Source organism: Amblyraja radiata, chromosome 16 (assembly GCF_010909765.2).
Source record: "Amblyraja radiata isolate CabotCenter1 chromosome 16, sAmbRad1.1.pri, whole genome shotgun sequence".
Classification (NCBI taxonomy): domain Eukaryota; kingdom Metazoa; phylum Chordata; class Chondrichthyes; order Rajiformes; family Rajidae; genus Amblyraja; species Amblyraja radiata.
Window position 1 is genome coordinate 10,633,971 of NC_045971.1, and position 576,716 is coordinate 11,210,686.

The window sequence follows — 576,716 nt, forward strand, 5'->3', positions numbered from 1 at the left end:
AACCATTACACAAGATAGAATAAAACAATTCAGAAGATAATTTAAAAACAATGATTAGAGTGTGAAGTACCAGTTAACTCAGCCCGTCCCTGGAGAAAGAGGATAGGTGATGTTTCGGGTCGGGACCCTTCCTCAGACTGAAAGTAGGGGGTGGGGGATGGGGGACTTGAAGAGCTGGAGGCAAAACATGACTAGGAGCAATCAGGGCCAGCCACAAATGACCTCAGGTAGGTCGTTCCATTGTTGTCCAGGGAAGGTGTGATCTCAAGAGATACAGTGTGGAGTACAGTGGAACCGGTAAAATGACTAGGGTGGAGATTCTAGAGTGGAATTCTCTGCATCAGAGGGCGGTGGAGGCCGGTTCTCTGGATACTTTCAAGAGAGAGCTGGATAGGGCTCTTAAAGATAGGGGATATGGGGAGAAGGCAGAAAAGGGGGTACTGATTGGGGATGCACAAAAATGCTGGAGAAGCTCAGCGGGTGCAGCAGCATCTATGGAGCGAAGGAAATAGGCAACTTTTCAGGACGAGTCTGAAGAAGGGTTTCAGCCCGAAACGTTGCCTATTTCCTTCGCTCCATAGATGCTGCTGCACCCGCTGAGTTTCTCCAGCATTTTTGTGTACCTTCGATTTTCCAGCCTCTGCAGTTCCTTCTTAAACACTGATTGGGGATGATCTGCCATGGTCACATTGAATGGCGGTGCTGGCTCAAAGGGCCGAATGGCCTACTCCTGCACCTATTGTCTATTGTCTATTGAGAGGAGTGGTGTGGGACAGGGAGGGGTGGGGGAAGGGAGTAGAAGATGAAGTTACTTAAAATTAGAGAATTCAATGTTCATACTACTGGGTTGTAAGCAGCATATCTGGAGAACACGGACAGGTGATGTTTCGGATCAGGCCTTTTTGAGGCAGAGATTCTTGTAGATCTCTCCGGTGATGGGGAGGTCAGTACTCCTGATGGACTGGGCAGTGTTCACTACTTTTTGCAATCTTCTTCGTTCCTGTGCCTTTGGGTTGCCGAACCAGGCCGCGATGCAACCAGTCGATATGCCCTCCACTGTTCACCTGGTGAAGTTGAAGAGAGTATTTGTCGACATACCACAGCCTCAATGCTCTAAGGAAGTAGAGGCACTGATGGCCCTTCTTTATGATCACCTCAATGTGCTGAGTCCAGGTCAGATCTTCCAGGAAATGCACGCCTAGAAATTTGAGGCTTATGACTCTCTCCACCCCCGTCCCGTCGATGAAGACAGGTTTGTGAATCCTCAGCCTTCCTCTTCCAAAGTCAACTATCAGTCCCTTGGTTTTCCTGACGTTGAGAGCAAGGTTGTTGTTTTGGGCACCATTTGGTCAGTCGAGCGATCTCCCTCCAATACTCTTACTCATCCACAACGTAACTTGCCCAACAACGTTGACAAATTTGAAGAAGGGTTTCAGCCCGAAACGTTGCCTATTTCCTTCGCTCCATAGATGCTGCTGCACCCGCTGAGTTTCTCCAGCATTTTTGTGTACCGTGGCAAATTTAAAGATGGAGTTGGAACTGAGTCATTGGCATAGAGTGAGTAGAACAGGGGGGTGAACACACAGCCTTGAGGTGCTCCTGTGCTGAAGGTTGTCGAGGAGGTAGGGTTGCTGCTTGTGCAGTCAGATTATAAATAAAGTACCAAGCAACGTATTTACTTTTGAAGAGTAAAAGATTGTATTGTTTACAGTGTACTATGTTTACATATTGTGTTGTGCTGCAGCAAGTAAGAATTTCATTGTTCTATCTGGGACATAAGACAATAAAACACTCTTGACTCTTGACGACTCGATACGATACGATAGAACTTTATTTATCCCAGGAGGGATATTGATCTGCCAACAGTCAAAAACCACAACATACATGAAACATGATATTAAAATGAGGTGGGAAGGATTGGGAATGTGCAAAGATTGGGGAGGGGTGAGCGGAATCTGACCTCAGCCCAAGGACTTCGAATCTTTTTGATATCGTGTCCCACCGAGCTCAAAATATTTGGAGCTCTTGACCTCGGGATAGGAAATCGGACTCCAATTCAAAGTGCGACTTGTTATTTTGTACCACAGATTGTTGTTAGATCTATGCAGCCAATGGTTAATCCATCCCACCATTACCACATTAATTGTCAGACACCGTTGTGACTTCTTCTTCTTCTTCCTCTTCTTCTTCTTGCGTGTGGCGTGCACAGCCTTAAGTTGTAAGACAACTTGTTCTGTTTGACCTTCTGTTTGTGCACGCCAGGTTGGTTGCATTCGTCGAAACAGGATGGACCACGTGAAGGTTGCAGTCTCCCACCCCCACCTTTGTGGCTGGTTCCTTCATTTAGAATAGGGATGAGATGTTATGAGTTTGGCCGGCATGGTGGCGCAATGGTAGAGTTGCTGCCTTACATCGGCAGAGACCTGAGTTCGATCCCAACTACTGGTCCTGTCTGTACAGAATTTGTATGTTCTCCCCATGACCTGCATGGGTTTTCTCCGGGTGCTCCGGTTTCCTCCCACACTCTAAAGACGTCCAGGTTTGTAGATTAATTGGCTTTGGTAAAATTGTAAATTGTCCCTAGTGTGTGTAGGATAGTGTTAGTGTGCGGGGATTGCTGGTTGGCGCAGACTCGGTGGGCTGAAGGGCCTGTTTTCGCTCTGTATGTCTAAACTAAACTAAACTAAACATTTTGTTTTGCTAAATTCCTCCATACCAAAAGGGCTGGACAAAATGGAGTATGGACATGTTGCTCTGGTGTATTTGTATGTTGAGAGAATGACATTGAGAGATTTGGTTGGAATGAGAAATAGACGGAGAAAATCAAAGACATCGCCCACGGTGTCACTGGCATTATAACAAACTTTTGTAAAACATTCGTAAATCGAGGAACATCTGCCTCAACATCATACACTATTTTTTTGACATGTTTATGGTTCAATGCATCATAGCAGGCATTAAACGAGGCCAATAAGGAAAGTCAGGCAGCAGTCATGAGGTGATCCGGGATAGAGTTTTATAAAGTGCGTAATCAGGATCTATTACATTGAAATCAATAAAAGTTTAATGAGTGTCTGACCGTCAATTTTTCAGTCCTTTTTATCTTTTTTTACTGGAAACATAACTGATTATGAGAGGCCTTGATAAAACAGTACACAAGTATATTTTCTGCGTTGGGATTTGTGTGCGGTAGGTTTTCTGCAATATGAATACGCTGCGAGGTCCTGCTGTGCTAATTTCCAAATGACAGTGCCAGCCCGACACTAGGCCAAGGGCACACAATGTCATCAATGCAGAGAGACACCAAGTGCAGTAATCTGCTGGCAGGTGCCTGGTGTCCTTGACAGTCCCCACCAGTGTGAAATCCGGTGACCCGAGCTGGAAAGGTATGGAGTCACTGGAAGCTGCGTTGAAACGCTGAGAAACACTGCACTCCGTTGTCACATCCGATCATTGCGGCACTTCTGATTCCCCCCCCCCCCCGATAATAACTCAAAGGAAACTGGTCGTTGATGTAGAAATAGAAGATTGTGGAAAGAACCAGCAGGCCGGCGAGCATCCATGCGAAGGGAAACGGTCAGTGTGGCAGGTCTGGAAGCTATTCTTGGAACTGGGAATTTCCACGTTTTTTCCCATTTACGTAGTCTCTGAACTATATGTTGAGGTCGGAGTTGGAGTCGGGACTTTTTTTACCGACTCCGACTCCAGCAGCACCAAAATTGCTCCCACTCCAACTCCTGCTCCAACTCCGCCTCCAACTCCGACTCCAAAGCCCTGGGAAAGAGATAAATTCATTGGTTTAGGTAGAAGAGAAGTTGAGGAAGAGAATGGATGAGACAAGGAGAATATCTGTGTTAGGGTGAGACTGGATGACCTAATGTGGCTGTGTTGGGGTGTTTAGCTTTATATTAGAGGTACAGCTCAGAAACAGCCCCTTGGGCCCACCTTTCTCTCCAGCGATGCTGACTGAACCGCTGAGTTGCTCCAGCACTTTATGTCTATCTTCAGTAAAAAAACAGATAAACCTGCAACTCCTCCCTACACAAAACAAATCTCATCCCCGGAATCAATCATTTAAAAACTATAATATCAAACTACACTCAAAATCTACCATTGACGGCAGACATTACAATCTAAAGTTCTCCCTCCGTTCATCTCATTGACTCACCTCCACCACCTCCAGTGGAGATGCTTCATCTGTTCTATCAGCGCCACAAACAGGCTGTCACAGCTCTCCGATCAGCACGCTGTCTTTTCCGTGAGTGGGGAGATTAGCTCGAAGGTCATGTCTATTATAATGTCGGAGCCCAGCTGGTTTTGTGACACATTTAATACTATTTAATCAAGGGAGGTCAATAAGAGTCAAGATGCTGATCTAATTGAATGAGAGAGCAGGTCCTAAACCTAAGTCTAAACCATTTGGCTAGAATGTCCTCTCGTGCCCCAGCCCCGAGTGTATGGGAACATGATAGTTAAAGCAAGAGATCACCATCCTGGCGTCTGAGAAACAATCTGAAAATGTAAATCCAAGTCATCATATAAACATCCATTTCAGCTGCCCTCTTATGTAGAGTCATAGTCTTACAGCGTGGAAACTTGCCCGCACAGGCCAATATGTCCCATCTACACTAGACCCACCTGCCTGCATTTGGCCCATAACCCTCCAAACTTGTCCTATCCATGCACCTGTCTAATTGTTTCTTAAACGTCATGTTTGAATGTCATACCAGAATTGTACTCCTAAAATTGGTGTTGGTCAGGTCTTGGAATAATATACCTGTCCTAGTCATGTACCTGCCTCAACCACCTCCTCCGGCAGCTCATTCCAGACACCTATCCCCCTTTGCGTGAAAAAATGATCCCTCAGGTTCCTATTAAATCTTCCCCCCTTCAACTTAAACCGTTGTCCTCTGGTTCTTGATTCCCCTCCTTTGGGCAAGAGACTCTGTGTATCATGTCATACCTGTCACCAATATCATGTGGATGGACACATTAGATTTAAACATCTGCCGTAGATGGCAGATTATGAGTGTGGTTCTACATTATAGTTTTAAATGATTGATACTGGGGATGAGATTATATCTGCTGGCTTGCACCAAGCACATACAAGATGACAGACCTCCAATATCATCAACTAACTTTTGGATCTATTGACTTCAGTGTTTGCTCATTGTTGTTTAATCGTTTTCTCTACTGGTGACAGTGCCCACAGCTACCAGCACTCCTAGGCTTTGGATCCTCCTCACCAATATACTCCCCCCCCCCCCCCCCCCCCCCCCCCCCCCCCCCCTTCCTGCCTACCTGCCAACCACCTCCTATTTCCAGCTTTCCAAAAATACAAGTTGTACTGAAGGTCCCACTTGGTGCCCACAGACTAATGGATGCCTCAGAATGATGATCAAACTCTGAGGCTATGTGTAGGAAGGAACTGCAGATGCTGGTTTATACCAAAGACAGATGCAAAGTGCTGGAGTAACTCAGCGGTTCGGGCAGCATCTCTGGAGGAAAAGGATGGGTGACGTTTCGGGTTGGGATCCTTCTTCAGACAGCAAGTAGAGGGGAGGGAACTGGAGGTAAGAAAAGGCCAGAACAAAGCAGAGCTGCCAACAGATGACCAAGGAAGGGTGGAGCCCATAATGGCCCATTGGTGGCTGGGGGATGGGGAAGAGGTGATACTGTTCACATCCTTGTATCTCTTCATTATCACTTCTTCTCCAGCCAACAGTTGGTCTGCCTAAACTTTGGATTTTGCTTTGGCTGCCGCTGCTCTCTCTTCACATTGTGTTTTTGATTTTCTATTTTTGGACTGAATTCTGTTTTTAGTTTGTGTCTCTGTGATGTCTTTATTATTTACTTTACTCTGATTATATGTTTATATCCCTGTTAATCTATGTAAGGTGTCCTTGAGATGGCTGAAAGGCGCCCAACAAATAAAATTTATTATTATTATTATTATTAAACTATCTAAAGTATCTGCCTAAACTATCTCTTTTGATAGCTCATTCCATATACCCACCACCTTCTGAGTGAAAAAGTTGTCCTTCAGGTTCCTATTGAATCTTCCCTCTCTTACTTTAAACCTATGTCCTCTGGTGTTTGATTCCCCTACCCTGGGTAAAACACTCTATGCATTCACCCTTCCATTCCCCTAATATATTTATACTCTATAGAATTACCCCTCAGAATCTTATAACTAGGAATAGACTCCTAGCCACTCCAACCTATCCCTAAAGTTCAGGCTATTCAGTCCTGGCAAAATCCTCGTAAATCGAGCCGGGTCCTGTCTGTACAGAGTTTGTACGTTCTCCCCGTGACCTGCGTGGGTTTTCTTCGAGATCTTCAGTTTCCTCCCACACTCCAGAGACGTACGGGTTTGTAGGTTTAAGAAGGAACTGCAGATGCTGGAAAATCGGAGGTAGACAAAAATGCTGGAGAAACTCAGCGGGTGAGACAGCATCTATGGAGCGAAGGAAATAGGCAACGTTTCGGGCCGAAACCCTTCTTCAGACCCGAAACGTTGCCTATTTCCTTCGCCCATAGATGCTGCGGCACCCGCTGAGTTTCTCCAGCTTTTTTGTGTACCTTCGATTTTCCAGCATCTGCAGTAGGCTAATTGGCTTGGTAAATGTAAAAATTGTCCCTAGTGAGGGTAGGATAGTGTTAATATGCGAGGATCGCTGCTCGGCGCGGGCCCGGTGGGCCGAAAGGGCCTGTTCCCGCACTGTATCTCGAAACTAAACTGAACTAAACTAAATCTTCTTTGCCTCTTCTTCTTTCCTGCTTAAAATGATCTCTCACATTACTTGCGAGACTCTGTTGAGAGAGTGAAAACTGTCTTTTATGTTCATTTCCTTGGTCATCTGTGTCAGATCTGATTTGTTCTGAACCGTTTTGTTCCTCTGGTTTCCCTTTCCCCTGGCTCTGTCTGAAGAAGTGTCTCGACCCGAAATGTAACCTATTCCTTTTCTCCAGAGATGCTGCCTGACCCGCTGGGTTACTCCAGCATTTTGTGTCTATCTTCCGTGTAAACCGGCATCTGCAGTTCCTTCCTACACAGTGATAACTCTATTTGGTGTTATAATAATGTGGTCCAGGTAATGTCTGGTATCATAGCCATGTTATCTGTGATCAGCATCGTGGTGGTTTGTAGGAGGAGGCTCGGTAAATGATCCTCACAGAGAAGCTCGAGACAGCTTTCCCTTCATGTTTTTCATCCCTTGTGGCAATCAAAGGCCCAGTAAAAATGGTTACACGTGATGTTTACCACTGTGTCAGCTATACGAACTGGCACAAGGTACAAGTTTAGGGAGATTTTGTCTTGGTGCATATAAGAAAACATTTTTTTCTTTCTCACTGTTTATTTAAATAAAGCTGAATATTGATCCTTTCAGCAAACTGCTGAGCTCAGCCATTTGTTGCCCTGTTAATTCTAAGCTGGCGTAATCCCTTTGTACCTGGACTGGCAGCCCTCCCGCTGTAAAACTACTCAGCAAGAGCAACTTCCAGGCACCGACGGTCTTTGCAACCGCTCAATGGACCAAGCCTGACAGAGAGGGCAGAAAGTGCAGATGCTGGTTTAAACCAAAGACAGACACAAAATGTTGGAGTAACTCAGCGGGACAGGCAGCATCTCTGGAGAGAAGGAATGGGTGATGTTCTCTTCAGACCGACAGAGACAGAGAACTGGGTTTGAGTTTTCGACACCTGAATTTTCACCATTCCTTGAGAAAAATTAAAGTGGTCTGTTTTTTGATGGGAACACTGCCACTTAAATTTCCATTTTGTAAATAAAGATTCCATTTTTGTAATATGACCCTAATGATAAAAGCCTGCACAATGTTGCCAACAGTGCGATCATAACAGAGGTCGAAAACAGCTTGATCTTGAATCTAAACGACAGAATGATCACATTTAGATAATGACTCTCTTACTATTATTGCACACTGAGGGACTTACTTATCTGGAGCGTAGCCATGATAGAGTGCATGCTATGCCTTGCTAAAACTTAACACACTGGCCTGCGAGCTCGGCAGATGTTTAGAGTGTTTGGTGTGTCTTGCTAAGTCTGGGGAGAATCGGTATAGGGTTCACTTCAATCAAGTGAAATAATGCAAGAGAACATTATTGGAACCAAGAAATTATAATGCAAGGCTTCAAGGTGAAGGTGAAACTGTGGTAGGAATTCATCAAGAGACACATCGTTCATCGAACATGGAACAGCACAGGAACAGTCCATTCGACCCACAATGTCTGTGCTGAACTGATGCAAGTTGAACTAATCTGCTCTGCCTGCACATAATCCATATTCACGTGCCCATCGTGCCACTATCGTACTGCCTCCACCACTACCCCGGGCAGCACTTTCCAGGCACCCAACATACTCTGCTTTAAATTCTCCTCCTCTCCTTTTCGAGGTATGATCTCTAGTCCTTGACATTTCCACCCTGGGAGAAAGGTTCTGACTGTAACGCCCCTGTCCCACTTAGGAAACCTGAACGGAAACCTCTGGAGACTTTGCGCCCCACCCAAGGTTTCCGTGCGGTTCCCGGAGGTTCCCGGATGTTTTGTCAGTCTCCCTAATGGTCGAAAGTGGTTTCCGCTTCTTCTATGTTCCGGCGATTATTTCAAAAAATTCAAAACTGGCGGCGACTTAAACTAGGTTGCCGTTTTAAAAATCGGTAATTTTTTAGTCGAAGCCGGTTGCGATGTTAGTTGAAGGTGGTTGCCGGAGGTTGAAGGTGGTTGCCGGAGGTTGCAGGTGGTTGCCGGAGGTTGCAGGTGGTTGCCGGAGGTTGCAGGTAGTGGAAGGTCTTACCTTCCACTACCTGCAACCTCCGGCAACCACCTTCAACTAGCATCACAACTGGCTTCGACTAAAAAATCACCGATTTTTAAAACGGCAACCTATTTTTAGTCGGGGCCGGTTTTGAATTTTTTGAAATAATCGCCGGAACATAGAAGAAGCGGAAACCACTTTCGACCATTAGGGAGACTGACAAAAACCTCCGGGAACCGCACGGAAACCTTGGGCGGGGCGCAAAGTCTCCAGAGGTTTCCGTTCAGGTTTCCTAAGTGGGACAGGGTCATTACCCTGTCTGAGCCTCATCATTTCATGTACTTCTATCAGGCCTCCCCTCAACCACCGATGTTCCCGAGAACACAATCCAAGTTTATCCAACCTCTCATTATGTCTGAAGAAGGGTCTTGACCCGAAATGTTGCCAATTCCTTCTCTCCCGCTGAGTTTCTCCAGCATTTTTTGTCTACCCTCTCATTATAAGGTAACACCCAGACAGCCGTCTAGTAAAGTGTTCAAGAAGGAACTGCAGATGCTGGAAAATCGAAGGTACATAAAAATGCTGGAGAAACTCAGCGGGTGCAGCAGCATCTATGGAGCGAAGGAAATAGGTGACGTTTCGGGCCGAAACCCTTCTTCAGACTGAGTGAATCTCTGTTGCACCATCTCCAAAGCCTCCACATCCTTCCTGTAATGGGGCGACCAGAACTACATGCAATACTCCAAATGTGGCGTAACCAAGATTTCATTACTTCCGGCTCTCTGCCCTCTAAAGCCTCCAACCTTATCGTTCCCCAGTCCAGCCCGGCCCAATTTTATCTTTTCGCCAAAATCCACAAACAGAACTGTCCTGTCAGACCCATTGCTTCTGCTTGTTCATGTCCCACTGAATTAATTTCCACATACCTCGACTCCATCCTATCCTCCACCGGTCCAATCCCTCCCTACTTATGTCCAAGACATCTCACACGCTCTTCGTCTCTTCAATTACTTCCGTTTTCCAGGCCCCCACTCCCTCATCTTTACTACGGATGTCCAGTCACTCGACACCTTCATCCCCCACCAGGAAGGTCTTAAAGCCCTCCTTTTCTTCCTCGGCCGCAGAACCAGCCAATTTCCGTCTACTAATACTCTCCTCCGCCTAGCGGAGCTGGTCCTTACCCTCAACAACATCTCCATCGACTCCTCCCACTTCCTCCAGATCCAAGGCGTAGCTATGGGCACTCACACGGGCCCTAGCTATGCCTGCCTCTTTGTAGGGTACGTCGAACAATCCCTGTTCCAGGCGTACACTGGCCCTATCCCCGAACTCTAACTCCGCTAGCTACATTGACGACTGCATCGGTGCTACCTCCTGCACACATGCAGAACTCACTGACTTTTATCAACTTCACCACTAATTTCCAACCTGCACTCAAATTTACGGACCATCTCCGACATCTTCCTCCCGTTTCCAGATCCCACGGTCTCCATCACAGGAGACAGGCTATTGACCGACATCTATTACAAACCCACTGACTCCCATAGATATCTAGACTACACTTCTTCCCACCCTGCTTCCTGTAAAGACTCTATCCCTTACTCCCAATTCCTCCGTCTATGCCGCATCTACGCCCAGGATGAGGTTTGCCATACCAGGTCATCGGAGATGTCCTCATCCTTTAGGGAACGGAGCTTCCCCTCTTCAATTATAGATGAGGCTCTCACTATAGTCTCCTCGATATCCCGCAACTCCGCTCTTACTCCCCCTCCCCCCATTCGTAACAAGGACAGAGTCCCCCTTGTCCTCACCTTCCACTCCATCAGCTGTCGCATACAACATACAATCCTCTGACATTTTCGCCACTTCAACGAGGATCCCACTACTGGCCACATCTTCCCATCTCCACCACTTTCTGCTTTCCGCAGAGACCGTTCCCTCCGTAATTCCCTGATCAACTCGTCCCTTCCCGCCCAAACCACCCCCTCCCCAGGTACTTTCCCCTGCAACTGCGGGAAATGCAACACCTCCTGTTCCATTACCTCCCTCCTCGACTCCATCCAAGGACCCCGGCAGTCGTTCCAGATGAGGCAGAGGTCCACTTGCACCTCCTCCAACCTCATCTACTGTATCCACTGTTCCAGGTGTCAACTCCTGTATATCGGCAATACCAAGCGCAGGCTCGGCGATCGTTTCACTGAACACCTCCGCTCAGTCCGCCTTAACCTACCTGATCTCCCGGTGGCTCAGCACTTTAACTCCCCCCCCCATTCCCAATCTGAACTTACTGTCCTGGGCCTCCTCCATTGTCAGAGTGAGGCCCAACGCAAATTGGAGGAACAGCACCTCTATTTTGGCTTGGGTAGCTTACACCTCAGCGGTATGAACATTGAATTCTCTAACTTCAATTAGCCCTTGTTTTCCCCCCCTCCCTCTTCCCAGTTCTCCCACTAGTCTCTGCCTACATTCTATTTCTGTCCCGCCCACTCCCCTGACATCGGTCTGAAGAAGGGCCTCGACCATTCCTTCTCTCCAGAGATGCTGCCTGTCCCGCTGAGTTACTCCAGCATTTTGTGTCTACCTTTGCGTAACCAAAGTCCTATAACGCTGCAACATGACTTCCTGACTCCTCCTGCTGACCGATGAAGGGAAGTATTCTTTACCACTCAAAGACATTGCAGAAGCTGGAACCTTGAGCCAAAGTCAAATGCTGGAGGAACTCAGCGGGTCAGGCAGTGGAGAGATGGTGTTTCAGGTCGTGATACTTTTTCAGACTGATCTGGAGGGGCCAGACTCAAAACATCGCCTGTCCATTTCCCCCAATGGATTCTGCCTGACCTGACGAATTCCTCGAGCAGTTTGTGTGTTGCATAGCTGAATTCATCTCCTGTTTTAGGTGCAAAATACACAAAGTGGTAACACATGCAAATAAACTCCACTCCTGAAATTCATGTTGCAGTGTCGTCAATGAAATTAAATGTAACTAACTCCACTCATCTGCTAATCAGCCTCCGACCCCCCCCTTAGCTGTATCCACCTATCACTTCCCAGGTTTAGCTTGATTGCAGTCTCACTTTTCCAGCTTTCACCCACCATACAATCGTCCTGAAGAAGGATCCAGATCAAAGATCCTATAGCGGAGCAAGATAGACCACTCCTTCTAAATGCAATGGGCTGACATGTAGTACGCAACGGAGCGGAACGTGGGCCTTTTATTCATCCATTTCAGTAACCCGACCCGACCCGACTCGCAGTGTAATCAACGTTGCGGGGGAACAGTTTGTGTTAATAAATTATAATTCTGAAAATGAGGAAAAGATTTTTTACCAAAGAACTTTTATTTTTACGAGGATGTTTCTGTAACCGGCTTCCGTCTCCGCACTAGTATCTTTGCTCCGCTACGGGATCTTTGGTGCGGAGACGGAATCCGGTTACGGAAATGGGGCCGAAAATTACCCATGAATCTGCCCATGACCGTACTACGTCTTTTTCGTCGAGTGATCTATCTTGCTCGCTGTAGGATCTTTGATCCAGATGTGGCTGAATGCTGGAAACTTCAAACCACCAGCACTCTGGCGACACTCCACCAAAAGGACTTCAGCAAGTTAACAACGTATCCTTCCACTTTCTCGAGGGCAATGAAGGAGGTGCAGTGAATGCTGGCATTGCCTGTCATACCGGATCCTGCAAAAGAATAAGGAATAAAAGCTCCAACGAGGATTCCCCTTTGGGGAATACCAGACAAAATGTGTTGAGAGGAACTGCTGGTTTAAACCGAAGATGGACACAAAATGCTGGAGTAGCTCAGTGGGACAGGCAGCATCTCTGGAGAAAAGTAATCGGGTCGAGATCCTTCTTCATACTGAGAGTCAGGGGAGAGGGAAATGAGAGATATAGATGATGAGAGAGATATAGATCAAATGAATGAAAGACAAAAAAGTCTGCTCCCTTTTTAATCGTTACTTTTTTGCATATCTTTCATTCAATTTGTTTTCTATCTCTCCACTTCATCGTTTATATTTCTTGTGTCCCTTTCACCTGACAGTCTGAAGGAGGGTCTCGATCTGAAACGTCAACTATTCCTTTTCTCCAGAGATGCTGCCTGACCCGCAGAGTTACTCCAGCATTTTTTGTCTATTTGAGTTTAGTTTGGTTTAGAGATCCAGCATGGAAACTGGCCCTGCGGCCCACCGATTCAGCGCCGACCAGCAATCCCCGCACATTAACGCTATCCTACACACACCAGGGACAATTTACATTTTAGACAATAGACAATAGGTGTAGGAGTAGGCCATTCGGCCCTTCGAGCCAGCACCGCCATTCAATGTGATCATGGCTGATCATCCTCAAACAGTACCCCGTTCCTGCCTTCTCCCCATATCCCCTATTTTAATACCAAGCCAATTAACCTACAAACCTGTACGTCCTTGGAGAGTGGGAGGAAACCGAATATCTCGGAGAAAACCCACGCAGGTCACGGGTAGAACGTACAGACTCCGTACAGACAAGCACCCATAGACGGGATCGAACCCGGGTCTCTGGCGCTGTAAGGCAGCAACTCTACCGCAGCGCCACCGTGCCACTGAGCCAACTTCCAGCCCAATAAATCCCTCTCTGCTACAACTAGGCTGAAAGGACACCCTCCTTTCCAGAGGAGATTTGGAACCCTTCCTCCCCCCCTGCGTCACATCACAATGTGGTCAGAGTCAAACCCCCAAACTTTGGGGGGGGCTCAACATTGCAAAGGAAAAGTGACCATTCTCAGCCCAGTCTTATTCTGCGGATAAAAACAAAGCTGACATTTGTGGAAGACCAGCATTTGATTTATTAAACTTGAAATATTACAGTTTCATCCAGGTGTTCACTCATCTGGATTCTGCAGTCGATTGATGGATTGGTGGAATCTGGCACTGGCAGAAAAATAGCTATTACCAAAATACCTTTCAACAGTTACTCGATCTTCAAGCATCAGATAAGTGACGGCCCATCGTAAATAACGCGAGAATTGTTCTCAAACCAAATGGAGGTATGTGGTCACATAACTTTGCACAGTTAACAACATTCAGACACAAGGACTTGGCCTCAGCGACTAGTAACATATTGATGATGGAGGCCAGTTACATGATATTCACAGAGGGCAATCTGCGACCACAAAGATGGTATTCACAGTGTTTATTTCAATTTCACATTGAGGAGATTGCAGGTATATCTGTGATTGTAGAAGGACATTTCCTGACGCACATTTGAAGAAAGAAAAAGGTGAGAACCGAAGGGTCAGGACTTTGTCCACGTTTAAGACATCCTGTTCCTTTTGTATATTTCATACAAGGGCAACATTAAACTGATGATTTGTTCATAAATCCAATTACCTTTTATATGAAACTAATAATCAGTTCATTTCTTGCAATATATTTACACAGAGGCTGAATAATGCCCCTTGCTAAATGCCAACCGTTGCCCAAGCGAACATCTTTCCAAGGTCAAAATTCTCAGCTGGTGAATGATAAAACATTAGAAGCTGCTTGCTAATGAAGTATAAAGAAATAACGTTCTCACTCAAGTTTTGCCTTCAACCAAAGATAACTGGGAAGGCAATAGGCAGGTAGCTTTCTTTATGACACTTGATGCCTGCGTATTCTTGAGATAATTTCATATGGTTTAGGAAGGCAATGTAGCAGCTGTTCCCAGCAAGTCCACGCTCTTCCGTACAGAAAACCAGGCAAGTGGAAACTCTTAAACGTTATCAAACTGGTAACAGCTGGAAGACCGAACTGCACAACTAAAATTGGAAAGCAAAAAAAAAAAAAAAAAGCTACATGTGCTGAGCATCTGAAATAAGAGTGAAAAATGCTGGAGGTACTCGGGAGTTCAGGCAGCACCTGTGGGGACAGAAGTGGAGCTAACGTTTCAGGTCACTGATCTTTCAGCACTGAGATGTGAGCTTCTTCTCTTCCATTGCCAGGCTTCTGAACGGTCCTTCCACAAGCTCGGGTACTGTCCGATTCACCTCTACCCCATTGTGGACATTGGACCTTGTTCTCGTTCATAAGTTATAGGAGCATTCGGCCCATCAAGTCTACTCCGCCATTCGATCATGGCTGATCTATCTTCCTCTCTCAACCCCATTCTCCTGCCTTCTCCCCAGAACCCCTGACACACATTATCTCTCGAACTGATGCACGACAAAACTGTGAACTATATTCTGCACTCTGTATCTTCCAAATTGCCCTATCTATTGTGCTTGAGTTTGGCTTGTTTGTATTTAGGAATAGCATTATCTGATCTGTTTGGATAGCATGCAAAACAAAGCTTTTCACTGTACCTCGGTACACTTTACAATATTAAACCTAAACCTAAGACCAATGTTTTGTAAGATTGAAAGATAATTGAAACAGGCCCTTCAGTCCATGCCGACCAATGATAACCCATTCACATGAGTTTTATATCATCCCACATTTTATTCCACTCCCTAATGTTTAATGTTTTATGTGTAATTCCTAACTGTCACTGTATGTCATGTTGTCACTTGCGGGCGGAGCACCAAGGCAAATTCCTTGTATGTGAATACTTGGCCAATAAACTTATTCATTCATTCTAGGGGTAATTTACAGAAGCCAATTAACCTTTGGGTCGTGAGAAGAAACTGAGCACCGGGAGGAAACAGGACCCTAGGTCAGAATCGAACCCGCGTCTCTGGCACTGTGAGGCAGTTGGCCTACCGGCTGTGCCACTGTGTCGGCCTTGTCTCTGTTGCAGAGAAAAAGAGGCGTCGAGAGAACAAACGGAATATCTGCGATAGAGTGGAGACCGAGAGAAACAAACGGCCACAAATTGCTGACGGTTCTGTTTGAGAGAGGGCAATGCATCCCTTTCCATAGCTCACCAGCTTGGGAAAGTGTAAATAGTGGAGATAAATGTGTGGAAGAGAGAGAGAGAGGAGGTAAATGTAGAACACAGCAGTTGGCGGAAGTCTGAACGAAGAGAGAGTGGTTGAGGTGCTCTCTCTTGGTCAAACCCAACTGCATGCTGTTTGTGTCATCTGGTCAACTTGGTGTCCACTCTACCACAGTCGTTCCACCTGTCACTCCGCCCTCTCCTGCTCTACAATATATATCATGCACGTTTTCTAGTAACTGATGGAAGATCATTGACCTGAAACAAGTATCTGCCCCTCGCCCTGCAGATGTTGCCTGACCTGCAGAATAAGAGATGACGTGCTGGAAGAACTCAGCAGGCCAGGCAGCATCTGTGGAAGGAATGGACGGACAATATTTCAGGTCGGGACTCTTCTTCAGACCCTTCCGTGGCGTAACTCCAGCATTTTCTGTGTGTTTTCTTAATTGTACAAATAAAATGTTCTTTTGACATATTACATCTTTGATAATCTCTTTACTGACTTGGAAAAGATAGACTGCAGTCCAAACCTTAACCTTTGACTTCAAACCATGTCCACAAAATAATAACGCATGACATTTTTTCAGATTCAACGTTGATGTGGCTCCACAATATCTATTGCTGCACGTACAATACAAATGATTATCTAAAGACTTTTGCAAAATAAATGTGTATGTCCCTTTCAAATAAGCAGACATTCTGAAAGTATTTACGTTCAGTTTTGGGGTAAGGGGAACCAATGGTGAGACTAGCAATCATAGTCTAATATCTCTGGATCCATGCATCTGGATTTGAGCTCAATTTATCACCATTCTACCGATACAAATGTGCCTCCACGAGGCAGGGTTTCCGAAAATATTTAACATTGAAACATAAGCTCTAAAATTTGCACAAAAACTAAAAGGCATGATTGACACAAAACATAAACCAATGTCTTAAGTAAAGAATTCGCTTGGATTATTATTAGGATCTTTTAAATAGAATTTATTAAAAACAGCGGTAATCTAGTAATCTCCCTGGTCGGAACATATTTGATGGCACCTTTCTCCGTTATTTCCTTGTTACGTCTCTGTGAGAGCAGGCATCACAAACCCGGTACATGTGGACAGTGTGCTTTTTAAAATTCCAAAATACATGAAACCCCTGAAATCTCTCAGGCGATAAATCCGTGCTTTCCACTTCCAGTCTTTGCAATTGAGCTTGGTGACTCTGGAGCTCCCCGGATGAGGGGTGATCATAAGTGATCGATGAAGGTCCAGCAGAGAGAAAAGTCAGCTAGAACACGAGGCTTCAGGGTATCGCCATCAAGCCACTAGACTTCTTGGTGTTGCCACCCCCTGAAATCTGTGTCACGAACGAATTCCAATGGGGCTGAGATTTCATATCCTCAATGTTATCGACCCAAACGGGGGGGGGTTGAACCAGGAGCCATGCTCGTTCTACGAATAGAATACATCTTTATTCCTTTGATTGCTGCAAGCCTGATGCCGCTGATTTTTCGTCAACCATTTTGATTTCAGAGAGTTCTTTTTTCATATTTTTCTTTCTTTTTTTCCCCTATAAAAAAAACCCCGCCCTCGCACAGAATACCTTTTGCTAACGACTGACATCTTAAAGAACTCACAAAAATATTGTGCAAAAAAGGCTGGTAAACCATGGTTCTACCAGGACTCTACACACATCTACATCAGCTCTGTAATAGTCTTTTGTTACTGAAACCATATTCTCTTAATATGACGTTCATCTAAATATATTTGCAGTATAAAACTGCCGATTCTAGATGTTAAAGCAAGGAGGCAGAACTCTGCCATGCATAACATAATGTTCACATTTACGACTGCATAGTTCCCTTTTATTCTCCGAAATGTCTGTACTGTTTTGAACCCTGAAGTCAATACGGTGCAAAAAGAAAAGGTGTATGTGTTGCCCTCAGAGGGCCTGGGGTCGCTCTGAAAAAGGCTGGTCCGAGAAATGGTGTCTGGAAGAGTGTGGTCGGTCGAAAACTGAGATTTGGCATAGCGCAGACAGCGGCTGCTGTTAAAGGATTAGGTAAGAAACCGGTTGCTATTGGTTTTGTGAGATGCTTCTGAAAAGCCAGCTTTGTCTGAGGAAACAAAAAAAACATTAAAAAATGATTATGATGTTCCAACCACACTGGATCATAATTATTGCTCACCATTACCAGTCCTCACCTTTGAACGAAAAGCAAAATGTAGTTTTGTTTCGAGATACAGCTCGGAAACAGGCCCTTCGGCCCACTAAGTCCATGCTGACCATTGATCACCTGCTTACACTAGTTCGATCTTATCCCACATTATCATCCATTTCCTGCACTTGAGGGACCAACCCTCACATCCTTGGGATGTGGAAGGAAACGGCGGCACTCAGAGGAAACCCACGCAGTCACAGGGGGAACGTGCAAACTCCACACAGGCAGCACCCGAGGTCAGGATCGAACCCGGGTCTCTGGCGCTGTGAGGCAGCAGCAGCTCTAGCTGCTACATTCTGTGCTGCCCCTGAAAACTATGCAAGGGCATAGAAACACATCCAAAGATGCTGGAAAGACTCAGAGTGGGAAACAGAGTAAATATATCAGGTCAGTGATCTTTCATTTGATCTGTACACAAATATAAAAGATCACTGAGCTGGAATGGTATTTCAATGTCTTGCTCTACAGATGCTGACTGACCTGCTGAGTATTCCAAGCATTTTCTGTTTTATTACCGTTGCACTATATTACTACAATCTTTTGGAAATGATTATTTATAAATTAATCAGTCCTGGTTATGGCATTTCAGATGTAGGTAATAATATTTTTGTACACTGGGCAAAAGTATAGGGAAGTGGAGATAAGACAAATGATCAACTATTATCTTGGCGAAACAAGGATATGCAGGTGCTGGAATCTTGAGCAAAACGCCAAAGTACTGGAGTAACTCAGCAGGTCAGGCAGCATCCCAGGAGAACTTGGATAGGTGACGTTTCAGACTGAAGAAAGGCCCCGACCCAAACGTTGCCTACCCATGTCTTTATTCAATTTAGACATTAGCGATACAATGTGGAAACAGGCCCTTCGGCGTACCGAGTCCGCATGGACCTGCGATCGCCCCCATACACTAACACTATCCTGCACAGTAGGGACAAGTTACAATTTTACCAAAGCCAATTAACTTACAAACCTGTATGTCTTTGGAGTGTGGGAGGAAACAGGAACGCCCGGAAAAAAATCCACGCAGTCACGGGGAGAACGTACAAACTTTATACTGACAGTGCCCGTAGTCAGGATTAAACTCGGGTAAACTCTGCCGTTGCGCCACTTTGCTGCATCAATATCCTCCAGAGATACTGCCTGACCTGCTGAGTTACTCCAGCACTTTGATCAGCTATGATCTTACTGGAATGCACAGCAGTGTGAGAGGGCCGAATGGACTAGGCCCTGCTTGCCATTCCCTGAACAACACAATTCTTGAATTAAAAATACCTGGACCAGTGAAGGATATTATGTTCTTTAACATATGGGATTTCAGTAATTTAACTATAATCTTATAACGCACTTTCAAATCAGATGTATCTGTATTTATTTTTATTGTTCTTTGTATTCAGATTTTGTTTTACCATCTCCTCTGAAGGATTAGCATCTTTGCTCTGCATCAAGCAACCTTCTATTGTATTTTTGAAGTGCATTTTTGAAGGTTATTAGCACATCCTAACATCAAAGACTGAGTCCGAATCATAGATTTGTGTGATGGTGCCCAATTGTGAGTGGAACAGAATCCCCCAGTAAAGGTCTGGATAGAATGGAAGTGGAGAGGACTAGTGGGAGAGCCTGGGATCAGAGGCCACAGCCTCAGAATAAAAGGACGTACTTTTAGAAAAGAGACGAGGAGGAATTTCTTTGGTCAGAAGGTGGTGAATCTGTGGAATACATTGCCAAAGAAGGCTGCGGAGGCCAAGTCAATGGATATTTTTAAGGCAGAGAGAGATAGATTCTTGATTAGTACGGTTGTCAGGAGCTATGGCGAGAAGGCAGGAGAAGGAAAAGACAGATCAGTCACGATTGAATGGCGGAGTAGATCTGATGGGCCGAATGGCCTATTTCGCCTCCCATGACTTCTGAACTTATACTTGGGGATATCGATCCCAACAGCAGGGTGGTGTAACTTAGGTGGAAGAGGGAAAAAAAAGTCAACTGTAATTCATCTGTTAGGCCTCTCCCAGGAGCAGCAGTGATGGGGGTAGTGAACCTTACGGCCGTCCCAGGCCTTCAGAGATGCGAGTGGTCAGAGGCTGGTACTCACCGCCAACACAGCAGTCTGTTGCAGCTTGGCATAAGGGCTGTATTTGGGCTTGGACGTTTTTCCTGTCAGCCTCTCCTTGTGTCTTCTGCTGGTCATATGCTGCATTGGAAGGCAAATAGATTTACAGATAAACAGAGTGCTTGAAAGACAGAAACACTTCATTCAGTTATTTTAGTAATACAGTCACTGACAAGCCTCCGTAAGGAAAATAGACACAATGTGCTGGAGTAACTCAGCGGGTCAGACAGCATCTCTGGAGAAAAAGGATGAGTGACATTTTAGGTCGGAATCCTTCTTCAGACTGGAGTTCTTCAGTTCTGACCTAGAATACATAGAAAATAGGTGCAGGAGGAGGCAATTCGGCCCTTCAAGCCAGCACCGCCATTCATTGTGATCATGGCTGATCGTCCCGTATCAACCTGACCTGAAACATCACCCATTCTTTTTCTCCAGAGATAGACAATAGACAATAGGTGCAGGAGTAGGCCATTCGGCCCTTCGAGCCAGCATCGCCATTCAATGTGATCATAGCTGATCATCCCCAATCAGTACCCCGCTCCGTCTTCTCCCCATATCCCCCGACTCCGCCATTTTTAAGAGCCCTATCTAGCTCTCTTGAAAGCATCCAGAGAACCTGCCTCCGCTGCCATCTGAGGCAGAGAGTTCCACAGACTCACCACTCTCTGTGAGAAAAAGTGTTTCCTCGTCTCCGTTCTAAATGGCTTACTCCTTGATCTTAAACTGTGGCCCCTGGTTCTGGACTCCCCCAACATCGGGAACATGTTTCCTGCCTCTAGCGTGTCCAAGCCCTTAACAATCTTATATGTCTCAATGAGATGCCCTCTCATCCTTCTAAACTCCAGAGTGTACAAGCCCAGCTGCTCCATTCTCTCAGCATATGACAGTCCCGCCGTCCCGGGAATTAACCTTGTAAACCTACGCTGCACTCCCTCAATAGCAAGAATGTCCTTCCTCAAATGTTGCCTGTCCCGCTGAATTACTCCAGCACTTTGTGTCTATCTCCGGCATAAACCAGCATCTGCAGTTCCTTCCTACACCATAGGAAATGATGGTTCTGCTTACTGGATGATGAGTGCAACCTCACTTCACTCTGTAATCTCATGCAGAGTTGTTGCCAGCTCTCAGCCTAAGATCTTGCATTGTTGGCCCAGTGTCTGTCAGTGGGATTGCTGCAGTCAATTTCCCGAGTGGGTTTACAGTCTTTATCTCTCTGCTTCTATCTCTTCACTTGTTCCCCACAGGTTCTCTCATGCAGAACTTCCATTGTCACTACTTTTTAAAGAACAAATCTATTTTATTCGGAAGACCCCCTTCGACACTTCTGTCTGTGTGCAGCTGAAAATGCAGAAGAATACATTCATTTTCTTTCCAGAAATCCTACTACAAAGAACATATGAAGCAGGGGCAGGAGTGAGCCACTTCTTATATGTCCCTTCATTCAAGACGATCATGGCTGCTCTTTCCCCTTCTCTATCATTTTCCCGCACTAGCCCTTTATCCAACAATTCCCTTATCATCTAAACATCTATCTATGTCGGGGAAGTCCAGAACAAGGGGTCACAGTTTAAGGATAAGGGGGAAATCTTTTAGGACCGAGATGAGAAAAACATTTTTCACACAGAGAGTGGTGAGTCTCTGGAATTCTCTGCCACAGAAGGTAGTTGAGGCCAGTTCATTGGCTATATTTAAGAGGGAGTTGGATGTGGCCCTTGTGGCTAAAGGGATCAGGGGGTATGGAGAGAAGGCAGATACAGGATACTGAGTTGGATGATCAGCCATGATCATATTGAATGGCGGTGCAGGCTCGAAGGGCCGAATGGCCTACTCCTGCACCTATTTTCTATGTTTCTATGTTTCTATGTCCATCTAAAGTTGTTGGAAATCCTGGGACCTCGTGGGACCACTTGGGGCATTGTGGAAATTGTCCATGCAGGTTCTCCGTAGCTCCTTCCAGAACAGGTGGCCTTCAATATATTACAAATGCCTTCGTGAATGGCCTGATCTCAGCTGAACTCTTGTCTGTTCAGTTATGGACGAGCAGAATTGGGCGAAGAGTGTCGAGGTGGTAGAGTTGCTGCCTTACAACGCCAGAGACCCATATTCAATCCTGACTACGGGTGCTGACTGCACAGAGTTTGCACGTTCTCCTCGTGACCTGCACGGGTTTTCTCTGGATGCTCCAGTTTCCTCCCACACCCCAAAGCTTTACAGGTTTGTTGGTTCATTCATTTGGTCAAATTGTAACATTCTCCCGCGTGGGTATTGGAAGAATCATCTTCCCTGAGATGTGTAGGAAGGAACTGCAGATGCTGGTTTACACCGAAGATAAGACACAAATTGCTGGAGTAACTCCATGGGACAGGCAGCATCTCTGGATAGATGCAATGGGTGATGTTTCGGGTCGAGATCCTTTTTCAGACTCTGAAATGTCGCCCATTCCTTCTCTCCAGAGATGCTGCCTGTCCCGCTGAGTTACTCCAGCATTTTGGGTCTACCTTCGGTTTAAACCAGCATCTGCAGTTCCTTCCTACACATGAGAACAAATTACCTCTGTGGCACAAGGTCACAATGTGTGACAAATGAGCTAATGTGTAACCAAATCACCTCATCCCCATAATGGAAACAGAGCCTCATAGCACTGCTAAGTCTTTTAGAAAACCAAATGTATTTAGTCTTTGTGGGTGGATGACAATCTTAGGGTTTGAAAAAATACAGAAAAGTGGTTGTCAGGTGAAGATGCCTGGCTAAAGCAGTTTAGCGCCATGTCAGCCTCTATAAATTATGTCTGAAGCATGAGGATAAGCTGCCACGGTACTCACCATGTATCATCCTGTTTATGCTGTGGTTTCTAGGCACATTTATACTGTATATATAGGACCTGTTATTGAAGCTGTGTGCAGTTGGGTTCGAGACACTGAGCAAATGAACGATGGCAGAGAGGAGTAATAGGCAGCTGGGGAGAAGAGTCAGCGGGTTGCAGAGCTTCGCGACTTGACTTAAAAGAATCAGTAGTAAGGAAGGCAAATAATGGATGGGATTTATATAGCGCCTTTCTAATACTCAAGGCGCTTTACATCGTATTATTCATTCACTCCTCAGTCACACTCGGTGGTGGTAAGCTACTTCTGTAGCCACAGCTGCCCTGGGGCAGACTGACGGAAGCGTGGCTGCCAATCTGCGCCTACGGCCCCTCCGACCACCACCAATCACTCACACACATTCACACACAGGCAAAGGTGGGTGAAGTGTCTTGCCCAAGGACACAACGACAGTATGCACTCCAAGCGGGATTCGAACCGGCTACCTTCCGGTTGCCAGCCGAACACTTAGCCCATTGTGCCATCTGTCGTCCCAAATGCAGTGTCAGCATTTATTTCAAGAGGACCAGAATATAATAACAGGGATGTGATGCTGAGGTTTTATATAGCACTGGTCAGACTACATTAGGAGAATTGTGAGCAGTTTTGGGCCCCATATCTGAGGAGGGATGAACTGTTGTCGAGGAGGGTCCCTGGGAGGTTTACAAGAATGATCACGAGGATGGTAGACACAAAATGCTGGAGTAACTCAGCGGGATAGGCAGCATCTCTGGAGAGAAGGAATAGGTGGCGATTCGGGTCGAGACCCTTCTTCAGACTGAAGGATGATTGGGTTCAGGCACGATGAGCGTTTGACGGCATTGGGCCTGTACTCGCTGGAGTTTAGAAGGATGAGGGGGGGCCTCATTGAAACTTACCGACCAGTGAAAGGCCAGGATAGAGTGGATGTGGAGAGGATGTTTCCACTAGTTGGGTGAGTCTCGGACCAGAGGGCACAGCCTCAGAATGAAAGGACGTAACTTTAGAAAGGAGATGAGGAGGAATTTCTTTAGGCAGAGGGTGGTGAATCTGTGGGATTCATTGCCACGGACGGCTGTGGAGGCCAAGTCAATGGATATTTTTAAGGCTGAGATTGACAGATTGTTGGTTAGTACGGGTGTCAGGGGTTGTGGGGAGACGGCAGGAGAATGGTGTTGAGAGGGGAAGATAGATCAGCCGTGATTGAATGATCGATGGGCTGAATGGCCTAATCCTTCTCCTGTGACGGATGAACATAACAGAGAGCATGCAATGGGAGGTTTTGTAAAGATTACCAGTGGCTCGCAATTTTCTGCCCCTTTTCTGCAGAGAGTGGCACGGTGGTGCAGCGGTAGAGTCGCTGCCTTACAGCGCCAGAGACCCCGGGTTCGATCCTGGCCACAGGTGCTGTCTTTAAGATAGGGCTCTTAAAGATAGTGGAGTCAGAGGATGTGGGGAGAAGGCAGGAACGGGGTACTGATTGTGGATGATCACATTGAATGGCGGTGCTGGCTTGAAGGGCCGAATGGCCTATTCCTGCACCCACTGTCTATTATCTATTGTACGGAGTTTGCATGTTCTCACCGGGACCTGCGTGGGTTTTTTTCCGGGCTTCCAGTTTCCTCCCACACTCCAAAAACGTCCACGTTTGTAGGTTAATTGGCTTCTGCAAATTGTAAATTGTCCCTAGTGTCCGTACGGACAATAGTGCTAGTGTGTGGGGTGATCGCTGGTCGGTCTGTTTCCACGCTGTATCTCTAAAGGTTAAGGTGTAAAGACTCACCTGCTTGAGTTGGGTTTCGGAGTTGACGTAGATTTCACAGATGTTACAGTGGAAAGCCTTGCTCTGGATGCCGATGCTCCCCTTGTTGCCAATGCGTTTGGTTTTGTACAATGTCCGTGGGAACAGTCTCAGCCTGCTCCTCCTGTTGTGGCTGTTCTGCCCTTGTAGCACTGATTTATGCTTGGACCCTAAAAAATGCAGCAAAATAATGTGTCATCCATAATTACAATGTCGTCCACAAGGTTTTGGCGATATTCGTGGAGAAACAAAACCAGCAAACAGAAAACAACGCACGGACTAGAGATAGACGCAAAGTGTCAGAGTAACTCAGCGGGTCAAGCAGCAACTCTGGAGAAAACGGATGAGTAACATTTTGGGGATGGGACCCTTCAGAAGAATGGTCCCGACCCGAAACGTCACCCATCCTGTTATGTTGCCTGAATTACTCCAGCACTATGTGTCTGACTTTGGTATAAACCAGCATCTGCCGTTTTTGTTTGTACATAACTCATGGACTAGGCTTACTAACTGGGGTTGCCAACCGTCTCATATTACAGAAGATGCCCTGTATTTAAACAGGAAAGACACAAAGTGCTGGAGTAACTCAACGGGTCAGTCAGCATCAGTGGAGAACATGGATAGATGACGTTTTGGGTTGGGACCCTGAATGCCCACTGGAGATCAGTGCAGGACATCTTGCTGTAATTCCCCAAGCCTGGTTTCCATCCCACTAATGATCGAGTTCTGGGCTTGGTTGGGGTACCCCTGAGACACACTTTTCTTTGGATTTGTCTGACAGATTTGATGCCTCAGAGTTTTACACTCAGGTGCCATAGGACATAGGGTGCAGGAGCAAGTCAGTTTTTTCTCGCTCTTTGCATCTCCTCTGAACTTCTGCCTCAGTATTGGTCTCAATTCCTCGATTGCCTTAATGTCTGAAAATATCTTTGAATGCACTCAGCAACTAAATCTCCATCAGCAAAGAAAAGTTCTCATCTTGTTCTTGAAACATAGAAACATAGAAAATAGGTGCAGGAGTAGGCCATTCGGCCATTGAGCCAGCTCCACTATTCAATATGATCATGGCTGATCATCCAGAATCAGTACCCCGTTCCTGCTTTCTCTCCATATCCCTTGATTCCTTTAGCCCTAAGAGCTAAATCTAACTCTCTTGTTATACATTCAGTGAATGGGCCTCCACTGTCTTTTGTGGCAGAGTATTCCACAGATTCACAACTCTCTGGCTGAACAAGTTTTTCCTCATCTCAGTCCTAACTGACCTACCCCTTATTCTTAAACTTAGATTCTTGATTAGTACGGGTGTCAGGGGTTATGTGGAGAAGGCAGGAGAATGGGATTGAGAGAGAAAGATGGCTCAGCCATGATTGAATGGCAGAGTAGACTTGATGCGTGAGTGGCCTAATTCTGCTCCTATCACTTATGAACATGTGAGAAACATACAATTCACAGAGCGATGCGTGATTAATGACTTTGTGGCAAGAAGAAACACTTGGAGTTCTCTATAGGATGATGAAGCTGAACTAGAACCTCAGGGGTTCTTGCAAAGGTTGGTGGGTGTATGGAACGAGCTGCCAGTTGAGGCAGGAACTATCGCAACATCTAAGAAACATTTAGACAGGTACGTGGATAGGACAGGTTTGGAGGGATACGGCCTAAAGCAGGTAGGTGGAACTAGTGTAGATGGGGCATGTTGGCTGGTGTTGGCAAGTCGGGACAAAGGGCCTGTTTCCACACTGTAAAACTCTAGACTCTAGAAGGTAGACGTTAATGAGAGGGTTTGCCTGGTCCGTGTCCCGGCCCCGAGTTTGTGGTCGTGTTTCCTACGTTGCAACAGTAACACTTCAAAGCACTTCCATGGTTTTAAGTGGCTTTGGCATTTTAACAGAGAGGATGAAAGGTGGTGACATATATTTCTCATCCCACATTTTAAGGAAGTGAGGGGAGGTTTTCAAATACAAAGTGTAAAATGAATGGATTTTGCTCAGGGCCATCACAGGACTGTCTCGTTTAGTTTAGTTGTGATATACAGTGCAGAAACAGGCCCTTCGGCCCATCAAGTCCGCACCGACCAGCGACCCCCACACATTAACACTGTCCTACACACACTAGGGACAATTTGTATTCATACCAAGCCAATTAATCTACAAACCTCCGTGTCTTTGGAGTGAGCGATGAAGATCTCGGAGAAAACCCATGCGGTCACGGGGAGAACGTACAAACTCTGGATAGACAGCACCCGTGGTCAGGATTGAATCTGTGTCTCTGGCACTGTAGGCACTGCAAGGCAGCAACTCTACCGCTGCGCCACTATCAGAGGAAGGCAGAGGGTTTGAGAGATGGGAGTTGAAGACTGTGCTTAAGGTAGCTTAGATAAGCAATGGCCACCTATATTTAATCCAAGTCTGAAGAAGGGTCTCGATCCGAAACGTCATCCATTCCTTCTCTCCAGAGATGCTGCCTGTCCTGCTGAGTTACTCAAGCTTTTTGTGTCTATCTTCGGTGTAAACCAACATTTGTGTCTATCTTATATTTGATCCAACATGGGTGCACAAAGGTCAGGCAAGCCAGGGGGCCACTCACCATTGTTGTGTGCCTCGAGTTGTGATGTGGAGTTCACAGTCACTTTGCAACATGTACAGTACAGTTGCTGCTTCACCTTCTCCCCCTCCTTCTCGCTCTCGGGGACGGAGCTGACGCTGCTGGTGCCCCCGCTCCTGACGATCTCCGCGGCGGGCACCAGCGAGGAGGTGTCCACGCCATTCTCCGAGCTGCCGTTGGTGGCCTCCGGGCAGGGGAGCGTGGCTGAGGTCTTGTTACCAGCCGTCTCCACCACAAACATCTTGGAAACGTGGACCAGTGAGGTAGAGTTGTTTTCAGTTTTCTCCACGCTGGGTGCTGGAGTTAAATCTCCTACGAATCAAACACAATAGGTTGACAAAATATATCACCTAATTATCTTTCTTCAGTTTAGTTTAGAGATACAGCGCGGAAACAGGCGCTTCGGCCCACCGAGTCTGTACCGACCAGAGGTTCCTTGCACATTAACACTATCCCGCGCACACTAGGGACAATTTACACATACACCAGGCCAATTAACCTACAAACCTGTACGTCTTTGGAATGTGGGAGGAAACCGAAGATCTCGGAGAAAACTCAAACTGTCACGGGCAGAACGTACAAACTCCGTACAGACAGCACCAGTAGTCGGGATCGAACCCGGGTCTCCGGCGCTGCAAGCGCTGTAAGGCAGCAACTCTACCGCTGCGCCACCGTGCCGCCTATAACTTTTTCGTCAGAGACCGTCTAATGAAATTAATTAAAATGTAACTGAATTCTTTTGAATTATTCAGTAGATTAACACAAATCGGCTCAGCTTAAGTCAGTTTTAGATTCCTGAGGGATAGATACAGAGGGTCTGTTTACCTTGGAGCCGAGGGCAGCACGGTGGCACAGCGGTAGAGTCGCTGCCTTACAGCGCCAGAGACCCCGGTTCAATCCTGACTACGGGCGCTGTGTGCACCAGGGGCTGCGATTTCCTCCCACACTCCAAAGACATACAGGTTTGTAGGTTAATTGGCTTTGGTAAAATTGTAAATTGTGCCTAGTGTGCAGGATAGTTCTCGTGTACAAGGTGATCGCTGGTCGGTGCAGACTCGCCGACGATTCTGTTCCCGTGCTGTATCTCTAAAGTCCAAAGTCTAAATAAGTAGCTTTTGGAGGAGGTGATATAGTTTTTTTTAGTTTGGCTTAGTTTAGTTTAGTGATACAGCGTGGAAACAGGCCCTTCGGCCCACCGAGCCTGCGCTAACCAGCGATCCGCACACTAGTTCTCTCCTACACACCAGAGTTAATCTACAGAATCCAATTAACCTGCACACCTGCATGTCTTTGGGATGTGGGAGGAAACCGGAGCACACAGAGAAAACCCACGCGGTCACAGTGAGAAGGCACAAACTCTGTCGGGATCAAACCCGGGTCCCTTGCACTCTACTGCTGCGCCACTGTGCTGCCATGTCTGACTATGTCTGAAGATCCTTCAGAACTGCGCAGTGAAATCCATTTTGCATATTTACACATGCAGGCGCTGCCATATCTTGGCGTCATTTCCAAAGTCCGGTCTGCCTGTCTGCTCGGTCTTCTGAATCGGGGACCGTGCCTAAAGGGCCACAGAGCCTAATCTTGCCTTCAGACAGCTCATGCCACAGATTCATCTACCAGCGCTCTCCAATGGCCACGAGGTGTAAACTTCCTTTTGGTCAGGAGCGTTAAACAAAATCTACTCTAAATGAACAAGTAATATTCTTGATCTGATGATCTGACGATTCTTGGTCTGCCTCAGAGGGCGGTGGAGGCCGGTTCTCTGGATACTTTCAAGAGAGAGCTAAATAGGGCTCTTAAAGATAGCGGAGTCAGGGGATATGGGGAGAAGGCAGGAACGGGGGTACTAATTGGGAATGATCAGCCATGATCACATTGAATGGCGGTGCTGGCTCGAAGGGCCGAATGACCTACTCCTGCACCTATTGTCTATTGTCTATTGACGTAGATTCTCGACCCGAAACGTCACCTATTCCTTTTCTGTCTGACCCGTTGAGCTACTCCAGCATTTTGTGTCTATCTTCAGTGTAAACCAGTGTCTGCAGTTCCAGTGCCTCTAATTTTAAATCCACTGACAATACTTGTTTTAGCTTATTGAAAATACCTGAATGCAGAGAAATAAAACGTGAAAGAAAAAAAAATCGAGTGAAAAACACTTAAAGAGAATCACGCTGCGTTTTATAGGTGATAGTCTTCACTGTTTGGCTGAGGATTGAAAATCTACTAGAATACCTAAGTGGTGTAATAACTGTCAACTTGTTATTTTGTATTTCTGACATGAAATGTAAACTTCATTTTCAATTTGCTTGCGAACTGCAAGTTCAATTTGGTACCAGGCGTGGTGTTATATATCATTCCACGCAGATAAACCCTCTGTACAATTATGTGCGACTGATCTGATGTACTTTGATGCGCAATAGAATTATTAAATATCTTACATCCGGAGGTGTGATTGTCATGTTTCATCTCCAAGGGACCAGCTTACAGCTGGCTGCATGAAATATGGCGGCTTCAGGAAATAAGCGTTCTGAGGTTAAAACGACTGCTTTTCCCAACCAATTGCAAAACACACTCCACATCTGAATGCAGATTCTGCGGAGTTTGATGGCGTTTTAAATGACTAAACACATCAAATAGACTACTTAGTACTTCAGGGGTTTTCAAGTAGATTTGGCAGACACTGAACAAGCACAAAGTCTGTTTCTAAGCAAATGGAGAGGAGTTTTAAACATTCGCCCCATGATGGGCCTGGCAGGAGCTGTAAGTGGTACAGTGATCAGCCTGGCATGATAATCAGGCTGCTGCACGTGGGCAGGGTCCTAGTGCCCACCCTCCACTGCGTTACCAGGCCTTGCTCTTTAGAATGTTGGACTTTAGAGATACAGCGCGGAAACAGGTCCTTCGGCACTCAGAATCCACGCCGACCAGCAATCACCCCGCACACTAGCACTGTAGTGCACACTAGGGAACAATTTACCATTTTATACCGAAGCCAATTGACCACAGAGTTCCCACCCACTCAGTTGCCGGTTCGATTAATAGGGTGATGTGGAGTATGTTCAAGAGACCACCAGAAGAGATGAGGGGAGGGGGGACCTCATCGAAACTCACCGAATAGTGAAAGGCCTGGATAGAGTGGGTGCGGAGAGAATGTTCCCAGCAGTGGGAGAGGCTGGGACCCGAAGGCCACAGTCTCAGAATAAAAGACGCACTTTGAGAAAGGAGATTTTTTTTTAGTCAGAGGGTGGTGAATCTGTGGAATTCAATGCCACGGACGGCAGCGGAGGCCAAGTCACCAGGTATTTTTAAGGCGGAGATTGACAGATTCTAGATTAGTAAGGGTGTCAATGGCAGGAGAATGGGGTTGAGAGGGAAATATAGGCCAGCCATGATTGAAAGGTGGAGTAGACTCAATGGGCCGAATGGCCTACTATTGCTCATGTGACTTATGAACTTATGTGTGCCAGACAAAGGGAATTAGACAGGGAAAGATAACCGACACAGGGCGGATGATGGCCCGAATGCAACTTGAAGCATTTTGAAGAATTTGGTGCAAGTCCTTGTTAAGTTTGTTGGGTGGAGGTGAGGGATGTCATTTCATTGCCATATGTACCGACAATGGAACTATGACATTCTTACTTGCAGCAGCACAACCGGCTGCAAACGCAGATTTTTTTTTTTTGGTGAGAATATCTTACCCAAATCCCTCTCCAAGGCTGCACAGACCAGGTTTGGAGATGCAATCTATCTGTACTTCATTTTCGCAAAGCAATATCTTCAGCAATTCCTGACCCAACATCACACGAATCCACTCGGGACTCAACGGGCTCATCATTGGAAAAGCCACTCTGTTGCAGCCCCGTGCAGTCGTCACCAGAATGCAATGTTTGCCGTCCGCTCATGTTAGCCGAGGTCAACGTTCACAACAGTCTTGACATTAGACCAGGCCACCAGAGGGAACATTACAAGTACAAAAGAGAAGTGTACCTGAGGCTTCTCTTTAAACCTCACCGTGGTGTCAGGCTTGCTCGATCAATATTTGGTTTCATTCTATATCAACACATTTCTTTCCCTTAATTCCGCCCCTGACATCGCGGCTTATCTCTGGTTATTTTGCTTTACTCAGGATTTATTTATGTTTTTATGGCCCATCATTTTGCAACACACAGTATTACCCTGGCACTGATACTCTGCACTATTTCTGTCAGCGGTTTGCTATTTATTCTTGATTCAGAACGAATAAAGATAGACAGAGGGAAATATATTGCTGCAGCTGAACATGATGCAGCCAATAAATAGAGCCCTTTCATGAGCCTACAGCCGTTTTGAGTATCGCATCAGCTTCTCTCCAAATATAACTATCAGGATCAAAATTTCAATCACTAGAGCCATAGAAATTCTTTCTTAAAATAATAATCATAATGCACCATAAATCCAAGTCTGCTTCAATTTATTTTATCTAAAGCTGACAGAAATTGAATTTGGGCGTGGGGGCTAGAGTCTGGAGTGAAGTTCCCTCCTGATAACTCACTGGGATATTACCCGTTCAGTGCCCATGCACGTCACATTTTACTTGGGATCCTTCACTAGAATTGAGAAGGAAAGATAAATAGTTTGTGTGGGAAGGAACTGCACTTGCTGGTTTAAACCGAAGATAGACACAAAATGCTGGAGTAACTCAGCGGGACAGGCAGCATCCCTGGATGGAAGGAATGGGTGACGTTTCGGGTCGAGACCCTTCTTCAGACGAGTCAGGTGAAAGGGAAACGGGAGATAGAGACGGTGATGTGGAGAGATATAGAACAATGAATGAAAGATATGCAAAAACGTAACAATGATAAAGGAAGCAGGCCATTGCTAGGTGAGAACGGGAACCTGGTGCGACTTGGGTGGGAGGAGGGATGGAGAGAGAGGGAGCGCACAGGTTAGAGAAATCAACATTCATACCAGTGTGTTGTAAGCAGCCCAATAACCTGCCCAAACAAAACACCAATTTGAGTTGCAAGGGAGGGGAGTGAGTGGAATAAAAGGAATATCTCCTGAAGCATGAAGCCAGATACTGGTTTGACATTGTTAAAATAGGTTACGCTTCTGATTTTAATGCTCCCCCGAAAGGCCACATTAGGCAATCCAGTCTCATCCTAACACAGATTTTTTAGTTTAGTTTCAAGAAACAGGCCCTTCGGCCCACCATGTCCGCACCGACCACTGATCCCTGCACATTAACACTATCCGACACACACGCTAGGGACAATTCTTTTACATTTATACCAAGCCAATTGACCTACAAATCTGCACGTCTTTGGAGTGTGGGAGGAAACTGAAGATCTCAGAAAAAAACCACGAGGTCGCGGGGAGAACATGCAAACTCTGTTCAGTAGTCGGGATCGAACCAGGGTCTCTGGCGCTGTAAGTGCTAATGGGGAGAGGAGAGGGGAGGGTGGGGGTTAAGGGAATATGCGGAGAATAATCTAAAGGAAAATCACTGAAGAATGGGATCGGCCAGTGACCAGCATAGCTTTGAAGAACGGTCTCGACCCGAAACGTCGCCCATTCCTTCGCTTCAGATATGTGGCTTGTCCCACTGACTTACTCCAGCTTTTTGCGTCCATCGCCAGTTTTCATTTGTGGGTTGGAGTTAGCAGCTTCAGGTTGTTGGCCGTTAACATCTCGGGTGCAAGACAAAGGTGTGACCATGAGAAAGGTGCAGAAATGCCTCTAATTTTTCAGAAGTTTAAATAGATTAGGCACGTCACTGTAAATGTTATCAAACTTCCACAGATGTGCTGTAGAAAGTATCCTGACTGGTTGCGTCATGACCTTGTACAGGAATTTCAACAATCAGGAATGCAAGAGGATGCTTTCCTCCCTCTCCATCACCCTTGCTTTCCCTCTCTCTCCATCCCTCCCCCGTCCTAGTTCTCCGACTAGTTCCACTGCCCTCCTGATAACATTTTACATTGTATGCCTCGTTGTCACCTTCCCCTCGCGAGCAATGATCCATTCTACATTTTCCTTAAACTTTGATCTCTCGTTTTCACACCATACCCTTCCATATCTCTGTGGCTCCCTCTCCCCTGACCCTCAGTCTGAAGAAGGGTCCTGACTCAAAACATCACCCATTCCTTCTCTCCAGAGATGCTGCCGGTCCCGCTGAGTTACTCCAGCATTTTGTGTCTATCCTCAGCTGTAGAGAGTGGTGGACTTAGGCTGGTTCATCACTGCCGAAACCCTTCCCACTAACAAAAGCAAGATTTACATTGTACCTCACCGCATGTGCATATGAAAATAAACTTAACAAAGTGACTCAACTTTCTACGTCATAAGGAAACATATCTGTAATAATAATAATAATGGATGGGATTTATATAGCGCCTTTCTAATACTCAAGGCGCTTTACATCGCATTATTCATTCACTCGTCAGTCACACTCGGTGGTGGTAAGCTACTTCTGTAGCCACAGCTGCCCTGACGGAAGCGTGGCTGCCATTCTGCGCCTACGGCCCCTCCGACCACCACCAATCACTCACACACATTCACACACATTCACACACAGGCAAAGGTGGGTGAAGTGTCTTGCCCAAGGACACAACGACAGTATGCACTCCAAGCGGGATTCGAACCGGCCACCTTCCGGTCGCCAGCCGAACACTTAGCCCATTGTGCCATCTGTCGTCCCCATCTGTAGGCAAATTGTCGTTCTTCTTTCATACATTGCGAAGTTAACTACATTTCCAGAATAGTTTACCAGCTGTGAATCTGTGTTGGATTGACCCAAAGCTGTGAAAGATGCACGAGAAAGTCCATCTTTGTTTGGAGTGCAAATATTTGAAGTTTACACCATCTCAACTACTTTAAATAAAACTCCTCAAACTATTTTTGATTGCGCAACACTTTGAGAAAATAGCCCGCTGGATACCACCAGCTGGAACACCAATCCTCCTCCAAAATGCTGGCGAACGCAGCGATCACTCCCAATTACGTTTCCCAAAGTTGCGTTTTTCACGCTACTCTGCCGCCACACACAACCTAGTCAATGGGTACATTCCGGTAAGGGACGACAATGATCAGGTGCCGATAGTCAGCCTTATCTAGGAAAACGGGCGAGGTTAACCTGGTTTCTCTGGCTCGCTGATGGTGTCGTCAAGGTTGTGAAGGGGCTGCGTCACGTTGTTCTCCTTGGCGGCGGCGGCGGCTTTCTGCTTATTTTTCAGCGCTTCGAGTGCTTTCAGCTTCCGAGCGTGTTTGTGACCCTTGTAGTGAGCCTCGGCTTGGTTCTGCAAAGAGTAACGAGCCATTCAGTCAAGTACAACATTCCTCGCGCACGCAATCTTTGCACGAAGATGAGCAAAAAAAAATAATGGCACAACTCCAAGGTCATAAACGCGATTAGGTAAATCTCCGCGCTGCTGTTAAACGCTGGAGGAAGAACCCAGATCAGATAAAATTCAATGCACTCTTGTGAGAAGAATGTCCCCTTATCTGCAGCTGTGACACAAATGTTACCAACAGATTCGCAGCGTTTCATTCACATTCAAATTGTCTCCGTAGAATTCAACAAGAGATCAGGAGGGTTAGCAAAGCTTCTGTTATTTTTACAGGATAGCCTAAGAAAGAAGACATAACATGAATGTCATGACCTTTTCTTATGAGGCATTTCACAAATGGCTGGGAGAAGAGCGTAAACGTGGGTAGAGCAGCTGCCTCTCAGCACCAGAGAACCTGGTTCGATTCTAACCCCTGGTGCTGTCTGTGTCGGGTTTGCACGTTCTCCTTGCAACGGCATGGATTTCCTCCGAGTGCGCCATTTTCCTCCCAGATCTCAAAGACACGTGGGCTTGTCGGATATTTGCCCTCTGTGTGTAGGGAGTGGATGCGAAAGTGGGCGAACATAAAACTAGTGTGGAGAGATGATCACCAGTCAGTGGTGATCACCAGTGGTCTTGGTGAGCAGAATGGCCTCTTTCCATGCTGTATCTTTCAATCAACCCACACACCTCTGACAGTGGCAAGGTGGTGGGAATGTGGCAGGGCCATTACTGAGTCCGAGGCGATGGGTGAGAGTGTGGTGGGAACGCAGCCAGGAGTGCTAAACATACAGCGTGCCAACAGGCCCTTCAGCCCAACTTGCCCACACCGACCAACATGTCCCTTCTACACAAGTCCCACTTGCCGGAGTTTGGCCCATTATATCTCTAAACCTGTCCTATCCATGTACTTGTCTAATTGCTTCTTAAACATTGTGATAGTCCCTGCCTGAACTACCTCCTCCGACAGCTCGATCCAGACACCTACCACCCTTTGCATGAAAAAGTTACCCCTCAGATTCCTATAAAATCTTTCTCCCTTCGTCTTAAACCTCTGCTCTGCGGTTCCCGATTTCCCCTTCTCTAAGCAAGAGACTCTGTGCGTCCACCCGATCTAATCCCCTCATGATTTTATACACCTCCATAAGATCACTCCTCATCCCTTTGCGCCCCAGGGAATAGAGTCCCAGCCTGTGCAAACTCTCCCTATAGCTCAGACCCTCGAGCCCTGGCAGCATCCTCGCAAATCTTCTCTGCACCCTTTCCAACTTGACAACATCTTTCCTCTAACATGGTGCCCAGAACTGAACACAATACTCTAAATGACGGCCCCATTGTCAACTGTTGGTGATTACAGAATCTTGACAAGACGAACAAAAAGACCACCGCGTCTGAACTATGGATGACTCGTATTCTCTTCCAGTTACTAGGGAACAGGCAAAATTTGTGGTTTACTTCTTCAAAGCACAAAACATCTGACTTGCAACATGAATTTCTTCAACTGATCATGAAAAATCATCCCAGTGAAAAGTTTATTGGACTTTTCGCCGGCAACGGCAAGATAAATGAGTTGGAAAATACCCAATGCGTGCTGAAAATTGCAGGTCAGACTGAGATTGGGGAAGAGATATTTGTATTGGTTTTGGTTCTCACATTTTTCATAATGTCCACAAACAACAGCCGACTGCTTTCCGCTTGACTTGAAGTGCCTTGCTGTGAAAGTTTATAAAAACTTTCGCATTTCGACTGTTTGTGCCGAAGACTTCTGCTGATTTATGACCCTTGAATATTCGAAATCGTTAGAACAAGGCAGCACACAGTTCCTTTCTCGGGGACCAGCAATAGACAGAATTTTGTTGCGTATAGTGGAGCCAAAGGCACTTTATCTCCAGCACGAAAAGTGTCTGACACAGTTGAAAAACATCTTTAATAGCTCTTGCTCCAAACTGTGACTTACTTCTGCCAGTAAACAAATAGCAGCTTTTCAGAAGACTGTTGAGAAAAAATAATTGTCTAAGGTTGCATAAAATTGTCCGACTAAGGCTGCACTACAAGTTACTCACAGTCTTCGAGGAAACACGGTTGGGGAAGCTCGGAGAAAGGTTCATCACGTCCAACACACGGATACATTATGGAAACAGGCCCTTTGGCCCATCGAGTCCGCACTGATCACCCGTTGACACTAGTTTGATGCCTTCCCACTTTCTCATCCACTCCCTGCACACCAGGGCCAATTTACGGAGGCCAATCCGCCAACAAACCCGCACGTCTTTGGGATGCGGGAGGAAACCGGAGCGTTTGGAGGAAAACCGTGCGGCCACAGGGGGAACATGCAAACTACACGCGGACAGAAGTGGAGGTCAGGTTCGAACCCAGGTCTCTGGTGCTTTCGCGGCAGCAGCTCTACCTGCCGTGCCACTGTGCCGTCCCCCCATCAGTAGTTGATAATTCTTTGTCAACAGCATTGAGGTACCTGGATCAATAGGTGCCAGCCTTTGAATGCACAAATCAGCTTGAGTAGCCTTATTAATAAAATCACTGCAATTAAATGATATACAAAGAAGAATCGCACATTCTGCATTTAGTGGATGGAAGTTTAGTGCACTCTGAAAATTGAAGGTCAAAATTGGAGAAGAGATATTTGTATTGGCTGCGATTCACATATTTTTTATGACATCTACAAACGGCAGCTGACTGGAGAAATAGATGCTGGTTAACACACAAAAGGACACAAAGTGCTGGAGTAACTCACTGGGTCAGGCCAGCATCTCTGGAGGACATGGATAGGTGACATTTCGGGTCGGGACTCATCTTCAAATTTCTCCCTCTAATATAATCACCCTGAAGAAGGGTCCTGATCCAAACCGTCGCCTATCCATGTCTTCCAGAGATGCTGCATGACCCGCTGAGTTACTCCAGCACTGGGCTCTATGCAGGAATCCAGTACCTGCAGATCCTTTTGTCTCCACTTTAATGGCTAAAAATAGTTTTATTTTTTGAGTTTTTAGAGCTACACCGCAGAAACAGCCCACCGAGTCTGCCCCGACCAGCAATCCCATACACTAGCACTATCCTACACACTAGGGACAACTAACTATCTTTTACCAAAGCCAATATACCTACAAACCTGTGTACATCTTTGCAGTGTGGGAGGAAACCGGAGCACCTGGGGTAAACCCACGTGGTCACGGGGAGAACATACATACAGACAGCACCTATATCAGGATCGAACCTCGGTTTGTGGCGCTGCAAGGCAGCAACTCCACCACTGTGCCACTGTGCCATCCCAAGTGTCTTTTTGTTGAATGAGCAAATGCAAAACGAACAATCTCCCCGCTGATTCCCGATTGGAACGCAGAGAACGTCGATGCAGTGTATCTTCCCTGGGTTTGACTGGCAACTGAGGCACAAGTGAGTTGATATTGTGTCTATGAAGCATCAGTGTTGTCAGTGACCAAGTCCTTTCAATAATGAACACAGTCAGGCCACGTCTCACCGCTTCCACCATTGAAGGCTACTTTGTATATACGGGCACATTTTGACTAGGACTGCACAGCCTTCTCTGATAAACTGTTGAATGACAAACAGGCTTTACAAAAGATTGCTTCAAGGAGAAAGACACAACCCACAGGAAGCATGGAACAGCAGACGGCACAATGACAAGAGGTTGGGGCCTTCTCAAGGGTAAGAGCTACGTAATTATAAGTGTTGACGGAAGGAACTGCAGGTGCTGGAATCTTGTGTGGAACACAGAGTGCTGGAGTAACTCCGCGGGCCAGCCAGCCTCCCTGAAGAACATGGATAGGCAACGTTTTGGGTCAGGACCCTTCTTCAGCCTAATTGTGGTGGGGGGGGGGGGGGGGCGGGAGAAAGCTGGAAAAGAGGTGGAGATGGGGCAAAGCCTGTCAAGTGATAGGTGGATACAGGTGAGGGGTGGTTAGGGTTAGGGTTTTGGGATGAGTGGACAAAGGCCAGAGATTAAAAGGAGATAAAAGGAGATAAGGAGACAAAAAAGTGACAGACAAGGAAAGAAGAAGTATGAAATGCAAAGCCAGAGGGAGGGGTATTGGTGTAACGGTACGGGTGATGAGAAAGTGGGGAGGGGGGGCAAGATAGTGGGAGGAATGGTTGTGCACAAGCCTGGCGGTGGGGGGAGGGGGGGTTATCACTCTGTCAATAGGGGAGGCCCAGAACAGAAGGTAACTGTTGTTGTATTGTACTTTACATATTACTAATGTTGTATTTGTAAATACGTGTCTATTTTTTTCAGTATTAATAATAAATAATAATGGATGGGATTTATATAGCGCCTTTCTAATACTCAAGGCGCTTTACATCGCATTATTCATTCACTCCTCAGTCACACTCGGTGGTGGTAAGCTACTTCTGTAGCCACAGCTGCCCTGGGGCAGACTGACGGAAGCGTGGCTGCCATTCTGCGCCTACAGCCCCTCCGACCACCACCAATCACTCACACACATTCACACACATTCACACACAGGCAAAGGTGGGTGAAGTGTCTTGCCCAAGGACACAACGACAGTCTGCACTCCAAGCGGGATTCGAACCGGCCACCTTCCGGTTGCCAGCCGAACACTTAGCCCATTGTGCTATCTGTCGTCCCAGTATTGTGGTGTAGATGGGAACGTTGGTGATTCACTACAATATTATTCAGTAATTTCACATTGTGGAGATGTGATCTTTGGGTTATTGGGTGATGGGCTGGAGTGCAGGTTACTAAAGGTCATGTTGCAGAATTAGGATGATGAAAAGTGGTGTGTCTAAAGATCCCCCACAACCTTGCTGAATAGCACAGCTGGAATGAGGGGCTGGGTGACCCTGCTTTCATTTCTTATGTCCTTTCAAATCAACACTCGAGGTGATTCATAGAGTTTGTTCCCGAAAAATGGTTACACCTGGCAGCGGCGGTAGAGTCGCTGCCACACAGGTTCGATCATGACTATTGATGCTATCTGTACGGAGTTTGATAGATAGAGATTATGGATAGAGAACTGGCTGGCAAACAGGAAGCAAAGAGTAGGAGTAAACGGGTCCTTTTCACAATGGCAGGCAGTGACTAGTGGGGTACCGCAAGGCTCAGTGCTGGGACCCCAGCTATTTACAATATATATTAATGATCTGGATGAGGGAATTGAAGGCAATATCTCCAAGTTTGCGGATGACACTAAGCTGGGGGGCAGTGTTAGCTGTGAGGAGGATGCTAGGAGGCTGCAAGGTGACTTGGATAGGCTGGGTGAGTGGGCAAATGTTTGGCAGATGCAGTATAATGTGGATAAATGTGAGGTTATCCATTTTAGTGGCAAAAACAGGAAAGCAGACTATTATCTAAATGGTGGCCGATTAGGAAAAGGGGAGATGCAGCGAGACCTGGGTGTCATGGTACACCAGTCATTGAAAGTAGGCATGCAGGTGCAGCAGGCAGTGAAGATAGCAAATGGTATGTTAGCTTTCATAGCAAAAGGATTTGAGTATAGGAGCAGGGAGGTTCTACTGCAGTTGTACAGGGTCTTGGTGAGACCACACCTGGAGTATTGCATACAGTTTTCGTCTCCAAATCTGAGGAAGGACATTATTGCCATAGAGGGAGTGCAGAGAAGGTTCACCAGACTGATTCCTGGGATGTCAGGACTATCTTATGAAGAAAGACTGGATAGACTTGGTTTATACTCTCTAGAATTTAGGAGATTGACACTCCTGCACCTAATTTCTATGTTTCTATGTTTCTATGTTTGTACGTTCTCCCTGTGAATCGCGAGTTTTCTCTGGGTGCTCCGGTTTTCTCCCACACTCCAAAGACGTGCAGGTTTGTAGGTTGATTGGCTTGGTATAAATGCAAATTGTTCCTAGTGTGTGTAGGATAGTGTTAGTGTGCGGGGATCGCTAGTTGGTGCGGATTCGTTGGGCCGAAGGGCCTGCTTCCGCCCTGTATCCCTAAATTAGGCCGCCTCTTCCATGGAGAGGCGATTTTTTTTTCAGGTCGCCTCCCCCGTGGCCTAACAGCAAGGCTCGGCGCGGACTTTCCCGGAGACGCGCCCGGAGCTTCAGCGGCGGGCGCAGCGTGGACTCTCGGCGCGGAGTGGGTGAGACCTCGCTGGAGGGGAGCGCTCCGTTACGTTGGCCCGCGGCAGCCGGCAGCCTGAAGCCGCGGTCTGCAGAACTCCAGCTGGTGCGGCGTCTACAGCCCGGGATCCCTCGTGGAGGACCCGGGGGGAAGAAGAAGCTTCCACCGCCGGCCCGCGGCCGTCTTCTACCGCGGGTGCGGCATGGACTTACCATCTCCCCTGGAGGGGAGCTTCGACCGCCGGCCCTGCAGACTGCGGTGCTTCCGGCTGCGGCACGGCAGGTACTTTAAAACTTTGACCGCCGGCCTGCGGCCTTCACCAGCCTGAAGCCGCGGTCTCTGGTTGGGAAGAGCTGATCCTGGACTCACCTTGACTTTGACTTTGTCCCTTACCATCTGGACTCCCGCAGCAACGGCTGTGGAGGGTGGTGGTCCCGGCCACGGGGGAAAATGGAGGAGGACTGGCCAAGCTCTGTGCCTTCCACCACAGTGATGAATGCTGTGGTGGATGTTTGTGTAAAATTTTTATTGTGGTTGTGTTCTTTATTACTGTACCGCTGCTGGCAACCCAAATACCACCGACCTTGGTTGTGTGGCAATTAAATTATTCTATTCTATTCTATTCTATTAGACTAAACTCTGAACTGTCTGACTCTATTACAGTAGTCCATAGGATATGTGCCGGAAACAGGACTTCTGCGCGAGCAGGCATGCACAAAGCTGTCCTGTGTATGGACTGAGGGGAGGGGTGCACACTACAGATGTTATTGCCAATGTGGCAGAGACCAGCTGAGGGTCTCAGCTTGTGGCCGGGCAGGTTGTCTCAGTGCGGAGATGAGTTATTGTGAATGAGAGATATACTGGAGCAACAGCGAGTGGGAAATTCAACGAGCTAACGCCAGCAACATATTGTTATAATAAATGTTTCTCTATGGTTCGGCCTCCTTTAAAATGTTGTGATTCCTGACTAAAATAATTTAGTTTAGTTTATTGTCACGGGAACCGAGGTACAGTGAAAAGCTTTTGTTGCGAGTTGTGAAGAAGTTGAATTAATTTACTAGACTATATTGTCAATGAGTCTTTACAACTTACTTTTCATAATCCATTTGCTTCAAGGAGTTTGGCTAACTTTTCTTTTCTCATGAGTTCAGATAATTCACTTGATTTTAATCTGATTTGCTGCATCTCAGATCTCATCACTTACAAATGTTTAAACTGAGAATCTCTGTGTGGTGTGGAGTTCCCATTCCATGTACTCAAGGAGGCCAATCAGCCCATTGAGTCCATGCTAACTCGAAGCATTTCCATTAATGTCCCTATGGTCAGTTCTCCTTCACATGCCCATTTCCTGGTTCACCTCCCATCTAATCACTCTCGGGGTAATCTACAATTAACCCAACTACCACCCTCTTCTCTGAAATATGAGGAGGAAACAAGAGTAATGAGGGCAAACACACTGGATCACAGGGAGAATGTGCCAAGTCCACACTGAATGTGTGGAGGTCAGGATCGATCCAGGTTCTCTGCCAAAACCATACTGCCTACTTTATCCCTTCTGCTTAAAGTTAATAATTGATTTCCTCCCATCATTATATTTTACTCCGCGATGAAGGATCCCGACTTGAAACGTTGCCTATCCATGTCCTCCAGAGATGCTGCCTGACCTGCTGAGTTACTCCATCACCTTGTGTCTTTTTTAGTGAATCTGCAGTTCCTGGCATCTACATTTTATTTGACTTATTATGCAGTATTGATTGGTACGTGTTTAATGAATAATAAAGGGCTGGCCATTGAACAAAAAAATCTCAGCTTCATCTTGCCAATAAATCTTGTTGTTTAAGAATTCAGGATACACAAAACATGACTGATACTGTCATTATAAACACAGCACACTGTGAATGGTGATAAGGACATCTGTTAAAAAAAACTGACCAGTGGTGTTCTTGAAAATTGCTTTCAAAGGCAGCACTGAATATTAACGGAACTCACACAATGGGCAGATGATTCATAAGTAATATCTTGAATGACATGTTTTATCACGTTATGTATTTGAATGCATAACTCTGCCTCATATGAGTGTAAGCATAAAATGTAGTGATCCAAAAATGATTGTGCTCTTAAACACAATCTTTTAAACACAGATATTCAACTACAATTTGGCAAGGACCCATCAACATTTTAACTTGCAATTTGGGGTTTTTAAAGACGACGGAGGTACAGAGACAGGAACTCCACAATAGGATCACTGACTTGGTTTGTGCAACAAAAAAAAAATCAACGCAGACCCCACTGTGAAACCATCGGGTTTTGACCTCCATCGCAAGCAAGGGCCGACCCTGTGCAGAATCCGCACCCTCCATGCAAGAATAGCCCATCACCTACATAAATGGGGGATGACAGACTGTATGCGACTGCGGACATCCAGACTAGACCATCCCACACATCGTGAATGACTGCCCACTGAGGCTTTTCCCTGGGGGCATCAAAGCCATCCACCCAGTAACTGATGCTGTCCTAGCCTGGATGTCTACCCTTGATCTACGCTGCGCACGCCATACTCGAGAAGAAGAAGGTCGCGGTGCTGGCTCGAAGGGCCGAATGGCCTCCTCCTGCACCTATTTTCTATGTTTCTAAGTGTCTTAGTACAGTTTAGAGATAGGGTGCGGAAACAGGTCTATCGTCCACCGATCCCCTTACACTAACACACACACACATACTAGGGACAATTCACAATTTTACGAAGCCAATTAGCGTACAAACCCGTACGTCTTTGGAGTGTGGGAGGAAACCGAGACATCCGGGGATAACCCACGCAGGTCACGGGGAGAACGTACAAACTCCGTACAGACAGACAGGCAGCACCTGTAGTCAGGATTGAACCCTGTCTCTGGCGCTGTGAGGCAGCAACTCTACCACTGCACCACCCTATCCTGTGTCCAAGCTCAGTCCTGTCCTTAACATGGTGTTTATTTTCGTTCATTAATATATTTGACTTAGTTTCAACAACTAAGTTACAGAGATAGGTTGAATAAGTTAGGTCTTTATTCTCTGGAGCGCAGAAGGTTAAGGGGGGACTTGATAGAGGTCTTTAAAATGATGAGAGGGATAGACAGAGTTGATGTGATCAAGCTTTTCCCTTTGAGAATAGGGAAGATTCAAACAAGAGGACATGACTTCAGAATTAAGGGACAGAAGTTTAGGGGTAACATGAGGGGGAACTTCTTTACTCAGAGAGTGGTAGCGGTGTGGAATGAGCTTCCAGTGGAAGTGGTGGCGGCAGGTTCGTTGGTATCATTTAAGAATAAATTGGATAGGCATATGGATGAGAAGGGAATGGAGGGTTATGGTATGAGTGCAGGCAGGTGGGACTAAGGGAAAAAAATTGTTCGGCACGGACTTGTAGGGCCGAGATGGCCTGTTTCCGTGCTGCAATTGTTATATGTTATATGGTTATATTTATTTTATGCTACTGTCGAGAACAACCGATAAAGATCAAAAGGAAAAATGAACTCTCTGGGGATGAATATGGTGTGTGGTGTTACTAGCTGTGTTTTATTTGATCAGCCACTGATTTATCAGCTGGTCTTCACTGTGGTAGCTTGGCTATCAGTGGGTGAGAATTCTAAATGTAATCCATGTGGTGTTGAATGATAGCTGATAGATCTACAGTCCATAGTACCAGCGTCAGATTCAGACTTGTTTCCCTGACTTGCTATCAGCCAAGTGGCCAATCCTTGATGTTCAACATTTCTAGGAGCAGAATGAGGCCATTCACCCCATCAAGTCTCTTCTGGCATTCAATCATGGCTGATCTATCTTTCTTTCTCAACCCCATTCTGCTGCCTTCGCCCCATAACCCCTGACGCCCACACTAATCAAGAATCAGTCAATCTCTGCCTGAAAAATATCCATTGACTAAAGGAATTTCTTCAGCCAGAGTGTGGTGAATCTGTGGAGTTCATTGCCACAGACAGCTGTGGAGGCCAAGACATTGAGTATTTTTAAAGTTGAGATTGATATGCTCTCGATTAGTAGGGGTGACCAAGGTTACGGGGAGAAGGCAGGAGACTGGGGTTGAGGTGGAAAAAAGGATCCGCCATGATTGAATGGCAGAGTAATCATGAGAGGCTAAATGGGCTATTTCTGCTCCTACATCCTATGTCCTAGGCATGATTTGATTTTACCAAATAACCCATGCCACCAAATTGTCAGGCTGTGGCCACAGGTGGCAAAGTGGCACAGCTGGTAGAGCTGCTATCTCACAGCGCCAGCGACCCTACTCGATCCTGACCTCAGGTGCTGTCTGTGTGGAGTTTGCACGTTCTCCCTGTGATAGGATTGCTCCAGTTCCCCCCCCCCCCCGCATCCAAAAGACATGTGGGTTTATAGGTTAATTGGCTTCTATGAATTGCCCCTAGTGTGTAGGGAGTGGATGCGAGAGTGGGATAACATCGAACTAGTGTGAAGGGAATAGCAGAAATAGGCCATTTGGCCTCTCATGATTAATCTGCCATTCAATCATGGCGGATCCATTAAAGCTGAAGCTAAATGACATAATTGGGGAAATGGGAATAATGGGAATGGAAAGGCCTCCTTCCATGTTATTTGGGAATGTGAGAAATCAATCAACAGTTTTCATTCACAGTCTGTGCTGTGATTTAACAGATGGTACAAGGGCACAGGCTGCTCAAACTGCAAATAACTGAAGTGAGTGCCCACCACTGAGTCAGATAGCAATGGCTGGTGTGCGGCATTTCTGCATTACAATCGTGCGGAGATCCAAGCTGTGCAATAGGACCATGACCTACAAGCGCACATGAGGCAAGTCAACCATCCCATGCTATGTTGACCTGAACTACAGCAGCAGGAATAAAGTGGTGAGACTTTAGACTAACTCACCGACCTAAACCGCAATCACCTGGTTTCTTGTGAAGTAGCAGCATGAAGTCTTTACCAGTGGTGACTGTAACCACTAGATTCAATCAGTACTCAATGTTACACTGTTAGATCCATTTCATTAGACTGAGGACATTCCAGCCTTATCAATTATCGATATTCAATTACATGTTTTATAAATACATATATATCCGTGTGTAATAGATGATAATGAGATATCCAATCTTCAGCAATTAGCGATAAATACTTGCTCCAAGGCAGTTGACATGGAATCCAATAAAATAATTAAGGATGAATTTGTGCCTGGTTGCATTGAGTTGGCCAATTAGGGACCAATTAAGGGCCAGATTGATTGAGGATAATAAATGGTTTCCTTGACCCAGTTAAGATCCTAAACCATCAATCTGTAGTTTTCTGACAGTGATTAACCATTCTGATCGATACCTGGTATTAGATCTTAATACGAGCAGATCTGTGGAAACCAAGTGGGTGGCATTTAAATGTGAACATGTTACTTAATCAGTCATTTCCTAATCATTTCTAATTGCTTGCAATTTTAACCCACAGGCATATGAGATTGATCGATTGAAGGATACAGCATGGAAACAGGCCCTTTGGCCCACCAAGTCCACACTGACCACCGATCATCCATTCACACCAGTTCCATGTTATCTCACTTCTACACACTCAGGGCAATTTCACAGATGCCAAATAACACAGATCTTGGGAGTGTGGGAGGAAACCGGAGCACCTGGAGGAAACTCATGTGGTCACACGGAGAACGTTGAAATTCCACACAGATAGCACCCGAGGTCAGGATCAAACCTGGGTCTCGGATGCTGTGAGGCAGCAACTCTACCTGCTGCGCCACTATGCTGCCTGGTGATGTTCAGCTAAAGCAGGGAAGGTCACGTATCTTGATGCCATCCAGAGCCCTGTCGTGCCGATGAGTAGTTGATGCAGTTTTAACTGGAGCTTAGATTTGCAATGGAAGGCTAACTTGACACAAAGCAGGTCATCACTCGGCCTGATGTCCAGAGATGATCTTGTGGAGCCCTGAGTCTCGGCATTCTCTGCCCACGCTTGCCCTGTGTGTCCTCATACAAGATCTTGCCAAAGGTCCCTCATTTAACCAAGAACCTTCCGCCCACAATATTTAATATTTAAAAGAATATGTGATTCTGTTCCATTCTGTTTGTAGTTTGTCTGTTTGTTTGTTTGTTTGTCTTTTTGCACAAAGTCCGCGAGCGTTGCCACTTTTCATTTCACTGCACATCTCGTATGTGTATGTAACGAATAAACTTGACTTGACTTGACATCACCAGAAAGTTGCTCCGAATGATATGTCACCTTGTTGTATCACTAACCTATGATAAAGCAGACTACATTTTCCAACATATTCCCAACTAAATCCCTGCTTTCTCTTTAATAATAGCTCTTTAGACTTTAGAGATACAGCATGTGTGGATGGAAACCGGAGCACCCGTGGAAAACCCACACGGTCACAGGGAGAACGTGCAAACTTCATACAGACAGCACCCATAATGAGGGTGGAACCCAGGTCTCTGGCACTGTAAGGCAGCAGCTTTACTGTTGCGCTGCCCCACAGCTCTAGATATTATTCTGAGCGACAGAGGATTGAAACAAATTCCAGTACCTCGGTGTTTATTACTAGGGTAGGTTAATAATTTGAAAAGCTATGCAAGTGTTGGTGGTTCTTTTTTATATAACAGAAGCAAGAAAAAGAGAGAAAAGAGAAGATTAAGGAAAGTAGTGATGTGTAAACCCGTGGAGTACCACTCCAGGATAGTTTGTGGAAGGATAGAGAGAAAGGACCCATAAATATGTAAAAAAAAGAGGAAAGAGAGGTAAAAAAAAAAATAAAAAAAAAAATAGAACAGAAAAGAAAAGGGAGATACCTGCTTCATATCTTTCCACACCCCTCACCCAGTTCTGAAACAGTTAATTTCCAGAGTTATGGTGCACCATGTTATACTTGTAATAAATCGATGAAAGCAGACCATATCTTTAAGAATTGCTTTAAGTGTTGGTGGTTCTTTCTCCACAGGTGCTGCCTGACCCACTGGGCAATTCCAGAAGTCTTTAGCTCTTTGGCCCCTCCGCACAGCTTGCCCGCATGTCTCTCCATTATTGAAATGACAGCTCGGAGTTCAGCCCGAGTGCACCGATGCTCAGCGGCGCTGGGAAACTCCACAAGGTCAGGATGAAGAGCTCAACAAACGTCTCACAGGCACACGGGATGATAAACGGCGTAAAAAATATTTATTTAATGTAAATGCTGCGCCATGTTTCTACAATTTAGCTCAGGCTCATCATGTTGCCAAACCCTGCCGACCAAAGCAAAAGAAACCTGCATTGAGAAATGTTGGATAACAGGGACTGCTTATCATAGTTTTCCCATTGGTTTTTATATTCAGAAGCCTGATCATGTCGTGCAATAGTTAAGATGGGTTTTGATTTTAGACGAACTGTAACATTTAAGGTGAAAGGATCAATTCATTCCCAAAATAACCATGTCGTGGTTTCTCTAAGATGCTACAAGATTGCAAAGCGTATACATCATTTTACAAATAAAATTACACGTATAATATACCAGAGGGTATGAGCCCTTCAACAGTTATCTTAACATCTCGTGTGCCCGTGGGTCAAAATTGCAAGACGTTAGAAATGATTAGGAAATGAGCGTGGTGGGTATATGGAACGAGCTGCCAGGTGCACCTTTGCCTGTGTGTGAATGTGTGTGAGTGATTGGTGGTGGCCGGAGGGGCCGTAGGCGCAGATTGGCAGCCACGCTTCCGTCAGTCTGCCCCAGGGCAGCTATGGCTACAGAAGTAGCTTACCACCACCGAGTGTGACTGAGCAGTGAATGAATAATGCGATGTAAAGCGCCTTGAGTATTAGAAAGGCGCTATATAAATCCCATCCATCATTATTATTATTACTATAGGAAGTGCTACAACAACATTTAAAAGAAGATAAGGTCGGTATATGGATAGGAAGGGTAGAGAGGGAAATGTGCCGAATGCGGTCAAATGGAACTCACTTAGATGGGGCATCTTGGTTGGCGTGGACAAGTTGGGCTGACGGGCCTGTTCCCATGCTGGATGACTTTAAGTTGATAAGTGGGCATGTGCTTGCGCTTGCTGACCTCATTTGTCCTTTGATTTACACCACCCTGACTTTGAAGTGCTTTAACGTGGCTTAGTGGCGGAGCTGCTGCCTTACAATGCCAGAGACTCCACCTCTCCAGAGTTGAGTCTCTCCTCAAGACCTGTCTGTGTTTAACTGAGCTTCGTGTCCCCCAGCCACCTGCAGCTTGACATTAAACTATGTTCAGCACAATGTCGCACAACGTGGGCCCCACACCCTGCCACAGGTGGAGTACTCAAGGTGGTTACTGACAGGATGGTGAGAGGGTGGTTTGGATTCCTTCCACTATTTCTTCCACTAAGCTGAGGGTTAAGTGTCATAAGGTCATAGGTAATAGGAGTAGAATCATGGCTGATCTATCTCTCCCTCCTAACCCCATTCTCCTGCCTTCTCCCCATAACCCCTGACACCCGTACTAGTCAAAAATCTATCTATCTCTGCCGTAAAAAATATCCATTGACATGGCCTCCACAGCCTTCTGGCAAAGACTTCCACAAGTGTGATCTGAACATTGTGCAGGGAATGTTGTCCTGGGAGAGGATGCTCTCATTAAATTGTTTATCCTGCCAATGCATTGGAAGGATTTTGCCAGGAGAGCGTTGGTGGGGGTCTTCAGTGCTCCAGGATGCCTGCTGTAGGCTGTCACGACTTCTATGTCTAGCAGGAAACTCAAAGAAAGAATAAACACACGTCTCGTGTCCTGGGATGGTTGGGAACGCAGCTTTTGTGTTTGTTAAGGGCCTGTCCCACGAGCATGCGACTCCATGCGGCAAGCGTGACCTAAAGGGCCGGTCCCACCAGCATGCGCCTGCATGCGGCAAGCGCGACCAAACCAGAAGCGGGGGCCGCCCGGAGGTCGAGTGAGTGACATGAAGTTCGAGCGAAGTCCGCGGTAAGTTCGCGATTGACGTACGGCGTCGAGGCGGCTGCGGGCCGGCAGGCCGTTGCCGCGTGGAATTTTTGAACACGGTCAGTTTTTCAGAGCCCCGCGCAATGTCAGCACCAGCTCCTCACAACTCCATACGGCTCCGGCGATCGAAGTGGGACCGGCCCCGCGAGGCCGTACGGCTCAAGCGACCATGTTAGGTCGCGCTTGCCGCATGCAGGCGCATGATGGTGGGACCGGCCCTTTAGGTCGTGCTTGCCGCATGGAGTCGCATGCTCGTGGGACAGGCCCTTAACTTTGTCTTGGATTTGATGGGTCAGAGGAACTCTAAGATTGCTTCTTAATCTCTGCACTTTGATGGAGAAGTTGAAATTTTTTCAATCTTAGCTAGGCCTGGTTTCAATCAGGCTGGCAGCCAAAGATTCATCGCTCTGAGAAGTAACACTGTTCAGTGGAATTTCATTTAGAAGGAGAGAGTGTTTACTAATCTCGATGAGGCACCTTTTAGACGTCACTTAATACTCAGGAAGGTACTGCAATCCCAATATAACCACGGCAGGCTGACTGACATGCACGGTTGGCTAATATAGTGACTAGCCTACTCCTGCACCTATTTTCTATGTCTCTATGTTTCTATGACTGAACCAAATTCACTCAAGATGGGGGAAAGCCCCAGAAGTGCAGGGATTAGGAGATTATCTGAAAAGTTAAAAGGTCAGACATAAACTATGAAATGACCCTGAACCATAGATATTGAAGAAGGGTCTCGAACACGAAAGGCCGCCTATCCACGTTCTCCAGAGATGCTGCCTGACCCGCTGAGTTACTGCAGCACTTTGCGTTTTTTTACTTCGATGTTGGAAATAAAACTCTTACAAAGACACTGAGAAACAAGTAGACTGTATCACAGTGGGAAGTAAAAGGAGAAAATAATCTCATACTTCTATGGCTCAAAGAAACCTCAGCACAAAAATAAAGTGGTGAGAAGAAATGACCTGCAGCTTCTTTGAGAGGTAGGATCAGCTGCTGCACTGTGATCAGCGGAAGGTATTTTAATTTAAAGCATAAGTGATGAATGTTTTTATTCCACAAAATATTACTGGTTTAGGCTTATTATTGTCACATACACTGACGTACAGTGAAAAGTTTTGTCTTGCATTTACACCATATATAAATGCAATCAAATCAAACTCAAATGTAATAGATAGAGCAAAGGGGAAGACACAGAGTGCAGAATACAGTGCTCAGCATTGTAGCCCTTCAGTTCCATAGACAAAGGGCAATATCCTCAATCGGGTAGAGGTGAATTGGATAGGACTCTAGTTTATGGGAGGACCTTTGGATGCAAGGAACTGCAGATGCTGCTTTACAGAAAAAGACACTTAGTGCTAGAGTAACTCAGTGGACCAGGCAGCATCTCCGGAGAATGTTTTGTGAAGCGTCACCTATCCATATTCTCCAGAGATGCTGCCTAACCTGCTAAGTTACTCCAGCACTCTGTGTCTTTTTTGTTGTTGTAAAGCAGCATCTGCAGTTTCTAGTGTCCACACTTCAATTGAAGTTGTAATGCTCTCGTTGTGAACTCAATCCGGTGGGAGATGCTTGAAGGGGAGTTGCTGCCTTTTTGTGCATCCACACTATTCCCTAAGTTGCAGGGTTTGAAGTTCTGTTGCATTATTCCTTGGTGCCTGCTAGGAATGCATGCTGCCAACTTGATTTTATATCAATCTGAGGTGACAGCTTAATTATGCACCAGCTAGATTTTTGGCAAGTTAAACTGGGAAAGTGGAAGCAGCTCCAAGGAAATGCAGAGACTTATTCTTATAGAAAGTGTAAGGAAGAACTGCAGATGCTGGTTAAAATTGAAGGTAGACACAAAATGCTGGAGTCACTCAGCGGGTGAGGCAGCGTCTCAGGAGAGAAGGAAAGATCGGCGTTTCGGGTCAAGACGTCTCGACCCGAAACATCGGCCGTTCCTTGTCCCCTGAGATGCTGCCTCACCCGCTGAGTTACTCCAGCATTTTGTGTCTACCTTCCTATTCTTATAGAAACATCGCGGCTGCTTTTGAGAGACTGGACTGGTCTGTGGTCACAGGGAGAACATGCACCGATAAGTATATATAAGGGGACAAGAGGCACGGATAGGGTAGACAATCAGAACCTTTTTCCCCATGGTGGAACTGTCAAAGACTAGTGTGCAAAGCCTTTAGGTGAGAGGGCCAAAGTTTACACCAGACGGGTGAGGGAAACTTTATTTACACATTTGGTGATGGGTTCCTGCCACGAGCCCAGAGGTGGTGGTGGAGGCAGATTCGAGAGTGGCATTTAAGAGGCTTTTAGATGAGCATTCGCACATGAAGAAAATGGATTGATCTGGATCACGTGCAGGCAGATGAGGTTAGATTTTCTGGGCAACATGTTCGGCACAGACATTGTGGGCTGCAGAGCCAGTTCCTTTGCTGTACTGCTGTTCCGTGTTCTATCGGAGATTTTTTAATAAGCCCTTTCCAGAAAGTCCATACTTTGGATTATGGACCCTGTACACAGTTTATCAACATTGCTCCAGCCATACGCTTACAGTGACAGCAGCTTATTATACTCTCCAAGGAACTACATTCTGGAGACAGATTGAATGCGTTGTTGCAAATATAATACGCATTTGATGCTAGTGACCGGGAATGAACTTCAACCTCAGGTTCACTGAACTGGTATGCATTAGATAACCTTTGTGCTGCAATAGGGGACCCCATGTCACATACAACACCTCGTGTGGTGGCTTTAGCAGCTTGGTTTCAGAGCCCCAGTCTGTCTGTGAAGTTCATATACACAGTGGACAGCACTGAATCCCTACCTCTCTGCCACATTCACAACCTCATTTCTCTTGCATAGTTAAGCCAATTTACTGTCAATTCAACAATCTTGCCTTCTAGTCAACGCTTGCCTGGCAGGCTGAGGAACCTAACGGGTCAGGCGGCATCTGTCGGGGGAAAGGACAGAGGACCTTTTGGGTCAGGACCTTTCATAGAAACATAGAAAATAGATGCAGGAGTAGGCCATTCGGCCCTTTGAGCCAGCACCGCCATTCAATATGATCATGACTGATCATCCAAAATCAGTACCCCGTTCTTGCTTTCTCCCCTAATCCCTCGATTCCATTAGCCCTAAGAGCTAAATCTAACTCTCGAAAACATCCAGTGAATCGGCCTCCACTGCCTTCTGTTGCAGAGAATTCCACAGATTCACAACTCTCTGGGTAAAAAAGTTTTTCCTCATCTCAGTCCTAAATGGCCTATCCCTTATTCTTAAACTGTGGCCCCTGGTTCTTGGTTCTTGGTTACTTGATCCTCCAAAATATTCCAACTGGAATTTAAACTGGAGGTTCTGGACTCCCCCAACATCGAGAACATTTTTCCTGCATCTTCCCTGTCCAATCCTTTAAGAATTTTATATGTTTCTATAAGATATCCTCTCATCCTTCTAAATTCCAGTGCATACAAGCCCAGTCGACCCATTCTTTCATCATACGTCAGTCCCGCCATCCTAATAAATTAAGCTGGTGAACCTACGCTGCACTCCCTCAATAGCAATCTTTCTTCAGATTGTTAGTAGGAGGGAGAAAACAGAATAAGGGAGGGGGGTGGTGGGGGGGCAGGTGGGTCAAAGCCTGACAAGTGATAGGTGGATACAAGTGAGGGTACAGGTCAGTGTCAAACCTTTACTAAAACCTTCTTTAATTAATCTGTAGATCATCGGTTAGAAAGATCTTTCCAAAAAGCTTGATACAACAAGCTTTCCTTCAGTGGCTATTTGTCCTCCAGTGCCAGACCTATCTAAGTGATCATTATCTTCTCTCTGTGGGATCCTGCTAATAATCTCACAACTGTTGTTAGTCTCAATTGTTTTTAATTGCCGTGCTGCACAAGTTCCTTTTCAAAATTTGGTGCAATATTCCAATCCTCAGATGCGGTTCCACTTTCTAAAGATAGACACAAAAAGCTGGAGTAACTCAGCGGGTCAAGCAGCATCTCTGGAGAGAAGGAATAGGTGACATTTCGGGTCGGGACCCTTCTTCAGATTCTTTCTTTTCTCATTAGATGCTGCCTGAGATGCTGCTAAGTTACACCAGCTTTTTTGTCTATCTTCAGTCTAAACCAGCAATTGCAGTTCCTTCTGACATATATTCACTTTCTAACAGATCTCTGAAGAATATTATAAACTGTAGATTAACCCTTATTAATCCTTGCCATTTATAATCTCCACTACACATTTCTGCATGCCACCCTTTACATGGTATTACGGTACTACACAGCTTTACCCTAGTCAAGGTCAGTCGGCTCTCACAAGACATGCCGAGCTGGAAGTGAATGGCTGGCAGTACAAATGTTCCTGATTGCTTATGGAATAAAGATTAATCTTTCACTATGTGTGTTGTGTGGATCATTCATGAACATAAACTATTTCACAAGTCGCATATAGAAATTTCCATATAAGAAGTCTGTTGACTGTTAGCGTACCCTTTAGGAAATGGGCCAAATGCAGGCAAATGGGACATCATACATATGGCACCTGGATCAGCATTGATGAGTTGGGCTGAACGGCCTGTTCCTGCAAGTAATGACTATAACTCGAAAACGGGATCTGTCATATGGTATAACTTTTGATACATTGTCTGAGCAACCACCGCCGTTAGTTGAGTGTTACCTGCCTTCAACAAACAATCGGGTTTCGGCCCGAAACGTTGCCTATCTCCTTCGCTCCATAGATGCTGCTGCACCCGCTGAGTTTCTCCAGCATTTTTGTGTACCTTCAACAAACAATGTTTGGTTGGGGAATTTGCCCTTGTTATGTTTGTTGATGATCAGCAAAACAGAAGAGCCTTGGACACGGTAGTCCATTAGGATTCATGGAGTCAAGGAAAGAGCGTTCCCTGTTTCCACCAATATTTCCACCACCACGCACAAGAAGCACAAGAAGCTACAAGCCAGACACCATTGTATGCAGATGCAGAGAAGTGTGTTCAGCTCTGGCTGAACAATTTCTAATCTTGATGTGGACTCGATAAGAAGAAGATTAGGATTCATTATCTCGTCTTCCTTAACTTTAATGAACGGATACTGCATCTGGACACCCTATTTCTTTGTTAATTCCTCCGTTTCCTCACACGAAAATGTAACTTCATCTTTGGAAGTCATCAAAAGTATTTCCGCCAAACACTGAGACTTTTACAATGTGTCCTCTCCTTGGCTGCCTGATATCACTTTAGTGATGCTATTAATATCTTTACCCTTCAATTTCGCTTTGCAGTGCATCGATTAATAGAAATCTTTGACCTATCTTTAAAAAGAAAAAAAAAATCCCTTGTTATTTCCGAATGCATTGTTTTGAACTTAGCTCCAGTGATCAACTTCTGAAAGTCCTTTACATTCTGGGTAAGAATGTTTCACCAGGGTACGTATAGTTTTATACTTAAAGGATGTGCTTTTTCTAGCCTTAGTTTAAATAATCTACTGTGCAAATATAAGATTTATAAATATGAAACAGGCATAAATAAATATGGACTTCTGCAGCTTGCAAATGTCAAACCAGCTTCTGCAAGAAGCCAGGCTATTTTCTTTCTCAGTGCAAAGACAGAATTCATTAATGATTCTCACATGACTATTTGTCATTAAATTTACTACAGTTCAGTGAAACAGATTTCAGACACTCTTTACCCCATCACCAGTTTATTCTTCTATCACTCCATTTCATCACACTTTATTAGAATTCCACAAAAAAATTCATTTGTGTCATTAAAATGCAAATGATACTGGCGAGTTTAACAGTGGAACCTCAATTTGACAAAAATGAATTGAGTCGTAAAAGCCATTCTCACCGCATCATTGCCCCTGAAGGATGCTGAAGGAAATGATGTGCGTGGGAAAAGGCTCAGGACGGCTCTGTGCTTCACCCACACGCCCTGCCCCCTCCAAAGACTGCGGCCTAACTGTGTATGGGGTTTTGGAGTGTGTCGGAGAGAGATTACACCGTTCAACTGCCACACAATAAAGGAAGACTTGCATTTATCTGTTATTGTACACGGCCCTTTCAAGATGTTTCACACCACTTTACAGCCAGTGAAATAATTTATAACTTTGTCTTCCACATGAACAATATTACAACAATCTGCACTTATACAGTAACAGGATAATCATTGGGCAATTTGATTCAGTGATATCAATTGGGGAATAAATTTAGAGTATCGGGTGCAGTTCTGGTCACCTCATTACTGGAAGGGTGTGGAGGCTTTGGAGAAGGGACAGACGAGGTTTGCTGTGTGGATGGGATGGTTTCAGCTACTAGGAGATAAACGTGGATTGATTTCTCTGGAACGTTGGAGGTTGAGGGGAGACTTGATCGAAGTATATCAATTTATGAGAGGGATAGATAGGGTAGACAGTCAGAACCTTTTTTTCCTTGGGTAGAAATGTCCAACACAAGAGGGCATAGCTGTAAGGTGAGAGGGGGAAAGGTAAATGGAAATGTATGGAGCAAGTTTTTTACACACAGAGTGGTGGAGGCCTGAACGCATTGCCGGGGGGGGGGGGGGGGGGGGGGGGGGGGGAGTTGGAGGCCGATACGATAGTGGCTTTTTACTAGACTTTTAGATAGGCACATGGAAGTGCTAGGAATGGAGGGATATGGATCATGTCCGGGCAAATGAGATCAGTTTTACTTGGCATCACGTTCAGTACAGACATTGTGGGCCGAAGGGCCCCGTTCCTGCACTGCTCTAATAAATGAAGACGGTTCTCGACCCGAAACGTCACCCATTCCTTCTATCCAGAGATGCTGCCTGTCCCGCTGAGTTACTCCAGCATTTTGAGTCTACCTTCGATTTAAACCAGCATTTTTTTAGTTCTTTCCCACACTGTTCTAATAAATATTGTTCTAATAAATAAAAAATAAATAATAAATATAATAATAATAATAATAATAAATTTTATTTAATGGGCGCCTTTCAAACATCTCAAGGACACCTTACATAGTATATCGGAATAACATATAATCGGAATATAACAATAAAGACATCACAGAGACACAAATTAAAAACAGGATTCAATCCAAAAACAGAAAATCAAAGACACAGTGTGAAGAGGGAGCAGCGGCAGCCAAAGCGCGCCAGCGTCCACTCTCTCTTCACGGCAGCCATCTTGGACACAGACCTACAAGACTACAAATAGACAAAAAAATCATCCCCCCACAGTGGACACCACTGTGGGGGAAGGCACAATGTCCAGTCCCCACCCCATGTTCACCCCAAAGTCAGGCCTATTGAGGCCACCGCAATTGCCTCTACGGAGGCCCGATATAAATATTGAATAACTTCTCTGCTCATTTCACAATGATGTGATTGTAGGATGTAATGTAGGATCCTGTGCGTGCACCTGAGAAATCAATGGTTTAGTTTATTTGAGTTTAGTTTAGGAAACAGGCCCTTCGACCCAACAAGTCTGCACCGCCCAGCAATCTCCACACAGCAACACGATCCTACACACATTAGGGACAATTTTACACAAACACCGTCAATTAACCTACATACCTGCACGTCTTTGGAGTGTGGGAGGAAGCCGAAGATCTTGGAGAAAACCCACAAGGTCACGGGGAGGACGTACAAACTCCATAGTCAGGATCGAACCCGGGTCTCCAGCGCTGTAAGCGCTGCAAGGCAGCAACTCTGCCGCTGCGCCACCGTGCCGGTGCGACTACACTGATATGTTAAATCGTATCTCGAATTTACAAACTAATAGAAATAAATTGATTGTAGTTTTGGTTGCAAGGGGAATAGAACATCACCTTGATGGATGAATCCAATGATTGGTATTCAGAAATAGTGCTACTGAAATGATTCTCCAAGGGAACGGGCTGAAAAGAAAGCCTTGATAGCTGATGGCTAGAGAGGTGATGGGGATAGTGGGCTCTGCTTGTGACTGATGATTCAAACAACATGGACAGTATCAAAGACAGACACATGGATCATCTAAGCTACACGATTCCACGAGATGGAATTAAATCATGCAAAATTCAACTACATTTGCAAATAGTTTGAATGGACATCATTAATCAGATTGCCTGCTTAACTATTTAATATATTTGGAATTTAGATTTGACAAAAACATATTTCCCCATGCAACCAAATCTTACTCTAAAATCTCATTCTAATGAAAGACAGCACCCCACAGTGTAGCAGCCCCACAAATCTCTGCTGGAATGTCAGGACAGACATTTCTGCTCAGGCCTTTGGAGTGGGTCATGAACTCACAAACGTTTGACTCAGATGCCAAGTGTCACAAACTGAGCCATTTTGTGTCAATGTTGTGCAGCTAAAAATATAAATCTTCAACATCTGGAGCAAGGGATAGATGGATGAGCTTTCGAAGTTCTCTTCTTCCAGCATTAAAATGGCCTTTTGCAACAAGGGGCCAAGCTTGGCTTACACCATTAACTCTTTGCTCTATTGTAAAAAATTATTGGACCAAAACTTGGGATTTGGGGGATTTTTATGAATTCCTCATTTACAATCCATAATATCTCGTGGGGTCTTTCATGGATGAATAAAACTTCTAATATCTGATTTGTTGTAACTGGACTTTATCTTGCACTAAATGTTATTCCGTTTATCCTGTATCTGTACCCTGTGGACGGGTTGATTGTAATCACGCACAGTCTTTCCGCTGACTGGATAACACGTAATAAAACAGCTTTTCACTGTACCTGGGTACACGTGACAATAAACTACACTAAACTAAACAATGTTTCACGGCGTGTGGAAGTTCATCTTGAGCTTGGCCCTCCATAACCCTAGCTAGATCCATAAATGAAGAACCAAATATGGTCTCAATCCTTAAACCTACTGAGCCAGCATGAACATAATGAGGAAAATAAATGAATTCTTCTTGAAAACCCAATGTAACCAACATATATTTTTCCTTGAGATATATGGGTGAAATCATTCTCAAATTGAATAATATAAATGGAACTGTTAACAACACTCTACGATGTCAACCACCAAGGCTTTCCAACACAAACGGACTTCAAACCCCCAGTGGCGTGGTGGGAACAGGGTGGACAAGGGGAATCCAGCAAGTGAAACAAGGCAGGTGCACCTCTGGAGAGCTGTAGAACGGAGCGTAGACAATGGAGACAGGTTCAACAAGGTTCCAATGAGTGCACTTTAGACTTTAGAAATACAGTGTGGAAAGAGGTTCTTCAGCCCACCCTGTCCATGCCGACCAGCGATCACTTCACACAGTCGCACTATCATACACACCAGGGAGAATTTACACATTTTTGTACCAAAGCCAATGAACCCACAAACCTGTACTTCTTTGTAGTGTGGGAGGAAACTGGAGAAAATTCACGCGGCCACAGGGAGAAGTAACAAACTCCGTACAGACAGCACCCGTAGTCAGGATCGAACCTGGGTCTCTGGCACTGTAATAGGCCTTTCTCACGGGGCGACTTGACGCAAGAGGTAACCAGAGTTGAACATCGTGGGAACCTCGTACGATAACCGTACGGCATTCGTGGACCACCGTGGACCACCGTGGCGCTAACGGCAGGTAATCGTGTAACTTGTTGACTCGGGAGAAAATTCAAGCAAGCTTGAATTTCTCCAAGAGTGACTTGTACACTTGTGGTTGAGCATTGCAACATTATATGCACATAGTGGCCAGTGCGATATCCGTAATAACTCTTGCGTTTACCGTGGGAACTCCTGCGAACGGTGAACCCGGAAGCTGGACAGAGAGGACAGAAGGTGAGTAATCTGGAATGAACATGCTGTTAGGCTGGGATCATTCTCTGCGAGATGATCTTAGTGCGGGAGACAAGTGTAGGAGAGGTGTACTGACTGTGTGGGCAGAACTTTGGAAGTGATTGCCCACCATTCTCAAAAGCCGCTGTGTCTCCCTGTCCCTCCAACTCCAGAGGAATCCGCTCCCCGAGGGCTGCTACGGCGACAAGTGGCAGTTCGCCCACAGCCCGAGCTGCGCCCCCTCATCCGCAACCCGGGTTCCTCTGGAGTTGGAGCGGGGCTGGGCTAGAGTTGCTGCTGGCTGTGAGTCTCTGGGATCTCCGTGCTTGCAGTCGGTGTCCCGTTGGTCCTAACGTCTCCGGCCACCCCCCTGGACAGGAGCTGAGACCGGGAACTGTACCGCCCTTGCCCCCTCCCTCTGCAACTGCAAACAACCCCACAGTTCCCAGTCTCAGCTCCTGTACAGGGGGGTGGCCGGAGACGTCACAGCCCGAGCTGCGCCCCCTCACCCGCAACCCCAAGAACAAGACGTACCTTGCACACCATCAGCTTCTGTCCCTACGGGGAGCGTGTTCCTCTGGAGTTGGAACGGGGCTGGGCTGCTGCTGGCTGTGGGTCTCTGGGATCTCAGTGCTTGCAGTGGGCCTGGGGGTCGGTGTCCCGTTGGTCCTGACGTCTCCGGTGACTGGCACTGACCTGCTGGCATCGCCGACGTGAAGACAGTGCAAAGCCCCCGCGCCGGTGCAATGGGCGGGGAGCTGAAGAGGGGAGGGAAGGGGTCACACACATGGCCGGGAAGCAGAGGGGTGTAGGTGGGGTGAAACTGAAGGGAGCAACAATCTGCTGCTGCCTGCCCGCTGAGTTAAAAAGTTCCCACGCAAGACTCATGATACACTGTATATCGTGAGTCTACCGTGGGAACTTTTTAACTCAGCGGGCAGGCAGCAGCAGATTGTCAATTATTAACCCTCCCGCGCAATTACCTTCTCTTTTATGAATGGGGATTTAGTTCCTCTTTCTTCGAGGACCGACCGGAGGTTCCGCTGTCACCTCTGCGGGCCGCCCTCGGTGAACGTCTTTATTTTCAAGCTTTGTCCATCTCTTTTGAACTCATTTGATTCGATACTATTTGATTTTGGAATGGTGGTTACTTATTATATAAATTATGTGACCTATTTTCTGTTCCTATGATTCTCTAAGTACTTTGTTTATAAATTCTGAACTCGTGAATTCGAGATTTCAGTGGTTTTCTGTATGCGGCTCACTCAGATACACTTGGCACAAACCGGCTTTTCCCATTTGGACCGTATAAAAAGCCGTTTACAGTCGCGCTGGACTCACTACATTTCTATGATCTGTAATCGTTTAACATTGAGTATAAACGATTATATTTAATACTCGGAATGCATATTGATTTTAGCGATGCCATATAACTTTCTCTGTATGTGAAGGGAACGAGAGCCATAACATAAATTATGCATGAGGGCAGGCAATTTTCACTTGCAATGCTTGTCTAAAAAAAAGTGACATCATTTGTGCCACGTGATGATTTAACAACACTTCACAGTTCACAATGTTCATTCAAGATTTAACGGGAAAGCTCGGGAGACGGACAAGTCACTCGCACAAATAACAGAAATGCCGAGTACCCGTGGGAACTCTTTATCTACCCCCCGTTATATCGTGTGATATCGTGCTAGACCACGACCACTTCACTCTGGTTACATCTTGCGTCAAGTCGCCCCATGAGAAAGCGCTATAAGGCAGCAACTCTGCTGCCCAACCCATCGGGGTTTTCAGAAGAGCATGGTACTGACACTTGGAAAATGATTTGTAGAGTTAAACCCCTGTCCCACTGTACGAGTTCATTCGAAGAGTTCTCCTGAGTTTGCACTGATTCTAACTCGGAGATTTACGGTAATGGCCACTCGTCGGTACTCGGGGCTCTCGTGGACATTGTTCAACGTGTTGAAAAATCTTCACGAGTCTTCCCGTGAGTAACTGCCATTAGCGAGTCTTCCCAAGTACTTGCCGTTACCGCTAAGAGACGTCCCCGAGCTCCAACGTACCCGCTACGTTCATTCTCCGTGCTTACCACAAGTTTGATATTTATTTAAACTCGGGAGAGCTCTTGGAATGAACTCGTACCGTGGGACAAGGCTATTACAAAGAAAGAGCAATGGAAGAAGGGGTAGCTAGATCATTGGGGTGGGGTCTGAAGAGGAGGTAATTTTATCCACTGAAAGGTCAGGGAGTTGAGGACTATGGGGAGCTGGGACAAAAAAGTTGAGGCCCAGGATAGATCAGCCATGATCATATTCAATGGTGGGGCAGGCATGAGGATCTATGTGAACTATTCTCGTTCCTATTTACTTCTGTTATCTGGTGTTCACTGAACAATGCTACAGAGGGCCAGTAACTCTTTGATGGGTTGATGGCATCCTTCTCTGCTGCAAAGATTCTATCATCCCACGAGACTCTAATTAATCTTTTAAACCTAAGCTGGCCAAGTCTTGGGCAACAGATGTGCGGCATCTGATACAGGGATTCTGTGCGGCAGAGAGAAGCAAAGGGGAAAGAGGAAAATAATCTTGAAATAGTCAGCAGAGGAAAGGAAAGTCAGCAAATAGTGAACAAATTGAAAACCAGAGGTTTAAAAAAGGATAGATACAAAACGCTGGAGTAACTCAGCGGGACAGGCAGCATCTCTGGAGAGAAGAGATCCAGACATCGAGACCAAGAAGAAGGGTCTTGACCCAAAACGTCACCCATTCCTTCTCTCCAGAGATGCTGCCTGTTCCGCTGAATTACTCCAGCATTTTGTGTCAATCTTCGGTGTAAACCAGCATCTGCAGTTCCTTCCTATGCGGTTTATAAAAAGGACTTTGGTTTGCAATTAATCGTAGGTAAAATAGTTAATGGGACATTCTATAATCCACTGAAGAATTTAGTCTCATACAACTTTGTTTAAATAACTGGAAAACAAAATGAAAAAAACCATCCGAAATTAAACTAAAAATTCTCATCAGGTCAGCAAGTGCCCGTGGAGAGAGAAACGGAGTCAATGCTTCAGGTCAATGACCCTTCCTTCATCAGGCCTGATGAAAAGTCGAAGGTACACAAGAATGCTGGAGAAACTCAGCGGGTGCAGCAGCATCTATGGAGCGAAGGAAATAGGCAATGTTTCAGGCCGAAACCCTTCTTCAGATGAAAAGTCAATGACCTGAGCAGTTCCTGAAGGTCCTTAAAATATTCAGCTTTTCTTTGGTAAAGTAACAACTGCAGGGATTTTACTCTGAATGAACAACTGGGACCACCTCCTTTATGACACAGAGTAATAGCATTTGAAATCAAATTCAACAAGTTGTTGGTTTTCATTGCACAATAATAAATGGAATGTAATTATGTTTGATGACTGCGCGGTACGTTTATTAGGAGTGCCGATCAACTCTGGATTCAAGTCCTACGCCTGAGAATTGAGCACAAAATCACGAGCTGTCACTTCAGGAGTGAGGGGAGTGCGCCAGTAAGAGATTTACTAGCCCTCACCGGAGACATTAAAGCATTTAACGCCATAGAAAGCATTTTATCGCCGGGCTTCACAGCATGGTTTGGGAACAGCACCATCCAAGCCAGCAAGAAATCGCAGAGTTGTGGACGCAGCCCAGAGCATCACGCAAACTAACCTCCCTCCTGTCGACTCCATCTACACTTCACGCTGCCTCGGCAAGGCCACCAGCATAATCAAGGACCAGCCTCTCTCCTCCCCGCTCCCATTAGGCAAGAGGTACAGAAGTTTGAAAACATGCATGCGGAAAAGATGAGACAGGAATTGTCTCCATTCCTGAAAATTATGCCCTTTCTCCAAGAAGCACCTATCTGCACACTCGATTGTGATCATGTGTTGCCTTTCTGCTGACTGGTTAGCACGCAACAAACACTTTTCACTGAACCTCGGTACAGGTGACTGTAAACTGAACTCAAACTCAACCTCAAACTCAGAAGTACCTGGTTAATGCTCCAAATGCAAGAGAGCGAATACACACAGTGGGGCAGATCACATTTCTGCCCGGTGTCATGACGACCCCTCCAATTTCTATTTCGTACATTTGGACCCTGATTAGAACCTGATCCATGGGAACATATCACATCAAAGAATCAGGGCATCCGTTACTTTTGGCTCTTGTACATTGCTGATTTTAATCACTCTGCCATTAAAAGGCATGCCTTCAGCTGCCAAGGATCGAAGCTCTAAAATTTCCTCCCAAAACCACTCTGCCTCTTAATTCCCTTTAAAACGGCTGCTTAAAATTGTTCTCCTCTCCAGGTTTTTGGCCCTCTCCTTGCACAGCCTGGCACCAATAGTCAGGCTCTTGTGAAGTGCCTTCTGAACCCATAGCTACGTGAAAGGTGCTGCAGAAACGGGAGGGTTTGTTGGTCACCACACATGTTACGAAACGAGATTAAGCAGAAGATTTATGCAATTTCTGAGGAAACCAGAATGCAGAATAAATTTTGATTGTGCTACAAAACAAATTCCACGTTTAACAAGAAGCCACGACGTGCCTGAAACATGCTGCAATTACTTTGTATGAGTTGCTAACCTTGTTGAAACTGCCGTACAAGGCCATGGAGTTGGTGAATATCGAAATGTTTGGCAAGGGTCTGTTTGGCGGGATGATTGAGCTTTTATCTTTCTTTGGGGCACATTTCTACATCAATGAGCTGTTATATCCAGAGCAACTACAATGAGTGGTCATACCAGGGTAAGAGATTGTTCGCAAGACTGACAATGCCTGCAGATTAAAGTGCCCCTGTTTATCGAACTTCATAGAGGTGTTGAAAACGCTTTTTACAAATACACTTTCTGCACACACTGTTTAACATTTTTTTAAATATCAAAACATATTGAACGTACTTAGAACTTGCGTATAACACACCTGTAAAATATGCAAGTACTCTTGTATCAATGCACAACGTGCTGGAGGAACTCAGCAGGTATCTGCGGGGGGAATAGATAGGTTTCTAGTCGGGACCCTTTTTCCAACATCTGCAGTTCCTCGTATTCCTATATTGTTGTTCATGATCATTTCTAGGGTTTTAACATCAAGTTACTCACATGTTACCCTTATTATTAGAACATAGAAGTTTTGAACTGGCCCTTCGGCCCACAATATCTGTGCTAAACATGATTCCAAGACAAACCAATGCCAGTAATATGCCTATTTAAGGGAGTCACGGTGGTGCAGCGGTAGAGTTGCTGCCTTACAGCACTTACAGCGCCGGAGATCCGGGTTCGATCCTGGCTACGGGCGCTTGTCTGTACGGAGTTTGTACGTTCTCCCCGTGACCTGCGTGGGTTTTCTCCGAGATCTTCGGTTTCCTCCCACAATCCAAAGATGTACAGGTTTGTAGGTCAATTGGCTTGGGTTTGTATACTTGGTATGAGTGTAAATTGTCCCTAATGTGTGTAGAGAGTGTTTGTGGAAAATTCCACAGACGCACAACTCTCTGTGTGAAAAAGTGTTTCCTCATCTCCGTTCTAAATGGCTTACCCCTTATTCTTAAACTGTGACCCCTGGTTCTGGACTTCCCCAACATCGGGATCGCTGGACGGTGTGGACTCGGTGGGCAGGAGGGCTTGTTTCCGTGCTGTATCTCTAAACTAAACTAAACTAAACTAAACTAATGTGATAAACACATTTTCAGCTGTGTTAATAGAGCACCACCAAGTTACCATTTTGTTCAGAACAAAAAATGTTAGGTGCCTTCATTGTGATAAGATGTTAAGACAAATGAGTCTGCAGAAACTTGAGCCAGAAATGTGTATTTTGCATTTAGTTATTTCACTCCCCATAATATTCCATCATGTCAGGAACTATTTGTTCCCAGAATTAAATGTATGTGCCATGTATGTTAAGTTCATAAGTTCATAAATGATAGGAGCAGAATTAGGCCATTTGGCCCATTGTCTACCCTATCATTCCATCATGGTTGATCTATCGAACCCCATTCTCCTGCCTTCTCCCCATAACCCCTGACACCCGTACTAGAATCTACCGATCTATCTCTGCCTTTTTAAGGCTTGAGCAGCAAGCTTGCTTGCCCGTGCCAGCAGGGAGGCTGTTAATCTGTACGATGTTACCAAGGGCAATGTTTCAACCAAGGCTTTTGTGGAGGGAAGCATCTCACCTCTGAGTTGAATCTCAGATGGCATACGTTGCAAGAGATGACGTGCTTCTTTTTCGGTGGCAGTGTTACGCCAAACGTGTGGTTTATTACAGCCTTTTGCACTGGATCCATCTGCAATTAAAATAACCACATTTAGAGCACAATTCGCCCCATTAAATGCCACAGAAATAAATGGCAAATTATTGCAAAATAGGAAAGCAAAATAAATTGTAAACAGAGAATCATTAACTTGAGAATCTCGTCTCATGATCAGGGGGACAAATATTTTTGAGGTTTGAGAAGAAGAAATCTCTCTTTTTTTAAATTATAAGCAAAAACAGAAAAATACTGGAAGAGCTCAGAGACCAGGCGGCATCTGTGGAGATAGATACTGGTTAATGTTTCAGATTCAAAGACCTTTTGTCAGAAGGATGACGGACCTGAAATTTTAACCCTGTACCTCTCTTAACCGATGCTGCCTGATGTTCTGAGTTTTTCCAGTATTTTCAGTTTTTATTTCAGATGTCTGGCACCTGCAGTAATTTATCTATCTATCTATCTATCTATCTATCTATCTATCTATCTATCTATCTATCTATCTATCTATCTATCTATCTATCTATCTATCTATCTATCTATCTATCTATCTATCTATCTATCTATCTATCTATCTATCTATCTATCTATCTATCTATCTATCTATCTATCTATCTATCTATCTATCTATCTATCTATCTATCTATCTATCTATCTATCTATCTATCTATCTATCTATCTATCTATCTATCTATCTATCTATCTATCTATCTATCTATCTATCTATCTATCTATCTATCTATCTATCTATCTATCTATCTATCTATCTATCTATCTATCTATCTATCTATCTATCTATCTATCTATCTATCTATCTATCTATCTATCTATCTATCTATCTATCTATCTATCTATCTATCTATCTATCTATCTATCTATCTATCTATCTATCTATCTATCTATCTATCTATCTATCTATCTATCTATCTATCTATCTATCTATCTATCTATCTATCTATCTATCTATCTATCTATCTATCTATCTATCTATCTATCTATCTATCTATCTATCTATCTATCTATCTATCTATCTATCTATCTATCTATCTATCTATCTATCTATCTATCTATCTATCTATCTATCGTCCTGCGTGTTACTAAAACCCAGAAAATTGAGTTAGACACAAAATGAGTAACTCAACGGGACAGGCAGCATCTCTGGAGAGAAGGAATGGGTAACATTTTGGTTCGAGATCCTTCTTCAGACTCCAGAAAATCGAGTAGCGGCAATGACTAAGTGGCAATGACTGAGTGGCAACTAGGTCAGCCAGCCAACTGGTCCAATCCACCCGCTAATACACCTCCTGTGAATGGTACTAATGACAGGCTAAAAGGGCGTCAGCTGCATTATACTTCAACTCATGCTATTGTTCGTCATGCCATTGTGTTTATTAAAGGTCTCCATTTCAACTGTATCTAGTTTATGCTCGGCCCTATCATGTGTTCATCACAGGGGAAATCTTACTAAGCCACAGGGTGAGACTGTATTGTTACTTTGATGTGCACGTTCATTAAGATTCATGTGCCTTCCCACCTTCACAAGAGAGGCTATCCTGAGAAACAGCACCAGGGGCCACAGGGCTAAAGTTCCTTTCTATTATCTAAACATGTCGGAAAGGAGAAGTGAGAAGCTGTAATGGAAACCCGTGTTAAGTACATTAAAACTTGATGGGAAACACCTCACAGTCTAAATACATTTTTGAAAACCTTTGTGGACCTTTTTTATATCAGCTTTGACTTAGTCTGACACTTCCACAATGGGCAATTGTTATTTGTTGGACACTTCCCAAATCTTTTGTCCAATTACAATGTCTTGTCTGCACCTTGACTTTGGTGTATTGCAGGTAAATAAATTGGAACAATAGATCCAATGGGGATATGGGTCATGTGCAGGCTGTGATGAGATTAGTTTATCTAGCACTCACACTATGGGCCGAAGGGCCTGTTTCTGTGCTGTAACTGTTCTATGTCCAATTTAGTTTGCGTGAAGGGGTTCTTCTGATTTTAAATATTTTTCATTTTAATCTTTCAAGGGTGTAAATCTCAATGGCACTACCTGTTTTGAATGGCTCGTTAGACGATTCATGAATGAGCCATCCTACCAGGAGATAAGAATCACCAAACAGACAGAACGTGTAACGGATCAATTATAAAGCTGAGATATCATATTGCAACTGTATAAGACATCGGTCGGACTGCTTTTGGCGTATCGTGTACAGTTCTGGTTGCCGCACTATTGAAGAGTGTGGCTGAAATAGATAGAGGGAGCAGAAGAGATTGACCAGGAGGTTGCCTGGTTTGAAGCCAAGGGCTGTCGTTATAAGGACGGAATGTGGAAACAAGGAACAGCAGATGCCGGTTTATACCAAAGATAGACACAAGGCACTGGAGTAACTCAGCGGGTCGGGCAGCAACTCTGGAGAAAAAGGATAGGTGACGTTTCGGGTCAGGACTCTTCTTCAGTCTGAATTAGAGTCCCGACCCGAAATGTCACCCATCTTTTTTGTTCAGAGATGCTGCCTGACCTGCTGAGTTACTCCAGCACCTTGTGCCTATCTTAGTTATAAGGAGAGTTTGGATGGGTTGGGTTTATTCGCAATGGAATGCAGGGAACTCAATGGGGAACGGTCTGGAGGTTTATAAGATTATGAAGGGCATAGATAGGATAGATAGTCAGAGTCCCCTTCCAATGACAAGGGAGTTTACAACTAGAGTCATAAGTTTAAGGCGATAGGAGAGAATTGCAAAGGCAATCTGAGTGGTAAAATGTTCATATGTGGGGGAGTGGTTGGCTGGATGGAGTTGTCAGAGAAGGTAGTAGAGGTGGATAATGTTTCATCATTTAGAAGGCATTAGATAGAAAAAATGGGTAGTTATAAAAATGAGTAGTGGAAAATTGCCCTAATGCAGGCTATGGGCTCAGCATAGATGTTGGATGACACAGTGATAAGAGGCCCTGTTTCTAACCTGCATGATTTCATGATTCTGTGATAGTGGAAAAGGCACAAGTGAACTAGTTGGGACTAGGCAATGACCATCAGGTACATGAATCCCTTTGTTGACTGGATTGGCTCGAACTCCTGATTTACTTCACCAGAAGCCTGAAAGTGCACACCACCGGACTCAGGAACAGCATCTTCCCCCCTGTTATCAAGCTTCTGAATGGGCCTTCCATAAGCTAGGGTGCTGTCCGATTCACCTCTACCTCAAGATTTAAGATTCAATTTGATTGTCACATGCACCAATTAAGGTACAGTGAAATTTGAGTTACCATACAACCAGACTAAGTAAAAAGCATAAAATACACACAGCACATAAAATAAAGTTTAACATAAACATCCACCACAGTGGAATCAACATTCCTCACTTTGATGGAAGGCAATAAAGTTCAGTCATCTTCCTCCTTTGTGGATATGTGATTACACAATTATCAATGTGGATATTGGAGTTTGTCTGTGGAACTGATGCTCTACAATGCTGAGAACTATATTCAGCACATTACATCTTCCCCTTTGCTCTACCTATTGTACTTGAGTTTGACTCTACTCAAGAGCCAAAAATCTGTAGCCTCCCTTTGATCTGGTATTTTGTTGGTTCACATGCTTGATCAATGGTGTTTTATCAGTAATGTTTTATTATTATTAATGTTTAGTGTTTTCTGAGTCATTCGTAACTGTCACTGTATGTCATGTTGTTACTTGTGGGCGGAGCACCAAGGCAAATTCATTGTATGTGAATACTTGGCCAATAAACTTACTTACTTACTTACTTATTGTATTTATGCATAGTATTATCTGATCAGATTGGCTAGCATGCAAGACAAAGCTTTTTGCTGTACATTGGTACACATGACAATAATAAACCAAAAACAAGCTTGAATCTTATGTATTTATTCCTGCACTCATTCACAGGTTGTGCTGCCATTCTTACTGGTCCTCCAGTGAGGGGGCAGTCAAGAGTCAACTCTCTTGTTGGGTCTGGGGATCACACACAGGGCAGGGTGGTCCACAATGAAGAAGGGTCTCGACCCGAAACGTCACCCATTCCTTCTCTCCAGAGATGCTGCCTGTCCCGCTGAGTTACTCCAGCATTTTGTGCCTATCCATGGTCCACAATGGTAGATGCCTCGGCACAGACACAATGAGGAACCAGAAGGGGTTCTGTGACAATTTTACACTTCTTTTGTTACCATTATCGAGACTGGCTTTTAATTTTGTTTTCTTAAATTCCAAGTTCATTTATTGACTTGGATTTAAATTCCCCAGGCGTTCTGGAGAGATTTGAAGTAATGCCCTTGAATCAATGGTTCAAAAGCTCTGGCTGCCAGTGAAATCATTCACAATCCCATTCCTCTTGCCATAACCCCGTTGTCATGGTGTCAGGTTTGGGTTCAGATCCCTAGGTTAATGGCCTAATTCTGCTCCTATAAGTTATGATCTTATGATAGACACAAAATGCTGGAGTAACTCAGCGGGACAAGCAGCATCTCGGGAGAGAACGAATGGGTGACGTTTCGGGTCGAGACCCTTTTTCAGACTCGATCCGAAATGTCACCCATCCGTTTTCTCCAGAGATGCTGCCTGTCCCGATGAGTTCCTCCAGCATTTGGTGTCTATCTCATCGGTGTAAACTAGCACCTGCGGTTCCTTCCTGCACATTATGAGCTCGCAAACTCTTGTTTCTTACCAGATGCAGCCTGACCTACTGTGTATTTCCAGCATGCCCTGTTATTTTCATGTCAGACATGTCGCTTGGTTGGGGAGAACAAAACCCTCTTCTTCCCAGTGGATGGGGTGGAGGAAGGGTTAAAGCCACTGCTACTGTTGCTGGATGCACATGGCCACACTCAATCTACGCTAACAATAGCAGGAATTCACTCACCGCGGTCAAAAAATGCCTTCAGCCGCTGGCCGCAATACAGTTACTGCTTTATGCTCTCAGGGAACACAGGGCGACCTGTGTGATTTTTCCTGTCAGCTCCTTTCCTCCCTCCCGACACAAACTCACGATCCTGGATTGCCTTTCAACGTATTTAATTACACAGGCAGGTGCGTCAGTCTCGGAGGCACACGCCTGCACAGTAAAGCCATTATCACCTCAATGAATTCCATTCCCGGAGCAAACAGACAGGTGATTACAGAATTATCAGCCCACAGACTGCCTACAGCTCACTGCCGCTTGTTCACAGGACTGTCTCTCCTCCTGGATACAATCCAAAAGCCGGCTTACGTCCTCACAACAAATATTGTCCAAAAAAGATTTTGTTGAAACAGAGCCCAACAGTAAATTAACCAGAGAACCACCTTCACTCAAAGAGCGCTCCAATCAGATGGAAATGCCGCAATGAACTAAATTTCTGCCTGACAAAGGAAAACAATTACAGTCCCTTTCTGAAATGTAACATCGCACATAAATATTCATGGCACGTTCCTCCCTGTACAAATTCTGCAAGTTTAACTAATAGTTTTTCAGTCAGTGAGATGTAATCTGTACCATGGAAATATACCATTTGCTTTTGTACTCTCACCTGGCTCCAAGATATATACATACAGTACACAAAAATGCTGGAGAAACTCAGCGGGTGCAGCAGCATCTATGGAGCGAAGGAAATAGGCAACGTTTTGGGCCAAAACCCTTCACCCTTCTCCAGACTGAAGAAGGGTTTCGGCCCGAAACGTTGCCTATTTCCTTCGTTCCGTAGATGCTGCTGCACCCGCTGAGTTTCTCCAGCATTTTTGTGTACCTTCGATTTTCCAGCATCTGCAGTTCCTTCTTAAACATATATATACAGTATGGTGGAGGAAGGAACTGCAGATGCTGGTTTAAACCAAAGGTAGACACAAAATGCTGGAGTAACTCAGCGGGACAGGCAGCATCTCAGGGTAGAAGGAATGGGTGACTTACCGGGTCGAGAACCTTCTTCAGACTGGAGAAGGGTCTCAACCCGAAACGTCACCCATTCCTTCTATCCAGAGTCTACATACAGTAAAGTGGCTGGATCAATGGTACCGTAAGGGTCTCGACCCGAAACGTCGCCTATTCCTTCTCTCCATAGATACTGCCTCACCGGCTGAGTTTCTCCAGCATTTTTTGTCTACCACAGAACTCGGATGGATAGGTGGCGTGGTATCAGTGTCCCGAAGGGGCTGTTTCCCTGCTGTAGCTTTCAATCAATCAAAGAAAGCAAGGAATTGCGAGGATCAGAGGAGTTGTTGCAAAGAGACGAGAGACACGTCACAAATAGAGAGGAGTGAGGCAAATCACTTGGTAATCCAATGTCTTTTCACTGAAGATTCCTCAAAATCTCTTACTGAATGCATTTCCTGTTTATCTGGAGACCAATGTCTGGTTTCACCCATTTACTTCCCCAGGGAAAATGCCTTCTTTTGTTGGTGGTCCCATCGCCTGTCTTTCTCAGTGCAAATGGCACTCAATGGGTCTGTATGGGAGGAAGTCTCAGGCATGTAGCCATGTTAATCCATCTATTGAAAGTAACCTGTAGTCTTTTCACAATAACACGCAGACACAAATTTCCCACAATACTCTTTGTAATTGGAACCAAAACACCTACGTTTGACCACATCAATCATTATTCCCCTTCAGTCATCTTAGCTCAGGTGAATACAGCCCCCCCCCCCCTTATATCTCAGTCATCTCTTATAACCTGTTGCCCTGATATTTGATGGGGTGGAAGATATGCGTACAACTAAAATTGTCAGGGGGTTTTAACAAATTTTCTCCTGAGAGATTTACTTTAACCAATTACTGAATAGAGGCTTGGGTAGTGTGGATGTGAAGAGGGTGTTTCCACTAGTGGGGGAAGTCTAGGACCAGAGGGCACAGCCTCAGAATAAAAGACATACCATTAGAAAAGAGATGAGAAGGAATTTCCTTAGCCTGAAGGTGGTGGATTAATTGCCACAGATGGCTGTGGAGGCCATGTCATTGGGTATTTTTGAAGCGGAGACTGACAGATTCTGGGTTGGTAAAAGTGTCAAAGGTTATGGTGAGAAGGCAGGAGAATGAGGTTGAGAGGGGAAGATAGATCAATAATGATTGAATGGCAGAGAATGGGCTGATTGGCCTAATTCTGCTCCTCTGACTTTTGAACATGAAATTATCTGCAGTCTCTTGTGTCTCTAACTTTGATTTTTGTTTCTTAATCAGAAAATCGGGGAAAAAAAATGTGCATATGTTGCATAGATATATATGCATGATATATATGTTGTATATCACACTGGCCTTCTAGGCATGCCAATGCTACATCTTAATACACATAAACAAGTAGGATCATAACTCTCACATTAACTCATCTGGTCTCACCCAATTGCAAATATTCCCTTTGTCGCTTCCATTCTTTTTTTCTATTGATAATGATCTAGGTTTCTCTCTTTCCCCGTTCTAACCAAGGATCTTGGAAACAAAACGTGTTCTTTTTCCAGAGATGCATCCTGATGCGCGCAGTATTTCCAGCATTTTCTCTTCTTAGTTCAAGAAAAGTCTGACCCATTTCAAAACCATGTTTCCAATCAAAAACTGATTTGATTCCTGTTAAGTCTAATATTAATTTCACACTTGGCATCCCCTTCAATTAGAAGTTAAAAAGAGTGCAGTATTTGCAGTATGCACAATATCATGGATTTGTGACATGGCATATATAGCATATGTATATAGCATATGTATATGGCATGCCACCGATCATTTGCAACTGTCTTTGAACAATGTAAAGCCATTCCCTTACAGTGAGCATAACTGTAGCAAGGCCACTCTTGGCCCCACTCTTAGTCACTCTTCAGCCCAACTCATCTAACCTGACTAAGATGAACAATGGGCGGCACGGTGGCGCAGCGGAAGAGCTACTGCGTTACAGCACCAGAGGCGACGGGCGCTGTCTGTATGGAATTTGTACATTCTCCCCGTGACCACGTGAGTTTTCTCCGAGATCTTTGGTTCCCTCCCACACTCCAAAGACTTACAGGTTTGTAGGTTAATTGGCTTGGTATAAATGTAAAAATTGTCCCTAGTGTGTGTAGGGTAGTGATAATGTGTGGCGATCGCTTGCTGGTGCAGACTCGGTGGGCTGAAGGGCCTGTTTCCACATTGTATCTCTAAACTATAAAACTAAAACATTGTTTTGGTTCAATGTAGCTTCGTGAATAGAAGACTGTTTTTTGCTGTGCTTTAATTTTAACAGAGCAAAACATTTATAAGCAGACTTTACAGACTTATTTATGAAGGGTGACTTAATAAACTCAATTAATATTAGATTAAAAATCTGCCTCAGACAAATGAGGTAAAAAAAAAGCAAAATTAAATTGACATATTTAATCATTTGTGTTGATGCGACAGAATATGTCGATCCTTGTGGATGTTGCAAATGACTTCTGGCGAGAATCAGTTCTGCGATTACGAAAGTTAATGAAGATCAAGTTCAAATTTATTGTTATATGTGTGAGTGCTATGAGTGCAACGAAAAATCTTGCTTGCAGCAGCATCACAGGGACATTGGCAAATCCCAAAACAAATTATACATAATTTATACATATATTACTCAAAATGCTACCAATCTGATATAAGAGCAGAGTGGGGGAAACACTGCTCCACATCGGTGAGACCAAGCGTAGGCTTGGCGATCGCTTCGCCCAACACCTCCGCTCGGTTCGCAATAACCAACCTGATCTCCCGGTGGCTCAGCACTTCAACTTCCCCTCCCATTCCAAATCCGACCTTTCTGTCCTGGGCCTCCTCCAAGGCCAGAGTGAGACCCACCGTAAATTGGAGGAGCTGCGGCATCAAACACACACACACACACACACACCAACCAAAACCTTATTCTTAGCAAAGACCATTTCACATCCACTCTTTCCAGCAGCATCCTTTTAGAATTACAAGGTGTCCACTTGTGGGTTGTGTTGCTGTCAACAGAGGATTTTACAAATGTGTGAAGTGTGTCATCATGTTAAACGATTTACCAGCGTGTACAACTGACATTCAGTGTCGTTAATGGGCCATCGACTCGTAATGCTTCAGTCAAGTGTTAGCTTTGCACCAAAGACAATTCTGAGTTAATGGCACTTTTCAATGACTTGTAAATGGCTCAAAGTTGAAAAGTTGCACTTGTGAACCTTACAGAAAGCTAAAAGATAATTAATATGGATGGAAGTCCTTTAAAAACTACAAGCAGCTTCTGAACAGGTGAACATGTTATTTACATTGAAACCGTGGTTAAATGCTTAATTCTTGGAAAGGATGGGAATATAAACTTTTTTTTTCTTGTTGTCTTATCCGCAGCGTTCTGGTGGCAAAGGTAACACTATATCAGCACCATAATGTTGCCTATTTACCTTTGCTCCATAGATGCTGCTGCACCCGCTGAGTTTCTCCAGCACTTTTGTCTACCTTCGATTTTCCAGCATCTGCCGTTCCTTCTTTAACACTAGATCAGTTTCCATGCCGATCAATGACACAATCTTGATCTCGCACCCACCTCCCATGGTGTTTTCACTCGCTCACTTTTCAGTATCCAATATTGGATGAGCTGAAACTTTCTCCAACCAAATATCGCAAGGAACGAAGGTATCGTCTGCAGTACTTGTAACAATCGTGGTTCTGTGGTCACCAACTTCATTGCTCTCATCTCCATTCTAAATGGCCTACCCCTTATTCTTAAACTGTGGCGCCTGGTTCTGGACCTCCCCAACATTGGGAACATGTTTCCTGTCTGTAGCGTGTCCAATCCCTTAATAATCTTACATGTTTCAATAAGATCCCCTCTCACCCTTCTAAATTCCAGTGTATACAAGCCCAGTCGTTCCATTCTTTCAACATATGACAGTCCCGCCATCCCGGGAATTAACCTCGCGAACCTACGCGAGACCAAAACTGTGCACAATAGTCCAGGTGTGGTCTCACCAGGGCCCTGTACAACTGCAGAAGGACCTCTTTGCTCCTATACTCAACTCCTCTTGTTATGAAGGTCAACATGCCATTAGCTGCCTTCACTGTCTGCTGTACCTGCATGCTTACTTTCAGTGACCTTGAAGGCGCTGGAGGCATTGGGGGTTTTAGGATTAGGTTTATTGTTGTCCGAGACACGGTGAAATGCTTTGTTTATCCTGCAGAATGTCATTGCTCCGTGATTGGCATATATGGCAAAAAAACACTCTTGACTATCCAATCTGAAACACTATCTACCTCCCAGGTGACCCTCGGACTATCTTTGATCGGACGTTACTGGCTTTACCTTGTATTAAACGTTATTCCCTCATCATTTATTCAGACATTGTAAATGGCTCGAATGTAATCATGTATTGTAATTATGTATTTTCATTCCGCTGACTGGTTAGCATGCAACAAAAGCTTTTCGTACCACATCGGTACACGTGACAATAAACTAAACTGAAACTGAACTGAACCAAATCAGATAATATTGTACATAAACACAATCAAGTCAAACTCAAGTCCAATAGGTAGAGTGAAGGGAAAGCTATAGAGTGTAGAATATATTTCTCAGCATTATAGCGCAACAGTTCCAGAGACAATGTCCAATGTTTGCAATGAAGCAAAGAGGAATTTACTTTACCCTAGTTTATGGAAGGACTGTTCATATAACCATATAACATATAACAATTACAGCACGGAAACAGGCCATCTCGGCCCTACAAGTCCGTGCCGAACAACTTTTTTCCCTTAGTCCCACCTGCCTGCACTCATACCATAACCCTCCATTCCCTTCTCATCCATATGCCTATCCAATTTCTTTTTAAATGATACCAACGAACCTGCCTCCACCACTTCCACTGGAAGCTCATTCCACACCGCTACCACTCTCTGAGTAAAGAAATTCCCCCTCATGTTAACCTTAAACTTCTGTCCCTTAATTCTGAAGTCATGTCCTCTTCAGAAGCCTAATAGCAGAGAGGAAGAAGCTCCTCCTCCTCCAACCTCATCTACTGTATCCATTGTTCAAGGTGTGGACTCTTCTACATCGGCGAGACCAATGGTAGACTGGGTGAACGTTTTGCTGAACACCTTTGCTTAGTCTGCCTGGGCCTACCAGATCTCCCGTTTGCCAAACACTTTAATTCCTCTTCCCATTCCCACACCGACCTTTCTGTCCTAGGCCTCCTCCATTGTCAGAGTGAGGCCAAATGCAAATTGGAGGAACAGCATCTCATATTTCACTTGGGCAGCTTACAACCCAGCGGTATGATATTGATTTCGCTAACCAAGTAACTCTTGCATCCCATCTCTCTCTGTCTAGTTGATGTACTAGTTTCAATGTCATCCTGGTGAGTTTCATTGTCTGCAACTCGTTTTCACCTAGCCCATAGCTAACAATGGCCTGCTTCCTTTATTGTCGTAACTTTTTTGCATGCGTTACATTCATTTGTTCTCTATCTCTCTATATCACCGTCTACATCTCTCATTTCCCTTTCCCCTGACTCTCAGTGTGAAGAAGGGTCTCGACCCGAAACATCACCTATTCCTTTCCTCCAGAGATGCTGCCTGACCCGCTGTGTTACACCTGCTTTTTGTGTCTATCTTCAGAAGAAGCTGTTTCTGAGTCTGGTGGCGCAAGCTCTCAAGTGTCTTCTGCTTGATGTGGAGTACTGAAGAAGGAAGGGTGGGAAAGGGCTTTCGTTATGTTGGCTGCTTTCCCGAGGCAGCGTGAAGTACAGATGGAGTCACTGGTGGGGAGTCTGGTCTGTGTGATGGACGGGGTTATGTCCACAACTCTCTGCGATTTCTTGCAGAGCTTGGCAGAGCTGTTCCCAAACCAGTCCGTGATGCTTTCTTCAAGAGAGAAACAGCCAAAGGAAAGGACCGCTGAGAGTTAAATTCATAGCTGAGAGAAAGAGGCACTTTTGAAACCCAAGATGCTAAATACCATTGTTAACTCTGTAATTGTTCAGGGGCCATCAAATGTCTTCAGGCCTAATCCAACTGGGAATCATTTGGGCCTTGTAACTTTATGCCAACAGTATCACCCGAAACGGCAAAACCACTGGATCTTGATACAATTCAATCTATTTCACATGCTGGTTCATGTATCACACTTGCAACAAAGTCAACTTGGCTCATTCCAGATCCAACCTTCTTACAGCTTTGTTATTCAGAGGGATTAATTCATAGGACATTGTGTTCCAACTCTTGAACTTGAATCAATATATGGCTCAAATACAACATGTTACACCATCCAGATTAGTCTGAACACCCAATAAATTAGAACTAAAAATAGCCTAATGGCACATCGAATCGATCGTCTTGGGGCAATGCTGATCTTTCTCCTCATCACTTCTGTTGAAAGCTAATTTTTTTTTTTTTTTCACAGAATGTAGGCATGGCCTGGATTTGATACCAATCCCTGATGTCCTTGCATTGAGCGACTTGTTCAATCATTGACCAGGGCTGGAGTCACGAGTATAATTGCACCTCATATTCCGCTTGGGGAGTCTGCATCCTGCGGGCATGAACATTGAATTCTCCCAATTTTGTTAGCCCTTGCTGTCTCCTCCCCTTCCTCAGCCCTCGGGCTGTCTCCTCCCCTCCCTCAGCCCTCGGGCTCCTCCTCCTCCTTTTTCCTTTCTTCTCCCCCCCCCCCATCAGTCTGAAGAAGGGTTTCGGCCCGAAACGTTGCCTATTTCCTTCGCTCCATAGATGCTGCTGCACCCGCTGAGTTTCTCCAGCATTTTTGTGTACCTTCGATTTTCCAGCATCTGCAGTTCCTTCTTAAGCAGTATAATTAGATAAGGACATTGATGAACCCCAGGATTTGTAAGGCACTCAACTAGTTTCACCACCACCGTCCCTTCTAGATCATTAAGTCCAGATTGATTTAATTAAGTATGTAGGAAGGAACGGCAGATGCTGGTTTATACCGAAGCTGGACACAAAATGCTGGTGTAACTCAGCGGGATAGGCTATATCTCTGGAGAATAGGAAGAGGTGACGTTTTGTGTCGAGACCCTTCTTCAGCCAGTCTGAGGAAGGATCTCGAGCTGAAACGTCACCTATTCCCATTTTCCGGGGATGCTGCCTGACCCGCTGAGTTACTCCAACATTTTGTGTCTGTCATGATTTAATTAAGTGTGCGTTCCATTGTGCTGTTGTTGTGGTGGGATCTGAATGTGTCCCCAGAATGTCGGTCCTATGTTCTGGATTATAATCACAACATTACCACGCCACTGCCTACATCCTCATAGAGTTCTATAAAAGAGCACCACAGTGGCACGGCGGGCAGAGCTGCTGCCTCACAACCCCAGAGTCCAGGGTTCGATCCTGACCTCAGGTGCTGTCTGTGTGGAGTTTGCCCGTTCTCCCTGTGACCGCGAGGGTTTCTTCCGCGTGGTCCGGTTTTCTCCCACATGTGTTTTGTGGGTTAATTGGCCTTCTGCAATGTGCCTCAAGTATATAGGAGAGAATGGGATGACATAGAATTCACATGAACCGGTGATTGGTGGTGGTTGGCATGGACTCAGTGGGCTGAAGGGCCTGTTTACATGCTGTAACTCTCAAAAGACGAACAAAACTAACAGATGCGGGGAGGATGACCCTAATGATCTGAGGGTTCATAATCAGAGGTCACGGCCTCAGTGTCTGGGGGAATGCCATTTGCAACTGAGAGACATTTCTTCACACAGAGGATGGTGAACCTGTGGAATTATCTACCACACAAGGCAGTGGGGGCAGTCCGTTACATGTGGTCAACATGGGATAGAGATGTATCTACCTATATGTAATGTTGAAAGGGTCAGAGATATGGGGAGAAGGCAAGATACTGAAGCAGTTGATTAGTCATAGGAGCAGAATTAGGCCATTCGGCCCATCGAGTCTATACCTGCCATTCAGACATGGCTGATCAATCTTTCCCACTCAACCCCATAACCACAATGGATATGAGCATAATGAAGGATGAAGAAGGGCCGAATGGCCTACTTTGATCCACGTTTTTCTGTTTTTACGTGCTTTGAGCAGTTTCTGTTTTCACTTCAAAACTCCTTGCTTCTCAACTTCTCCCTGGTTTCAGAAGTTTCCTTCCTTGTCTTTCAATGCCTCATGCTGCAAGCTAGACCCATGTGACTTGAAAGGTCAATGACCTCTTCCCGAGCTTCCGCATCGATGCTCTCGAGCTGGCAGCTTGAAGGTGCCCAAGAAAGTGCTCGAGGCAACGTACCTGCCAATTTGCCGCCAACCTTCAGTCAGCATGTTGGAACAACGAGCAGCTACCTTGCAGAGCCGTTGCAGGTTCAGTTTTATAAAAGGATTTTGCCTGCTAAAAGGTATACTCCTTCGCAAAGAAAAATCATAACCACTAATTGGTTGAGGGGAGAGTCCGGTCTTAAATTACATTAGCATCTGTTTCCGTGGGAACAGGATATAGGGCAGAAAACTGCAAAATGGAGCCTTTGACAGCTTACACGAAAGAATGATAAGTTAACAGGACGGAACCCCGAATGACTTTTTCAATAACACAAAAGAGATTTTACAATGTCCTTGTGCTATTTTCTGCTCCTGACAATAGGTGACAGTGGTTGGGACTGTGGTCTGAGTTTTCAAACCAAAAGTCTGCAAAGAGGTCTGCGTGAATTCTCTGCCACAGAAGGCAGTGGAGGCCAATTCACTGGATGTATTCAAGAGGGAGTTACATTTAATTTTGAGGGCTAATGGAATCAAGGGACATGGGGAGTAAGCAGGAACGGGGTACTGATATTGGATCAGCCATGATCATATTGAATGGCGGTGCTGGTTCGAAGGGCCGAATGGCCTATTCCTGCACCTATTTTCTATGTTTCTATGTGTGTGTTATTCTCTCTTTCCACGGTTCAGTTCCACTGATGTCAATGGAGCAACATTTCCAACGAGGAGTAAAACATGAAGCCTCCACTACGCTCTTCCTCAGAACATGTGGCCCAGGTTCAACTTCTACTCAGTTATACCACATCGTAAATGAAATAGATGTTGACTCTTCGAAGAAGACCACTGCTCATTAATGGTCGCGGTCTGTTGTCAGCGGCGGAGGGGGTGGTTGAAACACGAAGGCGTACTGGGCTTACGCACAATTCAAAGCTGATCGATGTGTTGGAGGTTGAGGGGAGGCCTGATGCAAGTAAATAATACAATGGGAGACATGGATAGTGTAGACAATCTGAATGCGTCGGAAGGAACTGCAGATGTTGGTTTACACCGAGGATAGACACAAAATGCTGGAGTAACTCAACGGGTCAGGCAGCATCTCTGGAGTAAAAAAAAAAACAGGTGAAGTTTTGGTACGCAACCCTTCTGCAGACTTGGTTGAGTCTGAAGAAGAATTCCGACCCAAAATGTCACCTATTCTTTTTCTCCAGTGATGCTGCCTGACCCGTTGAGTTACTCCAGCATTTTGTGTCTGTGGACAATCTGGATCTTTTTCCTCATGATGGAAATGTCAAATATTGGAGGGCACAGTTTTAAGACGAGAGGGGCAGTGTTGAAAAGAGATGATCATGTGCGGGGCAAGATCTTTACAGAGAGAGCAGGGAGTGCCTGGAACGTGCTGCCAAGGGGTGGTGGTAGAGGCAGATACGACAGTGGCATTTAAGAGGCCACTATCCTCCTCTCAAGAGATGCTGCCTCACCCGCTGAGTTACTCCAGCATTTTGTGTCTACCTTCGATTTTACCAGCATCTGCAGTTCTTCCTTACGCAGTTTAACTCGGCGTCATGTTTGGCGTAGCAGTTGTGGGCTGAAGGGCCAGTTCCTGTACTGTAGTACTGTACTGATCTATGCCCTTTGATGCCAGTGGAGCAAATAACATGGTAAGTATGCTCGAGTGGGTTTGACACTAAGTGCCTGTTCAAAAGGTTTTGGACTAGCCTCTTGTCATTTCCACCACAAGGAATTATAATCGGTCCTCTGTGAAACCAGCCATCCTTCTGCTTGTACAAGTTATCCGCTGCCGAGCTAGCCGACATTTCTCCTTCACCCTGCCACATTCGGTAGATACCAGCCTTAAGGGTGCTTGTGTGCATGTTATCTGGTCTATTTGTGACAGTGCCCATTTTATGCTTGTGCATGAAATACCTTCTTCAGAATAAGATGAAGAGAGTTTTGCCAAAGGGACAAGTGTCGGAAAATATTGTATTTAACCCAGCGTCTTTGACAGCACCATTCTAAAGCCCTGGTCTCTGCCACCTCAAGGGGCAAGAAGGGCAGGGCTTTAGACCTTGGACATACAGCGCGGAAGCAGGCCCTTCGGCCCACCGAGGCTGCGCTGACCAGCGATCACCCTGTACACTAATGCTATCCTACACACTTGGGAAAATCTTACACGAGCCAATTAACCTACAAAACCACACGCCTTTGGGATGTGGGGGGGGGGGAAACCGGAGCACCCGGAGAAAACCCACGCGGTCACAGGTAGCACGTAGAAACTGCGTACAGACAGCACCCGTGGTCAGGATCGAACTCGGGTCTCTGGCGCTGTGAGGCAGCAACTGGGATTTGAGTGGATAGCACACAAAGAAAGATTTTCACTGTATCTCAGTACACGTTACGCTAATACGCCAGTGGGTGGCACGGTGGCGCAGCGGTAGAGTTGCTGCCTTACAGTGCTTACAGCACAAGAGACCTGGGTTCGATCCTGGCTACGGGTGCTGTCTGTCCGGAGTTTGTACGTTCTCTCCGTGACTGTGTGGGTTTCCCTCTGCGATCTTCGGTTTCCTCCCACACTCCAAAGACGTACAGGTTTGTAGGTTAATTGACTTGGTATAAATGTACATTTCAATTGTCCCCAGCATGTGTGTGTGTGTGTGTGTGTGTGTGTGTGTGTGTGTGTGTGTGTGTGTGTGTGTGTGTGTGTGTAGGATACAGTTAATGTGCGGGGATCGCTGGTCGGAGCTGACTCGATGGGCCGTTGGGCTTGTTTCCGCTCTGTGTCTCTGAAGTAAACAGTACTGTTGGTGGACCGGGTGACTTGATGGTGTCAGCTACATACCTGTGTGTGGCTTCCAAAGGCATATGAGGTGGGGGTGGTAGGGGAGGAGGGGGGGGGAGCATCGCTAATGGTGTAGCTGGGGGCTGGGATGTTGCCAACCCCAGGCAGGTGTTTCATTCTGTGCTTGAATAAACCCGACACTTGCAGAAGCTTTTGACAGTTTCAAAAGACAGAGATTGAAGGGGATGAATGAGGAATTAGCTTAAGGGAAGGAAGCAGAGGGTTTTAGTTTCAACTAGTGAATTGGGAGAGTTTGGAGGATTAACAGTGGGTAACCAGAGGTCATAGCTGGGGGCGCTGACTAGTGGGGTTGTGGAGACCGATACACTGGCCTCGGCTTTTCCACAATGTGGCGTAATTGCCTGTAAACAGTCTGGGAGAACCGGGGGTCTTGGAAATCCTGTCACAATATTTTAACCTGCAATCTTATCATCAACTGGGGGGGTCCGCTGTGAACGAGGGGCGACCAGACGGGGGACCCTCACCCTCCCCTCGGCCAGCAACACTTTAATGCACATAGACACAAAATGCTGGAGTAACTCAACAGGACAGGCAGTATCTCTGGATAGAAGGAATGGGTGATATTTCAGGCCAAGACCCTTCTTCAGATTCTGTGTCTGAAGAAGGGTCTGGACCCCCGAAACGTCACCCATTCCTTCTCCCCAGAGATACTGCCTGTCCCGCTGAGTTACTCCAGCATTTTGTGTCTATCTTTGGATTGAACCAGCATCTGCAGTTGCTTCCTACACCACTTTCATGCATATGTCAAGTCAAGTCAAGTCAAGTCAGTTTTATTCGTCACGTGAAATTAATTTGCCGTGAAATTAATTTGCCAGCAGCGGTACAATAAAAAAGAACACACAATACACAATAAAAATTTAACACAAACATCCACCACAGCATACATCACTGTGGTGGAAGGCACAACATTTGTTCAGTCCTCCTCCATTTTCCCACAACCCTCCGCAGCCGTCCCTGCGGGCGTCCAGATGTGCAGACAAGGCAAGTCCATGTAAGTCCTGAATCGGTGAATGGCGTTTTACGTGGTGGGGGGGGGGGGTATTTCCAAGGCTTTCAGCTTGCACGTCACCTTCAAGCCCACACCTCTGATTTACACGTGCTCTTTCTGGACCAAAGCAAAGGTGGCCTAGCAGTCGCCACACCTCACATTGCAGCTGCCGGAGCCAAAATCCCCAGCAAATATACACAAGGCCCAGGTTCAATCCTGACCTCAAGTGTTGAACGTTCTCCCGATGGCCACCTGAGCATCCTACAGGGGCTCCAGTTTTATCCCACATCCCAAAGACATGCAGGTTGGTGGATTATTAATTGGCCATTTTAAATTGCCCCTGGCTGCAGATGAAGGGATAGAATCAGGGTGGAAGTTCATGAGAAAGTGAAGACAATTGCAAAAGAAAAATAAGATTCACTTAAGACGAGTGTAAATGGATGGTTGATAGTCAGCATGGAATCAATGGGCCGAAGGGTATTCCCTCAGTTTAAGAAGGAACTGCAGATGCTGGACAATCGAAGGTAGACAAAAGTGCTGGAGGAACAGCGGGTGAGGCAGCATCAACGGAGCGAAGGAATTAGGCGACATTTTGTGTCGAGACCCTTCTTCAGACAGATTGTATTCCCTCAGGATATTTACATTAGGTAAATGTTGCAACAGGTTTTCCTCCTCAAACATTTCATCAGGGTAAAGGGCCTGTCCCACCAGCATGCAATTGCATGCGTCTAGCGCGACCAAACGTGGTCGCTTGAGGCGTACGGTCGCGCGGGGCCGGTCCCAATTCGGGGGGATATGTTGGTCGGTGTGGGCAAGTTGGGCCGAAGGGCCTATTTCCACACTGTATGACTCTATGACACAATGGACAATGTGCAGCAATGAGGCCAGGCCCATCCTTTGCACTATCAGGTACAGGTAGAACCCTGGCACCAGTGACACTTGGTGTTTGGTTTATTGCTGTGATTGGGGACACTGATTCATGTAAAATAGCTGCATTGTCTGCCAACGCAACAGTCATTGTCGTTCCTCGCAGTTCAGTTCGTAGACCAGCCTCAGAGAGTGACCCCAGTCACAAAATGAGGACAAATATTTACACACAGCACTAATTCCCAATTCGTTCCAGTTTGCAAATCCCACAAGCATTGAGTTTCCTCGAAGCCGGGGCAGATTGAGAGCAAAAATGTACAGAATTTACTCTGACTGCACAGATTCCAGCATTAATCCAGCCCCCCCCCACGTTTGCTAATTTCAATGGGGCTGGTTGCAGCGAGTGAGCGGACAAGGCGAGCACTGTTCATTCGACTCAGAAACCTGTTCCGTTTGCAGAGAAACCGGCCTGCTTTCCCCCGGAGGCAGAATCCTCTACAGGGAGGGACCTCTATCAATGGCTCTCATCTGCACGTGAATTTATCGACTTGCATTCTTCCCCAGCCGGCTGGATATTGTTTTGTGCCTAATCAGTGGCTCAGAGAAGAGTTAATGGATTTTATGTGTCCCCGTGAAACTTTGATAACACATCAAAAGAATAATATATTCATGATAAATAGTAAGCCGTAAAACAAAAATCAAAGCACTATTTAAATAACCAAACACTTAGCAGTTTACAGCACTGGTGTATCACCACAAACACTTGGCCTGCCCTCAGTCTATTGTTCTCCAGATCGCATTGCACAAACCCATTCTACCCAATGCCACTCCTTCTGTATGTTTCTGCGAGCTTGCCCTCATCGGTCTGCGCAATGAATAAAACAACTATTCTGCCGGTTGCAATTTCTTTCCCAACCTCGTTGCTTATTCTCAGTCTGTCCCATTTTCCCTCGCCCGACTTTTCTTTCTTTCCAAAATAAACTTCATTCAAAAAAATATGTATGCAAAATCCCTTTGACTATGTACGAAAAAAAGTATATGGCTTTCAATACATTCATCTTGTCATTCCGACTGTCCATGGCTTTCAATATACCGTATTCAACAGCGTCATTCCGACAGTACATTAACAGTGTTCTACTTTGATAGAGAAACAAGGAACTGCAGATTCGGTTTACAAAAGAAAAGACACAAAATGCTGGAGTAACTCAGCGGGTCAGGCAGCATCTCTGGACGGCATTGGTTCGGTGAAGTTTCAGTACCCGAAACGTTACTTATCCACGTCCTCCAGACCTGCTGAGTTACTCCAGCATTTTGTGTCTTTTTGTAGACTTTGGAGATACAGGTTGGAAACAGGCCCTTTGGCCCACTGAGTCCACATCGACTAGCGATTACACCAGCACTATCCTACACACACAAGGGACAACTTACAATTTTTTACCGAAGCCAATTAAAGTCTTTGGAGTTTTGGAGGAAACGGAAGCACCCAGGGAAAACCCACGCAGGTCACGGGGAGAACGTACAAACTTTGTACAGACAGCGCCCAGAGTAAGGATCGAACTGGGGTCTCTGGTTCTCTGAGGCATCTGCTCTACCGCTGCGCCATTGTGCTGCCCCTTCTATACTTTGAAAGTATTTGCACTTTGTGTGTACAGAGCACCCTCACCATTCAGACAGTGTCATGAGATGATATAAACTTTGAGTGGCAATGGAGTAAAGAAAAAGCCAGGTGCTAACGCTACCGGGAATTACATGAGTAATATTGAATGTTTAGACACAAACTGTGTCTTAAGAGATTTGCACATTTTGATTTAGGAATATTTTTTCTCTACAGAAAATGTATTTGGGAAAAAAATTTCCCAAACTTCAAGTGTTTGAGAGGCTTCTGCACAGGGTTTATCCCCTTAATGTGTAGTGGGAGAAAGACCTTAGATTGCAGTCCAACTCCACAGAGCCTTTGCCTTGGTTGCACTGATCATTGCTGTGTGCCTCAGCGCGCCCTCCACGCTTGTCAGTTGGCAGCATTCTCATTCTCATACCAACGACCCGTTGTGCTGGGTCAACAAAGAACAAATCTCAACACATTTTGCATCAGGGCAAAGTGCGTCTCTTACCGAGTTGATGATCTTCCTGCTGCAGCCGAAGTTAGTCACGGTACGTGTGGCTGGGACCAGCCTGCAGTTCAGAGAGTCATCGCGTCAATGGTGATAGGAACAGAATTCATCCATTTGGTCCATCAAGACTACTCCGCCATTCAATCATGGCTGATCTATCTCTCCCTCCTAACCCCATTCTCCTGCCTTCTCCCCATAACCCCCCCCCACCCCGACTCCATAACCCATCTCCCCGTCACCCCAAAACAGGGTCCTCTGTTAAGCAGTCGCTTATAAACTATGACAAGTATCCTTGCATCCTTTTCCAAATGGACAGCCCGCAAAGCCAGGTGGATTATCTCACCCTTACCCCCGTAGCAGTCCCGCGGGCAGCGTGAAGCTCTGAGCAGGTGGGAAGGAATGATGGGGAGGGCCGCTCTCAGTCTCAGCCGAGCAAGGTCTTGGTGTTCTGGGTGAGTGATCGTTAAAACCAGAATGGTTTTAAAGATCTACTTGAGGAAGCATCCCACAGGATCCATCCATCCAGGGTAGTTAATCTGTGGAACTCATTGCCACAGAGGGTTGTGGAGGCCAAGTCAGTGGATATTTTTAAGGCAGAGATAGTCAAATTCTTGATTAGGTAGACACAAAATGCTGGGTAACTCAGCGGGTGAGGCAGCATCTATGGAGAGAAGGAATTGGCGACGTTTCGGGTCGAGACTCCTTCTACATAGAAACATAGAAATTAGGTGCAGGAGTAGGCCATTCGGCCCTTCGAGCCTGCACCGCCATTCAATATGATCATGGCTGATCATCCAACTCAGTATCCCGTACCTGCCTTCTCTCCATACCCTCTGATCCCCTTAGCCACAAGGGCCACATCTAACTCCCTCTTAAATATAGCCAATGAACTGGCCTCGACTACCCTCTGTGGCAGGGAGTTCCAGAGATTCACCACTCTCTGTGTGAAAAAAGTTCTTCTCATCTCGGTTTTAAAGGATTTCCCCCTTATCCTTAAGCTGTGACCCCTTGTCCTGGACTTCCCCAACATCGGGAGCAATCTTCCTGCATCTAGCCTGTCCAACCCCTTAAGAATTTTGTAAGTTTCTATAAGATCCCCTCTCAATCTCCTAAATTCTAGAGAGTATAAACCAAGTCTATCCAGTCTTTCTACATAAGACAGGCCTGACATCCCAGGAATCAGTCTGGTGAACCTTCTCTGCACTCCCTCTATGGCAATAATGTCCTTCCTCAGATTTGGAGACCAAAACTGCACGCAATACTCCAGATGTGGTCTCACCAAGACCCTGTACAACTGCAGTAGAACCTCCCTGCTCCTATACTCAAATCCTTTTGCTATGAAAGCTAACATACCATTCGCTTTCTTCACTGCCTGCTGCACCTGTCTTCTCTCCATAGATGCTGCCTCACCCGTTGAGTTACTCCAGTATCTGCGTCTACCTTCGATTTTATCAACACCTGCAATTCTTTCTAAAATATTCTTGATTAGACCAGGTGTCTCGGGTTCTGGGGAGATGGCTGGAAAATGGGATTAGGAGGCAGAGATCAGCCATGATTGAATGGCGGAGTGGACTCGATGGGCCGCAGGGCCTAAATCTACTCCCATAACCTGTGGACCTGTGTCCTTCTCCTGGTGACCTTGCAGGACCTTCCATGCTGACCACTCACTGCCTGATGGACACCACATCAAAGGTGCTTTTCTGATAAAGCTTTCCCAGAAGGACAAAAAGTGCAGTCATTTCAAAAATAAACTTTATTTGTTAAAAGATGCACACATCTTAAAAATTAAAAAAAAACAAAAAAACAATCTGAATGTACAGACTGAACAACACCACAAATACATAGAGTGGGAAGAAACTGCAGATACTCCGAAGTTGAAGTGTTTGAGAGGCGTTTACACCAGACTTAGCTCTTGAGTATCCAGTGGCAGAAGGACAGTAGACGTGATCCATCTCCACAAAGCCCTTAGTTTGGTCGCGTCGAGCTTCAGCAAGTTACAGCTGCTGCCTGCAATGTGCCAGTCTGCCTGAGGGTCAACCCATTGCACTGGGAATGGACAAGTTTCAGGTAACGCAGCAATGTTCAACTGGCTGGTCCATTCAACATCCACATCTACAGGACGCAGCACGGCTCGCGTTCACAAGTTATAGGAGTAGAACCAGGCCATTCGGCCCGTCGAGTCTACTCCGCCATTCAATCATGGCTGATCTATGCGTCCTAATCCCATTCTAATCAAGAATCAGTCTATCTCTGCCTTAAAATATATCCACTGACTTGGCCTCCACAGCCCTCTGTGGCAATGAGTTCCACAGATTAACTACCCTCTGACTGAAGAAGTTCCCCCTCACCTATTTTCTAAAAGAGCGCCCGGGATCCTCAGGGCACAAAACCCGTCACACACCTGGCGGGGACTTGGAAAGAAAACTCCAGACTTCACGTAAATTGCTGCAAGGACCCACATTTCCACCATGTCCGTCTTTTCACTGAAATGGAATCAAGTCGTGAATTGAAACTAGGTCGGTACAAAGCAATCCAGTTCCAGGCAAGTTTGTCGGCAATCTCCCTGCACTGGGTTTATTAAAGCTTGAGGTGTGAATAATCATTTGATAACAGTGAAAGAAAGCATCAACAATGTCACTGAGGCTGAAGGGGAAAAGATGGCACATGCTTCAAACAGCAAAGATCAAAACTATCTGCTTATAATTAACTCTGTGCATGTATGAAAGAATGGAAAGAGCTTTGAAGCAGAGTCTGGTTTAACCCTTTGGGTGACTTTAGACTTTCATCTTCTGAGGCGAGAAGTATGAAATCAGAAGATCAAAGGAACAATTATGATCCAACATGTAATAACATTCTCACCGCCACAGTTATAAGGAAGAGCTGTATTTTGAAGAGTTGCTGTGGTGATAAAGGATTTATTAAGTATTGTGCTGTCTGGATGTTACATTGACCCGAGTCCTGTTCTCCAGCATCTTTCACCAACAAGCTTACTCAATGATATTGGGTCTTGGCTTAGAATATATTTAAATTCGTGTCCCTATTCAGGGTCGGGCACTTTTCGGCGCCGCGGTTTCGGCGCCTCCGTTTATAATATCTGTACTCATCAGAACCAAAGGTTCAAAGGTTCAAAGGTTGATTTATTGTCACATACACCTAGATGTAGTGAAATTCTTTTTGCCAATGCAGCACATTAAAAAAGGAATACAAACATAACAATAATAAATAGCTTTAACATAAAAAACATCCCCCCACAATGGTTCCCATTATGGGGGAAGGCACAAAGTCCAGTTCCATCCCCAATGTCCACCCATAGTCGGGCCTATTGAGGCCTCCACAGTTGCCTCTACGGAGGCCCGATGTTCCAGGCCGTCCTCGCCGGGTGATGATGTTCCGGCGTCGAGAGAGTCCTCCCAGAGGCTTGGGAACCCTGGAACGGTCGCCTCCCTACTCGAGACCGTGGCTTCCGGAGCCGACAAGGCCGCGCCGAATGGAGCTCAACTGGCGATCTCGTCGCGAGATCCCAGGCTCCCGATGTAAAGTTTCAGCGCCGCCGCCCGCAGCTCCGCGATGTTTTTAACGCCGGTCCCAGCCCACCGGAGTTCCAGCGCGGTGACCCAGGCAAGGCACCGCCCGCCCTGCAATGGCGCTCCAGCGCTGCACCGCCGTCCTCAGAACCGCAGCTCCGCCGCCGCCGATGCCGGTGCCGTCGCCGCCGATGCCGCAGCTCCGGACGGCCCCGTCGCTCCTCGGACCCGCAGCTCCGCAACCGCCGCCGATGCCGATGCCGAGGCTCCGGGCGGTCCCCTCAGGAAATGCCGCTCCAGGCCCGCTGGTAGGCCGCGAGGACGGGTCGAAAGTGCAGCTCGGAGAAAAGCTGCATCTCCGACCAGGTAGGGACCCTGAAAATTAGTTTCCCCCTTCCCCCCCCCCTCCCCACACATAAAAAGCTAGAACTCCTTAAAAACAAAACACTAAACTAACTAAAAATAAGAAAAAAGAAATGAAAAACAGACAGCTGCAGGCTAGGCAGCCATACCCCCTACAGGTCGGCGCCTTTGCACCCTAACCCTAACCCTAACCCTAAGCCTAACCCTAACCCTGACCCTAACCCTAATACCCTGAAACCCTAACCCCAACACCCCGAAACCCTAACCTTAACACCCCGAAACCCTAACACCCCGAAAAGGCGAAACGGCGGTGCCTAAACAGCGCCGAATGGTACCATTCCGCCTATTTCATCTATTCCAGCCAGTATCTATGAGATATCTAGGAACACACGACATAGGTACAGAATTCGGCCATTCGGCCCATCGAGTCTGCTCTGTCATTCGGTGTGGCACGGTGGCACAGCAGCAGACTTGCTGTCTTACAGCGCCAGAGATCCAAGTTCGATCCTGACTACGGGTGTTGTCTTACGGAGTTTGTACCTTCTCCTCGTGACCACGTGGGTTTCCACCGGGTGCTCCGGTTTCCTCCCACGCTCCAAAGACGTACAGGTTTGTCGGTTAATTGGCTTTGGTAAAAATTGTAAATTGTCCCTAGTGTGAAAGGATAGAACTAGTGTACGGGGTTAACTGCTGGTCGGTGTGGACTCAGTGGACCAAAGTTTCCACACTGTATCTCTAAAATCTAAAGTCCAAATCATGGCTGATCTATTTTTCCCACTCAACCCCATTCATCTGCCTTCTTTCCATAACCTTCAATGCTACTTGTCTTCCACTAGAGCCTTTGTGATTAACCCTGAATTTATATGCTCTACATTTAGTGTCTGAGTCTTCAGCTGCCAATAGACTAAGGTTTAGAACTTACTACCAATCTGCATCTTCCTTTCTCCGTTAAGATATTTCTTTAATTTTACCTCTTTTGACCAAGTCTTGAGTTTCCTCCCCATACCATTTCTTGACGTAGCTCACTTTTCTTTTTAACAAGTTACCACAAAGTATGAGAGTCATTGTTCTTCGAGTTTAGAGACACAACATGAATTGAAATTGTTGTTTCTGTTGCTTTAGTTTAAAGCAATTTTAAGTATTTATTATTCTTTCACAGAAAGTAATTAAGGGCTGACAAATATTCAGTTGAAGATAGACACAAAATGCTGGAGTAACTCAGCGGGACAGGCAGCATCTCTGGAGAGAAGGAATGGGTGACGTTTCGGGTCGAGACCCTTTTTCAGACTTCTTCCCATTCCTTCTCTCCAGAGATGCTGCCTGTCCCGCTGAGTTACTCCAGCATTTTGTGTCTATCTTCGGTTTAAACCAGCATCTGCAGTTTCTTCCTCCAAATTGTGTAAGAAAGAACTGCAGATTCTTCCTACAATGTATTTAGTCGAGATTTCTTGATCTACCTTGTTTAATAATAAAATAATTAAAATAAACTCTCAGTCAAGGGTAATTTTGCACGAATGCTGCTCATCTCGTCCAAAACTCTCGAAAAGACCATTGGAATTATTAGCTTTGTAAAATACTCAGGTGGTTGCCAAGCCTTTTCCTTTTCCCCACACATCCCTCCTCTCGCGCTAACCTTCTTCCGTAAGAAACGCAATTAGTGTCTCTCGGATCCATTTGCATGGCTTCCACGGTACTCCTTGGTAAATTAGCATTAATTGATGCCTGGCACATCTGCCCACACTTGGCTTGTTAATCCACCTGTCACTTCTGAAGAACTCCAGGTTTGACAGGAGTTTCCACCACTTAGGCGAGATTACAAAAACGGCTTGCAAAGGCCGAATGAAATGGAGCTGTCATGACATCACTGCATTCGAAAATATAACTTCTCCAAATTGGGCAAGCAAAAAAGGGAATATTCTGCAAAGGAATTTGTCTGTAGCTGCTGGCATTGCATGCCTGTTGGAATCGTGGCCAAAAGCTGCATCTATTTGAGATCTTTGGCTGCCTTCATGATGAATTTTTCCTAATTTTGTCTTTCTTAGGTCCTTTACAATTTGGTTAAAGGTAGCGGACAGTGAAAATCTACCCGCAGTACTATTCACAGCAAAATGTGCCCGTATAATTAGTCACAGTGTGGAGTTTGCACGTTCTCCCTGTGACCAGGGGGATTAGTAAGGGTGTGAAAGGTTATGGGGAGAAGGCAGGAGAACAGGGTTGAGAGGGGAAGATAGATCAGCCACGGTTGAATGGCAGAGTAGGCTCGATAGGCCGAATGGCCTAATTCTGTTCTTGCGACTTATGAACTTATGACCACGTGCGTCTATTCTGGGTGCTCTGGATTCCCCCCCACATCCCAAAGGCTTGTGGGTGTACGTTTATTGGCCTTGTGTAGGGAGTGGATTAGACAATGGGATAACACCAGCGTTTACGGGTGATCGATGGCTAGCATGGACTCGGTGGGCTGAAGGACCTGTTTTCATGCTGTGTCTTTCGATCTATCAATCTGTGTTTTGAAGGAACTCAGTAACCGGGCCTCCATGCGGTGGAGAATTCCAAAGATTCACCACCTTCTGCAAGATGAAAATCAGAGCCACAGGGAATAGGTTTAAAGTGAGGGGTAAAAGATTGCATAGGAGGGGGTGAATTTTTCACGCAAAAGGTTGTGGGTGTATGGAACGAGCTGCTGAAGGAGGTCGTTGAGGCTATTTCAATGTTTAAAATGTAATTAGGCAATTACATGGATAGGACAGGTTTAGAGGGATATGGGCCAAACACAGGCAAGTGGGATTAGTGCAGATGGGACATGTTGGTCGTTGTAGGCAAGTTGGGCTGAAGGGCCTGTTTCCATGCTGTATGAGTCTATGATTCTGAGAAATGTCTCCCCATCTCAGTCGTTGATCGTAGTGCAGCGTAGTTTCACCAGGCTAGTTCCTGGGATGGCGGGACTGACACATGATGAAAGAATGGGTCAACTGGGCTTGTATTCACTGGAATTTAGAAGGAGGAGAGGGAATCTTGTAGAAACATATAACATTCTTATAGGATTGGCCAGGCTAGATGCAGGAAAAATGTTCCCGATGTTGGGGGAGTCCAGATCCAGGGGTCAGAGTTTAAGAATAAGGGATAGGCCATTTTGGACTGAGATGAGGAGAAACCTTTTCACCCAGAGAGTTGTGAATGTGGAATTCTCTGCCGAAGAAGGCAGTGGAGGCCAATTCACTGGATGTTTTCAAGAGAGAGTTAGATTTAGCTCTTAGGGCTAAATGAATCAAGAGATATGGGGAAAAAGCAGGAACAGGGTTCTGATTTTAGATGATCAGCCATGATCATATTGAATGGCGGAGCTGGCTCGTAGGGCCGAATGGCCTACTCATGCACCTATTCTCCATGTTTCTATGTTCTGTGATCGCTAGTTCCAGACTCCTCGGCCAGGGTAAACAGCTTCCCGGCATTCCCTCATGTTTCTTCTCCTTGTTGTAGAGAATGCAGAGCTGGTCAAGCCCATCTCTCCTCCTGTGCCATCCCTGACTCAGGCTCAAAGAATGTGGCCCCGGTTTATTTATTGTCATGTCTCATTCAGGACTCTGTGACGCACCCGGCTGCAATGAATAAAGATTGAGATCTCCACAATGTCACTGTGAGCAATGGTGCTTAGGCTGTAATTAAATGCCACATAAAATCCCGGCACTGGCAACATGCCAATAATTATACGAAGATACACGTAAATAAAGAAATAAAATTAAGACAAAGCCTTTTATTTCCCACAAGTGTGAATGAAATCTTCATTAAAATCCCCTGCTCAGCATTAGAACATTGCTCCTCCTAGCAATATGCATGGCGGCTTCTGGATATATAGGTGCACCAAAGTGGTAGCAATATATGAGCAGGAAAATACGGGCACAGTGACGCAGCGGTAGAGTTGCTACCTCACGGCGCCAGAGACCCAGGTTCGATCCTGACCACGGGTGCTGCCTGTATCGAGTTTGTACGTTCTCCCCGTGACCTGCGTGGGTTTTCTCTGGGAGCTCCGGTTTCCTCTCACACTCCAAAGACAGACAGGTATGTAGTCTAATTGGCTTTGGTAAAATTGTGAATTGTCCCGAGTGCTTGTCGGACAGTGTGAGTTTGTGGGGATCGCTGGTCGGTGCGGACTCGGTGGGCCGCCTCTCTAAACTAAACGAAAAATAAACCATTGGTTCAGGTTTAGCTTTATTTTTGTCATGTGGATCGAGGTACGGTGAAAAAGTTTGTTTTTCATGCTGTCCAATCAAACCAGAAAATACTACTGATAAATGCAATGAAGCCAAACTCCAGTACAATCAGTCGGGATCTTTTTCCTCGGATGGATCAGTCAAATGAATTTAAAGATGGCATCCAAGCTAAGTGATTCTCTACGTGCTGGTCTCAGAAGCAGATCCACACTCATTCAGAACAATCGCTCCACTCCTCTAAACCTCCACTCCAACAGCAGATCTGTACACTGTGGACGGCTCGATTGTAATCATGTATAGTCTTTCCGCTGACTGGTTAGCACGCAACAAGAAGCTTTTCACTGTACCTCAGTACACGTGACAACTAAACTAAACTAAATATACTAGAGGGCATAGCTGTAAGGTGAGAGGGGCGAAGTTTAAAGCAGGGCAAGTTTTTTACACAGAGGGTGGTACATGCCTGGAATGCTCTGCCAGCAGTGGTGGTTGAGGCAGGTATGTTCGTGACATTTAGTGGACTTGTATAGACACATGGATATGCAGGGGACGGAGGAATATGGTTTTGTGCAAGTAGATTTGGACACACCAGAGGCAGGAAACATGTTCCTGATGTTGGGGGAGTCCAGAACCAGGGGCCACAGTTTAAGAATAAGGGGTAAGCCAATTAGAACGGAGAACATTTTCACACAGAGAGTTTCACACAGATCTTTCCTGGTCCCAGCACACTGATGCAATCATAAAGAAAGCACATCAGCGCCTCTACTTCCTGAGAAGACTACGGAGAGTTGGTATGTTAAGGAGGACTCTCTCTAACTTCTAACTTCAGTAGAGAGCATGCTGACTGGTTGCATCGTGGCTTGGTTCGGCAACTTGAGCGTCCAGGAGCGGAAAAGGATGTAGAAAGTTGTGACCACTGCCCAGTCCATCATCGGCTCTGACCTCCCCACCACCGAAGGGATCTATTGCAGTCGCTGCATCAAAAAGACAGCCAACATCATCGAGGACCTACACCATCCGGGCCATACGCTCATCTCTCCGCTACCATCGGGCAGAAGGTACAGGAGCCTGAAATCTGTTAAATCCAGGTTCAGGAACAGCTTCTTCCCCACAGCCATCAGGCTATTAAACTCGCCAACAAACAGGCTCTGAACTGTAACAGCCTATTGCACGTAATCTGCTTATTTATGTGTACATTGAACTGATTTTTGCCTACAATATCCTGTTGTGCTGCAGCAAGCAAGAATTTAATTGTCCTATCTGGGACACATGATAATAAACTCTCTTGACTTGACTAGACCTGGCTTGACTTGAGTCTGAGGAATTCTCTGCCTCAGAGGGCGGTGGAGGCCGGTTCTCTGGATACTTTCAAGAGAGAGCTAGATAGGGCTCTTAAAGGTAGTGGAGTCAGGGGATATGGGGAGAAGGCAGGAACGGGGTACTGATTGGGGATGATCAGCCATGATCACATCGAATGGCGGTGCTGGCTCGAAGGGTCGAATGGCCTACTCCTGCACCTATTGTCTATTGTGTAGATAAGTATTAAGTTTGACACAGACATTGTGGGCTGTAGGGCCAGCCCTGTGCTGTACTGTCCTATGTTCTATGCACAATAGGCAGAGCAAAGGGAAAGTTAAGAGTGCGGAATATGGTTCCCATATAAAACTCTAATTTATTTGCATCATGAACATGTTTTTTTTACTACGGACATGGATCCAAAATCAAACACTGAAAAGGTAACACTCCTAGCCATAGATTAGGGTCGGAGTCAATACTGCATTGTTCACATTTCAATCACAGGGTAACTGTACACCTGCGCGCAGGTGGTCTTTGGAACAAGCCCCACAGTGTTGGACGCCACGCTGCTAATCGCCAGGGGGAGGAACCATTTGCAGAATGAAGTTGCAGCTCCAGAGTTAAAGATCGGTGACCCTGATGGTGGAGCCGAGGCCTCAGGGTTAATCTGCTTCTTTTACAAAGAGCAACGTGGGCTTTTGGCAGTTTTCCTTTGATGCTTCGTCTTCTGCAACCCCATCACACTACGTTCAGTTGCCTTCTCGCTGTCAAGGCTTGGCTGAAGAGGGCCGGGCGTGGAGAGGGACATCGTATCGCGGGACGAGCGGAATGGAAGCGACGGCTGCAACCGGGTCTTGTGGTCAGCTGCAGCTGGGACTGGGAAATGGCGCCGAAATGGTGCCTCTTGCATACGGACTCAGTGGCTTATTGTACGGAGCGGGATGATCGTGAATATGTACAGGGATAGTCTTGCTGAGCTGAATGCAAAAGATATATATTGCACGTACCTGGTACACGTGACAATAAAGAGACCATTGTAATAGGTCAGAAAGCAGAACGTCCAGAGCCAATGTTAGGCTTGCTGCCAGCATTTTCAATGGCCGCTGTACTGGGCATGTGGGTGACCTGGACCAATGATGGAGAGCAGCCGAGTGGGATCAGTGGGTCTGGACAGCTCTCGGACTTACTGTGACCTTAGGATGTCCATCAGACTGAATTCCAGGCGGGAATAATGAACAGTGGGCCCTGGAATTGGAATTGGAAATTCTGCAACATATTGGGAAAAATCCCATTTTCCAGTTGTCTCTCCCTAAACTCCATCCAATTGCCAAATTGTAAACCTGACCCATCAATAGTGGCACCATCGTTATATATACATGCAATAGAGGCCAGGAATAGGCCACTCGGCCCACAGCGCTTGTGCTGAATGTAATACCTTGCTGAACTGATCACATCTGCCTGTAAGTGGTCCACTATTACGACTGTATGTACGTATATATATTTATTGCTCATTATTCTATGTTCGCTCTTCTAGGGAGATGCTAACTGCATTTTCTTGTCTATGTACTGTACACTGCACAATGACAATAACATTTGAATCTGAATCTGAATCTGAATCATACCCCTCCCTTCCCTGTGCCTAGCTAAAAGCTTTTTGAATGCTACTTTTTTGTATCTGCCACCATCCCGGCAATGTGTTCCAGGCACCCACCTCTGTGTAAAACACTTGCCCCCATGTTTAAACTCTCCCCCTCTCACCTTATACTGTCGCTGTGCCTTCTAGTGTTGGACATTTCCACCCTGGGAAAATGGTTCTGACTGTCTATCCTATTTATGCCACTCATAATTTTATGTACCTCAATAAAATCTGCCCTCAACCTCCAATGTTGCAGCAGAAACAATCCAAGTCTATCCAACCTTTCCCTGCAACTGAAACCTTCCAATCCGTGCAGCATCCTGTTAAACTACATCTGCACCCTCTCCACAGCCACCACATCTTTCCTGTAATGGGGGCGACCAAAACTGTGTGCAATCCTCCAAATATACTTTGCAAATGTTGTGCTACAGAAATCTCCAGCTTGTCGCAAATCGTCTAACCCCACCAAGCCCCAACTTTATTCAGCTCGAAGCTTTGAGATTTCACCATTAGCCCCTTTCATTCTCTTTTCCTGTGTTGGCCCCAAATGTTACAGGTGTACAGTAGAGAGCATATTGACAGGTTGCATTGTGGCCTGGTTCGGCAACTTGAACGTCCAGGAGCGGAAAAGACTGCAAAAAGTTGTGACCACTGCCCGGTCCATCACCGGCTCTGACCTCAAGTCAAGTCAAGAGAGTTTATTGTCATGTGTCCCAGATAGGACAACCTCCCCACCATCGAAGGAATTTATTGGAATTGCTGCCTCAAAAAGGCAGCCAACATCATCAGAGACCCACACCACCCTGGCCACACACTCATTTCTCCGCTGCCATCGGGAAGAAGGTACAGGAGCCTGAAAACTGTAACGTCCAGGTTCAGGAACAGCTTCTTCCCTTCAGCCATCAGGCTATTAAACACGACAACAAATAAGCTTTGAACTACAATAGACTATTATTATTATATTGCACTATTATTGTTTGTTTTTTGAGTATGTGTATATATACACACTGAACTTTTTTTCCCTCTCGTTTATCTACTATGTTTATATATTATTCAGTTGTGCTGCAGCAAGTAAGAATTTCATTGTTCTATCTGGGACATATGACATAAAACACACTTGACTCTTGATCAATGAACATGAAATGCAGGACACATCTGAGGGCAAGGTCACCGACAAAATAGGATGGGTTACTGATGAGAAAAATAATAGCAGATGTGTTTATGAATCTCGCTCCTGGTTAAATGTTCATCCAGTGCCCTGCACAATGTAAATGCTTCAAACATCAAACAGGGGGGCCTTGGTTATTTTATACTTTACCGTAGCATGGAGATATACCTATGTGGGGCAAGGATTCATGTGGACGCCAAGCATGCCTAATTTGTTGGCAACGTCAGGCCAACGTCCCTGCTCCGAGGCTCTGATCATTGGTCAACCAGGTTTCAACAGCTGGGCTCCACCATCTGTGTGCCTGATATCTGACTCTCTCACTAGCACAAGGGCGGCACGGTGGCGCAGTGGTCGAGTTGCTGCCTTACAGCGGGCTCGACCCTGATCTCCGGTGCTGCCTGTACAGGGTTTGTACGTTCTCCCCGTGACCCGCGTTGGGTTTTCCCCTAATGCTCCGGTTTCCTCCCACACTCCAAAGACGTGCAGGTTTGTAAGCTAATTGACTTGGTAAAAATTGTAAATTGTCCCTCGTGTGTAGGGTAGCGTTAGTGTGCGGGGATCGCTGGTCGGCGCAGACTCGGTGGGCCGAAGGGCCTGTTTCTGCACTGTATTTCTAAACTAAACTAAACTTATAGCATTTCACTCTGAACTCTGTAACTGTAGGCAATTTCCTGCAGGACAGAGCAAACACTTCAAGCACATCCTCGTTCGACATTATTTAGGGGTTACACAATGATGTGGAAGCTCCAGAGACTAATTCAAAACAAGAACCAGTTTTCAGATTGAATAAGGGTCTGAAAAAGGGTCTCGACCCGAAACATCACCCATTCCGTCTATCCAGAGATGCTGCCTGTCCCACTGAGTTACTCCAGCATTTTGTGTCTACCAGTTTTCAGAATATCAGTACCAATGTACATTGCAAACAGACAGGTTGTCTGCCCCGCGTATATATCAGGGACTCAGAAAAGAACTCGCCAAGATCGAACTCTGTAGACACAAGGAACTGCAGATGCAAGAATCGGAACAGTGCATGTTACTGCTCCACTGCAAAGTCCTCAAGGAATGCCAAATTTTAAGCAATTCTCTTTCTCTCTCCATTGGGAGTTCTGTGAGACCCTCTCTTCCTGCCCGCAACCGCCCCCCCCCCCTTCCCCACCCAGCCCCCCCTCCCCGCCCACCCCCCTCTGCTGCTCCCCTGCTCTTTGACCAAGATCGAACCCTGGCTAGTTCATCAAGAGTGGGTCGCTCTGAAGAAGAGTCCTGATCCGAAATGTTGCTTGTCCATGTCATCTAGAGATGGTGTGTGATCTGCTGGGGACCTCCTGCACGTTGCATTCCACGCAAGAGTGGGTAATATCCGGGTGGCACGGTGGCGCAGCGGTTGAGATGCTGCCTCACGGCGCCAGAGAACCGGGTTCAATCCTGACTACAGATGCTGTCTGCAGGGAGCTTGCACCTTCTCCATGTGTAGGCTTTGTCCGGGTGCTCCGGTTTCTTCCCACATTCCAAAGTCATAGAGGTTTGTAGGTTGACACAAAATACTGGAGTAACTCAGCGGGTGAGGCAGCATCTACGGAGAGAAGCAATGGGTGGCGTCGCCTATTCCTTCTCTCCATAGCTGCTGCTTCACTTGCTGAGTTACTCCAGCATTTTGCGTCTACCTTCAATTTTAGTAGAATCTGCAGTTCCTTCTTACACACGAGGTTTGTAGGTTAACTGGTTTCTGTAAATCGTCCCTACTGTGCACGATTGTGCTGGTGGGAACGGACTTGGTAGGCCGAAGGGCCTGTTTCCACCCTGATTCCCTAAAGACTAAGCTGTAGCTGAAAGTGTCGTGAAACTAATGTGTTAAGTAATTGTGAGAAACTATGTAGAGATTCTTTGAATTGCTTGAACTAATTGTGATTAATAATGAAGAATAATTGTTAGGCAAAGTCATTGTCTGGTGCTTTTAATCCTGTGTTGCATTGAATTGGCAAGATGAGCAATTTTGCTGCACACTCTCGGAAGCATTGTGGGAGTCTAGGGTTCATGCATAGGACAAAGCATTCAAAAATTGGATACAAGTCACCTTCAAACCCTAGAGCTACCTATGAGGAGGCAGAAGCAACCTAATTTCAATCCAGAGGGTCAGAAATCAAACACAAGTTCTGGGCGCAGAATTAGGCCATTCGGCCCATCAAGTCTACTCTGCCATTCCATCACGGCTGATCTAACTTTCCCTCTCAACCCCATTGTCCCCATAACCACTGACACTCTCACTAATCCGTACATATGGATTGCTAGCTGTTGCTAGCTGCCTCCGCCTTCAGTCCGGTATCTTTTTGTTTTTTTGTTATGTTTGAAGAGCATTTTTTGTGGTTTTTTTAATGTCTTTATGTGGGGGAAGAGGGTACGGTAAGGGGGATACCGTCTTTCAGTCGCTTCCTGGAGAGGATGCGACTATTATTCGAGTCGCGTCCTCGCCCCCCCCCCCCCCCCCCCAGCGGCCTACCTACTGGATTGGCGCGGCCTTTCCTGCCGGGACCGACCAGAGCTCCAGCAGCAGCAGCAGCGCAGCGCTGGAAACATCGCAGGGCGGGCGATGCCTCACCGGGGATCGCCGTTTGGAGCCCCGGAGTGCTGGGCCTGCTGCACCGACATCGCGGAGCTGTGGTTCGCGGAGCTCCCAATGCGGGCGGCGCTGACCAACATCGGCCTGTGGACTTTGGGAGCCGCGGACTCCGGTGGGAGGCGGCTGATCTGGAGGTCCGGTCCGCTGAGGATGTTCTCCGTCGGGGTTCGGCGTTGGTGTTCCATCATCCCGGCGTGAGAGCCTGAGCATCGGGCCGCCCGTGGCGGCGACTGCGGGTGCTCGGGAGGCCCCGACCACGGGTGAACATCTGGGAAGATCGGCGGGGAGGCTGACTGGACTATGGTACCTTCCTCAACTTTGGTGCCACTGTGGGGTTATGTTGTGTCGTGGACTTCTGTGTTTGTGCTTTAAAAAAAAAATGTTTTATTTATTATTTATTTTAATGTTACTTGACTGTAAGGAAAATCCATTTCGTTGTCTCTTATCAGATAATGACAATAAATTGAATCCAATCCAATCCAATCCAATATTCCTTTCTCACACAGAACCAAAATCTTAAATTCCTCCATGTCATATGTTTAATCGACAATGTTTTATTATTAATGTTTAATGTTTGATGTGTCATTCCTAATTGTCACTGTATGTCATGTTGTCACTTGTGGGCGGAGCACCAAGGCAAATTCCTTGTATGTGAATACTTGGCCAATAAATCTATTCATTCATTCATTCATTCATGTCACCAAAGACTAGAATCCATCTCCTCCACAAGACCACAGGCTCATAGGAAAATGGACGTACCTTCTTTACTCAAAGTCACCAACAATGAATGACATCCAGGTTGGGGTAGTTAAGACTCAGAATGCCAACGACTTGGTTCACATCCATCAGATTATGGGGAAAACAGACACAAAATGCTGGAGTAACTCAGCGGGTCAGGTAGCATCTCTGGAGAGAAGGAATGGGTGGTGTTCCGGGTCGAGACCCTTCTTCAGACTGAGAGTCATGGGAGAGGAAGACATAGAGATATGGAAGGGTAAATTGTGAAAACACCGATCAAAGGGGCAATGACCAAGGAAATGTAGAATAGTACATTGTTACTAGAGCTGGTGAGCTGGAGGAACCACAGAGGGGGAGCAGCGAGAGAGGGTGTGGCAGAATCCTTGTCGGAGAGAGGACGAGAAGTTCTTCAAAGTAGGCATACCTTGAGGAGATTTCGCAGTGGATCAAACGAAACGTGTAGGAAACAACTGCAGATGCTGATTGACCGAAGAATGACACAAAATGCTGGAGTAACTCAGCGGGACAGGCAGCATCTCTGGAGGGAAGAAATGGGTGATGTTCCGGGACGAGACCCTTCTTCAGACCAAGAGCCAGGGGAGCGATGCAGTACCGAACGCCACAGGAGATCCTTCTTCCCTGTGGCTATCAAACTGTACAACTCCGCCCTCTCCTCAAGGTGGGACGACAGATGGCACAATGGGCTAAGTGTTCGGCTGGCAACCGGAAGGTAGCTGGTTCGAATCCCGCTTGGAGTGCATACTGTCATTGTGTCCTTGGGCAAGACACTTCACCCACCTTTGCCTGTGTGTGTCCTTGGGCAAGACACTTCACCCATCTTTGCCTGTGTGTGTGGATGTAATTATGTGAAGCACTTTGGGGTCAATGCAAGTTGACTAAAAATGTGCTATATAAATAAAGAAATTTAATTTTAATTTAATTCTTCTGTCGTGGGGTAGACTGACTCCCCTCCCACCCCCCCGCCCCGCCCCCACCCCCCCTGCCAACCCAGTCTGCACACCCCCAATCCTTTCCACTAGTCACTTTGATTTCATGTTTGACGTATTTTGGGTTTTATAACTGTTGGCAGATCAATTTCCCTCCTGGGATAAATAAAGTTCTATCGTATCGTATCATAGATGGAAGCTTACACGCCATCCAGAATTGTAACAAGTAGGCCAGCAATCTGCTACATTCCTATCAACCGTTAGAGAGTGAATCACCAAGTGTCTGGCCACACCCCCACCAAAGCTCCCAGATGCCCACGGTATTCCGAGCTGGAGTTTCAGGAAGTAACTTGCCTACAAATGCTGGCTGTATTTTTTTAAATGAATATAATGGCTCAATTATTTGTGAATTAAAATCCATAATTCAATTAGTCAAACTGAGAAACCACTGTATACTAAATTACTTAGGAAATGAAATGATCAATTAATAATGAGAGCATGGAAGTGATTTGTTTGATGAATATTATGATCCTCAAGCTTTTGCACTGGTAGAAGAACACTCTAATATTAATATCCATTGCCGTTCCTTTATTCAAAATACAGTTACCTCCTACCATTCAGTTTCATGGGAATAACTTTAAATCAGAGGGCGGTGAACCTGTGGAAAACTATTGATATGACACTTAAAGGTTTCATTTCCATTGCTACAGAACAATATATATAACAAGCTGGTATTTCATCATCATCATTGTTGAAAACATCAACGGGCACGGTGCCTTACAATGCCATGTACGACAGTGATCGCAACTTCTACTGAAGTGTGGATGGCCGTTGGCTCGCTAGGTCTTGTTTTTGGTCCTGCTGGGGGTCCACAGCCCCCTCCTCACCTGGCAAAACAGGTGGGGGAGACGGTTTAGTCGCCGACTATCCAACCATGGAGCGGGTAGCACGCGATTACATGGTACCCGTGGCGGGGGGACTGCCCCCCCCCCCCCCCCCCCTGACCTGACGATCAGGTCGGGGGGAGTTCTACATGTACAGTGAAATGGAAACATATGACAACCATTAAATGGTACTGTAATGATGTTTCAGGTACCCAGGGCTATAGGCTCCAATTGGAAGACCTTAGAACTAAAGGAGGTTGTCAATGGGGGTTGGCCCAGCTATCCCACCTCATACAGTGTGAAGACCGATTACGTAGAATACTAGTGGTGTAGGCCACTTACTGGTTGAACCTTCTGCTGCTCACCTGCTTTGACCTCCATTCATCTAAAATGTTAGGAATTTAACTCTTGCTAATTTTCCCACATCAGACACTTTCCATTTGAATGGACCCCTCGGATGGTCCGAAACAGAACAAATCCGTTATATCCATTGAAATGGAAAGATGCATTTTAAGATTATTCAAAGAAGGCTCCCTGCACATTTTGTGGAGAAAGGGGGGGGGGGGGGGGGACGACACAAAATATTGGAATGACTCAGTGGGCCAGGCAGAATCTCTGGGGAGAAGGAATAGGCGACGTTTCGGGTCGAGACCCTTCATCAGACTCCAAAGTGATATTATTCTACACTGATCTGGGGGAGAAATTAGTACTTTCTTATTTTAATGCCATGCATTAAAGATTGTTAGGGATTTGGACACACTAGAGGCAGGAAACATGTTCCCGCTGTTGGGGGAGTCCAGAACCAGGGGCCACAGTTTAAGAATAAGGAGTAAGCCATTTAGAACGGAGACTTTTTCTCACAGAGAGTGGTGAGTCTGTGGAATTCTCTGCCTCAGAGGGCAGTGGAGGCAGGTCCTCTGGATGCTTTCAAGAGAGAGCTAGATAGGGCTCTTAAAAATAGTGGAGTCAGGGGATATGGGGAGAAGGCAGGAACGGGGTACTGATTGGGGATGATCAGCCATGATCACATTGAATGGCGGTGCTGGCTCGAAGGGTCGAATGACCTACTCCTGCACCTATTGTCTATTGTCTATTGCACTTAAACAGATTGTTTCTCTCAAACCCAACATGCAGGAGAGGTCAAATTCATCTATCATCAGCCAGAGTTTATAAAATCACAAAGAAGGCAACAGTGGTGAGGATATCTCTTATTGAGTGACCTACCTTGAAGCCAACATCATCCATTATGTTCGGGAGCAGCAGAGAGGGAGAGAGATCTCTAACTCTCTCAGCAGGGTATGTGGTAAAATCTCAAAATGAACGGTGGTGGGTGTACAGTACGAGCTGCCAGAGGAGGTCGTTGAGGCAGGTGCTATCATAACATTTAGAAAGGTACATGGATAGAATAGGTTTAGAGGGATATGGGTCAAACGTAGGCAGGTGGGACTAGCGTAGATGGGACATGTTGGCAGGTGTGGGTAAGTTGCGCCGAATAACATGTTTCCACACTGTATGATTCTACAACTCTATAGACTAACATTTATTTCAGAAGCCAAATCAGAGAGCATTTTATTTTTATTTCTCTCGCAATCTCTACTTCTCCAAAAGCAAAAAGATACAAACGCTGAGAGCACTTACTGTGTTGAAGTTGGGGAATAGTCCGACAGGCGAGGGGGTGCTGAGACGAAAGGGTAGGAAGTGTTTGATGTCGAGGGCTGGCTGCATGGTTCTTCCCTGCAGCTGCAGAGAAGCTAAAAGACTATTGCTTTGGCCCGTGGAACCTGCAGAAACACAGAACGAAGGATGCGGTGAATAATTGCGAGCGCCTCGTCGCGAATTGTGCCAAGTTTCTAAAACACGTGCAGCGCATGAAACCTCCCTGCTGCAAACTGCTGGATAGAAAAAAATGTTTTCTGAGAGCGTAGCATTTTTTAGAGTCACGACTGCTGTCAATTCCAATGCCAAGTCAGCCTTTTCTCTTGAAGATGTGTCACGAGCTATTCCAAGAAAATGGCTCCAGCAAATGGAAGCGTCTTGTGGTACGAGCAAGCCGCTGCTTCCAGTCACGTCAGACTCCTGTACATGAACAGGCAAAGAATTGGAATAGTGTCCCATGTCTCTGGAAAGCTAGAAAGCAGCATCCGCGCTTGGGGCAGCTGTTATTGCAGCAGCAGTGGCTCGTGAGCAACAACAGAAGCCTCATACATGTGGTGCAAGCAGAGTTTACATACGCCCTTGAACAGAGATCATGCAAGTACCCATGCACCCATGCATGCACGCCCACAAACAGGGATGGAGAGCCGCAACCTTGTGCTTGCACCCAGATGCACACAAAGACGTGCAAATCATACTTCTACACACTGTCAGATCCGCGCACAAAGACAAGAGCGTGTAGATTGAGCGAGCTAACTGTACACAGATGTGTGGGAAGGAACTGCTGGTTTACACCGAGGATACACAAAATGCTGGCGTGACTCAGCGGGTCAGGCAGCGTCTCCGGAGAAAAGGAACAGGTGACATTTCGGGCCGAAACCCTATTTCAGACTGAGAGTCAGGAGGTAGGGAGTTTAGAGGTAGGAAGAAAAGTTTCAGAACAAATCAGAGCTGGCACTGATAACCAAGGGAAGGTGGAGCCTGCAATGGTGTATTGGTGGCTGTGGAAGAGGTGATAATGCTTTATTCCTTGGACAGGAGGCTGAGGAGTAATCTTATAGAGATGTCTGTGTTGGGTCCACTGTTGTTTGTCATGTACATCAATGATCTGGACGATGGTGTGGTAAATTGGATTAGTAAGTATGCAGATGATACTAAGATAGGTGGGGTTGTGGATAATGAAGTAGATTTTCAAAGTCTACAGAGAGATTTATGCCAGTTGGAAGAGTGGGCTGAAAGATGGCAGATGGAGTTTAATGCTGATAAGTGTGAGGTGCTACATCTTGGCAGGACAAATCAAAATAGGACGTACATGGTAAATGGTAGGGAATTGAAGAATGCAGGTGAACAGAGGGATCTGGGAATAACTGTGCACAGTTCCCTGAAAGTGGAATCTCATGTAGATAGGGTGGCAAAGAAAGCTTTTGGTGTGCTGGCCTTTATAAATCAGAGCATTGAGTATAGAAGTTGGGATGTAATGTTAAAATTGTACAAGGCATTGGTGAGGCCAATTCTGGAGTATGGTGTACAATTTTGGTTGCCTAATTATAGGAAGGATGTCAACAAAATAGAGAGTACAGAGGAGATTTACTAGAATGTTGCCTGGGTTTCAGCAACTGTTACAGAGAAAGGTTGAACAAGTTAGGACTTTATTCTTTGGAGCGCAGAAGGTTAAGGGGGGACTTGATAGAGGTCTTTAAAATGATGAGAGGGATAGACAGAGTTGACGTGGATAAGCTTTTCCCATTGAGAGTAGGGAAGATTCAAACAAGGGGACATGACTTGAGAATTAAGGGACAGAAGTTTAGGGGTAACATGAGGGGGAACTTCTTTACTCAGAGAGTGGTGGCTGTGTGGAATGAGCTTCCAGTGAAGGTGGTGGAGGCAGGTTCGTTTTTATCATTTAAAAATAAATTGGATAGTTATATGGACGGGAAAGGAATGGAGGGTTATGGTCTGAGCGCAGATATATGGGACTAGGGGAGAATACGTGTTCGGCACGGACTAGAAGGGTCGAGATGGCCTGTTTCCGTGCTGTAATTGTTATATGGTTATATGGTTATATATGTATAAAATCATGAGAAGAATAGATCGGGTGAAAGCACTGTCCTTTTCCCAGGCTTGGGGAATCAAGGACAAGATGGCATGGGTTTAAGGTGAGGGGGAAAAGATTTACAGGAGCCTAAGGGACACCGTTTTCACACAGGGGGCATTGGGTATATGGAAGAACCAGGCAGAGGAAGCAATAAGAGAAAACCATGGTTGATGAGAACGTTGGGAGATGGAATTAATGAGGGATGAGTGCAAATGGGTGGTTGATGGTCGGTGCAGATGGTCGGTGGACTGAAGGGCCTATTTCCATACTATCTCTCTGACTGATTTAAAATGGTGTAGGTCAGTCTGAATAGACTGTGTCTTCACACTGGGCCGCATGCAAATTCTATGAATTGTCAAAATCTAGAAGAGTCAGTGTTCAACTGCTGCAGTGTTTACACATCACTGCTCTGTAGCTCAGGGCACTGCCATGTTCAGCTGTTTCCTCAATGACCTTCCTTCATCATACGGCCACAAGTGGGGAGGTTCGCTGATGATCATTCAATTCTATTATCAATTCCTCAGCAAATCCCTGCATGTACTTAGCACGCAGAATAGTAAGTGTAGCACAGGAGCAAGCCCTTTGCCCCACTTGCTTACTAATGCAAGACCATGACACCTCCATGCAATCTCAGTATCTTTCAACTTTAGACTCTAGAGATACAGTACCGAAACAGGCCCTTCAGCCCATCGAGTCCGTGACGCCCAGCGATCACCCCGTACTATCCTACACACTGAAGACAATTTACAATCTCCAGAAGCCAATTAACTTACAAACCTGTCTTTGGAGTGTGGGAGGAAACCGGAGCACCCAGAGAAAGCCCATGCGTTCACAGGGAGAACGTACAAACTCTTTACAGACAGCACCCATATTCAAGATCGAACCGTGTAAGGCAGCAGTTGTACCGCTGTGCCTCCGTGCGGCCAAATATTTAGAATCAGTGTCCTGTTGCCTCCCGCCACAGTATGTTCGTTGGCTCCCAGTTCAGCAACGTCACAGTGTTAACGTTTCTAATCTTATTTCAAACCCTTCCGTGGTGTCACCGCCTCCAATCTCCGTGACTTCCTGCTGTCCTACAACCCTGAGATCTCTGTTATCCTGCCCTGGCCTTCATTTTAATCGTTCCATTATTAACCTCCATGCCTTCGGCTGCCAGCTTCCTAAGCTCGGGAATTCCCTTCCTCATCCTCTCTGCTTCTTCACTTTCATTTCTACCTTTCCAAGTTTTCTTAAACCCACCATCTTGAACAAAGTTTTTTGGTCAACTTTCCGAAGATCTCAGAGATCTTAAAGGACTGGAAACCGAATCTTCAAGTGAAGCGTCAGGGGACATTTTACATCATTGAAGGCATGGTGTCAATGCAAGGTGTGGGCTCAGCACGAAAGAGGGGAGCACACTCCGAATTATAGTTCAGGCCGCATTGAAAGTCTGTTGTAGGACTTGCCTGAACAATGCTGGCGGCTGGTCCAAACATTCCTTCCATGACAGAGACCCTGTCTTTGTTATTGAACCCTCCAACAATTTTATTTTAGTTCAGTTTATGCCCCTGTCCCACTTAGGAAACCTGAACGGAAACCTCTGGAGACTTTGCGCCCCACCCAAGGTTTCCGTGCGGTTCCCGGAGGTTTTTGTCAGTCTCCCTACCAGCTTCCACTACCTGCAACCTCCGGCAACCACCTGCAACCTCCGGGAACCGCACGGAAACCTTGGGTGGGGCGCAAAGTCTCCAGAGGTTTCCGTTCAGGTTTCCTAAGTGGGACAGGGGCATTAGTTTAGTCTAGAGATACAGTGTGGAAGCAGGTGCTTCGGCCCACCGAGTCCACGCCGATCAGTGATCCCTGTACACTATCCTAAATATTTACCAAAGCCACTTAACCCACGAACCTCCATGTCTTTGGGATGTGGGAGGAAACCAAGAGCATCTGGTGAATATTCACGCGGTCACAGGGAGAACGTGCAAACTCCACACAGACAGAACCCGAGGTCAGGATAAAACCTGGTTATCTGGCGCTGAAGGGCAGCGACTCTACCAACCGCTCGATTGTAATGCCTTCTGTGCCAACAACAATGGTGTTGTCTACTTTCTAGTAAACATTCAAAACTTTCGAAGAACATAATTACATTGCAATCAAAGATATTGGAACATTTATAAAGTGGCAGGGATGGAGACAGAGCACTGGGGGGGACTTGCACGAGCGGTGAGCTCTGAGCTGCAATTTAAACATCTCATGGGATTCAATTGCCACAATGCAAAATGAAGGCAGACTCCAACATTTGGGATGATATTTATCGACCACAGTCAAAATCCACATTGCATATTGCTTTTTGCATGACTGCTTCTCCCAACTGCTATGGAGAGTGTGGTGCCTGTGGTTCTCCCATGCATCGTTGCTCCACCACCCATGCAGTCCCTGCACCTGGGTATGATTATTGCATCAGTCATGTCACGACACATGGCTCCATTGAGCGTCTGAAACTGCTGCTCAGGTCCGACAGGAAAGGGTGGGTTTTTATTTATTTAACTGTCTCTGGCCTCTTGCCGGTGAAGTTGTTTCACTTCTGTGTGTATGTGCACATCCTGTCTCAGTCTGCAGTGCTGTCGTGTATGGTTGCATCGGCTGTGACATGAGCCCTACTCCAGGACCAGCATTTATTTCAAGAGGACTAGAATACAAAAACAGAGATGTAATACTGAGGCTCTATAAGGTTCTGGTCAGACCCAATTTGGAGAATTGTGAGCAATTTTGGGACCCATGTCTGAGGAAGGATGTGCTGACATTGGAGAGGGGCCAGAGAAGATTTATGAGAATGATCCCAGGCATGAGTGGGTTAACATATGACGAGCATCTGACGGCACTGGGGCTCAACTCACGGCAGTTTAGAAGGATGAGGGGACACCTCATTGAAACTTTCCGAATAGTGAAATAGCCTCAGAATTAACGGATTCAAGACGGAACTGCAGATGCTGGAAGATCGAAGGTACACAAAAATGCTGGAGAAACTCAACGGGTGCAGCAGCATCTATGGAGCGAAGGAAATAGGTGACGTTTCGGGCCGAAACCCTTCTTCAGACTGGGGCCGAAACCCTTCTTCAGTCTGAAGAAGGGTTTCGGCCCGAAACGTCACCTATTTCCTTCGCTCCATAGATGCTACTGCACCCGTTGAGTTTCTCCAGCATTTTTGTGTACCTTCAGAATTAAAGGATGCTCCTTTCGGAAGGAAATGAGGAGAAATGTCTTTAGTCACAGGGTAGTGAATCTGTAGAATTCCAAATCAATGGATGTTTTTAAGGCAGAGATAGATATATTCTTGCTTAGTACAGGTGTCAGGGGTTATGGGGAGAAGGCAGGAAAATGGGGTTGAGAGGGAAAGATAGATCAGCCATGATTGAATGATGGAGTAGGCTTGACGGGCTGAATGGCCTGTATCTGTTCCTGTCACTTATGAACTTACGACCTGAGTCCAAAACCTAGGCTGACGTTCCAGTGTTGAACTGGCAGGGAGCTACATTGCCGGAGATGTATGAAACATGAACTGAGGAGTCTTCAAATACCTTGAAGCACAGATATCGCAGGTCAGAGGAGGAGAATAGAATATGATGCATGACCTGACTAGTTACTTGTTCAAATATCACCAAAGTTATACAATGTCTCCATGGCCACAACCCTCACTGTCCCAGTAATCTGTGTGCAAGACAAACACTGGCCCTACACACCAACACCCCACTAATAATAATAATAATAATAATGGATGGGATTTATATAGCGCCTTTCTAATACTCAAGGCGCTTTACATCGCATTATTCATTCACTCCTCAGTCACACTCGGTGGTGGTAAGCTACTTCTGTAGCCACAGCTGCCCTGGGGCAGACTGACGGAAGCGTGGCTGCCAATCTGCGCCTATGGCCCCTCCGACCACCACCAATCACTCACACACATTCAAACACAGGCAAAGGTGGGTGAAGTGTCTTGCCCAAGGACACAACGACAGTATGCACTCCAAGCGGGATTCGAACCGGCTACCTTCCGGTTGCCAGCCGAACACTTAGCCCATTGTGCCATCTGTCGTCCCAAATGGTGGTCTCTTCCTCAATCTCAGTCGGGAGGGATTGGATCGGGGGGGGGATAGGATAGAGTCGGGCAACTTGATGGGAGGTCAAGACCGCAATCTAGCTGTTGGGAGGACGGTTCAGTTGCCAGATAACAGCTGGGAGGAAACTGATCCTAAACCTAGTGGTGTGCGGTTATCAAACTTCTGTATCTCCTGTCTGATGGGAGAGGGGAGAAGAGGGAGTGACTGGGGTGAGACAGGTCCTTGATTATGCTGGTGGCCTTGCCAATGGGAGCTGTTAGCTTCAAGAGATATGGAGTCCACCCAATGTTCTTGGATCCATTGGATCAAATGCAACACCTGTAGCTACAACTGAATCAGATGTGGAACCATCTTAACAAGCAGATTGAAAATCACTCCAGTAAACCCCTTCCTGATCAAAAAGAAATCACTGCGGAGTCTTAAATGGAGATCATTTGGCTTCGCTACCAGGTTGTCCACAGGGAGACGATATTGGGGATGTTGATACTCCAGCCTACAAATTTCCAGTCATTTCTTTCAGGATCTGAAATTCAGAGGCTGGAGGGCAATAACTCCTTCAATGGCTGCCCGTCAGAATGAACCATGAGTTACGAAGCAAATATTTCAGCATTGGGTTTATGAAGCACTTGAAAGAAATCGAGATCCACAAGTCGGTCAGTATGAGAACCCTGGTTCATATCATGCGGAATGTCTGGCCCTCTTCTTTCCCGCTGCAGCCCTCGACTAAACATCCCAAAAATCCGCAAATATTAAATCCTTTTATTCCCGCAGATTTAAGGTTGAAGCAATGAAAAGCAAATGTCTGATCCTTACCTTATTCTCCCTGATCTCTTGAAAGAGTTTCCAGTATTTCATATATATATGTGACCCAGATGGTTTAACATTCCACACATGCTTTTACATTTCTACCCTTTCAATTTAGTCTTGTCGATTGAGTGAAGAAATGAATACTGTACTGAGCGATGTGACTGATCGGGTGGAGGGGGCTGCGTTCACAAAAGGCATTTGTGCAAATAGTTATGTGTTGCTGCCAAAACCCAAATGGGAATGGCCTTATTCATAACCCATGACCTCCAGCAAACATTATTGGCGCCAGGGGAGAAGTTGATTAACTACACTTACCTGCGCACAGCTGCTTGCTTGTGCTACATGCTCTGTGTTTATTGTCGGCCTGAAGAAGCTGAAATTGTCTGTGAATGTGGCAGTTTTGCGCTTTAGTGTTACGGTAATGAATACGACCTTTTTTTTAACAGGGCTGTTAGTTTAAATTCATTAAATGAAGACTACCCCAGGGGGAAGGAAATAACTCGGAAGAGCCTGCCATCATGTGTAATATAAAGGCAGGGTTGATGATGATTTGGCCACATTCACTATATTATTTCATCTCATTCATAAACTCTATAATATCTATTAAACAGTTCTGAGCTTCACTTAATCCATAATTATTGACTGATTAGTTAGAAATTAAAAAAAGTATAATTGAATGATTAAAACTAGGAAGTGTTAGCTTGGTTCACTCAAAACTTCTGTGCTTTGAGTCAATCTGTAACTTAGACTGTGAGAGTAACATCACGGGCCAAATTGATGGAGGACTTCATTTGTATGAAGCTGTATCTACCAAATTATAGACGATTTTAAATCATAGAGTCATAGAGTGACACAGTGTGGAAACAGGCCCTTCAGCCCAACTTGTCCGCATTGGCCAACATGTTACATCGACACTAGCCCCACTTGCCTGAGTTTGGCCCATATCCCTCCTAACCTGTCCTATCCCTGTACCTGTCCAACTGCTTCTGAAACAACCTCGGCACACGTGACAATAATAAATCTGAACCAAAGCTCGACCAACACTGATTATTTAAACTAAATGTGCGATATTGGTGTATGGATCCCTCTAGTCTAGCTAGACTAAAATGCTGGAGAAACTCAGCGGGTGAGGCAGCATCTATGGAGCGAAGGAAATAGGCAAAGTTTCGGGTTGAAACCCTTCTTCAGACTAGTCTAGACTAGCTGTGCTTTTTGCTTGCTCATTGTTGCACTCTCTCTTCTGGTTTTGCAGTGCCTTTAATTGTATTACATTTTCATCTGTCTGTCCAGGCTGTTTTGCTGTTTGTTTTGACTGTCTCTGTCCACCCCACTGGTTTAGCACTGTCCATAAGTTGATACTAGAACAAAGTAAAGGAGGAACCCAGTGGGTGAGGCAGCAACTGGGGAGGGAATCAACAGGTGGTATTTCGTGTCGGGACCCTTCTTCAGACCCGTGTCGACCCGAATCGTCGCACATCCATTCCCTCCACAGATGCTGCCTGGTCTGCTGAGATCCTCCAGCACTTAGTGTTTTGCTCAGGATTCCAGCATCTGCAGTCCCTTGTGTCTCTGTAAATTGACACTGTCGTGCCTTGCTCAACAATATCATGTGCATTTAAATCTAAATCTAGAAATGACAATGAAGGGCAAAGTGCTGGCGAACGGAATGGAAAAGAGATGAGGAATTTAGGAAGTAAAGAGTGAAGACAAGTCTGGACTTTCTGGATCCATGGAAGGAAGGAAATGCTGAGGAAGGCAAAGCCCTTCCTATTTGCAATTCCCTTCTCCAGAGACACATTGGGACTGTGGGAAGAAAATACCAACGGTGTGAAGTAGCTTTTGGATGTCAAGGCCGTGCGAAGGAATGGCGGGGTAAAAGACACAGCAAAGTCGTAGACATAGACTCAGGTGAAATGTTGAGGTTTGAGTGTAGGTATCAAATAATTTAGCACATGGAAAGCCATTCATTCATCACATCCATGCCAGCCAAGAAAGAACTACCTTGCCTACTCCTGCCTTGCAGCATCATGATGTATAGGAAGGAACTACAGATGCTGCTTTACACAGAAGATAGACACGGTGGTGCAGCGGTAGAGTTGCTGGCTTACTGCGCTTTCAGCGCCAGAGACGCGGGTTCAATCACGACTACGGGTGCAGTCTGTGTGGAGTTTGTATGTTCTCCCCGTGACCGCGTGGGTTTTCTCCGAGATCTTCGGTTTCCTCCCACACTCCAAAGGCGTACAAGTTTGTATGTTAATTGGCTTGGTATGAATGTAAATTGTCCCTAGTGCGTGTAGGATAGCATTAATGTGCGGGGATCGCTGGTCGGCGCTGGTCGGCGCGGACTCGGTGGGCCGAAGGGTCTGTTTCCACCCTGTATCTCGAAACTAAATCGAATTTGAAAAAGTCAGTTTGGATTCATTCCCGCACAGCAGATGCTGCCTCCTTGACAGAGGGTGGTTAGTTCAATCCCAGCACCTGCAACTCCTGAAGCGTGAATGCTGGATGTCAGCTGCTGGCTGGGCCAACACAATCTTCCTCTCACCGCAACTTTTAACCACTTGACAGCTACGTTCATCCTGTGCATTAAAAATGCATGCGCTGTGGGCGTCTGGGCCCATTGCTCAGATTATTGGCTGTCAAAAGCACCAGCTTGGGGTGACGGCAATTACACCAGCATGGAATGCAAAGAAGCAATCCTCTATGTTGCGGACAAATTAGTTTAGTTTAGTTTGGAGATTCAGCGCGGAAACAGGCCCTTCGGCCCACCGAGCCCGCGCCGACCAGTGATCCCTGCACACCAACGCCATCCCACACACACTAGGAACAATTTATACAATTTTGCAGAAGCCAATTAACCTACAAACCTGTACGTCTTTGGAGTGTGGGAGGAATCCGGAGCTCTCAGAGAAAACCCACGCAGGTAACGGGGGGGGAACGTATAAACTCCACACCGACAGCACCCGTATTTAGAATTGAACCCAGACTCTGGCGCTGTTATGCCCCTGTCCCACTTTGGAAACCTGAACGGAAACCTCTGGAGACTTTGCGGCCCACCCAAGGTTCCCGGAGGTTTTTGTCAGTCTCCCTACCTGCTTCCACTACCTGCAACCTCCGGCAACCACCTGCAACCTCCGGGAACCGCACGGAAACCTTGGGTGGGGCGCAAAGTCTCCAGATGTTTCCGTTCAGGTTTCCTAAGTGGGACAGGGGCACTAGGCAGCACCTCTATCTGCTTATTTTGCTGTAGATTTACAGGAAAAGGTACAATAAACCCCAATCTGTTCTGCCATTCACTCAGATCATCTCTCTACTCTGTCCTAAACAATCTATCCTGCTTTATTTTGCAAGATACCCTTGTCTGACAAAAACTATCAACACTCCTTGATTTATTTGGCATCAAATGCCACAAAAATAGATGTAGTGAACAAGCTGTCAGAGGAGGTAGTTGAGGCAGGGACTATCCCAACATTTTAGAAACAGTTAGACAGGTACATGGATAGGACAGATTTGGAGGGATATGGACCAAGCACAGGCAGGTGGAACTTGTGTACCTGGGACATGTTGGCCGGTGTGGGCAAGTTGGGCCGAAGGGCCTGTTTCCACACTGTATCACTCTATGACTCCAAAAATGCTGACATGGGCGAAAATGAAATTGGAAATGATTGAATGATATTAGCTTGAAAGTGGCTGAAGAAGAGGCTGTCCGTAAAATTTTTTTTCCTAATTATCATGGTTTTGGGGAAACAGAGTGCCATTCTTTGCTTGAATTTACATGGCAGAGAAATTAAATCCTCTCTGTCTACATATCTCTGCCTTATGCAGTATTTATGATTGCCTCAACCTACATTTCTGACCCATCTCATAAGGGCTGCTCTATCTTTGTGTCTAAAGAAGGGCAGCGAGCCAAAGAATAACTTGAGGAAGAACATAAGGAATAAAACAATGTAACTTTAGAAAGGAGATGACGAGGAATTTCTTTAGTCAGAGGGTGGTGAATCTGTGGAATTCATTGCCACAAAGCCAATGGATATTTTTAAGGCGGAGATTGACAGATTCTTGGTTAGAAAGGGTATCTGGGGAGAAGGCAGGAGAATGGGGTTGAGAGGGAAAGATTGATCAGCCATGATTGAATGGCGCTGATGGGCCGAATGGCCTAATTCTGCTCCTAGAACTTATGAAATTATGAAGGACAATGATGACCAGGTAGCAAATAGAGTTACCGAACAGGAGTCTCAACATTTGGTTAACCTTGAGATGAAGTAAAATAAACTGTTTGGGGAGCAATGCAATCAATGTCCATAATGAAACATGATTTAGGAAGAACCAGACACAGTACGGTTAACAAAAGTGCTGGAGAAACTCAGCGGGTGCAGCAGCATCTATGTAATGAAGGAAATAGGCAACATTTTGGGCTAAAAACCCTTCTTCAGACAGTAGGGTTAATATGACTTGCCCCAGACAAATTAGAAATGAAAGATTGCTGCGTATAACATATTTAGAAAAGATAAAAGGGGAAAACGGGAAAGACAGAATATTGCACTCATTAGAAATAATGTAGTATTGGACCGATTATCATAATATTGGAAGATAAGAAATATGATATTTCTATCAAAGGGGAAAATAGAAGCGCACTTAGAAATGAAAAGTTTAGCAAAAAGCAAACTGAATGTATTTTAGAAAGGAACATTATGTGTGATAAACTCATTGAATTCCACAGAGAGGCAGCTTAAAGTAAAGATAATGGCAACGCAGTCAATGCAACCTGTCAGTTTTTTTTCTATCGGCTCTTGGGAAGGTGCCTCTAACAACTAATGGACAGGGGAAGATAAGGTGGAGTCAGGTTAAAAATAACAGAGTCAATTGCTCACCAACTTTCAGGCAAAGAAGGTGCGGGTTCAGGGCAGCTATTCACATTCACATTTTTTTTTTTGTCTAATTGTAGTCCTGTAGGTCTGTGTCCAAGGTGGCTGCCGTGAAGAGAGAGTGGACGCTGGCGCGCTTTGGCTGCCGCTGCTCTCTCTTCACACTGTTTTTGATTTTCTGTTTTTGGATTGAATTCTGTTTTTAATTTGTGTCTCTGTGATGTCTTTATTACTTGTTATATTCCGATTATATGTTATTCCGATTACTATGTAAGGTGTCCTTGAGATGTCTGAAAGGCGCCCATTAAATAAAATTTATTATTATTATTATTATTATGAAGGAAGTCACAGAGTCAGCACAGAAACAGGCCCTTCGGCCCAAACTGGCCATGCTGACCAAGATGTCCCATTGTTCCTTAACCTGCCCCGCTGAGTTCTTCCAGCACTTTCTGTTTTGTTCAAGACTAAAGCATCACGATTGTATCGATTGGCTCGATTGTAATCATGTATTGTCTTTCTGCCGAATGGTTAGCACGCAACAAAAGCTTTTCACCGCACCTTGGTACATGAGACAATAAACTCAACTAAACATCTGCTGTGTTTCGAAAGAAGGGTCTCGACCCGAAACGTCGCCTATTCCTTCTCTCCATAATGGAAAGAGAAGCAGCAACAACCAAAGTTCGATTTAGACAATAGACAATAGGTGCAGGAGTAGGTCATTCAGCCCTTCGAGCTAGCACCGCCATTCAATGTGATCATGGCTGATCATCCCCAATCAGTACCCCGTTCCTGCCTTCTCCCCATATCCCCTGACTCCGCTATTTTTAAGAGCCCTATCCAGCTCTCTCTTGAAAGCATCCAGAGAACCGGCCTCCACCGCCCTCTGAGGCAAAGAATTCCACAGACATCTGGAATTACCTGTCCTGAATGTCGAGGAACTTTCAAAGCCAGGATTGGACTCATAAGCCACCTGAGAGTCCATAAAACCAACAGAACGTAGACCACCATCCTCGATCTCGAGGGATAGCCACGACGAGATGCTGCCTCACCCGCTGAGTTTCTCCAGCATTTTTTGTCTACCTTCAATTGTTCCAGCATCTGCAGTTCTTTCTTAAACTAAACATCTGCAGTTCCTTGCGTCTCCTTTAAAATGTACTTCTTTGTCCAACCTCGTTGGTTCGATGAAGCTGAGGTGAGGCATGTATAAACCATGCTAAAGATAAATGTGTTGTTATTGTTGAATTCGGAATCTGACTGATTACTAATAATTCTTCTTTTGACATTTCCGGCACTACTGCAATTATGGAAAGAAAATCAGCAAATATGAATTTCCAACCAATGTGCAGTAGATTGCAGAAGATAACCAGATCACAGATAGACACAAAAAGCTGTAGTAACTCTGCGGGTCAGACAGCATCTCTGGAGGAAAGGAATAGGTGACGTTTCGGGTCGAGACCCTTCTTCAGACTGGAGAGTCAGGGGAAGGAGAAACACCAGATACAGACGGTGATATAGAGAGATATGGAACAAATGGATGAAAGATATGCAAAACAGTAACGACGAGAAAGGAAACAGGTCATTGTTAGATGTTTGACAGGCGAGAACGAGTTACAGGCAATGAGACTCGACAAGACGTCTTTGAAGCTGGTATGACGGGTGGGAGAGGGATGGAGGGAGAGGGAATGCAAGGGTTACTCACTCTCGAGGTTCGGATCACATTGCAGAGTCGTACAAATATAGCTAGAGTAGACTTGCAGTGTGTGTGCAAGACTCAACAAGGCAATACAGTTATTTACTGTTTAAGAAGGAACTGCAGATGCTGCAAATTCGAAGGGACACAAAAATGCTGGAGAAACTCAGCGGGTGCAGCAGCATCTATGGAGCGAAGGAAATGGGCAACGTTTCGGGCCCGAAACCCTTCTTCAGACCGAGTTACTTCAGACAAAGTTATTTACTGTTTTATTGCCATTTTCTATCCAATCTCTATGATGTTCGTTTATGCTGCATCTACAAATGGAATTCAGAAGCAACAGAGTTATCAACCCAAACTATGTTGAAAGTATTACATTTGTGAAAGCTGATGCAAAAATGAAGCTGAATGCTATTTTAATTTCAGTCATTCAATAGTACAATATGTTCAATGCAGCAGAGGTGAGTTAGATATAGAAAATAGGAGAGGGAGAGGGGGGAGATAGGGAGAGGGGAAAGAGGGAGGAGAGGGGGAGAGGGGAAAGAGGGAGGAGAGGGGGAGAGGGGGGAGAGGGGGAGAAAGGCGGAAAGAGAGAGCGAGGGGGAGAGATGGAGGGAGAGGGAGGGGGAGAGAGAGGGAGAGAAAGGGGGGAGACAGATAGAGGAAGAGAGATAGAGAGGAGAGAGAGGGGGGGAGATAGAGGGGGGAGAGAGAGAGAGAGGGGGAGAGAGGGGCAGAGAGAGAGGGGAGAGAGAGGGAGAGAGTGGAAGAGGGGGAGAGGGAGAGAGAGGAAGAGAGGGGGGAGAGGGAGGGGGGAGAGAGGGGGAGGAGAGAGGGGGAGAGGGGAGAGAGAAGGAGAGAGGGAGGAGAGGGAGGAAAGGGGGGAGAGGGAGGGGGAGAGGGGGGGAGAGGGAGAGAGAAGGGGAGAGGGGGGGAGAGAGGAGGGAGGGGGAGAGAGGGGGAGAGGGAGGGGGGAAGAGGGAGAGAGAGGGTTGTTGTATGTGAGGGGGGCTGGTCCTCACCGTGTCACAGTGGGTGTGAAGAAGGGGCATGTGCTCGGGAGTGATTCTGACCGAGCTTGCTCCCGCTCAGCCGGGATTGCTCACAGGGCCCAGGCCCCGGAATATTTCCCGGGAGCCGGCCCAGCGTGTCGTTTCGTGATGCGGAGAGATGTGTACCGTACAGGATGCTCCAGCGCACTCCTCCTCGCCTTTGTATTCCGTCCGTACACATGGAGGTCTCTCCACAAGGGAGTCCTCCCTCTCCCTTTACATCGGGGATCTGGGGTGGAGAGTGTTGTACAGAGCCCTGGTGTGTCATAAACCTTTGAGTCGGTTCTCGGACTCGTCAGCCGTCTACAACTTCTGCGGTGAGGACGAGATGGTGTTCCACGTGTATGTGGAGCGTGAGAGGTTGCTTCCCCTGGACGAATATCTGAAGGGGCGGCTCCTCAAGTATTGGTTGCATTTTAGTCCCACGATACTGGTGTTTGGGCACAGGGCGGGGAGTGGGGAGGGGGGGGGGGGCGATCGGGGAGGTGGGATCTCCCTGGGCCTGGCCAAGATGGCCATTGGCGGGACCAGGCAGCGGTCGGTCGATGGTCACACCAGAGTCGGCTGCCTGCCCCTCTTCCGGGCCTACGTCCGTGCTCGCGTGTCCCTGGAGATGGAACACGCGGTGTCCACGGGGACTCTGGAGGCCTTCCGTGAACGCTGGTCGCTGCAGGAGGTCGAGAGCATTGTAGATAAAGATTGTACTATCATGACTGCTTCATATTGTGTCCATTGAACGTTTATGTAGTTTTGGTACACTGTAATATACAATTGTTGAATAAAGTCCTTGGAATGGAAAAAAAGAGAGAGAGAGAGACAGAGCGTGAGAAAGAGAGGGAGAGAGGGAAAAAAATTAATTTAAAAAATGGGCAGTGATGTAGAGAACAGGGATACATTAAAGGGCCTGTCCCACTTATGCGACTTTTCAGCAAACTGCGACCTTCAAGCTCGGGGGCACTCGCCTGAAAAACCGCGGCTATCAGCGCGGAACACACACACACACACACACACACACACACACACACACACACACACACACACACACACACACACACACACACACACACACACACACACACACACACACGCGCACACGCGCACACATCGCAAAGGCGGGGGCCAGGGAAAGCGGGGAGCGCTGTCTGAAATTCACACGGTGCAAAGCCAAGGTAATAACCGCGATGAACAAGGAGAAGGAGTGGAGACAGGTACGCCAGAGATACACAGCTGTGAAGTTTAGCGGGTTTTCCTTGGTTCTGAAAACTCGTGCTTACGTTTTTTCCCCCCAATGAGCCGATTAAAATGCCTGGTCAGCACAGGAGATTACCTACGGTTACCTCGACAACCTACAACGACAAGGCGACCCCACTACCACTGCAATACGACTTAAAAAGTATCGATTTTCTCCATTCCAATCAACTTTTGCTCGCAGAACAATGTTCAACATGAGGCCGCGAGTATGCAGGAACCACTATGCAGGAACTCCTGTCGACCATGAAAGAGACTCACCAGTGACTACCTATGACCATGTGTCGACCAAGCTTGTGGTGAGTGCACTCTCCTAAACTCGCCAATAAGGTTGCCATAGTGGGACACGCCCTTTAGGAGTGCAGGTACTTAAGGGCCTGTCCCACCAGCATGCGATTGCATGCGTCTAACGCGACCAAACGTGGTGGCTTGAGGCGCACGGCCTCGCGGGGCCGGTCCCACTTCCAACCGCGGAGCCGTCTGGAGTTTTGCGCGGCTGGTCCCGACATCATACTCACCAATCAGCTGGGCAGGAGGCGGGCCGACTGAATTTGGACGTCGCACGGCGTCGGCGGTTACGTTATCATGCAACGGCACGGCGGGCAGTGACATCATCGCGTAACGCCACGCGCTAGGCGTACGCCGTCAAGACGCTGCATACGGTGTCGAGACGGTGTGTATGCCCGTCGAGGCGCTGCGTACGGCCTCAATGCGGCTGCGGTCCGAAAGGCCGTTGCCGCGCGGAATTTTTGGACAGTGTCAGTTTTTCGGAGCCCCGCGCGATGTCGGGACCAGCCCCGCACAACTCCATACGGCTCCGGCAATCGAAGTGGGACCGGCCCCGCGAGGCCGTACGGCTCAAGTGACCACGTTAAGTCGCGCTCGCCGCATGCAGTCGCATGCTGGTGGGACAGGCCCTTTCCTCTCCTGAAAGTTGTGTCACAGGTCACGAGGGCGGTCAAGAAAGCTTCCAGCACATTGGCCTTCATCATTCATGGTACTGAGTTTAGAAGTTGGGATGTTCTGTTGCTGGTATGTTGCACAGAAACATACCCTTCAGCCCACCACGTACATGCAGACTTCAACGCCCAATCTCATCTGTCCACTGTATCTTTCCATGTCTTACTTATTGAAGCACATGTCCAAATGCCTCTGAAACATAATAACTGTATCTGATTCCACCATCTCTTCTGGCAGCTCATTTTAGATATCAACTACTGTGTAAACAAACCCTCGGATTCCCTTTAAAACATCTTCCACTGTGTTTAACCTTGATACCCTGACCATTCCCTTGGGGTGCAGCTTGACAGTGAGCTGAACTGGAAGTGTCATATGGAGGCGGTGTACAGGAGGGGACAAAGCCGACTGTATTTTTTAAGGAGGCTGAGGTCTTTTAATATCTGCCAACCCCTACTGTGCAGTGTCTACCATTCAGTGGTGGCCAGTGCTCTGTTCTTTGCTGTGGCCTGTTGGGGAGATGGCGCCCGTATAGCGGATAAAAACAGATTGGACAAACTAATTAGGAAGGCCGGCTCAGTGGTCGGGGCTGAGCAACGAACGGTCCAGCAGGTGGCAGAGGCCAGAACTTTAAATAAACTAGGTTCCATAATGACAAACCCCACTCACCCACTCCATGCCCTGAAGGTGATCAAGAGCAGTATCTTCAGCAAGAGGCTGATTGCACCAATGTGCAAAACGGAGAGATACAGGAAGTCCTGTTTACCAGCTGCAATAAGACTTTTTAATGAGCACAAATAACTGCACTTTTTAAAAATTAATTGTATTTTAACTTGTATTTTAACGTATTTTAACTTGTTATGTATGAAAGCGTGGTGTTATGTTATGTTTGTCTTGAAGCTGTCGTGGCAAATAATTTCCTGAAAAGGATTATTAAAGGAATATTCTATTCTATGGGAAAAATGATTCAGACTAATTTACCCTGCATCAGGTCACCCCTCCGCCTTCCTCAATCCCGGGAAGACAAGTCTTCCCTGGAATTCAAACATTGCAGAAAATAGCCTTTGAGGTCAGGCATGTTCATGATTTATATATCATAACTGTGCATCTCCTTAACTAAGGCGTGTTTTGTTTAGGTCAAGCTGTACAGTTCACTGTGACATTGCCCACTTGCTTGCTTGCTGTTAATTACTGCGCTGCAGGTTTGAACATAAAATCAATATTGAGTTTCAATAGAACTAAACTATGTTTTTCTTTGTGTATCTAGACCAAGGGAAGCCATTGATACTGAATGATTTGAGAAAGGCCATTAAAGTCTTAAGTGCATGTTGGAACGAGTTCCTGCTTCATTCCAAGGTTCAAGGAGGAGCTAGAGATGATCTTACATGCATCTCGCTCGCGTGATGGGTGTTACATTCCCTTTTATTCTGAGGCTGTGCCCTCTGGTCCTAGACTCTCCCACTACTGGAAACTTTCATATTTCGCTTGGGCAGCTGACAGCCCAGTGGTATGAATATTGATTTCTCTCACTTCAGGTCGCCCTGACATTCTCCCTCTCTCTCTATCCCTCCTCCCCAAGTCGCACTAGCTTCTCCTTTTCACCCAACAAACAGCTAACAATGGCCTGTTTCCTTTATCATCATTACATTTTGCATATCTTTCATTCATTGTTCTTTATCTCTCCATATCACCATCTACATGTCTGGTTTCCCTTATCCCTAACCAGTCTGAAGAAGGGTCTCGACCCGAAACGTCATCCATTCCTTCTCTCCAGAGATGCTCCCTGTCCCGCTGAGTTACTCCAGCTTTTTGTGTCTATCTTCGGTTTAAGCCAGCATCTGCAGTTCCTTCTTAAACATACATCATAGGAGCAAGTGCAGGGTATCTAGGGGCTTGAGCTTGTTCTACCATTCAGGGAGATCATGTCTCATTGGGGATCTATCTCCCTGTATCTGTCAATAGACAAGAGGTGCAGGAGTAGGCCATTCGGTCCTTCGAGCCAGCACCGCCATTCAATGTGATCATGGCTGATCATCCACAATCAGTACCCCGTTCCTGCCTTCTCGCCATATCTCCTGACTCCGCTATCTTCAAGAGCTGCATCTAACTCTTTCTTGAAAGCATCCAGAGAATTGGCCTCCACTGCCTTCTGAGGCAAAGAATTCCACAGATTCACAACCCTCTGTGTGAAAAAGTTTTTTCTCATCTCCGTTCTAAATGGCTTACCCCTTATTCTTAAACTGTGGCCCCTGGTTCTGGCCTCCCCCCAACATCGGGAATACTCTTCCACTCACAATCCTTAAATCTTATGATTATTTAACATTTTACAAAAGAGGGTTGCAAATTTCTAACAACCCTTGATGCGTTTTCTACCTCATCCCATATAATCCCAGCTCGAGCCTCTAACTATGCTCCCTCTTCCCTGTACTAGAATTCCAAAGCAGTGAAAATAGTGTCTTCTATCTCCCTCTCCACATCTTAAAACCATTCATCAAATGTTCTATACTTCTCATGTTTGACACTCCAGGGAATACACACCAGACTCTCAACTTGCAATTTAAAGCTTTCCTCCAAAAATGCTCCACACTCCCTCCAAGGCCAATATATTCTTCTTGAAGTTCAGTGTCCAGAGATGCAGAAGGCTTTGTAAAGGTTCAGCAAAATTCCTGTATGTCTGTACTGCCCTCCTCAATATATAACGTGTAGAATCCGTTTAGTTTTAGTTTATTTTAGAGATTCAGCACGGAAACAGGCCCTTCGGCCCACCGACTCCACACCGACAAGCAATCCCCGTACACTTAGCACTATCCTACACACTAGGGACAATTTACAATTTTTACTGAAGCCAAATTAACCTACAAACCTGGACGTCTTTGGAATTTGGGAGGAATCCGGAGCACCCGGGGAAAGCCCACACAGTCACGGGAAGAATGTACAAACTCCGTACACACAGCACCAGTAGTCAGGATCAAACCCGGGTCTCTGGCGCTGTAAGGCAGCAACTCTACCGCTAGCCAACCTGTAATCATTCTGTAAGTTTATTTTGTTGTTATCTGTTGCTGCCAATGATATTTTAAATTATCTAGGTATGTGAATGCACAATCTGCCTGGACCTCCATCTCTTCCAGTTATTCACCATTTTGGAGTTACTCTGTTCTATGCTTCATAGGTCCAACATGGATCATAAGGTCATAGGTGATAGGAAGTAGAATTAAGCCATTCGGCCCATCAAGTCTACTCCGCCATTCAATCATGGCTGATCTGTCTCTCCCTCCTAACCCCATTCTCCTGCCTTCTCCCCATAACCTCTGACACCCGTACTAATCAAGAATCTATCTATCTCTGCCTTAAATATATCCACTGACTTTGTCTCCACAGCCTTCTGTGGCAAAGAATTCCATAGTTCACCATCCTCCGACTAAAGAAATTCCTCCTCATCTCCTTCCCAAAAGAACATCCTTTAATTCTGAGGCTATGACCTCTAGTCCTGGACTGTACAGTCACAGCATCCTGACAGAGATCAGTGATGTGAGCATCAGCCGGTCCATTAACCTGTCACTTTTTTTTTTTTTTTTTTTAATCAAAAAATTTATTCAATTATTAAAAATAATATTTACATTACAATAAAACAAGCCAGAACCCACCACCATAATACAATACAAACATGTAATAACCTACTATACAACTATGATACAATCCTTATTGAGGATACATTCAACACCCTGCGGAGCCCAGCGGTCCCGGAACTCCCTCAGGGTGCCCGTAGACAGGGCGTATTCCCTTTCTAATCCCACCCGGGCACGGACGTAACCCCGGAAAAGGGGCAGGCAGCTGGCTCGGATAGAGCCCTCCACCGTCTGGCGCCGTGACTCGCGGATGGCCAGCTTGGCCAGGCCCAGGAGCAACCCAACCAGGACATCTTCAGCCCTACCCTCTCCCCTACGCACAGGGTGTCCAAAGATGAGGATGGTGGATGAAAAATGCAGCCAGAAGGCAAGGAGCAGCCCCTTTAGATATTCAAACAGTGGCTGCAACCTCACGCACTCCATGTACACGTGGTACACAGACTCTTCCAGCCCGCAAAAGTGGCAGGCGGCTGGCGAGTCTGTGAACCGCGTTTAACCTGTCACCTTGGTGGGTTGGAGGCTCAATGCCAAACCAGGCAGCACATATATCAATTGTACCTGGAAGGAGCTGAGATCATGTCCGTCCTCAGCTGCAATAACTTTGGCCAAAGCACAAAGAAAATCTCCCAGCTAGTTCACAATGGACTGCTGCTGTACTCAATATTATTTGCAAGTCTCAATATCATTTAAACCTGGAAATATAACTATATCTAAGTATGACAAACACAATTTCTATTGAAGTAGTTAAAACTGCTCGATTAACAAGGGAGGTACATAGTCAGAGTATAAGCATGCCATCATGCTGGGTGGCACGGTGGTATAGCTGCTGCCTTACAGCACCAGAGATCCAGCTTCGATTGTGACTACAGGTGCTGTCCGTACGGAGTTTGTACATTCTCTCGGTGACCTGCGTGGGTTTTCTCCGTGTGCTCTGGTTTCCTCCCACACTCCAAAGATGCACAGGTCAGCAGACTAACAGTCTTGGTATAAATGTAAATTGTCCCTAGTGTGTAGGATAGTGTTAGTGTTTGGGAATTGTTGGTTGTTGCAGACTCTGTGGACTGACGGGCCTGTTACAGCGTTGTGTCACCAAACTAAACTAAAAACTAAAAGAACATCATCCAGTTAGTGGGCAGCTGCTGGACCCAAGATCATTTTGAGTCTCACAAATCATTTAAATCTGGAAATATAACTGTATCTAAGCAAGGTAAACGCATTTGGTATTAATTTGATTAAGTAGTGAACACTGCTGAAATAACGAGGGAGTTAGTCAGAGTATACGTATGCCATCGTGTAAGTCGAGGATGGTGGCTATTTAGAACATTGTGTATAGTTTTCAACTGGAGCTAACCATTCCTGTATCTTTTCACACCATTTTTCCACCAATTACTTTCCCAATTCCGTGCCAAATTACATTGTGGTCTTTGACTTCGAAATTTGAATGCACCCAGTCGCCTTTGGCCTGAAGAAAGGTTCCGACCTGAAACGTCACCTATTCCTTTGCTTCAGAGATACAGTACTTCCTGACCCTCCAAGTTGCTCCAGCCTTTTGTGTCTATCTTGGGTATAAACCAGTATAGAAACATAGAAAATAGGTGCAGAAGTAGGGCATTCGGCCCTTCGAGCATGCACCGCCATTCGATATGATCATGGCTGATCATCCAACTCAGTATCCCATCCCTGCCTTCTCTCTCTTTAGCCACAAGGGCCACACCTAACTCCCTCTTAAATATAGCCAATGAACTGGCCTCAACTACCTTCTGTGGCAGAGAATTCCACAGATTCACCACTCTCTGTGTAAAAAATGATTTTCTCATCTCGGTCCTAAAAGACTTCCCTCTTATCCTTAAACTGTGACCCCTAGTTCTGGACTTCCCCAACATCGGGAATAATCTTCCTGCATCTAGCCTGTCCAACCCCTTAAGAGTTTTGTAAGAATTGTGTAGCATCTGCAGTTCCTTCCTACACATTTTTCCTGCACCATTTTGAAAGCTCCTCAAGGCATGTCTACTTTGAAGAAGTTCTCCTCTTCTCTCCGACAGGAGTTCTGGAGTCTGAAGAAGGGTCTCGATCCGAAACTTCACCTATTCCTTTTCTCCAGAGGTGCTGCCTGACCCACTGAGTTACTCCAACATTTAGTGTCTATCTTGGATGTTGGTCGTGGATCCACAGCTGCAAATCTCACTCCTTCGAGGGCTTCCAAAACATTGTTTCACAGATTCGTTGGAAAATCACATCAAATGTAGCATTATAATGAATTATCTACGTTTTGCTTTAATTGGCATCTTACAAACACCATGCGATCATGCATTTGTGAAAAACAGACATTTATTTGATTATCCAAAGAATACAGTGGAACTGAATTTGCCTGGAAGGTAAATGTGACCTCTTTCTGAAAGGATGCAGAAATTCTTGCAGGAATAATCTTGGAGCAAGCCACAACCACAGGGTGAAATAAATTAACGCACGGTTCATCTAATGCATGACGACCACATTTATTTTGAATATGCCAGAAGGTACATTCAGAAACATGAAAATAGTGAAATCTTAATATAAATTGGAAATAATATATTAACCTTCTTAATGCTCAAGCCTTTTTTTTCCAAAGCTTCAGATCATTAAATATGACAATGTTACTGCAGCGAAGACTATTCAGCTCTCTAGGGACCAACATGCAAGACACAATTTGCAATTACAATCTTGTCATCATAAACTCGGTCTGTTGAAACAAGATAGAATCTATTTATTTGCCTGACTTTCAAAACATTGAGATTCTCATTGCAGCAGACACTGACCACGGCAGATTGCTGAGGGACCAATCTTGGCTTAGATTTTATCTTAAAATTCGTTGCCATTGAATTGAACCTTAAGAATAATCATGTCCTGCATTAATGCCGCAAGAATAAGACTGTGAATCGTAAAATTGGATGGCCTGGAAATCCAACCAGCGTTTTACAACATTCTTTTGCGGTCCTCAATAGCACTTCATTAAAACCTTTAGCCGGTTTAGTGCCAGATCATTCAGAATGAATTCCGTGCATCTTGCTGTCAGTGATCATACAATCACAGACATCAACAGCAAAGAAAGTCACTCATCCAAGATAGACAAAAAAGCTGGAGCAACTCAGCGGGTCAGGCAGCATCTCTGGAGGAAAGGAATCGGTGACGTCTCGGATCGAGGCCCTTCATCAGACTGAGAGATGGTCGGGCGGCACGGTGGCGCAGCGGTAGAGTTGCTGCCTTACAGCGCCAGAGACCCGGGTTCTTTCCTGACTAGGGGTGCTGTCTGTACGGAGTTTGCACGTTCTCCCCATGACCTGCATGGGTTTTCTCCGGGTGGTCCGGTTTCCTCCCACACTCCAAAGACGTACATGTTTGTAGGTTAATTGGCTTGGTAAAATTGTAAATTGTTGCTAGTGTGTAGGGTAGTGCTAAGTGTATGGGGATTGCGGGGATCGTTGGTCGGTTCGGACTCGGTGGGACAAAGTGCCTGTTTATGCGCTGTATCTTTAAACTAAACGAAACTAAACAGGGAGAGGGATACTAAAGGTATGAGAATGTGCAGGACAAAGCAGAGACTGCATCGGTGACTAAAGAAAGTCCCGCCTCTCCTGGACTCCATCATCATCCCACTTCTCAGCCCTGATCCACCTCCTTGCAGATTCTGGCTATTCAAATGTAGATGTGGCAACTCCACCAAGATTTAACACATTGAATTTAGTTTAGTTTAGAGATACTGTGTGGAAACAGGCCCTTCGGCCCGCCAAGTTTGCACTGACCAGCAATCCCTGCACATTAACACTATCCTACACGCACCAGGGACATTTTTTACATTTTATTCCAAGCCACTTAAGCTACAAACCTTTGGAGTGTGGGAGGAAACTGAAGATCTCAGAGAAAACCCACGCGGTCACGGGGAGAACGTGCAAACTCCGTACAGATAGCACCCGCAGTCAGGATCGAACCTGGGTCCCCGGCGCTGTGAGCGTTGTTAGGCAGCGGGTCTACCTCAGTGCCACCGTGCCATCTTAATAGAATTCTAGAATCCGATTGCCGATTGAAATCACCTGGAGATGGTCATTCATTTGGTGGATTTCCCCCCAACCTTTATATGTACACATGGCAATGTCACATCAAAAGGAAAGTACTTCAGAGTGAAGGACCTGTTTTAATGCCAACAACAGTCTTTCTGCCTCAGCATCTCCCGACAACTAGACGAATCAGAGGACATAGGTTTGAGATGAGGGAGGGAAAGATTTAATGGGAATCTGAGGAGCAGTTGAGGCAGGTACTATCGCAACGTTTAAGAAACATTTAGACAGCTACATGGATAGGACAGGTTTAGAGGTGATGTGGGCCAAACGCAGGCTAATGGGACTAACGTAGATGGGACATGTTGGCCGGTGTAGGCAAGTTGGGCCGAAGGGCCTGTTTCCATGCTGTAAGACTCTATGACTCTCATATTAAGGTTAATCTGCCTCCCTGGTTGGCATTTGCTCAGAGATGAATCTCGAAAGCTCACCATGAATCTCTATTAACAGACCATGGGATGTTTTAATATCCCAATGGGATCACATGCAAACTGGAGGAACAGCACCTCATATCCCACTTGAGCAGCATACAACCTTATGGTACAATCATTGAATTCTCCGATTTCAGGTAATTAACCTTCTTACAATCCTCTCCTTTTTTTCTTTTTCTTCCCCCCCCCCCTCCCCTCCCACCCCCCTTCCCTGTGCCCCACCTGGAATCCACGCCACTTCTCCCCTCCCACCTGTCCCCTTCCATCTATTCCTTCCTCTGGCTTCACAATTCTCACCTCTTCTATCCTTATCTCACACTTATCATCCCTTCGTCTCTGGCCTCAGTCCAACCATCTACCTATCAAAACACAAACACTCACCTGTATCAACCTATTGCACAAAGTGCTGGAGTAACTTTCTGGGTAACATGCAGCATCCCTGGTTCTCCAGAACATGTCTGGTGCTGCCTGACTCACCGAGTTACTTCAACAGCTTGCATAATTTTTTTGGTAAACCAGCATCTGCAGTTCCTTGTTTCCACCTATCACTCATCAGGCTTTGTTCTGCACCCCCCCCCTCCCCCCACCACCATAATCAGCCTGTAGAAGGGACTGACCCGAAATGTCACCTATCCATTTTCTCCAGAGATGCAGCCAGACCCACTCACTGAGCTACTCCAGCTCTTCGTGTTGTTTTATTCCAGGCAAATGGATCTTGGTTTAAGGCCTCATCAGATTAAATATAACTAAGAATGCGGTGTTCCATCTTGGCTTGTTTATCTAGTTGCCTCAGTAATTTTTCTCGTTTACAGGAAGGAATGTTTAGGGGATTATTCTGCAAATCCCAAAGATTCCTGCACAATCGTAGAGTGTTGGCAATTTACTCTCTGGGGTACACAGGGCGGCACATTGGCACAGAGCTGGAGCTGCTGCCCGACAGTGCCAGAGAACCGGGATCGATCCTGACTACGGGTGCTGTCTGTACGGAGTTTGCACGTGCTCCCTGTGACCGAGTGGTTTTCTCCGGGTGCTCCGGTTTCCCCCACAATCCAAAGATGCATAGGTTTGCACATTAATTGGCTTCGGTAAAACTGTAAATTGTCCCTAGTGTGTGTAGGATAGTGTTAGTGTATGGGGTGATCACTGGTCAGCACGGACTCGGTGGTCCGAAGGGCCAGTTTCGGCACTGTACATCTAAGTAAGAGTGACATTGAGCAGGTAGAATTTGAGCTGCTTCTGACGGACAAAAAATAATGAACAAACATTGATTTCCACATGTAATATTAGCATTAAATGTATCATGTGCAGTGCAAGCTGGAAGATGATCAATATTATCTATCTCGAGTCTGGAAAGCTATTATAAAATCATTTAGTTTCATTGGAAAAATTACCCTCTAATGAAGTCAAAATAAACTGAGCCAACAGAAGGATCTGGTGCTATGCTTAGGAGTGGAACAGGAACCATAAAAAAAACAATTTATAATGTTTAAAATAAACATTGCCCTGGGAGAGTTTAGCAGTTCCAAACAGGGAACTTGTTAATAAAAAGAAACTCTTTGAACAGGATCTTGACAAACATTACAATGTGGCCTTAACCTGCGGTGAACAGATGTAAATATAGCGCAAGGGAGACCGCGGCCAAATTGCTGGGCAATGTTCTCATCATATTGTTTCAATTGGCGATATAGGATGTGGAATCTGGCTGCAAGGGAGAAAAATATGCACTGGATAAAGAAGGCATGTGTGTTAAAGCATTGGATAATAATCCCTCTTCTCCGAGCTTACTGTGAACGTTGCATGCGACAAGTATACATGGGCTTTTATGTACACCATTGTTCATTATACCAAATGGCCAGACCTGCCAACGTTGCTGCTCCATCCCCAGTGATGTTGTCCTAATGATGTGGTAATAAGCCCTCACTATTCAGACCATGCAGGAAATCCGAATGCCAAGATTACTGTACACTTGATAGTCACAGAGGCACACAGCACGGAAACAGGCCCTCAGAGTCATAGAGTGATACAGTGTGGAAACAGGCCCTTCAGCTCAACTCGTCCATTTTGACCGGACTCCTCACTTGAGCAAGTCCCCATTGCCTATATTTGATATATTTTGGAGACACAAGGAACTGCTGATGCTGGAATATTGCTGAAGAAGGGACCCAATCCGAAATGTTGTGTGTACATGTCCTCCAGAGATGCTGCCTGAGCCGCCGAGTTACTCCTGCACTTTGTGTTCAAACCCCTAGCTCTTGATTCCCTTGCCCTGGGAAAAGATGATGTGCACTCATCCCGTGCCGTGATCTATGCACTGAGACGGTGCAGAGCAGACTGACCAGGATGGACTTAGTAATGTAGATGTGCAAACTGGGAAGTGGTGATCAGACTGGATGTGTTTGCTCTAGAGATAAGGGTGAGGGGTGGGGGGTGAGGGGTGAAGGGTGAGAGGTGAAGGGTGAGGGGTGAAGGGTAAGGGGCAAAGGGTGAGGGGTGAGTGGTGAGAGGGGTGAAGGATGAGGGGTGAAGGGTGAGTGGTGAAGGATGAGGGGTGAAGGGTGAGAGGTGAAGGGTGAGGGGTGAAGGATGAGGGTTGAAGGGTGAAGGATGAGGGGTGAAGGGTGAGGGGTGAGGGGCAAGAGCTAATGGAGACTTGATAAAGGTGGGGAGGAGATGCAACAATCTAATTCTGTCCAAACTCTCCCTGTAGCTTATACTCTCAAACCGAGGCATCTTTCTGGTAAACTCCTCTGTATCCAAGTACACCCTTCCTGTAACACGGCGACCAGAACTGCGTATAAAACTCCAAATGAAGCCTGACCAAAGACACACACAGTGCTGCATCATGACTCCCTGACTCTTCTGCTCAATGTCCCGGCCTCTGAACGCAAGTGTACCATACGCCTTCTTCCCAACTCGATCTACGTGTGTTGCCACTTTCAGGGAGTTGTAGACTTGGACCCCAAGATCCATCTGTACCGGACATAAACCCAAGAGCAACTCTTATCTGTCTGCACTTAATACGTATCCCTCGACCCTCTCCCCACTCCCCTGCTGAAGTCCTGCCTCCCCGTTCTCTGCCCCTACCTCACTAATCTCTTCAACTCCTCATTGTCCCAAGGAATTGTCCCCTCCGCTTTCAAAACTGCTGCTGTTACACCAATCTTAAAGAAACCTGGTCTTGATCCCTCCTCTCTCATTAACTACCGCCCAATCTCAAACCTCCCCTTTCTTTCAAAAACCCTGGAGCGTATCGTTGCGTCGCAACTTCATTCCCACCTCCTTGCGTATAACCTACTTGAACCCCTCCAATCTGGCTTTCGCCCCCTCCATAGCACAGACACTGCTCTCCTCAAAGTCCTCAATGACCTCCTCACCTCTGCTGACACTGGTTCCCTCAACATCCTCATCCTCCTCGACCTGAGCGCAGCCTTCGATACAGTGAACCATAACATCCTGCTCACCAGACTCAAAGACCTCGGCATTGAAGGCTCTGCACTCAGCTGGCTCCGTTCCTACCTTTCCAACAGATCCCACTTAATCTCTCTCCACAACCACACCTCTGCTACAGCCACAGTCACTCAAGGCGTTCCCCAAGGCTCCGTACTCGGCCCCCTCCTCTTCATCATCTACATCCTCCCCCTTGGTCAGATACTCCGCCACTTCAACCTGGACTTCCACTGTTACGCTGATGACATCCAGATCTACCTCGGCACCAAATTCCCCCACAACCCCCCCCCCTTCTCCCATATCAACTCCTGTTTGTCAGCTATAAAAACCTGGATGCAACATAACTTCCTCAAACTCAACAGCGATAAGACAGAATTCCTCCTCATAGGCTCCAAAGCCACACTCAGCAAAATCAATAACCCCACTCTCACCATCGACGGCACCACTGTCTCCCCATCTCCCCAGGCCCGCAACCTTGGCGTGATCTTTGATTCCACCCTCTCCCTTGAGCCTCACATGTCATTAAAACCTCCTTCTTTCATCTCCGCAACATCGCCAAACTCAGACCCTCTCTCACACCTCCCGCTACTGAAAGACTCATCCATGCCTTCATCTCCTCCCGACTGGACTATTGCAACTAACTTCTCTTTGGCATCAGCTCCACCTACATCAACCGACTCCAACTGGTCCAGAACGCAGCCGCCCGACTCATCACCCACACCAAATCCTGGCATCACATCACTCCAGTCCTCAAACAACTTCACTGGCTTCCCATCTCCCACCGGATCACCTACAAAATCCTTAGCCTCACCTACAAAGCCCTCCACCATCTGCCCCCCCCCCATATCTCACTGACCTCCTCTCCCCCTACCAACCCTCACGGTCCCTCAGATCCACATCAGCCGGTCTCCTCTCCATCCACAAGTCCAACCTCCGCAGTTTTGGGGACAGAGCCTTCTCCAGGGCAGCTCCCAGGCTCTGGAACTCCCTCCCCCAACTGATCCGCAATTCCGTGTCCCTCACCATCTTCCAGTCCCGCCTCAAGACCCATCTCTTCACCTCTGCCTATCCTTAGCCCCACGTCCCCCTCCCTTTTCATCTGTGCATTAATTGCCTCATATTGTGTTTTGAATTGAATTCTGTCTTTACTTTGTGTACTAGTCATGTCTCTACTATTTATTTCATTCCCCTTACATGTTTTTCCTCTACTTGCTAAATTTTTGTAAGGTGTCCTTGAGACTCTTGAAAGGCGCCCATAAATAAAATTTATTATTATTATTATTATTCCCTGAATATGATCATCCCTTCCCATGATGTTATGGCCCATTGCCGTGTTGCTAACACCATCCTTGCCAATCCTCTCTGCACCATCTCAGATGTATGTACTCGAAGTGGCCTGATGCGAAGTTCAACTCCTTTTGACCATCAAGTTCTAACTGACTCTGGGGGAAGTAACCAAACCATAGTAATCATGGTGGCACTGGAATATTAAGATAAAACACAGCTGACTGACTTCTTGGGTGAGAAGTGGAAGAACCAGGAATGAGTGGGTTAACCTATGGTGAGCATTTGTCGGCACCGGGCGTTTAGGAGAATGAGGGGGGACCTCATGAAACGTACAGAATAGGGGAAAGATTGGATAGAGTGGAGTGGATGTGGAGAGGGTTTTTCCACTAGTGGGAGAGTCTAGGACTTGAGGTCATAGCCTCAGAATTAAAGGACGTTCTTTTAGGAAGGAGATAAAGATAAATTTATCTAGTCAGATGGCGGTGAATCTGTGGAATTCTTTGCCACAGAAGGCTGTGGAGGCAAAGTCAGTGGATATTTTTAAGGCAGAGATGGATAGATTCTTGGTTATTACGGGAGTCAGAGGTTATGGGGAGAAGGCAGGGAAATGGGGTTAGGAGGGAGAGATAGATCAGCCATGATTGAATGGTGTAACAGACTTGATGGGCCGAATGGCCTAATTCTACTCCTATCACTTATGACCTTATGACCTCTATGAACAACAGGACAGGGGAAAAGTGAATCCACCACTGAAGACCAATTCGTACGATGATGTCACACATTGAAGAAGGGCTCCGACCCAAAACATCACCCATTCCATTTCTGCCTGACCCGCTGAGTTACTCCAGCATTTTGTGTTCTGCATTAGATTCCAGCATCTGCAGTTCCTTGTCTCCTGCACATTGCTGGTTAACGGATTGTGAATGGAGAAGGAATCTTAGAAACTCACTGCTGTACAGTCGTGGCAAAGGCAACACAGCTGACATTTTCCAGGAGGAAAGGCTGATCGAGTTACGGGAAGGGCACCATTTTCTGCTGAGCATTTACAATGGTACTTTCACTGGCTCCTCTATAGTTCAAGTTACACAGTTTAAGTGGAAGGCTATTTATCCCATCTGACTGCGCAAGCTTAATGCAAAGTAAATATACTTTCAAATACAGTGATTGCATATGTGTGTATATATATATAACATGCTCATTCATCCATCACCGGTCTCGAAATAGACAGATTAAAAATCAACACAACAGCCGCAAGCTGGTTCTTTTTGTTGCTGACAGTAATCGCCACTAAGTTCTCCCATTATCCTGCTCAGAGCAACGTGGAGCGTAGAACAAAGAACAGTGCAGAATCCTTCAGCCCCCAGGTTCTGTGCCGTACACTATGCCAAGTTAAACTAATCTCCTTTGCCAGGACTTGATCCACAACCCTCCATTCCCTGTGCCGATACGTTATTGTCACATGTACCTGGGTACAGTGAAGTGCTTTGTTTTTGCATTCAACCCGGTAAAATCACACAGCAGACCACACCGAGGCAGTAGGCAAGTGTCGCCACATTTTGACAATGTTACAGAAGGTCAGCGAACAGTCTTCTCTACAACCTGCTGGCACACGTGGCCACAGCCTCCACACCCCACTGACGTCGGCTCCACCTTCGTTTCGGCACCTCCCCTACCAACAGGGCCCCCTTTGTACTCGACGGGGCAGTCCCTCCTGTCGGGCCTCCCTTTGGTCTTGGCAGCCCACCCCCTGCCAGCTCTCCCTTCTTAAATGCCACCATCCTATCTGCCTTCACCACCATCACTGGGCAGTGCGTTCCAGGCACCAGGCACTCTCGGTGTTAAAAACTTGCCTCACCCATCTCCTTTAGGCTTAGCCACTCTCACCTCAAAGGATTCATTCTCTGCTTAATTTAGCAATGATTCACGCTTTCCCACTGTACCCCGTTCATTTTGGACACAGTGACAAGTTTGTGCGGGGGAGACTGAAGACTGGAGGCAGGATCATTCCTTGAAACCAACGCAGCAGTCTCGATAAACAAAGCGGCTGCTGGAAAGAGGAAGCAGCTTTCTGGCTTAATATGAGGGGAATAGATAAGGTGAATGCGCAGAATCTTACCCAGAGGTGGCAAATCAAGAGCCGGAAGACATAGGTTTAAGGTGAGAGGAGGAGGATTTAATAAGAACCTGAGGGGCAACCTTTTCACATAGAGGGAGTTTGGTGTATGGAACAAGCTGCCAGAGGAGGTGGTTGTGGCCGGTATACTATAATGACATTTAAAAATGGTACAGTCATGGAGCCAAGTTGAACACTTTTGGACTGGCACGTGGACAGGAAAGGTTTGGAGGGATATGGGCCAAGCGCGGGCAAGTGGGCCTAGTGTAGATGGGTTATCTTGGTCGGCATGGGCAAGTTGGGCCGAATGGCCTGTTTCCGTGCTGTATGACTCTATGACTCTCTACGTTAATGCGTTTTATCTTGCATGTTAAGTAAAAGATCTACATGTGGCGCCCTTTATTTGGCGACTCTTTGCATACCTTGGGTATCTCACTGTGACGTGTCACATGTGATAATAAAGTATCACTCACTCATTCACTCACTCATTCATTAATTCATTCATTCATTCATTCATTCACTCATTCATTCATTCATTCATTCATTCATCCATCCATTCATTCATTCATTCATTCATTCATTCATTCATTCATTCATTCATTCATTCATTCATTCATTCATTCATTCATAAAACTACACCCTTTCAAATAACACTTCAATGCCAGGAAGCTGGAGAATACAGATATGGATACAAGGAACTGCAGATGCTGGTTTACAGATAGGTGACATTTCGGGTCAGTACCCTTCTTCAGACTGAAGATGGGTTCCAACCCAAGTAGAGAATTTGGGTCCCGACAGAGAATTCCCGACGAAAGAACATTGTCCCTATCCTCTCCTATTATAATTGAGTAGATCCAACTTGCTTGGTTGCTAGTGACATGAAAGCCCTTCGAGGTCTAAAATGACACAGATAGTTGTTGGCAGGCTCCTTGCATTCGACCGCACGGACATGGGTTAATCAGGCATCTTAATCCCAGCGCCCGTTTCACTCACCCTGTAATCTAGAGGACTCTTATCTCTTGACGGGAGCATTGCCACCAATATTTTGCTTCCCGAAACGTTAACCAGGTTTTATACTTCCTGTTGGCTGCGTTAACCGACACACACTCAGTGCGTTTGTACGATGATTTGCTATTTTGTGGTGGATATACATTTCCTTTACAGGTGACACTGACTGCTTCAGTACAATCGAGGACAAAGAATTCCTCTGAAGTCATGTTAAGTATCTGCTCATTACCTTGCCAGCAGTAATTTGTAGGTTTTATTCACTTTCCAGTCTGTCTAGACGCAGTTTCATTATATGGTTCCAGGCAAAAAAAAAAATCGAGTGTTAGTCCGAAGTCTTTTTTGGAATCTGTTTCTCCCTCACTTTCCTGTAGTGGTTATTTTCCCAGAGATGTGTCAATAATGTGTATGATTCAGAGGGAAATTGTCTATCTGGACTAGACTAAAAATATTGACTTTACAACCATTAACTGCACCTTTTACATGAACTAGCTTGTGATTAATAGCTTCCCTTGTTGATTCTGTGAATAACTGCATTTCAAATAATTGTCCTGGGAAAAAAAGAATCGTTATTCACCATGCTTCTCGCCAGTATTGACAGGTCTCGTCCTGCACATAAATGATCCCCTTCTTCCCATTGATTTCTTATGAAACTCAGTGTCAAACAGTCGGTTATACAGCAAGAGACCGGCTCTCGGTCCTGGCCACTGCTTCCTGGAAGGTTATGATGCAAGTCACAGATGGCACTTGCCAGGGCTGGAGAACTTTGGTAGCGGGAAGGGGTGGCACATGCTGACGTTTTCTTATTTAGGAGGTGTGTAGGAAGAAACTGCAGATGCTGGTTTAAACCAAAAGTAGACACACAAAAAGCTGGAGTAACTCAGCGGGTTTCAGACAGCGTCTCTGGAGAAAAGGAATAGGTGACGTTTCGGGTCGAGACCCTTCTTCAGACTGAGAGTCAGGGGAGAGGGAGACGAGAGATATAGACGGTGATGTAGAGAGATATAGAACAAATGAATGAAAGATATGCAAAAAAGTAACGATGATAATTGAAACAGGCCATTGTTAGCTGTGTGCTAGGTTCATTTGTTCTATAATCTCACTACATCATCGTCTATTTCTCTCGTTTCCCTTTCCCCTGACACAGTCTGAAGATTTGTCACAGCCCGAAACGTCACCTATTCCTTTTCTCCACAGATGCTGTTGGACCCGCTGAGTTACTCCAGCTTTTTGTGTCTTTTCTCATTAAGGACAGACTAAGCTTGAGAGGTTAAAAATTGCTCTTTGCGTGATGATCAGCGATGCCCATTTCCTTTAGCTATGACAAGAGGTGTAGGTTTAGTGGAAGCTTGGGGGACTTATACTCCCCCGAGGGAAAAATGGGATGGATCTGGAGCTCAATGCTTGAAAGGATGGTGGAAGCAGAACCCTTCACACCACGTCTGAGAAACTGGATAAACATCTTGATTTAAAGATACAGCATGGAGACAGGCCCTTCGGCCCACCATCGAGTCTGCGTCAACCATCGATTACCCATTCACACTAGTTCTATGTTATCTCACCTCCACTCCCTAAACACGAGGGGCAAATTGCAGAAGTCAATTAACCTGCAAACCTGCACGTCTTTGGAATGTGGGACGATAATATCACTCAGAGGTTCTTCCAAACCTCTCTCTTCAATTGCTTTCTGAAGGTTTTAAATTGATTGCCTTCTTGGTACGGGCTCCCCAAGCAAAGAAAATAATTCCTTTATTTACCCTTTCAAATCTTCTACAATTTAAAAATGGTCTATTAAATATTTTAGCCTTCCTTGTTCCAATAGGTCATGTGTTGCGATGCTACCTTGCCGGAAGCGATGCCGTACCAGGGCACGTCTTGGTTCTCATCCAAGCGCCACTCAATTGTGCTTTTATTGCCTGAGAGAATTGATCGAAAGATACAGCATGGAAACAGTCCCTTCGGCCCACCGAGTCCGTGCCGACCACCGATCATCCATTCACACTAGTACTATCTCATCTCACTTTCGCATCCACTCCCTATGTACCAGGGGGCAATTTACAATTAACTTACAAACCTGCACGTCTTTGGGATGTGGGAGGAAATTTAAGTGCCAGGAGGAAACCCACGCGGTCACAGGGAGAATGTGCAAACTCCACACAGAAGAGCACCTGAGGTCAGGATTGAACCCGGATCACTGGCGCTGTGAGGTATTCGCTCCACTAGCAATGCCAGGGTGCTGCCTTATAGTGTGCAATAATACTGGGAAACGAGAGACAAAGTGAACATTCTGAAAGCATGAATTTGATGACCCTCTTGGCACCTGACTCACCAACCTAAGGCAAACGTTTCCTTATTCCCTCTGTCAAGTCTTCTGCAGTTTAGAAATGGTCTATTAAATATTTCAGCCCTCTCTGTTCCCAGGCTATTTTGACAGAAGCGACATCATGTAGCTTGACTCTCTTCCAATTGCCATTCAATTCTACTTCCAGCACAGGCTCACTGGATAACCAGGATTCAGACCCTGCCTGGTGTACTCTTGCCTGTTGCTGGGCACCAAGTTCAGTCGTAGCACATTTTACAATCAGCCTCCGCAGTCTCCAATTCTGTTTTGGTTCTCTGGTTTGGTTTCTTTACCCCTTGCGGGGATTGTAGTCCCACCTAGCCCCCCAAGCCTCCCAGTAACAATGTGTTCAAACGATCAAGGCTTCCCAGTAGCCAGTCCTCCGTAGCATAGTGATTAGCAACACCGACTATCGTGTGGGAGACCGGGGTTCAATTCTCTGCTGGGGAGGTAATATTGGTCTGGAACTACCTTCTACCTCATTGGAGACCCTTGGACTATCATTAGTAGTAGGACCCGACTGGACCTTATCGTGCCCTAAACATTATCTCCCTTATCCTGTATCTGTACATTGTGGACGGCTTGATTGAAATGATAGACACAACATGTTGGAGTAACTCAGCGGGACAGGCAGCATCTCTGGAGAGAAGGAATGGACTGTAATCATGTATAGTCTTTCCGCTGACTGGACAGCATGCAACCAAAAAATATTTGTTCACTGTACCTCGGTACAAATGACAATAAACTAAACTAAACTAAACTAGGCCGGGTAATGATTCAGACAGCTCAAACAAGTCAGCACACACACAAATTATTTTACAAAGAATATTTCTGGTATAATTCACACTAAACACAGAGAGTTGGAAGGAATGACATTTGCTGTAACATTCTGCTGACTTCATTATATGCAGGTAAAGGGCAGATATGTGGTTCAGCAATTTATTTTGTCAAAGAAACAAAAATGCACAACGTGCTGTGACTTGCATTCAACATCACAGAACAGTACAACATAGGACAAGAGCCTTTGCCCAGCGATGTTCTTATGTCTGTCTAAATGCCTGTTAAACATTGCTGTCTTATAGAGTCATACAGTGTGGAAACATGCCCTTCGGTCCAACTTACCAACCTCGACCATCTACACTAATCCCTCTAAACCTGTCGTATTCATGTTCCTAGGTACACAAAATTGCTGGGGAAACTCAGCGGGTGCAGCAGCATCTATGGAGCGAAGGAAATAGGCGACGTTTCAGGCACTGCGATATCTCCTCAGTATTCATGTTCCTGTCTGATTGCTTCTTAAATGTTGCGATAGTTCCTGCCTCAACTACCTCCTCCGCCAGCTCGTTCCATACACCCACCACCCTCCGTGTGAAAAGGTTCAGAAAAAATCTTCCCCCCTTCACCTTAAACCTATGTCGACTGCCTCGGCTCCTGGCCTGTGAGAGGCACCTGCCACTCTCTGTTTAAAAAAACTTGCCATGTCAATCTCTTGTAAATCCTGAGCCCTGGTGAGGAAACACGAGGCCAGACATAGATGACCTCCTGCCGCCGACAGCCAGGACTCTGCTCACTCACATCCATCCACATATGAATGAAGATTAAAAACACTGCCAACCTGAGATAGAAACAGAAAGCTGTGGAAACTCTGTGCAGGTCGGGCAGCATCTGCGGAAAGGGGAACGGTGATAACATTGCAGGCTCTCGATCCTTTGTTCTGATGACTGGGCATTGAAGGCAATTGGGAAATGATACATGAAATGAGGGTGAGCTGAGGTCTGGGTAGCTCAGCCATGACAACTGTGAATGGCGGGGCAGGGAGAGAGACCCTGTGTTCGTGTGTTGTTATACTTGGTCTGATGAATGCCTCCACTGTTTTCAGCTTTTAGTTCACTCTTCACTCTTTCTCTGAAGCATTGGGAGGCTGAAGGGAGACCTAATAGCAGCAGAAAAAATGACGGGAGGCGTAGATAAGGTAGACAGTCAGAACCTTTTGGTGACGTCAAAGACTAGAGGACAGAGCTTTAAAATGAAAGGTGCGAAGTTTAATGACGTGTGGGGCGTTTTGTTTTAAACATGGCCTCATATTTTGCTGAGGTACGGTGATATTAGACTTGCCATGCAGCGACCATACTAAGTGAGAAGCAACAAGACACACAACCACATATTGTAAAAGTTAACATAACGCCCACCACAGTGGATACAACACATTCCTCACTGTGATAGAAGGCAATAAAGTCCAAACTTCTTCCTCTTTGTTCTCCCGCAGTCGGAGCAGTCAATCCATCCACAGTCGGGGTGATCAAAGCCCCGACGATCGAAGCCCCCATCGGGGTGATCGAAACTCCCGCATTGGGGCGTTTGAAACTCTCTCCATGGTGAGCATGTTTGTTTGTTTTTTTCACATAATTGACTTTGGCACTAAACAGCATGGATATCACAGTGGTAATTTTCTCCTGCAGTCTCCTACAGGGAATCTCGCCACGCTATCAGGGCAAACTCAAGAGACTTCCCGCTGGTAATCTTCTGTTTTATCTGGCAACTTTTCGATTCAATTAACTTCGGTTAAGTGCCCTTTCATCTTTCTAAAGTTTCCTCCCTATCAGTGCCATACAGCCCTTGCATAACACATTCTGCAAGACACAGGTCTGGATGTGGAGTGTGAGTGATTCTTGAGCAAAAATACAGCATTAACACAAATTAAATCATACAAATTAACAACTGTAACATCATTTAAGCTTGAGAATAAATATAACGTTTTTTAAATTTTTTCACTTTTATCAATTTGAATACTGAGTTATGATCATTATGTTATGATCCTAAGGTCCTTCGACATGTTTTGGTTTATACTCTGTACTAGATATATATTTCCACGTAAGAACGCTTTCTGGGTTCTGATTATCAATATTAAAAATGCAGGAAATAGAAGCAGGCACAGATAACTCTGCCCTTCCAGCTTGTTCTGTCGTTCAGTCAGCCACAAGATTATCCTGTACCTAAAACCTAACACAAACTGCGTGGAAGGAAGCCATTCACATCCCAGCAAGAAGCTGAGGAGTATCATCTATTCAGCACAAAGCAAAATGTAGGAGGATCTCAGCGGGCCAGGCAGCATCTGTGGAGGGAATGGACAGACAACGTTCGGTGCCGGGACCCTTCCTCAGACTGACAGGAGAAGGGGGGGAGAAAGCTGGAAAAGAGATGTGTGGGCAGGAAATAGTGATTCCAGCACTAGCACTTTCCTGGGTTTTAATCAGCACCTCTGTCTGTACGTGGGATATGTTTTAGTATCCGTCACCCTTGTTTTTTGACATCTTCTGAATTCCTCATCATACCTGTGTGTAACATCTTCTGCAGCGCTGCCTACGTGATCCACTCCCAACTGAGTCGCGGATTGGTTTCATCCCCTCTGGACAATGATTTTACTGACAAGATGAAAGCCAGGCTGATATGAATTTTGGACCAAGAAAGGGAAAATTACTCAATTTCTTTACCTCTCACTCACCAGCAGCCTGTGTCTATGCTTAAAACAGGTGAAGGTGAAAGTCACAGCCACCTAATCAACTGATTATTATCACAGAACATAGAAAAGTACTGCACGGGAACATGTTCTTCAGCTAACAATGTCCGCGCTGAACATAATGCCAAGATATACTAAATCTGATTTGCCTGCACATGATTTATACCCCTTCATTCCCACGTTTATATCTGCCTATCCATAAGCCATTTACATGTCACTGTCTTATCTGCCTCCACCCACCACCTTCTGTGTAAAAAAAACCCCTCTGCCACCCCAGATCCCATTTAATCTTTGGCCTTCTCACCTTCAAGCTTTGACATTAGCACCCTGGGGAAAAGGTTCTCACGGTCCACCCTGGACCATCCCTTGGATCATGGACCACTGGACAAGTCGCCACAAATTAGCCACGACCATCACTCAAAGAAGGAGAAACTCAGCGGGACAGGCAGCATCTCTGGAGAACAGGAATAGGTGACGTTTCGGGTCGAGACCCTTCTTTCAGACTGGGAGTCAGGGGAGAGGGGAACCGAGACGCACATAGAACAAACAAATCTCTCAGTTCCCTCTCCCCTGACTCTCAGTCTAAAGAAGTGTCTCGACCCAAAACGTCACCTACGGTATTATACCTTTTCTCCAGGGATGTTGTCTGACCTGCTGAGTTACTCCAGCTTTTTGTGTCCATCTTCGGTGTAAACCACCATCTGCATTTTCATTCATACTCAAAGAAGGACCTTCATTCAGGAAGCATCAACCACAATGTATTTTCAGAACACTGCTGCATGCTTTACTGCCTTTACAGCGCAGCCACTGTTGCAACGTAGAAATCACAACGGCCAACATGCACACAGCAGGATCCCACTAGCGGCAATGTAACAGTCACCAGTTTTTAGCCACGTTTACTAAGGTCCGTTCACCAAGGATAACTCCATGACTTTAGCGAGGCAAGGTGGCGCAGCGGTAGAGTTGTTGCCTTACTGCACTTGCAGCGCCGGAGACCCGGGTTTGATCCTGACTCGGGTGCTGTCCGTACGGAGTTTATACACTCTCCCCGTGACCTGCGTGGGTTTTCTCCTAGATCTTCAGTTTCCTCCCACACTCCAAGGACGTACAGGTTAATCGGCTTGGTATGAGCGTAAAAAAATCGTCCCTTGTGTGTGTGTGTGTGTGTAGGGTAGTGTTAATGTGTGGGGTCGCTGGTCGGCGTGGACTTGGTGGGGTGAAAGGCCTGTTTCCAGGCTGTATCTCTAAACTAAACTAAACTTTACTTCGGAGTCCCGTGGAATCTGGGGCCACAGATAACCAAACAGCAGAGCCCAACATGCGACACTTCCTCGCTAATGCACGGGAGCACCGTCCTGGACCTTTGTGCTCAGGCTTTTGAACCAGGAACCTGAATCATCTTGGTCAGAAGACACAGGGAAGACGGAATGGAAAGCTGAGGTTTGAAAGAAATGCAGGTTTGTAGCAAACATGACAAGGAGTTCCTTCCACTATTACCACGCTGGCTTTCCGACAAATCGCTTGAGCCAAAAAAACTGGATAATCTGAACCGCACACAAAATATTTTCCAATGTTTCTGGCTAATATTGGATCTTGTGAAATTAGGGTCCCAGTCTGAAGAAGGGTCCCGACCTGAAACGTCACCCATCATTTTTCTCCAGATGCTGCCTGACCCGCTGAGTTACTCCAGCAATTTGTGTCTATCTTTCGATCTTACAAGTTCATTTTGTTTGACTTTTCATTTCAAAAACTTTTTATAGATGTTTTTCACGGAGTTTACACACCGCATTAAGCCGAGGATTTATTGACCTAGAATTTAGTTGCTGCATTAAACAGCTGCTGCTCACTGGCTCATGACTGTCCCTCTCCGCCTTGGCCCACGTGATCCACCGGTTGCCAAATATTTAAACTCTCCTTCCCATTCCCACAATGACCTTTCTGTCCCGGGCCTCCTCCGCTGTCAGAGTGAGGCAACACGCAAATTGGAGGAACGGAACCAAGTATTCACATACAAGGAATTTGCCTTGGGCAGCTTACAACCAATGAAGGTTGATTTCCCCAATTTCAAGTAACCCGTGCATTTCCCCTGTCCCACCCTGGGTATCCTACCAGTTCCACTGTTCACATCCCTGTATCCCTCTCATTGTCACCTCTTCCACAGCCAACAATGGGCCATTGTGGGCTCCACCCTTCCTTGCTCATCTGCTGCCGGCTCTGATTTGTTCTGGCTTTTTCCGTGTTGGCGGGGGAGGAGAATGGTTTCGGTCGGTTTGGTTGAGAGACATTTATGTCTTTGCTGGGGGCTATGGCAAGGTCTGGGGGGGAGGGGGGCAAAGAGGTTGCCAACTCATTGGAACTGAAGGTGAGCCAGGTAAAAAGGAATTACTTAAAGGGACGGAACAGAGACAGGTTAACCAGTGCCAGGCTCGGAGTAGCTAAGCTTACTGCCTGCAACTATACAAGTGACTCTGAGAGCTTGCGGGACACTCGATCACCACTGAAAACTGGTCCCGGCCCATTCCCACATTGGCCTCATCAGGACCTACCGAACTGGAGTGGAACCAATCTACCATCAACTGCAAGTAACTGCCCGAGCAGGACAGAAACTTATGGAAATGGCTTCCAGTGTGTGTCGCCCATCCTGTGGGCACTAACTCACGCCTGGGGAAGCAGAACGTTGAATAGTACAGTACAGAAACAGGCCCTTCAGCCCACAATGTCCGTGCTGAACATGATGCCAAGATAAACTAATCTCCTCTCCCTGCACATGATGCATTTCCCTCCATTCCCTGCTCATCCATGTGCCTCTTCAATGCCACTGGCATTATCTGCCTCCACCACCACCCCTCGGCAGCGTGTTTCAGACACCCACCACCCTCTGTGTTAAGGGTCTTCCCTGCGTTATCCCTCAGGCACACGCTCAACATTAGGAAATTCTTGATCTTTATTCAACGGAAGCCTTGTCACAGACTGCTGTGGAGGCCAAGTCAATGGATCATTTTAAGGAGGGGATTGGCAGATTGTTGATTAGTACGGGTGTCAGGGGTTATGGGGCGAAGGCGGGAGAATGGGGATGAGAGGGAAAGATAGATCAGCCATGATGGAACGGTGGAGTAGTCTTGATGGGCCGAATGGCCTAATTCTGCACCTAGAACTTATTAACATGAACTTCAAGCTGTAATTTGACTAGGTTTCTCTTTGCACAGATGCTGACCATTTACTGCCCTTTTTACTTTGATCGCCAGTTTTCAAGAGATGTTTCATTTTTCGTTGAAATTGGACACAGAACTCACTAACAAATGCAATCCAATCTCCTCTGTATCGGGACATGCAGCAAGTGATGAGATTCACATTGCACGGTGTGAGCCACTCTCCTACCCGCTGTCAATGCATCAGCTGGAGATAATGTATGGCCAGCATCCAACACCTCTCCTGATTAATTTGTACCTCCAAAGCATAGATAGATTTATCCGTGTACATGGAACGAGCTGCCAGAGAAAGCTGTAAGCGATGGCACCATTACAATGCTTCAATGACATTGAGAGAAGTACGTGGATAGTAAACGTTGAGAGGGATATGGACCAAACTAAGGCAAATGGGACTAGCTTAGATAGGCATGGACAGGTTGGAACCTCCCAACCATCGAAGGGATCTACAGGAGTCGTTGCCGCACAAAGGAAGCCAACATCATCAGAGACCCTCACCACCCTGGCCAAGCTCTCATTTCACTCCTGCCGTCGTGAAGAATGTATAGGAGCCTAAAAACTGTAACGTCCAGGAGCAGCTTCTTCCCAACAACCATCAGGCTATTAAACACTACAATCTCCGAATTAGGTCTGAACTACATAGACTTGAGAGGCACTTTTTTTTTTACTTTGCACTATTATTGCTTTTTTTTTTCTTGTACACTGAACTTATTTCTTGTTGTCTATAATTGTGTTTACGGAACACTATATTTACATACCTGCTGTGATGCTGAAAGTTAGAATTTCATTGTTCTGCATCGGGTCATATGACAATAAAACATTCTTGAGGCCCTGCCTCAATGTTGTGAAATGCTGTGACTTTATGAAGTTAGCTGCGTCTTAAAATTGTATCTTAGCTGTAAAACGATGGTTTAAGGTGAGAATGGAAGATTTAATGAGAACTTAGCAGCAACTTTTTCACTCAGAGGGTGGTGGGTTTATGGAACAGGCTGCCAGAGGAGGTACTACCACAACTATGATAGCAGGTGCATGACTGGAATGATTTGGAGGGATGTGGGCCAAACGCAGGAAAATGGGACTAGCTTAGATGGGGCATCTTGGTCGGCATGAACATGTTGGGCTGAAGGGTCTGTTTCTGTGCTCGATGACCCTATAAAGTCATTACACCTTGCCAGATGAATATATAAACTATATTTTAAAAAACTGAACCCAGTCCTCAGGTGCAGACAGGTAACCCAGGGCCTCAGGTGCAGACAGGTAACCCAGGGCCTCAGGTGTAAACCGGTAATGCAGGTTCAGACCGAAATAGGTAGCCTGGGGTTCAGGCCCAAACAGGTAGCCTGGGGTTCAGGCCCAATCAGATAACCAGTGCTCAGATGTAAACAGGTAACCCTGCGGCTCAGGCCCATACACGTAGCACAGGCCTCAGGTGTAAACAGGTAACACAGGCCTCAGGCACACTCACAAAACTCTTATGACTCAAGCCTAATTAAGCAACCAAGGCTGACAAGTCGTCTCAGGCCTTAAAATATTCAAATATCCCATCTGAAGCCACACGAACCTCTGAATTTGGGAATCTAACACCATTCCAAGCACCCAGCATTGGCCTGGTACAGATCTGACCACGTTTGGCAGTTTCAATATTGATTGGTGGTTTAAAACATAGAAACATAGAAACATAGAAAATAGGTGCAGGAGTAGGCCATTCGGCCTTTCGAGCCTGCACCGCCATTCAATATGATCATGGCTGATCATCCAACTCAGTATCCTGTACTTGCTTTCTCTCCATACCCCCTGATCCCTTTAGCCACAAGGGCCACATCTAACTCCCTCTTAAATATAGCCAATGAACTGGCCTGAACTACCTTCTGTGGCAGAAAATTCCAGAGATTCACCACTCTCTGTGTAAAAAATGTTTTTCTCTTCTTAGTCCTAAAAGATTTCCCCTTAATCCTTAAACTGTGACCCCTTGTTCTGGACTTCCCCAACATTGGGAACAATCTTCCTGCATCTAGCCTGTCCAACCCCTTAAGAATTTTGTAAGTTTCTATAAGATCCCCCCTCAATCTTCTAAATTCTTGCGAGTACAAGCCGAGTCAACTGGATAGTCTTTCTTCATATGAAAGTCCTGACATCCCAGGAATCAGTCTGGTGAACCTTCTGTGCACTCCCTCTATGGCAAGAATGTCATAAATCGAAGATAGGCACAAAAAGCTGGAGTAACTCAGTGGGCCAGACAGCATCTCTGGACAGCATCGCCTATTCCTTTTCTACGGAGATGCTGTCTGACCCGCTGAGTTGCTCCCGCTTTTTGTGTCTATCTTCAATATCGCTTGGTATCTCTTTAAAAATTGTATAATTCCCCATAAGAATGAAAGAACTGTGGTTCTTCACATTGTAGCAGCATTATATAAAACATAGAACAGTACAGCAATGGAGTGGATTTTTGGCCCACATTCTGTGCTGAACATGATGTCAAGATAAACTATTATCAGCCTGCACCAGATCCATATCCCTCTATTCCATCCCATCTATTTGCTTACCCAAAAATCTCTTAAATGCCACTTTCAAATCTGCCTTCAACAGCATCCCCAGAAGCATGTGCGAGGCATCCGCCACTCTCTGTGTAAGAACTTGCTCCGCACATTTCCTCTTCACCTTTGCCCCTCTCACCTAAAAGCTATGCCCTCTAGTATTTGATATTTCCACCCTGGAAAAAAAGGTTCTGACTGTCTACCCTATCTACACCTCTCCCAATGTTATATATATTTCTATCAGGTCTCCCTTCAATCCCCAGTGTTTAGGGAGACAATTATATAGTGTGGAACTTACCACAGAGTCAGTCTGTGGAGGTAGCGACAGTGAGGAAAATGCTGCCCTTTTATTTGTAAAGTTCCCTTGTCGTTCCCTTGAATTCCCAACTATTTCTCTGTCCCATAGGGAAAGACACTGCCTCGCAAATGACTGGAATGTATAAAACAATCCCATTTGCAATTTATTTCGATTCCCCAGCCTACGTTTGAACAGGCACAGCGAACACCTATTGCCACACGTGCTGAGAAATTCTGCAATTGATGGCAGTTGGCAGTGAATCAACTCCTTATCCAATTTTTCTATCCTGCCTGCGAGAGTTTTTATGGATTTAGTGAAGCTGGCAGATGAAAATCTATCCTAAGTACCTTAATTTTATAATTAATATATTATTCTGTGGGGAAGTGACTTCATTCTCTGCAGGGTTTCAGAGCTTGACGCTGGTGCACGGTACTGCTGAGTTGGCATTAGCTGCCGAAACTGTTCTTGCCCTGCTAGCGGTCAATGCAGATTGAAGTGCAGCCATGAGGACACGACAGTTCAAAGTTGCGTGGGCGATGAACATTGTTAGCTCGTTGGGTCTCTATTTTCTTGTCCCTGGGTTAGGCGGAAACAGTCAGAAAGATAGCTCCCTGCTACTGATCTGTACTGGATCTGAAGTATGCAGTGAACGATAACAGCTCTGGGTGAAACAATGATTCTCTTTGTGCTCCAACTATCTGCTAATTCTCAGTGTCCAAGCCCAACAAAGTGGAACGGCTGCTCGGTGGCAATGCTAGGGCACGTCTCATATTGGTGGAGAAGCAGAGGAGGCAGGAGAAAGGAAATATTGGGAAGTTTACAATTGAAAGGCTCTAACAATGGAAGAGAAGGAAGGACGATCATCAGATCCAGAAACACTGAAGATAGACACAAGAAGCTGGAGTAACTCAGCGGGTCTGCCAATCAATCAATCAATCAATCAATCAATCAATCAATCAATCAATCAATCAATCAATCAATCAATCAATCAATCAATCAATCAATCAATCAATCAATCAAAACTTTATTGTCATTTAGAAATACATCGATATATGCAATTCTAAACGATATTCCGTTGCATTTGGCTCCCCGTGCAACACAAAAATAAACAGAAGGATGAAATGGATAAAATGGATAAAAAGATAAAAGGGGTAAAAAGATAAAATAGATAATGGTGGCGGCCCATTTACATGGAGTTCATTCAAGAGTCTGATGGCTCGTGGGAAGAAGCTGTTGCAAAACCTTGACGTTCTGCTCCTTATGCTACGATATCTTTTGCCCGAGAGCAGCAGAGTGAACAGTCCATGATGGAGATGTGTGAGGTCCTCTATAATACTGCTGGCCTTAGACAAGCAACGTTTGCTCGCCCAGTGTTGAAATACTGTACTCCTCTTAAAGATAGCAGGGGTTTTTTTTCAATGAGCTGCAGTCAAGGGTAATTAAATGTGAAACAATCGGCCCCTTAGAGAAGACTTGGAAATACCTTAACAGGCACATGATAGTAACAGACAAGTGTTGTGGATCTGAATATTTGCACAGATTGTTGGAAAAACATCAATGAGACCCTGAGATGTTCCAAACGTTTCTGGAGTTCAGTTTAACATAGTTTAGCGACACAACATAGCAACACGCCCTTCGGCCCACTGATTCCATGCTGACCGTCGATCACCAGTTCACACTACTTCCTTGTCATCCCACTTTCTCAGCCTCTCTATGCACACGTGAGGCAATTTACAGAGGCCAGTTAACCTAAAATCCCGCAACTCTTTCGGATGCGGTAGGAAACTGGAGCACCCGGAGGAAACCCACGCGGTCAGAGGGAGAACATGCAAACTCCACTCGGACAGCACCCAGTCAGGATTGAACCCGGGTCTCTGGCCCTGTGAGGTAGCAAGTCAAGTCAAGTTCAAGTTCAATTGAATTTATTGTCATGTGTCCCTGTATAGGACAATGAAATTCTTGCTTTGCTTCAGCACACAGAACATAGTAGGCATTTACTACAGAACAGATCAGTGTGTCCATATACCATAATATAAATATATACACACATGAATAAATAAACTGATAAAGTGCAAATAACAGAAAATGGGTTATTAATAATCAGAGTTTTGTCCGAGCCAGGTTTAATAGCCTGATGGCTGTGGGGAAGTAGCTATTCCTGAACCTGGTTGTTGCAGTCTTCAGGCTCCTGTACCTTCTACCTGAAGGTAGCAGGGAGATGAGTGTGTGGCCAGGATGGTGTGGGTCTTTGATGATACTGCCAGCCTTTTTGGGGCAGCGACTGCGATAAATCCCCTCGATGGAAGGAAGGTCAGAGCCGATGATGGACTGGGCAGTGTTTACTACTTTTTGTAGTCTTTTCCTCTCCAGGGCGCTCAAATTGCCGAACCAAGCCACGATGCAACCGGTCAGCATGCTCTCTACTGTGCACCTGTAGAAGTTAGAGAGAGTCTTCCTTGACAAACCGACTCTCCGTAATCTTCTCAGGAAGTAGAGGCGCTGATGAGCTTTCTTGATAATTGCATTAGTGTTCTCGGACCAGGAGAGATCTTCAGAGATGTGCACGCCCAGCAGCTCCACCAGCTGCACCACTGTGCCGCCCCGACATTGTAAAAATGTAAGTGCCAGAATGTTTTACTCGACAAGGATGTAAGCTTTTAAAACAAAACACACTCTTTCTCTCAGTTCATGTCCATACCCGCAAAATTCAAGACATTCACGTTGGACTGTATTGCCGTGGTATCAACGTACGTACAAAAAGAATTAGACTGCAAACATAGGGCGATATTTCTACATGCAACTGCTTCTGAATTTCAGCCTGTATTTTAGCTTTTGATATTTATATTGGATCACAGAGTTAAGAATTCCCACAGCTCCATGTCTCCGATGAATCCAGCATATTCGAATAACGGACAACATAGAAACTTGATGTTGACTTCTACTTCAGGGATTTCAAAGATACCAAAGTCTTTTTTTTTTAAACGCTGGAAACTGTTCTCAGTGATCTAAATGCACAAAGGCTTCACCTACTCATTTTCCAATTCTTCCCTTGGCTATTTTAACTGATTAATTTAATTAGTTAAAGCAGTGGAGAGAGAGAAATAACATAAATGTGTTAAGCATACAGATAATTACATTGTGCACAGTAATTTCCAAGCTATTATCCGCAACGCTATATGCTTATGTTGAATTGACTCCGGTTGTACACAGTGCATCATTGCTAGCTGCTCAATCTGCCCTGTTGCTAATACTGAAGGCAGATTTCATAAACACCACTGTGGAGAGCCATCAATTTAGTACAAATGTTTTTGTTGGATGGAATTCATCTAGCTGCATTTTTCCATCAGAAGTGGATATCTTGCCAAAGTTTTCTTTCTCCTTATTTCATCTGTCCCGAAGGACCCCTTCTTCCTCCGATACAGTCCCCTGGAACAAAAATGACTTAGGCCCACTCTGACTTATTGCAGCCTGGGGTGGGTGGTGAGGGCAACGAGTGAGCGGCAGACCCGTCCGCAGATGGGGCAGGAGATGGCTGATGGCTGAGTGGGTGGGTAGTCTGTGAGGTGGTAGCTCCTGCTACTTCTCCAAAGCCTCTGTGTGCTCTCAATGCATGGACTCACGGTATTCAACACCATCATGAATGCTTCCACCCCTACTCTATGAGTGCTCATGGGCCAGACATTCCTGAAAGTCATGACATAAGGAATAGGAATAGAATTAGGCCATTCGGCCCATCAAGTCTACTCCACCATTCAATCATGGCTGATCTATCTCTCCATCCTAACCCCATTCTCCTGCCTTCTCCCCATAACCTCTGACACCTGTACTAATCAAGAATCTATCTATCTCTGCCTTAAAAATATCCACTGACTTGGCCTCCACAGCCTTCTGTGGCAAAGAATTGCTATATTTAAGTTAGATGTGGCCCTTGTGGCTAAAGTGATCAGGGGGTATGGAGAGAAGGCAGGTACAGGATACTGAGTTGGATGATCAGCCATGATCATATTGAATGGCGGTGCAGGCTCGAAGGGCCGAATGGCCTACTCCTGCGCCTAATTTCTATGTTTCTATGTTTCTAATTCCACAGATTCACCACCCTCTGACTAAAGAAATTTCTCTCATCTCCTTCCTAAAGGTATGTCCTTTAATTCTGAGGCTGTGACCTCTAGTCCAAGACTCCCCCACTAGCGGAAACATCCTCTCCACATCCGCTCTATTTGAAACCTACAGATGGCACAATGGGTTAAGTGTTCGGCTGGCAACCGGAAGGTAGTCGGTTCGAATCCCGCTTGGAGTGCATACTGTCGTTGTGTCCTTGGGCAAGACACTTCACCCACCTTTGCCTGTGTGTGAATGTGTGTGAATGTGTGTGAGTGATTGGTGGTGGTCGGATGGGCCATAGGCGCAGATTGGCAGCCACGCTTCCGTCAGTCTGCCCCAGGGCAGCTGTGGCTACAGAAGTAGCTTACCACCACCGAGTGTGACTGAGGAGTGAATGAATAATGCGATGTAAAGCGCCTTGAGTATTAGAAAGGCGCTATATAAATCCCATCCATTATTATTATTATTATTATCCAAGCCTTTCACTATTCTGTATGTTTCAATGAGGTCCCCCCCCATTTCAGAACATCAGAGCATCTTTCCCTTTGCGCACATGATGATCATTGTGACAAGCCAAGAAGGTGAGGTACGGTGCCAATATGGGGAATCCATCACCGGTTAGGCAAACCACATAGGCTGCCCTGACTGAGTACAACTAGAGCCACAACACGGGGCATTTTTGCCGTAGAGGATGCTGACATTGGTTTGTTTGTAATGGAGTCATGAAGAGATACAGACTGGAAACAGTTCCTTCCACATCCTTTGACCATACCTATTTTCTACAACATTCATTTTATTCCCACCTTAATCCCATTTTTATTCTCCCTACATTCTCATCAACTCTCCCTAGATTTTACCACTTGAGGCAACTTACTTAGGGGCCAAGCCACTTACCAACTTGTAGGCCGAGAGAGACAAGAATGTTTAATTGCCAGGCCTGGGTCTGAAGGAGGGTCTCGGCCCAAAACGTCACCTGTCCACAGATAGAAACAATATGCTCGAGTAACTCAGCGGGTCAGGCAGCATCTCTGGAGATGCCTATCCATCTTCACCTATCTGTGTTCCCCAGAGGTGCTGTCTGACCTGCTCAGTTACTCCAGCACTTGGCGTCCCTTTGGCCTGAAGTATCATATGCAGCATAAAAGGTCAGTAAACTCCGTATTCGGTAGGCAACATAATAAAACAAACAACAAAACAAATAAATGAACAAAAGCAATATTAGTGCAAAAAAAAAAAGCCCAAAGTCCCTCGTGCAAGCAAGGCAGTTCATAGTTTGAAGTTTAGTTGGTGTTCGTAGTCTTCAATAACCTGATGGTTGTTGGGAAGAAGCTGTTCTAGAATCTTATGTGGAATTCTCTGCCACAGAAGGCAGTGGAGGCCAATTCACTGGATGTTTTCAACAGAGAATCAGATTTAGGGCTAAAGGAATCAAGGGATATGGGGGGAAAGCAGGAACGGGGTACTGATTTTAGATGATCAGCCATGATCATATTGAATGGCGGTGCTGGCTTAAAGGGCTGAATGACCTACTCCTGCACCTATTTTCCATGTTTCTGTGATCATGATTTTCAGACTCCTATACCTTCTTCCTGAAGGGGGGGGGGGGTGAAACGAGAGCATGGGCAGGGTGGTGTGGTTCCTTGATGATGCTGAGGCAGTGATCCCTTCCACGGTGGGGAAAGGTTTGCACCCATGGGAAGTGCCCACCACTTTTTGTAATCCTTTGTTCCTGGCGACACAAGGAACTGCAGATGCCGAAATCCTGAGCAAAACACAAAGTGCTGGAGGAACTCAATGGGTCAGGAGAGAAAGTGCAGGCAATGTTTTGGGTTGGGGACCCTTTCCATTAGTCTGAATAGAGATCGCCTGTACATTCCTCCACAGATGCTGCCTGGCCTGCTGAGTTCCTCCAGCACTTTGTGTCTTGGGGGCGTGAGAGGAAACCAGAGCACTTGGAGGTAACCTACGTGGTTACAGGGAGAACGTGCAAACTCCACACGGACAGTACCCAAGGTCAGGATTGAACATGGGTCTCTGGCACTGTGGGGCAGTGGCTGTACTAACTACGCCACTAGCTGCAGCCCCTTTTGTCCAATCTTGCATCAACATGCTGATACAATTGATTCCTTAATAGTTCCTCTATTTCTCTCCCCCCAGCTCTGTCTAAAACTCCTCCTATGCTCATTGCTCTTTCAGTGAAGAAAAATCCCTTCCAGCAGCCTAACATTTGCCTTTTACTGATTTAATATATAATCCCTCTTCAGATTGTCAGAATTTAATTCAATTAAATTGTTTCAATTTAATCAAAGCGCTTTTCAGGAATTACCCTATCTGTTACATTAATATGTTGATTTCAGTTTTTTTTGTTCACACATAATTTATTCTCTTGTAGCAGGAATTACTGTGCAGGGAAGAGTGAGGGACGACTCGAAAAATTGTGTGCTGATAGACATATTTTAGAAATTATTATTCAGAAGTATCGGATTTTTCTGTACCATTTGTTTTAACATTTCTTGACTCCAAAAGCAGCTATTTATTATTGACAATGGTTGACAATGGTTTAGTGTTGTCAGTGCATTAAGAGACAGTGAAAGGCTTTGCTAAAGTACTATGCAGGCAGATTGAACCGTACATAAATACGTCAAGAATTGGAGTGCAGAATACAGTGTTATGGCTACGGAGAAAGTGCAGGTAAAAGAATAAGTGCAAGGGCCACAATGAGGTAGGTTGGGAGATTAGGAATTCAGCCTCAGTTCAAGAGTCCGATAACAGCAGGGAAGTAGCTGCTCTTCAATCTGTATCTTCTGCCCGATAGGCGAGGGGTAAGGAGAGAATGATTGGGGTGTGAGTGATCCTTGATTATGTTGACGGCTTTCCTGAGGCAGTGCGTAGTTGGAGTCGATTGGAGTGGGGTGGGGAGGGGGAAGGCTGGTTTCTGTGCTGGAATGGGCTGCATTCACAACCGCCTGCAAGTTTTCGGGGTCTTGGGCAGAGCAGATACCAAATCAAACTGCGTTGCATCCTGATAGGGTGCTCTCTAAGGTGCCTCTGCAGAATTTGGCTAGAGTAATTGGAAAACGCCAAATTTCCTTAGACCTCTGAGGGAGTAGAGGTGAGGGTATGCTTACTTGTGTCAATGTTGGTCAGGACAAATCGTTGGTAATTTTGAATACCAATGTTCCCCCAACTCTACGGAGACATGTCATTGAACTCTGTATTGAATTAGAGAGTGAGAGAGAACATCAGCTGGCCAGAGCTAGTGTGATTCAGCTCAATGAAACTCATTCAACTTCTTTCTCAATGGAGATGTGCGGGGCAAGTCTTTGTTACACAGAGGGTGGCGGGGGCCTGGAACACATTGCCAGGGGCGATGACTGAAGCCAGATACAATGGTGGTGCTTAAGAGGCCTTTGGTTAGGCAAGTGCAAGAAATAGAGGGATATGGATCAGGTAAAGACAGACAAGACTAGGCATCGCACTCGGCACGGACATTGTGGGCCGAAGGGCCCATCGCTGTGTGGTACTGTTCTATGTTCCATGTCACTTCTCCAAGAATTAAGGCCACGTGAAAATGTTGCTGGGATCACAGTTTGGAATGGAGATTGATGACACCAGAAGTCTTAGGTGTGAATAATATGCACTCTTGCCTTATAATGATCATATCTTAGTACACACGCTCCTCTCTTTTCTCACGTGTGACATTTCCATTGCTCATTTGTATTATTGCACATATGAGTGACTAAAGAGGCCACCTGCGGGGTATAATAGCATTATGATTGCATTATTGAGCTAATATTCTAAAAGCTAAGACTAATGATGCAAAGAAATGACTTCAAATCCCACTGATGGCATTTAAGGAAGTTAATTCAGTTGATTAAATGCAAACTCCGGAATCAGGAAGCTTGTGCCAGTTAAGCCCCTGTCCCACTTAGGAGACCTAAACAGCAACCTCTGGTGACCTTGCCCGCCACCCAAAAAAAAATCAAGGTCGAGGTGACCTGCAACCTCCTACCACCTCCCACGCATATGTTGAAAACCTTCCTCGACTATGAAGAAAACCGGCTTCGACTAGACCTGCGACTAAAAAATTATCGGTTTTTAAAACGGCAACCTATTTTTAGTCGAGGCCGGTTTTAATCATGATGAAAAAATAGCAGCAACCCAGGTGAAGTCTCGACCACGCGGAAACCACTTTCGACCATTAGAGAGAGTGACCAAAACCTCCGGTGACCTCATGGAAACCATGGGTGGTGGGCGAGGTCACCAGTGGTTGCTGTTTGGGTCAACTAAGTGGGACAGGAGCTTAACAATTACCATGAAATTTTGCTCTGTTGTTCAAACACCTTTCTGGTTCACAGTATCCTTCAGGGAGGGAAGGCTGCCCTCTTTGTACTTTTAGGCCTAAGTCCGAATCTGAGGAAGGGTCCCAACCCAAATCATCGCTGGTCCATTTCCTTCCACAGTTGGACACGACGTGCTGGAGTAACTCAGCGGGACTGGCAGCATCTCTGGAGAAGGAATGGTTGACGTTTCGGGTTGAGACCCTTCCACAGTTGTCGCCTGGCCTGTTGAGATACTCCAGCAGTGTGTTTTTTGCTCAGGATCTCAGCATCTGCAAACCCTCGTGTCTCTACTTCTCTTCCCCCCACATTGCAACACCAATTCCCAATGAAAAGCCAGAAGAAATGTCTTTGCTGAACAAAGACATGTAAGAATGTAAAACTCAGTGGCGCAGGGAATGATTGGTGCCACAAGGGGAGATTTGATAGGCAACAGAAAGGGAAGGGAATAGAGTGTTGTGCCGACATGTAGATGGGAGGAGGCTTGTGTGGAGGATAAACTAAATGTGTAGGAAGGTTACACCAAAGATAATACACTGAATGCTGGGGTAACTCAGCGGGTCAGGCAGCATCTCCGGAGAGGCAGTGATGCTGTCTGTCCCGCAGAATTACTCCAACATTTTGTGTCTATCTTTGGAGAATAAACTAGTTTGGTTTGGTTGATTGTCACGTGTACCGAGGTACAGTGAAAAGCTGTCTGGTCCGAATGGCTTGTGTATATATATATACGTATATCCTATGTCATCCAATGTAGTTGACTCCGAATTATCCTCTGATGTGGTCCGCCAATATGAAAGTTCAAAGGAGAAGAGTGGAGGGTAATAAATGCAGGCTAGATCAAGTACAGACGCAAATCCGGAACGAATCATGAAAAGACACAAAGTCTTGGAGTAGCTCAGCGGGTCAGGAAGCATCTCTGGAGAACATAGTCAGGTGACGTTTTGGGTCGGGGCCCTTCTTCAGAGTTCAAAGAAAGGTCCCAACCTGACACATCAGCCTGCAGAAGGGTCTCGACTGGAAATGTCCATGTTCCCCAGTGTTGTTGCCTGACCCACTGAGTGAAGTAAAAGTAAAGATTTTCACTTTACCTCTGTATGCGTGAAAATAAGCTAAGCTAAACTCAACTACTCCAGCATTTTGTGTCTATTTTTGTGAACCAGCATCTGCGGTTCATTGTTTCGACATGAATGAATCATGGATTATTTGTACCCGGGCCAGCAAAACTGGCTAGGGATTTTGCTGGAGAGACATAGAAGGAATATAAAGTGAAGATCAGATTGCTAGAGTCACTCAGCAGGTGAGGCAGCATCTATGGAGAGAAGGAATAGGCGACGTTTCGGGTCGAGACCCTTCTGGGCTATCTTCGATTTTTCCAGCATCTGCGGTTCTTTCTTAAAGATCGCTCGAGACAGTCAGTGGGTCAGGGAGGGAAATGGATGGACAATGGGTTTGCATCAAGGACCTTCCTCTGGCAGTGTAATGGGGGGAGGTGTGTCAACAGCAGGCACATGATAGGCAGATCCCAGTCACAGTGGTGGATGGTCAGGTGGGAGAGAGAAGGGTGTGGATCAAAGATCTTAGAGCAGAGCTCTGCTCTAAGATCTTTGGTGTGGATAACAACTCATGCCGGCATGTGATTGGTGCACTTCATAAGTTATAGGAGCAGAATTAGGCCATTCGGCCCACCAAGTCTACTCTGCCATTCAATCGTGCCTGATCTATCTTTCCCTCTCGTCCCCATTCTCCCGCCTTCTCCCCGTAACCCCTGACGCAAGAATCTGTCAATCTCTGCCTTTAAAACATCCATTGACTTGGCCTCCACCGCCGTCTGTGGCAATGAATTCCACAGATTCACCACCCTCTTGACTAAAGACATTGCTCCTCTTCTCCTTTCTGAAGGCACGTCAGGAGGTAACCAGGGGCTGCAGATGGAGGAAACTGATGGGAGAGGGAGGTTGAGTTTGGGATCAGGCAAAGGAGGTGGGTGGACAGCTGGGTGCAGTGATGGGTGGGTGAAGGAGAAGCTGGGTGATAGGAGGTGGGGTGTTGTGGGAAGGAAGGGTGTGAGTGGGACAATGTGGCTGCCTGACCCGTTGAATTACTCCAGCATTTCGTTCCTTTTTATGAAACCAGCATCTGCAGTTCCTTTTAATGACATTTACAACATGGGCAGAGGAATCTGTGCATGAGGACACACGGTGGACTGATGTAACAGAGTGAAGTTTACACAGGGTTTGATTATAATTAGATCCTGCAACCAGTTGTAGTGTGTAAGCTGGCATGTCTGTGATTTCCATGGTGCTGCTTAACATCAGAAGATTGTTGCAATTTTCAAAAACAAATATTTGTCATTCGTTGTCTTCACCGTGCAAATAAACTCCACTAGATCACTTTCAGCAAAGCCAATTGCAGCTAATGGGAAACGAGCAGTACAAGAGAGAAAAACGCACCCCCCCAGAAGACATGACATCGGGGAACCAGACCCAAATAAAACATACCGACATTATAACCCTTGATTCAATGTTTTTAATCTAATACCACTCGATCATATACACCGTGATGTAAAATATGATTCAGTTATATTTCACACAGATTGATTACACTCACCTTGATAAATGTGACACATGTGTATATGGCTGTGGTGGCATATTTATGGTATAGGCTATAATAGGTCGGCGTATTGAAGTATGCATCAGTGTACCGTTTCCATTTGAGACCAGTAGTTTACTGAGTGCAGTGTTGTATTTGATATTTGTCATGTGAGATTCTTACTGTAGCAGCTATTGGACTCTCCTCCCCCGGTGTAAGAGGACGTAAATACTTAACCTTTCCAAACCTCTGTTACTAATCATTTCGCTAGTGGTGTTAGGGCAGGAATTGGGGGATGCTATTACTGCACCATAAGCCAATAGAGTCTTGGAAAGAGATCCAGCACAGCAGTATCTATCCTCTCATCCCGCCGACCATCAAGCATCCAGTTTAACGCTACAATTCCTCCCCCACCCATTACCGGAGCGCCAGGGAGGAAACATCATACGATCACCGAGAGAATGTCAGACTCGGAGGTCAGGATTGAACCTGGGTCGCTGGAGTTGTGGAACAGCAGTTCCACTTGCTGCACCACCGTGCCACCTCATGAAGTTAGATAGAAAGGGGCAAAACATATTTCTTAACCTTTTTCCCTAACTCTTTGTTTAATGGCTTTTTCTTTTCGATCACTTTCACATTATCACGACTCTCTCTCACTTTCTTTACTTTCTTTATTTCTATCTCTCTTTAAAGCTTAAAAAATGAAAGGGTACCATAAATGTAATAAGATATATGTGGCTTGTACTACTGTAATGTGCTGTACTTCTAATAAATAAAATTATATTAAACATTTTTTTTTAAAAGGGGCAAAACCAAAATTCTCGGCATCTCTCTCCTTTTAGAATAAAATAATTGCCAGAAAGGAGTCGGTGGCAGCAATCTCCAGCCTGAGAAGTTTTTTTCTCGTACAGTGTAATAGGTGGGAAATTGGTTGGTATTAGCGGAGAATTCATGGTCCTTGTGTCTCTAAATCAGTGGGTAGAAATGTATGCATTCATTATACATCTGCCAATATAACAATCTATGCACTTCAAAAAGTTGTCCAAAACTGTGAGAGATTAATATGCAAAGCACTGTGAATATAGAAATATCATCCATCCCCCGGGCAACAGCATGTGATTTTGCTTGAGGAATAAATTCAATGCATGAAGACATTTCACGGCACATATCTTAACACATTTCATCTTTCGGTAACAAAATGGAGTGATGAAAAATTTTAAACACAACTCGTTTATAATTTGCAATAAATGGTCGCTGCAATGACACTGAGCAGTCAAAATACTGGACAGGTAGTCCAGAAACCAAGACTAATGTTCGGAAACAACTTTCAAATTTCATCGTGGTACTGGAGCTATGGAGTTTACGGACACGTGAAATTAGGAACATCAGGACACAACCCAGATCCTCATTCGACACAAAATGCTGGAGTAACTCAGTGGGACAGGCAGCATCTCTGGAGGGAAGGAAATGGTGACGTTTCGGGTTGAGACCCTTCTTCTGAAGTCTGAGTCTTAAGAAGGGTTTCGACCCAAAATGGAGTCTGGAAAAAGGTCTATACTCAAAACAGCACCTATTCCTTCCCTCCGGAGATGCTGCCTGTCCCGCAGAGTTACTCCTGCGTTTTTTGTCTATCTTCGGTGTAATCTAGCATCTGCAGTTCCTTCCTCCACAACAGCCCCACATTTCTGTTCAGCCATTTATAAGATCATGGCTGGTCATATAGTAACCTCAGCTCCACATCCCAACTACCCACAACGATCTTTCACACTTTTGCTTGCCCACCAAAGCTGCCTTAAAAAAAGATTGAATGGTTCCATTTTCAATATCCTTTGGGGAAATGAATTCCAAAGATTCATGCACCTCTAAGAGAAAAACATTTTGCCCCGTCTCTATCTTGACCATTTGACCATTTATTTTTTTCATCAATGAAGCTTGTTCCAGACTCCCTTCCAAGAGTAAACATCCTCCCCAAATCTATCCAGCTAAGAACCCTCAGGATTTTTGTTTGTTTCAATCAAATCCCATCAATTAATTGAATTATCCGTGGTGAAAAATGCAATATCACACACAGGAAAATATTATAATTGTAAAAACTCATCTTGGTTCACTGATGCTGTTTAGGGAAAGAATCCTGCCATTCCATTCCTTTAGACCAATATGAGATCCCAAATCCAGAGCAATGCAATCAACCCTTCACTGCCCCCTTCATGTCAAAGTACATGAATAAAACGGAATGGCTATATTGGTGTAGTGGGGTGGGAGATTGCAACCTTCACGTGGTCCACCCTGTTTCAACAAATGCAATCAACCAGGCGTGCACAAATAGAAGATCTAACAGAACAAGTTGTCTTACAACTTTAGGCTGTGCACGCCATACGCAAGACGAGAGATTGGTGTAGTAAGGAACTGCAGATGCTGGTTTATACCGAAGAGATAAAGAAAGTGCTGAAGTGAGTCAGCGGGACAGGTAGCTTCTCTGGAGAAAAAGAATGGGGGACATTTCGAACTGAACACTGCAGAAGGGTCTCGACCCGAAATATGACCCATCCTTTTTCTCCAGAGATACTGCCTGACCCGCTGAGTTACTCCAGCATTTTGTGTCTATCAATGGGCTATATTGGGTTGAGCTGGACAACGGGTTCAGAAATGACAAAGGAGATCAAACAACCCTGCAAGATTATCCTTGGGAACATCAGGGGGCCTTGCCTAAACTGGGAGAGGTCTCCTGCAGAGTAGACATGTTGTAGCCTGCCGAGGAATAGAATCATCCCTTTCTGCCAAAGTCCAAGGCTCCACTGGCACTATGGCCACCAGGACAGGCCCTTCAGAGATAGTGGCATGATGTATATAGTAAAGAGGAAATGGCTTTGTGAGACCTCAACCTCTAGGAAGTCTCATAGAATCAACTGAAACAAGGGGACGGAAATTCCTAATTACGACCAAGTCTCAGCTAGAGAACCAGTTCCTCAACACTGCCACTTGGAAAAACCTCTGCTATAGAGTGCACCCCATCGCCAAGTGTGGATCATTAGGACAACCAATGATGGAGCAGAACTGAAGGACTGCTGTAAGAGGGAGTTAATGGGCATGAAAGACAGTGAAAAGGTTACAGAGTAAATAAGGGGTGGGAAGAATATTCAGAGAACAGGGGTATATTGAATCGGCTGACTGGCCTCCATCTATGTGCTGAGGAAAAAAATAAGAATATGAAAAATATATGCCAGTCTCTGGGATTGCAGAGGTGGTGAGAAGCAACAGAAAGAAATACCTATTCTGGAGAAGGATCTCGACCCGAAACATCACCCATCCACGTTCTCCGGAGATGCAGCCTGACCCCCCGTGTTACTGCAGCACTCTGTGTCCCATTGTGTATTAATCAGCATCGGCAGTTCCTTGTCTCAATGAAAGGAATAGCCACTTGTCTCTGGCAAATGCATCTACCCATGAAACTACGGTGAGGAATGACTCCCCAGACTGGTTGTGGAGATTTGCACTGAGCGTTGTTCACTGGGCTAAATGGGACAGCTTCACCACAGAGCCAGCACTTCAAATTTGGTCACCCATGAGATGATATGGGATACTGCATTTCACCACAATCTATCACCTCCTGGCACGGCATGTCCCACACCTCACCGTTACTGCCAATACAGGGGACCAGTCAGAGTTGAATAATGAAAGCCAAAGTTCATGTTGAGAACAGCGTTGGGTGCCCTGATAAATGAAAGGCTAACATGGGGAGGTTACAGCACAGAAAGCAGATGTGTACAGTGGTAGATAGATAGACTTTGGGCATGGATCATTGGGCTGATGTGGTTTTATTCATTAAGGTTTTCTTATCAAATTGAGCTTGGAGTCAACAATAAAAATCGATATGAATGAAAAGTCCACATAAACACAAACAATTAGGACCAAGATGAAGAGTTGATGTTGATTTTATGCAGTAAATTCAGGCAGTGTTCAAATATGGAAATGCCCCGATAATGATTTCCTGCTGAATGCTAACGATATCTGTGGCTGCGTGTGGTGTGGGGTAAATGTTTGCTACGACTTTTTGGTGGGTATATTTAGATATAATAATTTGCAATAGAAATAATAATCGCAGTTGGAATCGACGGTGTGATAACTCTTTGACATCACTCAACTCCTGTTTACTGATCCAGTGAAATAATTTACCAGTTGACAGCATCCATTCATTTAGAAAAATGAAAACCCTGCTGCAGAGAGGAAAAAAAAAAAATCTATACAAATGTAGTGAGTTATTAATGCGGGGAGAATGAGTTATCATAAACAGCTAAGTCAAAGTTTGCAAGGTAGAAACCGAACAACACATACTTGTGTAGGACCTCTTCATACCTGCCGCCACTGCAGAGTAATTCACATGCAGTGAAGTGAAGCCAATATCATTACGCGGGCAATGCTATGAATGATTGTTTCCTGACCCAGAATCCTGGAACGAATCCTTCTGACATTTTACTTAGAAACATAGAAAATAGGTGCAAGAGTAAGCCATTTGGCCCTTCGAGCCGGCACCGCCATTCAATATGATCATGGCTGATCATCCAAAATCAGTACCTCGTTCCTGGTTTTTCCCCCCTATCCAAGTTCAAGTTCAAGTGAGTTTATTGTCATGTGTTCCTGATAGGACAATGACATTCTTGCTTTCCTTCAGCATACAGAACATAGTAGGCATTTACTACAAAACAAATCAGTGTGTCCATATACCATAATATAAATATATACACACATGAATAAATAAACTGATAAAGTGCAAATAACAGATAATGGGTTATTAATAATGATCAGAGTTTTGTCTGAGCCTGGTTTAATAGCCTGATGGCTGTGGGGAAGTAGCTATTCCTGAACCTGGTTGTTGCAGTCTTCAGGCTCCTGTACCTTCTACCTGAAGGTAGCAGGGAGATGAGTGTGTGGCCAGGATGGTGTGGGTCTTTGATGATACTGCCAGCCTTTTTGAGGCAGCGACTGCGACAAATCCCCTCGATGGAAGGAAGGTCAGAGCCTTCCTTTGATTCTGTTAGCCCTAAGAGCTAAATCTAACTCTCTTGAAAACATCCAGTGAATTGGCCTCCACTACCTTCTGTGGCAAAGAATTCCACAGATTCACAACTCACTGGGTGAAAAAGGTTTTCCCTCATCTCAGTCCTAAACGGCCTACCCCTTATTCTTAAACTGTGACCCCTGGTTCTGGACCCCCCCAACGTCGGTACCATTTATCCTGCATCTAGCCTGTCATTACATTTGTCTGCATTTTGCCTGTGGTGGTGATCTTGCAGAGCAGACACAAGGAGACAACCTGGAGCTGTCTCCGACCTGTCATTTATTTTTTGCGCCTATCTGGTTACAATTGCACGTGAAAAATTGTTGCCGACCTCTGTTCCACCGCTGACACTCGTCATCACACGGGCGTGGCATAAGCAGAAATTTGCCTTTTGGGTTTCTTCTTTAACGTTCTTAACTATTTCATCATCCCTTTTGTTAAACTGGCCATCTGCAAAGTGTCGCTCATGAACATGATATTAAGGGTAGATAGACACAAAATTCTAGAGTAACACAGCGGGACAGGCAGCATCTCTGGAGAGAAGGAATGGGTGACGTTTCGGGTCGAGATCCTTCTTCAGTCTTCAGTCTGACAAAGGGTCTCGACCCGAAACGTCACCCATTCCTTCTCTCCAGAGAAGCTGCCTGCCCCGCTGTGTTGCTCCAGCTTTTTGTGTCTATCTTCAGTTTCAACCAGCATCTGCAGTTCCTTCCTGCACACGATATTAAGGGTGATTGCTCAGATACCGTGTCAGGGTAAGAACAAAATAAGTTGCTGTTGATTGCAGCAAGATTGTAGTGGAGCGTACATTGCAAAGCAATCAGACAAGCCTTTATCATTATGCCGCTATTATTCGAGCTGTTATCTATAAACCTTATGGCTGTACGTAGCACAAACATCACATTGAGTGAACCACATCTTGATTTCTTTCAGAAAATCACATGTATACACATTTTAGTTCAAATAAACTTTCCTCATCGCTTGTGACTGGCTTTGAGAGGAGCAGTTCTGCTGGTGCCTGGAGTGTTTACAGTAACAAGTGAACACAAAGATGGCAGTTGAATAATGAAGTAGTTTGGACGATGGTGACATCTCCATCATTTAAAATCTCACAAAGCCCTGCGTGGATCATTAAAAAGATTCAGTGCATGGGGAAGGTTGTGTACGGCACTGGGCTGCTGGCCAAGAGAATAAGCATTAGAGCTTTACAAAATTACCCTAAATGTTCAGGTGGCAGAGAGGGTAATGGGATTGCTTCATAATGAAATGGCCAAAGGTACATTTCTTGGCAGCGTTAAACCTCCTGGCTGAAGTTGTGGATAATTTTTGCTGAACTGGCAGATGGAGGATACCAAGGGTGCATAAATACTAGCTTTGTATTAAACCCGTCATAGCTGTACAACATACCGACTCCTGCATTAATCCAACTCGATTCCCACCATTGCAGCCCTACTGCAGCACAAAAACATTTGCCGCAGTTCCCCTAGAACGTTTGACATGCAATGCTACCTCCCCTTTCTCCCTGTCAATGCAGATGACAGGCTTAGGCTTGTGGGCTGGAGGGAGTCACAGGGAGAGGTTGGGCCCATTTTATTTTTTGAACATAGGAGCCTGAGGTGTATAAGCAGCACCTCTCAGGTCAAAGCAAAATACAGCAGATGCCACAAACCCCAGGTAAAAACAGGAAATTATGCAATTGTACAACAGGCTGGACACTAAAGCTTTAAGTACAGTATATTTAAATTAAAGGCTAACTCACCAATATAGATCTTTTATGTTGATGGTGGATGGCTAGTTTGATCATTTAAAAGCATCAATGCTCAGTTACGAGAAAATATGTTGTTTTTACCTACTGTACATGGAACTAGATACTGTTATTTAGTTTTTCGGCAGCTTACCACCCAGCAGTATGAACGCTGATTCCTCCAATTTCAAGTAACTCCGGCATTCCCTCCCCTTCCTTCTCTACCCCCACCCCCCACCCCCCCCCCCCCCCCTCCCCTCCCCTCCCCCATCCTGGTCGTTCTAGCAGTTCCACTATTCACATGCTTGTATCCCTCTTGTTATCAAACCTTCCCAGCCAACAATGGCCCGTTGTGGGCTCCACCCTTCCTGAGGTCACCTGTTGCTGGCCCTGATTTGTTCTGACCTTTGTCTCGCACCCATCTTACTACCCCCCCCCCCCCCCCCACCTCTACTTTCCGTCTGAAGTAGATTCACGACCGGAAACGTCACCTATTCTTTTTCTCCAGAGATGCTGCCTGACCCGCATTCTCCAGCATTTTGCGTCGATTTTTGTTATTTTTCGACATGTTTTGAAGGGCTGGCTACTAATATTTATTAACAACCTAGTCCTGTTCAATTTGCTACCATATAACACCAATCCAGTAACATTTCCTGATTTAAAATGCATGAATTTATGATATGGTTTTGTGTGTATGGCAGCATAATTTGATCAAATTAATTTTTAGTCTTTCTTGGTTGTGGAGATTCAGTAGCAATCTGTGCCTATATCAAAGCAACACCCCATCTTTAATTTAAAAACACGGCTGCTTTACAAGTTAAATTAAAGTTATTAAGAATTATATCATATTTCGGTTCCTGCCATCCCTGTATTCAATGATGATTTTTTTTGTTCGCCACTTCAGACTCTGACCACAAAATTGCATGGTGTCTAATAATTTTAGGCGTTAGAGATACGGTAAGGAAACAGGCCGTTCGGCCCGCGTCCACCAGCGATCGCCCCCGTACAAGAGCACTCTCCGACACACTAGGGACAATTTACAGATTTTACCGAAACCAATTAACCTACGAACCTGTAGGTCTTTGGAGTGTGGGGGAAACCGGAGCAGCCGGGTCTCTGGCGCTGTAAGGCAGCAACTCTCCTGCCGTGCCACCGTGCTGCCCACACTGCCCACTGTTAACACCCACCATTCCCTATTCAAATCTCAGCCCCTGTCAACCGATGGGTTACAAGTTTGAAACATGGTCCACTGGAGCCGCTGATGGGTTAATTAATGTGTTCAGGGCTTCAAGCGAGTTGAACGGGTGCTTACTGTAGGAGGTGGCATTGTTTGAATGTTGTAAACTGAGGATCATTCTATTGTGCACAGGGTCCTATGGCACAGTTACAAAAAGGGATAGGAAAATTATAGATGCAAGAAACTGGTTTACAAAAAATATATAGAAAGTGCTGTTGATTGAAATAATTGAGGACATTTCCCACGATCTTGTTTGGGAATCTTTGGAACTTGACCCATAGGAGATGAATGGAGGCTGAGCTAGCTTGTTGAAGATCAGGATTGTTAGATTTAGGATTAATGGTGAATAGTTGCCCACATTGGCCACTATTGCTCATCTACACTAGTCCCACCTGCCTGCATTTGGCCCATATCCCTCACAACCTGTCCTATCTATGTACCTGTCGAAACGTTTCTTAAATGTTGCGATAGTCCCAGCCTCAACTACCTCCTCTGGCAGCTTGTTCCATACACCCACCACCTTCTGTGTGAAAAAATTACCCCTCAGGTTCCTATTAAATCTTTCCCCTCTCACCTTAAACCTATGTCCATTGGCTCGATTTCTCTACACTGGGCAAGAAACTCTGTGCGTCTAACCGGTCTAGACCTCTCATGATTTTGTACACCTCTATAAGATCACCCCTAATCCCCCTGCGCTCCAAGGAATAGAGTCCCAGTCTGCTCAAACCTCTCCCTATAGCTCAGACCCTCGAGTCCTGGCAACGACGTGTCTTGCTCTGATTTTGCCCACATTTATCAGGTTGCTTGCTTGTGCTCAAATTGACGACCACGTTCCTTACATTACAACTGTATGCTGCGCTTTGGAAGGGCTTCATTGGCTACAAAAATCTTCAGTGTGTACCAAAAGGAAGATGAGAGATACTCGATAATTGCAATCGACTTTTCCTTGCTTGTGGATGAACAGAAGGCAGGCATTTACTTAGCCCGACGGCTGCGGAGTTGATTTTTTAACTATTAAAGGCATTGCAATTCCCTGCAGCACATTATCTTTTTACAAGTGCTCTGGCTGAATGATTACTCTGTACGGTATTTTGAACAGAAATTTAACATCTCCAAATCAGTCAATCACCTCCGCATCTCCCATTGCTTTTAAGTGGAGCTGTGCGCCTTTGGTAATTAAATCAAACCATTATTAAATAGGACAGATCATTTGTCCCAATGGAGACAACATTAGACAACAACCATGCCAATACAATGAAGAGCCCAAGATGCGATTGTCAAAGTGACAAACGGAGAGAACTGGAGAAGCAGTAATCCCTCTACATCAGTCCGTGGATAGGGTGGAGTGGGAAGGGAGGGTTAAGATTCATCATTTTTAACCTGTTCACTGCCGGCTCCCCCCCCCCCCCCCCCCCCCCCCCCCCGCTATTGAGCATGACCCGATTATACTTGGGGGATGGCAATGAACAGGTTAAAGCTGAAGCAAAATCATTCACTTGGATGAAAACTCGTTGAAAAATGAACTCCGACTGCTTGCCACATTATAGCACCGGGCTTTGTTTTCAATTACTGACATGTTGAGCTGCTCCACTCCAACAAACGCTGCACTAGCAGAAACCTGGTCTGTTTCGAAGGACAAAATAATGCTCTCCGATGGAGACGAGGACAATTGGTCGCCGAATTGTTTCAAACCTCTAATAAAATTGATGCTTATCAAAACAAATTACTTAATGAAAAAACGATGGTAACATCATTGTTGTATCACCTAGATAATATTGATAGATTTGGATTCATGAACTGATAGCAATACTAGTAGTGGATCACTTATCATTTATTTAGATAACACATAAGGTTTGCAGCTATACATACACTGAGTCGTACAGCACTGAAATAACTCCTTCAGCACAACTTGTGCATGTTGACAAGGTTTTGTAACGGGGCGGGGGAGTCCCATTTGCCTGTGTTTAGCTCATACCCTTCGAAAGTTTTCCTATCCATGTACCTGACTAAATGTCTTTTAAACGTCACCACTATACCCCCCTCTACAGCTTCCCCTGACAGCCAGTTCCATGTACACACCACGCTCGGCATGAATAAATTATCCTTCAGTCCTCTTATAAATCCTCGCACCTTAAATCTATACCCTCGAGTTCTGGACTGCTTCACCCTGGGAAAAAGACTGTGACCATTCACCTTATAAGGTCTATAATGACAATCCTCAGTCTCATAGGCTACAGGGAATAAAAGTCCCAGCCTATAATGCATCTCCTCATAACGTAGGCCCCTTTAGTCTGAGTAACATTCGTTTTTCATGATCTCCTTACTATTTGTATAAATATCTATCTATTTATTTATGAATTATTTTCAATTTGTGTGAATAGCTTTCTGTTTATTTCAGCACAGTTTTAATAATGGGACAAAACTGCCCAATATGTACATGCCCACAGCACAGAAACAGGCCCTTCGGCCCACCATGCCCATGTCAACCATCCAGTACGCAGCTATACCAAACCCAGTTACCAGAACCTAGTCCGTAATCTTTTATATCTTGGCAAATTGAGTGTTCATCTAGATAATTAATGAGTGCCGTGAGAGTAACTTTCACCATCTCCCTCCCAGGCAGTGTGCTAACTTTTCTAACATTCTTCCTCAGTTCAGTTTAGAGATACAGTATGAAACCAGGCCCTTTGGCCCACCGTGCCCACGCCGACCATCGTTCAAACGTTCACACTAGTTCCAAGTCATCCCCCGCCCTTTCACAGCCATTCCCTGCACACCAGGAGCAAATTTACAGAGGCCAATTAACCTTTAGACCCGCATGTCGCCCATTGGGACGACAGATGGCACAATGGGCTAAGTGTTCGGCTGTCAACCGGAAGGTAGCCGGTTCGAATCCCGCTTGGAGTGCATACTGTCGTTGTGTCCTTGGGCAAGACACTTCACCCACCTTTGCCTGTGTGTGAATGTGTGTGAGTGATTGGTGGTGGTCGGAGGGGCCGTAGACGCAGATTGGCAGCCACGCTTCCGTCAGTCTGCCCCAGGGCAGCTGTGGCTACAGAAGTAGCTTACCACCACCGAGTGTGACTGAGGAGTGAATGAATAATGCGATGTAAAGCGCCTTGAGTATTAGAAAGGTGCTATATAAATCCCATCCATTATTATTATTATTATGTCTTTGGGATGTGGGAGGAAGCAGGAGCACACGGAGGAAACCCACGCGGTCACAGGGCGAACGGGCAAACTCCACACCGACAGCACCTGAGGTCAGGATCGAACCCTGGTCTCTGGCCCCGTGAGGCAGCTGCTCTACCAACTGCACCGCTGTACCACTCTTCCAAACCTCTCGACCCTTACGCTAAACCCATGCCCTCTAGATTCCTACCGTCTACCTTGTAAAGTTCATCTTCAACATGTTGTCAAGCAGACCATAATAATGTCAATCCTTGAGATTTGTGTCGAATACATGAAATATTTAGAGTTTAGCATATCTGATCATTCTGAGATGTGGTTTTAGTGACAGAGTTTCATTTATGTCGGCCTCCTGCCGTGCAATCAAAAAACATTATTTGCTGAGAGAAAAGGAATGCAGGTAGCAATTGTATTTTTTGCTACAGAAGAACTACTTCCAGCTGGGTAGAGACGGAATAACATTCAACAGATGATCATACATTCCCAAATCACAGAGGCAGCATGCCATCTGTCAGATTGATATTTCTTCACTTTCTCATCTCAGTGCTCTCCTTTATATAATTTCAGGTGATCTGCACTTGAGCAGATGAATCCTGATAACTTGTGCTAGATTCTGGACAATAAAAACATCTTGTTATAGATATTGCCTTTGACCTATCCATTCCCTTCCTTGCTTTCTCTGCAATTTAAAACTAACTTATTTTATCTTCCTTTTCCCAGTTCTGAAAACCCCTGAATATCTACGGGTAAATTGGAAAAGCTGCTGATGAAGCAATATATGGCACATCTTTTTTGGAGGAGATGGATAAAAGAGTATTTGTCTTTTATCCATGAATGACAACAATGGTTAAAGATTAAAAGGAACTTTGTTCCAGGTGACATTGTGTTGGTGGCGGACTGTACAGCATCAAGAGGTTCTTGGTTGATGGGACGAATACTAGAAATCATGTCTGACGTTCAGGGTTTGGTGCGTATGGTAATTAATTTCACCTTAATTTCTCTTTCCACAGATACAGCTTGGGTTTCCAAAAATGTTCTGTATTACATTTGAATCTTGCATTCGCACAAGCCAATCAAATTATCCACTGTAATCCCTCCATGTCCAATAGGAGATATAAGGAACTGCAAATGCAGGTTTATTAAAAAAAAAGACAAAGTGCTGGAATAACTTAGCGGGTCAGGCAACATCTCCGGGGAGCGTTGATTGGTGACTTTTCGAGTTGGGACCCTTCTTCAGACTGATGGTTGGGAAGGAGGGGGAGAAAGCTGGAAGAGAGGAAGTGCAGGACAAAGCCTAATGAGTGATGGGTGGATAGACACAAAATGCTGGAGTAATTCAGCAGGTCAGGCAGCTTCTCTGGAGAAAAGTAATAGGTGGCGTTTCTGATTGATATCCTTCTTCAGACTGGCAAGAGATAGGTGGATACAGGTGAGGGCTGGGGAGGCTAATTGGCTTTAGCAAAATTGTAAATGGTCCCTAGTGTGTAGGATAGTACCAGTGATCGCTGATCGTTGCGGACTTGGTGGGTCGGAGAGCCTGTTTTTGCTCTGTATCTCTAAAGTCCAAAAGCTCAATTTTACTTTGAGTTTGACCCCAAAAGTTGTCCATCTAGCTTTGTTCAACAGTCCAACTGGTACTTTTCCTGAACTAAGAAAGAGATACAATCACAGTCGTTAATTTACTAGACTAATATTTAGAGGCACAAATTTAAATTTCAGTACAATGATTGGTAATTTATTAATGATGAACATGGAATTACATTTTTTTTTAAATCCTCTCTGAAAGGAAGCTCATTGTTCTTATTCAGTTTGATCAACATGTGGAACCTGACCCTCAACCAGTTGGCCGACTGTTAACTGCTGTCTGGAATGGCCTGCAAGTCACAGAGTTGAAGGGACATTTAGCTCTGGGCAGTAGATGCACATCACCTCCACAACTATATGGAGAGGATGTCTCCACTAGTGGGAGAGTCTTGGACCAGAGGGCACAGCCTTAGAATAAAAGCATGTCCCTTTAAAAAGGAGATAGGAGGATTTTCTTTAGTCAGAGGGTGGTGAATCTGTGGAATTCATTGCCACAGAAAGATATGGAGGCCGTCAATGGATACTAGTATGCCCCTGTCCCAAATAAGAAACCTGAACAGAAACCTCTGGAGACTTTGCGCCCCACCCAAGGTTTCCGTGCGGTTCCCGGAGGTTTTTGTCAGTCTCCCTACCTGCTTCCACTACCTGCAACCTCCGACAACCACCTGCAACCTCCGGGCACCGCACGGAAACCTTGGGTGGGGCGCAAAGTCTCCATAGGTTTCCATTCAGGTTTCCTAAGTGGGACAGGGGCATTAAGGTGGAGATTAATAGATTCTTGATTAGTAAGGGTGTCAGGGGTTAACGTGGCAAGGCAGGAGAATGGGGTTGAGAGGCAAAGATAGGTCAGCCATGATTGAATGGCGGAATAGGCCTGATGGGCCGAAAGGCCTAATTCTGCTCCTAGAACCTATGAACATGAACTAAATCGCAACTCCGCTGGCGAAGCTGAGTTAATATGGCAGACTACTGCACAATTGATGAGCTCCTTCAATGAGATGTCCATTGACAGGAATGAGGAGATGCTTCACAAGTTGCAGGCCGAGCAGCGACACCAACGTGAGGAGCATCACCAATTGTGTGGCCATGGAAACAGCTTCCGGCTAATGAGGAAGAATGCGCCATGCCAAGGATATTTATATCTCATTTCTCACTTGCTGTGGGACAATTGAAGCACGCCACAAAGTTCACCAAAGTGGGTTACTGCTGTAAATCGCAATGACCAGCAGTTAAAGAAACAACTTTGTCTTTTGACTTTGCATGCCCCCTTTAGGTACATGGAAATAAAAATAGAAAATTAAGCCTAAAAAAAAGAGACTGCAGATGCTGGAATCTAGAACAAGAAACTAAACGCTGGAAGAAATCAGTGAGTCAAGCAGCATCAGTGGAGGCAAAAAGCTGAAAATCGGTGATTCAGATTATTAGGACTTCTCTTCGTCTACTTCTTGCGTATGGCGTGCACAGCCTAAAGTTGTAGGACAACTTGCTCTCTTTGATCTTATTTGATTGTGCACGCCACGTTGATTGCATTCGTGGAAACAGGGCAGACCACGTGAAGGTTACAATCTCCCACCCATTATTAAGACTGAGAGGGGAGGTCCTAAATGTCTACCTGACATTCACCTTCAGCCTCCACAGATGCTGCTTGACCCGCTAGATCTTCCACCGTTCTGTTTTTTGTTGTTGTTGTTCTTCTTCTTCTTTCGTGTGGCGTGCACAGCCTAAAGTTGTTGGACAACTTGTTCTATTTGATCTTCCGTTTGTGCACGTCGAGTTGATTGCATTAGTCGAAACAGGGCGGACCACGTGAAGGTTGCAATCTCCCACCCCCTGTTTTTTGTTAAAGCCGGGAGATGACAGATTTGTTTGACATTTCAAGTTTCCAGCATCTGCAATTTGTTGCTTTTTGATGACGTTGAAAGCCTAGGTACAATTTAAACAACAAAGCAAAATCCTTCCAACACAAATTTAAATTTCCGCTTCAGCGAGCACAGTTCTTAAAGTTGGAATGATGCTGCAGAGCAACCTCATCCTTGCTAAAGTGTATAGATATCATAATGCCAAAAATGTCATTCTGTGTTTACTGGAGAGACTTCACTGCATATCACCAAAACAATCTGTGAAGATTTGCAAAAGATTTGTAAAGCTCTCACGCCTTGGGCTCAGACAAGTCTATTGCATTTGCTCCACTTCATCGGTACTAAGCTGCAACAATCTTTGTCGCTACAGGTTGAAACAAAGTCCCCACCTCCTGCCTCTCCCTAAGTTCATTCCTTTATTTAAAAAGCTTTCTTCTTTAAAAAAAAACCTAGCTAATTGGTTCAAGTTGAAGCTGCCAAAAGGCTGGGAGATTTACTCCCACGTAGCCCTGACCACCCTCTCATTTCATGCTCCCCATCAGAGAGAAGGTGTAAGAGTCTGAAAACCATTTAAGAATAGCTTCTTCCTGACAACCAACAGGCTCTTGTGCACTACACAACACTGACCTCAATTGTGAACTTTTATTGCCTGTCTCTGGTTGCACTGGCGTTTTGCGCCAGTATTTTGGTTATTCATTTATTAATTTCTTTGTTTATTGTATATTATCGGTGCATATTGCATTTACAGACCTGTTATGAAACAAAAAAAGCTTCTCACTGTACCTCAGTACACGTGACATAAAGCTAAACTATGCTGCTGTGACCAAGAAATGCATTGTTCCATTGTTAGTACTATATGGCAGCTAAACACTCTTTCTCTCTTGACTTTGAAATTCCCGCCCAGGTTTCCAAGCCAACGTGTGTTGTTCAAATTGAAGGTAAAGTGATATTGTGTAGGGAGGAACTGCAGATGCTACTTTAAACCAAAGACAAACACAAAAAACTGGAGTAACTCAGTGGGTCAGGCAGCATCTCTGGAGAAAAGGAATAGGGGACGTTTCGGGTCGAGACCCTTCTTCTTGTTACTTTCAAACTTCACAGCCCCAGTCCTAGTCCACAGCCTCACCGTCAGAAGCACACGCCAGAAACTCAGGTATGGGCGTGCTGCAGCAAATCTTGACTGTTACTGGAGGAAAACCACCTGAGTTTTCATTTCACTACGCTCTGGGTCCATGCTCACTGCCAGGAAATGCCAAAACACAGCTCAGCCACGCGAGTCAAGGCACGTTCCCGATGTCAACACTCTAGAGTCGTACAGCAAGTATTGATATTGAATCAAAGCAAAAAAAAAACATCGGGCAGTGGAACAATGTTCAGAGAGTTGCAGGTTTAGTGAATGTGTGATGGTAAGATGGAAAGACATGACATTTTGGAACAAATAAACATACAGATCTAAGATGAGATTTCTGTATGACTAACGCAGCTCTAAACAATATGCAAGGTAATATTGCCGCAGTAGAATATGATGGAGTATAAATGAGGCATGTCAAATGTAATATTCATCTTAATTTAAAAAAATAAGTTTCAGCAGATTTAGTGGAAGGACATGCCAATACCTCATACACACTGGACATAAAGACAATGGACACAATGTCAGGCTATATCTATTCATATGATGTTTTCAAAAGGGAACTGCAGATGCTGGAATATCGAAGGTACACAAAATTGCTGGGGAAACTCAGCGGGTGCAGCAGCATCTATGGAGCGAAGGAAATGAAGAAGGGTTTCGGCCCGAAACGTCGCCCATTTCCTTCGCTCCATAGATGCTGCTGCACCCGCTGAGTTTCCCCAGCAATTTTGTGTGTCTATTCATATGATGTTTGGTGGTTTAAAGAATAAGTTTCAGATGGATTTGGAATAACATTTGAATAGTTCTCATCCTACCAGTATCAGAAGGTGTATAAGAAGGAAACTGCAGATGCTGGAAAATCGAGGTTCACAAAAATGCTGGAGAAACTCAGCGGGTGCAGCAGCATCTATGGAGCGAAGGAGATAGGCAACGTTTCGGCCCGAAACGTTGCCTATCTCCTTCGCTCCATAGATGCTGCTGCACCCGCTGAGTTTCTCCAGCATTTTTGTGAACCTCAGAAGGTGTATAAATGGAACAGAAGTTTTCATTTCATACCCATTATGAATACAAACCACCAAAAGTGGATACAGTTAATTTCATAAAATCCAATTTGCTTCTCGTTTTAGCATTTTTAATTAGTTTCTGTTGTCGGAGAAAATGTCTATAATAAGCAGACAAAGATGATGATTCTAGAAAATCAGGCAATTCACTTGAATTCACTTGATCATTTAATCTGCTTATCAATGTAAAAATTAATGGTCCCAACTTAATACAATTAAGCAAACCATATAATAAATAGTAATGGAATGGAAAAACACAATCAAAATACATGTCATGGCAGACAAATTTAGCTGGATTTAGGATCTAAGGTGAATATTTTTGTGGCGGAGTGCTCTCAAATTTCTATAGTCTCCACTAACTTGAAATACACTATTATTAAGAAGGATTATACTTGAAATCTAAAAGCATCACCTTCTTACAATTTATTAAAAAATGATGTGGCTAAAGACACTAAAGATTAGATTATTAAATTTGGTGATGACATCTAGATTCCCTAACAATTCCCTGGAACTCACAATTCGTGCAACTTTTCCCAACTAGGTTGACTCCCAGGAATGGTGGGACTGATATATCGAGAGAGGTTGGGTTAACTTGCCTCATGTTCACAAGATTTTCGAAGAAGGAGGAAACTCAAATAAAAGCTACATCATTCTGCAGGACTGGACAGATTAGATGCAGGAAAGAGGTTCCAAAGGGATAGAGATAGGTTCAGTGAAGGAGCAAAGGTCTGGCAAACGATGTATGATATGGGATAATATGAATGTGTACATTTTGGTTGGAAAGAAAAAAAGCTTACTATCTCAATGGTGGAAGGTCACTAAACTCTGGAATGCAATGGATCTGGGTGTCCTTGTGCAGATTTGCGGAAGGCTGGTATAAAGGCAAAGCCAGTAAATAGGAAAGATAAATGTGAGGTTATCCAATAAATGTGAGGATATCCACTTTGGTGGCAAAAACAGGAAAGCAGACTATTATCTAAATGGTGGCCGATTAGGAAAAGGGGAGATGCAGCGAGACCTGGGTGTCATGGTACACCAGTCATTGAAAGTAGGCATGCAGGTGCAGCAGGCAGTGAAGAAAGCGAATGGTATGTTAGCTTTCATAGCAAAAGGATTTGAGTATAGGAGCAGGGAGGTTCTATTGCAGTTGTACAGGGTCTTGGTGAGACCACACCTGGAGTATTGCATACAGTTTTGGTCTCCAAATCTGAGGAAGGACATTATAGCCATAGAGGGAGTGCAGAGAAGGTTCACCAGACTGATTCCTGGGATGTCAGGACTTTCATATGAAGAAAGACTGGATAGACTTGGCTTATACTCGCTAGAATTTAGGAGATTGAGAGGGGATCTTATAGAAACGTACAAAATTCTTATGGGGTTGGACAGGCTAGATGCAGGAAGATTGTTCCCGATGTTGGGGAAGTCCAGGACAAGGGGTCACAGCTTAAGGATAAGGGGGAAATCCTTTAGGACCGAGATGAGAAGAAACATTTTCACACAGAGAGTGGTGAATCTCTGGAATTCTCTGCCACAGAGGGTAGTTGAGGCCAGTTCATTGGCTATATTTAAGAGGGAGTTAGATGTGGCCCTTGTGGCTAAAGGGATCAGGGGGTATGGAGAGAAGGCAGGTACGGGATACTGAGTTGGATGATTAGCCATGATCATATTGAATGGCGGTGCAGGCTCGAAGGGCCGAATGGCCTACTCCTGCACCTATTTTCTATGTATCTATGTATCTAATGTAATTATTCTGTTTTTTAATGATATTGGCTGTTTTTCTTATCCTACTGTAGATGACTCACCTGCTGGAAAGGTCCCAATTCCTTATCATTAACAACACAATACAAAGGTCAAGAAGCTTAATGTACATAGAACACAAAACAGTACAACCCTTCGGCCCACAATCTTAATGCAATATATTGTGCCAAGTTAAACTGATCTCATCTGCCTGTACATGATACGTCTCCATCTATTCCTTGCACTTTTCATGTGCCTATCTAAAAGCCACTTGAATACCATTAGCGTATCTGCCTTCACCACCACCCCTGGCAATGCCTTTCAGGCCCACATCATACTTTGTGCAAAAAACTTGCCCCACACATCTCCAGTAACCTTTCCTCCCTCTCACCTCATACATATGCCCTCTAGTATTGGAGATTTCAGGACTATTTAATCTACCTATGCTTCTCATAATTTTATATACTTCTATTAAATCTCTCCGCAACCTCTGATGTTCCAGGGGAAACAATCCAAATATATCCAACCTGTCCTTGTTGCTGAACCCACTAATCCAGGTCTAGTACAGTCTGGAGAAGAGTCCTGACCCGAAACATCACCTATCTATATGTTCTCCAGAGATGCTGCTTTCCTTGTTCAGTTACTCCAACATTTTGTGTCTTTTTTACACCAAAAGCAGTGTGTTACATTGTTTAATACTATATCATTGCACAAGTATCAATAGAAGTGATTGTTTTCCGATTCCAATGGCCAAAGAAGCAGCAGTGTCATTAAAAGACAACGGTTTCCGATTACTGCGGGGCGGTTACATGGAAACAAATGTTCTTTTCCGCCACATTGTTTAAATCCAAGACAGCTTTTTTTTGCTTGTCAGTTTCCAAAGTAACTTTTAAGTGGTCCTCTTGTTCCATTCAAGTCTATCTCAGTTCTCACGAGTTCTCCCATCAGATCCATTCACCTAACCATTTCCCAGTAACCTTTTCTCTCTCCACAATTCATCAACTCCACCCAATTCTCCTGCCATGTACCAATCACCAACATTTGGTGGCCAACTAACTTACTAACCTGCACATCTTTCTGATATAGGGGGTGAAACTGAACACCCAAGGGAATTGGAGAGATTGTTCAAATTCCACACCGATTGCACCCGAGAACAGGATTGATCCTTGGTTATGGGAATTGTGTGGCAGCAGTACTGCCTGCTGCACCAGTGCATCACCTTTACATGCATTAATAGCATGTAGAATATTGCTCCAGTCTACAAAGTAATGAAAGGTTAACCCATGGAAATTGGTTTAGTTTATCTTATTCCATGCAAAAGTAGTTAATCGCCCAAAATATATATTAGTAAGTACAAACCCTTGGCTTGGCAATAAAATATCCTATGCTTTGAAATATAGAGCAGAACTTTAAGATCAGAGGTGGGGGGGAAGTTTAAAGGAGGTGTGCGGGGCAAGATTTTGCATTATGAAGGTGGTCGGTGCCTGGAACATGAGGCCAGGGGAGGTGGTGGAAGCGGACACAGAAGTGGCGTTTAAGAGGTTTTTAGATAAGCGCATGATGGATATGGATCATGTGCAGGCAATCGTTTTATTTTCCATCATATTCATGGGCTGATGGGCTTGTTCCTGTCCAGTAATATTTGATGTTCTATGGAATGAGGGACCAATAGTTTTTGACATTAAAAAAAAAATGAAAAAAAAAAAATGCGAGAGACATGTTTTGGCTAATCTGCAGCAAATAATTAATGGGTACATTGAAATTAAAATGCAATTGTGCTCTTTGCTTGATGTTGGTTGAAAATGGTCGGTCAACATGTATGACCTTCGTGTCAGTAGAGTGGTATAAAAGTGGCTGGCTAGACAGATACAATTGCATACTGCAATACATTACCCTGATTTATATTAGGATACGCATTCACACTCGCAGCGTGTATCTACATAGAATACAATCTTATTAGGAGGTTTATGACAGGTTTTCAATCTAATACAGTTAACCTCTTCGCTCAGTGTTGACAAATTTTGCTGAGGTGCCCATTAAATGTCATCAGGTCCTCATTAGCGTTTGCAAGGAGTTTGATACTTGTTTTAGTGCAGCAGTGGAGGGCACTGGGGAAGGCATCAGAAGTATCAGCCCTTGCGCTGCGAGATCTGTCCCTGAAAAATGTATGGGGTTGACCTCAGTTAATGTCCAGGAAATGACTACAATTTCAAACCCTTTTGCCTTTGACCGCCTTAAGTGCCCATCAGCTTCACATCATTACATTTGTCATCAAAATGGGAAACTAACAATAACACATTAGGACAAAAAAAATGTCATTCTCTCCCGTGTACGTTAAATAAGCAGTATAATAACATCTGTGCCTTGAACTCCGCTTTCCAAAATTCTGCTTCAATTTCCTCAAATCTTTGACCAATAAAACCAGCCTTGCTGGCTCACCTGGAAAATCGTTTCTATTCCACAAAAGGAAATGTCAGTGCTGGCCATAAACATTCGCCAAGCAGGGTTTACGTTCATTTTGTGTTAAGAATGTTGCATGTATCATTCAAAATGCTCACGCACATGGCTGGCTAATCCCATTTGTCTGTGAGATGCACTGTTCGGCAGGCTGAGAGCGTGATAAAGGCAAGTGGAATAAAAGCACAAGCTGGACTCCGGCAATAATGTCTCGCTGTCCGTGTTTACATAAAAGGAAATTATGCGCAAAGAAGCAATTTAACATAACAGCACAACTAGTAAGTGATGGTTAATAATATCGATTTCAACTTAAATCTTAATGAAGGCTGAACATTGATGCATCTCGAGTGCTTTCCAGTTTTTATTAAGAGACTGAAAGTTGGTACATGCTGAGTGCTTTTTTTAAACAACCAACTACATCTGATTTACCGAGCACTATTAACTAACGAAAAAAGCATTCCTGAATTGAACCAGGAATAATAAGCAGAAGAATCAAGCCCTAAATATACTTCATTGTGCATTTCCTGCATGCATCCAGCAGCTTACTTCTGGCACATTATCTTTCAAGCTATTATGTTTAGGAGCGAGCTTTTTTCCATTGTGTCGGGATCCCGAGGCTATACAAGAGGAAAGAAAAACGAACATTTCAAATCAATTTTAATTTCCCAGTAAAATCCATCTGTCCTAGACAAATGTTGTACTTCTGCCAAACAGCTGCCAAAATTGAATGCAGCAATGCTCACTTTATTGAACTGAAACCAGAATACATTATTCTAATCACACTCTCTATATCTTACTTCACTCTATAGTCCTATTAACATTAAGTGAATTTGGATTGATCCAGTGCCTAATGAACTCTGTTCACAGTGAAGCAACAACAGACGTAAACTTTTGCAATCAGCTATGACAAATAGTCAATAATATGGACAATGCACTGAGATTTGGATGAAATTTTGCTTTTAATCACAGTATTCCCGTAGAACTTTGTTCATTAATCCATCACCTCTGCTTTCATAATTCGTTAGTCAAAAGGACAAAATCTTCATTTCAATGGCCTCTTCTACCATCCAAGGCTTGAGCCCCATAATGGGTGTTTTTCACAATGTAACAATGAAGGCAGGTGGGCATATTTGCTTGTAGCATCGAATGCTATCACTACAGTGCAGTAAATGCAAGGGTTGCAGGCTGTATTGCCTGATTATAATGCCGCTGAAAGGCCTGTCCCACTTACGTGTCCTTGGCACGCAAATTACGCGACCTCGTGGTCGTGTTGAGCCGAGACAGTCGAGCGAAGGTTGGGCGCGATTACATGCGTACACACAGCCATCTGGAGCGCGTGACGTCATTTGAAGATGGACACAATGCTGGAGTAACTCAGCGGGACCGGCAGCATCTCTGAAGAGAAGCAATGGGCAATGTTTTGGGTCGAGACTCTTCTTCAGTCTGAAAAGAAGGGTCTTGTCCCGAAACGTTGCTTTTCTCCAGAGATTCTGTAAAAATAATTGCCACCGGGACTAAAATGGAAGCCGTCATCAACCTTGCCTGACCCGACAGTGTACGGTGAGAAAACACTGCAAGCTGTTGAATGAATTGTATGTTATAACGTCATTAGTGATAGGAGTAGAATTAGGCCATTTGGTCCATCAAGTCTACTCCGCCATTCAATCATGGCTGATCTATCTCTCCCTCCTAACCCCATTCTCCTACCTTCTCCCCATAGCCTCTGACACCTGCACTAATCAAGAATCTATCTATCCTGGCCTTAAAAATATCCACTGACGACCTCCACAGCCAAAGAATTCCACAGATTCACCAGCCTCCGACTAAAGAAATTTCTCCACATCTCCGTCCTCAAAGAACGTCCTTTAATTCTGAGACTATGACCTCTAGTCCTAGACTCTCCCACTGGTGGAAACATCCTCTCCACATCCACTCTATCCAAGCCTTTCATTATTCTGTACGTTTCAATGAGGTCCCCCCCACCGTTGCATGTGGCTGCCGCGTTGGACCACTAAGGAACGGACACTGGGAGCAGACACAGTGTTGCATACGTCTGAGGACGCAAGTCGCTGCCACACGCTGCTGCCTTTGTTCTATGTCTCTGTGACACACAATATCACAGGATCTCAGCACCTGGCAATGCTGATGTATTGCACTCACAGTGCATTAGCAACACCACAGTCACAGGCAATCTTTAAAGATTACTTTTTGTGTTAACCCCAGCACGCTGGGCAAAAATGGATATTGAATTTTTTCTCTCTCTCTCTGTATGCGAGGCAGGAAAGCCGAGAGCTCGATTCAATGGATTTCCATCAAACATCTTACTGTATGTCCCTGAAATATGACTTCATGCCATGGCTTAGAATTGCGAGCAATGACACTAAACCTGGCAAGTGCATGTCGAAAGTCTCACCTTCTTGCCCACAGGCTAAAGTCCACACATTGTGTCGGGCAGGAAGGGAAGCAATTTCTTTCCAACATCTACTGCATGAATCTTTCTTCAAAAGATCCCAGTGGACCTCGTGATACCAAATAAAAGCAGGAATAACCGCTCTTTTATGACCCAGCATGACTCTCTGTTAATGGGGCAGAAAGAACAGGCTGCAAATGCTGGACAGATGAATATTGTGGGCTATAAAACATTTCTGGACTGACTCTGCACAGGACTCAATGTACCTGAGATCATAACTTAACATGTCTTGAGATTATCTGTTAGTCTAGCACTTTTCAAAATCTGGTAGATAGACACAAAAGCTGGAGTAACTCAGCGGGTCAGACAGCATCTCTTGAAAAAAGGAATGGGCGTTGTTTCAGGTCGAGACCCTTCTTCAGACTGAGAGCCAGGGGAAAGGGAAATAGAGATATAGAGGGTGATTTTGAGAGATATAGAACAAATGAAAGAAACATATGCAAAAATGTAACAATGATAAAGGGAACAGGCCATTGTTAGCTGTGGCCTGGGTGAAAATGAGTTACAAACAATGAGACTCAACAAGACGGCTTTGAAGCTAGTTGGGGGAGAGACGGAGAGAGAGGGGTTTCAAGGGTTACTTGAAGTTAGAGAAATCAATAGCCAGCTGACAATGTATGCTGCCCAAGCACAATATGAGGTGCTGTTCCTCAAATTTGCGTTTGGCCTCTGTCTGATAAAGGAGGAGGCCCAGGACAGAAAGGTCAGTGTGGGAATGGGAAGAGGAATAAAGGGCTTGTCCCACTTACGCGACTTTTTCGGCGACTGCCGGCACCCGTCATAGGTCGTTATAGGTCACCAAACATTTTCTTCACCCTGCGACATGTCGCCAGGGTGTCGCATGTATGGCCGTGAGTAGTCTCCGAGTCACCCAAAGAGTCGTAGCGTCTTTCTGGTCGCCGCTGAATTTTCAACATGATGACCTATGACGGGTGCCGGCAGTCGCCGAAAAAGTCGCGTAAGTGGGACAGGCCCTTTAAAGTGCTGAATTTTCAAAGTAAACCTCTGTGAATCACTTAGAGGAAGAAGAATTTACATTTGATTTTTCTCAGCCTTGCTGAGCAAAGCCACATTTAATTCTCATCATGTGTATTGAATTTTTCAACCCTGCTGTAGTCAGAAAATATGTAATGGTTCCTCCCTCCCTAACTTGGAATAGCCACCAGAGATTTAAATTTAAGTTAATTGTAGGGGTGAAAGTATGAGGTAAACATTCTTAAAGTGCCAGATGTCTTTGGAGGCAGAAGGAACTGTAATTGCTGGAATCCTGAATGGGGTTGAGAGGGAAAAATAGATCAGCCATGATTGAATGGCAGAACAGACTTGATGGGCTGAATGGCCTAATTCTGTTCCTATGTCACCTGCAGATTTAGGGAGAGTTTCTTCCCAGCTGTTATCGTGCAACTGAATCATCCAACCACAACCAGAGAGCAATCCTGAACTACTATCTACCTCATAGGTGAACCCCGGAAAATCCTTGATGGGACTTTTGCAGGCTTTCCCTTGCACTAAATGTTATTCCCTTATCATGTATCTTTATAATTGTAATCATCCATTGTCTTTCCGCAGACTGGATAGCACGCAACAAAAGCTTTTCACTGTACTTCGGTACACGTGACAATAAACTAAACTGACTGACGGATAAACTTATGAATTTGAGCGAAATGCAAAATGCTGGCAGAAGTTAGCAAGAGAGGCAACACCTGTGGAGAGATTAGCCAGATGACGTTTTTGGTCAGGACCCTTCTTCAGACCAACGCCTCTCCTTCCTTCTATTACATTCTGAAACATAACAGGAAAATCTGGCAGACCTGGTAGGTCCTTGCCAACAACATCAGAACCTGCTCCTTTTTGCTTGGGGAGATTTTTATATTCAAGGATCTCCAATCACTCGCTGGGTGACTCTCTCTTTAGACTTAGACTTTGATACAGCGTGGAAACATGCCCTTCGGCCCACTGAGTCTGCACCGACCAGCGATCACTCCGTACACTAGTACCACCCTGCACATTAGGGACAAGTTACAATTTCACCGAAACCAATTAACCTACAAACCTGCACGTCTTTGGGATGTGGGAGGAAACTGGAGCACCTGGAGAAAACCCACGCGGTCACAGGGAAAATGTACAAACTCCATACAGGCAGCACCTACAGTCAGGATTGAACCCGGGTCTCTGCCGCTGTAAGGCAGCAACTCTACTGCTGTGCCATTCTAATTCTTCAATATTAAGAACATTTGGATGTGATCAGTTGGGTTAATTCCCTTCTTCTAAACTGGTTCCCCAATTTATCTTCTTTCCTCTGAGCTCTCGTAATAAAATAAGAATAAGAGGCCCCTTGTAATTGCTTGTACCAAATTGCTTTTAATTTGAACATTTGCAGTGAACTTTCTTATAGATTATTGCTGCAATTGATCTCCAGTAAACAAATACCATGTGGATATCTGAAAACTTAAATACTGTACATCCATTCATACTAAAAGATCAAATCCATCTGGGACGTTCACCTTGGGTATTCACTCCAGAAGGAAAAGAGGTTTATGGGTTCACAAAAGACCACATTGTAGGAAAGATGTTGTCAAGCTGGAAAGCATGCAGAGAGGTTTTGCGAGGATGTTGCCAGGACTCGAGGGCCTGAGCTATAGGGAGAGGTTGAGCAGGCTAGGACTTTATTCCTTGGAGCGCAGGAGAATGAGAGGTGTATAAAATCATGAGAGGACTAGGTCGGTTAAACACACAGAATCTTTGCGTTTCAGGGGAATCGAGAACTAGAGGATACAGGTTTGAGGTGAGAGAGGAAAGATTTAATAGGAACCTGAGAGGTAGTTTTTTTTTTTAACACAGTGGGTGGTGGGTGTATGGAATGAGCTGCCGGAGGAGGTAGGTGCGGCAGGTACTATTGCAATGTTTAAGACGCATTTAGGTACAGAACATGGATAAGACAGGTTTACAGGGATATGGCCCAAACACACCCAGCAGGTGGGACTATGTAGATGGGGCATGTTGGTCAGAGTGGGCAAGTTTGGCCAAAGGGCCTGCTTCCACGTTGTATGACTATGAAAAATAAGGCAATACATAGAACATAAAGCGGTACAGTAGAGAAAAAAGTCCTTTGGCTCATAATATTCGTGCCGAACATGAGCCAGTTAAATTAATCTCCTCTGCCTGCACGCAGTCCACAGCCCTTCATTCCTAGCATGTGCCTACCAACTAAAAGCCTCTTAAATATCAATATCATATCAACCGTATCAGCGGTGTCTACCAGCCATGATCATATTGAATGGCGGTGCAGGCTCGAAGGGCCGAATGGCCTACTCCTGCACGTATTTTCTATGTTTCTACCAGGCACCCACCCCTTTCCGTGCAAAAAAACTTGTCCCACGCATCTTCTTTAAACGTTGCCTCTCTCACCTTATGGTTATGCTTTCCTTGACATTCTTTGACAATTCCACTTCGGGGGAAAAAAGACTGTCTACCCCATCTAAGCCTCTCTTACTTTTATAACCTACTATCAGATCTCCCATCCACCTCAAACACGCCAGAAAAAACAATCCAGGTTTGCAGGGTATTGATGTTGTTAAGTGAGTCATTACGCTGCAAACTGGATTTTACAGTAAATTCTGCAACAGGGAGAGAGAGTAAGTTAGTCTCCTCTCTAGTGAGTACACACTGGCGCATATGCAACAGGGCAGCTGCCAGTAAGAATTTCAATAGAAGTCTTTAAGGATCATTAAGATTCATTAGAAGTCTGTTGTGCTGTTACAAGTAAGAATTTTATTATTCCGTTTCTGGACATTTGACAATAAAACACTCTTGACTCTTAACTCTTGAGAATCACCGTGTTCGGCCTCACCGGGCCTATTCCTGTGTAGATAGACACAAAAAGCTGGAGTATAACTCAACGGGTCAGGCAACATCTCTGGAGAAACATTGTGAACATTGGTTCCTGGTCATTTGGTCCACGTAAAAGTGGACTTGAGTTGGAATTACTGTGGCAGTGGTGCTCACCGCATACTACTGTGTCGGAGCAGCTGACAACAAGAGCAATAATTATCGGAAGGAATAGCTTGCATTCACCTGCAAATCTGGGATCCATGCTCTGAAAGCCCTGATTATATCATAGAGAGCCATACAGTGTGGAAACAGGCCCTTCGGCCCACTTTGCCCACACTGACCAACATGTCCCATCTGCACTTGTCCCACTTGCCTGCATTTGGCCCATAACCCTCTAAACCTGTCCTCTCCAAACACAAGGCGTAGCTATGGGCACACGCATGGGCCCCAGCTACGCCTGCCTCTTTGTCGGGTACGTTGAACAATCCTTGTTCGAGACGTACCAGGGCCCCATCCCCGACCTCTACCTCCGTTACATTGACGACTGCTTTGGGGCCACCTCCTGCACCTACACACAACTGACTGACTTCATCCACTTCACTACCAACTTCCATCCGGCACTCCAATACACCTGGACGATTTCCGACACTTCCCTACCATTCCTTGACCTCACCATCTCCATCGCAGGGGACAGACTCCTGACCGACATACATTACAAACCCACTGACTCACATGGCTATCTGGACTACACGTCTTCCCACCCTGCCCCCTGTAAAGACTCCATCCCCTACTCCCAATTCCTCCGCCTACGCCACATCTGTTCCCAGGATGAGACATTCCACACCAGGGCATTGGAAATGTCCTCGTTCTTCAGGGAACGGGGATTCCCCTCCGCCACCATAGATGAGGCTCACACCAGGGTCTCATCCATACCCCGTAATAATAATAATAATAATAATAAATTTTATTTTTATAGCGCTTTTCTAAGACTCAAAGTCGCTTTACAATAGTAACAGACAATAGCAAACGGAGAAGCGGCGAACAAACGGGAGAGTCCTTTCGGCGGCTGGGCCACTTGGAACGGCCGCTTTCTGGTTGGAGCCCGCAGCTGCCGAAGCCGACAAGGCCGCGCCGGTTTGGAGCTCCCAGGCTCCAGATGACAAAGTCGGCGCCGCCTCTCCGCAGCCCGCAGCCCGGAGTTGTTGCTCTCGGCGGTCCAGCTCGCCAGAGCTCCAGCGCGTCGCTCCAGCGCGGCGACCCAGGCAAGGCATCGCCCGCTCCGCTCCAGCGCTCCAATGCCGTGCCGCCGCCGAGGCCGAGGTGCTGGGCGTTTCCCGCCAGGAAACGGCGCTCCAAGCCCGCAGGTAGGCCACGAGGACGGATCGACGGGCAGCCCGGAGAAGAAGCTGCCACACCGACCAGGTAGGGACCTAGAAATTAGGTTTACACCTACCCCCCACATTAAAAAGACCATATCCCCTACAAACAAAAAACAGGACTCAGTAAAAACTATAAAAAAAACGGATTTAAAACGGACGGCTGCTGGCTAGCAGCCGTTCACCAAGATGGCTCCTCCCGTAACACTGCTCTCTCTCCCCATCCCCGCACTCGCAACAAGGGCAGAGTCCCTCTGGTCCTCACCTTTCACCCCACCAGCCGCCAAATACAACACATAATCCTCCGCCATTTCCGCCACCTCCAACGTGACCCCACCACTCGCCACATCTTCCCATCTCCCCCCATGTCTGCCTTCCGCAAAGACCGCTCCCTCCGCAACTCCCTCGTCAATTCTTCCCTTCCCTCCCGCACCACCCCCTCCCCGGGCACTTTCCGTTGCAACCGCTAGAAATGCAACACCTGTCCCTTCACCTCCCCCCTCGACTCCATTCAAGGACCCAAGCAGTCGTTCCAGGTGCGACAAAGGTTCACCTGTATCTCCTCCAACCTCATCTACTGCATCCGCTGCTCTAGATGTCAGCTGATTTACATCGGGGAGACCAAGCGTAGGTTGGGCGATCGTTTCGCCGAACACCTCCGGTCAGTCCGCAAAAACCTACCTGAACTCCCGGTGGCTCAGCACTTCAACTCCCCCTCCCATTCCCAATCCGACCTCTCTGTCCTGGGTCTCCTCCATTGCCAGAGTGAGCAACAGCGGAAATTGGAGGAACAGCACCTCATATTCCGTCTGGGGACCTTGCGTCCTTATGGCATTAACATTGAATTCTCCCAATTTTGCTAGCCCTTGCTGTCTCCTCCCCTTCCTTAACCCTCTAGCTGTCTCCTCCCGCCCTCGGACTCCTCCCCCTCCTCCCCTTTTCCTTCTTTCTCCCACCCCCCATCAGTCTGAAGAAGGGTTTCAGCCCGAAACGTCGCCTATTTCCTTTGCTCCATAGATGCTGCTGCACCCGCTGAGTTTCCCCAGCAATTTTGTGTACCTATCCATGTACCTGTCTAATTGCTTTTTTAAACGTATCAGAACAATCTATGCTGACTGAAGGATCTGCAAGGAAGAGTTGAGATTGGTCCTGTTAACTTGCAGCTCCTGAGTTGACTGTGGAAGAATCCACTGGTCCAATCTGTCCATGTGATCAATACATCTGTATTGATGTAATACAATGTATTCAATGATCAATACATCTGTAGAAATCTCCATCAACATCTCCAACAGCATGCCCAGTGTCGGCAGCCAAACCTGCCAGGGGCATCTTAGGGCACTGCTCCCTGGGTACTCAATGCCTTTCACTAGGTTTCCCTACATCACTCTGGGCATCACCACACCCATTGGTACAATGGATCTACTGGCTCCCTGGGGCAGGATGTGTGCCAAGCCAGCGGCCGGTCTGGGAACCTAGTTGCCAGAGGATGAGTTGCTGTTCCTTGTGCAGAGCATCATATCTGAAGGCTTCTGATGACGGTACATGAGGCAGTCAGAGAGAATCCACCTACCTCTAGCCAAGGGCAGCGTTTGGAACTCACTTCACACTGTCTAGTTTAGTTTAGTTTAGTTTAGAGATACAGCGTGGAAACAGTCCCACCGCGTCCACGCCAATAGGCGAACACCCCACACACTATTAATGCCCCTGTCCCACTTAGGAAACCTGAACGGAAACCTCTGGAAACTTTGCGCCCCACCCGAGGTTTCCGTGCGGTTCCCGGAGGTTTTTGTCAGTCTCCCTACCTGCTTCCACTACCTGCAACCTCCGGCAACCACCTGCAACCTCCGGGAACCGCACGGAAACCTTGGGTGGGGCGCAAAGTCTCCAGAGGTTTCCGTTCAGGTTTCCTAAGTGGGACACACAATTTACAGAAGCCAATTAACTTACACACCTGCATGTCTTTGGATTGTGAGAGGAAACCGGAGCACCCGGAGAAAACCCACGCGATCACAGGGAGAACGTACAAACTCCGTACAGACAACACCCGTAGTCAGGATCGAACCAGGGTCTCTGGCCTTCTAATGCAGCAACTCTACCGCTGCGCCACCGTGCCGCCCACTGCACTCAAATAAAAGATAGCATCTCCAGTAATGCAGCACCTGGCTTCAGCAGTCCCCCTGGAGGTTAGGAACATCAGAAATAGAAGCAGGTTCAGGCCATTCAGTTCCTCTCCCTGCTCCACCGTTCAATAAGATCAAGGGAGATCTTTCACCTCAATGTGAACTTTGCTGCATTAACTTCATATCCTTTAATATCCAAGCAACTACTGCTTTTGGAATATGTGCAGCAATTGCCCCTCTGTACTCTTTGACCACGGAATTTAAAAGATTTCTAAACCTCTGGAGAAGAAATTTCCTACCCCTTATTCTGAGTCTGTGACCCTGTTAACAGACATCCTGGTCAGGGAGTGCGTGATCTACCCTGTCAAGCTCATTACGATGTTTTAAATATTTTTCAATTAGATCATCTTTCATTCTTCTAAACTCAAGAGAGCACAGGCTTAGACTGCTTAATCCCTCCTCATATGAAAACACAATCATCTCAGGACTACCTGCTGAGCAAAACCAGCCATCTCAGGAAAACCTGCTGAGCTACTCCAGCAATTTGCTTTTTGCTCTAGATTCCAGCATCTGAAGCCTCTTGTGTCTCCGGAATACGCCTGATGAATGAAAGATTGTTCACAAGTGATAGGAGTAGAATTATGCTATTTGGCCCATCAAGTCCACTCCCCCATTCTCCTGCCTTCTCTCCATAACCTCTGACATCCAATCGAATGAAGAATCTGCCAATCTCCACCTTTTAATAATAATAATAATAATGTTTTGTTTATAGGGACAGTGCATATTAATGAACATTTGCATGTAAATATGCGAGATTGTAGCCAATCAGTAGCTAATTTCCGTCTCTAGTCCCAGGCAAAGGTAGGTGAAGTGTCTTGCCCAAGGACACAACGACAGTACACACTCCAAGCAGGATTCGAACCGGCCACCTTCAGGTTGCCAGCCGAACACTTAGCCCGTTGTGCCATCTGTCGCCTTATCTTATCCATTGACATCTCCTCCACAGCCTTCTGTGGCAAAGAATTCCACAGATTCACCACCCTCTGACTAAAGAAATTCCTCCTCATCTCCTTTCTAAAGGCACGTCCTTTTATTCTGAGGCTATGGGCTCTGGTCCTAGGCCCTCCCACTAGTGGAAACATCCTCTCCACCACTCTATCCAGGCCTTTCAATATTAGGTAGGTTTCAATGAGGACCTCCCTCATCCAAAACTCCAACGAGTACAGGCCCAATGCCGTCAAACGTTCATCATATGTTAACCCAATCATTCCTGGGATCATTCCTCGTAAACCTCCTCTGGACTCCTTCCTCACATGTGCGGCCCAAAACTGCTCACAGTACTCCAAATGCAGCCTGACCAGTGCCTTGTAAAACCTCAGCATTAAATCGCTGTTTCAATAGTCTAGTCCTTTCGAAATAAATGCCAGCATAGTCTTTGCCTTTCTGGGGTGGGAGATTGCAACCTTCACGTGGTCCTATCTGTTCCGACTAATGCAATCAACCCGACGTGCACAAATAAGATCAAATAGAACAAGTTGACCTACAACTTTGGGCTATGCACGCCATTCGCAAGAAGAAGATTTGCCTTTCTTACTTTGCAAATTAGCTTTATAAGAATCCCGCACCAGCCACTCCCAAGCCCCTTTGCTTCCCTGATTTATGAATTAATTACTCTGCAGAACTATATACTACAAGGAACCCACTAGAGAAACAAATGTCACAGCAGCATTAAAATCAAAGTGTGAATGTTTTACTTTGAATCCTAGTTGAGGGTGGGAGACTGGGACTCGTGCATTGTCGGGTGATTAAGAGGTTGTGGTCTTTACAATTAGCCGTGGAGAGGATGGACAGATCAGGCAAAGCATGGCATGAGTGAGTGGCAGAGTAACCAGGGTAACAAAACACAAGGCTCCATGATGAAACCAGCAGGAGGACATCGAACAAGAGTCAGCCACTTTATCACCACCGCCCTGGCTGGACATGAGTACTTCTTCAGTTTACTATATTGTCACGTATACCGAGGTACAGTGAAAAGCTTTTGATGCGTGCGATCCAGTCAGCGGAAAGACAATACATGATTACAATCGAGCCATTTACAGTGTATAGATACATGATAAGGGAATAACGTTTAGGGCAAGGTAAAGCCAGCAAAGCCCGATCAAGGATAATCCGAGGGTTGCCAATGAGGTAGATCAGGGGTGGGGAACCTTTTCATGTTGGAATGCCACATTAAGTTAGCTGTAATCTAATAAGGCCGCATCCAAGATACTTCAATTAGATATACTTCAAAATGTACATTATTTTGTTAAAATAGCCCTCATGACTTACTAATGTTTTAATTGTGGCCATCAGTCGGGGAGGATTATTTAGTTGAATCTTTTTTTACTCTTTAGTATTTTAAAATACGTTCATTTTAAGATTAAAATAAAAATAATAAAAGACAAACAAAAACATACTAATAAAAATAAAAGGATTTGTTCTACAAAATTTAGATTCATTCAAAAGGCCGCACATATTAATAGCCTAGAAGGACGCAGGTTCCCCACCCCTGAGGTAGATATTAGTTCAGGGCAGGTGCCAGAGGTTATGGGAAGAAGGCAGGAGAATGGGGTTAGAAGGGAGAGATAGATCAGCCATGATTGAATGGCGGAGTAGACTTGATGGGCTGAATGGCCTAATCCTGCTCCTATTGCTTATGGCCTCTGGTTGTGGTAGGATGATTCAGTTGCCTGATAGCAGCTGGGAAGAAACTGTCCCTGAATCCGGAGGTGTGCGTTCTGGAGTACTGCACCTACCACAGCATTAGGAGGAAGAGTGGAGGCGGGCGTCTTGTTCCTTGATTGAGGCTAATCCTCGTGTCGTCCCGCTGATTTGGAAAGTAAAGTCAGATGGAATATTTTCAAGCAATGCTGAATACTTCTTAAAACGCATTTCTGTCACAGTCAGGTAATTCTACCTTGCTGAATAAAAGGCACTAGTTAGTTGCCTTGGAGCAACATGACTCGAGATTACCATCAGGGACCTAACATCCTGCTTGGATGTTAATCAAAGGTTACTTAATGGTGAAAACGAGACACTCGCGAACAGATTGATTTCATATATTTTGTTCATAAAAATCAACCATCACATAGTTTTAATTGCATGTTTTATACATGACTTGGTGTTTCTTGAAAATAAGTATTTATGCGCCAACGTGCATTTACAGATAAACTGACCCAGTGATCCATGTCGTGCCCTTTAAGAGTTATTTAAGGGGCTGTTTCTGCTTTTGTTTTGGGGCATAACTTGCATAATTCAAATTTAAAGAACTATGTTAAATTCACCGATTAAACGAGTTTGATTTTGCGGCGCAGAGGAGAAGAGGAGAAGAGTCAACGAGCACACAGATGCTGGCTTTAACCCCCAGCACACTTCAATCAGGACACGATTTCCATTCATAGAGATTCCTCGGGGCTGCACTTTCAGATCAGACTTTCAAATCTTGGAGCAGAGTCCTTAATAAAACTGGCTAGTCTTTTACGGAGCACCGCTGGATTAGCGGTGGTTGAATATCTGCCTTATAGGTGTTTTGTCAAACATTGTACGCCTTGTAAACCAGGTCGACACAAGCGCCTGCTCCGTTATCAGGCTGGTCTGTCGCAGTAAAATCTTCACCGCAAATGCTCGCCTCTTGCAGCCAGCCTCCTGTTAATTGTGTTTGTGTGCGATGTGGAGCAATTTCTGATAAGAGGTGCCGTAAAATAAAAGGCGTTCCGGAGATATTGTGTAAAAAAACCCCCACCGTATCGTCGCGAGTAAACTGAGATTAAATCCTGTCTCAGCCTTTTGCCCGGCACTTGGAGAAAGGAATTCTCGACTTTTCTGCCGTGCTGCTATATCTGTACAATCGAGGGGGCTGAGCAATGCTTTGCTCTGTCAGTTGAAATAGAAATTCCACCATCCCGTCCCGTCTTTAAAGTTCCCCTTTCCTTCTTAAAATAAAAAAGTACTCACCAAGTAACATTGTCCCACAAGATGAAGTTGTTGGAGGGGCAGCTGTGAGTTCAAATGTTGGGAAGTCAGCCAAAACAAAGACCTCCTTGAGCGGAATATATCTCCCAGGCAACTTGAGTCCGAATGCTACAGTTACACCTTAAAACTCGGCGCTCCGGCGCTGCGATCGATGCCTTCGGGGCAGCTGGGTGTCTGTCTTCTGTTGTTACTGGTTTCATTTAACCCGATCACAGGGGGGTGGGGTGGGTGGAAAGATGGGAATCAATAGCCTTCTGGCCTCCCCCCCCCCCCACCCACCCCCACCAAAGGTCCCGCACACAAAAGAGGGGGGGAAATCAGCATGAGAATCAGAGGGGAGGGAAGGCGAGTGAGCGAAGTTCAAATCTGTGTAACACTCTGTCCCCGCCGCTGGCTCTGGGGAAACCGCAGAGCAGCCCAAAGGCACACAATCCAATCCTCCAGCACCAAGGTAGTTCGACTGCATCAATCACATCCCGCGAATCTCTCTCTCTCCCCCTCTCTCACTGTCTGCATTAACATTCAAGGCAGCACCGCCAAAACACCAGGAACTTAAATGGAGTTATTCACCGTTGCAGCCGCGGTCCACGCACGGCAGAGCGGCAGAGGATGCCTGGCTGACAGGACAGGCTGCGAGACACACGCGAGCTGCTCAATTTATTTTCCTTTTGCACAAGAATCGGAACATTCCTCCGAAATGAAAGGGCTTCTCTGTGCGACGCTCGGCGTACATACTTGCTGGCTTACCAGTCCTGGATGTGGGACTGCCTTGCTGATTTTAGTACCGAGGTGTAAACTGACATTCACTGCCTCTCATTGTGCGCTCTGTAATAGATTTTGCATTTTAACTTGTGAGCCCGTGTCTGAAGTTTCCTTCACGTTGCAATTATTATTTGTTCGATTCACTGCCCTGTTAACTCTCTAATTTTCAAGAGAGTCGAGTGTAGGAAGGAACTGCAGATGCTAAAATAGACACAGAATGCAGGAGTAACTCAGCGGGACAGGCAGCTTCTCTGGGGAGAAGGGATGGGTGACGTTTCGGGTCGAGACCCTTCTTCAAGCGCGTTTTATTGTCATATGTCCCAGATAGAACAATGGAATTCTTACTTGCAGCAGCACAACATGTAAACACAGCACTCTGTAAACAATATAGTAAACCAGAGGAAAAACAAGTTCAGTGTATATTTATTTTTTCATTTAGTCTCTGCTGTGCAGGTGTTACTTTAATAACACAAACAGCAGAGGCGCCACAAACATGGGTCTGCATCCTCTCGAACCTCCCATTTGAGGCGGGCACGGGGCATAACACAATTTCTCTGTGCCTCTAGCGACCGGGATAGCTACACCGCGATCCCAAGATTAATGAGGTGGCGGTGTGGAGCGCTCCATGACTCACACAAGTCAGTTTGATGTGTTTAAGAACGAACTGGAAAAATAGAAGGTAGACAAAAATGCTGGCGAAACTCAGCGGGTGAGGCAGCATCTTTGGAGGGAAGGGTCTCGACCCGAAACATCGCCTATTTCCTTCGCTCCATAGATGCTGCCTCACCCGCTGAGTTTCTCCAGCATTTTTGTCTACCTTCAAGTCAGTTTGATGGTCGGCCAGCAAACAAAGCCAATTTACCGTGAAGGCAGTAGTACATTTCCAGAGCTTGGGAGAGGGAAACTGCTGCAACCTCTCCCATTATAACTAAAGGAGACTTCTACAGGAAGGTACAATGAGCGAGTGGAGGATAGCTAGTTACATGTGCGTGCGAAATCAGTCTGTCACTTACAGCAATAGATAGAGACAACATGCTGGAGTAACTCAGCGGGCCAGCTGAACCATCAGATTCAACTCCTGAACACAACACAACACTAACCTCAACTCTGAATATCTTTGTGTGGGAAGGAACTGCAGATGCCGGTTTAAACCGAAGATAGACACAACAAAGCTGGAGTAACTCAGCGGGACAGGCAGCATCTCTGGAGAAAAGGAAAGGTGACGTTTCGGGTCGAGACCCTTTACTTCTTCAGACCGAGAGTCAGGGGAGAGGGAAACTAGAGGTGAGAAAAGGCACAGAACTCAGTGACAATACTCCGCTGCATAACCGTGACTGCCAGGGTTGTTGGCACTTTGCGCATTGTTGCAGTGGCCATCATCACTAGAGGGCACAGCGAGAAGGTCAGAGGGAGAAAGTTTAGAGGAGATGTGCGGGAGAAGATTTACATTTTACACGGGGAGCGGGGGGTGCCTGGAAACCGCTGCCAGATATGCACCCGGGGAAAACGGACTTGGCCACAGGGAGAACGTGCAAGCTCCACACAGACAGCACTCGAGGTCAGGATCGAACCTTGGTCCCCGGCCCTGTGAGGCAGTAGCTCTACCAGCTGTGTCAGTGTGCCGCCCTGTGATATGACCTTGCAGGCAGCCAGGTGCTCCATAGTTGATTCAAGTTACAGTAGTCAACAGAGAGAGAGGGAGTGAGTGACCTACAGGTGCTGAAGGATGCTACTGAACAAGCCAGTTGCTCCCAGACCTGGGAGAATGAGTGCAGGGGTACACATCAAGGGATAGACACAAAATGCTGGAGTAACTCAGCGGGACAGGCAGCATCTCTGGAGAGAAGGAGTGGGCGACGTTTTGGGTCAGGACCCTTTTTCAGACTTCAGTCAGACGTCATTCATTCATTCTTACATTTACTCCAGTATTTTGTGCCTATCTTCAGTTTTAGCAATTCCTTCCTACTCATCGAGGCAGACGGATGTGAGTGGAAGAGGGATGAAGGGCCGTTGGTTTGGAAGCCCTGTCTGCTCACAATGATCATACACACAGTGAAAGCTAGCCAACATAGAGACATGGAAAATAGATGCAGGATTAGGCCATTCGGCCCTTCGAGAGTCCATAAAAACAACGGTACGTAGACCATCATCCTCGACCTCTCGTGGGATAGCCACGGCGACACATAGATAAAAGATAATACACAAAATAAATTATAATTCAATAACCACCATATACTAGTGCAAAAAGAAACTATACCAGTGCAACCAAAGAAAATCTATAAAAGTTCATAGTTGAGGCGAGTGCTAAACAGTGTTTTATTGGGAGAAAGCTATTTGGTGGTTTATTGGGAGAAAGCTAGTTTTTAACCTGGTGGTCAGAGTTTTCAGATTCCAAAACTATGTTACCAATGGTGGGAATGAAATGAGCACATTATTACACACATGAAATGGACAGGAAAGTGAACCTTTCCCAGCTGGTGTTTACTTTGAGAAGAATTTCCAGTTTCCTCCCACATCCCAGAGACAAGCAGCATTTACAAACACTGTTTAACAGCAATCAATTATAAAAATAGAAAATGCTGGGAAAATTCAACTCGTGTTCCAATGAAAAGTTCTGGACCAGAAACGTTGATACTGTTTCTCTTTCCACAGATGAGCCGCTGAGTTTTCCCAGCAATTTTTGTTGTTGTTTCAGATTTCCAGCACGTGTGGATTTGCTGTAATGCACATTTTCTTAGAGCAGTTCAGTGCAGCACACGAACGGGCTCTTTGGCCCACCGTGTCCATGCCGAGCATGATCCAAGACATACTGATCTCCTCTATCTGCACGTGATCCACATCCCTCCGTATCCATGTGCATTTGACGTCGTACGCAGCGTCTTGACGTCGTACGCAGCGTCTTGACTGCGTACGCCTAGCGCGTGGCGTTGCGCGATGAAGTCAGGCCGTCCCCTCCCCTTGCAACCGCGCGTTGCGGGAACAGACCCAGCGGGTCTGCACTTGGTCTAGTCTCCTTTAAAGCTTGCCCCTCTCACCTTACAGCTATGCCCTTTCGACTTTGATATTTCCACCCTGGGGCAAAGTTCTGATCATCTTCCCTATCCAAGCTTTTTTCATAATTTTATGTATTTCTATCCTCTGGTGCACCAGAGAAAACAATCCAAGTTTGTCCTGATAGATAATATCTTCTAATCCAGGCAACGGTCTGGCAAACCTCTTCCGCACTCTCTCCAAAGCCTCTACATCCCCACCGTGATCAGGCAACCGGAACTTGAATCAAGAGGGGACGTATTTCAGGACGTGTTGATGTCAAGTTGTAGCGGCCATACAAAATTAAAATGGGTTAGTGTGCACACAATTCTACATCAGAAGCACAAAAAATACTTTGTATGTTAAGTGATAAAATTCTTCCATGACCTCAAAATACTGCAGCAACCAGTGAATAATGCCAAAAGCTGGAATTCAGCTCTTGATATTCACTTCATTCTTACTGAGACTTAAGCAAAACTGCATCGTGGCAAATGCATCGAAGTTATCATATGATCGACACAAAGCAAGGTGTCGTGAAATTCATCAACACTAAATAAGGTAAGAACCTTTGATATAATGTTTGCAATGCGATTTACAATTCATTTCAAATTCCAAGTCTTGCATAACCTCCAAGCTAAAGCTTGTTCATTCTGGTGTGAAATTAGAAAACTTTTTCTTCGCGGCAGAGTAATGGAATTTTGGGGACTCTCCCAATAACCTTTGGACATTTTGTTAATTTGAAATGTTCCAGAGTGAGAAAATATTTTGATAGGTTTGAGTATCAGGAGATGAGGAGCAAAGGCAAATACAAGCTCTGATCTGATAAACTGTGGAATTGCTCAAGGAGTTAGATGGAATACTCTTGACCATATGTCTAGTACACAATAATACTGTATAAACCCTCTCTCCGGTACAGAGTTTGTACGTTCTCACTGTGACTGAGTGGATTTTCTCTGGGTGCTGTGGTTTTCTCCCATGTTAACCCTGGCTAAATTGGACCAGCTAGGAGTTCAAAATGGGGTTAAGTTTAAGGGTTGCTGGGAGATTTGGTCAAATTGGAATTACTCTCAGAGCTGGGACAGGCTGTAAAGAGGAGCCAGAGTGTCTGGAGCTTAGATACAATTTGCAAGCAAAGAATGGAAAGCTCTGCAAACCCTGTCAATCTGGTGCAAAATGCATGGAATAGATTGGATGGCTGCAAACCAAACATACACCTTGTAAATGGTTGTAAATAATGTTGCAGAGTCTGACTTTGCCAAGTGTTGATTGGATGAGGTGTTGAGCCTTGTCTGGGTTTTCTGTAAATCAGGGTAAATGTTTCCAAGTTGACTTCATCTCAAAGTCCGTTGTGAATACAATGTATTGAACTGTTGTATCATTGGGTTAGGGAAATGCTGTTATGTATGGGGTTAATCGATATCTGCAATTGGGTTATTGAGAGGCCACCCCCATGTGGTTCGGCCCCTCAAGGTCCCGGGACATATAAAAGTTCGTGATCACGAGGCTCAGCGTCGATCTTCAGGAAGAGCGCTCAGGACCGTGTACCTTTCTGGAGTGCCTCTGCCTGCGCGAGGCCTAGAGGGCTTGAACAGGCAGATGCAAGGATTGAACCCGCAGTGGGATAGGTACAGTGTGTGGTCTGTGACGGGCTTTTGGTAAAATAAAATGTTGTTGTTTCAAGTGCGTTTACTGAAACTAGACTGGGGGGAAGCTTAGAAACGAGCAATTATCACCCACATTCCAAAGACATAGAGGTTTGTAAGTAAATTGGCTTCTGTAAATTGTAAAGGGCCCCTGGGGTGTGTAGGATAGTGCTAGTGTATGGGGTTATCGTTGGTTGGCGTAGACCCGGTGGTCCGAAGGGCCTGTTTCCATGCTGTATATCCAAAGTCTATAATGCAGGCTTGGAGGAAATTCTGGTACCATTCTGCTTAAGGAAGAAACTTGGAGATAACGAGGCCTTTATTGCCCCTCTCGACCAGTGGTCTACGTCTGCATGGTCATCCTGTTGTTCATGAGCAAACAATCAGAAATAACTATAACTGGGATGGCTGCGATAAAAGGCTCAGAGACTCAGAAACACTTGACAAAGATCAATTTCCTTTAACAATTAAAGACACAATTGGGCGACCACAACTCTTCCCAACATTAAACCTTCAGATGTAAAAGCATCTCAACCATAATAAATGGTGCCCACTGAAATGTCCAGCAGTATTTCTTGGCACCGACCTACTCTTTGATTCAGCAAATTCTGATAAGTCATCACATTTTCAAGTTTAAAATATTAATGACTTCTCTAAGCAGTGAAATGCAATTGTGAACTGCACTACTTGTCCAACCATATTTAATTAAAATATTTTGTCCTGTTTTATAATTCTTCTTGCAAAATGAAGAACAATGATTAAATAATTCAAACTTTAGTACAAATGCACTGTCATTTACTCCGTCGATTTTATATACACTGATAAGCTTGGAGTTATTTATCTTTAGACATGTTAAAAAAAAAAAGGAAAAGATTAGTGAAGACAAATGTAGGTCCCTTACAATCAGAGACAGGTGAATTTATAATGGGAAACAAAGAAATGGCAGAAGAGTTAAACTAAGGAACACACAAACAAGTGTCTAAGGAAGACACAAACAATCTACCAGATATACTAGGGGACCGAGGATCTAGTGGGAGGGAGGAACTGAAGGAAATGGTGTTAGGTAAACTGGTGGGACTAAAGGCAGATAAATCTCCAGGGCCTGATGGTCTGCATCCCAGAGTACTCAGGGAGGTGGCCCGAGAAATCGTGGATGCATTGGTGATCATTTTCCAATGTATTCTCGACTCTGGATCAGTTCCTGTGGACTGGAGGGTAGCCAATGTAACCCCACTTTTTAAGAAAGGAGGGAGAGACTAAACAGGGAATCATACACCAGTTAGCCTTAAATCGGCAGTGGGGAAGATGCTTGGGTCGATTAATAAAGATGTTATAGCAGTGCATTTGGAAAGCGGTGACAGGATCGGTCAAAACCAGCATGGATTTATGAAGGGGAAATCATGCTTGACTTATCTTCTGGAATTTTTTGAGGATATAACAAGTAGAATGGATAAGGGAGAGCCAGTGGATGTGGTGTATCTGGACTTTCAAAAAGCCTTTGACAAGGTCCCACACAAGAGATTAGTTTGGAAAATTAGAGCACATGGTATTGAGGCTAGGGTATTGACATGGATAGAGAGCTGGTTGGCAGACAGGAAGCAAAGACTAGGAATTAACGGGTCTTTTTCAGAATGGCAGGCGGTGATTCGTGGGGTGCCACAAGGCTTGGTGCTGGGACCCCAGTTATTTACAATATATATTAACGATTTAGACGAGGGAATTAAATGCAACATCTCTAAGTTTGCGGATGACACAAAGCTGGGTGGCAGTGTGAGCTGTGATGAGGATGCTATGAAGCTGCAGGGTGACTTGGATAGGTTGGGTGAGTGGGCAGATGCATGGCAGATGCAGTATAATGCGGATAAATATGAGTTTATCCGCTTTGGTGGCAAGAACAGGAAGGCAGATTATTATCTGAACGGTGTCAGATTAGGAAAAGGGGAGGTGCAACGAGATCTGGGTGTGCTTGTACACCAGTCACTGAAAATAAGCATGCAGGTAAAGCAGGCAGTGAAGAAAGCTAATGGCATGTTGGCCTTCATTGCGAGAGGATTTGAGTTTAGGAGCAAGGAGGTCCTCTGCCATAGTACAGGGCCCTGGTGAGACCGCACCTGGAGTATTGTGCGCAATTTTGTTCTCCTAATTTGAGGAAGGACATTATTGCTATTGAGGGAGTGCAGTGTAGGTTCACCAGATTAATTCCCAGGATGGCAGAACAGACATATGATGAAAGAATGGTCAATGGGCTTGTATTCACTGGAAATTAGAAGGATGAGAGGGGATCTTAGAGAAACATATAACATTCTTAAAGGATTGGACAGGCTAGATGCAGGAAAAATGTTCCCGATGTTGGGGGAGTCCAGAACCAGGGGTCGCAGTTTAAGAATAAGGGGTAGGCCATTTAGGACTGGTATGAGGAAAAATGTTTTCACTCAAAGAGTTGTGAATCTATGAAATTCTCTGCCACAAAGGCAGTGGAGGCCAATTCACTGGATGTTTTCAAGAGAGAGTTGGATTTAGCTCTTAGGGCTAAAGGAATCATGGGAAATGGAGGAAAAAGCAGAAATGGGGTACTGATTTTGGATGATCAGCCATGATCGTATTGAATGGTGGTGCTGGCTCGAAGGGCCTAATGGCCTATTCTTACACCTATTTTTCGATGTTTCTTTCTTATGGAATGAGGTTAAAGAGGCATAGAGATATACTATACAGAAACAGGCCCTTTGGCCCAACAGGAATACACCATTCATCAAATATTTAACTTTACGCAAATCTCATCATAATCATAGAATCATACAGCATGGAAACAGGTCCTTCAGCCCAACTTGCCCACACTGACCAACATGCCCCATCTACACTAGTCCCACCTGCCTGCGTTTGGCCCAAATCCCACTAAACCTATCCTATCCTTGTACCTGTTGATTTTTTTCTGAAAGTCCCTGCCTCAACTATCTCTTCCAGCAGCTTGTTCCATAAACCTACCACCGTTTGTGTAAAGAATTTGACCCTCAGGTTCCTATTAAATCTCCCCTCCTTACCTTAAACCGATGTCCTCTGGTTCTCAATTCCCCTACTCTGGGTTTGTACGTTCCCCTTGTGACCGTGTGCGTTTCCTCCGGATGCTCTGGGTTCCTCCCACATCCCAAAGACACGTGAGGTTGCAGGTTAATTGGCTAATAGGTTAATGTAAATTGCTCCCCAAGTGTGAAAGGAATGGATGCAAAAGTGGGATAACGTCGAACTAATGTGAATAGGTAATCGCTGGTCTGCATTGGCTCGGTGGGCCAAAGGGCTGGTTCTGTGCTGAACCCCTTCAGTAAACACCTCTCAAGCAGCAGGTATGAGAGTTGAATACTCTATGCCTTCTCCCGCTGGCCTACCCATGACAAGCAGTTAGCCACAGGCCTGTAGATGAAGGTACACCATGCCTTAGTGGAAAGTCACAAATGACTTCACGTTAAACGGTGGCAGCCATACTAGTCCAAGTGCTTCCCTGTCTTCCTCAGGATCACACTGGATGTTGTTGTGTAAGCTGTCAACACATTGCGTCTGCGTTCTCAATAATTGCATATCTACATCTGCAAAAGTTGTGGGGGCTGACTTGAGAATTAATTTATAATATTCCGAACTTTTTCATCTGTCTCAGAGACACCTTGGAAAAGAAACATAATGAGGGAATCGGATGTAAATCCGGGGATAACTTGCCTATGTCTGTGTGACGGCGGTTGTAGCATTTATCTGGGTGCTACAGAGTAAAACCCACACCTGGAAGTGAGCGGAATGACAGCATCTTGACATTCAGCAGCTTCCAGGACTCCTGGATACCCAACTGTGACACAAAATCATTACTGGGCTGCTTAGCTGTAGGAGTGGAAATTCAACAGAGGCACAATTTAGATCAATAATGTGGTCAGTTTTATAAACTCTGCAAATAACCAAAGAGACCCCGGAGCAGCAAATGGCTACAAAATGCAGCTGTTTACTGTCAGTTATTGAGGCACTTCAGGCGCTAACAGTGTGGAAAGGTGCCGCAGCTAATGGAGCTGCTGCTTCGGTGACTTGGGTTCTGACCTGTCCTCTGAGCCTCTGATGTTTCCTCCCACATCCCAATGTGCAGGATGTTAGGTTAATTGGCCAGTGTAAATTACCCCTAGTGCAGCCTAGTGTAAACGCTGGAGGCGTTGATAGGAATGTAGGGAGGATAGGTTACTGCGGGGGAATAGTATCGGTCCATGCGCTGGCACACACAAGACAGGTCTCCTTTCATATCGTAAGGAAATACAGAATGTGGACTACAGGCATTGTTGCAATCCAGAGAGCCCCTGAACACACACACACACAGTGTAAGTCAGACTGGAAGAAGGGTCCCGACCCGAAACGTCAACCAGTCTTTTTCTCCGGAGATGCTGCCTGATCCGCTGAGTTACTCCAAGAAGCCTATGTTGGAAGGATATTTGAGTGCATGGTACCAATGCCCATTAGATGGATGCCCATCACAGTGGGCAGATTGCAAAGCCTAGCAGTGAGATGATGTTCACCACGGCCACAATAAAACTCAGTTCTCCGGCTCTCTCCAATGTTAATGACATTACTGATTGCAAGAGCCTTCCATGATGCCATTGACTACACAACTGCATAGCACTTAGGGATGCGTAAGGTTTACAGAAATGCAATGCTTTTGTTTTAATTCAACCACATTAAAGGGTGTGAAGAAGCACTCAACACAAAGCAAGATGCTCCATCAGCACCATTTTACAGATTATCAATCCCCCTGTATGTCAGTTGTTGCTTCATTTCTAAAGATAGACACAACGTGCTGGTGTAACTCAACGGGTCAGGCAGCATGTCTGGAGAAAAAGAATGGGTGACTGTTCGGGTAGGAACCCTTCTTCAGACTCTGGGTAACGTATTGGGTCAAAATCCTTCTTCAGACAATTCAGGCAACCTCACCCATCCTTTTTCTCCACAGATGCTGCCAGACCCGCTGAGTTACTCCAGCACTTCGTGTCCACCTTTGGTGTAAACCAGCATCTGCAGTTCCTTCCTGCATGCTGATTAATATGGCGTTGCAAGTTGTGGAGGACCACTGTGAGGGGTCTGTGAGGGGCTGAGGGAGATGGTCTTACTGAATGGGTTGTGCCATAACTGGCTTCACCCAGACATGGGGACATTTGCACGCATGCGCTTGAAATGCAGTGTTGCGCGTGGAATGTGCATGTGTCATGCACGGCAGGATCGCTGCCGGGGGAGGGAGATGGCCACATACACACCGGGTGTCCAGGAAACAATTCTACCGGGCAGAGTAATGGATGGTCCTTTTTGAAAATTGCTGCTTGCCCCATCCACACACTTCAGGTTCAGGTTTACAGAGGTACAGTGAAAAGCTTTGTTTTGCAGACTCTCCAATCAGATCAGAGAATACCATACATAAATACATTCGTCAAACTCAAGTAGTTTGGGGGCGGCCACGGTGGCGCAGCGGTAGAGTTGCTGCCTTACAGCGCTGACACTGCTGGAGACCCGGGTTCGATCCCGACTACGGGTGCTGTCTGTACGGAGTTTGTACGTTTTCTCCCTGATCGCATGGGTTTTTTTCCGAGATCTTCGGTTTCCTCCCACACTCCAAAGACGTACATGTTTGCAGGCTAATTGGCTTGGTGTATGTATAAATTGTCCCAAGTATGTGTTGGATAGTGTTAATGTGTGGGGATCGCTGGTCAGCGCGGACCCGGTGGGCCGAAGGGCCTATTTCTGCGCTGTATCTCTAAAGTGAACCAAACCAAAAGTACAATAGGTGGAGCAAAGGGGAAGGTACTGTGCAGATTATTGTTCTCAGTGTTGTGGCGCATTAGTTCCATAGGCAAAGTCCACTGATTGCAGTGGGGTGGAGGTGAATCGGACAGTGCGCTAGCTTATGGAAGAACCTGATGACAGAGAGGAAGAAGCTGTTCCCGAGTCTGGTGGAGCGCGTTCAAGCTTCCTCATCATCTGCCTGACAGGAGTGGGGAGAAGACAGGGTGACTGGGGTGGGAGAAATCTTTGATTATGTTTGCTGCTTTTCCGAGTACCCTGATGTGCAGGTAGAGTCAATGGTGGGGGGTCTGGTCTGTGCGATGGACTGGGCTACATCCACAACTCACTGCAGTTTCCTGCAGTCTTGGGCAGAACTGTGGTAGATAAATCAAGCTGTAGATATTCTGCTATCTCCCGACACCAACCTCAGGTGCGTTGTTGAATAAAGTCGCTGAGGAATTTATGCCCAGTCAGTGAATCAGTCAGAGGGATTAATTTCGCAGGGAGATTACATGTACTGAAAACCACAAACAGAGGGATAAGTGCTACTGGGTAAGGCAGGGGTGTGTGTTCATTCTAACAGTTATCAGTGGGTCACAGTAAGAACAGAAACTGCAACCAATTTCATGGTGGGATTTGAACTCGAGCCTTTGGATTAGTGGTACAGAACGCCACATAGTGTAGGAGCAACCATGAGACCACTGTACCAAATATACCACTGTGCCCACTTAGTCATGAATATTTAATGCCTTATGGATCCAAGCATGGTGATGATTAGAAACCATTCAGCCAGAATTGGGCTAGAAAAATAATAACAAGTTGCACGTATATAGTGACTTTAAATGAGCAAAAACGATACTTTTGTGCTTCATATCGAGACACAAAAGGAAGTTCGGTCAAGTTAAAAAATACTTGGTCAAAGAGAAAGGTTTTACGTAGCATCGCAGAGGAGAAACGAGAGGTGAAGAGGCACTTTAGAGATACAGTGAAGAAGCAGGCCCTTCGGCCCACCGAGTCCACGGCGACTACCCCGTACACTAGCACTATCCTACACAATAAGGACAAAGACTCATGCGGTCACAGGGAGAACATACAAACTCTGTAGAGACAGCAGCCATGGTCAGGATCGAACCTGGTTCTCTGGCGCTGTGGGGCAGCAACTCTACCGCTACTGTGCCACCCTTATTTTTTAATAAAGTTCGGGCTGAGGTACAGTACTTGATGGCATGGCCATCAATGGTGGTGATCAAGAAATATGTAATGAGGAACTAATGGTATGGATATAAACCATGGATATGCCCTCGGAGAAACCTCGACTGGTCTTGAGAAAATTCTGGTCTGCAGATCGAAGGGTCACAAGCAGATTTTCTTGTGACTTCAATGCCATGGCACAATTCCCTACAAGCCTTGATTAGCAAGAAGGGAGCAGGAACAGCTAACTCTGATGGAATCTACCTCCTAATAAAATGCTTGGAGCATGCGTCTGTCATAACCAAGCCCTTGTTTTATCAGAGAGACCTGAAGAGGTGTCATTGCAACGATCCAGGAACTGGCACCAGGTATATCATTGCCTGACAAAGAGACTGGAAGGATGTCTACTTCAGCTGAACCAAGGTAACTGCTGATGATTGTTGGACTGACCCCAACCTGAACTGTTCCATTAAATGTATTAGCCTGGGTCAAAAACAAAATGCAATGTAACCTCTGCTCCAAGAAAACCAGTGTTGGAGAACTTAGTGTGTAGGAAGGAACTGCAGATGCTGGTTTATCGAAGATGCTGGAGAAAAAATCAGTGGGTCAGGCAGCATCTCTGGAGAAAAGGAATAGGTGACGTTTTGGGTCGAGACCCTTCATGAAGATCCGAAGCGTCACCTATCCATGTTCTCCAATGGTGCTGCCTGACCCACTGAGTTACTCCAGCATTTTGTATCTATCTTTAAAGAACTTAGCTCTCCAGCATTAGGGCAGTTCACAGGTCACCTGAGCACCCAGGCCAACAGGACTGTCCACTGTGCCTCTCTGTCCGGAAGTTGACTATAATTGGCATCAATAGAGAGGGCTTGGGATCTGGACCAGAAGATATCAGGTTGGATTGCTGAGAACAACCAGGAGGTCCAGCACTAATTCTCCACACACTGGAGGTGATCTCACCGAAACATCCAAAATCTTTACAAACCTCGACAGGGTAGATATGGAGTTAACATTTCCATGACTGTAATGTTTTAAACCAGAGGTCTCCGTCTCAAAATAAGAGGTGAGACATTTCAGATAAAAATAAAAATAAATGTCTTCATTAAAATCATTAAAATGCTCTAAGACACAAAATTCTAGAGTAACTCAACGGGTCATGCACCATCTTAGTGGAAAAGGAATGGGCGATGATTCGGGTCGAGACCCTTCTTCGGAAGAAATTCTCTTTCCAAGAGAGCATACATTCAAGAAATCTATAGATCTGAACATTTAATCAAAGCAGGGGATTTGAGTTTGGGCTGGAGCCTGTAGTTTAGTACAGAGACAATGGCCCTTCAATGTTATTTTGGTATTGTCTAAAGCAGTCATCATTAGGGTAGCAACGATGACCACAGGAGGTACTGCAAAGAACCATTAGACAGTTCAGAAGACCCATGCATCATATAGTGACATCACTTACACTCAGTAATAGGATACATAAATCACTGTGGTTTCAATTTTTGTTGACCAAATTGGAGAGAGAAATAATTACACCTTTAGAAAATGAGTGCTTTAAGTTATTGATTTACACTTTCTAATCTGAAATTCAGAGCCTTAAACTAAACTGTGATCACCGGCGAGAAATACAAATTAATATGCCACTGTGGGGTGAGACAGACTAATGTCACTGTATAATTTGTTCACATTCGCAGCTTGAGGTTACATAATGTTTTTATAACATGCAACCTTTCCGACCGCAGAGTATGGAGTGGAGTGTGTGATATAAATCAGGTCATGCCATGGAGAAGTGTGGAGATTTCCAACAAATGTCTCACCTGCTTCTATATTACTGGGGGATGAATATTTCAGCTGATAACAACTGTGGAACACTCTCAAAGATCAATTTTTTAAGGGATGAAAAACCTCGATAGCAGCAATAAATATCAACCAGGCATTTTTGTTCATTTTGCCTGTGGAACGACACTTGCTCAGAGTGTTCTCTGGCCACAGACCCATCACATTTGACCGTGAGGTTTACAGGTTATTGGTCAGGGAATGTTGTAAATGGCTGGAAAGGGAAAAGTGAAGATGCGGATGGAAGGTCCAAACGACAAAATTGTCATTACGTGAAAGAAAGATTATGCCATTAAAATAATTATAGCAACTCCCAAACTAATCCATGACTGACACGTTCAAGTTATAGGAGCAGAATTAGGCCATTCGGCCCATCAAGCCACTCCACCATTCAATCGTGGCTAATCTCTGCCTCCTAATTCCAATTTCCTTTCTTCTCCCCATAACCCTTGACACCGTTCTAATCAAGAATTTGTCTATCTCTGCCTTAAAAATATCCACTGACTTGGCCTCTACAGGCCTCTGTAGCAATGAGTTCCACAGATTAACTACCCTCTGACTAAAGAAGATCCTCCTCACCTCCTTTCTAAAATAGCGCCCTTTAATTCTGAGGCTATGACCTCTGGTTCCTGGTCTCTCCCACTAGTGTGAACATCCTTTCCACATCCACTCTATGCCTTTCATTATTCTGTAGGTTTCAATGGGGTCCCCCCTCAACCTCCTAAACTCCAGAGAGCACAGGCCCAGTGCTGTCATCATATGCTAACCCACTGATTACTGGAATCATTCTTGTAAACCTCCTCTGGACCCTCTCCAGAGATAGCAAATCCTTCCTCAGATATGAGGCCCAATATTTGCTGACAGACAGGGGATTTTGGTTCAGATACACTTTTGGACTGAGTTCATTTCTAGTTTTTCAATAATCTAACGCGACTGACTAATTAATTACTAATTAAGTTAAAACTTTTCAAACAAATTAAAAACCTGACAGTCAAGTCATGTCACATCGAGTCAAACGGAGTTTATTGCCATAGTTTGATGCACAATTACATATTGCACAAGGACGGTGCAGTGCATGTATTATGAAAATTTTGCTTGCAGCGGCATGAAAAGAACATAGACAATCATACAAAAACATACATTAATAGACAATAGGTGCAGGAGTAGGTTATTCGTCCCTTTGAGCCAGCACCGCCATTCACTGTGATCATGGCTGATCATCCACAATCAGTACCCTGTTCCTGCCTCCACCCCATATCCCTGACTCTGCTATCTTTAAGAGCTCTATCTAACTCTCTCTTGAAAGCATCCAGAGACTTGGCCTCCACTGCCTTCTGAAGCAGAGAATTCCACAGATTCACAACCATCTGTGTGAAAAAGTGTTTCCTCATCTCCGTTCTAAATGGCTTACCCCTTATTCTTAAACTGTAGCTCCCGGTTCTGGACTCCCCCAACATCGGGGACATGTTTCCTGCCTCTAACGTGTCCAAACTCTTAATAACCTTATATGTTTCAATAAGATCTCCTCTCATCCTTCTAAATTCCAGAGTATACAAGCCCAGCCACTCCATTCTATCAACATATGACAGTCCCGCCATCCCAGGAATTAACCTCGCTGCACTCCCTCAATAGCAAGAATGTCCTTCCTCAAATTTGGAGACCAAAACTGCACACAATACTCCAGGTGTGGTCTCACTAGGGCCCTGTACAACTGAAGAAGGACCTCTTTGCTCCTATACTCAACTCCTCCTTGTACATGAATTACACGTAAAATTCTGCAAGGCAGTAAAAAGAAAAGATTATGCAAAAAACCTCCTGCATAATATTTCAGTAATTGGGGATGGGCTTTGCACCAGTGAGACTGACAAGAATTTACCCAGGACCACCAAGAATGACGTTCAGGAGAGTTTTAAACGGTGATGTGGCACAAACTCTAGACTTCACAGTGGAAGCTTTGTTATTGCGCAAAGATCCCTCATTCCACATGTTCCCGTCAATTGGAGCATTATGCTTCTGCTGGAAGAGATATTTGACCTTGTGGTTTCGGGAGGGTGCGTGCTGTCTCCAGATTGGGCACCAAATTCATCAGCCAGAGGAGGATTGGAGATGGTCCCTATAATCAGGGATGGTCCGGCAACTGGGAGAAGCTCCTGACCGGGAGGGGAGGGATTTGGGGAAATACTTTGGTTCCTCTTTGCCCGTAGTTTAGTTTAGTTTTCTTTAGAGATACAGCGCAGCAACAGGCCCTTCGGCTCACTGAGTCCGTGCTGACCAGTGATCCCAGTGCACTCACACTATCCTACACACTCGGGACAATTTACAGTTTTTACCAAAGCCAAATTAATACACAAATCTGTACGTCTTTGGAGTGTGGGAGGAAACCCTAGCACCCGGAGAAAACCCACGCGGTTACAGGGAGAACGCCCAAACTCCGTACAGACAGCACCCGTAGTCAGGAGCAGTAAGACAGAGACAATTGACTACATGCTGTCAGCACCAGCCTCTTTCATTGTTGATCGGCTCCAATGCAGTAAACGTCACACACATTATACACATGGCTTGTTATAACTACAGCTCTCTGGATCACATCAGCATACTTGGAACTCTGCCTTTAACTTTTTACTGCCAGTAACCCCTCATCTCAAATGTGTTTGGACCTGGGGGATGAGGGAGGCAAGGGTGGTTAATGTAATACTATAGTTATTATGTTTTAAATCTTCTGTGATGTAAAGATAATATTATTTTCTTCAACTCGATGAAGGCAAGGTTTCTTCAATCCATTTTTCAGTCCAATCAGCAATTAGAATTGTTGCCATTGATAAAATGTTTGATCATTGATAATCCTAGCCTAATTCTGATCTCTTTTCATCAGTTCATAAGTTATAGGGACAGAATTAGGCCATTCGGCCCGTCAGTCTCCTCCGCCATTCAATCAAGGCTGATCTATCTTTCCCTCTCAACCCCATTCACCTGTCCTCTCCACATAACCCCTGACCCCTTACTAATCAAAAATCTGTCAATCTCCACCTTAAAAATGTCCATTGACTTGGCCTCCACATCCATCTGTGGCAATGAATTCCACAAATCCATCACCCTCTGCCTAAAGAAATTCCTGCTCATCTCCTTCCTCGAGCTATGTCCTTTTCTTCTGAGGCTATGGCCTCTGGTCCTGGACTCTCCCACTAGTGAAAACATCCTCTCCACGTCCACTCCATTGAGACCACTCTATCTCTTAGCTTCCCTATTCACAAAACAGTGCCGTGGAAGTTTGCTCTCCCTAACTTAGCGAAATCGTCTTCAACCTTCAGCTTTTCTAAACTCCCCATCAGAGTTTTGTTTCTGACACCAGTATTGCTTTCATATTTGGGAAGGCTTGTCTAACAACTGCTGAGCCAAGTGGAATATAAAAAATAAATTGTCATTATACGGAACACGGAGATTTCCAACAGGATTGGGAAATTAACATATCAGAGAAGTGTCACAAGAGAACATTGTGGGCGATGTTGGAATGAAACAAAATCCTTTGTACATTTACCTTTACGCAATTTCACACATGTCAAAAAAACCAACGGCTGAAAGACATCCCTAAAGTTAGGCCCATGATGAGGAACGTTAGCTTATGGAGCCACCTTTGATCGTTCAATCATTTAAATTCCACTTTTTGGAGACAGGGAATGGATGTTATAATACAGGTATATACAGTTTCAGTTTAGCTCAGGGGTTCCCAACCTTTTTCATCCCCATTACCCCTGGCAACTTTAATAGCACATAATAACAATGTTACTTCATTTATTTATGAACAACTAATGATGAACAGATACCGGCATACCAGAACCAAACACAGTCAGTTAATGAGGAAAAATATGTACAAATCCAGAATCGACTAATTTACCCCTGGTTGGGATTCCTCCGTTTTGCTTATTATCATGTGTGCAGAGGTACAGTGAAAAACTTTTGTTGGTTACTATCCAGTCAGCAAAAAGACAAGGCATGGTTACAATCGAGATGTTTACTGTGTATAAATACATGATAAGGGAATAATGTTTAGTGCAAGGTAAAGACAGCAAAGTCCGATCAAAGATAGTCCAAGGGTCACCAAAGGGATAGATAGTAGTTCAGCACTGCTCTCTGGTTGTGGTAGGATGATTCAGTTGCCTGATAACAGCTCACGCAACTGAATCATCCCACCACAACCATACACTCCTTGTTAGGTTGACAGAAAATGCCACAAACACTCAACGACTCAGGTGGCATCTGTGGAGACAGGGAGAGAGTTCATGTATCAGGTGAAAGACCCTTCAGGTTTGTGGTTTTGCTTTGGTTCTGATGTAGGGTCCCCAACCTGAGGCATTAATTCTCTTTCTCTTTCCGCAGATGCTGCCTGACCTGCCAACAATGGGCCATTGTGGGCTCCACCCTAGCTTGATCATCTGTTGCCAGCCCTGCTTTGTTCTGGCCTGTAGCAACCTCCAGTTCCCTCCCCTCTACTTTCAGCCTGAATAATGGTTCCGTCCCGAAACGCCACCCATCAACAATACACAGAAAAGTCGGCCTGGATTGCATGGTCACAACCCAGTCCTCTGTCTGATGTAAGAGTTCCTCAACAGAGTCATGGGGCAAATTTCTACTAGAAATAATCATGCCCATTTCTCTGATTTACAATTTGGGTTGGCACGGTTGCACAGCATTAGAGTTGCTGCCGTACTGTGCCAGAGACCCAAATTAGGTCTTGACTATGGGTACTGTCTATATGTGGTATGTACATTTTCCACCATGGCATTCACCCAGAGAGTTGTGAATCTGGGGAATTCTCTGCCTCAAAAGGCAGTGGAGGCCAATTCTCTGGATGCTTTCAAGAGAGAGTTAGATAGAGCTCTTAAAGATAGCAGAGTCAAGGGATATGGGGAGAAGGCAGGAATGGGGTACTGATTGTGGATGATCAGCCATGATCACAGTGAATGGCGGTGCTGGCTCGATGGGCTGAATAACCTACTCCCACACCTATTGTCTATTGTCTATTGATTGCGTTGGTTTTCTCTGGATGCTCCAGTTTTCGCTCGCACTCCAAAGACCTACAGGTTTGCAGGCTAATTGGCTTTGGTAAAAATTGTCAATTGTCCCTAGTGCGTAGTTAGTACTAGTGTAAGGGGGGGGGGGGGGGGGGGGGGGGGGTCGCTGCTCGGAGCGAACCCGGTGGGCCGGTTTCCACACTGTATCTCTAACTAAATCATCAGTCTCAAATACAGATTAGCAGACATTGGTCCAAAATGTGGTCTCCTTTTGTAAAAGATGCACAGCCATGTGAGCAGTTTGGGAACGGCAGTGAATTTGATGATGAAACATCATTAAGTCACAAATGGAAGAGGTGCTCCTCAAATGATACCAGGCTTCACTCATCTTTTCCTAGGGGTTGACATTCCTGCAATTTCTCTGCAAAATCCGTTCGGTGAGAAATGTTGTCAATGCTTGGGTTTTAGAAAGCAGTTCGTGTTGAATCTGTGAAACAAATGAGCCCTTTCACAGTCTGCTTGGTTGATATCTGGAAATGGATTGTTACTCATTCTGAAGGTCTTGATCCTTCAACTAAGCAACAAAAAAAAAAGACTTAGAATAAATGTGCCTGACCTATGCTGAATTGTTTTTTTTTAAGATTAATTATCTTTAGACTTCATTACATCTATGAGTTTTCAAAGTGCCTGTACTTCAGACTGTAAAATACAGCACTGAAATATTACTTTCCCTGCGTAGTTGATCTACTGTGCCAAAAAACCACACATTTTGGGTTTTTTTTGGGGTCATTCAGTCCTATGAATGATGCTGTCATCATCGACAAGTGACAAAGTCACTGTCTTACGGAAGGTTTCCATGGACAAGGAACAAGTATCGCGTTTCTACTGTGTAAGCCGAATACTAATTCAGTATTTCATCCCGGTGGGGTTTTATAAGCTTAGGGCTGATAAACAATTTCTGCGATGCATCTGTGAGTTAGTACAGATGGTCAGATTTACTCAGTGAGGCACAGAGACAAGTCATGCCTGTTGTAAAGGGAAGGCAGGCTAGGAATTGGCAGTCTTGTAGCTTCACCAGGGTGAAAAACCCCTTTGGGAATGTCAGACCATAAAAACATAGCAATGAGAGATAAAGTAATTGAATATGAAAGCCAAGTACGTATAAAATATGACAGGATACTCGCTTCTAAATAAAGTTAACAGGGTCATGATATCGGGGAGAAATAGGCAGCTTCAAATAGTCCAAACAAGACCAGGGTGACCTATAAAACACAAAATGCTGGAGTAACTCAGCGGGACAGGCAGCATCTCTGGAGAGAAGGAACGGGTTATATTTCAGGTCGGGACCCTTCTTCAGACTGACTGAAAAAGGGTCTCGACTCGAAACGCCACCCATTTCGTGTCTGTCGTTAAACCAGCATCTGCAGTTCCTTCCTAAACCTGCCAGGGTGACCTAAACATGGGGTGGTGAGTGTGGGAAGAGTTTGTTCAGAGGGCTTTATTTGTATTGGATGATGGTGAATAACATTCCAGTAATATAATTTATTTTCCAGGTATCAAGCATAATAAACTGTTTTATGTTAAGGTGGCTGGACTGGCTGCTTGCTTGCTCGCATTCATGGACAATCAGTGTGACAGATTGCAGATGTTGGGAATCTGGAATGGAAACAAGGAATCCTGGAAATACTCGTCAGGCATCTACGAGTCATCAGGTGGCGCCGCGCGTGGCAGCCTCGCCAGCAGTTTGTCCGTCCTTTCACCCTTTTTTTATATTTTGTCTGTCTAAAAGCATGTTTTTGGAGGTTTCTTAGTCTTTTTTATGTGGGGGTGGGAGGGGGGAAGAGGGGAAACTGTTTCCCAGTCACTATCTGGTCGAGGATGTGTCTTTTCTCCGAGTCGCATTTTCACCCCCCCCTCCCCGCTCTTGGCCTAGCATCTGGATTGGCGCGGCCTTTTCTTCTGGAGACCGGCCAGAGCTTCAGCAGCGGCGAAGCTCTGAATTCCATCGTGGAATGCCTTACTGGGGATCGCTGTGTTGGAGCTCCGGAGTGTTGGGCCTGCTGACTCGAACACCGTGGATCTGTGGTTTGCGGAGCTTCCAGCCATGGGTGGCACTGACTTTAACATCGCGGAACGACAGTGAACGATATCGTCGGGAGCTCGCAGGTCACAGGCTGGTGACCTGTTTTTATGGAGCTCCCGCGGCAACAGCTGCGTCCGCTGGACTGGAGGGCGGCAGCTTCGGCAGCTTCGACCACCACGGGCCGCGGAGCTTGAACCGGCCCGTTCGCGGAGCACAGTTGAGCCGCGGGACTGACTTACCATTGCCCGGTGGGGTAACAACATCGGAGGCCTGGATCGCGTCAGCGCAGAGGGAGAATAAGGAGAGAAGAGACAGTGACTTTAAGACTTTTGCCTCCATCACAGTGAGGAGGTGCCTGGTGAACTCACTGTGGTGGATGTTAATTCGTGTTTATTGTGTGTTTTGTTATTTATTATTATATGGATGACTGCTGGCAACGAAATTTTTGAATGACAAATAAAGGAATCTAATCTAATCTAATCTAAGGAATCCTGGGAACCTTTGCCGAGGGTCGCTAGTGTTGAATCTCTGCCTAGCTCGGCCTGTGGACTTTGGGAGCCGCGGTCTCCGGTAAGATGTGGCTGATTCGGAAACTCCGAGCCACTGAGTGTTCTTCCGTTCCGACGTTGGAGTTCCGATCATCCCGGCGAGAGGACCTGAACATCGGGCCGCCGTAGCGGCGACTGCGGAGGGCTCAATCGTGTATTGTCTTCTTTTTTATTTGTACGGCTGTAGGGTAATTCAAATCTCACTGTACCTATTGATGCATGTGACAATAAATGTAACTTGAACTTGTACCTCCCAGGGGAATTTATCTCCATCTATAGTCTACAGATCCTGCCTCAGGCACACATTCAGCTTGCCCTGGAGGAACTATACGTGCGGTGGTCAATCAACACCAGATGACATTTCCCGATGCCTTCTCCATCGTTGCCAGGGACCTCAACAAGAATAGCATGAAGAAGACCAATGTTTGCACATCTCTTGCAGCAGCAGAGGATCAAACACCCGTGATCACTGCTACTCCACTATCAGAGAAACCCAAGGTTTGTCTGTACTTTGGTAAATCTGACTACCTGGCTGACATCAGAGATTCCTTCATGAGGGGGAACCCTCAGAAAGCTTCCTGCCCTGATGGTGAACCTGGCCATGATCCCTAGACCTGCGTAGACCAACTGGTTTGAGTTTTCACGGACATAAGTTCATAAGTTATTGGAGCAGAATTGGGCCATTCGGCCCATTAAGCCTACTCCGCCATTCAATCATAGCTGATGTATCTTTCTCTCTCTGCTCCATTCTCCTGCCTTCTCCTCATAACTCCTGACATCCTCAACCTCTCACCAGTAGGGTCCGAGCTCCCTGTCTGCATTGAAAGGACAACCATAATATTGGTGCCCAAGAAGAGCAAGGTGACATGGCTCAATGTCTATTGACCGGTGGCACTCATGTCCATTGTGATGAGGTGCTTGGTTATGATGCAAATCAACTCCTGCCTCAATAATGCCCTGGGCCGGCCTCAATTTGCCCACCACCAAAAGGAGATCAACAGGGGGTGTGAACCTGGCAGCTCGACGCCATCCCCCCTGCATTGTATCTCTTGTGCAACGGGAACATACATGGCAGGCTGTGGTTTATTGACCACAGCTCGACATTCAACACCACCATTCATCCCTTCCAAACTCATTGTCCATCCCAGGGAACTGGGTCACTGCTCCTCCCCGAGTCCTCAACCACCTCATTGGCAGATCATAATCAGTATGGACCTGGCCATCAGCACAGGGGCACCTCAGGGCTGCGTGCTCAGTCCCCTGCTATATTCTCTCTTTATCCATTGACTGCGTAACTAGGCACAGCTCCAACGCCATCTTTAAATTAGCCGTCAATACAACTGTTGTTGGACGAATAACGAGTAATGATGAGTCAAGGTACAGGAGGGAGCTCGATATCCTGGTGGTCTGGTGTCAGAACAATAATCTTGCTCACTGCCTTATCAAGGGCCTGGAGATGAATGTTGAATTCAAGAAGGGAAAGCTGACGGATCATGAAGCTCTCTTCATTGGTGGGATGGCAGTGGAAAGACTCAATAGCTTCAATTTTCTCGGCTTGCTCATCTCTGATGATTTGTCCTGGGACCAGCATATTGCTGCAATCACAAGCCTAACTAACTAACTCTACTTCCTCCAAAGTTTGAGGAGATTCGGCATGCTTAGCTTAGTTTAGTTTAGTTTAGACCAACAGTGCAGAAACAGGCCCTTCAGCCCACCGAGTACACGCCGACCAACGATCCCCGTACGCTAATACTATCCTTTACACCAGGGACAATTTATAATTTTGATCAAAGCCAATTAACCTACTGCCCTGTATCTTTGACGTTTCCCCCAGTGCACCCGGGGAAAATCCACAGGGAGAACGTGCAAACTCCGCACAGGCAGCACCTGTGCTCAGGATTGAACCCGGGTATCTGGCGCTGTAAGGCAGCAACTCTCCCGCTGTGCCACCGTGCAGCCACTTGTAGCCGAATATTTATTGAACCGCCACAGCTGTCCTGTGGAGAGCAAATTGACTGGTTGCATTCGTGGCCTGGTTGGGAAATGCAAATGCTTAGGAACGAAGGAGGCTGCAGAAAGTGGTGGAGTTTGCCCAGTCCATCACAGGTACTGACCTCCCCACCATTGGAAGGGAACTTGCAGGAGGTGCTACTTCAAGGCAGCTAATATCATTAAAGGCTCACACCACGCTGGCCACACTCTCTTTGTGATGCTACCAAAAGGAAGGAGGGACATGTGCCTGTGAACCTCTGCGTTTCTTGATTAGTAAGGGTGTCAGGGGGAATGGGGGTGAAGACAGGAGAATGCATCAGGATTAGGTTTAGGAGAATGGAGTTGAAAGATAGATCAGCCGATCGGCCTAATTCTGTTCCTAGAACGTATGAACCACTAGGTTCAATAATAGCTTCTTCAACTATCGCCCCCCCCCCCCCCCCCCAATCTTTGCACATCCCCAATCCTTTCCACTCATCACTTTCATTTCATGTTTCATGTATTTTGTGTTTTTATGACTGTTGGCAGATCAATTTCCCTCCTTGGACAAATAAAGCTATTTTGTATTGCATCGTATTATAACAACCATCAAGTTGACCATTGAGTTTAAGAAGGAACTGCAGATGCTGGAAACTCGAAGGTACACAAAAATGCTGGAGAAACTCAGCGGGTGCAGCAGCATCTACGGAGCGAAGGAGATAGGCAACGTTTTCGGGCCCGAAACGTTGCCTATCTCCTTCGCTCCGTAGATGCTGCTGCACCCGCTGAGTTTCTCCAGCATTTTTGTGTACCCAAGTTGACCATTGACTTCACTGACTTCAGATAGCCCTTGCTGTCCCTCTCTCTCCATCCCCTCCCCCTTCCCAGTTCTTCCACCAGTCTTACTGTCTCCGACTACATTCTATCTCTGTCCTGCCCACTCCCCTGACACCAGTCTGAAGAAGGGTCTCGACCCGAAACGTCACCTATTCCTTCTCTCCCGAGACGCTGCCTGTCCCGCTGAGTTACTCCAGCATTTTGTGTCCACCTTCGATTTAAACCAGCATCTGCAGTTCTTTCCCACACATCCAGTTCTTGGTCAAGCCTGCACAACCCTCACCACATCCCTACCTCAACACTGAAGCACTAGAGTTGCTCTGCGTACCTTGGTTTTTTTCAATACTTTCATGGCCCAGTTCATTTAGAATAGCTGATAATTTACTCTCTAATTATTTGTTGTTTTCGTTACGTCTAATGTGCCTGAAAAGCTGCAGCAAGAAAGGCTTTTATCGTTCCAGATCATATCCAGTGCATGACAAATGAGCACTCTTCAAATTCCGTTCAGGCAAACGGTATTCATTTGCAGATGGATAAAACATTTCTGCTTCCCTAACCCCACCTCACTGGAAACCAAAGTCTAAAAATGGCAACAAGGAATGATAAAAAAATGAGGAAATCAGAAAGTCATGATTGGGTAATTGTAACATTGCCTTTTCAGCCTCGAAATCTCAGGATGAAAGAGCATTTGGAAAGGCAAGTAGTTCCTCGGGGAGCAGGAGTAAGTCGATGTAATTAAAGATCAGAAGAATCTTGACAGCAACACTGAACACTCTGTCTCGATAAATTAGGAAAATGTCTAGATAGGTTGGTCTGTGTGCACTTGCGTGTGTGTGTGTGTGTGTGAGAGAGAGAGGGAGAGGGAGAGAATGAGAGGACACAGAGAGAGGGAAAGGCACGATGAGAGAGAGGTAGAGAAAGAGAGAGGGAGAGAGAGGAGAGGGGGAGAGAGGGGATGAGACAGTGGGGAGAGAGATGGGGAGAGAGGGGTGAGAAGAGGAGTGAGAGAGGGGGAGAGAGGGGAGTGGAGAGGGAAGGGGAGTGAGAGGGGGGGGAGAGAGGGGTGAGATGAGTGAGAGAGGAGGAGTGAGAGAGGGGGAGAGAGGGGTGAGGAGGGGAGTGGGGAGAGAGAGGGGAAAGAGGGAGGGAGAGAGAGAGGGAGAAAATGTTTCAAAGAGATTTGACAAATCCTACAGCTTTAATAAAGTACAGGAATTGTATGATTTAAAGACATTGGAATGGCTGAAGGGCAGAGGAAAGGCTTGGAGACAAAAAAGGAAACCAAACTATTCATGAGCATAAATGGAGGTAGACATTTGCAAATTCAAACACTTCCCTTGATGAGAAGATGCATGCAAAGAAATAAAATAGAGGCAGTTTATTGTGGTCTAACATACCTCCACATTCTCAGTGATCTGAACATTAATGACCCCTAAGCAGAAAATCAAAACCCCTGAAATAATGACGAGGGAGGAGTGTGTTTGCATAAAGGAAAACGGGATAACATCTGGTCTTATGAAGAAAGACTGGATAGACTTGGTTTATACTCTCTAGAATTTAGGAGATTGAGAGGGGATCTTATAGAAACTTACAAAATTCTTAAGGGGTTGGACAGGCTAGATGCAGGAAGATTGCTCCCGATGTTGGGGAAGTCCAGGACAAGGGGTCACAGCTTAAGGATAAGGGGGAAATCCTTTAAAACCGAGATGAGAAGAACTTTTTTCACACAGAGAGTGGTGAATCTCTGGAACTCTCTGCCACAGAGGGTAGTCGAGGCCAGTTCATTGGCTATATTTAAGAGGGAGTTAGATGTGGCCCTTGTGGCTAAGGGGATCAGAGGGTATGGAGAGAAGGCAGGTATGGGATACTGAGTTGGATGATCAGCCATGATCATATTGAATGGCGGTGCAGGCTCGAAGGGCCGAATGGCCTACTCCTGCACCTAATTTCTATGTTTCTATGTTTGAGCTGGAAAGCAACTGAACATTGCCATCTCCAACACAAGTCAGTGTGACAATTTTTCCTATACATTCAGCATTATTTTGTTTCTGAACCCAATACTTGTAACTGGACCAACGATACAAATATAATGGCTGCAAGAACAGTTGAGAGACTGGGTGCCTGCAACAAGTGACTCATCTCTTGACTCCCTGGTGAAGTCCTTTCCACCATCTACAAAAATGCAAGTCGGGAGTATGATGGGATCATCTTCACATCCCTGAACGAGGGCGGCTCCAATTGTGTCGGTTCGAGCCATGACAATGCAAACCATCACGTACCCTTAGCATTCACTCCCTCCCCTACCAGTGCACAACCGCTGTGCTCTATGTATAAAATGCACTGTAGTTACTTCCTGGGACTTATTTGGCAGTGCCTCCCAAATCCACAACTTCTACAGGCAAGCAGGACAAGTGCAGAATGTGTGAGGTTACAGGTTCACCGTCTTCACCGCCTCCAAGTCACACCTCTTCCAGACTTAGACATTTCTCACAGGTCTTTCATTGTGGCTGCGTTTAAACCTTGGGACTTCCTTCCTAACGGAGCTGTGTGAGGAGGACCTTCCCCAGGCGGTCTGCTGCGCTTGGCCTGCAGCTCATCACCACATTCTTAAGATCAATAAGCAGAAGCAATCATGACGCGAGGAACTGGAAATGCCAGAAGTTTAAGCCAAACGCAGGAGCTGGTGGAACTCAATGGGTTAGGCAACATCAGTGGAGGAAATGGGCAGGCAACATTTTCATAGAGTGATACAGTGTGGAAACGGGCCCTTCGGCCCAACTTGCCCACACCGACCATCATGTCCCAGCTACACTTGTCCCACCTGCTCGCGTTTGGTCCATATCCTTCCAAACCTGTCCTATCCGTGTACCTGTCTAACTGTTTATTAAAATGTTGGGATAGTCTCTGCCTCAACTACCTCCTCTGGCAGCTTGTTCCACACACCCACCACCCTTTGTTTGAATTTTGGCTCGGGACCCTTCTTCAGAGCTATCAGCTCTAACCTTGTCAATGCTGCCTGTGGTTGATGAATAACTAAAATAATGTTATTCCAACCCATCCTTTCCTTCACCCTCGCTGTAACCTCCTTCATCTGATCTTCCAGCATTGAATGGGCTCCTCAAGAACGACATGGATTTAAGTGTAAAATCCCACTTGAGTCTTGTGCAGGCACAGGCGAGGCTCGGAGCATGCTTTTGCTACCCATTCCTGCCCCCTCACCCCCAAAGGCAGCCATCAATAGGAGTCGCCCTTGAGGGCATGGGGCCACTTTCCTTTTCCCCACCAAAGACCACTGTGCCTGATTCTAATGTCTTCACTATGACTAAGTTTAACTAACTCAGTGCAGGGCAGAAATTCAACCTGGCAGGCTCTCGGTTCATACCCTGAAGGATGTGCACATCCTTGTTGCTGTTTGAAACCAAATTCTTCCTGGAAGCATTTCAGGTTGGTGCTGCGGCTCTGAATGTTTTGGTGCTTTTGAGATGTCACACAGAAGTGCTGCTGAGCTCTGATACCACACTGAAGGTGGGGGTGGGCAGTAGATTAAAAACTATGGGCCGCCACGAAGATAATGCAGCAAAATTAACCTGTGCTAAATATATCCACTTCCCTCGCACATTGGGATATACCCTAGCAACGGGAACAAATTAAACAGAGATAGAGCAAGCAGCCTCAATGTTATTTATTACCTGAGAACAATTTCTCCTTGATCCCTCTTACACTGAATAAAACTGAAATGAAAGACCAAATAGCCACAAATCTGATTTAATATTGGACCAAGTATCACATTGACTGATAACAATTCTCAATGGATTCTTGCTTTCAGCATCCTCCAAGACCAACGGGGCACAGAGGGTGGTGGGTGCGTGGAATGAGCTATTAAGGGTCGTGGTGCTATTAAGGGTTGTGGTGAAGGCAGATATGATAGCGGATTTAACTAGTGAACTTTAGCTAGTGAACTTTAGTTGGCTGACAGAGAAATTGGTCAGGAAAGAAGTTATGAGAGGTACAGATTGGGTAGATAGTCATCATGGAAAATGTTAATGACTAGAGGGCACAGTTTAGAGATACAGCGTAGAAACAGGCTGTTGGGCCCACCGAGTCCGGGCCAACCAGCCATCACCCAAACACCAATTCTATCCCACACGTTCGGGACAATTTACAGAAGCCAATTATCCGACAAACCTGCATGTCTTCAGAATGCAGGAGGAAACCGGAACATCCAGGGGATACCCATACAATCACAGGGAGAACGTACAAACTCCATACAGACAGCACTCGTAGTCAGGGTCAAACCCGGATCTCTGGCGCTTTAAGGCAGCAACTCATTGTGTCACCCTCACAGCATGGTGGAGAGGGGCAAAGATTTCAAGCAGATGTGCGAGGCAAGTTTTTTTACACAGGTGGTGGGTGCTTGGAATGAGCTACTAAGGGCAGTGGCGAAGGCAGATACGAAAGTGGTATTTAAGAGGCTGTCAGATAGGCACAGGCACATGCTGGAAATGGAGGGATATGGATCATGTGTGAGCAGGTGCGATTAGTTAACTTGGCATCATGCTTGGCACGGATACTGTGGGCCGGAGGGTCTGTCCCCTTGCTGTGCTTTTCTATGTTCCATCTAAATTGGTGACGGAAGTAGCGATGCCCAGTAAAATACATCAATGCATGATAACATCTCCCTGGCAATGAGGCAAACACATCTTGAAAAGATGAGGTGCCATGCAATCTTTCAGCATTCTTTACTGAGGATGTGGCTGTGTGGCAAGGATGGTGGCAGTTCAGTTGTGTGTAGTTTGCGGACACTGTTAATGGGAAGGCTGCAATGCCTTGCTCACCTGTAACGGGAAGGTGACAGAGGTTGGGCAAACTAGTCCAAATGGTACCCACTGATAGCTGGCATCTTCAATGATGCTGCTACCACTGTGAAGAAGTAGGGATGCCGCCATGAACTCGGAGAAAGACATGACCCAAATGTATTGACTGTATGTGTTATGAATAAAGAATATATTTGAAAAAAAACAGGGATTTGCTAAGTGTACAAGGCTTTATTTTCGTTGTTGTCAGTATTTTAACAATTTTAATTAGATCATTTAAATATTGTTTTTTTATTATTATTATTATATTTTATGACACTTAAATCTATTTGATTTTGAACAGGTTCTTAACGTCTCCGCAATTAAAGTGATTAGAAGCAGTTGAGGCGGTGAGCCATGAGAGACCCCTGAGGGCCCTCTGGCAGCTGAGGCTCAGGGGACACACTCATGGCCTGCTTCTGCTTGCAACGCCCTCTGCCCTGCAGGATGAACCTTGTGTGTGGAGGATCAGATCGCTCAGCCTTTGTCCCAGGTCCGTCTGGACTTGGTGGGAGAGCGAGACAAAACCACCAGCAGTGAGATCAGGCAGTCGGCTGACCTCAGGATGAACCAAAGATCCTTTTAAGCCCCTGTCCCACTTAGGAAACCTGAACGGAAACCTCTGGAGACTTTGCGCCCCACCCAAGGTTTCCGTGCGGTTCCCGGAGGTTGCAGGAGGTTGCAGGTAGTGGAAGCAGGTAGGGAGACTGACAAAACCCTCCGGGAACCGCACGGAAACCTTGGGTGGGGCGCAAAGTCTCCAGAGGTTTCCGTTCAGGTTTCCTAAGTGGGACAGGGGCTTTTCAACACAGAAATAGGCCCCTCGGCAAACATGGGCAAATGGGACTAGTTTAGATGGGGTATGTTGGTTGGAATGGGGTTGGGCCCAATAATCTGTTTCCACATTGTTTGACTCATTGACTCTAAACAGCATTGGTTCAGTATTGTGCAGACAGCTAAAGATAAGAATAGTGCAACCAGATGTCCTGTATCTAAATTGGAGCAATAAAATGCACATGCTGGTAATAAAAACATAAACAGAAAACACTGGAAGCTCTCCCCGCTCCAGGTGGGCAACTGGTGTGGAAAGAAAGAAAACTATCATTTCAGGTCACGGATCTTCTGCTGAAGTTCTGCTGAAGAAGAGTCCTTGATCTGAAACATTGGCTCTAATTCTCTCCTTGGAGGTGGTGCGCGATCTGCTGAGTGTTTCCAGAATGTTCTCTGGTTGTCTTCTATTCGAACCCCAGCAAACAGGAGATGTGGGACAAGACTGGCCGAAGTTCTTCAATAAAGAGGAGCTCGATAGAAGATTTTAATTGGAAGAAATAAAGAGAGCTCAGCAATTAGGGGAAGAGCTGAAACGATTTCCAGATTGTTAATATGTTAATCTACGCAAACAATATTTTTGCAGATTACATCCTCGGGATATTTAATAATTGAACCATCAAATTGTTGATGTGCTTGTGGAGTCGCCAACAAAGTGGATGTTAACAGCTGTTCTTAACTTCTCAACATTAAAATAAAACTTCTTGATTAGTGCGGGTGTCGGGTTATGGGGAACAGGCAGGAAACTGTGGTTCTGAGGGACAGATAGATCAGCCATGATTGAATGGCGGACTAGACTTGATGGGCCGAATGGCTTAATTCTGCTCCTCTGACGTACAATCTTATAAAACATTAAACAATTTGAATGTACTTTTGATCCAGGAGATGGTTGTACACAAAATTATTTTATCCGTGGTAAAATACTGGATATGATCAGAGCAAAGAGAAGGGTTGTTGGAACTATATTCTTGGTTCTTCTTGGTTTCTTGGTCCTCCAAAATATTCCAAATGGAATTTAAACTGGAGGTGGTGAAGGGAGGGCTTAAGCCAGAAAGGGTTATTGGGAAGAAAGAGCTACTTTAAATTGAACTATAACTGAGATTTGCACATCTAAAATATGGTGAATTACTGTGATGCACATAATATTTTTAACCAGATTTTAAATACTGAACTAAGACATCAGACCCAAACCTACTCCGCTCATTTGTTGCTGAATATAATTAATTTAATTACAAGCGTATGTGCGTAGTTTATTTTCATTCTGGTTCAGTAGCAGCCACCGTGACTGCTAGCTATATGTGCGCTCCAAGCTCCTGATGAGAGTTGACATCCACACAAGAGCATTAACAATTTGGACATCATTAGCATGAGGAAATAACTTCCAGTTAACTGCAGAAAAATAACTTGTGCAACATATAGTGTCCATGTACAGTAGCTTTTAACCGGATATATAGGGTGCAGAGGTAACAAAGGTGAAAATGATGAAGAACTTTCAAACTATAAACTGCAATCTTTTATTTTGAAATATTTAACATAATGCATTAATTGTATTTTATCTTGGCTCGATTGGGTTGCTGTTCATCTCCAGTCATGCCACACATCATTCCCCAACTGAATGAGCCTCCAGCTGCCTGCCGATATTAACCAATGACTTGACAAACAAGAAGTGTGCAAATGTAACATCGACTGACTTGCCCTTTGATTTTATTTTCTGTCTTTCAGAACATGTCTCAATATCAGTCTGACAATTCCCCTGGGTCTCTCCATTGAACGTGTATGTGTGTGTGCGCGCGTATGTGAGTGATAGTGTGTGCGTGTGTGAGAGTGTGTGTGTATGTGAGAGAGTGTGTGTGTGTTGTCTGTGTGAGACTGTGAGAGAGTTTGTGTGTGTTGTCTGTGTGAGAGTGTATATGTGTGAGAGAGTGTGTGAGGAGATAGAGGTATGTGAGCGTATGTATGCACGTGCACACATGTAGAGTGCTATGCGTGTTATCTGTGTGTATACACACGTATGCATGCATGTAGCTGGAATCACTGTTTGTTGTTAACGTAAGCTGTTGTGTCATCTGTCTTGTTGCTCCAGTCTAGAATGCAGGCAAAAAATGCTAATATTGGTAAGGCTGATGCTGCTTTAAGATGGCAGGCTCAGCTAGTTTAGACTTGTTGGTGACATAGCAAATCTTCATAACTCTGCATTTTTACTCCCAGCCAAAAACAGATGAGATCATCGTTCCAAATCCAAAGTGTAGTAGAAAACTGTTGTTGTACCTTGAATCAGGTTGTGGCTTGGTCTTGCTGACTACTCATAGAAATACACCCTGGAGTGATTGTAACATACGTATAACCAGCAACATCTACTGAAGAACCATAATCGATCCTTTATGCTATTACTCCTTAATGGAGCATCAGGTGACAAACTGCCTGTTTGGTTAAAACAGGGGTTGGGGAGGAGATTTCGAGAAGGAAGCAGTCAGAAAGAATGCAACGATAATGATGCTGCCTGGTCCTAGAGGTTGTTTCACATGAAATGTATTCTCATTGATATATGATGCCATCCACTATGTCCAGTATCCGAGTGTATACGTGAGTTACTGACACAGTATGTGGAAACAAGGAACTGCAGATATGGGTAAGTACACAAAAGGGCACAAAACAGCTGGACTCTGACTCAGAGAAGGGTCTCGACCTGAAACGTCACCTGTCCACGTTCTCCAGAGATGCTGCCTGACCAGCTGAGTTACTCCAGCACTTAGAGTCCTCCAGAGACAATTACTGCGGTTTGGATGTTAACATATTTACAACCAATATAGTCAAGCAAGTTAGATATAAAGCACTCCCTCGTCCACTTTCACTAGTGATGTTGTGCTCTACAAAATCTAATCTACTATATTTTTCTGACTAATTTGAATATATTTATTGAACATTTATTTTAAAGGGAAAGCAACATTGCTATCAATTTATTTCAGTGACTAAAAACTATAAAATCCAAAATATTTTATTTTCTTCCATATATAATCTATAGATCAGGTGTTTACCGTTACGACTGTTCAGTGAAGATAAATTGGTTTCAAGGCTGACTATCTCTTCCGTCGACATTCACTCCGTCTCCAAGGAAGGAGGTTCATTGGCCTGAAGCTCTGCTGCCCTCTTCAGCCTGGATGGCGCCACTGACGTATTCAACGTGACCTCAACATATCTGGTCCGATTGAGCTGTATTCAGCCTCCTGCCCCAAACTCATCCCCTGTTGCACCAGCCCTCTCATTACGCAGCTGGTCTGGGTGCAGAGGGCCAATTGTTCTGCGTGTTGGAGCTATCTAGTGAGCAAGGCTACAATGGTGAGCAGGTCTTGAAGACAGGGTGAAAATGGGACCATGCCCCTCAGAGGTCCTGAATGAAGGCAAAGCTAGAGCTGGAGCTTCGTCTCTCAAAGTTGGGGCACTCTTTGAAAGCTTCAACTGCCTCTGATGTGCAAACCATCATGTTTGCTGTAAATAATCTAACAATTAAAAAAAAAAGAAAAATATATGAAATATGCATGAAGGTGCTTTGAAGTAATTAGGTTCATTAAGTGCTTCTCATTTCCAGGCTGGGCTCTTCATTTAGCGTTGATTGATACAGGATTGGAGAGATGATTCCCCTGTCTAATGTAGAGGTAAATCTTGGTTGTGCCATTGCACTTCCATGCCAGCTGTGCATTTCCCTCCACTGATGCTGCCTGACTTGCTGAATTCGTTTTTTTCCCCCTCAATAATTGTTGACCGAACTATGATTGTTGACCTGATTACAAGAAACAATATTGGCGTGTGGACCTGATTAAGAAATTCCATTCACTTGACCATTGATATTTAGTTTACATTTCGAACTCATATCCTTGCCCAGCCCCTTTGACTTGATCAAGAGAAATAACATCAATCTAATTGCATATAGTAACTTCTACAAATAATGCTGCATGCTAAAAATGAAACAAATATGATAAGGGACTGAAGAAGGGTCCTGACCCAAAATGTCACCCATGGTTTAGAGATACAGCATGGAAACAGGCCCTTCGACCCATTGAGGCCATGCTGACGATCGATCACCCGTTCACACTAGTTCTATGTTATCCCACTTTCTCATTCACTCCACACACATTTGGGGCAATTTACAGGGGCCAATTTGTCTTTGGGATGTGGATGGGAACCGAAGCACCCGGAGGAAACCCATCCAGTGCAAACTCCACACAGACAGCATCTGAGGGTCAGGATGGTATCCGGGTCTCTGGCGCTGCAAGGCAACAGCTCTAACAACTGTGCCACCATGCCATCCCACAGTTACCTATTCATGTTCTCCGCAGATACCGCCTGACCCATTGAGTTACTCCAGCACTTTGTGTCTTTCACAGAAGCCAGGAAAAGTTGTTGGCAGTTACAAAGAAGAACTTGTGGAATCTATTGAGTCTGAGAAGGATCTCTTTGAAAGGAGAAACTAGTTTGTCTGCAACCCAGTGGTATGTTTTTCTAATTTATAATAATTGAACTTGCGTTTTGAAAAATCCAATGCAAATTATAGGCTCTGTTAGAATTTTCCCTTCAGAATGAAAAATAATTTAGCTTGGTTTAATTTGCTTTGTTTGCTGGAAGCATCTCCTCATTGGGTGAGAGGAGGGACCCACCACTCTAAATGGTGATTACTGACCCTTTCAGAAAAGAGACAAAGGTAGTTGTGTGAATTAATCTTTGCAATTTAGATTGATACAGCAGAGTCTCGCTAGGGTGAGGGTCTTTGTGGACACTTATAACAGATAAGACTGAAGGCTTTGACTTAAGCTTAGCACTCTTGAAGGGGTACATGCAATATCATCGCACCTTCTCGCTGTGAATATGTGTCTCCAGGTTCCACTACTTTACTCCCACATTTTGTTGTTAGATTAACTGGCCACTGCAAATTGGCCCAGCTGTAGGTATGTGGGTAGGAGAATCAAGATGCTGTTAATGGCATGCGAGAAAGAATGTAATCCTAGGAAGTAATTAGGGGAATGGCATTGATTAGTTTAGTTTAGAGATAAAGCATGGAAAGAGGCCCTTTGGCCCACTGAGTCCCTGCCAACCAGCGATCACCCTTACACCAGAGCTACCCTGCACACTAGGGACAATTTACAGAAGTCAATTAACCTATAAACCTGCACGCCTTTGGAACGTGGATGTAAACCAGAGCACCCAGAAAAATACCATGCGATCACAGGGAGAATATACTGAGAGCACCCATGGTCAGGATCGAACACAGATCTCTCGCACTGTAAGACAGCAACTCCACCACTGTGCCACCGTGCCTCCCAAAGAATTGATGCAATGAGAGTCAGTTATTACTTCATGGGCCAAATGGCCTCCTTCTATGTCATAGAAAAATAGAAATGATATCGGTGACTATTCAGGACAGAGATGAGAAGAAAATATTTCACCTGCGGAGAAGTGAGTCTTTGGAATGATCTACCCAATACGTTGTGGAGCATCAGTTGTTGACAGGGCCGGCCTTAAGCCGATTGAACCGATTGCTCCCAATTGGGCCCCGCACCTCCTAAGGCCGGCCCTGGTTGTTGAGTATATGCAAGACAGACATTGGTGGAAGTTTAGATATTAAGGGAGTCAAGTGAAGTGGGTTAGGCGTGGTGATGTGGCACTGAGGTGGGAGATCATTCATGATCACATTAAATGGCAGAGTGGGCAAGGTGGGCTGAAGGGAGCCCTCCTGCTTCTCCTTATACTTGTGGGTGAGTGGCTGATTCCCAAAGTCAACACGTCCCAGCTTAATACACTCTGCCCTCGAGGAGCACGGCAGAAGATGACATCTCGTTCCACTTCCCATCCCACGATTACCTTAGGTTGAAAGATGAACAAGCAGGTAGCCTAGAATTCATTCGGCTGAAAGAAATGAGTATATGGACAAATAGTCTGAAACATGAACTCCTGGAAATCAGGAGTCAATCACTTGTTCCTGGACCGCCCTGGGCAAAGTGTATTTTGTTTGTACAGGAATAAGAAGAAACAGTGGAATGGAAACTATTTTAGATGTTTAGTTTACATGGAAACCACTCACCTTATTGATTGCTTGGGGCAATGGTTTACAGTGCTGAGGTGACGCCCAATGAAACTGTTCTTTAAACCCAAAGTTATCAAAGTAACAACCCTTAGGAGCTACTTAATTCGACTGCGCAAGACATTTATGTGTTTACCACAACTTTATGCATTATTTTCTCCATGAACTCTCTTGTTTCTATTTATCAATGTGATCTTTTCCACCTGAAGGCAGAGGTGATGAACTAATATGCAGCCCGTTTTTTATTGCTTCTGAAAACAGCTGCTAGATTTGAATGGTAGGTTGGATAAACATTTCAGATCATTCTTCTATCCGTCCATGAAAAAAATGTTCTGGTCCTTCATTGTGACGTTCAACTGTTTTCAAATGACGCCATGGGGCCACAATCCTCCCTCAAACTCCACTCCGTGTCACGGTGCCCACTGATTCTTCCACTATTCCTGACATTTGCCCTAAAGTTATCTCCTCCAGTTTTATGGGAACATATCCTCTCACTGCCATCAATTAAAATCAGACAATTTACTTAAGTGACTTAAAATTTGTTTTATCTCTGATGTCTTCCGTTCTGATTTTAGATCATTGACTTGTGACATTGCTTCTCCCTCTACAGTTGTTGACTGACCTGCTGAGTATTCCCTGCATTTTCTGAATTTATTTCTGATTTCCGGCATCTGCAGTATTCTATTATTGCGGTATTTTTCGATAGTTGGATGAACTTGAGACCAAATTTCCCGAATCAGCATTTTTGCTGTTGCCTACAACCACAACTACAACTTCCCCCTTCGTATCTGGCTGGGGAAAACAGCAAAGTGCTGGAGGAACAAGGCAGAAATGAAGAACTACAGCGGCTGGCTAATGCAGAAAAGGACACAAAATGCTAGAGTGACTCAGCGGGTCAGGCAGCATCTCTGGAGAACATGAATAGGTGAAGTTTCGAGTCAAGACCCTTCTTCAGACTGGAGGAAATCAGGCAGCATCTGTGGAAGGGGATGGGCAGATGTTGTTCTGGATGGTGGATAGAAAGGAAAGGGGAGATTGGAAGAAAAAAAAGGGGACCTGGGATAAGGAGGAGCAGGAGAACGGTAGATGGAGGAGGTGGAGGAGGGGTAAGGAACTGGGAGATGGTGTATGTGTGTTGTTGTGGGGTGGGAGGGAGCACTGGGTAGACGAGGGAAGGTATTGCCTGAAAATGATGAATTCACTGTTCCTGACCTTGGGTTGTAGGCTACCCAAGTGGAATATGAGGTTCTGTTCTTCCAGTCTGTGTGTGGTCTCACTCTGGCAGTGGAGGAGGCCAAGTACAAACTGGTCAGTCTGAGTATGGGAATGGGAAGGGGGATTAGGTAATGAGCCAAAATACTCTCCGTCCATGTCCTTTTACAGATGCTGCCTGACCTGCTCAGTTGCTCCAGCAGTTTGTTTCTTGCTCAGTATTGAGCATCTGCAGTCTTTCGCGTCTCGTTTCATGGCTGGGCTGGGCGCTTTAAGAGCCCCTTCCTCATTGGATAATTAGGGCTCTTCTGAACAAATCTTTGTGCCAGTCACTGTTCAAGTGGAGAAGGAACACACACACTGCAAAATCCAGGACTCCCTTTCCCTCAGCTTGCTGGCCTAAAGGTGACACCTTCTCTGGCCAATTAAATCCAAAGGGGTAAACATAGAAACATAGAAAATAGGTGCAGGAGTAGGCCATTCGGCCCTTCGAGCCTGCACCGCCATTCGATATGACCATGGCTGATCATCCAACTCAGTATCCCATCCCTGCCTTCTCTCCATACCCCCTGATCCATTTAGCCACAAGGGCCACATCTAACTCCCTCTTAAATATAGCCAATGAACTGGCCTCAACCACCTTCTGTGGCAGAGAATTCCACAGGGTAGAAATTAGCTCGCTAGTTAGTTTAGTTTAGAGATACAGCACGGAAACAGAGTGATCCCAGTACACTAGCACTACCCTACACACGCTAGGGATCATTTACAATTAATCTACAAACGTGTATGTCTTTGAAATGTGGGAGGAAACCGGAGCACCCGGGGAAAACCCGCCACGTGGTCACAGGGAGAACGTACAAACTCTGTACAGACAGCACCCGTAGTCAGACAATAGACAATAGGTGCAGGAGTAGGCCATTCGGCCCTTCGAGCCAGCACCGCCATTTAATGGGATCATGGCTGATCATCCCCAATCAGTACCCCGTTCCTGCCTTCTCCCCATATTCCCTGACTCTGCTACCTTTAAGAGCCCTATCTAGCTCTCTCTTGAAAGTATCCAGAGAACAGGATCGAGTCAGGATGGAAACCGGGTCTCTGGCGCTGTAAGGCAGCAACTCTACCGCTGCGCCACCGCTAATGAAACAATAAATGAGTGCTGCACTAATGTTTGACATGAGCTCCACTGCCAAGATTTGTTTCTACCGAATACAAAAAGAAACAGATTTCACAAGTAGCACCGATTGCCCATTTACGATAAACATTGAGCCTCCGACACACATATTCGCGCCAGGCTGCGGCCGTGATCCGAGGCTGCTCTTTCATAGCCGCTTGTTTTCTTTTTTATGGAGCCCGCTCTGAACAAAGGGGGATCGGGTTTGTTGCCCTGGATTTTAACAAATTCAGGCAATTGAGTTGCAGCGAACCTATTGTTTGGATGTTACCGTGACCGGCTGTCCGTAAAAATAAGTCATTTCCACGACTGAACGCTGACTTGCAGTGACAGTTTTACGCTTCACTACATCTTCCTTCGCATTAGTTAAATCATTTGCCCTTCCTCTCGTAACGACATGGGATGACTGTCACTCAGTTTACACGAGCGGAAAGCTGACAATGGACTGCGGGCTTTAGAATTTGGAACCCTCTTCTGGCAAAATTATAGTTTATTCCGTTAGATTATTTCCCCAAGTCTACTCAGCGAGAAACTGGCCGCGGTAGGGATCACACCGAGTTTCAAAACAGCATCTGTAACATGTGAGAACATTTCTGGAGCAAAATGTATTTGGGGGTCCTCGTATCAATAACTGGGTTATTGATTCATTCCATTCTTGTTTATGATATATTATTTATGGGCATTGTGCTTATTCTGCTGCTGCAAGTGAGAAGGCCCGGATAGAGTGGATGTGGAGAGGGTATTTCCACTAGTGGGAGAGTCTAGGACCAGAGGTCATAACCTCAGAATTAAAGGGCGCTATTTTAGAAAGGAGGTGAGGAGGATCTTCTTTAGTCAGAGGGTAGTTAATCTGTGGAACTCATTGCTACAGAGGCCTGTAGAGGCCAAGTCAGTGGATATTTTTAAGGCAGAGATAGACAAATTCTTGATTAGAACGGTGTCAAGGGTTATGGGGAGAAGAAAGGAAATTGGAATTAGGAGGCAGAGATTAGCCACGATTGAATGGTGGAGTGGCTTGATGGGCCGAATGGCCTAATTCTGCTCCTATAACTTGAACGTGTCAGTCATGGATTAGTTTGGGAGTTGCTATAATTATTTTAATGGCATAATTTTTCTTTCATGTAATGACAATTTTGTCGTTTGGACCTTCCATCCGCATCTTCACTTTTCCCTTTCCAGCCATTTACAACATTCCCTGACCAATAACCTGTAAACCTCACGGTCAAATGTGATGGGTCTGTGGCCAGAGAACACTTTGAGCAAGTGTCGTTCCACAGGCAAAATGAACAAAAATGCCTGGTTGATATTTATTGCTGCTACCGAGGTTTTTCATCCCTTAAAAAATTGATCTTTGAGAGTGTTCCACAGTTGTTATCAGCTGAAATATTCATCCCCCAGTAATATAGAAGCAGGTGAGACATATGTTGGAAATCTCTACACTTCTCCATGGCATGACCTGATTTATATCACACACTCCACTCCATACTCCGCGGTCGGAAAGGTTGCATGTTATAAAAACATTATGTAACCTCAAGCTGCGAATGTGAACAAATTATACAGTGACATTAGTCTGTCTCACCCCACACTGGCATATTAATTTGTATTTCTCGCCGGTGATCACAGTTTAGTTTAAGGCTCTGAATTTCAGATTAGAAAGTGTAAATCAATGATCCTTTAGGAAGGAGATGAGGAGGAATTTCTTTATTGAGAGGGTGGTGAATCTGTGGAATTCATTACCACAGAGGGCTGTGGAGGCGAAGTCAAAGGATATTTTTAAGGCAGAGATAGATAGATTCTTGATTAGTACGGGTATCAGAGGTTATGGGGCGAATTTTCGTTTTTTATTTCGGAAAGCCAGCATCTGCAGTTTTTTAAAATTTTCATTCACAGGGGAAATTTGACATTAGAGATACAGCGTGGAAACAGGCCCTTTGGCTTTTTGAGTGCACACCGACCAGCGATCATCCCGTATACTCGCATTGTCCTACACACTAGGGACAATTTATAGTTCACAGGCGCCAATTAACCTACAAACCTGTATTTCTTTGGCGTGTGGGAGAAAACCCACGCGGTCACAGGGAGAACGTGCAAACTCCGTTCAGGCAGCACCGTATTCAGGATCAAGCCCGGGCCTCTGGCACTGTAAGGCAGCAACTCTACCACAGCACCACCGTGCTGCTCTGGAGAACTCGCACAGAAGGGGAGACGAGACGAGAGTAGATGAGGCCATGATGGCGCTGAATAGTGTGGCCAGGTGACCTGCCCCTGGCTCCTATTTCCTTGCGTTCTAGTGACCTCCAGATTATCTGCTCCTCCTGCTTTCTCAGCCCACGTCCTACCGCCCCATGATAAGGACATCCCTCTCGCCTTCCAGCTCTCCACCAAAGCCTCCACCACTGTATTTCCTGAAGACCTGGAGCTGTCCAATGTGACATTCCTGCCTCCGTCCACACTTTCGGGCTTTAGGTCAAAGTTAGACAGTGCTTAAATGCGCGAATCTCCTCTGAGACACCTGAAGCTCTTCAGATATTCTGCTGTTCTAGAAATCTCAAATGGCTGCTACTGTACTCAATCTGCCTGAATTATCTCTGTAAAGATATTAAAACATTGTGTAGAAATTCATTGTAATGCATGTCATTTTTTGAAGCACTTGACATCCCCAACGGGAATATCAATTTGTCTCATTATTACACGTTGCCACTGAGCATTAGTCGTATCTCTCGGCTGAGTTAATTTTTGTTTCGGGTGATGGGAGCTAAATCGTTAATAGTTTATTTATAACTGCGAAGTAAAGAGCGTACATTGTTCCTTCTGTTTGTGATCCCCTGGTAAATGACTTGATAAAGACACAAGCTTTATTACAACACATTAATTTCAACGTGAAAGTGGATGTGGCATTTAATGAAAGCTATGCACTATATATTGTGCGTGTTTGCACGGTGCTTCTGTGAGCTTAAGATGTTTAAGATTGTGAGGTAGAGTATTTACCTGCGTCAGTAAAGATCTCTCAGGGGGATAAGGAAACATACTCTAGTTATTGAATTCAAGTATTCAAAATTGGGACAAAACCCAATTTGTTTGACTATAGGTAGGGTGAATGCTGGCAATCTTTGTTGTCATGTTCTATTTAGTTTAGTTTAGTTTAGAGATACAGCACAGAAACAGGCCCTTCAGCCCACCATGTCCGTGCCGACCGGCGATCGCCCCGTACACTAGCACTACCCTACACACAAGCGACAATTTACAATTTTACTGAAGCCAATGAACCTACAAACCTGTACGTCTGTGGAGTGTGGGAGGAAACTGGATCACCCGGAGAAAACCCACGTTGTCATGGGGGAGTGTACAAATTCTGTACGTACAGGACCCGTAGTCGGGATCGAAATCCGGGTTTCCGGCGCTGTAAGGTAGCAACTCTACCGATGCACCACCATGCCGCCCTTATGTTTGGTTAGCCTGAACTTCAATATGGAAAATGTGCTCAAACCCAACTCTGTGCAAACACTCATCTTCTATTCTACTTTAACGATCCAGGATGGCGAGCTGTCCCTTTACAAATCTGTAACACCACCACTGTGTGTGCCTTCAAGCAAGAAGCCAAGCATAGCAGAATAAGACGATAGAAAGGTCAATAGATATGGTAAAAATGAATGTGAAAGCATCAGACGAGAAAAATATATGCAGTGCTAGAGATGAGTGCTGCAATAATCATAGTAATCGTGAGGCGTGTCTGAAAACTGACTGCAGCAGGCTTCTGAGAACCAAAACATCAAATGGACAATGGTTCAGCTATGGTTTAAGACAACTGCAATAGTTGAAATCACACAACTAAATTCTTCACAGTTCTGAAAATCATTTTATTACGTGGGAATGGTTTGTTGCAAATATATTAGTGCATATTGCTTTTCCACCAGTTTGTAAACTTTGGTTAAAAAACAAAGTGTTGGAGTAGCTCAGTGGGTCAGGCAGCATCTGTGGAGGGCATGCATTGGTGACGTTTCGGGTCAGGACCTTTCTTCAGAGGTTGTCAGTCTCGATCCAAAATGTTGCCTGTCCATTCCCTCTACAGATGCTGCCTGACATAATAATAATAATAATAATAATAATAATAATAATAATAATAATAATAATAATAATAATAATAATAATAATAATAATAATAATAATATCTTTTATTGTCATTGCACATCAGTGCAACGAGATTTAGTATGCAACTTCCAACCGATGTAAAGAAAAGTAAAATAAATAAATAAGCTGTGTGACGTGACCATCCGAGGGAGACAGTCCAGGGGGGATGGGGGGCACTCAGCAGGGCCGGTTCAGAGCCGCTATAGCTCTGGGAATAAAGCTGTTTCTGAGTCTGGAGGTTCGGGCGTAGAAGGCCTTGTAACGTCTGCCGGAGGGAAGTAGTTCGAACAGTCCATTACAAGGGTGTGAGGAGTCTTTATGGATGCTGACGGCCTTCCTGAGGCACCTATTCCAGCACTTTGTGTTTTGCTCAAGTTTCCAGCAACTGCAGTTCCTTGTGCCTTCATTAAAGTGTGGTTGTTCTTTAACAACTGTGCGATTCATGAGTAGTGGGAGGAGCCTTGGGTATATAAACAAAATAATAATTTAAAGATGTTGACTCCTTAACCCGCACAGAACTTCCAATTCAGTGAATCATTCAGTGAAGCTAACTAAAATATCAGAAGCAAGCAACTTCACTTCATACTTATACTGATTTGCTGTCTGACCTGCTGAGCTACTCCAGCCTTTTATGTCCATCTTCGGTGTAAACCTGCATCTGCGGTTCCTTCCAACTACTTCACTTTATACATACTGTAGTCTGCATAGATTTTTACAACCGAAGCTGGTGTTGGAAGCTTTTTCTGTAATGAATCAGCTTTGTTTAAATGCATCGTAACGGCAATGCTTATGATTCTCAATGCGAATACTGTACAAAAACATATTTAACTATTTTAGGAAGGAGATGAGGAGAAGTTTCTTCAGTCAGAGGGTGGTGCATCTGTGGACTTCTTTGCCACAGAAGGCCGTGGAGGCCAAGTCAGTGGATATTGTTAAGGCAGAGATAGATAGATTCTTGATTAATACGGGTGTCAGGGGAGAAGGCAGGAGAATGGGGTTAGGAAGGAGAGATATGGCGGAGTAGACTTGATGGGCCGAATGGCCCAATTCTACTCCTATCCTTTATGACCTTATATTCTTTGGGAGCACATGATTGACTCCAAGTAATCTGCGTGGGATCCAAGCCGACAGTTTCAGCCGTTTACCGTTTGCACAGAACCGCTGATCCAGATACAACGTTTAAGTGTACGACCCCGATCTGAGCAGAAACGGTTCCTTAATTAATGACATCCTCATCACTCAGCTCTCCCAATATGTGGGTCCAGCATTATACGATCTTTGACAGGTTAACAACTTCCTGGTAACAGATTATATTCTGCACAACAGATTGTTTTAGTTCAATCTCATTTATAGATTAGGGGCAAGAGGGTCCCTAATGACAATTTTTTAAAAACAAACAATTTAGCAGCATCCTACAGAATTCGATTTCTGTTGAAGCCATGATCAATCTACGGTCAGTTGAATAACATGAACCAAAAGCAACAATGTTTATTGACCACAAAATTATAAATTACATCCACACGCTTATTTCAATAAGATCTTTTGTCCATGGTTCTCCCATATACCGATACCCAAGGCGTGAATACTATAACAATGAATACGATAATGAGATGCAAACCATATATGCTACTCTTTTGTCCACTTCATTACATTTGGAAATTACATATTTTATTAGGCAACATTTACAATACCACTGTGCTTTAAGGTAAAATATATTGATCTAAGCGCATAAAATCTGAGAGGCTTTTCAGATGAGGGAAAGCATAAAGGTTAACTAACATTTTACCTTATTATTGAAAATCTGTTTCTGTTTCACACTTTCAAGTGTTGCATTTCAATAAATATCCTTGAACTTTTAACTTGTACTCAAATTGATTTCTAATAATTATTCCAACTTTTTCATTCTAGAACTAATTTTATTTTAATAAATTGCAGCAACATTTTGAATTTTATTGGCTACCAAACTAAACGGAAATGAAACTAAATACTAATCCATATTCTCATATATCAATCAGCTGCAAGGTGCACTGTTTTTTTCACAATAACCTTAAAACATTTGATCAATACCTTTAGATGCAGTACTTTCTGTACAAAACTCCACTAAAGTAATCCACAAAAACCTTTCCTGTGCTGAAGACTGATATATTGATTCTAGGAAATCTCACTGCAAGTTTTTCTTGCAAAAAAATCCAGCAAGTGTAACAAAAAATCCAGCAAGTGTAACAATAGATCAATATAAAGTATGAACATACCTCGTCTCAGAAGTGCTGCCCACATTGTTGTAGATTCTTACTTCTGCTGCGGTCTAATCGTAAAAAGCATGGGGACACTTGTTCGCGTTGTGCTTGAGGTTCAGAAAATGAGAACGAACGTACAAGGTCTTGGATATCCATCGTACATCTTGCCAGAGTGTGTTATGTTCACGGAGCTACTCAGCTGTTCGGGGCAAATGAGGCCTGCCGGCGAAAACCAGCTGTGGCCTCCTCACACAATGGCAAACTAAAACAAGAAATCCCAAACCTCGACTACATGCTTATTTACTCAAGGAAATACTTCATCAATTAGCGTTTATCGATCTGGGGAGGAGAGGAGCACTTTACACTGTGATAAATTTATTATATCAGTCAGTGTCAGTTGGCCTTGATTAATAAAAACTCGTAATTCCAAAGCTAAGCAAAATTTTGAATGTGACAGCCTGGAATCAAATGCCTCCCTTAGAGGGGACAGCCTGCAGGACCTTGTGAAGTGATGTTTTCTTCTCATGCAGAATACTGTATAAAGTTCTTGTTCTTAACGAAGATAGACACAAAATGCTGGAGCAACTCAGCAGGACAGGCAGCATCTCTGGAGAGAAGGAATGGGTGATGTTTCGGGACGAGACCCTTCTTCTGAAGAGGGGTCATCTGAAGAATGGTCTCGACCCAAAACGTCACACATTGGTTCTCTCCAGAGATGCTGCCTGTCCTGATGAGTTACTCCAGCCTTTTGTGTCTATCTTCAGTATCAACCAGCATCTGCAGTTCCTTCCTACACATGCTGAGCTTAGCCACTATCAACAAAGGATCAGCTTTCAAGAACATCATTTTATTATTTGTTTAATCGTCCATTTATAATTGGATTTCTGAGAGCAGTAGAGCTTTGAGCAGGTCTGTTGCTGTGGCTGGCATTCCCGATTAGTTCAAAGTTGGGGACACACTGGGTCATGTGGATGCAGGCAGTGGAATCCTGCTACGATGACTTACAGTTCCTCATGGATTCCCTGCTTCCAGTAACTGATGGTACCACAGAACATGATGGTCTATGAGTAGGAAGGAACTGCAGGTGCTGGTTCATACCAAAGATTGACACAAAATGTTGGAATAACTCAGCAATGAAGGCAGCATCTAAGAGAAATATAGGTGACACTTTGGATCGTAACCCTTCTTCAGCCTAAACCGCTGAGTTACTCCAGCATTTTGTGTCCATCATAATGGATGATATCCTGTGAGAGAAACCCGACCAAAACCATTACCAAAGAAAGCTTCTGCTTTAGGTAGAATACTGTCGTCAGATTGAACTTAGGAGTATGTGGAGTCTCTTCCCACGTAAATCAGTGTAACAACCCCTCTTCAACGCTGCCCTAAGTTGTCCCTCGTGTGTGTAGGATAATGTTATTGTGCGGGGATCGCTGGACATCGTGGACTCGGAGGGCCTTCTCCCAGCTAACAATGACCTACTCTACATTTTCCATGATCTCTATTCCCTTTGTCCTGTTTTCACACCTTACACTTCCTTATCTATGTATCTTCCATCCCCCTGACATCAGTCTGAAGGAGGGTCTCGACCCGAAACATCACCCGTTCCCCCTGAGTTACTCCAGCATTTTGTGTCTATCTCCAGTTTAAACCAGCACCTGCAATTCCTTCCTACACAATGCGTGGTAAACAAGGTTCCTTGCATTTTCCTTAAATCTTCATTCAGACTAATATCAATGTTGAGCCTTCACAGAGATAGTAATGGAAGAGTCTAGGCCAGATGTTGTGATTGCACCCTTGCTATTTAGATATAGGGCCCCGTCTCTTCAGAGATGTTGCTTGTAATGTCAAGTGAAAGGGTATGTCTGGGCCAATGGTTACGTTTCCGATTTCTAATTTATAATTCTAATGCCCTAGAGGTTTACAACTTTACAGAACAATTCAGAAGCCTGTCCAAAGTCAATGGCATAGAGTTGAAGATGAGAAATCTCCTTTAAAGTAACATTGCTGACAGTCACCATTACTGACGTAGACTTTCAAATTTATTTAATGATGTTTAAATTCCTGCTCCACCGTGGTGGGATTTGAACCCATGTTCGGCGGGATCATTAGTCTAGGCCTGCAGCTTGCTAGCCCAGTGACATAACCACTGTGCTGCCACGGACGGTCCCCGAGGTTTGTTCAGATCACACAAATTAATGCAGACAAAAATCCCATGTGACGCGGGTTCAGAAACCCGGAATGAACAGGGGCAGCTGTTCAGGGACGATGAAGAATTCTTCCATCCGAGCCTAGTTGTTGCCCACATCGCATTGAAATAAAGTGAAGCAGAAGTGTGACTCACCCAGGAGCAGTCCTGTCCCATCATGACAATTTTAATAAATGTTCAGTTTTCAGTTGTTTTCCTCCAGCTTTAAAATGATTTATTAATTTTCCGGACATAACTCTATTTGTTTGTCAATCTAAGGTTACACAGTAATTTGTCTGTGACTATCCTTAACCATAGCCTGAGGGGAAGTTCTTTACAGAGAAATTGTTTTATTTGTTCAGCTTAAATTATGGCTCATTGCTCTTTTTCATTGAATTCAATCATTTTGCCTCAGAATACAGCGGGGAATTTACTGTGGTTTTGGAGACAGAAAAGACTATTTCATTTTCGCAGGCAGATTACCGCTTGGGAGGAGACCGTTCCGTCCATTGAGCTTGTGCATGTTCGAAATAAACCTGTTCCAAGGATGAATTCTATCCTTTCAGATACCTACTAAATTCTCTTTTGAACATTGGAGCTGAATCTACCATTAGAACATTGGCATCATCAGAGACCCACACCACCCTGGCCATATCCATTTTCTTCCAGAGAGTTGTGAATCTGTGGAATTCTCTGCCACAGGAGGCAGTGGAGGTCAATTCACTGGATGTTTTCAAGAGAGAATTAGATTTAGCTCTTTGGGCTAAAGGAATCAAGTGATATGGGGAAAAAAGAGGGAAGGGGGTACTAATTTTAGATGATCAGCCATGATCATATTGAATGGCGGTGCTGGTTTGAAGGGCAGAATGACATACTCCTGCACCTATTTTTCTATGTTTCACACACTTATTTCACCCCTGCCATCGGGAAGAAGGTACAGGAGCCTGAAAACTGTAACATCCAGCTACAGGAACAGCTTCTTTCCTGCAGCCATTATACACATACTCACATATACACATCTTTCTGTCCTTGGCCACCTCCATTGTCAGAGTGAGGCGAAATGCGAGGAACAGCATGTCATATTTTGCTTGGGCTGCTTACAGCCCAGTGGTATGAATCTTGATTTCTCTAACTTCAAATAGCCCCGGCATTCCCCCTCTCTCCACCCCCCCCCCCCCCCCCCCCCCCCCCCCCGTCAAACCAGCTTCTCGTTTTCATCCAACAAATGGCCATTTTCCTTTATCATCATTACGTTTTTGCATATCTTTCATTCATTGTTCTTGATCTCTCCACATCATAGTCTATATCTCTCGTTTCCCTTATTCTTAACTAGTCTGAAAATGGGTCTCGACCCGAAACGTCACCCATTCCTTCTCTCCAGAGACGCTGCCTGTCCCGCTGAGTTACTCCAGCTTTTTGTGTCTATCTTCGGTTTAAACCAGCATCTGCAGTTCCTTCCTACACATGTATATGTGGGTATGCATGTATGTCCACACCTGATTTTTTTTCTTGTTTATTATATTGTTTACAGGGTATTATGTTTAAATATTCTGTTGTGCTGCTGCAAGTCAGAATGTCATTGTTCTATCTGGGACATATGACAATAAAACACTCTTGACTTGACTTGCCTTGTGTATGGCTAGATTGTATTCAAGTATTACTGATATGATTGGGTATTATGCAAACAAAAGCTTTTCACTGTATCTCAGTACACATGACAATAAAAACCAATACCATAAGAACCTGTCTCCTCTCATATCCTCTGGCAGTGTATTCCACAACCTAATCACTCAGGGATTTTATTTTTATCCAACATATAATTTTCTTGTTTCCTTTCCGAAACATCCTCAATCTATTTCCGATTGTCCTTCAATCCCTCCAATGAGAACATCTTCTCTCTGTGCCCTTTACGACTATACATACATCTCTCTCAATATCCCCGGTTCCAGGAACAAACCCATCTTCCCCAGTATGTGTCGGCAGAACTATTTTCCTTCGTCCCAGGAATCATTTCAGCAGATCTTAGCATGTCCGAAGTTGCACATTTCCTGAAATGGACGCACATTATTCCAGAGCTAGACACAAAATGCTGGAGTAACTCAGCGGGACAGGCAGCATCACCGGATAAAAGGAATGGGTGATGTTTCAGGTCGAGACCCTTCAATGGTAATTTCACCAGACCATCTGTGTCTCCTTGTGCCCCTCCTTGTTCACTACATCTTCGCGTTTTAGAAACTGAGACCTGTACACTCTAGCCCAAGTAATCTAAACACAGAATATTTAGCAGGACAGCACAGGAACAAGCCTCCAACCCACAATGTCCATGCCAAAGTTAAACTAATCTCCTCTGCCCGCACGCGATACATATCCCTCCATTCCCTGCACATCCACGCGCTTATTTAAAAGTCTCTTAAACGCCCCTATCATATCTACTTCCACCACCATCCCTGGCAGCGTGTACCAGGCACTCATCACCCTCTGTGTGAAATTAAATTTACCCCACGCATCGCCTTTAAACTTTGCCCCTCTCAACTTAAAGCCAGGCCCTCTAGTCTGTGACATTTCCACCCTGGGGAAAAAAGGTTCTGACTGTCTACCCTATCTTTGCTAATTATAATTTTATGTTCTTTTATCAGGTCTTCCCTCTCAACCTCCGATGTTCCTGAGAAATCAATCCACATTTGAATTTATATTCTTAATACTTGTTATTCCTGTTACTAACCCCTAGGGAACCCTGTGGTACACAGATTTCCTATCTGAGAACCAACTTTCACTCCTGCTCTTTAAAAACAAGGAACTGCAGATGCTGGTTTACACAAAAGGACACAAAGTGCTGGAGCAACTCAGTGGGTCAACAGCATCAAGGGAGAACGTGGATAGGTGACATTTCAGATTGAGACACGTTGTTAGATTGTGGTGTGAAGAAGGGTCTCAACCAGAAACATCACCTATCTATATTCTCCAGAGATGCTGCTTAACCACTGAGTTACTCCAGCACTTTGTGTCCTTTCACTATTACTCTTTCCTCTCAGTTGTTCATGCCGCCCAGCACTTTCACTCCATGGCCTCAATCTTGATGAAAAGTCTTGCATGTGGCTCTTTGTCAAATGCATTTTGAAAGTCCAAAAAAACCCACATCAGCCATCAGTTAGACGTGATTTGCCTTTCACAAATCCACGCTGTTTTTCTTTAATCAATCCACACTTCCCCAAGTGGTTGCTAAGAGAGTCTCTGATGAGCACTTCTGTAACCAAAAAAGATAATTAGATGTAAAATATCATAATTTAACTGCAGCCTCTGAATGTTAACTCCAATTAGAACATACGGAATCAAAGTATTGGGAACATGGCTAACAGTAGTGGCTGACACCAGAGAGGGCTCTGAGAAGAGTTAGAATTATAGAATTGTTTGGCAAAATAACCCTTAAGGTCCCCAATTTCAGCTTTCCAGTTACTCTTTTGGGGGTGGGGAGATTGCAACCTTCAGGTGGTCCACCCTGTTTCGACTAATGCAATCAACTCGACGTGCACAAACAAGTTCAAATAGAACAAGTTGACTGGCAACTTTAGGCTGCGTACACCATACGCAAGAAGAAGAAGTTACTCTTTGGAAAGTTATCATCTTAGCAGTAGCATCAAGATATAACCCATGCCTTTTTACAGTGTTTGTTCACTAAGTGCTGGAGTAAATTTGAATGACCCCCCCCCCTGAGATGGCTTGCCAGCATACAGAGCAAGCACATCACCCATAATTGCCTGTAATGCATCTGTGATAACCAGCACTAGCACTGAGAATGAATAAAATGAGAAACCTTGATGCCACTTAGCATTAGCAACAAGGCGTTGCAATTTTAGAGCCCAGTTTTTCAATGCAGCTTGTGTTGCTGGTCAGTTCTCCATCGTGTCTGGAAGAGTTTCAATGGAAATCAAACAAAAATAGGGAATGTGTAATAAAAAGGAACCGCAGGTGCTAGTTTATACCAAAGATAGAGGAAAAATGCTGGAGTAACTTTGCGAGTTGGGCAGCATCTCTGGGAGATAGAAGATGTTTTGGGTCGGGTCTGAAGAAGAGAGTCTCGACCCAAAATGCCACCTATCCATTCATTTATCCAGAGATGCTGCCTGGCTCGCTGTGTTACTCCAGTATTTTGTATCTACCTTCTTGAAAATAGGGAATATTCGAATTGTAGGTGTCCGTGTCCTATTTTTAAACATGCATCATGGAAACTGGCACTTCAGTCCATTGATCCACGCCGACCATCGATCACCCATTATGTTCTCCTATTTTGTTCATTCACTCTCTAAACATTGGGGGTATATTAACCTAAGACATGCAAGTTTGCAAATCCTTGGGATGTGGGAGGAAATCTGGATGAAACATGCAGGCACAGGGAGAATGTGCAAACTCCACGCAGACAGCACCCGAGGTCAGCATTGAACTCTCTGGCGCTGTGAGGCAGCAGCTCAACCAGCTGGACTGTTAGTTATCCTTTTATATAACACACCCTTTATCAAACTAAAAACAAATTTACAAACAGTCTGGAGCAAAGAGAGGGAGAAATAAAGAAAGGTGACACAGCAGTACAGTTGCTGCCTTACAGCGCCAGAGACACAGGTTTGATCCCGACTGTGGGTGCTGCCTGTACGGAGTTTGTACGTTCTCCCCAAGACCGTGTGGGTTTTCCCCGGATGCTCCCTTTTCCTCCCACATTTCAAAGACGTACAGGTTTGTACGTTAATTGGCTTCAGTGAAAATTGTAAATTGTCCCTCGTGTGTAGGATAGTGCGAGTGTACGGGGATCGCTGGTCGGCGCAGACTCGGTGGGCCAAAGGGCCTGTTTCTCTAAACTATATGAAACAGAGGAAGGATTATTTATTGGATGAACATACGCGCATAATTCAATGCAAAGAAATTAACAATATCACAAAAGCTGGAGTAACTCCGTGGGTCTCTGGAGCATCAGAAGGCACCTCTAGAGAAAAGGAGTAGGTGAAGTTTTGGGTCAAGACCTTTCAACAGATTCGGCAGCTCCTTGCATTTGGCTGTGTATGTTCAAACTGCCCTGACATGGACACTGGATGAGCTAGCTGGCAGATAGCAAATCCAAGGGGAGCTTCCAGCATCCAACCTCCAGCGCATCGCGGACCTCTGCATTCACTGGCGTGCTCGAAGACGGCCAGAATATGCGGCACCTTCTGCTAATGTGCAACCATGCAGCAGAGGCAGCCGGTCGGTCAGCTGTTGCCTCACTGCACCCTGGGCACTACTGGCCAGTTCAGCCCGAGGAGGGAAAGGTGAGTGGGCGAGGGAGCACCGTGGGCATCAGGTCAGGTGCGATCTGCTTCATTAACCCCGAGGGCTGATACCTCAGTCATTATCTTCACCGTCACATCTGGGCCTATGTGCAGCTTCGTTGTATCAGTAAGTCAAAGGAGAAATCCGATTGAAAAAGGCAAAGCAAGTCCAAATAGTGTGCTGGATAGGGTCAGTGTCAAACTCATGGCAGACTGGAACAGTTCTATGAGGTGACACCAAGCTCCCCTTATTAATTTTTAAGATGGCAGATAATTTATGTGTTCAACGTGTTTACTCCAGTTGTAGATTTTTGTTTGCATACGCCATTTTCCTTTTGTTGTGTTCTTTACATGCTGTTTTGAGTGCTGTATGAGATACCGTCTTAGTAAAACCTACAAGACTCTGAGATGGATAGTACCTGAGGGGTGATGTCCCCATGGCCAGACAGGCAGATCTAGTCGCAGGACACGAGACTGAGATGGCGAGAAACCTCTTTACATATATGGTGTAAACTCTCAGAGGGGCCGTGGGCACTCAGATGTTGAGCATGTTCCAGGTTAACATTAATAATGTTTTGGACATGCACGAAATCTAAATGTTCAGGAAGAAAATGGGGACTTACAGAGCAGGATCAACAGTGATGAACCATTGATGAGTACGTGTGTCAGGGGCAGAGGGGAGAAGGCAGGTGAAAGGGGTTAGGAGGGAAAGATAGATCAGCCATGATTGAATAGCGGCATAGGCTTGATGGACCGAATGGCCTAATTCCACTCTTATCACATATGATCTTTCCTAACAGTGATTTTACTTAGACTTGAGGGCCTGAATGACCCACTTCTGCTTCTACTTCTTGTGTTCTTATCTGTTGCTCTGTTAGCAATTGGCAGAAGATTAATAAGCAGTATATTCTTTTTTTTTCCAAAGTCCATTACCTTAAAAGTGGATACATATTGAAAAATATTTTGCTGACTGCAAGTCACTTTGGGATTTCTTCAAATTATAAAAAGCCACTCTCTTTTGGCAAAATGTCTAATTATCATTTGGTATGACTGAAAGGATGTGCTGAGGAAGATAGTGGGATCAAGGAAATGCAGATACTGGTTAATACACAAAAGGACAGAAGTCTGAAGAAGTTATTGGACACACCGGGTGCATCCAGCATTTTCAGTTTTAAATTTTGATTTTCAATTTATTTATATTATAGACAATAGACAATAGGTGCAGGAGTAGGCCATTTGGCCCTTCGAGCCAGCACCCCCATTCAATGTGATCATGGCTGATCATCCCCAATCAGTCCCCCGTTCCTGCCTTCTCCCCATATCCCCTGACTCCGCTATTTTTAAGAGCCCTATCTAGCTCTCTTTTGAAAGCATCCAGAGAACCTGCCTCCACCGCCCTCTGAGGCAGAGAATTCCACAGACTCACCACTCTCTGTGAGAAAAAGTGTTTCCTCATCACCGTTCTAAATGGCTTACTCCTTATTCTTAAATTCTTTATGACACAGAATGAATCTGGTTACATATATCTCAGCACCTAGCAGACCAGAATTTGTAGCACATTATTTATCACTGATTCGACACAATTCATATGCAAGTTGCAGTAGATTCTGGTGGGTTTATGAATAACAAAGTATTAATTAAACCCATTTGCTCTAAATATCAAACAGAAAGTACTGATTGTACACTGATTTGCATCCATTGCAAATGGCAATCATCTTGATTGCATTATTAATTGAATGAGGTTCCATAGAAATAAATAAATAAAATCTGGCTTTAAAATAAAGCAAAGCAGATACAAGTTTCCAAGCACAAGTGTTGGTGCAGAATTAAAGAGGTGATAATGATTGAATTGGCTGGATTGGTTCATCAAATGTAATTGTTGGAATGTCATCATTTTGCACGTTTCGATGAAGCTGAGACTTACTTCCTTGGGTGGACAGAGAGGGCTCGATGCCATTGATGTCATGGTAATGTCGCCTGGTTTTCCAGCTGACATTTACTGTTCAACGAACAATACTAGAGACTTCAGCGGTTCTGGTGCAAAGTGATGGATCTGGAAACATTGGATGGGACAGGCTGACAAGCCGGCCCAGGGCGATGCTTCCGTGCCCATCACGGATCACCGCGCTGGAGTGAGGAAGCTGGCAATCAGCTGGAGACCAGATACCGCATGTACACCCGGCCCCTTATTCTGTTCCTGCATCGCCACAGAGTCCAGGACCATTCTGCAAGTTGCTGAGTTGAGGAATGGAGGGAGGCACAGAGCCTGGCTGTAACCTTTAGTCTGACCTTTTCTGTTGCTTCCAGCACAGCCCATTCATTGAATGGAGTCACTGACCTTTAGTTAAAACACATTCGGGATGCAAGTTTATTTTTCTTAATTTTAGTGTAAATGTTTAAAAAAATTAACCAACATAAGTGTCAAGCGATTTAAAGACAGTTGTTTATTTAAAGATAGCGGAGTCAAGGGATATGGGGAGAAGGCAGGAACGAGGTACTGATTGTGGATGATCAGCCATGATCACATTGATTGGCGGTGCTGGCTCGAAGGGCCGAATGTCCTACTCCTGCACCTATTGTCTATTGTCTAAATATTAAAATAGCATTTAATTTTATTTGAATCACTTTTTAACTGTTTCCAAACATCTTTGATTATCGGAAGGGCTTGGAAACCATGAAAGGCCTTCACACCACATGCTGAGGTAGCTCCCAGCCATTTCCAGTCTGCAGAAGGGTCTCAATCTATTCCTTTTCTCCAGAGAAGCTGCCTGACCTGCTATGTTACTCCAACACTTTGGGTCTATCCTCGTTGTAAACCAGCATCTGCAATTCCTTCCTGCCCAACCTTTTTTCACCCGTGGCAAAAAAAATTGATTAAACTTTTGGAATTATGACCCGTAGTTTAAGATATTATCATAAATTAATTGATAATTCTGTCAAAACAGTTCGAGCTTTCAAAACATTTGAAGACATAATGGTTTTGTTTGATCAACTAGCTTTTGTTTCCTTGAAACCATATTGCAAGAACTCTTCTTTGAAGTCTTTAAAAGGTGACACATATATGCGAGCGTTTTCAGGAAAATAAAACATTGACTCTACAGGTCTATCTGCCTCTTGAATGCGGAAACATTCACAACAGTTCCGAGGTTGCACAGCAACCATTTCAAGCTTGGATAGAGTGGGTGTGGAGAGGATGTTTCCACTAGTGGGAGAGTCTAGGCCAAGAGGTCATACTCATAATTAAAGGACGTTCCTTTAGGAAGGAGATGAGAAGGAATTTATTTCGTCAGAGGGCGGTGAATCTGTGGAATTCTTTGCCACAGAAGGCTGTGGAGGCCAAGTCAGTGGATAATTTTAAAGCAGAGATAGAAAGATTCTTGATTAGTAAGGATGTCAGGGGTTATGGAGAGAAGGCAGGAGAATGGGGTTTGGAGGGAGAGAGCAATCAGCCATGGTGAGGTAGACTTGATGGGCCGAATGGCCTAAATCTACTCCTATTACTTATGACATGACCTTATGCTAACATCTTTTGCCAGAATTTCCCATTGACTTTTTGCCGGAATTTTCCAGGGGTTGGGAACCAGCGTGATATCGGCATGGGCTCGCCCGCTGTGCATTTCCCACAATATCCAGTTTCTTTCCGATTTCCAGCCTATGTAGTCTTAGAAACTCTTCAAATGGGGCTCACACCTTCGGTTCTTATCTCTGGCCATGGTTCCAACCATCTGCCTATCACAAACCTCCCCTGCCCATGCAGGGCCGGTGCTAGGAATTGCGGGGCCCAATTAGAAAATTGATGGCGGGGCCCCTACTCTAGAAAAGTAAAAATTTATGTATGTTTATATTTTGTGTAGTATGCTCGTCTTTAACCAAAAAAAACATTAAATGCTTGATATACTAAAATTTTGAAAAACTATATGAAAGTGTCACACATCTAATAAAATGAGCGGCACTTTGAAAGATTGAATGTGTGTGTGTGTGTGTGTGTGTGTGTGTGTGTGTGTGTGTGTTTATGAGTGTATGCGATTGTGTCTCTGTGTCTGTGTGACTGAGTGTGTGTGTTCGTGTGTATGCGTCTGTGTGTGTGCGTGCATGGCCGGCCTTAGGGGGTTTAAACGGTTTAGAGATGTTTAGAGGGCTTCAGATGGGTTCAGGTGTGTTTACAATTGTTTAGAGGGGAATAGAGGGAAATAGGGGGGCTAGAGGGGGTTTAGAGGTGTTCAGAGGGTCCCAGAGGGGTTTAGAGACGTTATAAGCCCCCCGTGAGAAATTGTATTTCTCTGAAATTGAAGATAGACATAAAGCTGGAGTAACTCAGCAGGACAGGCAGCGCAGCGACTCTGGAGAGAAGACCCTTCTTCAGACCGAACTGAACTCGCGTCGGTCAGAGTACTTGTGATTGTCTGAAGAAGGGTCTCGACCAGAAACACAACCCTCTCCCCAGAGCCGCTGCCCGTCCCGCTGAGCCACCTTCAACTTCAGAGCCAAACAAAAAACACAGAGTGCTGGAGGAACTCAGCGGGCCAGGCGAATGCCTCACCAGCTGAGTTTCTCCAGCATTTTTGTCTACCGCTAAACATCAATGATTCCGGGAATGCTGAGGGGACAGGGTGATAGAGAGGGAGTAGGAGAGCTAGAGACAGACGAGACGGGGAGCGGGAGAGAGAGCGCGAGAGAAAGAGGGAGGGAGGGAGAGAGCAAAAGACAGAGACACAACGTGGGTCGGTAGGTGAATGACTAACCTGCACACCAGGAAGAAGCCCCTTCTCACGGTCCGGGGCCCTCACTCATGATGGTGAGTTAAATGAAATTCTCAACGTGTCATCGATCTACATTCCTCAGTAATGTAATTGTGTTTTAAACAAGTATTAATGACGCCGCGTGAATTTTATTCAAAGGAACACGGCGTCATTAAATGAGTCTGAAGAAGGGTTTCGGCCCGAAACGTCGCCTATTTCCTTCGCTCCATAGATGCTGCTGCACCCGCTGAGTTTCCCCAGCAATTTTGTGTACCTTCGATATTACAGCATCTGCAGTTCCCTTTTGAACACGGCGTCATTAATACTTGTTCAAAACACTATAACATTTACTGAGGAATGTGGATAGATGCAGATTCATGACTTCGCATAACAAGGTGTTAACTACTTACCGTTAAGAAGTGCTAACAGCACTAGTTAACAAATCGTTTGTGTTTGATGGCCGTGCAGCGGTTGTTATGCATGTTCGTTTAAAAAAAATCCGGATGGCGAATTTAAAAAAATCTTTATTTAACAAAGAGAATTCGTATTTCCGTACGAAATACTGAACATTAGTGCGGGGCCCCCATTAGGCGCGGGGCCCAATTGGGAGCAATCGGTCAAATCGGCTTAACGCCGGCCCTGTGCCCATGGTCATTACTGCTTTGTCCTGCCTCTCCCCTTTTCCAGCTTTTTTCTTCTGCACCTCCCCCCCCACCCCCCACACACACACACCTCCAACAATCAGTCTAAAGAGAGTGTCTGAAATGTCACCTATCCATGTTCTCGAGAGATACTGCCTGACCCTCTGAGTAAAGCCCCTGTCCCACGATGCGAGTTTACCAAAGGGCTCTCCCGAGTTTTTAAAAAAAATCAAATTCGCGGTACTTCATCACGAGTATTTTTTTACTCTTGGAAATTTTTCACACTTTTGAAAAAACTTCACGAGTTTCCCCGTTTCCCGAGTACCTGCCGTTAGCATTACGAGCCGCTACGAGACATCCACGAGCTCCGACGTACCCGCTATGTACATTCTACGTACTTACCACGAGTTTAATTTTTTTTTTAACTCGGGAAAGCTCTTGGGTAAACTCGTATCGTGGGACAGGGGCTTTACTTTTGTGTCTTAACCAGCATGTGCAGTTCTTTGTTTCTAATCTTTGATTTGGTCATTTAGTTCAGCGGGGCTTGTAGTCGCTAAACTAAATGACGAGTCAGTCCCCTAACTATTGGTCTGGAGCCTCAGACGGGACAGAATCGGTAAGATCCAAAGCTTCCCTCCCACAACTAGCTGAGTTTGTGGCCACTTATTTTTGCATTGCAATTTTGTTTTGATACTTCAGTTTGAATTCTCAATGGTCATGGTAGGATTTGAACTTATGTCTCCAGAACCAAACTTGGACCTGAGCATGCCCTTCGAACACTGGTAAAGGCCATGTATTTAAAGGCAAACAGACCAAATACCAGAAGACCAATATTAACTCGGCTGCAGTGCAGAGTAACGACAGGCTTATACACAAGTATTACAATTTAGAGTATTTCATTCACTTGGTTGGACCGCACAACTTTGTCCAAAGTACTCCTTTATCAGCAGGATCCAGCACTGCTAAAGGTCCATCAACTAGACATAAACATTTGTTATCATTAATAGGCATTGATTTATTTATTTTTTTATTCCTTAATTCCGTGCATCAGAAGCCCCAGGTTTTACTCTTACAACCACAGGTGACAGGGAATTTTGTTTCAATTCCATCAGAGCTCATGCTACCCTGCGGTGATGGAAACGTTTCAGTGCAAGTGTCCCTGGAACCTTGAATAGTGGCTCTAAAGCTGTGCTGCACTGACATCGAGTGAACACAAATGAAAAAAAACCTCATGGTTGTTGAAATGCTTCAAACAGGCCCTGTTCCAATCCGGAAGCATCCCATAATCTTCTGTCAACAGTTGACTGAAACCAATATCTGCGGATACAGTCCATTTTTTAAGCCTCTAAGTTGTTCTAAGTCTGATCAAGCCTCAGAAGATGTTTGTGGGTTGTTTTTTTTCCCTATTTCTGAAAATATAAATCACCTGAGAAATATGACTCCAGCTCTCTGTAATCCCAAGCGCATTGATACATTCACCAATGGCCAAATGGAAGTGTGGAATCAATTGGATGCCTGTGGTGTACTCCAGCAAGTTCACTCTTTACCCTTCAGAGGTGTTCAGTGGCAGTTCTGCAATAGTACTGCAGGAAAGAGTATACTATAAACCAGCATGTAGTGGCTGCGTCCAAAAAGAGCGGAGCAAGCATTATAAGAGACTTTAATCTTTGTGTAGATTGGACTAATCAAACAGAAACGAATCAAACTCCAAGAATGAATTCACAATGTGTTTGGTATAGTTTCTTAGAGCAATATGTTAAGGAGCTCACCAGAGAACAGGTTATGACACAAATTGCTGGAGTAACTCAGTGAGTCAGACAGCATATCCAGGGAACATGACCCTTCTCCAGTCCTGACCCGAAACGTCACCTATCCATGTTCTCCTGAGATGCTGCTTGACCTGCTGAGTTACTCCAGCACTCTGTGAAACGTCACCTATCCATGTTCTCCTGAGATGCTGCTTGACCTGCTGAGTTACTCAGGCACTTGGTGTCTTTTTTTTGTAAACCAGCAACTGCAGTCCCTTGTTTCTACAGAGAACAGGTTATCTTGGATCTGGCAATGGGAAATGAGGCAAGTTTTATAAATGATCTCACAGTGAAAAGACCCTGTAGTAATCATAGCCCTGAGTGTTGTGTTCAATTTCAGGTGGATCAGAAACAACTATTGAACGCAAGTTCCTCAGAGTCGAAGGTCTGAGCTATAGGGAGATTTGAGCAAGCTGGGCCTCTATTCCTTGGAGCGCAGGAGGATGAGGGGTGATCTTATAGAGGCATATAACAACATGGGAGGAATACATCGGGTAGATGCACAGTCTCTTGCCCAGAGTGGGGGAATCAAAAACCAGAGGATATGGGTTTAAGGTGAAGGGGAAATGATTTTGATAGGAATCTGAGGGGTAAATTTTTCACACAAGGGGTGGTGGATGAATGGAACGAGCTGCCAGAGGAGGTAGTTGAGGCAAGGACCATCACAATGTTTAAGAAACAATTAGACCGATACCGAGATAGGACCGGTTTAGAGGGATATGGACCAAATGCAGGCAGGTGGGATTAATGTAGATGGGACGTGTCGGTCGGTGTGGGCAAGTGGCCGAAGGGCCTGTTTCCACACTGTATGACTCTATGACAATGACAAGATGAAATGGACTGAAGTGCACTGGGCAGCAGGTTAGCAGGAAGAACAGTCGGCAAACTGGAAGTCATTCACAACACTACAGAAATGTGTCCCAGTAAGGAGGAGAGATTTCAAGGATGGGATGAACTGAGCGTGGATAATTAAGGAAGTCACAGAGGGTGTTGGGTTGAGAAAGAAAATATATAAGTTAATGGCAGACCCGAAGACTGGGATAAATTCAGGCTCCAACAGAGGACAACAACAAAAAGTGAAGAGATAATAATCTGTGAAGACAAACTAGCGAGGAACATAAAAACAGACTAGAAGAATAGTGTTGTTAACGTAAAAAAGGAAGAGAGACGTCCAAGTGAACATTGGGTCCAGAGAATGAAGCTGGGAAAATAGTTACGATGATCAAGGAAATGACAAAGGAGTTACACAGATATTTTGCATCACGTCTTTGTGGTTAAAGTACTATGGGCATCTGATAGCTCCTGAATAATGGGGAGAAATGAAATACTATCATCATCATCATCATCATCATCACGACAGAAATAATTTGAAGCAACCTAAGGAGGGAAAGACTGATAAATCCCCTGGCAGGCTGGCTTGCATCCAAGAATCCAAAAAGAAATGGCTACTGAAATAGTGGATGTATTAACTGTAATCTTCCAAAAATCCTTGGATTCCGGATAAGTGCCAGGCTATTGGAAAACTGGCAATGTGATAGCCCTATTTATAAAGAGAAAGAGGCAAAAAGGTCACTGTGTGGCAATTAGCTTAACACCTATTGTAGGGAAAATAAACAAGCAACTGATAAGGAAGTAGGGGGGGCACATTAGCGCAGCAGTCTCTGGCCTTACAGCGCCAGAGACCCGGGTTCGATTCTGACTACGGGTGCTGTCTGTACGGAGTTTGTACCTTCTCCCCGTGACCTGCATGTGTTTTCTCCAGGTGCTCCGGTTTTCTCCCACACTTCAAAGATGTAGGTTCATTGGCTTGGTAAAATTGTACATTATTCTTTGTACGTGTAGGATGGTGTTAGTGTACGGGGTTCGCTAGACGGCGCGGACTTGGTGGGCCGAAGGGCCTGTTTCCGCGCTGTATATCTACGTTAAATTAAGGAGCGGTACTCACAGCTCAGCGTCTGCCAATGGTGTAAACCCCAGTGGAAAATGGTTTCCACAACAATTCGAGGAATGGAATTGGTAGATAACTTTGTAATTTTAACTGAAGTCAGGGATAACTTTTGCAAATTACATGAAACGACATCAAAAAGGTCAGCTGGATTTATGTTACATCAAAGCCATGAAGAAGGGTTTACATGGAGACGAAAGAAAACTCTATCAGTGTATCCAACAGACACTATTCAGCAGTCAGTCCCCTGCTCCTCTGGGCTTCAGTTGTCAGATGAACACTGAGGGCCCCAGAAGAGAATTGCAGCCTTTTGTGCAGTTTGCATGAAATCCCTGACCTTTCTTTACATTTTGTTTTTCATTCAAATGGTGTCATGCAGCACACAACATCTAGCGCCAACTAATCCATCACCCAGTCACTGGGAAGCTGCATCAACTCGTAGCGTGATAATTCTGTCAGCTACCAGGAGGTTGAGGAACAGGGCCAGAACCTTACCTTAACAAAGGGAACGCAATCCTTTGCTGTCCGTGAGACTGCAATGTAATTCTTCTGTTCTGCAGGGAAGAGTCACAGGGTGATGCAGCAGGGAAACAGGCCCTTCGGCCCAACTCATCCATACTGACGAGGTTGCCAAACTGGGAGTTAGTTCTTTTTGCCTGTGCCTGACCAATGTCTCTCTAAACCTTTACAATCGGTGTACCTAATTTCACTGTTTGTATCCTTTCATTATCGCCTCTTCCACAGCCAACAATGGACCATTCTGGAAGAAGGGTCTCGACCCAAAACATTGGCCATTCCTGCTCTCCAGAGATGCTACCTGTCCCGCTGAGTTACTCCAGCATTTTGTGTCTATATTCGGTTTAGACCAGCAACTGTAGTTCCTTCCTACACAATGGACCATTGTGGGCTCCACCTTCCTTGAGTCATCGGTGCCGGCTGTTTGTTCTGTACTCGTTCATACCTTTAGTTTCCCTCTCCTCTGCCTCTGAGTCTGAAGAAGGGTCTCGACCCGAAAAGTCTATCGAAGATGCTGCCTGACCCGCTGAGTTACTCCAGCATTTTGTGTCTATCTTCGGTGTAAACCAGCATCTGCAGTTCCTTCCTACACATGTTGTAATTGCACCCATCTCTACTGTTTCCTTTGGCAGCTCCTTCATTGGACGCACCACCCTCTGTGTGAAACAATTGTTCATTGGACTCTTTTGAATCTTTCCCCTCTGGTCTCTTTAAAATCTTTCCTCTCGCATCTTAAACATATCCACGTTAGTTTTGACTCCCTTACAGTCTAATATTTAATATTCCAGATATAATAAACATGGCTCCTGATCTTTCACTGGATCTTAATATGAACATCAGCTGCATGTGAATGTTCACTGGAGTCAATGGATTATCAATACCATACAAAAAAAAATGATGCTTTCCTTAAGGTCTATTAAACAAACAATTCAATATAACGTCAATCTAGTCCACTGAACTGCAGTCTACTTGGACACAACTTATCACATCATTTTGTTTATACAATTACCAAAATCCATCAAAAGTGCCATAATTCCAGCGCTCATAAATTGATTTATTCTGAATGTGCTATTTTTTTTTTATAATCAGTATCTCGACACAGAGTAAAAACATGCACAGCAAAATCTGGTTAATGTGTTTGCTTGATAATTCTAATTAGAAGGATCATTTTGCACGAGGGGAAATAAAAAAAAATCAATTGCTGAAGCTCATTATAATTATCATAGAGAATAAATGAAGACACAAATTCAAATATGTGATTTATGAAACATTTATTGCATGCCGCCATTTCAGTAATATGCAATCTTGGGCTGTTTGAATGCGATTGCTAATGAATGGGATTCAGAAGAAAATTACAGTCTCCTGAACAGATGATAAAGGGGCTAGAATGTGGGTGAGCAAAACAAAAAAATTCATGCTGTATATATTGAAACTTTATGCGACACAGTGTATTTTGGACATTAAAAAAATTTGCTGCTCGGGCACCTTAAAATTAGAGTAGATAGATTATTTTATTTTAATTTTTTTAAATTTAGATATACAGTGTGGAAACAGGCCCTTCGGCCCAATTAATCCATGCTGACCATCGATCTCCTGTTCACACTAGTGCTATGTTATCCCACTTTCTCTCTCACTACACACTAGGGTCAATTTTACAGAGGCCCAATTAACCTATAAACCTGCACGTTTTGGCGATGTGGGAGGAAACCGGAGCACCCAGAGGAAATCCCATATGGCCACAGGACGAATGTGCAAACTCCACACGGACAGCACCTGAGGTCAGGATCGAACCCGGGTCTCTGGTGCTGTGTGACAGCAGCTCTACTGGCTGCCACCTCCCTTTCAAGCGTAAATACTGCCATTAAAGTCACAGGTAGACAAAATGAATGAAGGAATTCAAATGGTGGAATTGCCAGAGGCAGTAAAACCATAAAAACTCACCAATGTTCAATCAATTAACAAGCAACGTTAAGTACATTTCAAACGAGATATGGCATATAGATTAGTAAGTTGTCCCCTTAAATGATCAAAGTCTCCAGTGGAAATGTGCTTCAATATTTACAAGCTATATACAGTAATTCAGCAGAGGGCAAAATTGAGAGTTTGTTATTATTAGATAGAGCAGTTCTGCTGCTCGAGTGTTTTGTTTTTAATGTAAATTAATTCTACGCTGTGTTTGCACAAGAGAGCTGGTCATCTAATTGCAATATATTTCTAGAATTTGTATAAACTGAGTCAAATAAACCATTAACGTGCCTATTTTTAAACAGCAATATTTTTTTCCTCTAATGAGAAACGGACAGTAAGTTGAAAGGTTATAGGAGCAGAATTAGGCCATTCGGCCCATCAAGTCTACTCTGCCATTCAATCAGGACTGACCTATTCTGAAAGTGTAGATTTGGAATCTTGCCAAGTTGCAGTGAGGTCAGGGAGATAAACTTCTCATGATCGAAAATGACCACTTGTTGGTCCTACTCCTTGAACCCATTCACAATGTCAGTCTGCTACAACAGCCACAGAGATGAGCTGGCTATGTAGAAATTGCTAGTCATTTATTAAAATGGAGGCGGCGGGGAACGGCAGAGATTGAAAGAGACCAGCACACAGGCAGAGTCGGGGTTAAAGAAATGGCATTGCCTTACGATGATAGCAGCAAATTAGTGAACTTTCTCAGGAACATCAGAGGTTGAGGGATGACTTTGGTAGAAGTATATAAAATGATGAGAGGCATGCGTAGGCTAGACAGTCTCCTTGGGTGGAAACGTCCAACACTAGAGGGCATAGCTATAAGGTGAGAGGGGGAATATATAATGGGGACGTGTGGGGCAATTGCTTTTACACTAGAGGGTGGTGGGGGCCTGGAACGCATTGCCAATAGCAGTGGTAGAGGCAGATACGATAGTTGCATTTAAGAAGCTTTTAGATAGGTAAATGGATATGCAGAGGATGGAGGGATATGGATCAGTTGCAGGTAAATGAGACCCCCAGTTCAGCTGAGCATGTTCCACAAAAACATAGTGGGCTGAAGGGCCCCATTCTTGAACGGTGCTGCTTTATGTTATGTAGAGATGTCCATGATCGTTTCAACCTTAGCTCACGGTTAATGTTCAAAGCTCTATCATTATGAAATAATGAAATGATAAATAATAATGATAATATCAACTCAACAATTGGTCATAATGAGTCATTTGATAGAACCATATAATGGGCAAAAACATCTTGCAATAAATCATTAACTCCCCTTCTCGCATACAAGATTAACAGTGACAATAACCCTCATTTCTCTGTGAAAAGGTCACCCAATTGGTTTTGCTTCTGTTAAGCATCAACCAGGTGTCAGAGATTATGGGGAGAAGGCAGAAGAATGGGGTTAGAAGGGAGTGATAGATCAGCCATGATTGAATGGAGGAGTGGACTTGATGGGCCGAATGGCCTAATTCTACTCCTATCACTTATGACCTTATGTTTTGGTTTATGGGCGATCTCTTTCTCTCCGCACACCTCGTTCCAACCTTACCTTGGCTTGTGGACAATTTTCCATTGTGAAGCTTTTTAAGTCGTTTTTGGTGGGATTTGCCATTGTAGTGGATCTGAGCCTGAGCGGCAGAGTTGAGCTGAATGTTACACACTCCACAAAGAGTGAAAGTCTGGAGTTTCCTTTCTCGCTTCTGCGCGCTGTCTGGGGTGACAGATTGCAACTCCGTGACGTCCTCGTTCACCAAGGAGGCGTCTGCGTCACCACTTTCAGGAGGCAGAGGAGGACTTAATGGCCGTTTCACACCTTTAAGAAGAAAGGTCATTAACTGTTTTTGAGCACTGCAAGGTTTGCTGTCAACTTTCAACACTGAGCATTTTTTTCCTTCAAAAATAGGATCCTCAAAACAAGTTACTGTATATTCGCAATATTGTCACTGGAAACCAGAATCAGACAAACGAGGACCTTTTAATCCACATGTTTTGATTGCCTACGTAGCGTTACCTTGGTGAAGCAACAAGTTCACATTCTCCAACAGTGCAGCTCATTCCTGTCTACATTAAACTATTTTCCTTGAAACTAAATAAGGATACGGTGCAATAAAACATCACTCCAGATGTTCCTCATTATGCCAACTGATCGCCTTGAACTTGAAATGCTTTTTATAAACAAGGTGGTGAAAAATGAATCAATGTGAAAACATATTTTCTATATTAATATTTAATATAGATATCTATTATTCTGCAGTTTGTCGTGGGATATCTAAATAATAATAAAGGATGAGAGGGGACCTCATTGAAACGTATCAAGTAGTGAAAGGCCTGGATAGAGTGGATGTGGAGAGGATGTTTCCTCTAGTGGGAGAACCCAGAACCAAAGGGCACAGCCTCAGAATAAAAGGACGTACCTTTAGAAGGGAGACGAGGAGGAATTTCTTTATTCAGAGTGTGGTGAATCTGTGGAATTCATTGCCACAGAAGGCTGTGGAGGCCAAGTCAGTGGATATTTTCATTGCAGTGATTGACAGATTCTTGATTAGTGCGATTGTCAGGGGGTATGGGGAAAGATAGATCAGCCATGATTGATTGACGTAGTATTGATGGGCTGAATGGCCTAATTCTGTTCCTATAACTTATGAACTTTTGAACATAATGAAATATTTTGGTCCTCTAAACAAATGCTAAATATTTCATATAGATTGAATTCTGATATGATTGAAAATAGAACATAGAACTGTACAGTACAGGAAGCAGCCCCATCGGCCCTCAATGTCATGCCGACAATGATGCCAGGTTAAACAGGTCTCCTCTGCCTGCACGATATCCATATTCTTCCATATCAAGGCGTCTATCCAAAAAATACATTTAGTAACATTGCCAGAGATAAAATGGAAGAACATAGAGGCAAAGGGTGATTGGATCATCAATGCCTTCCCCCGTCCGAGTCTATGTAAATTGACCCTGGTGTGTGTAGGATAGTGTTAGTGTGCAGGGATCGCTGGGCGGTGCAGACACAGTGGGCCAAAGAGCCATTTTCCATGCTCTATCTAAACGAAACAAATTTATTTTCCTGTTTCAGAACATGTTACATAGATTAATACAGCACGGGAACAGGCCCTTCATCCCACAATGTCTGTGCCAAATATAATGCTAATTAAATTAAACTAATCTCCCCTGCCAGGTATGTGTTCCATATCCCTCCATTCCCTACATGTTCACGTACCTATCTAAACGCCTCTTACTGCCATCAGCATTTTAGCAACAATATAAATGGAATATATCTGACAGACACTTTTTTTAAAGCTTGTTTTGATGCTTTAAAAAAAAATCTTCAGTAAAATAAATATCTTATGAGCAGGATCTGTAAAAATAACTTCCTATTTGTCTCGCTAATTACATATTTCTATTTAATAGGATATAAATCTTCTGGGCATTTGTAGAGCATTCTTTAATTTAGTGTGAATGGGTAAGGTAATTAATATGTAAACATGCTGGGCATTTTTTTTCAAAGAGTAATTGATAAAATAACAAGCTAGAAATTACATTCACAAACACATTCACAGCACCAGATCCCAGTGGAATAGAAGCTTGTGCGATGCTGCAATTGGCTAATGATAGATCAACAGAAAACAAATCGATCTTCAATGTCAGTGCTTCATTGAAAGCTGTGGTTTGTGCCTGAACGGTTGCAGAACAAGAGTGGAATCAGGCTAGGAGGGGAGTTGAGGGACGCAAGATTGGATGGATGAAATGACAGAGGGAGGGGTTGCGCCAGGAGAGGCAGAGAAGATCAATGAACAAAATTCAAAGGTTTAGGGCGACGAGATACAACTGCATCGAATTACGACGAGTCATAAGGAACTGCAGATGCTGGAATCTTGAGTAAAACACAAAGTGCTGGAGTATCTCAGCAGATCAGGTTCAGTGGAAGGAAGGGATGGGCAACATTTCGGGTTGGGATCCTTCTCCAGACCCGAAACGTCACCTATCCATTAGAATCCTTCTTCATCTTCTGTTTGGGCATCTTGCAGTATTCTAGTCCTTTAGAGATATAGCGTGGAAACAGGCCCTTCGGCCCACCAAGTCCGTGCCGACCAGTGATCACCCTGTCCACTACCGCTATACTACACACCAGGACCAATTTACCAAAACCAATTAACCTACAGATCTGTACATCTTTGGAGTGTGGGATGAAACTAGAACACCCGGAGAAAACCTATGTGGTCACAGGGAGAATGTACAAATTCCATACAGACAGCGCCCGTGGCCAGGATCGAACCCGGATCTCTGGTGCTCTAAGGCAGTAACACTACCGCCGCCCCTAGAGTTAATATTGAATTCTACAACTCCAGATAACTTGATTTCCATCTATACAAGCTATGATTCTGTTTGTAGTGTATACAATGATCTTGTCATTCATTATACAAATTTTCCCCTTTTTTTTTCCGGGTGTTCTTTTCCCTGGGGTAGAGGACGTTCCCAGCCTGAGTTGTTGGGCGAGGCTTCCTGCTCTGCGTCTCACAACCTCCACATACTTCCATGTTCTCACTCTCTAACTGCTCCCATTCACTCATTGACTAGATAACCATGTTTACAGCTTGGTCATCCCAGTTTTAAACAGTCAGAGACATCTCCCTCCACCCCCACCCTTCTTCCTGCTTAGCAAGCTTCTTTTATCCCTGTCCCCAAACTGAAGAAGAATCTTTGTCCTGAAACGTCACCCATTCCTTCTCTCCAGAGATGCTGCCTGTCTCACTGAGTTCCTCCAGCAGTTTGTGTCCATCTTTGAGCTGAAACGTTGACTCAGTTTCTCTTCCCACTGCCCTGCAGAGTATTTCCAGCATTTTGTGTTTTTATTTAAGATTTCCAACGTCTGCAGTTCCTTCGGCAAAACACAGACTGCTGGAGTGAGTTAGGCAGCATCTCTGGAAAGAATGGATGGACGGCATTTTGAGTCGGGAATTTTCTTTGGCCTGAATAGGGTCCCAACCCGAAACGGCAACTATCTATTCACTCCACATCTGCTGCCTGAAACAATGAGTTATTCCAGCACTTTGTCTTTTGCTCAAAATTCCACCATCTGCAGTTCCCTGTGTCTCCATTAATCTCCAGTTCTTTGTTAATTTTCAAGGACAATTAGTGCATAGAAGAATGACAGAGCTAGTAGGGCAGATATATAGAAAGTAGGGAACTACTTATTGAATAGCAAATATATATGTGGGTGGAAAGGATTGGACCATATGGGAAAGTGGTTGCCGTGGACAGGTCGGGGGTGGCAGGTCGGGGAGACAGGTCTGGGTGACAGGTCAGGGGTGGCAGGTCGGGAGTGGCAGGTCGGGGGTGGCAGGTCGGGGGTGGCAGGTCGGGGGTGGCAGGTCAGCGGTGGCAGGTCGGGGCTAGATGAGATGCTTTCACTTGCGCTATTATTTTCAGGTTGATGGGTACGTGTCACGTTCGACTTCTCATGTGTGAAGTCGGACTTCTTCATTACTTTCAACATTTCAAATTGAATTTTGACTTTCACATTTTAATTGGGAGGTGGTGTGAATTCTGCAGAACACCGGACCTGCCACGTATCATTAGGGAGCCTAATTTCACACTGACAGACTCACCTACACGTGCATGCCTAATTGAAACAAGCAGTAGCTTTTCATGATCGCCTCATGATGAGCTACCTCAGCTGCCCTCACACGTTGCCCGTGGGGCGTACGTCAACTCCCAGCGCAGTCGTTCCCGGGGAGTCTGACCCCCTGATGTTCGGCACGGCCCCTCTCCGAGCACTAGTTGCTGGCCACCCTCACAGCACAGTCCACACGGCAGTAAGGCCTTGCCTTCAGGCTTCCATAGTTGTCACTGAGATTTAACTTTAACACTCAAAATCCAAAAATCTATTGAACGAACGTAGCAAGTTTTTTTTTTAAACTAAATGAAACGTGAAAGAATACATTCAGAAATAAGTAAATATGTTGATACTAGAACCATAGAGTCATACAGCATGGAAACAGACCCTTCAGCCAAGCCAGTCCATGCTGATCAAGATGCCCCATCTAAGCTCATCCTGTTTGCCCATTTTAGCCCCATATGGCTCTAAATCTTTCCTGTCCATGTACCTGTCTAAAGGGGCTGTCCCACTCTACGAGCTCTCCCTAGTTTAAAAAAAAATCAAACTCATGGTAGGCACATAGAATGTACGGAGCGGGTACGTCGGTGCTCGGGACATCTCTTAGCGGCTTGTAACGCCTATGGCAGGTACTCTGGAAACGCGGTAAGCTCGGGAAGGCTCGTGAAGATTTTTCAACATGTTGAAAAATGTCCACGAGAGCCCCGAGTACCTACGAGCAGCTATTACCGTAATTCTCCGAGTTCGATCCAGGGGAAACTCGGGAGAACTCTTGAATTAGCTCGTACAGTGGGACAGCCCCATAAGTGTCTTTTAAACGTTGTTATAGTCCCTTATTAGTTTTTATGAAGGTGAGAGGGGGGAAAGTTTAATGGAGATGTGCTGGGCAAGACTTTTTTTACAGACATTGGTGGTGGCCTGGGTTGGTGCTGGAGGCAATAGTGGCGATTCAGAGGCTTTGAGATAGGCACATGGAAGTGGAAGTAACAGAGGGATATGGATCATGTACAGGCAGATGAGATCAGTTTAACTTGGCATCATGTTTGGCACAAATGGTGTGTGGGCCGAAGGGCCTATTCCTGTGCTGCACTGTACTGTTCCATGCTCCATGTTCTATGTTCTAGTTCAGCCTGACATCATGTTCGGCATGGACATTGTGGGCCAAAGGGCGGTAAGGTTCTGTGTTCTATGCCCTTATGAGGCATAGAGTGAAACAGCATGAAAACAGGCCCTTCGGCCCAACTTGCCCCCACCGGCCACCATGTCCCACCTACACTGGTCCCACCTGCCTGGATTTGGCCCATATCCCTGCAAACCTGTGGTTGGCTCTCTGGAAGGGAAGGATGCATCTCTGACTGATCTGAGGGGATCTGCCAGCTTTTTGAATAGAAAACTGTCCCTAATGGGTTATTAAAGCTTCAAATCCCACCTCTTACTCTAAATGTAGACTGTGATATGGGGAAAAACTGAGAAAGGGATTGCACAAAATATTTGAACAAAATGTTCATGTTATTCATTTTGTTCATGTTTGAACAAAATGAATAACAAACAGCTCCATATTTTGTCGAGCTTAATAGGTTTGTTTTAAGCGACCAAAACTAACATTCAAAAGCCAGAGGATAAGTTATGCCTTTTTCAATTTTGAAATATGTTTCTCTTTGATCCTGATCATTTCCATTCTTCTTTAAAAATCACTCTTTTGCTCCATAATCCCGACCGTATGTATATCTACAGAGAATGTGTTGTATCACTGGTGGCATTCAAAGGGACTGCTGCATTTACAAGTATTTCTCAACACTTCAAAGGCCTCAATTCCTTTTTGAAAACCTTTCACATGATAAATCTGATGGCAATTGATGTGAACTGGATAGATACAAATATATTTTCCAGTAGCCATTCAGAGCAGATAATTCTGTTTCAGACATTATCAGATAAAGCAGGCATCACAAAACCGAATCTTCTACAGATATCATGAATTTTACAGGACAGAAAGTGGTCATTGGGCCTGACATCTGTCTGCAGTGTTTATGTTCCGTCCGAGCTCCCTCCTTGTCATCAGGATGTTCCAATCACTTTCCCACATATACTTATTCACCCTCACTCCAACTATGTTAAATGCTGCAACCATTATGAGGGCTGATCATCCTGCAGCGGGCCGCCCTTGTGGAGGGTGTATAGTGTTAAAAGGCCGAAACACCCAGTGATGCAAGGGTACACTACTGATGATGTGTCCTGTGCCCAACTGTCCTGAAGGTTACCCAGGCCAAGATATACGTATCCCCCCGCCCCCCACCGATGTTGAGCGTCTACCACTCTCAACAATCAACGAATGTCGTGAAATGCTCCCCACCTATTGGCACAAGGGACTTCTTACCATCTTGTCCTGTGTATTTGATTCATTAAATTGATAACGAAACGCCGCATGGAAACAGGCCCTTCGGCCTCCAGAGTCGAGCACCCATTTTTACACAAGTCTTACCCCTTGCCATTTTATTCTCCCCAGATCCCAACACCCCCTTTACCCCCGTATTCATACACCGGGGGAAACTTGCAGGTGCTATTTAACCTGCCCGTCTTTGCGTCTTTTGAAAGGTGGGAAGAAACCAGAACACGTACAGGCAAACCGGCAGGCAGCAAGGAGAATATGCAGAAACTGCGCTGGAGCTCAGGGTTGATGCTGTGAGACAGGAAGACTATGTCACCAGAGAGAGGGTGGGGGGAGAGGGACACAGAGGGGAGGGAGTAATGGGGGGAGGGGATGATGGGGGGGAGCGGGTGAAAAAGAGGAAGGGGGGGGGAGAGGAGAAAGGGGGTGAGGGGAGGGGGGAAAGGGGGGGAGGGGAGGGGGCAGAGGGGAGAGGGGAGAAGGGGGGAAGGGGGAGAGGGATGAGGGGTGGGGGCAGAGGGGAGAGGCTGGGATTAGAAGGGGACAGAAGGGAGATGAGGGAGAGAGGGGAAGAGGTGGAGAGGGGAGGAGTGAGAGGAGGAGGGAGGAGGAGAGAGGTGGGAAACCTGGGGGTGGGGGCTGGGGGGGGAGAGAGAAATGTGGGTCGACCCAAAAAATCTCCCTTTTCTTCTCTCCAGAGATGCTGCCTGTCTCAGCATTTTGTGTCTTTCTTCGGTTTAAACTAGCATCTGCAGTTCCTTCCTACTCATAGAAACATAGAAACATAGAAATTAGGTGCAGGAGTAGGCCATTCGGCCCTTCGAGCCTGCACCGCCATTCAATATGATCATGGCTGATCATCCAACTCAGTATCCCGTACCTGCCTTCTCTCCATACCCTCTGATCCCCTTAGCCACAAGGGCCACATCTAACTCCCTCTTAAATATAGCCAATGAACTGGCCTCGACTACCCTCTGTGGCAGAGAGTTCCAGAGATTCACCACTCTCTGTGTGAAAAAAGTTCTTCTCATCTCGGTTTTAAAGGATTTCCCCCTTATCCTTAAGCTGTGACCCCTTGTCCTGGGCTTCCCCAACATCGGGAGCAATCTTCCTGCATCTAGCCTGTCCAACCCCTTAAGAATTTTGTAAGTTTCTATAAGATCCCCTCTCAATCTCCTAAATTCTAGAGAATATAAACCAAGTCTATCCAGTCTTTCTTCATAAGACAGTCCTGACATCCCAGGAATCAGTCTGGTGAACCTTCTCTGCACTCCCTCTATGGCAATAATGTCCTTCCTCAGATTTGGAGACCAAAACTGTACGCAATACTCCAGGTGTGGTCTCACCAAGACCCTGTACAACTGCAGTAGAACCTCCCTGCTCCTATACTCAAATCCTTTTGCTATGAAAGCTAACATACCATTCGCTTTCTTCACTGCCTGCTGCACCTGCATGCCCACTTTCAATGACTGGTGTACCATGACACCCAGGTCTCGCTGCATCTCCCCTTTTCCTAGTCGGCCACCATTTAGATAATAGTCATACGAGGTGGTGCTTCCTTCCTTCAAAGAATGAACGGTGAAAAGATTTTTTTGTACTCCAAACCTTCAACAATTTTTGCCTCTGTCTTGCACTGATAGGTTGTGTAATTCCAGTCTACAGCATTGGCTTCCAGCCGTACCCATATAATATGTCTACACTGCAACACTGCTCCTGGACTTTGTACCACGATCATCGATCTGTTGAGACCACATTCATTCCACCTGCCACAGCTGGCAACGACTGCTCCCTCGTTTCCTTTGCCACTCTGTACAGCAGGGCGATAACAGGCATCTGCTTGTGGGCATGCCCTGCAAATAGCTGGTAATGAAGTAATATCAGTCCCGGTGGAGACCTCACATTTGAAATCAAAATATCTGAAAACTTGTGACCAATTGAACAATTTTGGAATCCGAAATTGCCGTAAACTCTATTATTGTAAACAAATGTCAAAGGGAAAATTGAGAAAACTGTCATGCACAACCATGTCCATCGGCACCAGAATATTGGTCTCATACGTCTCATTGCTGTTGGCGAGAATCGGCCAGCAATAAAATCCCAGCTGTCCCTGCCCATACACCAATTAATGCGCATCAAAGTGATACACAGTATCTGGGAAATACTTTGCTTGATGATAAGTCTCCACATAAATGTAAATTGTTCTTTAAAGATTAAATAATTATAGGAAGTTTAGATGTGAAATGAGCACAATTGCCCTGGTGATAGGTTTATGGTCTGGCGTTATGGTCTTTACTGCAATGTTTCTGCAGGTTACCTCTGAAATGATTCTGATGCTTTGTACGTCTGCTGTGAGGACATATCTGGTGATTATTTCTCTAATTTCCTATTGGTGACATGGTGGCGCAGAGATAGAGTTGCTGCCTTACAGTGCCAGGTTCGATCCTGACTACGGGTGCTGTCTGTATGGACTTTGTACATTGTACCTTTCCCCAGGTGCTCTGGTTTCCTCTTACACTCCAAAGACTCCAGGTTTGTGGGCTAATTGGCCTGGTAAAATTGTAAATTATCCCTAGTGTGTGTAGGATCGTGTTAGTGTGCGGGGATCGCTGGTCGGCAAGGAATCGGTGGGCAGAAGGACCGGTTTCTGAGCTGTATCTTTAAACTAAACTATTGAAAGTAATCTTTGATGATTGGTCCTCGCCAATAAGACAGAAACTGATATTCTGTTTGGAATAAAATATCAACAATTATGCCTCAAGATGGCACCACTGAACTACATTCAAATATTCTTAGAGATAAGAGCAAATGCATTCTGAGAATGTAGTGCCCTGGGAAAAAAAAACTCTCATTATTTTAATAATAGCCATTAAGAGAAAGATTATGAAACAAATTTGAATCTCGCTTATCCTAGGAACGAGAAAGCAATCACCCAGGGAAATACAGAACGATCAAATGATGCATTACAACTCTAATTATGAGAAATGGCTTATTTATAGAATTATCTGGCTTTGAAGAATTTGTAACTTCATTTCAACTCTCGATCAAAACTGATCGAAGGCTTGCATTTTGTCTGAATCACAATCCAATAATGTAGATGAGCCAGTGCCTAACTGAAAGCAATTTTTTATTAAAGCTTTATTACAGACACAGGTCCATATAACACATCAAACAGAAAAAAAGAAGATACAAAAATACATTAAAAAAATTGCATATTAGCCTATAAAATATACAAGCTATTGCACCAATGCAGTCTTAGCCTAGAAGTGAATCTATAGCAGCTTTTCAGAGGGCTGACTAGGGCTTCAATTATATGGTTCTCTGACTTGTCCAGACAACACATAAAACTAAACATGTATACTTTGATCACATGTTGTAAACATAGATTTGCCATGGCGTTTGTCAGCCAGAAGATCAAGGTTAATATATATAGAATCTTCAAGCTGCTTTCCAGTTTAGCGGTTCACAAGGAGGTTCCCAACCTTATTGTGCAGCTTCATGAGGGTATCTTAACTGGCATGGAATTAGGGTGGCACGGTGGCGCTGCAGTAGGGTTGCTGCCCTACAGCGCCAGAGACCCGGGTTCGATTCTGACTACCAGTCCTGTCTGTACGGCGTTTGTACATGCTCCCCGAGACCACATGGGGTTTTTCTGGGTGATCTGCTTTCCTCCCACACTCCAAAAACGTGCAGGTTTGTAGGTTAATTGGCTGGTAAAATTGTAAATGATCCCTAGTGGTAGGATAGTGTTAGAGTGCGGGGAATGGCACAGACTCGTTGGGCCAAATGGCTTGTTTCTGCGTTGTATCTCTAAAGTCTACAGTCTAAATTAGGGTTAAGGGAATAAATAATTTAGGAGGAGCAAAGAGGCCCTGATATTTACAGGGAAAGGATTTCTGTGCCAGACAGGTGTCTTTGAGCATGCGTTTTAATCCTGGTGTGTACCTTAAAGAGACTGGTTCCTCATCTGGAACGCAATTGTGTTGATAGCTTGGGCTTGCCATTGGCAAGGAATTGGTGTGGGTGGGTGGGAAGCAGAAATGGGGGATTGGGAGTGATTAGAGGCAGAGAAAGAGATTTGAGGGGTGGGTGGGAATGGGAAAGGGGCATATAGATTGGTATTTTAAGGCAAATGATTGCAAAGGTAAGGAGATATGGGTTGGCAGATATGGGAAGATGGCAGGACCGGGGTTTGCGTACAAGTGGAGCTGTGAAAGGCATTTACTTGGTTGATCAAGTCGCTGTGTTTCCCGAGGATCAGGACACCCAGTCAAACCTGGTTAAAAATAAAGCCAATGTTTATAAAGGTCGCAATGACCAACCTAACTCTTGAGAGGTCCTTCACATCATGCCCACTTCAAATGAAAATAATGACCAGCTATAGGCTTGAGTCGTGTTGGATTCCTGCTTTGGATTTCAAACGTCTGAACCACCCACACAATCCAAACATTCCCAGAGTTAGATCCGGAGAGACAGGCATAAGGGCAAGATTGTATTGTACTGCATGGACTTGGGGAGCAGTGTCCTATTGTGGTTTATTGCGAGACACAAAGCTGACTGTGTGCATCAACAGTTTAGTCACGCACTTGGAGGTCAGTAATAAGGTCTAAACCCAAAGCAAACTGCAAAGTGGAGTTCAATAACAGTGCTAAATGCACAGGCGTAAAAAAATATTGCATGGAAATCAATGGAAGAAAATTTGTGGTGGTGCATCCGATTCATTATACCTTGATTGGATGATCTCTGGGATGTGCAGGAGAGTTTTCCACACAGACCAACATCAAATCTTGTTGCACCTATGTGCAATGACCATAAAATATATTATTATCATTATTATTATTATTAAAAGATGCTGAGCTGAAGCAGTCACAATGCAGGGTCAGCAAACAGCTGTCTGGTCGGAGGGGACGATGGACAAGTGATGCTCTCTTTGCTAGAATGAACAAGATAAAGAGGCGCTTCAAAGAGATGGGTAAAGATGTGAAGAGACAGAATCAGACTACCTCCTAACTACTCACAAAAGTTGAGCATTTGTGTCAAGGAGATCTCAAAATGTTTACCTGGGAGACTGTGGATGAGAAGTTGGCCTAAGTTTATAGGGGAGTTTATGTGTGTGTGTGGGTGTGAGAGTGTGCATGAGAGTGTATGCATGAGATTGTGCGTGAGATTGTGTGTGTGTGTGTGTGTGTGAGAGAGAGAGCCAAAAATGGACTTTGAGATGGAACGACTGGGTCAGCAAACTGAAGGAACAGAGCTCAAACTCCCATAGTCCACTTCAGTTATCATTTTTATAACTTCTATACAATGTAGGGAAATTCAGCTGCAAGACTAAGGGGCAGAAATTCTGCAATGTAAAATGCAACGTCTTTTCCCAAGGCAGAAGTCAAGGGCTGGACTCGGATGGGGCAGCTGCATAAACGATTGAGTAGACCGTTACATGCTCTCCCACACTAACCACTGAGAACCTCAGTGCCCAGGTCCCTGTCCTGCCCACTCCCAGACCAGTGGCCCAGTGCCCTGCTCACTGCCAGGCCTAATCTCAGACCAGAGGCCCAGTGCCCTGCCTGTCCTGCCCACTCCCAGACCAGTGGCCCAGTGCCCTGCTCACTGCCAGGCCTAATCTCAGACCAGAGGCCCAGTGCCCTGCCTGTCCTGCCCACTCCCAGACTGGTGGCCCAGTGCCCTGCTCACTGCCAGGCCTAATCTCAGACCAGGGGCCCAGTGCCCTGCCTGTCCTGCCCACTCCCAGACCAGTGGCCCAGTGCCCTGCTCACTGCCAGGCCTAATCTCAGACCAGAGGCCCAGTGCCCTGCCTGTCCTGCCCACTCCCAGACTGGTGGCCCAGTGCCCTGCTCACTGCCAGGCCTAATCTCAGACCAGAGGCCCAGTGCCCTGCCTGTCCTGCCCACTCCCAGACCAGAGGCCCAGTGCCCTGCTCACTGCCAGGCCTAATCTCAGACCAGAGGCCCAGTGCCCTGCCTGTCCTGCCCACTCCCAGACTGGTGGCCCAGTGCCCTGCTCACTGCCAGGCCTAATCTCAGACCAGAGGCCCAGTGCCCTGCCTGTCCTCCCCACTCCCAGACTGGTGGCCCATTGCCCTGCTCACTGCCAGGCCTAATCTCAGACCAGAGGCCCAGTGCCCTGCCTGTCCTGCCCACTCCCAGACTGGTGGCCCAGTGCCCTGCTCACTGCCAGGCCTAATCTCAGACCAGAGGCCCAGTGCCCTGCCTGTCCTCCCCACTCCCAGACTGGTGGCCCAGTGCCCTGCTCACTGCCAGCCCTACTACCGAGCCAGAGTCCTAATATTCTACCCAATGTGAGTACAATTTACCATTCTTTTAACATGGATTTTAAATCCTGTTCCACAGCGTGCAATAAATTGTAAAAAAACATCTTAATAGCCCTGAATTAACAGTGTACGTAAAACAAAGCATTGCTCAGAAAATGCCCATTAATTTAATTAGAGCAATTAAGGAAAATAAGACGAGTTACTTTGAAGAGAGTGCCTTTGCGGTGGGTGGTAAATCACTGATCATTCTAGATTAATTGCGATCATTCACTGAGAGCTGCTGCATGCAGCGATATGGCAGAAGCATTGTAATGGCAACACCTCTGTGGAGATGTGTAGGACGCAACTGCAGGTGCTGGTTTACACCAAAGATAGATATAAAATGCTAGTTACTCAGAGGGACAGGCAGATTCTCTGGAGAGAAGGAATGGGTGACATTTCGGGTCGAGACCCTTCCCCATTCCTTCACTCCAGAGATGCTGACTGTTCCGCTGAGTTACTCCAGCATTTCGTGTCCGTGAAGTGGCAGGAACTGCTTCCAGCAACAAACGTGCTGCAAACGCTCAAATGGCCGGGCAGCAGCTGTAAAGGGTGAAGACTCTGGTTTAGATTTTAGGTCCTAGCCTCTCCATTCGGTTTTTCTTGGATTTGCACACGAATTGTTCATTCACTACATCGTAACATTTGGGGACGGCAACTTGACAATGCAAGTAGATGTTTGGCATGGCAATAATTATTGAATTAACCCCACGGGGCCAGAATATAAAACTACCTGAAAGGTTCCTGCAGGTAGGAAGTTATATCCAGCAGAAAGCAAAATTAAATTTTACAAAAGGTTTTGAGTTGAGTTTAGTTTATGGAGGTCGTCAACACAGCGAAAAGCTTTTGTTCCGAGCTCTCCAGTCAGCGGAAAGACAATGATTACAATCGAGCCATCCACAGTGTGCGAATACACGATAAGAGGAATAATATGAATAAGGTAGACAAAAATGCTGGAGAAACTCAGCGGGTGCAGCAGCATCTATGGAGCGAAGGAAATAGGCGACGTTGCCTATTTCCTTCGCTCCATGCAAAGAGTTGAACAATCTCCACTATAGGAAATAGGCAACGTTTCGGGCCGAAACCCGGAAGGGTTTCGGCCCGAAACGTTGCCTATTTCCTTCGCTCCATAGATGCGGCTGCACCCGCTGAGTTCCTCCAGCATTTTTGTGTACCTTCAATTTTCCAGCATCTGCAGTTCCTTCTTAAACATAATATGAATAAGGTTTAGTGTAAGATAAGGTCCAGTAAATTCCAATCAAAGATAGTCTGAGGGTCTCCAATGAGGTAGATAGTAGCTCAGATCCGCTCTCTAGTTGTTGGTAGGATGGTCCAGTTAGCTGGGAAGAATCTGGAAGTGTGCGTTTTCACACTTCTATACCTTTTGCCCAAATTTTCTTATTTTCGCTCTGGATTCTCTCCACCCCCTCCATGCCCCCCCCCCCCCCCCTCCCCCCACCACCACCCACCCTTCATTTCTGATTCGGCCGAAATTCATTCACATTCGCTCTCAATTCTTGTTTCTTAAATCTATTAAGATGATTAAAGTAGGGTCTCGACCCGAAACGTCACCCAATCTTTCTCTCCAGAAATGCTGCCTGTCCCGCTGAGTTAGTCCAGCGTTTTGTGTCTATCTTCGAGATGATAGACTGCTGGCTCTACCATACACTGAGGATCAAGACCTCCTTTAGCCTTGTTGCATCATTATGCTTGCCCATTCCAGCTAATTACAGCACTAAAGCGTGGTGCTGAAGTGCACAAGAGTAATAATTCCATTCACTGCGAGATGCCCTTATCCACTCACCTCCAGCCTCTTATTAGAGTTACCTATCACTCCTACTCTTTTTTCTATTCTGGCCGGTGGGGTTAATTAATAATTATTTCCATGTCAAAATATCTACGTGCATTGTCTAGTTGTCTACTGTATGTTTCAAGCATTTACTTCTTTCATTCAACCTTCCAGTATTGGCAATATTTGCATTAAAGTAAAAATAAATATAAAACCCTGCAAGCATTCAGCAGTTGCTGCAGCGTGTCTCCAATTGCCTGTCACTCTCTCCCTCCATCACACTGATGGAGTTCTGGTTGTGGCCTCCTGCACTATTCTATGGAGACCAATGCGATTTAAAATGAATGCGGAAAATCCTGGAAGCACTCGGAAAGGCAGGCAGTGTTTATGGAAAGAGGAACTTCATGTTTCAGGTCAACTCTCTTGGAACAGGGAAAGAGGGAAAACAGTGCACCATGAAGATGGACTGGATGGAAGGAATTGTCGAGCTTGCGATGGGCTGGACATGCATGGGAGTGGAGCAGTGGTGGTGGGGGGGGGGGGAACGGGAGAGAGGGACGGGAGAGGGGATGGGGAGAGAGGGAGGGGGAGAGGGGGAGGGAGGGGAGAGGGGGGAGGGAGGGGAGAGGGGGGGAGGGAGGGGGACGTGGGGGAGGAGGGAGGGAGGGGAGTGGGGGAGGAAGGAGGGAGGGGAGTGGGGGGAGGAGGGAGGAAGGGGAGTGGGGAGGGAGGGGAGTGGGGAGGGAGGGGAGTGGGGAGAGAGGGGAGCGGGAAAGGGGGGAGAGAGGGAGTGGGGAAGGGGAGCAGGGGTGGGTGGAGGGAGGGGAGAGGGAGTGGGAGGGGAGCGGGGAGGGAGGGGAGCGGGGAGGAGGGGAGCGGGGAGGGAGGGGAGCGGGGAGGGAGGGGAGCGGGGAGGGAGGGGAGCAGGGGAGGGGAGCGGGGGAGGTAAGGGAGCGGGGGAGGAAGGAGGGAGGGGAGCGGGGGAGGGAAGGGAGTGGGGAGGGAGGGGAGTGGGAGGGAGGGGAGCGGGGAGAGAGGGGAGCGGGAGGGGGGAGTGGGCGGAGCAGGGGAGGGAGGGGAGGGAGGGGAAAGGATGCGGGGGAAGCTGGGGGGAAGGGAAGGATGTTGGGGGAAAGAGCGGAGAGATACGGGGGGGGGGGCGGGGAGGGTTAAGCACGGGTCATAGAGTCATGGGGTGTAAATAGGCCCTTCGGCCAAACTTGCCCACACCGGCCAACTAGTCTCACCTTCCTACGTTTGGTCCATATCCTTCCACACCTGTCCTATCCATGTACCTATCAAACTATTACTTAAACATTGGGATAGTCCCAACCTCAACGACCTCCTCTGGCAACTTGTTCAATACACCTCAACCACCCTTTGTGTGAAAACGTTACCCCTTAGCTTCCTATTAATTCTTTACCCCTTCACCTTAAACCTATGTCCTCTTGTCCTCGATTCCCCTACTCTGGGCAAGATATACTGTGCATCTATGCTCCTGCAGGGGTGTGGGAAGCTCCTGCAGGCTGGGTGGGTGGGGGGAGGGGGGGGGGGGAGTGCAGGAATCACAAGATTCACATCATGGAAAGAGATGAAGATCACTGCTACATTCACAGAGACGGCACAAAACCTTGTCAAGCGTTGGTGGTTCTGTGACACTGGATACGGCAGTGGAAACCTATATATTTGTGCTGACCTTTGCCTGCAAGGCCAGCGTTCACTGCCCAATGTCGAGCCCCAATGGCCCAATTGTGTCCGTGGTTAATCACCGTGTTGTGGGTCTGGGTCACAGAAAGGCCAGGAAGAGCCAGGATGGTAGATTTTCTTTCTTGCGGGAAATTAATGAAGTCGATGAGCTTTTGTCTCTTCTTCATAATTTCATGGCCTCTGCCACAGAGGTAGTCTTTTATTCCAGACTTAATTTAATTACTTACGTTGAAATTCTCCAGCTGCTTTGGGGAAATGTGAACTCGCCTTTCCAGATCAGTAAATTACCCGCCGTGCTACATACCCAGTTGTTAGGAGAAAGAAAATAAATCCTGTCTAACCCTATAACTGACTCTCACTGCTAAGTAAATTTCTGGGCAAGTTTGTCTTGAAGTTTGTGTGTTCTTATATCGTACATTGATTCATTATTAAATGTATTGTATTGTATTGTGTTGCATTGTGCGTTGGTGGCCCAGCGATAGAGTTGCTGCCTCACAGAGCCGGGTTCGATCCCAACTACGGGTGCAGTCTGTACAGAGTTTGTACGTTCTCCCCGTGACCCGCGTGGGTTTTCTCCGGGATCTCCGGTTTCCTCCCACACTCCAAAGACATACAGGTTTTTAGTTTAATTGGCTTGGTAAGGTTGTAAATTGTCCCTAGAGTGTGTACGATAGTGTTAGCGTGCGGGGGAGCGCTGGCACTGGCATGGTGGCAGGTGCGGACTCGGTGGGATGAAGGGCCTGTTACTGCGCTGTATCCCTGAACCAAACTAAATTAAACTAAAATAAGTACAAATATATTTAAAACAAAATCTACCCACGTGAAAGAGTTGCACTGCCCTGCTATCTCTGCATGGCCAGTGCTCAGAGACTCTCCATGGCTTGCCTGTGAGGCACTCCATCGCACCACATGACCTAGAATAGTGAAAGGCTCGGATAGAGTGAATTTGGAGAGGATATTTCCACTAGTGGGAGAGTCTAGGACCAGAGGTCACAGCCTAAGAATTAAAGGACGTTCTTTTAGGAAGGAGATGAGGAGAAATTTCTTTAGTCAGAGGGTGGAATTCTTTGCCACGGAAGTCTGTGGAGGCCGAGTCACTGGATATTTTGAAGGCAGGGATAGATAGATTCTTGATTGGCACAGGTGTCAGAGAAGGCAGGAGAATGGGTTTAGGAGGGAGAGATAGATCAGCCATGATTGAATGGCGGAGTAGACTTGATGGGCCGAATGGCCTAATTCTACTCCTATTCCTTATGACCTTTCCTCTGCCTATCTGGACTGTGTTCCAGCAGGTGATTCTATGCTGTGGATGACAGTACTTGCTGCTGGAGGCTCAGACTACACATGGGGTTGGTGGCAGCACAACCTGACATGAACTGCCGGTGTGGCCAGCGGGGTGAAGCTTTACCTTGCACAAGGTAGCAGTGACTTTCCTTGGCATGTAGCAACATAAGAAACAGCACTACGGCGGCATGTTGGTGCAGCTGGTAGAGTTGCTGCCTCAGAGCGGTAGAAACCCAGGCTCCATCCTGGCCTCTGGTGCTGCCTGTGTGGAGTTTGCACGTTCTCCCTGTGACCGCGTGGGATTCTTCTAGGTGCTCCGGTTTCCTCCCACATCATAAAGACATACGGGTTTGCAGGTAAATTGACCTCAGTAAAATCTCCCCTAGTGTGCAGGGTGTGGATGAGAAGGTGGGGATAACATAGAACTGGTATGAATGGGTGATCGATGGTTGTTGTGGGTCGAATGCTGTATCACTAATCTAAACTAAGCACTTACACCGCTAACTCTTAAATTTCCCCTTTGGGGGAACATAATGATGCATCTGCAGGCTGTGCTTCGACCAAAACAATCAAAACATCGATTCTTATATTTTTGTGACACTTTAGTTTTTCAGTTCAGGTTTAAAGGCGTCTACATAGTTGTAATATTGTGCGTGTACCGTTACACATTCCACCCATCGCAGTGCATCAGCATCTAACATGCCTACATTGGTAGCACAGCTAAATTCACTTCAAACTACATTACAAAACAATATATAAAGAACGGCTTTGTGAGATTCTCACTTGAAAGAGCTTTGCACACAAATGATGAAAGAAAACCTGCAGATGAAGACACCAAGTGCCGAAGAAGAATCTCGACCCGAGATCCATTCCTTCTCTCCAGAGATGCTGCCGGTCCCGCTGAATTACTCCTGCATTTTGTGTCTATCTTCATAAGACGTCACGCGCTCCACACGGCTGTGCGGACGCATGATGACGCGTGCGACCGTCGCGCTTCAGTCACTACCGGCCTGTCGCGTAAATGACGGCCAAGTGGGACAGACCCTTAAGATTATTGCCATTCTTAATTTCAATCTCCGATTAGGTATAGAATGGTACAGTTCTGTACTTTTGATCCCTGATTAAGTGAAAATTAAAAAATATTTTCGCCATGTCTTTCACCATTTTACATGTCCAGCTATAGGTGGCACGGTGGTGCAGCGGTAGAGTTGCTGCCTGACTGCGCCAGAGACCCTGGTTCGATCCTGACTACAGGTGATGTCTGTGCGGAGTTTGTACGTTCTCCCTGTGACTGCATAGTTTTTGTCCGGGTGCTCCGGTTTCCTCCCACACTCCAAAGATGCACAGGTTTGTAGATTAATTTGCTTCGGTAAAATTGTAAATTGTCGCTAGTATGTAAGGTAGTGCTAGTGTACGGGGTGATCGCTGGTCGGTGGCCGAAGGGCCAGTTACTGCTCTGTATCTTTAAACTAAACTATCAGTTCATTCAGAAAATGCAATCTCTGCTCTGCCTCCGAAGCATATCTGTGGTTTTATGAGTCATTAAACTGAAAGTCTTAAGAGGTTTTGCTAAAATACTAAGATCAGAGAAAACATAATAACAACTTTTTCATAATAACACACAATGACTATGGGGCAAAACCAGCAGAAACCAAATCTAATGCGACATTACAGATACAGGTGTGGGGAATGAGTTTTGCTTTTAGGTTTTGGCAATAGCAATCTCCAACAATAAGTCCAATCCACCTTTGTTTGACCTTCAATGGATTCAGCACAGTTGCATCCACCATCAGCAGCAGCAACAATAATGTATTTATTACATGCCTTTATCGTGTTAAAACAGAACGAGATACTCCATGGGAGAGTTATTAAAACTAAATTTCACATTAATCCACGCAAGGCAATTTTATAGCAGACGACTGGTCAAAGAGGATAGTTCGTAAAGTGTCTTACAGAAGGAAAGAGACGCAGATCAGTTCAGGGAGCGAATGACAGCGTCTCGAGACTCAGGAGTTGCAGTCGTAAGGATGGGTGAGAGGGCAGGGCTTGAGCACAGAGACTGGTTACCTGATGAACCCAGTGTGATCTGACCACTGGTCCCGTTCATGTTGGGTCATACGATCATAAGGGATGGGAATAGAATTAGGCCACTTGGCCCATCTAGTCTACTCCGCCATCTAATCACGGCTGATCTACCTCTCCCTCCTAACCCCATTCTCCTGCCTTCTCCCCACAACCCCTGACACCCGTGTCAATCAAGAATCTATCTATTTCTGCCTTAATTATATCCACTGACTCTGCCTACACTGCTGTCTGGGCCAGGTGATGCTGTGGCAGCCTTGCTCACCGCTTAACTCAAGTCAGGATGTCCCGCTCAGCTTGTCTCCTCTCTCTCACTCCACCTTTCACTACCAGCTTTTAGTTTCTTCACATACAATTTCATGGAAGATTTTCTCCAAACTTACACGGTGAAGGTGGCCTTGGTGATGACTATCTGCCAATATCACACCCCAGTGGAGAAGAAAACAGGGCCGTGTAAATGAGTTGCCTCTTCAGAGTATAAAGGGCCTGTCCCACCAGCATGAGACTGCATGCGGCGAGCGCGACCTAACGTGGTCACTTGAGCCGTACGGCCTCGCGGGGCCGGTCCCACTTCGATCGCCAGAGTTGTGCGGAGCTGGTTCGGACATCGTGTGGGGCTCCGAAAAACTGACACTGTCCAAAAATCCCGCGCGGCTATGGCCTGTCGGCCCGCAGCCGCATTGAGGCCGTATGCACCGCCTCGACGGGCGTACGCAGCGTCTGGACGCCGTACGCAGCATCTTGATGGCGTACGCCTAGCGCGTGGTGTTGCGTGATGACGTCACCGCCCGACGCCGTGCGACGTCCAAATTCAGTCGTCCCGCCTCCTGCCCAGCTGATTGGTGAGTATGGTGTCGGGACCAGCTCCATACGGCTCCGCGGTTGGAAGTGGGACCGGTTGAGATTGTTGTATTCATGAAATGGTTAGGCATGGAAAAATCAGACATACCTTTTGAAGCTTTTTTTGAGAAGAGACCTCAAGTGCAGTTCTCAAAGAGGATTGAAAGACTGGCTAGGTTACAGATAAGGAAGGGCAAAACCGCTGAAGTAGTTAAAAATAGATAAAATTGACAAAAAGTGAGGCATAGTTCAATTGAGAACCAATGTAGATCACGGGTGCAATGAGTCATGAGTCAAGAGTGTCTTATCATCATATGTACTAACAATAAAATGCTTGCTCCAACTTTGCAGGCCCATTACTGCAAAACACACAAATACATATAGAATAATCAAACAGTGGGCAGCACAGTAGCACAGCAGTAGAGTTGCTGCCTTAAGGGCCTGTCCTACTTGGGTGTCATTTGCGCATCATTTACACAACATCAGTTACGCGTCATGACGCGCACGTGATGCACGTGCCATCTGCGTGACGCGCAAATGACGCCCAAGTGGGACAGGCCCTTTACAGCGCCAGAGACCCAGGTTCGATCCTGATTACGGGTGCCGGCTGTACAGAATTTCTCCCTAGTGACCGCGTGGGTTTTCTCTGGGTGCTCTGGTCTCCTCACACACTCCAAGGACGTTCAGGTTTGTCGAGTAATTGCACGTTCTCCCTGTGGCCATGTCTGTTTCCTCCGGCTTCCTCACACGCTCCAAAGACAAACAGATTTATAGGCTAGTTGGCATCAGTAAAATTGTAATTTGGCCCCAGTGCGAGTGTATGGGGATCACTGGTTGGTGGGGACTTGGAGGGTCGAAGGGCCTGTTTCCACACTGTATATTTAAAGTCTAAAGTAAAGTTTTAAAATACTATAAATTAATAATCAGTAATACTGGGTAACCAGCCCATAATAGAACAAACCAAAGTCTGTAGTAGAATCACAAGCAATTACAGCCGCTGGAATCTTAGTGCTGGAGTAAAATACAAAGTGCTGGAGTAACTCTGTGGGTCAAGCAGCATCTGCAGAGAGAATGGATAGGTGATATTTGGGTCAGTACATTTCCTCAAAGATTATAGTTGCTGAGCTTATTGTTAATGTTGTGCAGTCTTCATGACCTTGATGATTGCTGGGAAGAAGCTGTTCTTCAACCCAGAGGTCATAGTTTTCAGGGTCCATTTCCCTTCTTCCCAATGGAAGTGGTGAGACGAGAGCGTACCCAACATGGTCTGGTTCTTTGATGATATCAGCTGCCTTTTTAAGGCTGTGCCTCCTGTAGACCCCTTCAAAATGGTGGGAAGGCCAGTATCCATGGTGGACCAGGCAATGTCTCCCACTTTCTGCAGCCTCCTTCATTCTTGGGCATTCGAGTTACTGAACCTGGCCATGATGCAACAACCAGTCCGTATAATCTCTCCCTGCAGAATTTCAATATGGTATTCGGTGACATACCAAATCTGCTCAATCTTCCATGGACGTTCTAATGAAGATCTCAAGATCCACCTCTGACCAGGAACCTAAAATGTCCAAAACTCTAAATACCACATGGTTATCTAAGAGTAGATTGGAGGCTCAATATAATGGGACGAAGATCTCAATGCTCGACTTCCAAAGCACACCATCATCGGCAAAGTGTGTATGAGGAAAATCTTTGCTTTCATGATGATGCCTCATCCAGAATTTGGTATGCTTAATATAGACACAAGGAACTGCAGGTGCTCCTGAAGGGTTCCGAATCATTATGTCACCTATCCATGTTTAGTTTAGTGATACAGCATGACATCAGGTCTAGTCAGGATGGAACCCGGGTCTCTGGCGCTGAAAGTCTGCAACTCTGCTGCTGCGCCACTGTGTTCTCCAGGGACGCTGCCTGACCCGCTAAGTTACTCCAGCTTTTTGTGTCTTTCCATTTTAAATGCTTACTTCCACCATCTCCAGTGCCACCTCAAGGATAACTTGTGTACTATTTACAAAATGCACCTTGATTATCTGCACCCGCATAAGAAGGAACTGCAGGTGCTGGTTTAAACCGAAGATAGACACAAAGCGCTGGAATAACTTGTTGTGTATGAAATATGATGAACAGGTCTTGCGCAATTGACGCATGCGCAAGACTCTTCGTGGCGCATTCCTGAAATAAAGTAGCTCGTTAGTTTACTCCCGTGTCCGAGTATTATTTAAAGTCTGTTTCCTGCACCAAATACACAACATAACTCAATGAGACCGGCAGCATCTCTGGAGAGAAAGAATGGGTGACGTTTCAAGTCGAGACGGTCTTGACCCGAAACGTCACCCATTCCTTCTCTCCAGAGATGCTGCCTGTCCCGCTGAGTTACTCCAGTATTTTGTGTCTCTCTTTTTATTTGCGCCTTCCAGATATGCAAACTCTGGAACATGGAAGACAAGGGTGAGAGATGCTGAGAATGCCTCCACCTTGCAAGTACCCCTCCACCATCCTAGCTTGGAAACATATCCCTTTGTCGTTGGTGCCTGCATTAAATCCCAAAACTCACTAGTTAACACTCACACAACGGCCGCTCACCATCACTAAGGAGTGGTTATTAAAGTCCGACCTTGCCAGTGAAGCTAGCATCCCGTGGACATAATTTTAAAAATGAAGCCATTTAATCTACCCAATCTTGTCAATTTTAATCAAGCATTGAGGCTCTGTAATTTCCAGCAACTATTATTTTAAATTTGCCCTGATCCATTTTATGATTACCCTAGAGTTTCAAACAAGTAATTTTCTTTCTGTCCACTATAGCCCTTGTGATATTGATTTAGATTTAATCACTGGAAAAATGCAAGTAACTGGATTAACGTATCAAAACTATTATTTGTATTTTGTCAATCCACTTGAGATCCATGACCCAGAAACCGTTAAGGCCAAGTACATTTATTTTCTACTTTCAGGAAGTCAGTTTGATTCCCAGTATAAAACAAAGAGAACAGCTCATTTAAATTCCCCTGGCGTAACATGACTTTTGTCAGGATTTACCTTTTCTGACTGACTCTACTTTTGTGAATTCAATTTAACTTTGGTAAATAGTATTTATTTTCTCTGCAGGCTTGATAAATCTCTATGCTGTCCTAACTAAATCTACTGCTTACTCTATAAAACATGCAATATAAAGCAATAAGGTATACACCTAATCCAAAACACTGATGTCTGAGTCTATAGATCTATATAATCGTTAGCTGTGGGATATGCATTTTCATTCCCACAGTCAGCGTCGGTCCATTCAAGGGAATGATTGAATGTGTGTTTATTTGATATCCTGGTTTCAGTTAAAGTTGAATTGATTCTAAACTGCAGAACCACTCGCTCAGGATAGCCTGAGGGCACTGGTTACTGACCTGACCGATTGGTTAAACACTTGCTATTGACACAGTCAGTTCGGTTAGCTCATTACAAACCAAAAACTCGCAACAGCATCAGACGTCCATTTTATTGCACGTTTTTATTGCAGCACATTTTATCGCAACAGCCAATGTCTATTTTATATCGGGTGGAGTGCACCTAAAGAAGTTGATGTTAAACAGCTACAAAAATTCAATCAATCTCTCGATTTGCTAACAGATTTAGAGTGCGTAATCCTGCCCCTGTCCCCCTTTTCACTGAGCCTTCGTTTCTCCACACACGATAACATAGAAGCATTTTTGGAAATTCACATGGTGAAACTGGCCTTGGGTAATGGCACAAGATGGTGAAGCTGAATTGCCAATATTACATCCCACTCTTGATTTCCTATTAAAAAGTAACGGAGAAGAAAGCAGGGCTGCGTAAAAGAAGTTGCATAGTCTGAGCATTGTCCAAGACCAATTCCACTCAGTGAATGAACACAAAACCTTACATATAGTCCCTCTAATAGATGAACTGAGGCCCCGGCCAATTTCAATTTTAGAGGCCCCCAAACCAAGATCAAACAGAGGCCCCTCAATTTTAGAGGCCCCCAAATCAAAATCAAGAAGCAGACAGGCATGAGGCCCATGCCAAATGGCACTCGTTGCCCCACCTCTGACAGGGCCTGCTTACATATATAATATTGCACAAGCTGTGTTTGCATGTAAAGTACTGTAAGCAATGCCAGGGCCCTCTCTGTGGATTCCTGGCACAGTGTAACTTGCAGGTGGTGCTCGACTGATAAAATATTGTTCAAGAAACCAACATAAGAAAACCTGACAAAACTACCAAGGGGCATTTTGTGTGTAAATTCACATCCTATCTGAACAATGCAACATCAAAAAGTGCCATGTGATATTTTCCCTATAAGTTTCTATTACTGCTGAAAATTAATTAGTTTGATTAATGCGCAGTTTGATTAATGCGCAGTTACACTTGAATGTATTTGTTGTCACTACATGTTTAGTTGCTGGGAAAAATTAGAGGAAGAATTCAGTGGATGAAAGTTTTGTCTGACCATATTATTTGCATTGATAACATGGCTGGTTTGTCCTAAAATATCCAATGGCGCCAAATCAGAACATGACTCTCACCAGCTATAGCGGTCTTGAGATCTGTTTTCCTTTAATTTCTGCCTCTTCCACAGCCTGGATTGACACAAGATTGGCCAGGAGCGTCCCTGAGACCAGGATGACTACAATGTCCCACAAATAGGTGGGTTGCTGGAGGTTAATCATAGTCATTATAAGTGATGGGAGCAGAATTAAGCCATTCGGCCCATCAAGTCTGCTCTGCCATTCAATCACGGCTGATCGATTTCTCCCTCCCAACGCCATTCTCCTGCCTTCTCCCCATAACCTCTGACACCCGTACTAATCAGTAATCTATCTATCTATGCCTTAAAAATGTCCATTGACTTGGTCTCCACAGCCTTCGGTGGCAAAGAATTCTACTGATTCGCCACCCTCAGACTAAAAAAATTGTTTTTGAAATTGTTGGGCATTGATTGCCTTTATGACCAACTCTTCCCAAACTAAGGTTTGCTGGAACATACATGTAGCAAAGGAAAAGTGAAAAATTCCCTCCTAGCTTATGAAGCCAATTATTCCAACTGGCTACAACTAGGCTAAAACGATCACGCCACAACAAATGAATTCCTCCACACTTTCATCAAACTGCTGTTACTGTAAGAATGTGGATTGAATCGAGAACATCAGGCTCATAATCCCATTCTGACCTTGGGCAGTCGTGGTGGTACAAAATATGTTGGCAATTTGTTTTGCAAAGAAAATTATAATGAAATTTAACCTTTTATCTTCATTGCCATCAGATCCACCTCCTTGGTATATCTTAGATGATACGGTAAAATAAGCTGTTAGATGTTGTCATGAAAATGCCAATGGCATGATAGTTTTAGCCTGGTTGCAGCCAGTTTGGAATAATTGGGTTCTTAAACTAGGAGGGAACTATACACTTTTCCATCGCTAAATGCATGTTCCAGCAACTTCAGTTTGGGAAGAGTTAGTCCAGTTGGATAGAGATAGCCAATATGCAACAATTACTATGATTGACCTCTAGAAAACCAGCCATTTGTCGGACATTGCAGTCACCCTGGTCTCGGGGATGTTCCTAGCCAGTCTCATCAATACAATGACCTTGAGAGAACAACACTGGTTATATTCCAGCAGTAAATTACCTCTCTAACAATGGATATCATAACATGACCGATCCAATCTGTCAATGGATATCATCACAACACTGTTCCATGGTTCCCTCACACGTAACAAGAGAGGTGGCACAGTGCCACAATGGTAGAGCGACCGACCGCCTTCCAGCGCCAGAAATCCGGATCTGATCCTGACTACGCATGCTGTCTGTACGGAGTTTGTATGTTCTCCCCACGACCACGTGGGTTTTCGCCGAGATCTTTGGTTTGTTCCCACACTCCAAAAATGTACAGGTTTGTAGGTTAATTGGCTTGGTATAATTGTAAATTGTCCCTGGTGTGTGTAGGATAGTGTTAGTATGCGGGATCGCGGGTCGGAGCTGTTTCCGCGCTGTCTCTCTAAACTAAACTAAGAGAGGCTGCAACAAATAAACTTCTCTACAAGACACGTGCCGACTGTGTTCATCGCCTCTTCTAGTTGGGGCTGTGAGAGAGGCAGGCCGCTTGGCACTGCCCATCAACATATTATTCATCATGAGCCTGTGTGGTCAACCTTCTGGAAGCAGGAGTGGGCACTTTGCCGCTATTTCCAGGCTACGTGGGCCACTGGGTGATCAAGCAGCATTGTTGAGGTCTCAGAAAATATCCCGACACATTGTGATCGAGTCCCGACTGATCAGATTCAACACGGGGCTCTTTAAGCTATCATGGTCACCAAGAACACCAAGAACATGGTCACAGTTTAAGGATAAGGGGGAAATCTTTTAGGACTGAGATGAGAAAAACATTTTTTACACAGAGAGTGGTGAATCTCTGGAATTCTCGGCCACAGAATGTAGTTGAGGCCAGTTCATTGGCTATATTTAAGAGGGAGTTAGATGTGGCCCTTGTGGCTAAAGGGATCAGGGGTATGGAGAGAAGGCAGGTACAGGATACTGAGTTGGATGATCAGCCATGATCATATTGAATGGCGGTGCAGGCTCGAAGGGCCGAATGGCCTACTCCTGCACCTATTTTCTATGTTTCTATATTTCCTTGGCATATAATAAACGAGTGCAACATTATAAAATGTTCCAAGGCTCCCCCCCCCCCCCCCCCCCCCCTCGCAAGAAGTATTAACAACCAAAATTAGTCACTGAGACAGGGTAAGAGATGTTAGAACAGGCAATCAAGAGCTTGGGTCACAGTAATAGGTTTTACACATACTTAAGGGTGTAGAGTTGGAATTGCAGAGACATTAATAGAGAAATCAATGGAGGGAAATAAATCTCGGCTATGGAAGAGGTAGATATTAAAGCAAAGCTGGGATCTTAATGTTAACCCTCTTAACCCTGTTGAGAGATCGAGAAGGACAAACCCATGAAAGGTTTTGGAGCGCAGGAGGATGAGGGGTGATCTTATAGAGGTGTACAAAATCATGAGAGGAATAGACCAGATAGACGCACGGAGTCTCTTGCCCAGAGTAGGGTAATCGAGAACCAGAGGACATAGGCTTAAGGTAAGGGATTCAATAGGAACCTGAGGGGTACTTTTTCACATAAAGAGTGGTGGGTGTATAGAATGAGCTGCCTGAGGATGTAGTTGAGGCTGGAACTATCGCAACATTTAAGAAATATTTAGATAGGTACATGGATAGGACAGGTTTAGAGGGATATGGACCAAACGCAGGCAGGTGGGACCAGTGTAGATGGGACATGTTGGTTGGTGTGGGCAAGTTTGGCCGAAGGGCCAGTTTCTACGCTGTATCACCCCATGACGTGATGACTAGAATGGAAATGTAAAATTCTGAAGGCTGGAAATTCGTACATAGCAAGATGTTTTTAGGTCCTCCCTGTGAGATGTGATCAGAAACCTAAATCGCTAAATGCGACTTGATTCGAGCAAGAGGCTAAAACCATTGGATAGAAAGAATGGGTGGCGTTTCGGAATTGGGTCAAGAAGGGTCTTGACCCGAAACATCACCCATTCCTTCTCTCCAGAGATACTACCCGTCCCCGAGTGACTCCAGCATTTTGTGTCTATCTACGGCGTAAACCAGCATCTGCAGTTCCTTCCAACACAAGAGGTGAAAATCATCTGGGTCTACTGGGTGTAGGGGTGATTAAGGGCCTGTCCCACTTACGTGATTTTTTACGGCGACTGCCGGCACCCGTCATAGTCGCAGCAGGTCGCCGAAATTTTTCAACGTGTTGAAAATCCAGCGGCGACCAGAAAAAGGTACGACTCTTTGGGCGACTACTCACGACCATACAGGCGTCACCCCGCGACATGTCGCGTAAGTGGGACAGGCCCTTTATGCACACAAGTGTCTGGGAAGATGCAGTATGAATAAACAACATTCAAAGTGTGATATGATGGCACTTCTGCCAAATCCAATGGTGCCTGTGGACCTTGTTGGTTGTTGGCCTAGTGACAGATCATCACCAGTTGCAGCAAAACTCGGAGGTTACTCACCTGCGCTCATCTGTGGTCCGGTGACATTGGAGAGTCATCACATGGACCCAGCAACACACAACTACCCCTCAAGTTGCCTGAACACATTCTCTCTCTCCCTTAGGCTGTCATTCACACCATCCTCACCAGTAGCTACGTATGATCCTGACATCCAAACTGATGAAAACTCAGGCCAAAATTTACAATCATGAAAAGATATTTGTAGCAGAATCGGTACCTAAAACCAAAATACTGGAGTAACTCAGCGGGACAGGCAGCATCTCCGAAGAGAATGAATGGGTGACGCTTCGGGTCAAGACCCTTCTTCAGACTGAGAGTCAGGGACAATAAGAGATATAGACAGTGATATAGAGAGATATAGAATGAATGAATGAAAGATATGCAAAAATGTTTCCTCACTGATGTTTCAAGGTGATCCAATATATTGAGAGATGGCAAAACAATGATGTCAGCACTGATGTTTAGTTTACTTGTTTAGAGATCCAGCACGGAAACAGGCCCTTCGGCCCACTGAGTCCTCGCCGACCAGCGATCTCTGCACACTGGTGCTATCCGACACACACTCGGAACAATTTACAATTATACCAAGCCAATTATACCTACTATAAACCTGTACATCTTTGGAGTGTGGGAGGAAACCGGAACACCCGTAGAAAAACCACGCAGGTCACGAGGAGAACGTACAACCTACGTACAGACAGCACCCCTAGTCAGGATCCAATCGGGTCTCTGGCGCTGTAAGGCAGCAATTCCACCGCTGTGCCACTGTGGCGGTGAGAAGCTCAAATGATTCAGTGGAGAAGACATCTGTTCCAGCCTTGGGCTGACACTACAAAACGGGCACTTTTCAGCTGGCACCCGGCCCAGAATAGTCCCCAGTTGCTGCTGATCTCAGCGCCAGATCTAAAATGACAGAGTACACTTGGCTGGTTTTAAATTCTCCACGTTCCTACCTGCAAGGCAGAAATTGGTTATGATTGAATCGGTTTCTCAGATGGAATAGGCAGGTGAATTTAACAACTTTCCAAGGTCAGGGCTGACATTCCCCAAGTAGCGATGAGATGAACAATCTGAGACCATGGATGATTTCTCAGACAGCAAGGACCACTCTGGTAGCATTGTGATGGATGGCACAATTAAGACACAATGTCGGTTCTTGATGTATTAAAATGATTGGAGTTAACTAGTACTACCATTTTTTTTATAACCTTGCAAAAAGCTGGAGTAACTCAGCGGGACTGGCAGCAATTCTGGATACAAGGAATGGGTAACATTTCAGGTCGAGACCCTTCTGCAGACTCAACCAGAAATGTGGGGTGAAAGATTGCAACCTTCACGTGGTCCACCCTGTTTCAACGAATGCAACCAACCCGGCGTGCACAATCAAATAAGATCAAATAGAACAAGTTGTCCTACAACTTTAGACTGTGCACACCATACGCAAGAAGAAGAAGAAGAACCCGAAATGTCACCCATTCCTTCTTTCCAGAGATGCTGCCTGTCCCGCTGAGTTACCCCAGCATTTTGTGTCTATCTTCGGTGTAAACCAGCATCTGCAGTTCCTTCCTACACATTCACGGCCTAGGCCTCTCGAGAAAGTTTCACGAGACTTCCTCCCCTCGCTTGCCCCTGAGGCTGCTGGCCCTTTGGCACAGTCACACTCAGTCCCAACACATGGTTAAAGTTGTGCAAAATGTCCACCACCATAAAGCTCTGCCAACCCCTAGCCTCCACAATGCCAAGAAATCTTAAAGCACAAATTCCCAACAGGAATGTTAAGGTGAGGGGAACATATTCCTTTTTAAGGTGAGAACAATTTTTAGGAACATGAGGGGTAACATTTTTACTCAAGGGGTGGTGAGTATATGGAACGAGCTGCTGCAGGAGGTAGTTGACGCGGCTCATTTAAGAGACATTTGGGACGTTTTAAGAGACATTTGGACAGGTACATGGATAGGAGAGGTTTCGAGGGTTATGGGCCAAGCGCAGGTCATAGCCTTACAGCATGGAAACAGGCCCACGCCGCCCAACATGCCCCTTCTGCACTGGTCCCACCCGCCTGCGTTTATCCCAGATCCCTCTAAACCTATCCTCTCCATGAACCTGTCTAAATGTATTTTTAAATGTTTCTGTCCATGTGACTGTGTGAGCTTCTTCCAGACGCCCCATCTTTCTCCGACATCCCAAAGATTTGTGGGTTTTTACATGAATTGGCCATGATAAATTGTCCGTGTTACGTGGGTGAGTGGTGGAATCTGATGGGAAGGCGTGTAGTTGTTGGGAATCTGGGAGAATAAAGTTGTTTAGGATAGATCAGTGCTTCCTGGTCAGTACAGACTTCATATTAATGACAGGAGCAGAATTAGGCCATTTGGCCCATCAAGTCTACTCCGCCAATCAATCATGGTTGATCTATCTTTCCCTCCTAACCCCATTCTCATGCTTTCACCCCATAGCCCCTGACACCCGTTCTAATCCAGAATCTATCTATCTCTGCCTTTAAGATATCTATTGACTTGGCCTCCACAACCTTCTGTGGCAAGGAATTCCACAGATTCACCACACTCTGACTAAATAAATTCCTCCTCATCTTCCTAAAGGAACATCCTTTAATTCTGAGGCTACGACCTCTGATCCTAGACTCTCCCATTAGTGGAAACATCCTCTCTACATCCATGGTGGGTTGAGGGGCCTGTTTCCGCACTGCCTTTCACTGACTCGAGGTCCAATTCCTATTTCTAATCCATCACCGCGGCCTACATCAGCCGCATGCTGAGAGATAGCAGTTCTGGCACTCTCCATTTTAATGAAGAAGCACCAAATGTATTTTTTTTTTTTTATGGAAACAAATCTCAGCAGATTAGAAATGAACTTTACAGGGCACTTTAAAAAAGCTGAAGAATTGGCAATCAAATGATAAAGTGAATTATAAAGTGAAACAAGTGAGCAGCATGCCTCTACTCTCCGCTTTGTAAGACAGAGACAGTGGCTCACATGCGGCTAACATTGAAATGAAATTTTCCAGTACTGATAAGAAGCGTGCATGTTTTTTGTCCCACAGCGCGTTACAATATTGTCACAGTCGAGCCTTCTGTTCGACCCTTTGACTACACTTCCCACTGTTGAATCCTATTCTGCAGAGCCGAGATAAGTCACACACAATACTTTATTTTGTTGACTCTGCTCTGAAAGTATTCATCGGTGGGGAAAGCTGGCTTTACTCGGCATGAAACAAAGTCAGAGCATTTTCCTTTTACAGCGCATTGACAACATCAGCAGTTGTAAAGATCAACTTGACTCTGGGGGCTGATTATCAGACATCAATGTAATAATCTACTTCCCCGCTCCACTGCTGATATGGATCGGGTCTCAGTGGAATGCTTTTTTGAAAAAAAGGGAACAGCAGTGTCTTCGATTCCTTCGTGACACCTTTCCACTTAAGAATAAGCACCCAAATGTTCTGCAGCAAACTCAGATTTTGCAGGGAAAGAAATTACAAATCCCTTCCCCCTCAAAAGAAAATTTAAAATCCCACCATTTCCTTATTTCAAGAGTATAGTTTAGTTTATTATAGTGAGGTATACCAAGGTACGTGAAAAGCTTTTGTTTGGTTATACATGGAAGTCTATACATGAATACAAACAAGCCATCCTCAATGCATAGTTAATGGATAAAGGGACCACATTTAGTGCAGATATATAACATTAATGCAATAAAGTCTGATGAAAAATAGTTCAAAGGTCTCCAATGAGGTAGATGGGAAGTCAGGACTGTAAAACCATTAAGTGTGACATGAGAACATTTTGACATTCTAGAGCAGGGGTTCCCAACCTTTTTCGTCCCGTTTACCCCAGGTAACTTTAATAGCAAATCACAATGTTATTTCACTTATTTATGAACAATAATGATGAACGTATACCAGAACCAAACACAGTCAGTCAATGAGAAAAAATATGTACAAATCCAGAATCGACAAATTTACCCCCGTGGTAGATGAAATTTACCCCAGGTTGTGAACCCTGGTTCTAGAGTGTGGATATTTCACTTTAGTTCTTCTGATTAAATAAAAATTTTAAAGGCAAAAGAACGTGCCTGCAAATTCCAATCTTCAAACGACCTTCTCATCTTGTCCCCACACCACATTTACGTTATTTCCGAAGTTAATGGAAGCACTAGGGCGGCACGGTGGTGCAGTAATACAGATGCTGCCTGATAGCGCCAGAGACCCGGGTTTAATCCTGACCACGGGTGCGTGTCTGTACGGAGGTTGGACATTCTCCCTGTGACCTTTGTGCATTTTCTCCGGTTTTCTCCCACACATATTCTCCGGTTTCCTCCCAAAGACGTACAGGTTTGTAGGTGTTCTAATGTGTGTAGATTAGTGTTAGTGTGTGGGGATCGTTGATCGGCGTTGATCTTTGTTCAGCGTGGGCCGAAGGGCCTGTTTCTGTGCTCTATCTCTAAACTAATCACTGGTCACCACGGCATACATAACATTCAAGACATTTCACAGATGATTGACTATGTCTGCGATGACAAGATGGCATCATTGATCCAATTTTCTGCAAATTATCACAAGATATGTTCTCGTCTGCAGATAATGGCCATTTCAGATATCCATCACTGAGATAGCTGGGAGGATGGGCAGATTGATGGGATCTGTTGATTTATTTTAGTTCCTTTATTGATGTTTCTTCCAACGCGCTGATCTGCTATTTACTGCAAACTTGCTATCGGCAGTTCCTCCCCCAGCTCACCTCTACTTCAGATAGATATGAGCATCTCGCATGAAGATGGAATTCTTTAATTTCCAGAAGAGCAGCAAGCTGTGAGGCAGGGTGGAAAGGTGCAACCAAGCCGTCAATATACGGGCAAAGGCATTCCTTCCACCAGTTGTACCAGCCAGGTCCCTGTGGGGAATGATTTATGAAGAAATCCATCACTACATTCGGTCAAAGATAGACGCAAAATGCTGGAGTAACTCAGCGGGGCAGGCAGCTTCTTTGGAGAGAAGGAATGGGTGATGTTTCGGGTTGTGGCTCTTCTCCAGACTTCTCCTAGATTCCTGCTTACCTCCACCACATGCCTGTTAGTCATAGAACACTGAAATAGGTCCATCGCCCCAACCCGTCCATGCCGACCAAGATGCCCCATCTCTGCAAGTCCTGTCTGTCCACATCTGACCCCTATCCCTCTAAACCAAGGGTTCCCAACCTGGGGTAAATTTACCCCCAGGGGGTACATATCGCCTAACCAGGGGGTACATTTGTTGATTCTGGACTTGTACATATTTTTTCTCATTGACTGACTGTGCTTGGTACTGGTATATCGGTATCTGTTCATCATTAGTTGTTCATAAATACATGAAATTACATTGTTGGGGCTTGGACACGCTAGAGGCAGGAAACATGTTCCCGATGTTGGGGGAGACCAGAACCAGGGTCCACAGTTTAAGAATAAGGAGTAAGCCATTTAGAACGGAGATGAGGAAACACTTTTTCTCACAGAGAATGGTGAGTCTGTGGCATTCTCTGCCTCAGAGGGCGGTGGAGGCAGGTTCTCTGGATGCTTTCAAGAGAGAGCTAGATAGGGCTCTTAAAAATAGCGGAGTCAGGGGATATGGGGAGAAGGCAGAAACGGGGTACTGATTGGGGATGATCAGCCATGATCACATTGAATGGCGGTGCTGGCTCGAAGGGCCGAATGGCCTACTCCTGCACCTATTGTCTATTGTTATGTGCTATTAAAGTTGCCAGGGGTAAACGGGACGGAAAAGGTTGGGAAACCCTGCTCTAATGTTCTTTCCTGTCCATGTGCCTGTCCAAGCGGGTTTTAAATGCTGCCACAGTACCTATCTCAACTACCTCCTCTGCCAGCTCGTTCTATATACCCACCACCTTCTGAGTGAAAAGGTTGCCCATTAGGTTGCTCGGGGTTAAGGTTACAACGATTTCTGTGCTCTTGCTAACCCCCAGTAACCTTGCTTATCAAGAACACATCTAGAACAGCAAATGGCTCAATGGCTTTCATTAGAAGAGAATTTGAACACAGAAGTAAAGATGCCTCATTCCAATTACACAGTGCCTTGGTGGGACACATGATTAGGAACCTTTCAACTCCTAGCTTGTCAAGAATATATCTAGCTGGATATTCAAAGATTCTGCTTCCATTGTTCTTTGACGAGAGTTCCAAAGATGTATGAGCCTCAGAAAATAAGTTGTCTCATTTGTACCTTAAATCGATGAACCTTTATTTGTAATGATGGCCTCAAGTTGTAGATCCTCCTACATCACTGCATGTAAAGGATTTGGCCATTTAAGACAGAGATGAGAAGACATTTCTTCACCCATAGCATGGTGAGTGTTTGGAGTTCATAAGCCTAGAGGGCAGTGAATGTTCAGTCATTGAGTATATCAGTCTTCACTCTCAGAGAGTGGCGAGTACCTGGAATACACTTTTTTGTAACTTCAAGTAAACCCTGCATTTCCTCTCTACCTACCCCTCCCCCACCCAAGTATTTTGTTCTCATCTCGCTAGAGGTAACAATGACCTGTTTCCTTTATCAGTGTTACTTTTTTGCATATCTTGCATTCATTTGTTCTATATCTCTCTCTACATCATCGGCTATATCTCTCGTTCCCCTCTCCCTAACTTTCAGCCTGAAGAAGGCGTCTCGACCCGAAACGTCACCCCTTCCTTTTCTCCAGAGATGCTGCCTGTCCAGCATTTTGTGTCTATCTTCGTTTTAAAACAGCATCTGCAGTTCCTTCCTATACTTTTTTGCATTTCTATCATTTATTTGTTCTATAACTCTCTATATCACAGTCTCTCTCTCTCTCGTTTCCCTTTCCCCGATTCTCAGTCTGAAGAAGAGTCTCGACCCAAAACGTCACATCTTCCTTTTCTCCAGAGATGCTGCCTGGCCTGCTGAGTTCCTGTCCATGTGCTGTTCCTGTCCATGTATCACTGTTTGAGTGATAGGTGGAAGCAGAGTCGCTGACAGTACTTAAGTGTTGGGATGAGCACTTGAGGTGTGTTCTGCAGGGGCAAAGTGTAGAAGATGGTAGGAAAAGGAAGGGTGCCCACTGGTCAGTGTGGGCCTGGTAGGTCAAGTGACCTTTTTCCATGCTGAGTGACCACTCAGAGACTGAAAAATATTTGGTTATATCAGATTGGGACAGGCATGTGCTGCTGAGGTAAAAGATCAGCATTGATCCCATTAAATGAGCTGTTATACAAATGACCAAATTATTTACGCCTGCTTACGTTTCTTACTTTACGATGGGCTATGGTTCTGTTCAATTGATTCTATTGCATGTGCTGCCTCAGTGGCTGAGAATCATAAATATTACACCTTATTTAAAACAGAGAAAAATAATAATCTTAACAATCATCAGCCAAAAAAAATAATAAAATAAAAAAATAATCATCAGCCAGTTTAACACTGGCGACACATTTGGGAAGAAGGTTAACAGCCACTTGGACGAGCATCAACTAAAGCCATCACATTTTGAAAAGGAAAAGTACTATTTAACTAAGATGATTGCTATATTTGATGAAGTCCCACAGAGCATGGTGGAGGACAGTACAATTAACATTGAGCACACAGACTATCAAAAGGTATTTGATTAAAAGGAAACACAAATTCATTATTTTTAGCCCATGGAATAATAGGGCCAATAGCAAATAAGGTGCAAACATGGTTAACGGATAAGGAAAGGTGAATTTGGGAAATGAATGCATTTAAAATTGTGATCGGGTGTTTTGAAAAGACAGGATGAATGATGGTGCATCCAAAAGACTACTGATGCCACTAAAGACATAGTTCTAGTTCTCACTGTGACACAAGCAGAGGAGAAAGAGGGAGATGCCAATACGGTTTGCAGAGGAAGCAAGCTCATATTTAGCAGAAGGTGAAAAGCAAGACATTACAAGGAAGGACACCAAATGCTGGAGTAACTGAGCAGGTCAGGAAGTATCTCTGCAGAACATGGATAGGTGACGCACCAGACCTGGACCTTTCTTCAAGTTGAAGAAGGGCCTCAACTCGCTACATCACCTCTCCATACTCTCTCCAAGGATGCTACCTGACCTGCTGAATTACTCCAGCATTTTGTTCCTTTACTTGGTAAACCAGCATCTGCACTTACTTGTTTCGACAAGATATTACAATTAATTTGGCAATAACCAGCTGGTCAGTTTACTCTTACACACGATTATTCAGCGACAATTAGCGAAGGTTTGAATACAGGGAGGAGAGAATGTGTATGTCAAAACCCTCAACTAATATTCATAAGATTCATAAGCCATAGTAGAATTAGGCCATTTGGCCCGTCAAGTCTGCTCTGCCATTCGAACATGGCTACCTTTCCCTCTCACCCCATTCGCCTGCCCTTCTCATAACCTTTGATGGCCTTACTAATCAACCTCCCCTTTCAAAATATCCCATGACTTGGCCTCCACAGCCGTCAGTGGCAATGAATTCCACAGATTCACCACCCTCTGGCTAAAGAAATTCTTCTTCATCTTCATGCCAAAGTTACATCCTCTTATTCTGAGGTGGTGCCCTTTGGTCCTCGTCTCTCCCACCACTGGAAACATCCTCTCCACATCCACTCTATCTAGGCCTTTCATTATTCGGTAGGTTTCAACAAGATCCCAATTAAGCATTGGGACCCGCAATCTTAGCCTCGCGGTGTAGGTAAGATTCTTCAGCAATATTTCTAACATCTCACAAGATAATAACACACAAGTTCACGTTGGGTTCCACCATCAACAGCCATAAATCATGCAGCACACTGCAGACCTTGTTACCTGACCTGCCCTGATCCCATCTAAGCATTTAGGAGTGTCATGCCCCATCGTGACAGGTGAAATAACATGCTGTCAATTTATCGTTTGGCCTTGCGCCACTGAAAGATGTGCACTTGTTAACACAGCACTCTGAACACATTCTCCCAACAGCGCACTACACTGATCCTTCACACGTGACATTTACTTCAAACCCACAAGTATGATGTTGCCAAGTCGGAGCAGCGGCAATAAAACCACTCAGCAATTAGCGAATTCTTCTTTGAGAACAAATGCACGCGCACTGGTGGGTGGCTGCCTGAATTTCAGGCGACAATTTGCGAAGGGATTGTGGAGGCAGACCCCGGGGGTTCCAACATCGTTGACCATCACGGGTCATTGGCTCGCAAGAGTCTCGTTTTAGCGTGCTATTAAAATATTGTGGGGGTCTTGATGTCTGGTGAACTGAGCACGGCTCTTCCGAATATAAATTAGACATATCGGGGTTGGGATGGCGGGATTAACAACAAGAATCTCAGGTAAAATAAATGTGAAGCAGAATATGCCATTTACTTCAATCACACGACTGCAATGCCAACAGGCCAAACCTGCGGTAATGTAATTACATAGTAATTAGCTGATTTCATCTCAGGAACTGTGCAAGAAACTGGATTTAATGTCCAATTTTTTTTTCTTTCGGAACATTTAGGAACATCTGTTGGAAAAGAGATATTGAGTTCATGCAGACCAAAAGGCAATTCTTGCTGTCTGCTTTTAAAGTTTAATGTCTCATAAAAGGTTTATTATGCTTTATATTGGCTCAAAGTAATAGAAATGACATATTTTCTATTTTATAGATCGCAACAACTTAAGCTGGCAGTAACTGTAAGAACATCGTTTCATAGTTTATTTACATAGTTCAATAAGCAAAATTTAAAATTCGACCTTCTTAGAAGGACCGCTTGCAACTGGAATTCCCCGAGTACGAACTTTGGTACAGAGGTTAACACGTCTACGATGAATCTGTCTGGTGCCTATTTATTGGACCTGTATTAGTGGTACTGCCTTAGTAGTGAGTCAGGTGGTGGGCAAGGTGGTATAAAAATATTGTGGGCCTCAATGTCTGTTGAATCAAGGAGAGCTCTTCTGGAAAGAAATGAGACATATCCGGAGGGGGGGGGGGGGGGGGGGGGGGGGGTTGGGGGGGGGGGATTGGGAATTTGTGAGAACATTCCCAATTTCCAATGATGCTGGATATAACCAATGTGCCCAAACACTAATTACTGTACGAATATCATCTTTAAGAATCAAATGAAAGGAATTGCAAACACAAGAGAATGCAGGTGTTGGAAACTTGAACAAAACAAAACCCTGGAGGAAGTCAGCAGGCAAGGCCACATCTGTGGAGGTTACGGACTGACCAGTCGGTACCCTTTTGCAGATTTGCGAGTCTGGGTGAGAACATGATGAAAGAGCAGAAGAGCAACAGGAATCAGAGATGGGGGAACAGTGAAAGAGGGTCTCACAGACCCCACGTCGCCAAGAGGATGACAACTTCTTCAATGTAGGTACACAAAAATGCTGGAGAAACTCAGCGGGTGCAGCAGCATATATGGAGCGAAGGAAATAGGCGACGTTTCGGGCCGAAACCCTTCTTCAGACTGATGGGGGGTGGGGGGGGGAGAAGGAAGGAAAAAGGGAGGAGGAGGAGCCCGAGGGCAGGGGGATGGGAGGAGACAGCTCGAGGGTTAAGGAAGGGGAGGAGACAGCAAGGGCTAGCAAAACTGGGAGAATTCAATGTTCATGCCATCCGGACGCAAGCAACCGAGGCGGAATATGAGGTGCTGTTCCTCCAATTTCCGGTGTTGCTCACTCTGGCAATGGAGGAGGCCCAGGACAGAGAGGTCGGATTGGGAATGGGAGGGGGAGTTGAAGTGCTGAGCCACCGGGAGTTCAGGAAGGTTATTGCGGACTGAGCGGAGGTGTTCGGCGAAACGATCGCCCAACCTCCGCTTAGTCTCCCCGATGTAAATCAGCTGACATCTAGAGCAGCGGATGCAGTAGATGAGGTTGGAGGAGATACAGGTGAACCTTTGTCGCACCTGGAACGATTGCTTGGGTCCTTGAATGGAGTCGAGGGGGGAGGTAAAGGGACAGGTGTTACATTTCTTGCGGTTGCAATGGAAAGTGCCCGGGGAGGGGGTGGTACGGGAGGGAAGGGAAGAATTGACAAGGGAGTTGCGGAGGGAGCGGTCTTTGCGGAAGGCAGACATAGGGGGAGATGGGAAGATGTGGCGAGTGGTGGGGTCACGTTGGAGGTGGCGGAAATGGCGGAGGATTATTTGTTGTATTTGCCGGCTGGTGGGGTGAAAGGTGAGGACTAGGGGGACTCTGCCCTTGTTGCGAGTGCGGGGATGGGGAGAGAGAGCAGTGTTGCGGGGTATGGATGAGACCCTGGTGCGAGCCTCATCTATGGTGGCGGAGGGGAATCCCCGTTCCCTGAAGAACGAGGACATTTCCGATGCCCTGGTGTGGAACGTCTCATCCTGGGAGCAGATGCGGCGTAGGCGGAGGAATTGGGAGTAGGGGGTGGAGTCCTTACAGGGGGCAGGGTGGGAAGACGTGTAGTCCAGATAGCCATGTGAGTCAGTTGGTTTGTAGTGTATGTCGGTCAGAAGTCTGTGTATGTCGGTCAGAAGGAGATGTTTCTTGTTCATCAATCCTTGACACTTTGTTCAAAGCAAATGAAGATTTTTGTCAAATAAATAATTAAGGTGAAGCATAAGCTGGTCTATAAATGTTATCTGTTCAAATTTCGATGCTTTACAGGAACCAATAGATCTTGGGTCTTTTGATTTTTTTTTAGATAACTGAGTTAAATATCTGATTTTGCCTCTCATTAATAAAATCTGAATTGACACCCCTGATCTGAACTACAACCAGAAATTGACAATTCTAAGCTCTAGTTAGAATTTAACCTCTTGTAGAGTTTGTACAGTTATCAAGAGCTAAATTGGAATGTCAAAAGCACGCCTCTGATATCTTGGCCATCATCCACATCACAAAATGCATCCCTCTGAAGATGTGTGGACAGCCCAAGGAAAGCCCTGAAGTAATCAGACTGCTGGCATTTATCACTCTTTTAATACTGTTTATATCCTTTATCGTTCCTCTGACTTCACTTAACTATGTTCTCACTGATAAATGTCACACCATGCTTGTGTCAATTTTAGTCTGTTAAAAGCTTTCAACGTGTACGACTGTGGAAAGCACACGATTCTTGGGCATTATCTCGCTGAAACCATGTACTGAATGCCTGTACGTAAGCATAACTGCTCTGCTGTATACTTCAAATCGGAAGATGTCCCTTGTTCATCAGTCACCACCATATTGCCCATAGAAGGTGGCAACATGTTAAACCTAAGCACAGTGCGTTAGGCCAAAGGCCAATATTGAGTAATAAGCAAAACATATCAAGGGTGGTATCGGGTGTCCACTCTGCCAGCTTTCCTCTGCCTCCATGTGACAGGAACTCTTCCCCGAAGGATCAACAGGATTTAGGAGGCACGGCAATGAACAGCAGACAGGCATGCTGCTGCCGAATTAGGAGCTGCCGTTCTGAATCGGAGCTGAGGGACTCTATGCTGCATAATCCTCAAGGCTCAAGTATTTTATGACTCAGTAGCATGGTTGGCAGAGGGTTCACAGAGGAATGGGTATGGCTGGAGATTAGCGGAGAATGCGAGCTCGGTGACAAAGCAGTCTCATCTGTCGAAAGCCGAGTGTTGGCAAATTAGCGGCCAGAAAAATCGGCAGAGAGCTGCCACCCTCCTCTGGATCATGGATCCCCAGTGCCCTGTGTTAACTCTCTGAGAGACCCGCAAGAAAATCTTCATGGAGGACCTGTGTCTTCTGTGGACAATCTGCCACTGTTCCTTGCTAATCTCTCTCCATTGATATTTGTTCCTGGCCACACAATGTCCTTGAGCTGCTATTCTTAGTCCAAAGGCTTCAGCAGCCTCTGGTTTGCTAAACTGGAGGCTAGAAAGCATATCCATTGGCAACATAGAGGTGTACAAAATTATGAAAGGAATAGATCGGGTAGATGCACAAAGTCTCTTGCCCAGAGTAGGGGAATCGAGGACCAGAGGACAGAGGTTTAAGGTGAAGAGGAAAGATTTTATAGGAATCTGAGGGTAGCTTTTTTCACACAGTGGTGGTGGTGGATGTACGGAACGAGCTGCCAGAGGATGTAGTTGAGGGAGGGACAATCGCAACGTTTAAGAAACAGTTAGACAGGTACATGGATAGGACAGGTTTGGAGGGATATGGGCCAAACCCAGGCAGGTGGGATTAGTGTAGCTGGGACATGTTGACCGGTGTGGGCAAGTTGGGCCGAAGGGCCTGTTTCCATGCTCTATGACTCTATGACACATTTGGCATTTAAAAATGAATACTTGTGAGTGAAATCATTCCCATTAGAAAATTAGTGAGCTAACATTAGTGAGCTAACATTAGCGATCTTATTTCATGTTAGAGCATCAGAATATTTGAATGACTGAATCTCAAGTGTGATAGGATGTATATATTTAAACCAGCACGGTAGAGTTAACACCAACCATTAAGAACCTGATGAATTCCTGATTCATTAATAGAATTAGTTTAGTTTAGAGATACAGCATGGAAACAGGGCCTTCAGCCCACCGAGTCTGCGCTGGAACACTAGTTCCAATGCTACACAGGAGGGACAATTTACAGAGGCCAATTAACCTACAAACCTGCATGTCTTTGGAATGTGGGAGGAAACCCGGAGGAAACCCCCGCGGTCACAGGGAGAACATACAAACTCCGTACAGACAGCACAGGTAGTCAGGATCAAGTCCGGGACTCAGTTACTGTAAGGGAGCAACATTACCATTGCACCACTGTGTTGCTCTTGGCCCATTACAACTGTTTTAGTGTTCTTTAGCTCACTTTGATGCACACGGTGAGGACATCAAATTTATTTCTGTAAGGCTTGAATGAGTGGGATTGAGGGGATTGGGGACGGAAAGTTGCTTGCAGACCCTCGCACTTGGGGAAGCAGTTGGAGCCTCTTACTGTCTGAATCATTTGATGGCAGCTTGCCCACCACACCGCCACCCCACTGAGGACGCTTCCCCTTGTTTGTCACATCAATAAGAATTGCCAAGTCTCTCTCTAAATCTCTGGCCTCTGTCTCCCCCTCCGTCTCCCCATCTCTCCTTCATAGCAGCTCAATTGTGTGTTACTGTTGGCTGGTCATTGGAGGGATTGTGCCTTTAAGGGCTGCCTCCCCTCTCTGTCGGTGTGCTGTAACTTGTGGGGAGATATGTCCAGCCAGCCCTGGCCCTGTTGGATATGGTGTACTTTGTGTTTAAGTGCATGATTCTGGCTACAGGCCACCCTGTTGCAATGATTAGTGTGGCCAAGCGTTGGTGGTGTAGGATGTATATATATAATCCAGTGCACCAGCATCCACCACCAACCTATTTTACTCTCATCCCATTCTATTCTCCTCAACACATTCACCTCAACATCCCCCAGATCCTACCACTCGCCCAAACAAGGGGCAAGTCTTTCAGATGTGGGAGGAAACCCACATGGGCACAGGGAGACCTTGCAAACTCCACACAGACAGCACCAAAGTGATTGAACCTGGAGTGTTGGAGCTGTGGGACAGCGGCTCCACTCGATGTGCCCCTGTACCATTCCAAACCTGGTGATATTAATCGGAAGAACTGCAGATGCTGGTTTACACAGAAGATAGACACAAAATGCTGGAGTAACTCAGCGGGAAGGGCAGCATCTCTGGACAGAAGGAATGGGTGATGTTTTGGGTTGAGACCCTTCGTCTATTCAGAGATGCTGCCTGTCCCGTTGAGTTATTCCAGCATTATGTGTCTATCTCTGATGGTGTCAGTACATGGGTGTAGTCCTTCCAGTTCAGCCTATGATTTTTTTGTTACATTTCCACAGGATGTAGATGTCTCTGATAAGGCCACTATTTCCTGTCTTAATTACTCCTTGAACAGTGTGGCTTGTTTGGCCCTTGCAGAGAGCAGTTGAGGATTAGCAACATCAGTGGGACTGGAAACGCAATAAAGCGGTTAGGATAAGGATGATAAATTTCCTTCCTTGAAGGGCATTAGTGATTTGGATAGCTTTTTGTAGCTACCATTACAGATTATAGCTTTTCATTCCGAATGCATTTAATTATTTGAATTTAAATTCTGTAGTTGTCATGGTGGGAATCAAACTCGTGTCTCCAGATCAATATTCCAGGTCTCTGGTTACTAATCCAGTAATTTATCCACCGTGCTAAAATATTCCCTGCTTGGTCCTACATAACTATAATTACATTGTCTGTGATAAATATCCATTTTATTAAAGTTAGAATGCATTAAAAATGCATGGATATTATCTATGAAAACAATATGATTGTACAAGAAAATCTGCACATCCTTCCTCTAATATAATTTTTTAAATTTCCATTTAAATTTAAGTTAGAATATTTGAGGGAGGAATTTCATAGCTCTGCAGGTAGGTTTGTGGGTTGCATTGTGAAAACTGAAATATTGATGAGGATTATTGCCAGGACTCAAGGGTCTGATCTATAGGGAGAGGTTGGGCAGGCTTGGACTTCAATCCTTGGAGTGCAAGAGGTGAGGAGCTCCTATGGCAGCTCTTTCCATATACCCATCCAGAGCGGGGCGGGTATGTGGAACGAGCTGCCAGAGGACGTAGATGAGGCAGGTATTATAATAACATTTAAAAGGCATTTGGACAGGTACATGGACCGGAATGGTTTGGAGGGATAGAGGCCAAACAAGGACAAATGGGCCCAAGATTGACAGAGTGTAGCAGGTGGAGCTGCAGTCTCACAACTCCAGCCATGTGGTTCAGTCCTGACCAATGCTGTCTGTGTGGAGTTTGCATGTTCTAACAATGACTATGTGGGGGCCCTCCCACATCGCAATCATGTCCAGGTGACAGGTTCAATTCCAGCAACTGCAATTCCTTGTATCTCCAAACTTACAGATGAGTAAGTCCAGCACCACTCATTGGGAAAATGCTGGTCCACTATTTAGATGGTAATAGCAGAACATCTAGAAAGTCAGAAGACAATCAAGCAGAATCAACATGTTTTTGTATGAAAGGAAAATCTAGTTTGACATTTTGTTTTGAAGATTTCTTTGAAGGTGCAACAAACAGAATGAATAAAGTAGAATCAGTCGAATTATCTTGCATCTCCAGAAGGCATTCAGTGAGGTGCTACATAAAAGGTTATTAACAAGATAAGGTGAGCATGGTGTAGGGAACAGTATACAAACATAGATAGGGAACTGACTAGCAAGCATCAAGCAGAGGCTAGATGATTAGGTCATTTTCAAATTAGCAATCAGTAACGAATGGGCTGCCAGACATCAGTGCTGAGGCCACAACTATTTACCATTGACATCAATGGCTTAGATGAAGGGACTGTGGAAGAATAGACCAAGCCTTCCCATGATGAAGGATCAATAGGACCTGGATCATATTTCTGCTGGTTCTTTGGTGTTTAAATTTGTGTTGTGTTAACATTTTGTCTGAACAAGACTGCACTTCCTTCAGAGTCTGAAGAAAGGTCTTGACCCAAATAACTCTCTGTTTATTGTCCCTCCAAAGATGCTGCCTGCCTGACCCATTGAGTTCCAGAAGCATTGTTTTTTGCTGAAGATTCAAGCATCTGGAATCTCTTGTGTCTCCATTTTACTGTTCTACGACAAAATCTCCTCAAACTATCCCTACATTGAATCCTTGTTCAATACGTACCAGGGCCCCATCCCCGACCTCTACCTCCGTTACATTGACGACTGCTTTGGGGCCACCTCCTGCACCCACACACAACTGACTGACTTCATCCACTTCACCACCAACTTCCATCCGGCGCTCCAATACACCTGGACCATTTCCGACACTTCCCTACCATTTCTTGACCTCACCATCTCCATCGCAGGGGACAGACTTCTGACCGACATACACTACAAACCTACTGACTCACATGGCTATCTGGACTACACGTCTTCCCACCCTGCCCCCTGTAAAGACTCCATCCCCTACTCCCAATTCCTCCGCCTATGCCGCATCTGCTCCCAGGATGAGACGTTCCACACCAGGGCATCGGAAATGTCCTCGTTCTTCAGGGAACGGGGATTCCCCTCCTCCACCATAGATGAGGCTCGCACCAGGATCTCTTCCATACCCCGCAACACTGCTCTCTCTCCCCATCCCCGCACTCGCAACAAGGGCAGAGTCCCCCTAGTCCTCACCTTTCACCCCACCAGCCGGCAAATACAACAAATAATCCTCCGCCATTTCCGCCACCTCCAACGTGACCCCACCACTCGCCACATCTTCCCATCTCCCCCTATGTCTGCCTTCCGCAAAGACCGCTCCCTCCGCAACTCCCTTGTCAATTCTTCCCTTCCCTCCCGTACCACCCCCTCCCCAGGCACTTTCCGTTGCAACCACAAGAAATGCAACACCTGTCTCTTCACCTCCCCCCTCGACTCCATTCAAGGACCAAAGCAGTCGTTCCAGGTGCGACAAAGGTTCACCTGTATCTCCTCCAACCTCATCTACTGCATCCGCTGCTCTAGATGCCAGCTGATTTACATCGGGGAGACTAAGCGAAGGTTGGGCGATCGTTTCGCCGAACACCTCCGCTCAGTCCGCAATAACCTACCTGAACTCCCGGTGGCTCAGCACTTCAACTCCCCCTCCCATTCCCAATCCGACCTCTCTGTCCTGGGTCTCCTCCATTGCCAGAGTGAGCAACACCGGAAATTGGAGGAACAGCACCTCATATTCCGCCTGGGTTGCTTGCGTCCGGATGGCATGAACGTTGAATTCTCCCAGTTTTGCTAGCCCTTGCTGTCTCCTCCCCTTCCTTAACCCTCGAGCTGTCTCCTCCCATCCCCCCGCCCTCGGGCTCCTCCTCCTCCCTTTTTCCTTCCTTCTCCCCCCCACCCCCTATCAGTCTGAAGAAGGGTTTCGGCCCGAAACGTCGCCTATTTCCTTTGCTCCATAGATGCTGCTGCACCCACTGAGTTCCTCCAGCATTTTTGTGTACCTTCGATCTTCCAGCATCTGCAGTTCCTTCTTAAACAAGAAACATCTCCTGATCTCCCACACCAACTGCACTTCGACTTTCAATGCTTGGGTGATGGAGCTCATCAGTCATGCACTTTCACCACAGTACGTGATGAAAGCTTTTAACAGACTAAGTATGATGTGATTAAGAACATTTAGCTTCCCCTCTCCCTTCCCCCCCACCCACTGTGCAGATTAGTTTCCCGCCATTCCCACCACTGTTATACCACTGCCAAACATGTTCTCTGGGCTAGTTTAGTTTAGTTTAGAGATACAGCGTGGAATCAGGCCCTTCGGCCCACCGAATCCACACCGACCAGCAATCCCCACACATTAACACTATCCTACACACACTAGGGCCAATTTTACATACAAGACAATACAAAGCCAATTAACCTACAAACCTGTACGTCTTTGGAGTGTGGGAGGAAACCGAAGATCCCGGAGAAAGCCCACACATTCACAGGGAAAACGTACAAACTCCGTACAGACAGCACCCTTAGTCGGGATCGAACCCGGGTCTCCGATGTTGAAAGCGCTGTAAGGCAGCAACTCTACCGCTGTGCCACCTTGTCGCTCCTAGTGGGATTGATCTGTGCTCTGGATGAACATTTTGGAAGCCAGTCCTTAACCCAAGATTGGTGAAAATATAATGATTGCATGGATATCATTTGCTGCCTGCATGGAGTTTTGTGGATAAAAACAAATATAACAGCTCACTAAGTTCTAGGAAGGTACCACAAGGAAACTGCAATGGTGGGCCATTATTTAAAGAAGAGGGGAAGACAATAAGTGGGTAACAATGGGCCTATTAGCTTAACATCTGTCACTGGCAAGATGCAGAAGTCTATAGTCAAGAAAGAAATATCCAGTCTTTTGGAGAGGCTTAATATCATCAAAGCAAATCAACATGGTTTTGTATGTAAGTGTTTTTTTGTTTTTCATGCTAGTGTTTTTTGAGGATGTCCTATTTACTCCTATTTATCAACATTAGCTCTACCTTTAACCCCATAATCTATTCAAAACGTATCTCCAAACTCATGGACCTAGGTTTCAGCCACCCCCCACCCCTCCTACCCCCCACCTTTTGCCTACGAGCCTCAATCCTCAAATCCGATCCCCTTCCCTCATCATCTCCACTTCTTAAACCATTTTTAATCATGCGTTTCGCCCATTCCCCAAATCTTATGCTGGCCGCAGCTGTTCGATAACGGCAGTGGGTCACTTTATAATTGTCTTGGTTAAATTGAAGATCTTGTAATCTAAAGATTTGGATTTGCAATCCAGAAACGGAAGTTCAAATCCCACAACAGCAATTAGGGAACTCGAGTCAAGTCAAGTCACTTTTATTTCTATAGCACATTTAAAAAACAAATCTCGTTGATCAAAATGCTTTACATTGGTGGAGGTATTAACGTCATACAATAGTGGTTCATAGATTAAGTACATACATAAATACATACATATAGCCCTCCCTCAGAGGACGTCAAGAAAGGCTTGAGAGTAAAGATGAGTTTTAAGTCTCGACTTAAAAGAGTCGCTGGAGAGGGCAGTTCTGATGGGAAGAGGGATTCTCTTCTTGATTTATTCTCGTCGACTCGAGTTCAACTAATTTATTTTTCAAAAAATTCTTCACACTTAAGCAAGCCATGAAACCAGCATCTAAAGGCTCCATCTTGTTCACTGGTGTTTAGAAAGAATGTTATCACTCAATATCCAACACTTAATTGTAAAGGGCAAATAAATGCCTGCCTTGCCATCAATATGCACATCTTGTTAATGAATCAATAAACACCCCCTCATCATGTGCCAGGTAAACCCATCATAGATATGTTCATGCCCAACAAGATGCCAAGATTCACCAGGCTAATTCCTGCAATAAGAGTATTGTCTGAGGAAAGGAATCTAAAATGGGTGGGTTTGTATCCTTTGGAGCTCAGAGGAATTGAGGGGTAATGTAATTGAGACATAAAAGATTCTGATAGTGTATAACAGGATAAATGTTGAGATGTTTCCATTAGCGGGAGAATCATTAGTTAGGGGACTTAGATACAAGTTAAGTGTTGGTTATTTAAGGCTGAGGTACACAGGAATTCCTCTGGAATTCACCACCTGAGTGAGTTGTGGTGGCCAGATCATTACAGGCATTTACAGGAGAGGTGGTTAAATCTTTGGAAGATTGGAGAATTGAGGGCTATAGGAACTGGCACAGAAGAGATTGCGACCAAAAGTGGTTGCATTGAACGATGGTGCAGGTGTGAGGAGACTACCTCTGCTCCTATTTTGTGTTCTCGTTTGTACATTGCCTATCTACAAGGAATGATCGTCTTGCAGTGGATGACAGGGGCTTCTGACTGGATTGCGTCCTCATCTTGAGACCCGGTTAGTATTCTGCTGGTGTCCAATGGTCTGGTTCTATAAATTGACTGAAGGATGTATTTTATGGAGCCCCGTCACGACACACAGGTGAGGCCGTGTGAATGCTCTTCCAAGTCAATTAGAGACCATAGGACAGGTACTTTGATACAGTTATACTCCTTCAATAATGACAGTTTATCTATCATCTGATGGATTTATCGTGTACATTCAGCGCAGGCTCACACGAAAGGAAACGGCTCCCTCTCTCTGAAGTAAAAATAATTTAATGCTCACACAAGCCAACACAAGAATGAGATCAGAACTCAATTCCAACCCTCTTTAAACTAATGTGTAGGCAAGAACTGCAGATGCTGGTTTAACTCAGCGGGACAGGCAGCGTCTACAGAGAAAAGGAATGGGTGACATTTTGGGTCGAGACCCTTCTTCAGACTGGAGCATTTTGTGTCGACCCTCTCTAAACTAACATGGATAATATCACCTATTAACCATGTGTGATTTAATTTTGGTTGAAGCCCAGATAAGCGCATTATCTCTGCAAGTTTGTGATTAGAGGGTAGCATGGAGTAATGAGAAAAATCAAATCAAGATGGTTGTTGTTTTCTTCTTCAACTTGCTGCAGTGCCGTGCCCTCTTTTCAATACTCAGAGGTGTGAACACTTGTCAGCCAAGTAATAATGTGGTGCAGCTTTGAAAGCAACCTATGAAAGCAAGCTTACCATATGCCTTCTTTACCACTGTATCTACTGGTGTGGTCACTTTCAGGGAATTATGGGCTTGGACCCCAAGATCCCTCTGTACATCAATGCTGTTGAGGGCCATGTCATTAATTGTATATTTTCCCCTTATATTTGACCCCCCAAAGTACATCACCTCAAAATTATTTGGATTAAACTCCATCTGCTGTTTCTCTGCCCATTTCTGCAGCTAATCTATACCCCGCTGAAATGGTGATGTTGGGTCGGCATGGACTCAGTGGGCTGAAGGGCCTGTTTCCATGCTGTGCTTCTAAACTAAACTGAACTAGAGCTGTGCAGGCCCTGTCACAGTCAAGAAATAAGATTGTTTTTGGAATCATATGGTGCAACACAATTGTAAAAAAGAACTGTTTCAAGGACTGGACGAGGGTTGGTCAAGATTATAAATAATGATCTCCTTTTCTTTTTTATTTTATTTTCTTTTCTCTATTTTCTCTCTCAACTTTCTTCATTTACTCGTTTTCTTTTTTCACACACTATATATTTCACATCTTTCTATCCTTTACTATCTAACTTCTTTTTCTTATTCTAATCTTTTTTCAATGCAATAAAAAAAAAAAAAGAAGTTGTACATAAAATGTATTATGAAAATATATATTAGGCACTTTGGTGCCATATGACTGTACTTACTTCTAATAAAATAAAATATTTAAAAAAAAAGAAATAAGATTGTTGTATATAAATGGGGTGAAGGGGTTCTCTAGTTGTTACAGCAATGTGGCATTCAGTTAACGGGACAGCTGAGGACGTACTGAATGGTGAAGGGGCATGAAGAGCTGTAGTGCCTCATCTGCTTCTATTTCTTGTGTTCTTAGCTAATTCAACAGTTCAACGGGACTGGATTTTCAAGCAGTTGGCAGGGATTTCATGTCAATAATAATACAATGGAGTTCAATGAATACATAGCCTATTATTCCGGGAAATTGCATGTCAGTCAAGGCCAGCGGCATTACAAATGTGCGGTGCATTTCTTGGATTACATACACACTTGCATGAATACCATCAATCATTGGCAGGTACTTAACTGAAGGGTCTACCCCATTTTCCCTTTCATATTGTCGAACTCTGGCTTGATTCCACATGTTTACAACACTCATATCAAAATAGATTTTACAAATACAGTGCAATGAAGGTACTGAGGGAGCCTTAATAATCTCTGTACCATGTTCCCTCAGTCACTTGTAACAGTTTAATCCCCATGAAATTCAATCCCACTGCCACCAATGAAACAACAGCAGCTCACTAAATCATCGATGTCGCTGAGTGGGTACCAAAATAAAGCATTGACTTTCACAATAACCTTGAAAATAGTGAAGTAAGTCCAACTATTCTGGGGTGGGGAACATTACAAATTAAGAAATATATGGTCAATTCCTTTCCTAAAAAAGATTCATTAGCAGTTATTAGCAGACTATTTGCGATACAGGGATTCATTAATTTGGTTTTGATTCAAGTCAGAGTGCGTTTACAGTTTCTAATCACCATAGATGTGTATAAGATCATAAGAGGAATAGATAAGACGAATGCACAGAGTCTTTTATCCAGGGTAGGGGAAATCAAGGACACAGGTTTAAGATGAGAGGGGCAAGATTTAATAGGAACCTGACGGGCAACCTTTTCACTCAATGGGTGGTGGGTATGTAGTTGAGCCAACAGCATTTAAAATACATTTGGACAGGGAAACAAATAGGAAAGGTTTAGGATAGGATACGGGCCAAATGCGAGCAAATGGGACTAGCCTAGATGGGGCATCTTGGTAGGCATGGATGAGTTGGGCTGAAGGGCCTGTTTCTGTACTGTGTGACTCTATTTTGGCAAAATCAGGACTTTCTGGTTACAGAATTAATTTTAATTCAGCGATACATTCCCTTAGATCTTCTGTACAGAATATCTAAAATGTAGCTAGGATGAATAACAAATGCAGGCTAGTTAGTTACTTCTTCAGCAAAATGTTTATTTTCTTCCACATAGTTCAATAAACATTTGTTTCTCAGTACATTCTTGCCCGCATTTTATTCTTTCTGCATTTACCATCAGGTCATGGACTGATGTAAACTGCAGATAGTGCACCTGTTATTTGGTCTCAGCGCATTTTGAAAGCTGCGTGCGTGTGTGCGGGGGGCATTTATCATGGAAAGCTCACATTAATGTAAGGAAGGAACTGCAGATGCTGATTTACACCGAAGATAGGCACAAAATGCTGGAGTATCTCAGCGGGACAGGCAGCATCTCTAGAAAGAATGAAGGGGTGTAATTGTAGGGCGAGACCCTTCTTCAGACTGGAGAAGGGTCTCGGCCAGAAACATCACCCATTCCTTCTGTCCAGAGATGCTGCCTGTCCCGCTGAGATACTCCAGCATTTTGTGTCTAACAGAAATGTAAGTTTGACACGGATGACATTCAGAATGGCAGGCAGTGACTAGTGGGGTACCGCAAGGCTCGGTGCTGGGACCGCAGCTATTTACAATATACATCAATGAGTTAGATGAGGGGATTCAAAGTAACATCAGCAAATTTGCAGATGACACAAAGCTGGGTGGCAGTGTGAACTGTGAGGAGGATGCTCTGAGAATGCAGGGTGACTTGGGTGAGTGGGCAGATGCATGGCAAATGCAGTTTAATGTGGATAAATGTGAGGTTATCCACTTTGGTAGCAAAAAAAGGAAGTCAGATTATTATCTAAATGGTGTCAAATTGGGAAAAGGGGAAGTACAACGGGATCTGGGTGTCCCTGTACATCAGTCAATTAAAGTAAGCATGCAGGTACAGCAGGCAGTGAAGAAAGCGAATGGCATGCTGGCCTGCATAACAAGAGGAGTTGAGTATAGGAGCAAAGATGTCCTTCTGCAGTTGTACAGGGCCCTAGTTAGACCACACCTGGAGTATTGTGTGCAGTTTTGCCCCCCTAATTTGAGGAAGGACATTCTGGCTATTGAGGGAGTGCAGTGTAGGTTTACAAGGTTAATTCCTGGGATGGCGGGACTGTCATATGCTGAGAGAATGGAGCGGCTGGGCTTGTATACTCTGGAGTTTAGAAGGATGAGAGGTAGATCTTATTGAAACATATAAGATTATTAAGGGTTTGGCATTTAGAGGCAGGAAACATGGTCCCGATGTTGGGGGAGTCCAGAACCAGGGGCCACAGTTTAAGAATAAGGGGTAAGCCATTTAGAACGGAGATGAGGAAACACTTTTTCACACAGAGAGTTGTGAGTCTGTGGAATTCTCTGCCTCAGAGGGCGGTGGAGGCCGGTTCTCTGAATACTTTCAAGAGTGAGCTAGATAGGGCTCTTAAAGATAGTGGAGTCAGGGGATATGGGGAGAAGGCAGGAACGGGGTACTGATTGGAGATGATCAGCCATGATCACATTGAATGGCGGTGCTGTCTCGAAGGGTCGAATGGCCTACTCCTGCACCTATTGTCTATTGTTTATTTATTGTCTACACTGAGTTTTATTCAAGCGATAAAAGTGACATACCAAGTAAGCCCGTTTTACTGTAGAAACAAAGACCTGTAGATGGTGATTATTACACAAAAGGACACAAAGTGCTGGAGCAAGTCAGCAGCTCAGGCATCATCATCATCGGAGAACCATCTATGTTCTCCAGAGAGGCTCAGTTACTCCAGCACTTTGTGTCCTTTCAGGCACATTTTATTTTTGTGTTTTTAAAGTGGGTTACAAAATAATTATAATTCAAAGGAATCAAATACCTGCACCTTGATGTATTCCTAGTCACAGCATAATTACCCCAGTACTGCAAAACCTAACGGCAGGAAATGATTCTAAAATATTGTCTATCAGTCATTTGATAATTCATAGAGCTGCAGAATCTGCAACTTGTGCAATGTACAATCAGACCTCCCAATATAAACCAAAGTTTGTAATTTGCTGGGACATTTCCACTTTCATTTATGTATGTGTCAATGTTGGATGTTAAGGATTCTTAGCTCATTGATCAATGTAGAAGATTATATATATAAGATTAAATGTAGGAACTCCAAGAAGAAGCCCTGGTTAAAGGTGTGGATCAGGTGGAGGATGAAGTGGTCAGATGCCACCTAGCGGCCAAGCCCAATGAGTTCCTCCAGAACTTTGTGTTTTGTTAAAAAAAAAAAAAAGCACATTCCATTACTGGCGAGGTAGACAGAAATGCTGGAGAAACTCAGCGGGTGAGGCAGCATCTATTAGGCTGTGGGCCGAGGAGCTTTATTCCAGTGTTTCGTGACCCAAGTCACAGAACTACATGAAATTTTCACATATTGTGCAAAAAAATTATATAAATCACCCCTGAAACTCGTCATGAACAAGACTTGCACATTTTTATTAAATTAGAGAAAAACCGGAAATAGTTCGGGTATTTTTGGTCCAATCAAAGCACGTTTAACATTGAGTTGTCTGCCATTGGCCAATCACGTGCTTTGTTTCAGGATAGCACGCATCATAGCTGAGAGGGCTTCACTGATGCCTGTTTTACTGGAGATTCCGATGAAGGTTCTTTGTCGTGGAAACTTGCAGCAGGGTAATTTGAATTTAGTGAGAAAAGCATTAAGAAGTCTGAAAAATGTGCAGCTAAGTGGATAGAAGTGGAAGAAAGTCTTGAAAGCAAAGTCCCTGCTGAGAAACTTTGTGAATCAACTCAAACTGAAAGGTAAGATCTAAAGTCTGAATTTATGAAAATTAATCTGTATGGACTTTAATTAATTTAATTGCACCCTTTATAATGTGAAAAAATGAGATTTGGAGGCTGTACATTCACTCATTCACTCATTCACCCACTCACTCATTGATTCATTCCTTCATTCATTCACTCACTCACTCACTCACTCACTCACTCACTCACTCACTCACTCATTCACTCACTCATTCACTTATTCATTCATTCATGAAGTTGAGGGCCTAAACTACATGTATCAATAATAAGGTAAATTAAACATTTTCACTAATGCCAGCTTGTTGTAGAGTAATAAGTCTTAATCATCTAATCTCGGAGCTGCCTGCGATAACTTACCGGGAAAAGGTGCTCCGATCGCGGGGTCTATGTATTTAACATAGTGAAACCGCGGTCTCAATTAAAAAGCGGCCGATTAGCGAACGCGGAGCCGCGGTTCTTCTCCGCCGGCGGGGGGGGGGTGTACATAGTGCCGTCCGTAGCGGCCGTTTCCAGGAAAACGGAGGAATATATCTATCTGGAATAAATATGTAGGTATAATAATATATTATATTATTATATTATTATACCTATATTACTATCTGGAATATATATAGGCATAATGATATATAGTTTAAATGAACTGCAACATGGAAATAGGCTGCCCATCGTGTAATATTGGCATTGGCCAATAGATAGCACTTACTTTCCCGATCTCATTTTCTAATTAGTCTAATTAATTAATGTGCAACTTTCGGCAATGACGAGTTATGACATCCTTATCAATTATATTTCATCTAAATCTGTGGAAACATTCATGTAGTTTGGTGACTTGGGTCACGAAAACTGATTTCTAGAAACATTTTTGATGCTCAGCCCACAGCCTATATGGAGCGAAGGAAATAGGCAACGCTTCGGGCCAAAACCCTTCTTCAGACTGGGACATTACTGGCAATCTTAGTTTTATGTTCTAATGAAATATTGGCACTTCAGTAGATGCTGGACTTGCGCGATACCATTCTGATTTGTTGTCTAGATTTATTTTAATTAAATCTTGAAGTCTGACCGTGGGTGACCAATCAATCAAACCAAGATGACTTCCCATGTGTAAACAAGGCAACCATGCAATTCTTGTGCAGGTGCTCTAAATTTGTGACGTTGGAAAAGTCAGAATGCAACCATCATTATCATCTTCGAGGGGTTTACTGACAGTTGCTCTTCAATTATATGTAAGGGTTTTTAAGCCACAATATTTAATTTACTAACGTTAAGGATAATAGTTGAACTGGGAAATGTCTTTACTTTAGAAGCAAGTGAATCATTGGAACTGTTCATCATTGAAAGCGATCACTGCTTTGGACATCTTTAATTTCCCAAACTATCCACCAAAACATTCAACTTTCACCAAAATGGCTGCAAATTGGGCAAGCATCTGATATCTCAGGCAAGTGTCATGAACTACTTCAGGTTGGTGAGCCTTTACCATTGGAAGTCCCAGTAGTTAGGAGGTGAGTTGGTGTCCCTCCCAAGCAACTAGTCCGAAGAGTGGTTCCGACCCAAAACGCCACCTATACATGTTCTCCAGGTATACTACCTGACCTGCGGAGTTACTCCAGCACTTTGTGTCTTTCCAAGGTACATCTACACTGGCCTTTATCGGGAGCACTGATCAATGGCAGCTTGGGTTTTGAAGGATACAAACCCATGACTTGAGGATAGTCACACAATGATGACATCATCCAACACCTAACACCAAAGGATTATGGGACATTTTACGATATCGCTACCTGAACTTCTCACCAGGATCCCTTAACGGCTTTCAGGTGATGAGTTAAATATTGAATTAGACTCCCATCGGTGCTAGGCCCAGCATGAAAACCACCTCCCTTATGTAAGGCTTTGCAAGTAAACATGAACGAAGATATGCAGTGAACATTTCAGTTTCATGAATAATTTAGCCACTGCACTAGGTCATTGCATTTCAATGTTTTGCCTCAGCTTCAAACTCGAGATGACAAGTTGGTTCCGATACGATTTGCAGCAAGCACATTTACAGCATGTTTCCTGCGATGCCACCACACAACAAGACAGCGCTTCCATGCCTTCAACATCAAGGGGGAAATGCCTAGTTACGTAAACTGAGGGCCTCTGGGGATTAAGGGAGACCCGGCGTGGGAGGATCATCAAGGACTAAGGGGGACCAGGCATGGGGGTCGCTGAGAACTAAGGGGGGCCCGGCGATGGTGGGGGAGGGAAGGCGAAGAAGGAATGAGTATTTTTTGTAACTTTGTTGGCACCTTCGTGGTGACTCTTTTGTGTATTTTGTATGTAAAAAAAAAAAAATCTCACTGTACCTGGCTTGGTACAAGTGACAATAAACTATCATCACGATGGCTCCCCTATTCCGTTTCCAGATTCAGTTACAAATTCAGCATCTGGCATTGTCAACAAGGGACCTGTCCAGAAAGAGCTGCGGACATACAGTAGCAAATGTGGGCGGCTTAATGTAGTAACTGGCCCTAAAAACACTGTTGTTCTATATCTCTGGGAAGTCTGCATTTAACCAAAACATTATTTACAAATAGTTTTCAGGGCACCGATTTCACGCATGAATTGTCATCAACTTATTTATTCCCTTCTATTTATGGAAAAATGTTGCCCGTGCCTATTGCTCACAATAAATTACTTTGTGTAAAAACGTAATTGCAAAATTCTGAACATCTTTCAATTCACATTAAACAAATAACCAGTCGCCTGGAAAAAAGGAAGTAAAATGGATTTCTCCCTCGGTTACAATAAACTGATTCATATTTTCATCAGGTTAATAGGCTCCATTAGTGTCACAATATCCTATAGCCATTGAAGACGGAAATAGCCCCTTCGGTTCATCATGTCTATGCTGTCCACCAAAAAGCTATTAACACTAACCCCATTACCCAGTACTTGGACTGTATTCATTCACCTTAGTGAGAGTGCAGCTTCAAGATTATCTGGAATAACAATGCCAATGGCAATCCATTTTTTAATTCACCAACATACCGCCATTGTTGATGCATAACCGGTACTTTGGGTAACTAGTACAGGAGAGAGATTGAAAATCTGATTCGATGGTGCCAGAACAGCAATCTTGCTCTCATCATCAGCAAGACCAAAGAGCTGATTGTTTACTTCAGGAAGGGAAAGCTGAGGATCCACAAACCTTTCCTCATCGATGGAAGGCAGTGGAGCGAGTCAACGGATTCAGGTTTCTGGTCGTGCATATCTCCGAAGATCTGTCCTGGGGCCCAGCACATTGATGCAATCGGAAAGAAACGCTCATCGATGCCTCTACTTCCTGAGAAGATTGAGGAGAGACAGTATGTTGACAAATACTCTATTGAACTTCCACAGGTGTATGTTAGAGAGCGTACTGACTGGTTGCAACATGGCCTTGTTCAGCAACTCCAACGCCCAAGAACGATGGAGATTACAGAGAGTGATAAACACTGCCTGGTCCTTTCACAGGTACTGATCTCCACACCTTCAAAAGGAACCACCACAGGAAGCACTGCCTCAAAAAGGCACCCAATATCATCACACTACCCTGGGCACGCTCTCATTTATCTCCTACCATTGGGAAGAAGGTACAGGAGCCTGTAAACCCTGCACAACAGGTTATCGGATAGCTTCTTCCCAGCAACCATCAAGCTCTTGAACACAACACAACACTAATCTCAGCGACTATGGGCTTTCATGGACCATGTCTTTGGTGGTACTGCGGACTTCAGTTCTTGCACTATTATGTCTACCTAGTATTACTGTTATTGATTTAATTGTTTTTTTCCCGACTATTACATTTTATCTGTGTTTATAGACAATAGACAATAGGTGCAGGAGTAGGCCATTCGGCCCTTCAAGCCAGCACGGCCATTCAATGTGATCATGGCTGATCATTCCCAATCAGTACCCCGTTCCTGCCTTCCCCCCATATCCCCTGACTCCACTACTGCATTTATAGGCCTGTAATTTGTTTCCAAGTAAGAATTTTATTTTTCCATTGCACGTATGATAAAGAAACAATTTTTTGACTTTTTTGATGAACATATCCCCATAAAACACAAACTGGTTTTGGACATTTTGTATCGTCTCAGATTACAATGAACCGCCTTAAGATAAACGAGTAAATTAGAAGTTGGCTGTAAAGAACAGAAGAATATCCCCAGGATACCAAAAAACTCCACATTTACTTGAAAAAGATTCAGCATTTTGTGATGAGAATTAGACAATGACGGCTCATAAATTATTGTTGAGGACATGCTTTACGCCAGTAAAATGTGCTTACTTGACGGAGGCAGCATACTTATGGCAGCAAACAGCTGTATTCTACGACACCCCAGGTCTTATGTCTATATACAAAATCTATTCTCATGTACTATGTTTTGGAATAAATTTTACATCTACTAAAAATTCCAATAAAAGTTGTTTAACTGCAATTTAATGCACACTGAACTTTCTAGCTAATAGCTCTCACAGTTTCATCACGCCTGTGTGTAGTTAACCTCATCAGCAAAATGATCGATAGTTAAAGACACTCTTGCTTTCCTGGACAGGATTCAAGGAACACTTGTCTCGGCCTAGGTGTATCATTGTTGTGTGTATTGAGGTACAGTGAAAAGCTTTGTTTTGCATGATATCAAATTAGATAATACCCGACATCAATACAATCAAGTCAAATACATGTACAAAACTAAGTAGTGCAAATGGGGGAAGATGCGGCGCACAGAATACAGTCCTCGTCATCGTAGCCCATCAGCTCTAAGGACAAAGTCCAATGTCCGCAATGGGATAGAGGTGAATTGGACTGTGGGCTCTCTGAGCTGAATAAATCTCTCTCTCTCCCCCTCTGATCCTTTATCAAATCTGATGGCACAAGGTTGGACTTCTTATTTATTTGCAAAGTAATTCCTGTGGGCAGCTCGGTGACGTAGCGTAGAGTTGCTGCCTTACAGCGCCGGGTTCAGTCCTGACTACGGGTGCTGTCTTTACGGAGTTGGTACGTTCTCCCCGTGACCTGCGTGGGTTTTCTCCAAGATCTTCGGTTTCCTCTTACATTCCAAAGACGTGCAGGTTTCTAGGTCGGTGTAAATGCAAATTGTCCCTAGCGTGTGTAGGATAGTGTTAGTGTGCGGGGATCTCTGGTCAGTGCGGACTCAGTGGGCCGAAGGGCCTGTTTCTGTGCTGTATCTTTAAACTAAACATAACTACAACCTAAACTGGAAATTCGGAGGAACTTTTTCTCCCCACACAATTTAAAACACACTTTAATTTTAGTTTTGTATTTGAACATGGGTGTTTTGATACAACTGAATGCCATGATACAAAGACAATTCAGCTGAGAGTTAAATTAACGACATTTAGGCCAAAATGTGCAGGAAAGTAGACTTACTCCTGACGATAATATGTGTGAACCAAATGCGTTCCTACAACAACTCTATTGTTCCATTAGTGACATGAGTTTTATTTTTAATTTCTGCCGTCATGGTAGGATTTGAACTTGCATTTCTGGATTGTTACTCCAGGCCTCCGGTTATTAATTTAACTACTGCGTCATTGTTCCTTCCAAGAGGTGTTTTCGGTGGAAATCCAACTAAGAATTCCAAATAGTCAGGAATTGCAGATAGCGACTGATCCTAAATGGACCACAGCCAAGATTTGCAAAGTTTCTCCTTTGACTGAAGCTTAAATTAGAAACGTCTGAACTCAGAGACTCAAAAAAAGTAAGCGATTGTATGAGTAATTCCAGCTACTAACAACTGGCAGAACAGCAGCTTGAGTCTTTACCTCTGAAATGAGAATTTAATGGTAGGAATAGCAGGGCAATGTCGACCATATTCACATGATCTTGTCCAACATACTCTAATTAATTAGTTTAGTTTCCTTTAGTTTAGAAATAAAGCGCAGAAACCAAGTCTGTGCCAACCAACAATCCCCGTACACTAACACAATGCCACACACTAGGGACAATGTACAATTTTTACCGAAGCCAATTATCCTACAAACCTGTACGTCTTTGCAATGTGGGAGGAAACCGGAGCACCCGAGAAAAACCCATGGTGTTACGAAGGGAACACACTATACAAATAGCCATCGTCATTAGAATCAAACCCACAGCTCTGGGGCTGTAAGGCAGCAACTCTGCTGCTGCGCCACTGTGCTGTCTTGCCAAGCTTTTTAACCTTCAGCAAGGTTAGAAGAGCCCAGGCAACCTTTACCTAAATCGCAGTGTTCAATCCTTTCCTGTCTCTAAAACAGATTTTCAAGCAGTACAAGTAACAAACTGAATTCCAATTTGTGTGTTGGGATTGAGGGCTGATGGCTACAACTGAACAGATTATTCTGCCAGCGATCTGCCCATCTCCTACAGAAACATATATTTCAAATGACATCCTTTTTGATACAAGATGCCAATTTATTTTCTACTGTCCACTGTAACACACTATCATGCAGGTGGCTGGTAAAGTCAAACCTACCTTCTTTCAGGTTCTCTCCTGCCGTCAGCTGATAGGGGGCATTTCATTGTTCCCACTGCACCGCCCCTGACTAGCAGTGGTGGAGGGATCTTGCAGCGAAGGAGTCATCTTTCTCCAACACTGGTGCCACTAAATTTGTTCACCTACTGAATATTTCACATCAATAAACAGCACACGTTGCTCATGAGACAGCAAGTGTAGAACTAATTTAATTGAAGTGGGCTCATCAGAGTGGAATTTGCATTTCCGTGCAGCCTAATCAAAGTACAATTGAATTTAATTCTCTTGTGCATTGCGAGATTGTGTGTGTAACACAGCACATCTCACCTTTAAAACCAATAGTTCACCACTTTGTTAATCACACTGACGATAATACCACCTCCACAACTCAGTAGTGGCACCATATTGATATTTTTAGCAGCGTGGTTAAAGGTTTTAATTTTCTCATCTAATTTCGGTAGAAGAAGGAATTCCATTGGCTTTAATTCCATAATTGAATACATTTTGTTATTTAAAACGAAAATCACCCCCGGAGTACAAGATGGGCAGGAAACTCCCTTGTGCATTGTCAACCACACAGGTTTTACCTGCTTTGAGTTTGCACAGCACACACAAGTTCCAGCTGGGGCTTCTGTGCACTTGAGGCATTTTAACGTGACTTAAACACAAGGAATTGCAATGAGTTGTGGACGTAACCCAGTCCATCACACAGACCAGGCTACTCACCAGTGACTCCGCAATGACCTCCAGTGATATTTCAGCTGACATTATCAGAGCCTTGTCCTACACCGGTCATTCCTCCTTCACCCCGCTCCCGTTGGGCAGAAGATGCAGGAGCTTGAAAGTACGCACCACCAGACTCAGGAGCAGCTTCTTCCTCTCTGTTATCAGGCTTCTGAATGGCCCCTCCATAAACGAGGATACTGTCCAATTCTTCCCTATCCTAATGCGGCCATTATACTTTGTCTATGGAACTGCTGCGCCTGATGCCATGAACAATATTCTGCACTCTGTATCTTCCTCTTTGCTCTACCATTTGTACTTAAGTTTGACGTGATTGTATTTATGTGTAGTGTTATCTTTTCTGATTGAGTGGCGCACAAAACAGAGCTTTTTACTGTACCTCGGTGCAGATAACAATAATAAACCTAATCACAGTTTTTGGGCATGGACAGGGCCTGTTGATGGCATATGGCACTCACTGAAGCAGCTGTTATTTAGACAGTTGAGGCTTGCTTCATCATTAGTTAATGGGACCAGGTTTACCTGGTTAACTGGTAGAGGGTGCAAGTACCGAAGCCTGTCGAAGATCCTCCTCCATGACGTGCACCATCACAGCCACCCATCTCCTCAACTTGACTTGAATTGAACCTTACTGCTCATGTCCTTGCAGTCCTCTACTGCATGTTTGACTTAGAAACCCCTATCCCTCATTGACACAGGCCCAACCTCCATTGCTCAGCCCAATACGTCCTATCCCCATCCCAGAGATTTTAAAACTTACCTAACCTCCCCGACGGTGTGGCACTGAATCGTACCTCATATCAGTGTTGGCCTGGATAGAGTGGATGTTGAGAGGATGTTTCCACTAGTGGGAGAGTCTAAGTCCAGAGGACATAACTTCGGAATTAAAGGATGTTCCTGGAAGAAGGAGACGAGAAGGATTTTCTTTGGTCAGAGGGTGGTGAATCTGTGGAGTTCATTGCCGTAGAAGGCTGTGGAGGCCATGACAATGGATATTTTGAAGGCAGAGATAGATAGATTCTTGATAGGTACGGGTGTCAGGGGTTATGGGGAGAAGGCAGAAGAATGAGGTTGAGAGGGAAAGATAGATCAGCCATGATTGAATGGCAGAGTAGACTTGATGGGCCAAATGGCCTCATTCTGCTCCTATCACTTATGAACTTATGTGCTGGTAGTGATGCAACTAAGAGAAAATATATTTTCTCCTTCATTGAGTAAGGGTCTGAAAGATCCTGACCCGAAACATCACCCACCCAAGTCCTCCAGAGATGCAGCTTGACCTGCTGAGTACTCCAGCAATAGATAGACACAAAAATGCTGGAGTAACTCGGTGGGATGGGTAGCATCTCTGGAGAAAATGGATAGGTGACGTCTCGGGTTGGGACCCTTCTTCAGTCTGCAGAAGGGTCCCGACCTGAAATGTCACCTGTCCATTTTCTCAGAGATGCTGCCTGACTTGCCGAGTTACTCCACAATATGTGTCTATCTTTGGTATATAACACAGCATCTGCAGTTCCTTTTTACTACAATTTGATTTACAACCAGCACTTTTTTTTTTAAATTTTGTAAACCAGCATCTGCAGTTCCCTGTGTCCAGAAAAGATATTCTAATGAGTTAGTCTAAAATGGCAAATCTTACAGATGCAAAATAGTCCGTGCCGTCCTCATCTTCATGCAGACAACGGCTCTGGCCTGACACTCCATACATCATCCTGCCACAGAAAAGCTGGCCCACTAAATTGATTACAATAAATCAACAAAAACTGCAGTAACTGATTAATGGACTTGGAGTGGAGCCACATGGCGAGTGCATAAGTCAACAGTGCACAGCTTTAGTACGGTCATCCATACCTGTTCTACAGAAAGAATCTGACAGCTACAATAAGGACACAAACTTTGGAACCCATCTGTCATCCACAGTGTTAATAACTGATCATCAACATCGATATTCGCTTAGACTCATCATAGTCTGTGTTGGAATCAAGGACAATAAATTCTAGGGTGGTTTGAACACTGGGCACGTACTGTACTTCAGAGAGTACTGGCGAAAGACGTTGGTTGGTTGATCTGGGCAAGTAACTGAAAACACACCTTTAACACCTCCAAAGACGTGCAGGTTTGGAGGTTCATAGGCTTGGTATAAATGTAAAATTGTCCCTAATGTGTGTAGGATGGTGTTAATGTGCAGGGATCGGTGGTCTGTGCGGACTAGGCAGGCCGAAGGGCCTCTTTCCACGCTGTTTCTCTAAACTAAACTAAACTAGTGCTTCTTCATTTATCGAACCCAATCTGAAGAAGGATCCCGACCCGAAACAATGATGCTACATTCCCTCCACAGGTGCTGCCTGACCCACCGAGTTACTCCCATACTTCAACCAAATAATAATAATGGATGGGATTTATATAGCGCCTTTCTAATACTCAAGGCGCTTTACATCGCATTATTCATTCACTCCTCAGTCACACTCGGTGGTGGTAAGCTACTTCTGTAGCCACAGCTGCCCTGGGGCAGACTGACGGAAGCGTGGCTGCCAATCTGCGCCTACGGCCCCTCCGACCGCCACCAATCACTCACACACATTCACACACATTCACACACAGGCAAAGGTGGGTGAAGTGTCTTGCCCAAGGACACAACGACAGTATGCACTCCAAGCGGGATTCGAACCGGCTACCTTCCGGTTGCCAGCCGAACACTTAGCCCATTGTGCCATCTGTCGTCCCAAATGGTCGACTAGTTGCTGATGGAGTGGACCCTTGGCCTTGTACAGTGAATGCAGGATCATACTTTATTGTTACATGTGACAAGTCACAGTGATATTTTGTTTTGCATATCCAAGGTCATTTTTAACAAAGTCTAACATGTAAATCTGCATTGCCTTTTCTTCCAAACCTGATTTTAAGAGAGTGAATAATCATAAGTAAAATGCAGGGGCTAAATTGAAAAGATATACTCTTCCCACAGTATAAACTTATTATCTATTAGATTGACCACACTATTGGAAAGAGAAGTGAAAAATGCGTGGACAGTTCCAACAAATACACTGGTAAACGTAAAATATGAACTAATTTTGCTATGATTACCATTTTCGTTTGGATTGCAAATTGATTCTATCAGGATAATTTGATACAAGGGATCACAACTGCAATGGAAACTGCAGTGAGTAGATTTTCCAAAATATGTTTGATGTCAACACAGACTGCTGCTCGCACATGAACTTCACCATCTCGTCTCTATGAAAAAAGAGTAGCTGCCTTTAGTCGTGAACAAAGTGTACTGAGAGCAACAAACACACTCTGGCTCGCCCCCGAGAACCTCGGCAGAAAATGGTAGCAGAACGATTTTTCACAGCAGACAGATAGCATTTGAATGTGCAGGGAGGAACTACAGATGCCGGAGTGAACCGAACACAGACGCAAAAGGCTGGAGTAACAGCCTCTGGAAAAAAGGAATAGGTGACATTTCGGGTCGAAGGGCTTGACCCAAAACGTCACCTATTCCTTTTCTCCAGGGATGCTGCCTGACCCGCTGAGCTACTCCAGCATTATGTGTCCGTTTATGTGTCCTTTTACAATAGAATTTGGGATTGGTGGAGCAGCCTTCACTTCAGAAAATGCTTCTATTCAAAGCGTTAATTATTTGAAGCAAACCCAAACAACGGGAAAATGGTCAACTTTGGAAAGCTGAATCACCAGTAAGAAAAGTGGTTGAGAAGGCAGTGAGGGTGGGGAATTTCTTCATTCCAGTATCTAACTGCACAGAGGACAGGATTTCCCAGAGCAAATTCTTGCCTCACAAAATTAAGGTCCCAAACAGAATGTAATTCAAATTCTGATCTAATTAAATCTCAGTCTATCTGTCGTCATTCAGACCCTGTGATGGAAGCAGCTTACTGTTTGCAAAACTTCCTTGGAAGGAGAAACAGTCGGGTGGCACGGTGGCGCAGTGATAAAGTTGCTCCTTTTCACCACCAGAGACCCGGGTTCGATTCTTGACCATGGGTACTATCTGTGTCGACTTTGTGTGTGTTCTTCCTGTGACAGTGCAAGTTTTTGCTCATAACACACTTTGTGTGTTTTCTTGTAAACCAGCATCTGCAGTGCCTTGTTTCTGCAAATTTAAAGAACGGCTTGCAATCAACTTCTGAATAAGGTGACGATTTCAAATGGGTAGCACTCACCAAGAGTAGAGACCTCAGCCTTGAAATTCAGTTGCACAGAGTACAATTTTCGTAGACTAGGGGATTGAATTACAGCATGAAATTCATTGAACCCAGATGCCCTCTGCCCTTCCACGTCACCAGATCAGAACAGTTCACCGCACACCGTCCCGTGACAACGGAGCTGTGGTCCTCCATAGGCATTGTCACCTGAACCGTGCCTTACTATGCGGCTTTGCTTTTAGCCTGTGGTTAACATGTATACAAAGGCTAAAGATTCTGAACCATGGGACTCACGTACACAATGTTTTAATTAAGATATGCCAATGAAAATTATTTTTCCAGCAGTTCTGAAGCCAAATGGCCTGGTTCCCCCACACAGCATTAAGCTGGTTCATGTTTTGTGAATGAGGATAAACCAGACAACGTGATGTCAAACAGGGAAGGCTAGCTTCACTCAAAAGAGAAGGCACACTGAACCCTTCAACATTGACCTTCCCATTGACCAATCTACCCCAAGAAGAACCATGTCCAGAAAAGATCAAAAAAGGCAGAACAAGTTCAACTGCCTTATTTGACTTTCAAAATGCACTTGTTAGGATAAAACACAAGAGATTTAAAGCTAAACACTTAATGGATTAAAAATAAAGATCTAAATTGGATCATTAATTAAATAGAATATAAAGAAGAAAAGCAGCCAATGATAATCACTCCAGTCAGGCAGCTGTGAGCAGCTTGTTCCCCTAAGACTTCATAACCTTGACAGAGATACTCGAAGTAGAATGTCTGAGAATTGAGGTTGACACCTGAGGGATATTCATATGTGAGGAAATATTGTCAAATGAGATTAAAACTTTATGTAACCAGACAGATGAGAAGCACATCGATGTAACTCCACAAGTCTGTGAGACAATGTGTATTGGTATTTAATATGGAGAATGTAAACGCAGGTGACAGCTGGGATGAAAAGTGTTGATTGCCTTGCCTTGCCTTGCCTTGCCTTGCCTTGCCTTGCCTTGCATTGCCTTGCCTTGCCTTGCCTTGCCTTGCATTGCCTTGCCTTGCCTTGCCTTGCCTTGCATTGCCTTGCCTTGCCTTGCCTTGCCTTGCATTGCCTTGCCTTGCCTTGCCTTGCCTTGCATTGCCTTGCCTTGCCTTGCCGCAGCCAGATGTTGACTTGGTGTGGGTCCATGCATCGTGTTAACCTCGGGGCCCAGCCACGATAATGCAATCCTCACTCCTGCCTCTACATCACAAGTAAACTATTATTTAGCTGACCTTCTTCGGAGCTCCGGAGGCACCGCACGCCAGTTTCTCCACACACAGCCGTCAGTGGGAACAAGCTATCTGGATCAGAGTTAAAATAACACTAAGGTCTGAGTGATGCCATCAGACCATGACTATTGGTGTCAGTTAGTGCGTGACTATTGGCTGTACGCACAAAGCTAGTCCGTTGTGCTCTGCCACAAGTTTAACCTCAACAAATCCTATTCCCACCAGGTACAGAGTTCATAAGTGATAGGAGCAGAATTAGGCCATTCGGCCCATCAAGTCTACTCCGTCATTCAATCATGGCCTGACCCATCTTTCCCTCTCAACCCCATTCTCCTGCCTTCTCCCCATAACCCGACACAGAGCGATATTATCGGCTGCTGTTTTCTATAATCTGAGCAAGACGATTAAAACTGGACTCACATTCATTTGATCCACAACCGCTGTTATCGTCTAATAAAGATACAAGCAACTACAGATGCTGGAATCTTGAGCAAAACACAAAGTGTTGGAGGAGCTCAGAGTGTCAGGCAACATCTGTGGACAAAGTGAACAGGTGGCGTTTTGGGTTGGAACTGGTCTAGAAAGGTCCTGTCCTGAAACATCTCCTGTCCATTCCCTCCACAGATGCTGCCTCCAGCACTTTGTACTAAAGTAAGCATGCAGGTACAGCTGGCAGAAAGCTAATGGCATGTTGGCCTTCATTGCACGAGCATTTGAGTTTAGGAGCAAGAAACATATAACATTCTTAAAGGATTGGACAGGCTAGATGCAGGAAAAATGTTCTCGATGTTGGGGGAGTCCAGAACCAGGGATTACAGTTTAAGGATAAGAGGTAGGACATTTAGGACTGAGATGAGGAAAAACTTCTTCACCCAGAGAGTTGTAAATCTGTGGAATTCTCTGCCACAGAAGGCAGTGGAGGCCAATTCACTGGATGTTTTCAAGAGAGTTAGATTTAGCTTGTGGGGCTAAAGGAATCAAGGGACATTGGGAAAAAGCAGGAATGGGGTACTGATTTTAGATGATCAGCCATGATCATATTGAATGGCGGGTGCGGGCTCGAAGGGCCGAATGGCCTACTCCTGCACCTATTTTTCTATGTTTCTATGTGTTGCTTATCATCTAATAGGTTCTGCTGGAATGCATCAAAATCAATTTGAGGTGCCAATAGTTTGTGAACTTTATTCAAAGCCACGGCAAAAAGATGCTTTAATATTTCAAGACCACAGTGAACAATTTAGATGATGTACTGACTTATGAATTATTTACTGCATTCGAAATAGTGTAAATGCTTTCATCAACACTTTTGTGAAGAGACATGGAGTTATCGGAAAAGGATCAGAGTAGAAACAAGTTTGGCAAACCATTCAAATGAAATTTGAAAATAGTTTATGCCAGAGTTCTCTGACCAGTCTGACTGTCCCCCTGACTACATTTTATCTTTTCGCTTTGTTGTCACCTTTCTCCGAGCTAACAATGATCCGAGACGTCACCCATTCCTTCTAACTGGAGAGAGAGATGCTGCCTGTCCTGCTGAGTTACTCCAGCATTTTGTGTCTATCTTATGCAAGAGTTCAGTGGGCAAAAGTTACTTCAATCCCCACTGTGCTGAGATAGCTGATGCAACCTTGGGACGCGACAACTGATCACATTCCCCTGGGCACCACACATTGATTGCCGAGGCTCCCTGTGCGAATCACCACCCAGATTCATGGGTAAATCCTACACGTTTGCAGAATTTTGGCACCAGTCTGTTGTAGATTGTAGTCCACTTGTGCCTCCAAACCTATTCTCACAAGAAACAGTGGGGCCTCCAAGGAAAAAGTCCTCTCGGCAAAGTGATTGAAGGCAAAAAGTCCATTGGAAAACAGGCTAACAGTGAGTTTTCATTCTGCTTATAATTTTTCTCCAATCAAAAAGGGAAGTTATAGGCCTGTCCCACTTACGCGATTTTTTCGGCGACTGCCAGCGACTGTCATAGTCGTAGCAGGTCACCGAAAAACCAGCGACTGGACCCCCCTACGACAATGTCTACAACAACCTATCACCTAGTCGATGTCCAGCTCCGGCAAGCTACTGACAACCGGCGACCCATTCGGGCGTCCACCTAACGAACACACCTACAACAACCTACGTCCACCCGCGACAAGCTACGATCCTGTCGGCGACAACTGAAGACGTTTCAGTCGCCAGCACCTGTCGCCAGTTGATGTAAGTAGTCGCCAATGGAATTCACCGAAGTCAGCATCGGTGACAACCTACGACAAGCCGACTGTCGCCGAAAAGTTTTGAACATTTCAAAATCCAGCGTGACCAGAAAAACACTACGATCCTTTGGGCGACTGAGGCTACTCACGACCATACAGGCGACACCCCAGCGACCATGTGGCGACAGCCTAGTCGCCTGTAGTCGCCTAAATGGGGCAGGGGCATAATAGTGTGAGTTTGCATGTGTGGAATAAGAGGTATGTTAAGTCTTTGGGACAAAAATCAAGTGTCAAGATTCCACTACAAGACGCATCTTTCCCACCTCTTTCGGCATTATTAGTTCTGTCAGTCTGCCATCTTTGGCTGTTAACCCTTATTTTCTTTAGCTTTTGTACAGCCTGACCTGTCAGTCACATCCCACAGTCTCACTTGATCGCAGCACATTATGCAGAATAAGAAACCTTGTCATATGTTGGTAGCTGCCACATTAGGACAGACACTCATCCTATCACAAATATTCCCTTCCCCCCCCCCCCCCCCCCCCCCCCCCCCCCCCCCCCCCACCCAATTCTTCTTTTCCCACCTTCTCTGCCTCTGAAGCTAATTAGTTTTCTCTTTCTCGGTTCTGATGAAGGCTCCTGGACATGAAACATTAACCAACTTCTAGTCCCACAAATGCTGCCTTGACTGCTGAGCGTTTTGACCAAGATGCTGAAATCTTGAGCAAAAAACAAAGTGCTGATGAAACTCAGCGGGTCAGGCAACTTATGAGAAGAACAGACAGACGGCGTTTCAGGTCGGGTCCTATCATCAGACTGAATGTCTCCACTAATTTTGTTTTTGTTTCAGATTTGCAATGGCTGCAGTTACTTCTCAAATAGAAACATAGAAAATAGGTGCAGGAGTAGGCCATTCGGCCCTTCGAGCCTGTACCGCCATTCAATATGATCATGGCTGATCATCCAACTCAGTATCCTGTACCTGCCTTCTCTCCATACCCCCTGATCCCTTTAGCCCCAATGGCCACATCTAACTCCATCTTAAATATAGCCAATGAACTGGCCTCAACTACCTTCTGTGGCAGAGAATTCCAGAGATTCACCGCTCTCTGTGTGAAATGTTGCATTTCCTAACACATTCCAAAGACATACAGGTTTGTAGGTTAATTGGTTTCGGCAAAAGATTGCAAATTGTCCCTGGTGCGTAGGATAGCGCTTGTGTACGGGGTGATCGCTGGTTTGCGGAGACGTGGACGGCCGAAGGGCCTGTTTCCATGCGGTATATAACCATATAACCATATAACAATTACAGCACGGAAACAGGCCATCTCGGCCCTACAAGTCCGTGCCGAACAACTTTTTTCCCTTAGTCCCACCTGCCTGCACTCATACCATAACCCTCCATTCCCTTCTCATCCATATGCCTATCCAATTTATTTTTAAATGATACCAACGAACCTGCCGCCACCACTTCCACTGGAAGCTCATTCCACACCGCTACCACTCTCTGAGTAAAGAAGTTCCCCCTCATGTTACCCCTAAACTTCTGTCCCTTAATTCTGAAGTCATGTCCTCTTGTTTGAATCTTCCCTATTCTCAAAGGGAAAAGCTTGATCACATCAACTCTGTCTATCCCTCTCATCATTTTAAAGACCTCTATCAAGTCCCCCCTTAACCTTCTACGCTCCAGAGAATAAAGACCTAACTTATTCAACCTATCTCTGTAACTTAGTTGTTGAAACCCAGGCAACATTCTAGTAAATCTCCTCTGTACTCTCTCTATTTTGTTGACATCCTCCTTATAATTGGGCGACCAAAATTGTACACCATACTCCAGATTTGGTCTCACCAATGCCTTGTACAATTTTAACATTACATCCCAGCTTCTATACTCAAGGTATCTCTAAACTAAATTGATATTCATCTCAGGTCACTAGCTTCATATTAACGGAAACAGCACATGGTTTATTTTCCACATGATAATATGTCTTGCATTCTGACTCTTGAAATAGATTTTTACCTGGCAGTAACCAGAAGACATTGCAATCTTATGCCTGAAACAGACATTCAGTACATGGTCACTCGAGATAGATTGGATGGACGGGAGCAGCACTGAAAAGTCAAGTGGTCTATTTTGATCTCTGAGTTTTGTTAGTTGTTCAGCATGATTATCCATAGCAATAGAAAAGAAACAACTTCAGGGCAATCAATGGGAAAACAATGTGGTTAATTGTACATTATCCTCTTTTATGTCTGATTTCAATACAGCTGAAGGCACTGCTAATTGGTCTGCTTTTGGGTGATGGAAGTGTGGACAATTTAAATATTTGCTTCAGTCAAATTTTCTAAGGAAAGTAGTTTCAATAATTAGAATACGATTTGACAAGCTGTGCAAAATGTTTAACAGAAGCAAAATCATCATATGCGGTGTAAAAGAGCGTTTCACAGCCTCGAAAAAAATAATTGTGAAAGAATTACAGTAGCACTTGGTGGAATTGCAACTCATCTTCCTGACGGTTAGAGGAAAAACAGCATTTTGTCGGGGTGAAATCCTGTTATTTTCACCTCCTGCTGATTGTCAGCTTTTTTGGATTGTCAAATTGATAGCACCAATAAAAGACCTTCAAAGCAAAAAGCAAACGTGCATTCAATTTCAATTAAGGCACAGATCAAAGAGAAACCACTGTCCAGTGTGATGGAGATTGAGCAACAAAGATCAAAGTTCTTTACGTTCAAAATAATGCAATGAACTTGAAGATCAGGCAAGGCACGGTGGCACAGTGGTCGAGCTGCTGCATAATTGCAGCGCCAGAAACCCGGGTTCGATCCACTCCACGGGTACTGTCTGCACAGAGTTTGTACGTTCTCCCTGTGACCGCGTGGGTTTTCTCCGGGTGGTCCGGTTTCCTCCCACACTCCAAAGATATACAGGTTTGTAGGTTAATTGGCTTTGGTAAAAAAAAAGCTTGTAAATTGTCCCTGTATAGGATAGTGCTGCTGTACGGGATAATCGCTGGTCGGCACAGACTCAGTGGGCCAAAGGGTCTGTATCTCTAAAGTCTATGGCTGCCTACATTTTACACTTTACCTTGTTGGGTATAATACGGTAGGTATGTGCAATGGAGAGGGTATTGGCGGATAGCACCTGCTTCTATATAAACTCTCTCGGGTTTGAGACACAACAAGCTATCAAAAGTTGGCCAGCCTTATGACCGCAAAGTGAACATGTGAATCGTTAGACATCTGGCTGGCGGAAAGAAAATATGCAGAGGCCAAAATGGTTAGGTGGGACTTGAATCCAAAGCTTGCAAGGCAAAGCAAGGGGAAATGAACAGATTAAAGCTCGAAGGATTGAAATAACATAGAATACTTGCAATAGGACATAGCGCTATAAAACAAATCTCAGTTCAATTACGATAAACAGCAGAAAGAATGAGTGGGTAGTCGAGGAGACATGAAGATTTGAATTTTTAGGTTTAATCGATCCCTCACTGTTTTGGTAGAATAGTGAAACAGTCCAAACATATGAAAGAGCTGTTACTGTAAACATCTAGCCTCTGGAAGGTTACAGGCTGAATAAAGAAAACACAACCTGGATCGGTCAGCAACTGGATAAACTTACATACCTCTACGTGTTAATAATGGTGCTTTTCTTGAAAATTCAAAAGAAAAACCATTAATCCAATTTGGACAAATTTTGATTGTTTTCCCTGGAGCATTGAAGGCCAGGGAGAGATCTGATAGAACTATATAAAATCATGGAAAGCATAGATAGGGTAGAGAGTCAGAACATTTTTCACCAGGGCAGAAATATCAAAGACTATAGGCATATTGGTGAGAGGAGCAAAATCTAAAGAGAGTTTTGTAGAGCAAGTTTATTCTGCACACATAGACTGGTGCATGCCTTGAACACACTGCTCGGGGTGGTGATTGAGGCAGATGCAATAGTGGCATTCAAGAGGCTTTTGGATGTTCACAGATGTCCAAGTAACGGAGGGATGAGGATCACCTGCAGGCAGAGGAGATTAGCTTCTCTTGGTATCATGAGGGAGTACAGAGAAGGTTCACCAGACTGATTCCTGGGATGGCAGGACTTTCATACTTGCTAGAATTTAGAGGATTGAGGGGGGATCTTATAGAAACTTACAAAATTCTTAATGGGTTGGACAGGCTAGATGCAGGAAGATTGTTCCCGATGTTGGGGAAGTCCAGAGCATGGGCTCACAGTTTAAGGATAAGAGGGAAGTCTTTTGGGACTGAGATGAGAAAAACATTTTTCACACAGAGAGTGGTGAATCTCTGGAATTCTCTGCCACAGAAGGTAGTTGAGGCCAGTTCATTGGCTATATTTAAGAGGGAATTAGATGTGGCCCTTGAGGCTAAAGGGATCAGGGGGCATGGAGAGAAGGCAGGTACAGGATACTGAGTTGGATGATCAGCCATGATCATATTGAATGTCGGTGCAGGCTCGAAGGGCCGAATGGCCTACTCTGGCACCTATTTTCTATGTTTCTATGTTCTGCACAGGCATCGTGGGCCAAAGGAACAGTTCCTGTGCTGCACTGTTCTATGTTCTATTCATTCCCAGGAACTGTCCAGTGACCAAAGGTTTTTTAGTTTGAGATCTGCGGAAGTGGGAACTATTCAGTGTTTGTAGTCTTTCTGAGCATGGTTTTTGATAGGTTAATATTTTCCATGTGCATTGATATGAGTGAAGGGAAATTCAATTAGCACTATCATCAAGAATAACTTCAGATGATGCACAGGAACAGTGACATTTATGGAAAGTGAAAGGGTTTCATGTGGCCGCATGGTGCTTAACATCAAATTATTCAGTTTGATTAACACCAAACGATCCATGTGACTGCAGTCACATGATTATTTCTCAGATCGATAAAGTCAGGAGGAAAAAATGAATTTCATAAAACCTGGGAAACCATAAATCTGCACTAATGCCTGAGAAATATACTTGTCCCTGCTGCAAACTTTTCATTCCGCTCTCCTCACTCTGTTCCCATTATTTCCTTGGCATTTCATTATACAATTTAATAACCTCTTCCAAAAGCAAAAACAACACCTTTTAAGTTACACAAAATTGCTGGGGAAACTCAGCGGGTGTAGCAGCATCTATGGAGCGAAGGAAATAGGCGACGTTTCGGGCCGAAACCCTTCAAGGGTTTCAAATTTTGAACACCTTTTAAGTTACGTTGTGCACTTTGTTTCTAAAGACTTGGAGGAAAAGAACACATTTTGGTGAAGAGGAAAAATATACTCCAGCTTTCTCTAATCAATTCTTGTTATAAAATTACACATCTTTCATTATGAAAGATAATGGGAGAGATAATAAGAGCAGAAACTCTCCCATCTATGTTTTGTAACTGTCTCCAGTTTTAGTTCAAAATGTTGAAGTGGCATGTTTACCAGCAGAAAGGTCATGTCCGAAAAACTATTCTTCCACACAGGTGGAAATAATGACTTGCAAACATTTAATCTGGGCGTCAAGTTCCATTGAAAAGCTGGGCTGGGGACTGTTGCAGCTGGCTGTAGATATTCTCAGAGAATGCTGACTCAAAACTCAATATGAAGATCAATGATATATTTTTTACCACGATTTAAACTTGTTTAATGATATTTGAAAGCTGGAAAAACGCAGAAGAAAGGCAACGCAACTCAACCGATACTCAGAACAACGAAATGGAAGCAATAAAATTAAACGAAAAAGACCTGAACATTTTAATTCCTACATCAGATATTTCTGCACTGAATATCCCAGACTGGAATTGAATGCTAGTTCATTATTTTGTAAGAATAATTGTTCCCTGAGGTGGCACAGTGGTAGAGTTGCTGCTTCACAGCGCCAGAGAGCCAGGTTCAATCTTGACCTTGTTTGAGTTTGCATGTTCTCCCTGCGACAGTGTGGGTTTTCTCCAGGTTCTCTGGTTTACTCATATCCCAAAGACTGCAGGTTTGTAAGTTAATCGGCCTCTGTAAATTGTCCAGAATATGTCAGTAGTGGATAAGAAAGAGCGATGACATAGAACTGGTGTGAACAGGTGATCGATGGTCTGTATGGACTCAGTGGACCTATTTTCATGCTGTCTCTCTAAACAAAAAAAATCTCTAAAGTCAAGTCAAGTCACTTTTATTTCTATAGCACATTGAAAAAACAACTCTCGTTGGCCAAAGTGCTTTACATTGGTGGAGGTACTAACGTTACACAACATTGGTTCATAGATTAAGTACATACATAAGTACATACATATTGCCCTCACTCAGAGGACGTCAAGAAAGGTTTGAGAGTTAAGATGAGTTTTAAGTCTCGACTTAAAGGAGTCGATGGAGGGGGCAGTTCTGATGGGAAGAGGGATGCTGTTCCACAGTCTAGGAGCTGCAACCGCAAAATCGCAGTCACCCCTGAGCTTATTCCTAGACCGCGGGATGTTCAGTAACCCCAAGTCGGCCGATCTGAGGGACCTGGAGGTGGTGTGGTGGGTAAGCAGACTTTTGATGTAGGTAGGGGCAAGCCCGTTAAGGGCTTTGTAGACATAAAGAAGGATCTTGAAATTAATTCTAAACTACAAAGGAAAGACACTTGGGGAAAGATTAAAGGGTGTGTTGTATATTTCCCAGCAGCTTCATAATTTTTAGATGATCTTTATTTGGCCCCCACAAGTTTAAAGTCCATGGTAGTTTGTCCAACTCTAGCCTGCCTGGACTACACGATACTCATGCAGAAACAGAGTTGTGTGGCCGAGCCTAGCAAATTAAAAAGAAACTCTAAACATAAATTCACATCCCAGCATCAGTCACACAAAGGGTATTTCACTCCGACTTGAGCCAGTACCACAGTTCCAGAGAGAAAAACCTGAAAGAAACATAAAACAAACACCTTTATGTACACGGGAGATAGAGATGAGCAAAATTAGACAAGATGGAAACAAAGTTGCCTTCCCATTCGCCTGGATATTTCTCTCTTTTTTTTCTCTACCCTTTCTCCAGCCAAGAAACATTTCAGAATGGTGTGCGATTGCAAAACATTGGGAGGTAGTTTAGTTTAGAGATATAGCGTGCAAGCAGGCCCTTCTGCCCACCGAGTCCGTGCCGACCAGTGATCACCTGTACACTAGTTCTCTCCTACACACCAGGGACAATTGATAGAAGACAATTAACCTACAAACCTGCACGACTTTGGGATGTGGGAGGAAACCGGAACACCCGGAGAAAATCCACACAGTCACAGGGACAACGTACACACTCTGAACAGACAGCACCTACTGTGCTACCCATGTTTGGCAAATTGTTTCCTGTTAGGCGAGGAGCACACACTGGGGTCTCTCATTGCTTTATGAATAAGTTTTAAACTTCACTGCGTTGAGAAGCATAAGCACAGATCCCTACATTTCATGATGCAGGGCATCACAAAAGAGAACCTGCCTTGTGATACATGTAACAATACAATACAATACAATATGGTTTTATTCGTCACATTGCACATAAAGTACAAGTGAAATGAATTTGCCAGCAGCGGTACAATGATAAAGAACACACAAACACGCTAAAAATTTAACACAAACATCCACAAAAGGCACAAAATTTGGCCAGTCCTCCTCCATTTTCCCCCGTGGTCGGGACCTCAACCCTCCGCAGCCGTCGCTGCGGGCGTCCAGATGTGCAGACAAGGTAAAAGTCCAGGTAAGTCCAGAATCGGCTCTTCCCCACCGGAGACGGTGGCTTCAGGCTGGTGTAGGCCGCAGCCGGCGGTCGGAGATTTAAGGTTCGCGCCGCAGCCAGAAGCACCGCAGACTGCAGGACGGTCGAACCTCCCCTCCAGGGGTCCCCGGTGAGGTACCCCGCTCCTGATGGCAAGCCCCCGCCGCGCCCGCGGTAGAAGTAGACCGCGGGCCGGCAATTGGAGCTCTTCTCCAACGCTTTATGAGCTAATACTTTGAATGCAGAGATTGAGAAGGAAGTGACTATTTTTTCCTGAAATCACAATGATGCCCAGAGTTTTTTTTACTATTACGCTAAAAGCAGGCTTTACACTTTAATTGGAGCCTATAAAACATTCAAGCAGCATCCAACATTAATTCACCCTGGAGAATAACACAACATAAAAAACTAGCCACAGGAGTAAATATTTCAAGAGAGCATAAAGCTTTTATCTGCCATAAGCAAGACAAAAATATCTCCAGTTCCAGCTGCCTGGTTTTCATGCACATTCTTTTTGATATAGTGTGTTGAAGTTTTAGTTTGTATAAACTAACTTACAACGTGCAGTAAATTGCTATGATCCCTGGATTTATTGTGGTAAATTCCCAAGCAATGTTGGAACGCAACAGATCAGGTGAAAAGTAAGGCTGCCAAGGTTTTTGGCACTAAGTGGAGTAAATCCCCTGTAACCTGCTGAATGCAGAGGTCCTACTGAGTGTGGATGTGCGTCCATCTTCATCAAACGTTTGTGGTTTGGGAGCAGTGGAAGAACAATAATCTTTCCGTGTCTGCCGTCCCATTAGACGATACACTGTGATATTTAGGAAGGAACTGCAGATGCTGGTTTATATCCAAGATCGACACAAAACGCTTGAGTAACTCAGCGGGTGAGGCAGCATCCGACCCAAAACGTCACCTATTCTTTTTCTCCAGAGATGCTGCCGGACCCGTAGAGTTACTCTAGCACTTTGGGTCTCATACACTGAGATACCCGACCATCACAGACCTGCTAATCGCTGAACTTCTCACTTTTATTGGAACCAACGGGCCAAAACTCCTCGGCAAAATTTGAAAGAAGGGTTTTTCCCATCACGACAGTGGAATTAATGCAACTTTAAAGAAGAATAGGCTCCAGCTGGAATCTTAGGCAAAGCCCAAAGTGCTGGAAGAACTCAGGGGTATTTGGGGAGGAAATTGAGAGGCGATGTTTCGGGTCAGGACCCTTTTTTAGGACGGGGTAGAAAGCTGGAAAAGCGAGGTCGGGGCAGGGCAATGTCTGGCAAGTAATAGGTGGGTAGTGGTTAGAGTTTAGTCTAGTTTATTGTCACGTGTACCGAGGTACAGTGGAAAGCTTTTGTTGCGTGTTAACCAGTCAGCGGAAAGACTATACTTGATGACAATCAAGCCATCCTCAGTGTACAGATACATGATGAATGGAACAACATTTAGCGCAAGATGAAGTCCAGTGAAGTCCGATTAAAGATAGTCGAAGGGTGTCCAATGATGTAGATAGCTGTTCAGGGCCACTCTCTAGTTGTTGATAAGGTGGTTCAGTTGCCCGATAACAGCTTTGATGGGCAGATGGGATGAGTAAAGGGCCTGTCCCACTTGGCCATCATTTGCATGTCACGCAGATAGCGCGCAAAGATTTTGTACATCACAAAATCCTGCGACGACACGCGCGACCACGCGTCACCGCCTATGTCATCGCGCACCATGCATTTGTAATGCGCGCATCATGTGCGTGTCACGTCGCGCGCATCGTGACGCGTAAATGAAGTCACGTAATTTACGCGCAAATGACGGCCAAGTGGGACAGGCCCTTAAATGACAAAGGTTAGAGGTGAATAGGAGACTAAACAATGTTAGATAAGGAGAGGTGAGGAGGAGTGAAATGCAAAGCCGGAGGGATGGATGTGGGTGGAAGCGCACAGTAAGTTATGCTCTTCCACAAATGCATCATTGGCTGTCAATATATTCATCGAAGCTGAGATGTCACTTGGCAACATTGTCAACTGAGGACTCCATCATGTCACACTGACTATTGAAATTAACCTGGGGAGTACAGGCATGATATTTGGCTTAAGATCATAAAATCTTTGTTCTTCTGCCATAATTCTGACCCAGATACCCACCTGCACTGAAAGTCTCTGCAACACAGCCTTCATAAAGGGTGGAGCTACTGGACATTGCTCATGAGATCAGTTGCCCACTGAGTCAATTGGGAGTAAACTGTCCGGCTCTTCTTGCTTGTGCTGATGTAGCCTCACACAGGGCCATGGTTGGAATCTGCGGAAGTGGATCCAATAATGTTGGGACCGTTGGTACCCTCAATCTCCTCCTTTTCCTCGTCCAGCGTAGACACTGCCCTCTCCTTGGCATCCAGGAGTCCGCAGACATGCCTCAGTCATGATGCACGGACTAATCACCTGTTCTATGTTGTTTTCCATCGTAGGACATTTCTGTCACACCATTGCTTAATTCCCCATCCTAAAATGTTTTCTTGATTCAAGGCAGTTTTGAGTCAATGATATTAGTGGACCTGATTGGTGAGAGAGCAGATTTTGGCAAGCACAAAGTCATCCCAAACTTCCAGCCAAACATTCCTGAAGTGGGTCCAAATTCCATCCATTGTTTAAGCTAGATCCAATTTTGTGTCAACTCTGTATTATGTTTTAACCATAAATTGAAGTTCAAATGACACGTGTCCTTAAGGATATAATGAACCAGTGGCATTTGTAACAATAACCAAATTGTTTCACATTCACCAGCTGTGTGACTGGTTTCAAACACTCGTCTCTGTATCAATGATCTAAGATTCTGGATAACAATCTAGTAACTAGATCGCTATGTTATAATATCCATCATCAGAATGACACAATGTCCACAGGTGACCCAACTTGATCCAGCAAGGTCATTGTGGAAATATTGGAGACCATGATCCAGGTGTAATTTATGAAGTGGTTTTATTTCAATCCCTTATGATCTACTGGTCAACAGCAACGTAGCCATATTTAGTTTCCCCTCTAGAGATATGATGATACACTAATAACAACTGTCTCCTTATATCCAGAATCCCTGAGGTGTTCGGAAACAACAAAAACAACACATTGGGAAAAATGGACCTGGATTGGCCAGAATCATTGTGGAGAATTTGGGAGGGTGAGCAAATGCATGGACAAAGCTGCAGAAATGAGAAGGTCAAATTGTATTGGATCAGTTGCGTGTGTGGCATCAGATGTGACTGAATGCTCTACCACTACAGCTAACAGTTTGGAGCCTACAGACATAGCACAGAAACAGACTTTTAAGCCGACCAAGCACAGATCATCCAAAGCCATTTACACTAGTCTTACTTTAATCCCATTGTCCCCACATTCTATCTGAACTCCCCTGATTCTATGATTTACCTACACAAGGGACAATTTGCAAAGCCAATTAACCAACTGACCTGCATATCCTCGCAAAAGCTGGTGAAGTTGGAGAAATCCCTTCACATTTTGGTGCTTTACGCTCAGGCTGATATGGAACAGAGGTGACTATTTGTTTTTGAAGGAAAGAAATTCAGGCTTTGCTTCAGCACCTGTTCTGTCTAACTGGTTCATGACAAGTACAAAGAGGCAAAGCCAACTCTATTAGGTTTGTGCCAAGAGGTCCCCAAGTTGTCACGTGTTTAAGTCTTCCCCTCCCCTTTGCATTCGCGGCCTACATGGAGGACCTCAGGAACCTATCAACACTCTAGTCACAAGTTTGAATACTCGTAGACCTCCTTCCTTCATTTATTGCCACAGTGATAGATAGAAAATCTATGAGTATAGAAGTTGGGAGGTCATGTTGCAGTTGTATAAGACGTTGGTGAGACCGCATTTGAATATTGTGTCGAGTTCTGGGCACCATGTTGTAGAAAGGATATTGTCAAGCTTGAAAGGGTTCAGAGAAGATTTATGAGGATGTTGCCAGGACTAGAGAGTCTGAGCTATAGGGAGAAGTTGAGTAGGCTGGGTCTTGGAGCTTGGAGCGCAGGAGGATGAGGGGTGATCTCATAGAGGTGTATAAAATCATGAGAGGAATAGATCGGGTAAATGCACAGAGTCTTTTGCCCAGAGTAAGGGAATCGAGGACCAGAGGACAAAGGTTCAAGGTGAAGGGGAAAAGATTTAATAGGAATCTGAGGTGTAACTTTTTCCCACAAAGGGTGGTGGGTGTATGGAACAAGCTGCCAGATAAGTTAGTTGATCATCCCAATGTTTATGAACCAGTTAGACAAGTACATGGATAGGACAGGTTTGGAGGGATATGGACCAAGCACAGACAGCTGGGACTAGTGTAGCTGGAACATGTTGGCCGGTGTGGGCAAGTTGGGCCGAAGGGCCTGTTTCCACACTGTATCACACTATGACTCTAAAATGGTGTTTGAACTTTAAGGTTAAAACATGACATTGTGCTGACACAAGCAGTCTGGAGAGGGAATGGAACTTGGCATCACTTCAGGAAGCTTTGGTTGGAATGTTAACTGGATCTGGTCATGTTTGCTAAACTGAATCCAGTGACAACATTTGCAATAAGATGATTATAGAGGAGAATTAGCAAACCAATCCAGCCTTGATCACAAAATGCCACATTAAAACTATGCATCAGCTCACCAAGATTATGCTGATGTATGAACATCAACTAATCCAATATTTGTCATTTAAGTGAACGTCATTCACATCGTGAACTGACTTGCGTCACTCAAAAGATATAATTAGACAGACTGTGGAAGTAAAGATGAGGGAGTGGGGGCCTGGAAAACAGAACTCATTGAAGAGACAAAGGGGATGTGAGGTGTCTTGGACATAGGTCGGGTGGAATTGGACCAGGGGGTGATAGGATGGAGTCAAGGAATGTGGAAATAAATCTGAAGGGTCTCAACCTGAAATGTCACCCATTTTTTCTCCAGTGATGCTGCCTGTCGCGCAGAGTTACTCCAGCATATTGTCTAATTAGACAGACTGTTTTTGCAACCAAAGTAGTACAAAAATCAGATGAACAGATCCCTGCAGTCTAGCAAATATCTCCAACACACAATGATAATACTTTAGAGGATGTAGGAGGATGTAGAGCTATTCTCTGTAATCAAACTAAGAACAACCAATACTTTGAATTTGTTTTGTTTTTTGTACTTAATGATCCAATTGATCGCCAACTAACGTGCTACATTATATTTATATTATTATTAAATTTCTGTTACATATCCTTAAATATGTAAAAGCAAACTAAAGGTAACTATGTGCAATAAAGGGCATTTTTTTTCCACTTGCTTTAATCAGGTGAAAGTCATGAGTTTGCATCTACCAGGTATAGACCATTGAGCTCAGCAACAGAGTGGTAGATTCATCAAGCCTGGCCCTTTCAAAATATGCCGCATGATAAATTTTGCCCAAAATGTTCAACTGCTGGAGGGAAATTCTTGAAAAGTTTCTTCTTGATAAATGACTCGCAATAAAGATGCAAAATAGCAAAATCTCACAAAACTTTACATATTACACTGGGTCAGCTGCTTTTTGTCACCCGGTTAGATCCAGGTTAGATGTAGTGTTTGAAGTCTCTAACTGTGTCAGTACAGTTTTTGTGATGGTGCAGCAAATTGACTCCTCAAAATTTTCCCTCCCCCCCACCCCCACATCAGTCTGAAGAAGGGTCTCGACCCAAAACGTTGCCTATTTCCTTCGCTCCATAAATGCTGCCTCACCCGCTGAGTTTCTCCAGCAATTTTGTCTACCTCAAATACCAATGTTACATTTACAACCATTCAAAATATTCCAAAATCATTACAAAATGTAGGCAGCTTTTGGGATTCCATCATCTCTTAAAAATAGATTTTCAAATGTTTAAAATGTTTATAAAAAATTAAACATTTTAGTTATTAGTTTATTAAATTAGACGTTGATTGGTCACAGAATCAGAACAGAAGGGGAAAGTATATAAATTGAAAATAAATTGATAAATGCAGCTTAATTTGTAGTCGACATGTATACCAGCATCGTTTTAAGAAAGCACTGATCTTGCTGGCCACTGCCACCGCCACCCAGAAATGCCAGCAAACAAGGTTGTATAAAACGTCAGACAGGTGGGCTTTGAGGAGGACAAGAGTTGTGGGGTGCTCTGGGTGGGAGTTGGGGTAAGGAATGAGAAGCACACACAGAATCGGGCAACTATGGACCGGATAGCATGAGCTGCACAAGGCAAATCTCAAGAGGCTGGAGTCAGTGGGTAAACTGGAATCAGAGAAAGGTGGGGAAAAGGACAAGGGATTGCATTATGGTGGATGGCTGTTTGTCAGGTTGGAGGCAGGTGACTAGTGGGGTGCCTCAGGGATCTGTGTTGGGTCCACTGTTGTTTGTCATGTACATCAATGATCTGGATGATGGCGTGGTAAATTGGATTAGTAAGTATGCAGATGATACTAAGATAGGTGGGGTTGTGGATAATGAAGTAGATTTCCAAAGTCTACAGAGATATTTAGGCCATTTGGAAGAATGGGCTGTAAGATGGCAGATGGAGTTTAATGCTGATAAGTGTGAGGTGCTACATCTTGGCAGGACAAATCAAAATAGGACGTACATGGTAAATGGTAGCGAATTGAGGAATGCAGTTGAACAGAGGGATCTAGGAATAACTGTGCATAGCTCCCTGAAGGTGGAATCTCATGTAGATAGGGTGGTAAAGAAAGCTTTTGGTATGCTAGCCTTTATAAATCAGAGCATTGAGTATAGAAGTTGGATGTAATGTTAAAATTGTACAATGCATTGGTGAGACCAATTCTGGAGTATTGTGTACAATTTTGGTCGCCCAATTATAGGAAGGATGTCAACAAAATAGAGAGAGTACAGAGGAGATTTACTAGAATGTTGCCTGGGTTTCAGCAACTAAGTTACAGAGAAAGGTTGAATAAGTTAGGTCTTTATTCTTTGGAGCACAGAAGGTTAAGGGGGGGGGGGGACTTGATAGAGGTCTTTAAAATGATGAGAGGGATAGACAGAGTTGACGTGGATAAGCTTTTCCCATTGAGAGTAGGGAAGATTCAAACAAGAGGACATGACTTCGGGATTAAGGGACAGAAGTTTAGGGGTAACATGAGGGGGAACTTCTTTACTCAGAGAGTGGTAGCTGTGTGGAATGAGCTTCCAGTGGAAGTGGTGGAGGCAGGTTCGATTTTACCATTTAAAAATAAATTGGATAGGTATATGGATGGGAAAGGAATGGAGGGTTATGGTCTGAGTGCAGGTAGATGGGACTAGGGGGAAATAAGTGTTCGGCACAGACTTGTAGGACCCGAGATGGCCTGTTTCCGTGCTGTAATTGTTATATGGTTATATGGTTATATTGTTATATGCAGAGAATTAGAACAATTAAAACTTTTAAACCAGGAGACAGGGAGGCAATGAGAAGTCAGATATACAGCAGACCCGTCCAACGTTTACTAGTTTTATATAAAGATCCTTCAATAAACGCACAGCTCATTGAATATGCAAGTTTAATGTCTGATGCTACTCCAATTCTTGAACGGTTATGGTACTTACATAAACAGTTCTGCAGGCAGCACATAGAAGCCCTGCAGCAAGGAAATGACTAATTGGCAGGAAGGAATCGGAGCTGAAGTTACGTCAGAATGGCTAAATGAAGACATGCAAGTGAACAAGTCAAACATGAATATTGATATTGCATTAAGGATATGAGATTTTTACCTGAACAGGCTGGTAGTCACACAAAGTAAAAATCATTATAAATTTTACTGCCTTTTATTTTCCTTTCAAATTATTACAAGATGCTTAACAAACGATGTAGAATTTCTACAGCGTAGCCACTATTGTAACGTAGGAAGTGCAAGAGCTAGTTTCCCCAGAAACAACTCCCACAAACAGCAACATGGTAGTGGCCAGATGATAAGATTGTAGGTGTGAAATGAGAGATGAATATTGCCCAGGATACCAGTTAATAATTCCCAATCCTCTGAGAAGTAGTGCCAAGGCATATTTTACATCTAGCTGAGAGAGCTGTTGAAGCCATGGTTTAATGTCTTATTCCAAATAGACCATAGTAGGGCACTCCCTCAGTAATGTGTATGAAAGTCACCCTCAAGTGACTGGAAAATGAAATACTGCTTTTAAAAAATGTTGTCAATTGATGTTGTTGCCGCTGAATGCACTGGGCATGTATTGCCCATCCGTTACTGCTTCTTAATAGAGGTGGCCATTAACAATCAACTACAATGGTAGCTCTGGAGTCACAGGGAGGCCGGATCATGCAAGAGCAGCAGATACGCATATCTAGGGATATTTGTAAACTGGATCAGCAACATGACAGTGCGGCAGTTCTCATGGTTTGTCCCATCTCCAGAGATGCTGCCTGACCCTCTGCGTTACTCCAGCATTTTGTGTCTATCTTCGGTGCAAACCAGCATCTGCAGTTCCTTCAGACACATTATAGATTAACCTGGCACGTGGAGGACCTACGTAGCATTTTGGACAAATCCTCACATTTTTAAGTGTGTATGACCATTTGTCCATGGAATCGTTAAGGTGGAAACTAATTTGTGATCTAGAACTTAAGCTTGGTCCCACAAATTGTGCAGCCTCAATTTAATAACTGGGCCATGCATATAGAACACTTCAGAGGATAGATTTCTACCCCACTGTGCACGTGCAAAATCTAGATGGAATGCAGAGGGAATTCTTTCCCAAATGTACCCCTGAACGTAAATGTCACCAATTCCACAGCTGGATAACAGCTTATATTACAGAACCACTTCCGATGAAATTGGTTATTTTATGTAAACTGGGTATAATGTGGAAATTCAGCAGGGAGTGAATGAAATAGCAGCATTTGCATTTATAAAGCTGCCTTATCACACCTCTTCAATATTTCACATGAAATGAATCATTTTTAGTTATCTGCCTGCTCCGCTGACAGTTTCAGGTGGTGCGCTGCCTATTGCACAAGCAGCAAAGATAAGTCTGACCAGTAAATCAGGGGTGGCAAAACCTCCAAAGCAGATCTGTGTGTGTGTTGGGCTCTGGCAGCAAGAGTGCTTTCCCAGGCCTCTCACTAGGGAACCATTATAACTAAAGAGCGACATAAATTGGTGGAGTAACTCAGCAGATCAGGCAGCATCTCTGGAGCAAAAGGATACATGACGTTTCAGGGGTGGACTCCAACTCCTCTTCTTCATTAGAAGGTTTTTAGGAAGTTTGGCATGTACCCTACAACTCTCACCAACTTCTACAGATGTGCCTCACAGCTGGGTTTGGGAACAGCTCCGTCCAAGACCACAAGAAATTGTAGCCCAATATGGATGTGGCACATCACAGAAACCAACCTCCCTTCCATTTATTCCATTTACACCTCGCGCTGCCTTGGCGAGGCCAGCAGCATAATCAAGGAGGCCGCACCCCGGCCACACCCTCTTCTCCCCTCTCCCATCGGGCAAAAGGTGTGAAAACGCAACCCTACAGATTCAGGGACAATTTCTTCCCAGTTGTTTTCAGGCAACTGAACCATCCTATCGCAACTAGAGAGCAGTCCTGAACTACTATCTACCTCATTTGTGACCCTCGGACTATCTTTGATCGTACTTTGCTGGCGGCTTTACCTTGAACATAAACATTATTCCCTTATCATGCACCTGTACTCTGCAAAGAGCTCGATTGTAACCAGGTATTGTCTTGCCGCTTGCTGGTATTCAGTATTCAGTATTTACTTTATTGTCATTTTAACTGAGTACTTACATACACAGATGAAACGAAAAAATTGTTTTTCATTTTTCTCAAAAATTGGTTCACACGCAACAAAAGCTTTTCACGCTACCTCAACACATGTGACAATAAAGTAAACTGAGCTGGGATCCTTCTTCAGACTGAAAGCAGAGGGTGGGGGGAAGTGGATGAAAAGCTGGAGGCGAGAAAAGACCTCGGACAAGGTGGTGCCACCACTTTCTGCATTACAATTACTAGTCAGTGATACAACCAGCCACCTGTATTAACCAATAGATCTCTACCAGAGTATTCAGCAACATGCCGAATTTCTTCAAACTTCTGAATCAGAATGCAGATTTTAATTTGTCATAAAGCCACCTCCGATCACACCAATCTTCCACAGGATTACCTTTAATCACCTAAATTGTCAACATGATTTTTGTTGTGCAGTAAGAGCTTCTTTCTTGAGAAAACTCCTTACTTTTAGGAAGAAAAGAAGAAATCAATTTTCTATCTCGCTCTAATCTATCTACCTTTGTCAGATTAGTTGCAAAATTTGCAGTAAAATGCTGAAATCAAAGCAATTTAAAGTATTCCAGGGACAATAAAACCTCCAACAGAGAGAGAGAGAGAGAGATTTGGTCAGCTAGTGGTATAGAAGGATTATTTTTAATAATGGAAAAAGGTTAAGTAAATATGCTGCGCCATGGTTCAGAATAAATGCAGTGCAAATACTTTGGAATATGGAGGTGGCATCTAAATTAGGTGTGAATAGGTAATGGAAGGAATCAAAACATCTTGAACACACTGTGTTGAATGTTGAGACAATGACTGGGAGAGGTACAGGTTAATTAAAGTTTCAGTTCATGTTATTGAGTCATAGAGTGGTGTGGTGTGGAAACAGGCCCTTCGGCCCAACTCACCCACACCGGCCAATAATGTACCAGCTACACTAGTTTCACTTGCCTGCGCTTGGTCCATATCCCTCCAAACCTGTCCTATCCATGTACCTGTCTAACTGTTTCCTAAATGGTGGGATAGTCCCAGCCTCAACTTCCTCCTCTGGCAGCTTGTTCCATACACCCGCCACCCTTTCTGGCACGTAATCCATTAAATCCGTCGAGCAACATGGAAATGAGGAGCACATTTCTTAAACCCTCTCTATATGCACACTGTTCAGTTCAGTTTAGTTTATTGTCATGCTTACCGAGGTACAGTGAAAAGCTTTTGTTGCGTGCTATCCAGTCAGCAGAAAGACAATTCATGTTTACAATTGAGCCATTTACGGTGTATAGATACACGATAAGGGAACAAGGTTTAATGCAAGGTAAAGCCAGCAAAGTCCTATCAACCATAGTCCACGGGTCACCAAAGAAGCAGATAGTAGTCCAGCACTGCTTAGGATGATTCAGTAGCCTGATAACAGCTGGGAAGAAACTGTCCCTGAATTTGGAGGTGTGCGTTTTCACATTTCTATACCTTTTGCCTATTGGGAGAGGGGAGAGGAGGAAGTGGCCAGGGTGTGTCTCGTTCTTGAATAAGCTGCTGGCCTTTGCTGAGGCATAAATGGAGTCAATAGAAGGGAGGTTGGTTTGTGTAATGGTCTGGTCGGTGTGATCAAAGCTGAATCATATCCACTGTAGACAATGGCATCATAGCCGAGCGTTCCAGAGTTTGGCTCTCCAGCAACAGTGGGTGAATGCTGAAGGAACCACAGCATTCAGATGGAACTCGTGCAACTGATGATGTCACTAGCCATGTTCGTGTTTACTCTTCTATGAATACAACTTGGTGCTTCTCTGTGCAACCCATGATCTTCGAGCAATTGCAAAACAATTTGGGAGACCGTTCTGTCAAAATTGGTAATGAGCCGGTTAATGATTCTAACACTGTCACCTTGCTGTTATCGGACACCGGATCCAACCACAAATGTGTGCTCAGCTGGTTCAAAGCTCAACTGATATTCAACATGGGGAAAAAAACAGCCATCCAAATTATGTATAGTAGGATTAACAGAGGGAAAGATGTCAGTATGAGTAATGTCTAAGGGTCTCAAACTGAGATTCTTCTATGCAACTGTGACTGTGCAAGACTGAGGTGAGAAAAAACTTTTTCACCCAGAGAGTTGTGAATTTGTGGAATTTCCCTGCCACAGAGGGCAGTGGAGGCCAAGTCACTGGATGGATTTAAGAGAGAGTTAGATAGGGCTCTAGGGGCTAGTGGAGTCAAGGGATATGGGGAGAAGGCAGGCACAGGTTATTGATGGGGGGACGATCAGCCATGATCACATTGAGTAGCGGTGCTGGCTCGAAGGGCCGAATGGCCTCCTCCTGCACCTATTTTCTATGTTTCTATGTGGAAACCATATTATTGTAAGGGTGTGAGGCATGGACTCTCACTCGATCACTGTCCAAGCACCTACACCCGAATGCTCAGAAAAGTTCAAAATGTCAGTTGGAGGGACCACATCACCAGCGCCCTGCTCTATGGGGAGAATCCACCTCTGACCAAGAAGATCAGGTTGAGAAGGATGAGGCTCGCTGGTCACTGCCACGGCCACCCAGAAATGCCAGCAAACAGGGTTGTGCTGTGGGAACCCACCCACGGAAGACGTGACCCGGGACGGACAATCAAGACGATGCTGAAGACCTTGATGGAAGACGCATGTGTAGAGACAAAAGAGGAGCTTGCCAGCTGCATGGAGGACAGAGATGTGTGGCGCGTCCGTCACCGTTCCCGTCGGAAACCAGCACCACCGCGTCGCTAATGTTTTCAACGATGATGAATGAATGAATGAATGATAGAATGAATGAATGAGTAAACACAAACGTCAGTATGATAAATAGTTAGTGCTTCTTAAAGCCAGCCTGCAACCATTAACATCAAAGACCCTCCGGTGAAGAGTGGAGATGGTGACTGGGTTTTCAAAACTTTGTTAAGATTTACCAATGGTGGCCGGTGGTAATCATTGGGCCCCGAAGTCTGGAATCTCAGCGTCTTGGTTGGGAAGTTGAAGTGGAGGAGAAAGATCACACTTCCCCTGCAAGTCAGGACTCCCTCCAGATGGATGCTGAATAGACGAGTGGGAGAGGTGGCAGTGGAAATAAATTTGGTATCTGCTTGGTAACGTTTCAATCAGAATTTGGTTGCGCAGTGTAACTCACTGGATCCCCCACTAGGCTTGGTAAAAATAAGCAAAATACACATGAAAATATGTTTGCACTCAGAAATACATTTGCTGTCAGGAGTTCCCTTGAGGAGAGCAGGCAACTGCCCTGTCATTAATGTGTTGAGCATTGTGAAGTGCTCACCCATGCAGCTACAGAACAGTGGAGGGAAAGGCTGCCTTGGAGAGGAGGAGAGTTTGGTTGGTGGTGGGGAGGGTTCGGGAACCATAAAGGAGCATAGTCTTCCTGACCGAGTACCCTGTCATAGGTGGTTCCTGTCACCACTGGATCAGGGGCCTGAAATTGCACCAAAAGGCTGCAAATGATGGAGGGAGCATCAGGAGGGAGGCATTAGTAACATTGTCTTCACCATGCTAAGCATTGGGATCAGGGACAGGGCCAGCACAGCAAGGTCACAATACGGAATCATTAACCACTCATTCACATTTCGGCAGAATGCTCTCCCAATTTGTTTTGTGCTGTATCTCAAAAGTCTAAAGCCCTTACCTCATTTAGTACCATCTCTAAAAATCCCCCTTCCTTGACACTTGGCCAATAGCCTCTCATGTCATCACATTTCAGTGTCTATCTAAATACTTTTAAAATATTGCAACAACACACTCAGGGAGTGCGTTCCAGCCACTAGGTAGAACCATTCTTCCTCAAATCTCCTCTACATCCTTTAACCCCTTTCATTAACCCTACATCCTCTACTCAGGGTGGAAGTGTCCTCTGTTACCGACAATCAGCACATCTACTCGAGTGCTCAAGAAGTTCTTCTTCTTCTTGCGTGTGGCGTGCACAGCCTAAAGTTGTAGGACAACTTGTTCTATTTGATCTCATTTGATTGTGCACGCCGGGTTGATTGCATTCGTTGAAACAGGGCGGACCCCGTGAAGGTTGCAATCTCCCACCCCCTAGAAGTTCTGGAACTCTGAGATCCAAACTTCTTTCAATTTTGAAGATCTCTACCGATCGGGGAAAGAAAAGTGATTACCTGTTCCCTACATTCAGAAGAGTCAAGAGTGTTTTATTGTCATATGTCCCAGATAGAATAATGAAATTCTTACTTCCAGAAGAACAGCAGAATATGTAACCACTAGACCAAGTGCAGACGCGTTGGGTCTGTTCCCCCAACGTGCGGTTGTGGGGAAAGAGGCGGCATGCAGCATCACACACTAACTATCCCCCGCCCCCCCCCCCCCCCCCCCGCACTTACGCTAATTACCCCCTTGATATTATATTAATATTATTAATTTGCTCCTTTTACCCCATAACCACCCTATCTACTGACGCATAGCCCCCAACTTGCAGTCACATCTAGAGAGGGGGGGGGGGGGGGAGGGGGGGGGGGGGGGGGGCGGGGGTTAGAGAGGAGGGCAGGAGAGAAGGGGCAGAGACAGAGAGATTAGACAGAGCACAGAGGAGAGGGCAAGAGGATGTGGGTGGGAGATAGAGATGAGGGCGGGTGGGTTGAGGGGTGAAGAAGGAGAGGGGAGAGAGGGGGAGGGGAGGAGAGGGGGGGGAGAGGAGAGGGGGGAGGGAGGAGGGGGGAGAGGAGAGAGGAGGGGGGGGAGGGAGGGAGGGCGAGAGGAGAGAAGGGGGAGAGGGAGAGGGGGGAGAGGAGAGGAGAGAGAGGGGGAGGAGAGGGGGGGGAGGAGAGGGGAGAGGAGGGGGAGGAGAGAGAGGGGGGGGAGGAGAGGGGGGGACGAGAGAGGGGGGGGAGAGGAGAAGAGGGGGGGAGAGGGAGAGGGGGGGAGAGGAGAGGGGGGGGAGAGGAGAGGGGGGAGAGAGAGGGGGGAGAGAGGAGGGGGGGGAGAGAGGAGGAGGGGGGAGAGGAGAGGGGGGGAGAGGAGAGGGGGGGAGAGGAGGAGGGGGGGAGAGAGGGAGAGGGGGGGGGAGAGGGGGGGAGAGAGGAGGGGGGGAGAGAGGAGGGGGGGAGAGGAGAGGGGGAGAGGAGAGGAGGGGGAGAGAGGAGGGGGGAGAGGAGAGGGGGGAGAGGAGAGGAGAGAGGGGGGAGAGGAGGGGGGAGAGAGGAGGGGGGAGAGAGAGAGGGGGGAGAGGAGAGGGGGAGAGAGGAGGGGGGAGAGGAGGGGGGAGAGAGGAGGGGGGAGAGAGGAGGGGGGAGAGAGGAGGGGGGGAGAGGAGAGGAGAGAGGGGGGAGGGAGGAGAGGAGATGGGGTGAGAGGGTGAGAGGGATGGGGGAGAGGAGAGGGGGGAGAGGAGAGGGGGGGAGGAGAGGGGGGGAGGAGAGGGGGGAGAGGAGAGGGGGGGAGAGGAGGGAGAGGGGAGAGGAGAGGGAGGGGGGAGAGGATGGGAGGGAGAGGAGAGAGGAGAGGGGGGGGGGGAGAGGAGAGGGGGGAGAGAGAGAGAGAAAGAGAGAGGGATAGGGAGATAGAGAGGTGGGGAGAGAGAGGAGGGGAGAGAGAGAGAGGGAGAGGTAGTGCCTTTTTAATTCAACCCAAACAACCATTTGCAGGCAGTGCTTTTTTACTTCAAACTAACTATATTTTCATTTTCAAACCAAATTAAGGGTACTCACAGTGCTGTAGACATTTGTTCAGTGTCATTCAGAGCTCAGAGTGACAGAGACTGATTGACAGAGCTCCAGCTTGCAGAGACTAATTGAGGCAAACCACTTCCTGGTTTTATAGTCCCTTCCCCTGCCTCCAGCGGGGGCAGCAGAGAGAATGGGGAATGTTGTAAAAACATTAATATCTCTGTTATTTTTCATCGACAGGAAAAATCCTCAGCACACATACGGCGGAGGGGGGCTCTGAGCAAGGTGGCCAAAAATGACGGCCGTAGGTGGCGGCGTTCTCTCGGAAATCGCAGCACAGATGGCCAAAACCGGTCAAGAACAGACTTTTAGTAATATAGAAGATAGATAGAAAGATAGTACTCTGTAAACAACATAATAAATGAGAAGAAAAAAGTTCATAAATTTGCAGTTCTGGTACCAAGCTCGTATTTATTATCTACAGACTCACCGCTACCATTATAACCATTCTATAGATGGATACGGTGCATTTTCTGTGGACATAAAGATGCCAGTACATATAACAGATCATCCAACACTAATGGCTGCTGAACATTACTCTAGTTCTTAACTGTTTAGAGATGCCAGTCCATCAAAACAACGCATACCATAACAAAAGAAGCATTGAATTGGAGCAACCAGTGATATGCACAGTACACTTGTGTGATCTCAAGGGCATCTGACATACTTGTTCTAAATTTTTTACTTGATTCCTCTGCACCTAACATTTGACAAATTCTAAATTGTGCTGAATTTTTCCACCATTTAGTTCAACATTAGTTGATATCGAATTTGCTTTCCACAACAATTTCTGACGGGCCTCAGTGAGAGTTAAATGAACATTCAATTAAACATCAGCAGAATTCTGCGGGCGTCACCAATATGATGAAATGTCATTTGGGGTCACTCAATCAGATTTAACACCAATCCCATTCAGATTAAAGCATCCTTTTCTTGTGAAACTATAGAAACAGGAATAAAAGACACATGACATCCAATTACATTTTAAAGATTTCTTTGTGAATGCCTTTAGTTCAGATTCTTCACACATTTCCACAGAGGCTCCAAGCTTATACTAAAGTAACACTTAGACAGCCATTCACTGTGAAGAACTGCTAAATCCTTGGTGTGTATGGACATCTTAAAATCCAAGGTCAAGTGTCAGGAGTGTTTTATTGCCATATATCCCTAAAAAGAACAATGAAATTCTTAAGGGCCTGTCCCACAAGCGCTTTTTTCGGCGACTTGCGGGCACCCATGTTAGTCACAGCAGGTCGCTGAAAATTTTCAACATGTTGAAAATCTAGCGGTGACCAGAAAAAGGTACGACTCTTTGGGCGACTACTCACGACCATACAGGCGTCACCCCACGACATCTCCCATAGTGGGACAGGCCCTTTACTTGCAGCAGCCTAACGGATATGTAAGCATATCACTCTGTAAAACCTGCAATAAACAACTGAAAAAAGTTCAGCATATAGAAAACCCCCCAGAAATAGACAATTGTAGTGCAAAGTCAAAATCTGTGGAATTCATTGCCACAGACAGCTGTGACCAAGTCAATGGATCATTTTAAGGCGGAGATTGACAGATTCTTGGTTAGTAGGGGTGTCAGAAATTATGGAGCCAGTGAGAGAATGGAGTTTAGAGGGGAAGATAGATCAGTCATGATTGAATGGTGGAGTAGACGCGATGGGCCGAATGGCCTTATTTTGCTTCTAGGACTTATGAACTTATAATATTACTATGTGGTAAGTAGTTGAGTTTACAGAAAAGTACTGAGGGCTAAAGAACAGAATATTAAGACAGCTCTTGGAAAGGAAGAGAGTAAAGGATGACAAAAAACAACTATGTGCCAAGAATCTCTTCTAAAATGTAGGATGTACATCTAATGCACAAAAAATATTTTATTTTAAAAAGATGCACTGCAGAGCAAAGCTTTACTTGAGTGCTGTTCATCAGCTGCACTGCCGTTTGAGATTCAGTGACAGACAAAATGCTGTATCTATCCAGAACTGAGGACTGAGTTGTTTGATATTCCATCGTCATAGTTCAGTGCGAGACAATCTTCCCAGTGCATCCAGAAACACATCATGAAACACATCGATCCCAGTCATGAGAACATGGCAACTTGTTGCTCAGACTACCAAACAGCACTGATGTTTAGCAACTACATATTTTAATTTACTGAATCATTTAAAAAAAAAAAAAAAATTCGCCAATTACACATTGTCCCAATGACAATTGGGAACAATCATCAAAACCAACATTTGAGATGTGTAGGAAGGAACTGCAGATGCTGGTTAAACCGTAGACACAAATGCTCGAGTAACTCAGCGGGACAGGCAGCAACTCTGAAGAGAAGGAATGGGATATTGACCAAAGGCAATGTAAATATATTCAAATCTAAGTAGCTATCAGTAGCTTTAAGGTGACAGGGGCAAAGACTAAAGGAGATGTGCGGGACAAGTTGTTTTTTTTACATAAAGGATGGCTTGAGCATGCAATGCACTGCCATGGGTGGTGGTGCAGATAGATATCATAGTGGCATGCGAGAAACTTGTTTATAGGTGCATGATGATGCAGGGAATAGAGGGATATGAATTATGTGCAGGAGGGTGGGATTAGTTTATCTAGGCAGCATGTTCGGCGCAGACATTGTTGGCCAAAGGGCTTATTCCTGTGCTGTACTTTTCAATGTTTTATGTTCTAGATTCCACTCTTGATCTTGATTCCAATCAACTGCAGGTTCAATCGTGTGGGAAATTAGTACATGCTTAACTTCTAAAGAACCCTTTCTTAAGCCCCTGTTCCACCATGTGAGTTTACCCAAGAGCTCTCCCGAGTTTAAAAAAAAATCAAATTCGTGGTACTTCATCACAAGTGTTTTTTTACTCTTGGAAAATTTTCACGCTGTTGAAAAAACTTCACGAGTTACCGCGTTTCCCGAGTGCCTGCCGTTAGCATTACGAGCCGCTACGAGACATCCATGAGCTCCGACGTACCCGCTACGCACATTCTACGTATTTACCACGAGTTTGATTTTTTTTTTAAACTCGGGAGAGCTCTTGGGTAAACTGGCATCGTGGGACAGGGGCTTTAATCCATGCTTGTTAGGGGAAAGTATCCACAGCCAGACATTGGGATATTGCCAGGTTCAGGTGGAATGTTGGTATCATAATCCATGTGAATTAACTCTTCAATGAGGCAAGGAAAGTAATCTAAAAGTGATGGCTTCTGTAAGTATGGTATAAACAAACACATGTACATCAGGCATTCTTAACATGTTTATTTGTTCTGCTCAATTCATAAGTTATAGGAACAGAATTAGACCAAGTCTAATTAGACCTATCAAGTCTAATGCACCATTCAATCATGGCACCATTCATCTTTCCCTCTCAACCCCATTCCCCTGCCTTCTCACTGCTTTCCACAGGTTGACCCAATTCTTTGGGGCAGACTTTGCCTGATTTTGGTTAAACATTTACCCATGTTTTAACAACCACACATTATAACACTTGTCTAAGATACTTTTCTAAATAGAACTAATAAGGAATTTTTCAACTGTGGATGTCAGCAGCAGACTCAATATTTTATACCCATAACTTGTTAGGACATTACAGAAGATATTTGAGAGATAAAAATCTCTAGGACCGGACAATGTTTCCCCCTCTACCCTCAAGCTCTATGCCGAACAACTGGCACCAGTCTACACAGACATTTTCAATTGGTCCCTGCAAACCTGCACTTTCCCTGCCTGTTTTAAAGCCTCCACTATTGTTCCCGTACCCAAAAAGCCAAGGATTACTGGTCTTAATGACTAAAGGCCTGTCGCGCTGTCGCATGAAGACCCTTGAAAGATGTGCTGGCCCACCTGAAAAATATCACAAACCCTCTGCTGGACCCCTGCAGTTTGCATACCGGGCAAATAGATCAGTGGGTGACGCAGTCAACCTAGGCCTGCACTTCATCCTCCAGCACCTAGACTGCCAGGGAACCTATGCAAGGATTTTGTTTGTGGATTTTAGCTCTGCATTCAACATCATTGTGCCAAACTCTCCCGGTTGACTGTGCCTGAACCCCTCTGTCAGTGGATCATCAACTTCCTGACAGACAGGAAGCAGCATGTGAGGCTGGGAAAGCTCATCTCGGACCCACAGACCCTCAGCATAGGAGCACCGCAAGGTCGCGTACTCTCCCCTCTCCTTTACTCTTTCTACGCCAACGACTGCACCTCCACAGATTCCTCTGTCAAGCTTCTCAAGTTAGCGGACGACACAACCCTGATTGGACTGATCCAGGATGGGGAGGTGTTATCACAACAACCTGGAGCTCAATGCTCTTTAGACGGTGGAATTGATTGTAGACTTTATGAGAGCTCCCCCTCCCCTCCCCCTCACTCACCATCAACAGGTGAGGCAGATGTTCACCTGCACCTCCTCCAACCTCATCTATTGCATCTGCTGTTCCATGTGTCAATTACTCTACATCGCTGAGACCAAGCGCAGGCTTGGCGATCGCTTCGCCCAACACCTTTGCTCAGTTCACAATAACCAACCTGATCTCCCAGTGGTTCAGCACTTCAACTTCCCCTCCCATTCTGAATCCGACCATTCTGTCCTGGGCCTCCTTTATGGCCAGAGTGAGTCCCACCACAAATTGGAGGAACAACACCTTATATTTCGCTTGGGTGGTTTATACCCCAGCGGTATGAACATTGACTTCCAATTTCAGGTAGTCCTTGTTTTCTCCTTCCTTCCCCTCCCCTTCCCAGCTCTCCCACATCCTACTGTCTCCGCCTTTTCCTTTCTTTTTCCCGGCCCCCTGCGATATCAGTCTGAAGAAGGGTCTCGACCCGAAACGTCACCTATTCCTTCACACCATAGATGCTGCCTCACCCGCTGAGTTTCTCCAACTTTTTTGTCTACCATCAAAAACACCACAGTCACATCTGTGGAGTGACTTAAGTTCCTTGGAACCATCATCTCCAGGGACCTTGAATGGGAGGCCACCATCAACTCAACAGTCAAAAAGGCACAGAGAATGTACTTCCTGCGGCAGCTGAGAAAACACCATCTGCCACAGGCAATGATGGTCCTGTTTTATACTGCCTTCATGGAGTCTGTCCTCACCTTCTCCATCATGGGGTCTGGTTTGGCTCAGCCACCAAGCATGACATCCGGAGGCTGCAGCGCATCATTCGATCAGCAACCTTCTCCCCATCGACGAACTGTACACTGCAAGGGCCAGGAAGCGAGCGGGTAAGATCATCTCTGTCACCCTGGCCACAAACTCTTTGAATCACTTCCCTCTGGACGGCGACTCCGGACTGTCAAAGCCGCCACAGCCAGATATAAAATCAGCTTTGTTCCATGAGCAGTAGCTCTACTCAACAGGCAAAAGTCTGTAGCCTCCTTGTGCTCTGGTATTATATTTCATTCTTTACATGTTCAAATTATAATGCTTTATTTCTAATTGCCTTTTTTATATTGTGTTGTTACTTGTGAGCAAAGCTCCAAGGCAAATTCCTTGTATGTATACATGTTTGGCCAATAAAATGTATTCAATTCAATTCAAAATGTTCATGTAGCACTGGAATGATATAATGCGGACCCAGCTCGTGCCATGGGTTTTAACACTGTTTATGGATCAAGATCTCCAATTGCAAGGTTTACAAAAGATCATTATTAATTTTCTTCATTAATACAGTGTTGTGTCAATTTCAATAGCAAGTATTCTATAAACCCATTGTCATTCTTGAAGCTGCCAGCATCATCACTATACAGGTGATACCTGTGTTATGGCCATTTGGGCTATGGAAATTTATCCTTACAGAATTCACAAATCACTACCCAAGTATTTGAGAAACAGAACAAAATTATATCTCATGATCCTGAGGTCAGGAAACCAACATTATGGGAAAGGACCTGAGCATGAAATTTTTGCCAGTCAGATTAGGCATGACTTTATTGAATGTACAGAAAAGGCTTGAGTGTGACCTTATCCTGCAGCTAATTGTCATGCTTTGGTTTTGGGATAATGACACAAGGTGTTCAACGTCAGACATAGTTTTTGCATATTTCTCACAACAAGCAAAATTCATTAAATGGATCCATGCTGACTCACCCTTCAGTCCCATTCCCACACACCCCATTCCCTCACATTCCTTGTCACACCTCCCAATCCCCCTGCCACCCATCCATGCAGGGGCAATTTACAGGGGCCAATTAACCTGCCAACCCACACATCTTCGGGAAGTGGGAGGAAACCAGGGCACCCGTAGGAAACCCACATGGTCACAGGGAGAACCTGTAAACAGGTAGCACCAGGGGCCAGGAAGCAGCTGAGAGGTGGAAACACATTGCGCTGCCCAAATGAGAATGAAGGAGGAATATTTCATACTTAGAAATTATATTCTGCAATCGAAGGGACTTGCATTTAAATAAAACACTCTAAAGCACTTCAGAGGTAATTAAATATTTGTTGTCACTGCCGTTTTGTTGACATACTGCAGCTCATCTGCAAACAATAAGCAGCAATAAGAAGAAGAATCATTTGATTTATTTGACAGTGTTGCAGGAGGCCGACATTCTTCATCATGATGGCACCGTTCTACTGCACAGGGAGATGGATGGTGCAGTGGATGAATACATTGCCTCGTTCATCTGTCTGTGGGTTCAAATCCAGTACAGGAGGAGTGAAATTTGAAGAATTAGGAACCTTGACTCTGATGCATAATTGAGAAGATAACTTCCTGCATGCGACGCCAAGGTTAGATATTTCCAGTTAAGGTGCAGCGCAAGCAGATACAATGTGAAATCCATCTTCTGCGTCAAACCTGAACATTAAAACTCAAAGGCACCCTCACCGCACCACACAGCCTACACCACAGCTCCATTCTCGGCGATCCTATTTCCCTGACAATCCATTTTAAAGGTCTCTCATTGCAAATTTATAAAGCCATTGGGAAGTAGATATTTCTAAGTTAAATATGATTTCTCTAATAACATAAACATCGCCCAGACCTCTGTGACTTTGAAAAGAAAGAATGGCAAGTGGGAGACCAGCATTATCTGCCATTCAGAGATCCTGCTCTATTTGACTGTAACCTCAACTCCACATTCCTTCCTACTTTAGCAGCATTTCCAATCAAATATTAAATCAGCTTTTCCACTCCTCCCCTCTAGGGAAGCGTTCCAAAGACCTGCGACCCTCCCAGTTTTGGATGGAGGGTTGTTCTGTGAAGAACAGTTGGGTGAACCTGGTCTATACTTGACAGCGTACATTAACTTCACGAACCTCTGACCTGTCAGGAAACGTCTTCAACTCGACCCTGTGGGCAGAGACCTTAGCATCTCCAACTTGCAATGCTGAGCAGTGTCATTTTGGTTAAGCATTTGATCATCTATCTTAAGTCTAGTTTCATTCTATGTGGAGCGTTTCTCATCATTATGTTATAGGTAGCTTGCAAACATGTGGGTATCAACAGAGGAAGCGGGGACACCCATTATCCCCTCAATCTGGTGTCATGTAAATGCTTACACCCAAAGCTTCCCCACACCTCCTAATACTTTTGGTTGATGAAATCTATCAGTCTCAGGTGAGAATTAGCAAATGGGCCTGTCAACAATTAACATTGAGGAAGAGTTCCAAATTTCTACCATCCCCTACTTTATGTGAAAAACTCGGTCAGATTGCCAAGGAGAATTCTGATGTTTGCATCCACTTGCACAAGCTCCTTTTTTAAAAACAAATACAAGAAACTGAATGCAACTTGAGCTCTTTGAGCCGTTCCACTTTTAATAGACTGGCTGATGCTTCACAACTCCGCTCCTCTTAGCACCTACTCTGTCCATTCCTCTGAGATTCTTGGCCATCTCAATGAGATCACCTCTCATTTCATCGTCCTGAGCTAAAGAGCCTGCTCCCGTGCTGTGCTGTTCTATGAAAGCTACTTAGTATAGAACAGGTTCACACAACTTTTCTTCACAGGACAACCCCCATCCAAAAACTCAGGGGGTCACAAGAGGGGAGGAGAGGCAGAACTAGATTCATATTTTATTGGAAAGATGGCTAAGGTAGGGAGGAATGTGGAGTTGAGGTTACAGTCCAGTCGACCATGATCTTCCTGAATTGAATTGAATTGAATTGAATCCCTTTATTGTCATTCAGACCTTACGGTCTGAACGAAATTTCGTGCCTGCAGTCATACATACATCATACAATAATAAACAACAGTAAACACAAATTATAGTCCACCACAGTGTATCCACCAAGCACCTCCTCACTGTGGTGGAGGCAAAAAATCAGGGCATGCTCATATCCCACAGCTGCTTTCGATGCTGTAAACTTGCAATGCTGATTTCAATGGAGACACAAGGAATGTTGGGATCTTGAGCAAAACCCAAAGTCCTGGAGCAACCCTGCTGGTCAGCCAACGTCTGCGGAGGGAATGGATGGGCGACGGTTTGGTTCGGAACTCTTCTTCTGCTGATTTCAAGTCCAGTTTATTCACCCATGTTTCCAGAGTCCAAAGCTTCGAACGTTTTTCCAAAGGAGGTCTCGTCAAAGTCCTGCACATGCTCAGAGTCGCGTACTCCAACCCCTTTGTGATCTGCGTTTCATTAGATAAATGACTTTCCATATTCTCTGCAGTCCATCAATACCATACCAGATATCTCAGATCAGTAGTATTTAATTTTAATTTAATTTTAAATTAATCTAACATGAATGAAAGGAACAGTTTGAGGGACTTCATATTTCTTTCACAATTTGTCTGCTATTTCACAATGTATCCTGTAATATTCAGAAAGTCTAGCTTCAATGCTGCTATTCAAAATTTCTCCATCTGTGAATGTAAAATCAGTCTCTCAGTCTCCCATTCTCTCATTCTCTGCATGACTCCCAGAGCCCCGAGTCCTAAGTAACTGAAGACAAATATTAAATCCATGTTGCTGATTTAAGGCCCCCTCAATTGTTTCTTCTATAGTTAATCAGCAACATCAAAATGACGCTCACATTTAAATTGTAGTTTACTATTGTGAATGGTGGACATTCAGCAAGAAATTATTACAAATTACTGCCATAACAATGAAGAAAAACGCTTCAGAGTAAATAAAAGGAATGTTAGGAAATTGAGTGCAAATGTCTAGCACTTTACTGTTTTACATTCAAATCAGGATTGAGATTTTATGGACATGAGAGAAATGCCGGAATCTCTCAAAGATAGACTGGCTGGTTAAAATCAGTCTGGGCTATATCTGTTGTATACTCCATTAAAACAAAGGATCAATGTTTTTTTTAATACAAAGGCACCATGGTAATACAGTAAACCCTCGTTATAATGGACCATGCAGGGGATGAGGTAGATGATGTCTCTTTTGGCACAAATGGCCTACTCCTGCCCCTACTATCTGTGTTTCTATAACTGATTCAGGGATTACTGAGTAATACAGTATCATTGTATAAGTAGCAGATACTAAGAACTGCAGATGCTAGTTAATACCCTAAAGGACACTAAGCACTAAGTGTCGGAGTAGCTCAGTGGGTCAGGCTGTGTCTCTGGAGAACATGAATAGGTGACATTTGGGGTTGAGACCCTTCTACAGACTCTCAGTCTGAAACTAGACCTGGCATCCAGGTAAATTGAGGCGACTATCAGCAGAGCCATTGGTTAAGGCCCAGGGGCGGCCGGAGTATAGGTAAGGGTCAGCGGCGGCGGCGGCAGTAGCAGGCGTGGTCTGTAAGTGGCCGAGGAAGATGTGTAGACCAGCAGTGATGGCAGTAGGTCCACCTGGAAGTGGGCGGGGAGGCAGTGCTGGATGGGGGTGGCATCAGCAGTGAAGGTCGGCAGGTCCTTCCGCTATAACTGAAATCCGTATTAAAGAGGTCCATAATGAGGATTTACTGTATAATACTGCACACAATCGACCCAATGTTCAAGAGGGTGGTGAGTTTTCAAGTTGGGCAAGTTTTTCCACACAGCGGATGGTGGGCACATGGAATGAGCTACCAGAGGGAGTGGTAGCACCAGATAAAATTGCAATATTTAAAAGGCCTTTGGATAAATACTTCGAAAAGTAGCAGAGATTCACGGTGATAAAGTGGGCAGATGGTTTAGCAGAGACAGACATCATGGGATAGATGGACTGAAGGGCCTGTTTCTGGGATGAATCGCTCTATAACTTGTAGACCGGAAATAAATTGTCATGAAATTCATGCCGTGCTCATATACTAAACATGTGATGCATGTTCAAGGCCACTTCTGACAATTGATTCAATTGAAACAAACAAAAGTTTAACTTGCATACCTCACAGTATATCCATTTGAATGGATTTCTATCCCACTGCTCACAATTCTACCCACTAATAGGTTTGTTAGCTTTCCAATATCTGCTGCTGATTTTCTATCTAAAATCATTCTGGGTTACACTAATACTGAACTCTGTTAAAACAAAGGATCAAAGTGTTTTTTTACACCAAAAGACACCGATAACATGGCAGTATTAAACTGCTCAAATCAATTCAGCTGATTTTGCTTTTTAAAAATGACCACCACACACACACACACACACACACACACACACACACACACACACACGCACACGCACACGCGCACACGCACACGTGCACGCACACACACACACAATTGACACTTAATTCAGTGGGACTAGTTAACAGATGTATCACTAGTACATGGAGAACGTGTGGGCATTCAGTTAGAGTGCCGCTACAAGCTCTTTGTTCTGGCCACTCAGCCTTCCCAGAAGTACAAGTATTTTAAATCCCAGGAACAGGGAACCATTGGCCTCTGCTGTTCCTACAGAACATTCCTGTAAAGTTTATATTTCTGCATTTCTTTTCTCTGGGATATTTTCCTTTAGTTCTGAAATTAGTCGATAGCTTTCCAAAATATATTTTGGGGCACTTTTTATTTTACAAAACCCTCGAAGACACACTTTTGCACAGACCAAACTTTATGCCACTTCCAGAGAGAAACAAGGGCAAATTCATGCAGAACTTTATGCAACTCCACTGATTTCCCCACAGAATTTAGCTCGACGCCACACTAACTTGGAGCAGCCACCTTAAAAGAGAGTGTCATCCCAGTATTTTTGTGCCTTTCATTATACCCCTCAGGCAGGCATCAACAACAACCAAAGAAAACACATTCACAGGAGAATCATGAGCTGACATTACAGCATCTGGTAAGCACTGTTCATCAAACTGTCAGCATTGGTTTGGACCATGGATAGCAGCCATCTACCGGAGTTTGACTAGGATGCCTGAATCATCTCTTGAATGATCCAAGTTAAATCAGGAAAGAAAAAAAAAGTTTAATAAACCAAGAAGCGGCACGTGAAATTAAATTGGACGATGATTGTGAACTTAATGCATTTTCCTAAAATTACTTTTTCTGCAATCTTACATGCTTCTGATAAAATAAATGACAGAGGAATAGCTGATGAATAGAATCTGATGAAATTATTCCACAATGCAATTTGAAGGCTAAGTTTTTAATAAAATTGGCTTTCCCTGGTGCTTAAATTTGCTAATGTTGTTTTGAACCAAAAGGGAATTCTAATCACCCAAGTGTTACAGTATTTCTGTATCTTGCCTAATTATATTTCTCATTGCTCTTTACATAAGAGAGCTAATGAACCACTTATTTCACATTCAAGAGTTTGACAGCAGTAGAGTGTTCATCACTCACTAATCATATTAAGTCGTGTTTTTGACGGTAACAGGTTTCAAAGTATTTATAGCATTGAAAATCAAAAGTTTCGAGGGCAGGTAAGAGAGAATGGAAAAGAAAAATCAAGGGAGGTACAATATAGAATAGGCAGTTATGCAAAGCAATTCCCAATCACAAACAAAATAAATACTCATGGTGAATGGAGATGATTAAACCAAAGGGTGAAGAAATGAGGGAGAAAGCAAATGGACATATTGTTCCACAGAGGTTTGAGTTAGTGCAAATTAGTCGACAGGGGAAGAGGTCCAGACATTAGATAGAACAGCCAAGTGAAAGTGTGAAATGTCAACTAACCTAAGCCTCAGTGGTATGGAATTTAGATTAGTCAGAAACTGAGAAGAAATGGCTTAGATTCTGACCGTAAATTGTGTTGAAAGAACAATAAGACTTACCCTTTTCAAAAAAGGAAACTTTATAAATAGTTAGTGGGTAATAATCCCATGCAGGTAACAACAAAGTATTGATAAAATGAAGACAGATTTTTTTTTAAATCCCCGTCAGAGAACACTGGCATCTCTGGCACAGTCAGCATGTTATGCCCACTGTTAACTGTTGTTAACAAGGAAATGGTAAGCATTCTTGGACTGCTCCAATGTTGAGTTCAAGGTTTTCTCCCATCGTTATAGGTTGTGCATTCAAGATGCTGACCCCAGCAACAATGAAGCAGTGGTGATATCTTTACATATCAAAATGCGGACCAGTTGGAGAGGAAAACGCAAGAGATGGTGATAGTTGCAGATTCTCGCTTCCTTTGTCTTTCCAGAGAATTGAGAAGTTTAGTGGCTGCGGCCACAGAAGCTTCTGTGAGTCACAGAAGTACATTTTCTGGATGGCACACACAACAGCTGTCACGTTGGTGATGGAGAGAGGCAGTTGATGAGGAGCCAGTCTAGCAGTTTTCTTTGTCTAAGATGAAGTCAAGCTTCTCATGCAGTTGACCCCTCACTACTCAAGGCAAACAGATGAGATTCAGCTGCACTTCTGCTTTCAGCCTTCGTGTCTTTGGGGCACCAGAACGCGAGTTCTGCTATTTTTGTGAACGGACGCATCAGGGCTATTTTTCACCTTGGGGAATATGTTGGTGTTGTAGATTATGAAACAATTAGAGGCAGAGCTAATTTTACAGCACTGCAGCTGTGAAATTGTTGTCCAGTCTTTTTATGATTCCAGCCATGTCTGGGTATAATGTGGAGTTGACCTGATTTGCTCGAAGGCTGGTTTGGTGATGACAGGACCTCAGAAGGCGGCTGAGATGGATCATTAGCTTAGCACTTGTAGCTGAGGATGGATGGCAACACATGCCTTGTGCACTCACCAGCTGTAGTTTGCTACTGCTGTGTAGAGGGATGGACTTGGAGATTCTCTCTTCTCTGATCAATGTTAAATTGCTCAGAAGCTGATCTTGCATTAAATTTTCAAATGCATTTTAGTCACTTGATGTACAAATTAAAGCACGTGATATTTAACGAAACTGTACGGAACCAGGCCCTTCGGCCACCGAGTGCCGACCAATGATCACCCATACACTAGCATTATCCTACACACTAGAGATGATTTACATTTTTTTAACAAAGCCAATTAACCTACAAACCTGTGCTTCTTTGGAGTGTGGGAGGAAACAAGAGCACCTGGAGAAAACCCGCAGGGTCACAGGGAGGACGTACAACTCCGTACACGCAGCACCCATAGTCAAGATCGAACCTGGATCCCTGGCATTGTAAAGCAGCAACTCTACCGCTGCGCCACTGTGATGCCCTTTGTCACTCTGGCATGGATCCATATATCCTTCACACCGGAAGGAAGCAAACTGGAACCCTGTGGGGGTCAGCTTTGGGACCGTCGGGACAGGTGAGCAGCTCAGGTGGTCTTTCATGAAACTCTGGCTATCTTGGAAGATGACAATGTAACAGGAAAACTTTGAAGATGTACTGGCAAGATTCTGTTTTTTTTTTTTACAACAAACCATCAGGGGAGCAATAAAATGCTGAGAGAGTGACATGCCTCAAGTGCCACTGATACTGTATTACTACCATAATTAATCTGTAAGATTACTAAAGAGCCTCTTTTAATTAGTTTCAGGCACAATAAGACCTCTGGTTCTGGTAAAGGCATCTTATTTTGAATATATTGCAGAGAGAATATTGCATTGTGTAGGCAGTCAACAGCTACAATTTCATGGGCACAAAGGATACACACCATTGTTATTTTTCTCCAGCTTGGAGAACGTATGGCAACAATAGCAAGCACATTCATTCAGGTGAACAAGGAGGCAGTACTAGCCATTCACCCTGAAAGGTGGTGCTCCTCTTCAGTTGCTGGTTCTGTAGAGAACAACCATTCAGCCGCAAGGCCAGGGTGAAAGGACAGCTCACCCCAGACTACAAAGTCTGCATCTGAAGCACCCATGTCAGGAGGGAGGTGGAAATCAGGAGCCGGCACTGTCAGGCGTGGGTTCTCCTGCTAGTGATCCCTGAGATAGTGAACTGAGAGGCAGGAATAATATCAAACCTGGACCATCAGCTTCACAACAAAGGGTGGCCGGTGTATGGAAAGCAAGTCCATTTTTTTAAATGGGATTGTCGACCTAAAAAAGGCATCTTTTTTTAAAAATCTATATATTTTTTGATTAATTTCCTAAAAAATTGGTATAAAATTAAATTTATTTTTTACTTTATAATTTAAGAATTTTAAAAATTGATTTTGAATGGCTCGGATATTCAGAAACACAATTAAACGGTTCAAACGGTCGTGGGCCATCAGATGGCCAGGATATTGTGGAGGTGTGGCTCCCAGATCCACTGCCTGAGGCCTAGTCTCTAGGCCTAGACCTAGTTATATGGTTATATGGTTATAGTCACCTGTCATGGGCACTCTGCCACCTGGGCGATCAGGAAACTAAAGGGCCTGTCCCATTTAGGCGACTGCCAGGGACTAGTTTTAATGGAATTCACCTACGACACCTGGCAACAACCTACGACAGCACCTACGTCAGCAAGAATTGTCGCCATTGTCGGCGAAAAATTTTCAACATGTTGAAAATTTTGTGGCAGTTGCCTTTAGTCACCCAAAAAATCGCCTAAGTGGGACAGGTACATAAGGCTTGGAGTTTGAATGGGGCTGGAAACTCAAGTGCAGCAGTAAGAAACATAGAAACATAGAAAATAGGTGCAGGAGTAGGCCATTCGGCCCTTCGAGCCTGTGCCGCCATTCAATATGATCATGGCTGATCATAAAGATGAATGTGAGGGGGGGGGAAATAATCATTTTACCTTTGTAACTAATTCTTTTTATTGGAGATTCATGTTTTTTTTACCTTTCGAAAGAACAGAAAACTAAACAGATTAGGTAGCACTGTGGAAAGAATAACACCTCATGTTTTGGGTTGTAGACTTGTAGAGGAGTCTCTCAAAGTCACTACTGTTGACTGGCTGAAGAATGCAAACTTCTGTCTGCACTTTATTTAAAATAAGATGTGTTCATCAGCACCTTGAGCATCTTTCATCTTTGGCAACATGCTACACAGGCTTTGCAACCAGTCATGATATACAACCATTATAACGCATGGCCTCTTATGGATTCACAACCTGCAATGGGACCGTCCAGAACTGGGATTAAGTAGAGTATTTTTCACTACCTTTGAAACAATAAACTCCGACCCTCAGTGTCATAACTTTTTGATTCTATGAATGGGAAAGTTAGATCATTAAATTATCTCACCAACCTTTTACCCAGATTGTATAGGTCATAGACTGGAGGGCATTGCTTTAAGGGGAGAGGGGCAATGTTTAAAGGAAATATGAGGTGCAAGTTTAGTTTAAAAACATAGAGTGATGGGTGCCTGGAACGTGCTGCCATGGAGATAGATATGACAATGGCATTTAAGAGGCTTTTTGATAGGCACATGGATATTCAGAGAATGGAGGGATATGGATTATGTGCAGACAGCGGAGATTAGCATTATGTTCAGCTCGGACATTGTGGGGCGAAAGGCCTTTTCCTGAGATGTACTATGATCCTGTGTTCCATGTTCTGTAATGGACATAGAAACATAGAAACATAGAAAATAGGTGCAGGAGTAGGATATTCGGCCCTTCGAGCCTGCACCGCCATTCAATATGATCATGGCTGATCATCCAACTCAGTATCCAACTCAGTTCATTGGCTATATTTAAGAGGGAGTTAGATGTGGCCCTTGTGGCTAAGGGGATCAGAGGGTATGGAGAGAAGGCAGGTACGGGATACTGAGTGGATGATCAGCCATGATCATATTGAATGGCGGTGCAGGCTCGAAGGGCCGAATGGCCTACTCCTGCTTTCACTCCATACCCCCTGATCCCCTTAGCCACAAGGGCCACATCTAACTCCATCTTAAATATAGCCAATGAACTGGCCTCAACTACATTCTGTGGCAGAGAATTTCAGAGATTCACCACTCTCTGTGTAAAAGAGAGTGGTGGACAAGTCAGATATAAATAATTTTGCTCAATATACCACTCACTTTGACTTGGACCGCAGCGATTCCAGATCACATCACCTCAGTTCCAAATTTTCTTCTGTGAAATCTGCAAAGGAATCATTCTATTAAAAGCCGACGTTCTTCTTAATTTGCCTTCATATCGTATTTGCTGCATTAAACACATTGGATCTTTGATCTCAGAGGGAAGCAACAACTGCATTCAATAATGAGATCTGATTCCCATTAAAGAAAGTCTAAACTTAAGTGCCAATGACAAAAAAGGCAATGTTCTAGATACTGTCGTCATTACTTTTCTAGTCTTGATGAGCCACATTTCTTACTTTTTCTTCTGATAAATTTAATGATTTTCAAAGTCACAGAGGAATCGGAGGCACTTCAAGCCGCAGTTGAAATTTCTATTAAAATTCCTATTTTAAAATCAGTTCAGTTTATTTGCACACTAATTCAATCTATTTTAGGAGAATAGGGCACAATTCATTTCCAACGAGATCTTATTTATTTTTGAAAGTGAAACATGAAGGACAAGGTCAACATTAAAGTTTTAAATGTTAAACCAATACTACCATAAATGGGAACCATTTTGTAATCCCATCTGACAAGATGTATCACAGACAATTTCCTAGAAGAATATTGGGTATAGATCTTCATATGTTACAAAAAGAACTTGTGTTTGAGGATATATTTTGTAAAGGAATGATATACAGTTGAGCAGCTGCAAGTTATTTTGTTATAAAAAAAATTATTCATATTAATCTGCCCCACATCTGAAGCAATTAAATTGTCATTTATCCACAATCCTTCATGAGTTTAACTTATTTGCTAATATTTTAGAAGGGAGTTCATGCAACATTCTCAAATGTAGAATACCCCAAAGACACCAACATACATTGAGAACGATTTGGAGTCTTTGTTTGTTGATTTTAGCATTTCACTTTGCACCTAACTCTATTCCAATTCTTTGTTAGTTGTTCCAGCCGAACCACAATAACGGTATTCAATAATGCGGGAAGTGCCTAGTATGGGGGAAAAAAATTGGAATAAATCAAATCTAATAAATTATTACTCTATTGGTCTAGTTTCTATGGTTGGCAAAGCAACAGAAGTGCTGTCAATGGTCCCTCATCAATGACGTCCTCTTCAATGCTCAGTTTGGACTGTGACAGGATTTCCAGGTCCTCATTTCACCATAGAGCTTGAAAAAGGAGCTAAATTCCAGAGACAAGGAATGAGGGGCTGCTCTTGACATCGTTTAATAGAGTGTTACGTAAAGGTTCCAGAGTAATTGCAACTGATGAAGGTGGTGACTCATCATTACCTGCCAGGACATTGAGGCATGGACAATAAATGGCAGCAATGTGCATATATCATCATTGGGGGGGGGGGGAGTCCATTATATACGGACACAAATTTACAAGTTTGTACAATAACAGAAAATTGACTTCACAATGCTATCTAGGGGCTGGTGGAATCAAGGGGTACGGGGAGAAGGCAGGCACGGGTTATTGATTGGAGACGATCAGCCATGATCCCAATGAAGGGCGGTGCTGGCTCGAAGGGCCGAATGGCCTCCTCCTGCACCTATTTTCTATGTTTCTATGTTATTCAGCACATCATGTCCATGCCAGTCATGAAAGAACTATGCCTGCTAGCACAAGCATTGGACCTGCAGGTCTCAGCTCGACAAGAACACATCCAAGTCCCATCAAGTGATGAGAGTTTCTGCCACCATCACCCTCAGGCAGTGGGTTCCAGACCACTACCATGTCCTCCATGAAAATAATACTTTCTCCCCTCACAACCTTTTCACAATTTCTTTAACTCTCTAACCCCCGTTTTCTGGAGCCTCGATGAAGGGAAAGACATCCTTCCTATTTACGCTATATAGGCCCTTTATAAATATATATTCTTCACTAGGTCTCCTACTCATCCATCTCCATGTCAATAAAAAATAACCCTAGCTCTTCATAGAGGCGTCAAACAAGCTAGAGGTCTGGAACCCAAACTCCCCCATCACCACAATTTTCCAGTTCTGGCAACATCCTCATAAATCTTCTCTGTACCATTTCCATTTTAATCACTTCCTGCCCATAATGTGGTGACCAGAACTGAATGCAGCATTCAGGCTGTGACCCACCTCATGTCCTCAGTTAAGATCCTACCTGACCTCCCGGTGGCTCAGCACTTCAACTCCCCCTCCCATTCCCAATCCGACCTCTCTGTCCTGGGTCTCCTCCATTGCCAGAGTGAGCAACAGCGGAAATTGGAGGAACAGCACCTCATATTCCGTCTGGGGACCTTGCGTCCTTATGGCATTAACATAGAATTCTCCCAATTTGGCTAGCCCTTGCTGTCTCCTCCCCTTCCTTAACCCTCTAGCTGTCTCCTCCCACCCTCCCATCCGCCCGCCCTCGGGCTCCTCCTCCTCCTCCCCTTTTCCTTCTTTCTTTCCCCCACCCCCCATCAGTCTGAAGAAGGGTTTCGGCCCGAAACGTCGCCTATTTCCTTCGCTCCATAGATGCTGCTGCACCCGCTGAATTTCCCCAGCAATTTTGTGTACCTTCGATATTCCAGCATCTGCAGTTCCCTTTTGAACAATAAAAGCACTCAGTTTGGTTTGTTTCTGACCATCTGACCAAGGATAAGAGGGATGTCTTTTAGGACCGAGATGAGAAAATCATTTTTTACACAGAGAGTGGTGAATCTGTGGAATTCTCTGCCACAGAAGGTAGTTGAGGCCAGTTCATTGGCTATATTTAAGAGGGAGTTAGATGTGGCCCTTGTGGCTAAAGGGATCAGGGGGTATGGAGAGCAGGCAGGGATGGGATACTGAGTTGGATGATCAGCCATGATCATATCGAATGGCGGTGCAGGCTCGAAGTGGCCTACTCCTGCACCTATTTTCCATGTTTCTATGTTTCTATCTTTTTGACTTACCTGCCATCTTTATGGATCTGTGAACGTACATTCTGCACCTCCCAATAACCACCCATTTATCGAGAAAGTGCAGTAAATAACAGGTATAAAATGTGCTCATGGACACTACCTCCAACAAGGTGGTTTCTCATGATCCAATAAAAGCTAATTTTGATTTTTAATGGGATCTATTATAATGCCGCGATTCATTTTTATCTGGATCAATAAATTCATTCTTATGTATTCTTCTGAAGGAAACTATAAAGATGTGATATAAACCTACAAAGACAGTTATTGACTGAACTCAAATCATTAACATCGAAAAATGCTCCTTCTTCATGATAGTTGAGAACCTTGGTTTCATTGGCATCAATCTGAATTAAGCCCCATAAACAACCTTGCTGTACAGATCAGTAACAGATATTCGGAGTGAGATCTTCCAGTACCAAACTGTGACCACCAGCCAGCTCACACTCATCTCCACTCTCGTGGTTCCACTGACTTCAACGGAACTGAATGTGGTGGTGGTACCAAGTGGTGCCCAGTTACAACATTCAGGAAGCAAGGAGGACAGCAGAGAGGTTCCCAGGATGAATTTTGAATTGGGTTCCAGAAGATAAAGTGGGCGGGGAGAGTGTAAAATGTTCAGAGGGGCAATCAGGGTACATTTGGAGACATTTGTGATTGGGGTGGTGGAGGCAGTCACTAAACATGTTGAAAGATAATGCATTTGCCTTTCGAAAAATTGATCTACTCCTGCAGAACTTTCTGTGCCAGGGCCAAGCTATGAAAAGGTCCTTCAATTAACACTAGAGCACACCTTGATAGAAAGATAGAAACATAGATTCTCCAGATGAGGCCACTGTTTTGAAATTGCATACTTGGACATTAAAAAAAACGCATGCAGTGATATAAATCATTTACTTTTGGATTAATAATGCCACACCACTTGTCCAGTGTTCCCCATAGTATTTGCCATAAGCACAGCACCACAATATATAGAAGTGTGGTCTATGCACAGTAAGTTACCCAATCATATTTAACATTATGGTCTCTGACAACATTTTATCTGTCTGTTGTGCTGCATTATAGAATTTCTAGGTTAAATGACCAATATCCCACTCTCATTTCAAAGTCATGATTTTAGAATATAGAACTGAACAGTACAGGAACTATAGGACTCTATTCCTTGGAGCACAGGAGGATGAGGGGTGATCTTATAGAGGTGTACAAAATCATGCAAGGAATATTTTGGGTAGACGCACAGAGTCTCTTGTTCAGAGTCGGGGAATCGAGAAATAAAGGACATAGGTTTGTGGTGAGGTTGGAAAGGTTTAATAGGAGCCTTTTTGAGGTAAAACGTGGTAGGTTATGGAACAAGCTGCCGGAGGAGGTAGTTGAGGCAGGTACTATCACAACATTTAAGAAACAGGTACATTGAGACAGGTACATGGATAGGACAGATTTAGAGATATATGGGCCAAATACAGGTAGGTGGGATTAGTGTAGATGGAACATGTTGGCCAGTGTGGGCATGTTGGGCCAAAGGGCTTGTTTCCATGCTGTATGACTCAATGAGTATATGAACAAGCCCTTCAGCCCTCAATGTTCGTGCCGAACATGATATCAAATTAAACTAATCTCCTCTGCCTGCACGTAATCCATATCCCTCCATTTCCTGCATATCCATGCACCTACATAAAAGCTTCTTAAATGCCATGATCGTATCTGCCTTCACCGCCTCCCCTTGCCACACATTCTAGGCACCCACAACTGTGTAAAAAACATTCCCCTCACATCTGGTTTAGACTTTGCCCCTCTCATCATAAAGCTCTGCCCTCTCATATTTGACATTTCTACACTGGATTTTGTCCAAAGTACTTCCCTGCTCAGGTGACACCTTTTTACCTCCGAATGGGTTTTCCAGCTTCTGTCCGTTTCAAGAATCATCAACAACTCTGCGCTACCAGTTTCAGTCCAGTGTGTAGAGACTCAGTAAAGGTACACACAGCAACACACATTTTTTTTTTACTACGCTTTAAAATGTGGGAATACAGACAGGTTGGAAACTCAGCTACCGAAGCCAATATTTGCAATGCAGAGCTTAAAATATCCAGAAGCAGTTAATGGGGGTTCCAAACAGGTCAGGCAACATCTGTGCAAAGAGAATCTGAGCTATAATCCTTCAGTTCAAAGACACTTCATCAGAACTAGGAAAGAAAGTGTCATTTGTTCTCTATTTCACAGTTCTGATGATGGGTCTTAGATCTGAAATATTAATGCTGTTTCTCTTCATACAAATGTAGCCAGTCCTTTCTGTCCAGTCCAATTTTGATCAGACAATCCTCTGAAAAGTTAACTGTGTTCCCCATTCCACATATGCCGCCTGACTCGCTGAGTGGTTGAAGCATTTATCTGTGGTTATTTCGTATTTCCAACATTTGCACCATTTGCTTTCTTTTCAAGAGCATTGGTGTGGGGTTTAAATTTAGCTTTTAAAGGCAAGCTTGTAGTGAGCTGAGCAGTGGGAAGCTTGCTCTGTGACTCGGGGGATGTAACCGTTGATTTTAAAAGTTTATTAGGATCCGTGCAGTGGTCTTACTGTTTGCTTGGGAAGGGAGTTTACCATGATGCCAAGCTCAAAGCAGCACTTGTACAGTCTGAAACCTGGAGTATCAAACAGCAGGACAGAGGGTCTTTTCTCAGCACCAGGCAGCGGGTCCACGTGTCTAGAATCACTCCAATTTGTGCACAGAAGTCTCCCTGTCCTTAGGAGTGGTCGCCGGTTTGAAAACAACATACATTCTGTACCACAGTCTCTGTATCGTCTGTTCCCTGACCAAGCCACACCACAGCCAACATCAGCAGAGTACAATCCACCCCTTCAGAGCATATAAAAGAGCTCAGAAAGCTGAACCCAAAGCAAAACCAATCGACAAAAACCTACTCAAAAAACAGTCAATAAATAAACCCCAGATTGCTGAGACTAGAATGTATGTGGTCGTTCATGCATGGACCCCTGAACCTTCTCCCTGAATCTCCTCACAGGAAATATTTGGACACCACCCAGTTCCTGTTTCAGATTCCTCTCCACCCAGTAATGAATGATGTTCGCTCTTCCTCACCCACCACTTGTCAGTCTCACTTGTACCATTAGAAACGTTTAGGGGTAAAGTTTGCACCCACTGCTTGGCAAGGAAAATTGGCAGGAAACATTATTCCGTCTCCTGTGCCTCAGGGCTACCTGAGATGCCCCGTGCCTGAATGAGCTGGATAATATACAGCTTCTCTGTTGGCTTGCAAGAACAGGCATGAATCCACTTGCTCGTGTTGGTGAAACGCCCGTTTTAGACCCTCGGCTTCCAACTTGCTGACACCGAGTGGGCAAAGGGCCACCATGCACCACCCCTTGCCGGTGTCCTCTTCTTTATCGCAGCCCTAAAATTCCATGCACACCAACGCAGAGCTTGTACCCTGCCCATAACATGCACCAAACAGATAAGATAGACATACAGTGGACACAAAAAGCTGGAGTAACTCAGCAGGGCAGGCAGAATCTCTGGAGAGAAGGGATGGGTGACGTTTCGGGTCGAGACTAGTTAGGGATAAGGGAAAGGAGAGATATAGACGATGATGTAGAGAGATAAAGAACAATGAATGAAAGATATGCAAGAAAAGTAATGATGATAAAGGAAACAGGCCATTGTTAGCTGTTTGTTGAGTGAAAACGAGAAATTAGTGCGACTTGGGTGGGGTAGGGATAGAGGGAGAGGGAATGCCAGGGTTACTTGAAGTTAGAGAAATCAATCATCATACCACTGGGCTGTAAGCTGCCAAAACAAAATATGAGATGCTGGTGCTCCAATTTCCATTTAGCCTCACTCCGACAATGGAGGAGACCTAGGGCAAAAAGGCCAGTGTGGGAATTTACAGGTGCTGCTTTGAGCTTGGCATTATGGTAGTTCCATCCTACACATACAATGGCCATATCTGCTGGGTCTCTAGGTTGCTAACCATTTTAACTCCCTTTCCCATTTCCACACTTACCTTTCTGTCCTGGACCTCCTCCATTGCCAGAGTGAGGCCAAATGCAAACTGGAGGAACAGCACCTCATATTCCTCTTGGGTAGCTTACAACCTTACAACCTAACATCGAATTCTCCAATCAGAGGTAACTTACCAACAAACAATGCCCCCTCCCTTGACCCTTTTTCCACTGTGCCCCACCTGGATTCGCACCCATTTCTCCCCTTCCCCCTCCCCTGTTCCCTCCCACCTATATTCCTTCCTCTGGCTTCACATCTCTTCTACCCATATCTCATATTTTTTGCCTTTTCATCTCTGGATTGTCCACTTATCTGCCTATCAAAAAGTCCCCTCATCTGTGTCCACCTATCACTTGCCAAACTTTGTCCCATCCTCATTTCACTTCCAGCTTTCCCCCGCCTGCCCCCAGCACAATCAATATGACCCAAAACATCACCAATCCGTGTTCTCCAGAGATGCTGCCTGACCCACTGAGTTATTCCAGCACTTTGTGTCTTTTTTTGTAAACCAGCATCTGCAGTTCCCTGTACATCTCAAGAGGTTTGATTCCAGTTGTACTTTGACCCATTGGCTTTTGGTCCAAGCTCTCATTGTCATCTATTCCTCTCTGGAAACTCAGGCAGAATTGAACTCCAGGCTTCAGTAATTAGTCAACTATACAATAGTTGCAGAGATGGAACTTGAAGTTGAAATGTGAACTAAATCATCTCTACAACTGAGTAATCAATACAACATTTAGAGTCTAGCATTTTAATTTCAAATGAACACATATACAAGAAAGACTCATCCAAACTAGAAGCAGATTCCTGTGAAGAATGGGGCAGGAGCGTTGCTAAACTAAGGCATCAGGATTATGATGAGAAGGAAGGAAAATGGACAAGACACTGGACTAGCAAGAAAATGTAGAAAATAGTAAAGGCTATGAGAACATAACTCAAGAGGCTAAAGAAAGCACTCATTTGAATTTAAGGAGGAAATTTGGGCGCAAATGCATCAATAACTTGCATTTCTATAACCTTTTGAACAATGTCCCTATGTTTTTAATTCTGGTGTTACTAAACAAAAAATGTCACCCACCAGGAGCAGGTGACCAAAATATTGCTGAAAGAGGAGGTACACAAAAATGCTGGAGAAACTCAGCGGGTGCAGCAGCATCTCTGGAGCGAAGGAAAAAGGTAACGTTTGGGGCCGAAACCCTTCTTCAGATTGCTCAAAGAGGTTGTTTTTAAGAGGTATATTAAGATAATTCTGTTTGGTTTAGAGATATATTGGTGGAAATGTGTCAGCCTCGATAACAATCAGCACGGGAGCATCTCAAAGCTGCATGTTCAGCCCCCTGCTGTACTCACTTTATACTCATGACTGCTTTGCCGGTCATAGTGCAAATTCCATCATCAAGTTCGCTGACGACACCACTGTTGTGGGACATATCACTGATGGGGACGAGTCAGAGTATAGAAGTGAGATCGACTGACTGACCAAATGGTGCCGGCACAATAACCTGGCCCTCAACACAGGCAAAACCAAGGAACTGATTGTGGACTTTGGAAGGGGTAGGATGGGGACCCACAGTCCCGTTTATATCAACGGGTTGATGGTGGAGAGGGTCAAGAGCTTTAAATTCCTGGGCGTGCATATTTCTGAAGATCTCTCCTGGTCCGAGAACACTGATGCAATTATTAAGAAAGCACATCAGTGACTCTACTTTCTGAGAAGATTATGGAGAGTCGGTTTGTCAAGGAGGACTCTCCCTAACTTCTACAGGTGCACAGTAGAGAGCATGCTGACCGGTTGCATCGTGGCTTGGTTCGGCAACTTGAGCGCCCAGGAGCGGAAAAGACCACAAATAGTAGTAAACACTGCCCAGTCCATCATCAGCACTGACCTCCCTACCGTCGAGGGGATCTATCGCAGTCGCTGCCTCAAAAAGGCTGGCAGCATCATCAAGGACACACACCATCCTGGCCACACACTCATATCCCTGCTACCTTCAGGTAGAAGGTACAGGAGCCTGAAGACTGCAACGTCCAGCTTCAGGAATAGCTACTTCCCCACAGCCATCAGGCTATTAAACTCAATTGAAACAAACCTCTGAACATTAATAGACCATTATCTGTTTATTTGCACTTTATCTGTTTATTTATTGATATGCATATATATTTATATAATGGTATATGGACTCACTGATATGTTCTGTATTCATGCCTACTATATTCTGTTGTGCTGAAGCAAAGCAAGAATTTCATTGTCCTATCTGGGACATGACAATAAACTCTCTTGACTTGACTTGAAACAGCACCGGAGGGTCTACGCCGACAATCATTCACATTAGTTTTATGTTATCCTAGTTTCTCGTCCAGAGCTTTAGGGTGGGAAAGCTAGAACGTAGGGTCAAGGTAGTTGACAATCACACGGAAGGGTCTTCTAGGTGAAGCACAAGGAGGTATAGGTAAAGTTCCCAAAATCATTACATAGCTCTTAGTTTGGTAATGGGCCAACAAAATATTCTTGAAGTGAATGAATCAGTTTAAACATACTGCATCTATATATATATTTTGGCCCTGCGCCAACTGGATGCACTGCTAAAAATAACAAGTAGCAATGCAATCCTTTATACTAGTCCTCCAAGGGCATGACTACTGGAACTGAAGCACACACCAAAATTAAAAACAATATGACCGATACAAATTTAAACACCAAACAATCTTCAAGCCCCACCTTTAGATAATGTTTGTAAAGGAATCTTTTCATGAGATGTTGACTTTGGACCTATGGAAGTTAGCCTGATGGTGTGACCCTGAATACTGGCATTGTATATGAGCAAAGTGACCATTATGTTCTGTATTTGAAGTAATCAAAAGTTGAATTTTGCCCAAATTCAGACAAAGAGGGCCATTAAGCCTAAACTTACACTGACCCTCCTCCTATTGGAAAGAGTGGTTTCTCTGCCTTGTATATTAAAAGGCAATTCATAAAACCATAAGGGATTCTTGTTCAGCCAGAGGCATATTACTGTGTTACAGTATATGCATTCATAATTGGAAAAAGCAAGCTTTCAGCTTTCATGATTAAACCTCAAACTTCGGGCCGTGCACATTTCTCAAACTCCACCACAACCCTCGCAATAAATAACTTTTTTTAACCAAATCTAAAAACGTTTACTTCTGTCTGCAAGATTCTGAGCACAATTCAAGAGGTTGTTTACATTTCTGTCAACGAAAATGCAACCACAAATACTCATCCTTTACTAATCAAGGTTGGCATATGCGTACAAGTTACTGCGTAAAGGTGTATCAAGCAGCACTGCAATAAACCCATGTGAGGTATAGTAAGGTCAAGCATTGGCATCTGCAGAAAGAAGCTCATTGATATCATGTTGTCACCTTTCTCCACAAGTAACAATCCAACCCACATTCTATGCTTTTATATTATTTTTAAATATAAATCCAAGGTTTTCCTTTGCCCTTTTTACATGCTTGCCATCTTTTTGTATTTAATTGCTTGTCCACCTGTATACAAAAGCTGGTTTATTACTTATAATCTTATTATATATTGTACTTTTCCTCTGTATTGATATCTGCCACTAATTGCTCTTCCTGCTGTATTCTTGCAGTTTTTCCTCACACCCATTCTTCATTTTACCATATTTTCCCCAATCTGTCATCCTCAAGGAACTGCAGCATGGTGCTGTCATTCCCAGATCTAGATTATTTACATGCAGCACATTTAAACAAGGAACTTTATGGACTACAAACCATGATTCTCATTGAAACTTCCTCTCAGCTCTTTTCTAGTGTCTGTTCTCCAATACTCTCTTTAATTTCAAGTTAATCCTGGCTTGAAATTAAAATAGATGATTTAAAATAGATGAACTACCTTTCCAAATACTTTCGGAAGCTAAAGATCAGATATCTACCATAAGCATTTGTTGCTATATAATATATTGCTATAATGATCTCTGCAAAGTTGGTTGGAACAACCTATATAGACTAATAATTCATCAAAAAATGCAATTAACTGGGCATCATTTTCTGATTTTCACAATAATATATTGCCATATTGATTTTCACAAAATTGATTGAAACAACCTGGAGAGACTAATAATTCATCAACAAACAATGCAAGATGAACTGGCCATCTTTTTCTTACTTGGTTCATTCTCTCATTTGTAAGAGAAGTGTCACATTAGTCAACTTCCAACACTAGCACAATTTTTAATATTATTGACATAATTTCCACCAATTTGTTACCTTCTGTCAGGATCCTTGGACACAAGTCTCAGAAGAGCTGCCTGACTTAACTTTTAATAATTGTATGACCACCACTTCTCTAAGAGTAATAACTACTGTGCCTTGATAATTGGTGATTCTAGAAACACAAGATTTAAATCTGACGCAAGACTAAGGCATCATCCAGACTGATTCTTGGGATGTCAGGACTTTCATATCAAGAAAGACTGGATAGACTTGGTTTGTACTCGCTAGAATTTAAAAGATTGAGGGGGGATCTTATAGAAACATACAAAATTCTTAAGGGGTTGGACAGACTAGATGCAGGAAGATTGTTCCCGATGTTGGGGAAGTCCAGAACAAGGGGTCACAGTTTAAGGATAAGGGGGAATTCTTTTAGGACCGAGATGAGAAAAACATTTTTCACACGGAGAGTGGTGAATCTCTGGAATTCTCTGCCACAGAAGGTAGTTGAGGCCAGTTCATTGGCTATATTTAAGAGGGAGTTAGTTGTGGCCCTTGTGGCTAAAGGGATCAGGGGGTATGGAGAGAAGGCAGGTACAGGATACTGAGTTGGATGATCAGCCATGTTCATATTGAATGGCGGTGCAGGCTCGAAGGGCCGAATGGCCTACTCCTGCACCTATTTTCTATGTTTCTATCCCTTTGAGATGATGTCCAGACCCGACATGTCACATATGTGTCTGAAGAAGTGTGCTGACCCAAAACGCCACCTTATCCATGTCCTCCAGGGAAGCTGCCTGACCCGCTGAGTTACTCCAGTACTTTATGCTCAATGCTAGACAACAGCATCTGCAGTGGAGTCTATCATCTCTTTGATCTCAATTTCAACATTGTCTTTTATTACACTGAAGATTAACCTGCCCATCTTCTAATTTGCAACACCCCATGTATTTAATTTCAGTGAACTTTGTGAATTGGCTAATTCTTCTCGACTACCTCTCCCTCTGTTGCTGGTCCCCATCAAACCATCTCCCAGCACCCGTTACATACTCTGACACTCAATGCCAATTTCAACATAACCAACTTAACAACTGTGCCTTGATCATAGCTTTTATATTTATCCTGCTAATTGTTTAAACATTTCCACTTGATTGCGTTTCTTCATTGCTTTAGCACCACTTTATTAAAAAAAACCTTTCCAGCTCTTGTTTAAAATGTTTCACAGTGCAAATGGACAAATCAATCCCCATTTTTATCCTGAAATGGAAACAGAAAATGCTGGAAACATTCAGTAGGGCAGACAACATCTGTGGGACAGAAAGAGTGTTCACATCTCAGATCAATATCCATTCATTAAAATACAAGACAAGTTTTTATTGCTAGAATAAATTACTAGTAAAAATGCTAACTTAATTTTAATTTAATTTTCAGTCTGAAGTAGAGTCTCGACCCAAAACGTCACCTATCCCTTTTCTCCAGAGATGCTGAGTTACTCCAGTTTTTTTGTGTCTATCTTCTAATTTTATGCATGCAGATTGTAATTCCCTAAAACATATTACAAAACATAACAAATTTAAAAATAAATAACACGTTTATCCCAAATCTTTAAAATATTAGCTAAAAGTCGAGCAGTTTTCCTTCTACGTTTGCAGTCTTCCAAAATTCTATGTGATCCACATCCTAGCCAAAGTGATGGTATCACGACTGCTCATATGAAACTGATACCCAACAGCAGTTAGCAATAGGGACAATGGTTCACAGATTAACAGATCTAGTGGGTAGTTTGCTGTGAGATTGAACCTTTTAGCATTACAGCTTTCACGTGCTAACGAGAACTAATTATTTGCTATTAGTTGTTCAAGCCTAGCTATTCCAGCCTTTCAAGTTTACAAGTCATCAGAATCGCAAACTAATTAATAACAACGCCACACATTAAGCAAAAGGTTCAGTTACATACACACTTCAGATGGAGCCAGACCCAGATCCAGTACAAATGGTGTGCACACATTCAGTGAACCATTCAGTACAAGGTGTGTTAAAGCCCTGTACCACGGTACGAGTTCATTCCAAGAGCTCTCCCGAGTTTAAAAAAAATCAAACACGTGGTAAGCACGGAGAATGAACGTACCGGGTACGTCGGAACTCAAGGACGTCTCTTACCGGCTCGTAATGCTAACGGCAGGTACTCGGGAAGACCCGCTAACAGCAGGTAAGCACGGGAAGTCTTGTGAAGATTTTTCAACATGTTGAAAAATGTCCACGAGAGCCCCGAGTACCGACGAGTGGCCATTACCGTAAATCTCCAAGTTCGAATCAGGGCAAACTCGGGAGAGCTCTTGGAATGAACTTGTACCGTGGGACAGGGCTTTCTGACGGCTCACCTGTTCCTGTTTGCCTTGGACTGAGAGGAACTACATTAACATTCACTGCTTGGCCATTGGAACATTTGGCTAACTATTGATTTAACTTTCTATTTAATCCTCTGCTTCATTTGGTCAAGTGGTACCAAGTATGTTGAATAGCATATATAACGAATCACACTGCCAGAGGATTGAAGTCACTGATTCATGGAAAAATTAGACATCATTTTATGGCATTGCGGAAAAAAGATGATTGGGACATCATCTTATAGCAGTACAAAACATTGATTAGGCTGCATTTCAAGTTTCGGCTGGTTCTGATTGCCACTCTATCTACAGGAAGGATGTGTTTGCAATAGAGAAAGTGCAGAATAGATTCACTGGGTTTGGTGCCTGGAGTGCTACGGTTCTAAAAGAAATATTAGATAGGCTGGGATTATTCTCTCTGAAACACAAGTGGCAGAAGGGTGACCTGCTTGAGGTTACAATAATATGCGATCATAGGTTTAAGGTGTGGGAGTAATTCAAAGGAGATTCTGAGGAATAAGATTTTCATACAGAGGGTGGTAAATATCTGGAACGAGAAGTCAGAGGAGGTGGCAGAGGCAGATGCAATCACAATGTTTAAAAGGCATTTAGCTGGGGACTTAGTAAAACCATAAAGGGATAGGGGCCTAATGCAGGCAAATTGGATGAGCATAGATGGTCAGCATGGTGTAGGTGGGCTGAAGGGCCAATTACTGTGCTGTGGAATTCTAATATTTAAGGTTTTCTGCCTCTCTCTCAGCCACTTGGGCAATGATTTACAAGCCTTTCCAAAGTGCCTTACTTTCTCTACTCTAATCGGACCAATTACTTCAAATTTATGCTCCTGAGTTGTTGATATCTCCAAGGGAAACTGGTCTTATGTATAATTTTAGCCTGGCCTTTTAAACAAGTCAATTACTCTCCAACAGGCCTCCTCTGTTCCAAGGTAAACAACCTCAGTCAGTTCTAGTGCAGCGGATGACCAAACAAACTAGAGTTATATAATCTCTGCCCGTTCTGATGGCCAGTTCAGTTTGATCAGCATTTTAAATGCACACTGGCAACATTAGTTTCTGGCTTAACACACTTGACAGAAGTTATACTTAGTCTACACAAGCTCTTAAGATCTTGAAATTGCACTTTGATGCATTGCTTAGTGCACTCATACTAAATTCTTTTGTCCATTATTTAAAGAATGGCAATCAGTTTAAATTAAATGGGTTAATGCTTCTGCTAAAATAGCTGACACAGGAATATTTTCGAAACACACAACTGTTTTTACTGTCAGCATGTAGCACAATTTCCTTTTTTTCTCTCCGGTTGATGCAGTAAAAGGTATATCCATTTCTGCCATGCAATAATAGTCGCAACCATGTGACTTATCAGTGGTGTCTTATGACATCATACATTATCTGACTGTGCCAAGTATAGGGAGGCTAGAATTCAAATCCCTGCTAATGTTAACATTCACAGTGTCATCTCCATGATAATTATCCACATTTTTATCTGTCATCGCAGTAAAGGGAAGTCGATGGGAAAAAAACTCCTTGGTTTTCTGTGTTAGCAACAATTATAGAGAGTGTGTAATATGCTTTGTTATTGACCTGGAACTGCTACCACAGCATGTAACATATTTTGGATGGGTCCAGATATTGCAAGTTGCCTCTGTGGATACCTCACTGAACCACCTACACACTCTGGATCTTTGCACTGGGTCCACCACTTGTTTGTTATCAAGTATACATGCATCATCATAAAGTATCAATCTGCTTCCAATTGGGCTCTCCTTCAGATGCTCCCTAGATCCTCCACCTCACTGATGATGTGGAGGCCAAGTCATTGGGTATTTTTAAGGCGGAGAACGACAGATTCTTGATCAGTAAAGAGTGTCAAGGGTTATGGGGAGAAGGCCGGAGAATGGGGTTGAGATGGGAAGAAAGATAGATGATTGAATGGCAGAGTAGACTCGATGGGCCGAGCAGCCTAATTCTACTCCTATGACTTATGAAGTATGTCCTCAATGGCTCCTTCATACACTACAGTTAGTTTCCTCAACCCAAAGAGTTTCATTTCTAATTAATCCGTGAATCCTTTCACCAACTAATCTTCTTCATTCTCATTCACTATCCTTTTAACCCCACCAAATCAACGCACAACTATCTTCCTACACGAGTGACAGTTTTAGTTTTAGAGATACAGCGCGGAAACAGGCCCTTCGGCCCACTGAGGCCACACCGACTCCCCGCACACTAACACAATCCTACACACACTAAGGACAATTTACACTTATACCAAGCCAATTTACCATCATACCTGTACGTCTTTGGAGTGTGGGAGGAAACCAAAGATCTCGGAGGAAACTCACACAGGCCACGGGGAGAACGTTCAAACTCTGTACGGACAGCACCCGTAGTCGGGATCAAACCCGGGTCTACGGCGCTGCAAGCGCTGTAAAGGGCCTGTCCCACTTTCACGACCTAATTCACGACCACTGCTGAGTTTGCCCTTGACTCATACTCGCAGCATGGTCATCACGAGGTCGTAGGAGGTCGTAGGTAGGTCGTAGGTAGGTCGTAGCAGGCCGTGATACTAATCGTCGGTACTCGTGACATCAAGTAGGCCATTTTCTAGGCCTGATGAAAAATGTCCACGAGTAAAAAAGGTCGTGAATTAGGTCGTGAAAGTGGGACAGGCCCTTAAGGCAGCAATTCTACCGTTGCGCCACCGTGTCGCCCTTATGTAGGTATGTTGCAAAACTTACCTTCAGCGGCGCTGCAGTTCTGCCGCTGCCCGTGTGCGCAACTTTGGCTCCTTTGAGAGGGGGGCGGGTTTAAAATGCGATTTTTCTGCAGCCTATTCAAATCGATCTCTGTTAGGCTGTTTAATTGCTAAAGAAAAATCGCTTCGACTGCCGTTTTATTAAGTTTATTAAAATTAGCGCTGGATCATTTAATTGTTAGAGTAAATTAAAAATCATCTTCTAAAGCCGTGAACGCCGACAACGGGACGGATCTCACGTAGGGGACAAGGCAAGGTAGGCTGTTTATTTTTATATAAAAAAGTACTTCTTAAGATGCCTTTAATCAAAATTTTAAGTTGCGAGAAGGTGACTTGGAGCCCATCTGAACCGGCAATATTTTTCATGCCGACATGGGGCTCAAATTCACTGCAACCGCAACGTTCCAAAGCAGCGCGTTCCATAAAATCCCACTCGCAAGATGATTTAAATGGCCATTAATTTACAGCAATTAAACACTAAATTCCTTCCATTTGGCCTTTAAATTTATGACAATGAGATTTAAAAATCATGTTATATTGTGAATTCTTGTGTGAATGTTATTTGGACATTTAGGTTATTTAAAAATGTAAATCTTTTCTTAAGAAATTGATAGATGTTTAGATCTAGTAATTGAATTTTGGAATTAGCTACAATTGAGTAACTAACTAATTATATGCTTTAATTTCAGGTCATCCAAGTAAGATTGTTTAATATTTGTTTCAGAATGCTTCAATCTATAATAAATGAAAATTTCTTTCAGTTCTCTTAATTTTTAATAAAATTATGGCCATTTGACTGTCCTTGATCACAGCTTTTGTGTTAAGTCAATGGAAAAGCAATAGGGAACAAGATGCTAATTTCCGAGTATGAAAATGGCCATAACCTTTTTAATACTGAAGATATGAAAGGGAATTGGGTGTCAAATTAAACTTCTTTTTATGCTTTATCTGATGGGATAAATTGCAGACTTGATTTTTTAAATCTCAAAATGTTGTAACATTGCTACCTTATGGGAGATTACAGACAAAAGACCAGAGTGCGCGTAGTCCATTAGCTGGAGTGTTCTGCTGGATGCAACATTGATGTCTGAAGACCAAGCACAAAAACAATGACCCAGGTCCCCTATAACGTGCCTTTCGGCACATTGTCTTTACTTGCTGAATATGACACAAGTAGTGATTGTGAAGGACATGGTCAAGGAAGGTTTCATGATCAACAGTGGCTGGCTTATGTTCTGTAATTATATGCTCTGTAAATACAATGCCTTCATTCTCAGTCAATCTTCTCCATTGATCTACAGCCACAGTTCAATCAGGTGTCAAAGAGAAAACTCGACTTCAATGTGTTCACTATTGAATGGAAATGAACAAACCAGGGAAACATTGCCGATAAATGTCTCATTGTGATATTCTGAGTCGGATTGCAACATTCCCTCGCCCATGTCCACCTTTCACTTCCCATACTTTGTTCTGCCTCGCCTTTCTTCCAGTTTTCTTCCCTGCCACCAACGCAATCAGTCTGAAGAAAGGTCCAGACTCAAAACGTTATCTATCCATGTTCTCCAGAGATGCTGCCTGACCTGCTCAGTTACTCCGGCATCTGCAGTTACTGGTTCCTACAACATAGTTACATAAGCCATGTCCTCAACCACAATACAATATGGTAAGTCCCAGAAGCACTCTTGATGCTGTAAATGCTTTCATATAATCAATTGAAAATTGGTTAATTTTACATTTTGTGAAATGGGTTAAATCTGGTCCTTGACACTATGTTGCATGGTACTGGGCGATAACTGCGCAAAGAGCTTGAGACACTTTTGTAAATAGCACTAAAAGCACAATATTGCTCATCCAAAGATTGGTGTACAGTAAAAAATAATTTCGCAAGTAACATCTGCTTAGTTACGTTGGCACCATGCAAGTTCGTTCTAAACAGAGATAAGGGCCTGTCCCACTTTCAAGACTTAATCCAAAACCTCTGCTGAGTTTAAAGGACCTAAAAAAAAATCAAGATTTTGGTAATCTACGAACTCCTATGACCTTCCACGAATATGCTCACGAACTGGAGTGACAGGGGTCACGTGCTGATGTTGACTTAAGCTTTTATTTTCACTCACCTTCTTTTCTCTGTCCAGCTGCCGAGCTACGACTACACTCACGACCTACTACAGTCTGCCCACGAACTAACTACGAGTAAAAAGTTGCAATTTTTTTCATCCCGACTATTTTTTTTACTCGTGGACATTTTTCATCGGGCTGGAAAAAACGTCCCGACTTACCTGATGCCCCGAGTACATACGGCTAGCATTACGAGCCGCTACGATATATCTACGAACTCCTACGGCCTCGTTACGAACATTCTGCGAGTTTGAATCAGGGGAAAACTCGGGAGAATTCGTGAATTACCTCGTGAAAGTGGGACAGGCCCTATACCCTGAAGTACCTTGCAACTTGCAATGGAAACCACACACTACTGGAGCTCATATACTGCACAGAATCTTTCTTCCGCACAAGTGTCACGTTACATTTAGTCAGTGCCTCAGCAGATGTGCAGGAAAATAAGATGAGTAATTTTCTGAATTTTGCAGTTGTGTTGTGGCCAACTTGGCAACCTCAACCCTGAGTCAGAGGCTGTAGATTCTAGTCACACTCCAGGATTTGAGCATCTGGTATTTCAGTGGAGAGGGAGCGACACATTGCTGGAGCAGCTGCTGGGGTATTAAATCGAGGATCAATTGCCTGCTCAGTTGGATGTAAAAAACACTATGGTACATAATTGAAGGCATGCAGCAAGTTCTCCCAGAGTCCTGCTCAAGACTCACCTCTCAAGCTGTTTGTGTGACTTTGCTGTGTACCGACATTCTCAGGAAGAATGCAATAGGAAAGGAGCAAATTGGCACTTGCCGACACAACCACACTTCACAATTAATTAATTGGCCATGAAACACTTGGGACATCCTGAGGATATGAAGTGCTATGTAAATGGAAGTTCCTGCTAAAGTGCTCTTTAAATCCACATCCATAATGACAAAGCCCTCAATAATCCTGCAAAACCATTTTATATGGAAGAGTAGATGAATCAATATGGCCACATAAGAGCTGGTTATAAAAGCTGACTTCCACATGACCCCGTTTTGACCCTGCTGGATAACGTGGCTTGGCATGTCAAGGTAAGAGTTCCAATACAAAATCTTCAACTCATCACTCCCACTTTTCAATGTTTCTTTACAAATCAACTCGCATGTTCTCCAAGAAGTTAATCACACAATTATACCAAATGACCATTATTGCATATTTCACACAATACTTCTTGCAGTTGGTTGTGCCAGAATGCTGGTGGGTTGGGTTAAAATCTGCCAGATTTTCCTCTGCTGCATAGCCTTGTAAACTGATATACACGAGTAGTATTTCACAGCATCACACAAATATAAACACTTATGATTTTGGAGACTACTCAACCCATTATATCTATGCCATTTGAAAGAGTGCTGCGCAGCCTAATCCCATCTCCCAGCAGATCTCTTCAAATTCATAACACAAATGGAAGGTTCTGCCTCTCTGAGACCATAAGACATAGGAGCTGAATCAGGCCATTCAGCCCATCAAGTCTCCTCCGCCAGTCAATCATGGCTGATCTATTTTTCCCTCTCAACCCTATTCTCCTACCTCTCAATGTAACAAACCTTCGATACCCTTCCTAATCAAAAACCTATCAACCTCCTCTTTAAAAACACCCAATGTCTTTGCCTCCACAGTCATCTAAGGCAATGAATTTTACAGATTCAACACCCTCTGGCTAAATAACTTCCTCCATGTTTCTATTCTACCTACGTTTCATTGAGTTTCAAACCCCAACAAGCCCCAAAATACATATATTTTTTAAATTTTCCTTCGAATCCTTTACCAATTACTTTAAACTTGCTCCAGTTTTTAGGGACAAGGGAAATGTGTCCTTCTTTTCACTTTATCTCAGTACCTCATAATCTTAAGAACCTCAATTAAATCAACCTTCAGCCTCATCCGTCCCAAAGAAGGCAACACACCCAACCCGACAACAATGAAGTACACCATAGAAACAGGAATAAGCCATTCAATAAGATTATATTCTCTGTTTTACTGCCATAAGCAAATCCATGCCCCTGGAGGAACTCAGCAGGCCAGGCAGATTCTGTGGAGGGACATCGTCAGGACTTAAAATGTTGTCTGTCCATTTAACCTGCATAGACGCTGCCTGACCTGCTGAGTTGCTGCAGCAGTTTGTTACTTACTCAAGATTCCAGCAACTGCAGTCTCTTGTGTCTCCATAATCCATGCTAGTGTATCACCTTCAAAACTATGCTATAATGCTGTTTAATTATCTCTTTACATGACAGAATATCAAGAGCCTTAATGTCCAACATACCATATCCATGGGTTCGCGTTTCTTTATTCTGGTAACAACCTCAAAAATGTCTAATATATGTCACACCTGATCTCCTTTACATTAGTCCTCGTTGAATTTTCCCAATCCCATTATTTTGCAAATGCCCTGTAAAACACTTAAAAAATATTTCAATCATTTTCACTTTTTCTGAGTGAGCTAATGGTAACTAGCTCCCTGTTTTTTTTTAAATCTTTACCCTTTTTTCAAATAGTGGGGTCACTGTTGTTATTTTGCAATCTGTCTGGAATTTATGATACTTTGGTAGCTGACAATTTAGTTCATCCACCGTCTCCATTGCCACCGCTTTCAAACCCTCTGAATACAATCCAAAAACGTACAGGTTTGTAGGTTAATTGGTTTGGTATAAATGTAAATTGTCCCTAGTGTGTGTAGGTAGTGTTAATGTGCAGGGATCACTGGTCGGTGCGGACTGGGCGGACTAAAGGGTCTGTTTCCGCGCTGTATCAGTAAACTAAAAAGCTAAACTAAATTAAAACCTCTTATTACTCATTGCTTCCAGGATGATCTTTATGTTTTCTTTTTTAAGAACAAAATATGTTCTTATCTTCTCTCCTATGTCCTTATTCCCCAATGTAAAGTCTCCTGTTTCTAAATGGAAGGACCAACCATTAACTTTTGCTAATCTTTTTCCTTTTTTAAAACATATATCTGGAAGCTTTTGTCTCTTCTAAGTTTATTCTCTCATTCTCCTTTCTTGATTCTCCTTTGTTGATTTCTAAAATGTTTTCAAACCTAATGGGTCTGTCCCACTTAGGCGACGACAGGAGACTATGCAGTCGCCACATGTTCGCGGGTGGTTGCCGGGGAGTCGCCTTCATGGTCGTGATTAGTGCCCTCAGACTTGCAACAAGTCGTAACGGCATTCTGGTCGCTGCTAATTAATCTAATTAATCTAAAATCAAAAGTAACTCATGACTGTTTTTAACTTGGGATTAAACACAATGCGAATGATAGTTGACGAGTGCAACTGAAGCAGTCTGGTGTCCAGTTGAAGGTAGACAAAAATGCTGGAGAAACTCAGCAGGTGCAGCAGCATCTATGGAGCGAAGGAAATAGGCAACGTTTCGGGACGAAACCCTTCTTCAGACTGATCAGACTGGTGTCCAGTTGATCTACCCAAGCAGAAACATTATGTTGTTGCAATACCATTCTCCTTAAAAAGAAAATATGCCTTTTTGCAACAAAGCCATCAATACTAATTTTATGGATAATGTAAAGTGTAGGTTTAAGCTAGTATTTTGAATTGAACAAAGTTCACTCTCTGTGTCCAACTGCTACAATTCTCTGCACTTTATGAAAGCCCTGTCCACAGGCACCATTACTAAAGTGATTATTTCTCCTTTATATACTTCACTTGCAGGCAGTAAACAGTTTACTCCACTACAAACTACATAACGAAAAATAAGTTAACATTTTAATCATCTGTGTGATGATATGGTTAGATTATCAGCCCATAATCTATGGTAGGACTTTCATCTGTGAATCAGAAGGATCCAACAAATGTGCAGGAATTGTAACACTCATAAATGTGCAGAGCACTCACAACTGTGCACAAGGAAAGGGAAATGGCTTGTCCTCACAGCACAGAATTAATTTCCTGCCTCAGACATCCAGGTGAGGATGATAGAACATAGCACACAGTACAGCACAGGACCAGACCCTGCGGCCCACAATGCCCGTACCGAACATGATACCAGGTTGAACTAATCCCGAAGATAGACAAAAAGTGCTGGAGCAACTCAGCGGGTCAGGTTGCATCTCTGGAAAAAAAAGGATGGGTGACATTTCAGGTCAGGACTCCCCTCTATCTGCACGTGTTCCATATCCCTCCATATCCATGTGCCTAACTAAAGTCATCTTAATATGTGCAATGTTACCAGAGAAATTTTGCAATGACATTCAGACTCTTATGTTAGGACTGTTGCAGAATACAAAAATCATTACACAGCAGAGTGTGTGAATGTGTGTGGTGCAGGAGTCCTTGTAGAAGGTGGCATCAGGCATTCCTACACCTTTTGTGATTGACAAGTTAACAGCACTGGTTCTTTGATGATGATCTAATTACCGTGGAACCTCGGATGCTAAAATTAAATGAATTGCCTGTTGTATGTCTTAGGAACCTCCCTAGGCTGTGGGCCGAGGTGTTTTTTCGTGATCCAAATCACGTAACTACCTGAATTTTTAACATATTGTGTAAAAATATTATAGAAATCATACCTGAAACTCGTCAAGACCAAAACCTGCACATATTTTTAAAATATGAGAAAACCTCAAATTTTCCAAGTAGTAATTCAGATTCAGATTCAACTTTAATTGTCATTGTCAGTGTACAGTACAGAGACAACGAAATGCAGTTAGCATCTCCCTGGAAGAGCGACATAGCATATGATTTCAATAAAAAATCTATTTACATGTATACAGACATAGTGTTTTTCCTGTGGAAGGAGTGTCCGGAGGGGGGGGGGTGATTGGCAGTCACCAGGGGACAGTGTTGAGTAGTGTGACAGCCACAGGGAAGAAGCTGTTCCTGGACCTGCTGGTCCGGCAACGGAGAGATCTGTAGCGCCTCCCAGATGGTAGGAGGGTAAACAGTCCATGGTTGGGGTGAGAGCGGTCCTTGGCGATGCTGAGCGCCCTCCGCAGACAACGCTTGCTTTGGACAGACTCAATGGAGGGGAGCGAGGAACCGGTGATGCGTTGGGCAATTTTCACCACCCTCTGCAGTGCTTTCCGGTCGGAGACAGAGCAGTTGCCATACCATACTGTGATACAGTTGGTAAGGATGCTCTCGATGGTGCAGCGGTAGAAGTTCACCAGGATCTGAGGAGACAGATGGACCTTCTTCAGTCTCCTCAGGAAGAAGAGACGCTGGTGAGCCTTCTTGACCAGAGTTGAGGTATTATGGGTCCAAGAGAGGTCATCAGAGATGATGACCCCCAGGAACCTGAAGCTGGAAACACGTTCCACCTCCGTCCCGTTGATGTGGATGGGGGTGTGCGTGCCGCCCCTAGACTTCCTGAAGTCTACAATGAGCTCCTTGGTCTTCTTGGAGTTAAGGGCCAGGTTGTTGTCAGCGCACCATGCTGCTAGGAGCTGGACCTCCTCCCTATAGGCCGACTCATCGTTGTTGCTGATGAGGCCAATCACCGTTGTATCATCTGCATACTTGATGATGGTGTTAGTACCATGTACAGGTGTGCAGTCGTAGGTGAAGAGGGAGTAGAGGAGGGGGCTCAGCACACAGCCATGTGAAACGCCGGTGTTCAGGGTGAGGGTTGAAGAGGTGTGCTTGTCTAACCTAACAGACTGGGATCTGTTGGTTAGAAAGTCCAGTATCCAGTTGCAGAGGGAGGGGTCGATGCCCAGGTTACCGAGTTTGATGATCAGTGTCCGGTGGGCGGCGCGACTCACGTCGCAGTGGCCTCTGCAGTCCGTTTGTCTTTTTGTTCTTTTTTGTCCCGTTTTAATGTAGTTTTTATTATTTTTTTGATGGGGTATGTGTGTGTGTGGGGGGGGGACTTTTAAAATCTTTCCCCTGCACGGAGAACCCGACCTTTTCCCTGCCGGGTCTCCGTTTTCGTTGGGGCTGCAACGTGGTGCGGCCTCCAGCAGGAACGTCCTGGGGCTCCAGTCACGGAGCTGCGGAGCTACTCACCATCATGGAGCTGGCCGAGTCCGGAGCGGGTGGAGCGGTGGTGGCGCGCTGCTGTGACCCGACCCCCGGAGATTCGGAGGCTTACCGCAGGTCTGGTGGACAGTGATACCGGTAGCCCGCGGGTCCCTGGTGGGAGACCGCTTTTCGAGACTTCTGCAACGGCGACTTCACCCACCCGAGTCGCAGGGTCGAGGAGTACCTGGAGCGGGGCCTTACATCACCGCCCGGCGTGGCTTCAATGGCTGCGGGACTTTGCTAGAGCCCGCCGGGTGCTCCAACAACAAGACCCGGAGCGCGGCCTTGCATCGCCCGGCGTGGCTTTAATGGCCGCGGGACAATTGCCATCGCCCGCCGGGGGCTTTGACTCTGACATCGAGAGGGGAATGGGGGGTGCAGGGGAGAGATAAGTTTTTTTGCCTTCCATCACAGCGAGGAGGAGATGCAGAAACAACATTTCATTTGAGCCTCTATGAGGTTCAAGTGACAAATAAATTGTATTGTGTATTGTGATTGTGTAAGTTTAGAGGGTATAATGGTGTTGAATGCTGAGCTGTAATCGATGAACAGCATTCTTACGTAAGTGTCTCTGTTGTCGAGGTGGGAGAGGGCGGAGTGAAGTGCCGTTGAGATGGCATCCTCCGTATTCCTATTCTTGCGGTAGGCAAACTGATAGGGATCCAATGTGGGGGGTAGGCAGCCTTTGAGGTGTGCCAGGACCAGCCTCTCGAAGCACTTGGTGATGATGGGGGTAAGTGCAACTGGGCAGAAGTCGTTGAGGCTTGCCGCAGTGGAGTGTTTTGGCACCAGCCCGATGGAAGTGGTTTTGAGGCACGTGGGGACAACTGCTTGGGCAAGTGACAGGTTGAAATTGTCCAATCAATGCACGTTTGACATTGCGTCGGACGCCAATTGACCAATCATGCGCTTTGTTTCATGGTAGCTAGGCAGCGAGCACTCTGGGATCATGGATGCCTCCTAATAACATCAAAACAATAGCAAGGTTTCGAAGGAGTAAAGGTAATGCTAACCTTGCTGATAATTTTGTTTTACAATTGATTACAATTGAATTGCGGGCGGCGTGCAGGGCAATGCTGCTCCCCACCATCATCACTATGATGATCTAGAAGGGCATACTGGTTGAGGTGGACTCGCTGAACAGCCACAATTACGGAACCCACAGCCGGTCCCAAAGCGGCTCCAGTTTTAACTGTGGGTAACTCTGGGGTTGGGGGCGAGTTAGGGTTAGGTTTTTTCCTCTCAGTGGAAGATGCCTTAGTCTTCCCCCAGACTGGCACTGCCCCAGTCCCACTACTGCCGTAACCCCCACTCTGCACACTGGAAGTCAGTGGGGTTCAGTAAATGGGGGAACCCACAGGAACAGCCCTCACCCATTAATTAGGCTGGTCCAGGAGCCGGACCTCTGCAGCAGTCTCATTCAAAATACACACACACACACAATTATATTCATTATATTATTTAAATAATATAATTATATATAATTACAGTCATATTCACATCATATCTATATATATTTATATGGTATATTAATATATGGTTTAAATAGACAGCAGCACGGAATTAGGCTCCCCATGGAGTAATATGAGCATTGAACACAAGATGGCCTTTACTTTTTCTATCTCATTTTCTAATTAGCTTAATTCATTAATGTGCAACTTTTGGCACTGACAAGTTATGACTTCCTTCTCAATTATATTTTATCGAAATCTGTGCAAAATTTCAAGTAGCTCCCAGACATGGGTCACGAAAGTTAAATTCTAGACACATTTTCGACGCTCGGCCCACAGCCTAAATCTATTGTTGTTGTTGACCCTTCCTCCACAAGGTACAAATTCTGATAAGGAATTCCACTGCAAATCCAGTCGTCATGTCCCACCTAAAACTGCTACTGCCTCGGTAGCCATCTCAAGGGACTGGAGAAAACACCACTAAGGCGGTCTCTGCAACATTCTCCCAATCTGCTAGAAGGACAAATGCTCCAAAAACAGGGCGGCACAGTGGTGGAGTTGCTGCCTTACAGCTTCAGAGACCCAGGTTCAAACCCGACTGCAGGTGCTGTCTGTATGGTCTGTATGTTAAGGGCTTGGACACGCTACAGGCAGGAAACATGTTCCCAATGTTGGGGGAGTCCAGAACCAGGGGCCACAGTTTAAGAATAAAGAGTAAGCCATTTAGAACGGAGACGAGGAAACACTTTTTCTCACAGAGAGTGGTGAGTGTGTGGAATTCTCTGCCGCAAAGGGTGGTCGAGGCTGGTTCTCTGGATGCTTTCAAGAGAGAGCTAGATAGGGCTCTTAAAAATAGCAGAGTCAGGGGATATGGGGAGAAGGCAGGAACGGGGTACTGATTGGGGATGATCGGCCATGATCACATTGAATGGCGGTGCTGGCTCGAAGGGCCAAATGGCCTACTCCTGCACCTATTGTCTATTGTCTATTGTCTGGAGATTGTAGGTTTTCCCTGTGACCTGTGTGGGTTTTCTCCAGTTTCCTCCTACACTCTAAAGATGAGCAGTTTTGCAGGTTAATTGGCTTGGCAAAATTGTAAATTGTCCCTAGTGTGTGTAGGATAGTGCTGGTGTGCGGGGATCGCTGGTTGGCACAGACTGAGTGGGCTGAAGAGCCTGTTTCCATGCTGTATCTTTAAACTAAACTAAATAGACTCCCCTTCCAGTCCAACGCCAATACTCCCGTGGTTCCCGCCAGCGACATTGAACATTCGATCGCAAGCCTGGCACCAGATTCGTAGGAAGAGATTACCCGACAATCAAAGGAAATGACTCCATTTTTATTTTCAGGGGATTATGCCTTTGTAAGATTCAGGGACTAATGGCTAAAAGCCATTTTACTCCTCAAAACACACACTCTTAAATATAGCGACCTTCATATTGGAATAATGATGAGGTAATTGGTGGCCTTGAACTCTCTTGCTGCTGTCCAATTTACCATCTTAATGCACAAGCTTTATTACACCTGTATCTTTAGGCATTCAACTCATCAAGAGCCCAAAGCTGGGATCTTACACAGTCAGCATGCCAGAAAGGTTTGGAGCCTTTGCATTTGTAAGTAAATATTTCACAGTATGGCAATTCTTAATTGTGGCCTACCTCTGTGTCCAGTGTATAACCTCGTCCTTTCAGCTTCTATTGAAGTGTCATAACTGCGCAAGAGGTCATTCAGCTCAGAGTCCTTGCTGGCTCTCTGTAAAGCAATCCGGCCAATGTCCTACCTCCATTCTATCCCCATACTCTGCATGTCCATTGCTCTCAAGTGTCTATTCCATGTACTTTTGAAATCATTGAAATCATTGATTAACTCTGGATCCACCATGCTCATTAGCAATGTTTCAGTTGTTACTACTTGTTGCGCGAGAAAGTCTTCCTCACTCCAGGATTTCTTGTCCAAAACCATAAATTCATGTCCCCCATGTCAATGCATCTCCGGCTAATGAGAACCCTTCTGTTTTCTTCCACTCCAATAGTATAATCCTCCATCAAATCTCAACATCCTATTGCTAAATGAGAACAATATCAGCTCTAAATCCTGAGCCCTGAAAACATCCTGAAAATCTTCTCCACATCCTCTCTAGGTCCTTCACCATAGTGAACAGCAGTAGACTCGAACCACTTGATGTGGTCCTGATGTTTATCACGGTTCAGCATAATTTCCTTGCTTTGGTACTCATTACTTTATGTATAAAGTTATAAATGCTGTCTGCTTTGCCTGCTCCTCTCACACCATGTCCAGTCTCCTGCATTGATAAACAGATGAATCCTATCCCTTCAATGGAAATTTGGGTAATTGAAATCCCCACTAAAACCACTCTATCACTCTTTCAAGCCTCTCTCGTCTCCATCTCATCATTTGAATGACTACAGAATATACCCCCTTTGCTTCTCAACTCCCAACCAAATGAAAGTTTTCATTATCCCATCTAGTATATCCTTTTTCCAATACCACAAAGCTTTTCCTAATTAAAATTGTCACTTATGCTTTTCCCATTCCCTATCTTTTTTGAACACTTTCAACCATGAACATTAAGCAACCACTCCTCACCATTTTTAAGCCATTTCCATTAGTTTACTTTAGTTTAGCGATACAGCACGGAAGCAGGCCCTTCGGCCCATTAAGTTTGCACACTAGGGACAATTTACACTTATACTAAGCCAATTAACCTACAAACCTGTACGTCCTTGGAGTGTGGGAGGAAACCGAAGATCCCAGACAAAACCCACGCGGTCACGGGGAGAACATAAAAACTCCGTACAGACAGCACCCATAGTTGGGATCGAACCCGGGCTTCCGGTGCTGCAAGCGCTGTAAGTCAGCAAGTCTACCGCTGTGCCGCCCCTGACTGTTAATGTTATTCTATCACATTTGTGATTGTAACTCACCGATTTAGATCACTACTCTTTGCGCAATTCAAAGCATAGATTCTTAACTTCACATAATCCTCATCATCCTCTTTATGGACCACCCTCCCCCCCCCCCCCCCCCCCCCCAGTTTAATTTATTCTCCAGTGTTATACAATGTTTCAGGTTAATGGCGCTCTGATTAGACATCTCTGACTACATACCTCAACTCAGCTTTCTTTATTGTCATGTGTACCGAGGTACAGTGGAAAGTTTTTGTTGGGTGCTATCCACAGTGAAAAGACAATACATGATTACAATTGAGCCATTTACAATGCATAGATGCATGATAAGGGAATAACGTTTAGTGCAAGGTAAAGCCAGCAAAGACCAATCAAGGATAGTCCGAGGAAAGAGGTAGATAGTAGTTCAGCACTGCTCTCTGGTTGTGGTAGGATGATTCAGTTGCCTAATAGCAGCTGAATCTGGAGGTGTGCCTATTTACACCTATACCTTTTGCCTGATGGGAGAAGGGAGAAGAGGGAGTGGTCAGGGTGCGACTCGTCCTTGATTATGCTACTGGCCTTGCCGAGGGAGTGCGAGTTATAAATAGAGTCAATGGAAGGGAGGTTGGTTTGTGTGATGGTCTGGGCTGCGTCCACAATTCGCTGCAATTTCATGCGGTCTTGGATGGAGCTGTTCTCAAACCAAACTGCGATGCATCCTGATAAAATGCTTTCTATGGTACATCTGTATAAGTTGGTGAGAGTTGCAGGGACATGCCGAACTTCCTGAACCTTCTGAGGAAGTAGAGGCCTTGGTGTGCTTTCATGGTCATTGCTTCAATATGGGTGGTCCAGGAGAGGTTTTTGATGGTATTCACGCCTAAGAATTTGACATTTTCAACCTTCTCTACTTTGGCTAAGAAAGAACAATGGATTTAATCACCAGGTGATTTCTTCACCCATGTTTGACCTGATGCCATGAGGCGTCATTTGGTCCAGATACAATGTTAAAGAACTTCCATTGGTGGTCCTCTCAGACATGCAGGACTAATCAGACCAAGAGACTCTGATGGAGGAATCTCACAAATGTTGATTGTGCGGACATGATGATGCTAGGCAGTTGCTTGGCCAACTCCGCCAATTCAGCACATCTTCAGCTGATGTCCTGGGTGGGATTGCCTCTGGAATGATTGAACGTCACACCAGATAACCTCTCCAGCTTCCTTTCTTCTATTTTTTGATATAAAAATGTTACAATTGTGCGACTTGCTACAAAACAAACTGCTGGAGGAATTCAGCAGATCGAACAGCATCTGTTGGGGGAATGAAGAGGATTTTTCAACTTTTCAGGTCGAGACCGTGCTTCAGGCCGATGAGTCCAACATCTGCAGTGTTTCATTTCTCCTGCATGATTTATCCGGCCATTTCACTGGCGATTGATATTGTGGATACTGTGGATGTGACATCATGCTAAGTTTTGTTACTTCACTAAAAGAGTGAATCTGTTGGTGGTGCGTGTAAAAGTATTTACTAATTTAACAGTCACCATTAATTGAACTTTATATTATATTCCAGGTGCACTTAAATAATTGAATTTTAATTCCTAAATGCAGTGGTAGTTTTTAAAACTGGTTTTGATCATTTGTCCACCCTTCCAGATTAATAGTCCACAAAATGGCAAAGAAAAAAAAAGGTTTATAAAAGTAACAGATTAAACTACAACTTGGACTTCATGAATTGATTTTTGTACACATACGACCAAAGTCGTTATTTTCATTCGTCATCGCCACATATGTCGATCCAAATATAACACTTATTTCTTAGCAAACTTGCTGTGTGCCAAAAACCACGATGAATAGCTTGGAGCCCCATACTATAAAGGGTATACTGTATCTCCATCAGGATATCTACTGTTATAGATCAGCACCAAACTCGAATGGACTTTGTACTACTGTGGATGTACTTCGTACTTTGGATTGCACTATTATTAGGTATGTTGCAAAGCCTACCTGAAGCGTCGCTGAATATCTGCCGCTGAGGTTGTGCGCGATTTTGGCGCCGTTTAGAGGGGGCGGGTTTAAAACGCGATTTTCTCTAAGCTGTTCCAATCGAAAATGTTCAGCCTAGTTAATTATTAACGAAAAATCGCTGATAGACCCCGTCGCAAAAGCTATTATAAGGTTTAAAGGCCTTGAATAATAGTTATAGTAGTTTAAAAATCAATCTTTAAACCCGCGACCGTCAGCAACCGCAGGGTCTCATAAAGAAAATAGCAGAAGGTAGGTTGTATATTTTTACATTCAAAAGGGCTTCTAAAGATCCTTTTATACAAAATTTAATATTGCGAGTAGCTCAATTTGGGCCCATTATATCGCGCAGTATTTTTCTCGGCATTTGAGGCACAAATCTACCGCAATGTGAACGTTCTAAACCAGCGCGTTCCACAGGATCCCACTGGAAAGCTGATTTAAATGGGCATTTATTTACAGCAATTGAACACTGAATTCCTTCCATTTGGCCTATAAATTAATGTAAATGAGATTTAAAAATCATGTTTTATTGTGAATTATTTGTGAATATTATTTGGACATTTAGGCTATTTAAAAATGTTAATCATTTATTAAGAAATGGATAGATGTTTAGATCTAGTAATTGAAGTCTGAAATTAGCTACAATTAGGTAACTAACTAATTATATGCTTTAATTTCAGGTCATCCAAGTAAGATTATTTTATATTTGTTTCAGAATGCTTCAATCTATGATAACTGAAAATTTCATTCAGTTCTCTTAATTTTTAAGAAAGTTATGGGCTTTTGACTGTTCACGATCACAACTTTTTTGTTATGTCCATAGAAAATCAATAGGGAACAAGATGCTCATTTCCGAGTATGAAAATGGCCATCACTTTTTAAATACTTGAGATATGAAAGTGAATTAGATGTCAAATTAAACTTATTTTTATGCTTTATCTGATGGGATAAATTACAGACTTGATTTTTAAAATCTCAAAATTTTGTAACATTGCTACTATTATGGTCTTGTTTACATTGTATAACTGTTAACTTAATGGTATATTTATTTGTTGTGTTGTTACGTTTAATGTGCCTGTAAAGCTGTAATAGGCAAGAACTTCATTGTCATGTACATTAAGACAGAAAATATTGAACTTCAAGTCAAGTCAAACCACTTTTATTTATATAGCGCATTTAAAAAACAACTCTCGTTGGCCAAAGTGCTTTACATTGGTATAAGAATAGTATAACAAACAACAGTGGTTCATAGATTAAATACAAACAACACTACATACATATAGCCCTCGCTCAGAGGACGTCAAAAAAGGCTTGGGAGTAGAGATGAGGTTTAAGTCTCGACTTAAAGGAGTCGATGGAGGGGGCAGTTCTGATGGGAAGAGGGATGCTGTTCCACAGTCTAGGAGCTGCAACCGCAAAGGCGCGGTCGCCCCTGAGTTTCTGTCTAGGCCGCGGGATGTTCAGCAACCCCAAGTCGGCCGATCTGAGGGACCTGGAGGTGGTGTGGTGGGTAAGCAGACTTTTGATGTAGGTGGGGGCAAGCCCGTTGAGGGCTTTGTAGACATAAAGGAGGATCTTGAAATTTATTCGGAACCGCACAGGGAGCCAGTGGAGAGAGGCCAGGATCGGGGTGATGTGGTCCCTTTTTCGGGTGCCGTCAGGAGTCTCGCTGCGGCGTTTTGGACCAGTTGCAGGCGGGACAGGGAAGATTGGCTGATGCCAGTGTAGAGGGAGTTGCAGTAATCGAGGCGGGAGGAGATGAATCTGTGGATGATCTTTTCGAGGTCATCAAACTGGAGGAATTGTTTTATTTTAGCTATTTTAGAACTTGGACTTCAATAGCCTAGCTATCTCCCTCAATGTCATATGGAGATATGAATTAATTTTGAAGAGCATGGGATACAGCCCTAGACCTCTGTTCAACATTTATCCCACACCCAACATTACTAAAACAGATTACCACACAGTTTGCTATTTGTGGGAGTTGCTATGTGTGTCATATCTCAGACTGACTTCATTAGTTACAAGATGCTTAAGAATGCTGTGAAGAATACAATATAAATGCTAATCCCACTTTACTATCACCCAATATGTTAAGTCACATGTATTGACAGTATGGGTGGAGGCAAATTGCATTTCTGATTAGTAGAAACATTGTTGGGTTTGACAGTGCATGGAGCATGGAAACAGGTCTATCGGTCCATCAAGTTCACACTGGCTAGCATGAACCCATTTGCACTGATCTCATTGTATTCTGCTCACTTTCCCACAGTTGGCTACACACCAGGGCCAATTTTCAGTGGTAATTAACCTACTAACCTCCACAACTTTGTGATCACAATATTTATTTTTACATTTCCTACGTAAACAACAAGTGAGCTTGTTGGTAAAATGTAAAGCAAATAATGCAAGTGTTGTTTTGATCACTGTGAGTGCTCAGTATCTCTGTTTACTGAATGTTGATTGATGTCCTGTACATGGATATATGTACATGCACCATACAAACAAAGTATGCAGTGTTCTCCTAACAGTGTATGAGTGTTGGATAACATTTTACAATTCTTTCCATACTCTATAATCACATTTTATTTTGTCAAGTACTGGGCAATTTTTTTTCCTGTCTTCATATTGCTGATGTATCAAAATTGTTCTTTCGGAGGAATAAAAAGCATTAATCTTTAATGTGTTTTTGTCCGACATTCATGAGGTCAGCTCTCTTGTACTAATCGCACTAATGTCTTTACTCTTACTGATCTTTGCTCCATCAAGTATACCTTCAACAAAAGCAACGTGGGCAGTGTCATTTAAAAGATAGATGACATTGTCCCATTTCAGGAGCTCAGCTAGGGCGACTGAATGACAAGACACATGGGCAGAAGCGTGATTCACAAGTCTGTCATTTGTAATTCCAATTAAGGTCATAGCAATGCCAGAACCTTGATTTACAGAACAGAGAGCCCTAGCATCTTAGACAAGTTGGTACACCGGGGCTCTCTGCATCTTGAGGGGTCTTATCACAGACTGTTACCACCTAGTTTGTTAAAGTTGATCCTGTTGTCCAAGTAGATACTTGGAAGGGGTGGGAACGAGATACTTGCATATCACTCCCTGCAATATTGGTCTTAATGGAGGGAGACAGAATAGTTGGAAGAAATATTTTCCCTTCTTCACACTTCTTTAAACTTCGGAGATATAGCGTGGAAACAGGCCCTTCAGCCCACTGAGTCCATGCCGATCAGTGATCACCCCATACTCTAGCATTACCTTATGCCCACATTAAGAACAAAAGTATCTTTAGTTTAGTTTAGTTCAGAGATACAACATGGAAACAGGCCCCTCGGCCCACCGAGCCTGCGCAGACCAGCGACCCCCGCACATTAACACAATCCTACACACACTAGGGACAATTTACAATTTACAGAAGCCAACTAACCTACAAACCTGAATGTCTTTGGAGTGTGGGAGGAAACCGGAGCACATGGAAAAAATTCAATTACAGGGAAAATGTAAAAACTATAGACAGCACCCGTAGTCAGGACCGAACCCGAGTCGCTGGCGCTGTAAGGCAGCAACTCTACTGCTGCGCCACCATGCCTACAGCTGCTGTTTATGCCATTCTCCATTATTCAGTCAAAAGGTGAATAAAATTATGCTTACATGTTTGATTATTGCAATTTGTTTTTAAAAAAACAGCATAAAAACATTCCGACTTCAAAATACTCAAAAATTATGGTTTTTGCATCCCTGGAAATCATGACTGAAGAAAGACCATAGGTAGACAAAAAATGCTGTAGAAACTCAGCGGGTGAGACAGCATCCATGGAGAAAAGGAATTGGCGACGTTTCGGATCGAGACCCTTCTTCAGACTGACCATGCCAGTACTTGAATAGTGACATCAGCGAAGGCTAAAGGGCAAGATGGTAAGTATTGTAGGTCTGGGACATGGGATTAGTGTGGAAGAACAACCCAGACTGGTTAAATCAAGCAGCCCGTCTTTGGAATGAATGTCTTTGTAATAAGATCATTTTGAATTGTATTAAGTGACCATAGGAAACGTAGCAGTCACACAGTTGGTACCTGTGAGTTTCCTCCAATTTCCTCCCACATCCTAAAGACATGCAGATTGTACGTTAATTGTAGGAAGGAAATACAGACGTTTATACTGAAGATAGACACAAAAAGCTGGAGTAACTCAGAGGGTCAGACAGCATCTCTGGTGAAAAGGAATAGGTATCTCGACCTGAAACGTCTCCTATTCTTTTTCTCCAGAGATGCTGTCTGACCCTCTGAGTTACTCCAGCTTTTTGTGTCTCTCTTCAGTTTGTACATTAATTGGCCTCTGTACATTGCCCCTAGTGGGTAGGGAGTGGATACAAACGTGTGATAACACAGAGCTAGAGTAAATAGAGTAAACTGATGGGCGACGTGGACTCTGCGGCCAAAGGGCCTGTTTCCACAATGTATCTTTCAATTCAATTATTTACAATTCTGCTTGCCTTCTCCACCGTGCCCCACCATTATGGATGGAATCATGACTACGTAATGTAGTTCAAAACAATCATATTCCAAAAAAATAAACGCAGGTACAGGTAATTTGATCCAAGCTTCCTATCCTCCAAACTAATTTTATGTCCTTGTCTTCTCTCGACCTAATTACTAGCTCCTCCTCCAGCCATTGCTGATCTAACCTATACACATGTATAGGGACAGTCTCTGTTTTAGTCAGTAGTATACAGGCCACCCCCAGATTATGAATGCCCGACCTATGGATGGCCATACAAACAAGCTCCCGTAAATGCAAAAGTCCAACGTTGATACAGACTGATCTAAAGTTCAGTGAACCTTATCAACTTATTCAGAAAATGAACTATTTAAAGAGCAGTTGGAAGCAAACTGCAGTGACTTCTCCCAATAAAAGCAGGGTAATTTCCACAGAGATTTAAAAAAAAATCAGCATGTGAAGAAAAAGTTACATATAAATTATATCCATAAAACGAATCTTAATCAGTTACAGCAGTGGGATCGCCAAACGTAATTGTCAGTGGAGATGCCTAATCACTTCCAAGTTGGTTTTAGCATTAAAATATGTCGTCTAACTTTAATCAGCTTCTCGTTCTCACCAGGGGAACAATGCCCTGTTTTTTTTTTCACCGTTGCTTTTTTGCATATCTTTCATTATTTTGTGCTATACCTCTTTACATCACCGTCTATATCTCTCGTTTCTCTCTCCCCTGACTCTAGTCTCCCGAAATGTCACCCATTCCTTCTCTCCGTAGATGCCGCCTGTCCCACTGAGTTACTCCAGCATTTTGTGTCTATTTTAGGATTAAAGAGCAAATCCTTCTAACAAAATAAAAAAGTTTGTAGCTCTTCTAGTAATCTATCTTTCACGCCATTGCCTACCAAACCAAATGCACAGGATAATCCACAACCCTCCCACATGGCATCATTTACATCACAGCCAGTTGATGCAACACAAAATGGAAAAGCGCAAATTCTTCGAATGGGAATCCACTCCTTAAAAGGTTGACAGGGACACTTAAACCTGATTCATAGTCGGATTAGTTAGAATGATACAGCCACTTAACTCCACTAGTTCAATTACTATCTGTACCTTTCCTTTAACACATTTTAATGCAATGTGGCAGAGGGAAATAATGACATTTATGTCTAGAAGACACATGAAATATTTATGTCCTGTGCCAAGGTATTTGCATCACAATTTAAACTAATCCACGAAAAAGAAAAAATACATTCACATGTAAACTAACAACATGAATGTGCCTTTGAATACAAATGTTGAAAAATCCAAGCTCTCACTTAAACAATGATCAGCTGTAAAAAAAATGCTAAACCACATCCTTTGACCAAGGACAATTAAAGTTTATTGCAAGATGTTTGACATTATATTGGTTACATGCAGGGTGTTACTTCCCTTTTTAAAAGTCATAACCACTATTTTGTAGGTCCCCTTTAAATGGAAATCTAAAGTTTAATGCAGATCAATACAGTGAGTAATGGTCATTTAAAAGCTACACTGCTTTCTTTGGATGCCAGTTTTGATTCTTGAGATCCAACCAGCATGTTCAACCGCAGGGGCCCGAATCACCTTGAAGATCGCCCAGTATCTGTTCCCATCATAGACTTTTTGTTCATTGTTCAGAAATGGCAAGCATAAATATGAGATGGAAATATTCAGTAGTTCTCTAAGCTGCCTTTGCAACAGGTGCTGTCGCTGTAGATCTGTTGCACAGATAATCCTATTTACCATATACAAACAACCTGCAATAAGAAGTTTGTAAAACTAATAGATTTTATTGCGGCACAAACAAATTGTAGCACAAATGAAATTACTGCTTTTTTGGTAGCACAACAAACCGCTTCCAAAAACAAAACCGCTGGAGGTACTCAACGGATCAGGCAGATTGAAAAATAACATTTATTCCATTGCACACTAAACCTGTATTCTTCATTGTTTATACTATATAAAATGCGCTTACCATTGTTTTACAGGCTGCAGATGACACCGGCTGGTATCGCTGTTTTAAACATTTCTGTACATACGAATTGGACCCTTTGCGTTGTATTTATCAATTTGTCTTCTGGCCATTCCCTGGGTCGCTTCTCAACGTGTCAGTCTTTCTCATGGACCATTCCTCACAACGACGCATTTTTCTCCCGACGTTCTCAGCTCTGAACTGTTTCCCCTATCAGTTTATTGTTTCCTTGTCGGCTCCCTGATATGCCTTGCAACACACATGGTAGCCTCGGGGAAACTTAACACAACACAAGTTTGCAATACTGAAGGGAGCAGGAGACTCACTGTGTGGATGGCAGCTCCCTGCACGAACAAAGCAGAGCCAGCAAGCCAAGCTATCTATTTATACCCTGCATCTCCACCTACTGTTGTACTGGTTTTACCTCAACAGCTCATTGTGGCAAAGCATTTCATGCTACAACCTTTTCAGCAGCACAACATTCAATGACAATAATTTCTTTGTTCACGTTGCACAGAAAATTTTTCAATAAGCTTTACAAAACGATCATATCACAAGACAAACATCTGACTAAAGAAAGCAACTTTTTAATGTTATGCTAAATCATTCCCGACATCTTCATCTTGCACTGATTTTCCCAAATGCTTTTGTACATTAAGCTGCTGATGTGCTCCAGTTCACACAATGGTTCGTACTAATAACAACACTGGCATACTAACAGGAGCAAGTTAAAAAAAGAAATTGGAAGACCAAGGACTTGTATTAAGTTAAGGACCTTCATGAGAAATGATTAGTTTATTTTTTTTAGTACTGATTCAACAGGTGGATATTAACATACTTCACCAAAGCACTGCATATCTTGAGAAAGTTCATGGATCAAACCCAATGTTTTCTAAACATCCCATGGGTACAAAAAGATCACCTGCCATGGATGCCCTCCACCGAAAACGGTGTCTGAAACGGGCTGGGAAGATCATTAAAGACCCCTCCCACCCCAACCATGGACTGTTTGCCCTCCTCCCATCAGGGAGGCGGTACAGGAGCCTCAGGTCTCGTACCAGTAGGATGAGGAACAGCTTCTACAATTATACCGTCGCATTGCTGAACTCGGAGTCCCGCCGATAGATTCCTCCGGTCCCTCCGTCCCCATTGTTTAATTAATCTGTATTTTTGATTATTCTGTATCCTCTTTTTTTTTTTAATTTCTATATTGCACTACTACTACGGACTGAGGCAAAACTGCATTTCGTTGTACCCATACTCAGTATTTGTGCAATGACATTAAAGTTGAATTGAATTCTTAATTCTTAGAAGACCCAAAACATGAAGTTACTTTGCGCAAAATATTTCACATGATGAATTAGTCGCAGGTAAACAAACACACAGCAAGGTGTCAAGTACCCATGGTTGTCTAAGGAACAAATATTAGCCAGGTCACTAGAAGCCAGTCACACCTTTGGGATCTCCCACAGGTCTTTGTACTCTTCAATCCTATCTCAATTTAGCTCTTCTTTTAAAAGTCAGCAGCAGAAAATATCCTGAAGAGATTCCCAATCTCTGTCGAATGGAAGACCAGTTAAATTAGGAGGGTGTTGAACTCTCTAAACAAGGAGAACAAAATCTACCCTATACACCAAATCAACCCCAGCTTTTCACTGTACCTTGGTACAGGTGACAATAAACTAAACTCAACTCAACTAAACTCAAACCCTGGGCCAAGGCTCCTCAGAAACGTTCTTCTGCCTTGCAATGGGATTCCTCTATCAAAAGGTACCAACATGAAGAGAATGGTGATGATAATACCCCTTCAGCATTAGATGTGTCAATGAAACCGCTTGGAAAAAAACAAGCAGCTAAAGACAATGACCTAACAAAGACATTAGCCAAGGCTGAGATTTTTCGGCAGTTGCGTTAAGAGCCTCATTCATTAGCCCCACTCCTTCCATGGTGATATTGCTAGAGCTGTTACTGTCACTGACCACTACGTTTTACATGGCAGCCGCTGGAAAACTGGAGGGAAATCCAGCACGTCCAATCTCCTCACCACCAATTGTGTGTGACTGAAAGACCAATAGTGGACCACTGCTGGGGCAGATAAATAGGGCAAATGGGAGAGGCAAATACACGTCTGAGGGTGACCTGTGCAACCTATTATATATGTCCTCAAAAACAGAGTGAACCACTGCATTGCTGCCCCCCTCCCCCAAACTCCAACCACTGCAACTACACACCTTCATCAATAGAAATTTAGATGTAGAATTTAGAAATTAACATATTCTGTGACGTATGATAGGACAGTGTTCCACTGTAAATATTTGTGATGAACCACTGTGCCCACATACGGAACAAAAGCAGCTTTAGTTCAGTTTAGTTTAGAGATACAGCACAGAAACAGGCCCTTGGGCCCACCGAGCCCGTGGAGACCAGCTATCCCCGCATATTAACACAATCCTGCACACAATAGACAATAGGTGCAGGAGTAGGCCCTTCGAGCCAGCAGTCATTCACTGTGATCATGGCTAATCATCCACAATCAGTACCCTGTTCCTGCCTACTCCCCATATCCCCTGACTCCACTATCTTTAAGAGCTCTATCTAACTCTTTAAGAGCTCTACCTAACTCTTTAAGACCTCAATCTAACACACTAGGCACAATTTACAATTTTTACCAAGCCAATTAACCTACAAACATGTATGTGTTTGGAGTGTGGGAGGAAACTAGAGCAACCGGGGAAAACCCACGCAGGTCACGGGGAGAACGCACAAATTCCGTACAAACAAGCACCTGTAGTCAGGATCGAACCCAGGTCTCTGACGCTGTAAGGCAGCAACTCTACCGCTGTGCCACTATGCTGCCCGTAGCTCTCTAAAGATCATTGCTGATCTTGCTATCGCAAAATAATTAAACTGATGTGATGTAAATTTACTTCAGTGTGGTTAAATTAATGTCCATAAAAAGATCCAATTGCATGTACCAGATGGTGCTGCTCTGTGTGCCAATAGATAAGAGAATGAAGCTATTACCGAACCAGCTTTTGTCTGGACTGCAAACCCAGGCAGATTATACAGCACATTATTACAGGGCCATTGTGTTCCGTGCAATTTATTCTTTATCCACCAATACATGCTAAGCCTTTGGGAGTGCAGCCACCCCACTTGACAAGAAAATATGATTGTGTTCATATTTTTATTTACCACAAAATACACTGATACATCTTCCACTGTAACAGTTAATGATTTATCTCTGGATATGAAGCGACCTATTGCAGTCAAAGGATGGAGTAGATCTTGTTCATATCTTTATTTACATTAAAAACGCCTCCAATTACCACCCAATACACCAAACAATCTTCCACCGTAACAGTTAATGAGTTATCTTTGGATATGAAACGACCTTTTGCAGTCAAAGAATGGAGTTGTTCCACATCAAAATCTGTAAACAATTCCAAAAAAAACAACCAGCCATTTTTGAGGGATGCCAGCCACTAGAATATGATGGGATACTATCGAGTAGAATGTGGAAAAGTTACCCAAGTTGATGCAGGGAGACGAACTTCCATTTAATACATCATCCAAAAAATTGATTTTCATTTATGTTAGTTGGAAATAATTCACCAGAGAACAATGGCTATTGTAAAGTTTCCAATGCTGCTGTACAATCCTGAAGTGTTTAGCTTCATCTCAGAATTGATAATGAGCGTCAAGGTGTTTAAATGATTTCAATAAAGTACCAAACAGAAATTTGCAAATGTATAGTGACTAATGTAAAGCTTGTATCAAAGACCCGTATTATCATGGCCACATTCTCATATTGCTCCTATATCAGGAAGCAGCTATAGGAGTCTGTGACCATCAGATTTAAAATTAGCTTCTTCGCCACAACTCTCGTGCTCTCGAACACTACACAACACTAACCTCAACTCTGAACTTCTATGTGTAAGAAGGAACTGTAAATGCTGGTCATCTTCTTTCGTGTCCCTATGCTATATCGTGGCTCGCCACTGCTGTACACATCGTTGTGCTATTGGAGTGTTAAGTGCAAGGTCTGCAGTAGTACATGGATTATCCAGCAATGGGCATTGCATTTAGCGTTCTCACACCTTTGCAAATGCTGGTTTAAACCGAAGATAGACACAAAAAGTTGAATTAACTCAGCGGGACAGGCAGCATCTATGGAGAGAAGGAATGGGTGCAGTTTCGGGTTGAGACCCTTCTTCAGACTACTTAGGGGAAAGGTGCTATGCATTGTCTGCAGTTGCACTGGTACCTCGGGGGGGGGGGGGGGTGGGGTTGCACTAGTATTGTGGTTATCACTTTATTGAATTTTTGTTTTCTTATATTATCTATAGGTATTGCGTGACAGGCTTGTTGCTTGCTGCAAGTAAGAATTTAATTGTTCTGTTGATGGCACATATGACAATTAAACACTCTTGACTCTTGGTTTTTAAAACAATGCCGTTAGAAATCATACACAATGCTAGAAATGAGTTTGTAACATCAGCAGCTAATTCATGACATAGAAATATTAAATGGTACATAAATTATTTTTGACCAAATGATACAACTCAAACTTACAAAACCCATTGTACATTTCCAGTCAGAACATCCATGCCTTGAAAATGCTATTGAGAAAGAAAGATTCTGTTGTCGCTTCCAGTTTGTGAAGCTTTCTATCACTTAGTCCACATCCTTAAGCTGAACGTCTATTGCTGGCAAAATCAGCAAACGCTTATAATAATCACTTGCCATCCCTCTGTCTGCTACTAAAAATAAATGGATTAAGAGTGACATTAAGATAGCAGCCAACATTCTGCTCCGAGTGGGTTAAGCACTGGTTGTGTAACAAATGGTAAATTCTTGACCCTATTGATGAAGGTGTGAACAGAGCGGTGATTGGGGTTGAAGAAAAAGGTGGTTGACTCTCCTTTTGAGAACATGTGTAAAAACAGGTTCGAGAAGAGTGTACATTCATTATGATAACCGAACTTAAGAACACCCCAAAACATTAAAGCAGCATCATAAATGGAAATTCTTGCTATGGGTTTAAACTGGAGCTCATCTGATTTCTGGGGAAACATCAAAATGCTGCAAAAATGGCATTTCAGTCATTACCGGAGAAGTGGTTGAATTGTGCAGAATGTTGTTATTCTTGACACGTGGGCTACTGATTGTCATTTTTGGCAACTGATTGTAGTACCTAACGTCCCAGTGTACTTCAATGGACTGACCTCACAGTAAGATATTAGAAAGTTCATATCATTAAAACTGTCTGAATGATGGGTTGGAATTGTGACAGGAAAGCTCAAAAGATTTGAAGTGCCTCTTCGAAAGCACAACATGGTTTTCTCGGTAGTTAACACTTCACTAACCAATTCATACCCGATTCCAGTTATCTGTTGCTTGTAAACTGTGTAGCTCCATGAATTTCAAAAGGGACATCAATAATTTTTTTAGATTCTACCACATGGAGTATCACTAACTGTGCCAGCATTTCATATTCATCCTAATTGTCCTTGAGAAGGTGGGTGGTGTGCCATCCTGAACTGCTCCAGACTGCATGAAGAAAGTACTTCGACATAGCTGTAAGGTAGGAGGCTCCAGGGATTTGACCCGTTGACAAATAAGAAATTGAACCGGCAATAGTAGATCATGGATTATTTGGTTTATTTTTATTTCATCTGTTGTAGAGTTGTGTGTGCCCCCCCCTGAATCCTCAAGTAAAATGAATCTTGCTTTACCACATCCATTAAAAAAGAAAAGTAACTATAAGACTTATGTACCACCCGTCTTTGATCACCTCATGAAGCCAACATTTTAAGATAAATCATATTAACAGTAAAAATGACACAACTTGAATATTTTGAAACACGACACCTCAATCTCTCCATTACCAGAAAATGCTGGAAATACTCAGCAGGTCAGGCGGCATTTGTGAAGAGAAAAATCTAGTTATCGTTTCATCTGTACTTATGAGTGCATTTTCTCTCTCAACTATACATTGAGTCTGAAGAAGGATCCCAACCCAAAACATTGCCTATCCATTCCCTCCACAGATGCTGCCTGGCCCACTGAGTTCCTTCAGCACAGTGTGTTTTGCTCAAGATTCCAGCGTCTGCAGCTTCTTGTGTCTCCATTCATTTTGTAAATGGCCACTTCCCATCCAAGTCTTCAGGTCCACTGGTTCCCTACCTACACTGCTGAAGGAGACAGGCATCCATGTGCATTGGAGCTGACAATGTTGGCCTTGGTAGTCCTACAAGGAATGTGTATGCGAGTTACATTCATCTCCTTCCTCCCAATCCCTCCCCATCCCCCAACTTGGCAACTCATTTCAATGCATTTTTGTTCGCTCCACTATGAGGAGGGTGTGGAGGTTTTGGAAAGGATGCAGAGGAAGGTTAGCAGAAAGATGCCTGGATTAGAGAATTTCAGCAACAGGGAGAGATTGGACAGACTTGGATTGTATTCTCTGGGATGCTGGAGATTGCGGGGAGACCTGTTGAGAGGCATAGATAGGGTAAACAGTCAGAACCTATTTTCCAGGATGGACATATCAAATACTGGAGGGCAGGGCTTTAAGGTGAGAGGGGCAAAGTGTAAAGGAGTTTTATTTTACACGGAGGGTGAACAGTACCTGGAACGCACTGCCAGGGGTGGTGGTGGAAGTAGATATGATAGTGGCATTTAAGAGACTTTTGGATAAGCACATGTTTATGCAGAGAACGGAGAGATATGGATGATGTGTGCAGGCAGATAAGAGTTTATCTTGACATCATGTTTAGCACGGACATTGTGGGCCAAAGGGTTTGCTCCTCTATTATACGTTCCAATTGAGCACAAGGATTTCCAACCTAGATCTGTATTTTTTTTATAAACAAAATGTTCAAATTGCTTTACCCTGTCATAACATGTGGAAATAAATATTAGGTGTCTTTAATAAAGGGGAAACAAATCTTTATTGCGATAATTGTAACATTCCCCATTTCAAAATTGCTTGGAGGGTCAAAATTAGAGTTCAAATAAACATTGTAGTTTTAAACTCGGTGCTTCTAAAGTCAATGGCTCAAAGTTAGTTTAACTATCGAGAATATCCACTGGATATTGCCTTAGTGATGAATGTAGGTAATAATCCTCCCTCTCTTTCTAATTATTGCAGTCAATCGCGAAGACAAACACGTATGCAAAACAAAACAAAACCACGAAAACGAAGTATAATAGAAACGACCTCCTTTCGGTTGTGTAGCAAAAGCATCAGGATGCTTTTGTTGGGGGAAAGATGCACCTTGCGATCTATTTCACTAAACTGATTCACCATCAGTAGCCGGCGTTTCTGGATGCTGTTTCAGACGCCAATGATATCACCCAGTTGATTATTCCCAAAGGTTTGCACGATTGCAACCAATTTAACAAACTACTAATGAAATGCAATTTCTCTGCAGCGAAACTTTTGCTGGCAAGAAAGCGAAGAGACGACGGAGGAATTTGCATCGCCTTCCCTAGAATTAAACCACACGCACCAGTCCATGATTATTTCCAAGCTCCCTTGCAGAAAAATCCCACCTCCAGCTTGTATACCAAGCGAAATGTATCTGGAATGACTAGGAACGTGCCACAAGTTTATCTTTGAGATAGATATTCAGGGTTATTCATCTTCCAACCTAATGTTTGATAGATTTAAGGACCATTACAAATCGTTGCACTGTATTAAATTATATATATATATTGGTTAAAATAGGGTGGAAATGCATGATTTCAACCTCACACTGTCCCACACATGAATATTTCGGAGATTAGCCAGAGAGGATTTTAGCACTGAATATTATTATCTGGCTGGCATTTCAAATTGTTGGCAATAGTTTAATTATTATACAATTATTTCTCTCATCTAAAGGCTTTATTTCTTGGTGTATATGCATGCAACAGAAGTCGCCCTACCTCCTTTGCTTATCCCGAGCAATCCCTCCTTCGCTGCCTCTAACATTCTCTCACTCCAAGAATGAATGAGGAACAGCGACAAGCAGGCGCGCTCCCGACCGGCGAGCCCGCCCGCGTGCTTTGCGCGGGGGCGAGGTGTGGTGCGCGCCCCCGTGGAATGGGTGGGGGGAGAGGGGGGAGTGAGAGTCGGGGCGCGCGCACCAGCGCCGCCCACCTGTAGGTTCACGCGCCGCGCGATCCCCGGGGGGCCTGGGGATGGAAGGGGGGCGCGCGCCACCTGTAACCCCCGGAGAAGCGCGCGGACCATTTGCTGCCTCTCCCACCCACCCTCCCCTTGCACCCACACACCCTCCACTTGCACCCTCGCACCCGTTTGCAGATATCTAGAGAAGTCACTACAAAGAATAAAATAAACATAAACATAAAATCCAGTGCAGCCGAGCAGAACAATGCGCCGCTATCAATTAAAGAGCCGTGTGCGCCCGTGTGTTTATCAGTCTGGTCCAGGAACACTTATGAATACTCACCAACTGCTCCTAACCAAAAACACAACACTGCACCGTCATTACCAGCCTGCATAAATACAGCAAGTGTGCGGGCTGTGCCAGACTGCCAGTGAAAGCATCCGTTAAAATATATATTTCGCACGCCAAAACATACTTTGGCACCATCAAACTATTTATTAAATACATACACAAGCTCCCTTTCACATCTCTGAGCTATATGTGTGTGTGCTATAGAGAGAGAGAGAGAGAGAGAGAAATACGCTTTCTTTGCCAACTTATAACGCCCGAGGATCAGAAATGTGCCTTCGGATCTACAGAGCAAATGTACCATTGCAATGATGATTTCTTATCACACTAATTAAACGCCTGATGTAACGGGAGAGCGTTCTGCAGCGGTATAATTTATGGCCAGTCAACAGCCACATATATATATATTTCTCTCTGGCTCTGGGCAGGTGATAACAGCCATGTAAATAACTTGAGAAGGGTTCAGAACTTGAGAAGGATTGAAAGTAACAGAGATTGCAATATTTTTTGGTATGTTGTTAATAGCGATGTAATCAGGGAACTCCCTAAAATATCTGATATGGGGGGATGTTGCCTTTAATTGTGCTCAAGACAGCAATTAGTGGCTTTGCTAAATGATCCAAAATTTCTCATAGTGGATAGCCACTCAGTTATTTGGCAAGTCCAAATTTACCTTCTGGTGATCCAAGATACTCCAGTGTTGAATTCCTACAAAGTGCTTGCGCAGTCCTTGCAAGCATAAATACCATCACGTGGAGAAGGGGTGAGAACAAGTCCCACTCCATCCCCATTGACCCAACTGGCAAACAGGCAGGTGGGACAAGTGTAGATGGGACATGTTGATTGGAATGGGCAAGTTGGGCCGAAGAGCCTGGATCCACACTGTATGACTCTGTGACTCGATGACCGAGACTCAGAAAGGGGCTGGTAAAGAGCACCAGCAAATTCAGAACTTTTACATGGGAATCACAAAGTTAGTTAATTTCCCTACAATGTCCATTTCATTGTGCTGTATGCTTTCAATGCACTTTTCATAAGATCATAAGTGATAGGAGTATAATTAGGCCATTCGGCCCATCGAGTCAACTCCACCATTCAATCATGGCTGATCTTTCTCACCCTCCCAAACCCATTCTCATGCCTTCTCCCTATAACCTTTTAATTAAATTAAATTATATATATATCAATTATTAAACATGCTCAAATTTAGATTTTTCTCTTTATATTCATCAATTTCCTTGCTATTGTTAACATTTTAAGGAGATTACTGAGCTCTTCATTTTATATCAATATTGGAAGCTGCTGTGAGGGAATGAAGTAAATTTTTGTGTGAAGGAACTGCAGATGCAGGTTTAAATCGAAGATCGACACGTAATGCTGGAGTAACTCAGCAGGACAGGCAGCATCTCTGGAGAGAAGGAATAGGTGACGTTCCGCGTAGAGATCCTTCCACTAGACTAGTCAGGGGAAAGGGAAATGAGAGGAAAAAGAGAGAGATGTAGAGAGAGATAAAGAACAAATGAATGAAAGATGTGCAAAAAAGTAACAATGTTAAATAAGACAGGCCATTGTTTGCGAGGTGAGAACGAGAACCTAGTACCACTTGGGTGATGGAGGGATGGAGAAAGAGGGAATGAGGGGTTACTTGAAGTTGGAGAAAGCAATAATCATACCACTGGGTTGTAAGCTGCCCAAGTAAAATATGAGATGCTGTTCCTCGAATTTGCATTTAGCCTCACTCTGGCAATGGAGGAGACCTAGGTCAGACAGGTCAGTGTGGGAGAATTCAAGTGTTTGGCAATCGGGATATCGGGTAGGTCCAGGTTGTCTGAGTGAAGGTGTTCAGAGATACGATCGTCAGTCTATGTTTGGTCTCGCCGATGTATAAGAGTCCACACCTAGAACAACGGTTACAGTAGATGAGCTTTGGAGAAGGTGCAAGTGAAACTCTGCCTAATCTGAAAGGACTATCGGGGACCCTGGTCAGTGTTGAAGGAGGAGGTATAGGGACAGGTGTTGCATCTCCTGTGGTTGCAGGGGAAAGTACCTGGGGAGGGATCTCATCTTGGTGATGCTGATTTGGACATTACACCTAATTTAACAACAAACATGTCTTTGGTTAGTCAACCCTCCTGACATAAGTTCATAAGGCATATCAGCAGAATTAAGGCATTATGCCCATCAAGTCTACTCTGCCATTCAATCATGACTGATCTATCTTTCCCTCTCAACACCATTCTCCATAACCCCTGACATGCTTGAACTTACAAGGCAGAACACCATCAGAATTGCACCATTGTATGCCTGAGGGGAGGACTGCATTAAAGCCACAGCTCAGGTTCAGAAGTATCACTGAGTTAAAACTGGCCAAACATTATTACACTATATAGATTCTTAAATGAGATGTGTTAAAATTCCATTTAAATTTTACTGCATTCTAATGTGCATCTAATTAGAGTTTTTCTATTTACAATATGCAAACCGTGGATAGAATAAATTGTTAGCAAAAGGACCCAGAGGGGAGTTCAGTGATGTCTTTGTTGTGACCCAGGGAAAGATTCAGTTTTATTGCTTTCTTCCACTTCCATTCTGGATCTTTAACCATATCAAAAATACGTTGAAATAGTAATTAATAGAAATTAGCCCAATACGCAACTTATACCAGTCTGAAGAAAGGTCCTAACCCGAAAAGACACCCATCCATGTTCTCTAGAGATGATGCCTGACCCGCTGAGTTACTCCAGCACTTTGTATCTTCTTTCCTAAACCAGCATCTGCAATTCCTTGGTTCTGCCTCTTATACCATGGTCTTAGTGTTTGAGAGCTTAGTGAAAATATGATTAGAATACGAAACTATGGTGCCTGTAAACCATTATTAAAATCATAAATTTGTAGAGATATAACGCATAAACAGGCTCGTCAGTCCTGCGATTCTGTGCTAATCATCAACCACCCATTTATAATATTCCACATTAATCCTTTTTGTTTACTCTGAATTGAGTTCAAATTTTTTCACAGTCAATTATCCTAAGTATAATTGAACAGAATCAAATAATACATTGCAAAAATAATCTTGCAGTCTTACAGTTCACGTATAGTGTCGGCCATGACTTATTTGGAACCACTCTTGTCTTAGAATCTGTGGTGTATGAATTAGAAATGGTGTTACCTGCCTCCAAATTAAAGGGGGAGGAGAGTGATGTATGAAATAGAATTAACATATTTGATGTCTTGCGCAATGGTACGCATGCGCAGGAGAGACTCACAGTGGCGTCCAGGAATGAAGAAGCTTGTTAGTTTATTCCCGTGTCCGATTGTTATTTAAAGACCGTTCCAAGCAACAAATACACAACAGAATCAAATTTGTAGTTCAAGGTCAAATTCAACAGTAGAGTGATAGTCCACAGGAGTACCAAGCGAGTGCTGCACTGCTGGAGGTGCTTATCTACTGAATGAATCTGCTCTCCATGAATGTAGAAGGCTCTATCGATGACGATACCTTAAAGTTCAAAGAAGTTATCCATTGAAGGTCTGACCAATATTCATCCCTCAAGCATCAAATCAATTTGATTATTTAGTCATGGATATGTTGCTGCGAGTAGGTGCTCAGGGCATTGCTTCCTATGCTACTACATTGGCAATAAAATGTTTGACAAAAATTGGCTGTGAAGTGCTTTGGGTTGTCCTTGAATGAATTTGTCAAGCACAATGTAAATGTAGGTCCTTCTACAATTAAAGCAAAATGTGATTTATCACATACCACATCAAATGGCTCTCAAAAACTGCTGGGCTCTCACAAGCAGAGGAAATTCCAGATCAAAATTAGTTCTGTGGAGGAACCACTCATTTTTATCTCCAGTATCACTGTTGTTCTTACTGCCTTCATCCACCAATTACCAATATCAGGAGAAACAAGTTGTCTACGGTCGAAAGATTCATGATTTTGACATAAATTAGTTAACTAATTAGCCACAGATCCATCAATATTTATCATTTATTGACATAACATTAGAGTTACAACACTTACCATTGGGTCTGCTTTTTAACAGGATGCAAAAGCAGGAAGATAGAGTGGAACATTTTGTAAGGAATCAATCAATGCTAGGAGCATTGTTAGATTAACTCATAAACAGCTAACCGAATGGTTGAGCAGTTTATTGATGTTAATTGAACACCAACCTGTCCAATTCCTAATTACCTAGGCAGGCGGAGGAGGGAATTGTTACATTTTATAAAAGCTTCCATTCCGAGGCAAAGGCACTCAACCACTTCAGTGAAACTAAGTACTACAAGGGCAACATAATGCATGTGTTTTAAAATATAAATAGGAAAAAAACCTTGTTAGTCCCTTAAACTTTTGTCAGTTCTGATGACCTGAAATAACAACTTTTTCTGTCTCCCCAGATGCTGCCTGACTGCTGAGAATTTCCAGAATTTTCCGATTTTATTACTGGATGAGACTGACAACTGTAATATCTCATCTAATAGTATCAAAAAGTCACAGAGTAATTTCAACCATGCAATATTAAATGTTGGGTGAGGATGACAAGAATTTGTTTAGCACAATAGTTCTGTCGGGAAACCGAGCTTAAATGTGCAAACTTCACATATGGAGTTTTTGGAATCATTGGCCCGATGATGTTTTAGACTTTAGAGCTTAGAGATACAGAGCGGAAACACGCCCTTCCAGTCCGCACCCACCAGCGATCAGACCCTAGACTAGCACCATCCTATACACTAGGGACAATTTACAATTTTACCAAAGCCAATTAACCTCTAAAGTGGCTTGATTGCACTTATGTATAGTATGATTTGATTTAACTAGATAGGGCACAAACAAAGTTTTTCACTGTATCTTGGCACACATGACAATAATAAACAATACAATACAAAAATATACATAGAAGGAAAAAGGCAGTTGTCTTTTGGAGCCATGGAGTCAGACAGCACAAAGCAGGCCCTGTGAGTCACTAAGTCTCAAGCACTCATTCACATTAATCTCATTCTTTATTCCCCCAGCATTCCCATCCACTCCTTCTCACCCCCCCCCCCCCTACCCACACATATCCAGCACTCATTAAGGGCGATTTACCATGGCTAATTAACCTCCCAACACACACTTCTTTGGGATGTGGAATGAAATCAGAGCGTCCAGGGAAAACCCGTGCACTCACTGGGATAACGTGCAAACTCCACAACGACAGCACCAATATCTGTGCATAGAAAGTTCCTCCTCAGATCCCCTTTAATACATCCAGCTCTCACCTTAAACCTTTGCCCTCTCGTTTTTGGCATCCAACCATGGGAAAAAAGATTCTTACTACGTACCGTATCTAACTACTTATAATTTAGTTGGAAAGTTGCTGGAAAACTCTGGGATGTTCTACCATAGAGATTTCCTAGTTTTCAATCACAATAAGTACATGCAAGTTAGGTAAATTATTATCTTTTTGATGGCAGATTGTGTGTAAACAGAATAAAAAAGCTGAATATCATTGAAATAGTGAAGGAATCATGAGCAGGAAGATATGGAACACAAAATTAGCATGCAGGTACAACAAGTAAATAGGAAATTAACTGAATGTTCGGCTGTATTGTATGTAGATGAAGTAAAAAAAATATGGGCAGTCACGGTGGTGCAGCGGTAGAGTTGCTGCCTTACAGAGAATGCAGCGCTGGCGATCTGGGTTCGATCCAACTATGGGTGCTGTCTGTACGGAGTTTGTACATTCTCCCTGTGACCTGCGTGGGTTTTCACCGAGATGTTCAGTTTCCTCCTACATTCCAAAGACGTACAGGTTTTTAAGTTAATTGCCTTGGTAAATGTAAAAATGGTCCCTAGTGGGTATAGGATAGTGTTAATGTGCAGGGATCGCTGGTCAGCGTGGACCCGGTGGGCCGAAGGGCCTGTTTCTGTGCTGTATCTCTAAATTAAACTAAACTACTACAACTGTTCAAAGGCTTATATATGCTGGTTAAGACTTCATATGGTTTAGTCCTGCTCCCATTTTGTCTGTTCTGAAGTAACCAGCATGTACTTTTATGATTATGCAGAACTTCTAAACCAAATATCTCATACAACTTAAATAACATTTATAAACTAATTATGCTTTGAAGATGTGTCATTTCAGTGTCTTTATTTCATGATGTGAATTTACTCTGGAGGCAGGGCAGCCAAGGGTCATTGGACTAATTCCAGGTAGGAAGGGGAGAGAGGGTTGAGTAGGTTGGGCCAATGCACCATGAAATTTCAAAGAATTTGAGGTGATCTCATTGAAATATTACGATCTGAGTGTATTGTCACAGTGGAGTGGGGATGCTATGAGGGTGTTTCCCTGGGTGTCCATAATAAGATTCCCTGGGAATCTAGAACTAAGCAATATAATTTCAGCGATTATGGACATCCAGTGAAGATTGTGGTGAGGAGGAATTTCTTCTCTGACTCTTGTGAACCTTTGGAATTATTAACTAAAGAGAGCTCTGGATTAAGAGTTAGTTATTAAGTTAGTTATTCACCGGAGATTGAAATGGACAAATACAGATCAGATCAGATTAGTTTATTTGTCACACACACCAGGAATGAAACAAAATTCCTTGTTCACATGAAGTGAGAAGCAATTCCTTGTTCATGTGATTCAAGGATTACAGGAAACAGGCAACAGAGTGGAGTTGGGGCTGGTGATTAGATCAGACATAATATTTATAAATGACAGAGCAGGTCAAGGCTCGTATGCCCTACGCTTGCTCCTATTTTTCTGCTCTTATGTAACCAGCACATACTTTTATCATTATGCAGAACTTCTGTACAGGTATCTCACGAAGCTTAAGCTATAAATACAATTTATAAACTAATTGTGCTTTGGGGATGTGCCATTTTATGTCGTTGAAGGAGACTAATGTTTGGCACAGGACTGGAAGAGGATACACAAACCACTGTGATGCTGAATGGTCAATGCCTAGACCCTAAGGTGGCAATATGCCCTGAGGCTGGTCATTTGAGATTCAATGGAAAATAATATTATTTTACTCATACACCAACTGCATTAGCAAGAATTGCAAATGACCATGTGAAGAAAAGCCTTTTTTTTTTGTTCTACGAATAACCAAGAACATAGAACACGGAACATAAAAAGTTCTGCAAGTACAGGCTCACAATGTCTGTGCCGGACATGATGCAAAGATTAACTATTTACATCTGAGGCAGTCCACATGATCCATACCCCTCCATTCCCTGTGTCGATCTAAAGGCCTCCTAAATGTCTCTGTGCTAGGAACTTTGCTGTTTGTGATATATATAAATGACTTAGACATCTAGATTAAAAAAGGACACAAAGTGCTGGAGTACGTCAACGGGAGAAGTCCCTGGAGAAGATGGATAGGTGAAGTTTGGGGTTGAGACCCTTCTCAGACATGTAGATGAGTTGGTTAGTAAGTTTGCAGACAAACTGTGATTGCTGGAGTTGCAGACTGTGAGGAAGGCTGTCAAAATATACAATGAGATGTAGAACAGCTACAGAAATGGCCTAAGATGGAGATGCAATGTTTTTTCCGTATCGTATGTCCGTCCCCACTGCGGCCTAACATCGTGGAGTTAGCTGCCTTTCCTGGAGACCGACCCGGCGCTCTAAGCCGCGGGAGTTTGTGGGACTTTAACATCGCGGAGCTTGCAATCCCTTTGCCAGGAATCGAAGCTCCAACCGCAGGGCCTGTGGACTTTAGCATCTGGTAAGAAGAGACCGACCCGGGAGCTCCATGCCATGGAGAGAGATTCAACCACCCCGACGCAAGAGTATCAATCATCCCGACGAGGGAGTTTCGATCACCCCGACGTGGGGGCCTCAATCGTCGGCTGTGGGGGCTTTGATCACCCCAACTGCGGATGGTTTGACTGCCCCGACCGCGGGAGATCTAGGAGAAGATTATACCCTATTGCCTTCCTTCACAGTGAGGAATGTGGCATCTACTGTGATGGATGTTTATGTTAACTTTTATGTGGTTGTGTGTCTTGTTGCTTTTCACTTAGTATGGCTGTATGGTAACTCAAATTTCACTGTACCTTAACATAGAAACATAGAAACATAGAAACATAGAAAATAGGTGCAGGAGTAGGCCATTCGGACCTTCGAGCCTGCACCACCATTCAATATGATCATGGCTGATCATCCAACTCAGTATCCCGTACCTGCCTTCTCTCCATACCTCCTGATCCCCTTAGCCACAAGGGCCACATCTAACTCCCTCTTAAATATAGCCAATGAACCGGCCTCAACTACCCTCTGTGGCAGAGAATTGGTACACTGGTACATGTGACAATAAACTGACCTTGAAACCTTGAAGAAATGGCAGATGGAGCTTAATCCGAGCAAGTATGAAGTGTTTTACTTAGGAGAACTAATGTAAGGGGAAAGTATACAGTAAATGGCAAGAAAAAGGCAATTTGTTGAATGACCATGTAGAAAACAGTTTGGTCCATTGTGGCCACGTCATCTTTTTGAGGAAACTATCTGATTAATCCCGCACCTCTGTAGTTTCCTTATTGTCCTGGATGTTCCTTCGTTTCAATAACATATCTCACGTTCACAAGTTATAAAGTAGAATTAGGCTATTTGGCCCATCGATTCTATTCCGCCATTCAATCATGGCTGATCTCTGCCTCCTAATCCCATTTTCCTGCCTTCTCCCCATAACCCTTGACACCCATTTTAATCAAGAATTTGTCTATCTCTGCCTTAAAAATATCTACTAACTTGGCCTCCACAGCCCTCTGTGGCAACAGATTAAATACCCTCTGACTAAAGAAGTTCTTCCTCATCTCCTTTCTAAAAGAGCGCCCTTTAATTCTGAGGCTATGACCTCTGGTCCTAGGTTCTCCCACCAGTGGAAACATCCTTTCCACATCCACTCTATGCCTTTCATTATTCTGTAGGTTTCAATGAGGTTTCCCCTCAACCTTCTAAACTCCAGCGAGTAGAGGCACAGTGCAGTCAAATGCTCATCATATGTTAACCCACTCATTTCTGGAATCATCCCTGTAAACCTCCTCTGGGGCCCTCTCCAGAGCCAGCGCACCCTTCCTCAGATGGGGCCCAAATTTGCTCACAGTGCTCCAAATGCAGACTGACCAGTGCCTTATAGAGCCTCATCTGATTCACTTTTGTGTGCTTTATTGAATTTGCTGCTGCCACCCTTTCATGTTCCAGACTATAGTAATTCTCTGCATAAATATAAATTCTCCTTGTCTTCTTTTCAATTTTTTTTAAACAATTACCATAAAGCCATGTCCTTTGGTTCCTGAGCCTCCTGCCCAAGCAAAACATTTCTTCTTATTTATCCTTTCAGGAAGGTGGAACTAAAAGTGTATTAGGAATAGATATTATGTTAGAAAGCGAGAATAAAGGGGTTGAAATTCATCCTTTGTCACAAATATAATACTTTTGCCATTGCATGAAGTCTTGCGCTTCAATCAAACCCGAATTTCAAAAGAGGAGTTCAAAGTACATGTTCTACTATCTCACAAATAAACATGTTCCACCTTGATGTGTTTGTAACTTTGACAATCTTTGGTAAAAAGGAGTTAAACAGTTTCATTAACAAAATATTTATGAGGCAAGTATATTTGGTAGCAGCGGGGTATGCAATATTTTTATTTCCAAATCTTATGTTATACAGCTTAACTTGCTCCATGCAGTGATGGGAAAACTATTCTCATTTTAAGTAACAATGGATTGCAGTAAACACTGAAAACTGTAGAATTGACTTATCTACAAGTAATGTAACTAAGATCTACAGGCAGAAATAACATTTCAAAAGAGTTGGTAGTCAAAAGTTTAATTAAGTTGCTCTTATCTGAAAGATGAGAGTTGCATAATGACGAATGAAGATCAATATATGATAATGAATTGTAAGTCAAGATACATTATTTATTAGTTTTTGAAATTGCAATGTATTGCTGTACCATGATAGCATATTACCCTAATTTATTCTGGGGACACATGAATTGTCATTTCAACTCATCCATTTCATTCCCCATTATGATTGTTTTCACAGATGAAAAACTGTTGTTAGTGCAATGGTTTTCACAGACTGAGCATTGCTGGCCATACTTTTCTGAAGGTTACATTTGCCTACAGGGCTCAGAAAATGTCAGGGTGGCCAATTCCATTTCAGAAGCATAAATAGCCATTTCCCACTAGATCAAACCCATTTTTCATCGAATGTAATACAGAAATTTAACATTTTAATAGTGAGACAATGTCCCCGGCTGTTAGTCTACACAAACTGATATTTAATAAATGTTAAAAATCAAACTTACACAAGGGACAGTACAGAGGGCCAAGATGATGATTTGAGACATGACTTTTGCAGATCCTAGACGGACTGATCCTTCAGCACAAAAACACACAAAAAGAATTGTGTTAATTTATATTAGGATACTAATTTAGGGCAGGGATATAACAATTCTAATGTAGTGTGCCAAACAATTATGATCTCCATTAATAATTTAGGATTTATGTAGATTTTCATTTTTTTAAAGATTGATAGGTTAAATTGTAATATTTTCCATCTCGCATCACTTTATCATTCAGACTACAACAGATTCTAGATTAATAATTGCTTTCATACCGAAATTAGAATATTTAATTTCTGGTTGACTGTCACTGTTTATAAATTGAGTGACTGGGATATTTTTTTAAACTTTAGACCAAGAGTGGAAAATCTTGGTGAGTTTGAGCAAGTGGTTAACAAAGTACCCACATTTCAAGCCCTAAATAAAAATTGAATAATACTGTATCTGTGCAATATCACTGAATTTGGTGTTCCGCTGGGCTGCATTTTCACGGTTATATTTAGTGTCCCTGCTGTTATGAAGCTCTATACATAAATAATATTATCACACTTAGCCAGTACATAGTCAACCATTAAAAAAATCTCACTCACGTGTCCTCATTGATCTGAAACATTAACTCTGCTCCTTTCTCTACTGAGATTTAATTTCAGACATCCTACGTTCTCAGTATTTTTCTGGGGTGGGAGATTGCAACCTTCACGTGGTTCGCCCTGTTTCAACGAATGCAATCAACCTGGCGTGCACAATCAAATAAGATCAAATAGAACAAATTGTCCCACAACTTTAGGCTGTGCACGCCATACTCAAGAAAAAGAGTATTTTTCTTTCATGAACAATTTTTGATTTTGATCTGCCAGTTCTGGAGATGAAGGATACCTGAACAGCATTTGGGACATAAGTGTTCGGTCATCATACTACAGATTTAAAATATCATTCTGCTGTGGACCTATTTCAGTCCAGAAATTGTATTGTTTGCAGGTCTGCTCAATAAATATAATTCAACTTTGAATGAATTAATTTGTGTAAATCAGAGAGTGTGCTTTAGCAGGAAATTATTAATTCTCAGCCATTGCCTTCATCTTTCTCCCTTCCCATTTCTTGAGCTGAACCTGTTTGCATTCTTGGCATCAAATTAAGTTGCGTTTCTGACCATGTATTCTTCCATCATTTTTGCTTCTATTTGCCACCTGCCCATTCAAATGCATGTCTTTGGTCCCTCTAAACATTGCTGTTCCAATATTCTCCTGGTTGACCTTCCAACAGGCACTCTTTGTAACTTTTTTACGGAAGAAGTTGCAGTGCATATCCAAATTACACATCACCTCTCCGCTTGTTGACCTGAAGGATTCATTTTCTCACAGATTAAACAGGATACAAGCCAAGAACTATATTGCACAAATTTGCATCCGTATAATTATTTATATTTTAAATATTTTTTATTTTCTTTTTTATTTTATTTTTCTCTCTTTTTTGTATGGCTTTGTAAATATTTGATTAATGTATAAATGTAAATAATTTGGTGTACATATAGCTGCTGGATTACATATGGTGGACATATAGCTGCTAAATTTGTATAAGATAATTACAAGCAGTTGAATAAGGGGTGGGAATTAATAAGCTTTGGCTTCTTCCTGCTCCTTTTCGGACACATACAATTTCATTTATTTATAGATATTGTTTATGATACTTTATAAATATTCCTGTTTTGTTTTTTGTATGCTGTTTCACACTTGCTTTTTATTCTTTTATTCTTTGAAATAATGAATCAAATAAATAAATAAATAAATAAATAAATGGATAGATTCAACTTTGTTTTAGTTTGCAATATTGGCTATTTCCAAATTATGATATTTACCATTTTATGATGTGGTCTGAGTGTTGTCATGGACAGAGCGTGTCATTGACAAAGTAAGATCCAGTGGTTCAGAAAGGGTAACTGTTAATCCTGTTCAACCCAATCTCATTCTCGTTGTACCAAAGAATGTACACTTCTACTTATGGGAACCAATTTGCTCCAAAGGATTAGATGTAAAGGATCCTCAGTTTAAAATTCCCTATCCCATATCGTGGAGTGAATCTCTGAATGAGAGAGGTCCCACCGGTCATTGATGGTACAAGGTTTTTTGATAGCCAGACAACAAAGGGACTCTGTATTTTTTTTAGGATGGCATTTTAAATTACACATGATAGGTACAATATAAACAGAAATAATTCTCAAGCTATGAGCATTGTCGGCAGAGCTGGTATTTATCAGTGTGATTAATATTTAAATATCCGAGCCAAATTTAAAGTAGTAAGTATCCCCAATTATTCAACCTTTGTATATTTATTTTGGAATATTGTGAACATGATCACACATAGTTTATTAAAATGGGTAAGTCTGTCATAACACAGCATTGTCAGTGGAACCAAGTACATAAATTATTTGGAAAGAGTTTAATACATCAGTAATTGACCCACGTATGTGAAATTATTGCAATACACATGTTTTAATGCCTTGTGCTTATAAGCTGCAAGTTACTGGGCAACAATCGAAACTTTCAAAGATTCAAACAAGTGCTGCAATCACTAGAATGGAACTGAATCATGTGGAGCAGTGGTCTGGGATTCAATCTCTCCCCTGCATGAAGCTGACCTCAACTGTGATGATGATGGTACAATTATTTCAAATCCAGACATTGCTTTAACAATTTAGTGGAAATAGTATTATTGGGAGTGAACAGAGGTTTATGGACATGAAATCTTGAAGTTACATAGAACATAGAGCAGTACATGAACCCCTAATGTTTGTGCTGAACATGAAGCCCAGTCTCCTCTGCCTATAGATGATCCATATTCCTCTATTCCCTGTGCTTATCCACAAGCCTCTTACACGTCACTATCGAATCAGCCTCCACCACCACCCCTGGCAATGGTTCCAGGCCCCCATCATTCTCTGTGTAAATAACTAGCCTCGCACGTCTCCATCACCCATTCTCCCTCTCACCTTATAGCAATGCTCTCTAGTGTTGGACATTTCCACCCTGGGGAAAAGGTTCTGACTGTCTACCCTATTCATGCCTCTCATAATTTTACATACTTGTATCAGGTCTCCCCTCAACCTCCGACGTTCCTGTGGAACACTACGTCTATCCACCCTCTCCTTGTAGTTGAAACCCTGTAATCCAGGCAACGTTCTGATACACCTCCTCTGCACCCTATCCAACGCGGTTGCATCCCTCCTGTAATGGGGCGTCCAGAACTGCACACAATACTCCAAATGCAGTCTAACCAAAGTTCTACTCTACTTCAGCTTCCACCAGCAGCAGGTGGGAACATAAGGGGACATAAATGAAACTAATTTGAAAATGAATATGTAAGGAATTACACTTTTCCCAAAGGCATACATCTTTAAGTTTTATATAACTTATGCTAACTATTAGACTACAACTTTAACACAAATTTTTCATTTTTTATCAGATCAAATAAGATCCTTCCCACTGAGCAGACCATAATTTCACAGTGATATGATACCATTCCTTTGCAACAAGTAGCTGCAGTTGCTGGTTACAAACAAAAACACACAAATTGCTGGCTGTAACTCGGTTGGACAGGCAGCATCTCTGAAGAATATGGATAGGGGATATTTGGTATTGGGATCCTTCTTTCTACTGATAGTGGTGCGCGGGGAGGAGGGGGGGGGGGGTCCTGTCCCTCCTCTCTTCTGGCTTTCTTCTTCATAAGTTCATAGGTTCTAGGAGCAGAATAAGGCCATTCGAGTCTGCCATTCAATCATGGCTGATCTGTCTTTCCCTCTCATTCTCCTGCCTTCTCCCCATAACCCCTGACACCTCTTCCCACTGTCAAATCAGGGCAGGACTTTCACAGTGATAGGCAGAGCCCTGGGGAGTGTTGTAGAGCAGAGGAATCTAGGAGTGCAGGTACATAGTTTCTTTAAAATGGTGTCACTATTAAATGGGGTGGTCAAGAAGCTTTCATTGAGGCTTTCAGAGGTACATTAACCCATCATCTGTCAGGGTATTGAGTATAAATGTTGGGATGTTATGTTATGAGGACGAGGGGTGATCTTATAGAGGTGCACAAGATCGCGAGGGGAAGAGGTGGGGCGAATGCATAGAGTATTTTACCCAGAGTTGGGGAATCAAGAACCAGAGGACATAGGTTTAAGGTGAGAGGGAAAAGATCTAATAGGAACCTGAGGAGCAACCTTTACACACTAAGGGTGATGGGGATATGGGATATGCCAGAGAAGGTAGTTGAGGTTGGTACTATAACAACATTTAAAAGGCATTTGAACAGGTACGTGGATGGGAAAGGATTAGAGGGATGTGGAACAAATGCAGGCAGGTGGGACTAATGTAGATGGGGCATCTTGATCAGCATGGGCAAGTTGGACCGGTGCCTGTTTCCATGTCGTTTGACTCTAAATAATATTTTAAAATGCTGAGAGACATGACCATTAGAAACTGGCCATTAAAAACTCATAATATACCTGTACATCAAATACTGTTCAGTTGCAATGAATTCACATTGGACATCTACCACACACTATTTATATTTCAGTTCTCCTACTATTTTGCATATTATCCTGCAACATTTTTCTTTGAACTTTTCTAATTTGTCACATCTTTTTCCATAACCAAAAACCACTTTGAGAACATTATTTCTTTGACAGTACTTTGATCACCTGCCACAGATTCCCACCTACTCCTGTGCAGGTCCTCTTGAGATATTTTGCAAAGCTGAAGGCTAAATTCAAATTATTAATGTCATACTCGTGCTTCCTGCTCCAGTTACACTCTGTATTTGGTTTCAGCAAAGCACACATTTGTGCGTTCCCTAACAGAGAACATCTAAGAAAATACTAATTAACAACACTGTAACATGAACGTTAAAATTATAGCTGCCATGCCAGCATTTAATAAGTGTGGCATTGATAGAGGTGCTATCTTTTGACTTCATTATTAACATAGAAACATAGAAACATAGAAATTAGGTGCAGGAGTAGGCCATTCGGCCCTTCGAGCCTGCGCCGCCATTCAATATGATCATGGCTGATCATCCAACTCAGTATCCCGTAACTGCCTTCTCTCCATACCCTCTGATCCCCTTAGCCACAAGGGCCACATTTAACTCCCTCTTAAATATAGCCAATGAACTGGCCTCGACTACCCTCTGTGGCAGAGAGTTCCAGAGATTCACCACTCTCTGTGTGAAAAAAGTTCTTCTCATCTCGGTTTTAAAGGATTTCCCCCTTATCCTTAAGCTGTGACCCCTTGTCCTGGACTTCCCCAACATCGGGAGCAATCTTCCTGCTTCTAGCCTGTCCAACCCCTTAAGAATTTTGTAAGTTTCTATAAAATCCCCTCTCAATCTCCTAAATTCTAGAGAGTATAAACCAAGTCTATCCAGTCTTTCTTCATAAGACAGTCCTGACATCCCAGGAATCAGTCTGGTGAACCTTCTCTGCACTCCCTCTATGGCAATAATGTCCTTCCTCAGATTTGGAGACCAAAACTGTACGCAATACTCCAGGTGTGGTCTCACCAAGACCCTGTACAACTGCAGTAGAACCTCCCTGCTCCTATACTCAAATCCTTTTGCTATGAAAGCTAACATACCATTCACTTTCTTCACTGCCTGCTGCACCTGCATGCCCACTTTCAATGACTGGTGTACCATGACACCCAGGTCTCGCTGCATCTCCCCTTTTCCTAGTCGGCCACCATTTAGATAATAGTCTGCTTTCCTGTTTTTGCCACCAAAATGGATAACCTCACATTCATCCACATTATACTGCATCTGCCAATCATTTGCCCACTCACCCAGCCTATCCAAGTCACCTTGCAGTCTCCTAGCATCCTCCTCACAGCTAACATTGCCCCCCAGCTTAGTGTCATCCGCAAACTTGGAGATATTGCCTTCAATTCCCTCATCCAGATCATTAATATATATTGTAAATAGCTGGGGTCCCAGCACTGAGCCTTGCGGTACCCCACTAGTCACTGCCTGCCATTGTGAAAAGGACCCGTTTACTCCTACTCTTTGCTTCCTGTTTGCCAGCCAGTTCTCTATCCACATCAATACTGAACCCCCAATGCTGTGTGCTTTAAGTTTGTATACTAATCTCTTATGTGGGACCTTGTCGAAAGCCTTCTGGAAGTCCAGATACACCACATCCACTGGTTCTCCCCTATCCACGCTACTAGTTACATCCTCGAAAAATTCTATAAGATTCGTCAGACATGATTTACCTTTTGTAAATCCATGCTGACTTTGTCCAATGATTTCACCACTTATCAAATGTGCTGCTATCCCATCTTTAATAACTGACTCTAGCAGTTTCCCCACTACCGATGTTAGACTAACTGGTCTGTAATTCCCCGTTTTCTCTCTCCCTCCCTTCTTAAAAAGTGGGGTTACGTTTGCTACCCGCCAATCCTCAGGAACTACTCCAGAATCTAAAGAGTTTTGAAAGATTATTACTAATGCATCCACTATTTCTGGAGCTACTTCCTTAAGTACTCTGGGATGCAGCCTATCTGGCCCTGGGGATTTATCGGCCTTTAATCCATTCAATTTACCCAACACCACTTCCCGGCTAACCTGGATTTCACTCAATTCCTCCAACTCCTTTGACCCGCGGTCCCCTGCTATTTCCGGCAGATTATTTATGTCTTCCTTAGTGAAGACGGAACCAAAGTAGTTATTCAATTGGTCCGCCATATCCTTGTTCCCCATGATCAACTCACCTGTTTCTGACTGCAAGGGACCTACATTTGTTTTAACTAATCTCTTTCTTTTCACATATCTATAAAAACTTTTGCAGTCAGTTTTTATGTTCCCTGCCAGTTTTCTTTCATAATCTATTTTTCCTTTCCTAATTAAGCCCTTTGTCCTCCTCTGCTGGTCTCTGAATTTCTCCCAGTCCTCCGGTATGCTGCTTTTTCTGGCTAATTTGTACGCATCATCCTTCGCTTTGATACTATCCCTGATTTCCCTTGTTATCCACGGATGTACTACCTTCCCTGATTTATTCTTTTGCCAAACTGGGATGAACAATTTGTGTAGTTCATCCATGCAGTCTTTAAATGTCTTCCATTGCATATCCACCGTCAACCCTTTTAGAATTAATTGCCAGTCAATCTTGGCCAATTCACGTCTCATACCCTCAAAGTTACCTTTCTTTAAGTTCAGAACCATTGTTTCTGAATTAACAATGTCACTCTCCATCCTAATGAAGAACTCAACCATATTATGGTCACTCTTGCCCAAGGGGGCACGTACAACAAGACTGCTAACTAACCCTTCCTCATTACTCAATACCCAGTCTAAAATAGCCTGCTCTCTCGTTGGTTCCTCTACATGTTGATTTAGATAACTATCCCGCATACATTCCAAGAAATCCTCTTCCTCAGCACCCCTGCCAATTTGATTCACCCAATCTATATGTAGATTGAAGTCACCCATTATAACGGTTTTGCCTTTGTTGCACGCATTTCTAATTTCCTGTTTGATACCATCTCCAACTTCACTACTACTGTTAGGTGGCCTGTACACAACACCCACCAGCGTTTTCTGCCCCTTAGTGTTTCGCAGCTCTACCCATACCGATTCCACATCCTGCAAACTAATGTCCTTCCTTTCCATTGTGTTAATCTCCTCTCTAACCAGCAACGCTATACCACCTCCTTTTCCTTTCTCTCTATCCCTCCTGAATATTGAATATCCCTGGATGTTCAGCTCCCAGCCTTGGTCACCCTGGAGCCATGTCTCCGTGATCCCAACTATATCATAGTCAGTAATAGCTATCTGCACATTCAACTCATCCACCTTTTACAACACTCTTACCCCTTATACAATTATGTTGAAAAGTGGCCCTTTCTGATTTTTGCCCTGGTTTTGTCTGCCTGCCACTTTTACTTTTCACCTTGCTACCTATTGCTTCTACCCTCATTTTACACCCCTCTGTCTCTACGCTCACACATTTAAGAAACCCTTTCCCTTTAACTCCATCCTCCACTATCCCATTCGACACCCCACCCCCCTTATTCAGTTTAAAACCACCCGTGTAGCAGTGGCAAACCTACCTGCCAGAATGCTGGTCCCACACCTGTTAAGATGCAATCCGTCCCTTTTGTACAGTTCCCCCTTACCCCAAAACAGATCCCAGTGATCTAAGAATCTAAATCCCTGCCCCGTGCACCAGTTTCTCAGCCACACGTTCAGGTCCCGTATCTCCCTGTTCCTGCTCTCGCCAGCACGAGGAACTGGAAGCAAACCGGAGATAACAACCCTGGAGGTCCTGCTTTTCAGCATTTTTCCGAGCTCTCTAAAGTCACGCTGCAGAATATTCATCCCCTTCTTTCCGACATCGTTTGTGCCGACATGCACTACCACTTCCGGATGTTCACCTTCGCCCTTGAGGATTTTCTGCACTCTGTCCGTGACATCCTGGATCCTGGCACCAGGAAGGCAGCACACCATCCTCGCATCCCGTCTGTTGCCGCAGAAACCCCTGTCCGTACCTCTCACAATGGAGTCTCCCACTACAATGGCGTTGCCTGCCTTAGGCCTTTTTGGTTTTGGCTCAACAGCCCTATTCGCATCACAAGCCAGTCCGTCGCCCAGTGTAAACACCTCTTCTGTCCCGACAGCTTCTAAGTGGGTGAACCTGTTCACAAGAGGTACAACACCCGGGGACGTTGGCATTCCATACTTCCCTCCTGTTCTCACTGTCTCCCACCTTCTCTCTTCCAGTACCTTAGGTGTAACAATCGTACTGTAGGACTTGTCGAGGAACGACTCCGTTTCTCGGACGAACCGGAGGTCATCCACTTGCGTCTCCAGTTCCCCAACACGGCCCTTCAGGAGCTCTACCTGGATGCACCAAAGTCCCATCTACTCTCTCAAACAAAAAACAGACTACATGAGGAACCTAGCGGGTCTGTGGAGGGAAATGGTCAGATGATATTTCTGGTTGGGACGCTTCCTCAGACTAATGGAGTAGAGGGGGACGTCTAGTAAAGAGAGGTCGGGGTTGGGCAAAGTCTGAGAAGTGATAGGTAGGAACTGCAGATGCTGGTTTACACTGAAGATAGACACAACATGGTGGAGGAGTAACTTAGCGGGTCAGGCAGCATCTCTGGAGACAATGAATAGGACTCAGGGTCTGAAGAAGTCTTGACTTGAAACGTCACCTATTCCTTTTCTCCAGAGATGTTACCTGACACGTTGAGTTACGCCAGCATTTTGTGTCTGGAAGTGATAGGTGGATGCAGGTGAGGAGAATGATTGGCTGATAAGTGGAGATAGTGACATATTACTCCTTTCCTTCCGTCCTTATCTGACATTCCTTTGACTCCAATTGTCACTCTCTCTGCACATAAGAGCCAATTGGGCAGGTAGATGGATAGGACAGGTTTAGAGAATAATGAGCCAAGCGTGGGCAGGTGAGACTAGTGTAGATGAGGCATGTTGGTCGGCATGGGCAAGTTGGGCCGAAGGACCTGTTTCCCATACTGTATGTATGACTCTATCTGCCAATCACTGCTCCTCATCTGTAACCACCACCATCCCTGGCATTGTGTTCTAGGCACTTATTGCTCTCGATGTAAAAACGTCCCCTGCACACTGTCCAATTTAACCTTTCTAAATCTTACATTTGTTTGGAGGTGTTAAGAACACTAATTCTTGGTAGCTCCATCTACACCAGGGGTCGGCAACCTACAGCCCACGGGCTGGATCCGGCCCGTAACCTGAAATCATCAGGCCCGCAGGCATTTTTTTTTTCTGAGGACTTCCGTCATCTAGAATCCTAAACGGATTTCGAGTCTAGCATTTCTGGTAGATTTAACAGCTTATTTAAACAACCTCAACTTGCAACTTCAGGGAGGAAACCAACTCATACATGAGATGTGTGGACACGTTGTCCCCTTCGAAACACAACTTGAGAAATCATGCTACGCTCATTTCCCTAAACTCCAGGAGACCCAACCCACAGACACCAACACATTTGTGACTGTGATACGTGACTTAAAAACTGAGTTCAGGCTGTTTGCCACTCCATTTGACGTGGATATCGACATCGCACCAGAAAATGTTCAAATGGAACTTATTGAGATGCAGTGCAGCGATGTATTAAGATCTAAATGTAATGCAACGGACGTATACCGACTCGGGTTCCACAAGAAATATCTTCTAGAAACTGGTATGTATACCAACTTGGTAGATCACGCGAGAAAAATGACATCAATGTTCGGCAGTACTTGCATGTGCGAGCAACTCTTCTCAAAACTGAAATACACGAAGAGTAAATTAGGAAACCGACTGACTGATGCCCATTTAGATGGCGTCTTGCATCTGGCCTCTTCCAGCCTGTCACCTAATATTGAGAGACTGTCGAGGCGAAAACAACACCAAGTGTCACACTAGCTACTATGAGACAGACAAACAGAGAGGGGTGAGGGTTGTTTCAATACCAGTGTCCCAAACTAACTGCTATGTTCAGTAGACATAATATTGCTTAAATATATAAATATAAGTCAAAGTTTAGTTAGTATGTATTATTATTACCTCCATTAATTAACTATGGCGATAGACGTGGCCCGCCAGCCGCTCACAGACATAGGTCCTGGCCCCAATGCACAACAAGGTTGTCGGCCCTTGGCCGACAAGAACCGATTCATTCTGCCTGCACTGTCCATATCCTTAATGATTAGAATACAGATTCTTCCACAACCTCCATAACCAACGTCCCAATCAGAGGATATAATTTCAAGGTCATTGGCAATGGGACCAGGGAGAAAAGTGGAGATATTTGCATTAAGAGGAATTATATTGCATTCCTAGCTCATTCTATTGAATATGGTGAGTCTTCCTAAAAATGGCCCCTCACTACCTTAGTTAGAAAGTGCTAGTTCATATCAATTTGTTGCCAATACTTCACGTGGAAGTTAATTTCGAATGAAGAGAAACTCTCTTGAGATTTGGAATTCTCCCAATTACAGGTGAGTGCCAGCTGGAAGAACATCAAGAGGGAAAATTAGGACTCGCCCTACTAAGTGTGCTGGCAAAGAAATAATATTAATCAGTGCTGCTTCCTTTAATTCAGAGGTAATGAAACATTAGAATTTTTTTTTTTTTTTTTTAAATATTTTTTTATTAAAGGTAATCAATTACAATGCTTCAAACAACTTTATATCAAATTAATTCAATTTGCATTAAGTAAAACACTAATAATACTTATCTACTATTTTTTTTTAGAAATAATGATAGAAAAAGAATAGAACAGTTATAAATCATTAAGAAAGTGATTAAATAATAAATTGATTATATATAAGAAAGAAAAGAGAAACGAAAAAAAAAAAAAAAAAAAAAATGAAAAACCACAATATGTATTGTTAATAACACTACTACAAGTGATAGTATCAATAAAGACATATATGTTAATTCCAATATAAAAATGAATTATTCTCACCAAATCCCGCAGGGTGCACGCCGAGCTGTGTTGCCAAGAACAGCTACTTCTCTAAATACTGTATATATGGAGACCATATCTGTTCAAAAGAATTATACTTGTCCAATAGGACAAATCTAATTCTTTCCAGATGTAACGTCTCCATCATCTCTGCTGCCCACATTTTGGTTGTGGGGGATAATGTTCCCTTCCAAAATTTCAATATGATTTTTTTCCCAATTATCAAACAGTAATCAAATAAATTTCTTTGATTTACTGTAAGTGATAGATGTAAATCCGGAATTCCAAATATTATTAGCTTTGGGTTAGGGTCCAATTTAACTTTGATGACTTCAGAAATAACTTTAAAAATTTCTGTCCAGTAATAATTCAATTTAGGACATGTAACGAAACTATGTATTAAATTTGCCTCTGCTTTCTTGCACTTATCACAAATAGCGGAGAGATTCGGAAAAATACTATTTAATTTAGTTTTCGAATAATGTAACCTATATAATACTTTAAATTGTATCAATATATGTCTGGCGTTTAATGAACACCGGTGTATTCGTTGTAGACTTTCTTCCCAGTTTTCTTTTGTTATAGCCAATCCCATTTCATTTTCCCATGCTTGACGATATATTTCCGTTATTGGATTCTCCTTATCCAAAATGATGTTATATATATAGGCTATTAATTTTTCTGTATTTGGATATAAATTAAACAGTTCGTCTAACAGTCCTGCTTCTTTATTTTTATAATCTTGTGTATTGGATTTAATATAATCTCTAATTTGTAAATACCTAAACAAATGTTGTGGAGACAATCCATAAATATCTTGTAACTCCTGGAATAAAAGAAATTTTCCTTTTCTATAAAGGTGTTCTATCCTTGTAATTCCTAAATCATCCCATTGTTTAAACCCCCCATCTAATATAGCAGGTTTAAACAATGGGTTATTCATAATTGGTAATCTAAATGAGAGATTATCCAAATGTAGAGTCTTAACTATTTGTTTCCAAATACGTCTATTATTATATATTATTAGGTTGTCTTTATAATTTTTTTTTTGTACTTCCGTTGGTGCAAAAATTATCGAACCCACATTGAAAGGTAGACAGTCTTCCTTTTCAATATTTAACCATGTCGGTTCATGATCCATATTTACCCACCAGAAATTCACATTAGAATTTAAATCAGTTTTATGTAGACATTCCTAAACTCAAATTCCAGGAGACTAGCATATGTGAACTGGCTCCCAAATAGCCATGCTGCTAAAGAGAACTCCCTGATCCTGTTTATAGATCATGGCCTTCCGTAATTCAAATTAAAACCAAAGCTATTGATTTCACAACTAGTTTATGTTTCCTATTCAAAGTAGTATCACAGAGGATTGTGGATAAAACTATTCTAATTAGCTTTCTGATTTGGAACTATGGAACTGTTGAGTTCTAATATTGATAGTTTTTAACGCACCAGATTCGGTGACACTCACATTCCAATCACTATAAAATTATTTATCTCCATTCTTTATGTGTATTCCATCTTGTAGTTAGCGTCAACGCTGAGAATGTGGCCGCTCTCAAATAATCTCAGTTCTGAGGTGCTTTAATAGCTACACAAGGGCGGCACGGTGCCACAGTGCTAGAGTTGCTGCCTTACAGCTCCGGAGACCCGGCTTCGATCCTGACTACAGGTGCTGTGTACGATGGCGTTAATGTGCGGGGATCACTGGTTATTGAGGACTCGTGGGCGGAAGGGCGTGTTTCCATGCTGTATCTTGAAACTAAAGGGCCTGTCCCATGGGCATGCGACTCCATGCGGCAAGCTCGACCTAAAGGGCTGGTCCCACCAGCATGCGCCTGCATGCGGCAAGCGCGACCTAATGTGGTCGCTTGAGCCGTACGGCCTCGCGGGGCCGGTCCCACTTCGATCGCCGGAGCCGTATGGAGTTGTGCGGAGCTGGTCCCGACATCGCGCGGGGCTCTGAAAAACTGACCCTGTTCAAAAATTCTGCGCGGCAACGGCCCGCCGGCCCACAGCCACCTCGACGCTGTACGTCACGCGCGAACTTCCCGCGGACTTCGCTCGAACTTCATGTCACTCACTCGACCTCTGCGCGGCCCCCGCTTCTGGTTTGGTCGCGCTTGCCGCATGCAGGCGCATGCTGGTGGGACCGGCCCTTTAGGTCGCGCTTGCCGCATGGAGTCGCATGCCCGTAGGACAGGCCCTTTACATAGCAATTGTGATTCATGTTCACAGGGAGAACATGCAAACTCCACACAGGCAGCACCTGAGGTCAGGATCAAACCGGACTCTCTAGCACTGTGAAGGAGCAACTCTACAAGCGGCGGCACTGTGCCACCCAAGAACGAGTACTAAAAGGTCACTTGTGGATGCAAGCCATAGATAACAACATTTGAACGCTATGGCCTGAAACTACTTGAATAATTATGGATTGATATCAATTTCTTTTCATGTCAGCTCTCAAAGCCACATGGATTCCAGTTGGTGCTTGCTCACTACCAGAACAATGATAGCAGTTATTCACAAGTCATCATTAAATATGAACGAGGTGCCGGAAGCCTGGAGGGTGGCAAATGTTTTGTCCTTATTTAAGAAGGGCTGCAGGGAAAAGCCTGGGAACTACAGGCCAGTGAGCCTAACATCACTGGTCGCAAAGTTACTAGAGAGCATTCTGAGGGATCAAATATACATGCATCTAGATGGGTAAGGGCTGATTAGGGATAGGCAGCATGGTTTTGTACATGGGAGATCATGTCTCATGAATCTGATTATTTGAAATTGTGACCAAAAAGGCTGATGAGGGCAGAGCTGTAGACATTGTATATATGGATTTCAGCAAGCCATTTGACAAGGTTCCGCATGGTGGGCTGCTCTGGAAGGTTAGATTGCATGGGATCCAAGGAGAGATAGCCCACTCGAAAGAAAATAGGCTTCATGGGAGGAAGCAGAGGGTGATGATGGATTGGAGTGGAGGCCTGTGACTAGTGGTGTGCCTCAGGGTTTGGTGCTGGGCCCATTGCTATTTGTCATCTACAGTAATAATTTGGATGAGAATGTACAAGGCATGATTAGCAAGTTTGCAGATGACACTAAAGTGGGTGGTATTGGAGATAGTGAAGATGGTTGTTAAAAATTGCATCAGGATCTTGATCAGTTGGCCAGATGGGCTGAGGAACTTTTGATAAAATTTAATTCACAGTAATGCGAGGTGTTACATTTTGGGACATCTAACATGGGCAGGATCTACACAATGAGAGTTTTGTAGAACAGAGGGATCTAAGGGTACAGGTACATAGTTCCTGGAAAGTGGCGTCACAGGTAGATAGGGTGGTCAAAAAGGCTTTTGGCCTATTAACCTTCATCAGTCAGAGTATTAAGTATAGACATTGGGAGGTCATGTTCCAGTTGTATAAGACATTGGTGAGGCCACATTTAGAGTATTGTGTTCCGTTTTGGTTACCATTTTATAGGAAAGATGTTGTCAAGCTAGAAAGGCGGAGAGGATTTACGAGGATGTTGCCAGAACTCAAGGGCCTGAGCTATAGGGAGAGGTCGCACAGGTTAAAATTGTATTCCTTAGAGAGCAGGAGGATGAGGGGTGATTTTGTACAAAATCATTAGAGGAATAGATCAGGTCCATGCATAGGTCTAGTCTGTTGGCCAGAGGAGGGGAATCAAGAACCAGTGGACACAGGTTTAAGGTGAGGGGGGGAAGATTTAATTAGAACTTGAGGGGTGATTTTTTTACACAATGAGTGGCGGGTATATTGATCGAGCTGTTGGAGGAGGGAGTTGAGGCAGGTGCTTTCATAACATTTAAGAGACATTTGGACATGGATAGGATAGGATTAAAGTGTTATGGAACAAGCGCAGGCAGGTGGAACCAGTGTAAATTGCGCATGTTGGTCAGCATGGCCAAGTTGGGTCAAAGGGCCTGTTTCCACACTGTATGACTCTCTCTCTCTAAGAACTGTTACATGAAGCATTTCAACAAACATGAGTCTAATTTGTCAATGTCTCTCTGTACAAATGATTTGACATTGATGCAAACAAACTTGATCGAACCATTATTATGAGAAACAGATTATTTGGCCCTTTTATCTCCTTGCTGTGTGTGGGAGATTGCTGGCAGCATAGGATGCTGCGATGCTAACATTATAACAAAGGCGACATTTAAAAAAAAAGACTGTTAACCACGTTGTGATATTCTGAATTCATCAAAAGTAATATATAAATGCAGGTTTGTTCTTTATTTGATCCATTGGATGTCATGGAAGCATGTTCCCCTCCCCCACTCCTCCCAGACTTTTTCAGGTTGCAACCGCGCAGTTGTTAAACCATTGCATTAGAAACCAGATTTCTGGACTGTTGATCCAGAGACTCAGGTTCAAATCCCGCAATGGCAGCGGGGGAATCTAAATTCAAGTAATTAAATAAAAGTGGAATTAAAACCAGTCTCAGTAACAGTGAATCATGTCATGGAAACTCATCTAGTGCATCTTGTCCTCCAGGGTAACCTGCCACGTTTTCCCAATCTGATCTACATGTGACTCCAGACCCACCAATGTGAAATAGTGAAAGGCCAGGGTAGAGTGCATGTGGAGAGGATGTGTCTACTAGTGGGAGAGTCTAGGGCCAGAGGTCATAGCCTCAGAATTCAAGGATGTTCCTTTCGGGAAGGAGATGAGGAGGAATCTTTTTAGTCAGAGGGTGGTGAATCTGTGGAATTCTTTGCCACAGAAGGCTGTGGAGGCCAAGCCAATGGATAGTTTTAAGGCAGATATAGATAGATTCTTGATTAGTATGAGTGTCAAGGGTTGTGGGGAGAAGGCAGGAGAATGGGGTTGAGGGAAAGATAGATCAGCCATGGTTGAATGGTGGACTTGATGGGCCAAATGGCCTAATTCTGCTCCTATCACTTATGAATGTGGTTGACTCGAAAATGCCCCCTCAATTCAGCAACAACTAGGAATGAACGATTAATATGAGCATCTTTAATCTCGCATGCATCCTTCATAAAGGAAGAATCATGCAGCACTTTGGAAATATTCGGAGGAGTGTTGATTCTCCAATGTTATTTGCTTCAACTTACATCACCGAGTGCATTGCCAAGGTTCAAGAAGTCTTTAGCTTTGCCAAATGTATTCTGCAGCAAAAAGGCATAAACATTCAAGGAGAAGAAACAGTTTGCAAGATGTTCAATTCAGAGAGTGATAAATGACTTCTGCCAAAAAAACACTTCACAGAAACGAGGGTGCTTGTTTTAAGAATGAATTCAAATTAAGCTAAGCAGCCTGATTTACCATGCACCATGTTTATTTTGATAAGCTGCGTACGAGGGACAGATCCATAACCAAAGTCATGAATTTTAACTTGGAACCCAGTATAAGCAGATAAACAATGTGTGTGGAACTTAACACTCATCAACCCAGCAAGATTTTCGCCTGTAATTGAACCCACAGTGCAAAAGTGTTGGAGGAATTCAGCAGGTCAGGCAGCATCTGTGAAGGGAATGGATAGATGATGTTTTGGGAAGGGACCTTTCTTCAGGCTGATGGTAACTGGGTAAATAGCAAGGAAAGAGAGACAGAAACGAGATTTGAAAGCCATTTGGACAGGGACATGCATTGGAAAGGTTTAGAGGGATACGGGTCAAATGTAAGCTGGTGGGACTAATGTAGGTGGAGCATCGTGATTGGCATGGGCAAGCTGGGCCAAAGGCCTGTTCCCATGCTGTATGACTCTCTGAGGTATGGGCGGGGCAGAGCATGGTGAGTGATAGGTGGATACAGATGTGGGGTGGGATGATTGGAAGATGGGTGAAGCAAGTGACAAAGGCTCGATGTGAAAAGGAGCCAAAGGGTGTCAGATAAAGAAAGGAGTTAAATGAAAAGGCTCCGAGTCTGAAGAAGGGTCTCGACCCTATACGTAACCCATTCCTTCTGTCCAGAGATGCTGCCTGTCCCGCTGAGTTTCTCCAGCATTTTGTGCCCATCTTTGGTGTAAACCAGCATCTGCAGTTCATTCCTCCACATTGAGAAATATTTGGATGTGAAATATGGGGTTAATGCAGAAAAGTAACAGTGGGGTGGATGATCTTGATGAATGACAGAACAGGCAGAAAGGGCCAAATGGCCAACGTTTGCTCCAAATCCTTATGTTAGCATATCGTAAGTTGTATGCAGTATTACAACATAATAGAATGAAATAACAAAGTAGTATCAATAAGCATTTTAAATATCAGAAATAATGATTTCTGGATTACTTTCTGTTAATGGATGTATATCTACTGATTCATCCGTTCTACTTACACATTATTTTCTCCAACTGTGTTTTTTTTTAAAATGGGACCCGGTATTCTGAAGAGAGAACTGACTCCACTCTGTCTGAAGGAGAGGATTGTGCCCTCTGTGCTTTTCAACACTTGACTGCGTCTTTATCAAATTACACCCTTAATACCAGCCAAACCCGAGGAGTATGATTTCTTCAGCCATCCCAAAAAACAAATTTACTTTCTGCAGTTTGAAATTCTGTGCATGAACTGGTTGCAACCGATCGTGGAAAGAGCAAAAGCATCAGTCAGTGAATGCTGTTTTTCTTTTAAACAACACAAAATCTATCTTAAACCATTTACCCACTGGGCATTTTTAGTTAGAAACAGTACGGTATGCTGTTGAATGTTCCCAGGTTGAATGTGAGAACAGACAAATCAGGGAAGCTTTGGTCAAGAAACCCAACCCTCTCCCCTGCTCCCCCCCCCCCCCCCCCCCCCCCCCAACAAAAGGCCTTAAAATGGCATTTGTTTCATTCAGCTTAGAGATACGGCATGGAAACAGGCCCTTCGGCCCACTGAGCCCACACCAACCAGCGATCCCCGAACATTAACACTATCCTACTCACACTGGGAACAATTTACAATTATCCCAAGCCAATTAACCTTCAAACCTGCACATCTTTGGATTGTAGTGGAGGACCCGTAGAAAAACCACACGGGTCACGGGGAGAACGTACAAACTCCGTATAGACAGCACCCATAGTCAGGATCATAACCAGGTCTATGGCGCTGTAAGGCAGAAGCTCTACCGCTGCGCCACCGTGCTGCCCACATGTGGTGTGCGTGTGCGTGCTTGTGTGCGCCCGCTAAATGTCAATTATAAATAAAGATGATGTTTTTGTCTGAGTAATCCATGTACTGCCTTAGTAAAATACATCAATAGTTGTGTAACATTCAAATTTCCTCTTTGGGGAGATTGTCAACTATTTTGGCCTGAATTGCAATGGGAGCCGTCCTTTCACAGTTTTGATGTGACTGAAGGTAAAACCAAAAGGCTATTGACAGAATCAGGCACACCTGAAGTTATAAACAGAGGTCTGCACTACTCTCTGCAATGACCTTCAGGTCGACAGACCCAAACTGTAATGAGATCCCACCACTAGCCATATTTTCTTCCATCACCCCTTTCTGCCTTCTGCAGGGATCACCCCCTCCCTGAATTCCTAGTCCATTCATTCATCCCTCCTTACCTGCCATTCCATATTGGTTGGCAAGGGCAACCAATTTGCATACAGGGCAAATAGATCAACAGAGGATGCCATCTCTCTGGCTCTTCACACTGTCCTGACTCACCTGGAAAGACAGGGCACGTACGTGAGGATGCTCTTCATAGACTATAGCTCTGCATTCAATACGGTCATCCCCACCAAGCTCACCACCAAATCATCTGGCTCCATCTATTGTCTGCCCCCCCCCCCCCCCCCCCCCCTGCTCAGTCCACTAATCACCTATTGAGCCATTCCCCTTTCTTCTTTCTACTGAAATATCAACAATTGCTCTACCTCCTCACCGATACTGTTCGACCCGCTGATTTCCTTCAGCACATTGTTTGTAGATCCAAACTAGCAGATCCAAGTCACTACATCTTCATGTGTTTTAGCAAGTTCACCGTTAAAATGAAGTGGCTCGAGATGTCAGAGGAAATCCTGCATAAGAAGTGGTTCAGTGTTCATTGGATGAGGATTGAGTTGTAAAACATGTAAAATGCGATTCTACTATAAAACGCTGTCAGGGAGGTGCCCACGAGGGCATGCATGGCCTCTATAAATGCCTCTGCTTTTGAGAGGTCTGAAGTGCAGCCAAATGCCCCTTTGCAGGTGTGAATGCAAACGTTACATTCATCAAAAAACAGAAGGCTTGTCATTTTGCCATTGAAGTTTTGAAGAATGTATCGCAGGTTAGCAATGTGCCAAATATATAATGATTCAGCAGAGGCAACCTGCAAGGATGTTGATGCCAATGATGAAGATGACCCTGACTTCATCAGTGAGAGAACACTGCAGGCATTTACAGTTAACGTCATCCTCGACCTCACTCTCAAAAAAAAACATTGCCTGAGGTTTCTGGCACAGTGCTTCTTCTGAGATGCAATGCATCCCCCTCAACTGCTCACAGCTTCATTGCAAAAGTCAAGAGAATCTTGTTCTACAAAGTGGGAAACCGTGCACTAATGTGCAGAGAATTTTCCACTAGTGGGAGCGTCTAGGACCAGGGGCCATTGCCTCAGAAAAAAAAGGACGTACATTTAGAAAGGAGATGAGAAGGGATTTCTTTAGTAAGAAGGTGGTGAATCTGTGGAGTTGCTGCAGACCGCTGTGGAGGCTAAGTCAATGGATATGTTAAGGCGGAGATAGATTGGTAAGGATGTCAGGGGTTATGGGAAGAAGGCAAAACAATGTTGAGAGGGAAAGATAGATCACTCATGATTGAATGGCGGAGTTGCCTTGGTGGGCTGAATGGCCTAATTCTGCTCCTAGAACTAATGAACACTTTTGATAAATGCCACCTATACATTCATAGATGTAAGGGCTATTTGGCTACATAGCGGAGCTCCACAAAGTGCTGGCATTCAATGTGGGCACTAATGCTCCTCAAGTCACATCCTACTCTCAGTTCACTGTGCTTAATGTTTATCAGAAGCCTGTGCAGATATCTCTGCCCCCACTAAGGGGGCTCTGCCACCCCTACCTATCACAGCAGCGTGCACTCACTCATTCCCAACATACTCTAGTAGCTGAACGAGCTTTGGTTGTGGTTTGATCATTTCAGGGCTTCTTTCTGAGATTGGAGCCATGAGATCAGCTGGTGCAGAAAATCAGATCCCTGGTGTCTAGTATTCCTCAAACAGAGTAGTCTTACACAAGGGAAACTGCTGGAGCCACTTCAAAACATGGTGTAAATGAATTTCCTTGTCTATTGTTGGGAAACAAGTACGGGTGAATTTCTGGACAAGGATCCTTGGTGGTGATAATAAATGTTTATTAGTTTAAGCAACCTGGTTGTAGAAACAAGGAACTGTAGATGCTGGTTAATACACAAAGGGACATAAAAAGCTGGAGTAACTCAGCAGGTCAGGCATCATCTCTGAGGAACATGGATAGGTGATGTTTCGGGTCGATATCCTTCTTCAACTTGGTTGACTGGGTTACATTGCAACCCAGCATGCAAAATAAATGGGCCTTTAATTTTACCTTTAGTAGAAATGTTGACCGCAGCCTGGATCATGTTTAACCTCACAGTCATCCCCTAAACTAGAACACACAGCATGGCCTTTTGGCTCCTGAGGTCGCACCAGTATCGATCCCTTGCTCATTCTGTGAGACAGGGACAAAGCCGTTGTTTGATCTTCCCGCAGCCAGCACTTTGGACTGTTTCCAAATGTCTCTGATAATCAGAGGTATTTTGTTTACGTAAGCGTTCCAGGTTGGCCTTCAGTGAAGCCCTTAGGCCTAGTGAAACCCTTAGGCCCAGTGAAGCCCTTAGGCCCAGTGAAGCCCTTATGCAGAAAGTTTACCTCACACAAATGTTCCAATTCCATCTTTTATTTTGCTGAATGTAGACATCTTTATTGCAACTTTGATGAAGCAGTCACAATTCACCATATTCCTACATTTTGGGAACGGCTCGAATATTGATATTCTGTTCAGCAAATATTGGTTTTGCTCTGATTTTCTCCTTGCATTTTCTAAATTCACAAGAAAGGTTATCTTTCAGCTTGACTGACTTAGAACTAGTTTTTAAATCATTTTCTTTTCATTGCTGCTTCTGTTTGAATGTTTTTGTTCAAAAGCAAGATGTGCAAATGTTGCCATTTTGGATGAAAAAATGTTTTGCTTGTTATTGCAGATCAACACTAATACTGAGTGATTATGTAAGACTTATTTCATGGATGTTTATGTGTGATCCCACTGGGTTAGTGAGGGCTTTGGTCCTTCTTATTCCTGGGAATTTAATGACTGTTCAAAACTGCTACAAGAACAACAAAAAAAAGAAAATTAAATTGGCAAAGTATGAATTTGGAAGGAAGCTTTCAACAAAAGGATAATGCTTCTAGTCTCTGTCAGGCTTGGATAGAGTGGATTTGGAGAAGGTGTGTCCACTACTGGGAGAGTCTAGGACTAGAGGTCATAGCCTCAGAATTAAAGGATGTTCTTTTAGGATGAGAAATTTCTTTATTCAGAGGGTGATGAATCTGTGGATTTTTTTTATGCCACAGAAGGCTGTGGAGGCCAAGTCAGTAGATATTTTTAAGGCAGAGATAGATAGATTCTTGATTAGTACATGTGTCAGAGGTTATGGGGGGAAGGCAGGAGAATGGGGTTTGGAGGGAGAGATAGATCAGCCATTATTGAATGGCGGAGTAGACTTGATGGGCCGAATGGCCTAATTCTACTCCTATACCTTATGACCCAAAGCTCCACCCTTCTTTTTAAGAATGTATCCAGGTGGACCCAAGAAGTAGAAAGAACAAATATTGGATATACTCGATGGATCAGGCAGCATCAACAGAAATAGAAGTAGAATTTGTATTTCTGATGAGTGATCCCCATCAACGAGAGAAGCTAGAGATAATAAAAAAATTAAGATGCAGAGAAAGAGAAAGGGGAAAGGGAAAGGCAATGCCTGTGACAGGATGGAAGTCAAGAGATTTAACTAACTAAAGACATGGTATTACAAGGTGAAAGAGACTTGCAACAAGTGATGGCTCCCACTGATTGTCGCCGGAAGCTTGCGTCCTTTTCAGGACGGATGATGATAGCGATGTCAACATTCGAAACATGGAAGATGGACACGAAAGAAGAAGGCAGGATCGGTGGAGGGCATGAATAGGTGATGTTTCAGGTCGAGACCCTTCTTCACAGTTTGCAGAACGAGCAAAACATTGGAAAAGAGGTGGGGGCAGGACAAGGCCTGGCAAGTGATGGGTGGATAAAATGAGGCTGGGATAATGAGAGAAATGCATGCAGAGGGAAAAGAGGGGTGTGTGTGTGTGTGTGGGGGGGGGGGGGGGGGGGGGGTGGGGGTTGGTGATTGTTGCCTCAAGTTGGAGAATTCAATGTTCATATCGTTGGGTTGTAATCTACCCAATGTTCCTCGTCAGTATTTTTACGTTTATGTTTTGAGATGAAACTGTGGTCTAATGGGCCACACTCACCTGTGTCGTCCTTTGTCTGCTGTGCATTACTTCCACCCCAACCAATTCCACATTACGATCCACTGCATCTGTGTCACTACTCACCTCTACACTGATGTCTTCCTTCTTTAAAAACTGTATTCACCTTCTTTCCCTTCTGCCTGTTCTTTTGGAACAGTGAATAACCTGGAATACTGAATCTACAGTTCTAATTATTCTGCAACATTATCTCTGTAACAGCTATTAAATCAAACTCATTTATTTCAATTTGTGCCATCAACTCATTTACCTGGTTACAAATGCAGCTTGCATTTTGATAAGGCACCTTAAGTTTTAACTTTAGTTTCGTTTAGTTTAGAGATACAGAACAGAAACAGGCCGTTCGGCCCACCGAGTCCGCACCCACCAGAAATCCCCGCACAGTAACCCTACCCTACACACACAAGGGACAATCGACAATTATACCAAGCCAATTAACCTGCAAACCTGTACATCTTTGGAGTGTAGGTGGAAACTGAAGATCTCGGAGAAAACCCGCGCAGGTCGAGGAGAACGTACAAACTCCAGACAGACAGTACCCATAGTCAAGATCGAGCCCGGGTCTCTGGCACTGTAAGGCAGTAGCTCTACTGCTGTGCCACCATGCCGCCCAAACTTCTCACAGTTTCTGCTTACTTCAGTTTCATTTCCTGCTGCACACATTGGCTTATATGCTCTTCCCCTGCCTCCCACACTTTGATCTTCAGCCACGACTCCAGTACGCCGCTTCACCATCGCCTTGTTAATTTTTGATATGTTCAATTTCCTGCCAGTTGAACCCTTCTCCCTAATCAGCTTCTAGGCCTGTCTACCATCCTGGCTCTGGCATTCACCAGATTACTGCTCCCAGCACAGTCCAAAATAAACCTGTCCCAATGGAACAACTCCCTCTTCCCCCAACACAGGTACAGGCATCCATCTGACCCATATCAATCTTTCAGCAATTGGTAAACTTCTCTGAAAAAGACACAACATGCTGGATTAACACGGTGGGTCAGGCAGCATCACTGTACAACATGGAGGTGATGCTTGGGGTTGGGACCCATCTTCAGACAGTCTGTCTCTTCAGACAGAGATTTACCTCTCCAATCTTGCTTACCATTTGCCAATAGTATGTGGCCCAGGTAATTATTACTGAACTAAGGTTACAAACTTCATTCTTCCACTTTTCGGTTTTGCTCTGAGCTGCTTACAACACTCCAGCAAAACCCCTTTCCTAGTTCTACCAATGTCTACCAATATCCCAGAGATATCTCTTAGTCCTGGCACATGGCAGTCTACATCCTTTGGAATGAAAATGAACTGTAGATGCTGGTTTATACCTGAGATAGACACAAATCGCTGGGGTTGGGTCCATGAAAATCAGAGTCAAGGAACTGATGTCCCAGGTAACATCAAATAAGTTGAATTGGTTCTGGTTTAATTGATATTCCGTGCTGCAAACTGGAACTCTACATGTCAGAAGAGGAAAGAATTCTCTGAAGAAGAATGGTCCCAATACAAAACCTCACGTTTCTCCAGAGATGCTGCCTGACCCACTGAATTACTCAAGCATTCTGTGTCCATCTACAGCCTTTGGGGCTCTGTCTTCACAGCAGAGAACAGTGTCTGTGCCCCTCCTATTACCTGATATCTCCTTCTTGTTCCCATCCTCAGCCAAACAAGGAGCAAGTGTCTTGTATCGCTTGGCACAAGGCAACGGCTGAGGCTCCATCAGAGCTTCCCTCTAGATCCCTCTACCTTCCCGTTCTGCTGTTCCTGAGTATTGATCAAATGTGAAGTGGTTAATCTTAAGGGTGTGACTACCTCCCATACACAGAGTCCAGGTAACTCTCTCCCTCCATGTGGTCTCGCAATGCCTGAAGCTCGCACTCCAGCTCGTGAACTTTGAACTGAAACTCCTTGGGTGGCCAACACTTGTCCTACGCCAGTCACCTCCTCCACAACATCACCCACTCTTGGGGCGAGGTGCAAGGAATGTAGCAGGATGCTTTTTATATCATATTGCCGGAATGACGTGGAGATCACTGCCAATAGATGTGAAGGAAACAGAACCAGTGCCTTTAGTACTGGACCAAGAATAATTTGCAGGGCTGTGGGTAAGATGACATTGGTTTAGAACAAATTAGAACTGCTGGAGGAACTCAATGGGTCAGGTAACATCTTGCGTCTCTGGAATTTGATTAGATTGCTCTACATTTAATCAATGTAGATACCATGGGCCAAATGGCCTGCTGATATAATGCAACCATTCAATATTCCTATGATTTTGTTTAATAATGCTCATATCAAATGCCTTGGGATGTTTTTGCCTTACGATAGACACTATGTAAATGGAAGAAGTTGTCGAACCAATGAAAGCATTGTGCCTGAAAGCTACACCATTTCCCTTTCTCGGATGCTGATGAACCTGCTGCATATTTACTGCCTTTCATTTTCAATTTTATTTCCCTGCGAATGGTTCACTGCATTTCCAATGCATGCCCAGGTGGATTTTAATATTCTCCGCACATACATCCTATTGAGACACATTATATGATTTCATCATCACAGTCTGAAAAATTACTGACCTGTTCAATGAGTCAGTGAATATGTATTACCTAGCAGGAGATAAGCTGTATGAAAAGGGCAGGATGCAATGCTCTGGTGCATAATTATTTCAACACATTCTTTTTGCATATACTTTGAAAATCAGTGCGGCTGTCATTTACAGGAATGTGCTAGAACCTTCCGGCTGCATCAGTCTCCTCACCAGCCACTCGGAATCAAGAGTGCAGGGTGTGTGCACGTAATACGAAGAAATTAGACGGGTTTGAGCTCAAGATTATTTACCAAATTACTTTTGGTTCGAATATATCGCAACAACACCCCAGGCTGGTCTTTCTTTCCCCATGTCCGGAAAAGTGGATGTTGTGCGGGGGGACTTTGGGATTGGAAGCATGGTTGGGAAGCAGATTAGCAGATGCATTTCGGATGAGAGAAAATGCTGTAAGTACTAAGTTGGTCAGGCAGCATCCGTGGAGAGTGAATCATGGTTAACATGTATAACATTTCCGATCAGGCTTGGAAAAGTTAGCGATGAACTGCCTATGCTCTGAATAGAAATCTTCAGCAATAAGGAAGCATTGAGAATGTTTAGAGCTTACAGTGTTGCAGAGTCACACACTGAATATCATATGTCGTATCTGACTGGTGTTTGGCATTTGGTCCATGGATATCTCCTTTGGGAACATCAAAATCAGGATGACATTCAGACAGATACCATCCTTTATGTCTGGGAATTGTTAAGGACGACGGTCTTCTTATGGATCTTGAAAACTGACTTTAGCTGACTCTTGCATCACATCTTGGTTTGGAAACAGCTCCATCCAAGACCACAAGAAATTGCAGCAAATTGTGGACGCAGCCCAGACCATCACACAAACCAACCTCCCTTCCATTTATACCTCACGCTGCCTCGGCAAGGCCAGCAGCTTAATCAAGGACGTGTCGCAGCCTGGCCACTCCCTCTCCTCCCATCAGGCAAAAGGTATGGAAGTACGAAAATGCTCACCTCCAGATTCAGGGACAGTTTTTACCAAGTTGTTATCAGGCAACTGAATCATCCTACCACAACTTAGAGAGCAGTCCTCAACTACTATCCACCTCATTAGTGACACTCGGACTACTTTTGATCAGACTTTACTGCCTGTACCTTGCGTATTCCCTTATCATGTATGACTGCATGGATAGGACAGGTTTGGAGGAATATGGACCATATGCGGGCAGGTGGGACTAGTGTAGCTGGGATATGTTGGCCAGTGTGGGTAAGTTGAGCCAAGGGCCTGTTTCCACACTGTATGACTCCATGCATCTACACACTGTAAACGGCTCGATTGTAATCATATTGTCTTTCCACTGACTGGTTAACACGCAACAAGAGCTTTTCACTGTACCGTGGTACACGTGATAATAAACTAAACTGAAGCTGACCTCAACGGACCTCGTGACTTCCTAAGTTTTATATCGTGACCTTACCTTTTACATGTACGTTAAATTTTAATTCAAGTATTAATTCACATTGAGGTATTAGGTACGTGCTCATTTGAATGCATCATGAACAATACAACTGGGTGAAAAGTTGTTAATAAGTATGTTGTCCTAACCTTTCAGTTTAAGTGTTGTTGAAAAATGTTGAATTATTGATGGCACAGTAGACAGAGGTTATAAATAGGTCCTGGCCAAACAATGAGCTTACTAAAGGAGAAACTGGATATTGTTAGCGGTATTTCCTCAGATATCAGACCTCTCCATCGATAATGTGGAAGTGCGATACCAAAAGTCACTTTTGCAGAGAAAAACATATTTTAAATTATCCTTGGAATAAAATCAATGAGTTATAATTTTCCGTGAAGTTGTTTTTGAAATTTAAAAAAACTTCAGAGGTTGACGGAGACCTCATGGAAGTTTACAAAATGATGAGAGGCATAGATAGGGTAGGCTGTCAGAGGCTTCCTGGAATGTCAGGACTTGAAGAAAGACTGGATAGACTCGGTTTGTACTCGCTAGAATTTAGAAGATTGAGGGGGGATCTTATAGAAACTTACAAAATTCTTAAGGGGTTGGACAGGCTAGATGCAGGAAGATTGTTCCCAATGTTGGGGAAGTCCAGAACAAGGGGTCACAGTTTAAGGATAAGGGGGAAATCTTTTAGGACCGAGATGAGGAAAACATTTTTCACACAGAGAGTGGTGAATCTCTGGAATTCTCTGCCACAGAAGGTAGTTGATGCCAGTTCATTGGCTATTTTTAAGAGGGAGCTTGATGTGGCCCTTGTGGCTAAAGGGATCAGGGGGTATGGAGAGAAGGCAGGTACAGGATACTGAGTTGGATGATCAGCCATGATCTTATTGAATGGTGGTGCAGGCTCGAAGGGCCGAATGGCCTACTCCTGCACCTAATTTCTATGTTTCTATGTTTTCCCCAAGGTGGAAATGTTAAGGACGAGAGGAGAGAGGGGTAAAGGGTAAAGTTTACAGAAGATGTTCAGGGCAGGTTTTTTTTTTTACACGGACAATGATGGGTGCCTGGAATGCGTTGCCAGGGGTGATGGTGGAGGTGGATACAATAGTGGTTTTTAGGAGGCGTTTGGATAAGGCACATGGATATGGAAGGAATGGAGGGATATGGATCACATGAAGGCAGAGGAGATTAGTTTAACCAGGCATCATGTTTGGCACAGAGATTGTAAACCGACGAGACTGTTCCTGTGCAGTATTTGTTTTACATTCTATTTTCTACGTAAAAAGCAGATGTCAGACCACTATTGAAATGCTCTTATGCTATTACATAGAAACATAGAAACATAGAAAATAGGTGCAGGAGCAGGCAATTCAGGCAAATGTGTGAATCCTTACATTTTTTTCTTATAAACAAATGTTACTGACCAGCAATATATCTCCTGGAACAGGAGAAAAATCCCCCACTTATTCACATTTAAAACAAAATCCGTCAAGGATTCGGATTACATTTTCATGCTTTCTTTCTATTCCTTCTCATGTCGGAAGAGGGGAAGAGGAAAACTAAACATAACATTCAAGGGAACAGGAAGATACGGAGTCCGTTCATGTTAGCAGATCATTTCCTATGTATAGATGAAGAAAGGGCATCCTTTTCACCAAGGTGATTTGATCCATCACATAACTATATTAACCAAGAAGTTAGGTGTCAATGCTCCTGTCTCCTATTAATGACAGAACTGGAAAGCAAAGAGACCCCACTTGAAGACCCCGTGCATTGAAATTCTGATCAATGCTATACAGTTTGCCAGCTGTATCAGAGCAAAATATCTTTGTAGCAAATTTGCAAATTGTCCAGGCATCAGATAGCCCCTCATGTTCGACTGATTTGCAGACCACATAAATCATTAGGCGGACAGCATGTTCCACCCATTGCGTTTGCCTTAGGTTCTTGGTTTTAGCCTTTGTCTCTTGGCTCTCTTCCAGAAGTCTTAATTATACCCTGTTTATTCTGCCCTTTAGATGGCTCAAGTAGCCCAGCATCTGCTCAAATGCAGATGAAAGAACGTTCAGTGAACGTTTGAAGAAATGCAGTGTCCAGCACTAATTTCACTGCGGAGCTAACTGAACAAGTCGACTATTTGAACATCTTGAAGTCATTCAGTTCCCAAGTTCACACTTTAGAAAGGGCATAGTTTTAAGCACATTATGAGATGTATTGAGTAGTAAATAAAATATAAATGTAAGTTAATCTGGAAGGACACAGCTCCACATCTGCCTGGCACTGTCTGGATAGATTATACATTTACTAATACATCCCCAGGACCAGATTATTCCGGTGAAGTCTACAGATCAGCTAATACAACACTACACTAGAACCTGAGGGTGGCATAGTGGCGCAGCACTAGCATTACTGCCTTACAGTACCAGAGACCAGGGTCAATCCTGACTGCAGGTGCTGTCTGTACGGAGTTTGTACATTCTCCGTGTTTCCGTGAGGTTTTTTCTCCGGGTGCTCCGGTTTCCTCCCACATTTCCAAAGACAGGCAGGTTTGTATGTTAATTGGCTTCTGTAAATTGTCCCTAGTGAATATGATAGTGCTAGTGTACGGGGTGATCGCTGGTCGGCACGGACTCGGTGGGCCGAAGGGCCTGCACCTCTGAACTAAATTAAACATCTCTAAACTAAACTCGAGTGAATGGTGGGGGAGAGGGCAAGTTGGGGTGTGTCCCCCTAGGTCCCAAAATTGTTTATGCTGCTGGCCTTCCCGAGGCAGCGTGGGGTGTAAATGGAGTCAATGGAACGGAGGTTGGTTGGTGTGATGGTCGGGGCAGCGTCCACAATTTCGTGTTGTCATTGTTGTGTAACCAGTGATGATACTGGTTTAGTGGCGGCGCTGCCTTGCAGCTGCGGCTCGCCTGCAGTCCGTTTGTCTTTTCCGTTTTTTTGTTTTCTTTTGTCCTGTTTTTACAGTTTATTTCGGTTTATTTAGCTGTGTGTGTGTGTGGGGGGGTGGGTGTAACATGTTTTTTGACTCTTCCTTCGGGGGGATGCGACCTTTCCTGCCGTATCCCCGTCTCCGTGTCCGTCTGCGCTGAGGCCTATCGCGGTGCTGGCGGCCTCCAACTGCGACCGACCGACGAGGCTGTGGAGGCAGAGCCAGGACTTACCGGCGCGAGCCTGGCCGACTTCGGGGCTGTGGTTGCGGTGCGGCACAACTTCCGACCCGACTTTGGAGCCTCGGAGGCTCGGCCGCGGGCCAGTGGACGACATCATCGGGAGCTCGAGTTCTGTTTTCCGGAGCTCCCGCAACTACAGCTGCGTCCGCTGGACTGGAGGACGGCAGCTTCGGCAGCTTCGACCGCCCCGGGCCGCGGAGTTTGAACCGGCCCGTTTGCGGAGCTCGGATTCAGCCGCGGGACTTACCTACCATCACCCGGCGGGGTCACAACATCGGAGGCTTGGATTGCCTCAGCGCAGAGGGAGAGCAAGGAGGGAAGGGACAATGACTTTGGGACTTTAAACTGTGTTGAGTGTTTGTTATTTATTCTATGTTATGACTGCAGGCTAAACCATATTGTTTGTTTAGTTTTGTTTTTGTCTTTTGTTTTGTCTCTTTTCTTATTGATTGATTGTGTTGTGATGTGTTTACTTTGTTTACCAGAGGGACTAAAGATGGAAATTAGCTACTGGCTACAATCTTGCGTATTACATGTAAATGTTTATTAATATGCACTGTCCCTATACAAATAAAAACTTAAACAAATGAGGGACGCACGCAGGCACATACACTTGGAGAGAATGCATGTGTGGTCCCTTCCAAAGGCTCGCAACTTTAAACTCCTACACTGAACTCAGGCGCCAGTAAATGGGGAGAGAACCTAGGACTCAGACATATGACGTGTTCCTCCCCAATGAATTACTTCAGTAGAAAAATTCTAGAAGCAAAATGTCCCAGGAAAGAAAGCTCCATGTTCGTAACTTCTAGCAAAAGGCAAAGATAATATTTTAAATATAGCATATTTAATATTCCTGCTGATAGAGGCTAAAGTGCTTTGCCAATGTTTTCCTTACAATAATTATTTATAATAATAATAATAATTTCATTAAAAATGTTGACCTTTAATGTTTTTTCCAACCATATAGCACAACAGAATTAGTATTCAAAGTTACTCAGTTGAAATTATAGTAGTTTAGTATATAGTCACGTGCACCGAGGTACAGTGAAATGCTTTTGTTGCGTTCTAACCAGCCAGCGGAAAGATGATACTTCAATTGCAGATGGTACTTGAATGTTTATTGGATTTGGACCAAATTCCTCTTTTATGGAGGGCTTAGTCAATTTATTTTAAGGGACGACATGTCACTCTCATGGATTCCCATTTATCTCTTTGGCTGAAGTCTACGGGTTGATTGAAGGTTGGTGTGGGTGACATTAGTAGATTATTCCAGGTTCAGTGACGCATCTTGTTCAGTGCCACACTGCAGGAAGCAGTCCTGAACTCTCACCATTTACATTTCAGAGTGCCATTGATAGCACACAAATCATTGTTCCCCAGTCCAATCACCCCCCCCCCCCCCCCCCCACCACCAATGTAGAAGAGACTTCAGCTTCTTCAACAAATACAACTTTCAAAAGGCAGAATTTGCGAAACTCGTGTGGTTAAGTGCCAGAAACATAGTTACGTATTCATGAAGCCACAATTTAAATACAGACTAAGTACCATTGCATTCTTAGGCCCAGATGAATCAGACTAGTGCAATCAGACTAGTGGCTCTATGTAGTGATCATCATTTTATAGTGTTGGAAGGAATTGCAGAGGCAGGACAGACACAAAATGCTGGAGTAACTCAACAGGACAGGCAGCATCTTTGGATAGCAGGAATGGGTCACCTTCCCCTAGCTAAGAATGATCTATTCTACATTTTCCTTGAACTTCGTCCCCTTTGATGTATCGTTTTCACACCTTACCCTTCCATATCTCTGCATCTCCCTTTCCCCTGACTCTCAGTCTGAAGAAGGGTCTCGACCAGAAATATCAACCATTCCTAGTATCCAGAGTTGCTACCAGTTACTCCAGCATTTTGTGTCTATCATTCTATAGTAGTACACCGATCCCAAGTATAAAACAATTTGTAATGCAAGTGTGATTGGGTGCTTGATCTAAATAATTAAATTATAAATCATTAGTAAACTAGCATAAAATATAATTAATTAAAATATGTATATTAAATAAATGAAGTCAGAAGAGATGAACCATATTCTCCTTTGTAATGAAGGTTGTGACTGGTGTTAATGGCGGAGGGGGTAGATACAATTGGTGTACAACCAACCTGTTCAAGTGATTACGGAGCAGATTGAATGGTGAGTTCAGGCACAAGCCGAGAGGTCGGACGTGTCTGATCTCCAGTGTGGTTCATGCCTTTCTGCTGCAGTAGAGCTGAACCAGTGCTCCACAACACTCCCCTCAGTGCCATCCAGCACAAGGTGTTTGTCCTCTTTAGAAACAAAGCCTTCTCAGTAGCACATATGCTGACTTCTGAAATGTGATTGATATTAATAATAATAATAAACTTTATTACGCTCAAGGTCCAGACAAGGGGCAACATTACATTAAAAAAGCATTGCATATCAAATATCATAAATACATATAAAATCTTGGTATATCACTTATAAAAACATCATAATTTTTTTTTTTTATTAAACACAATACTTAAGTTAAAAATCCAGATGAAAAAAGATGATCAATGTCCTACAATGAGACAACGATATCAGTGTCTCCACAACTGGGATTCGTCACGTGTAGTGCTAACCCTTATGTTTGTCAAGGCCACAATAAGCACATTTTTAGAGTCATTTATCCTACAAATGAATTTATACATGTGGTGTCTTAGGATAGCTTCTAAAGTACTGACTCCTGCAGCCACAAACATATTACTGGCACTACACCATCTAGGTTGCCTTAGCAGTGTTCTCATGGCATCGTTATATGCCACCTTTAGTCTCTGCATACTTGTCTTTAAATAGTTTGACCACAGGTGCGCAGTGTAGAGTGGTGTGCAGTATGCTCTAAATAGCGACATCTTCACCACATCTGCACACGCACCAAATTTATGATATTGATAAAGGACAACTGGGATAAGTCACCGCCTCCTTCAAAATGGGATTTTGTTTTATAGACAGCAAGAGAGCTCTTGGGGCCTCAACTTAGTACCTCATCTAATAAATCTAAGCAACAGTGCAGAACCCCCTCAGCCTGGTATTGCTGTGTCAGGGGTCTATGGTGTAGGTCTTGAACCCACAGCCTTCTGATTAGGAGACGAGAGTGTAGCCAGCAAAGCAAAGCTAAAACTGCACTTTTTATTTTGTTTCTGCAGTGATGTTTCTGTCACCACAACAAGGTTGCTGATGTATAGTTTCTCTCGTCTCTCAGCCTGCTCACAGTCAGAACAGTTTGCTCCTCGGAGTTTGAAGCCATTTTCAATTCATAGGCATCTACCGTGTATTACACAAGGAGTGATCTTACTAACTATTCCTGCGTTTTCCTTCCAAGCATTGACACTTGCTCCCCTCCATGGGAATAGTTGGCAGATCCGTCACGTTATGGAATATGAACCAAACAATTCATTAATTCCACACACAAGGCAAATATGATACGAATAGTTGAAACACACTGAACATTATTTTGCAGACAAGATGATCTAGTCTGCACATTCATGTCAACTTACAAGATGCCATGGTGCTGTTTTAAAGAACAGGGGATTATTTCCTGTGTCTTGTTTATCTTCAATCAACATTATCAATGTTTGAGTTTGGGATTAGTTTATTGTAGCGTGTACTGAGGTACAGTGAAAAGCTTTTGTTGCATGCTAACCATACACAATAAAGGGAATAATGTGAATAACGTTTAGTGCAAGATAAAGCCAGTAAGGTCCAATCGAAGATAGTCTGAGGGTCTCCAATGAGGTAGATAGTAGTTCAGGACAGCTCTCTAGTTGTTGGTGGGATGGTTCAGTTGCCTGATAACAGCTGGGAAGAAACTGTCCCAGAATCTGGCGGTGTGTGCTTTCATACTTTTATACCTTTTGTCTGATGTTTGGTCATTGTAAACTCAAAAGGTTTTTAGTCTTTCTCTTTGTGATTAATTTTACTGATTTACTGCTGAGTGTAATAATAACATGGTTGCCTCCTTATAGCCACACCAGTGATACAGGGCATGTTCACAGCTATACCCAGTGTCCATGAACATAGAACATAGAACAGTACATCACAGGGCCAAGTCTGTCGGTCCGCACACTGTCCATGCCATACATGATGCTAAATTAAACTAATCTCATCTGTGCTCCATACCCCTCTATTCCCTACACATCCACGTGCTGATCTCTAAAGCATCTTAAACACAACTATGTATCTGCCTCCACCACCACTGTCCCAGACAACACACTATTCTCTGGAGAAAACATGCCCTGCACATCTCCTTTAAATTCTTCCCCTCTCATCTTAGAGCTATAGCCGCTAGTCTTTGACCTTTCCAGTCTGCAAAAGAGGTTCTGACTGTCTATGTTTAAGAAGGAACTGCAGATGCTGCAAAATCGAAGGTAGACAAAAGTGCTGGAAAAAACTCAGCGGGTGAGGCAGCATCTATGGAGCGAAGGAAATAGGCAATGTTTCGGCCCGAAACATTGCCTATTTCCTCCGCTCCGTAGATGCTGCCTCACCCGCTGAGTTTCTCCAGCATTTTTGTCTGACTGTCTATGTGATGTGTTTGAAATGCAAACGCAAACACAATAAAACCATGACGACGCATTGTTTCTCATCTCACTGTGGACCTTTCTAAGTACAAAATGGCGGCTATGTGTCATCACACTTCTAAATAATCTCGTTGGCTCTTAAGAGCTTTGGGATATACAGAGGATGTGAAAGGTGGTATTTCAATGCAAAATGTTTTAAAATGTCTGTTTGGTCATTCAATAATCAGTTCTGCTATGGACAATAATTTTGATAATATTCAGCTAGATAGGGCTCTTAAAGATAGCGGAGTCGGGGGATATGGGGAGAAGGCAGGAACGGGGTACTGATTGGGGATGATCAGCTATGATCACTTTGAATGGCGGTGCTAGCTTGATGCGCCGAATGGCGTACTCCTGCACCCATTGCCTATTGTCTATTGTCAATTCGCAGCTATTGCTGGGGTTTTAGTTTTATTTAAGGTAAAAATATCACGAGGAAACTCAAAAGAACTGGCAACACTCCCAGCAGTTTAAGTTTGCATTGTGCATAAAAACAGGATTGATATTCTAACCATTGAAACCACACTTGGTGCCCACATCTCTAGACATATTCAGCTCATCACACAAAATGAAAGATGTGTGAATTATCATATCTGTAAAACAAGAAGGTCTACCACTGACGGTGATGTGTGGATAATTGGTAAGGTCTTTCATAATGCTGATATTGCCTTAAGCATTAAAAATAATTATCTTTGCTGGAGTTGTGGTGGCCATCATGTGGGACTGACCAGTGCGCATGTGTCTACATGATGAACATACACCCCCAGTAAAATAAAAACCAGTGCACACATTATATATTACTTCTCATTAAAGTGACTGTAGTTAATAATCTGCTGAGATCCACAACCAAAAATCTCAAGATTCTTTACACTGTGAATTGATATCCAAGGTGCCAAAGTTATATAGATATTCTCAGTAAAACCACACGAAAAGTCAGGAGCTCAATGTCTTTTTGGTGGTTTGGTTAAACGATGCTAACCTAGATGGCAAAAGGTTTAGTCGATTTAATCCCAATAACTCAATCCTGTTTTACACAGGGTTGATGTCGATGCCCTCTCTACACTCTCCCTTCCACCTTGTCGCATTTACTGCAGAAACATGTCGCATTTACCGGCTCCTGCATCGTCTAAAGTTAAGCTTGATGATAGTGCTAATTGATCATCCCTTAACTCATTTCAATGCACATGGGAAATATATTATCCTATCAAACCATGCGCAGAAAGGTGACAAAAGCAGAATAGCTTCTGCTTCTGCAGATCTAAAATAACGGCGTCTTGAAACAGGTGCAAGCCTAAATGTCATTTAGATATTCAGCGGCATGATAGCCCTTTTAAACTCTATCTGAATTTAGTTTAAGCCCAGTGCAAATAATGAAATGCATGGAAAATAAACCAACACTTACTTAGAATTATTATCAGTTTGAAATAACCTTTCAAGGAAATACTCTGTGTGTGTGTGTGTGTGTGTGTGTGTGTGTGTGTGCGCTTGGTTACTAATGTTAACATATTGCAATGTAGGACAAATGACAGGTAATATTACCGTATACAGAACCATCGGAACGCAATGAGAGAGGAAGAATTACAGTCATCTTTAGCAACTCTTGGGAGGCAGAGGCCATTTTATTTATATGCTGCTGATGGGACGTTAAAGAGATTGTATGAGAAGAACTATCGAGTCTGACAGAGCATTGGGCTTGATTTACCATTTAATTACGAGCCCAAAGGGATTTTCAATAATTGTGTCATTTGAGCTGCTTCTATTAATGAAGCTCCCTCACAGCCCCAGATTCGGTGAAACATATTTTGACTACCTTTTTAACAGGTGAATTATGAATTAGATAAGCGAATCTATTGTTTCCCGAGGGTCAGCCTGAATGTCTATGCGGTAGAAAATTTTAGATGGGGAAGGCGGGCAGATGGTTCTATTATGCGCACTTTGTACAATTAACTGAGGTTAAACATCTACCCCCATTTACTTTAGCTTATCTGCTGTACCACAGGCTGAGCTTATCTGTTTCAGTTTTTTATATATAGAAAAAATCTTGGTTTAACTGATTTGATTAGTACGGGTGTCAGGGGTTATGGAGAGAAGGCAACAGAATGGGGTTGAGAGAGTAAGATAGATCAGCCATGATTGAATTGATGAGCTGAATGGCCTAATTCTGCTCCTGTAACTTATGAACTTATGAACTCTGTAATATTCCAAGATTAATTATATATTAACAATGATATCAAACTAAATATGGGAAGCTTTTGGAATAAAAGGAAATCAGTGGCGTAATGATAGAGCTGCTGCCTTACAGCACCAGAAACCCGGGTTCGATCCTGACTATGGGTGCTGCCTGTACATCTCCCCCCATGTCTGCCTTCCGCAAAGACCGCTCCCTCCGCAACTCCCTCGTCAATTCTTCCCTTCCCTCCCGCACCACCCCCTCCCCGGGCACTTTCCGTTGCAACCGCAAGAAATGCAACACCTGTCCCTTCACCACCCCCCTCGACTCCATTCAAGGTCCCAAGCAGTCGTTCCAGGTGCGACAAAGATTCACCTGTATCTCCTCCAACCTCATCTACTGCATCCGCTGCTCTAGATGTCAGCTGATTTACATCGGTGAGACCAAGCGTAGGTTGGGCGATCGTTTCGCCGAACACCTCCGCTCAGTCCGCAATAACCTACCTGACCTCCCGGTGGCTCAGCACTTCAACTCCCCCTCCCATTCCCAATCTGACCTCTCTGTCCTGGGTCTCCTCCATTGCCAGAGTGAGCAACAGCGGAAATTGGAGGAACAGCACCTCATATTCCGTCTGGGGACCTTGCGTCCTTGTGGCATTAACATTGAATTCTCCCAATTTGGCTAGCCCGTGCTGTCTCCTCCCCTTCCTTAACCCTCTAGCTGTCTCCTCCCACCCTCCCATCCGCCCGCCCTCGGGCTCCTCCTCCTCCTCCCCTTTTCCTTCTTTCTTTCCCCACCCCCCATCAGTCTGAAGAAGGGTTTCGGCCCGAAACGTCGCCTATTTCCTTCGCTCCATAGATGCTGCTGCACCCGCTGAGTTTCCCCAGCAATTTTGTGTACCTTCGATATTCCAGCATCTGCAGTTCCCTTTTGAACACAAGAGTTTGTACCTCGACCCTGTGACTGCATGGGATTTCTCCGGGTACTCCAGTTTCCTCCCATGCTCCAAAGACGTACAGGTTTGTAGGTTAATTGGCTTTGGTTAATTTTAAATTTGTCCCCAGTGTGTAGGATAGTGTTAATGTACAGGGCAATATAGCTGGTCAGTGTGGACCCGGGGAGCCGAAGGCCCTGTTTCCGTGCTGTATCTTTAAAGTCTAAAATCTAATGGATAAAGCAGCAATGGATAGAAAACTAGTTAAATAACAAGAAACAGGGTAGTAGTGAAAGGCCAGAGAGAAGTGTAAAGGGGCATTCTTTTGGGGTCTGTGTTTCATATTAATGATTTGACCTGGGTATACAGGGTACAATTCCAAATTTGCAGATGCAAGATTCGCAAAGATATTTATTTGACGTAATGCAGAGAGTTCGATGAAATAGGCATTTATTTAGGTGACACATAATATTTAATGCTAAACAAAGTAGGAAGAATGAAAAGAACCAATCTAAAGAAGTTGTCATAATTCTACAAGGTGACCAAGGACAGATGAATCAGAGGAGAGCTGCTGCCTCACTCACAGTGTCAGAGACCCAGGTTCAATCCTAAACGTGGGTGCTGCCTGTGAGGAGTTATCTCTGTGACTGTGTGGGTTTCCTCAAGGTGCTCTGGTTTCTTCCCACATCCCACAGATGTAGGGGTTTGTAGGTTAATTGGCTTCAGTAAATTGTAAATGAGATGTGATCTTATGGAGGTGTGTAAGATCATGAGGGGAATAGATAGGGGGGGATGCACAATGTCAGCAAATCACGAACCAGTGGACATAGGTTTAAGGTGAGAGGGGAAAGGTTTAATAGGAATCTGAGGGGGCAACTCTTTTTTACACAAAGTGTGGTCGGTATATGGGATGAGCTGTCTGAGGAAATAGTTGAGGCAGGTACTATCACAACGTTTAAGAAACATTTGGACAGGTACACGAATAGGTTAGGTTTAGAGGAATATGGGCCAAACACAGGCAGGTGGGACTAGTATAGATGGGGTACACTGGCCAGCATGGGCAAGTTGAGCAGAAGGGCCTGCTATAGATGTGACCGTATGACTAGACATGTTCAAGAATTCAGCAAAATTCTCAAATAATTTTTAAATATACAATCATCCCATTGATCAATTTTCCTCTCAGAAGTTAATTCAATCTGTGATCTTATGTTACAGGACTGAGAATAAAAGTCAGCATGCTCATGCCTTGGGGTAAATAACTTGTTTTACATAACCCACGCCATAAGCAATTACAATGAAAATCACCAAGTGCCTGAGGTGAATCCCCTAGAATCAAGCGGATTGTGGTGGTGGTGGTGGTGGTGGTGGTGGTGGTGGTGGTGGGGGGGGTTGAAAGCTAAACGAGAGGAGGGGCAAGGCAGTACCTGGAGACAGATAGGCAAGGGGAGAATTGATAAGCAGATGGTTTAGTTTAGTTTAGAGATACAGCGTGGAAACAGACCCTCGACCCACCGAGTCTGCAACCGACCAGCGATCCCCGCACATGAACACAATCCTACACACACGAGGTACCATTTACACTTATAGCAAGTTTAATTGACCTACAAACATGTACATCTTTGGAGTGTGGGAGGAAACTGAAGGTCTTGGAAAAAACCCACGTGGTCACGGGGAATGCGTACAAACTCCGTACAGACAGCACCCGTTGGAATTGATCTCTGGCGCTCCAAACGCTGTAGGGCAGCAACTCTACCGCTGCGCCGCTGTGACGTCTTGATTGTACACGGACCAGAGATGAAAAGACAAAAGGTCTAAGATAAAAATAGAAGAAGTATGAATTGTGAAGCCAGAGGAAGGAATATAGGTGGAAGTGGGGGTGGGCTGGGGAGATATGGGCATGAGTCCAGGTGGGACACAGGAGAGAATTTGCGAGAAGAAAAGGGGGAGGGGGTGAAGGGGGGAGGGAGATTTGTTGTAGGTTATTAGTTATCTAAAATTGGAGAATTCGATGTTCATACTGTTATAGCCGTGTCCCACGGTACGAGTTCATTCAAGAGCTCTCCCGAGTTTTAAGAAAATCAAACTCGTGGTAAGCACGGAGAATGAACGTAGCGGGTATGTCGGAGCTCGGGGACGTCTCTTAGCGGCACGTAACGCTAACGGGAGGTACTCGGGAAGACTCGCTAACGGCAGGTAAGCACGGGAAGACTCGTGAAGATTTTTCAACACGTTGAAAAATGTCCACGAGAGCCCCGAGTACCGACGAGTGGCCATTACTGTAAATCTCCGAGTTCGAATCAGGGCAAACTCGGGAGAACTCTTGGAATGAACACGCACTGTGGGACAGGGCTATTATGTTGTAAGTTACCCAAGAGGAACATGAGGCGCTGTTCCTCCAATTCCTGGAGGAGGTCCAGAACTAAAAGATCAGTACACAAGACAGTATACAAGAGTCGCCATGCTTTGGCACCTTTGACTCTCTCTTTACATTTCACCTCTCTTCTCTCTTATCTGACATCATTTTGCCTCCATTTCATCTCTAGCCTTTGCCATTTACTCCACCCATCTGCCAATCTAAACTCCCCTCTCCTGTATCCACCTATCACTTGCCGATCTTTGTCCCACCTCCACCTCTTCTCCCCACAACTACAATCAGTCTGAAGAAGAGTCCTGACCCAAAATGTCGCTGAGTTACTCCAGCATTATAACTTTTTGGGGTAAACGAGCATCTGCGGTTCCTTGTTTCTACAAGATTTTTTGTTCCTTTGTAAGTTGATTATTCATTTTAAAACTGGCAAGGGAACAACAAGAAATGTGTGCTCTCAGTGACAGCACCTGGTTTGCAAAGCTGTACTACCACACTCTACTAATTTGATCTCACATCTTTAAAACCCATGTCTAATTAATTGGAAACTTTGCAGTTTATATCAACATTGATCTTATTACTGTCACCCCGTGAATGTGAGAACTCAAAGGGATACATCCTTTCCTGGGACAGAAACAGAACCATTGCCACTCAATGAGATGATTCAATTTTGCTGCTTCAACAGTAGTCTTACTCAAAGTTTAGTTTAGTTTAGTTTATTGTCACGTGTTTCTTTGTTGCGCGCTATTCAGTCAACAGAAGAACTACACATGATTGCAATCAAACCGCCCACAGTGCACAGATACAGGATAAAGGGAATAACTTTTAATGCAAGATCAAGTCCAGTAAAGTCCGATTAAAGATAGTCCAAGGGTCTCAAATGGAGGTAGATGATAGCTCTCTAGTTGGTGCTGGGAAGGTTCAGTTGCTTGATAACAGCTGGGAAGAAAATTTCCCTGAATCTTTGAAGTATGCGTTCTCATACTTCTGTACCTCTTTCCTGTTGTGAGAGGGGAGAAGGAGGAGTGCCCAGGGTGAGACTCATCCTCGATTACGTTGGTGGCCTTGCATGGCAGCGTGAAGTGTAGATGGAGGGGAGGGATAACATGATTCAAATCGAAATGTGTGATTTATCGTTCAGGACCTTTAGCTTTCCATAACATTGCAAGTCATTGAAATAAAGAGGAACTGGTCCATCCACAGCAAGGCGGAAATGTAATTCAGGCTGTAGAATGGTAATGCACTTGATCTGACTTAAAATAATTCACTCAGACAAGTCAATAAAATGTCTGCTGGTAGGAAAAGAAACTGGATATTTTGGTTTTGAGAGAGAATAATGACATTGGCCATTCGGGTAAAAAGGCTTAACAATAATAGATTTGAATCATGTTATTCTTGAGTAAAATATAAAAGTGAAATGGCACCATTCTCAAAATGAGAAAAATACGAAATGCCGGAGTAACTCAGCGGGTCAGGCAGCATCTCTGAAGATGCATGGATAGGTGACGTTTTGAGTCAGGATCCTTGTGCAGACTGATTGCAGGGAGGGTGGGGATGGGGGGGTGGGAAAGAAAACTGTAAGAGAGGAGGGACAGGACAAAGCATGGCCAGTAAAAGGTGGACAAAGGGAGCATCAGAGCCCGGGAGAAGCGTGATGAGGAAACCCATTGGGACCACAGGAGAGAAGGTCAAATGACCTGAGAATGGTGGATGGGGACGTGAAGGATCAAAGACAACAGGAATAATTCAGCTGACCCAATCTTATAACTGCAGCTCCCATTCCTGGCAACGTCCTGGCGAATCCCATTCACACTCTCTCCATTGATACCGCTGGCACCCTGTGATCCTTAAAAAAAAAGCTGCTTCTAGTCACAGGATTTGATGACTCGCTCCATGCGAGGTGAGGCATTTTCAAGACACCCATGTGTTGCTATCTCTCCTTCCCTGCATTTCCCCTCTCTCCCTCCCCATTTTTCATAATTCATAGTCCATTAGTTATGGAAGCAGAATTAGGCCATTCGTCCCATCAAGTATACTCCGCCAATCAATCATGGCTGATCTATATTTCCCTGTCAACCCCATTCCACTGCCTTCTCCCCATAACCCCTGACACCCGTACTAATCAAGAATCTATCAATCTCCGTCTTAAAAATATCCATTGACTTGACCTACACAGCCTTTTGTGCCAAAGAATTCCACAGATTCACCACCCTCCGATTAAAGTAATTCCTCCTCATCTCCTTTCTAAAGGTACATCCTTTGTACTCGCTAGAATTTAGAAGATTGAGGGGGGATCTTATAGAAACTTACAACATTCTTAAGGGGTTGGACAGGCTAGATGCAGGAAGATTATTCCCGATGTTGGCGAAGTCCAGAACAAAGGGTCACAGTTTAAGGATAAGAGGGAAGTATTTTAGGACCGAGATGAGAAAATCATTTTTCACACAGAGAGTGGTGAATCTGTGGAATTCTCTGCCACAGAAGGTAGTTGAGGCCAGTTCATTGGCTATATTTAAGAGGGAGTTAGATGTGGCCCTTGTGGCTAAAGGGATCAGGGGGTATGGAGAGAAGGCAGGTATGGGATACTGAGTTGGATGATCAGCCATGATCATATTGAATGGCGGAGCAGGGTCGAATGGCCTACTCCTGCACCTATTTTCTATGTTTCTATGTTTCTATTCTGAGGCTATGGGCCTCTGGTCTTAGTCTCTCCCACGAGTGGAAACATCCTCTCCACGTACATTCTATTCAGGCCTTTCACTATCCTGAGTCTAATCTTGATTATACCTAATCTTCAACCTCAGCAACACTTTGCACAGAACCCTACATTGTGTGATTCCTTTAATTGACCCTCTACCCATCCTGTTTGGTGTCATCTTCATGTCTTGATGTGGGTCTGGAGAAATCACTTCAGCAGTACTGACAGAACTTCATGGAGCAGAGAACAAAAGCCTTTGCTATTGCATGTCCAGACGACAGCGGAGCCTGTGAAACGTTTGGGTCAGGTTTTAACATACCATACAGGGTGTCAACTGCAGCATTGATTTCTTACTGGAACAAGATTATGCCTAATCCTTTACCTCAGCCACACTTTGCAACATAACCCTACATTCCTTGATCCCCTTAATATTTAAACATCTCCTAATCTCTGTTCCAAATATACCTGTAATTGAGCCTCCACAGTTTACTTGGGTAGAGAATACTAGATGAAGTCATTTTACCGTAACTCTATCTTGAAAGGCTGACAGCATATTTTGAAACTGACACCTTGTCTTGAGATCTAAACATCACAACCAGCGAATAATTCAGTCCTGTGTCCACGCCGTCAGGTCCTGTGACCATTTGGTGTTTCAATAACATTATCTGTTATTCTTCTGAGTTTATTTAATCCCTCTTTGCATAATAGGCCTGCTATCAGTCTGCTGAACCCCCTTTTTCTCCCTCACTTTCACCAGATAGTAGAACTACAGTCCACCTCATTGGAGACCCCCGAACTATCTTTGATCGGACTTTACTGGCTTTATCTTGCACTAAATGTAATCCACAATATTCCCTTTACCATTTACCTGTACACTGTGGATGGCCCGATTGTAATCATACATTGTCGTTCCGCTGACTGGTTAGCACACAACAAAAGCTTTTCACTGTACCTCGGTAAACGTGGCAATAAACTGAACTCAACTGAACTCAACCTCCTCAAGTACATGCTTTGGTATATCCTCAAGTATATTGCTTTGGTAGGGAGATCTCACCCATGCACAATATCCAGTTGCAGTCAAACCAGGCTCCTATATATTGATGGAGAGACAGCATCACTCTTGTGTTTGAATCCTCTTGCAATAAAGGCCATCATACAACTTGCCTTCTGAATTGTTTTCAATAATTTATGTTCAAGGGTACTCAGACTCTTTTGAACACCAACACCTCTCATGATTTTTTAAAAACTACCCTGTATTTCTATTTTCTCTATCAAAGTAGATGGTCTAGTATTATTTAATGTTTAATCCATCAGTCATGTTTCTGCCATTCACTTAGCTTGTCAATATTCCCCCCGAATCTTTCTCATACCCCACCCTGCCACTAACTTTGAATTTTGTCCTCATTCAGCTTTCCTCCTCTTCCAAAATATTAAATATCATGGAATATTTTGTTCCCAGATTCGTTTCTACAAAAGCTACCAGATCAATAACTCATAATTCATTTGTATTCCTACCTTGTATCCCTTCTGGATGCTTTCAGATAACGAGTCCTTCATTATTGTCTCTTATCGTTCTCCCAATTCTGACTCTATGTGCCTCTCAAGTTTGTACACTTTGTTGCTTCATCTCACACTTTGGTTATCGTTACCCAATTCGTGTGTAGAAAGGAACTGCAGATACTGATTTATACCAAAGATAAACACAAAGTGCTGGAGTATCTTAGCGGGTCAGGCAGCATCTCTGGAGAAAATGGAAAGGTGCCATTTTGGGTCGGAACTCATCTTCAGACTGACTGCAGCGGGGAGCTGGATAAAACAAAAACGAATGGAATCGTCTAGGACCAGATGGCACAGTCTCAGAATAAAAGGGTGTAATGTTAGAAAGGAGATGAGGAGCAATATCTTTAGTGAGAGGGTGGTAAATCTATGGAAATAATTGCCACAGACGGCTGTGGAGGCCAAGTCCTTGGGTGTTTTTTAAGGCGGAGATTGACAGATTCTTGATTAGTAAGGGTTATGGGGAGAAGGCAGGAGAATGGGGTTGGGAGGGAAAGATAGATCAGCCATCATTGAATGGCGGAGTAGAATTGATGGGCCAAATGGCCTAATTCTGCTTCTATGACTTATTGGACAAAGGCAAGCAATAGGAGCAGGTGTGAGCCCAAAAGCGATAGGTAGTTGCAAATTGTGAAGCTATTTAAAGGACTTTTAGTGGAAGGGGTGGGATAGGTGGAAGAAATCAGTGCAAGGTCAGCCAGAGTTCTGGGGAAGGGAATGGGGGGAGGCGAGGGGGAAGGGAGGTAATTATAAATGTTTGCCTAAAATTGACGAACTCAATCTTCATATCGTTGCATTGTAAGTTGCCCAAATGGAACATCAGTTGCTGTTCATCTACACTGCTCCAAAAAGAGTGTTGCATATGGAATGACGTTACTTGATGTGTGCCTGGAGTAGAAATAACTTCAGATAAGCAAGTGTGATTCATGCCAGTGACTAACTCGTTCAACTTTTGAAGTGACACATTAATAGTCATCGTCGTGCGGCTATGTAATGATGTTATGATATGATGGTGGATTTACCTTTTAGGACCATTGTCGATTTCATCTTTAGGTTTGCTAATATTTCTGACACAAGGAATTGTAGATTTTTTAAGAAACACAAAGTGCTGGAGTAACTCAACATTTCAGGCAGTAGCTCTGGAGGGAATAGATAGGCAACGTTTTGGGTCGGGACACTTCTTCAGGGTGACTGTAGTCGGGGGATAAAGCTGGAAAAGAGGTGGGACCTGGCAAGTGATAGGTGGATACAGGTGAGGAGGGGTTTTGTTGGCAGATGGGTGGAGAAAAGCTAAAGGTAAAAAGGATACAAAAGATAAGGAGAGAAGAGGAACGAAATGTGAATCCAGAGGAAGGGATATAGAGGGAAGGGGAAATAGGAGTGGGATATTGGGATAAAAAGGTGAGCACCCGGGTGGGGCACAGTGAAGAGAGGGAGAAAATAAAGGGTGAGGAGAATTAACTAAAATTGGAGAATTCAAAGTTCAAGCCATTGGGTTATAAGCTACCCAAGCAGAAGCCCACTTTGGTGGCATATTATCTGAATGGTGGCCGATTAGGAAAGGGGGAGATGCAACGAGACCTGGGTGTCATGGTACACCAGTCATTAAAAGTAGGCATGCAGGTGCAACAGGCAGTGAAGAAGGCGAATGGTATGTTAGCATTCATAGCAAAAGGATTTGAGTATAGGAGCAGGGAGGTTCTACTGCAGTTGTACAGGGTCTTGGTGAGACCACACCTGGAGTATTGCGTACAGTTTTGGTCTCCTAATCTGAGGAAAGACATTCTTGCCATAGAGGGAGTACAGAGAAGGTTCACCAGACTGATTCCTGGGATGTCAGGACTTTCATATGAAGAAAGACTGGATAGACTCGGTTTGTACTCGCTAGAATTTAGAAGATTGAGGGGGGATCTTATAGAAACTTACAAAATTCTTAAGGGGTTGGACAGGCTAGATGCAGGAAGATTGTTCCCGATGTTGGGGAAGTCCAGAACAAGGGGTCACAGTTTAAGGATAAAGGGGAAATCTTTTAGGACCGAGATGAGGAAAACTTTTTTCACACAGAGAGTGGTGAATATCTGGAATTCTCTCCCGCAGAAGGTAGTTGAGGCCAGTTCATTGGCTATATTTAAGAGGGAGTTAGATGTGGCCCTTGTGGCTAAAGGGATCAGGGAGTATTGAGAGAAGGCAGGTACAGGATACTGAGTTGGATGATCAGCCATGATCATATTGAATGGCGGTGCAGGCTCGAAGGGCCGAATGGCCTACTCCTACACCTATTTTCTATGTTTCTATGTTTCTATGTGATGTTTCTGGCAATGGAGGAGGTCCAGGACAGAAAGGCCAAGATGGGAATGGGAAGGGAAGTCAAAATGGTTAGTAAGTGGCAAACCTAGATAGGCTGAACGCAAGTGTTTGGTGAAAGACTCACCTGGTCTGTGCTTGGTCTCGCCAAAGTAAGTTCATAAGTGATAGGAGCAGAATTAGGCCATTCGGCCCATCAAGTCTACTCCGCCATTCAATCGTGGCTGATCTATCTCACCCTCTTACCCCCATTCTCCCGCCTTCTCCCTGTAACCCCAGACACCCGTACTAATCAAGAATCTATCTATCTCTGCCTTAAACATGTAAACATGGGCAAGGATATTATGCTGTTATGTGACGTCATTATTGTGCTGGTTTATTATATAGTCTTTGAGGAAACTCTGCATTTACTCTCTAAGACTGTGTGTAATTCTGAGCATACCCAGTTTATCAAACTCAAAGAAGCAACCATTGTTTACAGGATGCTCAAATGTACTTGTACAATTATTCACAGACACAAGTTCTAAACAGCTACACACTGCAGTTTTCAATCATTATTGAGCTTTGCTTTGTCCAAAGTGCATTTTCAATCAGGTAATGTTGGAATAAATAATGCTATGTGATTGAATTTCTGGACCATTATCTCTTGTTCACACTATTGCACTGTGTACGCCACAGTGTTTCTTTGTTATAACTTAATGTAAGTAACTTTAGTTTAGTTTTGAGATACAGAGCGGAAACAAGCCCTTCGGCCCACCAAGTCCGCACCGAACAGCGAACCCTGCACATTAACACTACACACACTAGGGACAACTTACAATTTTACCAAGCCAATTAGCCTACAAACCGGTACGTCCTTGGAGTAACTCTTTAGGTTATTTTAATTATAACAATGTTATTACTTTTAAGGTGAGGGGGGAAAGATTTAATAGGTACCTGAGGGGCAACTTTTTTACACTGTGTGGTGGGTGTATGGAACAAGCTGCCAAAGGAGATAATTGAGGCAGGTACTACCACAACACATAAGAAACATTTAGACTGGTACATGGATAGGATAGGTTTAGAGGGATATGGATCAAATGCAGGCAGGTAGGATTAGAGTAGATGGGACACGTTGGTCGGTGTGGGCAAGTTGGGCCAAAGGGCCTGTCTCCACACTATATGATTACATGACTCTACTGTGGACTCCTGTTAATTTGAAGTGGGTTTTCACACAATACTGAGCTTCTGACCATTTGGTGAATATGAATACAAGTTGTTATGGGAATAAGTTTAAAATTCCCCAATATTTTACAATTGTTCAGCCAGTTACACTTGGATTGTCCTGATGTGATCTGTAAATAAAAGGAATCCCCAGACTCATGTAGTTTAAGGTGTCTCTACCTGATTTATGGACAGCACAGTCAAGATGGGACAAAGGGCATTGAGTAAGTTGCAGAACCAGAGAGGCCACAGTGGAAGTTACTGAGGAGCAAGACTGGGTAAATAAGACAGTGGAAGCTTCTGAGAAGGGCTGGTTGCACTGAAGAGAAATGAAGATGTAGCAAAGTTTTCAAACTATATCACCATGGTTTAGTGGAACATTTACCAAGGAAATGGCTCTTTCTGAAGCAAGTGACCACTTCAGAGCCAATTATAAAATAAAACCTGAAGTGGATACCCTATGCCAATTTGGTTATATGAATTGGTTATAAGGAACACTGGTGCAGTGGTAGAGTTGCTGCCTTACAGCACCAGGTACCCAGGTTTGATCCTGCCTGCGGGTGCAGTCTGTATGGAGTTTGTACGTTCACACTGTGACCGCGTGGGTTTTCCCCTGGTGCACAGGTTTGTAGGTTAATTGGCTTCAGTAAAATTCTAAATTGTCCCTAATGTGTTGGATAGTGCTAGTTTACAGGGTGATCGAGTGGGCCGAAGGGTCTGTTTCCGTGCTATGTCTCTAAAGGCTAAAATCTAAATTACAACATCAATTCTATTTTGCCGACTGAATGGAAGATCTCCAAGACTTTGTGTAAAAACTATCTCTCGATGCATCATTAAAATATACTTGCATTCCTTGAAATACAAATACTTGAATTTACTGTAGCTGAGCCTTGTAAACAGTCTGAATATGTGCTATTTTTATGTAACTCTTTAACCATACTTTCATAACCTACTTGTTATTCATTCCCTTGTGTATTAGTTGGCCGGGTTCATGAGTTCCATTAAAATTCTTCACCATAGCCTGAAACCTTTCTGTACCATTGTATCAGCGCTCTAAAGCTTCAACTGGCAGCAAGTGGGCTTTTGCAATTTACCAACCAGAAATAGGCCACTTCACAGTGTTAAAATGCGTAGAAAATCACATTTTTCAATTTGTAAAATCAACTGCTCAGTTATTTCCACGTTGCATCCTTTAAATAATCGGGTTTTTTTCAGCAAAGTAAGTTCTCATTTATTTAAACATGTTTATTACACATGTTCACGGAGGAAGAAAAAGCAGATGCTTTTGCGAACTATTCAGTAATAATAAATTGATGGTATGTGTAGGAAGGAGCTGCAGATGCTGGTTTAAACTGCAGATAGACACAAAAAGCTGGAGTAACTCAGCGGGAGACGCAGCATCTCTGGAGAGAAGGAATGGGTGACGTTTCAGGTCGAGATCCTTCTTTGAAGAGGGGTCAGAAGAAGGGTCTCGACCTGAAACGTCACCCATTCCTTTGCTCCAGAGATGCTGCCTGTCCGGCAGAGTTACTCCAGCTTTTTGTGTCTACATTGATGGTATGCTTGATGTATATTGGTGTTGGAATCCACTAGAGCACAGATAAGGTCAGGTTGAGTTCTGACAGAATAAATTACCTCTCTCTCTGACTGTTATTTGTGTTTCTGTATGACATACTTTGGAGCTGGTTAATTCACTTCCCAGACCTGAATATAGTTGTCAGAACCAAACATACCAAATACAACATTTGCTGAACACAAAGTGCTGGAGTTAAGGGCCTGTCCCACTTGGCCGTCATGTGTGCATCACGCAGTTGGCGTGCGAAGATTTTGTATATCACAAAATCCTGGGGAGCCGCGCGCGACCGTGTATCACGGACTATATCACCACGCACCATGCACGCATAATGCGCACCATGCACGCATCGCGACGCGTAAATCATGTCGCGTAAATTGCGGCCAAATGGGACAGGCCCTTAACTCAGCGGGTCAGGCAGCATCTGTGGAGAACATGGATAAGTGAAGTGTGTAGAAAGGTCCCAACCTGAAACATCACCTATCCATGTTCTCCAGGGCAAGGGCAGATGACCTTGCAAACATCTGGGAATTATTGTCCAAATCAAGAGAGCTGTTCCACAGATGTGTAAAACTATAGTTGTCAACATTTACAAGAGAAGACACAGAGTGCTGGAGTAACTCAGCAGGTCAGGCAGCAGCTCTGGAGAACATGGATAGATGATATTTCGCATTGGGACCGAAACATTGCCTATCCATGTTCTCCAGCGAAGCTGCTTGACTCGCTGAGTTACTCCAGCACTTTGTGTCTTTTTACTGTAAACGCGCATCCGCAGTTCCTTGTTTCTACAACATTTGCTGGTAGTTGATAGTCTATGAATTCAGAAATGAAGTAAAATAGTAAACCCATGGGCAGCATCTCAGGATAAAAGGTTAGCCTCTGGGAGAAGGAGAACCAGGGTGATTTGTGGGTGGCACAGTGGCACAACTGGTAAAGCTGTTATCTCAGGGCCCCTGTGATCAGGATTCCATCTCGACCTCTGGTGCTGTCCTGGTGGAATTTGGGGAGATGGTTGCTTAATGGTTACCGTGGACACTGTGTGCCGAAGGACTTGTTTCTGAGCGGTGTGCCTCTGTAGTTCTAAAACTGTGGAATTCTCCACACTGGAAGGTTGTGTTGAACAAGGTTGGAATTGAAAGATATTTAGCAAGTAAAGGAATGAATGGTTACGGCGAACAGGCGAGAGTGTGAGTAGATCTTAGGCCATAGTAGACCAGCTTTGCGTGGACAAGTGGCCTCCTCCTGTTCTTATTTCGTGTTTCTTACAATTTTGGCCTCAATTTATCCCTGGATGTTGACTGTGAATGTGCTAATGTTGAAAGACCTAATTGCATTCAGATATTACTTAACCTTTCGCAACAATATTAAAATTGCAATTATCTCGTACTTTTAACAGAACAAATTGTCTCAAGGGGTTCTTCGTGTGACAGATGAATGGGACTTGTGTGTGATAGGATATGGAAGAGTCTTCGGCTTAAAATGCTAATTGCTTCTCTCTCCACAGATGCTGCTCAGAATGAGCAGCATCTGTGGAGAGAGAAGCAATTAGCATTTTATTTCAGATTAGCAATTAGCATTTTTATTTCAGTCTTCCAGCTTCGTCAATCTATTGATATTCAAAAGATGCATTGGTGTAGTTGATGCTTTAGAGAGGGAAGGGGATGGGATGGGGGGAAAGTCCAGAAGAGGATTACAGTAGTTTCACGGGGAAATGATAAAACATAGCCTGAAGAAGAGTACTGACCCGAAATGTCACCTATCCATGCTCTCCAGAGATGCTGCCTGGCCCACGGAGTTACTCCAGCATTTTGTGCCTTTTTGTGATAAAATATAGAGGTGTTTTAACTGGACATTATGAAGTAGGGGTGATGGTGTGTGAAAATACATGAAAAGGAGCAATGGAAAAGTTGGTTATTGGATTCAAATTATGTTTTTAATGTTATTTTTTGCAATTATTTATAAATAATGTGAACGCAGGGCCTCCCTCCCATGCCGCTCTGATCCCTATCACTGGCGGACAGGCCAGGAGAGGCCAATCCTCAGCATCATTGGTAACAGGAGGGGAAGATGGGAAGTGGGGAAGAGGGGAAGATGGGAAGAGGAGAAGAGAAAGTGGGGAGCCTCACTACTAGCTCTGTTCCCCTGTCTACAATTATAAACACTGAATCACCATTTGTGGTCGATGGGGGCGCTGCGAGCCGCTGCCCTGCCAGCAGAGTGTTAGTTTTTTCTACTTTTGTTGTTTTTTTAATCTGTCCCAATGTGTGTTTTTAATGTTTCTCTGTGTGTCTTGTGTGGGGGGTGGTGGGGGGGGGGGGGGGGGGGGGTGGTTAGGGGGAAACCGCTTTGGTCGCCTCCTCCACGGAGAGGCGACTTTTTCCATGTCGCCTCCATCGCGGTCTAACATCGAGGATCAGTGCGGCCTTTCCCAGGGCTTCAGCAGGGGGCGCAGCGTAGACTCTTTCATCGTGGTGCGGGCGAGCCCTCGCCGGGGGTCCCTGGGGAAGAGCTCCGACCGCAGGCCCTGCGGCGCGGCGGGGACTTTATATCTTCGACCGCTGGCATGCGGCCTACACCATCTTGAAGCCGCGGTCTCCGGTAGGGAAGCACCGATTCAGGACTTACCTTGTCTGCACATTTGGCCGCCCGCAGCGGCGACTGCAGAGGGTTACGGTCCCAACCACGGGGGGGAAATGGAGGAGGACTGACTAAACTTTGTGTTGAATTCACAGTGATGAATGCTGTGGTGGATGTTTGTGTTAAATTTTTATTGTGTATTGTGTGTCCTTTTTTTTTATTGTACCGCTGCTGGTAAATTCATTTCACTGCACTTTATGTGCACGTGACGAATAAATCTAACTTGACTTGATCATACCTTACAGTCCATGTGGCAGACTGCTGCTTATCAATCTCTGGATACGCCCAGTACCACTAGCAATACAAGAGGTGGTCGATTGTTATGCAGATTGAAAGGATTAGTCTGAGGAATCCTCAATATTGACTCCAGAACTCTCATGGCATGATGTCAAACCAGGGTGGGGAAACGGTTGTTGAGGTGTTGTGAACTACTAGTCACAGCGACATGAATGAATTTCACAAAGCATATACTTGGGGCACTATACATCCCTCACTCTCTCTCCTAGACACAAAATGCTGGAGTAACTCAGCAGATCAGGCAGCAACACTGGAGAAAAGAAATAGGTGACGTTTCGGGTCGAGACGCTTCTTCAGACTGAGAGTCAAGGGAGAGGGAAACTAGAGGCATGAAAAGGTGTAGAACTAATGACTCCAATGTCTCTCAAGCTAGCTCAATGTCTCAAGAAACATGGAGCCCACATGGTCCATTGTTGGCTGTGGAAGAGGTGATAATGAAGGGATACGAACAGTGAAACTAGCAGGATAACAGGGGGTGGGGGAGAGAGAGGGGAAATGCAAGGGTTACTTGCACTTAGAAAAGTCAATATTCATACCGCTGGGTTGTAAGCTGCCCAAGTGAAATATGAGGTGCTGTTCCTCCAACTTGTGTTTGGCCTCACTCTGAAAGTGGAGGAGGCCCAGGACAGAAAGGACAGTGTGGGAATGGGAAGGGAAGTTGAAATATTTGACAACCGGGAGATCACGTGGGCGAAGGCGGACTGAGCGTAGGTGTTCACCAAATATATCGCCCAGCCTGTTCGTGGTCTTGCTGATGCATAGGACAATGAATACAGTAGATGAGGTTTGTGGAGGTGCAAGTGAACCTCTGCCTCACCTCTGCCTCACCTGAAAGGACCGTTGGGGTCCCTGGATGGAGCAGAGGGAGGAGTAACAGAACTATGTCCTGTTACTGCAAAGCCAGAGGTTGAACCAACTTTGTCCACAAAGAAACAAAGAAGGGATGGCCAGAATGACACGAGGACTAAGAAAAAATTGTTGTGCTATCCAGGTGAAACTGCATCGTGGGACTAAATGCCTGAAAAACACCAAAAGCAGCGTGCAACAGGAAGAGCGAAACGGTCCCACAACCAATGGGTCTGATCAAAGGTCTACGGTTCTGTCTCACCTCGCTGTGAAGGGTGTGCAATTATACAGCTCAGAACATCCCCATGCTTCCCGATGGCAGAGGCCAGCATGTGAGCACTTCACGAGAGTGCAGAAACGTTCACAACCGTGTTCATTCAGAAACGCCTAGGGAATGATTCATAGTTGCTTCCTCCTGAGAAACCTCCCGTTACTAAAGTCTGCCTTCAACCTATTCGATTCACTCCGTCTGCTATAAAATGGGTAAGAATTCTGGATACAGCAGAGACCAAGGGACTAGATGATATCCCACTTGTAGTACTGAAGACCTGAGCTCCAGAATCAACTACACCTGTAGTCAAGTACAGTCCCTGTGCCATCACAATACTGGCACCTACCTGAGCATGTGGAAAATTGCCTGTTTACAAAAAGCTGGACAAATCCAATCCAGTTAACCACCATACAGTCTGTTCACTCTCTATCACCAGCCAAGTTCAACAACTAAGTTACAGAGATAGGTTGAATAAGTTAGGTCTTTATTCTCTGGAGCGCAGAAGGTTAAGGGGGGACTTGATAGAGGTCTTTAAAATGATGAGAGGGATAGACAGAGTTGATGTGATCAAGCTTTTCCCTTTGAGAATAGGGAAGATTCAAACAAGAGGACATGACTTCAGAATTAAGGGACAGAAGTTTAGGGGTAACATGAGGGGGAACTTCTTTACTCAGAGAGTGGTAGCGGTGTGGAATGAGCTTCCAGTGGAAGTGGTGGCGGCAGGTTCGTTGGTATCATTTAAGAATAAATTGGATAGGCATATGGATGAGAAGGGAATGGAGGGTTATGGTATGAGTGCAGGCAGGTGGGACTAAGGGAAAAAAATTGTTCGGCGCGGACTTGTAGGGCCGAGATGGCCTGTTTCTGTGCTGCAATTGTTATATGGTTATATGGTTAAATGATGAAAGGTGTACTTGAAAATGTGTTCAAGCAGCAGTTTTACTCACAGATAACTTGCTCACTGATGTCCAGTTTGGGTTTAGCCAGGACCAACCTGGTCCAGACCTCACCACAGTCTTGGTCCTCACGTGGATCAAAGGGCCGAATTCCAAAGGTGATTCCAAAGTGACTGTCCTTGACGTCAGGGCAGCATTTCATTGAGAGTGGCCCCATGCGGTCAGGGTAAAAATGGAGTCAATGTGCATTGAGGGGGAAACATTCCAGTGGTTAAAGCTCCTCTAGTATCTTTGGTTAAAGCCAAGGAAAGTGGTGAGGTCAGCCAATAATCCCAACCCCAGGACACCTCTCTCGGGGTTTCTCAGTCCAAAGCCAAACCATCTTCACTTTGTTTCCGGCCTCACGTCAGGTATGTTTATTAATTGTGCGTTCCGACATTTTTTTGTGTACCTAGGTTCAGTCTTAGATCCTTTATTTGTCATTCAGACCTTTCGGTCTGAACGAAATGTCATTGCCTGCAGCCATACATGTAATAATAAACAACAAAACACACAATAAACACAAATTAACATCCACCACAGTGAGTTCACCAGGCACCTCCTCACTGTGATGGAGGCAAAAGTCTTAAAGTTACTGTCTCTTCCCTCCTTATTCTCCCTCTGCGCTGAGGCGATATCTTGTTACCCCACCGAGGCATTTAAGTAGCCATTTAAGAGACATTTGAACAGGCACATGTGTATGCAGGGACTGGAGGGATATTGAACACACGCAGACAGAAGATATTAATTTAACTTGGTATCATGTATGCACAAATATTGTGGGCTGAAGGGCCTGTTCTCATGCCACACTGTTCTATGTTCCAAGTTCCCCACCACACGGAGGGTCTATAAAATGCACTGCAGTCTCTCACCACCTCTCCGACAACAACTCCCAAACCACAACCTCAAGAAGATTTGGAAATATTTCATTATTCCTTCATTGTCATTGCATCCAAAACGTGGAACTCCCTCACCAATAATACTCCCGGGGTTCATGAAAGTGGTCCAAGAACAAGTAGAGATGGCATTAGAGATTAGAGAGGGGCTATGGGGAGAAGGCAGGAGAATGGGATTAGGAGGGAGAGATAGATCATCCATGATTGAATGGCGGGGTAGATTTGATGGGCCAAAATGCCTAATGCTGCTCCTATCACATATGACCAATAATTACTTGCCTTACCCATAATACCTAGATCCGTAAAATGAATAAATAAATAAAAACTTGGATATAGCTCCAAATCAACTTAGTGGTCCATGAATTCTTAAACATTATTTTTCGCTCTTACTTAGAGACGTGGATATCCATCAAAAAGAAATCTGAGTGTCCTGACATTTGGGGTTAAATTGTCCTCTTTTTGATTGGTATCAGATTCTTATTTGTCAGAAATGCCAGCCCTCCTCTGACCTCTTTTTCCTTTAATCCCCATAAACCCTCGCTGTTTATCATTCATGTCAATCTTTCGGCTTTCATTACATCTCCGTTAAGCAATTACGCGGTTAAGTAAAAGACAGATGTGACCTTGAAGCTTCTCACAGCAGAGGCACAGTTTACCAGCAATAATTATCTGTGCTTCTCCCGTGCAAGCAAAAGTTCACGAGTAACCATTATTTTCAATTATTTTTTTAAATGGCCTGTTCCCAAAATGTCACTGTACCCAGCGTTGACTGTTGGAGTTGGAATGCCTTAAACTGTGCATCAGGCTTTCATTTTGAAGAAATGAGCGTGCCACCACCACCAAATCCCGCAAATTCATCTATGCAGATGACATCTGTTTGGTCTTCCAAGCACCAGATTTTGGTACATTGGAACAGGTGCTCAATGAAGACCTTGCTAAACTGGACGAGTACTGCAAAACCTGGCGCCTAAAACCAAGCCCAGCAAAAACGGTCTCCAGTGTGTTCCACCTCCATAATGCAGAAGCCACAAGAGAACCAAACATCTATCTGAGCAGGACCAAACTGAAGTATGCCCCCACTCCAACCTACCTCGGAGTGACCCTTGACAGGACCCTATCCTTCAAGGAACATCTCAAAAGAACAGCAGCTAAGGTGAAGTCCAGAAACAATCTCCTCAGTAAGCTTGCTGGCTCAAAGCCCCCACACTGAACATTTCAGCACTAGCCCTTGCATTTTCTTCAGCCGAATATTGTGCCCCTGTTTGGTCCAGGTCATCCCACACACACCATGTGGACACCCAATTGAACTCAACAATGAGGATCATCACAGGAACAATCCGCTCAACACCACTCCCCTGGCTCCCTGTCCTATCCAACATAGCCCCTCCACACATCCGGCGAGTGGTCCTCACTCAAAGGATGCTCCAAAAGACCAAAAACTCCCCTCACCTGCCAATTCACATGAACATCTTCAACCCACCCACTGCTCGACTTCCATCTAGACGACCAATTTGGAAGAACCCACCACCAGCTGATTTCACCATCCAATCAGCTTGGAAAAAGGAATGGGAGTCCAAGGACGTCCCAAATAAACATCTGGTGTCAGACCCCACCCTATCGGTCCCTGGCACCAATATCCCAAGGAAGCAGTGGACGACGCTGAATAGATTCAGGACTGGACATGGCCCCTGCTTGGCCAGCCTTCACAAATGGGGCAGCAGCCCAACCCCACGGTGTGCTTGTGGAGAGCAGCAAACAATGCAACACATCATTGAAGCATGCCCTCAACAAAGACTCAAAGGAGGACTTGTCACCCTTCATACAGCAGATCAAGAGGCAACTGCTTGGCTAAAGGACTTTGCATTCGCTAAATAAATAATTAACTTATTAGCTGAGCATTGATTGACCCACTGTGACTGAGGTTTGGCAATAACGTCAACATCACAAAAAATAATTCACTTTTAAAAAATTTGCACTTTGTGCTAATTAAAAATGAACTTTCATGCAATTTTTTTCATTCATCTATGTTTGTACTGATTTGATGTGTCAATTCGCACATAACGTCTTTGAGGTCATGTTCATAAGTAATAGGAGCAGAATTAGGCCATTCGGCCCATAAAGTCCACTCCAGCATTCAATCATGGCTGATCTATCTCCCCCTCCTAAGCCCATTCTCCTGCCTTCTACCCATAACCACTGATGCCTGTACTAATCAAGTATCAGTCTATCTCTGCCTTAAAAATAAATCCAAGTTTACTACCTTGCTGAGAAAGCTCAACCAACTTCAAGAAGAGAAACTGGTTTTGCCTAAAAGCGAGCATTGGGATTAGAAATCCAAGGTAAATGTTTCTTGTGAGTTGAGGTGTGTGGCTGAATGATAATCTCCCACATTTAATGTTTTGTGTAACATCGTTATTTCATTTAGTGAATCAATAATCGGGTATAATCCTGTGATCTGAATGGATAAGTGTTCTGCCTTGTGAGATGCACCAACTCTTGATGTTACATTTCCCTTAGAACTTGCTGTGTTGCCTTTAATGTATTGTTTTAATGTTGCGTGCTCTGTAAAGCCTGTAAATGCCTTGATTCATCTTTAATTTATTTTGTCGCTTGCAAATTTGTTTTACTTAGCGTCCGTGGTGAGGTAGCATCATGCCTGCAGTCACCACGTACCATTCAATATTCAGCTATCATTAATTGGCAGAACAGTAGTTCACAGGCACTGTCTAACAACCTACAATTGAATCCCTGTCTGACTGCTGAAAGATCTTCCTCCCCCAAATATTTAGTTTAGTTCAGTTTAGAGATACAGCGCGGAAACAGGACATTCGGCCCACCGAGCCCGCACCGACCAGCGATCCCCGCACACTAACACTATCCTACACACTCCTGGGACAATTTGCATTTATACCAAGTCAATTAACCTACAAACCTGTACGTCTTTGGAGTGAGCAAGGAAACCGAAAATCTCGGAGAAAGCCCACGCGGGTCACGGGGAGAACATGCAAACTCCATGCAGACAAGCACCCGTAGTCAGGATCGAACCTGGGTCTCTGGTGCTGTAAGGCAGTAGCTCCATCGCCACGCCACCATGCAGCCCAATAGTTCATGCATTTTAAAATGCACAAAAATTTACCGATAAATAAAGAAAATAGATGTTCTGGAAAACATCCCCGGAAACCCCAAGCAGGGGATAAACAACACTGACAGACATCAACAGCAGGACGGGAGTGCCATCAGCAGTGATTTGAAGGTTTACGTTGCGCACTTTCTAAGAGTCATGGCAGACATAATGGGCTGAATGATCTACTTTTGTGATGCATGAGTTTATGATTTTCCAAAATTAAAATTTGCAAGTCTACCATAAATATCTGACCTCAGGATGATCCAGCGGTTTTTTTTAATCAATACATGTGATAATAGAACATAGAACATGGAAAAGTGTAGCACAGGAACGGGCCCTTCAGCGTCTAATGCTCAGGCCGAACATGGCACCAGGTTCGTAAATTCATAAATTATAGGAGCAGAATTAGGCCATTCGGCCCATCAAGGCTACACCGCCATTCAATCATGGCTGATCTATCTTTCCCTCTCAACTCAATTCTCCTGTCTTCTCCCCATAACTGCTGACACCCGTACTAATCAAGGTTAAACTAATCTTCTCTGCCAGCATGTGATCCATATCCCTCCATTCCCTGCATATGCTTGTGCCTATCCAAGAGCCTTTTTAACGTCACTATTGCGTCTGCTTCCACTAACCCCCCCCCCCCCCCCCCCCCCCATCCCCCCAACTACCACTCCCTATCCTGACTGTCTAAAAAAAAAAAGTCCAATTGAGTATACTTAAAACCTTGTGCAGAAGGTTCCAGATGGTTAAATCACAGAAATTCAGAAATTAGAAGAAAACAAATAGCTATTCAGGAAGTTAGAGAAGAGAGTGATTGATAAAATTTAAAAAAAATAAGCATAGGACATGACCTTCTCAGGAAAACTAAGTTACAAGCAGTAAATGTGGTTACTTGCGGTAAATTGCATTTACTGCTTGTAGCCCTTGTCTCAAGACATAAGTTAAACTGAAGAAGGGTCTCGACCCAAAACGTCGCCCATTCCTTTGCTCCAGAGATGCTGCCTCACCCGCTGAGTTACTCCAGCATTTTGTGTATACCTATGTTAAACCCATACACACAAGTATAGGTGAACATATTCACGTACATAATTACAGATAATTTGCATTGTTTTACGTTCCTATAGCAATCATTGGAGCCTAGCCGTAAAGTTTGTATGCAGGAAGAATGTTTTTAAACCCAAAGAAAACAGCCATTGACAGTGGAATCACAAGGAACTGCAGATGCTGGTTTCCCAAAGAAAGACACAAAATGCTGGCTCCCGCCTGGTTTTTTTTTAACTTTGGGCCTTTGTCCAACAATCTATTGTCACCTGTGTTCACCTGTGTTCACATATTACCGGCCATGCTCTGTCCTGCCCCTTCTCTCTTCCAGCTTTCTTTCCCTTTCCCCCTGAAATCAGTCTGAAGAAGGGTCCTGACCCCAAATGTCACCTATCCATGTTCTCCAGTCGGATGCTGCCTGACCTGCCAAGCTACTCCAGCATTTTATGTCTTTCTTTAGCTATCCACAATGCCCTGAAACAATACGAGTCAGCACTTTTCCAGAAAAGGGAGTAAATAAAAAAGACAAGTAAAAAAAGAGATTGATGCTTAATTGGATGAGATCCACAGATTGATGGAATGGCAAAGAGGTGATTGACTCGTGCACAGGTAGACTGATAGATGGATCGATAGGAACACTGCTAAATAGATTTATAGGTGAATGGAAGGAAAGACAGATGATATTTATTCACTGACCATTCATCGAATGCTATTCTTTTTCCACAGTGCAGCGCACCTGACAGATGCGGAGATGTTTTTTTTGTTGCCGTAGGTATGTTGAATCTTAACTTGACATTCTGCTGATTCTCCTCTTCCTGAGGTTGGTGGGGAAGGGACAGAAAGTGTGAAACACTATCGTAAAATCCCAGCCTTGGAGCCATGGGAGCAGCAACTATTCTTGTTGAAAGCTGTGCGTTAAGCATGAAGGACTTTGACACATTCAATTACAATGCAAAGGCTCGACAGAATCTTAATGAGTGATACTTACTGCATGGAATTATTCCAACTTTATTTTATTTTATTTTTTTAAAGAGTTTTGTTATTGTTTACAGATCCAATGTTCTTCAGCAAGTGTGGGGGAAGATACCTGCGATGCGGAATCCATGAAAATTATTTGTAAAAGTTAAGTTGAACAATTTGAGTCAATATCAATCTAATCGGGCGATGAATAGATGTTTACAAGCACATCTTTTTTTCCCCAGGAGATTTATACAGGGGCTGTGCAGCATGCAGGATTGAAATCTAGAAGTCGTGAGCAAGAGCTGGCTTCTCTGTGCTCTGATGCGGTGATTTGATTTCAACCACCATGCCTCTCAAACCACCCCTTGAACCCTTGCAACCCCATCCTATCACACCAAGGGCATTTGTACAATTTCTTGGTCCCCTCATGTAAACCACAAGATAAATACTGGAGTGAAGTGATTGTTTTAGGAGGAAACATATAACAGTGGTGCAGTGTAGAGTTTCTGCCTCACAGTACCAGAGACTCAATTTCGATCCTGTCTTCACGTTCTGTCTGTGTGGAGGTTGCATGTTTTCCCTGTGACCACATGGGTTTCCCCCTGGTGCTCCTGTTTCCTTTCACATCCCAAAGACGTGCAGGTTTGTAGGTTAATTGTTCCTAGTGTGTAGGGAGTAGATACAAAAATGGGATAACATAGAACTAGTGTGAACGGTGATCGATGGTCGGTGTGAAGTGGGTGGACCGAAGGGCCTGTATCTCTGTATTCTAAAGTACAGCACAGGCCCTTTGGCCCACCATGTCTGTTACAACCATGATGCCAAATTAAAGTGACCCCATCTACCTCCACAATGTCAGCATCTCCTCATCCCTAGTCGAAGCCTAGTTGTGCGTTTGTCTAAATTCCTCTTAAAGATTGTTATCACATTTTTAAAAGGTATTATAGTGATGAAACATTGGCTAACTTTTAAATTAGTAAAGCTTAGTTTACAAATATATGTCAGGAAGGGTGATCTAGCCATGGATATCAAAGAAAGTTAAAGATAATATTAGGTAAAAGTAAAGGTTTATAATGCAGTAAAAAGAGAGCTATAAACTTCAGAATTAGGGGGGAAAAATCAAGATTCAACAGAGAAAGGCCAAGGTATTGTTAATAAAACGGATATGATAACCGGTGAGCATACTGGATATATATATATATATATATACATATACATATATATATACATATACATATATATACATATACATATACATATATATACATATACATATACATATATACTAATACATATACATATATACTAATACATATACATATACATATATACATATACATATATACATAAATATATATACATAAATAGGCTGCAAGAACATCTATAGACACTCCAGGGATTTGGAGATAGCTCCCATAGATTTGACATTTGCAAACTAAACCCAACTATTGAGGAAAGAGACGGAGAAAAAATAGGAAAGTTAGACCAGTTAGCACCTTTTATTAAGCAAGTGACAAGAGAGAATTTGGAAATTAATCTTAAGCTTGGTCAGCGACAACTTTGACTCATGAAAAGGGAATCATATTTAACGAAACAGATGAATTTCTTTAAGGATTGATCGCCAGAATAGATAAGGGTAAATTTATGACGAGTTTGGACTTTCAGAAGGTGTTTGATAAAGTGCTAAGCTAAAGGTTATTAAACGAAAATGGACTGCACATCACTGGGGGTGATATATTGGTGTGGATTGATGAAGGCAGGAAACAGTGCAAGAATAAACAGGTTATTTTTGGGTTGGGAGATTTTGACAAGAAGGGCATTGCAAGAAGCATTATCGAAGACCCATCTGCTCACAATCTATCTTAAAGATTTAGATGTAGAAAGCATGTAGAATAAATCTAAATTTGCTGATTATTCAAAACGAAGGACTATGGGGTGGGGTTGGGGGCAGGGGAGGGGGGGGGATACACAGAGAGTTAAATGGGATATAAACAGGATAAGACAAAGGGCAAAGTGATTGCAGTTGGAAAATAATGTGCAAAGGCCCTGGTTTACCAAAAAAAATGCACAAAGTGCTGGAGTAACTCAACGGGTCTGGAGGACATGGGCTGGTGATGTTTCAGGCGACCTTTTGTAAGACTGAATACAGTAGGGGGAGGAAAATGGAAGAGAGGCGGGGATTGGATAGAGCCTGGCAAGTGATAGGTGGATACAGGTGTGGAGGAGGAGGGGGGGGGGGGGGGGGGGAGACAGGCAGATGGATGAACAAGGGCCCAAGATAAAAGCGATAAACAGAGAAGAGGAGTTAGACGTGAAGCCAGAGGAAAGGAATAGGTGGAAGGGGGTGAGGAGAAGGGGAAAGGGTACAAAGGAATGGCGGGTGGGATAATGGTAGGAATTGATGTACATCTGAATGGGAAAAGGGAGGGGGGGGGACGGTGTGGTAGGGTTGTCACCTGAAATTGGAGAGTTCAATGTGCATACCATTAGGTTTTCAACCATCCAAATGGAATATGGGATGCTGTTCTTCTCGTTTGCGAGTGCCCTGACTCTGGCAATGGAGGAGGCCCAGGACAGAAAGAAGGGATTGGGCTGACCATCCCCCTGGCTCGCGTGTCTGGGACCAGGGCTCATTGTCTCAAAATAAGGAGTCGTCCATTAAGAAGAGAGTTTAGTAGAAATTTCTCCACCAAGAGGAAAGCAAACCTTTGGTATTCTCAGTCCGCGAGCCAATGCGAAAGTTCTGTTACTGATTTTTAGAACTTAACAGAAGCCAGGAATGTGCGGTTAGTGCAGGAAAGTAGTGCTGAGATTAAAGATGAGTCATGATTTTATTGCATCGTGGAGCAGAGCACAAGGGGCCAAATGGCCTACTTCTACTACGAGCTAGCTTCTAATCCTTATGTTTTTTTATGTAACAGCATGCAAAGAATACATAGGGAGTTGTCAGCATAATGAGTGCCATTGCTTCGCATCTAACTACAAATCCTAGGGTTTTGCTCATTGATTTTTCCTTGAGCAAAAGGCAAATATATTTAGGTTTAATATTGTCACGTATACCGAGGGGTACGGTGAAAAGCTTTTGTTTGCATGCTATATAATCAAATCAGATAATACTATGCATTAATACAGTCAAGCCAACACAAGCTAAAGCAAAAGCTCAAGTTCAAGTTCAAATGAGTTTATTGTCATGTGTCCCTGTATAGGACAATGAAATTCTTGCTTTGCTTCAGCACACAGAACATAGTAGGCATATTACTACAAAACAGATAAGTGTGTCCATATATCATAATATAAATATATACACACATGAATAAATAAACTGATAAAGTGCAAATAACAGAAAATGGGTTATTAATAATCAGAGTTTTGTCCGAGCCAGGTTTAATAGCCTGATGGCTGTGGGGAAGTAGCTATTCCTAAATCCCGGTAGGCGGCGCGACTCTCGTCAGCTGCGGCCTCTGCAGTCCGTCTGCGTTTTTATTATTTTATGTCTATGTTTTTATGTAGTTTTTGTTATTTTTGTTGGGGTATGTGTGTGGGGGGGTGGGGGTGGTGTGGGGGGGTTGGGGGTAACTTTTAAATCTCTCCCTGCACGGGAGACCCGACCTTTTCTTTGTCGGGTCTCCGTTGTCGTTGGGGCTGCAACGAGGAGCGGCCTCCAACAGGAAGACCGGGGGCTGTGGTGCCGACTACTCACCTCACCGTCGCGGAGCTGGCCGAGTCCAGAGTGGGTGGAGCTGTGGTGGACGCTGCTGCGACCCGACCCCCGGAGATTCGGTGGCTGCAACTGCGGGTTTGGCGGACGGTAACACCGGGAGCCCGCGGGTCCCTGGAGGGAGACCGCTTTTCGGGGCTTCCGCAGCGGCGACTTCTCCCGCCCGAGTTGCGGGGTTGAAGAGCACCTGGAGCGGGGCCTTACAGCACCGCCCCGCGCGGCTTGGAATGGCGGCGGGTCTCTGTGAGCGCGCGCCGGGGGCTCTAACATCAAGACCCGGTGTGCGACCTTGCATCACCCGGCGTGGCTTTAATGGCCACGGGACAATCGCCATCGCCCGCTGGGGGCTTTGACTTTGACTTTGACTCTGACATCGGGGGGGGAGAGTGCAGTGGAGAGATAAGTTTTTTTGGCCTTCCATCACAGCAATGTGATGGATGTTTATGTAAATTATGTTGTGTCTTGGGTCTATTTGTTTGTAATGTATGGCTGCAGAAACGGCATTTCGTTTGGACCTCAAGGGGTCCAAATGACAATAAATTGAATTGTAACTTGTAACTTGTAACTGGACGTTGCAGTCTTCAGGCTCCTGTACCTTCTACCTGAAGGTAGCAGGGAGATGAGTTTGTGACCAGGATGGTGTGGGTCTTTGATGATACTGCCAGCCTTTTTGAGGCAGCGACTGCGATAAATCCCCTCGATGGAAGGAAGGTCAGAGCCGATGATGGACTGGGTAATGTTTACAAAAGGTACAAGATGTACAGAATGTACAATGTAAAGGGCCTATCCCACTGTACGAGGTAATTCAAGAGTTCTCCCGCGTTTTCCCCTGGTTCGAACTCGGAGAATGTCCTTAGCGGGTCCGTAGGAGTTCGTGGATGTCTCGTAGCGGCTCGTAATGCCAACGGTAGGTACTCGGGAAATCCGGTAAACTCGTGACGTTTTTCCAACACTGTGAAAAATGTCCACGAGTAAAAAAATACTCGTGATGGAAAAATCACTACTTTTTACTCGTACGAGCCGCTACAAGACATCCACGAACTCCTACGGACCCGCTACAGACATTCTCCGAGTTTGAATCGGGGAAAACTCGGGAGAACTCTTGAATTATCTCGTACAGTGGGACAGGCCCGTAGCCGTTCCAGAGAAAAGGTCCAATGCTCGCAGTGAGGTAGGTTGCAGAATTGGAGTTGTATCTGATACAAGAGCAGGAACAAGGACACTAACAAAAGGTTAGTGGTGAAAAGGCAAGTGACAGGACAATGGAGCAGAGGGCATGTAGTGAGAGATAAAGAGTAACGGACTGTCAGAAGCTGATGTGTGGCTATATGGAGACGGAGGTACAGAACAATGAAAGGAGAGCAATGTCAATTAGATGGGCAGGCGTGGACAATATAGTGAAAGAGTAAGGCGAGGTGAACATGAGAGTGAGAGAAAGTGAGAGATAGAGATGGTGGTTGCATGTGAACAGAGTAGAAGAGTAGAGGAAGAACAAGGAGGGAAGAGCCAAGGACTTTAAGATTTTTGCCTTCCATCACAGTGAGGAGGTGCCTGGTGAACTCACTGTGGTGGATGTTACATTTGTGTTTATTGTGTGTTTTTGTCATTTTTATTATATGTACTAGACTAAGTGGGACCCGTTGGGTCCCAGCATCACACAGGAGGGCTGGACATCCAACGCAATATTCCACCTCTCCACCAATTCTAATATTGGTGGCCAGTTGGGGGGGGGGGGGGCTTTCTGGAGCGCTAGTATAATAATAATAATAATGGATGGGATTTATATAGCGCCTTTCTAGATACTCAAGGCGCTTTACATCGCATTATTCATTCACTCCTCAGTCACACTCGGTGGTGGTGAGCTACTTCGGTAGCCACAGCTGCCCTGGGGCAGACTGACGGAAGCGTGGCTGCTAATCTGCGCCTACGGCCCCTCCGACCACCACCAATCACTCACACACATTCACACACCGGCAAAGGTGGGTGAAGTGTCTTGCCCAAGGACACAACGACAGTATGCACTCCAAGCGGGATTCGAACCGGCTACCTTCCGGTTGCCAGCCGAACGCTTAGCCCATTGTGCCATCTGTCGTCCGTGGGTGTTGTGGGCTGAAGGGACTGGTTTCCAGAGGGCTAGTATGCAAATTGTGCGCCAAATGGATTCTTGGGCTGGCGTCTCAGTCAATCAAGCCTGTTGAGCTGGCAACTCACTCACTCACGGCTGGTGGGCTGGTAGTTGACTCACGGCTAATCCTTGAAATTCTATTTCAAGCAGGGTATAAAGCCACCAAATTCAAGTGCAGTTTCTTACCACTTCTAGCAGGGTGCAAGGCCACCAAATTCAAGTGCAGTTTCATACCATTTGAAGTAGGGTACAAAACCACACCCAAGCCACCATTAGCAGTAAGAGGTGCCTTTCAACTTCAAGTCAAAGCAACCAAGCCACCATTAGCAGTAAATAGTGCCTTTCAACTTCAAGCCAATGCACCCAAGCCACCATTTGCAGTAAGTAGTGCCTGTCAACCTCATGCCACCATTTGCAGTAAGTAGTGCTGTTCAACTTCAAGCCAAAGCAACCAAGCCGCCATTTGCAGTTAGTGCCTTTCAACTTCAAACCAAAGCTCCCGCCACCATTTGCAGTAAGTAGTGCCGTTCAACTTCAAACCAAAGCTCCCAAGCCACCATTTGCAGTAAGTAGTGCCTTTCAACTCCATGCCACCATTTGCAGTAAGTAATGCATTTTAACTTCAAGCCAAAGCACCCAAGCCACCATTTGCAGTAAGTAGTGCCTTTCAACTTCATGCCACCATTTGCAGTAAGTAGTGCCTTTCAACTTCAAGCCAGAGCACCCAAGCCGCCACTTGCAGTTAGTAGTGCCTTTCAACTTCAAGCCAAAGCTCCCAAGCCACCATTTGCAGTAAGTAGTGCCTTTTCTACTTCAAGCCAAAACTCCCAAGCCACCATTTGCAGTAAGTAATGCCTTTCAACTTCAAGCCAAAGCAACAAAGCCACCATCTGCAGTAAGTAGTGCCTTTCAACTTCAAGCCACACCCAAGCCACCATTTGCAGTAAGTAGTGCCTTTCAACTTCATGCCACCATTTGCAGTGTGGTATCTTTCAACTTCAAGCAACACCCAAGCCACACCCAAGCTACCATTTGCAGTAAATAGTGCCTTTCAACTTCAAGCCAAAGCAACCAAGCCACCATTTGCAGTAAGTAGTGCCTTTCAACTTCAAGCCAAAGCAACCAAGCCACCATTTGCAGTAAGTAGTGCCTTTCAACTTCAAGCCAAAGCAACCAAGCCACCATCTGCAGTAATAGTGCCTTTCAACTTCAAGCCAAAGCTCCCAAGCCACCATTTGCAGTAAGTAGTGCCTTTCAATTTCAAGCCAAAGCAACCAATCCACCATTTGCAGTAAGTAGTGCCTTTCAACTTCATGCCACCATTTGCAGTAAGTGGGGGTGGGGTGGGGGGGGGGGGGCTTTCTGGAGCGCTAGTATGAACCATTTTAGAACCAATAGTCATTTCTTTTTGCAAGCTTTAGAACCAATAGTCATTTTTTTGCAAGCTTTAGAACCAATAGACCTTTTTGCAAGCTTTAGAACCAATAGTCATTTTTTTGCAAGCTTTAGAACCAATAGTCATTTTTTTGCCAGCTTTAGAACCAATAGACATTTTTTTTGCCAGGTTTAGAACCAATAGACATTTTTTTTTGCCAGCTTTAGAACCAATAGATATTTTTTTTGCCAGCTTTAGAACCAATAGATATTTTTTTTGCCAGCTTTAGAACCAATAGACATTTTTTTTGCCAGCTTTAGAACCAGTAGACATTTTGTTGCCAGCTTTAGAACCAATAGACATTTTTTTTGCTAGCTTTAGAACCAATAGACATTTTTTTTGCCAGCTTTAGAACCAATAGACATTTTTTTTGCCAGCTTTAGAACCAATAGACATTTTTTTGCCCGCTTTAGAAGCAATAGACATATTTTTGCCAGCTTAGAACCAATAGAGACATATTTTTGCCAGCCTTAGAACCAATAGACATTTTTTTGCAAACTTTAGAACCAAGAGACACTTTTTGCAAGCTTTAGAACCAATAGACATTTATTTGCAAGCTTTAGAACCAATAGACATTTTTTTGCAAGCTTTAGAACCTATAGACATATTTTTGCCAGCTTTAGAACCTATAGACATATTTTTGCAAGCTTTAGAAGCAATAGACACTTTTTGCAAGCTTTAGAACCAATAGACATTTTTTGCAAGCTTTAGAACCAATAGACATTTTTTTGCAAGCTTTAGAACCAATAGACATTTTTTTGTAAGCTTTAGAACCAATAGACATTTTTTTGCAAGTTTTAGAACCAATAGACACTTTTTTTGCAAGCTTTAGAACCAATAGACACATTCTGCAAGCATTTTAGAACCACTAAGGGCACTTACATTTGAGTAGACATGTGTTCAGTGTTATTCACAGCTCAGAGAAACGTGACCATCTGCCTTCCTCCATCTTGAAGAGTGAGTGAGGCACACCACTTCCTGGTTTTATAGTCCCTCCCCCCTGCCGCCAGCGGGGGCAGCAGAGAGAATGGGGAATTTTGTAAAATCATTAATATCTCTGTCATTTTTCATCGACTGGAAAAATCCTCGGCACACATGCGGCGGAGGGAGGCTCTGAGCGAGGTGGCCAAAAATGACGGCCGTAGGCGGCGGCGTTCTCTCGGAAATCGCAGCACAGATGGCCAAAACCGGTCAAGAACAGAGTTTTAGTAATATAGATAGATAGATGACTGCAAGGCAACAACATTTTGTTCAGTCCGGAAGGTCTGAATGACAATAAAGGCTACTTTGACTTTTGACTTTTGACTTTGACTTTAGTTACAGTGACATAATGCAAGAGCTACAGATATAGAGAGCCCAGGAGGGACTGGAGATAGCAGATGCTGGAACCTGGAGGGAAGGAGGGAGAGCAGCTGCAGGAGCTCAGCAGGGCAGGCAGCATCTGGGAAGGTAAATGGACAGCAGACATTTCAGTTTGAGATCCCTCATCTCGACTGGAAGAGTAGAGGAAAGTAGCCAGTATAAAGAAGTAAGAGCGAGAATTAAGAGAAGTAACTCACACATTCAGTATTCAGTATTTACTTTAATGTCATTTTAACTGAGTACTTACATACACAGATGAAACGAAAACATTGTTTCTCAATCAGTTCCCGTCGGTGCAGTTAATAAAAACAGAATAAATACATATAGCTATAAAAATTAAAATTACCATATCTAAAATAGGCCTAATAATTGAAATAAACACATTCAGTCCGAACAGTGGCTTTGCTTTGACAGGTGCCTAGCTGTCAAAGTATGGGCGAGGTTATATGTGTTGGTGTATGATATATGGAGAGGGGATACAGTCCGTTAACCAGTCTTATTGCCTGTGGGAAGAAGCTGTGGTGCATCCTGCTGGTTTTGCAGCTGATGCTCCTGTACCTCTTCCCAGATGGCAGAATGGAGAAGATGTGATGTGATGGATATAGGGGGTCCTTAATAATGGAGATGATGGGGCACGAGCTAGCATGCAGGTGGACACAAAAATGCTGGAGTTACTCAGTGGGTGAGGCAGCATCTCTGGAGGGAAGGGATGGGTGACTGATGTCAGGGGAAGGGGCGGGACAAAGATAGAATGGAGGCGGAGACAGTAAGACCAGTTGGAGAACTGGGATGGGGAAGGGGAGGGAGAGAGAGAGAGAAAGGGCTATCTGAAGTTATCTAGAGTCTGGCAAATGATAGGTGGATACAGGTGGGGTTAACAGGCAGATGGGTGAACAAGGGCCCGAGATAAAGAGAGCAAAGAGATAAAAGAGATAAAGAAAGCTAGTAAGCAGCATGTGGATACAAGTGAGGAGGGGTTGGTTTGCTGACAACAATCAAGTGAGGAAGGAAGGGTGGAAGTAGTGCCAGACACACGGGAGTGGGAAGATGTCTCCACAGGAGATCTACTAATAATGCAATTATGTTTCCCTTTGTTCTAATCAGAAATGTTGTGGTTAGATCGATAAGAATAGGGCAGCACTGTGGCGCAGCGGTAGAGTTGCTGCCTTACAGCGCCAGGGACCCGGGTTCAATCCCGCTGTTTGCACGGAATTTGTATGTTGTCCCTGTGACTGCATGGGTTTTCTTCCACATTCCAAAGATGTGAAGGTTTGTAGGTTAATTGGCTTCGGTAAAGATTGTAAATTCTCCCCAGTGTGTAGGATTGTGCTGTTGTACGGTGATCGCTGGTCAGCATGGAATTGGTGGGCTGAAGGGCACAGTATCTAAACTAAGCTAAGAATAATGTATTGCAGATGTGCATTCTGTACTGTCTCTCTTATGCCTAATGAGCTTGTGTGCTGTAACTAATAATACCAAAGGCAGGTATACTAACCCCTTGATACCCAGATATCTGGCCTGTGGTTTGGCCCACACCATATCTTCCCTACACAGAATAATACTGTAAGGTACCAAGTGGCGTTAAAATCTATTTTCTAAGCCAGCCTTGATAAATCCATTTAGAAATAAATACCTCAGGGCATTCCTTTGGTGAGATTTTTCTTTTGCAGTTAGGTTTTCAGTACAACATGCACAGTAAAATAAATGTTCTTTTCAACACAGATGCACCACACAAATAAATCCTTGCAATCTTCTATTTTCATTTGCGAATATCAATGGAAATGAATGTACCGTATCAATAGAATGCAAGTCCAGGATTGAGAGATCATTAAAAATAAATTACTCTTGAAAGCTATCAAAAACATAAGTATCTATTTATGATAGAGAATTGTTTTTCATTAACCTTTTCAATGCAAACTTCTCTCCACTTTGAATCATTTTGATGTACAATTTTCTTTAAGTATCGCAGAATGGCAGCTCTGAGATTCAAGATATTACAGCATCACTGTAATTTCAAGTACAATGGTGATTTTTTGTTTTCAAATAACAATCTATAAAAAAGGTTACCTAAATTCCATCTGAAAAAGTATAGAGGGAATGTTCAAAATGTAGCACCTCATATTCCGCTTTGGTAGTTTATAACCCAACGGTACGAATGTTAAAATCTCCAATTTTAGGTAACTTCTAACTAACTACCATCCCCCCCAAAAAATATCCCCCACCCTTTCTCCTCCACACACCCCTCCTTCAGGTTCCTATTAAATCTTTCCCCTCCCACTCCTACATCCTCTGGTGCTTAATCCACCCAGCCCGGGTAAAATACTTTGTGCCTTCACCCTATCTCTTTCCCTCGTGATTTTATACACCTCCATAAGATCACCCCTTAGTCTCCTGTGCTCCAAGGACAAAGGTTCCAACCTGCCCACCTTTCCCGATAGCTCAGGCCCTTGAGTCCTGACAACATTCTCATAAATCTTCTCTGCACTCTTTTCAGCTTAATGGCATCCTTCCTGTAGCAGGGCAACCAACACTCAACACAGTACCCCAGATGCGGCCATCTTGTGCAACTGTAATGTAACATCTCTACTTCTATACTCAATACCATGACCGATGAAGGCCAACATAACAATACGCCTTCTTCACAACTCCATTGGTGCCACTTTCAGGAAATTACGTGCCTGTACCTGACGTGGTCTGAGCCTCCCAATATTCAACACCTCACACTAATCTCCATTAAACTCCCATCAGCCAATCCTTAGATCATTTACCCTGCTGATCAATATCCTGCTCTAATTTTAAAATAACCATTTTCACCTTGTGCATTCTGATGTAAGTTGTTGATATAAATCTACACCTTTTCTGGAACATTTTTTTTTATCCACTATAAAAAAAAACAAAAAGTAATCTTTATTAATATCTCTGACAGTCCCTTATTCCCCCATATAATTTCTCCTGTCTTAGTCTGAGTTGCGCGTGTTAACTCTTGTTAACCTTTTCCAGCTCAGAAACAGGTCATGCAGCCCAGCTTGTCTACACTGGCCAAGATGCCCCATCTACCCTAGTCCCACCCTGTCTGCTTTTGGCCCACGTCCCTCTCTACCTCTCCAATCCATATGCCTGGCCAAATGTATTTTAAATGGTGTTATAGTACCTGCCTCAACCACCTCCTGTAGCATTTAAGAAGGAACTGCAGATGCTGGAAAATCGAAGGTACACAAAAAAGCTGGAGAAACTCAGCGGGTGCAGCAGCATCTATGGAGCGAAGGAAATAGGCAACGTTTCGGGCCCGAAACCCTTCCAGGGTTTCGGCCCGAAACGGTGCCTATTTCCTTCCAGGGTTTCAGCCTGAAACGTTGCCTATTTCCTTCGCTCCATAGATGCTGCTGCACCCGCTGAGTTTCTCCAGCTTTTTTGTGTACCACCTCCTGTAGCAGTTGGTTCCATATACCCACCACCCTCTGTGGGAAAAAGTTGCCCCTCAGGTTCTTATTAAACGTTTGCCTTCTCACCTTAAACCCAAGTCCTCTAGCTCTTGATTCCCTTACTCTGGATAAAACACTCCGCATTCACCCTTACTCGCTTCGTGATATCATGCACACAATACGTTCTTGTGCTTCTTGACCGCCTGTTCTCATATTCCAGTTTCCCTTATTTTAATCAATGCCTTGGTTTTCCTTCGCTAAATTATGAAATTGCTCAAACCTCATGTTTTTGAGGTAACATTACATGCCTTCACTTTTCACCTAGTATTATCTTTTAGTTCTTGAAATGGACTTGACTGTGGCATGTTCCTGTTGTGCTTTTTTCTGCCTTAATGAAGCATTTGCAATTGTAAATTATGTATTAGTCGTTTTAAAGTGGCTGTAGCCTTTTTACTGCCATATCATTTCATTTAATTAGGAAAGGAAAAATAGATTATGAAAGAAAACTGGCAGGGAACATAAAAACTGACTGCAAAAGTTTTTATAGATATGTGAAAAGAAAGAGATTAGTTAAAACAAATGTAGGTCCCTTGCAGTCAGAAACCGGTGAGTTGATCATGGGGAACAAGGATATGGCGGACCAATTGAATAACTACTTTGGTTCCGTCTTCACTAAGGAAGACATAAATAATCTGCCGGAAATAGCAGGGGACCGCGGGTCAAAGGAGTTGGAGGAATTGAGTGAAATCCAGGTTAGCCGGGAAGTGGTGTTGGGTAAATTGAATGGATTAAAGGCCGATAAATCCCCAGGGCCAGATAGGCTGCATCCCAGAGTACTTAAGGAAGTAGCTCCAGAAATAGTGGATGCATTAGTAATAATCTTTCAAAACTCTTTAGATTCTGGAGTAGTTCCTGAGGATTGGCGGGTAGCAAACGTAACCCCACTTTTTAAGAAGGGAGGGAGAGAGAAAACGGGGAATTACAGACCAGTTAGTCTAACATCGGTAGTGAGGAAACTGCTAGAGTCAGTTATTAAAGTTGGGATAGCAGCACATTTGGAAAGTGGTGAAATCATTGGACAAAGTCAGCATGGATTTACAAAAGGTAAATCATGTCTGACGAATCTTATAGAATTTTTCGAGGATGTAACTAGTAGCGTGGATAGGGGAGAACCAGTGGATGTGGTGTATCTGGACTTCCAGAAGGCTTTCGACAAGGTCCCACATAAGAGATTAGTATACAAACTTAAAGCACACGGCGTTGGGGGTTCAGTATTGATGTGGATAGAGAACTGGCTGGCAAACAGGAAGCAAAGAGTAGGAGTAAACGGGTCCTTTTCACAATGGCAGGCAGTGACTAGTGGGGTACCGCAAGGCTCAGTGCTGGGACCCCAGCTATTTACAATATATATTAATGATCTGGATGAGGGAATTGAAGGCAATATCTCCAAGTTTGCGGATGACACTAAGCTGGGGGGCAGTGTTAGCTGTGAGGAGGATGCTAGGAGACTGCAAGGTGACTTGGATAGGCTGGGTGAGTGGGCAAATGATTGGCAGATGCAGTATAATGTGGATAAATGTGAGGTTATCCATTTTGGTGGCAAAAACAGGAAAGCAGACTATTATCTAAATGGTGGCCGACTAGGAAAAGGGGAGATGCAGCGAGACCTGGGTGTCATGGTACACCAGTCATTGAAAGTAGGCATGCAGGTGCAGCAGGCAGTGAAGAAAGCGAATGGTATGTTAGCTTTCATAGCAAAAGGATTTGAGTATAGGAGCAGGGAGGTTCTATTGCAGTTGTACAGGGTCTTGGTGAGACCACACCTGGAGTATTGCGTACAGTTTTGGTCTCCAAATCTGAGGAAGGACATTATTGCCCTAGAGGGAGTGCAGAGAAGGTTCACCAGACTGATTCCTGGGATGTCAGGACTGTCTTATGAAGAAAGACTGGATAGACTTGGTTTATACTCTCTAGAATTTAGGAGATTGAGAGGGGATCTTATAGAAACTTATAAAATTCTTAAGGGGTTGGACAGGCTAGATGAAGGAAGATTGCTCCCGATGTTGGGGAAGTCCAGGACAAGGGGTCACAGCTTACGGATAAGGGGGAAATCCTTTAAAACCGAGATGAGAAGAACTTTTTTCACACAGAGAGTGGTGAATCTCTGGAACTCTCTGCCACAGAGGGTAGTCGAGGCCAGTTCATTGGCTATATTTAAGAGGGAGTTAGATGTGGCCCTTGTGGCTAAGGGGATCAGAGGGTATGGAGAGAAGGCAGGTACGGGATACTGAGTTGGATGATCAGCCATGATCATATTGAATGGCGGTGCAGGCTCGAAGGGCCGAATGGCCTACTCCTGCACCTAATTTCTATGTTTCTATGTTTCTATTTCTCATCTACAGTGGCCAACTTACACGTCATGCTTTTATAATTTGCTTTATTTAGATTTAAGATCCTAGATTCAGATTGAATTAAATTAAACTTTCAATCTTTGTATAAAAGTCTATTTTATTATGATCAATTTCCCCTAAGGACCCATAATCTACCAGATCATCAATAAACCTTTCCGATGAAGAAGCAGGTTCAAGCGGCTGTAAGTCTTACTTCTGTTCCTCATTCTTATGTTCATGCATTCTTAATAAATCCACCTCCCATTCAAAGTCAATAATGGGTAAGCTCAGTATCCAGGTCATATCACTGAAACTCTTAATCAGCATCTGTACATCAAAGAAGATAAATCCTGGGTAAACTCACAGGTAGCTTACAAGAGTACACAGGCAGCTGCCACACTAAAAACATAGAATCATGTATAGTCTTTCAGCTGACTGGTTAGCATGTAACAAAAGCTTTCCACTGTAACTTGGTACAAGTGACAATAAACTAAACTAAACTAAAGCTGTGGTAGGGATGCCTGCCTTGAACTGCAGTGTCAAATGCTGGTAGTAGTTCTGGACTTCCACAGATGGAAACATCTTCTCCATCTCTTCATCTATATATACCTCTCTACTTCATCTTGAAGGCTTCTGAAGGCCCCACAATACCAAATATTTAAAAAGGATCATCCACCACAGTGCTTCACCGATATGTTCTCAAACAATTTTATCAAACTAGACAACCGCGGAGATATTAGGGAGACAGCCAAAAGGTTTTAAGGAGGATTGAACAGGGAAGAGAGGGGTAAAAGGAAGGCAGGACACAGTTTATGCATGGAAGGCACAGACAGCAATGACAGACCAAATTATATTGAGATATGAATAGGACATTTAAGTTTCGGGCTTACTATTGTTTTACACTGGCAAATATTATTAATGAAAGCTAAGAATGGATTCATCAGTTACAGAGGTAATGTAACTCAAAAATGACTGGAGAGTGTTACAAGTGGAATGTGGACCATAAATTGAGCAAAACTTGAATCAACCTATAATTGTTACAGTCAGGAATTGAGATTTAGTTGTGTTTTATAGAGTCACAAGGTTGAGTATTTTTTAATAACATGATGTGGCAGCACCTGGTGATGAAGCTGTGTATTCAGAACCCTCGTCACTGTCACGTGAACAGGGGGTTCGTTCGCTGGCTTTTCAGTATGTTCAGTAGCCAGTGCTCCTCACGATGACAGGAGCTTAGATCATTTATTCCTGACCAAGTACACGTTTAGTTCGAGTGTTGTTTCTAAACGCTCTACCTGCCTGGTCTCACTACATTGGTGACCCCGTCGATCCGAACCTTTTTTGGATCCGTTATAATGAACGCCGCATTCATACACTAATTTTGGTTTAGCAACTGTTCATTGGGGGGGTTGGAATTAGTTACAATTAGCTGACATTGGGTCTTCGTTCTAATTCCAAGGAAGAGAACAGACTCCCCAAAGACTGAAAGATGTTGTTGACAGTGGGACTGGCTGTGATGTCTCATTAGGCTAGTGAAATTTTCTGTTTTGATTATCAGTCCAGTTTAGTTTATTGTCACATGTACCGAGGTACAGTGAAAACCTTTTGTTGCTTATCTTACTGGGTGTGCACTTACCCCAAAAATGAACACAGAAACTGGGCCATTTAACCCTTTGTGCGTGTTCTGACATTTAGTGTTGCCATGACAAATTCGTCACCTATCTCCACCTATTTGCCTTTAGCCCATATCCCCTAATATCTTCAGTTGTCAAATATCCTACAACCGGAGATTTAACATTCACAACTAATCGTGATTTAATCAGCATTTGTTGAAAACACTCACATTTCTATCACTCTTTACAGGTAAAAGTGTCTCCGCTCCTGAGGGACATGCCTCTAATTGTTGAACTATGCCTGAAGATCTGAGACCCCTCCAGCAACGATTGCTTCTCTTTATCTGCCCTATGGGTTCCCCTTCAAACCTTCAAAGCATCAATCAAATCATCCATCTAAATTTTATGGAATACTACTAACATAGAAACATAGAAAATAAGTGCAGGAGTAGGCCATTCGGCCATTCAATATGATCATGGCTGATCATCCAACTCAGTATCCCATCCCTGCCTTCTCGCCATACCCCCTGATCCCTTTAGCGACAAGGGCCACAGCTGAGGGTGGCACAGCGGTAGAGTTGCTGCCTTACAGCGCTTGCAGCGCCGGAGACCCGGGTTTGATCCCGACCACGGGTGCTATCTGTATGGAGTTTGTACATTCTCCCCGTGACCGCGTGGGTTTTCTCCGAGAACTTTGGTTTCCTCCCACACTCCAAAGACGTTCAGGATTGCAGGTTAATTGCTTGGTGTATGTGTAAATTGTCCCTAGTGTGTGTAGGATGGTCTTAATGTGTGGGGATCGCTGGTTGGCGCAGACTCGGTGGGCTGAAGGGCCTGTTTCCACGCTGTATCTCTAAAACTAAAAACTACTCTAGTCAGCTTTGTCTCTCCGGACTTCCTAATGTTAATTTAAATTGTTCTCAGGTGAGGAATTAATTGCCTCACTTCATGATATCTTGGACAATCTTGTATCATCTTTGTTTATAATCATATTGCCTAGGGAGGTGGGGAAGGAATACTCTGCCCACCTTTTTACAGTGCAGTAATAGCATTGTAGTTCAGGATAGCTTTTTTGAGCATGAACCCTCTGGAATCAATGCTTTAATAATTTATCTACAGACACACTCAGAATTCAACTTACGGCACCTGCAGTTAACTTTTGATCTAACCGCAAAGTATCATATAAATTTTTCTCTTGGTGATTACAAATAGCTCATGAATAAAATATATTAGACAGAAATGAAAAACGTACATTATCAGCAAAATAAATGTTTCTTGTGCATGACTCCCCTTCCCAACATCTTTGTATTACACCTCCCGCTGCACAATTCCAGTAATTTCCATCTGTTATTGTCTTTCCACGTTTGCTTACTATACATTCTATCATAGACATAAAAGGCTGGAGTAACTCAGCGGGACAGGCAGCATCTCTGGATCGAAGGAATGGGTGACGTTTCGGGTCGAGATCCTTCTTCAGCTATTCCTTTCCTTCGTTCGCCCATTCCTTCTATCCAGAGATGCCGCCTTTCCCGCTGAGTTACTCCAGCATCCAGGTTTCCTCCAGTAAACCAGCATCTGTAGTTCCTTCCTATACATTCTTCCATGATAGGTTGTACAGTAAAGCTAGCTTTAGGAATTATAGATGCTGAAATACTGCATATTTATATATTATGTATATATTAAAAGTGAGCAAGTGTGAGATGCTGCACTTTGGGAGGTTGGATGTAAGGGGAAAGTATACAGTTAATGGCACAGTTAATATAACAGCATTGATATACAGGGGGATCTTGGGGGTCCATGTCAATGGGTCCCTGAAAGTGGCAATGCAGGGAGCGGTGAAGATAATGTATGGTATGCTTGCCTTCATCGTTTGGGACATTGAGCATAAGAGTCAGGAAGTCATGGTGCTTTATAGGACATCCGTATTTGGAGCATTGTCTGCAGTTCTGGTCATCCCATTACAGGAAGGATGTGGCGGCTTTGAAGAGGTTTACCAGAATACTGCCTGGATTAGAGGATTTTAGTCATTTCCCATGTGGTTCTATTATCTGCAATATCCCATGTCTTATTAAATTTTGGATTGGTGAAAAAAATGGATGAAAGCAAATATTTCCAGAATGTTGTTATTTGTTGATTGAACGATTGTGACCATGTTGTCACATCGTGGCAGCAGAGACAGTGTGATGGATCCTGGGATGGCTGAGACTCGGCTTGTACTCGCTAGAATTTAGAAGATTGAGGGGGGATCTTATAGAAACATACAAAATTCTTAAGGGGTTGGACAGGCTAGATGCAGGAAGCTTGTTCCCGATGTTGGGGAAGTCCAGAACAAGGGGTCACAGTTTAAGGATAAGGGGGAAGTCTTTTAGGACCGAGATGAGAAAAACATTTTTTACACAGAGAGTGGTGAATCTGTGGAATTCTCTGCCACACAAGGTAGTTGAGGCCAGTTCATTGACTATATTTAAGAAGGAGTTAGATGTGGCCCTTGTGGCTAAAGGGATCAGGGGGTATGGAGAGAAGGCAGGTACGGGATACTGAGTTGGATGATCAGCCATGATCATATTGAATGGCGGTGCAGGCTCAAAGGGCCGAATGGCCTATTCCTGCACCTAATTTCTATGTTTCTATGTCTAATCCGGGGAATGCAGCCAAAGGAAGAATCTATTTGAAAGGTCAAATGCGTAACTGGAAATGAGAAAACATATACTCTGTGAGTGAACTTTACAACAAACATAAGGCGAAGCTATATTGGAAGAACATGATTGGATTTTCCAATTTTAAACAAATTCCAGCTTCCCGCCTTATACGATCTCCACATCTGATAACATCTCAGAAGATGCAGGAATCTAAGATTCAGGTTTTCCAAAAGGTCTCAAAATGAAAAGATTATTACAATTATCTAGAATAAAGCAAATATTGGGTTTATCGAGTCAATGTTATGATTTATTTAACAAATAGGTGACTAACCTCAACTCTGTAGTGAACTTAATGGAGGAAGGAAGGAAGGCGAATGAAAGGGATTTCAAACTAATTCAACATTATTTAATTTGTTTGCTTTCTTTATGACTAAATCTTGTTGCCTGTTCTTTAAGTCTTTATGTTCTGAAATCCTTGCTTCACCGTGTTACTCAAATTTGATTTGCACTTTTTAAGATTTGTCCATTGTGAGTTAATAAACCACCAATGTCTCAGAGTCTTTTTACTTCTCCCTGTCTTGTATAATTGATGTGATTTATGTTTGTGTGTGTTGTCTGCGTCTCTGTGCCTGTGATGCTGCTGCAAGCAAGATTTGCATTGTACCTGTTCCTCACCAAACTAAGCATGTGACAATAAACTTGACTCGTATTAGTTTCAGTTTTCAGTTTAGTTTTGCAGATACAGCATGGAAACAAATGCTTTGGCCCAGGAGTCCATGCCACCCATCGATCACCCGTACGCACAAGTCCTTTGTTATCCCACTTCCCCATCCACTCCCTACACGTTAGGGGCAATTGTACAGAGGCCAATTAAGCTACAAACCCGCAGGTCCTTGCAATGTAGGAGGAAACTGGAGCAGCCAGAAGGTACTTAACCAGTCACAGGGAGAGCATTCAAACTCAAACAAGGACAGCACCCGAGATTAGGGTGGGACCTAGGTCTCTGGCGCTGTGAGGCAACAAATCTACCAGCTGCGTCACTGTGCTACCCAGCGCCTTGAAATTTTAAGCTTAATTCTACAGGATATTTGCACATTAAGAAGTGTTTTGCAGACGGCAATTGGAAAAGTGTGATGCAAATAGTGCATACTTAATGCAATAATTATAAACACTGAACATTTACGATGCATAAGAAAGCCTCTTGGCTCATTGTGCCCATAACAGTCAAAGAAGAATTCCCCAGCGTCAGGTTCACAGTCCACCAGGTCAAGAATCTTCAGGTATATATTCAAGTATGTTTTCAATGTTATGAAGGTTTCTTCCTCTTACCACCCTTTCCAGCAGTGATATCCAGACCCCTTACCTTTGGATGAATAATCTTTTTGCTCATAGTCCTTCTAATCCTAATAACCGTTAGTTCATTAGATAGTCAGTTTCTGACTCCTCTGCCAAGGGAAATAGATCCAATTTCCCACCAAGTCCGCGCCGACCAGCAATCAGCCCGTACATTAGTACTATCCTGCCCACCAAGGACAATTTACAATATTTTTACAGAAGCCAATTAACTTACAAACCTATACGTGTTTGGAGTGTGAGAGGAAATCTGGGGAAAACCCCACACAGTCTCAGGGAGAACATACAACTCCATACAGACAGCACCTGTAGTCGGGATCGAACCGAGTTCTCTGGCACTGTAAGGCAGCAACATCTACTGCAGCTCCACGGTACCACCCAGCTTCTAAAGTCCATAGATTTTTGAAGACTGGACTGAAGCAAATATGACCACACTATCTTTGACGAAAGGGGGAGCAGAAACAGTCAAGTATTGACGTGCTCGCCTGACAGTAGTAGTTGCGGGAATGCTGAAATCTATTATAAACGATGCGATCTCAAGACACTCATAAAACAATATTGTGATTGAGTAGGATCAACATAGATTTATCCATTGGAAATCATGTTTAACTAACATATTAGAGCTCTTTGAAGGTACCGTGTGGGTAATAGACTAGATAAGGAGAGAACCAGTGGATGTATTCTTCAATGGAAATGCTTAATATGTTTTTAAGTGTTGGAAGACTGGATAATGTTAACTTTCAAAGGGCCTGAATGCCCTTATACATGTCAGTGAAGGATAACATGCATGCAATGAAGAGGATAAATGGTATGTGGACTTTACTGCATAGGATTTAAATGCAGAGAAAAGATGTCTTAATGCAATTCTGGGATCACATCTGGTATATTATATACAAATTTGAACTCCGCTCCTTCAAAAACAAAATAGAGGAAGTGTACTGACGATTCACCTTTGAGGCACCTGAATGAAGGGTCCCATCATATGAGTAGATTATTGCCTCCATTTAGAGTTTGGAAGAATTAGAGAAAACCCTATTGAAACACACAAAATTCTTCGAAGCCTTGACAGGGGAGATGGTGAGAAGATGTTTTACTTCCCAAGAACTTGATCTTGGGGGTCACAGACACAGTATAAGGAGTAGACCATGAGAACTGCAATGAGGAGACATTACAGCGGATAGTTAATCTTTGAATTCTCTATCTATGATGCTCTGGAATTAACGTTATTGATGATTGCTGGCCATATGCCACAATTGAGACTGCTCTCACCCCAACCATAGACTGTTTATCCTCCTACCATCCGGGAGGCGCTACAGGTCTCTCCGTTGCCGGACCAGCAGGTCCAGGAACAGCTTCTTCCCTGCGGCTGTCACACTACTCAACAATGTACCTCGATGATTGCCAATCACCCCCCCCCCCCCGGACACTCCTCCCACCAGGAATAAAATATAACTGTATGCATGTAAATAGATGTATTTATTACTCATATTCTATGTCGCTCTTCCAGGGAGATGCTAACTGCATTTCGTTGTCTCTGTACTGTACACTGACAATGACAATTAAAGTTGAATCGGAATCTGAATCTGAATCTGAGCTTGTTCAAAAGGGAACTGCAGATGCTGGAATATCGAAGGTACACAAAATTGCTGGGGAAACTCAGCGGGTGCAGCAGCATCTATGGAGCGAAGGAAATAGGCGACGTTTCGGGCCGAAACCCTTCTTCCGAAACGTCGCCTATTTCCTTCGCTCCATAGATGCTGCTGCACCCGCTGAGTTTCCCTAGCAATTTTGTGTACCTTCGGAATCTGAGCTTGATGGGTTTCTGGACTTTGGATTTGTCAAGGGATATGGAGATAAAGTACAAGCACGAGTTAGAAGATCAGCCAAAATCTTGTTGAATGGGGGAACATTAATGTCCTATTTGGGATCTAATTTCTTTGGTTGTTTTTGTTTTAAGAGTTACTTGCATTGATAGGAAATAGATTAGTTCTGTGTCCATTAGCAATAGATTTTGGAGAACTATTCAATACATTTTCTAATTGGGAAAATAATGCATATTTGCACAAAATGAGTTTGTTGATTATTCGAAGCTTCTTATACCAGGCATCATTTAACGAAGATGGGGGGGAAAAACGTATAAAGGTCTCATTTGGAAACCCATTCAAGAAATCAAAATTCATATTACATTGGACTGAAATCATAGAATACCGTTGAAATCTATTACAGAAAGAGACGGTGTTAAATTGTGTACCTGTGCTGTTATACAACACAGATATTGTTCGGAAAGTGCCACTGTAAAATTAATCAACTACCCATGAGAACTGATCAAGGCCCATTTGCTATTAAATATTGCAGTTTGAAGAGTGCAGTTTGCTGTCAAACGGATAATCAAATATCTTTTGTTCTTAACTAATTAGGACTTATGGTGAATTTACTCCTGAAATGTGGTTTATCATGCATTAGAAGTTGGTTAATTTAATCACATAATACTCCATTCTGTCAAGAATAGTCTGCCTGTCTAAACTCCTATAAAGTGGGTAATGGTGCATACAAGGTTTACACAGATGTTCATTCACCAGTTGCATACTGTGACTAACATCTCCTCCACTTTGACAATACTTAAAACCTCAACATTACCGCTGATCAGAAATTTTCCTAAAGCTGACATGAGGAACCTGGTGTCAACACTCAGGTGATACACAAGGTGTGGCTTTCAAAATAGCTTGGAGCTTTAATTCACTGAACTGCATGGAACAGCTGGTAGAGCTACTGTCTCACAGCCAGAGACCCGGGTACGATCCTGACCTTGGGTGCTTCCTGCCTGTGTGGAGTTTGCAAGTTCTCTTTAGTGGCTGCGTGGCTTTCCTCCGGGTGCTCTGGTTTCCTCCCACATCCCAAAGACTTGCGGGTTTGTGGGTTAAAACTCAAAAGGACACAAAGTGCTGGGGAAGGGTCTCGACCTGAAACATCACCTATCCATGTTTCCCAGAGATGCTGCCTGACCTGCTGAGTTCCTCCTGCAATTTGAGTCATTTTGTGTATTAACCAGCACCTGCAGTTCCTTGTGTCAACGCTCGGGTTTGTAGGTTAATTGGCCTCTGTAAATTGCCTCTGGTGTGTTGGGAGTGGATGAGAAAGTAGGGTAATATGGAACTAGTTATCAGGTGATCAATGGTGGACAATGCCTGTTTCCATGCTGTATCTTTCGATCAAAAATTAACTTATCTTCAATAGCAGTACAGTTGAGTAGCAGTCAAGATATACTTTCGCCTCGCCTTCATAAAGTATTGGCTGCTATTTTCATGTATTGCTCCTTTGTATTTCTAAAGCTGCCAGATTTTCCCTCCCATGCCTCCACTTGAAGCAGCAGCCCTCACTAATGAGCAAGTGCTTTGCCTGGATGATCACTCTTAATGATTAACCATAAAAATAGCTGAGCTATTGCGTGAAGAACAATGTCCTGGCTGAGCTGAATGCTTGCCCTCCTTCAACATCCGTGGGTGTATTTTTGTGTGTGATTCCAATTATAATCAAGAAGCTTGGCTGATGCATTCCTATCTTAACCTCGGCAACCACCATTCCCGCCGCTGGTTAATTAACTCCACAGAAGCAAACATCTCACCTCAGGATAGTTCTAGTTACAGACTTTGTGTTCATGGATATGCATGGTTCATTTACCAACAAAATTATTCAGGAATACCAGAGAATTGATTTTTTTTTAATGGAATAAACATATGATATAAATCACTACCTGTTCATGAGACTTCCCATATGTTATAGTCATTGTGTCATTCAGTGTGGAAACAGGCCCCTTGGCCTAACTTGCCCACGCCAACCAACATGCTCCATCCACACTAGTCTGACCTGCCTGCATTTGGCCCATATCCCTCTAAACCTACATGTTAGATGTAGTCTTGAGCTTGAATCAGTAAATTAAGGTGGTATGGTTTACAGTTCATCATTCCAGGGTGGTATTTGTGACTGGGATGATAAATCCTCCTTCTTAATAGTTAATGTTATATTTTCAATCTTAAAATTAAGTTTTCTCTTTAGATTAAATGCACATCATGCTTCATAAATGTTTTAAAAACTTCTTAAACTCAAATAACTTTCTGGAACAGAGATTGAACTCAATATTTTGACTGTATATCAAGAAAGTTATGAGGGAACCAAGCATGACAGTAATGTGGCTTTTACACAGCTTGCCGCTTACTGTGGGAAAACAAGGAAGATTAAATGTTTGTTTAACCGGTGGATCTGGAAAATGGAGTATAAATCGCAGCTGCCGGATTCCCCCTGATTCACAACCCGAGCACTCACATTTCATTGTGTTTTGGGTGCATGGGAATCCTGGGCCCTGCAGTCTAACATGAAAGTGCCGCACTGGTGTTTCCAAGCACAGAAGACTTCCCAGCACAGTGAGTTTTGGCAGAAGAATGCCAAGTTAACCAAGTCATGTAAAATGCTTTGAAAATATCCAGCTGCTTCACTAATGTCCTTTGGGGAGGGAAATGTGTTGTCCTCATCTGGTCTGGCCTTCCCTTGATGTTAAGGATGACATGAGCTTCTGTCTCGCAATGCCAGAGACCTGCGTTTGATTCTGATTTTGTGTGCTGTCTGTGTGGAGTTTGCACGTTCTCCCTGCGACTGCATGGGTTTCCTCCCACATCACAAAGATGTGCTGGTTTGTAAGCTAATTGGCCTCTGTAAAATTGCTCAAGTGTGTGGGGAGTGGTGAGATCAAGGGGATTACACAGAACTTGTGAGAACGGGTGATTGATGATCAGTGTGGACCCAGTGGGCAAGGTGGCCTGCTTCAGTAAAGTATCTCCAAACTAAACCAAATTGTACTGGCAAGACATTGAATTTAGTGAGCAATAGTGTTAGACAATGAGAACGTGACCTTGCCAACAACCCCAATTAAATAAATAAATAATTTAAGTTAATACTATGCAATTCTCTTAATTATTCATTGAATAATTAAGATTATTACTGGAAATTAGGTGAGATCAACAAAGTTGAAACAGCGGCACTCTATTCCAGATACGGGCTGTAAATATGTAAGGTCCACATTAGATGCACATACAATGTGCCATTTGTGACACGATCAACAAACTATAAAACCTGCTCTTAAGATACACGCGAAATGCTGGAGTAACTCAGCAGGTCAAGCAGCATCTCGGGAGAAAAGGAGTAGCAACTATTCCATTTTAGTCTATCCTTGCAGTAAACCAGCATCTGCAGTTCCTTCCTACACAAAACCTACTCTAAAAGGGCTGTCCCATTTGGGCGACCTAATTGGCGAGTTTAGAAGAGTTTAAAAAAATGACATGTTGAAGACCTCCTTTGACTATGTAGAAGACCTCCTTCGACCTCCTTCGACTATGTTGAAGACCAGCTTCAACTAGCTACGGTAAAATTGGACACCGAATAGTGGAGAGTGAAGACGACCTCCTACGATGAAGACTATCAACGACTACCTTCGGCTACGCTTGATTACCTACGACTAACATGCCGACCTACTACGACCTACTATGACTAAACCTATGAGTAAAAAATGTATCCATTTTTTCCATGGCGACCTTTTTTTACTCGCAGGCATTTTTTAACGTATTGAAAAAAACGCTGCGACCTAGCTGAGGCCTCAAGTATGCGGAGACCACTCTCGAGCATGAATGAGAGTTACGAAGACCTCCTATGACCTTGTGTCGACCATGCTATGAGTATGAGTCGAGGGCAAACTCGCCAGAACTCGCGGATTAGGTCGCCCAAGTGGGACAGCCCCTTTAGACTTGCTGTTTTATAATAGTTGTCAAACCAATGGTATCCAAGACTATCGGGACAGTACGGTGGTGCCGTCAACTGCTTCCAGTTCCAGTGACGAAGATCCAATCCAAGAGGTCCTTTTTATGTGGAAACTGCATGATGTCTTTCCAATGTCATAGTTTCTGCAGATGCTCTGGATGCTTTTACATCCCAAAGACATGCTGCTAGGTTTATCGGCTACTGTAAATAATCCTTGGTGTAGATTAGTGGCAACAAGTTTTAAAGGGGGATTGATTGTTGGATAGGAGAAAAAATAAGTTGCAATGGAAAATGAGAGAGTAAATGAGGTGAAATAAATTGTAATGGAGCTGATGAGTTGAGTGTTTTAGAATGTGTCATTCTTAAGTCTATGTGCAAGATGGTGTATTATTATATGAATGCCAGATTACATTGCTTTGGAGATTTTAATTTTGTCTCACTATTAATGAAGAGGTTTCCAACACTGTTATTTCTCAGGAACCCGTACGGATACTTGATGGCAATTCAATGAGCAGTTCTCATAGAATCCTACAGCGTGGAAACGGGCCATTCAGTCCAACTTGCCCACACTGACCAACATGTCCCATCTACACTAGTCCCACCTGCCTGCGTTCAGCCCATATCCCTCTAAACCTGCCCTATCCATATAATCATCCAAATGTTTCTTAAAGGTTACAATGGTACCTGCCTCAATCAACTCCTCCGGCGGCTCGTTCCATACACCCACCACCTTTTGTGTGGAAAAAGCAATACCAATAGCTGGCCTGAGCTAATACTAATGAAGCAGATTGCCAAAACTTCATGAAGGTAGAAAAGTTAAAAATATAAATGTCACTTAAATAATAATCTTGATCCTCACTCATTCGCAAATCAGATCAAGGTATAAATAATGGAATTACTAATTTTGTTACTAGTTTCCAGCTCCTGAATATCTGTGATTAATCATTCTTAAATGGGTAATCTCACTCAGAGACTGGATAATGGGGTCCACCCACCAAGCCCTGTAGGAAGTAATTTACTAAACCTGTGGCTGAGACAGAATCATGGAAATGAACAACAACATCGCTAACTCCAAATACAAAGTGATGTTTTTATGAAGTGCCGACATATATTATCTGAGATGAACAGAAATTTGCATTAAAATTACAACATAAAAAGAACATCACATTACTAATTAGAATTAATTTGCCTGCCATCTCTTGGTCCCAAACCTGCATTCTGTCAATAATCTACTGGAACAGTCTCGGGAGAGAAGGTCTTAATAACAGTAAATTCAAAACAATTGAGCAAAGATAAATGATTAAATGGTTCATTCAAATTCATCTACTGTTACCCGCTTTCCCCTTTACAATGTTGATTCCAATGGGATCAACCTCTTCATAAAATAAATCTTTTTTCTTTTGTTTAGGTGATCCAGTTAATTATTTGGCCGAGATATATTCACTGCCTAAATGTGAATATTTTTTGTACGTTGTGATGTAAATTGATTCTGTTTTCCCTCCTTAAGAGCCTATTTCTCTTCAATCTAATCCAGTTAATCCAAGATTTGATATACAAGTGTGGAGGGAACATACATAAAATTAGGGTGGTGCCAACTTTTCCATAACTGTTTTTTTTCTCCATAGAACACCAATTTCAGTAATGCGTAAGAAGGAACTGCAGATGCTGCTTGACACCGAAGATGCCACTGTACCTAGGTACACGTGACAATAAACTAAACAGGAATAAGAAGATAGGCACAAAGTGCTGGACTAAAGGGCCTGTCCAACTTGGGCGTCATTTGCGCGTCATTTACGCGACATCATTTACGCGTCACGATGCATGACGCGCGCGTCGTGACGCGCACGTGATGTGCGCATGGTGCGCATTACGCGCGCATGGTGCTGATGACGTAGGCAGTGAAGCACGGTCGCGCGCGGCGTCCCAGGATTTTGGGATGTACAAAATCTTTGCGCGCCATTTGTAGCGCGTAAATGACGCCCAAGTGGGACAAGCCCTTAACTCAGTGGGACAGGCAGCATCTCTGGAGAGAAGGAATGGGTGACATTTCGGGTCGAGACCCTTCTTCAGACTGAGTCAGGGAGGCTACTCATTCATCCATTACAAAGGAATTGTCTGCCTTTACCACTGCATGAGTAGGAGACTGATGTTTCCATTATTATTTGTTTATTGAACTTCACAATTCCTTGTTGCACTACAAAAGGAGCAGGGGGTTTTAAATATATATATATATATATATAAATTAAATGCTTGTATTGTGCCATTTATAACAGTGCAGTGAGCTGCCTCCCAGTTCCAGTGACCCAAGCTCAGGCCAGACCTTAGATCCTTTTTTAAGTGGAGTTTGCATGTTCTCCCTGGATAATTCTGCATAACCTTGCCCTTCACCACTCTGTTGCTGACTGGCTTACAACCCTCTGTAGCCACTAACTTTATGGTCTATCCTGAATTAAGTTATTCTACGAGTTGCTGACAATGAGCATGGCAAGATGTCCTCTTTCCAACCTGTTAATGCCAACCAAGATGCCCCTTCTATTCACATTTACCACATTTAATCCATATCCCTTTAAACTTTCATGTACCTGTTCAATGTATTTTAAATGTTGTTATTGTACCTGCCTCGAATACTTCCTCTGGCAGCTCATTCCATATACCCACCACCCTTTGTGTGGAAAAAGGTTTCTCCACAACTTCTATTAATTCTTTCCCCATTGATCTTAAACTTATTCCCTCTAATTCTTGATTTCCCTGTTCAGGGAAAATAGTGCATTCACCCTATCTATTCCCCCAATGATTTTATACACTTCTATAAGATTGTCCCCCAGCCTCCTGCGCTCCAAGAAAGTGCTAGCTTGCTCAACCTCTCCCTATAGCTCAGACCCTTTAGTCCTGGCAAGAAGCTTGTAAATCCTCTCTGCACTATTTTCAACTTGATGGAATGTTTCCTTTAGCAGGGTAGTCAGAATTGAACACAATACTCCAAATGCGGCCTCTTCTAGTTCTTGGTCCTCCAAAAATATTCCAAATGGAATTTAAACTAGAGGTTCTACAATTGTAATTCCATGACTGATGAAGGCCCTCTTTACAACTCTATCCATCTGCAATGCCACTTTGAAGGAATTATGTACTTGTACTCTAAGATCCCTCTGCTCTAAACAAACCCTAAGGCCCTATTGTTCATTGTGATGGTCCTGGCCTGGTTTGACTTCCCAAGTGCAACACGTCACATTTTTCTGAAATGAACTTCATCAGTCATTTCCCAGCTGATCAAGATCCCGCTGTAAATCTTGACAACCATCTTTGTTGTCTATGATACCACCTATTTTAGTGTCATCTGCAAACCTACGTACTAATCATGCCTTGTACATTCGCATCCAAGTTGCTTACTATGGGTGCCAAACAGCAAAGGACCAGAAGAAGGGTCTCGACCTGAAACGTCACCCATTCCTTCTATCCAGAGATGCTGCCTGGCCCGTTGAGTTACTCCAGCATTTTGTGTCCATCTTCTGTGTGTAAGCCAGCATCTGCAGTTCCTTCCTGCACAAGGACCCAGCAATGATCTTTGAGGCACACCACTAGTCACAGGCCTCCAGTCCGAGATACAAGCTTCCACCACCACCCTCTATTTCCTATCATAAAGCTGACACTTTCCTTGACTTCCCACATCCTGCAGGAGGAACACACCAGAGCCCCACTTGTCATCCCAACTCCACTTGTACTAAAGAAGAGATATAAAAAAGGGCAAAAGACCTTACCTTATTTTGCTGTCACCCTCTGTTCAGCCTCCTGGCCGAAGTCTCTAGAGCTAAAGCCTTAACACTTACCCTCAAACAAAGCACTTGCACCTCAACACACAACCTCTTCCAAAACAGCTGCTCGCAAATGGCCGCTCTATTAGTTCTGGAATTCTAGCCTCAAACTTCTCCACCTTTCAAACTCATTTACTAAACAAAAAATCCATAAATACAGCATACCTTTACCTTGCTTAGTGGTCCATGGTTGAATTTGGACAGATTATATTCTCCTGAAACATCTAGGGAAGTTTTTTCTGCATTGTGTGCTGTATAGAGGAAATATAAGCTGTTGTAGATAAGCAGTGGTAGCAGGTAACTGCCTCCCACCATTGTCTATGTACAAAACCATCATAATGATAGTGACAATAAATACATATTGACATTGGTTATTTGAAAACCTCATTATCACGAAATTGGTCACCTAGAATCATACTCGTTTAAAACCAAGTTAATTAATTTTCAGTAGAGAGAGAATAATATTGCCTTTAAATTGCCTCAATTCCCTTCTCCCCATAAAATATATAAAATGAAATAGACAGCAAGTTTTCCTATTGCATCCTCAAGCGATTTCTTCCAAAATATTATCTTTTTATGTGCATTCCACTGTAGTTTATATTTCTCAAGATGAAATATTCCTCATATCTGTCTGCACAGATTAAAAGGTTAAGAGGAGCAAGTGTGCCAAGTGCGAAAGAAAATCTGCCAGTTGACACTTGAGACTACAATTCCTCAGTTTAATATCTCCGACTATAAAGGCTTTTTATAAATATATTGCTCTACTTTCATTAGGACCACTGGGAAACAATTTTATCCCTTCTTCCTCAGAGGGGAAATGGCTTTATTTTAATCGGCTGCATCCCTAGACCTCTGGCACACTAACACCAAAGATTAACCAGTTGGGACAAGGTTGGGAGGGGACAGAAGAAAAACACAATTTAAATTCATTTCATCATGAAACAAATTTTGAACCAAGGAGAAGAAGAAAAAATGAATTCCAAGAATGCGCAAGATAGTTTAATAACCTAATGATGTACAACATTACACACTTGGGTGCAGTGAGATAGTTTATAATTCACACATGCATATCTGCAAGATGAAATCCCTTAGCCTAGAGGGAGCATTACATTTCTCTTTAGCATCCGACTAGTCCCATGTCACTTGTACTATTTATATCATGTTTGCAGACACAGTAAAACACATGATAATGCAATTAAAAATAATCATGGCAATTTTTGCGCTTCCCATTACTTGAAGCCAGTTTATTTTTTCTGATGGAATTAGTTTTATTTCCTAGCTGCAAAACAATGGAAAATAATTGAGTTTATCTAAAGTTAGAACCAAGAATCCTTGTGCATATTCAATACGTTATTTTCTGCAAGTAATTCTGCAAGTAATCTGAGCTGCAGGGAGAGGTTGAGCAGGCTAGGACTCCATTTCTTGGAGTGCAGGAGGATGAGGGTTGAACTTCTAGAGGTATAAAAAAACAACAAGAGGAATAGATCGGGTAAACACACAGAATCCCTTGCCCAGAGTAGGGGAATCGAGAGCCAGAGGACATAGATTTAAAGGGAGAGGGGAAAGAACGAGCTGCCGAAAGAGGCAGTTAAGGCAGGTACTATCGAGACAGTCAAGAAACATTTAGACAGACATGGATAGGATAGGTTTAGAGGGATATGGGCCAATCACATACAGGTGGGTCTAGTGCAGATGGGACATGTTGGTCGGTGCAGGCAAGTTGGACCAAAGGGAGTGTTTCTACTGTATTGCATCAGTTATTGCATCCGAGTTGAACAGTATAGAAACAGGCCCTTCAGCCCACTAAGTCCATGCCAACCATCATACCTGTCTATAGTAGTCCCTCACTTGCCTGCACAAATTCCATATCCCTCTATGCCCAGCTCATTCTATCACCTGTCCAGATGCCTCTTAATTGTTGTTTCTGTTCCTGCCGCTTGCACCTCCTCGGGCAGCTCATTCCAGATACCAACTGCTCTTAAAATGCTTCCCTCTCACTTTCAACATAGAAAAATACAGCACAGCAACATGCTCTTCAGCCTACAATGTCTGTGTCGAACATAATGCCAAGCTAAACTAATCTCATCCGTCTGCACGCGATCAATGTCCCTGCATTCCCTGTGTATCTATATGCCTATCTAAAGCCTCCTAAGCACCATTATTGCTTCTGTCTCCACGACTGCCCTGACAACACATCCCAGACACCCACCAGACTCTGTGCAAAATAACTGCCCTGCACGCCTCCTTTCAACTTTGCTCTTCTTACCTTAAAGCTCTCCCCTCTAACTTCAGTCACTACCGTGGCAAGCAGACTTTGGACTTCCACTCTATTTATGCCTCTCACAATTTTATATATTTCTCCCTCATGCCATCTCTTCATCTCTTTTGCTCCATTGATTCCAGACCCAGCCTTTCCAATCTCTCCTCTTACCTCGAAACCTTCCAATCCAGGCAACATGTTTGTTCATCTTTACTGCACTCTTTCTGTTTATTATCTATTGTGATATCTATCAGTGTGATGAACAGAACTGCACACAATGTACCAAGAGTGGCTTAACCAACGTTTTGTGCAACTGCTACATGGCATCCCAACTCTTGAACTCAAAGCCTCTGCTCATGAAAGCAAGCAAGCCATAACATTCTTCACCAACTTATCGATATGTGTTGCCTCTTTCAGGGAACTCCGGGCTTGCACTTCAAGGGATCTCTGTTCAACAGCACTCACCAGGGCTCTGCCATTCATTGAATGCATCCACTTCACATACGTCTGAGTAAACTCCATCTGCCAATCCCTTGTCCACTTTCCCAGTTGATTCATAGCCAGTTGTAAGACAACCTTCCTCACTGTCCAGTACACCATCAATTTTAGAGTCATCTGCAAATTTACAGATTGTTTAGTTTAAAAAGCGTGGAAACAGACCTATTGGCCAACCGAGTCCATGCTGACCAGCGATCAACCACACACGTTTTACCCGACACATTGGGGATAATTTACAAAAGTCAATTAACCTACAAAACTGCACGCCCTTGGAATGTGGGAGGAAACCGGAGCAACTGGGGGAAACCTGTGTGGTCACAGAGAGAACATACAAACTTTGTGCAGACAACATCCATAGTCATGATCAAACCTGTGCCTTTGGCGCTGTAAGGCACTACCTTCCACTACTTCCCTCTGCCTCCTGCAACCAAGCCAATTGTATCCAATTAGCTAACTCATGTTGGACCCCATGTATTCCAACCTTCTGGATCAGCCTACACTGTAGGACCTTGTCACACACCATGCTAAAGTCCATGCAGACAACATCTACTGCCCTGCCCTCATCAATCCTCTTGGTCACCTCTTCAAAAAACTCAGTCAAATTTATCAGATGGCAAAGAGGCACAGCAGGTAGAGCTGCTGCCTCATAACGCCAGAGACCAGGGTCCAACCCTGACTTTGGATGCTGCCTGTGAGGAGTTTGAATGTTCTCTCTGTGACCACATGGGTTTCTTCTTGGTGTTCTGGAGGAAGAATGTCTTCAAGTACTTTAATGTTACATCTGAAGACCTCCACTGTAAATATCCCCCCAAAATGTGAGTGTTCTCGCATTCAGAATGCCTGCTGATTTGAAGTTACTGGAACATGAGTTTTCATTTATTGTTCAATCCCACCACATTTGGAACAATGAGTAAGGCAGGGTTTTATTTTCTAACTATATGTGGTAAACAATTACATATAAAACACACAATAACTCATGAAAAATGTTTAAAAATTACATTAGTCAGAGTAAAGAGTGTTTTATTGTCAAATGTCTCAGATAGAACAATGAAATTCTTACTTGCTGCAGCACAACAGAATGCATAGATACATAGATACATAGAAAATAGGTGCAGGAGTAGGCCATTCGCCCCTTCAAGCCAGCACCGCCATTCAATGTGATCATGGCTGATCATCCACAATCAGTAGCCCGTTCTTGCCTTCTTCCAATATCCTTGAATCCACTATCCCTAAGAGCTCCATCTATATCTCTTTTGAATGCATCCACTGAATCGGCCTCCACTGCCTTCTGAGGCAGAAAATTCCACAAATTCACAACTCTGGGTTTAAAAGCTTTTCCTCATCTCAGTTCTAAATACCCTTATTCTTAAACTGTGGCCTTTAGTTCTGGACTCCCCCAACACCGGGAACATGTTTCCTGCTTCTAGCATGTCCAATCCCTTAATAATTTTATATGTTTCTCTAAGATACCCTCTCATCCTAAATTCCAGTGAATAAAAGCCCAGTCTTTCATCTTATGACAGTCTCGCTAACCTACGAATTAAACCCGTGACCCTACGCTGCACTCCCTCAATAACAAGAATGTCCTTCCTCAAATTAGGAGACCAAAACTGCACAGGGCCCTGTATAACTGCAGAAGTTCCTCTTTGCTCCTATACTCAAATCCTCTCAATATGAAGGCCAACATCCCATTAGCATTCTTCACTGCCTGCTGTACCTGCATGCTTACTTTCAGTGACTGATGCACAAGGACACCCAGGTCTCGTTGCACTTCCCCTTTTCCTAATCTGACACCATTCAGATAATAATCTGCCTTCTTGTTCTTGCCACCAAATTGGATAGCCTCACATTTATCCACATTATATTGCATCTGCCATGCATCTGCCCACTCACCCAACCTATCCAAGTCACCCTGCATCCGCATAACTCCCTCTTCACAGTTCACAATGCCACCTAGCTTTGTGCCATCTGCAAATTTGCTAAAGTTAATTTTAATTCCTTCATATAAATCATTAATATACAGTATATTGTAAATAGCTGCGGTCCCAGCACCGAATCTTGCGGCCCCCACTAGTCACTACCTGCCATTCTGAAAGGGACCCGTTAATTCCTACTCTTTGTTTCCTGTCTGCCAACAAATTTTCAATCCATGTCAATGCCCTACCCCCAATATCATGTGCTCTAATTTTGCCCACTAATCTCCTGTTTGGGACCTTATCAAAGGCTTTCTGAAAGTCCAGATGCACCACATCCACAAGCTCTCCCTTATCCATTTTACTTGTTACATCGTCAAAAATTCCAGAAAATTAGTCAAGCAAGATTTCCCCTTTGTAAATCCATGTTGACTTGGACCGATCCTGTTACTGCTATCCAAATGTCCTGCGATTACATCTTTAATAATCGACCCCAGCATCTTCCAGAATATGTACATTAGATAAAGATTCATAAAGACTAATATCAATAATCTGAAGATAAATATGTTTGAAATACTGCCTTAGCCCTGGATTTCTTCTACTGCAGAGTAATCATTGCTGGAGAAACATCTCAAAGTGCCCTTCAAACTCTGCAATGGAAATTTCCATTGTACAGAAACACGCCTGATGTAAGATTTAGAAATGTTAAATTGTAATTAGGAGCCACAAGAGACTACAGATGCTGGAATATACAATAAAAAATTAAGAACAGCTGGAGGAACTCAGCAGGTCAGGCGACGTCTGTGGAGCGAAATGGACAATCGATGCTTCTGGTCGAGGCACTTCATCTAAATTGTAATTAGTTTTGCCGATGATTTTATTTTATTTGTGGTGTCTCACTATTTTGCGCAGTAGTTGGGCAATTACGCGGAGTAACTGTTTTATAGCAACAAGTGTAACAGGGGCTGCTATCTATCTTCATGCCTCACCAACTTCCCACCTTATATAATTGGACTGCACACTCAATCACAGCTATTGAAAATAGAATGGGTACTCACGTACCAGGGTCATAATATTACATCTCTTTCACATCTTGCTGCCACGTATACTTTGTGAGAGCTATTTTGGATTCCTACAGTCACATAAGGAGCTATTGTCAACTCCCACAAAGCAGGAGTAGAAATGATCACAATCAGTGTCATTCTTCAAGGCTGAAGCTGTCAGAATTGCTATAAGAGCAACCACAAGTGGCTCAGATATGGTACATTAACTTATTCCTAAAGAAATAGACTTGGCGATCAATCTCAAAACTTCTGTTCAACTTATGACCTCCTTTTCCCAAGTTTCATTCCTTTCCTTGAAGTATCCTCAGATCCTACACCAGCTGAAAGCATGAGATGGATTCTTGCTGTCACAGCTCCTCCACTGCAGAGATACAGGTAATTGATTTGAGACTGCCATGCATTGAGACTCGCATATGCTGTGCCACGGAGTAACTGGATATAGACCTGTGCCACAATTCATCACATGATGTATCCTAGTATGGTCCAGATGCAGATCAAATATCACCTTGCCGATACATTGAACTGTACAGCACAGGAACAAGCCTTTCAGCCCATAGTGTCCATGCCAAACATGATGCCTAGTAAACTAAACTCCTCTGCCTGCATATGATCCATATCCCTCCATTGCCTACATATCCATGTGCTCATTAAAAAGCCTCCTAAATACCACTATCACATCTGCCTCCACCACCATCCCTGGCAGTGTGTGCAAGGCACCCACCACTCTCTGTGTAAAAAAAAAATTGCCACACACATTTCCTTTAAACTTTGCCTCTCTCATCTCAAAGATATGCCCTCTATTCATTGACATTTCCACCCTGGGATGAAAGTCTTGACCTATCTACCTGTAAAAGTCTATCCCATCTGTGCCTCCGAGAAGCATATATACTTCCATCAGAGCTCCCCTCATCCTCCAATGCTCCAGAGAAAACAATCCAAGTTTGTCCAACCTCCCTGATAGTGTCCTTCCACACTTTGGGTGTCAGGAGTACCTGACCTGTGACCTAGGCATCACTGAGGTCTCATTACACTTCCCTGCCCAACTCCCAGATCAGGAAGTCAAGGAAAGTTGGTAACATACATTCATGAGAGTAAAAGCAACAATAGACACTGAAATCTACAATAAAATCAGAATGTTGGAAGAATTCAGCGTCAGTAGAAACAAAATGTGCAAGTTGATGTTTCATGTCGAGATCCTGCATCAGAACTGAGGGGGAAGAGGAATGGTTGTCAGTATCTAGCAGAAAATGCAAACTAGGTTGCCACGGTAGTGGCACTAGGACAGTATGAGGAAGCCAAGCAGTGGGTCTAATCAGGCAAATCAAAAAAATACATGGCTGCTAAGTTCTATATTCTGCAACTCTGAGGCCAAAGATCAGAAAAGACCTTTGTTTTACATTACGGACATTGACCCATTCGTCCTAGTTTTCTTTACTGCAATCCATTGATATTGTGGAACACGGCACAACCTAACCCAGCTTCCTGCAGGAACCAGAAGCCAGACTGATATATTGAAGAAACAAGGAACTGCAGATGCTGGGTCAGTGGGTCAGGGAGCATCTCTGGAGAAAAAGAAGTAGGTGACGTTTTGGATAGGTGACATTCTTCATCATACTGAAGAAGGGCCTTAGCCCAAAATGTCACCTATCCATGTTCTCCAGAGATGCTACTTGACTCACTAAGTTACACCAACACTGCCAGAAATATTGACTATTTCTTGAAACCATTTTGCATTGCATTCATACTTTTCAACTTGGGAACGATTTACCTTCGACAAAGTGTTTAAGGGGAACTGCAGATGCTGGAAAATCAAAGGTAGACAAAAATGCTGGAGAAACTCAACGGGTGAGGCAGCATCTATGGAGCGAAGGAAATAGGTGACGTTTCGGGTCGAGACCCTTCTTCAGTGATGTGAGGGCGGGGGGGGGCGGGAAGAAAAAAGGAAGAGGCGGAGACTGTGGGCTGAGGGGGAGGAGAAAGCAGGGACTACCTGAAATTGGAGAAGTCAATGTTCATACCGCAGGGGTGTAAACTGCCCAAGCGATATATGAGGTGCTGCTCCTCCAATTTACGGTGGGCCTCACTCTGGCCATGGAAGAGGCCCAGGACAGAAAGGTCGGATTCGGAATGGGAGGGGGAGGACAAAGAATTAGCAGACCAGCAGCAATGCAAATTAATAACATTCACTGAATGTAATTTGCATTAAACTTCTTTCACTGGAATTTAAATAACTGACATGAAAAGAAAATTATTAGACAGCTGGTTGCGTCTTGTAAATGCAATATAACGTGGCTCATTTTTTTTGCACTGCATGGTATCAAATAGTTGCAATAAAATCCCCAGTTGTCGCAGTAAAGCAAACTGTATTCATCAGAAGAAATGTTAGTCTCTTTCATTGCATTTGCTTACAGCACAACGCATTTGTGCAGAAGCATAGAGAAATGAATAGAAGAATGCGTGAATAGGTTAAGATGGAAAGAGATGTGGAGAGACTCATGTAAACTATAAACCTGTTGAGGTGAGCGTTCTGCTTCTAAGCTGTAACTACCTTGTCGTGTAAGATTGATGTACTTTACACGGAGCCATTACAGGCAATATCATCGGGAAATTAGGTTTCATTGCCTGCAAAACCTTGCGGAATGATGTCTAGTGCTAAGAAAACTTTAAAGTAGCAAGCCATCAACAAGAAGAGCAACACGTGATGTTCATTTAGAATCATACGTAAGATTCCAGCTTGTTTGTTCCTTATTTTTCTAAGTCTCTAGAGATTTACTGAACGTGGGAATTGTTGTATATAAATGTGAATTAATGGACTTCCTATTGAGGGCGGCACAGTGATGCAACAAGTGGAGCCAGTGACCCGGGCTCGACCCTGACCTCGGGTGCTGTCTGTGCGGAGTTTGCACGTTCTCCCTGTGATTGCGTGGGTCTCCTCGGGGTACTCCGGTTTCCTCCCATAGCCCAGAGATGTGTCGGTGTGTAGGTTGATTGGCCTCTGTACGTTGCCCCAGGCGTGGAGGAAATGGATGAGAAATTGGGATAACATAGACCTCGTGTGAATGGGTGATCGATGGTTGGCGTGGACTCGGTGGGTCGGAGGGCCTGTCTCCATGTTGAATCTCTAAACAGAATTCCTCCTCATAGGCTCCAAATCCACACTCAGCAAAATCAATAACCCCACTCTCACCATCGACGGCACCACTGTCTCCCCATCTCCCCAGGCCCGCAGCCTTGGCGTGATCTTTGATTCCACCCTCTTCCTTGAGCCTCACATCCGCCATGTCATTAAAACCTCCTTCTTTCATCTCCGCAACATCGCCAAACTCAGACCCTCTCTCACACCTCCTGCTGCTGAAAGACTCATCCATGCCTTCATCTCCTCCCGACTGGACTACTGCAACTCACTTCTCCTTGGCATCAGCTCCACCTACATCAACCGACTCCAACTGGTCCAGAACGCAGCCGCCCAACTCATCACCCACACCAAATCCTGGCATCACATCACTCCAGTCCTCAAACAACTTCACTGGCTTCCCATCTCCCACCGGATCACCTACAAAATCCTGGTCCTCACCTACAAAGCCCTCCACCATCTGGCCCCCCCATATCTCACTGACCTCCTCTCCCCCTACCAACCCTCACGGTCCCTCAGATCCACATCAGCCGGTCTCCTCTCCATCCACAAATCCAACCTCCGCAGTTTTTGGGACAGAGCCTTCTCCAGGGCAGCTCCCAGGCTCTGTAACTCCCTCCCCCAACTGATCCGCAATTCCGTGTCCCTCACCATCTTCCAGTCCCGCCTCAAGACCCATCTCTTCACCTCTGCCTATCCTTAGCCCCACGTCCCCCTCCCTTTTCATCTGTGCTTGAATTGCCTCATATTGTGTTTTGAATTGAATTCTGTCTTTAATTTGTGTACTAGTCATGTCTCTACTATTTATTTCATTCCGCTTACATGTTTTTCCTCTACTTGCTAAATTTTTGTAAGGTGTCCTTGAGACTCTTGAAAGGCGCCCATAAATAAAATTTATTATTATTATCATTATTATTAAACTAAACTAATTTGACAAAACAGATTGTAAAGCTGATCTGAGATTTTCAATCTATAACCTGCTTTGATGAAGCAGGGAAGTGACCAGTTTTCTTGTCGCCCATTGCTGTGGACACCAATGTTTATTGTCTCTGGGACAGTATATAGGAAACAGGGAGGGGTTATTCAGACTCTTGTGCCTGTACCACCATCAAACAGATTATGGCTGATGTGATCTAATGTGAAAGAGAGCTCTGCATTTTCCCTGTTTTCCGTAATATCCAAACACAGATTTAAAATTGAGAATTATCAAGGTAGCACAGTGGTGTGGCTGGTGAAGCTGCTGCCTCACACAAAACCTGGTTCGATCCGAAACAGATAGGCTTGGATAGAGTGGAAGTGGAGAGGATGTTTCCACTAGTGGGAAAGTCTGGGACTAGAGGCCTTAAAGCCCTGTCCCACTGTATGAGTTCATTCAAGAGTTCTCCCCGAGTTTGCCCTGATTCGAACGCGGAGATTTACGGTAATGGCCGCTCGTAAGTACTCGGGGCTCTCGTGGACATTTTTCAACATGTTGAAAAATCTTCATGAGTCTTCCCGAGCTTACCTGCCGTTAGCAATTCTCCCCGAGTACCTGCCGTTAGTGTTACGAGCCGCTAAGAGACGTCCCCGAGCTCTGACGTACCCGCTACGTTCATTCTACGTGCTTACCACGAGTTTGATTTTTTTTTTAACTCGGGAGAGCACTTGAATGAACTCGTACAGTGGGGCAGGGCCATTAGCCTCAGAATTAAAGGACGTACCTTTAGGAAGGAGATGAGGAGGAATTTCTTTAGTCAGAGGATTGTGAATCTGTGGAATTCTTTGCCACAGAAGGCTGTGGAGGCCAACTCAATGGATATTTTTGAGGCAGAGATATATTCGATTCTTGATTAGTACGAGTGTCAGGGGTTGTGGGAGAAGGTCAGGAGAATGGGGTTAGGAGGGAAAGATAGATCAGCCATGATTGAATGACGGAGTAGACTTGATGGGCCGAATGGCCTAATTCTGATCCTATCACTTATGACCTAACCTCGGGTGTTGTCTGTGTGGAGTTTACACATTCTCCAACATTGGTGTGCTAACTTAGCTGTCTTATCAAAGTGGTTGGTATAAGACCGATGATTAGTAATATCAACACCAAGGAACTTGAAGCTTGTTCTTAAATCCCCTCCTCTACCCCTCAAAGGACTTGTTTGATACCAATTTCATAGAACTGACAAATGCTCCCTTCTTTGCCCCGATCAAATTTCTTTCCAGCGATATGACATGGCCTCATCTTCCCTTCTCAACGCTTCAGACGTTTTCTCCTGCACGCTCTATATTCCTCAAGAGATTCTCTCAGCATAGCCAGTGTCCTTCTGCATTGGGGAATAGTCATTTAATTTCCATAAATATAACTAGTCCAAAGTTCTTTTGTGGCTTTAAAGATTAGATTTAGTGGGCAATTAATATCTTTTGATTAGGTTCCCATCCTTGACTATTGCTTAAGTGGAAATTCTTTACAATTCTGAGAGTTGTCATTTTCCTTGGTGTGTGTAGAAGTTTCAGCAGCAGCCAATGCTTCAGGCAAAGCTCATTCGGTCAGGGACAATGCCACCTCAATGTAGTTAGGAGACTGTGGAATTATTTCCACTATCCAAGCAGTTTTTCTGCAGCATTCTCCCCTCATGTATTCATGGTCTTTTGACACAGATTTTAAATGTTAACGACCCACAGAGCTTAATTAATGAATAGCTTTTTGCCGGCAGGAACTGTATCAAAACTCTCACACTAATACATCATGAACTGTTACGGTTTAGGGTGAAGTCAGTATAAAATGCTGGAGTAACCCAGCAGGTCAGGCAGCATCAGTGGAGAACATGGATAGGTGGCGTTTACGGTCAAGATCCTTCTTTAGACCCGACCCGAAACATCCCCTGTCCGTGTCCTCTTCTGGTGCTGCCTGACCTGTTGAGTTACTCCAGCATTTTGCGTTTTGCCCAGGATTCCAGCAATTGCAGTTTCTTGTGTCTCTAGAAATAAAATGATACATTTGAAACAGACAGACTGGTTCATCAAGATTGTTGCATTCTGACATTGCCACCATTTACCTCCTCCTCCTCCTTCACCCTCCTCTGAATTCCTCTCCCCACATCCTTCAATATATAGAAGATATATAAATGAAAGGATCCAAACTCCAGACATTGTAGACAAGTACAATGTTTTATTTTAAATCTGTGCCAAAAGCATTTTCTGTTTAATTTTAGAAAACAAAATGTTGTTCTCCTAATCCTCACAGCCTAAGTAATGTGATCTGGTTACAAATAGGACACATTTCTTGTTCCGATCAGACGAGTCGTTTCCTCCGTGAAGGACTTTTAATGGACGTTTGGTGATTAAGAAAACAATGATCAACAATCTCCTAACCAGCTCCTTCCTGATAGTCACTCAATCTCCTCTTTGGTGCCAATCAGGACAAAGATATGCTCTGATACAGTTCCAGTCCGCAATGTATATTCTGGGATTTAAGCTGGATCTCAAAGTAAAGAATAACAACAACAGTGTTGTTAATGCAGAAAAATATGAGGTGTTACATTTTGGGAAGTCTAACATGGGCAGGACCATGATAGGGCTCCAGGTAATGCTGCAGAGCAGAGTGATCTAGGAGTGCAGGTGCATAGTTCCCTGAAGGTGGAGTCGCAGGTAGATCAGGTGGTCAAAAAGGCTTTTGGTACATTGGCCTTCATCAGCCAGATTATTGAGTTGGGAGGTCATGTTGCAGTTGCATAAGACGTTGGTGAGGCCACATTCAGAGTTTTGTGTTCAGTTCTGGGCATCGTGTTATAGGAAAAATGTTGTCAAGCTCCAAAGTGTGCAGAGAAGATTTACGAGGATGTTGCCAGGACTCGAGGGTCTGAGCTGTAGGCAGAGGTTGAGTAGGATGAGATTCTATTCCTTGGAGGGCAGGGGGATGAGGGGCAGAAAATCATGAGAGGAATAGGTCGGGTAGATGCACAGAGTCTCTTGCGCAGATCAGTGGACAGAGGCTTAAGGTGAAGGGGAAAAGATTTAATAGGAATCTGAGGGGTAACTTTTTCACAGAAATGGTGGTGGATGTATGGAACAAGCTGCCAGTGAAGGTAGTTGAGGCAGGGACTATCCCAACATTTAAGATGCAGTAAGTTTTTTGTTTTTTTTAATTTTCTTTTTTTTCCCAGTACATTTTGTTTTGTTTATCTCTACGTGGATGTGTACGTATGTGAGTGTTGTTTGTCCCCGTTTGGTTCCGACCTGATTCGGGTGGGTTGAAGGTGGGTAAGGTTAAGGGCTTTGTGGGTCGCTTACATACTGTTGCACAATTATGCCTTGAGTGTCACTGTCTGTTATCATTGTATGTATGCAAATTGCTGTGAAATTCAAATAAAAAGATTTCAAAATAAATAAGATGCCGTAAGACAGGCACATGGATAGGACAGATTTGGAGGGATATGGACTAAATGCTGGCAGGTGGGACTAGTATAGCGTGGGCAAGTTGGGCCGAAGGACATGTTTCCACGCTGTATGACTCTAAAACTCTCTATAACAACTTGACATGGCACCTTTAAAATTAGTGGGGAAAGGTTGTTTAGCCCCCCCCATCCCAATAATACTATTCCACCATTCAATGTCATGGGCCAAACCTTTATTTATAGTCCACTTCCCATCAGAGTTCAAAAAATCCATTTACTCTAAGTGTACTCATCAACCGATTCGCCTGTGGTAAAATAAATTCCAAGCCTAAAGATTTTGTCACCTCAGACTTAAATAATTAACCTCTTCTCTAGAAACTTCGATACTCCATTTGGGTGAAGCAACCCAAAGCATCAATACTGTCCAACACTCTGCACTGAAATGTTGTACTAAAAATGTCTAAATGTGCTTCAGGTGAGTATTTGCATAAAGAAATGATGCAGCTCATCTAAACCTTTCAGAATAACAATGTTATCAAAGGTTTGATTTTGTATTTTAAGTGTGATCAGTTTTCTTTTTGATATTTCTGTATGCACCAAGCTAAGTAGCTGGATCTTCAGGATGAAACTTGGCAAAACGTATTGACTTAAGAGTGCATATTGATAACACAGAGGCAGCCAATGAGTTGGATGTGGGCTGGACTCAGTCTGAAGAAGAGTCTTGACCCAAAACATCATCTAACCATTTCTCCCAACGGATGCTGCCCAATGCGCCAAGCTTCTCCAGCATTAATTTTTCCTCAGGATTCCAGCATCTGCAGGCTCTTACACCTACCATCAACAAACAGTCTATGGTCCACCAACTGAAGTCATGAAGAATATTTAAAACCAGAACATGCTGAAAATACTCCATAGGTCAGGCAGCATTTTAGTTTTAGAGGCCACGCGCCAACTCTCGGACACCTCCTCCTACTTACCCTTGGACCATGACCCCACTGACAAGCACCAGGCCACCATTTCTAGCACCATCACCGACTTCATCAATTCCCACGCTCTGCCCGACCAAGCTTCCAACCTCATCGTTCCCCAGCCCCGCACGGCCCGTTTTTACCTTCTCCCCAAAATCCACAAACCCGGCTCTCCCGGCAGACCCATTGTCTCTGCGTGTTCGTGCCCCACCGAACTCATCTCCACATACCTTGACTCCATCCTATCCCCCTTGGTCAAATCCCTCCCCACCTATGTTCTAGACACCTCAGACACTCTCCGCCGCCTCCACGCATTCCACTCTCTGGGCCCTCACCCCCTCATCTTCACCATGGATGTCCAGTCACTCTACACCTCCATCCCCCACCAGGATGGCCTCGGAGCCCTCCGGTTCTACCCAGCCACTGACACTCTCCTCCGCTTAGCGGAGTTGGTCCTCACCCTCAACAACTTTACATTTGACTCCTCCCATTTCCTCCAAACACAAGGTGTAGCTATGGGCACACGCATGGGCCCCAGCTACGCCTGCCTCTTTGTCGGGTACGTTGAACAATCCTTGTTCGAGACGTACCAGGGCCCCATCCCCGACCTCTACCTCCGTTACATTGACGACTGCTTTGGGGCCACCTCCTGCACCTACACACAACTGACTGACTTCATCCACTTCACCACCAACTTCCATCCGGCACTCCAATACACCTGGACGATTTCCGACACTTCCCTACCATTCCTTGACCTCACCATCTCCATCGCAGGGGACAGACTCCTGACCGACATACATTACAAACCCACTGACTCACATGGCTATCTGAACTACACGTCTTCCCACCCTGCCCCCTGTAAAGACTCCATCCCCCACTCCCAATTCCTCCGCCTACGCCGCATCTGTTCCCAGGATGAGACATTCCATACCAGGGCATCGGAAATGTCCTCGTTCTTCAGGGAACAGGGATTCCCCTCCGCCACCATAGATGAGGCTCACACCAGGGTCTCATCCATACCCCGTAACACTGCTCTCTCTCCCCATCCCCGCACTCGCAACAAGGGCAGAGTCCCTCTGGTCCTCACCTTTCACCCCACCAGCCGGAAAATACAACACATAATCCTCCGCCATTTCCGCCACCTCCAACGTGACCCCACCACTCGCCACATCTTTCCATCTACTCCCATGTCTGCCTTCCGCAAAGACCGCTCCCTCCGCAACTTCCTCGTCAATTCTTCCCTTCCCTCCTGCACCACCCCCTCCCCGGGCACTTTCCGTTGCAACCGCAAGAAATGCAACACCTGTCCCTTCACCTCCCCCCTCGACTCCATTCAAGGACCCAAGCAGTCGTTCCAGGTGCGACAAAGGTTCACCTGTATCTCCTCCAACCTCATTTACTGCATCCGCTGCTCTAGATGTCAGCTGATTTACATCGGGGAGACTAAGCGTAGGTTGGGCGATCGTTTCGCCGAACACCTCCGCTCAGTCCGCAATAACCTACCTGAACTCCCGGTGGCTCAACACTTCAACTCCCCCTCCCATTCCCAATCCGACCTCTCTGTCCTGGGTCTCCTCCATTGCCAGAGTGAGCAACAGCGGAAATTGGAGGAACAGCACCTCATATTCCGTCTGGGGACCTTGCGTCCGGATGGCATGAACATTGAATTCTCCCAATTTTGCTAGCCCTTGCTGTCTCCTCCCCTTCCTTAACCCTCTAGCTGTCTCCTCCCACCCTCCCATCCGCCCGCCCTCGGGCTCCTCCTCCTCCTCCCCTTTTCCTTCCTTCTCCCCCCCCCCCCCCCCCACCCCCCATCAGTCTGAAGAAGGGTTTCGGCCCGAAACGTCGCCTATTTCCTTCGCTCCATAGATGCTGCTGCACCCGCTGAGTTTCCCCAGCAATTTTGTGTACCTAGCATTTTAGTTTAGTTTAGTTTAGAAATACAGTGTGGAAACAAGCCCTTCGGCCCTCCGAGTCTGCACGGACCAGCGATCACCCCATAAACTAGCACTATCCAACTCACTAGGGACAATTTCCAGAAGCCATTTAACCTACAAACCTGTACATCTTTGGAGTGTGGGAGGAAACTGAAGCACCCAGAGAAAACCCACACGATCACAGGGTGAATGTATAAATTCCGTACATACAGCACCCACAGTCAGAATCGAACCTGGGTCTCTGGTGCTGTAAGGCAGCAACTCTAACGCTGTGCCACAGGGCTAACCACTTGTGGAGAGAGAAAAGAGTTGACATTTCAAAACTAAGAAAATGTTAAAGTGAAATTCAGATGCTGGAAACCCGAAAAAAAAGAGAATATAGACAATACTCACAGATCAGGCAGCATCAGAGAATAGAGAACAATAGGATTTACATTGCCTATGAGAAAACAGAAAATGCTGGAAATACTCTGCATATGAACATTAGCCATGGTTGAGCCGCCTTCCCCATTTTTTTTTTTTTGCCAGATAGGGATGAACAATTTTTGGAACCGTCAACCCTTTAAGTACAATTTGTCAGTCTATCCTAGCCAATTGCCGTCTCATACCTTCAAAGTCTCCTTTATTCAAGTTCAGGAACCTAGTCTCTGAATTAACCGTGCCACTCTCCATCCTAATGCAGAATTCCACCATATTATCATCACTGTTGCCCAAGGGGCTTTGCACAACAAGCTCGCAAACAAATCCTTTTTTCATTACACAATACCCAGTCTAGTCGGTTCTTCAACATACTGATTTACAAAACCATCCCGTATACATTCCTCCTCAGCGCTGCAACCACTTTAGTTGGCCCAATCTCTATGTAGATTAAAGTCACCCATGATAACAGCTGTACCTTTGCTACACGCATCCCTAATTTCCTGCTTCAAGCCACGTCTGTGGGAGAAGCAGAGTTAACGTTTCAGGTCAAAGATCCTTCATCAGAACTGGGAAGAAAAAAAAAAAGCTCATTAAGCCACAGGAAGGGTGGGGCGGAGGGGATGTGTCTGAAAGGGTGAAATTGGGGTGACCATGGAGATAAGCTGTAAATACGGTTATCTGGTCAATGAGTGGATGGGAGCATTTAGTGAGTGAGAACGGTGGCACAGTGGCGCAGCAGTAGAGCTACTGCCTTGCAGGTCCAGAGACCCGGGTTAGATCTTAACTGCAGGTGCTTGTCTGTACGGAGTTTGTACATTCTCTCTGTGACATGCACGGGTTTTCCCTGAGATCTTTGGTTTCTTCCCACACTCCAAAGTCGTATAGGTTTGTAGGCTAATTGGGTTGGTATATATGTGTAAATGTTATTTAAAAAATGTCCCTAGTGTGTGTAGAGTAATGCTAAAGTGAAGGAATCGCTGGTTGGAGCGGATGCCGTGGGCCAAAGGGCCTGTTTCCGTGCTGTATCACTAAACCAAACCAAACTAACCCAAACACAGATAAAGGAATGTGGGAGTTGCTAAACGCAGAGCAGGAAGACGTGCCCGGCAGGTCAGGCTGGGAATGTCCACTATTTACAAAGGAAAGGAAGAAAGGAAACAAAAGGGAAACGCAAGCTGAGTCAACATGGGATACAAACAGGCAAATCAATTTACTTGAAGTTGTAGAATTTAATTTTTAGTCCAAATGCTGCAACTTGCCCAGGCAGAAGACGAGGAGTTGGTACACAAGCTTGCGCAAGGCCTCACGTGAACAGTGTAGAAGGCTACAGGCAGATAAGTCATAGTCGGAATAGGATCAAGGATTAAAGTGGGATTCAGAGGAAACCTCAGGATCACCCGAGGTACTTTGCAAAGTGATCATCCAACCTTTGTTTCTCTAATGTTGAGGAGAGCACAGTGTGAAGCAAAACCCCTAGATTGAAATAAGTGCTAACAAATCTCTGTTTCACTGGGAAGGAGTGTTTAGGTACATTTAGTTGAAAGTGCTGGAAATTATAGAGGATTGTCTGCTGAAAGTTGAGGGCGGTGGGTTAGAAGGTGAGGACAAGGTCAGCACCATCCCGGATGAAATGAGGGAGATGGCAGCAAGTGCAGGAAATAGAGAGGAGGAGACCTGTTGAGGAGACCGCTTCCCGGAGCTCCCGCAACGCGACTTCTCCAGCCCGTGTCGCGGGGTTGGAACGACCCGGAGCGGGGACGTACATCACCCGGCGCGGCTTCATGGCCGTGGGACATTCCAGCGCCCGCCAGTGGCTCCAACACTGTGACTTTTAGACCGGGAGCGGGGCCGTAAATCGCCCGGCACGGCCTAAAATGGCCGTGGGACTTATCATCGCCCGCCTGGGGCTTGGACATCGGGAGAGACATGGAGAACAGGGGAGAGAAAAGACTTTGCCTTCCATCACAGTGGGTTCACTGTGATGGATGTTTGTGTGAATTAAATTGTGTGTATGTCTGTAGGAAATTGTCTTTGTTTGTATGGCTGTGGAAACGGAATTTCGTTTGAGCCTCACTGAGGTTCAAATGACAATAAATATTGTATTGTATTGTATTGTATAGAGGAGATGCAGTTGGGAGCCTTGCGGAGAGAAGCAATGGTTAGGGAAACAACTAGGAAGCATTGGTGTGGAAAGTGATATCAGAACAAATGGAGAAGATCTAAGGAAAGTGACAAAATGGAACTTACAGGAAGCAGAGTAGGAAGAGATGCCGTCAAAATGGCAATCTCCTCCCATTAAATGCAAAGTAAATTCCCCGGCAGATGATGATGGTGACACATAACTACGCATAAAATCAATCTCAGCCACTTACTGCGGCGAATTCACCAAGCAGGAGTGACAGGGCAATTATCCACTCTGCCTGTCTATACAAACTCGAGTGACAAGGGAATTACCCAATCTTCTCCTATCTGCCTGGCTATGATGTATCAGTACACGCAGCTATTGTTTCCAGGTGTCGGCCCAGATGGGAGAGAATAAAAACAACCACTTTCATTCTAGATGTGACATGTTGTGGAAATAAGCAGAAAATCAGAGTCATCAGATTTCACGGATGCTTGATTTCACTGCCGTGTAGAATTTATGTCTGATTTATGTTTGGGGCGTTGTCCGAGTGTGTGTGCCAGAGATGTTGCCGCAAGCAAGATCATCATTGTACCTGTACCTCACCAGCCTTGTGCTGATGGCAATTAACTTAGCTTGGCTTAATTCCCGCACTATGTAAGGGTTGCTTCATAAGGTCATAAGGGATAGGAGTTGAATTAGACCATTTGGCCCATCAAATCTACTCCGCCATTCAATCATGGTTGATCTATCTCTCCCTCATAACCCCATTCTCTTGCCTTCTCCCCATAGCCTCTGACACCGGTACTAATCAAGAATCCATCTATCTCTGCCTTAAAAATATCCACTGACTTGGCCTCCACAGCCTCTTGTGGCAAAGAATTCCACAGATTCACAACTCTCTGACTAAATACATTTCTCATCATCTCCTTCCTAAAAGAACGTCCTTTAATTCTGAAGCCAGGACTTCTAGCCCTAGACTCTCCCACTAGTGAAACCATCCTCTCCTCATCCACTCTATCCAAGCCTTTCACTATTCTGTACACTTCAATGAGGTCCACACTCATTCTTCTAAACTCCAGCGAATACAGGCCCAGTGCATCATTGTCTCATCATTGTGACATTTGCTTGCTTTGTTTCAGATTCCAGCATCTGTTGTGCTTTGCTGCTAAGTAAGAAAAATGTCCAACATTCAAGCTCTTAATCACTGCTCAATAATCCTGCAGAGTTGTACATCATTGATGGTTTCATGCAAGTTTAAGTCTATTTACCATAAAAAATACGAGAGCTTTAGAAGCCATCATTTATTTTAATGGAGGAACCAAATTTAAAAAAAATCTATTTCATTAGGATTAAGATTCTAATCCGCTTTGAAAGCCGCACCAGATCGGGGCCTCCAATTCTGTCAGCATCATCTAATCAGGCTATTTAAGATTGATTCACAAATATGAATGAATGTCTTGCCTGCTTTCATGGTCAGAGTTCAGACACAAGCGTGTGCGTACGTGTGTGTGCGTGTGCGCGTGTGTGCACATACATGTGTGTGTGTGCATGTATGTAATATATATGTGTGTATGTGTATATATACACAATGGACTTTTTTTTGTTTATTACATTGTTTACAGTGTATTATGTTTACCTCTTCTGTTGTGCTGCTGCAAGTAAGAATTTCATTATTCTATCCGGGACATATGACAATAAAACATTCTTGACTCTTGATAGAGATGTCTAACTTTTCAATTGTCGGTGCAGGTTATTACTTAATAAGGCACGTATTGATTGTGATTAACAAATGGTAGGGAATTCATCCACTGTGTGTGCACAGACGTAAGCAACATCCACAGTCAGTTGTTCAATGACTGAAAACAATATTCAATTGACTCACTCAATCCCCGCTGAGTTACTCCAGCTTTTTGTGTCTGCCTTCGGTGTAAACCAGCATCTGCAATTCCTTCCTATCCATTCAGCATTAAAGGTTTTCTGCAATGTGCATTATTCAACTTCGGGACGAAATGAGAACATCTCCAACATTTAATTGGGTCACAGTTTCCAATCTATGCTCAACGCATTATATCAACTTGACGAAAACTCCTGATCAATTTCCGCCAGGGATTCTGATTTCCAAAAATTGCAGAACAAGAATATCCGATTTATTTTTCATTGAGTACAATGAAATCTAAATAATAAAGAACAGAGCATGGTGGCAGCGTCTAAATTGAAATATTCTTAGTCCTGCATCAGATGACATTTGGCATCTGTACATTGGTCCCACAGTGTACTGTGCTAGCTAAATTGCTCGTAGGATTGCTTTTATTACATTATATAAACCAAAACTCAATCCTGATTGACAATAAGACTAAAAGAGGGCAAAAGGTTAAGGACAGAAGCAGTTTGCCAATCCACTGTTTATTTTATTATCCCAAACCAACCCATTACTCTGGGTATCTTTGTTTCATTTTCATTACTGTTGGTATTTGCAACATTCTTACGCTTCGCAGTTTCTTTGAGTTGTACAACAACAGTTTAATTGTTTTACTCATTAAAAATGATGATACTGGTTTAACAGTTCACTCCTCCAAACATGGCATGTAATGTTACACAAAGCATTTAATCCCATAAGAAGATTACTGCAAGCAAAGATGCTTCTTAACCCTTTGCTTCATCAACAGTGCAAGGATATGTTCCTGAGGTTGGAATAATTATGTGTCATAGGTTCAGATAAAGAAAATTAAGTTATGGAATGTGCAATATTGGCACTTCCATTGAAGGTGTCAGTATAGTCCCAGACTGGTCCCTGCTAAGGCAAGAAGGGATGGGTAGAGATGATAAAGAATAGATAAAACAGTGGCCACATCTAGCATAGGGACTAGGACAATCTCTAAGACATTGAACAATTAGAAGCATTAGACAGGTATATGGATAGGACAGGTTTGGAGGTATATGGACCAAATGCTGGCAGGTGGGACTAGTGTGGTTGGGACATTTTGGCTGGTGTGGGCAAGTTGGGCTGAAGGGCCTGTTTCCACACTGCATCACTCTATGACTCTATGACATGGGCAAAAGAAATGTGACTTGACAGGCAAGTTGAAAAATATATTGCTGAACTCAGCCTTCATTATTTGCAACATCATCATCAGATTATAGACGCAAGGAACTGCAGATGTTGGAATCTTGAGTAAAACACAAAGTGCTGGAGGAACTCAGCAGTGCACAGCGAGTTATTCCAGCAGTCAAAGGGTCCCAACCTAAATAGTCACCTATTCATTCCCTCCACTGAGTTACTTCAACACTTAATGCTTTCCAAATATTTGTCAAGTGATGTACCTGTGCTGAGAGTCAAAAAGGAATAGTTGTTTTAATATAGGAGCGGTCAAGAACTTAGGATGACACCCGAATGTTTCACAGCAAATAAGCCATTCTGGAATTGTAACCAGAGTTGCAATGTCAGAAATAGAGCAGTTAATCTGAGCGAAACAAGTTCCTCAAACAACAGCGAGATAGTATAATCTGCTAGTGATCTCTGGAATGAAGAATAAATGTTGGCTTCAGTGCTCAAGTTACAGGCAATTCTTGCATAATGCACACATACGGTTGACCTTGGTTGACAATTTCACCAAAGGTATAACATGATAGATCTTACTCTAGAACTCAGTGGGTTAGCCACCATCAATAGAGGGGATGAATAGATAACGTTTTGGGTCAGGACCATGTTATTAGAAATGGGGAAAGAAAGCTGGAAATCTAATGGGGTCAGACAAGCCTGGTAAGTGATAGGTGGAAGGTAGGCACAAAATGCTGGAGTAACTCAGCGGGTCAGGCAGCATCTCTGGAGAGAAGGAATGGGTGGATGTGATGTAAGTTGGTGATTGGCAGAATTGCAGAGATCGCTGTGCCAGGGAAGGGTCCCGACTCGAAATGTCACCTGTCCATGTTCTCCAGAGATGCTACCTGACCCACTGAGTAACTCCAGCACTTTGTGTCTTTTTGTGTAAACTGTAGCTCCTTGTTTCCACGGAAAGCAAGCTTGTGAGCTCAGGTCCCAGTACAGGACTGAAAGAGTGCAGTGTAGTCATACAGGCCACCTTTAGGGTGACAACTGAAGCTCAAATCTCGTCAGCTTTTTCACAGGGGTCTATTTAATCCCATGTTGCGACTAAAAGGGAGTGAGCAAGTTCTTATAACAAGTTCTGTTATAATTCCAGAATGGCTCATTTGCTGTAAAACATTTGGGTAAAACCCCAAGTGAGCAAGTTGTTTCCCTTCCAATGTTAATCAATATCAATAAAACAAAATAATTACCTGATTATTTTTAATGCTGTTTGTGATATCTTACCAGGTGTAAATGTCTGCCAGACTGAGACTATGCATAGTCGCCCAATTTAAAAAATGCTACTTATTGTGTGCTTCAAGATGCCCCAAGGTTATAGCAGGTGCTATACAAATGCACATTTTCTCCTAATAAACACAGGCGGTGGAAATGATGAGGACGATACTGAATCTGTGCCCACTTATTACCTCATTACATTTTGTTGATGGCCTTTCCTTCTATTTATTAACAGCTTGTAATTGCCTCTTCAGAAGCTGTTTATTCAGTTGGTGATATATAATCTTCTATCAGCTTCTAGTTATTTCATGTACTCAGTATTATCCTTTATTGATTCTCTGTGTACAGTTCGGCACGGAGAAAATGGGCAAAAGCAAATTGATCTGGTCAGGGCCCAAGAAATGACTAAGGCATTTTTCTCACAAGGTCAATCTTGTTATCATTCCTGCTGATGATAATAATCAGATCTGTCTGTCCATTGTTGCCTAGTGTTCCAGTTCAATAATCCATTTCATACAAACTCACTTATCTCAAACCCAGAAATAAACATTCTACATGATTTCTATTAATTATGCCGAATAATCTGAAAAGGGCAAGCTATTTTACTGTTGCTGATGTCTGATTTAGTGGACTGGCTAAATTATAAAAACCCTGCACTATTTTGTATTATGTTCATTTAAACTATTCATTTAATAGATGTAATTGAGCTATCTGCGCCATGTTAAATGGAACCTTCAAATAGACTTGTTTGCAAAGGTTTAAATTCTGTTCTGTGATCAGTCCCTATTTTTGTACTCCAAATTCCACACCACATCCACTCCCAACATTCTCCCAAATTTGCATTAATCCCCAGGCATTGATAAAATCAGTGTCATATAAATGCAACTCTCTGCTTCCATAACTGGACCGGTGTCTACCCTTCAGGAAGATATTGCTCAGATATTTAGTAACCCCAAGGACAGTTAAGTTGATCACACATAATATACACAACACGACCCATCGCTGACTCCGGAAGAAAGAATACAAGGTGCTCACTCAGTGAGAACCGAGTAACTTTGGTGAAACTCGCAGTCAACGTTACCTGTAATGGCCCAAATTCCCCCACTCAATTCTCTTTCCCCTTTCCCTATCCTCTCACTTAGCCTCACCATGCTCAATCAACGTGTCTTAGTTAAACTAATATTAATGAGCCTCCATTTGTAAATTCTAGGGAAAGGTTTAGACTTTAGTGATACAGCGTGGAAACGGGCCCTTCAGCCCATCGAGTCCCCTCTGACCAGCGATCTCCCCGTACACTAGCTCTATCCTTCACACTAGGGACAATTTACAATTTACAGAAGTCAATTAACCTACAAACCTGCACGTCTTTGGTGTGTGGGTGGAAACCAAAGCACCCGGAGAAAACCCACGTGGTCTCAGGACGAACGTACAAACTCCATACAGACAGCACCTGTAGTCAGGATCGAACCCGGGCCTCAGGTGCTGTAAGACAGCAACGCTACCTCTGCGCAACCCTGCCGCCCCGGTTGGGCAGGTTAAGAATTTATTCCTTAGAGCATAGGAGACTGAGAGGGTGTATGCAAAAATGGCTATTGCATTTTCTGTACTTTAACAATGTTTCCACTATAAAGTTCTTTGGAAAATCTGGTACTCGGATAAAAAGCAATTCAGGCAATGGAGTGAAAAATCAAAAAAAAACTGCAGTCTAAAATGAAAACAGATAATGCTGGAAATACTCAGCAGGTCAGGATGAATCTTTTGCTTTTGGTATTCCAGGAATGTAGGGAATGGAATTGTTTTGACAAATTGAAGAGGGTTTAAGTTAAAATGCAATAGGAAAAATATTGGATTCAAGTGACTTGGATGAGTCAGGAGGTCAACAATGTTCTCTTATAGTCTTGACCATTCTTACATTCCCAACTAGGATCTGGAAAGAGGAAGAGATTTACGAGGATGTTATCAGGACTTAAGAGACTGAATTATAAGGAGAAGTTGGGCATGTTAAGATTTTATTCCTTAGAGCAGAGGAGACAGTGGGTGATCTCATCGAGATGTATAGAATCATGAAGGGCAGAGACAGTGTGAATGTACACTACTCTTTTTCCCCCAGGGTGGGGAAAATTAAGAACTGAAGGGCACAAGTTTCAGATGAGAGTGGAAAGATTTAACTTTTTCACACAGCTGGCATTACGTTTATAAAATGAGCTGCCAGAGGAATCGGCTGAGGCTGAAACAATAACGAACGTCAAAATAATTGGACAGGTAAACGGATAGGAAAGCTTGAGGAGGATTTGGAGCAAACATGGGCGTATGGGACTGGCTTAGATGGGTATCTTGGTCACCATGGAGGAGTTGGGCAAATTGGCTTGTTTCTGTGTTGTACAACTGTGATACTTGGAGCACAGAAGGTTAAGGGGGGTCTTTAAGATAGAGGTCTTTAAAATTATGAGAGGGATAGACAGAGTTGACGTGGATAAGCTTTTTCTATTGAGAGTAGGGAAGACTCAAACAAGTGGACATGATTTGAGAATTAAGGGACAAAAGTTTAGGGGTAACATGAGGGGGAACTTCTTTACTCAGAGAGTGGTAGCTGTATGGAATGAGCTTCCAGTGGGAGTGGTGGAGGCAGGTTCGTTTTTATCATTTAAAAATAAATTGGATAGGTATATGGACGGGAAAGGAATGGAGGGTTGTGGTCTGAGTGCAGGTAGATGGGACTAGGTGAGAGTAAGTGTCGGCATGGACTAGAAGGGCCGAGATGGCCTGTTTCTGTGCTGAAATTGTTATATGGTTATACTTGCTCACTGGAAAGAAAAGCTTCACACCGCTGCATACGTATTTTTATTTGTTCCATAAACCCCAGAAGCCAAATGCTTCAAAATTACTTTAACTATTGTTGCTAAAGACACACAAGAACACAGGAGACATGTGGCTAAACCTCTGGAATGCAATGGCTCAATTTTTTCCAGCTGTTAACCAGATATTAAAAGTAAATAGTGGTCTTTAATACCAGTTACACTGAAACTTCTGAGATCTTTATGTAGCTTTATCATTTGTTGTACCATTTTGCCTCAAAATACTGGAAATGGTTTGGGATTGTTATAGTAACAGAACATTATATATGGAAGTTATTAATAAATACAAATTACTGCCAGGGCCTGGATATAAAATATTTAATCCAATAGTGGATGAAACCAAATTAAATACACATCTTCCACATGTTTGTTGTGTAATTGGGCAGTACTGGAAATAAAAGTGCTGGAGTAACTCATCAGGTCAGGCAACAACTATGGAGATCATGGATAGATGATGCTTTGGATTGGGATCCTTCTTCAAACTCACGAAAAAAGACACAAAGTGCTGGAGTAACTCAGCGGTTCAGGCAGCAGCTCTGGAGAACATGGAAAGGTGACACCTCTGGTCTGGACCCTTCATCCTGACTCGAAACGTCACCTATCCATGTTCTTCAGAGATGCTGCCTGACCCGTTGTCATGTCTTTTTATGTAAGCCAGCATCTGCAGTTCCTTGTTTCTACACTTACGCTGGTATCAATATCTTATCTATCCTCTTCTTTGAAGGACTGGGTATGTTTTAACATCTTTCTTTGCGTTATAATCAAAGTGATAAAATTGCAACAATCAGTACTCCAAAGTACAATAGTTCAATAGCAAAAGATGTTCAGACTATGCCCGAGACAAAAGATTAACAAATAAGCAACTAAAAATATGTAATTGGAATGATTCTGTACAGCAGTTGAGTGCCAAGACAAGGTTGCTGTAAACGGGCAAATAATTGGGCAAGTAAAGGATAGTGAATACTAAATTAGCTGGAAAATTAATTTGAAACAGACACTAATCACCTCCAGAGAATCAGGCATTTGTTTCTCAGGTTACACTGAAATCAGTAGGGACGCTGTGCAAAAATCAATTCAACATTTTCAAACTGCTGCGATACCTCGTATCTCCTCCAACCTCATCTACTGCATCCGCTGCTCTAGATGTCAGCTGATTTACATCGGTGAGACTAAGCGGAGGTTGGGCGATCGTTTCGCCGAACACCTCCGCTCAGTCCGCAATAACCTGCCTGAACTCCCGGTGGCTCAGCACTTCAACTCCCCCTCCCATTCCCAATCCGACCTCTCTGTCCTGGGTCTCCTCCATTGCCAGAGTGAGCAACACCGGAAATTGGAGGAACAGCACCTCATATTCCGCCTGGGTAGATTGCGTCCGGATGGCATGAACATTTAATTCTCCCAATTTTGCTAGCCCTTGCTGTCTCCTACCCTTCCTTAACCCTCGAGCTGTCTCCTCCTATCCCCCAGCCCTCGGGCTCCTCCTCCTCCCTTTTTCCTTCCTTCTCCCCCCCCCCCCCATCAGTCTGAAGAAGGGTTTTGGCCCGAAACTTTCGCTCCATAGATGCTGCTGCACCGGCTGAGTTTCTCCAGCATTTTTGTGTACCTGCAATACCTCTTATGTTTGGGCAAAATTTGTTGCAATCCCATTTTCTAAAATGGGGTTGCAGCAATGAAAGAGAAACAGGGGCTCTTTATTTAAAAAGGACAATTTAATTCAGGCTTTTCCTTTTCTTTTCAACATGCATCAGGTCTAAATTAATTTTAGGTGCCAATAAAAATGATAAAAAAAGGCTTTTATGTCTGTTTTCACGCTGGGCAGCTAACCCACGGGTGAGGTTTATTTCCTCTGAGTGCTTGTGGAAATTAAATGTTAATGTCCAAGGTATTAAGTATGAAACACTTTCTATTTTTAAAGCACGGTGAACAACTAGATCTTGTCAATGTGGTGAAATGTGTTGCTCTGGAAATGTTAGTGGTTCCATACAGACAGTAAGCAGGCAATTCCCTGCAGTCACGGGCCAGAGTTCTATGTGATGTAATGCAGAGAGCTGCCTCTACCTTTCCAATGCTATATGGATGAATCTTACAGGCAAGTGAAGATCTTTACCAGGTCACTGCCAAATGGCAAAGGTGAATCCTAACACCATTAGTGCGGCACGGTGGCGTAGTGGTAGAGTTGCTGCCTTACAGCGCTTGCAGCACTGGAGACCCCGGTTCGATCCCGACTATGGGTGCTGTCTGTGCAAAGTTTGGACGTTCTCCCCGTGACTGCGTGGTTTTCTCAGAGATCCTCAGTTTTCTCACACACTCCAAAAACGTACAGGCATGTAGGTAAATTGGCTTGGTATAAGTGTAAATCGTCCCTAGTGTGTATCGGATAGTGTTAATGTGCGGGGATCGCCGGTCAGTGCGTACTGGATGGGCCGAAGGGCCTGTTTCCGCGCTTTATCTCTAAACTAAACTAAAATGATCTCCATTAACGCAAATCTGTAAATTATTAACTACTTGCCCCTTTACAGAATCAGTCATACAGCATAGAAACAGGCCCTTCAGCCCAACTTGCCCATGCCAACCAAGATGCCCGCATTTTGCCCATATCCCTCTAACTCTTTCCTATCCATGCAACTGTACAAATGTTTTTTAAATGTTGCTATAGTACCTGCCTCAATTACCTCCTCTGGCAGCTTATTCCATATACCCATTACCCTCTGTGTGGAAAAAGTTGCCCCTCAGGTTCCTATTAAATCTTTCCTCTCTCACCTTTATCTCAAGACCTCCCAAGTCCTGTTCCATCGTTGGTAACCATGCTTTTAGCTAAGGTAGACCAAAATGCTGGAGAAACTCAGCGGGTGAGGCAGTATCTATGGAGCAATGGCACTTTTAGCTACTCTGCACTTGAGCTCCAGAATGTCATTCCTAAACTTCTCCATCGCTCTTTCTGCCTCTCATATTAACTGCTGGAACGTTCTGATAAATAGTCCCGGATCTGAAATGTTCGCTATATCTCTTTCCACAGATGCTGCCTGACCTGCTGACTACTTGGAGAGAAGGCAGGTACGGGATACTGAGTTGGATGATCAGCCATGATCATATTGACCTGCTGACTACTTGAATGGCGGTGCAGGCTCGAAGGGCCGAATGGCCTACTCCTGCACCTAATTTCTATGTTTCTATGTTTCTATGTTACTTCCAACATTTTCCATTTTACTCCTCAAGACCTTCCTTCTTGACCAATTTTTCTTGGTTACCAACATCTCATGCCCATTTCCTTCGCTCCATAGATGCTGCAGCACCCACTGAGTTTCTCCAGCACTTTTGTCTACCTTCGATTTTCCAGCATCTGCAATTCCTTCTTAAACTCTCATATTCATCTGATAGCACAATGACAAGATCTGCATAATAAATCAAAGCTGTTGAATATCACCCTCTATTAATTTGCCCTCTATTTATACCCATGGTGTTGAAATTACCCTCTGAAGTCAGTCAAATACATAGTTTGTGTATATTGGCTGATAAGTCTGAAGAAGGGTCTTGACCCAAAACATCAGCCATTCCTTCTCTCCAGAGATGCCGCCTGTCCCGCTGAGTTACTCCAGCATTTTGTGTCTGTCTTTGGTTTGGGTTTGTTTACAGTTATCTTTCTTGCTTCCTTCTCCAGCCTTTTGAACCCAGCACATTGTAACTCTTAATCACTGCATCTCAATTTATTCTTCCTCTTCCTTACTGATTTCAAGTGGGATGATGCCCTGCTCAACAGTGAGAATGTTAGTCTGTAGGGACAGTGGCTAAGAGAAACAATATCCTTGCCCGGTCCCTACTGTGTGTGTGTGTGTGACTTCCCTACAATTGTATGTCACTTCCCCAGAAGGACAGGTTTATGGCAAATACCAAACTGATGCAGTGCATTGTGATATCACATCAGATATCGGAATATTGATTTATCAGCTATAATCCTGGATCCCTCTTGTATTCAACAACTATGATCTGTGATCCTATGTTTCATGGCGGAGCAGAAGGGTCTCGACCCAAAGCGTCACCCATTCCTTCTATCCAGCGATGCCGCCTGTCCTGCTGAGTTACTCCAGCATTTTGTGTCTATTATATGTGCTCCTGTTTCCTCCCGCACTCCAATAATGTACAGTTTTGTAGGCTACTTGGCTTTGGTAAAGATTGTAAATTGTCCCTAGTGTTAGTGTGTGTGCATCGCTGGTTGGCACTGTGTTTCTGTGCTGTATCTCTAAACTAAACTAATATATACCTAATTTAGGAAAAATGTAAATATTCCAAACTTCCCTATATATATATATATATATATTCATTCATTCATTCATCCATCTACGTGTCTGTCTGTCTGTGTGTATATATATATATATATAAAGATTTCCCTTGTACCGGTTCTAGACCGCTAAACACCAGTTCACTAATCAGTTCAGTAAAGCATCAGCTTGTTCCAGTTGTCATAACTGCGATTTGCGGAGCCATCTTTACAAGTGAATTTAAATCCAGTGTTCATGGTTGCTAGGGAAATAATGCCCTCTTAAACCAAGTTAAGGAATAAAGCGGTCAAGGTTCAGATGATATCCAATCTGTCCAGTTCCAAGAGTGTATCCTTCAAATAATTTCATGTATTACTGGCTAAACAGCCCCATAATTTGTTTCCTGTAACTCCTCCTTCCCCAAAAACATGTTCATCATAACAGTCCAAACTATATATATATATATTCTATATAAATCAGAGGAAAAAAAAGCCTTTAATACGACAGGATGATATTGGAGTCGTGTGACAGATTTTAGTCCTGCTAATAGCATGCTACCAGCAAGTCAGTAACCTACATCACATACAGAATGGAAGGATCTCTGTGTTGGGTCGATGATTATCTTATTAAATGAGTGGCTGAACTGTATTAACTCTAATATAACAAAACCTCGGAATTGGTAACAGTGCTGGTAATCTGAAACAGAAATTGACCTCTTCTAGAATAGGATTTACAACATCTCTCCACAGCTCAACAGTCAGAGTCAAGTTTTACGCATTAAGTGTTCGGAGACTTTCAGACGCTTGTTTCACATTGGCAGATGCTGCTTAAATTGACATAATCCACACACATTCACACACACAATCTAGCAGAACTATTTTCAGGGCACTATTCCTGGAGGGCTTAATTTGGGAATATTGGGGAATGATAAAGGACAGTTGTCCATGCAGAATATTCTTCAGTTGAAACCAATCGCACCTACAAGCAGGCACGATAGTCACATAATATTTTAGAAACATGGAGATATAGAAAATAGGTGCAGGAGTAGGCCATTCAGCCCTACGAGCCAGCACCGCCTTTCAATAAGATTATGGCTGATCTTCCAAAATCAGTATCCCACTCGTGCTTTCTCCCCATATCCCTTGATTCAGTAGCCCTAAGAGCTATATCTATCTCTTGAAAACATCCAGGGATTTGGCCTCCACTGCCTTCTGTGGCAGAGAATTTCACAGATTCACAACTCTCCGGGTGAAAAAAGTATTTCCACATCTCAGTCCTAAATGGCCTACCCCTTATTCTTGAACAGTTACCCTTGGTTCTGGACTCCCCTAACAACAGGAACATTTTTCCTGGATCTAGCCGGTCCAATCCCTTTAGAATTGTATATGTTTCTATAAGATCCAAGATCCAAGATTCAAGATTCAAGAATCAAAATAGTTTATTGTCATGTGTCCCAGATAAGACAATGACATTCTTGCTTTGCTTCAGCACAACAGAATATAGTGGGCATAAATACAGAACAGATCAGTGTGTCCATATACCAATGAATATATATATATACACATAAATAAATAAACAGATAAAGTGCATTGGGCTATTAATGTTCAGAGTTTTGTTTGAGTTGAGTCTAATAGCTTGATGGCTGTGGGGAAGTAGCTATTCCTGAACCTGGATGTTGCAGATTTCAGGCTCCTGTACCTTCTGCCTGAAGGTAGTGGGGAGATGAGTGGGTGGCCAGGATGGTGTGGGTCCTTGATGATGCTGCCTCCCCTCTCATCCTTCTGAATTCCAGTGAATTTTCCAACAAATTGAAAAGGTTAAAACGGGTAAGCAGTGGAAAGATTACTCTAAAATAGCCTGCAGTTGTTGGAATCTTGCTACTTCTTGCAAGAACTTACTTCTTGTAGGTAGCAAAACTATTCAGCTCTGGCTCTTCAAGAGTAGCAAACCACCAGTCTCCTGGTCACCACCTTTACATTTATTGATTAGAAGGGGTATCAATGGTTATGGGGAGAAGGCAGGAAAATCGGATTAGGAGTCAGAGATCAGTCATGATTGAATGGCAGAGTGGACTCAATTGGCTAAATGGCCTAATTCTGCTCCTATAATTTGTAAACTTGTGAACTATTTATAACGTTCATCATACCCTGGGTGACAGATGTTTCAAAATATTTCGCTCTCTTTGAGCAAAGTTGGAATAACACAGAGCTGAGGAGGCCATTTGTCCCTTCAAGGCAGTGACAGCCCTCCACCAATGTTCCCAGCTATTCAAAAGCGCCTTTATAAGCCCTCCAAATACCTACTTAATCACCATTTAATTGAGATAATAATCTTTTGCTCTTCAGTGCACCTCCCTGAGTTCTGGTACCTGTTTGCAATATACAATCAAAGTATGCTTTACGCTAATTTGTGTGCTGGTTACCATTTCCTGCTTAAGCTTCAAAGATGTAATCTAGGTAATCATTGCCTGCACAGCATGACGTTTAATGGTGTTTGATGAAGTTCCTCTTTTACAAGCCTATTTGTAAAGCTGAAGTCTAATCTTTTTTCGCATCACGTTGTCTTACACTTGGGAGCAACATTGTTGCCTTTTACCAATAATCATAATTTTTTTTTATGGTTTATAGCTCTTTAAAAATGGTTTGAGCAAACTGATCAACACATCTAAGTGAAATTCTTTTGGGTACAATTTAAAATACCTATCAGCTCACTTAATATAATTGAATTAATGACATCATGAACAGACCACAGAGACCTTTCAACTCAAATATTAACCAATCTGGACAGGATTTAGATTGATAACATCGTCCAGGGACATTTAACCTAAAAAAAAATAACACTTGATAATATTAACCTTATCAAGGAATGAATATGTTCAGCTAATGTTAAAGGGCAATTGTGAGTTTATTGGCAAAAAGTGATTGAGTATTTATAGGGAAGAGTATGATTTTATTGTAATTTGTTCTACAGGTGGAGGAATTTTTATGTCAAATTATATGAGGGGGGTGATTAACACGGAGCATAGAGCAAAGAACAGCATAGGGACGGGATCTTCAGTCCATGATGTCTCTGTTGAATATTGATGCAACATTAAACTAATCCTTTCTGCCTATGATCCATGTCCCTCCATTCCCTGCATATCCTGGTGTGACGGCACCTATCGGCAGCGACTTGTCTACAGTCCGTCTGTCTTTTTTTACATGTTTGGTTCGTTAAATGTATGGCTTGACCCTAGTTTTTATTATTTTTCTTTAGCTGTGTATATGTGGGGGCGGGGAAACCGTTAATCTCTTCCCTGTGCGGGGACCCAACTTTTTCCCTGTCGAGTCTCTGATGTCGTTGGGCCTAACATCATGGAGCCGGCGGCGGCCTCTGGCCGGGACCAACCTGAGGGCTCCGGTCGCGGAGGCTGTGGACCTGACATCGTGGAACTGGCCGACTTCAGAACGGGAAGCGCTGTGGTGGCGCGCGGCTGCGACCCGACTTCGGAGCTTCGGAGGCTCCGGCCGCAGGCCTGGTGGACAGGAACATCGGGAGCTCGCAGGTCCCTGGTGGGAGACCGCTTTTCGGAGCTCCCGCAACGGCAACTTCTCCCGCTGGAATTGCGGGGTTTAAAGGACTCGGAGCGGGGCCTAACATCGCCCGGCGCGGCTTAAACGGCCGCGGGACGTACCATCGCCCGCCGGGGGCTTTAACATCGGGAGCCCCAGTTCGCCTCGACGCTGCAGTTGGACTGCTGGACCACGGGAGAAGAACAAAGGGAAGAGATAAGATTTTGCCTTCCATCACAGTGAGGAGTTGTTGGAGATTCACTGTGATGGATGTTTATGTAAAGTGTGTTAAGTGTGGGTCTTGGTTTTTTTTGTAATGTAAGACTGTAGAAAATGCAATTTCGTTCAAACCAAGCTGTTTGAATGACAATAAAAGGCATTCTATTCTATTCTATTCATATGCCTATATAAACGTCTCAAATGCCACTGGAGGATCTGTTCCCTCCATCACTCCAGGAAGCGTGTTCCAGGCACCTAACTTTACTCAAATGAAAAACCTGATCCACACATCCATTCCCCCTCTCACCTCAAAGCTATACCCTCTAGTCTTTGACATTTCTACCCTGTCCATCCCTTTTATAATTTATTAAACTTCTATCAATTGACTGATGCACCAGAGAAAACAATCCAAGTTTGTCCAAACCTCTCCGTATAAGTAATGCCTTCTAATCAAGGCCGTATTCTGATAGACACAAAAAGCTGGAGTAACTCAATACGACAGGCAGCATCTCTGGAGAGAAGGAATGGGTGACGTTTCGGCTTCAGAAGAAGGGTCTCGACCCGAAACATCACCCATTCCTTCTCTCCAGAGATGCTGCCTGTCCGGCTGAGTTACTCCAGCGTTTTGTGTCTACCTTGCCCTATTGTTTAACAGCCTTTGTCACTGTCTGCAACACACTTACATTGTATATGTGTGTGTGATATATTTTATATAATATATGTATCACAAACACCAAAGTACACACTACTAGTTCACAGACCTCCAGACAGAATAACAAGCTTCCACCATTACCCTCTGACATCTGTAGTTATGCCAGTTCTGAATTCATTGGATGTTAATAAACCCAACAGTGACCTGCGGTCGGAGGCAAAATGTTCATTTGGTGAGCAGCACTGAGCCAACTTGGGTGGTGGTTGGTTCAGCTGGTGATTTACGCCCAGCTAATTTTATGTAACTTGATATTGTGGATTAGTAAACAGATATAAAATGCATGGTAGGGAGGTCAGTGTCTGTTACACACGGGGCAGTGCTACCACCATCTTTAATACTCTCGTACCTGGGCGTTTGAGTTACCGAAACAGGTTGTGGTGCAACCAAGCAGGGTGCAATTGGGGAATTGGAGAGGGTCCAGAGGAGGTTTACAAGAATTATCTCAGCAATGAGTAGGTTAACATATGATGAGATCTTGATGGCACTGGGGCCTGTACTTGCTGGAGTTTAGAAGAAGGTTGGAGGACCTCATTGAAATGTACCGAATAGTGAAAGGCTTGGAAAGAGTGGATGAGGAGAGGATGTTTTGTTTCCACTAGTGGGAAAGTCTCGGACTAGAAGTCATAGCCTCAGAATTAAAGGACGTCCCTTTAGGAAGTAGATGAGAAGGAATTTCTTGAGTCAGATGGTTGTGAATCTGTGGAATTCCTTGCCACGGAAGGCTGTGGAGGCCAAGTCAATGGATAATTGTAAAACAGAGATAGATAGATTCTTGATTAGTACGGGTGTCGGAGGTTATGGGGAGTAGGCAGGAGAATGGGGTTAGGAGGGAGAGATAGACCAGCCATGATTGAATGGTGGCATAGACTTGATGGGCCGAATGGCCTAATTCTGCTCCTATCACTTATGACCTTATTACTGGCCATCAGCAGTACAAAGCTTTGTGACTTGTGTTGTTGGCCAGAATTTCCAGTCTTTGTACAGACTCTGTAATAAATGCAGGGGTAATAAATCTGGTCGCTGTCCAAGAAAAAGTAAACTGCATTGGATGTCAATGGCCCTCAGATAGCATAAGATCACACCCAAGTTCACATCAATGAGATAGTGCTGATAAGAAGAATCATCCGAAATAATTCAACTACAGCCGACAGAATTAGATCTACACATTGATTTTCCAGTAAACACCATTCCATTCAGAAATCCAATCAATCAGAAGTTTTACTGAAATAGAGGTAACATAACGACCTTGATTTTGGAGTCAATGGTAAAGGAAAGACATTCACTACTCAATAATAACATTCCTAATGTCCAAAACCTAGGGGAGAAAAAGGGCAAGTGATATCTGCCCCAAAGCCATCCTTAACTCCCTTGTAAATATCAGATCACATCGATCAGTTGAAATCAGATTCTTACGAAGCAAACTGAGGAAATAAATCCAGACAGGGCTGTCAGAGTGACAACTTTTTAAATGACCTCTTAAACAGGGTTTAATTGCAGCGAAGTTCTCAGAAAAACCTCAATAAAGTGGCAAAGGGAAATGAAGAGTTTGTAAAAGGGACTGAGCATTTTATAGCCACTCAAAGATATCAACTCATAACAGCACAGATAGAGGATGAGGTGCATCAGCTTCAGGGATGGGTGTGCCAACGTATTCCTGAATGAAATAACAGGAGTTATGGTGAGTCAGCTGGAAATAGCCGCACCATCCGTCATTTGTGGAAAGGTTCTTCCAGACCAACACCTTTGACCATCGGGCAGTGGTCAGCACAGAACGTTCTGCAGGCACTGCAGGGAAATGACTCCATGGATCCTGTGATGTGGTTCCCAGAGCAGACTGCCCAGCTTGTCTTGCGAAATGCCTCATCGCCAGAACTCACCAACAAGCACCAAGACCTGGCTTGGCTGGCGGTGAGGGGAGCCCTCCAAGTCAGATCCTTCCTGTACCATCGGTACCTCACTGCCAGCGCACGCTGCCCTCGGGACGGCTGCTTTGGAGAGGAGACGGTTGCCCACCTCTTTGGAGAGTGTGGATTTGCAAAGAGGGTCTTGAGAAGTTTGCAAGTCACAAATTTATTCCGAACAGCTCCACAACAGAGGACTTTGTGATTTACGGACTGTTCCCAGGGACGCATTCAGAGACGGACATCGAGTGCTGCTGGAAGGTCTTCAACTCACGACCTCCCAGCAGAGTGAGATGTCCGTCGGGGAATGTTGCCGACTGGCCCACTCCACACTGCAGGAGGACGTGCTGAGGGACGCACTGAAGCTTGGTGCAGCCAACGCCAAGGCTCTGTGGGGGAGGACCACAGTCTAGGGTCCTTTCACTGCTTTACATTGGGGGGGGGGCAGAATGTGGTGGAGTTGTCCCCTCAAAAGAATGGAAGGGATTTCACGCCGGAGGCCACATGTGTGGCAAGGATGTGGGGTAAAATTGTGTGATTTGTGTAAACAGTATTGAATGCATGTACAACCTCCGAGAAGGTCGGGATAATTTCTTGCACGGTTCCTGTATTGTACATATTTTTTACTTGAATAAAGTTTTTTTTAAAGTGGGGCATGATGAATAAGTTGGCCTGTTGACATGGAAGGAATGGACCGGCTCCAAGAGCTAATTACAACGTAATACGCTTGATTCATTGCAAATCGTTGGAGTTTGGAAAGTGTTTTACATTTGTAAATTAAAGTCTGTTAAAACCGTGCTGTTTGCAATGAATAGCAAAGAGCTTGCTTTTGGGTGTTATCATCAATGTTCAATGCAAATTCAACTGGTAATAAAATTCAATTGCTATTGGTGACAGACCTTGCTAAGTGCTTGCAAAAGATCTTTTATCTGTGCTACACCAGATTTGCGGTGTAAAATTGCAATTAGTGAATTATGCCCTTTCTCCAAAGCAGCCATTATTTCCCTGACACCAATAATCAAGCATTTTCAGTTATTTCCTATGTCTGCGCAGAGTAGGTGTCCAGGAGCTGCTACAAACCCACATTGTAGGAGGAACCTTTCTGAAGCAGATGAGCCAGTGTGAGAGAAGGGCCTGTTAGTAATTGAGCATCAGAAATAGTTCATTGTCTAGTACTCATTCAGGCAGTGGATCGAAGGAAGTTACCAACAATGGACCATTGTGGGCTCCACCTTTCCTTGATCATCCTTGCTTTTTGCATACCTTCCATTCATTTGTCAAGAGTCAAGAGAGTTTATTGTCATGTGTCCCAGATAGGACAATGACATTCTTGCGTGCTGCGGCACAACAGAATATTGTAGGCATAAATACAGATCTGATCAGTGTGTCCATATACTGTAGAATATATATATACACACACATTAATAAACAGATAAAGTGCAATAGGCTGTTACAGTTCAGAGTTTGTTTGAAGTTGTGTTTAATAGTCTGATGGCTGTGGGAAAGAAGCTGTTCCTGAACCTGGATGTTGCAGAGTGCCATCCATATATCTCGTTTCCCTGTCCCCTAACTCGCAGTCTGAAGAAGGGTCTTGACCCGAAACGTCACCTATTCCTTTTCTCCAGAGATGCTGCCCGATCTGCAGAGTTACTCCAGCTGTTTGTGCCTAAATTCCAGCAAATCAATGTGGCTTTGGTCATCTCCATGTTGTGTTAAAATGGCAACTTTGAATGTCCAACCTGAGTTTCAGGCAAACATGTTTCATCACTGTAGGTATCTGTTTCTTTCATTCCATTGGTGTGGGTCCGCTGCTTTCAAGAGAGTCGATGACTTGGAGATGGGTTTGAGTTGGAGAGGGAGCTGGCATGGACAGTGAGCTGACAAACGCACTAATGCCTCTACATTCTCAGAAGGCTCTGGAAATGTAGCATGCTGGTTTAAACCAAAGATAGGCACAAAAAGCTGGAGTAACTCAGCAGGACAGGCAGCATCTCTGGAGAGAAGGAACGGGTGACGTTTTGGGTCGAGACCCTCCTCCAGACTTCCGCAGAGAGTTGTGAATGCTGCCCTGCCCATCACACAAACCAACCTCCCCTCCATTGCTGCCGTCGACAATTCCTGCTGCCTCGGGAAAGCAGCCAACATAATCAAGGACAGCCATCAGTGCAGTCAATCTATCTTCTCTTCGCTCCCGTCAAGCAAAAGATACAAATATTGAAAAGCACATACCACCATATTTTAAAACAACTTATTTTCCACTGTTGTCAGATCCTTGAATGATTCTCTCACATAAAGATGAATTCTTGATCACCCAACCTACTCCATTGCCACGTTGAACTTTTTTATCTGCACTTTCTCTGCAGCTTTAACACTATATTGTACATTCCGTTTTTTGTTCGCAGCAATTAAATCAACACTTAACTCACATAAAACTTTCCTCTTACCTCAGAGCCTGGCAACACTACCTCAGGAGGAAAACAAGTGTGTTTCTAAATGTGGAGGAAGGAACTGCAGATGCTGGTTTAAATTGAAGATAGACACAAAATGCTGGAGTAACTCAGCGAGGCAGGCAGCATCTCTGGAGAGAAGGAATTGGGTAACGTTTCGGGTACCTGAAACGTCACCCATTCCTTCTCTCCAGAGATGCTGCCTGACCGCTGAGTTGCTCCAGCATTTTGTGTCTATCTTTGCGCTTCTAAACAGACTAAACAGTATGGTTGAGAGTATGAAGGGGTTTTGGATTAAGATTTAGCGTTCTTGGGTGGCACAGCCAAATAAATTGAGGTTGGGGTGACTAATGAAAGAAAAAGGGCTCAATATAGGCAGCAGCATAAAACACAAACACGGTGCAGATCAGGCACCATTGACGGAAAGAGGAACTTGTGGTCCAAGAGTGTTCAACAGTACTTTCATCGTTATATCTGATATTTGGAAAAATCCTATGTATTTTATATACATATTCATAATATTCTACGTACTTTCATGAAATGTATGTTCTTCACTTATTAGCTCACTCCTGACAAGCTCTGTAAGTAAAATGTGGAAGGAAAATGCTTGAGAGACCCAAGGAACCACAGGTGCTGGAATCTTGAGTTTAGCACAAAGTGCTGGAGTAATTCAAAAGGTCAGGCAGCATCTGTGGAGGGAATAGTCAGATGACGTTTCAGGTTTGGGACGCTCCTACAATGGAGCTGGTTACTTAACATGCGCCCAATGAAACCCAGGTACCTGTTGAGTAATGGGTCAAGTGTAGAAAACATTGTAAATCCTCAGGTACGGGCCAGAGTTAGAGTAGCTGCATTGGTCAGATTTTTTTAAATCAGGTTTGCATTTTATGTTTATAGGTTACTTTATCTTGGCATCATGTTTAACATTGACATTATGGGCCGATGGGTCCATTCCTGTGCTGTACTGTTCAATGTTCTATGTTCAAGCCGATCTTTGTTCTGCAAGACAAATTGCAATGGTGTTTCCACCCTCGGCCAGAAACAAAAATGTTTTGTGTGTTTTTATTAGCAAAAGAAAACGGTCTATTTTCAAAGAAGTGGAAAGTTAAAAGCTTTTTCCTGGGGCACTTGCAACATTGATTTGTCACGGCCGTGACTAGCAGCTCCATAGAGTGTTTGGAAAGGCTAACCTTCTAATACAGATAGACGTAAATTAAAACCCAGAGCTGGCGACAGCATCAGAGTCAAGAGCTTAACGCTGGGTGCAATTTGTCACCCAAATGCACTTGTGCCTGTCTACAACGTGTAGGTAAAATGAATTTTCTGGATGGCTGTGGTGCTAAAGTAATAGTTAGCTTTCCATAGAAACATTCAACGATTGTTACAACTTGAGAAAGAAAGAAATATCACAAGGCATTATGTCTACGGAAAAAATATCCATGGATTTGTGCGCAGGAGGAGCCAACTAAAACATATCTGCTGGGCGTTTAAACAACTTTTTGTTTTGCCTACAGTCAGGGCCCGGCCACCAGTCATGGTCCCAATGCTGGGGAAGAGGGTACATCAGCCATTCGTGGGAGTTCCACTGGACAGAGTGGATGTGGAGAGGATGCTTCCACTAGTCTAGGACCAGAGGTCAAGGCCTCAGAATTAAAAGACATTCCTTTAGGAAGGAGACGAGAAGGAATTTCCTTAGTCAGAGGGTGGTGAATCTGTGGAATTCATTGTCATTGATACCAAGTCAATGGATATTTTTAAGACAGAGATAGACAGATTCTTGATTAGTACGGGTGTCAGGGGTTGTGGGGTGAAGGCAGGAGAATGGGGTTAAGAGGGAAAGATAGATCAGCCATGATTGAATGGTGGAGTAGACTTGATGGTTCTGAATGGCCTAATTCTGCTCCTATCGCCTATGAACTTATTAATGCTGCATAAGGTATATTGGGGGGAGAATTAGATCACCTCGCACCACAACACAAAATAATCCCAAGGTGACTGACTTCAGGAAGTGTCCTTCAAATTTCTGGAGAGTAAAGGCCCAGAATTAGACACAAAAAAGCTGCAGTAATTCAGCAGGACAGGCAGCATCTCTGGACAGAAGGAATGGGTGACATTCAGGTCAAAACCTTTCTTAAGTATCTCGACCTGAAAGGTCACCCATGCCTTCTTTCCAGAGATGCTGCCAGTCCTGCTGAGTTACTCCAACATTTTGTATCCATCTTCAGTTTAAACCAGCATCTGCCATCCCTTCCTACACATCTATGTTCATCTATTACTTGCCATACTTTGTCCTGACCCACCTCTCTTCCAGTTTTCTCCCCCCCCTCCATCAGTCTGAAGGAGGGTTCCGACCCATAATGTCACCTATCCATGTTCCCCAGCTGCCTGGTCCACTGAGTTACTTCAGCACTTTGTGTATTTTATTGTAAGTCAGCATCTGCAGTTCCTCATATCCACATCTCAAAATGTTGAACTTTTTTTTTTAAAACCCTGAGCAAATTTTGCTTAAAATGATAATATAGATTGGAAATGTTTATTTCTTGATGAATGCCGACTTGGACCATTATGAATCTTACATATCTGTTAATCATGAGACAATAAAAATGTAAGTCATACTTGTCGAGATTTGGGACCAAATGTACAATTTAAACAACATCTTAAATCGATTAGGCCAAGCCTGGAAAAAAAATGGTCGGCTTCATATGGCCACTTGTGCTAAACATACAAAGCAGCATTAATGGAAATAAATGTCAACGTACAACATGGAGAACTACTGTAAGTGCATGTTTATTTCAGATGCTGGAGGTTTAGTTTAGTTTAATTTAGTATAGTTTAGTTTATTACTGTCGCGTGTATAGTGAAAGCTTTTGTTTGCGTGCTATCCAGTCAAAGGCAAGACTATATATGATTACAATCTTGCCGTACTCAGTGCACAGATAAAGGATAAAGGGACAATATTTCATGCAAGATGGAACAGTAGAGCCCTATGAAAGGAGTTCGAAGGTCTCCAATGAGGTAGATGGGAGGTCAGGACTGGCTGATGAGATTCCGACCAAAACATTGTCCATGTAAAAGCAGACTTGCTAGTCAAGTTAAGTCAAGAGAGTTTATTGTCCTGTGTCCCAGATAGGACAATAACATTCTTGGTTGCTGCAGCATAACAGAATATGTAAACATAATACAGAACAGGAGATAAAAGTTCAGTGCATCTATATACCATAGACCATATATATATATATATATATATATATATATATACAATAAATAAACAGATAAAGTGCAATATGTTTGAGAAGGAACTGCAGATGCTGGAAAATCGAAGGTAGTCAAAAAACTGGAAAAACTCAGCGGGTGAGGCAGCATCTATGGAGCGAAGGAAATAGGCAACATTTCGGGTTGAAACCCTTCTTCAGACTGATGTGAGGGTGGGGAGGAAGAAAAGAAGAAGGGGGAGCCAGGGGGCTGAGGGAGAGCTGGGAAGGGGAGGAGAAAGTAAGGACTACCTGAAATTAGAGAAGTCAATGTTCATACCGCTGGGGTGCAAACTGCCCAAGCGAAATATGAGGTGCTGCTCCTCCAATTGACGGTGGTCCTCACTCTGGCCATGGAGGAGGCCCAGGACAGAAAGGTTGGATTCGGAATGGGAGGGGGAGTTGAAGTGCTGAGCCACCGGGAGATCAGGTTGGTTATTGCGAACCGAGTGGAGGTGTTCAGCGAAGCGATCGCCAAGCCTAGGCTTGGTCTCACCGATGTAGAGCAGCTGACATCCAGAGCAGCGGATGCAATAGATGAGGTTGGAGGAGATGCAGGTGAACCTCTGCCGCACCTGGAAAGACTGCTTGGGTCCTTGAATGGAGTCAAGGGGGGGGGGAGGTAAAGCGACAAGTGTAGCATTTCTTGTGGTTGCAAGGGAAAGTGCCCGGAGATGGGGTGGTTCGGTGGGAAGGGACAAATTGACCAGGGGGTTACGGAGGGAGCGGTCTCTGCGGAATGCAGACAGGGGAGGAGATGGGAAGATGAGGCAAGTGGTGGGATCACGTTGGAGGTGGCAAAAATGTCGGAGGATTATTTATTGTATGTGAAGGCTGGTAGGGTGGAAGGTGAGGACAAGGGGGACTCTGCCCTTGTTACGAGTGGGGGGGATGGGGAGTGAGAGCAGAGTCACGGGGTATAGAAGAGACCCTGGTGGGAGTCTCATCTATGGTAGGAGAGGGGAACCCCCATTCCCTGAAGAATGAAGACACTCCAATGCCCTGGTGTGGAGCACCTCATCCTGGGTGCAGATGCGGCATAGATGGAGGAATTGGGAGTAGGGGATGGGGTCCTTACAGGAAGCAGGGTGGAAAGAAGTGTGGTCCAGATAGCCATGGGAGTCAGTGGGTTTATAGTGGATGTTGGTCAGTAGTCTATCACCTGCGATGGAGATAGTGAGGTCAAGAAATGGTAGGGAAATGTCGGAAATGGTCCAGGTGTATTTGAGTGCCGGATGGAAGTTAGTGGTGAAATGGATGAAGTCAGTGAGTTGTATGTGGGTGCAGAAGGTAGCACCAATGCAGTCGTCCACGTAGCAGAGGTAGAGTTCGGGGATAGGGCCACGGTACGTCTCGAACAAAGATTGTTCGACGTACCCTACAAAGAGGCAGGCATAGCTGGGGCCCATAGCTACGCCTTGTATTTGGAGGAAATGGGAGGAGTCAAACGAACAGTTGTTAAGGGTAAGGACCAGCTCCGCTAGGCGGAGGAGAGTATCTGTAGACGGGGATTGGTTGGTTCTCCGGTCGAGGAAGAAACGGAGGGCTTTGAGACCCCCCTGGTGGGGGATGGAGGTGTAGAGTGACTGGACGTCCATGGTGAAGATGAGGGAATGGGGGCCTAGTAAACGGAAGTCCTGGAGTCGACGAAGAGCGTGTGAGGTGTCTTGAACATAGGAGGGAGGGATAAAGTGCATTAGGCTGTTATTGTTCAGAATTTGTTGGATGGCGAGTTTAATAGCCTGATGGCTGTTTTTCTCCTAAGGTCGATTTTCCAGACCTTTAGGTAATAGGAAAGCTTTATGTGATTTAAATGTTGATTTAATTGCTGCAATTCCGTTACCTGATAACAGCTGGGAGGAAACTGCTCCTGCCTACTTGTACTGTTCTTTTCAGGAGCCAGCACTTCCTCAGTAAGACAGAATTATCCATTGTTAACTTTCAGGAGAAAGATGCATGGTGCAGCGTGTCGGAAGTGGTGCCGATAGGTGCTGGCGCGAATGAATGATGAGGATCGGTCATTATCCTGTGGCTATTCTTTCTGAGCAAAGACGCCTTTCATTACTCATTGGCTTCACTTGTGCAAGATGGAAATCCATGAGCCCCAGTGGGCTTATCTCAGCATCAGTCGTGGGGTTAGTGGGAGTGGGAATTAAATTCCAGTGCTGGAAATCTTAGAGCAAAACCTCAAAATAAATAAATGCCTCTGTGAGCAGCAAACAGCTGCAATCCTCTAAAGACTAACTTGTACAAATAATTAAATAGCTGCAATAGATCGGGTAAATGCACAGAGTCTTTTACCTGGAGTAGGGGAATCAAGAATCAGAGGACATAAGTTAAAGGTGAGTGAGGACTGATTTAATAGGAACCTGATGGACAACTTTTTCCACACAAAGGGTGGTGGGTACAAGGAACGAGCTGCCAGAGGAGATAGATGAGGCAGGCACAACATTTAAAAGACATTTGGACAGGTACATGGATAGGAAATGATTAGAGGGAAGGTACACAAAAATGCTGGAGAAACTCAGCGGGTGCAGCAGCATCTATGGAGCGAAGGAAATAGGTAACGTTTCTGGGCGGAAACCCTGCTTCAGACTGATAGGGGGCGGCAGGGAGAAGGAAGGGAAAAAAAGGGTGGAGGAGGAGCCCGAGGGCTGGGGGATGGGAGGAGACAGCCCGAGGGCTAAGGAAGGGGAGGAGACAGCAAGGGCTAACAAAATTGGGAGAATTCATTGTTCATGCCCGCCGGATGCAGGCTCCCCAAGCGGAATATGAGGTGCTGTTCCTCCAATTTCCGGTGTTGCTCACTCTGGCAATGGAGGAGACCCAGGACAGAGAGGTCGGATTGGGAATGGGAGGGGGAGTTGAAGTGCTGAGCCACCGGGAGGTCAGGTAGGTTCTTGCGGACCTGATTAGAGGGATATGGGACAAATGCAGGCAGGTGGGGCCTGTACAGATGGGGCATCTTGATCGGTGTGGGCAAGTTGGGCAGAAGGGCCTGTTTCCATGCTGTTTATCTCAATGAGCAAATACATTGTTGCCATAGAATGGCAATGAATAAAACTATCTGTTATTGCAGTCCTGATTGTTCCCCCCATTGCATTACAAAGCTCTTAAAAACAATTCCTTTCCAACATGGCAGCCGCTGCATAGCACAAACTCCCCACACGAACTCTGCCAGTAAGATTGACTTCCGTGCTTTCTGTGCAGGAGTAGTGCATATTCATCACGTTGCTCAATCTCTCATAAGGAGGTCCCTGCTTTCTCAGCTGTGGAAAAGCATAATTACAAACCTTTCACACGGGATAATCTGTCATTTAAAAAACTCGGGCAATTGAAAATATTCTGGGCAGATTTCTTTTTCCTTTCTTTGCATAGAAGAAGGGTCAATCTGTCCCAAATTGCACTCCAGCGCGCTAGTCATACCTCATTGGTCTGCACAGGGAAGTCTCCGCATTAGCTGAAGTGATGGATTATACTTTATTGTACATTTATTGCAGTATTTCAGAGAGCAGCTGTTCGCTATGATCCCACATACCCTGAAGGCACCAAAGGACACATGCGGAACATTATGTACTCAAGGCTATCATAAGAAGTCGACAGGGTTATGTAGCTATTTTGAGTAGCAATCACGTACAGTAAATATTGCCACTGATTAATTATCCAAGATTACCTATCCTATCACCAATCAAGCATCCAAAATTGACAGCTCCTTTTTTTCCAGAATTGGCGAAAGGAAACAGGAATTATAATTTAGTTGATCTGAAGGGTTCGAAAATTATGCCTCACTTTGCAATCATTTCTAGTGTTCTTTTGCTGGTTTTCACACAGCTGTTCATTTCTTCCAAAAACTCAGTGAGATGGAGCGTGGATTAATGAAGGACAAAATGTCCCATTTAATATTGTTGCTCTGCACCACCTCGAGTGCCGTAAGTGCAGAAAGGTTGCCTCGCCTGAAACATACTGCGTACCTTACATTATCTCAAAGATCCTGTTCACCTATGGCATGAGCAGCACACAGATCGGTAGCCTGCCAATAGGCTTTGCATTATGGTGCCCCGTACTGCCCTGCATCTGTATGTTCCAGATAATGGTGATCTGGTTCTGGACCAGATTTATTTAATAGACAATAGACAATAGACAATAGGTGTAGGAGTAGGCCATTCACCCCTTCGAGCCAGCACCGCCATTCAATGTGATCACGGCTGATCATCCCCAATCAGTACCCCGTTCCTGCCTTCTCCCCATATCCCCTGACTCCGCTATCTTTAAGAGCCCTATCTAGCTCTCTCTTGAAACGCACCCAGAGAACCCGCCTCCACCGCCCTCTGAGGCAGAGAATTCCACAGACTCACCACTCTTAAGGTGGAGATTGGAATATATTCTTTATGTTGACTTATAGGAAATTCAATGGAGACTCTGCAGAATAATTTTCTACCTATTAGGGGCGGCACAGTGGTAGAGTTGCTGCCTTTCAGTGCCAGAGACTCGGGTTTGATTCTGACTATGGGTGCTGTCTACAGGGAGTTTGTACATTCTCCCCGGGACCTGCGTGGGTTTTCTACAGTACAACATAAAAATTAGTTTGCTACCGAGATCAGGAAAAGCAACATGCAATTTCACAACACACATCAACACTAATTGGCTTTTACACTCTGCTCAATTACAGCAACAGCATATGACAAATTATACTATTTCTACCTCCTACATTTGCAACTACCTAAATAAAGCATGACAATTGGGAACAGATTACAGCATGTCTGCCTGATGTACTTAAAAAAAGAAGTTAATCCAATGATACTAACACGCTGCACGTGTAGAATAATCATGAGTGCCTGTAGGAAAATTTAAGTCGCAATTTACACTAATCATTCAAAACTTCGAACACATCATAGTACAGAGATAACAACCAAGTTGTTTACCACGGACTGAAAAATAAATCAGAGTGGATAATGTTGGGAACAGGTGTGCTGAAGAGTTGAATATATAATGACTCCATGATAAAATGCGGAGACTCCAATAACAATAATTCATATTATATAATGCATTCAGTACAGTCCAAAGGATATTTGCTTGAATTCCAACAAAATTGGTTCTGATCCACGTAAGGAGCTAGCAAGATGTTTTGTTTAGTTTAATGTCACGTGTATCGGGATACAGTGAAAAGTTTTTGTTGCATGCTAACCAGTCAGCGGAAACCGGAGTTTTCAAGAGAGAGTTAGATTTAGCTCTTAGGGCTACAGGAATCAAGGGATATGGGGGAAAAAGCTGGAACTGGGTATTGGTTTTAGATGATCAGCCATGATCATATTGAATAGCGGTGCTGGCTCAAAGGGACGAATGGCCTACTCCTGCACCTATTTTCTATGTTTCTATGAAAGACAATATATGATCACAATCGAGCCATCCACAGTGTACAGATACATTAACCACAGATACATCCACAGTGTACAGATATAATAACATGAATAACGTTTTGTGTAAAGGTCAAAGGTTATTTATTAGTCACATACACCTAGGTGTAGTCCAATTATAGATAGTGTTCGGGGGTCTCCAATGGTAGCTCAAGACTACTCTCTAGTTGTTGGTAGGACGGGTGACCAAAAGAGGAGAGAGAAGAATAGCTTTAGGGAGAGAGTTTCAGAATTCAAGGCTTTAGACGTTGAATGTTTGCTCACCAGTATTGAGGTGCATAGTGGCAGATTATTATATCGTTCAAGGAATTACTCCCTCTAGCCACTAGGTGAAGACAAGGGGGTAAGGAGATAGCCTCGTTTACACACGCGAGCTCTCCACGAGTCATTCAAAGCCGTCGAAAGATAAATCTTCAAAACACAGTCTCTTGATTAATAGTTTCTTTATTGTCAAAGTAAAACAGTAAGATATTCATCCAAACTTCTTCTTGATAAGTACATTTTAATCTTAGTCAAACTCCAGCATGCAGCTCCGAAACGTTAGAAAACTCCTTTGATGTTGGAAAGCTCTGACCCATGGTCGAAAGCTATGCTGTTACACCATGCTTCCTCCGAACTAACTAAAAAACGACAAGCTTCTGCCCAAGAATCCCAGCAGCAATCACGCCTCCGACTACGTAATATATCCCACCCACATCATTACAGGCAGACAAAATTTAAAGGCAAATGCCACAATTTATGACACACAAAATTAAGCCAAATGGTCACTACAAGGTGTTCAGACGGAGACATTCACGAGACTAAAATAGAGGAAATACAGGTATATGGGACAGGGAAATACAGATATATGGGACATAGATCTTGGAAAAAATAGAAAGATTTGCAAATTTAACTAGAGCATCATTGGAATGGAATGATGTTATTCTGTTGCCAACATTAAAAAGCAGAGTGGAAAAAAAATTTGAACAAATATACTATTTCTTTCATTAAGAATGTGCAATGAAAAGTTTGCTCAAACTTCAATATTTTACATTATTGCTCAACTATCACATATCTGGCTCTCAACGTATCCTGGCTTCCACTGTACAATTACCTATGGATACATTTATTGTCCATGTATCAGGAAACTGTAAATGGACAATCCAAGATATATTTTAATATTTAATTACACCTCCCCTTCTCTCCACTACTTTGAAAACAGAGCTTCCTGCATCTACTACAGATCACCCGGAAATGTGCATCGAAAAAACGAGCAAAGTAGATTTCTACTTGTCCAAGTCTATAACATACTTTGAAGCAACATGAATTTGCTGCAGTCTGTTGTTGAAAGAAAAGGCATCAATGCTGAAAAAAAAAGACATTTTAGCAACCTGTCATATAGATACAATAATCTTCTCTCTGTAGGAATAAACAATTACAGTTCTATTTCTTTCGGATAAAGTACTTGTCTTTAAAGCACCATTTAGTACCCCCAGAGAATCCCAACATCAGGTTAACTATTCTTGAAATGCAGTCAGTGCTGAAATGTTGAGAACACACTGACCACTGTTCACACAGCAGCCTGCTACTCTCAGCAATGACCAGATAGGCTAGTTGTTGCCATTCTGATTGTGAGATGAATGTTGAAACAAGAAATTGCAGGTGCTGGTTTACAAAAAAAAAGACACAAAGTGTTGGAGTAACTTTGCGGCAGCACAATGGTAGTTGCTCGCCTTACAGCACCGCTGACCCGGGATTGATCCCGACTATGGGTTCTATCTATACAGAGTTTGTACGTTTTCCCTATGACTACGTGGGTTTTTTCCGGGTGCTACTGTTCCCTCCCACACTCCACAGATTTATAGATTCATTGGCTTCGGTAAATTGTAAAATTGCCCGATAGTGTGTGGAGGTTAGTGAACGTTGGTGATCGCTGGTCGGCGTGGACTCATTGGGCTGAAGGAACTGTTTCTGCGCTGTATGTCCAAAGTAAACTCAACAGCTCAGGCAGTATCTCTGGAGAACATGGATAGGCGACACTTTGGGTTGGGACCCTTCTTCAGAGAGACAAACCTTGGCTTGAACATCATGGATAACTCCCCTCCCTTTATTTGAAATATTGTCCTGGGATCATAGGGGAAAAAAATCCCCACTTGACAAGAGAATGAAGACTCAGTTTAATAATATCAACAAAACAGCACTTCCTTTACACTACATTGGACTGCCAACTTAGATATTTATGCTCAGAACTCTGAAATGGATCTTGAATCCAACAATGTTCCAATGCAAAGCTCAGAAATACTGACAGAACTACACCACATCATTTGAACAGAAATTATTATCACACGCCTTCACCTCCCCCAGACGACAATATTTGAAAGACTATGGTTCACCCATAGATGTCATTAACGTTTGACTCAGCCCCGTGGGATTACAGAGGCACAAATGTCCTTTTATCCCGTCCTTTATACAACAAATGTCATTTTGACAGGAATAGCACAGCGATAATTGCTGGCTACACTTACCATCTTTGCCACATATGGAAAACAGCAGAAGCTATTCTCAGTGTGAACATCAACAAGAAAATTTAAATCAATTTGCATTAAATTTCAAAGTATTCCTAATTAACAGAGGATACATTTTCCACCAACATCCCATAATAAATGCAGCTCTTCCATTCCAATTCAAGTATAAATCTAAAACAAAATCAAACCCAGAGGAGAATGGCACTCAAGACGTAGACACAAATATTGGTTCTTAATTACAAGTTAAACTCTGAACTAAAAAGTGTATAAATACAAACCGTTGCCTTGTTTTGTTGAATGTCATATTCCCGTGCAGTATTATGGTTTCTTTTTTATCACATGTACCAGGTGCAGTGAAATATATTTTTTGCCTACCGCTCAGCATGTCCATCCCCACACATAATTGCATACATCCCCGGTCAGTACAGAACAACCCACTGTGTCCCGATGCAAGAGGCACTATTTTACAGTCCCAGCTGCAGCTGGTAACAAAGGCCTGTTGCAACCATCGCCTCCATGTCGGTCATCCCACAACCCTTTAGCACCATCCATTAATGTTCCTGCAGATTGTAAAGAAAGAACTGCAGATGGTGGTTTAAATGGAAAATAGACACAAAATACTGTGTCTATTGGAAGTCTATTGGGAGTCTGTGGAATTCTTTGCCTCAGAGGGCGGTGGAGGCAGGTTCTCTGGATGCTTTCAAGAGACAGCTAGATAGGGCTCTTAAAAATAGCGGAGTCAGGGGATATGTGGAAAAGACAGGAACGGGGTACTGATTGGGAATGATCAGCAATGATCACATTGAATGGTGGTGCTGGCTCGAAGGGCCGAATGGCTTACTACTGCACCTATTGTCTATTGGAGTAACTCAGCAGGACAAGCAGCATCTCTGGATAATAATTAATACTCTGAACGTACAGGTGGAGCAAATGTCAGAAAAGCAATGGTAACCTGCCCTTTATTGCAGAAAAAATGGAACACATGATGAAGGAAATATTGTTGTAAACATGTGGCTCTTTAGTGAGACCACATAGTGTACTGTGTACAATTTTAGCCATGCTTCACTGCTCCAACTACTGGGATGACAGGTTGTTCATCATAACTGAAGGGAGTGAGCAGTTTAGAAGAAACTGAAACTGATCTCATTAAAACATAATGCATATAAATTCATCTGCACGACACAACATAAAGAGGATGGATGAAAATCCCATCAAGGTTCTTCCGAACACTATTCCTCTTGCCTCGAGCTTACCCAATGACATCAACGGTAGCGCAAGGTCCAATATTTGTCTCCAGAAAGATTTTCAGGGAAATGACAGAAAAATTACAACACAGCAGGACACTATTCAATCCATGCAGTCAGTGTTGCATCAATGCAAAGGAATTTCACCCAGTCCCACTCCCCTGCTGCCTGTTTGAAGGGTCTCGACCCAGAAACGTCACCCATTCCTTCTTTCCAGGGATGCTGCCTGACCCACTGAGTTACTCCAGCAATATGTGTCTATCTTCAAGTATTATCTAATTCCCTGTTGAATATCACGTTGAACTTGAGTAATAGAGTCGAGTGATACAGTGTGAAAACATGCCCTTCGGCCCAACTTGCCCACACTGGCCATCATGTCCCAGCTACACTAGTCCCACCTGCCAACATTATGTCCACATCCCTCCAAACCTGTCCTATCCATGTATCTGTCTAACTGCTTCTTAAATGTTGGGATAGTCCCTGTGTCAACTACCTCCTCTGGCAGCTTGTTCCATACATCCACCACCCTTTGTGTGAAAAAGCTTCCCCTCCGGAAAACACTTGCCTCCAGATTCAGGGACAGTTCCTTCCCAGGTGTTATCAGGCAACTGAACCGTCCTCTCCACCAGCTAGAGTATGGTCCTGACCTCCCATCTACCTGCGTATAAAGGAACTACAGATGCCGGTTTACACCGAAGATAGAAACAAAAAGCCGAAGTAACTCAACAAGTCAGGCAGCATCTCTGGAGAAAAGGAATAGGTGACGAGTGAAGAACCTCTTCAGATCAGGTCTGAAGAAGGGTCTCGACCCGAAATGTCACTTATTCCTTTTATCCAGGGATGCTGCCTGACCCGCTGAGTTACTCTGGCTTTTTGAGTCTATCTCCTATCTACCTCATTGTATATCTTTAAACTATCTTGAATCAAACATTACCTGGCTTCATCTTGCACTAAAAGGTATACCCTTCATCCTGTATCTGTACACTGTGGATGGTTTGATTGTAATCAGGCATAGCCCTTTCTCTGACTGGATTTCACTGTCCTTCGGTACCCGTGTCAATAATAAACCAAACAATCTAAACTTTGTAGGTAGATAAAAATGCTGGAGAAACTCAGCGGGTGCGACAGCATCTATGGAGCGAAGGAAATAGGCAACGTTTCGGGGCAAAACCCTTCTTCAAGTTCCTTTGTGCCTCTTCCAGATGTGAATGCTTACGTTGCATTGGCTAAAAAAAAAGAAAGGCTCACAATTTTGCCAATAAACATTTTGTTGAACTGAATAAGGGTCTCGACCCGAAACCTCACCCACTCCTTCTCTCCAGAGATGCTGCCCATCCTGTTGAGTTACTCCAGCACTTTGTGTCTAACATTTTGTGGAAGTTAGGCAACATAGTGCTGGAGTAACTCAGCTGGTTATAAACGGGCAACTCTTATCACATTTTGTTGACTTCTGTACTGCAACAAGCTATCATTTGTCACAAGGTTCAGCAAGGACACTATGTCAGGATGTTCGGGCAAGATTTATCACCTTGTCTTTCTTTTTGAGAGCATTGCAGGTGTATGCATATGGGTCTCATGGCCTCTAAAAATGTAGGCATTCAGAAAAGACACTGCTGGCCTCAGGACCCATCGCCCTGGCAACCTCTCTATGGCCGCTTTAACTTTTCTGGGCCCCAAGGGAAATATTGGGCTTCCAACACATGGGGACTAAGCCTCAGATGGCAGAACCTGATGCTGTGGTTCTGGACTGCCCTAATGACCTTTTGATTCCTAGTGCTGCCAAAAAAAACGTTGTAAATGCTGCTACTAATCAACGATGCTTAAAAATGTGAAGTAGATGTTATCCTAACATTTCAAAATTAATAAAAGTAATAAATATATTTAAAACACAGTTAACTGACATAAATTATTTAAAAGTATTAATACTAATTAAAATGAAATTAAAGTCACAAATGTTTTACCTTTTCCATTCGCATCAGAGAAACCAGTCAAAATAATGTGTAGGAAAGAACTGTAGATGAAGGTTTAAATCGAAGGTAGAAGAGTCAAATCAGTCTGAAGAAAGGTCTCGAGCCAAAACATCACCTATTCCTTCTCTCCAGAGATGCTGCCTGTCTCGCTGAGTTACTCCAGCATTTTGTGTCTACCTTCCTTTCAAATTAATGGCTGTGTGGGACAAGATGGGAAATACATCTGGCTTCCCAGCTCAGCAGGATAGCACTGTGGCCGGTATAGCGGTAGAGTTGAATCCTTCCAACACCAGAGACCCGGGTTTGATCCTCACTATGGGTTCTGTCTGTACGGAGTTTGTACATTCTCCTTGTGACCATGTGGGTTTTCTCTGGGAGCTCTGGTTTCTAACCACGCTCCAAAGATATACTGGTGTGTAGGCTAATTGACTTGGTAAAATTATAAATTGTCCCTAGTGTGTGTAGGATAGTGCTAGTATGTGGGGGTCGCTGGGCGACGCGGACTCAGTGGGCCGAAGGGCCTGTTTCCTCGCTGTATCTCTAAATCAAATCAAACACTGCTCTGCGACAGAGCTGTGACTCCAGCAATGGATTGGGAATGAGTGCGATGAACCATTATCCAATTTCCTGAAGGGTGTGAACTACAAGGAGAGGCTGGGGTGGCTGATGAGCTATGTCTTTGTTCCCCGGAGTGTAGGTGGATGCGTGGTGACCGTATAAGAGGCGTACAAAATCATGAGGGGCACAAATAAGGTGAATAGCCAGGTTGAAGGGTGGGGAGGTCAAACACTAGAGGGCATAGGTTTAAAGTGAAAGGGGAAAGATTTAAAGGGCACCTGAAGGACAATTGTTTAACAGACAGTGATGGGTAGGTGAGGGAGCAGTCGAAGCAGGTACAATATTTACCAGACATTCGGATAGGCAGGTGGATAAGATAGGTTTGGTGGAATATGGGCCAGTACAGACAAATGGGATTAGCTTGGTTAGGCGACTCGGTTGACTTGGACAACTTGGACTAAAGGGCCCAATGCCGTGTCGTAAGACTCTATGACTCTATGATTCCAGCGTGTTCCTGACTTACAAGGAGAAACCCAGGCTCATTGGAATCAGGTGCACACTGAGTTACGAAGAGGACTGCACAGGCCACTGCTCAAAGGTAACTTTGCTTTAATCCACTGTCATGCCCCAATGACAGAGGACTTGGAAAGATATCAACAGGAGATCAAATGGGAAGCAAAAGTTAATGCCAAAGCGAGAGGTAGAAAAGCAACCAGCCTCATATGGCCACATGTGTAGGAAGGAACTGCAGATGCTGGTTCACACCGAAGATAGACACAAAGTATTGGAGTAACTCAGAGGGTCAGGCAGCATCTCTGGAGAAAACGAAATAGGTGACGTTTCGGGTCGAGACCCTTCTTCAGCTACACATACATTTTGTGTCTATTTAGCCCCTAAACATAGTAAGAGGTCCCTTCACAGGAACAATATGCAAACCTGCCGCCCGACACATGAATGGTGGCCGACTAGGAAAAGGGGAGATGCAGCGAGACCTGGGTGTCATGGTACACCAGTCATTGAAAGTGGACATGCAGGTGCAGCAGGCAGTGAAGAAAGCGAATGGTATGTTAGCTTTCATAGCAAAAGGATTTGAGTATAGGAGCAGGGAGGTTCTACTGCAGTTGTACAGGGTCTTGGTGAGACCACACCTGGAGTATTGCGTACAGTTTTGGTCTCCAAATCTGAGGAAGGACATTATTGCCATAGAGGGAGTGCAGAGAAGGTTCACCAGACTGATTCCTGGGATGTCAGGACTGTCTTATAAAGAAAGACTGGATAGACTTGGTTTATACTCTCTAGAATTTAGGAGATTGAGAGGGGATCTTATAGAAACTTACAAAATTCTTAAGGGTTTGGACAGGCTAGATGCAGGAAGATTGCTCCCGATGTTGGGGAAGTCCAGGACAAGGGGTCACAGCTTAAGGATAAGGGGGAAATCCTTTAAAACCAAGATGAGAAGAACTTTTTTCACACAGAGAGTGGTGAATCTCTGGAACTCCCTGCCACAGAGGGTAGTCGAGGCCAGTTCATTGGCTATATTTAAGAGGGAGTTAGATGTGGCCCTTGTGGCTAAGGGGATCAGAGGGTATGGAGAGAAGGCAGGTACAGGATACTGAGTTGGATGATCAGCCATGATCATATTGAATGGCGGTGCAGGCTCGAAGGGCCGAATGGCCTACTCCTGCACCTAATTTCTATGTTTCTATGTTTCTATGTGAAGTGATTGACACAGAAGATGAACAAAAGGAATGTTACCAAACAAAAAGTATCAAAGTGAAACAGGAGGAAAAAAACCATTGACAAGAAGGAGGAAGCAGCAATGATGAAACAAAGTCGCGATGATCCGAGAGAAACAGAAGATTGAGGTGTAATGATGCGAGACGGATAGAACAGATGCAGAGTAAATGACAAATGTCTGACAAAGAGAAATCAAATCACGACAGAGACAAGTTAACACATCTGTGGCTCAGGTAAAGAGAAAAGTGGAATGAAGAGATAAATGAGCAAATATGGAGACAATTTCAACCAAGTAGAAACCATGTCCCAATATTTCTCATCTGTCTGTAAACAATCAACACAATAAAGAGAGGAATAGATGGTGTGAATGCACAGTCTTTTTTACCCAGAGTTGGGGGAATCGAGAACCAGGGGACATGGGTTTAAGGTGACGGAGGCGAGATTCATTAGGAATCTTTTTACACAAAGGGCGGTGGGTGTATGGAAAGAGCTGCCACAACAATCGCTAGCCACAGTCTCCCAATATTAAAAAGAAATGACCAACGTTAAATATTAATCGTGAAATAAAACTGAAAATTATAGTTGAAAATCAGCAAATGTGGCTGGAATTTACCACAGCTGAATCTTTTATTCTCTAAATAACCTCAATCTTCATCTTTGACTTATCTAGACCTGGCACTATTTAAAGCCAATATTCTTCAGCCAAGTTTAGTGCTATTTCTGACACCATTAATATTTTACATATCTAGATGCATTGATTTTTAAATGAGGCAATATCCTTTCATGAAACTGAATACATCGTCAATTACCTGCCGTAACACTGCAATAAATTGTCAGCAGAAGGACACATGAAATCCCCTCTCCCTCAGGAATCTTATATGTGCCACGCCCCACTGATCACTAGAACACAAGAAAATAGGAGCAGGCGGATGCCATTCGGCCCTTAAGGCAACCCTATCAATCAGCACAACCGTGGCTGATCCATGCACAGAACAGAACGTGATGGAGTAACTCAGCAAGTCAAGCAACATCTCTGGAGGTCACGGACATAGATATGGATAGGTAGACATGGATAGGTGGCATTTCGGGTCAGGACCCTTCTTCAGACTGATTGTAGTAGGAGGCAGAAAGCTGGTAAAAAGGTGTGGGCGAGACAAAACCTGGCAAGTGATAGAACCTCACCTGTATCTACCTATCACTTGTGTGGAAAGGAACTGCAGATGTTGGTTTATACCCAAGATAGACACAAAGTGCTGGAGAAACATAATGGATCAGGCAGCATCTACCCAGCCTGCTGAATTACTCCAGCACTTGGTGTCTATCCACCCATCACTTGTCAGGCCTTGTCCCACCACCACCTATTTTTCAGTTTTCGCCCCCCTACTCCAATCATTCTGAAGAAGGATTCCAACCCAAAACATTGCCTGTCCATATTGGGATCCATGCTGCCAGACCCGCTGAGTTCCTCCAGTACTTTGTGTTTTGCACATGATTCCAGCATCTGCAGTTCCTCGTGTTTCCATGACTGATCCATGCCTCTTCAGTGCTAGTTCAACATAAACCTCAATTTTTAATATATCTTTACCCAGTTTTAAATATATCTATTGATCCAGCCCCAACACCCTCAGGGGAAGAGAAGTACAGAGATTCACTGGCTCCCAAGAGAAGAGCTTTCTACACACCTCAGTATTAAACAATATCTCCTTGTTCACGACTCTCCCATTGGTAGAAACCTCTTCTTGTTGATGTTAGCAGCACTTTCTGCTGCACAGGCTGGAGTTCAAGTGCATCCTCCACACTGCTACACTTTAATGAAACCACAGTCAGCCATGTAGGACTTTATAAGATGAAAGGCCTTGAAACGTACCATACTCCTCCTTATACTCTCCTCATACTCTATCTTATTGCAATTAACAGGGATGCGATGATCAAAGGGAATTTGAGGAAATGTGTTAGAGTATACAAACGTATGAATTAGAAGCCATAGTCGACCATTCAGCCCCTCATGTTTAGTTCTAGATTCTCACACCAGTGGAAACATCCTCTCCACATGTCAACACTCACCCAGGATATATTTCAGTCAATTCCTTTACTAAATTCTAGGGAATACAAGTCTAGCCTGCTTGATCTTTATGCACAATATATCCTCCTCATCTCCCACTCCCCAACCCCTACATCACAGATATCAGTCTCGTAACACTTCTTTGAACTGCGTCTGATGGATTTACATTTAATATGATGGTCAATACTGTACACAATAGGCCAAATTCACCTTTGCCTGATAAGGCAGAAGTGGAACACCCAACATTTCGATTCCATCTCCCTAGCAAAACTTCCTTTCCAATCAAAAAGGCCAATTCTATGAATAATTAATCATATAGTAAGATTTGCCTTTATAACTAACGATGAGAGCTTCCGCCAGTTCCGAACTGAATAACAGGAGTCAAAACTTGCCTCTTCGGGAGCTATTAAGTGCTTTTGTGATAGTTTGTTACTGGAGCCAAGTTCCAGCAATAACTTCAGCACAAAGGCCTCACGTTGAACTTGGAAGAATTCATTTATCAGGAAAAAATGATCATAATAACTCTCACCGCTCCAGAATTTCAATCATCCTGGGATCTGCACAAATGATTCATATTAATCCTGGGTCATCTCATTTGAAATAAAGTGGGACTTTGAAATTGGGACAGCAAACACCAGGACAAATAAAAAGCATCTCCTCCATTTATATTTGTCAGGCACCTCATACTCTTCCACACCAACAACCATGGCCCTTCACTAAAATATTGTTCAAACACATTGATAAGATGTTGACAGGTCATGTCAAGCATCTCAGTATTGGTGTCATCAATGAAATTGAAATCTTTCTGGGCAGATAATTATATTGGACTGACCTTACTGCTCCCAGACTTGTCCAAATTGTAAAGGGGCAACATTAAAGATGGTGGGATGGAAGGCAGGCAGAGTCAGAATTTGGAATATAAAACAGACATTTTAATCCTTACACATTGAGAATACTGTGTATTTACTATTGTGTAGATTTTAAACACCGTCAGGTTACAATTAAACAGGACTGAAATGAACTGGCCAATCATGAACTAGTTCAAATCTCCATCCAGTTGACCTCAATCACTTGGAAATCATAAGTGATAGGAGCAGAATTAGGCCATTCGGCCCATCAAGTCTACTCCGCCATTCAATCATGGCTGATCTATCTCTCCCCTAACCCCATTCTCCTGCCTTCTCCCCATAACCCCCGACACCTTTACTAATCAAAATTAGTCCAAATTATTTGCAAGTGAATCTAAATGACAGTTTAGTCTGCTACTGTATATATTGGCGGTCCTAATCCCACCAATTGGTGATACTCTTCCCCCCATTACCCTCCGCCTGTATCCCCCCTCTGGCTTTACATTTCACTCCACTTCTCTCCTTATCTGACACATAATTGTTTCTCTCGCCTTTGTTACTTACTCCACCAATCAGCGAACCAAAACGTCCTCACTTGTATCCACCTGTCACTTGCCATCCTTTGCCCTGCCCCACCTCTTTTCCAGCTTTCTCCACTATAGTGCAATCAGTTTGAATAAAGGTCCCAACCCAAAACGTCACCAATCCATTCCCTCTAGAGATGCAACCAGACCCGCTGAGTTACGCCAGAACTTTTGTATTTTGCTCAACATTCCAGCATCTACAGTTTTTTGCGTCTCCATGGTATTAATATCAACGGTCTGTTAAAGTGATATGAGCAGGCATTAAAAACTGTGAGCAATGAACACCACTGCTGCCCCTTCCAGCCTGCTTGATGTGGAGAAGGCATTTCCTATTGATGGAAAGTTGGCCTTTTTTGCATTGGGCATCTGGAGACGAACTAGACACAGCGCGTGAACTTCTACAGTAAATGTTTTCTGTTCCAAGAGTGCTTGTTGTTTTTGGCAGTGTCTTGGTGGCAGTCATATTGCAAATAGTGGAACATCTGATTTCTCTCTGCAGCAAGCTCACTCACTCACTCAATCAAGTGATCCGTACGGAAATCCTGTACACATTTAACATGGGGAGCAGCTGAGTAT

At 44.2% G+C, this 576,716-nt stretch overlaps 1 protein-coding gene and 1 long non-coding RNA gene across 5 annotated transcripts; one reads left to right on the forward strand and one right to left on the reverse strand.

Annotated features, from left to right (window-relative positions):
* Positions 1-16,116: 16,116 nt before the first annotated feature.
* On the reverse strand, positions 16,117-415,959 carry znf385c (zinc finger protein 385C). Of its 4 annotated transcripts, XM_033035077.1 has the most exons (9): positions 415,877-415,959; positions 262,066-262,329; positions 105,609-105,751; positions 65,556-65,666; positions 34,343-34,505; positions 27,211-27,540; positions 24,610-24,797; positions 19,969-20,067; positions 16,117-17,774 (listed from the first exon to the last, which is right to left on the reverse strand). In XM_033035077.1, exons 1-9 carry the CDS (start codon positions 415,920-415,922, stop codon positions 17,562-17,564), a joined length of 1,557 nt encoding a protein of 518 aa, XP_032890968.1. In that variant the 5' UTR covers positions 415,923-415,959; the 3' UTR covers positions 16,117-17,561. The 4 variants fall into 4 exon arrangements, with proteins under 4 accessions (XP_032890968.1, XP_032890969.1, XP_032890970.1 ...); XM_033035078.1 differs by lacking the exon at positions 65,556-65,666; XM_033035079.1 differs by lacking the exon at positions 262,066-262,329 and having other exon boundaries at positions 415,877-415,958.
* A 122,320-nt stretch (positions 415,960-538,279) lies between these two features.
* On the forward strand, positions 538,280-548,250 carry LOC116982327. Its single transcript, XR_004414422.1, has 4 exons — positions 538,280-538,291; positions 538,673-538,676; positions 546,479-546,490; positions 548,136-548,250. It is a non-coding gene; the product is annotated as an uncharacterized LOC116982327 (long non-coding RNA).
* The last annotated feature ends 28,466 nt before the right edge of the window (positions 548,251-576,716 follow it).

Coding starts and splice junctions, on each gene's coding strand:
- znf385c (XM_033035077.1), bottom strand. CDS start 415,922: ATGTTAGAGGCAGCGAAGGAGGGATTGCTCGGGATAAGCAAAGGAG. Junction 262,330..415,876: donor GCTCGGGATAAGCAAAGGAG/GTAGGGCGACTT, acceptor TTCTTCTTAAAG/GTGTGAAACGGCCATTAAGT. Junction 105,752..262,065: donor AAAATTGTCCACAAGCCAAG/GTAAGGTTGGAA, acceptor GTGTTTCTGCAG/GTTCCACGGGCCAAAGCAAT.